The sequence below is a fragment of the Macaca nemestrina genome, chromosome 6 (genome assembly GCF_043159975.1).
Source record: "Macaca nemestrina isolate mMacNem1 chromosome 6, mMacNem.hap1, whole genome shotgun sequence".
In the NCBI taxonomy this organism is placed as follows: Eukaryota; Metazoa; Chordata; class Mammalia; order Primates; family Cercopithecidae; genus Macaca; species Macaca nemestrina.
In genome coordinates, this window is record NC_092130.1 from 34,189,834 (window position 1) to 34,766,549 (window position 576,716).

The following is a 576,716-nucleotide window of genomic DNA, read 5'->3' on the forward strand; positions in this document are numbered from 1 at the left end:
GTCAGGAGTTCGAGACCAACCTGACCAACATGGTGAAACCGGTCTCTACTAAAAATACAAAATTAGCCAGACATGGTGGCGCACGTCTGTAATCCCAGCTACTCGGGGGACGGAGGCAGGAGAATCGCTTGAACCTGGGAGGCGGAGGTTGCAGTGAGCCAAGATCGCGACAAGAGCGAAACTCCATCTAAAAAAAATAAATAAATAAAAGCAGGGGGGAGGCCGGCGCGCAGTGACTCATGCCTGTAATCCCAACATTTTGGGAGGCCAAGGCGAGTGGATCACCTGAGGTCAGGAGTTCGAGACGAGCTTGGCCAATATGGTGAAACCCCGTCTCTAGTGAAGATACAAAAATTAACCAGGTGTGGGACGGTTGTGGGGCGGGCGCAGTGGCTCACGCCTGTAATCCCAGCGCTTTGGGAGGCCAAGGCAGGCAGATCACGCCAACATAGTGAAATCTCGCCTCTACTAAAAATACAAAAAATTAGCTGGGTATGGTGGCGGGCGCCTGTAATCAATACCAGCTACTCGGGAGGCTGAGGCAGGAGAACCACTTGAACACGGGCGGCAGGGGTTGGAGTGAGCCAAGATCGAGCCACTGCACTCCAGCTCTGGTGACAGAGGGAGACTCTGTCTCAAAAAAAAAAAAAAAAAAGATTATGGCTGGGCGCGGTGGCTCACGCCTGTAATCCCTGCACTTTGGGAAGTCGAGGCAGGCGGATCATGAGGTAAGGAGATCGAGACCAGCGTGGCCAACATGGTGAAACCCGTCTCTACTAAAAATACAAAAATTAGCCGGGCGTGGTGGCACATGCCTGTAGTCACAGCTACTCAGAAGGCTGAGGCAGGAGAATCACTTGAACCCAGGAGCCAAGATCGGGCCACTGCACTTCAGCCTCAACGACACAGCGAGACTCTGTCTCAAAAACAAACAAACAAAAAATTAGCCAGCCGTGGTGGCACACGCCTGTAATCCCAGCTACTTGGGAGTCTGAGGCAGGAGAATTGATTGAACTGGAGAGGTGGAGGTGGCAGTGAGCTGAGATCATATTACTGCCCTCCAGCCTGGGCAAAAGAGCAAGACCCTGTCTCAAATAAATAAATACATTAATTTAATTTAATTTAATACAAACAAAAATGTAAAGGCCATTGTAACCTCACAGGTGTACAAAGCAGATGCCAGCAGGGTTTAGTTTGCTGGCCCCAGTATATAAATCCCTTACATAGAATAGTAAAATCAGAGGTGCACTTAAAACTCATCTAATGAAACTCTCTCACCAAACCCCTCCTCACAACTTTGCAAATGAAGGAAAAGGCCCAGAGAGGCAAGTGGTTTACTCAGAATTACACCTCTGTGGAGTAGAAGTAGCATCCAGAAGTTCTGACAGCAAGCCAAGAGCTTTCTCACTTACAACTCTTGCCTCTTCTTTTCTCTCTCCTCTTCCCCCTCCTTTTTTAAAGTTTATCCACATTTTCCCTTCACTTCGGACAGCTACAGAAATTAGCTAGCTGTGGTGGCACATGCCTGTAATCTCAGCTACTTGGGAGACTGAGGCATGAGAATTGCTTTAACCTGGGAAACAGAGGTTGCAGTAAACCGAGATCAAGCCACTGCACTCCAACCTGGGTGACAGAGTGAGACTGCTGGAAAAAAAAAAAAAAAAAAAAAAAAAGAAACAAAAACTAGCTCCCCTCTTTGATCTCTTGCTCGGGGGAAAGCTAGTCATCATGTTTCAAGACATTCTAGCAGCCCTATGGAGAGGCCCACATTGAGAGGAACTGAGACAACTGAGACCCCTTCCCAACCCAGGGAGAGTGGGAGTGGTTATAAAAGTGCAACATGAGGGACACTTTTGGTGTTGGAACTGTTTTGATTCTTGACTGTGATGGTGGATGCAGGAACTACAGGATGGTAAACTGAATAGAACTAAACATATATAAAGTCAAGTTGATGGCTGGATCAAAAAAAAAGAAAAAATAGAACTAAACTTACATACATATGCACAGAAGAAGGAACCTCAAAAAGTTCATGGAAAAGGGCAATTAAAAGAAAAATAAGGCCAGGCACGGTGGCTCACGCCTATAATTCCAGCACTTTGGGAGGCTGAGGCAGGTGGATCAAAAGGTCAAGACATGGAGACCTGGGCCGGGCGCGGTGGCTCAAGCCTGTAATCCCAGCACTTTGGGAGGCCGAGACGGGCGGATCACAAGGTCAGGAGATCGAGACCATCCTGGCTATCCCGGTGAAACCCCGTCTCTACTAAAAAATACAAAAAACTAGCCGGGCGAAGTGGCGGGCGCCTGTAGTTCCAGCCACTGGGGAGGCTGAGGCAGGAGAATGGCGGGAACCCGGGAGGCGGAGCTTGCAGTGAGCTGAGATCCGGCCACAGCACTCCAGACTGGGCGACAGAGCGAGACTCCGTCTCAAAAAAAAAAAAAAGACATCCAGACCATCCTGGCTAACACGTTGAAACCCCGTCTCTACTAAAAATACATACACACACACAAAATTAGCCAGGTGTGGCAGCGTGCGCTGGTAGTCCCAGCTGCTGAGGAGGCTGAGGCAGGAGAATGGCACGAACCCGGGAGGCAGAGGTTGCATTGAGCCGAGATCGCGCCACTGCACTCTAGCCTGGGTGACAGAGCAAGACTCAGTCTCAAAAAAAAAAAAAAAAAGAGGCCGGGCGCGGTGGCTCAAGCCTGTAATCCCAGCACTTTGGGAGGCCGAGATGGGCGGATCACGAGGTCAGGAGATCGAGACCATCCTGGCTAACACGGTGAAACCCCGTCTCTACTAAGAAATACAAAAAATAGCCGGGCGAGGTGGCAGCGCCTGTAGTCCCAGCTACTCGGGAGGCTGAGGCCGGAGAATGGCGTGAACCCGGGAGGCGGAGCTTGCAGTGAGCTGAGATCCGGCCACTGCACTCCAGCCTGGGCGACAGCGCAAGACTCCGTCTCAAAAAAAAAAAAAAAAAAGAAAGAAAGAAAAGAAAAAAAGAAAAAGAAAAACCACAAACTTTATTTCTCAACATAAGCTTTATCAAGTTCCAGACACATTGAGAACACACAAGTGATATCACACAAAAGATACTGGGCATTTAGTTCATCCCTAAAGAACTGAGAGTCCTGGGAATTTAGCCATGTCAATGCAGTCTTTTTTTACATTAAGAAGTGAAGAAAAATGGGGGCCCTTTACATATTTTTTAAACATTAGGAAACAAAAAGAAGGCAGAAGGAGCTAAATTAGGACCACAGGGTAGCTGCCTAAGTTTTTTTTGTTTTTTTGTTTTTTTGGTTTTTTTTGAGACAGGGTCTTGCTTTGTCTCCCAGGCTGGAGTGCAGTGGTGCAACCTCACCTCACTGCAAACTCCACCTCCTGGGTTCATGCCATTCTCCTGCCTCAACCTCCCTAGTACCTGGGACTACAGGCGCCCACCACCATGTCCGGCTAATTTTTTGTATTTTTAGTAGAGACAGAGTTTCAACGTGTTAGCCAGGATGGTCTCAATCTCCTGACCTCGTGATCCGCCCTCCTCGGCCTCCCAAAGTGCTGGGATTACAGGTATGAGCCACCACACCTGGCTGTTTGATGAGATTAATGAGCAGGATCATTGCCAAGATGGAGAAGGAATCTCTGGTGTAACTTTCACAGATGTGTTTCTGCTGAAGCTTCAGCTAATTTTCTGAAAACACTCTCATAATAAGCATATGTTATCATTCTTTAGCCCTTGAGCAAAATGCCTTGAACATCCAAAAAAAAACTGTTGCCGTGACCTCTGCTGCTGACCAGTCTGCTTTTGCTTTGACTAGCCCACTGCTATTTCTTGGTAGCTATTGTTTTGATTGTGTTTTGTCTCCGGGATTGTACTCCTAAAGCCCTGTTTCATCTCCTTTTACAATTCTTTGAAGAAATGCTTCAGGATTGTGATCTTACTTCAAAATTTCCAATGAAAGCTACTCTTGTCTGCAGCTGATCTGGTTGCAGCAGTTTTGGCACCCATTTAGTGGAAAGTTTGCTCAACTTTAATTTCCAGTTAGAATTGTGTAAGTGGAACCAGTTGAAATGTCTATGGTGTTGGCCACTGTTTCTGCTGTAAATTGTTGCTCCTCTTCCATTAGGGCACAAACAAGATTAATTTTTTTTTTTTTTTTTTTTTGAGATGGAGTCTCGCTCTGTCGCCCAGGCTGGAGTGCAGTGGCCAGATCTCAGCTCACTGCAAGCTCCGCCTTCCGGGTTTACGCCATTCTCCTGCCTCAGCCTCCTGAGTAGCCGGGACTACAGGTGCGCGCCACCTCGCCCGGCTAGTTTTTTGTATTTTTTTTTTTTTAGTAGAGATGGGGTTTCACCGTGTTAGCCAGGATGGTCTCGATCTCCTGACCTCGTGATCTGCCCGTCTTGGCCTCCCAAGGTGCTGGGATTATAGGCTTGAGCCACCGTGCCCGGCCTTTTTTTTTTTTTTTTTTTTAGCAAATTGATGTGGATGATCTGCAGCTGTGGGGTTCATCGTCTACACTCTCTTGTCCCTTCTTATAACAAGCTATCCCTTTGTAAACTGCTGATTTATTTGGGAGCAATGTTCCCATGAGGTTTTTGTAAAGCATGAATAATTTACATTATTCCACCCAAGCTTCACAAAAAGTTTGATGTTTGCTCTTTCTTCAATTTTAGCAGAATTCATGTTGCTTTAATAGGGGCCCTTTTCAAACTGATGTCTTATCCCTCTTAGGGCTTCAAACTAGATCCTGTTTAGAAATGTTATAACAAGTTAGTATGAGTTTATTTTGTTAAAAAAATTTGAAATCCATGCATAGTGTTTTCTTTTTCTTTTTTTTTTTTTTTGAGACGGAGTCTCGCTCTGTCGCCCAGGCTGGAGTGCAGTGGCTGCATCTCAGCTCACTGCAAGCTCCGCCTCCCGGGTCTATGCCATTCTCCTGCCTCAGCCTCCCGAGTAGCTGGGACTACAGGCGCCCGCCACCTCACCCGGCTAGTTTTTTGTATGTTTAGTAGAGACGGGGTTTCACCGTATTTAGCCAGGCTGGTCTCGATCTCCTGACCTTGTGATCCGCCCGTCTCGGCCTCCCAAAGTGCTGGGATTACAGGCTTGAGCCACCGCGCCCGGCCTTAGTGTTTTCATACTACACATTTTCCATAAACTTTTTGAAGACTTCGTGTGTGTGTGTGTGTCTTCTAAAGGCTTATGTGCAGACACACACACACACACACACACAAATGAACAAAAAACATGTATCAATGTCAATATTCTGGTCTTCAAATTATACTACAGTTTTGCAAAAAGTTACCATTGGCTGGGTGTGATGGCAGGTGCCTGTGATTCCAGCTACTCAGGAAGCTGAGGTAGGAGGATCTCTTGAGTCCAGGAATTTGAGACCAGCCTGGCCAACAGAGCAAAACTTTGTGTCAAAAAAATAAATGCTACCATTGGAGGAAACTGGGAAGAGTGTGTGAGGGTTCTTTCTATATTACATCTTACAATTGCATATGACTCTAGAAGTATCTCGATTTTTTAAAAAGTTGCTTCAAGGCTGGGCACAGTGGCTTACGCCTGTAATCCCAGCACTTTGCAAGGCTGAGGCAGGCAGATCACTTGAGATCAGGAGTTTGAGACCAGCCTGGCCAACATGGTGAAACCCTGTCTCTACTAAAAATACAAAAATAAACTGGGCATCGTGGCACACGCCTGTAGTCCCCGCTACTTGGGAGGCTGAGGCAGGAGAATTGCTTGAACCTGGGAGGCAGAGGTTGCAGGTGAGCCAATATCACACCACTGCACTCCAGCCTGGACAACAGAGCAAGACTCTGTCAGGGGAAAAAAAGAACCAGAATGTTGCTTCAAGCCAAGCATGGTGGCTCATGCTTATAGTCCAAGCAATTTGGGTGGCTGAGTGGAAAGATCACTTGAGCCCAGGAGTTCAAGACCAGCCTAGGCAACATGGTGAGACCCTGTCTCTACAAAAAATGAGGCGGGAGAATTGCCCAGGAGGTCGAGGCTGCAGTGAGCCATGTTTATGCCACTGTATTCTGGCTTGGGTGACAGAGAAAGAACCTGCCTTATATAAATAAATAAATACAAAATTGCTTCGCACGACCACAGTGGCTCAAGTCTGTAATCCCAGCACTTTGGGAGGCTAAGGCAAGAGGATCTCTTGAGCCTAGGAGTTCAAGACCAACCTGGGCAAGATAGTGAGACCCCGTCTCTACAAAAAATTTAAAAATTTGCCAGGTGTGGTGGCGAATGCCTGCAGTCCCAGCTACTCAGGAGGCTGAGGTGAAAGCATCACTTAAGGCGGGAGGTCATAGATGCTGTGAGCTGAGATCGTGCCACTGCGCTTCAGCCTGAGTGACAGAGCGAGACCCCGTAAGACAAAAATATTGCTTCACATGTTAAGAGCAGTGTCACCAGGGAGAAAAAATTGAGAATAGCATCTTTGGGTGTGTGGTTACTGGAAATAGTCCTTGCCCCAATTCCCCAAGATCTTTATGTGTTCCCATTGGACCTGTGTGGAGACCCAGATCTGACGTCCTTGCAGATTAGATAAGCATCCAGGAGAAATGTGGAAAGCTCCATGTCAGTAGTGACTGTTGGGGTTTTTTGGGCAGGGAAAGGGGGGGAATAGAAAACAGCAGTAGTGGACTGACAAGACTCTCATTCCATCTTGTTATCCCTCTGATGTTAGAAGAGTCCACTCTGATGTTTAAAACCATCCACTCATCTTTGGATTAAATAAGCCCCTTGTGATTTAGACATATCAAATAAAAATAACTCATACCCCTGTGTGCCAGGCACTCTGCCATGCAACTTTACACAAATTAGCCTCTTTCAGTTCCTGCATTCAGCCTTCCTTACCTTCACGCAATATTGATTGAAAATCTATCATAAGTAGAACACTATTATAGGCCCCGGGGATACAGCAATGAAGAAAATAGGCATTCTGTCGGAGATCTATTTTAGTAGCAAGATAATAATGACAAATAAATAACAATATAATATGTCAGGTCTAATATTCTTAGAATGTATCCTAAGAAGGAAAATGAGGCAAAATGAGGAGATCGAGAGTTATGGGGAAGGTAAAAAGACTGAGCAGTGGCTTGAAGGTAGTGTGTGTGTTAGCTGTGTAGATATCTGGGACAGGGGCTTTCCAGGGAAGTGCGAAGACCCTGAGGCAGGAGCCGACTTGGCACGTTTGAGGAAAGGAAAGAGGCAGTGGGGCTGGAGCAGAGTGAGCCAGGAAGAAACTGATGGTAGATGAGTGAAAGAGGTAGTTAGAGGCCAGATCAAGAAGGACTGCATCATGGTAAGGACTTCAGATTTTACTTGTTGGCCAGGCGCAGCGGCTCACATTTGTAATCCCTGTATTTTAGGAGGCCAAGGCAGAAGAATCACTTGAGTCCAGGAGTTTGAGACCAGCCTGAGCAACATAGCAGGACCCCATCTCTACAAAAAATGAAAAAAACTAACCAGGCATGGTGGTGCATGCCTGTGGTCCCAGCTACTCAGGAGGTTGAAATAGAAGGATCACACCAGACTGGGAAGTCAAGGCTGCTGTGAGTTGTGATTGCACCATGCCTAGTCTGGGTGATAGAGCAAGATCTTGTCTCAACAACAACAAAAAATTACTTCTGAGATTGGAAGACACTGAAGGGTTTTGTTTTTTGTTTTTTGAGATGGAGTCTCACCCCATCACCCAGGCTGCAGTGCAATGGTGAAATCTCAGCTCACTGCAACCTCTGCCTCCCGGGTTCAAATAATTCTCCTGCCTCAGTCTCCCGAGTAGCTGGGATTACAGGTGCCCACCACCATGCCTGGCTAATTTTTGTATTTTTAGTAGAGATGGGGTTTCACCATGTTGGCCAGGCTGGTCTTGAACTCCTGACCTCATGATCTGCCTGCCTTGGCCTCCCAAAGTGATGGGATTACAGGTGTGAGCCACAGTGCCTGGCCAGACACTGAAGGTTTTAAATAGAGGGATGAAATAACCTCCTCTGCTGTTTTTTGTTTGTTTTTTGTTTTGTTTTGTTTTGATGGGATCACTGTGGTTGCTTTATGAGTATCAGACTGAAGGGGGCAAAAGAGGAGGTACGGAAACAAGTTACGAGGCTACTACATTAATCCAAGCAAGCAATGATGATGGTTTGGACTAGACTCATAGTGAGAAGTTGGATTTTGGGTATATTTTGAGAGTAGAGTCAACAAGTTTGGCTGGTAGATTGTGGATATGAAAGACAAAGAGGAATCAAGGATGACATCAAAGTGTTTGGCCTGAGCCCTGGCTTGAGATTGGGACAAACGAGGGAGGAACAGATTCAGCAAACAGCTGGTAGATCCAGAATTCAGCTTTGAACATGAGAAGTACGAAATGGCTTTTAGACATTGTGGTAGCCAGTCTCAAGATGGCCCACAATTATTTTTACCTCTTATTATTCACTTTCACTTGTACTTTCCTCCCACACTGGCTTAGGACTCGTAACTTCTGACTTGGATCTCTTGTTCTGGGAAAGACAGTCGCCATATTGCAAGGCTCTCAAGAAATCCAGAGGCCCACACTGAGCGGAACTGAGACCTCTTTCCAACAGCAAGGACTAGCTTTCCAGCCTTGTGAGGGAGCCATATCAGAAGAAGACCCTCCAGCCCCAGCCAAAGCTTCAGATAAATGTTTTCCTAGCTAAAATCTGAATACAATCTCATGAAAACTCCTAAACCAGAACCACCCAACCAAACTGCTCCAAAACCTCTAACCTACAGAAACTCAGAGATAATAAATGGTTGTATTGCCAGGTGCAGTGGCATGTGCCTGTAGTCCCACCAACTTGTGAAGCTGAGGTGGGAGGATTTCTTGAACCCAGGAGTTTGAGTCCAGCCTGGGCAACATAGTGAGACCCCCATCTCTTAAAAAATGGTTGTTATTATTATTATTATTGAGACAGTTTTGTTCTTGTTGCCCAGGCTGGAGTGCAATGGTGCGATCTTGGCTCACTACAACCTCCGCCTCCTGGGTTCAAGCGATTCTCCTGCCTCAGCCTCCCAAGTAGCTGGGAGTACAGGTACATGCCACCACACCTGGCTAATTTTTGTATTTTTAATAGAGATGAGGTTTCACCATTTTGGCCAGGCTGGTCTCAAACTCCTGACCTCAGGTGATTCACCTGCTTTGGCCTCCCAAAGTGCTGGGATTACAGGTGTGAGCCACCATGCCCGGCTCCGGTTATTATTGTTTTTAGCCACTAAGTTTTGGGGTAATTCGTTAGGCAGCAATAGATAACTAATATAAAAATTCAAGTGGAGATGTCAAGTAGGCAGTTGGATCTTAAGTCTGAAGTTCATGAGAGGGGTTGGGGCTGTAGTTAAAACTGGGGACTCATCAGCATGTAAATTGTGTTTAAAGCCATTGGCCTGGATAAGATCACTTAGCATATGAGTATGTCTAGAAAGGAAGGGCCATTAGAGAAAAGGTGAGGAATATTAAGTAAATTGAAGAGGTATGGCCAATAAATCAGGAAAGAATAGAGAGTGAAGAAATATGTTTCAAGAAAGGAGTTTTCATAGATGTCAAACGTAGTTCATAAGTCAAATAAGATGAGAACAGAGAATTGGCCATTGGATTTGGCAGCATGGAGGTCAGTGATGATCTGGACAATTCCATTGAGTACAGCAGGTAAAAGGTTGAGGAAGGCTGGATGCGGTGGCTCATGCCTGTAATCCAGCACTTTGGGAGGCCAAGGCAGGAGGATCACAAGATCAGGGGTTCGAGACCAGCCTGGCCAATATGGTGAAACCCCATCTCTACTAAAAATACAAAAATTAGCCAGGCATGGTGGCACATGCCTGTAATCCCAGTTACTCGGGAGGCTGAGGCAGGAGACTCGCTTGAACCTGGGGGGCTGCACGTTGCAGTGAGCTGAGATCACGCCACCTCACTCCAGCCTGGATGACAAAGTGAGACTCCCTCTAAAAAAAATAAAAATAAAAAATAAATAAAAGGTTGAGGAGAGACTGCGCATGGTGGCTCACATCTGTAATCTTAGCACTTTGGGAGGCCGAGGCAGGAGGATTGCTTGAGTTGACGAGTTTGAGACCAGCCTGAGCAACATATTGAGATCCTCATCTGCACAAAAAATAACAAAATTAGCCAGATGGTGCATGCCTGTAGTCCCAGCTACTCGGGAGGCTGAAGTGGGGGGATCACTTGAGCCCGGGAGTTTGAGGCTGCAGTGATGTCGCCACTGCACTCCAGCCTAAGCTACAGAATAAGACCTCGTCTCAAAACGATTTAAATAAATAAAATAAACAAAATAAAATAAAAGGTTGAGGAGAAAAATGGAGAACACGAATTAGAGAAAGCGTGGCAGTTCTCTTAAAGAGCTTTACTGTAAAGGGGAGTAGAGCAATGAAGGTACTGGACAGTACTGGAAGGGTATTGTGGAATAGGGCAAAGGATAGGGTTTGTTGGCATTTTGTTCAGTTTGGTTTTGCTTGCTTGTCTGCTTGCATTAGGTTAGAAGATATGTGTGAATGCAGACAAGTATGATCTAGAGAGAAAAAATCTGATGATGCAAGAGGTGAATGAGAAACTGTAGGAATAAAATCTCCTAGTGGGCAAAAGACAATGAGGTCTAATGTACAAATGGAGCATAGGTCTTAATAGGAACCCTAATTGTTCACTGTGACAAAAAGAGCACATATTAGTAGACAGAGGTGTGATAGCAGATGTAGTAAAAGGAAATCATGAAAGTTGTGTATTGATTGCTTCTGTGCTATCAGTGAGTGAAGAAGCTATCCAGTAGAATGTGAGAAGGCGATGCTGGATGTTTGAAAAGAGAGGTATGAGGAGAAAAGCATATTTGGTTTTTCAGACATTTTAAGTTCACTTGGGAGGCTGAGGCGAGAGGATTGCTTGAGACCAGGAAATCAAGGCTGCAGTGAGCCATGAGGGCACCACTGCACTCCAGCCTGGGTAGCAGAGTGAGACTCGGTCTCAAAAAAACAAACAACAAACAAACAAAAAAACTAGGTTCTTTCCCACTTCATGCCTTTGCACTTGCTAGTTCTCCTGCCTGGAACTATTTTACACATATCTTTGTGTGCCTGACTTTTTTTTCTCAGCTCAAGTATCACCTCTTTGGGATGACCTTGACCATCCAACCTAAACTGTCACCTCACTTCCCTCCCCTAGTTACTCTCTATTGCATCATCCTGCTTTATCTTCTTCATAGCATATCTCACTATATAAAATGTTTTTTTCATTTATTTGTGCTCTCTCTGCCCCACCTCACATAGAATATAAAGTTTCATGAGGTCAGGAATTTTGTGTTCTTTGTTAAGTTTGTTTTTTTGTTTGTTTTGTTTTGTTTTGAGATGGAGTCTCTTTCTGTCGGCCAGGCTGGAGTGCAGTGGCGCAATCTCTGCTCACCACGACCTCCACCTCCCGGTTTAAGTGATTCTCCTGCCTCAGCCTTCCAAGTAGTTGGGATTACAGGCACGCACCACAACACCTGGCTAATTTTTGTATTTTTAGAGAGACGGAGTTTCACCATGTTGGTCAGGCTGGTCTCGAACTCCTGACTTCAGTGATCTGCCTGTCTCAGCCTCTCAAAGTGTTGGGATTACAGGCATGAGCCACCGCGCCTGGCCTTCTTTGTTAAGAAGGAGCACTGAGAAAGAGATCCCTAGGATATAATGGAAGCTTGGCAGGGCACAATGGTCACACCTGTAATCCCAGAACTTTGAGAGGCTGAGGTGGGAGGATCACTTGAGAACAGACGTTCGAGACCAGCCTGGGCAACATAGTGAGATCCTGTTTCTATAAAACATTAAAAAACCACCTGGGCATGGTAGTGTGCACCTGTAGTCCTAGCTACTTGGGAGGCTAAAGTGGGAGAATTGCTTGAGGCTGGGAGGTCGGGACTGCAGTAAGTCATGATCATCCCACTGCACACCATCCAAGGTGACATAGTGAGACCCTGTCTCAAAAAAAGAAAAAAAAAGATGGTTAATAAATATTTAATAGATAATCTAAATTAATCATCTATTTATTAGAGATGATTACTAGATGAGTACCATAATTATCACCATGCTACAGGTGCAGACAGGTCAAGGTCACACAACAAGTTATGGATGGGGGCGGGATTCATGATTCAAAGTCAGGCAATCCCACTCCAGAATTCACAGTCTCAGACTCTATATGGAATAGGATCTAGAGGAAGATACTAGACTTCTGGCTAATAAGATATTAGGGATCTGACCAATTATTAGGGGAAAAAAGGGTATGACCATGGTTGCTTCTCCAGTTTATATAGTTTAGACCAGTCTAATCTCATTGATGCAATACAGACAGGCATCTTACCTTGTAAATGCACAAAAATAAATTCTAAAAAAACTCAATGAGATTGGAATCTTGATAATATATGATTGGCTGTCTTTTTTTTTTTTTTTTTTTAGACAGAATTTCACTATTGTTGCCCAGGAGTGCAATGGTGTGATCTCAGCTCACTGCAACCTCTGCCTTTCAGGTTCAAGCGATTCTCCTGCCTCAGCCTCCCAAGTAGCTGAGATTACAGGTATGTGCTCCCATGCTTGGCTAATTTTTGTATTTTTAGTAGAGACAGGGTTTCACCATGTTGGCCAGGCATGTCTCGAACTCCTGACCTCAGGTGATCCACCCGCCTCAGCCTTCCAAAGTGCTGGGATTACAGGTGTGAGCCACCAAACCCGTCCTACCTGTTTCTTTTTCTCCCTTCTTTTCTTCCTTCTTTTCCCCTTTTCCTTCCTGTCTCCCTCTTTCCCTTTCTCCTTCCCTTCTTTCCTTTCTTCCTTCTATTTCTTGTAGAGCCTTTGGACTGCTCCATAATGGTGATGCTAATGGTGGAGACATTAACAGTAGTGGTGGGTAGGTTGGCTATTTAGAAACCACAAGCTGTGTTTTGATGACTCAGGTGTCACGTTTCACATATGAGCCCATGACACAGCCTTCCATCGTCTGTGGAATGTTGATGAGATGGCAGGCTGAATCTTGTGGGTCCTAAGGCTGGAGTAGTATAGCATGAGTTAGTGATTTTTAATTTCTGGGAGTTACAAATATATCACTTTAGAAGAAATCTAGAAACAGGGATTTCTCAAAAATTTGGCAACTGAGAAGTACAACTTCTTTAATTTGGTTACATTTATCTAAATAAAAAGGCAGTTTACCTAATTATCATGGTTACTTGTTCTTGTTCCTAGCTCATGTTAATTAGATTTAGAATTTTCATTAACTAACTGACCAAACTGGCTTCCCGTAGTTTTAACCTTTCCCGTCTTCCCTCCCTCTCTTCCTCCCTCCCTCCCTCCCTCCTTTCTTTCTTCCCTCCCTCCCTCCCTCCCTCCCTCCCTCCCTCCCTCCCTTCCTTCCTTCCTTCCTTCCTTCCTTCCTTCCTTCCTTCCTTCCAGCTTAATATTTCCTGAGCACTTACTACCTTGGCTTAGCTCCTTTTATTCTCATAGCAAGCCTAAGAAGTAGGTATTATCATTATCTCCTGATTCCCATGATAATCCAGAGGTCCAAGCGTTGAAGGAACTCCCCTAAAGCCATAGAGCTAGCCTGGGACACAGCATCAATGCAAACCCAGTCATCTGACTCCAAAGCCCTTGAATGCAACCACCACGGCACCCTGACCCTGCCTTCCTCTGCTGACCCATTAGTTTTGTCTAAAGTTGCATGCAGAGCGACCCCATCATCAGCTAAACCCGTAAGTCCTAAAAAATGCTACCTTCGGGCCGGGCGCGGTGGCTCACGCCTGTAATCCCAGCATTTTGGGAGGCCGGGGAGGGCGGATCACGAGGTCGGGAGATCGAGACAATCTTGGCTAACACAGTGAAACCCCGTCTCTACTAAAAATACAAAAAATTAGCCGAGCATGGTGGCAGGCGCCTGTAGTCCCAGCTACTCGGGAGGCTGAGGCAGGAGAATGGCGTGAACCCGGGAGGCGGAGCTTGTTGTGAGCCGAGATCATGCCACTGCACTCCAGTCTGGGCGACAGAGCGAGACTCCGTCTAAAAAAAAATCGACCCTCTTCTCTTTATTCTTCTACTCTTCGCTTGTGTCAATTAAAAAAGAAATCTGTTTGCCATCCAGGAAGCATACAGGTAAAGGCAGAACACAGATGTAGAAGAAAAAAACATTGAGAAACAAAAAGTCCCTAAAAGGGTAGGGAAATAACGCTATTCATTGAATGCCATACACCTCTTAGGAGCAGAAGCATATAAAGAAGTTCCCACAATTTTTTCCTCAGAGAACCTTGTCATCTGAAGGTAGGGAAGCTAGGTAAATATGCACGAAAAACAAATACAAAAGGACTCAGAGACAAGCTAAAACTAATTATAGCCTTATGGATCTAAATTTAGAAATGCTGACAAATTACCAAATTGAGCAGAGTGACCAGTGGGTTGGGTTTAAAAAAAATGGGCGCCCAGGTGCAGTGGCTCATGCCTGTAATCCTAGGCCGAGGCAGGTGGATCACCTGAGGTCGGGAGTTCAAGACCAGCCTGACCAACCTGGAGAAACCCTGTCTCTACTGAAAATACAGAATTAGCTGGGTGTGGTGGCACATGCCTATAATTCCAGTTACTCAGGAGGCTGAGGCAGGAGAATCCCTTGAATCTGGGAGGCGGAGGTTGCAGTGAGCCAAGATCGTGCAATTGTACTCCAGCCTGGGCAACAAGAACGAAACTCCGTATCAATAAAATAAAATAAATAAATCAGGGGAGGCTGGGCATGGTGGCTCATGCCTATAATCCCAGCCCTTTGGGAGGCCAAGGCAGGTGGATCACAGTTAGCAGTTCAAGACCAGCCTGACCAACATGGTGAAACCCTGTCTCTACTAAAAATGCAAAAATTAGCTGGGCATAATGGCACGCCCCTGTAATCCCAGCTACTCAGGAGGCTGAGGTGGGAGAATTGCTTAAACCCGGGAGGCAGAGGCTGCAGTGAGCCAAGATTGTGCCACTGCACTCCAGCCTGGGTCATATAGAGCGAGACCCCGTCTTGGGAAAAAAAAAAAAAAATTAAATAAATCAGGGAGGAATTGAGTTTTGTTGTGAGGTTTTATTTTTTTTAATTTTATTTATTTATTTATTTATTTATTTATTTATTTATTTATTTATTTATTTTTTGAGACGGAGTCTCGCTCTGTCGCCCAGGCTGGAGTGCAGTGGCCGGATCTCAGCTCACTGCAAGCTCTGCCTCCCGGGTTTACGCCATTCTCCTGCCTCAGCCTCCCGAGTAGCTGGGACTACAGGCGCCCGCCACCTCGCCCGGCTAGTTTTTTGTATTTTTAGTAGAGACAGGGTTTCACCATGTTAGCCAGGATGGTCTCGATCTCCTGACCTTGTGATCCGCCCATCTCGGCCTCCCAAAGTGCTGGGATTACAGGCTTGAGCCACTGCGCCCGGCCTGTTGTGAGGTTTTAAAGAATGAATGCGATATGGTTTGAAAGTTGTAAAAGGTATAACACACAATTACATTGTGGTAACTAGCTCAGTTAAGCCAGGGAAGAAATTATTATGGGGAACAGGTAAGCTTTTTCCATTTTAATCAGACTAATGTTTATAGACAAATATTTAAAATAGCTGACATTTTAAAATGCTTACTATATGTCAGACATACACATATACATAAACAGAGTTTATACACATATTATTTCTTTAATCCTCATAGCAATCCTATGAGTTACACATTATTATTATCCCTATTTCACAGAGTGGTTAGCTGAATTGCCTGAGGTCACCTGGCTAGTAAATGATGATCTCTGTCTGAATCACAGCCTAAGCACTTATCCACTATGACACCTTTCTAAATTCATTTACCTAGAGGGCATTTTACATAGGCTAGCAAATAATTGACAATTCCCAATTAAGAAGCCATGTTACTAAGCTGTAACACATTTATTTTCTAAGTATCTCTTGAATCTGTCTACCTTTCTCTATCTTTACTGTCACCACCATAGTCCAAGACCCCATCACATTTCACCAGGACAATTGCAATACCCTTCTGTTTCCACTTTTGCTCTTTTCCATTCTTCCTCAGAATGATTTTTATAAAATACAAATAGGGCCGGGCGCGGTGGCTCAAGCCTGTAATCCCAGCACTTTGGGAGGCCGAGGCGGGCGGATCACAAGGTCAGGAGATCGAGACCACAGTGAAACCCCGTCTCTACTAAAAATACAAAAAATTAGCCGGGCGCGGTGGCGGGCGCCTGTAGTCCTAGCTACTCAGGAGGCTGAGGCAGGAGAATGGCGTGAACCCAGGAGGCGGAGCTTGCAGTGAGCCGAGATCGCGCCACTGCACTCCAGCCTGGGCAACAGCTGAGACTCCGTCTCAAAAAAAAAAAAAAAAAAAAACAAAACAAATAGGGGCCAGGCACGGTGGCTCATGCCTATAATCCCAGCACTTTGGGAGGCCGAGGTTGGTGCATCATTTGAGGTCAGGAGTTCGAGACCAGCCTGGCCAACATGGCGAAAACCCATCTCTACTAAAAAGACAAAAATTAGCCAGGCGTGGTAGCAAGCACCTGTAATCCTAGCTACTCAGGAGGCTGAGGCAGGAGAACTGCTTGAACTCGGGAGGTGGAGGTTGCAGTGAGCTGAGATCGCACCACTGCACTCCAGCTTGGGGGACAAGAGTGAGACTCCATCTCAAAAAAAAAAAAAAAAAAAAAATACAAATAGGACCATGTCCCTTCCTTGCTTAAAATCCTTTGATGGCCTCCCATCGCTCTCACTGGTTTAATGTCTGTCCCTTCCACTAGACTGGAAGCTCTCTGAAGGGTGTGGCAGTGCCTGTCTTTTTCTTTTTCTTTTTTTGAGTCTCACTCTGTCGCCCAGACTGGAGTGCAGTGTTGCGATCTCAGCTCACTGCAACCTCCGCCTCCTGGGTTCAAGCGATTCTTCTGTCTCAGGACTGTAGCTAGGACTACAGGCACGTTCCACCACGCCCGGCTAATTTTTGCACTTTTAGCAGAGACATGGTTTCACCATATTGGTCAGGCTGGTCTCAAACTCCTGACTTCAGGTGACCCACCTGCCTCGGACTCTCAAAGTGCTGGGATTACAGGCGTAGCCCACCGTGCCCAGGTGTGCCTGTCTTTTTCTTTTTTGTTGTTTTTTAGACTGAATCTCGCTCTGTCGCCAAGCTGGAGTGCAGTGGCGCGATCTCAGCTCACTGCAAGGTCCTCCTCCCGGGTTCTCGCCATTCTCCTGCCTCAGCCATTCTCCTGCCTCAGCCTTCCGAGTAGCTGGGACTACAGGCGCCCGCCGCCACCACGCCCGGAGAATTTTTTGTATTTTTAGTAGAGACGGGGTTTCACCGTCTTGGCCAGGTGAACGCCTGACCTCATGATCTATTCCCCCTTCGCTCTCAAAGTGCTGGGATTACAGGTGTGAGCCACGGCGTCGGGCCAATCTTTTCTTTTTTCTTTAGACGGAGTCTCACTCTGTCGCCTAGGATGGAGTGCAGTGGTGCCATCTCGACTCAGGGCACCCTCCACCTCCTGGGTTCAAGCAATTCTCCTGCCTCAGCCTCCCGAGTAGCTGGGACTACAGGTGCACGCCACCATACCCAGCTAATTTTTCTATTTTTAGTAGAGACGGGGTTTCACCACGTTGGCCAGGCTGGTCTCAAACTCCTGACCTCAGGTCATCCACCCACCTTGGCCTCCCAAAATAATGGTATTATGGCCACCGCGCCTGGCCCTGTTTGGTAGCAGTCTAAACAGTCTCAGCCAGGCAATGGGACCAGGTAGGCTTTCAGTATCTCGCTTAAAAATGGAGATTGTTGGCCGTGCACGGTGGCTCACGCCTGTAATCCCAACACTTTGGGAGGCCGAGGCGGGCGGATCACGAGGTCAAGAGATCGAGACCATCCTGGCCAACATGGTGAAACCCCGCTTCTACTGAAAATACAAAAATTAGCTGGGCGCGGTGGCGCGCGCCTGTAGACCCAGCTACTAAGGAGGCTAGGGCAGGAGAATCGCTTGAACCCAGGAGGCGGAAGTTGCAGTGAGCCGAGATCGCGCCGCTGCACTCCAGCCTGGGCTACAGAGCGATATTGCGTCTCAAAAACAACAACAATAACAAAAAGGAGATTGTTAATACGCGGTTATACAATATCTAAATGCTGGGCTGTTGAATGCCACTGACAGTAATAAATATCTGTGCATAGTGGCAAGCCATAAGTAGCACCTCAGTCACCGAATAGTAATTAACTGCGTTTCCTGGCATCCCGAGAGGCAACCAGCTCTACCGGATGAAAAAGTTGATGGCCAAGCACTCCAACCTAACCAGGGCACACTCGCGATGTTCTGAGATCCCACACTGCATCATGGACTTTGTAGTGCAACGTGCCAGTGACGTCACTGCCGGTTCCTCTCTGAGTGGGCCTATCGGGCAGACTTCCGATAACCCGTTTTTCTCTGGGAATTGTAGTCAGTAAGCGCCTGCTGGGCCTCTGCTCGAGTGTTCTGGGAACTACACTTCCCGGCGGGCTGTGAGATGCCTTGGCCGTAGTTGGTAAGGAGCCGGATGATTGCCTCAGCAGGTGTGAAGCGTGTGCTTTAGTTTCGTGGGAGGCCTGGCATCCTCGAGAGGGAGGGGAAAGATTGTAATCACTGCTTTGTGGAGGTCGCCAGGGTCATTGTCGTGGATTTGTACAGTCGGCTGGGCGGTGCAATGGCGGTGAGTTTGAGCGGGAAGAGTCCACAGGGGCCCTGGTGCCGGACTGACCACTTTCTAGGGGCTGTCCATGTGCTGTCCTGAAGGGAAAGTCCTTTTCTAAAAGAGAGCCACGCTTAAGGCGTGCCTGTCGTAGAGGCTTTGCTGTTTCTTGCTAGCTCATGAACCAGGAGCTGATGTCTGTTAACTTTACTTAGTACTTGGATATCATATTTGTTATTTCTCTGGCGTTTCTAAAATCAAGGTGGAGAGCCGGACACGGTGGCTCACTGCTGTAATCCCAGCACTTTGGGAGGCCGAGACAGGTGGATCATTTGAGGTCAGGAGTTCGAGACCATCCTGGCCAACATGGTGAGACCCCATCTCTACCAAAAATACAAAAATTAGCCGGGCATAGTGGTGCGCGCCTGTTAACCCAGCTTTTTGGGAGGTTGAGGCAGGATAATTGCTTGAACCCGGGAGACGGAGGCTGCTGTGAGCCGAGATCGCGCCACTGCACTCCAGCCTGGGCGACAGAGTGAGACTCCGTCTTAAAAATTAAATAAATAAATAAATAAATAAAACCGAGGTGGAGAGAGGAGTATGTAAGTTGATTCCTACTTCCAGCAAAAAAAAAAAAAAAAAATTGAGCGCCTCTCCGTAAAATGGACAAAAATCTCTCTTTTCATAGTGTTTTTGTGTGTGGGTAATATTGTGTCAGGTGCTGATAAATGCTATGGGGAAAAAATAGAGCAGGAAGGGCTGCTAGGGAGTGTACAGTGGGGGTAGTACAGTTGCAGTTTTTTTTTTTTTAATTTTTTTAAATTTGAGAGATATTCTCACTCTGTGGCCCAGACTGGAATGCAGTGGCGTGATCATGGCTCACTGCAGCCTGGACCTTAGGGCTCAAGCGATCCTCACACCTCAGCTTCCCCACAGCTGGTACTACAGGCGTGCTCCATTACACCCGGCTAATTTTTTGTATTTTTAGTAGGGACGGGGTTTCGAACTTCTGGGCTCAAGCGATCCTTCTGCCTCAGCCTCCGCAAGTGCTGGGACTACAGACGAGCCATCCCGCCCGTTTTTTTTTTTTTTGTCTTGAGACGGAGTCTTGCTCTGTTGGCAGGCTGGAGTGCAGTGGTGCGATCTCGGCTCACTGCAACTTCCGCCTCCCAGGTGCCTCCCAGGTTCAAGCGGTACTCCTGCCTCAACTTCCCGAGTAGCTGGGACTACAGACGCACGCCACTACGCCCAGCTAATTTTTTTGTATTTTAATAGAGACGGGGTTTCACAGGATACCCCTTTAAGAAGAAAGGAGGCTGTGGCCACATAGATTTCCTCAGGGATAGCCAGGGGCACCATGCTTAATTCACAGGGAGTCCCTCTTCTTTTCACCATGTTGGCCAGGATGGGCTCAATCTCCTGACCTCGTGATCCACCCGCCTCGGCTTCCCAAAGTGGTGGGATTAGGGGTGTGAGCCATAGCGCCTGGCCTGTTGCAATTTTTAAAAGGATGAACAAGGAAGGCTTTGCTAAAAAGGTGGCAAAAACGAGATAAGAGAGCAACCCATGCGACTATAGGAAGAAAGAGATTTCCAGACAGAGGCAACAGTGTAAGTGAAAAGCAAGGATCCTGGGTGGAAGCCAGGGATGTTTCTAAACATCCTGCAGTGCACAGGACAACCTCTGAAAATAAAGAATTATTTGGCCCAAAGTGTAAGTAGTGCCAAAGTTTGGGAACTCTGATTTAGTTAAATAACCTTTTGTTACCAGTGAGGAAGTTGAGTCTCAGATTGATCAAATGACTTGCTTAAAGTTATACAACAAGTTGGTGTTTGGGCCAATATCGGATTTTATTACACTTGATCTTTGAGGTTTTGAGAAACAAGTTTTTCTGAGAAACAGAAAAGTAGAATAAGAGCTTTCTTGCATTTGCCGTACTCAGTACAATGAAAAGAAACTCATAGTTCTAAGTAATTTGTAAAATACTTGCTTTCATATTCTTCTTTACAATGGTCATATTTTAAATTTTTATTTGTATTGTTATTGTTTTTTTGAAATGGAGTCTCACTCTTGCCCAGGCTGGAGTGCAATGGTGTGATCTCGGTTCACTACAGCCTCTGCCTCCCAGGTTCAAGTGATTCTCCCACTTCAGCTTCCTGAATAGCTGGGACTACAGTTGTGTGCCACTATGCCAGCTAATTTTTGTATTTTTTGGTATAGATGGGGTTTCACCATGTTGGCCAGACTGGTCTTGAATGCCTGACCTCAAGTGATCTGCCCACCTCGGCCTCTCAGAGTGCTGGGATTACAGGTGTGAGCCGCCGCACCTGGCCATATTTTTTGTTTTTTGAGACAGGGACTCTATCAATCAGGCTGTAGTGCAGTGGTACAATCATAGCTGACTGCAGCCAGCCTTGACCTCCTGGGTTCAAGTGATCCTCTGGCCTCAGTGTTCTCATGCCCTGCCCATGGTAGTTTTTAGGTAAAAAGGTATTTTTTTTTTTGAGACAGAGTCTTGCTCTGTCGCCCAGGCTGGAGTGCAGTGGCTGGATCTCAGCTCACTGCAAGCTCCGCCTCCTGGGTTCATGCCATTCTCCTGCCTCAGCCTCCCGGGTAGCTGGGACTACAGGCGCCTACAACCACTCCCTGCTAATTTTTTGCATTTTTAGTAAAGACAGGGTTTCACCGTGTTAGCCAGGATGGTCTCGATCTCCTGGCCTCATGATCCTCCCGCCTTGGCCTCCCAAAGTGCTGGGATTACAGGTGTGAGCCACCGTGCCCAGCCGATATTTGTTACATAACTTCTGTATCTGTGGCATTGTACTTGGTGCTAAGGTGACTATAAAAGATTTAAAAGTTCCTGCCTGTTGGGAATTTACAGCCCAACTGCATAAATGTCTTAAAATCATTTGGTTATATTTAACAGAAGTCAACTCAAGTTGGTTAAGGAGGAGTTTAGTAATAAAGTGGAAGTTGGCCTAGTGCGATGGTTCAAGCCTGTAATCTCAGCACTTTGGGAAGCCAAGGCTGGTGGATTGCTTGAGCCTAGGAGTTCAAGACCAGCCCAGGCAACATGGTGAAACCCTGTATCTACAAAAAAAAATACAAAAACTAGCTGGGTGTGGTGATGCATATGCCTGTAGTCCCAGCTATTCAGGAGGCTGAGGTGGGAAGATTGAGCCCGGTAGGTCAAGGCTGCAGTGAGCTGTGCTTGTACCATCATGCTCCAGCCTGGGTGGCAGAGGGAGACCCTCTCTCTCTCTCTCACAGACACACACACATAAATACAGTGAAATTTCATATTGCCCATGACTGTCGGGTAGGAGATATAACTAGGCTTTCTGAGGCCCTACGTACTTTTGCCTTTGTGGGTAGATCGTTTCTCCTGTAAAAATATTAGAAATTATATTTTACAGACTGGGTGGGGTGGCTCATGCCTGCAATGACAGCAGTTTGGGAGGCTGAGATGGGTGGACCACCGGAGATCAGGAGTTTGAGACCAGCCTGGCCAACGTGGTGAAACCTCGTCTCTACCAAAAATACAAAAATTAACCGGGTGTGGTGGCGTGCGCCTATAATCCCAGCTATTTGGGAGGCTGAGGCAGGAGAATTGCTTGAACCCCAGAGATGGAGGTTTCAGTGAGCTGAGATTGCTCTCGCTCTGTTGCCTAGGCTGGAGTGCAGTGGCTCCATCTTGGCTCACTGCAACCACTGCCTCTTGGGGTCAAGTAATTCTCCTGTCTATGCCTCCCGAGTAGCTGAGATTATAGGTGCGTGCCACCACATCCAGCTAATTTTTGTATTTTTACTAGAGATGTGGTTTTGCCATGTTGGCCAGGCTGGTCTCGAACTCGTAGCCTCAGGTGATCCACCCACCTCAGCCTCTCAAAGTGCTGGGATTACAGGCATGAGCCACTGGGCCCGGCCAAAAAAATTGTTTTTCTTGTAAAGAGGAGGTCTTGCAAAAAAAAAAAAAAAAAAAAAAAAAAAAAAAAAGGAGGTCTTGCTATGTTGCCTAGGCTGGTCTCAAACTCCTGGCCTCAAATAATCCTCCCTCCTCAACCTTCCAAAGTGTTGGTATTATAGACATGAGGCACTACATCCAGCCAAGTTACTTATTAAGAAGAGGTTTTGGAGTGAGAGGGGGCAGTGGAATTGATAGTCTAAATGAAGGTGGTTAGTAGCAGGAATGGAAAGGGATGAACAGATGTGCAGGCTTATTATTTCTTAGGAAAGAAAATACCTTATGCAATGACTGTTTTATGGAAACTTGAAAAGAGTCCACTTTTTTTTTTTGGGACGGAGTTTTGCTCTTGTTACCCAGGCTGGAGTGCAATGGCGTGATCTTGGCTCACTGCAACTTCCACCTCCTGGGTTCAAGCGATTCTCCTGCCTCAGCCTCCCAAGTAGCTGGAATTACAGGTGCGTGCTACCTTGCGTAGCTAATTTTTGTGTTTTTAGTAGAGATGGAGTTTCACCATGTTGGAGAGGCTCGTCTCTAACTCCTGACCTCTGGTGATCCTCTCGCCTCGGCCTGCCCAAGTGCTGGAATCACAGGCATGAGCCACCGTGTCCAGCCTGTTTTATTTTAATTTCATATGAACAGTTCTTTAACAATTTTGGAGATAAGTTCTCTATCAGTATCTTTGATATTCATGTATTTTAACTAAATAGAAACATTTGATGATAATGTTACATTGTAGTATATAATTTTAAAAAAGCATATGAAAGCCTTTTACATATTTCAGTAGTTGTTCAACCATTTCTTTGAGGTTTGAGGTAGACAGGTCATGATAATCCCAATTTTTTTTTTCTGATGGAGTCTTGCTGTGTCACCCAAGCTGGAGTGTAGTGGCATGATCTCGGCTCACTGCAGCCTCCGCCTCCCTGGTTCAAGTGATTCTCCTGCCTCAGCCTCCCGAGTTGCTGAGATTACAGGTACCTGTCACCACACCCAGCTAATTTTTGTATTTTAGTAGAGACGGGTTTTGCTCTGTTGGCCAGACTGGTCTTGAACTCCTGACCTCAAGCAATCCACCCGCCTCGGCCTCCCAAAGTGCTGGGATTACACGCATGAGCCACCGCGCCTGGCTGATAACCCTAATTTTTTTTTTTTTTTTTTTTTGAGACGGAGTCTCGCTCTGTTGCCCGGGCTGGAGTGCAGTGGCCGGATCTCAGCTCACTGCAAGCTCCGCCTCCCAGATTTATGCCATTCTCCTGCCTTAGCCTCCCGAGTAGCTGGGACTACAGGCGCCCGCCACCTCGCCTGGCTAGTTTTTTTTGTATTTTTTTTTTTTAGTAGAGATGGGGTTTCACCGTGTTAGCCAGGATGGTCTCGATCTCCTGACCTCGTGATCCGCCCGTCTCGGCCTCCCAAAGTGCTGGGATTACAGGCTTGAGCCACCGCGCCCGGCGATAACCCTAATTTTTAATGTTCATTTAAAATTCAAGATAACCATCGAAAAATCAGTCTATCAGTGAGCAGCTCAGTTCTGTGAACCCAATTCTTTTTTAAAGCAAGCATGCTGAAATACAGAGTGGATTAGTCTCTTTGTGTCCAATAGGAAAGAAAAGGAACAGCCAAAGTGGACTTTTTGAAGAAGATTGAGAAAGAAATCCAACAGAAATGGGATACTGAGAGAGTGTTTGAGGTCAATGCATCTAATTTAGAGAAACAGACCAGGTGAGTAATAGTTTGTGAAGTTCTGCACATTGTATTTCTAAAACCATTGGCCTTATAGTACAGAAACAGCTTGGTGGAACCCATAAGGTAGATTGTATTTATAATGCCTGAAACAGGGTAAAGGAGGTGACTTTCACTTTCTGCATATGAATTAGGATCTTTTTTCTTATGGGATTTGTAAAGTTTTTTTTCTAAAGTTTTGTTTTAAAGACTACAGTATTTTAAATATTTAGACAAAGAAGGATGTTTTGAGATTTTTTTCTTTGCTGACTGATAAAACAAAGTTATTCTGTTAGACTCATAATGATTATTATCTCCAAAGACAGAAAATATAAACTTTATGTTTTTTCTTTATGAGTAAACCTAATGCTTGTAAAAGTATAAATGTTGAAGATATTATTTCATAAATACTGCATTGCCTTGATACTAAAATAATACTGATTTAAAGACAAACATAGATAATGACATGATATTTGGAAAAACAGAAACAAAATAATTCCCCCAAACAGTGCCACAATAAATGTATGCATCAATTATAAGATATATCCCAGATTCGTATATGTTGAGATGTAAGAAAATGTGCTTTTTCAGATTGAAGAAATATTGTTATAATAACAACAATAATAGTAAGTTAACATTGAACACTTACTGTGTGCTAGCAAATGTGGCAGGTTTTTTACATGTATATTCTCATTTAATCTTTTTCTTTTTTTTTCTTTTTTTTTGAGATGGAGTCTCGCTCTTGCCTAGGCTGGAGTGCAATGGCACGATCTTGGCTCACTGCAAGCTCCGCCTCCCTGGTTCACTGGCCTCCCTGAGGTCATTCTCCTGCCTCAGCCTCCCAAGTAGTTGGGACTACAGGCACCCGCCACCACGCCCGGCTAATTTTTTTGTATTTTTTTTAGTAGAGACGGGGTTTCACTGTGTTAGCCAGGATGGTCTCCATCTCCTGACCTCGTGATCCTCCCTCCTTGCCCTCCCAAAGTGCTGGGATTACAGGCGTGAGCCACCACGCCCGGCCCCTTAATCTTCTTTTTCTTTCTTTCTTTTTTATTTTTATTTTTTGAGACAAAGTCTCGCTCTGTCATCAGGCTGGAGTGCAGTGGCGCCATCTCAGCTTATTGCAACCTTGGACTCCCTGGTTCAAGCAATTCTCCTGCCTCAGCCTCCTTAGTAGCTGGGATTACAGGCACGTGCCACCACGCCCAGCTAATTTTTGTATTTTTAGTAGAGATGAGGTTTCACTATATTGCCCAGGGTGGTCTCGATTTCCTGACCTGGTGATCTGCCTGCCTTGGCTTCCCAAAGTGCGGGATTACAGGCATGAGCTAGCGCGCCTAGCCTTTTTCTTCCTTTTTTTTTTTTCAGACAAAGTCTTGCTCTGTCATTCAAGCTGGAGTGCAGTGGCACAAGCATATCTCACTGTAACCTCAAACTCCCGAGCTCAAGCAATCCTTCTTCCTTGGCCTTCTGAGTAGCTGGGACTACAGGCATGCGCCACCATGCCTGGCTAATTTGTTTTTTCTTAGAGACAGGTTCTTGTTATGTTGCCCAGGCTGGTCTCAAACTCCTGGCTTCAAGTGATCCTTTTGCCTTGGCCTCTCAAAACTCTTAAGATTATAAGACATGAGCCATCACTCCCGGCCTCATTTTATCTTTTAATTTTTTTTGTTTATTTTTTTGAGGTGGCGTCTTGCTCTCTTGCCTAGGCTGGAGTGCAGTGGCATGATCTCGGCTCACGGCAACCTCTGCCTCCCGAGTTCAATGATTCTCCTGCCTCAGCCTCCCCAGTAGCTGGGATTACAGGTGCGTGCCACCACACCTGGCTAATTTTTAATTTTTATTTTTAATAGAGATGGGGTTTTGCCGCATTGGCCAATCTGGTCTCAAACTCAGATGATCCACCTGCCTTGGACTCCCAAAGTGCTGGGATTGCAGGTATGAGCCACTGCCCCTGGCCATAATTTTTTTTTTTTTTTAAATTTGGAGACAGAGTCTGTGGTGTCAGATAGAGTGAGCCTCTGTCACCCAGGCTGGAGGGCAGTTGTGTGATCTCAGCTCATTGCAACCTCTGTCTCCTGGCCTGAGGTGATCCTCCCACCTCAGCCTCCTGAGTAGCTGGGACTATAGGCGCACACCACCACACCCAGCTAATTTTTCTATTTTTAGTAGAAATGGGGTCTTGTTATGTTGCTGAGGCTGGTCTCAACTCCTGGGCTCGAATGATCTGCCCACCCTGGCCTCCCAAAGTGCCGGGATTATAAGCATGGGCCACTGCGCCCAGCCTTTTAAAAATTTCTTCTGTAGAAATGAAATTTCGCTGTCTTACCCAGGCTAGTCTTGAACTCCTGGGCTCAAGTAATCCTCCCACCTTTGCCTCCCAAAGTGTTGGGATTACAGGTTTGAGCCACCATGGCTGGCCTTAATCTTCTCAATATCCTTTAAGGTTAACAACTTTTAAAGTTTCTCTTTTACAGCTGAGGAAACTGAGGCACAGAGAGGCTAAGTAACCAGTTCAAGGTGTTACATCACTGGGAGTTGACTGGGCCTGGGCTTGTTTTTAGGACTTTCTGATTCAAAAGTCTGTTTTCCTTGCTTATTAAGCTATGTTCTAATAGATATATATGTATTTTTTTGAGACGGAGTTTTGCTCTTGTTGCCCAGGCTGGAGCACAATGGTGTGATCTCGGCTCACCACAACCTCTGATTCCCGGGTTCAAGCGATTCTCCTGCCTCACCCTCCCCTGTAGCTGGGATTACAGGCATGTGCCACCACACCTGGCTAATTTTGTGTTTTTAGTAGAGACGGGGTTTCTCCATGTTAGTCAGGCTGGTCTCAAACTCCCAACCTCAGGTGATCCTCTTGCCTTGACCTCTCAAAGTGCTGGGATTACAGGTGTGAGCCACCAGGACCCAGCCTATGTTTTGTTTTGTTTTGTTTTTCAAGAGAAAAAGAAATTGCTGTAATACAGTCTCTGGTGTTATACTTGAAGCTATAATTTGAAGCTTCTATTTGCTTCTAGAGGTTTGATTAACTTTAAGGTAATTTAAAATAATTAAAAGTGAACTGAAAAAGCTGCTTTGTTTAGTGAAAGAGAATTAACTATAGGTGTATGCAGCAACACTGAAGAAAGTAATATAATGTCAAGTGAAGAAGGCAAATTGCAGAAATCTATATGAAGTATGCCGTTTTTTTGTATGAAACTCACCAGTGAGCAAAACTAAATGATAAATTGTTTAAGGGTGCTGGCAAGTGTGCAAACTATTCAAAAACAAGGGAATGGTAAAAGCTAATTTCAGAATGTTGGTTTCTCTTGAGGGACGGTAGAGAGGAAACAGGTAGTTTCAGTAGGTTCATAAGTCAGATGGTATGTTTACAAGTGTTCATTTTATTACGCTTCATAACATAGTATGTATGTTAGATATTCTTCATAAGAAAAAAGAATACAGGCCAGGCATGGTGGTTCATGAGCTCATGCTCATGGTGGTTCTTATGTTGAGAACCCTGTCTTTACAAAAACAACTAAAAAATTTAAAAAAATATAATAAGAAGCTTTAAAGGATGCTTTTAAAGTGAATCTGTCACATATCATGTAATATTGAGCATGTTTTATATTACCTGAGGGTCTTTGAATTACTTTATGTATATCTAGTATCTAGTGAAAACAAATCTCATTTATTCAGTAAAATATTAAATTAGCCTAGGTTCATAAGGGTATTAAAGAATTTTTTTTTTTTTTTTTTTTTTTAGTTTATTATCTTTTTTTTTTTTTCTTTGAGATGGAGTCTCGCTTTTGCCCAGGCTGGAGTGCAGTGGCATCATCTCAGCTCACTGCAACCTCTGCCTCTCAGGTTCAGGCAATTGTTGATTCTCATGCCTCAACCACTAGAGTAGCTGGGATTATCAGTGCATGCCACCACGCCCAGCTAGTTTTTGTATTTTTAGTAGAGACAGGGTTTCACCATGTTGCCCAGGCTGGTCTCGAACTCCTGGCCTCAAGCAGTCTACCAGCCTTGGCATCCCAAAGTGTTGGGATTACAGGTGTGAGCCACCACGCCTGACCTAGTATATTATCTTTACTCAAGTATTTTAGTTTAAATTAAACCTCTAGTATTTGTTACAAGGCTATTTAATTCTTAATAGCAACCTATAAATGACTTATTCTTTGTAAATCTAAAGTAATTTTCAATTTTAGAGAGTTTTAAATTTCCGGATTTATACATTTACTTTTAAATATTTTTTAAATAATTAAACAAGTTATTTATATCAAGCACTTCCTTCACCCCACTTCCTTATTGTAAAAGGAACTTAACATTTATTCTTCTATACTTTCTTTTTTATATTGTTGTTTTGCAGCAAGGGCAAGTATTTTGTAACCTTCCCATATCCATATATGAATGGACGCCTTCATTTGGGACACACGTTTTCTTTATCCAAATGTGAGGTAATGTTTTCCTATGTTTGCTATGATGGGGAGGAAGGTTTTTAATGAATATTGTTTTGAAGAAAATGGCATCTATAGAATTTATTATTTCCTGTTAAGAGAACTTAAAATTCCTTAAAGCATAATTTTTATATTTAAGTAATTTATTTTTATTTATTTATTTTTTGAGATGGAGTCTTGCTCTGTCGCCAGGCTGGAGTGCAGTGGCGTGATCTCGGCTCACTGCAACCTCTGCCTCCCAGGTTCAAGCGATTCTCCTGCCTCAGCCACTCGAGTAGCTGGGACTACAGGCATGCGCCACCATGCCCAGCTAATTTTTGTATTTTTAATAGACACAGGATTTCACCATATTGGCCAGGATGGCCTCAAACTCTTGACCTTGTGATGCACCAGCCTCAGCCTCTGAAAGTGCTGGGATTACAGGCATGAGCCACTGCGCCCGGCCCATTTAAGTAATTTAATTTTTATATTTAATTATCATGTGCCATGTGTGTATGTGTGCAAGGGTCTGGGCATGTATGCATATTCAAAAGTAATTCCTAGATTGGTGAGTTTTGGAATGCCTAAAATCTGATTGGCGTTCCAAAGGAGGATGTGAAAAAGAAAACTAAACTAATTTTTTTGTGTGAAAAGTTCGCATTTTGTATTTGTCTGGCATTTACATTTGCAATTTAAATTTGATTTTATTTCTGTAGTTTGCTGTAGGGTACCAGCGATTGAAAGGAAAATGTTGTCTGTTTCCCTTTGGCCTGCACTGTACTGGAATGCCTATTAAGGTAAGATTGCTAATAAGATTGGTTTCTACTCTTTTTAGTTTGGATCTAATAGTAATACCCAATTCAAGAGCTTAAAATAGGATTTTCAAATATTGCTGCATTAAAGTATGAAATGAGTTGAATTTATTATAGTGAAAATTTATTTAAAAATAAACAACATTTGAAGAAGTGCTTAAATAAAGGGCATCCATTATGGTCTAAGTGATCACTAAGTGATTTTAATGTCTTTTGGTTGCCTTGTATATTTATGTCTGTATTATAATTAGGTAATTACTGATTCTATTTTACTAAAAGGAAAAATGTACAGCCATTGTGCACTTGTGACATATGTAAGATGCTGGCATAAAATAATAAACAGTTGTATTGTAATTCGATCATTTTTGCAAATACCTTCATTTGTGATAAGTTTGTATTAGAAATAATTCTTAATGAAGAATAGGAAAGAAAAGTAGAGTTGAAAGGATTCCCTTACATAATAGGATTAGGAAATTTAAATCCTGTTTCTTTTTATTCTTCAACATTTTATTTTACTTTACTTTATTTATTTATTTTTTGAGACGGAGTTTTGCTTTTGTCGTCCAGGCTGCAGTGCAATGGTGTGATCTTGGCTCACTGCAAACTCCTTCTCCCAGGTTCAAGCGATTCTTCTGCCTCAACCTCCCGAGTAGCTGGGATTACAGGCACCCGCTACCACGCCTGGCTAATTTTTGTGTTTTTAGTAGAGACGAGGTTTCACCATGTTGGCTAGGCTGGTCTGGAACTCCTGACCTCAGTCGATCCACCCACCTCGGCCTTCCAAAGTATTGGGATTACAAGCATGAGCCACCATGCCCAGCCTTCTCCAACCTTTTGTTTTAAAGAACGTCAGTCCTACGGAAAAGGTGGAATGGTAGTACAATGAACACCCTCCACCCTTCACCTGTAGTTACAAAGTATAAATGTTTGCCATATTTGTTTTAGTTCTGTCTCTCAGCACACATGCATGCGTGCGTGCTTCTCTCTCTCTTTTTCTTCTTTTTTTTAAATTAAAAAAAATTTTTTTTTTGAGTTGGAGTCTTGCTCTGTCGCCCAGGCTGGAGTGCACTGTTGTACTTTTAGTACAGACGGGGTTTTCCCATGTTGGCCAGACTGGTTTCAAACTCCTGACCTCAGGCAATCTGCCCACCTTGGCCTCCCAAAGTGCTGGGATTACAGGTGTGAGCCACCACGCCTGGCCCTTCTCCCCCTTCTCTCTCTTCTTCTGTGAACTTTTTGAAAGAAAGTTGCAGGCATCATGACATGTCGTTGCTAAATACTTTAGCATGTATTCTGAGAATAAGGGCATTCTTCTGTATTATCAGAGTCCTGTTATCCCCTCCAAGAAATTCAACATTGATGTTATATTACCATCTTCATTTAATCTGTAGTCAAATTTCTGTAGACTGAAAATGTCCTTTCCTTCTGTTTTTCCCTTTTTTTTTGTTTTGAGATGGATTCTTGCTCTGTTACTCCGTCTGGAGTGTAGTGGTGCGGAGTGCGATCTTGGCTCACCTCTGCCTCCCAGATTCAAGTGATTCTCTTGCCTCAGCCTCCTGAATATCTGGGATTACAGGTGCCTGGTGCCATGCCTGGCTAATTTTTTGTATTTTTAGTGGAAAGAGGGTTTCACCATATCGGGCAGGCTGCTCTCGAACTGGCCTCAAGTGATCCGCCTGCCTTGGCTTCCCAAAGTGCTGGGATTACAGGCATGAGCCACCATGCTCTGCTGTTTTTCACTTTTTATTTTGTGGCGTACACATTGCATCTTGTTATCCATTCTTTTCACTATTTTGTAGTTTTTCATGATGTTGATGTTTTTGAAGTCTAAGCTAGTTATTTTGTAGAATGTCCCATGATACGAGTTTTCTGTTGGTTTTTTCATGATTAGGGTTGGGCTAAATATTTTGACAAGAATACTTCATTGTTGAGGTATAAACTTCCCATTGTATCACCTCAAAAGCATATAAAGTGGCAATTTGTCCCATTTTAGTGAAATTAAGTTAATCCTGCCAGGTTTCCTCATTCTAAAGGTGATTTTTCCTCCTATAAAATTAAAAAGTAAGGCTAGGCACGGTGGCTCACGCCTGTAATCCCAGAATTCGGGAGGCCAAGGTGGGAGGATCACATGAGGTCAGGAGTTTGAAACCAGCCTGGCCAATGTGGTGAAACCCCATCTCTACTAAAAATAAAAAAATTAGCCAGGCGTGGTGCCGTGCGCCTGTAATTCCAGCTACTTTGGAGGCTGTGGCAGGAGAATCGCTTGAACTCGGGAGGTAGGGGTTGCAGTGAGCCCACACTGCACCATTGCACTCCAGCCTGGGCAACAAGAGTAAAATTCCATCTCAAAAAAAAAAGAAATAAATTAAAAAGTAATCTATAGGATAACACTTTGAGAGCCTCTGAATGTCCTGTTACTCAATAACCCAGTGGTTTTAGCATCCTTTAAACATCCTTGCCTGTTTTTATTATTGTATTAGTGGTTGAAATTCTTCTAGATAGAAGAGACTTTTCCATTTAAAAATTTTTTACTTCTGTATTTCTTATTTTTCTCATAACTTTAACAGTGTTTACTTGGTGTCATCTTTGTTTTCGACAGTGTACTCATTGTGGTATAATTGATAAGAGCTAGAGTGGAAAGTCCAGGGTTAAGTCTGTAACTTTGCTAGCTGTGTATATAACCTTAAGGTAAATCACTTCATCTCTGTTTATTTTCTGACTTAAAGCCTATCCTATCTACTTGGTAGGCTTGTGATGATAACTAATAGAGTATATGTGACAGTAATCTTTAAATTGAGAAACAGTGTTATTAATGTTATCCAAAATGATAACACATTATGTTTCCTATATCTTTATACATCTAATATATACAGTATATAATATACTATATTGAATATTCTGGGTGTTGAATAAATACTTGTGAGTAAATGAGGTAAAATACTAATTTATAAAAAAAATACTAATTTATAAATTAGTGAATTTTGAGGTACATGATTTATACCTTTATTTATTTATTTTGAGACATGGGGCTCATTCTTGCTTTGTCGCCAAGGCTAGAGTGCAGTGGTGTAATCTTGGCTCACTGCACCCTCTGCCTCCTGGGTTTAAGCGATCCTCTCACCTCAACCTGCCGAGTAGCTGGGATTACAGGCATGTGCTACCATGCCTAGCTAATTTTTATATTTAGTAGAGACATCATGTTGGCCAGGCTGGTCTCAAACTCCTGACAAGTGATCTGCCTGCCTCAGCCTCCCAAAGTGCTGGGATTATAGGTGTGAGCCACTGCTCCCAGCCTTCGTTTCAGTTTTCTGTAGTGGAGCCACATATGTATCAATGTATTGCAAAAAGTTTCAGAATCAATTTTAGTTGGCAATAAAACAGTAAAGAACTGAAATTGTGTCTACCTTGAATTTTGAACGTCATTATCTCTAATGTTCGTTGTAGGCATGTGCTGATAAGTTGAAAAGAGAAATAGAGCTGTATGGTTGCCCCCCTGATTTTCCAGATGAAGAAGAGGAAGAGGAAGAAACAAGTGTTAAAACAGAAGATATCATAATTAAGGATAAAGCTAAAGGAAAAAAGGTTTGATAGTGGTTGATATTTATGTTGGTTGAAGTTTTATATTTTTCTGATTTATATGTGCATTCTCAGTACTAGCACAGTACCCAACACATAAAATATACTAGATAATTTTTTTAAAGTATCAAAGCAAAAAAATTATCTTTCTGACTTCCTATTGCCTTTTTCCTCTTTTTTGAAGTAATTTTAGATATACAGAAGAACTGCAAGATAGTATAGAGATGTTACATCTTATATAACTATGGTACTATTTTTCAAATTAAGGAATTAACATGAGTACGGTAGTATTTTCTAGACTTTTTGGATTTTACCAGTGTTTTCACTAATTTCCTTTTCTCTTCCAATGTCCAATCCAGGATCCCACATTGCAGTTAGTTGTCATGTGTCCTTACTATGTTTCCTTAATCTTTTCTATCTTTCATTTTCTTCCATGACCTTTATACTTTTAACAAATACTGGTCAGGTAATTATAGATTATGCCTCAGTTTGAGTTTGTTCAATGCTTTCTCATCGTTAGATTGAGGTTATTGATTTGGAGGAAGACTATTAGAGAGGTAATTTGTCCTTCTCAAACATTAGGGACTATATGATACTGATATGTCTTATTATTGGTGATGTTAACATTGATCATTTGGTTAAGATGGTGTCTGCCAGGTTTTTCTCCTGTAAAGATTTCATTTTTGTTTTTATAATTAATATATATTTTGGGAGAAATCTTTTGAAGCCATGGAAATAATACTGTGTTTCTTTTTAAATATTTGCTCATTAATTTTAGCTTTCATCAGTGGATCTTGCCTACAACAGTTATTACTGTAGTCTTTTAATCGTGATTTTCTATTTACCTCGTTCTTTTTACATGTATTATCTATAATTCTTCTGAAAGGAAGAGCTGTCTTTTCTCCCCCACTTACTTATTCTGTCCTTTCTATGTCATATGGATTCATGGATATTTACTTTATTCTTTAGGTTATAAATCAATACCATTGAGCTTTTTGTTTTTTAAGAGATAGAGTCTCACTATGTTGCTGGCCTTCAGCTCCGGGGCTCAATCTGTCTTCTCACCTCAGTCTCCTGAGTAGCTGGAACTATATAGGCTTGTACCGCTGTGCCTGGCTATTGGTTTGTGTTTTTGTGTGCGTGTGTGTGTATGTGTATGTGTGTGTGTGTGGTTGTTAACAACACCATAATTTGTTGTCAAATTGTTCTTTTTTATTGGAATAAAGCTAGAGTAAACAAATTGTTTTAGCTTTGGCCATTGGGAGTTTTTTTAGCTTGGCTCCTGTGTCCATTGGACATTCCCTCATCTTCCTTTGTTCAAAGCACTTTCTTACTTTATGGTGTCACAAGCTGTTCCAGGCTTATCTTTTATTTTCCACGATTCAACCAAGGAATCAAGCGCTTCTCCAAGGTTTCTTTTATTGAAGAATGGTATTCAGAAACTAAGGTCTGAGTGCTGGGTGTGCTCATTGCCTGGGGTATCACTGCTTCTAGGCACTCGCAGTGGAAAGAGCAAGGAAATATATTTATGTCTGCTAAGCCATACATACACATCTGTTTTTATTTATCTATTTGAATGTTTATTTAAAAAGTAAGTTCATATTGATACCCCTGGCTCCGTTTTAGCACCAGGGGTCTCATTCTAGCATTTTCCCTTGATTTATTTGTGACTTCTTACTACAACAGTGAGACCCTTGGCTCTCATAACCTATAGTATATTTATTTGTTCAATCCTAGCCTACTAGTAAAGTAGTTTCATAATTGCCAGCCTATACCCCTGGGAGAAATAGTTTTACTGACTAAAGTACAGTGTTTGTGTAATTCTTTTTGTCTTTAGAATCTAATCACACTGTTTTCCAAAACTGCCTAGATCAGCTCCTTTCTTCCCTTCCCCTTGAGTGTGATTATATATTTGTAATGCAGTTAGATAGATTTGTCACAGTCTGCATTCCTCCTTAGGTTCCTCCAACATCCTGGTTAAAAAATTTACATACCATAAAATTTACTTTTTTTTTGTTTTTTTCAAGACATAGTCTTGCTCTGTCACCCAGGCTGGAGTACAGTGGCACAGTCTTGGCTCACTGCAACCTCTGCCTCCTGGGTTCAAGCAATTCTCATGTTTTAGTCTCCCAAATAGCTGGGATTACAGGTGTGTGCCACCACACCCAGCTAATTTTTGTATTATTATTATTGTTGTTGTTGTTGTTGTTTGAGATGGAGTCTCTCTCTGTTGCCTGGGCTGTAGTACAGAGGCACAGTCTCGGTTCACTGAAACCTCCGCCTCTCGGTTCAAGTGATTCTCCTGCCTCAGCCTCCAGAGTGGCTGGGATTACAGGCGCTCACCACCATGCCCGGCTGATTTTCATATTTTTAGTAGAGACGGGGTTTCACCACATTGGCCAGGCTGGTCTCCATGACCTGACCTCGTGATCCACCCGCCTTGGCCTCCCAAAGTGCTGGGATTACAGGTGTGAGCTACTGTGCCTGGTCCAAAATTTCCTCTTTGTGGTATATAATTCTGTGGGTTTGAAAATGCCTGCAGTCATGTTTCTACCAGCACAGTGTCATATAGAGCAGGTCTGGCAGCCCCAGCATTTTCTTATGCTGCCTTATTGTAGTGTTACAATTTAACCAAATTTCCTACCTTCAACTTCTGGCATTTGGTTGTCTTTTTGATATTCATAATTTTTGGAAAAGGAGGAAAGTCTTGTGAGTAGCCTCTTTTTTTTTTTTTTTTTGAGACGGAGTCTCGCTCTGTCGCCCAGGCTGGAATGCAGTGGCATGATCTCGGCTCACTGCAAGCTCCGCCTCCCGGGTTCACACCATTCTCCTGCCTCAGTCCCCCGAGTAGCTGGGACTACAGGCGCCCACCACCACGCTCGGCTAATTTTTTGTATTTTTAGTAGAGATGGGGTTTCACTGTGTTAGCCAGGATGATCTCGATCTCCTGACCTCGTGATCCGCCCTCCTCGGCCTCCCAAAGTGCTGGGATTACAAGCGTAAGCCACCGTGCCCAGCCTGTGAATAGCCTCTTTATAGGTAAATAAGGTAAATGTGGTATGAGGATAAAAGAAACAAGGTTTGGTACTGAGATCTTACCTTCATGATGGGTAGTTCTTTATGTTGCCCTCCATTTAGTTGGTGCCAGTTTCTTGGCGGAGATCTTGGCTATACAGTTTGACAGACTAAGTAGTACAGCTAATTCCTGCAGTGTTCTGCTGTATCAGCATTATTTTAGAATGTAAAAAAATTACCAAATGGGATTATTTACTTAAAATTACTGTGGTCCTGGATGTTAGGCAATTTTTGGTTTTTCCTTTTTTTTAATATCTTGGGTCATTTTCCTGGAGTGTTGGTTATTCTTTGATTGAGTTTATTTTTCTCCATTATTTTCAGAGTAAAGCTGCTGCTAAAGCTGGATCTTCTAAATACCAGTGGGGCATTATGAAGTCCCTTGGTCTGTCTGATACAGAGATAGTAAAATTTTCTGAAGCAGAATATTGGCTAGATTATTTCCCGCCACTGGCTATTCAGGATTTAAAGAGAATGGGTTTGAAGGTATGTCTATAAAGAAATACGAGGAAAGCATTTACAAGTATGTGCTTTTTTATTGTGCTTTTGCTTTATTGTGCTTTCCAGGAACTGATTTTTTTACCAATTGAGGATTTGTGGCAACCCTGTGTTGAGCAAGTCTAGTGGCACCATTTTTCCAACAGCATTTGCTTGCTTCATGTCACATTTTGGCAATTATTTTAATATTTCAAACTTTATTATCTGTCATGGTGATCTATATTCAGTGATCTTTGATGTTATTATTCTAATTGTTTTGGGTTGCCACGCACTATACCTATATAAGATGGCAAACTTGATTGGTAAATGTTTGCATTCTGACTGCTGTACTGACTGGCTTGTTTCCCTCTTTCTCTCCTTGGGTTTCCCTGTTTTCTTTTTTTTGAGACGGAGTCTCGCTCTGTCGCCCAGGCTGGAGTGCAGTGGCATGATCTCGCCTCATTGCAAGCTCCGCCTCCCGGGTTCACGCCATTCTCCTGCCTCAGCCTCCCGAGTAGCTGGGGCTACAGGCGCCCGCCACCACGCCCGGCTAATTTTTCGTATTTTTAGTAGACATGGGGTTTTACCGTGTTAGCCAAGATGGTCTCATCTCCTGACCTCATGATCCTCCCACCTCGGCCTCCCAAAGTGCTCGGATTACAGGCGTGAGCCACCGCGCCCGGCCAGGTTTCCCTGTTTTCTAATAAACAACAATCTTGAAATGAAGCCAGTTATTAACTTTATAATGGCCACTATGTGATGTCTCTCACTTTAAGTAAAAAGCTAGAAATCATTAAGCTTAGTGGGGAAGGCATGTTGAAAGGCAAGACGAGCTAAAAGCTAGGCCTCTTGACCTAACAGTCAGCCAAGTTGTGAATGCAAGGAAAAGTTTTTTTGTTTTTGTTTTTTGAGATGGAGTCTCACTCTGTCACCCAGGCTGTAGTGCAGTGGCGTGGTCTCGACTCACTGCAACCTCTGCCTCCCGGGTTTAAGCTATTCTTCTGCCTCAGCCTCCCTAGTAGCTGGGATTACAGGCATCTGCCAACATGCCTGGCTAATTTTTGTATTTTTAGTAGAGACAGGGTTTCACCACGTTGGCCAGGTGGGTGTCAAACTCCTGACCTCAAGTGATCCGCCTGCCTTGGCCTCCCAAAGTGCTGGGATTACAGGTGTGAGCCACCATGCCTGGCCCACTCCCAAGTTTGAAAGTTCTATTATGAGTAAAATGCTATCAAACAGCATCACATGCTACAGAGAAATCTTTTGTGAAAGGAAGAGTCAATAGATGTGGCAAACTTCATTGTTGTGTTAGTTTAAGAAATTGCCATAGGCCGGGCGTGGTGGCTCAAGCCTGTAATCCCAGCACTTTGGGAGGCTGAGACGGGCGGATCACGAGGTCAGGAGATCGAGACCATCCTGGCTAACACGGTGAAACCCCGTGTCTACTAAAAAATACAAAAAACCAGCTGGGAGAGGTGGCGGGCACCTGTAGTCCCAGCTACTTGGGAGGCTGAGGCAGGAGAATGGCATAAACCCGGGAGGCAGAGCTTGCAGTAAGCTGAGATCAGGCCACTGCACTCCAGCCTGGGCGACAGAGCGAGACTCCGAAAAAGAAATTGCCATAGCCATCACAACCTTGAATAGCCACTTCTTTGATCAGTCAGCAGCTGTCATCATTGAGGCAAGCCTCTCCACCAGCACAAAGATTACAACTCACTGAAGGCTCAGATGATTATTAGCATTTTATAGCAATGAGGTATTTTTTTTTTTTTTTTTTGAGACGGAGCCTCGCTCTGTCACCCAGGCTGGAGTGCAGTGGCCGGATCTCAGCTCACTGTAAGCTCTGCCTCCCGGGTTCACGCCATTCTCCTGCCTCAGCCTCCCGAGTAGCCCAGACTACAGGTGCCCGCCACCTCGCCCGGCTAGTTTTTTGTATTTTTTAGTAGAGACGGGGTTTCACCGGGATAGCCAAGATGGTCTCGATCTCCTGACCTCGTGATCTGCCCGTCTCGGCCTCCCAAAGTGCTGGGATTACAGGCTTGAGCCACTGTGCCTGGCCAGCAATGAGATATTTTTAAATTAAGGTATATACATTGCCTTTTAAAATATGTTTATTGCACACTTAATATAATTCAATATAGTATAAATGTAACATATATGCCTTGGGAAATAAAAAAATTTGTGTGACTTGTTTTGTTGTGTTGGTTTATAACCAAAGCCACAATATCTCCCAGATAAGTCTGTATATTTGTGTGATTATATGAGATTTGGACCAACTCTTAATTTTAGAGTAATATATTTCCCCTGTATGCCACTAAAGAATTAGTACTGTTATTGTTAGACTAGAACCTAACATTGCTTATGAGTCTTTACTGTTTGTTGAATACTTTACTCTTTGTTGAATTGGAATGTATATTGACATATTAACAAGTAGTAGAAAGGAGCTTTGTTCAAAGAATATGAAGAAGCCCAAGTTTAACTTGAATATTTAGGAATACATAAAGGTAGGATTAAATGTTTCTTCTTAATTTATTATAGCTTCTGTATGTTTGTTAATATGTAAATGTGTATGCTTAAAAACATACTTTAATTAAGTAAATTAAGGTAATAATTGTGATATACTTTTAATAGTGGAACTTGGAAAATTTTTTTTAGTAGTTGATCTGATTCTAAGTTAGAAGAGTAAATAATTGATTCATAGGAATTCTTATTCAAACAAAATTTGTGTATTTCTCAATAATTGCCTTTTAAAATTTTCCTTTTATAGGTAGACTGGCGTCGTTCCTTCATCACCACTGATGTTAATCCTTACTATGATTCATTTGTCAGATGGCAATTTTTAACATTAAGAGAAAGAAACAAAATTAAATTTGGGAAGCGGTAAGTTTGTTGTACTTGAGCATAATAAAGCAAAAATCAGTTGGGCATGGAGGTTCATGCCTATAATCCCAGTGCTTTGGGAAACTGAGGTGAGGGGATTGCTTGAGACCAGGAGTTTGAGACCGGTCTGGGCCACAAAACGAGACCGCATCTCTCTCTATATAAAAAAATTTAGCCAGGCATGGTGGCATGTACCTGTAGTCCTAGCTGCTTGGGAGGATGGGGCAGGAGGATTGTTTATGTGAATAAACAAACACCTTGTAGCCTTCTTTTTCCATTATCTTTCTGTTTTGAAAATACTTTGTTTCTATTCTTTTGTATCCTTTGTTTTCCTTTTTTCCTTACCAGTGTCTTAATTTCTCTGGGCTGCTTCGTGTTTATGACAGATATGACCAGGGAGAATGGGAGTGTGGGCTTTTATTATCTTACTAAAGATTCTGTTCCGTATTCCCTACCAAGAGGAAAAGTAATCATTTTATTTGTGTTTTATTTTATATTTTGTTCTATAAATTAAGATTCTTTGTTGATTATGTAGATTAATCAAGGAAAATAACTTAAGAAATGAAAATAAGTTACTTTCCTTGATTAATCTACATAATCAACTTCCTTCATAGTTTCATTTGTTAAGACAATTTATGTTTTATAATCTTTCGTTCAGTACCACAAAGCCAAGATCAGTGTGTATTTTCCAGTGGTATTACCTTTGATGAAGGTAGAAAGCTTTCATTAAATAAGTAGGTTGACAGTGGAACTACCATAAGAGTATACATAATAGATACAGATATCTACTTAGAAATTTTAGTTATAAGACATGTAAGAAATTAGGTGCAACATAGGCAAATATGTTAGGATAAAACGTGAATATTATAATAATATTTGTCACTTTTTGTTTATTTTTTAGGTATACCATTTATTCTCCAAAAGATGGACAGCCTTGCATGGATCATGATAGACAAACTGGAGAGGTGATTATTTATGAAACAGAGTAGCTATTATAGTAATCCTTAATATGACCACAGAGTTTAAGAAATAGAAACCTAAAAATAACTTCTTTGCAGTGCTGAGGGATATTGTCCTGATACTCTGGTGGGTATGAAGAGGAGATGGGATATCAATACAGCTACCTGTATTGTGTGTAGTACCTAGCTACCGTAAGAGTCATCTGAGGACAGCTGCATCAGTTTGTTACAGGAACGCACATTGTTGAGCCTTACCCCGAAATTGCTGAATCAAAAGTTCTGGGGGTGGGGCCCAGGAATATCTTTTTACGAGCTCTCAATGTGATTTATATGCGTGTTAATGTTATGAAGCACCATCTGGAAAATAAATAGCTCTAAAAAGAAAGCACGGGGAGAGGTAATGAGATATGTGACTTAAGATTTAGTGTCCACAGATTCCATTTATATTTGCTTTGATCATGTGCCTTGTTACTTATTTCCAAAGTACTTCTAGCCATGCCTAGAAGTTCATTCTACATTCTTGTAGAACACATTATTAACATTATTCTCTGAAATACTTGAGTAAATCAAGAGTAAGTGATTTGGCTAAATCCATGGCACAGTAAAAATCAATGACAATGCCAGCATCTGAACTTATGATTCCCTATGATTGTGTCATTCTTTATTACCATCTTTGAACATATTTTCAAAATCAGCCTTCAATTTTGATGTAACTTATCTAAGTGAGAGTTGATCAAAATTTTAAAAGATTTGAGAGACTTAAGAAGACCCAGTAAAGTTTTAATATAGCCAATGGCAGCAATATCCTAGATTACAGTAATCCTTTGTAGACTTTTCAAAGCATTTTTCATCCGTTCTCTTATGAGTTCCTCAGGACAGTCCTATCTGCGACACAACATCCTTATTTTACCAATGAGGAAAGAAAGGCTTAGAGGCTCTGATTATGACTACCTTGGATCCAACCATTAGTAAGGAAGCACACTAAGTTTAGAACACACATTATCTCTGACCTCTGGTCCAGTATCTTTCTTTGATGACTACTATGTGGGACATGCCCTGGGATGGAATTAGTGTTGATTGTGTCTTCTCACCTTCATTTTGGCAAACACTATTTTGGGCAATTACTCCAAATCTCTCCTAACATACCGGACTTCTGTGTGGGTATGGTTAGCACACCACTGGCAGTCTCTTCTCTGGCAAAAAAAATAAATAATGCAAGAACCCATTTTAGGGATTTGAATCAGATCTCTCACATAGATTAGCAGGTTTAAGGCAAGTCTTTTTTTTCCTTCAAATTTTTGTATCATTTATTTGCTTAGGGTGTTGGACCTCAGGAATATACTTTACTCAAATTGAAGGTGCTTGAGCCATACCCATCTAAATTAAGGTAGGTTTGCCAGAGGAATTGCTTCATCATTTCTGAACCATCAGATAGTTGCTACAGAGTTGACAACATGTTTTTACATCAATATTTGTTTTTTTTCTTAGTGGCCTGAAAGGTAAAAATATTTTCCTGGTGGCTGCTACTCTCAGACCTGAGACCATGTTTGGGCAGACAAATTGTTGGGTTCGTCCTGATATGAAGTACATTGGATTTGAGACGGTGAATGGTGATATATTCATCTGTACCCAAAGAGCAGCCAGGAATATGTCATACCAGGGCTTTACCAGAGACAATGGCGTGGTGCCTGTTGTTAAGGAATTAATGGGGGAGGTAAGTTGGATAGCAGATTTTTTATTTTAATGCATACATTTCAAGGAAAATTTCAACAATGAATATTGAGAAAAGAGCATCACAACCTTAAAAAATGAGGTGTACATGCAGTAAAGTGTGTACGTCTTGTGTATTTTGGTGCATTTTCATATGTATATACACGTAGGTAATCACCACTTAAATCAAGATATAGAACAGTTTAGCACTCCAGAAAGCTCTCTCATGTTCATATCATTAGTAGTCACTTCTCTCCTCCAAAGGTAACCACTGCTCTGACTTCACCAAAGATTATTTGTTGTTCTTGAACTTTACATAATGGAATTGTACAGTCTGACTGTTTTGTGTCTGGCTTCTTTTGCTTACCATTATGTTTGTGAGATTCATACATGTTGTAGGAGTAGTTCTTTTTTTATTGTTGTGTAATATTCATTGTATGACTGTATCATGAAGATAGCATATGTGATTTTTTTTTTTTTTTTTTTTTTTTTTTGAGACGGAGTCTCGCGCTGTGTCACCCAGGCTGGAGTGCAGTAGCGCGATCTCGGCTCACTGCAAGCTCCGCCTCCCAGGTTCACGCCATTCTCCTGCCTCAGCCTCCGAGTAGCTGGGACTACAGGCGCCTGCCACCACGCCCGGCTAGTTTTTTGTATTTTTAGTAGAGACAGGGTTTCACCATGTTAGCCAGGATGGTCTCGATCTCCTGACCTCGTGATCCACCCGCCTCGGCCTCCCAAAGTGCTGGGATTACAGGCTTGAGCCACCGCGCCCGGCCAGCATATGTGATTTTTGGGTTTCAAGTCGGTAAATATCTGGTTGAAAAATATAGGCAGTCCTCCCCAAGAGATTTAATAGCTGCATTAGAGATTATATTATTTTAAAAATACTATTACCTGAATTCCTGGTAATACTAAATTTGGAATTGTAGCTGCTTTTGTTTTTTTTGTGTGTGAAGAAAGTCTTGGTCGATATTAGTTAAATCTGGACGGTTACACAACTCATCTACTTTATTTTATTTTTATTTGTTTTTGTAGACAGTTTTGCTCTTATTGCCCAGGCTGGTGTTCAGTGGCACAATCTCAGCTCACTGCAACCTCCGCCTTCTGGATTCAAACGATTCTCCTGCCTCAGCCTCTTGAGTAGCTGGGATTACAGGTGTGTGCCACCATGCCCAGCTAATTTTTTGTGTTTTTAGTAGAGACAGGGTTTCATCATGTTGGCTAGGCTGGGCTCGAACTCCTGATCTCAGGTGATCCACCCGCCTCGGCCTCCCAAAGTGCAGAGATTACAGGCGTGAGCCACTGCACCCGGCCGCATCTACTTTATTATCCGTATTTCTGAGTGTGTTTAATTCCATTTAGTGAATGCTGATCTTTAGTATCTTAAATAATTTTTTAAAAAGAAAAATGTGAGTAGAGTACCATCTCAGTTCTTTTAAATTGAACTCTTTTATTTCTTGTTTTATACTTTCTTTTTATTTGATTGCAATATATTTACAAGTCCCAAAATTCAAAAAACACAAAAAGATACAAAAGTTTCCCATTCTAGAGGTAGGTAGTAATATCTATGTCTTGTATATCATGGAAATATTTCATGTATACACAAGCGAATATGCATATACTCTTTGTCCCTCTGTTTTTACACAAATGGCAATATGCTTTATATGCATTGTACCACATCTTGCTTTTTTATTTATATCTTGGCAATCATTTTGTCAGTACACAAACAGTTTCTTTATTCTTATTTTTTATAGCTACATAGTATTTCATTGTTTGGCTGTACCACAGTTTACTTAACCATTCTCTATTAATGGACATTTGAATTGTTTCCTGCCTTTTTCTGTTAAAAGCAGCACTGCCACATCTCCTTAGTTCCTAATATTGGAATTTTGTCTGAGAAGTTCTTGGGAACAGTATTAGGGACACACATATTTTCCTATTCTTAAACTTTTCTCCCTGTTAATTTGAGCAAATTCTGGAGTGAGGGACATGGATGTTATAAATTGCAAAATAGTTTCAACCTTTAAAATAGTTATAATATTTAGCTGTTATCCATATGACTGCAAATTCTATAAAGGCAGGTTATGTGTATATGTATGAATAAAATGGAATGGGTGGGAATTATGTGTGGAAAGGAAAAGCGTGTTCCTTAGCTAGAGCAAGCAGCTGCAAATTCTTTGTTGCCATCTGATAATCTGGGTCTAAAATTGCTTAATCTTTAGGATTTTTTCAAGTGAAATTAGAACTATCCTTTTACTTTGTTTTCATAATTACTATTTTAAATAGATACATAGTACTCATTCTTGTTCCTGTAACATATTTAGTTAAATCATTTTTTCTATCATTGAAAGCTTTAGTTGTTTCCAGGCTTTCCTAGTATAATTAACTCAGCATTAACTCAGCATTGGGCAGACTTGTTTAAGAAAAAATAATTTGTTGTTGTTGAGTCTGAGTTACAGGAACATTCTGTGGCTTTTGCTGTGGATTCCTATATTTTCTTCAAGGAATACAATGTCACAAACAATGTATTAGTGTACTCATGTCATCACAACATTGACAGATTTAGTTATTATAATTATCAAAAATTATTTTTCCTGGACGGATGTGGTGACTCATGCCTGTAATGCCAGCACTTTGGCAGGCTGAGGTGGGTGGATCACCTGGGGTCAGGAGTTCAAGACCAGCCTGGCCAACATGGTGAAACCTCGTCTCTACTAAAAATACAAAAAGTACCCAGGCGTGGTGGTGGCTGCCTGTAATCCCAGCTATTTGGGAGTCTGAGGCAGGAAAATCTCTGGAACCTGGGAGGCGAAGGTTGCAGTGAGCTGAGATCGCACCATTGCACTCCAGCTTGAGTAACAAGAGCAGAACTCCGTCTCAAAAAATAGAATAAAAATAAAAATAATTATTTTTCCTCTAGTAGGTATAAAAGAATGTGTTTTGTTTTACTTCATGTGTATTTTATTTATATCCATTTCCTTATTTTTTTGAGACGGGGTCTCCCTCTGTCACCCAGGCTGGAGTGCAGTGGCGTGATCTTGGCTCACTACAACCTCCGCCTCCCTGACTCAAGCGATTCTCCCGCTTCAGCCTTCCAAATAGTTGGGACTACAGGTGCGTGCTGCCACGCCTAGCTAATTTTTTGTATTTTAGTAGAGACGGGGGTTTCACCACGTTGCCCATGCTGGTCATGAACTCCTGAGCTCAGGCAATCCGCCTGCCTCAGCCTCCCAAGGTGTTGGGATTACAGGCGTTAGCCACCGCGTCCAGCCTATATTCATTTTTTAATTGACAGAAATTGTATTTATGGTACACAACATGTTTTGAAATATATATACGTTGTGAAATGGCTAAATTGAAGTAAATAACAAATTCATATCTTACGTACTTATGTGGTGAGAAGAATTAAAATTTAAATCAGGTGCCGTGGTGCGCACCTGTAGTGCCAGCTACTTGGTAGGCTGAGACCTCAGGAGGCTTGCCTGAACCCAGGAGTTTGAGCCTGTAGAATGCTATGATAGCGCCTGTGAATAGCCACTACAGTCTAGCCTCGGCAACATAGCAAGGCCCTGTATCTTAAAAAAATCTGCACAGCAATTTTCAAGTATAAAATACATTGTTGTTGCCTAGTCACCATATTGTACAATATAGCTCTTGAATTTATTTCCATATATTTTTGATTACTAGCTTCTCAGGGCTTAAAATATTAACATAGTTTTAATTCTAATGGTCACAATGAATTCACCTTTTATATTGATTTTTTTCTTATGCAGGAAATTCTTGGTGCATCACTTTCTGCACCTTTAACATCATACAAGGTGATCTATGTTCTCCCAATGCTGACTATTAAGGAGGATAAAGGTAAAGAGTTTATTTCTAGAAATATTTTGGTAATCACGTTTTGGTTCTAGTTATTAATTCCACACTTTGTTTTATAGGCACTGGTGTGGTTACAAGTGTTCCTTCCGACTCCCCTGATGATATTGCTGCCCTCAGAGACTTGAAGAAAAAGCAAGTAAGTATCTGAGTTTCATGTTTGTATTTTGTCCTCACCATCTCATTGCTTAGGTACTGCGGAACTACACTGTGGGACTAGGCTAAAAAGCTATGCATTTATCTTTAAACTGCTACCTCTAACTTGTTTCTTGATGTTTATATATTTTCTATGGTTTGATTTTTGAATTTGTTTCACAGAATTTTGAAAAAGTTTTCTGATATTCACATTTTTATTGAAATCTGGCATATGAACCTCAATGTAAGTGATAGGTGTATGTCTATGTACATTTTTGCTTTTGGCTGTGCAGTTTCATTTAGGCTGTTCACTATAACTTTAGCTATTAAATTTTTGAAGGTTATGGATCCCTTTTGAGATATTTGGTAAAGGTAGAAATTTGCCCTCTATGAAGAGAAGAACAAATAATAGTTTTAAGAAAGTTTGGAGGTTGCTTCTCTCAATGATTCTACCAGTGAAGTGTTGATCATTAGTATTAACTTGCAAATTTTTCTGTAGGCCTTACGAGCAAAGTATGGAATTAGAGATGACATGGTCTTGCCATTTGAGCCGGTGAGTACATAGATAATTCAGAATATTCACATCCATCTCTTTATCAGAAAAAAAGAAGAGCTGACATGTTTTCCTTGTAACAAAATTAATTGGTGGAGTATGAAAATAAGAGAGAGAGTTTGCTTAAGGATTTACTCACTTTAATTTGATACCTGCTATGGTAGATAAGAGCGAAAGGAAAACTAACAAGCATTTTCTTACTACCTGGCCCCTGCAGTTCGGGAACAAATAGCTTTTTAGCATCTCCAGTTTTATAGTAGCTTGCTTTGCTAGTATGATCAATTTCCTGGCTTCTAAAGACAAAATTTTGCTCTTTTCATGAATGTTTTTTTGTAACCATAATAACTTTAACAAAATCCTGTACGACTCTGTTTTATGTTTCTTGTATTTTCATGTTAGCGTCTATAGAAGAAAAACTTTTAAATTACTAGCAAATGATTTTCATTTCATGAAAGATCCAGAGGAATTAATGTAAACCAAAAGCATAACCATCCATGAAACTAGTTGTTTATATCAGCAGTCCCCAACCTTTTTGGCTCCAGGGACTTGTTTCGTGGAAGACAGTTTTTCCATGGACTGTCAGGGTATGGTGGGGGAATGGTTTTGGGATGAAACTGTACCACCTTAGATCATCAGGCATTAGATTCTCATAAGGAACATGCAACCTAGATCCCTCCATGCACAGTTCACAATAGGGTTCATGCTCCTATGAGAATCTAATGCCACCCATGATCTGACAGGAGGTGAAGCTCAGGGGGTGATGCTCACCTGTTGCTCACCTCCTGCTGTGCAGCCTGGTTCCTAATGCCACGGACTGGTACCGGTCCACATCCTTGGGGTTGGGGACCCCTGGTTTACATCATTTTGCTAGTTTCAGCATGAATTACTTAGATAATTATATGCCAGTGGAGGATAGAATGCTGGCAAAGGTGTGTGTGGTGGGGGAAGGGCATTGGGGTTGTTGATACACAGAGTATGGGTGGTTCCTGTGGAGAGTAGGAGGACAAATTTACATCTGGAAGTTAGTCACTCTGTGATTACTTAATGTGTGGCAGTGTCATAATGATATATACAATCTGAAATGACTTAATTGGACATTAGAGGCAAAAGGACTTGTGCCCTATAGACCTATGTGTTCAGTCAGTGTGAACACGTTTCTGATTGCTGTTTGCTGCAGGTGCCAGTCATTGAAATCCCAGGTTTTGGAAATCTTTCCGCAGTAACCATTTGTGATGAGTTGAAAATTCAGAGCCAGAATGACCGAGAAAAACTTGCAGAAGCGAAGGAGAAGTTATATTTAAAAGGATTTTATGAGGGTGTAAGTAATAATTTTTTTTAGTTTTTATTTGATTTACTCCATGCTCTGTGATTTTCTTAATTAGAAAAAATGTAGAAAAATTTAACGTAGTTTCAACTATACATTGATTTGAGAGCTTAATATGAGAATGTATTCTATTTCCAAATTTCTATCTTTTGTTTTTGTCATGTCCTTTGCCTAAAAGCATTTTCAGAAATTTTTTTTTGTGCCCTCTAGGAATCTCTGTGGAGTGAATTTCTTGACAAGATATTTCAAATTAGTTCATATTATGCAGTAAACTTCAAAGGTTTATTGAATGGAGAATTCCTGGTCCTTTTTTTGCTCTTTTAGTTAGGGAGTTCATATTTTAGATAAGCAGTTTTATCCAGTCCATTAGTTTATTTATTAATGTCTACTAAGTGCCAGGTAAGTCCAACAAACATGTTCTGAACCATTCTTTTCTCCTAATTGTGCATACGTTAATGTGGTTTACATTTCCATGGAAAGAAGGCTGGGCTAGAGAACATAAAAATCCAAGCAAGTTGTTAGGTGCTTCAGATTCAAATATTTTTAAGGACATCAACGAGAATGGTTTTTAGTTTTAGCTTTCCTACATTTTTCTGGATAACCAAGAATTGGTTATGTATCTTGTTTTGAAGTGACACATATTTTGAATGATGATAAAAGCCAACACTTATGCAGCACTTATATATTAATTTACTTAATTCTGAAAATAACCCCATTCTGAAGTAGGCACTCTTATCCCCAATTTACAGATGAGGAAATGGAGGCACAAAGAGATTAACTGATTTACTTGAGATTAGCCAGATAGTTAGCCAGTAGGAACTGGGATGCAAACTAGGTAGCCTGGCTCTGGGATTTGCGTGTGTGTGTGTGTGTGTTTGTGTGTGTGTGAGACGGAGTCTTGCTGTGTCACCCAGGCTGGAGTGCAGTGGCACGATCTCAGCTTACTGCAGCCTCCAACTTCCAGGTTCAAGAGATTCTCCTGCCTCAGACTCCCAAGTAGCTGGGACTACAGGCGCGTGCCACCACGACCGGCTAATTTTTGTATTTTTAGTAGAGGCGGGGGTTTCACCATATTGGTGAGGCTGATCTCGAACTCCTGACCCCAAGTGATCTGCCCACCTTGGCCTTCCAAAGTTCTGGCAGTATAGGCTTGAGCCACTGCACCTGGCCAGATTTGTGTTCTTTTTTTTTTTTGAGATGGAGTCTTACTCTGTCGCCCAGGCTGGAGTAGAGTGGCTCAATCTCAGCTCACTGCGACCTCTGCCTCCTGGGCTCAAGCAATTCTCCTGCCTTAGCCTCCCGAGTAGCTGGGATTACAGGCGCCTGCCATCACGCCCAACTAATTCAGATTTTTGTTCTTAATCACTACACTCATTAAATATAACTTTATAATGTTGGATTAAATAGATATTGAAGTATTTTGGTATGTTAGAGGTTTAGAATGTCAAAAGAGAATGCATGTCTTTTCTACCTAAGATAGAAACAATTTGAGAGAAATATAAGAGTCATGTAGATGAATATAAGAGTCATGGAGGTGAAAATATCTGCTTTATTACCAAAGAAAGCTGGAAGGGGATTGAGGCTTAATCGATGGCAACAATGGATAAGCTAATACTTTGCCCTAGAATGTAATTGGCCTACTGAGAAAAAGATAGAAGTGAAAGAGTAGGCCTCCTTCTAGGAGCAAGCTTTATCAGATGGCCAGGCAAAGAATACTCACTTGCAGCAGGTGGGTTTAGAAAGAGGAGCCTAATGAGATGAAGCCGAATATGCTTAGTTCCTTCAGAAACCACCAGGAATGAGGTGAGTGAGTGTAGTTGAATTCCGTCCATGTGGAAACTTAAGAAGAAGTGAAAGTGAGTATTCCTTCCTAATCATGCTCTCACTAGGTATCTCAGTGATACATAGTGAGGTGGGTATCACTGACAGAATGATAAGTGTGTTATAAATATTAGTTATCCATGCTATACCAAAATGAAAACTTATTATAAATGTGATAAATTTCATACTAAAAATATTTCGGTGGGCAGAAGCAAATTTAGTTAGGGAAAATTAGGGAAGAAACTGAAGGCGGATTCTAACTGTTTTATATGTGTTTTTCTCCCTTCTCATCCTTTTAGATCATGTTGGTGGATGAATTTAAAGGACAGAAGGTTCAAGATGTAAAGAAGACTATTCAGAAAAAGATGATTGACACAGTATGTGATAGGCTATGCTCTGAAGGCTGTTTTAGGAGAGCTATTAGTTAATAGACTTGACAGTGTTATTAGCAGTGAGTTCTACAGTAGAACCTGGAGCTGTAATACAGATATAATATAGTTTTAAGGCAAAAATAGACCTATTTAGCAATTCATTTAACTTGAACATCCCATCTATAATGTTGATAAAGGTAGTGTTCTAAAGTTGATGTGTGCATAGCATATACAGAGAACTTTGATGATATTTCTGGCAGTGGCCATTTTAGATACTGGTAGTTACAACCCTTTCTTTCTCTCGTGTTTTTTACGGTCATCCTCCTCTAACCCCTCCATTTTTGTTATAACTCTCTTCTATTTAGCTGAGTTAACCCTTTACATTTTTATTTTTGACAACTTTGTATACCCATAATATAGAGAGACAATGGTCTTTTAGGCTTATTGAAATAAAAAAGCAGCAATTTCCTCATCACTTTTCCATAATTTAAATTTCTTTTCCTTGGTGGGGGTAACATTTAATCGTTTTAGTATTGATCTCCATCTCTTTTTTTGAGATGCAGTTTCGCTCTTATTGCACAGACTGGAATGCAATGGCGCTAGCTCAGCTAACTGTAATCTCTGCCTCCTGGGTTCAAGTGATTCTCCTGCCTCAGCCTCCTGAGTAGCTGGAATTACAGGCGTGAACCACCATGCTGGATAATTTTGTATTTTTAGTAGAGATGGGGTTTCTCTATGTTGGTCAAACTGGTCTTGAACTCCCGACCTCAGGTGATCTGCTCGCCTTGGCCTCCTAAAGTGCTGGGATTACAGGCGTGAGCCACTGTGCCTGGCTGATCTCCATCTCTTACAGATATCTGATCTAAATGCTTCTAATGTGATTTTTTTTTTTTTTTTTCATGGTTAGGTATCAGCCACTAACCTCCTACTCTTGGAAGAAGTAGGAGGAAGATCAAGGTTACACTCTTCCCCCTACTTTTTGTTTTCTCTAACGTCCCACATTTATTGGTATATACTACTCCATACCCTGTCTTCTCCATACACTGTAGTTATAAAAAATGTTAGATCAATAGTTATTATTTACATTTTTGAGACATGGCTCATCCATAATGTAGTGTACAATAATTTTTCATCCTCAGCTTTTGGTTTTCCCTGGGATTAATAATTATGTTTTTTAAAAATTCTTAATTTAAAATATACTTATCAGTACTCCATTTCTCAACTCTTTCCCAACTGTCTGTTTCTTTTCTTACTCAGGTCAAACACATCAGTGTGCTTTCAGTTCCACTCAGAGAAAGCTCTTCCAGAGCTCCTCTTGAGCTGGATCTCCTGTTTCCTTAATCCCATGTCTATGTCCTTCTTATATTCTTTCTCACTTTGGTGAAGATCTGCCTCTGATAGCTTTTCTGATAAAGGGTACCTGGAAGGTAAATTGTTATGACTTTTCAAGTGTGAAATATGTCTTCTATCTTTATATTGGATTGCCTGGGTATAGATTCTGGATTAGAAATAATTTTCCCTTAAAAACTTGAGGGTATTACCTCATCGTCTTTTGGTTCATTGATGCTATTTAGAAGTTGAAAACTCTGTGGTAGTGACTGATGTTTTTGTAAGTAACTTGTTTCCTCTGACTTTGGAGGCTTGTATAATCTTTTTTCTCACCGTGTTCTGCAATTTCATGATTTGCCTTGGTGTAGGTCAATTTTCATTCATCCTACTGGGTGCTTGGTGGGCTCCTTCAGTCTGGAAACTTGTGTACTTCAATTTGGGGAACACTTCTTGACTTTTTTCTTGATTATTTTTTCTTATTCTCTGTTTTCACTTTTTGAATTCCTGTCATTCAGATATTGAACCTCTTAGATCCTGGCAGTCCTGTTGGTCCTCTTTGTGGGATAGTCCCTCATCGTTTTCTTCCAGAGCATTTATTTACTATGTGCTTTTATGTACTATTTGTGTGTGTGTGTATGAATACAAATTTATAAAAACTTTTTTTAAAGAATCGTTGTATGGAAAATTGAATATGTATCACCCAGACTCAATAATTACTAATTTTGGGCCAGTTCAATAATTGATTCTTGTTTTCTGATTTTTTTTTTTTTTAAGAGACAGGGGTCTTGCCATATTGCCCAGGCTGTTCTGGCTTTGGGCTCAAGTGGTCTTCCCACCTCAGCTTCTTGAGTAGCTGGGACTACAGGCATGTGCCTCCATGCCTGGCTGATGTGTTGTAGGATGATGTTCTTGTTTCATAGACAAGACGTCTCTGAGGAAGACTGCTGATATATAATATATTTGGGTGTAAAAAGAAATGTTTTTGCATATGGGTAGGACTTGTCACTAGGCTTCACTGGGGGAGATCTAGAAAGGGCCATTTGGGCCTTGGGGCCTGGATGTTACGTTTTTTTTAGTGTTTGCTTTTGGGTTTGTTAGATTTCCCTACAGAAGATTCTGCCAATCTCTAGCTCAAAAGGTCTAAGTGGCCAGGCACAGTGGCTCACGCCTGTAATCCCAGCACTTTGGGAGGCTGAGGCGGATGGATCACTTGATGTCAGGTTTGAGACCAGCCTGGCCAACATGGTGAAACCCTGTCTCTACTAAAAATACAAAAATTAGCCAGGCGTGGTAGTGTCTGCCTCTAATTCCAGCTATTCGGGAGGTTGAGGCATGAGAATCGCTTGAACCTGGGAGGCGGAGGTTGCAGTGAGCCGAGATGGCGCCACTCCACTCCAGTCTGGGTGACAGAGTGCTGTCTCAAAACAAACAAACAAGAAGTCTAAGCAACTGAGCATTTTGGGAGTTGGATGGGAGAAGATAGCTAGGAATGTGTACCAACATCTCGTGTGCTGACTTTCACTTAACTCCCCTACTTTTACTATGATACTTGGAACTTTGTCTCTAGTTCAGAGACTTTCTTTTACCTTTTCCAGAGAATTAGCCTTTTTTTTTTTTTTGGTTCTGGTATAGGTAGGGGCAGTATATGGGGTTCTAACCTCTATTTTATTTTATTTATTTTATTTTATATTTTATTTTATTTATTTTAATCTTATTTTTTTTACCACTTCCCAGATACCCACTTCTTTAAATGACTTTAGTTGGTGCTCCTCTTTTCAGTCTCACTTATCTCACCTTATCTCTCTTTTCTTTCTTTTTTTTTTTTTCGGAGTTTTGCTCTTGTTGCCCAGGCTGCTGGAGTGCCATGGCACAATCTTGGTTGGCTCACTGCAACCTCTGCCTCCCAGGTTCAAATGATTCTCCTGCCTCAGCCTCCCAAGTAGCTGGGCGTTACAGGTGTGCACCACCATGCCCAGCTAATTTTGTAGTTTTAGTAGAGACAGGGTTTCTCCACGTTGGACAGGCTGGTCTCGAACTCTTGGCCTCCCAAAGTGTTGGAATTACAGGTGTGAGCCACTGCACCTGGACCTTATCTCTATTTCTAGAGCTATTTAATGCCACCAATTTCTGAGACTCTTAGAGGTACTGGAGTACAGAGTGGATTGCTTTTCGGCTTTTTCTATTGTTGTCTTAGGATTTAGATAGCTTTTTAATTTTTGCTAATATATTTGTCATTCATGTTGCTTTTTTGTTTTCAGAATTCAGTTAATATTTTTTCTTCTCTCGTTCATTTTGACTTTGTAGGTTCATGCCATTTGTAAAACCCTCTTGTCTTTTTATTGGAATTTTGAACAGGAGTTAAATGTCTGTTTTTGATCTACCATCTTTAAACCAAAATCCCAGCTATTTAATTTCAGCATGAAGAATTGCATTAAAAACAGAGCAGTGAATCATTTTTTGAATAATAATGCTGAATTTTATTTTAAAAAATTATCCTAGCCTAAAATGTTTAGGATCATCATAGCATTAAGAGAGATTTATATTTGGTAAGAAATCAAAAGCATCATCATCAATTTTCATGCTTAAAAGTATTTAGGATCATGATAGCATTAAGAAAGATTTATATTTGGTAAAAAATCAAAAGCATGGTCAGTTTTCTAGTGGAAATTTTTCATGGCACTATAAATCTTTAGTAACAAGATTTTCTATGTTTAGTGTTTGTATATCTTTTTTTTTTTAAAGCAGTTTATAAGAAGGATGAAAAGCTGCCATAGGGCTGTGCACAGTGGCTCACAGCTGTAATCCAAACACTTTGGGAGGCTGAGATGGAATACTTGAGCCCAGGGATTCGAGACCAGCCTAGGCAATGTAGTGAGACCCCATTTCTATAAAAAAATTTAAAAATTAACTTGGTGGAGTGACATGTGCCTGTAGTTCCAGCTACTCAGGAGGCTGCAGTGTGCAGTAGAAGGGTCACATGAGCCAGGAGGTCGAGGTTGTGGTGAGCTATGATAGCGCCACTTCACTCCAGCCTGGGTAACAGAGCAAGACCCTATCTGTCAAAACAAAAACAAAACAAAACCAAAAAACACAAAACCCCAGAAAACTGTCATAGGAAGCCTAACCTTCAAACCATAGGATTCGAAACTGCTAACCATCTTCTGTGTTTTTTTCCTTTTTGTTCACTTTTTAGTCTTTCACTGAAATGAAATAATCAGTAGGTAGAGAAAGTGATCCACTTGATGAAGATTCATGCCTTTTTAAAAGCAAGTGTTACATAGAAAGAAAGGTAGAAGATAACTGACCCTGGGAAGGCGGGGAAGACATAATGAAAATGTGGGCTTTCAGTTATTGGTGGTATAGCATTTTTTTAAAGCAATTTTTATCCTTGAGGAATGAAGATTGATTTGACATAGTATCTAATATTTGTTTGTTTACCTTCCTTTAGGGAGATGCACTTATTTACATGGAACCAGAGAAACAAGTGATGTCCAGGTCGTCAGATGAATGTGTCGTGGCTCTGTGTGACCAGTGGTTAGTCTCTTTTATAGCAAGAAAATTCCCCTAGTCAGTGTACTCATCTTTGACTTAAAAAAAAAAAAATCAATTTGTTCACTCGTAGGTACTTAGATTATGGAGAAGAGAATTGGAAGAAACAGACATCTCAGTGCTTGAAGAACCTGGAAACGTAAGATGGGAGAAAGTGATGAGGGAAGAAAAAGGAGATGAAAAATGTGGAAAAAATAAAGTTGAAATGCAACATAAAAGTGAACCAATAAAGATACACTTTGTCTTTTGCTGTTTTCTAGATTCTGTGAGGAGACCAGGAGGAATTTTGAAGCCACCTTAGATTGGCTACAAGAACATGCTTGCTCAAGAACTTATGGTCTAGGTAAACAAACTTGACATTTTTCTGTTTGGATAACTTTGCCAGTTACAAGGAAATATACGTTTTTACCCCCCCCCCCCCAATTCTATTGTTTTCTGAATTGAAAGCAAGAAGTTTTCTTTGGATGGTCAGGAAAACTAGGATATAGTCCACTATCATCTACTATGTGGTAGAAATATGCCTTCTCTAATCTGTATAGATTTTATGGTGTGTCTTTTTTATAGAGAGACTCCAAGCTTCAACCATTTGTCTTTTTTTTTTTTTCTTTTTTTGAGACAGAGTCTTGCTCTGTCGCCTAGGCTAGAGTGCAGTGGCGCGATCTCGGCTCACTGCAACCTCTGCCTCCTGGGTTCAAGTGATTCTCCTGCCTCAGCCTCCCGAGTAGCTGGGATTACAGGCAACCACCACCATGCCTGGCTAATTTTTTTTGTACTTTTAGTAGAGACAGGGTTTTACCATGTTGGCCGGTTTGGTCTTGAACTCCTGACCTCAGGTGACCCACCCACCTCGGCCCCCCAGAGTGCTGGGTTTACAGGCTTGAGCCACCGTGCCTGGCCCATTTTGTCTTTTATCTACCATTTTATTTTTATTAATTATTCAAGAATAATTTAAGAACTTCCTAAATAAGTAGCTTTGTAAATGCTATAGCCCTCTTCTTAAAAATGTGGATTCTATAGATGAAATGTCTCTTAGGTTCCTCATGTGTTACTTTTTATTTTTCAGGCACTCACCTGCCTTGGGATGAGCAGTGGCTGATTGAATCACTTTCTGACTCCACTATTTACATGGCATTTTACACAGTCGCACACCTATTGCAGGGGGGTAACTTGCATGGACAGGCAGAGTCTCCGCTGGGCATTAGGTTGGTAAACAGATAAGGGAAAGGAGCATAATTTGTCAGTAAGAGTTGTGATATTTGATTTACATATTGAAATGTTTTAATAAGATTTATGTAGCAGAATTTTGTCATGATGTTTTTGCTTTTTTACTGTTGAACTGGGAAAAATTAATAGATGGCCCTTACTATCATCATCTATTCTTCATTCTTGTGGAAGCTGTTGTCCTTGTTTGTTCCTGTAACTACATTAAGAAAGAGATTCCTAATCCATCAATACCTGAAGAGATTCAGGTATTGATTCTTCCAAAGAAATTACATATATGTATATATAATAGTTTGTTTTATTTATTTTTAATACAGACCACAACAGATGACCAAGGAAGTTTGGGATTATGTTTTCTTCAAGGAGGCTCCATTTCCTAAGACTCAGATCCCAAAGGAAAAATTAGATCAGTTAAAGCAGGAGTTTGAGTTCTGGTATCCTGTTGATCTTCGCGTCTCTGGCAAGGATCTTGTTCCAAATCATCTTTCATATTACCTTTATAATCATGTGGCTATGTGGCCGGAACAAAGGTGAATGATAAAATAGGTGTGGACTAGATTTATTGATTGTCAATAGTGGTGTTTTGTGGCTTCAAATATCTAAGAAATTATCGCGGACGGGATAGTATAGATTTGCCAGTTACGTTCTTTTTCTTATCTTAAATATGTACTAAAACAGAAAGGCCACCTCCTATCTGTTGCATCCAGAAATCCACATACCTACCCCAAGCACCAAAGCATGTCATATTTCAGGTGCATTGCTGGTCTGCTAGTAATTCATTTGACCTGTTAAATGCAGGAATTATTCTAGAACATTAGAATTGGAAAGAACTTTCTCTTTAGAGCGGAGAGCCCCAAGGTTCCAGCATTAGTTTTAGTAACATTCTGACTAGAGTCTGTTTCTTCAGAGGAATCCTTCTGTCCTTTTCCCTCTTTACCCAGACGTGTCTACTTTTCTCTCTAGTCCCTCAAGTAGCTGAGGAAACAAACCTCTTAGTCTGTTCAAATTTTATTTCATAAAACCAAAACAATTTCTTATGCCTTCTTGTATTTAGAATAAAATTACATTTTTTTCCTCAAGGATAAAATGAAGATTTTGAAGTAAAGGAATAAAATAATTTTTTTTTTGAGACAGAGTCCAGACTGGAGTGCAGTGGCATGATCTCGGCTTGCTGCATCCTCTGCCTCCCGGGTTCAAGCAATTCTCCTGTCTCAGCCTCCCGAGTATTTTTTATTTTTTATTTTTTTGAGACAGAGTTTTGCTCTTGTTGCCCAGGCTGGAGTGCAATGGTGTGATCTCAGCTCACTGCAACCTCCGCCTCCCGGGTTCAAGCGATTCTTCTGCCTCAGCCTCCCAAGTAGCTGGGATTACAGGCATGCACCACTATGCCTGGCTAATGTAGTATTTTTAGTAGAGATGGGGTTTCACCATGTTAGCCAGGCTGGTCTTGAACTCCTGACCTCAGGTGATCCACCCACCTTGGCCTCCCAAAGTGCTGAGATTACAGGCATGAGCCACTGTGCCCAGCCCAGAAGAATAAAATAAATTTAATGTCGTTCATACACTACTTGTCATCCAGTGTTATTACTTACCTTATGTATTTATTTATTTATTTTTCGACAGATTCTCATTCTGTTATTTGGGCTGGAGTGCAGTGGCACGATCTTGGCTCACTGCAGCCTCGACCTCGCGGACTCAAGTGATCCTCACACTTCAGCCTTCCAAATAGCTGGGACTAGCCACATGTCACCTTGCCTGGATAGTTTTGTTTATTTTTTTATAGAGACGAGGTCTCACTTTGTTGCCCAGGCTGGTCTCAAACTCCTGGACTCAAGTGGTCCTCCTGTCTCAGCCTCCCAAAGTACTTGGATTACAGGTGTGAGCCACCGTGCCTGGCCCTACTATTTTTCTCTATTGTTTACAATGCATTTTTAGGCAAATTGGATATCTCAGAAGTATTCTTTACCAATAAGTTGAGTCTTCATTCCTTTGCACCAATTTTTTTCACATTTGTTAGGTTTTTAAAAATTACAGATAAGTAATGACGTCAAGAGCTTATGCCAGGTACTTTTTAAATCACTTTTAATAACTCTTTTTATGACAGCTTTTCGAGGAAGGTCTTTAATATTCATGTCTATAGGCAGGGAACTATACTGAGGAATAAAGAGGAACAAATCATAACCCAAAGCTACCCAGCTAATGAATGTTAGTACAAGTATGCAAACCCAGAGAGATTGGCTCCAGAACTCTTGCTCTCAACCCCCCATATGATCTCATTGCTAGAATGAATGAATGGCATGTACATAGTTTGAAAATTTAAAGAGTACATAAAGGCAAAAAGTTAAAAGTGAACTTTTACCCTTGCCTGCACACTACTCTATTTCCCAAAACTCATCATGATACTATTGGTTTCTTGTGATTTTATATACCAGCATCTGATATCTTTATTTGTTAATATATACAAAGGTACCACATTGTTTACACTGTTCTGTCTTATGTTTTCACACACACACGCGCGCACACACACACACACATACATATATATATATATTTTTGAGATGGAGTCTTGCTTTGTCACCCAGGCTGGAGTGCAGTGGCGCGATCTTGGCTCACCGCAACCTCTGCCTCCGAGGTTCAAGCAACTGTCCACCTCAGCCTCCTCAGCAGCTGGGATCACAGGCGCCCGCCACCACACCCGGCTAATTTTTGTATTTTTAGTAGAGATGGGGCTTCACCATCCTGGCTAGGCTGGTCTTGAACTCCTGGCCTTGTGATCCTCCCGCCTTGGCCTCCCAAAGTGCTGGGATTACAGGCGTGAGCCACCGTGCCTGGCCTTCACATATATTTTTAAGATCTTTTTATATCCATACTTGTAGCCCCACCTAAGTAGTTACATCATTGTATACCTGTATCCTAGTTTATGTAGCCAGTCCTTTGCTTTGTTTTCATTTCCCATTACAAAAAGGACTACAGTATATATCCTTGCACTTTTATCTTAGCAAACCTTTATGAGTGTATTAGCTTTTACCTCAAAATTTTAAGCCAGAACTATCATCTTTGTTTCTTATTTTCTGTCTTTAAACATTTATCTGTGAAGTGACAAATGGCCTACAGCTGTGAGAGCAAATGGACATCTCCTCCTGAATTCTGAGAAGGTAAGGCTTATTGCATCTTGAAAGTTTAAAATTCTGCGGAAGGCTTTTCAGATTTAGGGTATTGCACTTTTTTTTTTTTTTGCGACGGAGTCTTGCTCTGTCACCCAGGCTGGAGTGCAGTGGCCGGATCTCAGCTCACTGCAAGCTCTGCCTCCCGGGTTCACGCCATTCTCCTGCCTCAGCCTCCCGAGTAGCTGGGACTACAGGCGCCCGCCACCTCACCCGGCTAGTTTTTTTGTATTTTTTAGTAGAGATGGGGTTTCACCGTGTTAGCCAGGATGGTCTCGATCTCCTGACCTCGTGATCCGCCCGTCTCGGCCTCCCAAAGTGCTGGGATTACAGGCTTGAGCCACCGTGCCCAGCCTGCACTTTTTTTTAATGTGTGTAAGAAATAATGTGTCCAAATGTGGTGCCTTGTGTCTGTAGTCCCAGAGCTTTGGGAGGCCAAGATGGGAGGATCACTTGAGGCCAGGAGTTCAAGACCAGCCTGGACAACATAGTGAGACCCCATCTCTACCAAAAATTTAGTAAATAAATAAGAAATAATATGAATTAATCAGAGTTGAAAACCTTCTAATTAGCATATTTAGGACTAAGCATAAATTAATTTTTATCTTTAAAATTGAGCAAGGGGAGTAGATAGTATTAATTGAAGGGAGAGATAGGGAAAAGTTACCTATTTGTAACATTTGTATTTAGAGTGGCAAAAGGTGACACAAATTGTGACTGAAGTAAAGAGAGAAAAAGACAGACACAAGGACAGGAATCATAAAGAGCTTAGCATTGTGACCCAGAAGAGTTTTCTTTTCCTTTTTTTTTTTTTTTTTTTTTGAGACGGAGTCTCGCTCTGTAGCCCAGGCTGGAGTGCAGTGGCCGGATCTCAGCTCACTGCAAGCTCCGCCTCCCGGGTTCACGCCATTCTCCGGCCTCAGCCTCCCGAGTAGCTGGGACTACAGGCGCTGCCACCTCGCCCGGCTATTTTTTGTATTTCTTAGTAGAGACGGGGTTTCACCGTGTTAGCCAGGATGGTCTCGATCTCCTGACCTCGTGATCCGCCCATCTCGGCCTCCCAAAGTGCTGGGATTACAGGCTTGAGCCACCGCGCCCGGCCTCCTTTTTTTTTTTTTGTGATGGAGTCTCACTCTTTCGCCCAGGCTGCAGTGCAGTGGCACGATCTTGGCTTACTGCAACCTTCACCTCCCAGATTCAAGCGATCCACTTGCCTCAGCCTCCTGAGTAGCTGGGATTACAGACCTATGCCACCATGCCCAGCTAACTTTTGTTTTTTTCCGGAGAGATGGGGTTTTGCCATGTTGGCCAGGCAGGTCTCGAACTCCTGACCTCAAGTGATCCACCCGCCTCGGCTTCCCAAAGTGCTGGGATTACAGGCATGAGCCTCTGTACCCAACCGGTTTTTAATTTTTATTTTTAAACAAATCCACTTTTATTTATTGACTTTTCATTAGTTTAAATCCTTGAGGGGTATAGCATCACTCAGATTCTGTGTCCAATACCTTTAGCAGGAAGATCATTTAGGAATTTGGCGTGAACCATGCTACTGTTCCCGTGGGGCCCAAGTTACCTTTCCCCAGATTATTCTGGTTTTGTTTGGTTTGCTGCCAGGAGTCACTGACTTGTTCTTTGCTTTGTATACATAAGCCCATCTCTTGCCCAAATAGAATTCTATTTCATCTTGAGCATAAATACCTTCATTTTTTTTTTTTTTTTTTTTTTTTTTGAGATAGAGTCTCGCACTGTTGTCCAGGCTGGTATGCAATGATGCGATCTCAGCTGGCTGCAGCCTCCACCTCCCGGATTTAAGCGATTCTCCTGCCTCAGCCTCCCGAGTAGCTAGGATTACAGTTGCCTGCCACCATGCTCGGCTAATTTTTTTGTATTTTTAGTAGAGACGGGGTTTCACTATGTTGGCCAGGCTGGTCTTGAACTCCTGACCTTGTGATCCACCTACCTCAGCCTCTCAAAGTGCTGGGATTGCAGGTGTGAACCACCACACCCAGCTGACACCTTCAATTTTAAGAAGAGCTGTGTGTTCTGGAGACACTGCTCATAGCCAGCTAAAATGGCCTTGGACCATAGCCTTCCAGCCATATTTCCTTTTAGAAGTCCTGCTCCCAGCAGGCCTCCATAGGATCCAAGATGACAGAAAGAGCTATTTTTTTAAGTTGAGAAAATGGCTCGGTGCTTTTTGTTTTATACTGTGACTGGCCACTAAATTAGTAGAATGATAGAATTTTGGAGTCTGTAAGATTTTTAGGTGTCACTTAATGCTCCTTCCCAAGCAGTATAGTAGTTCTCTCCATGCTTCTACTGTTACTATCCCTACTGTTACTGTTAATGATATGGGTGATTTTTTTTTAAAACAGACTACATAGGACTTTATCTTATTAATCAATATCCTCAACATGAGGTTATGCAAACTTGACAGACCCCTCACTTGCCCCTATCATACTTCTGTGCAAATTAGAGAAGGGCACCCCTCCTTGACTTAAAAAAAAAAAAAGGTACAAAATTATTTATTCCTTATTAATAAAAATGGTAACAAATTAGGATTTGTTACAACCAGTGAATTTTACTGTAACCAACAGAATAGCAATGACAGTATTAGTTGTCATAAGTATCTACGTCATAATGAAAATAGTTGTAGGGGGCTGGGCACGGTGACTCACACCTATAATCCCAGCAATTTGGGAGGCCAAGGCGGGTGGATCACTTGAGTTCAGGAGTTCGAGACCAGCCTGGCCAACTTGATGAAACTCCATCTCTACTAAAAATACAAAAAATTAGCCGGGCCTGGTGGCGGGCACCTGTAATCCCAGCTACAGGCTGAGGCAGGAGAATTGCTTGAACCCGAGAGGCAGAGGTTGCAGTGAGCCGAGAACGTGCCATTGCACTCAGGCCTGCGTGACAAGAGTGAAACTCCATCTCAAAAAAAAAAAAAAAAAGAAAAAAGACAATAGTAGATTTAAACAAAGGGTGGATGATATAAATTGCATTATGTAACATCAGACTTAGCCTGTGCCCTAATATTGAAAGGTAATAAAAAAAAATTACTTTAAGATAATCTGTGGCTGGGTGCTGTGGCTGACGCCTGTAATTCCAGCACTTTGGGATGCCAGGGCGGGCAGATTATGAGGTCAGGAGTTTGAGACCAGCCTGACCAACATGGTGAAACCCCATCCCGACTAACAGTACAAAATTTAGATGGGAATGATGGTGCGTGCCTGTAATCCCAGCTACTCAGGAGGTTGAGGTAGGAGAATCCCTTGAACCAGGGAGGTGGAGGTTGCAGTGAGCCAAGATTACACCACTGCACTCCAGCCTGGGTAACAGAGCAAGACTCTATCTCAAAAAAAAAAAAAAAAAAAGGTAATCTGTATATTAGACAGAAAAACTGCTGTTTAGAAGCACAGGTGATTTTAATAGATTTTGTTAGATCAACAAGGAACTTTTGATTATTGAGCTAGTTTCTTCTTTGTAAGTCAGAGAGGAGCAATACATTTATTCTTGTTAGAACTTGACATTTTCTTTGGTCTGTCTGAATGTTGTACTATCCTGATTTTATTAGAACAAGATATGTATTGCCATGTAGTATAATAGAAAACTGGTATAATCATTTCCTTTTGATATCAGCATAGTTATACTAATGACATACAGTTTTAAAACAATAAAGATTGCTAGGCTGTGAGTGGTGCTTCTTCAGATGCATTGCCCTAAGACAGAACACAACTTGAACAACCAATTATTGTGACCCTAATGATAGGAGGGTTCCTAAAATCATAATTCCAACCCATGAGCGGATCCATTCCATTTCTGAATGATTCTAATTCCCGTAAAGCTCTTTCTTAAGTAAACAGCTGGTGTTCCAGAGTTAGAGCGGAATCATTACACATATCTAACCCAATTACCAGGAGACAGTGTAGGCTGAATCAGTGGACTGAGTGTAAGTCTGGAGGTCCTCTCCTAGCTGCGTCACTGAGCTGAGTAACCCAAACAAGCCACTTTATTGGGTGAAATTCAGTTTTCACCTCTCTAAAATTAGTGTAATAGGTCTTTTCCTTTCCATATTTCCAATTCCTTTTTGTTTTTATCTGGTCATGGCCAACCTAGTTAATTTATTCGACTGATTGGTTTATTTTATTTATATTACTACTATTAATGCTTGATCACTGACTCTCTATTTCAGATGTCAAAATCCACAGGCAACTTCCTCACTTTGACCCAAGCTATTGATAAGTTTTCAGCAGATGGTGAGTAAACATTTTTCTTATTGCTGTTCCATAGGGTCCAGTTCTCCTTAGATTATAGAAGACACGTTAAAATTGGTGTTTTACTTTTAACTTTCTGTTTTGCTTTTAACAAAATTTTAAAATATTAATGTTTCCTTTGTTGGAGAGCAACATGATATTTAATATATAAGAATTGCTGACATGATGTGTTCAGGAACAAATCAAGCTGAAGTTACTTTGAGTCTTCTTTTAATGAACTCATTATCATTGCTAAGATTCAAGACTTGTTTTGTAGAGATGTTGAGTATGGGCCAGGCATGGTGGCTCATGCCTGTAATCCCAGGACTTTGGGAGGCTGAGGTGGGTGGATTACCTGAGGTCAGGAGTTCAAGATCAGCCTGGCCAACATGGTGAAACCCTGTCTCAACTAAAAAAAAAAAAAAAAAAGTAGCTGGGCCTGGTGGCGGGTGCCTGTAATCCAGGCTACTTTGGAAGGCTGAAGCAGGCTGAGGCAGGAGAATTGCTTGAACCCGGGAGGTGGAGGTTGCAGTGGGCTGAGATCACACCACTCCAGCTTGGTCAACAAGAGTGCAACTCTGTCTCAAAAAAAAAAAAAAAAAAAAAGTTGAGTATGTAGGAAGCTTTTCCAAGATATTTCCTCTGTATTTGGTATTCCATTCTTATTAACTGAGACAGAGTCTCGTTTTGTCACCCAGGCTGGAGTACAGTGGCATGATCTTGGCTCACTGCAACCTCCATCTCCGGGGTTCAAGCAATTCTCATGCCCCAGCCTCTCAAACAGCTGGGATTACAGGCATGTGCCTGCACGCTTGGCTAATTTTTGTATTTTTAGTAGAGATGGGGTTTTGCCATGTTGACCAGGCTGGTCTCGAGCTCCTGGCCTCAAGTGATCCATCCTCCTTGGCCTTCCAAAGTGCTGACATTACAGGCATGAGCCACCGTGCCTGTCCTGTATTTAGTATTCCTAAAGGTGTCTGGAACCTGGGAACATTGATTTTTTCAGAAAATTGTTTTTTTGTCTGGCCTCAGTCCTATTACATTTTATTATTATTGTGTCAAGAGAAGAGATGCACTATCCTGAAAGAACCATTCATTTCTTATATAATTAGTCATTGGTCTTCATGGTACTTCTTTTTATTGGTCATGGCTAACTCAGTTTGTGTTCTCAGTATTTTGATTGGACACCAAAGTCAAAGAGAGAACTGTATCCAAATAATAGAGTTAGTCTGTTTCTTACAAGTTATATAAGCAATTATAAAACCACTTTATGTATATATTAGGATTGAATAAATAAGTAAACAGGTAGATAATGAGAACCTCTGCCTCATGGAGCTCACTATCAGAAAAAGAAGCTATTAAGTAAGTAAAGAGAATATGCTAGAATGAGCCCAATCATGGAGTCAGATTGGATTTGGTGATAAAAGTATGAGCTCATGATTGTTATTTTATGTATAGATATATAGATATAAAAATAAACAGCCGGGCATGGTGGCTCACACCTGTAATCCTAGCACTTTGGGAGGCTGAGGTGAGCGGATTACCCGAGGTCTGGAGTTTGAGACCAACCTGACCAAAATGGAGAAACCCTGTCTCTACTAAAAATACAAAATTAGCTGGGTATGGTAGTGCTTGCCTATAATCCTAGCTACTCAGGAGGCTGAGGCAGGAGAATTGCTTGAATCCGGGAGGTGGAGGTTGCACTGAGCTGAGATCGTGCCATTGCATTACAGTCTGGGCAACAAGAGCGAAACTCCATCTCAAACAAACAAAAAACATAGATATGTGTATGTATGGGTTAGTATACAAATATGAACTGTTAAGTGGAAAAGGCAAAGTGTAGAACCTGAATGCTTTGATTGGACACCAAAGCTAAAGACAGAAAGAACTACATAATGAGTTCCCTCTTTTTTTTTTTTTTTCAACAATATAGTGTTCCATTATAGGGATATCCTACAGTTTAATTGATGGACATTTAGGTTTTTTTTTTTTCAATATTTTAGAATGGAAGATTTTGGTAGTACTGAGAGATGAGAATTGAAAAAGTAAAGTTTTATTAGTGGTAAACTTGTAAGAACCTAGTTTCACAACTGAGAAAAATTCATATGTGTTTGTACACATAAGGCACCAGTGTGTATTCTCATGCATTAAAATATATTTTGCTACCTCTAAATGAGGCTGAGATGTTGATAAGAAAACCACAAAGAAACGTGTATCTTTATCCCCAGTTTATCATTTTCTATCTCTGCCTCATTAAAGATCACTTTATCTCATTAACTCAACATGACTGAGAAGAAACACATATTGGTGCTTAGTGGATGCAAATCAATATGAATGGCTCGAATATTTTAACATCACTTTTAGGGATGCTACTTTTTGGTGATTTTAATTTTTGTTGTTGATCCAGGACAGTCCTTTAAAGCATTTGTTAATTTATATATGGGCTTTGCAAGGTACCCAGCTGCACACAAAGGACACAATTGATACTCAGTAACCATATTTTTAATTCATTGACTTTTTTTTCTTCTTCCAGGAATGCGTTTGGCTCTGGCTGATGCTGGTGACACTGTAGAAGATGCCAACTTTGTGGAAGCCATGGCAGATGCAGGTATTCTCCGTCTGTACACCTGGGTAGAATGGGTGAAAGAAATGGTTGCCAACTGGGACAGCCTAAGAAGTGGTCCTGCCAATACTTTCAATGATAGAGTTTTTGCCAGGTAATCTCTAGATCCCAATCATTTTGTGTTTTAGAGTTACTTAGTCGTGGTGCATTTTTAAGTTTTCTTTTTCTTTTTTTAATAAAATAAACTAATGATAATAATAGCTAGTATTCATTGAAGGCTTACTTGTGCCAAGTACTATGCTGAGTATTTTGTGTCCATTATCTGACTTTAGCCTCAAAGCAACCTTATATAATACAGGTATTACTAGCTCTATTTTATAAATAAAGAAACTGAAGCTTAGAACAATTAAGTATTTCCTTAAATGCCTTAAAAAGCCAGTAGTTGCAAACTTGGGATATGAACTTGCTTCCGTCTGTCTTGAAAGTCTGTTCTCATAACCATTTTACCATGTTGTCTTGTTTTAGAGTAGGGCAAAATGGTTAAAGGAAAAGTAGATTAAAAGAAAAGGATAAATATCTTTGGAGTCATCCTACGCGCTGGTATTACAAAGGTGAATAAGACATGATCCTTCCTTATTGTCTCGCAAGAGAGACAAGCACCCAGTTTTTAAGTACAATAATAGAGATAAGGAGAATTCAGAGATATCATGTGACTTCTGGGTTTCTTTCTTTTTTTTTTTTTTTTTTTTCCCGATACAGAGTCTCGCACTGTCACCCAGGCTGGAGTGCAGTGGCACAATCTTGGCTCACTGCAACTTCTACTTCCCAGTTTCAAGCTATTCTTCTGCCCCAGCCTCCCGACTAGCTGGGATTACAGGCGTCCGCCATCATGTCTGGCTAATTTTTTTGTATTTTTAGTAGAGATAGGGTTTCACTATGTTGGCCAGGCTGGTCTTGAACTCCTGACCTTGTGATCCACCAGCCTCGGTCTCCCAAAATGCTGGGATTACAGGCGTGAGCACCACGTCCGGCCAAATTCTGGGTTTCTTGAAAAATAAACAAGTGTTTTCAGGGAGAGGAGAAAGTGTGGATAAGCCATCGAAAGGGTCTGATATTTATTTGAAGTACATTATCTGGTGGGCAGAGGTAGGGGATGAAACAGATTGGGGCGGGCCGGGCGCGGTGGCTCAAGCCTGTAATCCCAGCACTTTGGGAGGCCGAGACGGGCGGATCACGAGGTCAGGAGATCGAGACCATCCTGGCTAACATGGTGAAACCCCGTCTCTACTAAAAAATACAAAAAACTAGCCGGTCGAGGTGGCGGGCGCCTGTAGTCCCAGCTACTCGGGAGGCTGAGGCAGGAGAATGGCGTAAATCCGCGAGGCGGAGCTTGCAGTGAGCTGAGATCCGGCCACTGCACTCCAGCCCGGATGACAGAGCCAGACTCCGTCTCAAAAAAAAAAAAAAAAAAAAAAAAAAGAAACAGGTTGGGGCTAGATTAGGCCAAATTAAGAAGGACCTGGATTGGTATGAGAAAATTTTTTTCTAATGTCCAGTATTAGTTATTGTAAATGCAATAATTAAAACCTAGCTATGGCCAGGCACTGTGGCTCATGCGTGTAAACCAGGCACTTTGAAAGGCTGAGGTGGGAGGATTGCTTGAGCCCAGGAGTTTGAGACCAGCCTGGGCAACAAAGTGAGATCCCATCTCTACAAAAAAAAAAAAATACATATATATATATATATATATATTAACTGGGTGAGGTGGCTTGCGCCTATAGTCCTAGTACTTGAGAGGCTGAGGTGAGAAGATCCTTTGAGCCTAGGCATTCGAGGCTACAGTGAGTTGTGATCATACCACTGCATTCTAACCTAGGTGACAGAGACAGGACTTGTCTCAAAAACAAAACAAAAAAAAATCTAAAACTTAGCTACAATATTAGTTAAGCTATTTTCATATTACATTTTGGGCTTTATAAGAATAAAGTGTCCATCGGCCGGGCGCGGTGGCTCAAGCCTGTAATCCCAGCACTTTGGGAGGCCGAGACGGGCGGATCACGAGGTCAGGAGATCGAGACCATCCTGGCTAACACGGTGAAACCCCGTCTCTACTAAAAAATACAAAAAAAAAAAAACTAGCCGGTCGAGGTGGCGGGCGTCTGTAGTCCCAGCTACTCAGGAGGCTGAGGCAGGAGAATGGCGTGAACCCAGGAGGCGGAGCTTGCAGTGAGCCGAGATCGGGCCACTGCACTCCAGTATGGGCAAGAGTGCCAGACTCCACCTCAAAAAAAAATAAATAAAAAAAATAAAGTGTCCATCAAGAAATTTCTAAACAAGCATCACTTATTATGTTGTAAACAGGAGCCCTAAGCAGTGTCAGATGACAGTACTTAAGGATGGATACACAATAGAGAGACTGCAGTAGTTTGTTTTAAGGAACACAAAGGTGGTGTTGTGTTGAGCAGTTTTAAATGTTTCGGGCATTGTTCTCATTTTACTGCTTAAATAAGCAGTATTTTAAATTTGTATATGCAGCAGTTTTTTATAGCTATGTATAAGTGCCTTTAAACTCCATAACCTTTTTTTTCCCCCTATTCAATAGTGAATTGAATGCAGGAATTATAAAAACAGATCAAAACTATGAAAAGATGATGTTTAAAGAAGCTTTGAAAACAGGGTTTTTTGAGTTTCAGGTAGGCTGTTGATTCTTTTGGTAGCTATAAAACATGTCAGTGTGAACATTATGTATTTTCCCCCTTTTTTCTTCCTGCTGTAGCACAATTACTCGCCTAAGTATAGACTGAAAATCCTACCAGAAAAATTTTAAAGTCTTCAATAAATTGTGATTTTAAGTTATTTTCTTTGGTATTTTTCTATTATGTCCATTTAATTTAAATAATTCTGCTCCTAGTTAAGCTATGAGCATTCATATAAAGGAGATTAAAACTAAAATTCAGCTATACTTTCCAGGAAAACATTTCAAAATTGATAAAAACGAAGGCAAAATTGTGATTAACTGCCATTAGTTTGAGAGCAAGTGTTTTCTGAGGTTTTCCACAAGGTGTCAGTATGTCCTTAAGTTTGGCATTTTAAGTGCTTAAAGTAAAAATGCAGCTTTACGCAATGAGCTATGTAAAATATCACATTGAGATTTATGTAACTTGGTTTTCAGAGATGTGGTTAAATAAGGATAAATGGCTGAGCATAGCAATGTGTTGTATTTATAGTCTTTTTTCATATTTAATATCCTATATGCTGCTAAGAGCAGTCACCCTTAATATACAGTTAAAGTTGTTCAACTTTTATGTCTCAGTTACAAACTGTCTGTAAAAAAATTCTTTTTTTTTTGAGAATTATTAGTATAAAACTACCATGTACTTTGGACAAAGATAAATACTTGCAGATTCTTAAAGTAAAACCTTTACAGTAATTTGTTATGGATTTTTAAAAGACTAGAAACTTAAAAATGTATTAAAACCAAGATACTGAAATTTTTTCCTTTATTTTTATTTTAAAGAAGGTGAGGGAAATGGTAAATAATTTCAAATTTTATAGGCCGCAAAAGATAAGTACCGTGAATTGGCTGTGGAAGGGATGCACAGAGAACTTGTGTTCCGGTTTATTGAAGTTCAGACACTTCTCCTCGCTCCATTCTGTCCACATTTGTGTGAGCACATCTGGACACTCCTGGGAAAGGTATCTTTATGCATTTAAAATGTTTTAAGTGGTTTTGATTTTGGCTTCATTAAATAAGTGTTGTGCTAATATTGTTACTTAAGAGAGAAAGTCTGAAAGTGAGTAATTCAAGAGTGATGCTGGATTCAGCATCATAATTATGACAGGTTAAACCAGAGTTATCTCCTATTCAGATGGATATATGTGCCCTTATTTATATATACACAGTGCATACATATTTTTAAAAGGTGAAAATATTGAGAAAGATATAAACAATTTTTATGAGCTCCTTATAAGAAATATAGGTGTATATTTGCATAAGTATTCTTGTTTTATATAAAACTTCTGGCATACATAGGACTTAATATTCAGGGATATTAGCATTCTTACTATGAATATGAATTCAGTTATTTCTCCTAGACTTGCAGATAAATAGTTTGGCTGGTTTAATAACTCCTTTCCAACCATATTAGCTAGGCTCTTTTGTATTTTTAAATGCATGAACAATACAGAAATGTGCTCATGATCTATATACCAAATAGCCATACTTGAATACTGGATGTATTAACAGGATAAAAACTGAGTGTATGCGTAATTTATATAATAATGATTAAATTTAGGCAAATTAGTGTTACATAATTTTCTTTGAAAGTGAGCATATGTGTGTGGGTATTAATACGCTTGTACAAATGGATGCTAATTAAGAATGTAGAGTCAGACTTCACAGCTTGAATTCTAGGGAACATTAGATCAGGGGCTGTGGAAGTGTGTTATGTGTAGTCAAGTTTGAACTCTGAGCACACAATTACAGATGGTATCCTTGGTATGAAACTATAATTAAGAACCATATTGTCTAATCTCACTGAACTTTCTTTGTTTTTCTTTTTTTAAAAGCCTGACTCAATTATGAATGCTTCATGGCCTGTGGCAGGTCCTGTGGATGAAGTTTTAATACACTCCTCACAGTATCTCATGGAAGTAACACATGACCTTAGACTACGACTCAAGAACTATATGATGCCAGCAAAAGGGAAGGTAAAGTCTTTTTTTTTTTTTTTAAAGATTATTCCTTAAAAGTTATTGATCATATAACAATTAACAGTAATGAAAGTTAAAAAGATTTTCATTAATGGTGAAGACCATGGTGGTGTATATTGGGGGAGGGTTCTTCTCATTTTTGGTTTATATAAAAGCTATTGAATGTTTTTCCTTTCTTTTACCATGTAGAAGACTGACAAACAACCCCTGCAGAAGCCCTCACATTGCACCATCTATGTGGCAAAGAACTATCCACCTTGGCAACATACCACCCTGTCTGTTCTACGTAAACACTTTGAGGTGATGCTCTCAGTAGACTTTTCCCCCCTGATGGTGTTGTATGCTCCCTATGTTGTTTTTGTTTTTAGGATATTGGCAATGTCTGGGAGAAGAAAGATAGGCAGCTTTGTGTCATTCCCTCTAGGCAGAGAGCATCCTTTTGTTATTCTTGGTGACTCTTAAATGGATGCTGAGGAAAAAGCTGCTGTTTTTCTCTCATTTTTGAAACATTTATACAAAAATACATTGGATCTAGTTGAATGTAATCAAAAGAATTGGGGGTTTTCATATGTGTAGTTGAAATAATGAAATGAAAGGACAGAGTTTGCCTTTGGAATTTGTTATAACTTGAGCAGTGGGAGTCATTCATTAAATTTATTCATTCATTAAATTATTTCAAACCATAACCTCATTTATTGTTTGGAAAAAAGTGAAGCTTTGTTCTTGAGTGCCTTAAATGTTGTTTGGTTTGATAATTACCTATAGAAATGTAGAACTTGAAGACATTTTTGGCTGTGCCAAATAATGATAAATCCATTTAAAGGGAACTCAATAACTTAGATCTAAGTTTTCCTGAAAGAAAAAAATCTATTTTTCCTCTGCATTCAAAATGTAGAAACAAAGTGTGTTTGTGGACTTGGGCTTTTTTGCTTAGGTTATTAAAACAGTTATTGCTAGATGCAGACTACTAAGGTGCACTTAAAAAAGAGAGACAAAATATGGATTGTGGTCAAAATGTAAAGAAGAAACATAAAGGAAAAATTCTTAGCTTTGATATTCTAGACCGTTATTGGAATTTTGCCTGAATACTTTTCAGAGTTAATTAAGAAATGCTAAGAAAAAGTGCTTTTACATTTGTAAAATTTCAGAGAGAAGAGCAAATGTTTTTGTATTCCTTGTGAGTCTATTTTATGGAAAACTACTTCCACCTTTGATTGTGTATGTTAGAAATAGAAGGTGGCCTTTAGAATCTGCTTGCAGATTTTGAATTAAGGTAAATAAAAGATAAAAGCTACTTTGGTTGGCAGAAAAGTGAAACTACCTCAGTGGATTATATATTCATACCAGTAATTTCAAGGAAGCAATGGAAGAACCCAAATATAATATGTAATGTCTTAGGTATTAAAAAATGTGTCACCTCTGTTCTTTTTGAAGTTGTATTTTTACTTAGTATTCATTGACTAGATAATTGAAAACAGTGGTATCTTTTGGCATTAGCAGCTTTCTTTTAGATTTTTGTATGTTTTCATCCACAAGAATGAAAAGAATGTTCATTTATAATCACGAAGAGTGTTCTTATGTTGAATGTGGCACCTTTTTGGTGACATAAGGCAAAGGAGTGTTTCCCACCCTTTTTCTTTTTTATGTGTTTCAGAGGAATACATTAACAAGTAGAATATTTTTTCCCATGTACTTTAGTAAAATTTGGAATTGAAAATAGATTTTTTGAAATTGTGTTATGTGTTCCTTTTCGTTTAGATTCATTCCCAACCCTTCCTTTTACAATAAGGAGAAAATAAGTCGCCCAAAACTTTGAAAAGACCACTTGCTTTGTTTCTCACTCTGTTGAGGGGACCATTAATATCTGTAAAAAGAAATGAATTTAGATTCATTTAAAGCACACTTGGATTGTACTCATTAGTGACATATGATATAGATATTTATTTTTGAGTAGATAGAAATGATTCTGTTTTTAACAGGGCAATAGCTAGGGATTCTTTTCACAAGTGTAACAATTTCTTTCTAGTGTCCAAAAGCAGACATTATATAAACTTGTATAATAGTTGTGTAATTTTTTATTTTAATATGACTAATGAAATGCTTTTAGAAATTTGAAAACAAGTTTTTATGAGACCATTTAGTTTCTGAACAGGAGAAATATTCAACACAAATCACTTTTTTTCCTCCTCTGAACTAAAAAGTATGTGTCGTCAGTTTATAGAGAATAGGAGACTTCCTTCTGCATTGTTCATTCAGCTTTCACTTCTCCATGATGCTAGGGCTGGACACTTTTCTGCTGTTCTCTAAGGATCAGTAGAGGCCACCATTCTATGCCTGGCAGACCATAGTCAAATCTACTATTCTGTCTTATTCTTGAGACTTTTTTTTCTACATTACTCTCCCTCCTTTCTTTTTTTAGGCCAATAATGGAAAACTGCCTGACAACAAAGTCATTGCTAGTGAACTAGGCAGTATGCCAGAACTGAAGAAATACATGAAGAAAGTCATGCCATTTGTTGCCATGATTAAGGTAAGCTGTGGACCTTATGCAGCTGTGACCACATGAGTAATGGTTAGATAGGACAATAGAAGGATGGATAGGACAATAGAAGGATGGGGAAAAGCCTTGGACATAGTCTCCTGCCAGAAATCTGCTGAAATAGCACTTTTCAATCAATGGCTGTGAGAAATGATCTATCAGATTTTGGGTTTACTTGTGGAATCACTGAGTATGTGAAAAATATGTATTGTGGAAGAAAAATTGGTTTAGAATTGCTGCACTGAACTGTTCCCTTCATATTCTACCTTCCCTTCTTTCAAGTTTGGGAAAGAAACATGCTCTTTTGGCTTACATTAGGCTTATAGAGGCTTGCATTTCCTAGACCCTATTCCTGGAACCAGGATTCAATATTTGTATAGGTACAGCTTAACAGGATAAACACTGGTTATAGTGGTTGGACCAGGGTTTCTCAGCATAGCTCTATTGGTATTTTGGGCTCGATAGTTCTTGTGGGACACTTTAACGGCATCCCTGGCTTCTACTCATTAGAAGCCAGTAGAACTACCTTTCCCGCTAGTTATGACAATGAAAAATATCTCCAGACATTGCCAAATGTCTGCTGGGGGCAGAATCACCTTCCACTTCTTGCCATTGAGAATTATTGGGTTAGACTCTTAGTTTTCTTCATATACATAGCTGATGTATTGTTAGATTTCTTGACAAAAAGAAACCGAAAGAAGGCTTATATTGCTTAAGATCTCAGACTATGAGGCCAGAAAAATCTTGGTTGAAATTCTGTGTATCTGTCATTTCTTAGTTTTGAGACCTTGGTCAAATAACTTTAATTTTTTGGGCCATAGGATTTTTCATCCATAAATGAGGATACTATAGAACCTAACTTTTTAGGAGTGCTGCGTAGTATACCTAACACACCTAAGTAGCACCAGTCAAGAAGTAGGCTTGGTAAATGTTGTTTGAAAATGCAAATTAGTATCTTCCAGCCTACTAAGCATATTGTGGTTATTCTTTTACTGTCCTTTAATTCTTGTGTCTTCTTGGCTGCAGATGCCTGATGGAGACCAGAACTCTTAACTTTTCCAATACTATAATAGATTGGTATTCTTGGAAAAGGTTTTTAATTCTCTTAGACCAAAGTCACTGTTTGATCCTCAGGGTATTTTAGGTTTCAGAAGTAATTTAGGATCCTGGATTGACCTACACCAATCAAGTTGTAATATAAGTGCTGGTATGTTCATAGTTCATTGGTTCCCCAGTGGCTAGTGTCATTGGTCATAATGCCAAATCACTGTCAACATGTGGATCCAACAAAATATTCCATTGGTGTTTGCAGAGGCCATTAATTTTGATGACATGTTTTAAGAGAATCCAGGGAAACCTATTCAAAAAGTAGTTACGTGTATATATATAGCGAGAGACAGAGAGCGTGTGTGTGTGTGTATAAAATGATATTAGATTCAAAAGTTGGCTTCTTTAGGATCTCATTTAAATTTGAAGAACCATCATCAGACCGTTTGAGTGGTGACATATTTTTAAAATTATGTTGGTGATTTGCCAGGCAAATTAGTGGTTTTGCAAACTTTGAAAGGGATTAATAAATCTGGGAATAAGAAAATGACTTTCTAGCACTTTTCATGGGAAAAAGAAATAGAACTTGCATAGTAAGCTAAAACAGTGAGTAGCAGGAATAATGTCAGGTCACTTTCATTAAGTATAACGTGTTCTAGGTAGTTGTATCTATGCATATGTACTTGGATCTCTAGGATTCTATTTTGTGCAGCAAATATCGACTATCCAAGAAAATTAAGAATAAGAAATTATTTTTTACATGCCATGTTTGAGTACTCATGTAGTATGAGTTTTTTTTCTTTAAACTTTGCAGAAATATCTTTGGGGATTTTTTGTTTGGATATTATTAATTCATTATTCTCTAAAACAGCTGTAAGAAGGTGGTATCTCAGAAAATTAAAATTTTGGTTTTTTTGGTAACTTAAAGGGATATTTTCGTACATTTGGTTGATTCTCTGTCAAGTGAATTCTTTGGGCTTGCAAATTAAGTCAGTCTAAATAAACAATCATAAAACCATATTTACTTTATAAATCTGAAAACCTTGTGCCTTCCCATCTTTTCATTGCTGCCATAATCTTATAATACTTTAAATGATAATTATTTGGAGCTAGTAAATTTCATTAACAAGCAAATGTGGGTAAAGGAAATCATGAGTCCAAGGCCTTTCCTTTAACTCCTGAAATCTGAGATTTTATCAACTAAGAGAAGAATGATTACTTTGAAGGAAGTATGTTTTCCAACATGTTCTTACTGTGATTTTGTTTTTCCATACCATTTTGGTTATTAGGAAAACCTGGAGAAGATGGGGCCTCGTATACTGGATTTGCAATTAGAATTTGATGAAAAGGCTGTGCTTATGGAGAATATAGTCTACCTGACTAATTCCCTTGAGGTAAGAGGTCCAGGGATTGTAATAACTATTTAACAGTAGTTAAACCATAATCCAGCTCTTTTATTTTACAATAAATCTTTTTATAAACTTCATCTACTGTGTTTAGTATCTTTGTTAAATATGTCAGTCAGAAATATTTTTGGAGAGAAGAAAAATGGGTGAGTATAAAAGTTGCAGGAAAAAAAGATCTGTCATCTTATTTTATCAATTCTTAATTTACATATGATCAATTATACATTAAAAAACTGTTTGTCTGAATATGATACTGCAAATTTTTTTTTTTTAATTATACTTTAAGTTCTTGGGTACATGTGCACAACGTGCAGGTGTGTTACATATGTATACATGTGCCATGTTGGTGTGCTGCACCCATTAACTCGTCATTTACATTAGGTATATCTCCTAATGCTATCCCTTCCTCCTCCCCCTCCCCACAATAGGCCCCAGTGTGTGATGTTCCCCTTCCTGTGTCCAAGTGATGTCATTGTTCAATTCCCACCTATGAGTGAGAACATGCAGTGTTTGGTTTTCTGTTCTTGCGATAGTTTGCTGAGAATGATGGTTTCCAGCTGCATCCATGTCCCTACAAAGGACATGAACTCATCCTTTTTTATGGCTGCATAGTATTCCATGGTGTATATGTGCCACATTTTCTTAATCCAGTCTGTCACTGATGGACATTTGGGTTGATTCCAAGAAGTCTTTGCTATTGTGAATAGTGTCGCAATAAACATACGTGTGCATGTGTCTTTATAGCAGCAAATTATTTATACTTTATTTATACTTTATACTGCAAATTATTTATACTTTATACTGCAAGTTATTTTTAAGAGACCTTATATTTAAATGCTTTCCAAACCTCTTATGTTACGGAGTACTCTGAATTGGTGCTTTTTTCCCCCCTCCCTTTTGATTTGCAGAATTGGATTAATTATAATGTCTGGTTCATGATATATTATGATTGTTCCATATCTTCCCATGTTTTTTTTCTCTCCTAATTTATAATAAAATGAACATTCATGAATCTACTACCCAATCCAAGAACTAGAACCGTACCAGTAGCTTTTACATATCTGTGACTTTCTCCCCATCCAATCTTTGTGCCCCAGTCATAACTTTATATATAGATTGTAAGTAAGCTGGTCTCAGACAACTTAGGCAAAAGGAAAAGCCATTTGCTCTAGAAAACTGTTAGAGCACTCAAAAAGTGGTCCTAGTGATAATGAAGACACTCAAGTAAAAAAAAATACAGGTTTGGAGTTTAAGTAAAATTGTTTTGTGAAATATGGAGATGGAAGAAAGTTGTTTCTAATTAAGTATTTTATTTTAAATGAGTTAATGAAATTAATAAACATTAAATGACATCCATTTTATATATATCTAAATGTTCATATATATTCATGTAGGTCAAAAAACTTCCTGGATCTTTTCACTTGGACCATGCGGACACATCTTATGTTTAGGGTCATCTTATGTTCAGACATATGCACTGTGCTATATTTCTGAGCTTTTCTTCCATTTATTTAAGTGGAAGCCTTTTATTCTCAAATGATAGATTTCTGAACTTCAATTTGTCTTAAGTGGAAGCCTCTTATGCTGATTTTCATTTTGTTTTATATGGCAGATAGATGCCAGATTTCATTATAGAAAATGATAAACATGACTATATAAATAACAATACTATGAGACATCTAAAATGAATGTTAAATAACTGATTACAGATTTCATTTAATATTTATATGGAAAATAATAAAATTGCACAGACCATTTCATGTTAACTGGAGAACCTAGTTTTGTTCTTGGTGAAATGAGGTGGTGATTAATTTGAATCACATTAAGTGATACTAATAACTTCCATTTTTTCCCCTCTATTTAGCTAGAGCACATAGAAGTCAAGTTTGCCTCCGAAGCAGAAGATAAAATCAGGGAAGACTGCTGTCCTGGGAAACCACTTACTGTTTTTAGAATAGAAGTAAGTTGAAGGAATCTCACTGAATCATTGCATTTTAAAACTAAAAGAGACCTAGAGATCATTACATCTAAATCCACATTTAAAAAATAGAACCAAGTAAGGTCCAGAGATATTAAGTGGTTGGTTTGTTGTAGACCCCATTGTTTGTTAGAAATGGGGATGTACCTGAAATGCCCCAATTCCTTTGGTCAGTGCAATACTTACTTTTTCCTCACTTTACTATTACAGGAACTATCAGATGTTATTTGTGGGTTTTAAAAATAAAAGGTATGATTTTCAGTATCTGGTTTTTATTTAAAAATACTGGAAATGTAGAACCTTTTTAGACAGTTAAAAGGAGCTTTTAAACCTCAGATGAGTCTTGGTTTGATTGTTACTCAAGGCTGTTTTGTTTTTAGTATAAACTGGATTGATGCATCATCTTAAGTTATGCTGCAATAGCTTTTTTTAACCCCTTAGTTTTGGGCCATTATTGGTGAAGACAAAAAGGTTTTGGAGATTCTGGGGTTTTTTTGTTTTTATTTTTTTGAGATGGAGTCTCGCTCTGTCTCCCAGACTGGAGTGCAGTGGCGCAATCTCGGCTCACTGCAAGCTCCGCCTCCCGGGTTCATGCCATTCTCCTGCCTCAGCCTCCCGAGTAGCTGGGACTACAGGTGCCCACCACCATGCCTGGCTAATTTTTTGTATTTTTAGTAGAGATGGGGTTTCACTGTGTTAGCCAGGATGATCTCGATCTCCTGACCTCATGATCCACCCTCCTTGGCCTCCCAAAGTGCTGGGATTACAGGCTTGAGCCACTGCGCCTGGCCTTTTTTTTTTTTTTAAGTTCTGGGATACATGTGCAGAACGTGCAGGTTTGTTACATAGGTATACATGTACCATGGTGGATTGCTGCACCCATCTACCTGTCATCTAAATTAGGTATTTCTCTTAACGCTATCCCTCCCCTTGCCCACCCCACCCCAACAGGCCCTGGTGTGTGATATTCTGCTCCCTATGTCCATGTGTTCTCATTGTTCAACTCCCACTTATGAGTGAGAACATGTGGTGTTTGGTTTTCTGTTCCTGTGTTAGTTTGTGGAGAATGATGGTTTCCAGCTTCATCCAAGTCCCTACAAAGGACGTAACTCATCATTTTTTATGCCTGCATAGTATTGCATGGTGTATATGTGCCACATTGTCTTTATCCAGTCTATCATTGATGAGCATTTGGGTTGGTTCCAAGTCTTTGCTATTGTGACCCATGCTGCAATAGACATATGTGTGCATGTGTCTTTATAGTAGAATGATTTATAATCCTTTGGGTATATACCCAGTAATGGGATTGCTGGGTCAGATGGTATTTCTGGATCTAGATCCTTGAGGAAGGAGATTCTGTTTTTTCAGTCTCAAAGAATCTATTCAGATTGGCAGCATTTGGCAAAGTCCAGGGGACTGCAATTGGGAGAGTCTATAAACTGCCCTCCTTGTCTTGATAAGCAGAGGACTTAGATATGTTTTGTTACTTCTGCCACATTTGAAAACCCAGCAAACAGAAAAGGCCTAGTTTGAAAGAATAAGGAAATCATGATCATGGATACCTCCTGAATTCAGCGTCATGTAAGGAGTACACTCATTGCATTAAGATGTGGTAGCTTTTAATAGTTCAGTCGTTTGAGCCATGAAGATAGGTATATGAAAATGTTCCTTATACAAATATATTTATTTCAAGTCATTTTCAGGTATTCCATTAAGATACTATGTATTTAAGTCTTTCACAAGACTCATTTGACTTTTTTCCACTTAAAAATAATAAACAGGGTTTTGGACTATGTAGCTTCTATAAGTACAACATAGAATTATGTTTAATCCTGACCTTGCCCTTTACTAGCTGTGTGACCTTGTGCTGATTTTTAATCTTTCTGGTTCTCAGCTTCTCATTTGTGAAAAAGGGTCAAAAGAACGACTTCAGGGATCTAGAACTAACGTCGATAAAGTGCTTAGTACAATGCCTAATACATAGTAGAGATTCAGTGAATGATGGTGGTTGTGGAAGAGAAAATGTAGTTATTGTTAGTGTCCATCATCAGTGTTGATATATATAGTCATAGTCATCTTTACCTAGGCATTTGGTTATAAGCATGAGTTTGTACAGCTTTTCTTTTGTATTTGAGTATGCCTTAGTCATGATTTTAAAATACCACAATTAGATCCATCTTTCACTGGGCATTGAAAACGTAGCAGAGATTCCTCCTCCCTCAGCAGTATTCAAGTTAAACTATTATTTTCTTGTTGTTTTCCTAGCCTGGTGTGTCCGTTTCTCTAGTGAATCCCCAGCCATCCAATGGCCATTTCTCAACCAAAATTGAAATCAGGCAAGGAGATAACTGTGATTCCATAATCAGGCGTTTAATGAAAATGAACCGAGGAATTAAAGGTAAGTTGTTCCCCCAAACTCCTATTTGTCAGTAGCTTGTAGATTTGGTGAGTTTTAAGTAGAAAGGAAAAAGAAAAGAAACAGGCTTGCTTATGGACAGCTGTGTATTATTATGGAAAAAGTATTGGGTTCAGAATCAAGAAAACTATTCTTTTTGGGACTCTGTGGCTAGGTAGCTTAGTGACTTTGCCATGTCACTTAAGCTTAAAACTGATTTTTCGTTTACTCATGTGAGGACAATAGAGGGATTAGATATTTTTCCATCTTTCTTTCTAGCTCTAAAACTGTAATGAGTGATTTCTGTCTCAGAGATACTCAGAATCAAGGAACACATACCCTTAATATTCTAAACTAACCTGTCCAGCAGGTCTGTTCCTTGAGAAGGAAGAGAAACAGAGTAAAAGTTATTGAGTGTCTTCCATGTGTTAACCATTTAGTCCTTTTACAATTCTATAATGTAGAGGGTGTTCTTATTATTTCCCTTTTACAGATGGTGAAATGGAGGCTAAAAAGGCTAAGTAACTTGCAAAGTTTGTTTAGTAAGTAAACTCTAGAACTGGAATTCAAACAGGTCTGTTTGCCTCCAAAGCTCATATTCTTTCTTCTAAACAATGTGACTCCAGGTGAAATATGTCAGTAATCTTAACTTACTATCAAGAATAAGTCTGCATCTTTTGTGATTAGATTCAATGTAATAATTTATGGCTTTTCTTTTCATCATCCAGCTAGGTCCTACAGTGAGCAGAGTGTGAAGGGAGATAGTGTGTCTTATTTTTCTTCTGAGCTACACAACAAATTAATGTTGTGATTCTCTATTTTGTATTATCTGTCTTTTTTCTTTTTGATAGCAATCAAAAGTTGATTGGCCACTTTCCATCACTACAAAAATTTTCTAAAAAGATTTATAAATCCCAAACAATAACCTAATTTATGGAACTATATTAGGGTAGTAACATTAATTAAAATAGGAGACTTGAAATAGCTCTTTGGAATTAATTCTGTCATATATTTTGTGTTCTCTTGAAGTTGTTTCCCTTCTATGGACACTTATTGAGACACTACTATATGTAGTGTTTGTAGAGACAACTGTGTATGTAGAGACTCCTTTGTATATACTGGGGCTTTGGGGAGTCCACAGAGTTCTGTTCATTAGGAGCTGCATCTAGTAGAGGAGTAGGGAACATACACTATTGAAGTATATGATAATGTAAGGAGAAATTGCTGAGTGTAGTAAGAAAGGTACAGGTAAAATGTATAGAACAGAGGAACGTGAGATTATTTCCACTTGCAGCGATCAGGGATTAATTTATGGAGAAAGTATTGTTTGGATGGGGCCTTGAACGTTATACCCATGAAGGTAAGGGGAAAGGGTATACTAGGAGGGAAATACCAGTTTATTTTGTTTCCCTCTGTACGGAGCATCAGCAGCAAGAGTATACTAGGGTTAGGGATGTTGTTGTTTATAGACATGTGTTTTAAATTGTGGTAAAATATACCTAAAATAACATTTACTCTTTTAGTCATTTTTATGTGTACAGTTCAGGAGGCTTGAATACATTCACATTGTTGTGAAACCATCACCACCATCCATCTCTACAACTTCTTTTTTTTTTTTTAATTATGCTTTAAGTTCTAGGGTACATGTGCACAATGTGCAGGTTTGTTACATATGTATACATGTGCCATGTTGGTGTGCTGCACCCATCAACTCGTCAGCACCCATCAACTTGTCATTTACATCAGGTATAACTCCCAGTGCCATCCCTCCCCCCTCCCCCCTCCCCACAATAGGCCCCGGTGTGTGATGTTCCCCTTCCCGTGTCCAAGTGATCTCATTGTTCAATTCCCACCTATGAGTGAGAACATGCAGGTTTGGTTTTTTATCCTTGCCATAGTTTGCTGAGAATGATGGTTTCCAGCTGCATCCACGTCCCTACAAAGGACACGAACTCATCCCTTTTTATGGCTGCATAGTATTCCATGGTGTATATGTGCCACATTTTCTTAATCCAGTCTGTCACTGATGGACATTTGGGTTGATTCCAAGTCTTTGCTATTGTGAATAGTGCCACAATAAACATATGTGTGCATGTGTCTTTATAGCAGCATGATTTATAATCGTTTGGGTATATACCCAGTAATGGGATGGCTGGGTCATATGGTATTTCTAGTTCTAGATCCTTGAGGAATCACCATACTCTTTTCCACAATGGTTGAACTAGTTTACAGTCCCACCAACAGTGTGAAAGTGTTCCTATTTCTCCACATCCTCTCCAGCACCTGTTGTTTCCTGACTTTTTAATGATCGCCATTCTAACTGGTGTGAGATGGTATCTCATTGTGGTTTTGATTTGCATTTTTCTGATGGCCAGTGATGATGAGCATTTTTTCATGTGTCTGTTGGCTGTATGCATGTCTTCTTTTGAGAAATGTCTGTTCATATCCTTTGCCCACTTTATCATCATCCCAAATTGAAACCCTGTACCCATTAAATAGTAACTCCCATTCTCCTTCCCTCCAGTCCCTGGTAATCACTGCTCTGCTTTCTTTTTTTCTTTTAAGTTTTCTTTTTGACACATAAATGTACATATTTATGAGTACAGTGTGAGGTTTGGTACATATTTATAATGTGTAATTATCAAATTAGGATAAATAACATATCTATCACCTCATTTATCATTTCTTTGTGGTGAGAACATTCAACAGCTCCTCTTATAGCTATTTTGAAATGTACCATATATTATTATGAACTGTAGTCATCTACGGTGTAATGGAACAGTATGACTTATTCCTTCCATTTAATTATAACTTTGTACCTGTTGACCAACCTCCTTCCAGTCCCCTCTCTTCTATCCTTCCCAGCCTCTGATAACCATGATTCTACTCTCTACTTCAATGAGATCAACTTTTTTAGATTCCACATGTGAGTGAGATCATGCGATATTTGTCATTCTGTGCCTGTCTTATTTCACTTAATATAATGTCTTCCAGCCTCATCCATGTTGTCACAAATGACAGGACTTCATTCTTTTTTATGTCTGCATAATATTTCATTGTATACCACATTTTCTCTTTTCATTCATCCGTTGATGGACCCTTAGGTTGATTACATATCTTGGCTATTGTGAATAGTGCTGCAATAAACATGGGAGTGTAGATAACTCTTCAACATACTGATTTCATTTCTTCATTTCTTACTGGATATATGTCCAGTAGTGGGATTGCTCGATCATGTGGTGGTTCTATTTTTAATACTTTGAGGAACCCGTATATGTGTTTTTTATAATGGCTATACAAATTTATATTCACACCACACTGTTCTACTTCCTACCCCTATATATTTGACTGTTCTCACACAATAGTTGGAATCACACAATATTTTTCCTTTTGTGTCTAGCTTATTTCACTTAGCAAAATATCTTCAGGTTTCATCATGTTGTTATATGCATTTATTATGTCCTCTCAGTGAACTAGGTACCATAGAATGATAGCTTCATCCTCAGAACCTGCAGGCCACAAGAAGCAGAAAGAGCATGGTAGTAGCTTTTAAAGAAAATAGATATTTGTGTGGACCCGTTGGATAGGATTGTATTTATTTACTTACTTTGATATAGAGTCTCCCTTTGTCACCCGGGCTGGAGTGCAGCGGCACAATCTCAGCTCACTGCAACCTCCATCTCATAGATTCAAGCAATTCTCCTGCCTCAGCCTCCTGAGTAGCTGGGATTATATGCATGAGCCACCACACCCGGCTAGTTTTTCTGTTTTTAGTAGAGACAGGGCTTCGCCATGTTAGCCAGGCTAGTCTCGAGCTCCTGGCCTCAAGTGATCTGCCTGTCTCGGCCTCCCAAAGTGCTGGGATCACAGGCGTGAGACGCCAGCTCTGCCTGGATAGGATTATTATGATGTTATAGCACATGAAAGGATGTATTTCTGTATTGAATATTGTATTATGTTAAATCTACCTCTATTTCAAATGTACTCAAATATAGCACTGACTAGGTTCTGCAGAATTGTACTGAAATGTATTTCCTATTTCTTGTCTTTTCTCATTGAGCCTTTGGCATAATTCTTATCTCCTTTGTCTTACTAGCTGTGAAAAATATTATCTAAAGTGTCTTAAGTTTGATGTTAGTAGCTCCTGTAAATTTTAGAAAATAGAAACATTAGAGGGAGTTTGAAATTGCTATCCCTATAAGTATCTGCAGAAGAGATCTAACCTTGATACTTTACCAAAAGCCCTCAGGATGCCTTGATATCTAAAGGGCCTGAGTATATTGAGTATATGAGATGGAAGAGGAGTTAAATTCAGTAACATAGTTATTGGTCTGTTTGCTGCACTAGACAGCAAATTGTCCAATTAGTGCTAATTGTATTGAGGGTGATTATGATCTGGGTCTGGGAGGAACTGGACTAAAACTATCATTTCATTCCACAAAGGCCACTGAGTGAACTATTTGATGATAATAAATTTGAATCACTCACAACTCATGTCATATATAAACTAATAACTTGGAAGTGAAAGCCTTCATTTCTCATTATCAGTCCCTAGGGACTTAGAGTCACTCTCATCTTTTCTCTAAGAGCCTTAAATCTTATGTAGTTGTAGACTTAAATTTCAACAGTTTCAATGGTAAGAGAAGTCTGGGATAAAAGACAGTTAAACCACTAAGAAAGCTCTACGAATCTGTGGACAGTAATGAACTACATGGTGAAACATCAAAGCAAATATGTTTTGTCACTTAGAAGCCTGATTGAGTATTAAGGTTTTTTTGAACTAGTTTGATTCAGAATTGCTTGGAATGATGAGGGAGGTCTGTTTTAGCGAGAAAGAGTGTGTGTGTGAGAGAGAGAGAGGCAGAGGCAGATCTGCAGTAAAAGGCCTTATGCATAAAATCTGGCAGAACTTGTCACTGCGTCTATAGCAAAATATTGGTACCACTGAAGTTGAATTGCAATAGCTGTTAAAATGAATTGTATTCTTTCCCAAAATAAGATCGTAGCTGTCATGAAGATTGCGCCTGCTCCCTTCCCATTTTAATTTTCAGGGCTTGTACTGTGTCTTGGAATAGATTGTATAGTCTCTGCAGAAACTCTCCAAAGACTCTTATACAGGGTTTGCTTTTGTGGTAGTCGCAGGTAATTGTTCTATAAGCCCCTTCTCTAAACTTGCAATCCTTCGGTCTTTGTTTCCCAAAGAGAACAGAATGCATGGATAACTTGTATTCTTGGCATAGCCGCCAGCTGCATTAACGTCTTCTTTTATCTCTTATCCTTCTTATGCTAAGCTTTGTACTCTCAAGTCAACATGAGGGAGTGTAGCTCAGGTGTGTTTCAGAAAGAGGTGGGAGGTAATTCAGAAAATATCTTCTATTTCTGTGGATCAGGTTAATTATAACTAGCCATGCTACACTTAGAATGAGATATAAACCCAGAATCAGCATTTGTAGTCATTTCTGGCGTTTTTCTGCCATATGAAATAAAACCATTTGATGTTGGGAAATCTCAGAATTGCTGAAATAAATATACTTCTTTTGGGCTCAGTTGTTGGTAGGATTGTTGAATTATAAAGTTGTTCAAGGGACAGGTTTTTTTTTTTTTTTGGCCAGGCGCTATTTTATCAGCTTGCGTAAGAGCAGATTAGGAAAATCTCAAGCAGGGTGGGTATTAGAGCTCATCCTAAAGCTTAAAATCCTGAAAGCTTAAATTTCTGTCCTTTCTCTGCCTTGTACCCGCTCTCCTTGTCTCATCAACTTGTTAATATAAATACTTTCATCTTTTGAGCAAATGAGAAACTGGTAATGCCATTTCTTAGAGTAGTCGTTATTTATCCAAAAGTATCTCCGAGAAAAGCTACAATTCTTGCAGGTTTAGTGTATTCCAGGGAGCTCGAGAAAGGGATAAGTTTTAGATTTTTCGATACTCTGTACAATGGTTAATTGAAGCATATAAAAATGATTTGAGAGACCAAATAGGATAATGCTAAAAAATACACACAATTCTTTCTCTCTCTTAGTTTATAATTCCAGGAGATGTCAGAATCTCTGACACTTTAATCTGGGTAAAAGCTGAAAGGGGATGAAGATTTGCTACATTTTAGCTTTGCTCCTGAGATTTTTTTTTTTTTTTTTTTTTGAGATAGAATCTCACTTTGTTGCCCATGCTGGCGTGCAATGGTGCGATCTTGGCTCACTGCAACCTCTGCCTTCTAGGTTCAAGCGATTCTCCTGTCTCAGCCTCCCGAGCAGCTGGGATTACAGGCGCCTGCCACCAGTCCCAGCTAATTTTTTTGTGTTTTTAGTAGAGACAGCATTTCGCCATGTTGGTCAGGCTGGTCTTGAACTCCTGACCTTAAGTGATTCACCTGCCTCAGCCTTCCAAAGTGCTGGGATTACAGGTGTGAACCACCATGCCTGGCGTGGCTTTTATTTAATAATCTGAAGAAAATATTTTTGATTAGATATAACAACCAGTGTGTTTAAAAAGTGAGTTCTCAGACTGCTTCCAGGGTTTGAGTCAGTGACTGTAATTAAATGCTTATATTGATAATTTATTTTGTTGTAGACCTTTCCAAAGTGAAACTGATGAGATTTGATGATCCACTGTTGGGGCCTCGACGAGTTCCTGTCCTGGGAAAAGAGCACACCGAGAAGACCCCGATTTCTGAGCATGCTGTTTTCAATGTGGACCTCATGAGCAAGAAAATTCATCTGACTGAGAATGGCATAAGGGTGGATATTGGCGATACAATAATCTATCTGGTTCATTAAACTCATGCACATTGGAGATTTATCCTGGTTTCTTAGGAATACTACTACTCTGATTGTGTCTACTCATTGGCTATCAGAACCTTAGGCTGGACCTAAATAGATTGATTTCATTTCTAACCATCTAATTCTGCATGTAATCATAATTCTATCAAGTCATCTTTGATTACTGGACCTAATAAATTTTTTTCCCTTCTTTGGGTGTCTAAGAGAAATGGTTTTTGCCAAACTCTTTTTAAAAAAACAAATTGTTGCTGTTTCCTAGAAGTTTCTAGTTTTTAAGATGAACATGGAAGTGTTAGTATGCTTCTTTTCTGAGGTGTACTTTATACTGTTTATGAAGGCTGAGGTGTACCTAACAACTTTTTATAGTATATTCATTTATGGAGTTCACTGTATTTTTTTTAAAAAAGAAAAATAGTAAATTAGCTTTTTTTTTTAAATGAGAACTTTCGTGATGATTTAAAAGAACAAACGAGAATATTTTGACTTGACTTCAATTACTAAGTATTTTGTATAAAGAACAAATAGGTCCTGCATTTTATAAGACTTTTTAAAGCTTTAATATATTCAACTAAGGACCAATAATGGCTTCTTCAAGGCTAATATCAGTAGTTTATAAGCAGTATATTTCACCTACACTGAATTTGGGCATTTTAAAAGAAGATTCCCCCGCTCCTGCCCCCCGCCCTGAAATCTGCATTTACTAAATTTGTCTTGAGTCCAGTTGTGTTTAAAGGTCATGCTGGTCGGGTGCAGTGGCTCATGACTATGATCCCAGCACTTTGGGAGGCCGAGGTGGGCAGTCACCTGAGGTCAGGAGTTTGAAAACAGCCTGACCAACATGGTGAAACCCCATCTCTACTAAAAATACAAAAATTAGCTTGGCATGGTGGCGGGCACCTGTACTTTGGAGGCTGAGGCAGGAGAATTGCTTGAACCTGAAAGACAGAGGTTGCAGTGAGCTGAGACCATGCCATTGCACTCCAGCCTAGGCAACAAGAGCGAAACTCTGTCTCAATCAATCAGTCGATAAAATAGAGGTCATGCTGACTGTATTACAGATTTATACTTTTATTCTTGATGGAATGTTTTTTAATATTTGCTCCATCTGTCTTCATATGAGGAAAAAATGTAAGGCATTGACTAACAGGAGAAACATTTCTAATTTTGATGGGTTTAATATGGAGAAAGAACAATTTTGTTAACCCAAAGGAACCTGAATTCTAACTTTGAGGTTATGTAAATAGTTTATTGAGCTTCCTTATTTTGCTCTCCACAATTAGAGGCCACTAGGCCCATGCTTTATCACAGATTTATTGAAGCAAATCATAGGATGTTAAAACTGCAAATCCTTAGAAATCATTAAGTGCAAATAATCACTTATCTACTAGGGACAGGCAGTATAGCACAGTGGGGTAAGAACGCATGCTCTGAAATCAGACTAGGTAGGTTAGATTTCCAGTTCTTTTTGCTGCTAGGGTGCTCTTGGCCAATTACTCAGAGCTGCAGTTCTTCATCTATAAAATGGAACTAATACTGGTACCTTGTAGGCTTATCGTGAGATGTTTAGATGAACTGATCTAGGAAAATCATAACACAGTGCCTGCCAAGTAGTAAGTCTTTAGTGAATGTTACTGTTGAAGAAATTGGTGATAGATACCAAGGTATATTGGCTTCAGATTACTGTAGTCTGTAATCATGTTCTTTGTATTGGTTGCTTTGGGGCAACTGATTCTTTCTTTGCACTCCTCTAGATTCTTTTGCTGTCCTTTCTGATCTGCAAAGCCTTAATTATTTCTGAAATTAAGTAATTAGCTTTCTGTTGCCTAAACACAAACCTATTTATGTTTAACTTAGGAAAGCTAAACTATATGTGCTTGGCCAGAAAAAAAAAAAAAAAGAGAGAAAGGAAAATAATACTGTGATAGTGTTTATTTTATGAGTCTATTAACCTGTACCGTTTTGGTTTTTCAGTCTCGATTTCTGTGTGTCTCTCTTAGAATAAGCTTCTTGCCAGGCTGAATATGCTTCTCATGTGTAGAGATACAAATGTTTTGTATAAGGAGTCGTCTAAGCATAAGCCCATTACTTCATCTAGTACTCAACAGAAGAAACAGCAGTTAGTTGAAATGCTGAAGGAAAAACAGGCTACACTGGGCTTGTTCTATTATTAGCAATAATATAATTGGGTATATAATAATAATAATGTTATTATATATAACTTAGTATGTTAGTGCCTTCCTAGAGGATTTTAACTCTTCTTAAGTTTTGAAATATAATGCACATACACAAAAAGTGAGCAAAAAATATATAATACACACACACAAAAAATGAACTCCCTTTCTCCCCCCACCTCCAAAAAAAGAATTTATTAATAAAGCAAACACTTGCACAGTCACCGAACAGTTGAAGAATGGCACAGTGCCAGCACCATGGAGGTGTGCCTTTTGCCTCCTCTGGTCACTAGAGATAAGCTTTCTGGATCAGTATATGTCAGTTTTTATAAATGCTGCATTTGAGCTTGAAAAAAATGTATTTTGTAAATGCAAAGTTCTGTATGTATCCATTAGGTCAGAGTTGTGGATTGAATTGTTCAAACCTATACCCTTACTGTTTTCTCTGTTTCTGTTTTTGAGAGGTATACCAAAATCTCTCATGACCATGAATTTACTTATATCTTCTTATAATTCCGACAGTTTTTGTTTTATATATTTTGAGGCTGTTTTGTTAGGTACATATAAATTTAGATTGTATTCCTTCTGGTAAGTTGAACTTTTTCTAGTTAGAAAGTGTTTCTTTCTTTTTTTTTTTTTTTTTTTGAGACAGGGTCTTGCTCTGTTGCCCAGGCTAGAGTACAGTGGCACGATCTCGGCTCATTGCAACCTTTGCCTCCCAGGTTCAAGCAATTCTCCTGCCTCAGCCTCCCAAGTAGGTGGCATTACAGGTGCACACCACCACGCCTGGCTAGTTTTTGTATTTTTAGTAGAGACAGGGTTTCACCATTTTGACCAGGCTGGTCTCGAACTCCTGACCTCGTGATCTACCGGCCTTGGCTTCCCAAGGTGCTGGGATTATAGGCATGAGCCACCGCACCCGGCTATTTCTCTTTATTTTTTAATTTTTATTTTTTATTTTATTTTATTTTTTTGAGACGGAGTCTCGCTCTGTCGCCCAGGCTGGAATGCAGTGGCCAGATCTCAGCTCACTGCAAGCTCCGTCTCCCAGGTTTACGCCATTCTCCTGCCTCAGCCTCCCAAGTAGCTGGGACTACAGGTGCCCGCCACCTCTCCCGGCTAGTGTTTTGTATTTTTTTAGTAGAGACGGGGTTTCACTGTGTTAGCCAGGGTGGTCTCGATCTCCTGACCTCGTGATCCACCCATCTCGGCCTCCCAAAGTGCTGGGGTTACAGGCTTGAGCCACCGCGCCCGGCCTTCTCTTTATTTTTACTTAATTTATTTTTTGCCTAAAGGCCACTTTGCCTAACAATGTAGTAATACCAGCTATCTTTTGGTTAATGTCCATGCAGACTATCTTTTCCATTGCTTTGCTTTTAACCTTCAGTAGTTTTATTTCCTTTTAACACTTCATTTCCACAAATTTTAAGCCTACAGAAAAGTGGAAAGAATTGGCCAGTAAACATCCATGCACTTGTCACCTAGATTTACCAGTTGTTAATATTGTGTCATGTTTACTTTATCTCTCTAAATATCTATTTTTAAAATAAACTTTTAATTTTGGAATAGTTTTGGACTTACAAAAAAGTTGCATCTTTAATATGGAGAGATCCTGTACATCTTTTACCCAGTTTCTCCTGTTAACATCTTACCTAACCTTGGTTTAGTTGTTAAAACTAAGTAATTAATATGAGTACATTATGATTAACTAAATTGTATACTTTGTTTGGATTTCACCAGTTTTTCTACTAATTTTTTTTTACTATTATGGGATCCTATCCAGGATAACATTTTGCATTTAGAATATACTTTTTAAAAATTCAGAACCATTTGACAGTAAGTTACAGACACCATGATGCTTAATTTTCTCATAGGTTATCACGCAACTCCTAAGAACTTGGACATTCTCCTATATAATCACCGTGTTGTTATTGTCCCCAAGAAATTTAACATGATACAATAATATCAGGTAATAAGCTTTTCTAATAAAACTTCTCCTATGTCTCATCAATAATGTGTTCTTTGAAAAACCCCCAGGATTCAATCAAAGATCAAGTATTACATTTTGTGGTTATGTCTGTTAATCTCCTTTAAACTTGATCTTTCATGACAGTGACATCTTTGAAGACATCAAGCTGGTCATTAGCATGATGCCTTACAATCTGGATTTGTGTATTTTCTCATGGTTATAACCAGATTTAAAATTCTTGGTGAGATTACTACATAGGTGATATTTCCCACTGCATCGTGTCAGGATTAATATATTGTGGATTTCTTCCATTATTGGTGATGCTAAGTTTGATTAGCATCATATTTCTGAGTTGAAAAGCTACTCTTCCTTTTTTGTAATTAACTAGTCTTTGAGCTGATACTTTGAGACTTATGTGAATATCCTGCTGTTTTGATGTGAATGTTCATGTCCCCCCAGAATTTATATGTTGAAAGTTAATCTTCACGGTGTTGGTATTAAGAGGTGGGGCCTGTAGGAGGTGATTAGGTCATGAGGGTTGCTTCCTCATGAATGGGATTAGTGCTCTTATAAAAGAGGTTGAGGGAGTCTTGTTGCCTTTATGCCATGTGAGGACACATAGAAGGCACCAACTATGAGGAATGGGCCCTCACCAGAAATTGAATCTGCTGGTGCCTTCCTCTTGGACTTCCTAGCCTCCAAAACTAGCATTACATTTCTGTTGTTTATGAATTACCCAATTTAAGGTATTTTGTTAGAGCAGCCTGAAGGGACTAAGACACTTGTTTATCAGCTAACTTTCACCAAGTGGTAGCATTCATGGATAAGCTGTCAGTTATTGCATTGATGGTTGTAACATGGTGAGTTCTTAAAAATGATAAAATTATTATTTCTTCTACATTTATTAGATATAATTCTTTTGTGGAGAAGATGTTTCCTTTTTGCTGCCAATTTCTTTTCTTTTTCTTTCTTTTTTTTTTTTTTTGAGACAGGGTCTGGCTCTGTCACCCAGGCTGGAGTGCAGTGGTGCAATCTCAGCTCATTGCAACCTCTGCCTTCTAGGTTCAAGCCATCCTCCCTCCTCATCCTTCTGAGTAGCTGGGTCCACAGGTGTGTGCCACCACTCCTGGCTAAGTTTTTTGCATTTTTTGTAGAGATGGGGTTTCACCATGTTGCCCAGGCTGATCTTGAACTCCTGAGCTCAAGTGATCTGCCTGCCTGAGCCTCCCCAAGTGCTGGGATTATAGATGTGAACCACTGTGTCCAGCCCCAATATTTTTCTTTCATCATCATTCTTTTAAAATCACTGTGGGCTGATGGATTTATTTTTTTCACGTATGCTATAATCTGTTACCATCATTATTCTTTGAATGCTCAAATTCTTCCAAGTTAACCAATGGAAGCCCCACTCAAACTGGCTTGAATACAGTATTTGTCCTTTTATAACTCCACATTAATTTTGGGGCATTTCTTCATATAATGGCATAAGAAGTTTCCAATTTGCCTTGTGTTTTCTGTTTCAGAACTAGAAATCAGTCTTTTCTCCAAAGAACCTTGCTTCATTTTAATGCAGAGTGTTACTAAGAAACCGAGATCCAGGCGCTACTAAGGACCTTGTTTTTTAGACCCTTCCAATAGACAGAGCTAAGAAATGCATACAGTAGTGTTTTTTAAATCATAATTTTATCTAATACCACTGAATTCTCTCTCATCTTTTCCCCTTTACAACTATATTTCCCTTCTCACACAGTAAGAACTCTGGTTCTCAAGAACCTCAATATATTTACTCATTTGGTCTATTAAAAATTTCAGAATTGCCAATCCAATTCTGTTAGCAATAAATAAGTAGAGTACAGTATTTGGTTTTGTTTTGCAAGTCTTTGTGTCCTTAGAACATATCTCTCTAAGGGATATAGTCAGAGCACTATTTAAATATATATATATATTTTTTTTTTTTAATGGTAGAATGATTTTTTTTATTATACTTTAAGTTCTAGGGTACATGTGCACAACGTGCAGGTTTGTTACATATGTATACATGTTTAAATATTTCTTGAATTCTTTTTTGTATGTAGTTGCTTTTTTTCTCCCCTCCCCCCCTTCCCCTCCCCTCCCCTCCCTTCCCCTCCCCTTCTCCCCTCCCCTCCCCTCCCCTCTCCTCTCCTCTTTTTTTTTCTTTTTTTTTTTTTTTGTGACAGGGTCTCACTCTGTGGTCCAGGCTAGAGTGTAGTCATGCAATCAGAGCTCACTGCAGCCTTGATCTCCCAGGTGATCCTCCTGCCTCAGCTTCCCAAGTAGCTGGAACTACAGGCATGCAGCACCATGCCTGGCTGGTTTTTTTCTTTAATCAAGAAATGTTTCTTAGATTCTTTCTTGTATGTGCTTTTAATGTAGAATTAAAGCCATTCATTTCTCTTTATATTCAGTTTTATGGTTTGTTTTTTCTTTTTATCTGATTTTTGAATAAATAAAAATACATGATTCAGCCAGATGTGGTGGCTTGTGCTTGTAATCCCAGCCCCTTGGGAGGCTGAGGTGGGAGGCTTCCTTGAAGTCTGGGCAATATAGTGAGACCCTGTCTCTAAAAAAAATTTTTTTTTTTTTTAAACTAGCCAGGTGTGGTGGTTCATACCTGTAGTCCCAGTTACTTAGGAGGCTTAGGCAGGCAGATAACTTGAGCCTAGGAGTTCAAGACTGCAGTGAGCTGTGATCATGCCACTATACTCCAGCCTGAGTGACAGGGTAAAACCCCATCTCTTGAAAAGAAAGTTCAAAAGTCAAAACCAAGAAAATTCTTACTCTCTGGCACCACATTCCCACTTACTCTATAGCTAACTATTGTCATTGGTTTCTGGAGTATCTTTCCTGTGTTTCTTTTCCCAAAAATAAGTGAATATTTATACTTTAGTTTCTCCTTTCTTATATAAGAAGTAGCATTATATATATATAATATCATGTTTATATATAAATTTATATATAATTTGCTATATATATATTATAATTATTTTCTATCTTGCTTTTTTAGTTAACAACGTAGCCTGGACAGTTTTCTACTTTGGTTCATAGAAATCTTTTTCTTGGCCAGTCATGGTGGCTCATGCCTGTAATCCCAGTACTTTGGGAGGCTGAATGGGGAGGATCACTTGAGCCCAGGAGTTCAAGACTCACCTGGGCAAGACTGCGAAATCGTGTCTCTACGAAAAATCTAAAAATTAGCCAAGTGTGGTGGCATGGGCCTGTAATCCCAGCCTCTTGGGAGGCTGAAGCAGGAGGATCACTTGAACCTAGGAATTCGAGGCAGCAATGAGCTATGATTGTGCTACTGCACTCCAGCCTGGGTGACAAAGTGAGACCCTATCTGTTTAAAAAGAAAAAATCTTTTTTTCTCTTTTTTCTTCCCTCCTTCCTGTTTTGCCCCTCTTCTTTCCCTCGCTCATATAATACTATTGTAAAAGTGTACCATAGTTTATTCAACCAGTCTCCGTGGATGGACATATAGGTTGTTTCTAAGTTTTTAATATTTTATAGAATTTGTATAGAATGATACAGTGAGTAACCTCATGAATATGTCATTTCACTTTTGTGGAAGTACATCTTCAGAGTAAATTTGTAGAAGTGGGCTTGTGGGTCTGAGGGTAAATGCATGTGTAGTTTTGTTAGCACATATATGGTCAAAAGCCACATATTTTTTCTTTGATGCGGGGGCATGTTGCTGGTGGTGCTGAAGGAATAGCAAGGAAGCCACATGAAGAAACAGGTCAAAGTGACTCGCTCAGGATCCTATATATTAGCAGCAGAGTTGAATTAGAGCCCTGGCCTCCATCTTCATTGCAGTACATGTAGACGACAAGGAATTCGTGCATGGAAAACAGGAATGTATTTGACTAAGACCAGTGTTACCAGGGCCATTAGGAGGTCAGAGAAAGGAGAAGTTTATATGGACCTCACTTGGGTAGAAAATACTTCACCCCAAAATTTACAGCATCAATAAGGTTTGTAATGGCCCTCTGCTGTGTGCATAGAGCTTGTATTCGTGTGTTTTCTTTTCTTTCTTTCTTTCTTTTTTTTTTTTTTTTTTTGAGACAGAGTCTTGCTCTGTCGTCCACACTGGAGTGCAGTTGCATGATCTTGGCTCACTGCAACCTCCGCCTCCCAGGTTTAAGCAATCCTCTTGCTTCAGCCTCCTGAGTAGCTGGGATTACAGTGCCTGCCACCACGCCTGGCTAATTTTTGTGTTTTTAAGTAGAGACAGGGTTTCACCATGTTGGCCAGGCTGGTCTCAAACTCCTGACCTCAGATGATCTGCCCGCCTCAGCCTCCCAAAGTGCTGGGATTACAGGTGTGAGCCACTGCGTCTGGCCTAGTATGTTTTTATATTGCTATAAAAAACTACCTCTGAGACTGGGTAATTTATTTAAAGAAGAGTTTTAATTGACTCTGCTCCATAGGCTATACAAGAGGCATGGCTGGGGAGGCCTCAGGAACCTACAATCATGGAGGAAGGGTGAAGGGTAATGTTAAAGATACATTTTGATCACTTCTAGGACCTTCTGATGTAAAGGCGTATTTGTTAAAATCACACCCAGAGCTTTTATTGTAAGGGTCCTTTTTTTTTTTTTTTTTTTACACTTTCAGAACTTTCCAATGTAAACATACATTTTGAGTACTTCTGGAACTTTTCATAGTTAAGGTACATTTTCTATTTTGCAATTAGAAATATGTGGAATAGTTATTTTTTGGCACCTTGAGAATATTCAGTTCTCAATCTTTTTTATCTAACGGTTTTAATGCTTCTGAAGTTCCTGGTAAGTTGTTATGTTGGGGCTCTGCAAAATGGTGATATTCTAATGCTATTATTTCTTTTTCATAAATATTTGGCATTCTTTTGTAAAGCACATGCCTTTTTAATTCTTTTCATTTTATTTTTAAGTGAAAAAGCTGTGTAGCATGTGGATTAGTCACTTCATACAATAGACATTTGATTAGAAAAGTTGGGTGCAAATGAAATGTAAAAATATGGAGTCATAGCTTACATGTACAATGGTGGTTTATTCTTCAAAGGAATCTTACTGTAAATCTTTTTTTTTTTTTTTTTTTTTTTGCAAAGCTAGTATCACCTCTTAATGTCTGTTATTCTTATAAACCTGAATTTTCATGTAGGGCACATTTGTTCAACAAATTATTGAGAGCTTTTTATGTGCCAGACACTTTGGTAAGCACTTGGAATAGAGTAGTAAGCAGAAAAAACATACCTGTCCTTAATATAGGGTGCATCCTTACAGTTAAGAAGACAATGAAAGTTGCCCAGGCTGGTCTCCCTTGATTGAAGGCAGTTATGAAACTGTTTTTTGTGAGGAATCTTGATTTGGAAGGTATTACAGGCTTTTCCTAACAAACTGGTTCAAGTAAATGCTTTGAAGTTCAGAACCCTAAACAACCATTCTCTATGGGTCTGATGAAAAGAATATGTGGTATAATTGGCAGTATCCTCCTGATGTCTTTCTAATGTAATGTCGAATTATGATTGCAGATGCCTTTCCTCAACGTGAAATTTTGCCTAATTTTTTGTCTTAGGATATTTCCCAATGTTTCTAGGGTCCACACATCCATAAGACGTGTTCTAGAAGCATGATTCAGAGGTGTTGTGAGGACATCACCAGGCAAGCTCTGCTTTGGTTACTAGATTCCATATGGACTGGGTAGGAAAGAAGAAACACCACTTTCCTGGCATTACCAATGAAGTTAATGGAAGAGCAGAGAATTTCTAGAAGTTCTGAAAAGGCTTTGAGGCTTGTGGCAATCTACCATAGCTCAAACTTGAGGAGACCACCTTTCATAAGTTGGATTCAAATACAATACCTTCCCTGAAAGACATTTTTTTGCTCCACTTTTGGGTTGGCTGTGGGACTTGCATTATTTTGCTAAATTGGACCAGCAGTTCTGGGGATGAAGGGAGGTCCCTGCTGCTTCTCAGTCACATGGCATGGCAGAAATCTGCAGCCTTCGGAATCTTCCAAGGAACAGTCAAGTGGCACTTAGCTAGATAAATGTTTACTAGAGGCATCTCTTAAAACAAAGAGTTTTCCACCAAAGATAAGTCTTTTTCTTTTTCTACTTACTCTATAATCCAGCAGTATCTCCCTATAGATTAGTAAGATGAATGTGTCCACAGTTAGGTGTATACCTGTCTTTTAAGAAAAAAGATGTCTGTCAGTTACACTGCTATGACCTCAGGTTCCAGAATATTAAGGGAACATTCTTTCAAGAGATGTTTCACTTTGGACTAATCCTAAGTTTAGAAACCAGCTTATTGCCGAAGGGAAAAAGGATAGCCCAAGTGACAAGAAAACACTTCTCACTATGAATTGGTTTGGAAGTAACTTCTTCAAGTCTTCTGAGGATCTTTCCTTACTCAATATACACTCACCTCTGTTGTCATGTATGTCATCTGAAGATGAACAATATTTTATTTCCAGCTTGAGGTAGGGAATAAGATGAATTTTTCCCCTAGCTTTTGCTCTTTAGTTGGTCTATCAAATCAACCTCTGCTTACAAGGAGCCAGGGAAAAGGAAACTGGGCTTGGGAAGAAAGTGGTTGATATCTTTTCTCCATGTAAACTTGAAAAAGGGCACCTGATTTGTTCCTTCTGGCCTTTCTTGGCTGGTGACAAGAAAAGGGCTGGCTTGGGTGAAATGGTATTTATTTATTCTTAACTTAAAATGTGGAACCCTGACCAAGCAGAACTTTATTTTTAGAGACTGCCAATCATTTCTACCCGTTTGAAATAAAAACTCAAGGGTTTTGGCTTCAGCTGAATTGGAAATATTCAAGGAGGCCTAGGTGCAAGGCAAAATGATTTCTCAGTACTTCCAGGTGTGATTACGGAAGAGTGACATGAAACATCAAGGCTGAAGGACCAGGCATGTGGGAGAGGTGGTAGGGCTTGTGCTAGAAGAGGAAGAGGAATTGAGTGAAGTCAAAAAGGGGGAAAAGTATGTATCTCATCTATCAAACTTTAGCAGGAGTTAGCCTTCTACCTCCTGAGTTAAAGCCTCCCTCAGCTTCTGAGGGTTAGGGTCACCAACCGTCTTGGTTTGCCTGGAACTGTACTGGTTTTAGCACTAAAAGTTCCCTATCCTGGGAAAACCCTTGGTCCTGGGCCAACTGGAATGATTGGTTACCCTGACTGAATTTTTTTTTTTTTTTTAAGAGATGGGGTCTGAGGCCAGGCGCAGTGGCTCATAACCTGTAATCTTAGCACTTTGGGAGGCCGAGGTGGGCAGATCACCTGAGATCAGGAGTTTGAGACCAGCCTGGCCAACATGGTGAAACCCCGTCTTTACTAAAAATACAAAATTAGCTGGTGTGGTGGTGCATGCCTGTAATCCCAGCTACTAGGGAGGCTGAGGCAGGGGAATCGATTGAACCCCCGAGGTGGAGATTGCCGTGAGCCGAGATTGCACCATGGCACTCCAGCCTGGGCGAAAGAGTGAAACACTGTCTCAGAAAAAGAAAAAAGAGATGGATCTTGCTCGTGGGTTTAAGCAATCCTCTCACCTCAGTCTCCCTTGTAGCTGGGATTTTAGGTGTGCACCACCATGCCTGGCCATCACTCTGAATCTTAAGGCATTTGGGTAGCACATATGACAACTGAAAACCTGGTCCAGCTTTCCTTTCTCCTTCCTTTGTTTCTGAGAAAAGTATACAGAGTGCCCTAGAGCATACACAAGATCCTGAAGTTAGAATAATAACAGTGGCCATCAACTTCATGCCTACTACGTGTCAGGTACATGATCTTGTCTAATACTCTGGCAACTGAGGAGCTAGGATATTTTAAATCAAATTTTATGGAGGAGGAGACCAGAGCTGAGGGTTGTGACAGTTGTGTTTTCTAAGATCAAACAACCAGAATGTAACTATTTGAACTTTTTTGTGTCTGAAATTAAAATCTTTGCTCTTTCTACTAGATGAAGAACTTGTGAAATTTGATAGGTAAATGAGCATCTTCTCTGGTTTAGCAGAGCTTTGTGGCCAGAAGCTTCATCCACTGTTTGCATACTCATTCCTGTTCTTCATGGTAGCATAAGATTCCCTGAGTGTAGAATATAGAAAATCTGTCTAGGAAGCTACAAAAACTACTTGAGTCTGATACCTGTAGCAGCCCCTGAATAATCTTTCAGTTCTTAATGAACTACTGAGTTCCTGGTATATGGAAGATACTCAGTGAAAGGTAGCTATGGTTGTTATTTTAATTACAACACGTGAGCAATCATTTTGAACTGAAATGTCTTAGCCAATGTATGTCAATTCAAACATTTTAATATAAAAATAACCGAAGACTTGGTATTAAGGAAATAAATAATATATTTATCCTTGAGTTCAAAATTAGACAAACAGCCTAGACAATAAAGCAAGACCCTCATCTCTACAAAACATTAAAAAAATTAGCTGGGGATGGTGGCATGTGCCTGTGGTCCCAGCTAGTTGAGAGGCTGAGGCAGGAAGATCTCTTGAGCCCAGGAGTTCGAGGTTGCAGAGAGCCATAATCATGCCACTGAACTCCAGCCTGGGTGACAGAGCAAGACCCTGTTTCAGAAAGAACACACACACACACACACACACACACACACACACACACACACAAAAGGTAAACACAGAAAAAAAACCATTTTTTTTTTCCACTAAGGAAAAGCTATCCTCTTAGTTATTTGATTTGGAATGGATAGAACACAGTCTTCCTTGCTATAATAAATGGTGTCACACATATAATACTGAGTTAGAAGCAAAAATTCTATTCTAAGGCTGCAAGCTATAAATGGTTCATTCCTAATCCATGCATTTAGCCCTAAGAAATCCCTCTACTAAAAGATGATTGAAGCTCTTAGCCCAATGATGGAAGCACCAACTTGTGGCCATCACATTGAAAGGTAAATGCCTTTGTGTGGAGGCATGCAGAAAGCTAAATTTTAGGCTACGCTCTGCTTGTATTTCATCAATTCATGCCCAAGACCTGTGGCTTTACTAGAGAATGAAACACAGTAAAGTTCACATAAATTTGTAGCTAGCCTTGAGGAGGACTCAAATATAACAGAAGAGACAAGCGAATCTATTTGGTCCAATTCAACAAATACTTACCATGTACCCATGAGGTTTCAGGGTAGTGTGCGGGATACTGGGTATACAGGGAGGAACAGCATATGCCCCCAACCTCAGGGAGCCATATGGAGGGAGAAGAAATAAGACATATAAAAGTAGTTTCTTCAGGGCCAATTCAAATCAGCATAGATGTCTTAGTCTATTTCGGTTGAGGTAGCAAAATACCATAGGCTGTGTGGCTTAAACAAAAGAAATAATTTTCTCACAGTTCTGGAGAATGGAAGTCTGAGATTAGAGTGCCAGCACAACTGAACTCTGGTGAGGACTTTCTTCCTGGTTTGCAGTGTGCTGATGTGGCCTTTCCTCTGTACATGCATGTAAAGAGACAGCAATCTCTCTTAAGGCCACTTTTTTTTTTTTCTTTTTTTTTTTTTGAGACCGGGTCTTGCTCTGTTGCTTAGACTGGAATGCAGTGGTGCAATCTCGGCTCATTGCACCCTCTTCCTCTCAGGGTCAAGAAATCCTCCTACCTCAGCCTCCCAAGTAGCTGGGACCACAGGTGCATGCCACCATGCCTGGCTAACTTTTTGTATTTTTAGTAGAGATAGGGTTTCACCATGTTGCTCAGGCTGGTCTTGAGCTCCTGAGCTCAAGCAATCCACCTGCCTTAGCCTCCCAAAGTGCTGGGATTATAGGCGTGAGCCACTGTGCCTGGCCTAAGGCCACCAAACTTACTGAATCAGGATCTCACCCCTACAGCTTCCCTTAACTTTCATTACTTCCTAAGTGCCGTGTTTCCAAATACATTCACATTGGGGGCTAGAACTTCAACATACATGCATTTTGGGGAATGCAATGCAGTCTGCAGAAATGGGCCCTAACTTACATCATAACAAACATATTAAAATGTACTCATACATTTGTTATATCCACATATATATATTTTTTTCTGTACAATACTTGAAAGAATTTTTATAATTTTGTTTTTGAGATTGTTTGACTATGAATAACTCATTTATTTATGACTAGTTGCTGCTTCTTTGCAACCATTCATATTTGGGAATTTTTGCGAAATGAGAAGTTATAAATTGTTTTCAAAATGTTAAATATTTGTATATTCGAAATTTGGCAATTAATAAAATTGACATAATGCTAGGTTTTTGTGTTTAATTGAGCATTAATTTATTTGCAGTTTTTATATTTTGAAGCTATTTTTTTTTTCCACAGTAGTTTCTTGAAAAGCTCGTCAGACCATGAGAACTGTCTACAATGCCTAATGGATAAAAGGGCTGGGGGTATTTCATAGTTCCACTTCACACTTCTAGACAGGTCACTTCCAACCTAACCTCTCTTCCAAGCTCTGGTACATCATTTCCAGGCCTTTGTTAAGTATTGTCTTGATTCTCACTGACATTTAGACTGAATATGTTCCAAACATCCCTACGTCGTATTCTCTTATTCTTTTTTTTTTTTTTACTTTTTGCCATCTCTCTTGCATTGACATCACCACCTAGCTAGTGGGAGACCACTGCAGTCACCATTACTAGTGTCCAAATCTACTGGTATCAGGTTTCAGAATGGCATGAATGCTTAAAAATTACCTGAAAGCCTTGTTTTATATTGATTTCTGTACCTAATTCTTGGAAATCTGTGCAGTTGGTCTGAGGGAAGGCTTGGGAATTTCTTTTTTTTAACAAGCTAATGTGCTGTCATCTTTGGGAAGGTGTGGACATGATCAGTATTGATGGGATGAAAAAGAGATGTGGATCTTAATAAGATCCACAGTGTAACTTATACTATAATACCATGAAATTCCATTGGCTGTATTGCCAGAAATCTGAGGTAATGGGCTCCACAGCTGTTTCCAAGATGCCTCCAGAATGTTGTCTTAAGGGTAGTTAGGAACTGCCCATTCAGTTCAGTTCCTTCTCAGTATCCCTTCAGGAAAGGTTAAAAATCCTTGAGATGCAGCTCACTCAGAGTTACTTTGTCACACATCCCCTGGGCACAGTAAATGATGTCCTTCAATAGACACAATAATCTCATGAGGTAGTTTTTTCATCAGAATCAATGGAAAGCAGAGAGGTAAAGTTGCTTAACCAAGGTCAAGCCTCCAGGAATGCTGGGATTTGAACTGAGGCCTCGATTCCACATTTGTGAATTTAACTATTTGAAACACTGAGGAAGTAGACTGGACATTGAGCTTGAATTCTGCTTTGGCCTCCAGGCCATGTGTGCCAGGTGCTGAACTTTGGTGACTATTACTGCAACAACTGTTTTTTTTTTTTTTTGAGACGGAGTCTTGCTCTGTCGCCCAGGCTGGGGTGCAGTGGCACGATCTCAGCTCACTGCAACCTCCGCTTCCTGGGTTCACGAAATTCTCCTGCCTCAGCCTCCTGAGTAGCTGGGATTTCAAGTGCACACCACCATGCCCGGCTAATTTTTGTATTTTTGGTAGAGATGGGGTTTCACCATGTTGGCCAGGTGGTCTTGAACTTCTGACCTTGTGATCCGCCCGCCTCTGGCTACCAAAGTGCTGGAATTACAGGCATAAGCCATCGCACCCTACTGCAACAACTGTTATAGGAAGAAATGCTGCTATCTCTTATTTTGTCTCAACTATGAGGCAGTCTCTTTCTTTAATTCTTCTTAGTACATCAGAAATCAGGTGCAAACTCTTAATGAGGTTTGCCGAAAGAGAAGCACAAAGCAGAATAATTACCACACTGCACAGGCTCAGACATTCTAGGGCCCTTCTACCCCACTCTTGACCCACCCCTTCTATGAGGCCAGGTGCAATTTACCCTTCACTATGGAAATCACTCCAGACATGCCCTTGGTTGAAGTTCAGGCAAAACTGATTTTCAGCCCCAGAAAGAGAAGTTTTTCCTTACCTCACTTTTGAAGCCCAGCCACCAGGTTTTCATTTTCTAATTCAGAATGATTGACAATAGGAATATTCATTCCTTTCTGGGAAAATCAACCCAAAGTATACTTTGTGGTACCACTAGGTCAATCATACAGTAATTTGTTCTCAAGACATATTCTGAAGTCTGGGTTATTCACTTAAATGATACCCATGTCAACTTCAACAGCCTAGTCCAGGTTTCAGTCTGCCCATTCAGTTCAGTTCCTTCTCAGTATCCCTTCAGGAAAGGTTAAAAATCCTTGAGATGCAGCTCACTCAGAGTTACTTTGTCACACATCCCCTGGGCACAGTAAATGAATCAGATGTCCTTCAATAGACACAATAATCTCATGAGGTAGTTTTTTCATCAGAATCAATGGAAAGCAGAGAGGTAAAGTTGCTTAACCAAGGTCAAGCCTCCAGGAATGCTGGGATTTGAACTGAGGCCTCGATTCCACATTTGTGAATTTAACTATTTGAAACACTGAGGAAGTAGACTGGACATTGAGCTTGAATTTGCATGTCAGGATTTAGAACAATAATTCTATTAATAGAGATGAGGCAAAAAGCCAGAAGAGAAGGTATGATGGAGGAGGAGAAGGGAGGGAGATGGCAGGGTCTATCTGGGCTATGAATTATGAGCCTCTTGGCATCATTGGGTCCCTATCTCTTCTTTATGGTTCTGACTTGGCTTAATGGTTATTGTTCTGAAACACCTTTGTTTCCAAGTTAATCATCATCCTTGACTCTCCAGGGCCCGTGTACCAGCCAGTGCTGTGGTGAAGCAGCCTGTTCAGGGAGCCAGTGGCAGGACGACAATCACAGCAATTGTCCAGACTGGCGGGGGCTGGAGCACCGGTCTCTTCAGTGTCTGCAGAGATAGGAGAATTTGTACGTTTTTCCTCCTCATTTAAGTTCCTCCTTACTATTTTCTTTTCCAAGACATCAGTGAGTGGAAAAGCTACAGCAGGCACAAGGAAAGAAATTAAATGGTTTCAGAATAACTGGACTAATCGTTCAGTGACTCAAATGTACTCCTTGTCTGGAAAAATCTTGCTTTTCAGAGATATGGATGCTTTTATAGAATAAGTGGTGCCTTCAAAGATTTCTAAATGACAGACTCCACTGTTGGCAAAGTGCATAAAATGAGCTTTCTTATCCAGTGCTGGTGGGAGTGTAAATTGCTACAACTCTTCTGGGGGATGGTTTAGCAATCCATATAGAAAGAACTTCAGCTGTTGCACAGCTTTTGACCCAGTAATTACATTTTTAGGAGTCTAAGGAAATAAATCATGTGCAAAGATTTAGCAGGAACATTAAATTTTGCAGCATTAGTTATTACAGCAGAAACCTGGAACAACTTAAATGTCCGACAAGAGGAATCCACACAATGAATTATTATACAGCCACGAAAAGTCATATTGTAGAATAATATTTAATGAGATGAAAAGATGATTTGGATACATTTTTAAGTTAAAGAAACACATTGCAAACCTGTGCACAGTAGATGCCATTTTTTTTGGAGAGAGGAAAACATTTTTTAAATGTCTGGAAGAATACAAATACAAATATTTATAGCAGATGTCTCCAGATGGTAGGTTAATGGATAATGTTTATTTCCTTTTTGCTTTTCTTTTTTCAGTTGTCTTGGAAGAATACGTAGTACTCATATCAACAAGAACAATCACAAAAAGAAACTCCCTTCCTTGACTGAAATCCTTTCAGACACTGGTTAGACACTTTTCAGCTCTAAAGAGGGGCAAATAACACTGTCCTTTGGCTACATGAGTCCCCCCGGGCTTAGAGTTCAAAGCTCATCAATTCTATTTTTACCTTAGGACATTCTGACCCATCTTTGGTACCACATGTCAGGATCCCCTTCCAGGACCTGATGGTCTTGCCCTAGGGAGCAATTGGATCACAGCTTCTCTCTGGGAGGAGGGAGGGTGTGTGTGATGGCTGAGGGTCAGTCTCTTAAGTTCAAAATCCAACAGACCCTGGGTAAAATATTTTTGAAGGATATAGCAGCCTTCTGGGAAGATCTGAATTTGTACTAAAGCCTCACAGGACATACCAGCCAGAGAACTCTGAGTAAGTACTCATTCAGCTGAATCTTCCCTGTGACCCACAGCTTGGCAAGTCTCTTCCTGTCACTGCTACCCATAGGATTTCTGACCAGACAATTATGGAAGCTGTTCTCTGGTTCTCTCAGAATTCTTCCTGATTCTCTGCTCTTTTCATGACTTTGGTAGTCACCCAGTACTAAGGTACAGAGAGCATAGAGTAGCCATGCACAAAGGTGCAGATCTGGTCCCAGAGTAATAAGTGGACCATTTTCTTTCATAGATTATGGTTGGCGGTTGGGGGAACTTCAGTGCACTTGTAACTAGGGCAAAGCCTGGACTATGGTGTAGTGGTTAGGAGAACAGCTTCATATCGTATATACACCTTGAATCCTAACTCTGGCTCTTACTGGCCATGTAACTTTGAACAAGTCCTTTGGGTCTTCATTTTTCCACCTCTAAAATGAAGATAATAAAGGTGCCTAGCTCAAGGGTTACTGTAAAGATGAAAACAGATCATGTGTAGAACCCACTCTTAACACTGGTTTGAGGCGTAACTGGATCAGTTAGGGATTTAGGGTTGCAAGCTGTACTAGGTTGAGTAGTGTCACCTTGAAATCCATGTTCACTTGGAACCTCTGAATGTGACTTTATTTGGAAATAGAGTGTTTACAATGTAGTTGAATTAAAGTCAATCCTTATTTATAAGAAGAGAGAGATTTGGACACAGACACACAAAGGAGAAGGCCATGTGAAGACAGAGGCAGAGACTGGAGTGACACATCTGCAAGCCAAAGAGCTCCAGCAATTGCCAGCAACCCCCAGAAGCCAGGAAAGAGACAGGGAACAGATTTTCCCTCGGACACCCCAAAAGGAGCGAACTCTGCCAACACTTTGGTTTCACACCTCTAACCTCCAGAATTCTCCCATGAGAGAATAATTCCTGTTGTTTTAAGCCAACCAGTTTGTGGTATTTTGCTACGGCAGCCCTAGGAAACGAACATATAAGCCAACATCGAATTTCATTAGAAGGCCATAGGATAGCTCATAGAATCAATGAGCCAGCTAAAAGCCAAGCCCAGAAAGGGACAAGACGCATTGTTATCAGGTGCTAGCTGACAGTCCGATCAGCTTTAAATGTTTTTATCTTTGTGTCATCCCCATCTGAGAATTGATGTTTCAGTGGAAGCAGCTCAATTTGCTCAGCTTGGATCATGTGCCTACTTCTTGACCAGGCCAGGGTTCTCTGAATGATAGTCCTACCAAATGGTTCACAATAAGGAAGGGATAATTTCCTAAATTTACTATTGGGGTGCAGCTACCAGGAAAATTCAAAAAAATATCATTACAATGCCCTTAGTAAATCTTAGCTATTAATATTACTGTTATTTAAAAAAATTATCCTTCAGCATGTTGAGAGCAAAGAGTGGATGAGTCAGAAGGTTTCTATAAGATGCTGCAGAATGATTTCTACATAATTCTAAGAGCACCTAGAAAAGCTGGTCAAGGAGTTCTCACTTCTCAGCCATACTGTTTGCCTCAAGCATTGCTTCACTGTTCACCTCTGCTCTCAACCCGCATCAACGCTCAGGAACACCAACCACACTTCCTGAGGATTCCCTGGTTGTCCACTTGAGAGCCCATTCTAGTGAGAAGGGGAGAAGAAAGGATATGTGGAGAAATACAATATTCTTTACAATTGGCACGAAGGAAAGGCCATGGATAGGGTTCAAGGTGATTTCCAATGTTGTGTCGTAATTTTTGTTCCCTAGTTGTGCTTCCATGTTGTGACTGCTCGTAGTGTTTTAAAGTTAATTGTCTTAGAAGAAAACCTAAAGGTAATATATTACTGTGTACACTCATTATCTGCACTGTAATTCTGAGGATGCTGCTGGAGTGTGAGTGCTACAAGTCTTTGATTTCTTCCCCTCCTTATTCAGAAAGACTTTTAACTGGGGATTGTTTTGTCCACAAAGTTTTATTTCGAGTAAATCACTGTGTACATCGTTTTGACAGACTTGGGAACAAAGGGAGATCTTCTCATGACTGTTCCATGCCAGATTCCCATCCTGGGACATTTTTCCTTCAATTGCTGAGAATTATTGCTACAATTTGTCATCCATTAAGCAAAGGGTACATTATGAACAGCAGTGATTTCCATTTCTTTTTGACATTTTGCTTCTTCATTTTATTGTAATTACGTATTTTAAGTGCCTCCTTCTTCCCACCTCTGTGTTTTCATCTGAATTCACACTGCACTGGGATTAGCAAATGGGTGTCTCTGTGTCCTTTGAAGATAGGGTAGCTGAGAGCTCAGATGTGAAGATTAAACTGAAGTGAAATAAGTGGCTGCTAAGTGGCATTGTGAGTAAAAGACTGGGCAGTCCAGCTTTGGGAATGTTTGTGATGTGGCCTCAGAGAAGGTTTATGCGGAAGGTGTAATCAACTCCTAATTCAGCTCATGTTTCAACCATGTTTACTGAGTTTCTTCCCATGTATAGGCGCAAGGTGGGTGATACAGACATATTAGTGAATAGGTCAGAGACAGTGTCTTAGAGGAGATGGATAATAAACAAATCTATAGGCCGGGCACGGTGGCTTCCCACCTATAATCCCAGCACTTTGGGAGGCCAACGCGGGCAGATTACCTGAGGTCAGGAGTTCAAAACCAACCATAGCCAACATGGTGAAACCCCATCTCTACTAAAAATACAAAATTAGCTGGGCGTGGTGGTACATGCCTGTAATCCTAGCTACATGGGAGGCTGAGGCAGGAGAATCTCTTGAACCCGGGAGGCAGAGGTTGCAGTGAGCTAAGATTGTGTGACTGCACTCCAGCCTGAGCGACAGAGCGAAACTGTCTCAAAACAAAACAAACAAAACAACAACAGCAAAAATCTGTAAACAAAACAATTGCAGTTGTGAGAAATGCCATGAAGAAATTTAACAGAGTGTTATGAAAGGCAATGACAGGAGAATGGGGTAAAGGACAGCCTCTCTGAGGAGCTGACTTAAGCTGTTACCTGAAGGATAGGAAAGAATCAGCCACTCAAACAGCTTCCCTGTAGCGAGCATTGTAAGCACCAGGCAGTAAAGAGACTGATGTGTAGTAGGAATTATCAGATACCCAAGGTGGGAAGAAGAAAGCAAACCAGAATTTTCCCTGGTTTTCTGGAAAAGGAAGGAGTCATGAGAAGACGTTGGACTGGGATTTGTGTCCTCACACTGCATCTCACGTAACCTGTAGACTCCCTGAAAGCAGGGACCACAGTTTTCTTGTTCAATGCTCTGATGCCCAGCAGAGCACTTAGACCACAGGAGACACTTAAACATATTTGCTGAGTAACACGTAAATGAATTTTAACTTGTATTCTCACTTGCTTCTTTGTCGTATTTAATTGAAAAACTCATAGAGCCTCAGAGTTAGAAGGGATCTTGCGAGTCAGCTTGTCTGGTCCCCCATCTGTTTGCCTAAATCCCCTCTGCAACATGCCAAGACCCGACAGCCTTGACTTTCTGAGCACTTCCAGGCAGGAGGGCTCATTTTCTTTGGACCCAGTTCACCACTTTAAAAAATTATTTTGAATAGACTGCCATGCACATAATGCAGAATTCAAAAGTACCTACCTTTTTCGTATATGAAAAGCAAGTAGTACTCCATCCTTGCGCTCTATCCACCTGGTTTTTCTCTCCAGAGTCAAATACCTTTACTTGAGTCCAGATATAGTCTATATACTTATACAGATATAAAAATCTAAAAAGTTAAAATAGATGTTTAATTATAAAAGTATTATATAATCATTATAAAAAAGAAAAATGCAAAAAACTATAAAGGAAATAAACAGCATCCTGTAATCCCAGCTCTTGGAGATAAATATTGTTAGTATTTTGGTATCTGTCCTTCTAGATGTTTTGCTTGTGTGTGTGTGTGTATAATTTATACAAGTGGTAGCACTGTAAACACATACTGTCTAGCACCTTTGGCTTATTTTAATTTAATAATATATCTCACATCACATTCTTCTGAAAGAAGTATAAAAGAAAAAAAACATATCTAGGTGATCAGACCATATCAACATATCCGGAGCTAATTTCTTAAAATTCAGCAAAGATTCGGCTAGGCGCTGTGACTCGGCCAAGTGCTGTAATCCCAGCACTTTGGGAGGCCGAGGCAGGCAGATCACAAGGTCAGGAGTTTGAGACCAACCTGGCCAATATGGTGAAACCCTGTCTCTACTAAAAATACAAAAATTAGCCAGGATTTGTGGCGGGCTTCTGTAATCCCAGCTACCTGGGAGGCTGAGGCAGGAGAATTGCTTGAACCCAGGAGGCAGAGGTTGCAGTGAGCTGAGATTGTGCCACTGCACTCCAGCCTGGGTGACAGAGCGAGATTCTGTCTGGAAAAAAAAAAAAAAAAACCTGCAGAGATTCCATTGTATGAATGTACCATAGCTTATTTATCTGAAAATCTCCATTGATGGACCTTTATGTGGTTTCCAGACTTTGCCATTCAAACCAATGCTAGATGACTATCACTGCACGGATGTCATTTTGCATGTGTGTGAGTATGTCTGTTGGATAAGCACTAAAGAGTAAACCTGCTGGTCAAACAGTATGTGCTTTTTTTTTTTTTTTTTTTTTTTGAGATGGAGTCTCGCTCTGTCGCCCAGGCTGGAGTGCAGTGGCCGGATCTCAGCTCACTGCAAGCTCCGCCTCCCGGGTTTACGCCATTCTCCTGCCTCAGCCTCCCGAGTAGCTGGGACTATAGGCGCCTGCCACCACGCCCGGCTAGTTTTTTGTATTTTTTAGTAGAGACGGGGTTTCACCGTGTTAGCCAGGCTGGTCTCGATCTCCTGACCTCGTGATCCGCCCGTCTCGGCCTCCCAAAGTGCTGGTATTACAGGCTTGAGCCACCGCGCCTGGCCTAGTATGTGCTATTTTAAATGTTGATAGATGTTGCCAAATGACTTTCCATTTGGAAGTTGTACTAATTTACACTCCCACCAGCAATGTATGAATATGACCCATTTCTTTTCTGAGCATCTCATTGTTAGAAAGTTCTGCCTCTTTTGCAATAATTGATCTGAAATGTGCCTCGCTGAAATTTCCACCCACCTTTCCCACTTCTACTCTCTGGGGCTCCACACTCTGGTTTTGTGTAGGTTTCTTTTCTTTCTCTTCACTTTCCTATGAGTTAGAAGGATGAATAATGAGCAATATTCCACACATGTGGGTGGAGCCCATCTCAGAGAACAGGCCTGGATCATTTATACTGCGGGTGCTTACATAACCACCAGGCCTTTAGGTGTAAGAGGAAGAAGCTAAATTTACCCCTTTTGAACCTGAGCTCCTTAAAAAAAAAAGACAAAAACAATTTTTTTCTTTTTTACTAGTAACAAATGAATACATTTACCTTGCAAAAAACGAAACATTACAGAAAAGGGAAGCATGTCCCTTCTTTTAATTTTATTTATTTATTTATAGAGGTAGGGTGTTGCTTGTTGCCCAGGCTGGAGTACAGTGGCATAATTACAGCTCATTATAACCTCGGACTCCTAGGTTCAAGTGATCCTCTTGCCTCAACCTCTAGAGTGACTAGGACTACAGGTGTGTGCCACTATGCCTGGCTAATTTTTAATTTTTAATTTTTTTTTTTTTTTTGTAGAGATGGAGTCTTGTTATGTTTCCCAGGCTGGTCTCAAACTCCTGGCCTCAAGTGATCCTCCTGCCTTGGCCTCCCAAAGTGTTGAAATCTTAGAGAGTTTCCTTCCTGATCTTTTTCTCTATATTTCTCTATATTTATAATGTAAATGGTATTATGTATTCTGCTGTGCATATCATTATGCAGTTTGATTTTTTTAAACTCAAAATTTGTCTTAGAGATTTAACTCTGTTGGTTCTTTTTTTTTTTTTCCAGTTGCCCAGGCTGGAGTGCAGTGGCACAATCCCGGCTCACTGCAAATGCTGCCTCCCGGGTTCACGCCATTCTCCTGCCTCAGCCTCCCAAGTAGCTGGGACTACAGGCGCCCACCACCACGCCCGGCTATTTTTTTGCATCTTCAGTAGAGATGGGGTTTCACCGTGTTAGCCAGGATGGTCTCAATCTCCTGACCTCGTGATCCGCCCACCTTGGCCTCCCAAAGTGCTGGGATTACAGGCGTGAGCCACCGTGCCCGGCACTCTGTTGGTTCTTAATTGATCTTTTGTATTCCACAGTATGTATTGTTGTACCGTTATAGTTTATTTGTACTTCAGTCTATTAATATACATTCATGTTGTTTTAAATTTAAAGTTACAAGTAATGCTGCAGTGACTTTTCTTGTACCTGTTGTACCTGCCTCTTTGTGAGCATGTATAAGCATTGGTCCAGGGTGGACACTGATAAGTGGAATCACTGGGTCCTAGAGGATGTAACATTTTCATAGATTCAGCAAAAATGCCTTCCAAAGTGACTGTGCTAATTTCTACTTCCATCTGTGTGTGGAGTACCTATTTCTTCATGACTCCCCACAATATATCATATTAACAATTTTTTTCTTTTTTGAGACAGAGTTTTGTTCTTGTCGCTCAGGCTGGAGTGCAGTGGTGCGATCTCGGCTCACTGCAACCTCCGCCCCTGGGTTCAAGCAATTCTCCTGCATCAGCCTCCTGAGTAGCTGGGATTACAGGCACCTGCCACCACGCCCGGCTAATTTTTTGTATTTTTAGTAGAGACAGGGTTTTGCCATGTTGGGCAGGCTGGTCTTGAACTCCTGACCTCAGGTGATCTGCCCTCCTTGGCCACCCAAAGTGCTGGGATTACAGGCGTGAATTACTGCCCCTGGCCTGACAAATTTTTTAAAATTGGCATTATCATGGATAATAAGTGGTTTCTGGATGTCTTAGTATTCATTTTCAATGACATTGAGCAACCTTTTGCCTTCATTATTGGCCATTTGTATTTGCTTTTCAGTGAGTTACCTGCCCATGTCCTATGCCCATTTTCTTCTTTTGTTTAATCTTCTATATGGTGATGTGCAGAAGTAGGTTTTTTTTTTTTTCTTTTTTGAGACAGGGTCTCATTCTCTTGCCCAGACTGGAGTGCAGTGGCCCGATCTCGGCTCATGGCAACCTCCACCTCTCAAGCTCAAGGGAGTCTTCTGCCTCAGCCTCCCGAGTAGCTGGGATTACAGGCGCACGCCACTACTGCCTGGCTAATTTTTGTATTTTTCGTAGGGATGGGGTTTCACCATGTTGGCCAGGCTGGTCTCGAACTCCTGACCTCAAATGATCCACCCACCTCGGCCTCTCAAAGTGTTGGAATTACAGGCATGAACCACTGCGTCTGGCCAAGAGTTCTTTATATATTCTAGATACTTATCCTTGGCCTGTGATATGTGTTGCAAAGTCTTTTCCTAGAGAGTCTTTAGAACAAAGGATCCCGTCATCCTGATTTTGTGCATCCCTTCTTGGGGTGTGACCTGGCAGTGTGTCCATATCCCACTGCATTCCTCACAGTACAGAGTAGCAACACTTGATGAAAGGATCTTTCTTAAAGAAGTTGAGGCCAGGCGCTGTGGCTCAGCCTGTAATCCCGGCACTTCAGGAGGCTGAAGTGGGCGGATCACCTGAGGTCGGGAGTTTGAGACCAGCCTGGCCAACGTGGCGAAACCCTGTCTCTACTAAACATAAAAAATTAGCCGGGCATGGTGGCGGGCACCTGTATTCCCAGCTACTTGGGAGACTGTGGCAGGAGAATTGCTTGAACCCAGGAGGTGGAAGTTGCAGTGAGCCGAGATTGTGCCATTGAACTCCAGCCTGGACGACAGAGGAAGACTTCATCTCAAAAAAAAAAGAAGTTGCCTGACTTAAGACTACCCTACAGGAATAAATGTAAAGTAGTGATAGGATACTGTCTAGCACACCAATCCACAACCACTGTGGCATAATAGATACATACATAAAACATGAGAACATAAGGCAATATGTATAGTAGTTCAGACTTTGGAACCAGACTACCTGAGTTAAATCTCACCTCTGCCTTTCAAATTGTGTGAATTTGGACAAATTACTTAAATCTTCTGGGCCTCAGTATCCTCATCTGTAAAATGGGGATAAGAAGAGTACCTGTAGGATTGTTGCAAAGATTAAATGAGTTAATATGTGAAGAGTGATTTTAACAGGGCTTGGTACATAGTGAACTCTGTATAAATATTAGCTATTATATAATAAAAATTTGTCCTTCATAGTGTTTTTTTAAAATCACACCTCATTTCTGCTTCAAAGTACAGTAATTGAATTTGAGGTATGTTTCTTTCAGCATCTAGTACTACCCCCTAATGAACACTTAGATAACATGATTATATGACAAAAAAGATTAAAACTAAAAACAAAAGCATGTTTTTTTAAAAAAAGCATATGAGTCATAAAAATATGGTGCAAGAGTTCAAATGCACTTAAACAATTTCTGTACAAAATACTTACTGAGAATGGTGGGCACTTCTCTTTGCCAGTTAAAGTGGTGCAGCTGAGGCAATCGTGTAAACACTATTTATTAGTCACTTAGTTTGCCAGCTTTACAATTAAGCATGTTTTGATTAATTTTTTTTATTTACAGGGATTGACACTATTTTGTAATCCACACATAAAGTGAGAGTCAATTGATTTTTATGTGCCATTGATTTCAAAATCCCCTAATTCAAGGTTACATACAGTGTGAGTACTCTGTACTCTCAGTAAATTTACTGGACCATTTGCTGTCCTCTAAGCTGTTCATACAAGTATCCAGGCTGGGTGGGACCTGCTGATCTACCTGAGATTACTTTTTAAATGTAGGGTGAAGTATCCCAGTCTTATTTGAGACTGAATTCAGAGTTTGCTTTGGGCCAAGAGATGTCTACAGTGGATGATTTAGTGACTCTCTTGAGACGCCCAAATAGATGAAATAGACGTTCTGATCTTTAAAGGCAGGCTGCTTTCTTCCCTGCCCCCATCCCTCATGCCCTTTGTATGCTTGTGCTACTTCATCCACTATTCGAAGTTGAAGTTCAGAGTCCTGGAGGCTTGGAGAGTCTACGATACAGAATTCCTAGCTTTTTGCCTCTTTGTCACTGAATTTGGGAGTGGGACTTTGAAGTGCTCACTGTGGGAGAACAAGGGGTAGCCAGAGGCAGGCCATTGTCAGGAAGCTCTTCAGTGTGCTGGTGTCATGGTATGTGAGCCTTTGCGTCTGGTGCACTAAAAGACAATGGTGACTACTTCACACTCACTAGAGTAGCTAAAATAAAAATGACTGACAATAGCAAATGTTGGTGAGGATGTGGAGCAATTAGAACTCTTGGCCAGGAGTGGTGGTTCATGCTTGTAATCCCAGTACTTTGGGAAGCCAAAATGGGAGGATTGCTTGAGCCCAGGAGTTCAGGCAACATACGGAGCCACCATCTCTACAAAAAATAAGAAAAAAGGTTAGCCAGGTGATATGGTTTGGATCTGTGTCCCCACCAAATCTCATAGGATTGTCATCCCCCATGTTGGAGATGGGGCCTGAGATTACTACATGGTACCAAGGGGGGATGGTGCCAAACCATTAGAAGCTGCCCCTGTGATCCAATCACAGTTGGATCCGTCCCCCATTGGTACCGTATAGTGAGTATGTTCTTATGAGATCTGGTTGTTTAAAAGTGTGTAGCACCTCTGCCTTTGCTCTCTTCCTCTTTCCCTGGCCACGTAAGACATGCCTGCTTCTCCTTAGCCTTCTGCCATGTTTGTAAGTTTCCTGAGGCCTCCCCAGAAGCAGAAGCTGCTATGCTTCCTGTACAGCTTGAGAAACCGTAAGGCAATGAAACCTCCTTTCTTTGTAAAGTACCCATTCTCAGGTATTTCTTTATAGCAATGCGAGAACAGACTAATACACTGGATGTGGTGGTGCATGCCTGTAGTCCCAATTACTCAGGAGGCTGGGATGAGACGATGAGAGGATCGCTTGAGCCTGGGAGGCTGAGGCTGCAGTGAGCCATGATCGTGCCACCGCACCCCAGCCTGGGTGACAGAGTGACACCCTGCCTCAAAATAAATAAATAAATAAATAAATAAAATAGAACTCTCATGCATTGCTGATGGGAGTCTAAAATGGTGCAAATATTTTGGAGAACTGTCTGTCATTTCTTGTAAAGTTAAACATATATCTACCCCATAACCTAGCAATTTCCATTCCAGGAATCCACCCAAATGAAATAAAAACATACGCCTGTGTAAACACTTACAGATGAGTCTTCATAGCAGTCTTATTAATAATAGCAAAAAATGAAATAATCAAATGTTTATCAATGGGAGAATGGAGAAACAATTTGTGGAATCTTGATACAATGGAATATGACTCAACTCTAAAAAAAGAGACATTCACACAACAGCATAGATGCATCAAAAACATGATGTTGAACGAAAGAAGTCAGATACAAAAGCAAACATGATTTCATTTATGTGAAGTCCAAGAAGAGGCAAAACTCATCCATAAGAATAGATATTGGAACAATGGTTGCCTCTAGTGGGCAACGGGAGGGTTGGGATTGATTGGAAAGGGACACAGGAGCTCTGGGGTGAGAGCAATGTTCCACACGTTTGGTTACTTGGGTATATGTGATTGTTGACGCTCATCCAACAAAACACGTATGGCCTGTGCATTTTCTTTTATAAAAATTACGCCTCCATAAAATATTTATTTAAAAAATTTTTAGAGATTATGGTTAGCTTGGAATTTTTGAGGTTTCACAGTCCTAATTATTTGCATTCATCAGAGTTGTCATCTTTTACAATGCTAGATGACATAACATCTTAACTGTATATCAGGGGTTTTTAACCTGTGGTCTGTTAATAATTTTCAATGAATCCATGAACTCCGTGAAATTGAATGCACAATTTTGCATGTCTATGTGCGTGTAGTTTTCTTTTCCCTTGTGGACTGAGTTCATAGCTATCATTGTACTCTCAAAATTGTCTGTGACCCAAAACATATTTAGAATAGAACCCCTGCGTTGGAAGGTTCATGCAGAATGTGTAGAAAACAATATCAGTAAAGATGAGTGAACTAATAAATGACAAATTGTTTCCGGTCGATGTTCAAGGAAACAAGCCCCTAATAGTTTGCAGATTGAAACTGGCAGATGTCAGTGACTCCAAGACACTAACATAAATTTGAATAACTTGGTCTGAGAAATAGAATAAAGCCCTGATAAGAACAGGAGGCAGAGTCAGTGTACTATAAAAGACCTTTCAATTACACTTATAGAAATAGATGTCTGTTATTCAAGAGTATACCATGTTTATTTTAAATATTGAAATTAGGTAGATGAACATAATGGAAGCAATAGTTATGATTCAACTGTAAAAAAATTATTTGATGCTTTTTCTCTTAACAGGAACAAAACAATTACCATAGTCAATGCTAACAGAATTGTATCAGGTTTAACAAAAGAAGGCAATTTTGATGTGGCTCAGTTATGGCAGTTTTCATACAATGAGTTTTGGGAATTGGTTATTTATTCTCAGTGTCTGATAGTAGGGAGACAGTGCAGCATTAAACTGGTGGCATAAAGTTTTAAATATTCTTTGAGATGTGAAGTTGCTCCAAGAAACCTGAGAACCTTGCCTTTTTTGGATGTGGTTATTGACAGGTTTCTGTGGTCTATTCTGTCCTATGTGTCTTGAGTGTGACATCGCCAGGCATTATGGAGAGTGTCTTTGTTGGCCGTTGTTACCTGGGTCCACCTTTGCACTGAGAATTGGCACCAGAGAGAGACATAAAATACAGGTAAGTGTGTCTGAAGGTATAAGTGAACCTGAATCTGTATGAAAACCTAGATGCCTTCCAAACCTGTGATTGTTCAAATAAAAAAAAGGGTGGGTGAGGATGTTGAAACATACCATGCCTTAGTGGGAAACTTTGAGAAAGGAAATACATTTAAAAATTTTATTCTTTACCAGGAAGTATAAGTTAATTAAAATACCATATTATTTTAGTAGAGATGGGGTTTTGCCACGTTGGCCAGGCTGTTCTCAAAGTCTCAAGTGATCCGCCCCCTTTGGCCTCCCAAAGTGCTGGGATTACAGGTGTGAACCACCATGCCTGGCCCAGACTGATACATTTTTAAGTGGAAAAAAAAAAGTAAAGCACAGAAGTATGGAACTATTTAAAAAGACTTTATATGTGTATGTTTCTGTAGACATAGAATTTATCTGGAAGTGGTTACAAGACACTGGTAACAACGATTACTTCCAGGCAGGCAACTGGATGGCTGGGGACAGCTGGAGAGAGGGACTTATTTTTTACTTCCTGTCCCTTCTTACACTGAAATTTTAGGCCAGTGCACTTATTACCTCCTCCAAAGAAAGAAATAATTATACATATTAGGTCCTAAGAGAAAGAACCAAGAAGTTGATAGAGAAATCAGTGGTTTCAATTATAAAGGCCCATATCAGAGGTCCTAAGGGCAGGGCTCTGAATCGCAGGTATTGATTAGCAATTCAGCTGCTTGGCACTTATACAACTTAGTGTCCCTGGGCATTGGCTTAAGGATGTTGGTGAACCTTTGAAGTCGTGGTTGAAGGGCCAGGAGGTAATACTGTACAGGTCCCTGGGGAAGAAAAATGAGCCTGTGTGACTACAACAGAACAGACTCTGGTCTTGCCCTAGGGCACGCTGTGTGAAGACTGGCTGGCGGTGCACTGCTGTTGGCCTTTTTCCATCTGCCAGGTGGCCCGCGAACTCAAGATGAGGACCTCCCAAGTCTATGAAATCTGTGCAGTCCCAATGACTAAGGACACCCTGGTTTGACAGAGCGAGATAATTCTTCTTCCTTACTCCCCAACACCCTCCTTTCAAACCTCTGAGTAGAACAACTGCTTTTTCCTAAGCTTTTACTGAAATGGTATAAAAATAAATGATTTTCCCCCTATTGTCTCTACTGTTCTTCTTTCTCTACACATGTCCCTGTTGATGACTTTATCATTTGTCTGAATTTGCTATTTCAGTACAGCCATATAAAGCAGATGTAGAGGTGAGTTTTCTGGTTTGTTTGTTTGTTTATTTTCTGAGACAGAGTCTTGGCTCTGTCACCCAGGCTGGAGTGCAGTGGCACCATCTCGCCTTCAAGCGATTCTCCTGTCTCAGCTTCCTGAGTAGCTGGGATTACAGGCATGCACCAACACACCTGGCTAATTTTTGCATTTTAAGTAGAGACGGGGTTTCAACATGTTGGCCAGGCTGGACTTGAACTCCTGACTTCAGGTGATCCACCCTCCTTGGTCTCTCAAAGTGCTGGGATTACAGACGTGAGCCATTGCGCCCAGCCTAGGGGTGAGTTTTGTGCCTCCCCTTTCCTGCTGGAGTTTTGGAAGCTTGCATTTTCCCCTCCAGATTTCTACTGCCATCCTGTCTTTTTTTTTTTTTTTTTTTGAGATGGAGTCTCACTTTGTCGCCCAGGCTGGAGTGCAGTGACCGGATCTCAGCTCACTGCAAGCTCCGCCTCCCAGGTTTATGCCATTCTCCTGCCTCAGCCTCCCGAGTAGCTGGGACTACAGGCGCCCGCTACCTCACCCGGCTAGTTTTTTGTGTTTTTTAGTAGAGACAGGGTTTCACCATGTTAGCCAGGATGGTCTCGATCTCCTGACCTCGTGATCCGCCCGTCTCAGCCTCCCAAAATGCTGGGATTACAGGCTTGAGCCACCGCACCCGGCCAACTGCCATCCTTTCATGAGAGATGTCTGAGAAGCTGGAAGAGTTGTTATGTGGCTTTCTTATGTCAAGCCACCTTCCTCAGAGTATCAGGGATGGGGCAGGAGGTGGTTAACTTTAGTTAGCATCTGGACTGGCTGGAAATGTCACTGAAACACATCAGCCATTGTCTTTCCCTTGTCCCAACTCTTCAGGTCTGATTGTTTCAAGGAGAAAGTCTCAGGTTGGTGCCCATCTTGAACACCTCTGTAACACTTAACAAATCTTCTTCAGGCCCCAGGTTCAAAACCTCAGGTAGCAACAGCTGTGGGTGGAATTGTGTTCCCCACCTCCCGTTCCTCCACCAAAAGGTATGTTGAAGTCTTAACCCCTGGTAACTGTGAATACGATTTTATCTGGAAATAGGGTATTTGCCATTGTAACTAGTTTAAAATGAGATCATTAGGGTGGGTCCTAATCCAGTATGACTGGTGTCCTTACAAGAAGAGGGGAAAAGACACAAAGATAGAGACACAGAGGGAAGACACGTATGTGAAGACAAAGGCAGAGATGGGAGTGTTGCTGCCACAAGCCCAGGAATGCCTGGGGCTACCAGAGGTTGGAAGAGGCAAGGGAAAATCCTCCCTCAGAGATTTTGGAGGGAGCATGGCCCTGCCAACATCTTGATACTGGATTTCTAGCCTCCAGACCGAGACAGAATAAGTTTTTGTTGTTTTAAGCTACCCAGTTGGTGATCACTTATTTTAGCAGCCCTAGGAAGCGACCATCTACCATGTTTGGTAGATGTTTTTGTTAGGGCAGCAGCACCAAACAGTGCTGAAGAACCTGGGTTCTGCAGCCTGAAATGCCTCCTCTATTTACTAATTATACAACCATAGGCAAACTTGCTAACCTCTCTCTGTTTCAGTTTCCTTATCCGGGAAGTGGGATGGTGATAGTACTGACCTCGTAGGGCATGAAGATTGTAAAGCAATACATTTAGCACACTGCCTGGCAGGTAGGATGGACTCAGTAAATATGTGTGATCACTGTTTTATGGCTACTTTGTATTTGTGGCAAATTATACTAATTTTCCTTCTTTTTTTTTTCCTTTGAGACTGAATCTTGCTCTGTCACCCAGGCTGTAGTGCAGTGGCATGATCTTGGCTCACTGCAACCTCCACCTCCTGGGTTCAAGTGATTCTTGTGCCTCAGAGTAGCTGGGATTATAGGCATGTGCCCCCACGCCTGGCTAAGTTTTGCGTTTTTAGTACAGATGGGGTTTTACCATGTTGCCTAGGCTGGTCTTGAACTTCTGGGCTCAAGCCATCCACCTGCCTTGGCCTCCAAAAGTGCTGGGATTACAGGCGTAAGCCACTGCACCCAGCCAAATTATACTAATTTACCATTGGAACATATAGTTTTCCTTTAAATTAAATTCTAGATGAAAGTTGATACTGGAGATGAAGTTGCCCCCACCTCAAAAAAGAAAATTGAATCAATTAAAATAAGAATTTTAAGTAAATAATAACACAGGTGGTAGATGGATATGGTAAACATTGTGAAGGTGGTAAGATACTAATATTAGTAAGCACTTATATGTGCCAGGCACTGTTCAAATCACTCTACGTGTTTTAAGAAATTTATCCTTAACATCCCTCAGAAAGGTGCCATTATATCTCCATTTTCTAGAAAAGGGATCTGAACCACAGAGAGGTTAAGTAACTTACCCAAGGCTAAACGGCTGGCAACACAGGAAATCAGGCACTTGAGGCTGTGCACCTAACCTTTGCACTCATCAGGCAGAGAAGACTTCCAGCCAATAGGGCCCTCATGGTTGTACAAACCAGAGTTTGCTCCACGGAAGTGAATTCAGCCTGCTCAGCTTTAAAAGGAAGTGTTACTTGCCTGTTTCTCCACCTACCTCCACTGGAACTAAGCAATTCCCATTTGACAAAGTGATTTCCTCTCCTAACCCTCCCTTTTGGATGTCCAGAGCAGCTGCCAGGAGCTAAACCCCTTTGGGAGAAATCAAATGCTCACTGTTGACATTTAATTTATGACAAAGTGTTGCCCTCTCCAAACCAGCTACTGAAAAAAGAAAAAAAAAAAAAAAAAAAAAAAGAAAATCCAGGCCGGAGGAACAACCTATTAAATGAAAATAAACACTTTATTGTTTCATGCTAAAAGACGTATTAGGCTTCACACACTTACAGCTGGGAACAATGCACGTTTTTGGCAAAGGAGGCTCGAGTAATCTCTACACGTTCACACGGTTGACCCCTCCCTGCATGAAGAGCAGATGGTGTTTCATGCACAGATTTCTGGCACAGTTCTCCTCTCGTCTGATGTAAAAGGTGTGAGTGGACCTCTAGCCCCCTTTCCCCTTTTGCTTCTTCTGATCAGTCTCGGCGGTAAAGAGAAAATTTAGCACTTCATTAGGGCCACTAACCCAAGTCAATCTCTGGACTCTGAAGCACTGAGTCGACCACAGAATCACAGAACATAAAACAGAATTAACATGTGGATAGTTTTTTGAAAACCGACGGTAGAAAGTGGTCCTGAAGGGAGGTGGCTTAGGGTCATGACTTCTGATGTCTTCTAGAAGAACATGTTAAGTCCAGGAAAAAAGGACTTGAAAAAAAAAATCTGTGCTCCCAGGAGAAACATTATCCAATACTAGATATTGAAGTGAGACAATAACTCTGACATTAAGCATTCCATTAGCACAGTTTTACAAAAAATTCAGAGTGCTACAAATTTGAGAGTTACCCAACAGTGAAGACACATTCTGTATGTTTTTCTTCTTACTAGAAAATTCCAGACCGGGCGTGGTGGCTCACACCTGTAATCCCAGTATTTTGGGAGGTCGAGTGGGCAGATCACAAGGTCTGGAGATCGAGACCATCCTGGCTAACACGGTGAAACCCCATCTCTACTAAAAACACAAAAAATTAGCAGGGCGAGGTGGCATGCGCCTGTAATCCCAGCTACTCGGGAGGCTGAAGCAGGAGAATCGCTTGAATATGGGAGTCAGAGCTTGCAGTGAGCTGAGATGGCACCACTGCACTCCAGCCTGGGCGACAGAGTGAGACTCTGTCTCAAAAAAAATGAAAATTCCTTTTGGTTTTCCAGGATACAAAGTGTGGAACAAATCCCTGATGACTCCATATGGGTAAACAACACCAACACACATGCAACAGACATATTACAGTAATCCATACAGATTATTACAAATTACAAAACCAGAAAACAAGCCCCTACACCTCTTGGCTTTACAGTGGAATATACTAAGGAAATAAGTTGCCAGCCCTGGAACGCTCTATTTTTTGGGATGAAGATACAAAAATTTTGGAAGTCCTTAAGTATCCACTGCCCTAAGCAATCATTTTTTTATGTATGTTATATATGTAAGGTTTATTTATACAATATTCCATAATGACTAACACATTATACCCCTTTTATAAACATTATTCACATACATATTAACTCATAGAGATTCTCTTTGGTCTGTTAAAAACACTATACTTAAAAAAATAAGCAGAGACACAAGAGTCTATAGTTTTTCTGCTTATGTTTCCATGGAGGTGTGAATTTTTCTCTTTATTTTCTCCTTCCTCTTTTTACCCTTAACACCCTTTCCCCTTGACCCGAAGTGTAGTAATAAGAAACAATAATTCCGGGAGATGAAACTCAGATGTCACCATTAGCAAACTATTCTACTGCACATTTCCGGGTTGGCTCTTTGTGATCATTCAAGCCCATCCTTGCCTCCTCCCTGACATCCCCAACACTTTGTGGTCCTTGATCATTTGGAATCTGTATGCTGTGTTTTAAAAAATATCTGGTTTACTGGCTAAGCAGGTTCGAAGGAAGAGCTAAATCCTTATGAAACCCTCCACTATACCTCATGGAAAGTTCCCAGAGACTTAAAAAACAGGACGTGTTTTTTAAAAAAATTAAGAGTGGTGGTTTAGGAGTGGTGGTTTCCTATTGTTCAGTTGTAAGGCGGAAGCCAGTGCATGAAGATGGAAATGTGACTAAGAGGGCTTTGAAGACAAGGCGTAAATAGCCAGTGTGCTCAATCACACCTCTTCCCTTCTCACCTGCCACGTAGCAGATAAAGCCAGAACTCTGGGGCTTCTGGTGGTGTATTATCACTTCCTCCTGTGGTTAACCGAGAGAATGGTGTGGCTAAGAAGTCCAAATTATTCATCGCATTAAAAGATGGCTCTCAGTTTAACCCCTGCATGTGACAGTTTCACATAGAAGAAAATATTTCTGTAACCTACAGATGCAATCCTTACTCTGATCCTGGTTTGGCTGATGCTGGTTCCTGTTTACAAGCAGGGCTGAATGAAAAACTGAGGATGCTTCAGTGTAAAATTAGGATCTGAACTTTAAAACAACCAACATATCCCAGTGATGCTGCACTTGTGTTATTGTCTTTGATAATCAGAGCAGCATGTGCTTTTAAAAATCAAATTCTTATTGATGTCTTAAGAGAGGAGGAGAAGATGAAAATACATGGTTCAAATAACATCAGGGTATTTATGAATTTCATTTATGTGAGCAATGTCTCTTGCAGGTTAGCACAGGTAATTTTAAAATTGTATTTTAGATTATAGCCTTTTTTATTTAAAAAAAAAACAAGGAGTAGAATGTCTTCTAATGGCTTGTTCTTTATGATGACTTATTTATGAACATAAAGGATGCATGGTTATAAGTGATATTTATATCTTTCTACTTGAAATAGCCTCTTTGTAAGCATTACAGTTTGGTATCTTTCATATAACATCATGAATTTTTTTCTTGTCTGAGACTCTTTATGTACCAGGTCTTTATTTCCTTGATCACTATGTTCTATTAGAAATCCCTGGGGTCAGAAGGTATCGGGGGAAAAGACAGAATGGAAAAGAATGAAGATGTGGCAGAGGGATGCAGGATGCTTGGTGGGGATTCGGGCTGGGGTGATGGCTAGGGGACATTGTGCTGAAGCACTGGCCTCTTCGGATTGAACACCAAAGAGAATATGATGTCATCTGCTGCATCACTCTAAATCTGATCTGGAGAGACAGGCCAGACCACAGAGCTGGAAGGCATTGGATGTCCTGTCTTGTCATTTGTTAGGTGCCAAGCTGTGAGAAATTAGCAAGATAAAGTTTGGCTTTGACAACAGCAGTGAGTAACAGAGGGATGGGAGTCTGGTGTAACCTGTAGCAGCACATGACTCGCTAGCTTTTCTCCATTCTGGCCCACTACCCATTAATACTGTGGGTGAAGACAGATTTGCTCTTCCTCCTATTACTCTGCTGTCTTGGAGGCCAGACTATTGGTATCCCTGTACCATCCCTGATGTTCAAGGAATATCATGCAGTCCACAAACTCTCTATTGAGCAGTTTCCATCCCGGCAGATCGTTTGCTGTCTTCTGCATCCCAGTTGTCAGGAACTCGTCCTGGGAAGATGACCAAAGCAGGTTCTGTAAAGTAAAAAGGATTTCAGAATCTGTTGTGTGCGAATGCAGTTGGGAAGAACTATAATTCTTCAGAATTCTTATACCTTTTGGGCAGAAAGTCATCTTCTCACAGAAGAGATGCTGTGTTCTTCTGAGTGCATCATATCAGGAGGCACACAGTATCTGTTTCCCCATTGCTGGTGATGCTAACTTTGGTGTTTTGGTTAAGGTGATTGTCTACTGTAAAGTTGTGATTTTTTTTTCTTCTGTGACTAATAAGTATCTTGCGAGCAGATATTCTGAGACTTTCCAAGTTTTCATCCACAAGTTTTAATATTCATTCATGGTTATTGCATGAACCAATTGTTACTGAGTGGTTGCCAACTGGTTTTTTTTTTTTAAATTCCATAATTCCTTTTACACTTAGAGGTTGTCACTTGACCACAAGGGAGAGCTTTTCCTTCTCCCATATTTATTTATTTATTTATTTATTTATTTATTTATTTATTTGTTTATATCAGTATAGGCTCAGGGATTCCTATTTCGTTCTATGGGTTATCATCTGTTACTGCCAAACCCCCTTCTCCTGCTCTAAACCCTGAATCTGATGATGAAGAAATAACAGACACACACATATTGAGAGACATTCCATAAAACAAATGGCTTATACTACTCAAAATTCCAAGACCATGTAAGAAAATGAATCTTGAGGAACTGTTCCACATTAAAGGAAACTAAAGAGGTATGACAACTACATGCAAGATGTGGTCTTGAAAAGGATCCTAGAAAAGACTTGTGAAATAATTTTTCTATAAGGGAAAATAGGCCAATTGAAAAAATAGTAGGGCAATTGAATAAGACCTGTAGACTAGTTAATAGTACTATATCAACATTGATTTCCTGATTTTCCTGGTTTTATTAGGGTTATGTAAGAGCATATCCTTATTTTAAAAAAATATACACTGAAATGTTTAGGGATAAGTGGGCATTTAGTCTCTAACTTACTCTCAAATGGTCCAGAAAAAATAAAAATGAACCTGGTAAAATGTTAACTTTTGGGGAACCTAGTGGGTCTGAATTTATTTCAAAAATAAAAAGTTAAAATCCGTGAGCCCCCAGAATTTCTCTGAGGTCTCAAATATTGTATTTTGATGACCAAACTCAACCTGCATTCCTATGATCCTCACACATGGAATCAATATCCTCCCCTCCCTGGCCAATGTCTCGCCTCCTTTCTCTTCCTAGGCTGAGGATGCTCCAGAGGAACGTGCAGCCAAACCTGTCTGGCAGTGCCTTGTGAGGTGAGGGCAGGTGGTTTGATTGCACATAACAGGAGGTCGTTCTTTATGACTTTGTTGCATGGCTCTTGGCCCTTCTGAGTACAAATAAAGTCCAAACTAACCATGCTGGAGGAGGAAAGGAGAAAGCTAAAAGGATGATGGGAAATTGGTTCGATAATTTTCTATCTCCTGTCCAATTTTCTTTCATCTAGACCCTGATTTCTTTTCTGTCCAGGGACTCGTGCTGATGTAACAGGCTAGTTTTCTCTTTGGGGAAACTTTAATAATGATCACAGCCTGATTCTTTGTGGGGGTGGTGTGGAACAGTCAGATCTTACAAGCCATTTGTGGAAGTCTTATCACATCAATTTGGGGAGTCTTACCTAAACTCCCAACTTATGAAGGCAGAACTAAGATCTGTGGCTCCAGAGACCCAATGTACCAGAGAAGCCCCAGCTTTCAAGCAGGCAACCACATTTGGGCTCAAAACTGAGTTGCTCTTAGCTCCCAGTACCTGCAAATGCAATGCAGCACTTCCTCATTAGCTAATGTGCTCCACTCAGCACAACAGCAAGTAAGAGCTGTCAGAGGCTCCAGGTGGCTGCTTTGCATTCAGCGGGAGAAACAGGCATTCTGTGATTACGAGGATGCATTCTGTGTCTCACCATGTCAATAAATTACACAGGATTTGGAGTTATGTTGTCTTCACTACACACCACTGAACATGGGCGGGGGTTTCATTTGGTTATCACCAATTTTAGCCCTCAAAAGGAAGGCAGTCTGCCTTAGACATATCCTGCCTCTCCTCCCTGTGCCTAGGTTGGTGCCAGTGCTGATACTGGGTGTCCTCCTATGGAGAAGGTTCACCCTGTTAATATCACAATGGGCTCAAAGATGGCGGCTTTGATCTGTATTATCAGTCTTGGTGTCGGCAGCTGTGAGAATGTCCCTTCCAGATTACAGCTTCTGCATTCCAAGCGAGTAGCAGTGGTTTGTTTGCTCTTTTTAACTACCTTTATTGTGATGTAACATTTCTGAGAACAAGTGCAGGGGCAGGGAAGTAATAAGGAAGTTACTGCCAAGGGAAAGCTGGATGCCACATTAATCTGACCTTCCAGGTTGTGCTAAATGATGTAGAAAGAACTTCAACTCCAAGATCAAGTGACATTTTAATAGGCACCCAAAAAATCCCATCAATGGGAGGAGGTGTGACTTTTCCTAGGCTGGCATTGTGCGGTATGAAGTAGCAGCCCTTATTAGCACTGTGTCTACAAGCCAGAGGGTTTGGGATTAGGCAGGTAATAATTCTTTGTTTACCGAGTACTCAGAAGACAAGTCTATTTGAAGTAAAAAACAAAAACAAAAACATCACCAAACCCCCCTGATGTCTGGAGATAACTTTTTCATCCAATCTTTTTTAGATGGAATTTCACCCTTGTGCCCCAGGCTGGAGTACAGTGGCACGATCTTGGTTCACTGCAACCTCTGCCTCCTGGGTAGCTGGGATTACAGGTGCCCACCACCACGCCCAGCTAATTTTTGTATTTTTAGTAGAGATGGGGTTTCGCCATGTTGACCAGGCTGGTCTCGAACTCCTGACTTCAGGTGATCCACCTGCCTTGGCCTCCCAAAGTGCTAGTATTATAGGCATGAACCACTGTGTCTGGCCTTTCGCTCTACCTTAACTGAGGTGGAAAGCAGTTAGCGGCCACAGACTGGAGCCAGATTGCCTGGGTTTATTTCCAAACCCCACAATTCCTAGCCTTGTGACCCTATGGAAGTTTCTTAATCTCTCTAGGCCTTAGTTTCTACCAGTAACATGGGAGTAGTAATAGTATTTATTTTGTCTGTTTGTGTGAGTTTTAAATGAGTCGATGTTTGATATCAGTAAAGCACATGGAACAGGGTCTGACACATAGCAGGGACTCTATAATTGTTGGCTCAAAATTATTATTATGGACTAAAATACCTCCTGAAGGCTATTTCTTGTGGTCCTGCTTCATAATTATCTCAAAGAACAGAAAATCCTACAGGTAGAAACAGGTCATTAAACAGTGGCTGTCACACTTGTTACTAGAATTTCTTCTGTCCTAAAAACCTGTCCCAGTTTCCTAAGTTGAGTTCTGTAAATTTTACATTCCTATCTATCAAAGGATAATAATGGACAGTAACAAAGATAATAATACCTTAGTGTTTATTTTGTATGGTGTTGTGAGATGTCTTCTATTATTATTCCCTTTATATAGATGAAAAAACTGAGACTCAGATAGGTGAAGTGACTTGCCTAAAGTCACACAGCAAGTCACAGTTTAGGTACGACTCAGGTGTTCCAAATCTATATCCTGGGCTCTGAAATCCTGTGCCAAAGAAAGGTTGGGGGAGTGAGGGGCAGAGAGAAACAGAGAGAGAGAGAGAGAGAAAGGGCAGAGGGCTAAAGGGAGGAAGAGAAGAGACTCACAACTAGTAATAAGTATTTTCTGAATGAGTAAATGGGTGCAGAAATTCAATAACTACACCCTAATGATAACAAAGGAAATGATATTTTATGTCTCATGTATACAATTTCAAACAACCATTTTGGCTGTTTTTTTTTTTTTAAAGATGTCAGTTTGCTTTTTGTTTGCTGCATAGTTACTGCTTTAAAGAGCTACGAGGGCCAATTCCTCTAAAAGGTGAGTTCTTAAGATCTCACAGTCCTGAATGCTAGTGCCTAAGCCAAGTCCCTTGTTTTAGAGATTGGGAATGGGGTGGAGAAAAGGGCAGTCATTTGCCTCTCCGTTTGTAATAACTCCAGTAGCATCTTCCCTATGTTCATCCTTCCTATGACAGGCCTTCTTGTCAGGATAAAAGGGAATTCATTTATTCTCCAATTGTTCATTGTATGATCAAAAATGTTTGATAAATGAAAGACTGCTAGTGGCGGTGCAACCCCGTCTCTACTAAAAACACAAAAAATTAGCCAGGCGTGGTGGCGGGTGCCTGTAGTCCCAGCTACTCGGGAGGATGAGGCAGGAGAATGGTGTGAACCTGGGAGGCGGAGCTTGCAGTGAGCCGAGAGCACGTCACTGCACTCCAGCCTGGGTGACAGAGCGAGACTCCGTCTCAAAAAAAAAAAAAAAAAGAATGTTAATGGAACCTTCCCCATGGAGAGTTTCCTGGACAGGTTGAGCTTGTTCCTGCTCTTCCCACTATGCTGCGTGTCTGGTTCCTTCTTAGTCTTCAGGTCTCAACTCGAATGTCATCCCTTTGGAGAACCTTCCCTGGCCACCCTACGTAATATAGCTTATGCCCGTCAGCCATTCTTTGTCCCGTCACTTTGTTTCTTTCGTAACATCTGACATGTAGAAATTCTCCTGCTTGTTTACCATTTACTCCCTTCCTGCAGGTAGGAACCTTATCCGTGTTGTTCACTGCTGTATCCCAACTGTACGGAACAACACCTGGCACACAGCCCATAGTAGATGCTCAGTTGATATCGTTGAATGAAAAATGAATAAATGAATGAAGTGACGTTGGTTTTTGCCCAGGAAGAAAACATTCTGCGACTTTAAATGGAGATGGAGTGAGAGCAGCACTTGCCTGGAGCCCATAGGTCATAATGGACGCCTAGCGGGGGTTTAATCAGTACATGCATTTTCTGAACTACAAAGTGTGCCAGGGACATTTCATTTCTGTTAATTGGCACCAAGGAGGAGGGCTTGTTATCGAAATCACCAGCCAGCTGGAGGCATGTCCGTATCAGATCTATTTGCAAATTAGAATGGACATTTCATAAACCGTGTCAACCTTGGGAAGCGGCAAGCACCCAGAGGGGCAACACCAATGTGCTTGCTGGCTGTATCCGGGGGTACACACAGCCCTAAATCTGCAACCTTCAGCAGATGAGGTGGTGAGGTGGTGGGGACCACCAGATGAGAAGAGATTGGCGAGGATTACGGCATAAAATGCATTTTAAAATCGTTGTCATATTGCCCCAGCCCTGGCACCACTGAACAGCTTCTCTGAAAGGTCAGAGAACAAAGAAACGGATGTCTCATCCTTCAGAGCCGGCCCACCTTTGCTACTGGTTGCTCTGGACAAGTGATGTATCCTCCGAGCTTCAGCTGTTTGATCTATACGTAGGGGAGAATAACACAACTCGTGGGGGCCTTGTGAAGATTAAGTGAGAAAATGAATGTAAATAACGATATTGGTAGTGAACATTACAGTATTTTCTTGTGCTGGGCACTGTGCTAATGACTATTTACATTGTCTCACTTAATCCCCACCAAACCATTAATTGTGCTTTTGCACAATTAATACCTGCATTTTACAAGGGAGGGAACTACAGGTTGGAAAAGTTAAATGCCTTGGCCATGATGACACAGCAAGGAAACATGGGGCCTGTATTTGGATTCAGGTCATCTGACTCCACCGGGCTCTTAGCAACCCTGTAGTAACAAACCCTCTAAGGGATTCACAAGGTACCTGGCATTTAGCCCACAACTAATGAATGGCAGCTAGTAAGAGATTCTGTTTTTTTTTTTTTTGAGATGGAGTCTCGCTCTGTCGCCAGGCTGAAGTGCAATGGTACAATCTCGGCTCACTGCAACCTCTGCCTCCCGGGTTCACGCCATTCTCTTGCCTCAGCCTCCCAAGTAGCTGGGACTGCAGGCGCCCGCCACCACCCCTGGCTAATTTTTGTATTTTTAGTAGAGACGGGGTTTCACCATACAGGCCACCAAACTCCTGACCTTGTGATCTGCCCGCCTCGGTCTCCCAAAGCGCTGGAATTACAGGCGTGAGCCACCGTGCCTGGCCTGAGATTCCATTCTTATATTTAGCATTCTTCCTGCTCATCCTGCTTTCAAGCCTATGTCATCCTGCAAATTTCTCCAACAGCTACCACTTCTGGGTCCACTTCTGCATACCAACATCTGGCCTCGCCTCACTCGATTTTCCCAGTCACAGTGTGAAGTGCTGATTATTGCTTCCACTTTTCTGATAAGTAAAGAAAGGCTCAGAAAGGTTTGTTAACTTGGTCCAAGGTCAGATAGCTGACACGTGGGGTCAGGATTTGAATCCAGGGATGTGTGACTCCAGAGTCCAGGCACCCCCCTCTTCACGTCACATTTCTCTGTGCTGCTCATTTTTCAAAATCTTTCTTCTTCACAAAGCTCTCTTGACAACTAAAACACTCTCATTGTTCTCCCCTCTCACTTCTGTCTGATAGAGCCTAGCTTGCCGTTGTGCTTTGTTTTGAATTGTGCCACTACATCTACATAAATGGTAATAGCTACCATTTATTGAACACTTCTATGTACCCAATATCGTACTCAGAGCTGGACATGCCTGAACTTGTTTAATCCTGCTGAGAACTCTACTAGGAGGTGCATGGTCTGATCCTCATTTTACAAATGAGAAAACTGAGGTCTAGGGATGTGTCACTTTTCCAAGTTTCTTTAGTTATTTGCCAAAGGAAATATAGCCAGTAACAAAGCTGTGAGAAAGCCCCAAGTGATCCATTTCCAAATCTCATCATCCCAGCTATTATATTAATTACTTCTCCAGATCTTGTGACATTCTAGTGGACTGGGAACATAGCTGGTCCTTGACTGATGCTTTTAGTTCTCTGTTGGAGGCCGCCATAACAAAGAAGTCCTAAGCTCCAAAACTTGCCAACATCTAAAAACAACTTAAGCTTAAAAAAGAATTCAGCTTATAAATAGCATGTGCAGAATAGAATATTTAGAAATGTGGTTCTGATACCTAAAATTAGCCTTCCCTTCAAAACAGTATCACCCCTTCTGACTGATGTTTCATTCCTTGTCATGGAAGCTAGTGCTATCTCTCTCTAGCTGTGACTGACATGTCCTCTTTGTGCAATGTCGTCCTCTACCCTCTCCTTGACAGAGACATAAGACATCTCTTACAGAGTTGGAGAGAAGGTGGTGATGGGGCTAGCAGGAATCTGGGTACCACCTTTTGAAGGCACTATTTATTTGAATTCCTTTTTGGACCTCCAGGCCTGTTTTAGCTGCCTCCGTACGTTGTGACTCAAGCTTTCTTTCTACTTATTTGTGAGGGTCTCCTGAATGCAAATAGCCTTCACAATCCTCTTGGGTGGTCAGGGAGTGGTGATTCTCATGGGAAGGTCATTAGGATGGTGCTAGCCTCCAGGACGTGTGTGACCTACAGCAGTCAAACCCCGACATCAAAAATGGCTCTCATCAAGTCAGTCGGTCATGCTAGCACTGATTCCAAGAGCATTAACACAAAATGCACACAGTTACAAAACAGCCTCTGCAGATGTCTTTTGCCTTTCTCCCTAGGTCTTGGCTGGCATTCTTTTAGTCCTTATCAGGCTGCAGCTCTTGTCCATCCAGCAGTGACCCCGTTTGCCTAATTAGCTTGCATATGTGGGTGTGTATCTACCCCCAAAGGAAATTGCATTTGAACTTTGGATAAACACCAGCAAGGAACACTGGAAGAAGATGTCAGCTCTCTGAGCCCTTTTGTTCCTGCAGAGGAGATGGAAGTGGGGGTCATTTTGGAAATCATATCCCTCTTCTTGTGGGACTCTGCTCTGTATCATTTAGAGTGAGGACAGGCAAAACCAGAAATAATCTCACGAAGACAGAGCGACCTGGGGAATGCAAAATGATCACTGTGTTTTGATGTCAGTGACCCAGAACCACATTGCAAGCTTCAGTTCTTTTTCAAGTGGTTTGGCTGTGTCTGGTAACTCTGGGAGCAGCGGTAGATTTGCTTTTTGGATTTCTCTGTGCATAAAACTCTCAGTTATCTTACTGAGACAGCAAGACCTAACCTCATGGATTTTTTCTGGGAGGGCTTGACCCTCTGTGATAAACCCTCCTCCATCTCCATCCCCATCCTAGCTAGCTCAGCAGCACATCTCATTTGTCCATGCCCTCCAATCTCAACCATGTTGATAGTTGCCATTGAAGAAGAGGGATTAAGGTTTTGGCTTAGAGCCCTGGGTTCCAGTCCTTGTTGCCTTGGACAGGTCATTTGACCTCTGAGCCTCAATTCTAATCTTTAAAATGAGAAAATAGCAGTACTTCTGTCATAGGGTTGGGTAAAATTAAATGACACCATGTATGTAGCATGTAAAGTACTTGGCATATAGTAGGTACTTGACACATGATGGCAATTATTGCTGGATGAGGAGTCAGGGTTGTTACTTTTCTTTTTTTTCAGTTTCCATTACACCTCAAACTAGTTTTGTGATCTTAAGCAAGGAATTGAAACATTCTGAGTCTCAGTTTTCTGATCTGTAGTCTGGAGACAAAAATAGCATTCCCGGGCCAGGTGTGGTGGCTCACGCCTGTAATCTCAGCACTTTGGGATGGTGACGCAGGCAGATTGCTTGAGCCCAGGAGTCTGAGACCAGTCTGGGTGACATAGCAAAAGCCTACCTCTACAAAAAATACAAAAATTAGCCGGGTATGGTGGCACATGCCTGTAGTCCCAGCTACTTGTGGGGGTGAGGTGGGAGAATCTTAAGCTGGGGCTGCTGAGGGTGCATTGAGCTGAGATTGTGCCACTGCACTCCAGACTGCGTGAGGGGAATGGGACCTTGTCTCAAAAAACAAACAAAAAATAAACAAGCATTTCCCTGCATACTCACAAGGTTCTTATGATAATTTATTAGAAGATTAACAGCAGCAGCAGCAAGATCTCATTTCAGTTTCAGATTCTGAGAAGCTGCTTTTGGTTTCTATGGTTGGCTACCTTGAGGTCCCGGGCAAGGCCCAGAGGAGAGTTACTTTAAAAGCCCCCAAATCACTTGAAAGCAATTTGGGCATGGCCACAGCCTGTATTTCCCCATTCGGAAGCAACAAGGTGTCACAAAACAGGTGTAGTTGGAAAAATTCTTGTCAAAATTCCTCCAAACCAGGATTCTCAAAACCAGACATGTTGGTGCATCAACATCAGTTCCCAGCAATGAATCAAAGCCTTAGAATCTGAGGCACAGAAGCCAGATGGGAGCTCAAACCTTCAGGCAGAATGTCTATGGCCTTAGGTTGCAATATTTGCTTTCAGTAGTGTTTACCAAATATCTCTATGGGTTTCACTAAAAATTCCATATGGTACATGTGTGGGAGAAGATAAGTGAGGGATGCAGGGTAGTGGTTGTGAGGGAAGTTGTGGGGAGGGGAAGAAAGGAATGGGATTGGGAGAGGCACACAGTGGACCTCTGATATTGACAATTACTATTTTAAAAAAAGCTGGGTGGCAGGTATATGGTTATTTATATGATCCTGTATAATTTCATATCTGTGAAGCATTTAATAATAAAAAGGGGAGAAAAGCAGAAAGGAGGCCCCAAATCCAGAAAAAATTAATAAGGAACAAACAATACTCTATGAGGGATGTATCTATTTTCATCTCTCCCGTCAACCACTGTATCTCCATTGCTTCTCACAGAGCCTGGTCCAGAGTGGGTGATGGATCACTGCTGTTGAGTGAATGGATGGATGGGTGCATCTGTAACCTCCTCCATGCCCCCCATCATCCCCCACCATCTTTGACTTGATGGCACACCTTAGATCCCACTTCGCTGCCTTCTGTTTGTCAAAGTGTAGATCAGTGGGCAGAGGGCCTCCTGGGAACACTGTTTCTGCTTTGGTCTAGGACATAATCTAGGCCTGGAAAACGGTCTGCTTGATCATTTAACATTGATCTATTGCAAATAAAATGTCCTTGTATTATTTATTCTCCATGACATCGATTTGCTGCAAGGATCTTTGGAGTTAACGCCTCTGGTCTGGTCCTTCCTGCCAAACACGTTACCTAAGTGACTGTCTTTCATGGTCATCTGAGAGGCTGCTGGAAGTACTAGTACTATCTTCTCTTAGCCAGAGAGAATCGGGGTCTTTTCTCTCAAGATATAAACAAGAGAAGCATCAGTGGCGGCAGCTGCTGGCCCGGCACTACCCCGTGCCAGCTTGCTAAGCACTTGGTCCCAGCTGGAGAGACTTGATAGGACTTTGCCATTCTGCCTGCCACAGCTGTTCACTTCCCAGGAAGGGAGTCCAGAAGCTATGTGGCTGCCTGTGTGGTCAGACGTGGGTGAGAGGATGAGGATGGATGCTTGCTCCTCTCATGGAAACAGATAATTTCCGTACCTGCCAAACCAATGGCAGAGGAGCTGGGAAGCTCACAGGCATTGCTGAGGCCTTTGAAGGTGTTAGCTGAGAAAGGCAGACCAGCGAGCATGGAGCTGCCCTCCCTCCCATGCAGCGCCTTTCCTAGGCCAAGGACCAGGTGAAGGTGATTGTCAAGGGCTGGACAGTGGTCAGGAGTGGGCTGGATGGAGTGCTGGGCTTGTTAGCAGAGCTCTTGGCTTCTGAGTGACCTCTCTGGGTCCTATGCTCTACTCCAGGGTCACAGTTAAGATATTTAGCAACCAGGATGGCATAGGCACTGGCCAACTGGAATGGAGAAGGGCTTTATTGCTGGAGGTCTTAGCTGCACCTGGCCTGAGCTTTTAGGTGCTGGATGTTAGAGTGATGGGGAGCACCTGAGGGAAGGACCAGGTTGTGGGTGTGAGGAGGCCTTGGGGAGCTCAGAGCATCCACTGTTCACCTATTAGTACAAACTTCTTTTGACATTCTACCAACCAGTGTGGCCACAGTCCTGCTGGGTGTCAGGACTGAATGTTGGCTCTGCCATACCATATGAGAAAGGTGGATTGGAGCCTCTCACTTTATGTGAATCAGAATCACTTAGGGATATTGTTAAAAGCACAGACACCTGGAACCCACCTCCGAACTATTGAGTGAGACTCCCTAGGGCCCAGGCCAGGCTTACTACACTCCTAAGACCTGACTGTCCTGGATCAGCTGATCCCTAAGTATTCAGCTGTGACTTTCGAGGGGGTTATGAGGACTTGAGAGATGGGGGTCCAGCACAGTCTCTGGGGGGAATATGCCTAATTCAGGGGCAGGTCATGTGGGTGAGTGAAGCAGGTTGCTGTGACACAGACGTTGAAGAATGAATGTTCATTTATTTGAAGCCGCCTTGACCCTGATCCAGCCCCCTGGATTGCTGCTGCCGGGGAAGGCAGGCCTGGTGTGGACGGACCCCCTGACTTTTCAAGACAGACTGGAGGTCACTGAGCTATGATTTGAGTCAGTCCTGCATCTCATCAAGACACAGGTGGGGGCGCTGCTTTAAACCCTTCCTGCTCTGAAAGCCCTGTCCGTGGAATGGGTGAAGGGTGAGGGTGAGGCGGGTTCCACACGCAAAGGGAAAGAGACAAGTCCTAAGTAAAGATCTTGATGCTGCTCGATGGGACCATTTCCTCAGGTGAGGTCCTCAGAGTATGTCCCCAGCTGGGCATGATCCACCTTCCCTACTCAGATGTCTCCCATTTTCCCCCAATCAAATCCTACTCTTAGCAGTTTTCATGGCACCAAAATGCCAGAGTCTAACCACATGGCAAAGGGGCACTCTTCCTAGGTACTGTCTGAACCTTAGCTGAGGGGTGATGCTCTCACAAGATGGAATTTTCACCTTCAGATTTGAGGGGCTGGGGTTCTACCTGGGATCTCTGGAATGTTCCACAAGGGAATAAATTCCTCTAAGTATTAAGTGAATTTGGGTCCATTGCTACATTTAAACCCAAATGCTGAAGATCTTCTCCTGCTTGGAATACCCTTTTTCCCACCACTTTGATTCTCTCTTGTCCTTCAGGACTCAGCTTAGACTGTGTTCTGACTTTCAAGATAAGGCTGTGTCAGTCTCCTTTCAGCACCACAGTCCCAGGCAGGCCCTTCTGTTAGAATTTCTTCACATGAAATTTCAACAGCCTGCTTGCTTAGAAACATCCCAGTCTAAAATTTGTTAGGTGTTCATCACGCCAGCACTGTTTAAGTCACTTTGTGTCATTATCTCAGATAATCCTCATAATATCCCAATGACGTTGACACTACACTGTATTATTCCTATGTAACAAAACGAGGCTCTGAGAGATTAAGTAACTTGCCTGACATCCCATGGTCAGAAAGTGGTAAATGAAGACCTGAACTGTGTTTGTGTGCAGCGGAGCGTTCTAGGCTCTTTCCCATTTGCAACCAAAAATGCACTCTGCTGCCTCCTGGCAGTCCAGAGTCAGTATCCTAAAGTCAAGGATGGGTTTTTGGTTCATACAGCAAGTCCCAAGTTGGGCTCTGAAGTCAGACAGTTTGAGACTGCGTCCTTGCTCTGCCATCATCTGTGGTTAACCTTCAAGCTTCAGTTTCCTTCTCTGAAATGGGGACAATCTACCTGTCTTATAGGGATATGGTGGAAATTACACGACAGGATGTGTTTATCATCTTCACTGCTGTGCCTAGCACATAGTAGATGTTAAAAACATGTTGGGGCTGGGTGTGGTGGCTCATGCCTGTAATCCCACACTTTGGGAGACCAAGACATGGGGAGGTGAAGCCGAGGAGTTTGACGCTAGCCTGGGTAACATAGTGAGACTTCATCTCTACAAAACATGAAACAATAAATTTACAAAGCATGTTGGAATGAATGAGTTAAAGCTGCCAGTGAAGCCAACTTTTACTTGGAAAAAACATCCTTTACCCCTTTAAAACCCTCTTAAAACTCCAAAAGGTGGGATTTGCTTTGGGAGAGGGTAAGTTGGATGCTGCATGTGGGTGAAGAGGCTGGAGGGAGTGGAGTTGGCAAGGCTTGGAGTTGTTTGCATCTCTCAGAGAGGTTATCCCATAGAGATAATAAATAGATGGTGGGAAGAATATTTCATTTCATTTGGAAGGCATGGACATCTCCATTCCATTTAAGCACCCTGCTTGTCAGTCACAAAACTTAAAAATTAACTGGATACATTGCCACTGAGGAATAGACTAAATATTTGGTCGGTCAGTCATGCCATATCTCTGCCACTCTGAGTGTAGAGTAGACGGCTAAACATTGCTAAACTCATTGAGAGTGCTTTTTGGTAAGGATGAGGAATGGGTACTTATACTTTGACCAGTCACACAATGCCTCCCTGTTCTTGGACTTTATCTCATTTCTCCATCTGGATTATTATATGTAGTTCAATGAGGCACGGATTTGGGCATGTTGATTTTGTGGAACTAATGGGTCAATATCTCATGTTTGTTTGAGTCCACAAATGTGAGATATTGACCCAAAGTTTGTGAGATATGGACCCAAACATGATTGACATCATTAGAACAACGTGCTATCATGTTGGCTCTACCAGTGCCAAAGGTCTGACACAATGGCAGTATTTTGTGGGAGGAGTATGGTTTTGTTTTGTTTTATTAAGGTCTGGAAAAAGTCTGTGGACAATTCCATTTGCCGAGTGTGTGAGTGGGTATGTAAAAGACACATGTTTTGAATCCCATGACCTTCAAGAACTATCTAGGGGAAAGGTCTAATTAGATACGTCTTTCTCTCTCTCTCTCTCTCTCTCTCTCTTTCTTTCTTTCTCTCTCTCTCTGTCTCCCTCTCTCCCCCCTCCCTCCCTCCCTCCCTCCCTCCCTTCCTTCCTTCCTTCCTTCCATTCTTCCTATCTTTCTTCCTTTCTTTCTTCTTGCACCCAGCCTTAGTGGCAAATGTTATTTATGCTTTAAAGTGCCTACATTGATGGGCATGCAATAAATGTTATATCACAACAATTAAGTTTAATGAGACTTAATGGGTTGTCTCACAGCTTTGCCTTGGCTTCCTGGGACGCCTCCTCTATCCTGATTACAAGGCTCTGACTGGCTGGTCCTGCTCCACGTCAGTTCCATCTTTGCGGGGTCATCTAGTTTTGCCCTATTCATTGCAGACCCTGTCCTTTCCTCACCCTGTCAGGGAATGTAAGGTTGCCCCACCCCTTGTCTCCTTTAGCCTCTTCCTTTGTGCTTTCCCTCAATCCTCTTTCACTTTTACTCTTATGCCTACTTTCTTTCCTCCATATTTTCTTTACCCCCCCCCCCTTTCTCCTCCTTTCCCCCGTTTTCTCCTCCAGCCTTCTTTGTCCTACCCCTTTTATAGCAGCTTTTCCCCAGGAATCACTCCCACCCCAACCTCGGGCTGCCATGTTCGCACTGATGTTATTGCCTTGTGGGTGAAACTGCTCATCTGCCCCAAGTCAGAAGAAAGCAGGGAAAGTCAGGAATGTTGCATTGCAAACAATATATATCCAAATATACATTCTAACCCCAACCCCATATAAGGTTGTTTTTAAGCATGTTTTGCTTTCTTTTTTTTCTTTCTTTTTTCTTTCTTTTAGACAGAATCTTGCTCTGTCACCCAGGCTGGAGTGCAGTGGTGCAGTCTCAGCTCACTGTAACCTCTGCCTCCTGGGTTCAAGCTATTTTTGTATCTTGGCCTCCAGAGTAGCTGGAATTACAGGCGTGTGCCACCATGCTCGGCTAATTTTTGTATTTTTAGTAAAGATGGGGTTTCATCATGTTGGCCAGGCTGGTCTCAAACTCCTGACCTCAAGTGATCTGCCCACCTTGGCCTACCAAAGTGTCAGGATTATAGGCATGAGCCACCGCACCTGGCCCACGTGCTTTCTTGAAGTCAGACTATATATCTAAACCCCAACCCCATATAAGATTGTTTGTAAGCATGCTGTGTTTTCTTGAAGTCAGACTATAGAGCCAGGATAAATTAATTGTCCACAATGCCATACATGGCCCTATCCACAGCCATATAATTCACATAGAATTATATGTGGGAAAACAGATCAAGAAGATTAAAGTATGATACTCTTTTGATATTTGGTACTCAGTGATCTCTCTGAGCTTCTGAAGTGGAGCATACTCAGGAAGCTGACTAGTTTTATTGGATTCTCAGAATGTTTAAAGTATCCACCTCACACCCCTCGCAGAAATTCTCCCTTTGCAGCCAGGATTATGACTTTACAGAGGGAAAAAGATACGGCAGCTACTAGTGGCTAGTGTACAGGCCCCAGAAGATGGCAGAAGTTGCTCTAATGCTTGTTAAGGACACTGTAAGGTCAAAGAAGCAATGCCAACAATCCCACCATTGTCACACCCCTGCTGCAGCCCCCTTTAGGACACCACAGAAAGTCTACACAGTAACACGGGGACAGCAAGAGGCCACATACTCCATGCTGGGGCATAAGGTGGGCACGACAATTTTTCACTCCTTGGTCTGAGTAAGCGAGCCTTGAGGTATCAAATCATTATGTTTGAGTGTTTGGAAGGCCACGCCATCTATCCTCCCACCCAGGGCAGGAATTCTTGCTCCCACCTTTCCTTTCCTGAAGGTAAAATAGGAAGCACAAGGACGCATACTCGAGTCCCCAAAGAATGGCAGGATGCCCTCAGTGGAGGCAGACTGTATTTAAATGCAATTCACCTCTTTGGGGTCTAGGAAAAGCCACCCGTAGGTTCATTTGCTGGGAAACACGGTCTGCGTGGCTGAGGCAGTGGACAGCAGGGTTGTGGCCTTGCCAAGAGCTGACTTTCTCCGGAGGTCTGTCTGCTGTCCGGAGTGGCAGCCGCTTCGGTGGGCAAATAGGACGGTCATCTCTGGGCCCAGGGACGCTGCTTCAGGCTGGGACGCCTTGAGGGTGGCCGGCTGTTCAGGCTTTCCGGAGGTGGGATGGGAGGTGTAATGTTTGGTGGGAGGAGGGCTGTAATTCTGAAATCTCACAGTTTTGACTTGCTGCAAGAGAAAGGAGAGGAAATGGACATAGGTGAGGTGGGAGATGTCTATTTCCCTATGCTTGTCCCCACTTGAAATGCCTCATTTATGCATTCATTCTGCAAATATCTGTGCCTACCACGAGTGTCAAGTGCTACGATGGAGGAAGTACAAGATGCTGAGCATGCAGAGGAGCATCTAACAGTGGAGAAGCCAGGGAAGTCTTCCCAGAGGCTTTCAATCGAGAACCACAAAAGGATTAGGACTTATCTGGGAGAAACGGGGTAGGCCACCGCCTATGAAAACAGCCTGAGGCCAGAGGGTATGATCCCTTCTGGAAGATAAAAGACATTTACCTTGCCTCTCTCCTCTCTACGTACGATTAAGGCCAATCTCAAGGCTTTCCTTTTCTTTGAGGCCTCTCTCCTGATGACTCCATTTAGAGATTTCCATAATGGCCTTATAAATCCTTAGAGCACAGTTTGCAAACTGGACACCTGCTGGCTGAATTTAGCCTGCAGAATGTTTGAGGGTTTGATCGACTTGCCAACACACAAAAATTGAGAGATTGCATATAAAAATCAGAATTTCATATGTCTCGTAAAAAAAAAATCAGAGCTCTGGCACACTGGCCTATGCCTCATTCTGACAACAGCTGACTGGACCTGAGAAGCAGTGCCCCCTTTACATGAGATGCGAGGTCTCTAGTTTGTGCCAATTCCCCCTCTTCCTCTTTCCTTTCACCTCTCCTGGCCTGTTATATATCTGCCGGGTACCTATAGGTACAGTATTTGCTTTAGCCAGTCTCTCTCTTAGGGCCTAATAAAGCGTTCTGTGGTACTGCTCAAGAATGATGTCTTTCTTCCATGTAATTCAATCCTCGTGTCCCCCACTAAGATCTGAGTTTCTTCATACTTTCTGACCCTCGTCATATCTAGCTAAGATCTGGGCATTTATGAAATGCTTGTAGTTGTATCTAAAAGTTTGGAATAATAGGCAACTGGGGCCTAGAAAACTCTGAATTATTTCTGTAATTCGGAAAAAGAACTCCCAACCTTTATATCTGTTGATGCTTTTTCCAATGCCTTTCCCTATGAGCTTATAGCTTAGCAGTAAGAGCATGAGTTTTGTAACAGATCTGGATTCTACTTCACACTTATGTGTCAGCTGTGTGGTCTTGGGTAATGTTCTTTAACTTCCTGAGCTGCCATTTCCTAATTTTAAAATGAGGATGAAACTAACGCCTATTTGAGAGGGTTGTTGTCAGGATTAAATAGACGGGACACATGCCGTGTCTGCCAGCTTGTTAGTATTCGGTAACTGGTTAACCAATGGGGGAATCACATCCTCTTTCCGTTGTGAGGGGAATGGACGATGATGGTGGAATGATGCTGATGGTGGTGGTGATGGAGGTGGTGATGGCGATGATGTGATGATGATGGTGATGTTCCATAAATTAAAAGACAGCAATAAGCATCACTTAACTTTCTTACTGCCTTCTCTTGCCACCATCCCTCCTGCTTCATGGATATTATTGAGAACATAAGCCTTTTACAAAAACTCTTATGTCTTCTAGTGGGAAATGTCCTGAACTAGAAGTTAACAGATCTGACCTCTGCCACGGAGGTCACAATAAGGTAGTTGCAGTCATTATCATTCAGTGTCACTTCGATGTCACTTACATTATCCTGTGTCTCAGTTGCCTCTTTTATACAATGCATAATTATGTGTCAAACCCTATGTAAGCACTTTACATATCTCATTTAATCTCCACTCCAATACTGTGTGGCCATTACTCTTTCTACCTCCATTTTACAGATTATGCAAAGTAAGTGTCTCAGAAGGGTGAAGTATTTTGACCAAAGTCACCCAGCTAGCAAGCAGCGGAGCTGGAATTCAAAACAAGATTCGTCTAATGCCAAAGTCATGCTTTTTTTCCCAGCCACTTTTGGGCCTCAAAAGATGTACAAAATATTCAGGAAACAGAAAGGCGAATCAGTAACACATGTAGGGAGGGCGTGGGTGACGTGGGGATGTTGGACATGGCTCGGTGGGGAGTTGGAGGGGAGGAGTGTTGTGCGTGAGGATTCTTTCAAGGTTACAATTTTGGTTCCTTGTTCACCAACACTAAAATCTCAGAGCTGAGACACTATGCGTAGTAGGCGATTGAAAGAGTTGGGCCCCCAATGTCACTCTGATCCTACCTTTTCTATGCCATTTCTTGAGTTTTCTGGTTTCACCAGGATGGATGGTGGGGCAGATGCAGGTGGTTTTGGCAGAGGCTCACTCTTGATGGGGATTTCCTTGTCTTCCATGATGAGGGAGCTGGCTGCCGAGTGGATCCGGGCCTCGCTGCCCCTGCTGATGCACGTGAGGGCGGGCTCCCCCGTGAGGGCAGGCTTGGACCCCATGTCCACCACCATGGTCGAGGGGGAGGAGGGGACCCCCTGTGGCTGGTAGAATTGGAACTGCTGAGGCCGAACAACCATGGTGGGGCTGCGTCTGAGGGAGCCTACCACGAGAGTGGGGATCCCGGACTGGATGGGTCTCTGCAGGGATCCATCTGGGGAATTATAGGACAGAAAAATCAGCAGCAGGGGCGGCTGGCAGTAGGTTGGGTGGGGCTGGGTAAGCAGTGCATCCTGATATCCCAGAATAGACAAATGCTTTCCTCATCTGACTGCACTCGCTTTCTCTCGGGGTCTTTCAAAGGTGACTTTATTCTTTTTTTAGTGCTGTTTGCTGATGCTGGCAGCAAATAGCTCTCCGGCTGAATGGTGTGTGTGTGTGTGTGTGTGTGTGTGTGTGTGTGTGTGTGTGTGTGTAGGGGAGCTGTCAGAAGGTATATTGCTTCTATGTGCCTTGTGACACACACATACACACACACACACACACACACCCATGTGAAGCAGACACAGGCAGGCAGACCAAATAGGAAACAAATGACAGAATCAGAGACAGGAGATAGAAGAAATTGAGAAACACAAAGGAGAGGCAACCAAGAAGAATGAGAAAGAGGAAAAGGAGAAAGAGGAGGAGAGAGGAAAGCTCTGCCCAGCGACTTGCTGTGAAAATCCTAACAGAAGCTTTAGGCATATGATGGGTGGGGGTTGCTTTTTGTCGGGGGCTGCAGGGAGAAAGGGTGAGTGGAAATAACTGTGATTGTTAGGCAAGCACAACAGCAGATAGAGGCAAATTTGGAAAGGTTATTCCACAGTTAGTGCTGTGAGGATGGGCTTTGCAATGTCTCACGACAGAGCATCTGGAATCGGACCTCCTCCTGGAAAGCCTGGGATGAGTTAAGTCCCGTCACCTCTCTGTACCTTCGTTCTCTCATTTGTAAGCTGGAGATAATAACAGTACATCATTGGGCTGCTGTGAGAACTACATTCTATCAGGTGTGCAAAGTGTTAAGATAGTGCCTGGAACATGATAAATGCCACATGTTTGTTAGCTCTTATTATTTTTGGCTAAAGGATTGCATATCCTAAAAATGCAAGGTCCAAGAGCTTGGTTTTGTCCCTTCCTGAGCTCATTCTTCTTCTTCTCTCTCTCTCTCTCTCTTTTTTTTAAAAATTGAGATGGTCCCATCTCAGGAAAAGGTCATTTCTTCCCCTCAAATTCTCTGGAAGGCAGGAGATCCCCGTCCCTTGGACATATGTCCTGAAGGTGACCTGGGGAATCGGGAGTTCATTGCATTCTGTGGGGAGGTGGAGGAGACACCCCTGAGAAACACAATGGGCCATTTCTCCATAAGGGTTCCACAGCATTTAGAGAGCTGTAGGTTTTGTCCCAGCCAGAGTTGTTAGTCCTTTGCGACACTCCACGGACTCGAGTTTGAATCAAAGTCATTTGTGTCCAACACAGAGGGTCTGAGCCAAGGCCACGTTGGCATTGCGACTTCTTATCAAGCCAGTGGTGTACATGAAAAGCAGGACACTTGCTAAACACAGTCGGTGTCCTTAGCTGCTGCAAGCAAGCCAGTCACCATTTACACAAGTGTGACCTTTCCATTTAGACATTTATTTCTCCACTGACGCCCTGTGAGTTTCACGCGGTCAGTTCTCCTGCCATTTCTCTTTGCTCTGGAGAGACTGAGAGCTTGCCAGCCTCACCTTGGGAAAAGAGAGAAAGAGAAAGCCTCTGGGACCTGGGAAGTCAAAGCAGCACCAGGCAGACATGTCCTCAGGCTCTTGTAAATGTGTGAAAAATTGGCTTTATGCCTTATCTATTTATCTTGTCAATTCCTAATTTCCAAGAGATTTAATGCTTTCTTATGACATGTGCATACAATGCAAGCAGTCAAGGCTCCATGCCAATCAAGATTTTGCAAAGGTGGAGAGGGAGTATGTTAAGGAAAGTGTGAACAATTGCTTTCAGGATGCAACTCTGCATACCTAAGTGGTCTAGACTGAGTGTGAACATTTCTTCTTTTTTTAAATCAAATATATATAGATACTAACAGCCCAGACTGGAGTGCAGTAGGAGATTGTAGCTCACTGCAGTCTCAACCTCCCTGGCTCAAGCCATCCTTCCGCCTCAGCCCCAAAAGTAGCTGAGACCACAGGCATGTGCCACCATACTTGGCTTGTTCTTTTAATATTTTTAGAGATGAGGTCTCACTATACTGCCCAGGCTGGTCTTGAACTCCTGAGCTCAAGTGATTTTCCCACCTCAGCCTCCTGAAGTGCTAGGATTGCAGGTGCGAGCCACACACATTCAGCTGTGTATGAACATTTCAACCTTAAGTGAGTTTGTGCTCTGGATGGACCAAAGATGATCTTGATTGTAGTAGCAATGATAGTAATAAAAAATATTATAAAAAACTAAAGTTTTCTGACAGATTACTATGTGCCAGGCACTGTGCTATCAGCCATGTATGGGTTGTTTTATTAAGTTAACCCTGATGAATTTTTATTTCCCATTTACAGAAGAGTGAACTGAAGGCGGAAGAAGTTAGTCATTTTCCCAAGGCTGTTGTGGTGGGATTACTTATTGTGTGTGTGTGTTGTGGGGAGAGGTGGAGGGAGGTACAGGAAGGTGATGGAGGGAGGCATGGTTGAGTGGAATGAAGTGCCCAGAATTGTGAGACTGGTGGTCAAACAGGCTGTCAGATGAAGGCACTGGACAGTGAAGCTAAGATATGTGCTTTCTTTTTAAGGGGAGATCTTTGCTTAAAAAGGGGCATATTGTCCCACACGTTACTCTTCTGCCTTGACCAATCATACTGCGTTTTCATGTTAATTCATCTGTTAAGATCACAAGAGAGATTGCAGAGCTTAGTTTAATTCAGGGAACACAGAACAAATCATATTTACTGGACTTGGCTTGTCTTCTTCTACAGAAGTATAAGAAAATAAAGTCTTGAGGTTTCGTAGAAGAACTGGGTTTCAAACACTTTTTACAACGCCTGAAAAGGAAATCTTATGGAGAAGTTCACTATGTGAAGAGACAAAAGCATGGTTCTTGAGAATCGGTATGTATTGCCATGTGTGCAACGTGGATGTTATGATGGTAAAAATAAAGCAAGGTGCAGAATAATGCAGTGAATATTGTTAACAGGTATGTGTGTTTCCTATCTATCTAAGGAAGAGAACTTGGGACTCAGGGTTAAGGATATGAGAGAGATTTGCTTTTGTCCAGTTTGTATACTGTAAACCTTTTTAAAAAAGTTCTATGCATTCATTACTTAAATAACATAGTGGGAATCAGGGGCTCTGATCACTGCCTCCTTAATCCTCATTTCCCACTCCCATACCCTGCCCACCCACCCCATCCTTCTGTTTCTGTTGTGACACCTTCTGAGGCATTCCCTGCGGTACAGTTTGAGAAGCACTGACCCAGCAAATGCTTTCATCACTCTAAATAAGAGCCAGTGTCCACGTTGGCCATGTTCTAATTATGTGTTGGCACTCAGGGCTGCCATCACCCCAGTCATTCAACAAGCATGTATGAAGTAACCTAGGGCCATGACCTTGAGTTAGTATGACTTCCTTCAATAAAACGCATCATTTGGGAATTGTACAATACCCTTTGCAGGGGCTTAGTTTAAAGCCAAGATCCTGTTTTTGCAAAAAGCATCCTGTGTACCCCGGGGTCAGATCCCCCCATCACTTAGCTCTAGGCACGTACCTCTCTGCCACCACTTACTCTTTCTCATGCTGCTCCGCCCTTTCCGAAGAGACCCTTGTCCTAAAGTCCCAGGGCCGGCTGTGCTCTTCACGGGGTTGACTATGGCAGTGGGCACAAAGACGGATTTGAATGGACGGCTTTGCCGGGGATCACCTTCTGAAATGCTGCCTTGGGAGGACACAGAGGAGGTGGATAACGTCCATGTGGCGTAAAGACCAGGGCTCCGGGAGTCTGGAAAACTAGAGGTCTTTCTGGTTTTGGACATTTTTTTTTTAAGAGAAGAAATAGAGAAAGAAAATGTTCAGTCAAGAGTCCTATTTAAAAACCTATCAGCTCCCAACCACATACCAAATGTGGCTACTTCTCACCTTCTTCCCACCCATACACACCCGTTTTGTCAACTACAGGCTTAACTAAAGTTGGCCCCACCTCCCTACACCCAGATAACTGTGAGGGTGTGCTGAGGGAAGGAAGGGGGCTCATATCAAGGCCTTGGTGGAGTTAGAAGACTTGAATTTCATCCTTTTTCACTCCAGTTCTGATCATTCCTCACCCCACATCCCTTTAGCCCTTAAGCTCAGAACATAAGATCCTGTACGTGTTTATTTCGTTTTACGGTGGCAATTTCTCGTGGAGTCAGTGACTTTCACAAATTCCAAAGTCTTTGAAGGCAGAGATTTCATATGACTTATATCTCTGTGTTCTGCATATACTGTGGATCAATAAACATTTGTTATATGGCTGCCATGCTGCTTTCAGCACTGATACGTCATTTTGGATAACACATATAGAGGGCTTACTGTATGCCAGGTATTGGCCAAGTGCTTTGCCCATATTTTCTCATGGGTTCTTTACAATAGTCTTTTAAGGTAGGTACTCTTAGTGCCACTATTTTATCAATAAAAAACACAAGACTTACAGTTGGTTGCCCAAGCAACTACTTGAACCCAGGTCTAGGCTGGCTCTCTGTTCTTACCAGTGAGCTACACCACCTCCTGGCTAGTTGGAACATTCATCATAAAGGCAGGAAAAGTCCTTTATTCTGCCTGAAATAAATGAACTAAAGCAGCCAGTAGGCCCTACATATGCCTCCATAAGACTTTAATTCTTCAGCCTTGGGCTATGATTTTCAAGAATTGCATTAAAATTTTATGAAACAACAACCCCTTATCCACTGTTTCCAGCCTGCAGCTCCCTGAACTCCATGGGGAGTGACTGTCATTTTACATGCCTTTCTTGCCCATTTACCAACCCATTCCTAACATCACATTTCCTATTGAGCAGTCCTTTAATCACCTTGTCACCCTGTTGATTAAGTAACCTCTGCTAATTTCCTGGGAATAACCAACTCAACTCAGACCCCAGCACAGAGATGCCAAGTGGTTTCCTTCTTATCAATGCCTCCAAGTTTTCCTTTAGGCCATTTACCCTCATTTCTCCTCTCTCTCTTTGTCTCTACTTCTTTTGATCGACAAAGTAATATGTAGTTTAACAACAAGCCAGTATTGTATAATGATAAGTAAGGCATTGTTTGTGGTCAATGCTGCCCAAGAAGTATATTCAACCAAATGCTCTAGGAACTGATGCTCGCAGCAAGGGGACTTCTACCCATAGCTGTCTACCCAACCTGTCTGGTCCCCATGGTGGTGTAGTCAGTGAAAACAAGTAGGGCCATTCATTAGAGACAGGTCAGGCTATATTCTGGGGACAAGGCCTGGGCAGTGGGGAGAAATCCCCAGCATTGGCTTCCATGGCAGAGTGCAGCTGATCTGCCTATTTTGAACAGAGGCCTCAAGGTGTTGGATGCTGCAAAGTGGATTGGAAATAGGAAAGACAAGTTCCAAAATTTTCCCAGTGGTAGCAGCAGCAGCAGCAGCAGCAAGGGCAGAATACAGCTAATTAGGCCCACACCAGCCTTATTCCATCAGTCCCTTTTATGAATGACTGTTTATAGACCAACGTGTGACCTCATTTTTCTAAGCTCAACACTGAGCTGGATTCCAGGAACTCCTAAATCCCAAGTCCCCCATCCAACACTGAGTGCCTCTATGTCTTTTGGCAGAAAGCTCAGCACTTATCTAGTACTTTCTTCCAATGTCAAAACACTTTGCTATCATTTTTAATCCTCGTGACACCCCCAGACCTGCAGACATTATGATCTTTGTTTTCCAGATGGAGGGACTGAAAGACATTCTGGGCTTAGGTGGGAAGAGTGGATGTTGCCTCTGATTTGCTCCACTGTGCACGTCCCTACATCCTTTTCTCTAACTGGGATGTTAGCCCTTAAGAGCTGGCCCAATATTCAAAAAGGGCATCACAAACAGCAGCTGTGCTGTGTTCACCACTGGCAGCAGCCTCCCAGTAGGGAGAACAGTTGGACCTTGACAATTTTTGTATAGCTCTGTGTAGAGTTAAAGGCAAATGAGTGGTGGCCCATTTGTCACTTTTCTCCACCCATAAGGCACCAGGTAGGCATATATGTCTGTGAAAGATGCAAGAAAAAGGAAGACCCTGGCTAATTGGGCAGAAGGGAATTTATTAGGAGGACAGGAAGAAGAGTAGAGGACTTGGAAACAAGATCCAAGAAGGCTACAGGGAGCTCAGCAGCAGGAAGAGTCCAATCATGTGCTGTGGCTGGTGCTTTCACTATGAATGGTCTTTAACTTTACCCACATCTTTTCCTCCCTTGTTCAAGTTTCCAAGTCCCAAGAGGGAGTGTCATATTGGCTGAGCCTGACCCTTAGCTGTGGTGACGAGTTGGGGAGGAGGAGGATTGCATTTCTTCAGCCTCTGAAAACAAAGGAAACCTCTGCCTCCCACCAAGACTACACACAATTGGGGAGACCCAAAGGGATGTTGCTGCTATTAAAGAGGGATTTAGATGCTGGACAGATGAAAACTTGACAAATGTTCTGTATAACCTGAGGATCTGGGAAGAGGCAACATGGTGGCGGAGATTTAGCTGTGGTCAATAACAGCTGGACAGGTTGGTGTCATCATCTAGCACAGAGGGCTGGACCACAGAATAGCACAACAGACTTTTCCTCTCCTGGTAGCTGAAAGGCTCACTTGCTGACTCTTAAATTGAAATCCTAGCATTCTGGTCAATTATAATCTCTAGTTTATCCCCAAATTCTGGCTGGCTCAGTTCATTAGGGGATGATGTTAATAAGAACATAGGCTCAAATGCTCACATCTTTGGGCCCTGGCTATTTTATAAAAGGCTGCAGTATATACCAAGGGGGCTGGATGGCAGTGAAAAGCCATCACTACAAACAGAAGACAAAGGCTAGGGGGAAAAGGACCCAAACACAGAGAATCAAAGAGCAGAAAGGGGCCTTGCACATGTAGCCCAATCCACTCAGTTCTTACACAAAACTTGCTAATAGTAGCAGAAACTCAGCTGACAAAGGACGGTATTATTCATCCCTGAGACATGGGAAGAAGTAAACTTCCCACCAAGGAAAGGGTGGTTAAGAACAAGGGTTACCTGCACGCAGATAGACAGACTGGGTATATATCATTCATGTTGGATATTAGTGGGGATGGGAGCTTTTTTTTTTTTTTTTTTTTTTTTTTTGCATCAGAGGGATCATCAAGGAAACAGTATAAACACATTGAAAGCATTGATCCTCTGCCACCTAAGAACCCTCAGGAGCATATCCTCTATATGCACTTGTTCTTCTTCAGGATGTTGGTTCCCCATAAACAAAACCATGCCTCAGTGTTAGCAGCACCTCAATATTTGCATATGTTCAGATTTCCTTGAACTGGGAGTGAGGGGAGAACTCAATGGCAACCTATTGTGCTGAAACTCCATCCATTGCCTGACACGTAGGCATCTCACAAGGGGTGAGTAGAGATGCTCATGACTTGCCCAAGAACACAATAGACCGACCTCGGCCAAGGAGAGAAATGAAAACTGGAGCTTTGAAATACACTGGGATGAAATTCTATACACACTCTACTTAGGATGACCACATGGCTCGATTTTCCCAGGAGAGTCTCAGTTGATACCTGCCCAAAAGTGTCCTAATTTGGATGATTAAGCATATGGTCACTCTTATTCTATTGAGTCTTTGATGGTGTAACCAGTATTTGGGACTAAGGCCTGATGGATAAGCAAACGCCCTAGTCGTAGGGATGGGCCCTGGGGAATTCATGTTAAAGCCATGGAAAAAACCTTTCATAAATTAGGGTAGGCATCCTCCTTGCTCCTCACTGTCAGTTCTAGGGCATTTCCCACCCTCCTCAATACTTCCCAACTTTGACTCATATTATCAGGCTCGACTACCCACCACTCCACCTTCCTGCAGTCAGCATTTACTCTCCAAGTTTCTCCTCTCACTCCTTGAAGATTTCATCTTCTGGCTTGTTGTCACTCTCTGGATACAACTCATCCCACCATGATGATCTCATCTCGTTTCAGGGCTTTAAATAGCATCTCAAGGCTGGAGTTCTCTCTTAAATGCTAAACTCATACATTCAGCTGCTTACCAACATCTTTACTTGGATTATTAAGAGGCATCTCAGGCTTAGTCTGCTGTGAACTAAGCTTTTACTTCCCTCCATACCCCCAAACACGCTCCTTTTATGGAGCAGTCGCTATCTCATTTAAAGGCAACTCCATCTTCCAGTCACTCAGGGAAAACAACATGGTCTCACCTTGGATCCTCTATTCTTTCACACCTGACATTTTATCTGTTAGAAAACCCTGTTGTCTAAGGTATATTCAGAATCTAACCACTTCTCCCTACCTCAACAGCTAACACCTTGGTTCAATTCACCATCACCTCTCCCCAGGATTATGGTATCTTCTTAGCTAGTTTTTCTGCTTCCACTTTTTCCTTTGTATAGTTTATTCTCAACCCAGCAAATAGAGGGATTCTGGTTAAATGCAACTAAGATTATGTCACTCTTCTGCTCAAAACCCAGCAACAGGCTTAAAGCCAAACCCCTCATTATGACCTAGGAAATTCTTTATGACCTGGCTACCCCATTACCAGTCTGGCCTCCTTTCTAATCTCCCCCTTGCTTGCTCTAATCCAATCCTGTTGGCTTCATGTAACCTGTGTCCTCCCGGTTCAAGCAATTCTCTTGCCCCAGCCTCCCCAGTAGCTGGGATTACAGGCATCCACCATCACGTCCGGCTAATTTTTGTATTTTTAGTAGAGACGAGGTTTTGCCATGTTGGCCAGGCTGGTCTGAAACTCCTGACCTCAGGTGATCCACCCACCTCCGCCTCTCAAAGTGTTAGGATTAACGGCGTGAGCCACTGCGCCCAGCCTACTACAGGACCTTTGTTTGTACTTGCTGTTTCTTTAGCCTGGACATTTCCCTCAGAGATCCACATGGTTTGGTTCCTGCCTTCCTTCTTACTTCTCAGCAAAGCCACCTCTGACCAACCTATGTAAAATTGTAACCACCCCCAAAAATCCTATCATCCTTTCCTAATTTTTTTGTTAGCCAGTATAATTAACACGTCATATAGATTACTTAAATATCTTAGCTTTAAAAATATTCATCTCTCCCACTACAATGTAAGCTCCTGTAAGCAGGAATTTTGTATATTTTGTTTACTGGTATTTCTCCAGTGCCTGGAAAAGTTCCTGCCATGTAGTTAGCACTCAATATTTGCCAAATAAATGAATTAAAGCATCAATTGTAGACCTCAGTTTGCCCTTAGGTATTTTACAACTTTGTAACCAATTTCAAGAACTTTCCTTTGAAAGGAATAGCTATGATCTTTCATCCCACTTTCTGCCACATGAAGAAATCTTTTTATACAACCTTAGATCTATGAGGACTCAGGCCAACTTTGCCTGCACTCTTTCTAAAAAGAGAGTCCACCATCTCACCAGCTAGCCTGGTTGGAAAAATCTATGCACTAGAAAATGCTGCCTTTTATTGAACCAAGATGTTCTTGAACATCTTAGTTTACTGAACAAGACCAGTTGCATACACTGGTCCACTCCACTGCCCCCTCTCAGAACAAATTTACTGCCCTATTTACACAGTATCTTACGATCCCTCTGCCCCTTGTCTTCTACAGGTTAAATAATCCCAGTTTCTTTATCGGTTTCTCCCATGATGTAGTTTGCTGTCTCCTCACCATTATTGCTGCCCTCCTCCGGACGCAGCGCCTCACCTAAATGAAGGTCCCCAAAAGTGGGCATATGACTAGGTCTGACCCCCACAGAGTACAATGGGGCCCTTTCCCTGTGATTGTGACCCTCTGGTATGTCATAAAGACAGTACTTGATGTGTGGTGGTAGCCTCACTGCCTTGAGACAGGGTTTGCTTGGGCTGATGTGGGGTGGAGGCAGGAGGAGTCATGGATAGTTTTGGGGTCTGGGTGCATTTGTGGCAGTGGTATGAGGTGGCAAGACAAAGAGGGGGTCAATGACATGAATAGTGTGCCACACAATGTAAAAGATCGGGAAAAGCTGTGAGGGAGGAGGCCCTGCAGCGTGACTAGCATTTCATCTTGGGTGTGGAGGAAGAGGTCGGGGTCTGAGTTCATGGAAACTCTGATTAGGGGTCACTCTAGCAGCCTGAGAAGTTTCCCAAGGTGCTCTGGGGAAGTCATCTGACCACATTTTCCCATCACGCCACTAGATGGAGCATTGGGATAGAGGATGTGAAGTGGGGTTCCTGGGATTTGTGCAGAAGAAAACCTGACATCCAGTTCTTGAGCAAATTGCTTAACTCTGCACACCATTTTCATCTGGAACATAATATGTACCTTACAGGATTCTTGGGCACAGCCAGTGAGCTAAGAGATACAAAAGTGCTTGTAAGCTGTGAAGGGCTACAAAAAAGATAACTAGTTTTGCTATTTTGTTTAAAAGAGATAGGCGGGTTAGAGAGCAAAAAGCACTTTCTTGGCCTGTTTGCTGAAAGAGCATTGGGTCCTCCACCAGTTCAACCCACCGATGGCCCCTGGCCTAGGGTGGCCTGAGCTTCCAAAGTCTGAGATTGGAGGTGACGCACCTGAAAATGGGGATGACGTAATTGTTTGGGAAGATGCCAACTCGCCCGGTGACCAAGGAGACGCCCCTGAGCCAGCCGTCCTGGCACTTCCCCAGGACCCTGACACCTTCTCCCTTTTGCAGGTCCAGCTCATCGGGTCCATGGGCTGAGTAGGAGTGCAGGGCTACAAACCTGGGAAGACACAGAAAACTGGTGAGGAAGGAAGATGTGCCTGATGGGGGGCATGGAGCGGGGGAATGGTGGAGGGAGACTGCCCGGTGGTTAGCAATAAGAAACTTCTTGGCCGAGCGGGTGCAGTGGCTCTCGCCTGTAATCCCAGCACTTTGGGAGGCTGAGGCAGGTGGATCACCTGAGGGCACGAGTTCGAGACCAGCCTGGCTAACATGGCCAAATACCATCTCTACTAAAAATACAAACAATTAGCTGGGCATGGTGGCACGTGCCTGTGGTCCCAGCTACTCGGGAGGCTGAGGTAGGAGAATCACTTGAACCCAGGAGGCGGTGGCTGCAGTGAGCCGAGATCGAGCCACTGCACTCCAGCCTGGGTGACAGAGTGAGACTCTGTCTCAAAAAACAAAACAAACAAACACTGCCCCCCCAAACAAAAACAAAAACAACAAAGAACCTTCTTAACACAGAAACCTGGACATGTAAGGCAGATAAACATGGAGCACCTTTGTTGAAATAGTGGTGGAGGAGGCCAGGTCCCTGCCTTCATCTCCCCATCATCCTCCATACAGTGCACAGCAGCAAATCACTAATTTAGGCCAGTCTCAGCACTTTAACCATGGGGAAACAGGCCTCCAACAAGGAAAGGAGTTTGCGACAGGAATTCATGTCAGAGACGAGCCTCAAACCTAGAAGGTGGTGCTCTACCTAGGATGCTTTTGCACTAGTGCTTGCTGGGTCCCCAAGGAAATGGTGGCAGCCAGCAAGGCTCAGGGGAATAAGAGGTCAGCATAGAAGCCTCTCTGATCCAGAAAGCAGGGACGTGTTTGACTCCTGGGAGTGGCCTGAGGAGCCAACTTAATGTAGGCGGGGAAGTAGATGCTGGGAAGTGGGAGGCAGGAGGTAAGTTTTGGGTTTGGCACCCAGGGGAATCCTGGCTGCGTGGTGGGACTGTGAAATTGGCCTGTGTCATGGCAGAAAGTCCTCAACTTAGAGCAGAGACTTTGCTCCCTGAAGTCCATACAGGAATCAGGCAGGTAATATCCAGGTATGAGTCAGAGGGGTAAAGGCAATCAGGACAGCTGAGGCTGTGGAGGTGAGAATAGCTACCTGATCCAAGGTGTTCAGGAAATAATCCATTGGTTTGCCAGATTCAGGGGTCACCAGTATATGGCCCCCAGGCATCTCAGACATCAGGAAGCCCTTTCAGACTCCAAGGACTATGAGACACTGGAGCATTTTATCAAAGGGAATGGGGGAGTGTTCTCTACAAGGTTTTTTTTTGTTTTTTCTTTCTAAAATGCTATATTTAGTTTTTGCTGATTACTAAAACAACATCTATTTATGACCCAACATTTTGAATCTAAAGCAAGACAATAGAAATTGCTCAATACCAATCTCCCAGTGATGTTGTGGTATATAATCTTCCAGTCTCTTTCTACTTTTGTGAAATAATGAGCTAAGAGTGATGTGGTTTGCTAATTTGTGTTGTCTTTTTTTTTTTTTTTTTTGAGACAGGGTCTCACTCTGTGGCCCAGGCTGGAGTGCAGTGGGATGATCGTAGCTCACTGAAGCCTCAAACTCCTGGGCTCCAGTCATCCTCCTGCCTCAGCCTTCTAAGTAGCGAGGAAAACATGTGCACAACCATTTCTGGCTAATTTTTAAGTGTCTTTGTAGAGATGGGGTCTCACTATGTTGCTCAGGCAGGTCTGGAACTCCTGGGTTCAAGCAATCCTCCTGCCTCAGCCTACTGAAGTGCTGGGATTACAGGTGTGAGCCACTGTGCCTGGCCTTAATTTCTGTTTTTCACCATTATTTCACTTGGAAGTGGTAAAGGAAGGTGACCTATTGTCTCTCTGGATGGGACGGTTTGGGAATGGTGATGCTAGATCACCACTGCACATGGTAAAGATGACCCTTTTGTGCCAGACTGGGGTGAAGGGATGAGCCTTTTACTCACATGTTTGCTGAGAGGTGTTGCTGGGAGCCCGGCAGACCGACCATGGCTGTGCAGTGTCCTGGAGAGACAGGTGCGGGGTGATAAGTGCTGACCTGCACAGACAGAAAGACAGCCAAGCAGAACCAGTGAATGCCACAACCCAGGCCCACAGCAAACAGAGCAGCTACACAGAAAGACCTGACACAGCTGAAAACCAACAGCCATGCCCGGTGCCACCCATTGTGTGTCCTCTCTATGGTTTGTGGCTGTGGGCACAGGGAGGTGGGGAGGAGCTGGTTTATGGCCTGCTGGGGTGGCATGCCAGGACCGCATTCCAAAAGACTGCTCAGATAGGGTGGAAGATGAAGAGCCGTCCAATTTACAGTCCACAGGGCACTAGCAGGCTCCTCCTCCTGTTCCTCTTCCTACCCCACCCATCTCCCTCTATGAAAACCTGCTCTTGGAAAATGAAACAGTGGAGAATATTGATTCAGAACTGAGCGCTTGCAAGGCAGTTTGAAATGCTTTATAAGTATCAGCTAAGTTAATCCTTATTAAAGGAACTGTTGTAATCCCCATATTTGGATGAGAAACTGAGACAAAGACAGAAAGGTTACACAAATAGTATGAAACAAAGAAAATCTAAAATCAGGCAGTCCAAGTTCTGAGTCCATACTCATTATCGACTATTGCTAGAATCACACACACACACACACACACACACGCCTAGCCAATGAGTTGTAGAAGTTGAATTTGAATCCCTTTCACTTTTCCAGGATAAAAGAGGAAACAATAATGATAAAATGATAAAAGCTCCTGGAAGGCTGGGCTCAGTAGCTCAGGCTTATAAACCTAGCACTTTGGGAGGCTGAGATGGGAGGATTGCTTGAACCCAGGAGTTCTAGACCAGCCTGGGAAACATAGTGAGACCCCATCTCTTTAAAAAAAAATTAGCTGGTTGTGATGGCAGGTGCCTGTCATTCCAGCTACTCAGGAGGCCGAGACGGGAGGTTCGCTGGAGCCTGGGAGGTGAAAGCTACAGTGAGCCATGATTGTGCCACTGCACTCCAACCTGGGTGAAAGAATGAGATGCTGTCTCAAAAAAAAAAAAAAATGTTCCTGGAAACTGCCTACTATCCTAGGGCTTTGGCAAACATATTGCCTTGCTTACTTTCTTCTGAGCACATATCACAGTTTATGAGTGTTTCCTTGCTAGACTTTAAATTCCATGAGGGCAGGGACGATGTCAGTCTGGTTCATCATTGTATTTCTGCATGCTCAATATGTAATTGTAGCTTAAAGAACAAAGGGATGAGTAAAGGAATGAATGAAAAGGTCTTCCTACCTAGTACACCAAGGATAATGAAACCTTCTCCATGCCATCCAGAGTAAATACATTCAGTCTTTTCAGTCATCTATGATGGCTACACTGTGTGTGCCTTTTTAGGACTATGCTGTTGTAGGTATAACTATTGTTTGTGTATTTGTGTTTATGCAGGTGTGAGTGCATTATTAAATACATATGTCCCTTTGTTTTGAGCAAATGTATATGTTTGCTCAAAGCCCGTGTCAGTTCAGTATACATGTGTGATGGCATTGGGCCATTGCAAATCTGGTTTTGTTCACACATGTGGTCTATGGATTGATGTGTGTATGCTGCATGTGCTGCGTGAGATTGCAGACACAATTGCCTTATGGATTGTAAATATCTGTATGAGATTCTGTGTCTATGCACGTGAACTCTAGAGGTGTGTACAGGTATGCCCACCATGTAATTTTATACATGTGTCTGTATCAATATGTGGTCGTCATGTATGTATTTGTGATAGTCCAAAGATCAAGTTATAGGATCAAAAAACCACTTTAGTCAAATAGTAAGTGTTGGTGAGGAGGTATAAAAATGGAAACCCTCATACATTGCTGGTTGGAATGTAAAATGGTACAGCATCTTTGCAGAACAGTCTGGCAATTCCTGATATGATTAAACATAGGATTACCATATGACCCAGTAAATCCATTTCTAGAATATGCCCAAAAGAAATGAAAACATGTGTCCATACAAGAACTTATAGGCAAATGTTTCAGCAGCATTATTCATAATAACCCAAAGAGGGAAACAACTCAAATGTCTACTCATTGATGAGTGGATAAAGAAAATATGGTATAACCATACAATGAAATATTATTCAGCCATAAAGAAGAATGAAGTATCGATACATAAGAGAACATGAATGAACCTTGACAACATTATACTAAGTGAAAGAAGCCAGACACAAAAGACCACACATTATTTGATTCCATGTATATGAAATGTCCAGAATAAGTCAATCTACAGAGATAGAAAATAGATGATCATTTCCAAGGGTTGGGATGATGGTGAATATGAGGTGATAGCTAAAGGGCACAAGGTTTCTTTCTGAAGTGACAGAATATCCTAAAATTGTAATGGTAATGGCTATACATCTGTGAATATACTAAAAACCACTGAGTTGTATACCTTAAATGGGTGAATTGTATGGTAGGTGAATTATATCTCAATAATAAAGAATTAAGAAGAACGAAACCATTCCACAATCACCCTCCTGAGGTACTCTTAGCACTACATAAAATGTTCTGAGTTTGTAATCAGATATTGTTACACCAGTTCCTTCAAACAGATATGACAAGGAGCTGGCTTTGGGCTATGCTGCTCCTTGCCTATGACTGGGGAAGGTAAACCCCTACAGGGCTTATGTTTGTGGAAACTGTCGAAGCACTGATTAAACGGGATGGACTTCACTTAACACTCTTGGATTTCCAATATTATGTTTGAGTAAAGGAACTGCTATCCACAAACACCATTAATCCTTTAGGGAGGGGGAAGATGCCAGAATGCGAAGCCATCTTCCATTACACTAGGGTCTGTCTTTTTACTTCTCTGGGCCTTTATCTGGGGAGGGCATGTTTCCCCCATTTGGAATAGTGAGCCTGGCCAGGAGAGTAATCTGTGGGCTTGTGATGGAGTTATTTCTAATAGGGAATGAGAAAGGATGTTAGTTTCTCAGGTTTTAAAGTGTCCTGGAGGTGAAGAGAAAGGATGACATGAGAAGGAGGAGGAAGGAGACAATGAAGAAGAGGGATGAGGGGGAGATAGTGGAAAACCCTGAGAATAGAATAGGGTAAAACTAGAACAGAGATACTGTGGGAGAACGGTAGCTCCAGAGGGACAGAGCGAGGAAGGAAGGAGAAAAGAGGGAGATAAAAACAGTTTGAACAGGCCATGTTGGAAAACAGATTGGCCATTTTTTATAAAGTTAATTATACACTTTCCATACCACTCAGCAATTGTACTCACAAATATTTACTTAAGAGCAATGAAAACATATGTCCATACAAGGACCTGTACATGAATGTTCAGAACAACTTCATTCATTTTAATGAAAAACTAGAAACACCCCAAATGCCCATCAACTGGTGAATCACCTGGCAAATTGTGGTATAACCACAGCGGTGTACTCCTTAGTGATGCATGAAACAGCAGGATGAATCTTAACATCGCCCTAAGTCAAAGATGCAGGATGCTGAAGACTATATACTATATAATGCCAATTATGTAAATATTTTTAAAAAGAAGCCATAACTATAGTGACAGAAAACAGATTAAGGGTTGACAGGAGCCAGGGTGGGGAGAGAGGACTGATAGCAAAGGGGCACAGGAGAGCTTTTTGAGATGATGCAAATGTCTGCTATCTTGATGTTGGTAGTGATTACATGCTGTATGCGTTTACCAAAAATTATTGAACTGTATACTCAAAATGCTTCAATGTTATTGTATATAATTAAACCTCAATAAAGCTGTTAAAAAACGTGAATACATTATCTAGTTAAGGCCACAGGAAACATACGAGTAACCTTAGCTTGAGTCAGCTCCAGGTCTGGAATTAGTCAGGAAGGGGACGAGAATCACTTAGCTTCATAGAAGGCAGCTAGCAAGTAACCCTCATGGTAAGGGGCCACCTGAATAGGAGAGAAACCAAGAACAGGAACCTATGGATCAGAGGCTCAATCAATAAGGCAAAGGAAAAATGAACGAATGAATGACTGGAGAAACAGGAAAAGAGAACAAGATAGACATAGGCAGAGAAGAGAGAAACTGGGTGGGAAAGAAGACAGGCAGAACAAGACAGAAAGGAAGGCCCCACCCGGTAAGTGAAGACAACCAGACAGATGGCTAGCTTCTGAGGAGGCAAGTCTGCTCCTGTCACTGGGATCGAAGAAGGAGGCCCAGCCTTTCTGAGTGAATGGGCCTGGCCCTGGTTCGTTTCCCTGGGGTCAAGTGTGACCTCAGGTGCCCATGCCACAAGGGGTTTTTGAGGCTGGGTGGGAGGTTCTCCACCAACTGATGCTCCCTGGCACAGGGTTCCGAGTCCTGAGCAAGATCAGGGTAAGTATGGGTGTGTGGGTGTGGTGGGGAACCGCATTCTTGCTGAAATCTAAACACATTTTTTCCCTCCCTTTTGAAGGAAATGACTCATTTAAAATAAGTCTTTATCAACCACAGCAGAATCCACAGCTATATGACTTCTGGGAATTTCCAGGTCTTCAGGTGCTAAGTGAGGGAGTAAGAGGGTATGAAGCCTCCTGGCACAGAGTTGCTGGCAATGCTCTGCCCTACTGGTCCTGCTGCCTTCACCATCAGCCACCCAGGTATAGAAAATGCAGCTACTTCTTAGGAGTCCAGGGAGGAGGTCTAACTTAGGACTCAGGCCAGTGGCTCTACCATCTACCAGGACCTGTGATCTTGGACAAGTGGTTGAATTCTGTGGATCCTCCATTTCTTCAAAATCTATAAAATGGGGCAATGATGGTATTTCTCTTTTAGAGTTGTTATGAGGTTTAAGTAAAATAATCCATGTAAATTATTTAGCACAGGATTTGACACACTGTAAGTGCTCAATAGATACTACTTATTTTGATCTGCAAAGAGATTAGTTACTGCGTAGGGTGGGGACAGAGTGGGTGCGGTACCTCTTATGAGACAGCCTGGCAAGTTCTCGGACTGAAAGCAGGACCCAAGAATGTGGTGGGTATGGGGAGGAGGAGTGTGTGTAGCAACCTTGCTCCTCTATTCTAGCAGAAAACCTCCCCACCTTTCCAAATGTAAGTCTGTTTTTCTCCATTCCGTGCTGTGGCTCTCGGCTATTTCCTCCAGGGCTTTGCCTTTTGGTAACTTGGCGGCTACGGGGTGACTGTCTTCCCCAGCGGAGTGTGAACTACTCTAGAGCTGGTTATGGTACTACACCTGGTATTCCCCAAAACTAACAAGGGCCTTGCACCTACAGTGTTCACTCAGGGTTGAGAGAAGGGCTACATTTTATTTTATTTTTTATTTTTTAGAGACAGAGTCTTGCTTTGTCACCCAGGCGACAGTGCCATGGTGCAATCACGGCTCACTGCAGCCTCAACCTCCCAAGCTCAATCGATCCGCCCCTCTCAGCCTCCTGAGTGGCTGGGACTACAGATGTGCAACACCATGCCCAGATAGTTTTTTGTGTTTTTTGTAGAAATGGGGTTCTACCATGTTGCCCAGGCTGGTCTCCAACTCCTGGGCTCAAGCGATATGCCCTTGGCCTCCCAAAGTGCTGGGATTACAAGCGTGAGCCACTGCGCCTGGCCTAGGGCTGCATTTCAGAGAGAGAAAATTAGGTATTGGTGGTTTCTGTACCCACCACTAGGGACAATCTGGAGCTGACCATCTGACTTTATAAAGTTAAAAGCTTGTTCCCCTCTACAGACTCAAAACAAGTTAAGAGCCACATTTGGTAATTGCTGTGTGTGGACCTTCTTGCGTCCTAGGCACTGTGCTAGGCACTGGGATTACTGCAATAAGCCAGACACACAGGGCTCCATTCTCATGTGGAGCTCACAGTGTATGTCAGGAAGCTCCTGTAACATACGTGTAACGTACTCATACTCAGTGACACCTATGACTATGCTGTGTAAGCCTGCGCATGTTGGGGTCGGGGAAGATCGGGATGCTCTGGGAGCTAGCAGGAGAGGCTTGCCTGGACCTCCAAGGGCTGCTTCACCCTCACATGCTCTGACTCCAGTGCTAATTTATACATGGGCCCCATGGTCATTATCCCCATTTTTATAGATGGGGAAACTGAGATAAAAAGATTTCACAATTTTCAGGCGGTGGCCAAATGGGTGGACAGCTTGATACCAGAAGCAAGGACCCTAGGCTCAGAGTCCTTTCTGTAGAGCCGAAGGTTAACATTTCCAGATCTCAGTGTGGCTGAAGGGGTCATATAGAGGAGGCATATGTGTTTATGTTGGTGGAGAGGATGACCACCGTTCCTGTCAGGTGTCCCTAGTCATACAAAATAGGTCTGCAGGCAGGTGGAATATGAAGCTGTCTGTGCTTGTTTTTCTTTTCCTTTCCCTGGCAGGGCAGAGCTGAGGGAGTCAGAGCTCCAGTTGCCAGGTGGCTATCAGCCCTTCACCATCTACGGCTGTCTCAGGGCCAGCCCCACCTGCAACCTTCCCTGTTCTTGATGAGCAAGGAGCAGCCACCCAGAGCTATTTATTTGTCCTGAGAGTAAAAACACTGTCTGAGAGAGAGAACTCATTTATGAGCTGTCAGCAGGTCCCTTTAGGTTCATCTCAAAAATGCTTTTTTTTCCCGAAGTACACGGCTAGGTCTGCAGGGGCTATATTGCATAACGCTGTGAAGACTACTGAATTTACACTTCCCAAGGAGTCAGCAAAATTTGGAAGATCCTCTGTGATCTGCTCCCATTTTGCTCTCCAGCCTCACCTTTCTCCATTCCCTTCCCCCCCACTTCAGTGGGGTCTTTTCTTAGTTCTTTGAGCAGGCCACACCCGTGACCTTGTGCCTCTCCTGGCCACCCTGCTACCCTGTTACTTCCCACTTCCCACTTCTGGTCTGACTGTAACTTCCCTTTGTTATTAAAATGTAAGATTATAAATATATTATGCATACAGATAAGTGTATATATTTTGTGTATCATTTAAAGAAGAATAATACAACAGATACCTGCATACATACCACCCACAAAACAGATACCTGCATACATACTACCCGAATTAAGAAATACAAAAAAACAGAAGTTGAATATTGTGCTTAGAAGCCCTCTGCATATACCCCCATAATCAAGTCTCTCTCCCAAGTTATCCCAGAGGTAACTACAATGCTGAAGTTTGTGTTAATCATTCCAAGGCTTTTCTATGTTGTTACCACCTTGGCATATATCCCTAAACAGTATGCTGTTTAGTTTTGTCTATCTGTGAACATTGTATGAATGGACTCACAATGTGTGTATTCTGTGACTCGCATCTTTTGCTTAATGGGAAGTTTTTGCATATATTTATGGCTAATTTTCACTGCTGATTCTTATATTTCATTCTGTGACTATACCACCATTTATGTGTCATTTGGGCAATTTTTGGTTTGGGGCTGTTGTGAGTGATGTTACTATGAACATTTTTGTACATGTCCCCTGTGCACGTGTGCAAGAATTTCTCCCAGGATATACATCTAGGAGTGGAATTGATGGGCCGTAGGGTAGGAGCCTGTTCAGTTTTATTGGGCATTAACACTGTTTCCCAATGTGGCTGTAACAATTTACACTTCCACCAGCAGTGAATGACAATTACTGTTACCCCACAGTCTCACCAGCATGTGGTAAGGCCTGGCTTTCTAATACCTGCTGATTGGGTGGGTGGAAAATGCTATCTCATTGTGGTTTTAAATTAATTTCTCTGAGTACCAGGAGCTTTCTTTTTTTTTTTTTTTTTAATATTTATGGACCATTCTTGTTATACGAAATGCCTGTTCATGTCCTTTGTCTCCCACTCCTCCATGGGGTTATTTATTATTTTTGTATTAAATTATGGAGTTCTAATGTATTGGATATGAATTCTTTGTAGCTTATATGTTTACTCCGTGGTGTCTTTTGATGAACTGAAGTTCTGATTTTTCATATAGTCAAACTCACAATATATTCCCTATGGTTCACGTTTTTAAACAGTCTTCAACAAGTTTTTTTCCTCCCAAGGTCATACGGATAAACTTCTATACTGTCTTCTAAAAGTTTTATAGTTTTGCCTTTCACATTTAAGTCTTTAATCCACCTGGAATTGATTTTTGACAAGGGAGGAATCCAATTTCATCTTTTTCCACATGGATACCCAATTAGCCCAGCACCATAGTTCATCCTTCCCTTCTGATCTGCAAAGTCTGCTCTGTCATAAATCAAGCCTCCATGCTGTGTCTGCTTCTAGGTTCTCCAGCATGTTCCATTGGTTTCATAGAATCTCTGTGCTAAATCCATGCCATCTTAATTAGCTTTGAAATAAAAACGGAAATCTGATTGGGGAAGTCCAATTCTTTACCCCAACCAAATTCCATCTTCTTCGTTAGAAGTGTCTTGGCTCTTGGCTTTTTGTTCTTCCTTTTGAATCTTAGAATCACCTTTTGAGTTTCATAAAAACAAACAGCAAACAGACCCACTGGGATTTGAATTCATGGTTACATTTGGGGGAGAATCAACCTCTGTAAATATTAAGTCATCCCATCCAAGAACATTGCATAATTCTCCATTTATTTTAGAGCCTCGTTAATGTCTTTCAATAGTGTTTTATACATTTTCTCAATAAAGGCCTTGCATGTCTTGTCATATTTATTCCTAGAGATTTAAACAATTTTGTTGCTCCTGTAAATGGTACCTTTTTAAAAATCATTTTTCTATTTAGTGTACAGAGATGCAATTGACTTTCTTATATTGATTTGTATTCAGCAACCTTGATAAGCTCATGTTTATTCCTATTACATTTTTTCTAGGTTCCTTTGAGTTCTCTATATAGACAATAGTATCATCTGCAAATAACGACAGTTATGTTTCTTCCTTTCAAAGACTTAACCTTTTACTTCTTTTTCCTGCCTTGCTGTGCTGGCCAGGCCCTCTGGGACAGTGCTGAGCAGAAACATGAAAATGGGCATTCTGTTCTTTTTTTTAATCTTAAGGGAAATGCCTTCAACATTTCACCATTAAGTATGATGTTTGCCGTAGATTTAAGTAGATTCTGTTAATCACATTAAGTAAGTTTCTTTTTATTCCTAGTTTGCTAAGACGTGTTAATATATAATGAGTGGACATAAAATTTTATCAAACATTTTCTGTACCTATTGAAAATGTCATATTTTTTTCTCCTTTAATCTGTTAATGTGATAAATTATATCAGTTAATTTTCTAATGCTGAACCAACCATTCAATCTTGGAGAAAAACCCAACTTGATCATGATATATTCCATTTCCCTGCATTTCTGGGTTTGGTTTGCTAATATATACTTGAGGATTTTTGCATCTGTGTTCCTGAGTGAAGCAGAAGTATACTTTTCCTTTCTTATGTTGTCTTTTCCTGGTTTTGAAAGTAAGGCTGTCCTAATCTTATGAAATGAGTTGGGAAATGTTTTCTTCCATTCTTTGGAAGAATTTGTATGATAGTTAAATTATCCCCTCCTTGCAAGTGTGAAAGAACTCACCAGTAAATCTGTCTGGGTCTGGAGTTTTCTGTATAGGAAGATTTTAAATTACTGATACTATTAAATGGTTGCAATGTTATTCTGAAGGATTTCCAAGAGTTGTTTACCAGATGTAAAATGTTTTTCCACAAGCCCTGTTTGTTGAAGAGAAGTTCCTGTGGGAACACTTGCTGGGTGGCCTCCCTGTTGGGGAGAAAAGGTGGTACTCGGAGTATCTACATAGAGCCTTGGAAAACCCCAGCCTACGCAGACCCCCATACGTCATCAATTCGTCCTTAGAGAACCCGAGAGTCCCAGTGCCTTACTTAAGAGGAACCCCATGGGGGCAGCCACAATTAGGAGGATTTTTGTAGCTTCTTGAGGCACTATGCAACCATGGCTAACAGAATGGACTTTTGGGGCTGTCTGATGAGGGTCTGAGTTTTGGCATTGTAACTTACTGGCTGTGGGAGGCTCAGACTTAATCCCTCTGAGCCTCATTTCCTCATCTATGAAAGGATGCAAGAATAGTGGCTACCTCATGAGGTTCTTGTGAAGGCTTAATCAGAATATGCAAGCAAAGTGCTTTGCATAATGTCTGACTCATATGAGGTACCCAATAAATGGTTACCATTGTCACTATTATGACATAGGAGACATACAAAGCAGATGTCTGGGGAGAAGAAGCAGACAATAGGACTTCCTCAGTTGAACTGGATTTAAGAAGGAAAGATTCATTCTCTAGGATACAAAGGCCAGCCACCATAGTCCAGATTGCCTTTGAGGAAGACCCAGTGTGGGGTGGCTTAGCCCAAGTATGGGGGACATGCATTTAGGAGTCTTTCTTCCTTTTCCCTGATGATAGGTTGGCCATTCTCATGGATCCTGAGGCTTCCATCCCTGGCACTTCCCCATAGCTATGCTCTGCATTGGCTTCTTGGGAAAAAGCAGAAAACGCAACCCACACTTCAAACCACAAAGACAAATATGCTTTCCCCTTTGGTTGGACACAGAATGTCTCCTGCCCTGCTACTCCCCTGCCGTTTTCTTTTTTTTCAGATAGAGTATCACTCTGCCACCCAGGCTGGAGTGCAGTGGCGTGATCTCGGCTCACTGCAACCTCTGCCTGCCACATTCCAGCAATTCTTGTGCCTCAGCCTCCAGAATAGCTGGGATTACAGGCGTGTGTAACCAGGCCCAGCTAGTTTTTTAGTTTTAGTAGAGATGGGGATTTGCCATGTTGGCCAGGCTGGTCTCAAACTCCTGACTTCCAGCGATCCACCCACCTCGGCCTCCCAAAGTGCTGGGATTACAGGCGTGAGCCACCACTCCTGGTCATTAAAAAAAAGTTTTTATTTTAAGTAGAGACAATGTCTCACTATGTTGCCCAGGCTGGTCTCAAACTCCTGAGGTCAAGCGATCCTCCTGCCTCAGCCTCTCAAGTAGCTGACACTACAGGTGTGAGCCACTGCGTCTGGTCTCCCCTGCTATTTTCTACCTCATGCTTTCCTGAGACCAAGGGTCCTGCTGCTTTCAAAGCAGGGTTTGCGCATCAAAGCAGAGTGTGATGGGGTGGGTACTGTTAGGGCTTTTTGAAATGCCAGGGTACACAGAAGTCTTAATTAGAACCCTTGCCCTCCTCATCCTAACAGTCCACTTGAAGAAGTAACTGTTTGGCAGTAATTATGGTTAAATCCTCTCACCGGGCCTCATTAAAGGCCATAAAAACTTCAGTATGCAAAGTGTCTCTGAAGTCTGCTGCAGATCTCCTCAGGCGTTTACTCACAGAAGATGCTTGCTAAGCATCTGCCAGGTACCAAGCACCGTGCTAGGCCCGGGGGATCCGTAATGAGGCCACTGCACTCACAGACAGTGGAGACTGTGCCTCCAACCTACCATCCGTCCTACCCCAGGCTCCTGCCCTCACATTCCCCAGACAAGAGTATCCCAAAGATGGGTAGTCTCTGGACATCTAGAAATTTTCATGCTCCACTCACCTCTCATTTGGACTAAAGGACCTACGTCCTTATAAAGTAGCTTTTTATGGTGGAGATATTGGTGATGGAGGTTATTTTCCGAGCTAAGGAATATGGACCCACAGGGAGAGGTGGATGAGGGAAAGCAGCAGACCAAAACAGGAGACATTGGAGCATAACTGTTAGGAACTTGGGATCTGAATTCAGACGTCCCTGGGTGCGGGTCCCCACTTTGCTATGCTTTCACTGACCATGTCACCCTGGGCAAGTTACTTAACCTTCCTGGTCCTAAATTCCTTCATCCGGTTTAGGGGAGCTTTAATAGGTTTCTTCCTAAGGACTTGTCAATTTTTAAAAATCGAAGGTTTCACTTCAGGGGAGATAGATGGCTGGTGAAGCAAACTGAAGTCAGAATGAAAAAAAGTAAAAAAAAAAAAGTTAATTAAAAAAAATCCCTTCTAAGGAATTTAGTGAGCCCAGAAATAATTTGGCAATGTCAAGTTCATCTCAGCATCTTCAGAAAGTTTACTTTCTGCCTTGTGTTTGTTGTCTCTTAATTTAAAATTGTCTCAAGGATATTATAGCGACAACAATGAACATTTTTATTTTAAAAAAGAGAAAAATTAATCGCTTACCACCACCAGCCATTATCAAAGCAGTTGTCTCTGTTCTTTCTTTTTTTTTTTTTCTGGACAGAGTCTCACTTCATCACCCAGGCTGGAGTGCAGTGGCATAATCTTGGCTCACTGCAACCTCCACTTCTCAGGTTCAAGCAATTCTCTTGCTTCAGCCTCCTGAGTAGCTGAGATTACAGGTGTGCACTACCACGCCTGGCGAACTTTAGTATTTTTAGTAGAGGTGGGGTTTCACCATGTTGGCCAGGCTGGTCTCCAATTCCTGACCTCAAGTGATTTGCCCGCCTTGGCCTCTCAAATTTCTGGGATTACAGGCAAGAGCCACTGTACCCGACCTCTGTTCTTTTTTGAGTAATTAAGTGCCCTCAATAAATGAAGGATTTACATTCTTGGAAACCTAGGCTTCATTGCTGTCATGGTTCCTTGAAACACTCCCTGACACTTTCTTGTTGGTGTGTCTGCCTTCATCTTCTGAATTATTATCACTGGATACCCTTGGGAAGACACCCCATACTGAGGCTGAGACCTTGGTTGGTCATAGGACAATTTTTCCTTCTCACAGGATTATTAGAATGTGGCCACAAAGTCCACCAGGGTCCCAGAATCCTTTCTGAGACAGGCTCAGTGATCTCAGCAAGTGAAAAGGGCATGTGTTTCCAAAGCCATCACTTAAAGCTCCTTCTGGATGTCATGCCTGCTGGCTCTGTGGTTCTGCAGATATCAGAAGTTGTCCTTCATAGTCTCAAATGAGATTTAAACAGTTTTAATTGGCTGTCCCCAGAGACTCACCATCCCTGCCCCGAGGGCCCAGCTCGTGGTGCCTGGAGAGGTTCCATTTCCCTGCAAGCAAGCCCTCTGCTGTCCTCTCCCATCACTGGGTGAGCCACAGAAGCTCAGGACCCAGGCTGTTTGGACAATCAATGCAGCTCACTCTTCAGAGCTCTGCATTTGATGGGAAATAAAGGGAGAATAAAACTCTTCAGATAATCTTTGTTTTCAGGTGTCCTGATATTTTTATCTCATTGTGCTAAAAAGGAATGAAAATATACATTTGCATTAAGAAGGGGAGAATCCCTAATTTTGGCCCATCCTTATAACAAACATAACTTTTATTTGTATCTCCACCTTTTAGAACAATACCTAAGCACTCAATAAATGTTTGTTGAGTGTGCTTTTAGGAAGATCAGTGTCTGCACCATCTGGGATGGATGTGAGACAACCATCCTTCCAAATGTCTCTTCTGTTGGTAATAAGACTTTCATAACAACAAACAATGGGGATATATTTGTGGGGGAGGGGTGTTACTTTTGTTCTTTACCTTTTCTTGATATTTCCTAACTGAGCCTCTTTTTCCACAAAATGTGGGTGTCATTTTTCCTACAAAGAGGCTTAGGGCATGGCCAGGCGCAGTGGCTCATGCCTGTAATTTCGGCACTTTGGGAGGCTGAGGCAGGCAGATCACCTGAGGTCGGGAGTTTGAGACAAGCCTGACCCACATGGAGAAACCCTGTCTCTACTAATAACACAAAATTAGCCCAACGTGGTGGCGCAGACCTGTAATTCCAGCTTCTTGGGAGGCTGAGGCAGGAGAATGGCTTGAACCTGGGAGACGGAGGTTGCAGTGAGCTGAGATTGGGCCATTGCACTCCAGCCTGGGCAACAAGACTGAAACTCCATCTCAAAAAAAAAAAAAAAAAAGAAAAAGAAAAAAAAAAAGGCTAGGGGTTAGTGCTCATAGATTTTCACTAAGGAACTTCTAAAGAGACATGATTTGGGAATATCTGGTCTCCTCTAATTGACAAATGCTCCTAGGTAAGACAATGTGAAAGACAAAAATGGTTGAAAAGAAAGCATAGTCCTTGCCCTTAAGAGTGTGTAATCTCACTAAGATGGGAAAAAAGAAAACAGAGTTGCAAAATCAAGAGCTAATGATTACAGTATACTTGTCAGAGGCCACACATTCCTAAACACTCTATTATCTCATGTAATCCTCACAACAAACCAAAGGGCTAAATACCATTATCATCACTTTTCCCATTTGACCTTGAGAATGTCAAGGCAAAAATATATGTTTAGTAACTTGCCCAAGGCAAGTAACTTGCCCAAAGCAAGGAAGCTGAGCTGGGATTCGAACATACATGATGTGACTGTGACTTCAGAACCTGTCCTCTCAGCCCTAACTACAGCACACAAGTCAGTGTGTGCATTTTGGAGGGAGAATCAGGTGGTGCTGGCTCTAAGGGCTGGAAGGTTCTAGAGGGCAGGAGTCGGCGAGGGCTGGGATTCTCAGAGAAGGGCTTTTTTAGCTCCCTGTGCCTCTTTTGCTGGGCTAAGCCAGGAAGGGTTTGCCCCATTTCTGGAAACTCTGAAAAGACGCCTGAGAAGAGATTTCTCAGTCATGCCTCTGTTACCAGAGAGAAATGTGATTTACGGGCACACGTGTATAACTTTCCCAAGGCATGGGCAGTAGGATGTCAGGCTGGGGCTTTGGCCCCGATCTGAGGCTTGGCAAAGCCTGAAGGAGCGCCAAGATAGCATCTGGATTGTCTCTGTCACCACACCTAGTGTCACCTCACCCCTCGGTCACTGGCCAGATGAAATTGCTGCCTCTTATGTAATAGACAATGTTTTTTTTCAAGAGTTGTGGTCAGGGAACTCAGGTTCATATTACCTATATGAATCTTGGAAAAATCTGAAGCCCCTTCCCTTGGCTTTAGGATCCTAGTATGTAAGAGCTGAAGATCTTGAAGCCATAAGAGCTTCAAGATCACCCAATTCAATCCTCTGAGGGGAAGTGGCAAGTTGAAGGTCATCACCCATGGGGCTTGGCCACAGAGTCAGACCTAAGTTCATCACTGGGAAAGGGTACCATGTCTGGGTAGCTGGTTCCAGAGGTTGGTTTGCTTGACTTGCTTTCCAGACTACGTTTCACTAATTTTCAGCAAATATTTATTAGGCTTTCCATATGCCTCATTCTGTCCTTATGGAGCTTATATTCTAGGGAGATGGCAGGTAAAACAAGATACACATATACAAAACAAAAACCAAGAAAACAGACTAATAAAATATACACCTTAAAGGAAGCAGAGATAGATGATGGGAGACCTGCTTTGGATAAGGTGTTTTCCATTCCATGCCCTCCTACCTGGCTGGGTGACCTTGGCTATGAAGTTCATCCAAACCCGACATGCTGCTTGTCTCTTGCCCCTGGAGCACGCATCACTGGGGGGTGCTTAGCTTTGGGGTGGGTCTTATTTACCTGGGGCACGTGGAAGGGATGGGGCTGGGGATGCACCAACCAAAGGTGTATTTTTCCATATATGGGAGGCTACAGTCTTGGACAGTGGCTGCCTGGCCTCAAGCTTAGGGTTGCAGTTGATTTTGTGCTTCTGACAGAATCCAGATATCAAAGCACTAAAGCATGGACACACCCTCCATGGGGAAGGGTATTGGTTAATCTCAAAATCCCCAGGGCTGGCAGGACAAAAGCAAGCAAGGCAAAATGATGACACAGCAGAACTTGGCATTGCTGCCCCTTATACCCTTTATGGGCCTGTAGAGACCCCACGGCCCGCATTCACTTCTCACTCACCCACCCTGTTGATCCCTCCCTCCTTCATTCACTTACATACTTATTTCTTTATTAAATTCCTCATTATTATAAGAATTCCCTCACAATTCATTCACATCTTTCTTTCATCAGATTCCTCCATCACTTAATCATTCAGTCTCTTCTGTTTATTGGGTCATGTACATAGCTATGTATGTGTTCACTGGGTTTCACCCTCTTCATCACTCATTCATTTAACAAACATTTGCTAGCCATCTCTCCTTGCCAGGCTCAACTGGGCTTAACCCTGGAGGGAGCAGGGGGACATCAGTCACCCTGTCTTTAAGGAGTTGAGGGCATTAAGGTACACTTAGGTAAATTCCAAAACAAGGTGGTAAGTGACAGAATTCCTCCTGGGGGCATATGTCAATTGTTTGGAAGTGCAGATGGGATGGTGCCTCCCAGGCATCCAGTGCTCCTTCTTCCCTACAGGGCCCAAAGTGACCAGGTACACACATTCTCACAAAGGCATTAGGGACCTCAGAAGTGGCTAGACCAGAGGAGGGTGTTTACTTTTTATTTATTTTATGTTATTATTTTTGAGACCGAGTCTTGCTCTGTCGCCCAGGTTGGAGTGCAGTGGCGCGGTCTTGGCTCACTACAAGCTCTGCCTCCTGGGTTCACGCCATTCTCCTGCCTCAGACTCCCAAGTAGCCAGGACCACAGGCGCCCGCCACCACGCCTGGCTAATTTTTTGTATTTTTTTTTTTTTTTTTTCAGTAAAGACGTGTTAGCCAGGATGGTCTCAATCTCCTGACCTCGTGATCCACTCGCCTTGGCCTCCCAAAGTGCGGGGATTACAGGCGTGAGCCACTGTGCCCAACCAGGTGTTTGCTTTTTAAAAGAAGAGGGCAATCTTTTAGCCCAGGGATCTGCAAACTCTCTAAAGGGCTAGAAAGTAAAACTTTCAGGCTTTGTGCAAGGTCTGTGTCACTACTACCTAACTGTTTCCTTATAGTGTGAAAGCAGCCATAGATGATATGTAAAGAGCGAGACTGGCTGAGTGCCAATCAAACGTTATTTTTGGACACTGAAAATAGAATTTTATATAATTTTCACAGCATGGAGTTTTATTCTTTTGATTTTCACCCCTGCCCCCACCACCCAATAAATTCAAAATCACATCTGTACAAACCATTCTTAACTTCCTGGCTATATGAAAACAGGCAGCAGGTGCATTTGGCCCATAGGCTGTAATTTGCTAATTTTGTTATAGCTCAAAGAAATGAATGAACAGTGCATAATTTCCAGATGCCAATAGCAGAAATAGTTTAGGGGTTAGTAATTCTCCTGGTGACCTGGTTACTGCTTTCTCTACAGATGTAGACAGATGAGGGCCCAGCAAGGGCCTAATCTCAGGCACAGGGAATCGGATTTTAAAAATACAGGATAGGTATTCTCTGACTTCAGCATTGTCCTGCCTCCTTGAAACGAATACAGACAAATGATTAAAGCAGTAAACTCTCTCTGTGCTCCAGAGTGTCTTGTTCAAATCTGTTTAGGGCTTGTCACTTGAGTATATAACCCAGGCCTACCAAAGAATAGGGCCTCAGTAAATCTTCACTGAATGAAAGGACATGGGCACATGGTAGGCGCACCATATTTGTGAACAGAAGCAAGGAAGCAGCAAGATTTCTCTCATCAGTACTGGTTCAGGTCAAGTCAAAGGCAGTGGGGGAAGGCGCAAGGGCTCAGTTAGGCAGCTTGACAGACCAGCGAGTAGAAAGATTTGTTCTTATTTCTGACTCTGCCCTTTTTGTCCTCAGAGTTGCCCTCTACTCAGTGTGGGAAAACAGGGCTTCCCTAGCTGAAGTGTCTTGGAAACAGACAAACTGGTGCTTGCAATATTCTTTGCATATGTAAGCAGTTTTTACTTCCCATCTAGTTGTGCAATTTTCCATCAGGGCTTGATTGTTTTGGGATGGGAAGAGAGGGAGAAGAATGGATATTACATATCCCAAAGCTTGGGCATTAAGATACAATAAATGGTTTTTTTCTTCGATGAAAGGAAATGGTCCATTTTCTTGGAGTTTTCTCTTTATCTTTCTTTTGTTTTCTTTTCTTAATACACTGTCGTTTATCAAAAATAAAGTTCCCGAGGCATTCACAGAGGGCTGTGATAGGGGCCCGTATCTTGTTTTTCCATGAAAACAATGGAAGAACGTGCCCCTTTTGTGCCCTCTGTAGAAACTCTCCCTTAGGAAGAAGGCCTGATTTTCAGCTTATGTGCAGAGAAAGCAAATAGCACAGGAGCTCGTTTCCTGAACAAATCCAGATGTACCCTGAGCCCAGCATAGCCCCCAGGGAGTGCCCAACAGAATGATATGGACTCACCGAGTCTTAGATGATGGGCCTGCGTGGGGATGGTGAACACACGGCACATGTGTCCATTTCCTACTCCCGGGCCCATGACAGACATGGATAATCGATCCCTTTATTCCTTCTCACTGAGTCTGGTTGCTGTCCCAGAATCTCTCCTCAATCACCTCTGGGGACAATTGAGTAAGGATGTGAGATGCCCCACTGCTCCCACTGCTCTGGCAGGGAAAGAGCACGGGCCCGGAAGACAGCCAGACCTGGGTTCTGACAAAAACTCTGAAATGTACTTGCTAACTGAACTAAATACTTAGCCTCTCTGAGTCTTAGTTCCTCCATCTGAAATGGAAAGAAGTAACAACTGTTAACAACACTCACAGAGGATGTAAGACTGTGGCACTGGGTCTGTCACAAAATGAGTTCCTTTTTTGCTTGGAGCTGAGCGGGGATGGAAAGTGGGCCTGAATTATGTATTTATTGTGCCTTTGTTTATTGCTGTGGGGGTATGTTTCTCTGCACAATTGTTTTTCTTTTCACTACATATGTATGTTTCTCTGTACAATATGTTTTTCCAACAATCCGCTTAGTGCACAGATCCTTTCAGCTTCTCCAGCCAGGAGCGCGGTCGTGTTTTGGCACATTTCCAGGGACAGGGCACTGGCAAGTCTCCCCATCATACCTGTGCAAAGTGTCAGGTTTCCCCAAAGCCCTTGTATTCTCCCTTGTGTTTGGGAAGAGTGGTCTGCTGGGGCTGTTCAGAAAGGGCATCTTTTTCACACAGCCCTTGACTTAACTGCCCTGTATTCTGCATTTACTACAAGCCAGATCCTATGCTACGTCCTGCACATCAGCTGTTCTCAGCCGGAGGCAACTTTGACCCTGGGGAACATTTGGTAATGTCTGTTGTTGCCACAGGTGGGTGGGTGGTGGGTGCTACAGGCATCAGTGGGTAGAGGCCAGGGATGCTGCTAAAAACCCTACAATGCAGAGGGTAGCCCCCACAACAATTATCTTGCTCAAAATGCCAATAGTGCTGAGGCTGAAAGAGCTTGCTGTACACGAGTATCTCACTCATCTCCTAACAGGTCTGTGTGGAAGATGCTATTAATTTTCCCATTTGGGATGGTGAAACTGAGGTCTTGCAAGGTTGAGTCACTTGGCCGAGGTCACTGTACCATCAAGGTCTGTCTGTGTCCACATGTCTGTACTACCCTCCTTGTTCCCAGAATGCTACCCTGTGACATTGCTTTTCCCTTTCTTTTGCCCTTCTGTTTTATTTTGCTTCTCTTGTCTTCCTTTCTTGTTGAATTACCTTTCTGTGTGTGTGTGTTGCAGGCCCCAGTGGCCTTGGATATCAATGTCCCCTGCTCCCGGCTCCCAGAGCTATAGCGTCTATGTTAAAATGTCTGAGGTGCAGGCTGGGCCGCTCCCTTTTTCACCCGGGCAGGGTTGGGTCTTCTCAGTGGCGCACCTGCCAGGATTAATTGGGCAAAACGATGATGTAAAGTTTAACCTCTTGCTGGAGAAATGCTGAATCAAGGAAGTAAGCAAAGTTAATTATCAAACCTGCTTTAGTCACCAGAAACCAGAAAGGTTTTTTCCCCAGAGGACCTCAGGGAGCTTGGGCAGGGCTGAGGATCCAAGTACTGTAGGAGCCACTGTGCCCCAGGAGTACTGGCGCTTTCTGGAGTGACCTCAGTAGAAAGGCAACTGGGCTGCAGCGCTAAGGACAGGTGCATGCAGAACCTCAGCTGGCTTCCTTTTTTTACCTGGCTGACTGCTATCAGCCTCCAGGTTTTCACCTGAGGATCACTTCTTCCAGGCAGGCTTCTCTGACTTCCTAGACTAGGTGGGACCCTCCATTACATACTCCCTTCATCCCTCATCATTGAACCTCACAGCACTTTGCACACTTAATACCTTGTAATCAAGCATGTTAATAATTGTTTAGTTTTTGTCTTCCCTGCTAGCTTGGAGGTTCCATGACTGTAGCGACCATGTCTGTCTTGTTCACTGTATCACCTGTGCCCAGCTCAGTGCCTGGTGGGCATTCAACAACTCTGCTGACTGGCTCACTGACAGGCTGTGAGGGGCTTTGGCAACTAGGATTCACAATGGGCTTTGGACCCTAGCCAGGTGAGGACAGGGTTCACAGAAAAAACTGCGAGGTGTGTATAGGAAATGGTGGACAGATGGCTGGCTCTGCCTCAGTCTCTATCTTGGTCTTTTTTATTCAAAGTCTTTTTTTTCCTGCATTCATTTTTGGCTTCTCTCACATGAGTTGACATGGAATTACAGCTGAGGGTCTGAATTAAGCAAGTGCAATTGTCCCAGGGGACCACCTAGGTATAAGCCAAAAGTCACACTCCTTCCCTAATTCTGGAATTGTCACTGCTTATTAAGAAAGCAAAGGGGTTTTTGGAAGCCTTTGCACTTCAAAGCAGGCTCCAACAGATCATCTCTGAAGTGTGTGGCTGATCAATCTCATTCTCAGTAGGGCCTGTTTGTACAGGCTGGCCCTGGGGTGGTGGGGATGGGAGATGGTTTTAGCTTCCTGGCTTGACCTGATGATAATAATAATAACAGAGTGAACATTTATTGAGCCATTTACCACTGCTAAACCCTGGCCATTATCTCATGTATAAGCATTGCCTTGTTTTATCCTCACAGCCATCTTATAAAAATTACCATCATTAGTCCGATTTTACAGATATAAAAACTGAGGCTCAGAAATAGTAAAGTATCTTGCCCAAGGTTATACTGTTCGGTAAGAAGCAGTGTGAGTTCCATCCTAGATCTAGCTGACCCCAAAGCCCATATTTTTATTTCCTTACTATACTGCCTATGCTGAGAAGCTCTTTGCCTCAGAGAGTAGCTCTACCCAATACCTGTGGGGCCTGACAAAACTTTGCACCAGCCAGAAAGAAAACAGGTCTCTTGTGTGAATGTGTGTTCAGGCAGAAGACAGGAGGAATCACAACAATAACCATGATTCGTTAAATAATAGAAACAGCTCTTTCCCAGTGTTACCTGTCCTCAGAGTGTGCTATTAGCCAATTAAGGCACATAGTACTCTGCCAAGTCAATTTTGTCATTCCAATGAGAAAACTGGGACCCGGAAAGGCAAAATCCCTTGTCCAGGGCTACACAGTTAACTATGAGAGCGCTAGGATCACATTCTTTGAGGCCTCACTGGTGATGTATCTATCACCTTTCTTGTGCAAATAATGGTTACTGCCACTTGGGACTATGTGGCTCAAAGATGTGGCATTCAGTTATATTTTATAGGGACTCTTAGTTATATCCTAAATTACAATTCATGTATTTATTTAATTTTGGGGGGAAGACCTTGAGTCTGTTAAGGAACTACCTTTTCCTGCCAGTTTTTTACATATAAGAGGCAAGATCACCCCCTCCTCCATATCGGTTAGTAGTTGTGAAAAACTACACCTTAAAACATTCAGATTGGAATGATCATTTAGATTTTAAAACATTTGGCCCATTCCTTGTGTGAATTCAGGGGTTCTCCCCAGTCACACAAATGACAGATTCTAAAAGCTCTCCTTGCAGGAAAGAGGGGGAAGGTAATAGCAATGGCTGCAGCTTGATTTGTTGCTACCATTGCCAAGACCCTGCATGGAAGGAGTTATCCCAGTTTGCAGATGAGGACACTGAGGCTTAATGGGGTTAGATACTTAATTTCAATGTCATTTAGTTACCAGATGGCAAAGCCATGACAAGAAACTTTGCCTGACTCAAAATCTTTTTGTTTGTACTAAACTACCTTCCTCTATAGAATAAATAAAAACCAAACCAAACATAATAACAACAACAGAATCCATAGATTCCACTTCAGCATTGGCAATATTTAGTTTCCATCAGTCTATGCAATAGGAGAGATTTCTCATTGTACTTCCCCAAATCCTTCATGTTTTGATTTATGTTCCTTTTCTCTTCAGAACACAGGAAAATAAAACTGGTATATAAACGCAAGTTTGGAAAAATAAAGTCATCATTCAACCCCACATCAATCTTTTCTTCTCCAGGCTGAACAAACTTGGGCCTCTTTCTCCTGATCTTGGCACAAGTGTGGGAACCAGACCTCAGGAAGGCAAGGGAGGGAACATGTGGGCCAAGGAGGCCCTGACTAGGGGCCAGCCTAGGGCAGTAGTAAGGATGTAAACAAGGAGACTGCACAGGCAGGCAGTAAGATTAGCCCAGCTGGCAGTGGCCAGTGGAAAAAGGGGTAGCTGTTCAGTGATGGCAAACATGCAATGTGGGAAGGTGGTGAGAAATGAATCTTGTCTTTGAGCTAGGGGAATGCCCAGGAACAAAAGAGAGAGAAAGAGAGAGAGAGAGAGTTAGGTTAAGAATATGAACTTTGGACTCTCCAATGTATGCTGAGGGATTATGATGTGTAGGTGTGGAGATCAATAGTGAGATAAAGCTCACAGTGCTGTGTCTTACACATAGCTCAATATTACAGAAGAATTGTGGCATAAAATATTCAGGAGTGACAGATTTGGAACACCACCATTTTGCAACCCCTAATGAAATAATGTTCAAACCACCAGGTGAAAGGCTAATGGGGACCCATATAATGGATGGAGCAGGTTGACATTTGAATAGAATCAATTTTCATACAAAAAAGGAGGCAATTAGGCATTATATGCTTCCTGATGTGTTGCTATAAAAAGTACTTAATTTTTAACATGTGTGTAAATATAACAAAATGGGAAAAAACAGTCTTTTTCAGTAAATGATGCTAGAACAACTTCATATCTACAGGTAGAAGAATGAATCTGGATCCCTACCTCACAACATATACAGAAATTAACTCCAGCTGAATCATAACATCTAAAATAAGAGTGAAAACTATAAGCTCTTAGAAAAAAAATGCAGTGGTAAATACTTACGAATTCGAATTAGACAATGGTTTTTAGATATGACAACAAAAACACAAGCAACAAAGGAAAGAGTAATGTGATGACTGGACATTATTATAATGAAAAACTTTTGTGCTTCAAAGGACATCACCTAGAAAGTGAAAAGGCAACACGCAGAATTAAAGAAAAATTTGCAAGTCATATAACTGATAAGACTTGAATCTAGAATATGTAAAGAACTCTTACAACTCAATAATAATAAGAAAACCTGATGATAAAATGGGCAAAGGATATAAAAAGACAGTTCTCCAAAGAACACATGCACAATAAACGCATGAGCAGATGCTCTTATTAGCCATGAGGGAAATGTAAATCAAAACCACAATAGGATATCATTCACATCCCATCGGATGGCTGCGATAAAAAAGACTGATAATAAAACAAGTGTTGGTGAAGATGTGGGGAAATTGGAACCTGCATACACCAAGGCTGAGAATGTACAATGGTGCAATCACTTTTGAAAATCATTGGCAGTCCCTTAAACACAGAGTTACTATATGATCTAACTGTTCCACTTCTAGGTATACAATCAGATGAAAGCATATGTCTACAAATGTTCATAGCAGCATTATTCATGATAGCCAAAAAGTAAAAACAACCCAAACGCTCATTCATTGATGAGTGGATAAACAAAATATGGTATATTCATGCAATAGAATGTTATTCGCCATAAAAAGAATGAGCACTAATACATACCACAATATGAATAAACCTAAAAACATATTCAGTGAAATAAAACATCCACAAAGATCCAAATATTCAAATACTGTGTGCTTCCACTTATAGAAAACATCCAGAATAGGCAAATCTATAAAGACAGAAAGTAACTTAATGGTTTCTTAGGGCTGGGGTTAAAGGAAATGGTAATTTGGGAGGTGATGGCTAAGAGGTGTGGGATTTCTATTTGGAGTAAAGGAAATGTTTAAAATTGACTATAGGGATGAAGGCTGCACAGTGTGAATATATGAAAAGTCATTGAATTGTACACTTAAAAAAACCCAAACCAAACCAAAAAACAAGTACTTAGTACTACCTATGAAGTATTCTTGACAAAAAATTGAGCCCGAAGCTGTCAAGCCTCTAGTTCTATCAGTTTACAGAAAGTACGGGGGAGGCTGGGCTCAGTGGCTCACACCTGTAATCCCAGTACTTTGGGAGGCTGAGGCGGGTGGATTACTTGAGTCCAGGAGTTTGAGACCAGCCTGGCCAACATGGTGAAACCCTGTTTCTACTAACAACACAAAAATTAGGCAGGTGTGGTGGTGCATGCCTTTAATCCCACCTTCTTGGATGGCTGAGGTGGGAGGACCACTTGAACCTGGGAGGCGGAGGTTGCAGTGAGCCAACATCACACCACTGCAGTTCAGCCTGGGTAGCAGAGTGAGACTCTGTCTAAAAAAAGAAAAAAGGAAAAAAGAAAGTACGGGCTAGAGAGGAATGTATTATCACTGCAAAAATGCAACTAGTAATATCCAGAATTTGGAAAATTCAAAAGGGCAAGTGACTTTGTTTTTTTAATGTGTACATGGTTAGGGGAGAAGGAGGGATGTGTAGAATAAAAGAAATTTGCTTTTTTCTGCCCGTGGACGCTGCCGAAGAAGCATCGTTAAAGTCTCTCTTCTCCCTGCCGTCATGTCTAAGTCAGAGTCTCCTAAAGAGCCCGAACAGCTGAGGAAGCTCTTCATTGGAGGGCTGAGCTTTGAAACAACCGATGAGAGCCTGAGGAGCCATTTTGAGCAATGGGGAACGCTCACGGACTGTGTGGTAATGAGAGATCCAAACACCAAGCGTTCCAGGGGCTTTGGGTTTGTCACATATGCCACTGTGGGGGAGGTGGATGCAGCTATGAATGCAAGGCCACACAAGGTGGACGGAAGAGTTGTGGAACCAAAGAGAGCTGTCTCAAGAGAAGATTCTCAAAGACCAGGTGCCCACTTAACTGTGAAAAAGATATTTGTTGGTGGCATTAAAGAAGACACTGAAGAACATCACCTAAGAGATTATTTTGAACAGTATGGGAAAATTGAAGTGATTGAAATCATGACTGACTGAGGCAGTGGCAAGAAAAGGGGCTTTGCCTTTGTAACCTTTGACGACCATGACTCCGTGGATAAGACTGTCATTCAGAAATACCATACTGTGAATGGCCACAACTGTGAAGTTAGGAAAGCCCTGTCAAAGCAAGAGATGACTAGTGCTTCATCCAGCCATAGAGGTCGAAGTGGTTCTGGAAACTTTGGTGGTGGTCGTGGAGGTGGTTTCGGTGGGAATGACAACTTCGGTTGTGGAGGAAACTTCAGTGGTGGTGGTGGCTTTGGTGGCAGCTGTGGTGGTGGAGGATATGGTGGCGGATATGGTGGCAGTGGGGATGGCTATAATGGATTTGGTAATGATGGAAGCAATTTTGGAGGTGGTGGAAGCTACAATGATTTTGGCAATTACAACAATCAGTCTTCAAATTTTGGACCATGAAGGGAGGAAATTTTGGAGGCAGAAGCTATGGCCCCTATGGCGGTGGAGGCCAATACTTTGCAAAACCACGAAACCAAGGTGGCTATGGTGGTTCCAGCAGCAGCAGTAGCTATGGCAGTGGCAGAAGATTTTAATTAGGAAACAAAGCTTAGCAGGAGAGGAGAGCCAGAGAAGTGACAGGGAAGCTACAAGTTACAACAGATTTGTGAACTCAAGCACAGTGGTGGCAGGGCCTAGCTGCTACAAAGAAGACATGTTTTAGACAAATACTCATGTGTATGGGCAAAAAACTTGAGGACTGTATTTGTGACTAATTGTATAACAGGTTATTTTAGTTTCTGTTCTGTGGAAAGTGTAAAGCATTCCAACAAAGGGTTTTAACGTAGTTTTTTTTTTTTTTTGCACCCATGCTGTTGATTGCTAAATGTAATAGTCTGATCGTGACGCTGAATAAATGTCTTCTTTTTAATGTGCTGGGTAAAGTTAATCTACTCTGAAGCCATCTTGGTAAATTTCCCCAACAGTGTGAAGTTAGAATTCCTTCAGGGTGATGCCAGGTTCTATTTGGAATTTATATACAACCTGCTTGGGTGGAGAAGCCATTGTCTTCGGAAACCTTGGTGTAGTTGAACTGATAGTTACTGTTGTGACCTGAAGTTCACCATTAAAAGGGATTACCCAAGCAAAATCATGGAATTATTGGTTATAAAAGTGATTGTTGGCACATCCTATGCAATATAGCTAAATTGAATAATGGTACCAGATAAAATTATAGATGGGAATGAAGCTTGTGTATCATCCATTATCATGTGTAATCAATAAACGATTTAATTCTCTTGAAAAAAAAAAAGAAATTTAAGAGCCATATTAACTCAATGCAATGTGTTTACTTCATTTTGTTCCCATTTGAACAAACACTAAGAACATTCATAAGGCAAATATAAAAATTTGAACACTGAATATTTAATGTTTTTAAGAAATTTTTATTTTTATTTTTTGAGACAGAGTCTTGCTCTGTGTCACCCAGGCTGGAGCGCAATGGCAAGATCTTGGCTCCCTGCAACCTCTGCCTCCTGGTTCAAGCCATCATCCTGCCTCAGCTTCCCGAGTAGCTGGAACTACAGGCATGCGCCACCATGCCTGGCTAATTTTTGTATTTTTAGTAGAGATGGGGTTTCACCATGTTGGCCAGGCTGGTCTTGAACTCCTGACCTCAAGTGATCTGCCTGCCTCAGCCTCCCAAAGTGCTGGGATTACAGGCATGAGCCACTGTGCCTGGCCTGTTGTTCATTTTTTAGTGTGTGATAAAAAATCATGGTTATGTTAAAAATATTTTTAAAGAGACATTTGCTGAAATTTTTCTGGACGAAATGATATGATGTCTGGGCTTTGCTTTAAATTAACCCAAGAGGCAAGGCGGGCAGATCACTTGAGATCAGGAGTTCAAGACAAACCTGGCCAACATGGCGAAACCCAGTCTCTATTCATAATACAAAAATTAGCTGGGCATGGTGGCACACACCCATAGTCCCAACTACTTGTGAGGCTGAGGCAGGAGAATCGCTTGAACCTGGGAGGCAGAGGTTGCAGTGAACCAAGATCATGCACTGCACTTCAGCCAGGGCAACAGAGTGAGACTTTATCTTAAATAAATAAATAAATACATAAATAAATGAATAAAATAACCCAAGAGGGGAGCAGGTGAATGAAAAGATAAATATCTGAAATAAGATTGGCCCATTAGTGGATAATTGCTGAGACTAGGTGATGTGTACATGAGGGTTCATTATACTATTCTTCCAACTTTTAAATACTTTTGAAATTTTTTGTTGTAAAAAGTCCAAAAAATAACAGGATAGGGATTGAAGAGCAATCCAGCAACTGATTGCTAAGACATTTTGACTGCTAAAAAGTTTTAAAATGACAACAACAACAAAAGTGGTAGCCAAGAACTTAATATTCACTTTCTATTTTTGATCTTCCCAACAACCTTGTGAGTCAGAGGTGAGTTCTCATTTTTTTTGGTGGGAAACAAGCTCAGTATTGATTGGTCCTACATCCCACCATTGGGCTGGGGAAGAGGTTCCTGGGTCTAAGGCTGCCGTGGTTTCTCCTGTACAACACTGTATCTCTGGGTGGCTCATGACAGTTCTTTACTCAGGGGGCCCTGGCAAAATAGAGAGAGAAGTGGGAGGCCTTCTGGTCCTTTCTTGCTTTCAGCCATCTGCCTGTGAAATCCTGCTAAGGCCTTACCTGGTAATTTATGAGAAAGTTTAAGGGGTTATCTTCACCCAGTGGGTACATTTTCAAAAATTTGACAAACACATTTCAGACACTCAGTAGTCCCCATAAAAGGCATTATGGGGGCAGATAATGATAACGTGGAACAGAGCAATGGGAGGGGATATGTGTTCATCTAATGGTACCTCTTCTCTTTTCTACCCACAACTCTTTGGGAGTGCTCAGTGAGTTCTGGAGTGCTCTGACAACATCACTTATGAGTATGAATTTGTTGAGTAAAAATTGTAAAATAAAAGAAATATCTATCTTGGGAGATATCATTATAAGACTATAAACGTAGGGTTAATTTATCTCTGTAAATTACCTCAAGAAGGAAGATTAACTAAGAATCTTAAATATAAATATGAACTGGGAGAGTGTCCAAAGAAAAAAAATATGTATATTAGTACTAAGTAAAACCATTTCTCATGGCAGCCCTGAGTACCATAAAGTTGGGTTGGGACTCCTATGAAAGATAGTGGCGAAGGAGTACCCTGGGAGAGGATCTGGACTTGTAATAGTTCAAGCTCCCAGAAGCTACTTTATTCAGACTATTTCAAATATGGGGTTAAAAGGACAGTCAGCTTTATAGACCTCAGAATTCCCCCAGGCACATGACAGCTCATCTTCCCAGATGAGGAGCCCAGGAAAGACACTTGGACTTGTCATTATCATCCTGGCATAAGATGGAGGACAGTGGGGGAAGGAATCACATTCTTTACACTGACTTAAGTGACCCCCACCTTTTTCTCTCTCTTATCTTTTTTGTTCTGTGTAATCAGAAGAGGGGTTTGGAAACTCAAGGGCACATAAGTGAACAAAACATCAAGCCTGCTCTTAAAAGATTTTCAATCTTAAGCATGTTGGTAAGATATATATGTGGTATTTATTGTGCAAAGAAGGTGTTATATGTTCTAACATATATGTTACAACACAAGTATAAATAATGTGCTGTGAATACAAGAGAGATGTATATGAGAGAAATAATTCTGTGGAGGAGTGGTGGCAAAAGCTTCCTTGAAAAACAATATGCTTATAGGGCCTTGGGGTATGGATATGAGTGTAACAGGTGGATGCAACAAAAATAAATTCCAGAAGGAGCAGCAATTATTTATTCAAAAAACATTTGTTCATTGCCCAGAATAATGCAGGCATTGTGCTGGGTACAAGGACAAAAAGCAAAGAGGTGGCCTAGTACATGGTGTGCATATAGGAATGTACATACACCACTGTACTTTTATGTGTATGCACGTGTGTGTGTCAGCAGACCTGGGAGACCAGGAAGTGAACTGTAGCCAGATCCCGGAAGGTCTAGAATATCATACTAAAAACTCACTGAGGGAAGGGAGCACAGGTCTGTAAGTCTGGGACCTGTTTCTACCCTTGAGACGTTGTGCAAATTACTTAATCTTTTTGGGAATTCCTAGCCAGCACAGTCAGGCAAGAGAAAGAAATAAAGGGCATCCAAATTAGAAAAGAGGAAGTCAAACTATCTCTGTTTGCTGATGATCTTACACCTAGAAAACCCTAAAAACTCCTCCAAAAGACTCCTAGATGTGATCAATGAATTCAGTAGTCTCAGGTCACAAAATCAATGTACACAAATTAGCAGCATTGCTATACAGCAACAACAAACAAGCTGAGAATCAAATAAAGAACTCAATCCCTTTTACAATAGCTATTAAAAAATACCTAGGTATACCAAAACAGAGATATAGACCAATGGAACAGAATAGAGCCCCTGGAAATAATGCCACACATCTACAACCATCTGATCTTTGGCCAACCTGACAAAAACAAGAAATGGGGAAAGGATTCCCTATTTAATAAATGGTGCTGGGAAAATTGGCTAGACATATGTAGAAAGCTGAAACTGGATCCTTTCCTTACATCTTATACAAAAATTAATTCAAGATGAATTAAAGACTTAAATGTTAGACCTAAAACCATAAAAACCCTAGAAGAAAACCTAGGCAATACCATTCAGGACATAGGCATGGGCAAGGACTTCGTGACTAAAACACCAAAAGCAACGGCAACAAAAGCCAAAATTGACAAATGGGATCTAATTAAACTAAAGAGTTTCTGCACAGCAAAAGAAACTACCATTAGAGTGAACAGGCAACCTACAGAATGGGAGAAAATGTTTGCAATCTACCCATCTGACAAAGGGCTAATATCCAGAATCTACAAAGAAATTAAACAAATTTACAAGAAAAAATCAAACAACCCCATCGAAAAGTGGCTGAAGGATATGAACAGACAATTCTCAAAAGAAGATATTTATGTAGCCAACGGACACATGAAAAAAAGCTCATCATCACTGACCATCAGAGAAATGCAAATCAAAACCACAATGAGATACCATCTCACACCAGTTAGAATGGCGATCATTAAAAAGTCAGGAAACAACAGGTGCTGGAGAGGATGTGGAGAAATAGGAACACTTTTACACTGTTGGTGGGACTATAAACTAGTTCAACCATTGTAGAAGACAGTGTGGCGATTCCTCAAGGAACTAGAACTAGAAATACCATTTGACCCAGCCATCCCATTACTGGGCATGTACCCAAAGGATTATAAATCATGCTGGTATAAAGACATATGCACATGTGTGTTTATTGTGGCACTATTCACAATACCAAAGACTTGGAACCAATCCAAATGTCCAGCAATGATAGACTGGATTAAGAAAATGTGGCACATATACACCATGGACTGCTATGCAGCCATAAAAAAGGATCAGTTAATGTCCTTTGAAGGGACATGGATGAAGCTGGAAACCATCATTCTGAGGAAACTATCGCAAGGATAGAAAACCAAACACCGCATGTTCTCACTCATAGGTGGGAATTGAACAATCAGAACACTTGGACACAGGGTGGGGAACATCACACACCAGGGCCTGTTGTGGGGTTGGGGAGGGAGGAGGGATAGCATTAGGAGATACACCTAATGTAAATGATGAGTTAACGGGTGCAGCACACCAACATGGCACTTGTATACATGTGTAACAAACCTGCACATTGTGCACATGTACCCTAGAACTTAAAGTATAAAAAGAAAAACAAAAAACCTAGGTATATACTTAACCAAGGAAGTGAAAGATCTCTACAAGGAGAATTATGAAGCACTGCCAAAAAAATAATAAATGGCACAAACAAATGGAAATACATTCCATGTTCATAGATTGGAAGAAACAATATTGTGAAAATGACCATACTGCTCAAAGCAATCTACAGATTCAATGCAATTTCTATCAAAATACTAACATCATTTTTCACAGAAGCAATCCTAAAATTCATATAGAACCAAAAAAGAGCCCAAATAGTCAAAGCAATTCTAAACAAAAAGAAAAATCTGGAGGCATTATATTATCTGACTTCAAATTAAGTTACAAAGCTACAGTAACCACAATAGCATGGTACTGGTATAAAAGTAGGAATATAGACCAATGGAATAGAATAGAGAACCCAGAAATAAAGCCAAACACTTTTTTTTTTTTTTTTTTTTTGAGACGGAGTCTTGCTCTGTCGCCCAGGCTGGAGTGCAATGGCGCGATCTCGGCTCACTGCAAGCTCTGCCTCCCGGGTTCACGCCATTCTCCTGCCTCAGCCTCCCGAGTAGCTGGGACTACAGGCGCCCACAACCGCGCCCGGCTAATTTTTTGTATTTTTAGTAGAAACGGGGTTTCACCGTGGTCTCGATCTCCTGACCTTGTGATCCGCCCGCCTCGGCCTCCCAAAGTGCTGGGATTACAGGCGTGAGCCACCGCGCCCGGCTTTTTTTTTTTTTTTTTTTTTGAGATGGAATCTCACTCTGACAACCAGGTTGGAGTGCGGTGGTGTGATCTTGGCTCACTGCAAGCTCCACCTCCCGGGTTCACACCATTCTCCTGCCTCAGCCTCCCAAGTAGCTGGGACTACAGGTGCCCACCACCACGCCCGGCTAATTTTTTTTGTATTTTTAGCAGAGACGGGCTTTCACCGTGTTAGCCAGGATGGTCTCTATCTCCTGACCTCATGATCTGCCTGCCTTGGCCTCCCAAAGTGCTGTGATTACAGGCGTAAGCCACCACGCCCGGCCAGCCAAACACTTTTAAACAAGTGATTTTTGACAAAGCACACAAAAACATAAACCGAGGAAGGACATCCTATTTAATAAATGGTGTTGGGAAAATGGAATAGCCACACGCAGAAGAATGAAACTGAATCCTTACCTCTCACCATATACAAAAATTAGCTTGAGATAGATTAAAGACTTAAATCTAAGACCTCAAATCATAAAAAAATCTAGAAGAAAACCTAGAAAAACTCTTCTGGACATGGGCCTAGGCAAAGAATTTATGACTAAGACCACAAATGCAACAAAGACAAAAATAAATAAATGAAACTAAGCAAACTAAAAAGCTTCTGCACAGCAGAAGAAATAATCACAAGAGTAAACAGAAACCTACAGAATGGCAGAAAATATTTGCAAACTATGCATTTGACAAAGGACTAATATCCAGAATCTACAAGAAACTCAAATCAGTAAGAAAAAAGCAAACAATCCCATTAAAAAGTGGGCTAAAGAAGATATACAAGATATATAAGCAGCCAACAAACATATAAAAAATGCTCAATATCACACTAATTATCAAGGAAATGCAAATTAAAACCACAGTAAGATACCACCTTATCCAAGTCAGAATGACCATTATTAAAAAGTGAAAAAACAGTAGATGTTGGCATGGATGTGGTGAAAAGGGAGCGCTTATACACTGCTGGCGGAAATTTAAATTAGTATAACCTCTATGGAAAACAGTTTGGAGATTTCTCAAATAACAAAAAGTAGATCTACCATTTGATCCCACTACTGGGCATCTACCCAAAGGACAAGAAGTCATTATAACAAAAAGACACGCACATGCATATGTTTATCACAACACAATTCACAATTGCAAAGATAAGGAATCAACTGATAAGTGGATAAAGAAATGTGGTGTGTGTGTGTGTGTTTGTGTGTGTGTGTGTGTGTGTGTGTGTGTGTGTGATCTGGAGGCTATAATCCTAAGTGAAATAACTCAGGAATGGAAAACCAACATTGTATGTTCTCACTAAGTGGGAGCTAAACTATGGGTATGCAAAGGCATACAGAGTGGTATAATGGAAATGGGAGACTTGAAGAAGAGAGGGAGGTTGAGGGTGGTTAAGGGAAGAAAAATTATCTATTGGGTACAATGTAGGCTACTCTGGTGATGGGTACATTAAAATCTCAGACTTCACCACTATACAATTCATCCATGTAACCAAAAACCACTTGTACCCCTAAAGCTACTGAAATAAAAAAATTAAAATTAAAAAAAGACTAAGAAAAAACCTAATCTTTCACTCCCAGAGTTTCCCCGTTTGGTAAAATGAGCATACCAATACCTACTCTGAACAGTTTTGAGGAGAGTCAAATGTTTGTAAATCACTTATTGTAGTTTCTGGCTGGTCGTGATCACTCAATAATGGGATCCATTAATAGTTTGGGGAAGAGAAGTGGCTGAAGGGATTTGGGTTTTGCAAGAGGTCATTATGGAGGCCATTACGGGAAGTATGGATGGGGGTGGGAGGGGTTGGGCAGGGTGAGGCGAAGTGATTGAGTGTGGGCTCTGGGAGGTCAGTGAGGAGGCTGGAGCAATAGTCTAGGCAAGGGATGCAGACCCAAACTAAGGCAGTGAAATGGGATGGGCAAAAGCAATAACTATTTAGGTGGCACACTGAGCTTACTGACTAGCTGAATGTAGGAGGTGAGGGAAAGAGAGCTTTCCAGTTGCAGAGCAGTTCTGCTACCCTGCATCTGTGATACAGAAGGAGGGAGGCTGAAGGATAGGGATGGGGAGGGGGAGGGGAAGGGGAGAAAGAGGGCGTATTGAGGAGCAGAACTTCTTAGGAAAACAAGAATACTTCATTGCTCTGTGAGTGTGGGAGGCAGTGGGGCGAGCAGGCTCCACATCCTGAACCAAGTCAACTTTAGAATCTCCAGGGAGGGCCCTGCACATGTGACTTTCCCCAAACAGGCATTTCTGAAGGACTTCTTTCTAACTTGTGTCACGTGCAGTTGACTTTCTTTGTCTCCAGGACTCTCCTAGAGGCCAACTGCATTGGTTTCAATCCACCCACTTAACTTCCTGCACTGCAGTTTTCCACAGAACTTACTTAGCATCTTCAGGTCTAATCCTGAATTGTTTTCAAGTGCCACTGTTTTTTGTCTGTAGTTGCAGTTCATCTGTGAGGTCATTTCCTGATGTTCTATCCAGAAGTTTCAAGTGGTTTTCCACAGGTGGAAAGACACAACGACAAAGGGGAAAAAAAATTCCTGGCTCTGGCTCCTCATTATGAAAGGGTAGCAATTGCTACCCTTTTGGGTTTGAGACTTGAGGGACAATCCAAGACTTGTCTCTACCACAGGAGGAGAATGAGGCAGCAGCTTATTCTTGGTGCCATCAGCACCATACACAATGTTCGGACACAACTGGTAGTTCATAAAGAAACAAAGTGATAGTAAATGGAAGCCTTTTTCAGGTGCAAAAGACTTAGGACAAATGCTTGACTGAGGGGGTGGGTGGAGAAGAGAATGCTGGAAGGCCTTACCATTCAAAAGGAGTCAAGTAAAGACAACCAAGAAAAGGGAGGCTGCAGACATCCAGGATAAACTACACTGGCAGAATGTTGCCTAACGTGGCCTTAGTTGATAGCACAGTATAGTGATAGGAGGTTACGTTCTACAATTAGACAATTCTAAATTCAATCCAGACTCTTTACTAAATTACACAAACTTGGCTTAATCATTTTTCTTTTGGGGCCTTATTACCTTGCTATAAAGTGTTGATAATACCTCCCCTACCAAGGCTTTTATTACAGTTTTGGAATGGAGGGGAGGCTTAGGAGACTGGGAGTAAAAGGAGACTTTTCTATTAGAGGATATCACTCACTCACTCACTCAATCAATCATCTATCCATCCATTCATTCATCCATCCATCCATCCATCCATCCATCCATCCATCCATGCATCCATCTACCTACCTACCTACCTACTTACCTATAGATCCATCCATCTCATATTAGTTTGAGGTTACATTACTCTTCTTGCTTTGGTAGTGGAATCTCCAATACTCACTATGGTTACTAGCACATCGTAAGCATTCAACAGATGTTTATTGGCTGGAAGAGTTACACTAATCTGTAATCTTTCTTTAAGAAATTAATTTTTTCTCCAGTCTTCCCTACGTATATGTCACCACCACCTGCCCAGATATCTACGTTAAAAGTCTTGATTCCTTGATTTATTGAGTACCTGCTAGGGTCTAGGCACCATGTGGGTTGCTGGAGTAGGGAAGGGAGGGGGAGTGTGATGAACTAGACCCAACCACAGCTCTCAAGAATGTTAGCGAAAAGGGAAGAACTTGTCATTTGCTCAACTTCCTGCTTGTCTTTAGATAGAAGTCATAAGTGGGCCATTTCGAGTGTGCTTTTACAACCTTTGGTCAAATACGTAGAAATCCTTCCAATCCACAGCCATCTGAGTGGAGAAAAGGCTGTTGTGAAGTGGTTCCCTGGTCATCGGATGTGTGAATGCCATACTGTGGAATTCTCACTATTTGTGAAAACTACTAAGGAATAATACGTGTTTTGAATCCTACTAAGCTTCTCCCACTCTAGTCCAGCCTCCGTAGATGACATAAATGCCCAAAATAAGAATTTTAAAAGCACGCGGAAAATGACTCTGGTGAAATCTTTTGCGAAGTCAACTTAGAGCTAAGTGAGCTAGCTTATTTCTACTGAGTGTGGGCTGCACTTTATATATCTATGACTATATATAAAGAATCCTTTCAAAAAACTCTATGACTCTTTGGCTTAATTGTGAGTCACAAGGCTCCCATTTTAGAGAGAGTGTGTGTGTGTGTGTGTGTGAAGGAGAACTTTGGGCATAAAGCATATATTAATATGTACTTGTAAAGAAGTGCAGTGTGTATGTAGAAAGTTTTATAGCTTTTGTTAAAGCAAGGGAAGTGTAATGGAGGAGAAAGAGAGAGAAAGTGTGTATGTGTATGTGTGTGCATGTGGTGCAGGTGGTGGGCAGAATTACATGAGCAGCCAACTTCTTAGTGACCCAGACAGTGGTATAAGATATGAAGCGTTGTAGGAGGTGATTGTTTTCCTTTCAGAATAGCACACAGGTCTTTGAGGAGCCCTTGACTTTCTCTTTCCTCCTTGTCTTGTTAAAAAGGGATTAGAGTCCAATTAAGCCTTTTAATCCCAAGGTAGAAATTCATGTTTAAAAACAAAATTTACGGCTCCTTAAAAAAAAAATATCAGTACAAGTTGAGTTTTGCCCTTTCAAGTTGCCACCTGCGTGGTCCCAAAGAGTGTTTTCAGCTGAATACCCAACATTCAGCTCTTCTTAATTACTTTGCCTCATTCCTCCAACTCCTTCATCTTTTAAAGTACCCTTCAACATAAATAGCCATATGCTACTAGAAATACTTCAGCCTCTGGATTGCCACGACCACCCCAGGTTTATTTCTCTTCAGTTGGCAACACAGTGACCAAGAGCTAACACTTATTGGATGCTTAGTATATGGCAGGCATCATGGTGCTAGGCACTTTACATGCATTATCTTATTAGGTACTCCATCTGGAAACACCCAGGGCTGGCTTCACCAGTGTGTGACTTGCATAGCCACACAAGGCTCCTTGCTTGGTTTAATGCTCTGCTGTTCCCATCTTGAAATTCTTGATTATTTTTGAGCAAAGGACTTGTATTTTCATTTTGGACTGGGTCCTACAAATGTAGGTAACCAGTCCTAAGAACATTCAATAACCCATAGTTTCTTTTTTGTTTCTTTTGCTTTCTTTCCATCTGATGCCTAATACATTGCCAGAGGATGGGACAGTGAATCTCAAATTATGATGCCAAAACACTCTTGAGAAAATAGGTGCCATCATCTCTTTGGAGGGAAGTTCTCTAAGGGACAGGAATGATATCATGGCTCTCAGCAAGGGAAAGAAAAGTATCTGTGAGAATTTGGATAAGTTGTTTAACCCCTCTAAACCTAAGATCCCTCATCTGTAAAATGAGGATAATAGTAATAACACCTAACTCACAGGCTGTTCAAGGATGAAATAAAATGTTTATACAATTCTGACATGGAATACATACGGCATTAGTTACTAGTAGGGCATTCTGGGTGCTTAGCTAGTAGTAAACATCAAATATTGCTTGTGACATGGTATGAATCACTTGCCCAATTCAAAAGTGCCCTAATCTCAGGAGATTCTTCCCTACCTGTCCCGCTGAGCTGGAAGGAATGTCTGCTTTCTCCACGGGCTGGGTGATCACAGAGGGGTTGCTGGAGCTGATAAGCACTGGGGTGCTGATCTCTACCATATGGCGTCCTGAAGGAGAATGGACCATCCGGTTGAGAGTGTTCAAGGCTGTTGTGATGGAAAATTGCCCGGGCCCCTTCCTCCTGGACCCTGGGCCCCTACGGAGGGTAGATGTGTTGCCTCTGGAGGATGAGGACACCAGGGACAGGTTTTTTGTGCGGGATGACTGGCGACCTTTGTTCTTCTCTAGAAGGTGTCTTGCGGTGAGGTTTGGCTGAAAAGACAAAAGGTCCAATGAGAGGTTTGTCTTCCTGATCTAATGTACGTAGCCAGTTCCTACCCACTCCCATCTGAAACCAGGTCAGATGCCACCTCCTCGGTCACTGGCTCAGATGCTCATTCCTTGGTGAGCACAGTAACAGCTTCCATCTTCTATCAATGCATCCTCATGACTTTGCTCTATTAATGCATTCTCCCAACTTTCCTGCAAAGTAAGTATTACTCTTTTACTTAATAAGCCATGTGCTCTTCCCTGGCTGAGTATATTTATTCTTCCTTTACCCATTTTCCCCAGTCATTTCTGGCTGTTTTCACCTAGTGGACTTCTCCCCTCTTCCTTTAGCCATCCTGGAATCCCCCGCTAGGTTGGCCACTTCCCCTTCCTGGTGCTCCCAGCAGCCCCTGTGTTTCCCGATCATTGTGTTTTTCACTCCAAACCACAATCCTTTACTTGCCTTTCCCCCACTAGTCTGTTAGCTATCTGGGTTGCAGGGACCTTCTACACATGATTCTCTCCTGTACCCCAGAGTAGATGCTTAGTGCTTGTGGAATAATGAGTGAATGAAGTTGCTCAAGTTCATACATTTCTTTTTCTTTTTTTTTTTTTTTGAGACGGAGTCTGGCTCTGTCGCCCGGGCTGGAGTGCAGTGGCCGGATCTCAGCTCACTGCAAGCTCCGCCCCCCGGGTTTACGCCATTCTCCTGCCTCAGCCTCCCGAGTAGCTGGGACTACAGGCGCCCGCCGCCTCGCCCGGCTAGTTTTTTGTATTTTTTAGTAGAGACGGGGTTTCACCGTGTTCGCCAGGATGGTCTCGATCTCCTGACCTAGTGATCCGCCCGTCTCGGCCTCCCAAAGTGCTGGGATTACAGGCTTGAGCCACCGCGCCCGGCCAAGTTCATACATTTCATAAGTGTTTGGGCCAGAATGTAAGTGCATTCAGGACCCTGAATTCTTATGCTAAGACTGTCTTTTACTACTTCCTTTAAATATGTTCATGTAATCACCCTTCTTCCTTGTTCTATGTCTCTTAGTCAGTGATGTGTTAGTAAATCAGCTGTCAGAAAAAAAAAAAAAAAGTAACATAGAAGAAAGAAAAAAAAATCCCTGATTCGTAGAGTTTTTCAAGCCACCAATGGTTAAACACCTGGCTGGAAAAATTCCTGAAAATGTAACAACCAGCTCTTGTGATCTAGTTCCAGCCAACTCCAGTACACCACTGTGTTATGTCTGTCTTCCCCACTACATCGATCCATTCTCACAAGAAATACATAGTAATATTTTGAGTACCCTACTCACTGAGGGCCCCTGTGGGTTCATTTCCTTTGGAAATCTGAAACATGTTGACAAACAAGAGTTAGTGCAATAACTCTTAAATTTTTGGATGATTACCTAAATTTTCGTTTTTATAATTGTTACCAGTTGCCCTCTAAAACCATAGCTCATTCTAATTTAGAAATCCAACTATAGAGGTAAAAGAAATTTGCCCATTAAAGAATTTTTTAGTGATAATGTACAGAGGATTAAAATAACTGAGACAGAAAATTTTATTGAATATGACTTTTGTTGAGGAATAAATAAAGTTCTTAAAAAGAAAATTTTAAAAAAGATGTGGTTCTTACCTCAAGAAGCTTATAATATTGTGAAAAACTCATTCAATAGGGGAATGAGCATTATTATGTCCACTTTAAAGATAAGGAGGCCGAGGCCTGGAAGGGGTGACTTATAAGTGACAGAGCCAGCATGTAAACAACTAAACAAGAAACCATCATATAATTATAAGTGCTCTGATGTGATAGAGAGGGATTGGGGGAGGGACCTACTTTAAATTAGGGGGTCGAGGAAGATCTGCTGAGAAGAGGGCATTTAAGTTGAAACAACAAATGATAAGAAGGAGCTAGCTATGTGAAAATGGAGGTAAGAACATGCCCAGAAGAGGCACCATAAGCTAGTGTGAAAGTCCGAAAGAGGGAAGGAGCTCAGCTTGCTTGAGAAAAAGACAGAAGAAAGAAACAGAGAGAAGGCTGGAACAGAGCATGTAAGGAGAAGATGATAAAAGAGGCCATAGAGACAGGCAGGGGCCAGATCACAAGAGCCTCGGAAGCTTCCATTTTATTCTACATATAATAGGAAGTCTTTGGCAGGACTTAGGTAGAGGAGTGATATGATCTGCTTTATGCTTTTAAAAGCTCATGCTACTGTTCGGCAGTTTCTTAGAAAGTTAAACACATACTTAGCATCTGACCCAGCAATTCCACTCCTAAGTAATCACCCAAGAGAAATAAAAACTTGTGCTCACTCAAAAACCAGTATGCAAGTATTTATAGCAGCTTTATGCATAGTTGCCAACAACTGGAAAACAACTCCAACGTCTTTCACGAGGTGAATGAACAAACTCTGGCACATCTATACAACGGAATATTACTCAGCATCAAAAAGGAATGAACTACTGATACATGAAACAGCATGGTAATTCCAAATGCATTATCCAAAATGAAAGAAGCCCGACTCAAAAAGCTACATTCTGTATGATTCCATTTATATGACATTCTGGAAAAAGAAAACTACAGGAGCAGGAAACAGATTGGTGGTTGCCAGCGGTTATGAGTTGGGGAAGAAACTGACTATAAAGGGGCAGCATGAGAAATTTCAGGGCAGACTACTGGAACTATTCTACGTCTTGATTGTGGTGTGGTTACGCAATTGTATGCATTTATTAAAATTATAGAACTGGACGTTAGAGTAACTTTTGCTGTATGTAAACAAACAAGCAAAAAGAAATAAAAAGCTCGTTTTGGTTGCTATTTAGAAGTGCCAGAACAGAAGTAGGGAGACCAATTAGGAAGTTACTGAAATTGTTTAGGCAAGCTCTGATGGCAGCTTGAACTAGGAACAATGACTTAGAGGCCCCAGGGCACCTGCCCCTCCATTGTTCACCCAGTAAAAGGGCAATATGCACTCTGAATTGAATGAGTAAAGTTCTTTATACAGCCATTCATGGCTATAATGAAATAAGTTAATTTTTTCTGCTTCCCCCTAATTGTTCTGTCCCCAGGTGAGTACCACCATCAGCTTTTCTAACATGAACACTGACAAAGGGCCCCGGGAGACTCTGCATCTGCCCTGTCCTCTGCCAATATGATTAATAGCTCTGCTGGGGAAGAATTGCAGGTCTCTTAGATTTGCACCCACTCATTTGAAACAATATTGTTGAGGCTCCTTGGGCTGAGCAAAGTTCATATAACCCAGGCAGGCTCTGTTGGAGGAGTCCTGATAAGAATGAGCATAGGCTCAGCCTTTGTTTTATCACCTTTTAATGCAGGTGCAATTCAATACGTGAAATGATACATTAACAAGAAAAATCCTGTTTATGCCAAACACACCCACACACATGCACACACACATACATCATGCTCAAAGGAAAGCCTCCCTTCCTTCCAATTGCTTTCCATGACACTGGTAATTCAAAACTTATTTAAAGAGTTCTCAGCAAGTGCTAGTCTTAATGAAATGACTGGAGTCAAAATTTAAGTGCTGCTTTAAAAAGCACAATTTAGATTTCAGGTAATTTTTGAAAACCAGGTTTCCAGAGTAGAGCAACCACTTGATTATCTTTTTCCCCTCCGAGCAATTAGGAGAACAAATGAAGCACTGGCTAGTTTAATGATAATCTTGACGGTTCTTGTACTCGCTAATTTTAGAGGTGAAGTGGCCGGAAAGTGTATCCAAATGAATAATCATTAAATGGAGAAGTTTTGGGAAATGGGTTTCAGAAATGGGTAATAAGATGACTGATGACTTCCCCCCAGCCCAGAGTTATGAAGAAGCATCTCAAGATAATGCAGGAGACCAGGGAACAATTTCCATAAATATTTAAGTGCCTCATATGGGTCCAACAAGGTACTAATTGCAGCTGCCCTCTGTCCTTGGAGAGTCAACCATTGACTCTGAATCATCCTAACTTCCTCCTCAGAAAAGGCTCCTACCCAGCAGATGGCTCTGCCACTGATCTATGTCCATAAATCAAGAAGTGGGGCTGTCCTTGACCACTTCTCTTCTCTATCCCTGCCTCTGTGAACCCCAAAGTCCTGTGGATTCTACCTCCTGAAAGGTCCCTGAACCTATGGGTCTAATCCACAGTCATCTAACTGGGCAATGCAGGGGCCTCCTACCTGCACTTTCTGCTTTCTTCTCCCTCTTCAAATCATTCCTCCCACTGCAGCCAGGGCAGTCTTTAAGAAACCCAAATCTGGTCACTTAAAAAACCTTTCAATGGCTTCTGTTGGCTTTTGGGTCAAATCCACACTTCTTATGAAATGGCAGAGGCAATGATACCCAATGTTTCATGTGTTCCCTTATACTTCTCAGCTGACGTGACATCAGATCAGGCTATGTGACTGGTTCAGGCTAATGGGCTGTGAGTGGGAGTGACAAGTGTCACTTCTGAAACGAGGCATTTAGTTGGTGATACAACTCACTCTTCTTCACATGTCCCTACTGTGGAAACTAGGAAGCCCACAGGTTCCAGATGATGCAGCTACCAGATGGCCCAGCCATATTAGTCTGGGTTCCTGAGTGACTAGGTGAGCAGAGCCCTTCATCACTCTGCACTGAACATGGAATGTAGGCGAGGAATAACATTTTCTTTGTTCAGCCACTGAGACTTTGGTGCTGTTTATTGCCACGGCATAACCTAGCCCATCCTGACTATACGGGATGGTTTACGACGTCCTCTGTGATCTGTCTTCCATTTACTTCCCTGGCTTCGCTTTTTGTTCCTCTTTTGCTCTCTAAGCTCCAACTCTGGTACTTCCTTTTTCCCCTGGCCACACCACACTTCCTCATCCTGCAGGACTTTTGCACATGCTACCTCCATTACCTAAAATGCTATCTATCTGTCAGATCTTGGCATAAGTGGCATTTGCTGAACTTCTGCCCTGGTAAATTGCACATCATAACTCCCTAATAGTTTCCTCTACTTCAGTCTTTTTTTTTTTTTCTTTTTAGAGATAGGGTCTTGCTGTGTTGCCCAGTCTACAGTATAGTGGCACAATCATGGCTCACTGTAGCCACGACCTCCTGGGCTCAAACGATTCTCCTGCCTCAGCCTCTGGAGTAGCTGGGACCAGTGTGGGCCACCATGCCTGACTAGTTTTTAAATTTTCTGTAGAGAGAGGAGTCTCACTATGTTGCCCAAGCTGGTCTCAATCTCTCAGGCTCAAGCAATCCTCCTGCCTTGGCCCCCAATGTGTTGGGATTATAGCCATGAGCCACTACACCTGGCTACTTCAGTCTTTACATGATTCATCACACTTGTAATTACTGGAATACTTTCTGACATTATAGTCTCTGAGAGTAGGGACCCATGTTTGTCTTGTGTCTTTAGAACTAGGCACAGGACCTGGCATAGCAGGCACTCAATGAAAAATTAGTTGAATAATTAAACATATGTTTAGGACAGGGTCACAGTGAATGGTTTGCCCTAAAAATTTTTTTCCCCTGGGAGCTCTGACTACCTTCCGAATTATTTTCCATTCATTCACTTGCTAAGCTATTTTTTTTTTTTTTTTAACAGAGTGCCTGTTCTGTGTTAGGCTAGCCTGTGAAGTACAACTAACCACTCATCAGATATTCAGAGGCAAGAGGCCATTGAGGGTTTAACTACTTGCTGAAATTTTATGAACAAAGTAGGTTTCTATCTGAGCCTTATAAAATAAGTGAAATTTGAACAGGTAAAGAGAATTGGGTGTTGCATCTGAAAGGGGCCCCAGCAAGAGAAAAGGCATTAGGAATGAGAATTAGGAATGAGTTTAGCAGAGACAGTAAGAAGACCAGCCTCTCTGGACCTTTCCTCCATATCTTCCTTCAACACTGATGGAGTAGAGGAGGTACAGAGAACCCTGAAAGCTGTGCAATGCTTTGGGTACACCGTTCATTTCAGAACCTGCTTTAGCTCTTATGACTAGAAGAATTGGTTGCTTCTGCTCAACTGTGGTCTGTTCTGTTTCAAACACTCCAGCCCCTAGCGTGGACAGCACGCCTTTTACTTCTTTCATAGCTTTCTACTACTCATTTTTAATGCTTTATGCATGTTAAGCACCCAGTAAATGCAGTTAAACAATGAAACCTCTCTTTTAAATATGTAATGACTTGCTTCAAGCTAAAGTGAGGCTCATGGCTAATGAGGTTATTATACTGGACAGGTTATATTATGCTGGAGATATACATAGCCTAGCATGTTTTCTTTCTTTTTTTTTAAAGAAGATTTTTCTTTAAAAAATAGAAGTAATAAATATATGCTAATTTCAGAAGATTTAGAAAATTCAACTTGGCAGAAGAAAATGAAAAGCATCTAGAATCTCATCATGTAGTGATCACAAATGTTAACATTTTGGTACATATCATTCTCTAGTCCTTTATCCATTTATATAAACACACATATATTTAAAAGCTAGTTCCATATGGTCCAACTTATTTTTTTATTGTGATAAAAGACATGTAACATAAAATTTACCTTCTGAACCATTTTTAAGTGTACAGTTCAGTAGTGTTAAGTATATTCACACTGTTATGAAACAGATCTTTAGAACTCTTTTATCCAACAAATCTGAAACTCTATACCTATTAAACTTTAAAAAAACTTAACAATGAATCATAAATCTTTCCATATCAAACACTTTATGATATTAAATATTATTCTCCATGTATTACAGTATTATCCATAGAGAGACACTTTTTTCATTACCACAATTAAAAAAAATGAAGTCCTTATTGTTGACTATTTAGAGTATTTCTTTTTTTTTCATAATTATATACCATCACCTAATGTTATGGTGAACATTTTTGAATATTTTGTACATTTATCTTTGCATACTTATTTAAATATTTACTTACAATAAACTCTCAGATGGACTTACTGACTCAAAGGAGGCCCACATTTTTAATATTTTTGGTATAAGTTTATTTGAGTTTGCATGTGACAGATTTCACCAATTTACATTCCCATCAGGAGAATGGAAAAGGCTCATTTCCCCAGACGCTTGCCAGAATTGGGTATTATTGTCTGGCATCTTTTCTTTAGAGATTTTAGTTAGTTCTGAAATAAGCCTCATAGCAAATAGCAATTGCTCTCAGGCATCACTGTAGCACATGCATATATCTGTATAAGTGTAAATCAGATGTAGACTTGATACTCACGTACCTCTACAAACAAGATAGGGAAGATGCCTACTTTATCTCCTAACTTGCCTTCTGCCCAGTTCTCATCCACTCGGCTGATCACAGTGATGATATCATCCTGAAAGAGAAGTTCTCATGGTCAGCATTTACTCTCATTTTCAGGCAGTAAAAGCTCTCAGCAGAGATCAGTTTGGAGTCTCAGATGGTGTAAAGTGTGAGAAATGTACCTTGTGCTTGATTTATTTGGGAAGTCTTTTGCTAAAATGAACTTTCTCCATAAAGGGCAGTGTTTGTATCACTGAGACCATAGGGGAGTAGAAATAATTTGGAGAATCAATGGAATCCAATAGGAAAACTTAGAAATGTTTCTAATTTTTAATCACCAGTAGGTCCAAGCTTTTCACTTAAATTTATCTGATGGAGAAATAAAGATGGAAGCCATAGGGACAAGGACTTTTAGCTTTCCAAAAAGAAAAATGAATTTTATGCTCATTTTGAAGACTTTTCAGAACCTATTCAATTTTTAATGCATCAAACATAAAGCAACTTTTTGTTCAGATTTTTCTTACTCACTATAAAAGGTTATATGTAAATTTGTAGAAACATTTGAAAATACAGGTAAGCAAAACAGGGAAAATATTGTATCACAATAAAGATACATTCACTGTCAACAGCTTGAATAACACATTTTTTCCAGATTCTTTTCTATCAAGACAAAACATACACACATATAAACATACATATTTTTTAAAAACCTTTCCAAAAACATACACACATGCATACAATAAAGTGCACACATCTTGAGAAATTTTACATTTGAGTATATCCATGAAATCCCTGTTCAGATGAAGGTATAGAATACTCCCAGCACCCAGAAGGTTCCTTTGTGCCCTTTCCCACCACTTGTTAAGAGGCAACCACCACTCTGACTTCTAGTATTATACATTTATTTTGTCTGTTCCTGTACCTCACACAAATGAAGCCATATGGGACACAGTGATTATTTGTATTTAATGCCTTTTTAGAAACACCTTGCTGTGTCCATACAACATTCAAGTTCAACCTGTATATTCATCCACTAAAGACCTTCTGATCTGTCTCTGACATTCTGTTCCATGCGCCTCAGGAATTAGAATTAATTTAAATTTAAATCTGTTACTGCATTATACCCTTTCTTAGCTTCCTCTTACACAGCGGTACCCAACCTTTTTGGCACCAGGGACCGGTCTCGTGGTAGACAATTTTTCCTCGGATGCGGGGGGTAGAAGGTGGGGATAGAGGGTAGGGAATAGGGGATGGTTTCAAGATAAAACTGCTCCAGCTCACATTATCAGGCATTCGATTCTCATAAGGAGCATGTAATTTAGATCCCTTGTATGCGCGGTTCACAGTGGGGTTCACGCTCCTATGAGAATCTAATGCTGCCACTAATGTGACAGGAGGTGGAGTTCAGGCAGTAACGCGACCCATTACTATAAACACAGCAGCTATAAATACAGATGAAGGTTTGCTTACTTGCCCACCACTCACCTCCTGCTGCGCGGTCCGTTTCCTCACAGGCCACGGACCGGTACTGGTCAGTGGTCCGGGAGTTGGGGGCCCCTGCTCTTACACATGTGCAATTATGCATTTATAGGTTATTATTTCTTTCTTTTGTTTTTTTTTTTTTAATTTTTAGTCGGAGTCTCGCTCTGCTGCCCAGGCTAGAGTGCAATGGCGCGAACTTGGCTCACTGCAACCTCTGCCTCCTGGGTTCAAGCGATTCTCCTGCCTCAGTCTCCTGAGTAGCTGGGATTACAGGCACGGGCAACCACGCCTGACTAATTTTTGTATTTTTAGTAGAAGTGGGGTTCCGCCATGTTGGCCAGGTTGTCTCAAACTCCTGACCTCAAGTGATCTGCCCGCCGCGGTCTCCCAAAGTGCTGGGAATGCAGGCGTGAACCATCGTGCCAAGAGATTATTATTTATTTAATGTCTGTCTACCCTATCAGACCATAAACTCCATGTGTGCAGAGCCTCTGTCTGTTTTGTTAATCTTTGTTGTCCCTAGCACCTAATATAGTGGCTCCCCTTTAGCAGTCAGCCAATAAATATTTATTGAATGCATGCATGCAGGAATAAATATATGACATTGAATAAATTACACAATTCACTGAGCTAGAAAGCACTAGGAAAAGAACAGCTTTGGGAAGGAAGATCTTGAGTTTAATTTGGATATGCTGAGTTTAGAACATGAGATTTCCTAGAAGTCTGTGTATTCCACAGCCTTCCAGAATGGGTCAAATCCTCTCTTTTGGTTTCTTTGTCATAATTTCCCATTTATATATCTGTTTCTTCCACTAGATTGCCAGCTCTGTGAAGGTAACAGTGACTCATCACTTTATCTCCAATGGCCAGCTTGGCACATGGATGGGCTCAAGAAATGAACGAGTGTGTGAAGTAAGTGCCCCAGTTTACAAATTCCCAGAAAGGGTGAGAGACACAGACGATGATACTCCCTTATGTCTTCCTCCAGCTGTGTGTCTAATGCCTGGCACAAAGTAAATACTCAATAAATGTTTGTGGAATTGAACTGACCTTCCTCTAACTGTAGTCTAGGTCTACACTTTGCTGTGTGGGCTGCAGAATGACCTTTCTTAGGAGTCTTGCTCTGAGGTTCCATAGCAATAATAAAGATCGTTATCTCAGAATATGGAGGACAGAGAGGTTGTCTAGTTTGAGAAAACCTGAAGTAAATCTCCTTTCTGGTAGTGGTAGAATAAAAATATTTTGTAAAACGAAAGACCTTGCCTAAGCTATTGTAGCAGTGCCACTTTTTATACTTACATTTGATCTACTTATCACGAGTGGTGAAGAATGAAAATAACTCTAACTGTGGTCTCTATGAGAGATGTGAATGTTTATGGAATAACAAATACTGAATACAGAGAGTTAAAGTAGCGTAGACTTCAGTACAACTGTCATTACTTGCAAATGGTGGGGAATCATCTAATGAAAAAGAGAGGCACAAGAAATCTTAGGGTAATTAATGTTTGGAAAACATGTCTTACAAGAGGTTATTTATGGAGAAAGGCACGATTATGTTATTGTGCGTGTCTGGAGTGTTTTGAATGTGATGTTTACAACAAGATAGAATGTTGTACATGAGAAGAATTAGGTAACCATAACTTGGTCGCAAGAATACCCTTACACATACGTAATAAAGAGGTAGAGGCTGTAGTTTTACATAGCATGTTATCAAATTGTTTGTAATTTTCTGTCCATGTATCTGTTCTTCCTATTACTCTGTGAGGACAGCAGAGACTCTGACTTATTCACGTCCTATTCCCAGGGCCTGCAAGGAGTAAGTGCTCAAAAGTGATAGAATGATAGAATGAATAAATCAAATATGTTATTCAAGCTGTTGACAGTGATTGTATCTATATAGTGGTATAATATTTTCCTTATTTTGCTTATCTGTATTTTCAAATGTTTCTACAATGGTTTCAGGATAAATGAATGAATGAATGAGTGAATACTTTTGTAATTACAATAAAAAAGGCTTACAGACTTCTATCACTTATTTGTAGATTTCTCTAGAGATTTCACTTGCATGTAGTCTGAATTGTACACACATATTACATATAGATGCACCACATATATATATATATATAATTTATGGACAAAATATATTTTATGAATAAAATAATAAATAATAATATATTTAAAATACAATTTTTAAAAATCAGCAAATATTAAACAAGCAACTCTGGTTCTGCTATGTGGTCCCAGGTGACTCTAGGATTCACCCAGAATCCTACCTTGAGGAAGGTCAGGCAATCCTGGTTCTCACTCTTGTCCTTGCCTCGTAGGTCGAAGTTGTAGAGGGCCCTGCAGAGCGGGGGTGGCTGGGGCAACTGCTTGATGACTTCCACGGAGCTGGCTGGGAAGATCCCGCTGATGCCATTGATTTCCCCCTGGTACCAATTCTCATCAAGCTGTCTCCGGAGAAGGATGACATCTCCCTTATTAAACCTTAGGTCACCAGGATTTTGCCCTCTGTAGTTGCATAAGGCCTTTGCTCGAGGTACCTGCAATGGCACAGACCAATAAGATATGTACTTAGCTGAGAGTCTGGAGGAACAGAAGATACAAACATTCTTCCTTTTATTGTACTTTGCTTTAACATGCTTTGCAAATATTGGGTTTTTTATAAATCAAAGGTTTATGGCAACTTGTGTTGAGTAGGTCTATCAGCGCCATTTTTCCAACACCCTGTGCTCACTTTGTGTCTCTGTGTCACATTCTGGTAACTGTTACTAACTTTAAATATTTTAAACGTTTTCATTATTATTATGTCTGCTATGGTGATCTGTAATCAGTGATCTTTGATGTTGCTCTCGTAATGTCTGGAGGGGCGCCACAAACTGTGCCCGTACAAGACAGCAAACTTCATCGATAAATGTTTGTGTTCTGACTGCTGCCGTAGCTGGTCATTCTCCCATCTCTCTCCCTCTTCTTCGGCCTCCCTATTCTCTAAGACACAACGATATTAAAATGAGGCCAATTAATGACCCTACAACTGCCTACAAATTTTCAAGTGAAAGGAAGAGTTTCACATCTCTCACTTTAAATCAAAAGCTAGAAATGATTAATCTCAGGGAGGAAGGCACGACTAAAGCTGAGATAGGCTAAAAGCTAGGCCTCTTGTGACAAACAGCCAAGTTGCGAATGCAAAAGAAAAGTTCGTGAAGGAAATTAGAAGTGCTACCGCAGTGAATTCATAAATGAAAAGTAAGTGAAACAGCCTTATTGCTGATATGAAGGAAGTTTGACTGGTCTGCGTAGAAGATCAAATCAGCCACAACAGACCCTCAAGCCAAAGCCTAATCCAGATCAAGATCCTAACTTCCTTTAATTCTGTGAAGGCTGAGAGAGATGAGGAAGCTGCAGGAAACAAGTTTGAAGCTGGCAGAGACAGTCTGAGGTTTAAGAAAAGAAGCTGTCTCTGTGACATAAAAATGCAAGGTGAAGCGGCAAGCCATCAATATTGAGTCAAGACCCACTGCCAGAAAGAAGACTACCACTTGCTGAAGACTCAGAACATCATTAACTTTTTTTAGTAATAAAGTATTTTGAATTAAGTTAGATATATTGTTATTTAGGCATAATGCTATTGCACACTTAATAGACTACAGCATAGTGTAAACACAACTTTTTTTTTTTTTTTTTTTTGAGACAGAGTCTTGCTCTGTCGCCAGACTGAAGTCCAGTTGCACGACCTCGGCTCACTGCAACGTCCACCTCCCAGGTTCAAGCGATTCTCCTGCCTCAGCTTCCTGAGTAGCTAGGATTACAGGCACACATCACCATGCACAGCTAATTTTTGTATTTTTAGTAGAGACAGGGTTTCACCATGTTGGCCAGGATGGTCTCCATCTCCTGACCTCATGACCTGCCTGCCTTGGCCTCCCAAAGTGCTGGGATTACAGGTGTGAGCCACCATGCCTGGCCAAATACAACTTTTATATGCACTGAGAAATTAAAAAAAATTGTTTGACTTGTTTTATTATGGTATTAGCTTTATTGTGGTGGTCTGGAACTGAATCTACACTTTCTCTGGGGCATACCTGCATAATATTTTTTTTTCCCATAAAACATGGATATTTTATTCCAGCTCTAGGAAATCAGCAAAAAAACAAAACAAAACAAAACAAAAAAACACGGAGGGAAACACATCTTTCCACACACCATTCTAATTTAACTGACATTAATTTGGGAAAGCTGGAGCAGAAATATATGTTTATACGTATATATATGTATGTCTTTATATACACATACATGCATTTACAGATTTTGGTCTCACTGGAGTTCATGTCTTTTTTTTTTTTAAATAAATACCCCTAAAGGTCATTGAATTCAAGCTAATACGTCTACCTATGTCTCCTCATCAATCATTTAATATTGTTTGCATTGCATTCACAGTTTGTGTGTTAACCACTTATGTAATTTATCAAATTGCACATTTGGAGAGGTAAGGGAAAAACTTGGTTTAAGTAATACTCTATGTATCAATTACCCATTACATGATTTTTTTCATCATTATTTGCAACCTCACACATCTGTAGTTTTCTACGTAGTCTCTCTATGCAGTCTACTTCAGCTTCCAGTGCTGTACTTATCTATATCTTCTGGGTGGGACCACCCACAATCCATGAACTTGGGGTCAGGCATGAATTGTGTAGCACCTGAGTTGGATTCTGATTTGGTCTTTGCTTCTAAGCTGAGTTCTGTTGGCAAGGGCACTGCGTGTTTCAAGACGTGAGTTGTTTTTGCAGGTACTTCTATTTCGGCGGAGGATCCTAGCTTAGTTTTTTTTCTTTAGGTTTAGGGAGTGACTCGTTTTTGCTGCTTTTGTCCACAATGATTTAACTGCTCCAAAAATGTGCTGGTTTGTAGCATATACCTTTTCCCCTGTTACCTTAGCAATTATTACTGACCAAACTGGGTAGCAAACAGTTGCTCATAAAGTAGTCAGTCCCAGAGGATAAGTAATTTTCTTACAGTTAGAACCTTTTCTCGCTGAAACCAAGCCCACCAATCCTGAAACCGTAATAACTCCCATTTTTGGAAGAAAATCTTGAGGAGGATTCTTCAGATAGACATGAGCATCTTTTCCAAATTCTACTGTATCAATTATCCCATTTTTCCCAAAGACATAAACACCCTTGCACCAGCCAGTATAATGACCAGTTGCAGTGCAGATGGAAGCAAAGCCCATTTGTAAATGACCAGGCTGCTCTTCAACATATTTAGACTGGAGCGGTGGTGCAGTATATATGGGGACTTGCTCTGGTATCACTAGCTGCTTTTTGGATTCCTCTGCTTTGGCTGCATGTACACTTACAGATGCATGTATCAGACCTGCAGGCATGATTGTCAGTTTTCCCATCTACTAGCAGGGTGAAAATCTGAAACACTGACAATGGTAAATGTTGGGGAGAACGAGGAGCAACGGGAAGTCTCATTCATTGAGTGATGAAATAATCTGCACAACAAATGCCCGTGATACGAGTTTACCTGTATAACAAACCTTCACATGTACACCTGAACCCTGATGACCACCATGTCTATGACCCTTTCAGCCAAGGTTTTCAGATGACACCTGCATAATATTAATAACTAATTACTGAGCACTTCCTATGTGCTAAGTGTGTATGTGGGCCATCTCATTTAATCTATGTAGTCCTTGGAGATAGACACTCATTATCCCCATTTATAAGATAGGGTGACAGAGACACAGAGTGGTTTATTAACTTGCATAAGATGACACAGCTGGGAAATGGCAGATATGGGGCATGAACTCAGACTACCTGATGCTAGAACCCTTTTTCTTAATCACTATGCAAGGCACAGGGTCGTGAACTTGACTCTACATCTATGAGAGGGGAGTCAGTGACTCTTTCTGGATCTGAATACTGATTTTGAATTCTGGCTCCACTTCTTTCCATTTGTGTAATCATGGCCAAGTTACTTAATCTTTCTTAAACTGTATTCATTTATAAAATGAGCATTTGGATCATTAGGAAGCTCAGCTGAGACAAAGAAACAATTAGTCAGAGATCAATCGTCAGTTTTTAAAAAAAATCAGCTCAAGCATAATCATTTGTCAAATCAGTTGTCTAAATAATTATTTCAGTCAAATGCATTTTTACTAATTGAACTTGTTTTTTTCACATAGAAATGGCCTCACTCCAGTCTTGCTTGAAGTCTGCTTGGCAAACTGCAAGTTCTAACAGATTAAGAGGAAGTGCTTCAGTCACCTAGTGTCGTGTTTTATTTTGTGCTTTTCCAAGCAGTGGGATTATGTAATCACCTCTCATTGTAGCAGTCTTGCTATTTATAATCTTGCTATTCATGCAATGGGGTATAGAGAGGCATTAATTTAGGTCTTCATAGATCTCCTGAATCCACAATGTTCATTTGAAAAAAAAATTCCGAGCAGCTTAGTGGTAGAGATAAGACCTAACAATACTTCACTGATGGAATGGTGGAGGTGCCCTTTTCTGCTGGTCCCGGGATACAGTAAGGAGACCCCAGGGATGAGAAAACCACAGGAACACAGCTCATCCCTAGGAAACTGGTGGACAAATGAGCAAAGATGTATGTACTAGGGGGCTTAACATAATGCTGTGGAATAAACAGGGAACTGGTTGAATAAATTATTATATACCCATACCCATACAATGAAAAACTTTGCAGTCATTAAAATTGATGTTTTTTTATAATTAATAACATTGAGCATTACTGATAATATACCATTAAGTGTAACAGAAGAGGTTAAGAACAATTATGTAGACTAGATTTTCATTATAAATACACATGTATATTTTTACCTAGGGAAAATGTTAGATGACTATAGGCTAATATTTTAGAAGTGGTTATCTCTAAATGGTGAGTTTTTTGAATGTTGAAAAAAACACTTCTTTTCCTAAATGCTTAGCTGTGTTCTCTAACTTTTCTATAATAATTGTATTGCTTATTAAAATTGGACAGTTAGAAAATGTATGAAGTTGGTGGATGAGAGGTAAAAGGTATAAGAGGAATTTAGAAAGAAAGTAAGCCAAGCTGAGTAGGATAAGCAAACTATGCAACTACCTTTTTTGGGGAAGGTGTTCCCTACCTGAGAAATAAGCAGGTAAAAGCTGGATGAGAATGGATTTCTGGGGAATGACCCAAATCTGTTAGACTCCTAGGGTTGGGTACATGAGGGAACAATAATTGTTCCTCCATATTTCTTCCTCTCAGTTTTCCATTGCAATATCACATTTTTCTGGGTACATGACTACCTGGAATATTGGTCACATTTTCAGCCTTTCTGGTGATTAACTCCAGGCCAGTGTGGGAGTAAGCAACCTTTAGGAAGTGTCCTTCCTGAGTTTTCTTTTCCTCTCCTCCATCTTGCTATGTGGAACGCAGACATGATCCCTAGAGCTCTAGCTGCTATCTTGAATATTGAGGATGAGGGCCACACCTAACAGGAGGGAAGAAGCCTGGGTTTCAGAGCTGCCACACCCATCCTGGATTACTTCACATCCAGACTTTTGTCTGAGAGCTAAATAAACTTCCACCTTGCTGAATGAATTGTGAGGCTTTATTATTATTATTATTTATGGGAAAAAAAACAGAAAAGAGAAAAGGAAAGAAAGGAAGAATGAAAAGATAAATAAGAAAATATCTAAGCCCCTTTGGATTTGCATGATGATAATATTAATAGCTAACCTTTACTGAGTGCTTCTTTCTTGCACCAGATTCTTTGCTAAGCGCTCTAATTCTCTTTGCTAAGCACTCTCTAATTCTCACAACAACTTTTGAGGTGTGTATTATTTCAAATGTCAATTTTTAGATTAAAAAACTGGGGATCAGAGAATGATATGGTTTGGTTGTGTCCCCACCCAAATCTCATCTTGAATTCCCACATGTTTGGAAGGGGCCCGGTGGGAGATAATTGAATCATAGGGGCAAGTCTTTCCTGTGCTGTTCTCATGATTGTGAATAAGTCCCATGAGATCTGATGGGTTTATCAAGGGTTTCTGCTTTTGTTTCTTCCTCATTTTCTCTTGCTGCTGCCATGTAAGAATTGCCTTTCACCTCCTGCCATGATTCTGAGGCCTCCCCATTCATGTGGAACTGTAAGTCCAATTAAACCTTCTTTTCTTCCCAGTCTCAGGCATGTCTTTATCAGTAACATGAAAATGGACTAATATAGTAAATCGGTACCAGTAGAGTGGGGTGTTGCTGAAAAGATACTTGAAAATATGGAAGCAACTTTGGAACTGGGTATCAGGCAGAGGTTGGAAAAATTTGGAGGGCTAGAAGAAGACAGGAAAATGTGGGAAAGTTTGGAACTTCCTAGAGACTCGTTGAATGACTTTGACAAACATGCTGATAGTGATACGAACAATAAGGTCCAGGCTGAGGTGATCTCAGATGGAGATGAGAAATTTGTTGGAAACTGGAGCAAATGTGACTCTTGTTATGTTTTAGCAAAGAGACTGGCAGCATTTTGCACCTGCCCTAGAGATTTGTGGAACTTTGAACTTGAGAGAGATGATTTAGGGTATCTGGTGGAAGAAATTTCTAAGCAGCAAAGCATTCAAGAGGTGACTTGGGTGCTGTTAAAGGCATTCAGTTTTATAAGGGAAGCTGAGCATAAAAGTTTGGAAAATTTGCAGTCTGACAATGTGATAGAAAAGAAAATCTCATTTTCTGAGGAGAAATTCAAGTCCACTGCAGGCTGCAGATATTTTCATAAGTAATGAGCTGAGTGTTAATTCCCAAGACGATGGGGAAAATGTCTCCAGGGCATGTCAGAGGTCTTCATGGCAGCCCCTCCCATCACAGGCCTGGAGGCCTAGGAGGAAAAAGTGGTTTCATGGGCCAGGCCCAGGGTCCCCCTGCTATGTTCAGCCTAGGGACTTGGTGTCCTGTGTCCCAGCTGCTCCAGCTGTGACTGAAAGGGGCCAATATGGAGCTCGGGCTATGGCTTCAGAGGGTGCAAGCCTCAAGCCTTGGCAGCTTCCACTTGGTGTTGATCCTACAAGTACACAGAAGTCAAGAACTGAGGTTTGGGAACCTCCGCCTAGATTTCAGAAGATGTATGGAAACGCCTAGATGCCCAGGCAGAATTTTGCTGCAGGGGTGGGGCTCTCATGGAGAACCTCTGCTAGGGCAGTGCAGAAGGAAAATGTAGGGTCAGAGCCCCTATACAGAGTCCCTACTGGAACACTGCCTAGTGGAGCTGTGAGCAGATGGCCACTGTCCTCCAGACCCCAGAATGGTAGATCTACTGACAGCTTGCACTGTGTGCCTGGAAAAGCTGCAGACACCCAACACCAGCTTGTGAAAAGCAGCTGGGAGGAGGGCTGTACCCAAGCTGCCCAAGACCATGGGAACCTACCTCTTGCATTAGTGTGATCTGGATGTGAGACACGGAGTCAAAGGAGATAATTTTGGAAACTTTAAGATTTGACTGCCTTGCTTGATTTCAGACTTGCATGGGGCCTGTAGCTCCTTTGTTCTGGCCAATTTCTCCCATTTGAAATGACTGTATTCACCCAATACCTGTACCCCCACTGTATCTAGGAAGTTAATAACCTGCTTTTGATTTTACAGGCTCATAGGTGAAAGGGATTTGCCTTGTCTTGGATGAAACTTTGAACTATGGACTTTTGAGTTAATGCTGAAATGAGTTAAGACTTTGGGGGACTGTTGTGAAGACACGATTGGTTTTGAAATGTGAGGCCGTGAGATACGGGAGTGACCAGGGGCAGAATGATATGATTTGGCTGTGTCCCCTCCCAGATCTCATCTTGAATTCCCACATATTGTGGGAGGGACCCAGTGGGAGGTAACCGAATTATGGGGGCAAGTCTTTCCCATGCTGTTCTTATGATAGTGAATAAGTCTCATGAGATCTGATGGTTTTACAAAGAGGAGTTCCCCTGCACAAGCTCTCTCTGCCTGCTGTCATCCATGTAAGACATGACTTGCTCCTCCTTGCCTTCTGCCATGATTGTGAGGCTTCACTAGCCACATGGAACTGTAAGTCTAATTAAACCTTTTTCTTTTGTAAATTGCCCAGTCTTGGGTATGCCTTTATCAGCAGCATGAAAATGGACTAATACAAAAAATTTAAAAGTTGCCCAAGTTCACAAGTTAGAAAATAATGAATTTAGGATTTGAACTCAGTATCCCGAAGCCAAGCCTACAATTCTTTTTCTTTTTTTGAGACAGGGTCTCACTTTGTCACACAGGCTAGAGTGCAGTGTTATGGTCTTTGCCTCTGTAGCCTCAACCTCCCAGGTTAAGTGATCTTCCTGCCTCAGCCCCACAAGTAGCTGTGACTACAGGTGTGTACCACCACGCCTGGCTAATTTTTTTTTGTATTTTTTGCAGAGACGGGGTTTCACCATGTTGTTCAGGCTGGTCTCAAACTCCTAAGCTCAAGTGATCCACCCTCCTCAGCCTCCCAAAGTGCTAGGATTCTAGGCATGAGGCATTGCGCCAGGCCTGTTTCTTAAAATATAATCTGTGGTTTCCCTGTATGAGAATCGGGGAGGTGTTAAAAATGCGAATGCCTTGATCCCACCCCTGACTGATTTGATCAGAATCTCTTGGAGTGGGATTCAAGTAGCTGCATTTTTATCAAGCTCCCCCACCAAGTTTGATGCTACTGAAGGTCTAAGCTATATCTTATTCTAAGTCAAATGGGGGCAATGAATGGAGTTTTGACATAGGCTTTGTAAATTGCTAGCTTTCTTTCTTTCTTTTATTTTTTCTGAAAGATATTTGCCATGCAAGTAGCTTGCATATTTTAATGACTTACTGAGAGAATATATTAAACTAAAATTGCACAAAATGCTCAAATTGCTTTGAAGATGCCTAAACCTTGAAACCCTAAAATAGTACTAATTGCCTATTTTCATCTTTTCTCCATCTCCCCTCAACATAAATAAATATTGTGGGAATGAATTATATATAGATTCTATTTTTAACAAGAAGACCCTCTTTCTTCTTTCTCTCCATTTTGGATAATCCCTCCTCTGGTAGTCTCATTTCTATGTTCATACTCACAGAAAACATTGGCTTCCATAGTGCAAAGCAGGGCAGAGGGAAGCAGGAAGGGGTGGAGCGAGGGGAAGAGAGAGGGAGAGAGTGAATGACTCTGAAGAGGAAAGGAAATTAACATTTATTGGGGTTCTGCCAGGCCACAGACATTTTTCTTACATTATTGCACTACTGCACTTTCCATGTATTATTTCATTCATATGCTCTCAAAACCCTATGAAGTAGGTGGTATTACCCTATTTTATGATGAGGAAACAGAAGTTCTGAGATGGGAAATGTCACCAAACAAGGTCACGCAGCCAGTGTATGGCAGATCCAAGATTGGCTGAGGCACATTTGACCTGAAAGCCTGGGTGCTTTTAACCATTCTCATTGTCTGCCATCCAGCTGAAGTCACCTAGCATGTTTTTCCATCATAAAACTCATTTGGGGCTCTGTTTTGTAATCAAAATCTGAATTGAATGTGAATGCAATTTGCTTGCTGCTGGCTGTAATAGCATGAATTATTGAACTCTAGAGCTCTCACATAAAAGTTAAGCACCTGAAGAGACTCAGCTGGTTGATTCTGATCAGTCCCCCACTGCTGTCTCCAGGGAAAAAGATTCCAAGTTCCACATCAGCTCTCACCTGTTGTATTGTTGGCAATAGCTTTTCTCACCCATCATTGTTTTCTGTCCCTATAGATGCAGGGGCGAGAAGGCACAGGGATAAAGTTTGTGTGGAGATCTCACAGTCAGGTCATCACCAAACTCTTTTTCCCTGTGTATACCTAAAAGGCTTTCCTTTTCTGATATTAAAAAAGCTCAAGACTCTATGCTCCTGTAATTCGCCTATTCATTTGTCTCCTCAGTAGAGGCTGGAAGCCACAAGAGGCATGATTTTGATAGAAAGATAATGCATAGGCTTCAGAGACAAGAACTTGCAGACACTTTAGTAATAAAATTATGTTATTGCTTTGCCAAGCATCCCCTTCTGTAAGGAACCACCTGTTCTCTCTTTACCTTCTGATGGGCAGGTTATTCACCCTGGCCACATCATACACACAAGGGTACGTGGGCCAGGCTGGCCCGTTAGAATATCCCAAACCCTCAGCACAGTGACGAGGCATGTACTTCAATCAGGGATAATTAGTATTTTTCTCTGAGATTTGATATATAGATACTGAGAAATAATCTCTATTGCTTTTGAATTATGAGCGTTCAAGTTGTGGACCTTGGACCACCAGTGCAATATGGTGTTGTTCAACGTTGGCTATAATATTGGTGATATTTCCCAACCAGTAGACGCACTTTCCTGAAAGAAGCTGTAGAAGGCAACAGAACTAGATATAGCAAGCTAGATAGGTAACTAGATAGCTAGAGCCCTGACAATAAAATTTGAACTCCTAGGTTAAATGGTACCTGAAGGTTATTCAGTTAGATGAGCTCTCCAATTGTCTATATCCCCAATTTACTGTTGATTACTTAAACTACTTGGAGTTATTTTTTGACACTTGAAACTGGACCAGTCCTAACTAGTATATATTTGAAACACAGAAACAACAAACTTCATAACAATGTAATATCCCAATAGCAAAATTCAGAAATAGCAGGAGGTTCAGCTGCCAGTGAGTCCTGACTTTATTTCCAATTTTAAAAATAAAGGGAGGTATAGGCTGATAACAGGATAAGAGAAAAGGAATGCAAGGGGAGCAGAATCACCACAGTGACACATACAAGGGAAAGAGCAGAGCTGAGGTGAGAACTCAACCTTGCTACAGTGTAACGAGCTCTTTGACACACCCTGGAAATGCTTCCCACCAATTTAGAAAGGTTGACCTGGTTCTCTACTCCTCGCATCAGGTGGGACCAACATCAATATGCTGAGCTAATGGCTTATCAATGGTTTACTTCCCTGAGTTGGTCATAAGATTGCCCATCACTGGAGAATGGAGCCCAAAACCAACACCATCCTGGCCTTTGACCCAAGTTATCTATCATTTCCCAGGTTAAGTTCTCTGCTGCTGGAGAATTCAGGATTTGTATCTGAAGCATCTCTGCTTCTCTATCTTTGAACACTGTACACAAGTAGGTGTTTAAGAAATGCTTGGTGAATGAGTGAATGAATGAGTAAATTACTCTGAAAACCTTCAAGAATTACTGTTCTCAGATACATAGAATGCATGCAAGGTTCATACATATGGCTGATAATAATTACTCAAGTGCAGATCTATTGGATGAGCTAGGGAAAAGAAGGATTGTTTTCATCATATTTTCTAAACACCCGCCAATTTTAATTGGTGTTATACACACACACACAAAGGTTAAATACTCAAATAAAGTTAGGCGTCACTGAATCAGCAAAGTCACACAGGTTTCTTTGCTGACTCGCTTTTCAGAAGTTTTATTTTGTGAATGTGATTTGCATAATTGCATCTGGGGCACTTTGCAGGAAGAGCCCACGTGTCTTGGGAATGCTGGACAAGGGAAATGTAACTTCCCCGTGAGTTCACACTACGGATGAGGTAAGGGGTCAAAAATTGTACTGTAACCTAACTTTGTAGTTGCTGCTTAACCAACGAAGCCACCCTTCCTCCCTCACTCATAGTGATAATCTTTCTGGAGCAGATTTGTTGGGGGAAATGGAGCAATTAGTAACTAGAAAGTGGTGGTTAGCCCTTGTGTATGTTTTCTCTTCTCTGGTGAGGAGGGAGACACTATGCAAACCCCAGTGCTCACCCAACAGGAGGATCAGATCCACCTGGCCTTGGCAGATCCCAGATGATCCACTGCTGGGGTGCTTGAGATCAGCAGAAAGCTCACGGTGATCTTACCAAGTGGAAATCCCTAAATCCGACATTCAGATTTGAGACCAGTTTTAGAAGAAACTCTGCATGAGTTTTTTTTTTTTTTTTTTTTTTTTTTTTTTCATAGAAAATTTTACTTCAGGAGAGGTACTAGGATGCAATAGTTAGGAACACATATGTTAGAATCACGTGGGATGTTGGTTTGCATTCTGGCTTTTGTAAATTTGGCCAAATCATTTAGCATCCCTGATCCTTAGTTTGGATCATCCAAAAATTGGGGCTAATACTATTATTTCCCTGTGCAGCAAATTCAGCGAGTCTGGGTTATCCAAACCCTGCATATTCTGACAAAAGTTTTGGCTCTTGCCTGGGAGATAACCTCTAAGTCCTTAGAATATTTTGGCTGATCAGAGAGACTTTGTCTACCTGGAGGCCTTGGGTCACACGAGATAGTCTAAGCTAACAATGTGATTTATGGTGGGGGGCTTTGGGCCAAACAGTAGAAGTTTGACCTCTGGAGGGGCTGGAGACTGAGGGCAGCCACGTGGGTGGTCTGACATGGTAAACGTCATCAAACAATGAAATCTCCAGTAAAATCCTGGACAGCAAGTCTCTGGTAAAAAGAAATGCTGTCTGCATGACTCCACAGGGAGAGGACAACTGGAAGCTTTAAGGAAGCTCCTGGACTCTGCCCTAATGTGCCTTTTTCCATTGCTGACTTTAACTTATATTCTTGGACTGGAATAAACCATAACCATGAGTATAATGGCTTTGCTGAGTTCTGTGAGCCCTTCTAGTGAATCACTGAAAGTGAAGGTGGTCTTGGGACCCCTGAGCACACTTCCTCATGGCTTTGGAGACGATTAATGTGATAAACAATGTAGAGTACTTAGTGGAATGCCTGGAAAAGAATAAGTGCTCGATAAATAAGGATGCTTAGGAGAGATGGGTAATAGGCCTGCTGTGATAGCTTCTGGTCTGACTTCCCAGCTCTATTCGTCATTCATTCCTTTTTTGCTTTCAACAAACATTTTTGAGTGCCAACCATGCCAGGTATGTTCAAGACCCTTCATGGAGCTTACAGTCTAGTTGGGGAAACAAAGATCAGAGTTATAAACACACAAATAAATATATAATTACAGGCTGGAGTAAATGCTATGAAGGAAAAGAATGATGTTATGACCTCAAGGGAGGTCAGAGACTCGAGGGATGGGAAGGAACCCAACGTAGGGAAGATTCTCTTTATTAGCTGCTTATTTGTATTTGAAATTCTATTATGTTGTGTGACTTTTGTTACGTTGTTTCTCTATTTATTTTAGTGTTTTCTCCATTGTATGTTCTCACTGATATGTGGGAGCTAAGCTATGAGGATGCAAACGCATAAGAATGATACAATAGACTTTGGGGGCTTCGGGGAAAGGGTGCGAGGGATAAAATACCTCAAATAAGATGCAGTATATATTGCTCGGGTGATGGGTGCACCAAAATCTCACAAATCATCACCAAAGAACTTATTCATGTAACCAAACACCACCTGTACCTCCAATAACTTATGGAAAAAAGTTAAAAAAAAGAAAAATATTTTACTGTTTTCTCATTCCTGGACTATATTAGCAAGTGTCTCTCTCTTTCTCTCCCCTCAGTCTTTTGCTGTGGCCTCTCTTCTTCCAGTCTTTGGTAGAATGCTAAGACATTATAGGCTCAATTTTTCTTCTTTACCTAACTCCTGCCACTTTGAGTCTGTGGGTATGACATCCCTTCCTTCCTCCTTCAAGCAAATATTAATCAAACACTCAGAATATGCCAGCCTTTATCTCTTGGTCCCTCCTCCATCAGTTCCAGGGGTTCTGCAGCAGGGAAAAGGGAAGGAAGCAGGAGTTTATACCACATGGGCAGAGAAAGAGCTGCTTATAGTCAGCAGTGCCTTTTCAGGGCTGCCATTGGCATATTTTCCTTTTTCCCTCCAAACATTTCCCTGAGATTTCTTTGGGGTGATCTCATTTCCCTGTCCTAGGAGGTAATCCAAGATATGTCTAGAGCCATATCCCTGGCTCCAAACCTAAGCTGGTTCTCAATAAATAGCCTGGGATTGTTTTTGAAATGGGCTAGATGCCAATGCCCAGAGCTGTTCAATGGGATAGGACTGAACTCCCCAAGGAAGTAAAACATTTCCCTCACCATCTCTTCTCCACCAGGGCACAGGGCACCTGTGGAGAAGGGCAAGGGGTACGTGGGAGCCTGAAGGATGAGGAAAAGCGCCATCTCATTCGGCCTGGGAGGCAATTCTGCCCTCTTTCATTATCCCCCTTTCCAGAATGAGGTTTTCTAATAGGTGTGGCACGTGGTGGGTGAGTCTTTTTCCATATGGTTTGAGAAACTGAGCCAAATACACCATGCAGAGTGAGAAAAAGTGAGTCAAACAACCCTCCCACCACTACTTCTCCCCTGGCTTAGAGGAAAAGCAAAGCTCTGGTTGCTCTACCCCGGCTTTCTCCTCTGAGAGGTTTTTGGAGCTGAAGGAGGAATGACTAATGACGTGGAGCTTCTCCTAATGCGACCAGCTGGCCTGGGGGCTGGAGGTGGTCCCTGAACGTGATTCACAACTTATACACTGTGTCCTTGAGTGAGGCACTGAACCTCTCTGGGCCTGTTTCTTCAACTGCAGAGTGAAGATGAGTTTTACCATTCTTCTCAACTCTAAAGATAACAGACATTTATTTATTTATTTATTTATTTGAGACAAGTCTTGCTCTGTTGCCCAGGCTGGAGTGCAGCAGTGCAATCATGGCTCACTGAAACCTCAAACTCCTGCGCTCAAGAGATCCTCCTGCCTCAGCCTCCAAAGTAGCCAGGACTACAGGCACATGCCGCCATGCCCAGCTAATTCTTATTTTTGTTTTGTAGAGATGGGGTCTTGCTATATTGCTCAGGCTGGTCTCAAATGCCTGGGCTCCCTCTTCAGCCTCCCAAAGTAGTGGGATTATAGGCATGAGCTACTGTACCAGACCCAGAGCTTTTTAAAGGTGAATTATGAAAGCTCCAGGAGTATCTTTGAAATACATCAGAAATAAAGGTGACAGGTGAGATGAAATCAAATTGCCAAAATGGTAATAACTGTTGAAACTTTAGTCATGGGTTGAAGGCAGTTCATTACATTCTCTGCTTTTCATTATTCTGTAGAGTTGATTATTCTCTCCACTTTCGTGTATGTGGTCCTCCTCAAAACTGCTAGTGAGGTAAAGGTGCCACAGCCTGATAGGCTGTTGTGTGAGGAATGAAGTGACTGTAAATACTCCCAGGCCCTTGGGGAAAATGACCTGGAAGAGAAGATCTGAAGGGGCTGGGCTTGTCCTCAATTGTCAAAAAGTTACATCTTGATTTCAAGTAGTTTACTTCTTAATTAATCTCCATCTTTTAAGATTTACATGTTTGTATGTGTGCATATTTACACTTATTTGCAGTTTAATTTTGTGATACCAAAGGAAAAAGCCTGGCATGACCCTTGTTGGGGACCACAAGCCCTGGGAAGTTGAACTTCTTCCCTCTCAGTTCAGTGGTCCATGAAGCCAAGACTTTTTTCTTTTTTGAGACAGGGTCTTGCTCTGTTGTCCAGGATGGAATGAAGTGGTGTGAACATGGCTCACTGAAGCCTGGTCCTCCTGGGCTCAAGTGATCCTCCCACCTCAGCCTCCCAAATAGCTGGGACTATAGGCATGTGCCAACATGTTCAGCTAATTTTTAAATTTTTTGGAGAGACAGGGTCTTTCTATGTTGCCCAGGCTGCTCTTGAGCTCCTGGGCTCAAGCCATCTTCCCGCCTCTGCCTCCTAAAGTGCTGGGATTACAGGCATGAGCCACCATGCCAAATCTTGGCTGAAGCCAAGATTTTTAATCACCAAGACTTTCTGCAAATCTGAAGTTTGCCTCTTTCAAATCAAAATTCAGAGCATTCTTCTCATTTATACCAAGTGAAATAGACATGACCTTGGAGAAGAAGTGCCCTGCCTGCCTATAGAGCTGAACTTCAGGGAAGGAGCAAGTGACTGTGCATCAGAGGCATGCTAAAGATTCACACACCATTTGTCCACTGGACATAAGGTCATTTCTTTCAACAAAAAGTCTGAACTTAGGAAAACCTCCTGAAAGTCTCCAAGAAATGGAAAAGATCACTGATGGGTAAGTTATAGAAGTTATTTGCAATCATTTTTCACTCTGAGATAGAGCCGAAAGTCTTCCTTAGGAATATGAGATATGGCAGAATATATGACAGTTTTCTTTTCCATAAGGTTATATCTACATAGGTGCCAATATCTTTGGCATTGTTCGCTGAGTCTTTTGCATCTTTATCTTCAGAAAGCCTTTCCTGTCTCCTTCCCCAAAGGCTGGGTTGGGTCTCCCTTTTTTGTGAGCCATTGCACCCTATACTTCCCCTATCATAACACTCAACAACCTGCATTGCAACTGCTGTTTTACTTGTCTGTTTGCACACCAGATTGTGAGCTCTGTAGCAGCAAGCCTTTTGACTTATTCATCTTTATACTCCCTACTTCCACTCATTCATTCAACAAAAAAGTACTGAGTGCCTACAATAAATGAGACAGACACAATATCTGCCTTTATGGGACTTACATTGTAGTAGCATCTAGTAAGCACTCATTTATTTGTTAAACAAACAAATGGATGAGTAAATCAATAAATGAATATTAAATCACACTATACCAGTTAAATCCAACCCAAACTTTGGTATTTAGTCAACGCTACTCTTAACAAAAGAACTCCAACATACCCAACTATTTATTTCCCCAAGATTGGGGAGTATCCAAGCACGCTAGCCAAAGACAAATATAGTATTTTTCTGGGCCATCCTTTAAAAAGGCTCCATTATTTAAAACATGCCTTGAGCTATATCTACATCCCAGTTTTTCCAGTGGGTACTTGCCTTGGAGACTCTCGCTTGTTGAAGACTTTTTCTTTCCCACATGCCCTCTGCACTGCGTGTATAATCGCCACTGCAGGCAACCATGATGAGTGACAAAAAGTGCCAGCTGGCAGCTCCAGCAAAGGGAACAGGAGAGAGCAAGGAGGTATCTTTTTCTGCCTATTCAGAACATTGAAACTCAATTTATCGCTGGCCTCATGAGCCAAAGAAAGTAGCTCTCAGCAGCTGTTGATCTGAGAGGCTCCAATCTCATTTCCATGAGCTGGGTGTCATTGACACTCATCTGGCTTGTCTGGGAATGAATTGGCATGAAGGAGTCTTCCTCTTTTCATCCCTGAGGCTTTGGGTGGGCCTGTTACAAATGGCAGAAAGAGTTATATGGTCACTCTTTGAAAATCATGCCAAAGACTTTCTTGTTTTTGTTGTGAGTGGACATTCCTTAATAACTGCTGCCCTGGGGTTCTACTCTTCTCATTGCCTTCACCCTCACTCAATAAAAAGTGGTAAGTGAGCTCTCAAAAAAAAAAAAAAAAAAAAAAGGCTCTAGTTTGTAGCATTTGCCAATTTCCCTGGTATAAATACTCCTATTTTGGCTACCAACAGACATTGCTGAATGTGAAGTTGGGAAGAGATGTGCCCTATTGCCTCCTAAGAGCTGGTAGAAGCTGGCTCCAAAACACCACTACCTAGCTCTCTAATTCACACTTGTTCCAGAGTGAAAGATTGCTTCTGGCTAGCACCATTGCCTTTCTACAACTGGGATTTTAGGATACAGTGTATTCTTTTGCATCTGCTATGTCACTGGGCTCTAATCATGACATTGTGGGGTATTATGCCTATTTGGTGGATCTAGAATTCTTAAGATCTATTCTAGATCTTAAGAATATTCTTTCTACACTCCACCCTCTCCCTCTCCTCCCCAATCGCCACTTATCTTTTAGATCTCAGCTTAAATATCGCATTCCCGAATGTCCATGTCAGGGTCAGGTTTCCATGTGCTTTTTTGATGCTCTCACAGGCTCTCATGGTGGAATTTGACCAGTGGTGTTGAAGTGGCTTGCTTATTTATCTGCTTCCTTCACCGACTGTAAACTTTGTGAGGACAGAAACTTCTACCCAGCCCACCACTAATCTCAGTGCCTAGTGCAGTGTCTGGCCCAATAAGTATTGTGAGAAGGAATGAATCCATGAATGATGGTCTTAATTTCAAAATTTCCAAATATGTCCTACCCGAACCCCCAAATACCAATTTCTTCATAGATTGGTTAAGGTTTTCAAGAATGAGGGGAGGCTCCTGCTAGAATGCATGGTCAGCCAGACTTCTCTGTGGGCTGGGTGCAGGTGTTTGCCTCCTCTCTCTTGTCATGGATCCTCGGCTTTACAAAGTGTCACAGAAGCAAGCTGAGAAACCTGTTTGGTGTGCTATGAAATGTACTCATTACGTGCATGCCAAGACAAAGATATAGTCAGGAAGAAGCCTCCAGAAGCACCTGCACCTTGATGAGAGGATCAATGTTTATGAATATCCTGGAACCAGCATGTCCTATAATCATTGCAAGACTGAGCCTTACGGATTAGCATGGATTCCCTCCACTTTCCTCCTAGGAGGCTAGGAAAGGGTCCGGCTGCTTTGCATGCTGCGGAGCTGCTGACCTTTTGTCACCACAGAATGTCATACATACCTGAGGCACTCATGCAAATACTTAATCATCTTCTGTAAATACAGCCACTGCCACTTAAAACAGGCAGAAGTAGAGTCTGCCACACATTAGTTACTTCCCTTACATTACGTAAGCCTGCAATACAGACAAGTAATGCAGACTTCAGGGTGTTCAGCTTTGTTCTCAAGCGCATATGAGAAAAAATAATTTAACAATTTATCAGAGGATTCCATGATGCCTCCAGAAGCACTGCTGTTCAATAAGACTATCTGCCATGGTGGAAATGTGCTATTCTATGTTCTTCAATACAGCGGCCACTGCCTGTCTGTGGTTATTGAACATGTGCCATGTGCTAGTGTGACTGAGGAATGGAATTTCAAATTCTATTTATTTTTAATTATTTAAATTTGAAGAGCTGCATGTGGCTAGTGGCTACTGTGTTAGACAGCATAGTTCAAGATCTAACTATCACTTTCAAGAAACACAGAGACTGATGAACATGTGAAATAACAACACAGGGATGCAATAGGAAAAATTCAGAAAGTGGGAAACTACAAGGCAAATGACCCAATCTCTCTAATAAACTGCATGGGAAAAAGCAAGAGGAGGTATGTGTATGGGGGAACCTAGAGCTTAAGAGATTTAGGAAGTTTATCAGCCAGCTGCAATGTGTGGACCTTGCTGAATCCTGATTCAAACAAACCATCAAAAAATTATGAGACCGTCTGGGTGCAGTGGCTCATGCCTGCAATTCCAGTACTTTGGGAGGCTGAGGTGGGAGGATCACTTAAGCCTAGGAATTCAAGACCAGCCTGGGCAACATGGTGAGACCCTGTCTCTACAAAAAATAGCCAAAAAAATTAGCTGGGTGTGGTGGAGGTTGCAGTGTTAGCTACTTGGGAGGCTGAGGTGGGAGGATCACCTGAGCTCAGGAAGCTGAGGCTGCAGTGAGCCATGATCATGCCACTGCACTCCAGCCTGGGTGACAAAGCGAGACCCTGTCTCAAAAAAAGAAAAAAGAAAAAAAATCATGAAGCCATTGAGGAAATTTGGACACTGACTGCATATGTGAAGACATCAAGAAATTTTTAGATGTGATAATAGTGTTGAGGTTATGCTAAAAAATAGAATCTTCATCTTTTAGAGGCAGCTCCTGACATATTTACCAATGAAAGAGTATGATGTGTGGGCTTTGCCTCAGTTTCATCCAGTAGCGGGAGGAAGTGAATGGGATATAGATGCAGTACGATTGACCTTATGTTGATAATTGTGGAGGCTGGGTGATAGGTACATAAGCATTCATTATTATTATTTTCTCTATTTTTATATTTAGAAATATTTATAAGAAGTTTGAACAATCAAATCATCAGAATAATCCTAATGTTGGTGTGACAGTATGGGCAAAAAGCACCTTCCTTGAATATTGGGAGCTTAAAATTTCACAGTGAGGAGTAACTGGGTACATTGGTCATGATTTACATTATGTGTTTTCTTTGACTTACAAATCCTAAAAATCCTAGTTTTAGGAATTTCTCCCATAGACATATGCTAGAATCTATGTAAAAGATCGTGGAGTGCAGGATCATTTATAATAGTGAAGAATTAGAAATAGACTAAGTGTCCTTCTGTCGTGGATTATATAAATGATAGCAAGTAACTACTGTGGAATGCTAAGCAGCTTTAGCGAGAATGAGATAGACTGGTGTGGACTGTCATGAGAAAGATTCATGATCTAGTCTCAGGTCTAAAAGAAAAGCAAGTTGCAAAAAAATATGTACACTCTGATCCGATACAAAATACATATGTGTATGTGTACACAAAGATAAAGCCTGGAAAAACATACACCTAATTGATCTGGGGAGGGGAGGAGTTTATAACTGCCTCGTTACCTGTGGGTGTCAATTAGCTTCAACTTTTGTCACTTGTTACTATGAATAATCAACAGCTGGTCCTCCCATCAGGCACCCTTGCCCTTTCTCCTAGAAGAAAATGAATGTGTCTTCTGGGACAGAGAGGTTTCATCCAACACACACTGTTCATCCCTACTTCCAAAGTAGGGCACGTTTCAGAAGTTTATCTTATGATAATAGCTCCCAATTACTGAGCATTGACCCGTGCTGAGTATTGGGCTAATGTCCCTGTCGCCTTAGAGGCTCTGGAGTAAATTCAGATTCTCCCACTTGCCACTGTGTCACTTTGGACCAGTTACTTCAGCTCAACTTCCTCATGTATAAAATGGAAGGAATATCATTACCTATTGTATGGTTTTGAGAAGTCAGTGAATAATACATACTAAGTGCTTGGTGGATAGATATAAATACTCAATAAAAGTCCACTATCATTTTCTCACTTCAACCTTCCAACAATTCCCTAAGAGGTAAACACTATTATTCATCCATGTGACAGATGAAGAAACTGAGTCTTAGAGACAGTGGTGTGCTGGAGCCAGCTTCCATGGGCTTGTGAAAGCCAATTGTTAAATTTTCACAAGTTTTTGGAGTTGGCTGACATCAGGTTGATAGTTTGAAAGTAGCCATGATGGGGTATTTCTGCCATGAAAATGAGCAAACCCACTTCCCCCACAGAGCCACTTGTTAAACATTTACCAGCACACCACTACTTAGAGCAGTAAGATAACTTATCTGAGGCCCCATGGCTGGTGAGTGGTAGAGACTAGTTCTAGCTAATTCCAAAGGTCTTGTCTGGATATTTGTAGATATGCTTTGTTTGAATAAAGCCCTCTTTAAAAGTAACTCTTATCTCCTGGAAAGGCTCTTTAACATCACGTCCCTTGACAGTGATTCTCAAATTTTTAGGGTGCATTGGAATCACTTGGAGGGCTTATTGCAATAAATTGCTGGGTCCTACCCCAAGAGTTTCTTCTGCAGTAGGTCTGGGGTGGGGCCCAAGAATTTGCATTTCTAGCCAGTTCCGCCAGGTGACAGTAAACCTGCTGGTCTGGGGACCACACTTTGGGAACCATTGTTCTAGTGCAAAATCTGAAGTTTTGTGCTATAAACCTTGCCATAATCTTACTTAGGGCCAGGACTTTTGAGTTCTTTTCCAACAGAATTTAGATTCTAGGCCCCGAGTTTTTCACAGGTGACCATTTTGGTAGGATATCTGTGTTCCCAGAAGTTTGAGCACAGGAAAACAGGAACCCAATCTTGGTGCCTGTTTCTCCAGTTGGCCCCCATTTAGCTCTGGCGGGTATCCCAGGAGCCAGGGCCTGTCCCCACACACAGCAGGAGGCAAATGAAAAAAGGAAGATTTCAAAGTCTATCTTTAAAACCTGGCAGAAAGCTGCCCTATAATTACCCTAAGTGAACTAGTTACAACTTCTCTGGTATTGATGTAGGATTATTATGAGATTGTTCACACAGTCTAGTGGAATTCAACTAATGAATTTAGAGGTTTTTGTTTTGTTTTGTTTTGTTTTGTTTTTTTCTTAAAACCACCCTCCTAACCACCTCCTGCCTCCTAAATATTGTAGAAAACAAAACCAGGAAGGAAAATGAGGTAAACCCTGAATGAATGTTCTCAATCATAACGTTTATTTACTGAAATGATTGCTGCTTTTGGAAGTGCAACTTGCTAAGTCTGGTTTTCTAACTTAAGTATTTCATTTTTCACAAACACTTAGATGGGGCATGTGGAGTAGATGAAGCAGGAGGGCATGAAGACATATATAAAATACCCTGTGGACATCGCTGCAAAGGAATCTAGAGAAGCTAAGGTGGGGCGGGGCGTTGGCCATCCCAAGTTTGCAGAGATTTGACTTATCCCTGCAACCAGGTTCTATGAATGTGCTGGCCAGTGATGTAGAAGGAATAGACCAGGGTGAGGGCTCTGGTGGCCACTTTTATAATCTTAGGTTTGGGAGATAGGAAAGGTACCCTTGGCTTAAAATGTAGCAAGGGCTTATACCATATGGACTTGCTTTCATTTAGGGTATCTGATTTCAGGAACATGATTTTTTGCAGATAATTGGAATCCCAGTTTCTTGAGAGTAGGAACCAAATCTTACAAATATTTCTGGCCCTATGTTCCTGAGCACACAATTAATGTGTAAGAATCTCAACGGGGGGGGCGGAGCAAGATGGCCGAATAGGAGCAGCTCCAGTCTCCAACTCCCAGCGCGAGCGACACAGAAGACCGGTGATTTCTGCATTTTCAACTGAGGTACTGGGTTCATCTCACTGGGGAGTGCCGGACGATCGGTGCTGGTCAGCTGCTGCAGCCCGACCAGCGAGAGCTGAAGCAGGGCGAGGCATTGCCTCACCTGGGAAGCGCAAGGGGGAAGGGAGTCCCTTTTCCTAGCCAGGGGAACTGAGACACACAACACCTGGAAAATCGGGTAACTCCCACCCCAATACTGCGCTTTAAGCAAACAGGCACACCAGGAGATCATATCCCACACCTGGCCGGGAGGGTCCCACACCCACGGAGCCTCCCTCATTGCTAGCACAGCAGTCTGTGATCTACCGGCAAGGCAGCAGCGAGGCTGGGGGAGGGGCGCCCACCATTGCTGAGGCTTAAGTAGGTAAACAAAGTTGCTGGGAAGCTTGAACTGGGTGGAGCTCACAGCAGCTCAAGGAAACCTGCCTGTCTCTGTAGACTCCACCTCTGGGGACAGGGCACAGTAAACTAAACAAACGCAGCAGACACTTCTGCAGACACAAACGACTCTGACAGCTTTGAAGAGAGCAGTGGATCTCCCAACACGGAGGTTGAGATCTGAGAAGGGACAGACTCCATGCTCAAGTGGGTCCCTGACCCCTGAGTAGCCTAACTGGGAGACATCCCCCACTAGGGGCAGTCTGACACCCCACACCTCACAGAGAGGAGTACACCCCTGAGAGGAAGCTTCCAAAGCAAGAATCAGACAGGTACACTCGCTGTTCAGAAATATTCTATCTTCTGCAGCCTCTGCTGCTGATACCCAGGCAAACAGGGTCTGGAGTGGACCTCAAGCAATCTCCAACAGACCTACAGCTGAGGGTCCTGACTGTTAGAAGGAAAACTATCAAACAGGAAGGACACCTACACCAAAACCCCATCAGTACATCACCATCATCAAAGACCAGAGGCAGATAAAACCACAAAGATGGGGAAAAAGCAGGGCAGAAAAGCTGGAAATTCAAAAAATAAGAGCGCATCTCCCCCGGCAAAGGAGCGCAGCTCATCGCCAGCAACGGATCAAAGCTGGACGGAGAATGACTTTGACGAGATGAGAGAAGAAGGCTTCAGTCCATCAAATTTCTCAGAGCTAAAGGAGGAATTATGTACCCAGCACAAAGAAACTAAAAATCTTGAAAAAAAAGTGGAAGAATTGATGGCTAGAGTAATTAATGCAGAGAAGGTCCTAAACGAAATGAAAGAGATGAAAACCATGACACGAGAAATACGTGACAAATGCACAACCTTCAGTAACCGACTCGATCAACTGGAAGAAAGAGTATCAGCAATTGAGGATCAAATGAATGAAATGAAGCGAGAAGAGAAACCAAAAGAAAAAAGAAGAAAAAGAAATGAACAAAGCCTGCAAGAAGTATGGGATTATGTAAAAAGACCAAATCTACGTCTGATTGGGGTGCCTGAAAGTGAGGGGGAAAATGGAACCAAGTTGGAAAACACTCTTCAGGATATCATCCAGGAGAACTTCCCAAACCTAGTAGGGCAGGCCAACATTCAAATCCAGGAAATAAGAGAACGCCACAAAGATACTCCTCGAGAAGAGCAACTCCAAGACACATAATTGCCAGATTCACCAAAGTTGAAATGAAGGAAAAAATCTTAAGGGCAGCCAGAGAGAAAGGTCGGGTTACCCACAAAGGGAAGCCCATCAGACTAACAGCAGATCTCTCAGCAGAAACTCTACAAGCCAGAAGAGAGTGGGGGCCAATATTCAACATTCTTAAAGAAAAGAATTTTAAACCCAGAATTTCATATCCAGCCAAACTAAGTTTCATAAGTGAAGGAGAAATAAAATCCTTTACAGATAAGCAAATGCTTAGAGATTTTGTCACCACTAGGCCTGCCTTACAAGAGACCCTGAAGGAAGCACTAAACATGGAAAGGAACAACCGGTACCAGCCATTGCAAAAACATGCCAAAATGTAAAGACCATCGAGGCTAGGAAGAAACTGCATCAACTAACGAGCAAAATAACCAGTTAATATCATAATGGCAGGATCAAGTTCACACATAACAATCTTAACCTTAAATGTAAATGGACTAAATGCTCCAATTAAAAGACACAGACTGGCAAACTGGATAAAGAGTCAAGACCCATCAGTCTGCTGTATTCAGGAGACCCATCTTACATGCAGAGACATACATAGGCTCAAAATAAAGGGATGGAGGAAGATTTACCAAGCAAATGGAGAACAAAAAAAAGCAGGGGTTGCAATACTAGTCTCTGATAAAACAGACTTTAAACCATCAAAGATCAAAAGAGACAAAGAAGGCCATTACATAATGGTAAAGGGATCAATTCAACAGGAAGAGCTAACTATCCTAAATATATATGCACCCAATACAGGAGCACCCAGATTCATAAAGCAAGTCCTTAGAGACTTACAAAGAGACTTAGACTCCCATACAATAATAATGGGAGACTTCAACACTCCACTGTCAACATTAGACAGATCAACGAGACAGAAAGTTAACAAGGATATCCAGGAATTGAACTAATCTCTGCAGCAAGCAGACCTAATAGACATCTATAGAACTCTCCACCCCAAATCAACAGAATATACATTCTTCTCAGCACCACATCGTACTTACTCCAAAATTGACCATGTAATTGGAAGTAAAGCACTCCTCAGCAAATGTACAAGAACAGAAATTATAACAAACTGTCTCTCAGACCACAGTGCAATCAAACTAGAACTCAGGACTAAGAAACTCAATCAAAACCGCTCAACTACATGGAAACTGAACAACCTGCTCCTGAATGACTACTGGGTACATAACGAAATGAAGGCAGAAATAAAGATGTTCTTTGAAACCAATGAGAACAAAGATACAACATACCAGAATCTCTGGGACACATTTAAAGCAGTGTGTAAAGGGAAATTTATAGCACTAAATGCCCACAAGAGAAAGCAGGAAAGATCTAAAATTGACACTCTAACATAGCAATTAAAAGAACTAGAGAAGCAAGAGCAAACACATTCGAAAGCTAGCAGAAGGCAAGAAATAACTAAGATCAGAGCAGAACTGAAGGAGATAGAGACACAAAAAACCCTCCAAAAAATCAATGAATCCAGGAGTTGGTTTTTTGAAAAGATCAACAACATTGACAGACCACTAGCCAGACTAATAAAGAAGAAAAGAGAGAAGAATCAAATCGACACAATAAAAAATGATAAAGGGGATATCACCACCGACCCCACAGAAATACAAACTACCATCAGAGAATACTATAAACACCTCTACGCAAATAAACTGGAAAATCTAGAAGAAATGGATAATTTCCTGGACACTTACACTCTTCCAAGACTAAACCAGGAAGAAGTTGAATCCCTGAATAGACCAATAGCAGGCTCTGAAATTGAGGCAACAATTAATAGCCTACCAACCAAAAAAAGTCCAGGACCAGATGGATTCACAGCTGAATTCTACCAGAGGTATAAGGAGGAGTTGGTACCATTCCTTCTGAAACTATTCCAATCAATAGAAAAAGAGGGAATCCTCCCTAACTCATTTTATGAGGCCAACATCATCCTGATACCAAAGCCTGGCAGAGACACAACAAAAAAAGAGAATTTTAGACCAATATCCCTGATGAACATCGATGCAAAAATCCTCAATAAAATACTGGCAAACTGGATTCAGCAACACATCAAAAAGCTTATCCACCATGATCAAGTGGGCTTCATCCCTGGGATGCAAGGCTGGTTCAACATTCGCAAATCAATAAACATAATCCAGCATATAAACAGAACCAAAGACAAGAACCACATGATTATCTCAACTGATGCAGAAAAGGCTTTTGACAAAATTCAACAGCCCTTCATGCTAAAAACGCTGAATAAATTCGATATTGATGGAACGTACCTCAAAATAATAAGAGCTATTTATGACAAACCCACAGCCAATATCATAATGAATGGGCAAAAACTGGAAAAATTCCCTTTGAAAACTGGCACAAGACAGGGATGCCCTCTCTCACCACTCCTATTCAACATAGTGTTGGAAGTTCTGGCTAGGGCAATCAGGCAAGAGAAAGAAATCAAGGGTATTCAGTTAGGAAAAGAAGAAGTCAAATTGTCCCTGTTTGCAGATGACATGATTGTATATTTAGAAAACCCCATTGTCTCAGCCCAAAATCTCCTTAAGCTGATAAGCAACTTCAGCAAAGTCTCAGGATACAAAATTAATGTGCAAAAATCACAAGCATTCTTATACACCAGTAACAGACAAACAGAGAGCCAAATCAGGAATGAACTTCCATTCACAATTGCTTCAAAGAGAATCAAATACCTAGGAATCCAACTTACAAGGGATGTCAAGGACCTCTTCAAGGAGAACTACAAACCACTGCTCAATGAAATAAAAGAGGACACAAACAAATGGAAGAACATACCATGCTCATGGATAGGAAGAATCAATATCGTGAAAATGGCCATACTGCCCAAGGTAATTTATAGATTCAATGCCATCCCCATCAAGCTACCAATGAGTTTCTTCACAGAATTGGAAAAAACTGCTTTAAAGTTCATATGGAACCAAAAAAGAGCCCACATCTCCAAGACAATCCTAAGTCAAAAGAACAAAGCTGGAGGCATCACGCTACCTGACTTCAAACTATACTACAAGGCTACAGTAACCAAAACAGCATGGTACTGGTACCAAAACAAAGATATAGACCAATGGAACAGAACAGAGTCCTCAGAAATAATACCACACATCTACAGCCATTTGATCTTTGACAAACCTGAGAGAAACAAGAAATGGGGAAAGGATTCCCTATTTAATAAATGGTGCTGGGAAAATTGGCTAGCCATAAGTAGAAAGCTGAAACTGGATCCTTTCCTTACTCCTTATACGAAAATTAATTCAAGATGGATTAGAGACTTAAATGTTAGACCTAATACCATAAAAATCCTAGAGGAAAACCTAGGTAGTACCATTCAGGACATAGGCATGGGCAAAGACTTCATGTCTAAAACACCAAAAGCAACGGCAGCAAAAGCCAAAATTGACAAATGGGATCTCATTAAACTAAAGAGCTTCTGCACAGCAAAACAAACTACCATCAGAGTGAACAGGCAACCTACAGAATGGGAGAAAATTTTTGCAATCTACTCATCTGACAAATGGCTCATATCCAGAACCTACAAAGAACTCAAACAAATTTACAAGAAAAAAACAAACAACCCCATCAAAAAGTGGGCAAAGGATATGAACAGACATTTCTCAAAAGAAGACATTCATACAGCCAACAGACACATGAAAAAATGCTCATCATCACTGGCCATCAGAGAAATGCAAATCAAAACCACAATGAGATACCATCTCACACCAGTTAGAATGGCAATCATTAAAAAGTCAGGAAACAACAGGTGCTGGAGAGGATGTGGAGAAATAGGAACACTTTCACACTGTTGGTGGGATTGTAAACTAGTTCAACCATTATTGAAAACAGTATGGCGATTCCTCAAGGATCTAGAACTAGATGTACCATATGACCCAGCCATCCCATTACTGGGTATATACCCAAAGGATTATAAATTATGCTGCTATAAAGACACATGCACACGTATGTTTATTGCAGCACTATTCACAATAGCAAAGACTTGGAATCAACCCAAATGTCCATCAGTGACAGACTGGATTAAGAAAATGTGGCACATATACACCATGGAATACTATGCAGCCATAAAAAAGGATGAGTTTGAGTCCTTTGTAGGGACTTGGATGCAGCTGGAATCCATCATTGTTAGCAAACTATCACAAGAACAGAAAACCAAACACCGCATGTTCTCACTCATAGGTGGGAACTGAACAATGAGATCACTCGGACTCAGGAAGGGGAACATCACACACCGGGGCCTATCATGGGGAGGGGGGCGGGGGGAGGGATTGCATTGGGAGTTATACCTGATGTAAGTGACGAGTTGATGGGTGCAGCACAGCAACATGGCACAAGTATACATATGTAACAAACCTGCACGTTATGCACATGTACCCTACAACTTAAAGTATAATAATAATAAATAAATTAAAAAAAAAAAAGAAAACAACCCCAAAATCAGAAAATGTAATTTTTAAATAAAGCTAAACTTTTTTGATTTAAAAAAAAAAAAAAAAAAAAAAGAATCTCAACAAATGCGTATGAATGACAGGATATTAATTTGGAAAGAACAAGGGTTTTAGAGTCAGTGATTTGCTTTCAAATCCCATCTATACTTTCTATCTGTGTGACCTTAAGCAAGTCATTTAACTTCTTTGACACACAATTTCCTCATCTGTGAAACAGGGGTCAATCAGTCCACAAAATTTACTGACTGCCTGTGTGTGCCAAAACTGTTCTAGATACAGGAGCTACGTTAGGGAACAAGGCAGTTAGAATTTCTGTGCTTGAGGTATATGTGTATGTAGCATTAGAGCCTATCTCAAGCTGCTTCTTGGGAAGGCTAAATGTGAGCTAAGGGCCAAATCCTGGGTTCAAGTCCTGCCTCTACCACAAACTAGCTGCGACATCTCAGCAAGCTGATGGTAATAGGACCAGCCATATGGGGACACTGTAAGACCCACCACATGTCCATACCTGTCTTTGTGTACATTTGGAAAGGGCATCTTTTTGAGCACAGGAGTTACCTGAAAAGGCACTCTTACCATGGGGCTGGTGTGGTCCCATTTCAGAGCTTGGTAAGCAGAGCTGAATTCAGCCTACAGAGTACTTTCTTGGCTGGGAACCTTGCACAAATACATGTAAAGGCCCTAGAACTGTGCCTGGCATATAGTAAGTACTCAATAGGTACTAGTTTTGATTACTGTATGTGATAAGAATTAATGTAAGCAAGGCATCAATAGTATATGACTGGTGTTCAATAACTGTTAGTTCCCTTCCTCATGGTCTGTGGAAAAATAGTAACCATATATGTCAGAACAAAGTGTAGGTGATAAGCGGCCATAGCTTTCCTTGTCTTGTCTTTTGTTTTAGCATGTGCAGGAGGTAGTTGGGCCTAAGAAAAAGAGCCCTGGACTAGGAATCACAAGATATTGTTCTTGCCCCAGGTCCCCCTTGCTTGGCCTCTGCCAAGGCAACCTTCACCAAGCCTCAGTTTTTCCATCTGTAAATGAGATGAAGGTGTGGGCTGGCTGAGGTCATGAGCTGGCATGATCACACGAGTGCATTTCACTGTAACAATTTCTTTCTTTGCCTAGAGTGTGTATAGACAAATAAGGGGATGAGCCAGACTCGGGGGAAGGGGAGACTGCATGAGTAAGTCTTAGAAGGACTTCCTCTTCCAACATGCCTTATTATACAGGCTCTAATTGAGATGACAGGATTTGCCCACACAGTGGGTGACCTCTATATGGTGTCAAATGACCTTTAACTGAGAACCATGGGGGAGAACTGGCTAGCAAGCCCAGCTGTTAATCGATGGCTTAGACCTGCAAGGTTTTGTATCATGTTCTAATCTTGCCTGGGCTAGCTATGTGACAGTGGCTATGTCACTTCCGGTCAATATGGTCTAAGATTCTATCCAGCTCAGATATTCTATCAGTCAATGACTGATACCTTATGTTTTTCTTGACTTTTCTAGTTAGAACTAGATTATTCAAATTCCTAATCAGGCACTTGAATGAGGCATTCTTTCTTTCAATTTAGGGAGTGAAACTACTAGGTGGTTTCCAAGCAACAGTCAGTGTTTTAGCCTTTAGGCAAGTACATTTCCAAAACCCCCTTTTTTGTTTTTCCTTCTTAATTCCATTAGTTTGCAAAATAGCTAATAAAAGTCACCATTTATTGAGTTTGTTGTGGGTCCGGAACTGGGCTACAGTGCATTTAGATACATTAACTCACTCAGTCGTTACAACCAGCTGATGAGGCAGGTGTTACTACCATTTTACAGGTGAAGAACTGGAAGCTCAAGGAGGTGAACTAACTTGCCTACGGTCACACAGCTGATATGTAAGTGGTGGGGTCTGAGGCCAAATCCTGGCCTCTTTCCCCTGCAATATCCTGCATTTGTTAATTATTCCTCTTTATGTAGCATTATGTGAAGTGGCTTCTCTATTGTAGTTGTTCAATATTCTAAGTCGATTAATGTTCCACAAATATTTACTAAAAACCCACCTCGTTGCAAAAGAAGATTCTCCATTGGTGTGTATGTGACCTGTCATTATCTTATGCAAGCTGTATAATGATGTATGTGAGGCAACACCATTGATCTCTTATTGAGTGCCTACTGTAAGTAACATTTATTGGTTAATTGATACTGTGTCTTAATGTACTATCTCATCTAAGCCTTACAACAATCCATGAGGCAGGGCCTCTAATTATCTCCAGTTTACAGATAAGGGACGTGAGGCACAGAGCAGGGATTTGTCTACAGCCCTGCAGCTCCACAGCTAGGCACTGCCCCAGGTAGGGGAATGATTCAACATCTTCTCTTTCCTTTGGTTCTCTGCCCAGGGTCCAGTGGCCCCATGTTTAAGTTTGAACTTAATACGGTTAATTGCTTGGTTAGACTCTAGCAGGGTTGACTGTGAACCACCAAGATCACAGATGATCTTGCTCACCTCCCACTCTGGAAAGATGGGCTTGGAAGTGCACAGAGGGAATCAGCTGGGGCCGTTACCAAGTCAAAGAGTGCAGGCTGTTGGGGTGGGAGCTGGGACTAGCACACCTGCCTCTCTTCACTTGGTAGAAGGGGGATCTGATATCCAAATACCTTTCTTTCCTCTCACTGCTGTGAGTCACCTTGTGTCTGCATGAGGAGGCTTCCCGTGATGTCTGCAGCTGCTCCTCTAAGACAAGAGACTTGGCCAATTAAGAGGAGTCAAGGATGTGCCATATTCAACCAGCCCTCTTAGAGTAACTGTTGGAAAAGTCTGGTTTCCAACGACTAATGCTGAGTGGCACTTTTGGAGCCATTTTGTTAAAGTGGCTATTGGGAAACTGAGCTCCGGTGTCAGTTGGGAAGGATGCAGTGTACAGAAATAGAACAGGACATTGTAAATGAGCCATGAAAAACAAACCCAGGCCCTGGCCTGGCTGCCTGGGCCCAGATGTGCTCCCACAGAAGCTTGGCAGAACATGCGTGTAGGGCACTGCCTGGATGAGCCAGGTGTCTCCAAGGTTCTGGACACAGCTTGGCTGTAGTGTTTGGCTCCAGGTTCTGAAACTCAGGTTGGCCAGAAAAGAGTTCAGATACATGAGACTCATCTGTGGTCCCACAGGCTTCAGTTCTAGATTCTATTTTTTTAATTGGGTGGTTCTTGGGAAAACCAAATCAATATATGGTAGACCTACACATTTCCTTATTGATTGTCATCTCTTTTAGGAATAACTTTGCATATGTTTTGAAGCTCTGTTATCTTTCATTTCTCCATCTTTCCTTTTCTCCTTTTCTCTTCCTTCTCCCACCTCTCTTAAAGTGTAGTAGGTAAAGCTTGGGCTATAGAGTCTAGTAGAAACAGTGTGACTCCTAGTTTTACTTTTTGCACTGTACAACCTCAGGAAACTTGCTTCACGTCTCTGAATTCGAGTTTTCTTTTTTTGTAAATGGTTATAATGGTAACACCTACCACATGGGGTTTGGAGAAAGATTACATAATAAAATGCATATGAAGATAACTGGCACAGTACCTTGCACATAATATATTGTTAATAAATGCTATAGATACATTCTTCTTCTCCCTCTATTTTTATTTTCTTCTTGCTCTCTTCTTTTCCTTCCCTTCATATCCATCTTTGGCACACAGACTCTAAGGTGGCCCCCATGATCTCTACCATGACCAAAGGTGCTCATACCCCCATGAAATTCCTTCTCCTTGAAGGTAGGTGGTATCTGTGACTTGTTTCTAATAAACGGAACATAGCAAAGGTGATGAGATATCACTACCCTATGATTAATTCATGTTATATAAGATTCCATCTTGCTAGACACTCTCTCCCTTGTTGGCTTTGAAGAAGTGGCTGTGTTAGGAGGTCACACAGCAAAGAGCTGAGGATAATCTCTAGGAACTGAAGGCAGCTTCCAGCCAACAGCAGGCAAGAAGCCTGGGTTCTCAGTGTTACAGCCACAAGGAAATGTTCTGACTACAACCTGAGCAAGCCTGGATGTGAACCCTTCCTCAGTTGAGCCATCTGATGAGAATCCTACCCTGACCAACCTCTTGATGGCAGAGGATTCAGCTAGGCTGTGTGAGACTCCTGACCCACAGAACCTATGAGATAATAAGTGTGTGTTGTTTTATGCCTCTAAATTTGCAATAATTTGTTACACAGCATAGAAAATGAGTGTCCCTTCTTTTCCAATTCTCCCTCACCCCTTTTTACTCATTCACAACTTCCATAATTTTTCCTCATCCCTTTCCACTCATTCACAAGCTCCATAATAAAATTAAATGTCTAAGTAGAAAATGCAGTAGAAACACTTCCTTATATCGCTTACTGAACTATTTAGGAGAAAACGATTTTATCTTAAGGTCAAAAACAAAAATAAAAAACCCACAAAGAATAGAATTGAGTTTGGTTGAATGGGCTCAAGAATCCTTGGAGAAAGACATAGGGAAGCTGCAGTCATTTTTATGGCATAATGGAAGCACTGTCTCTTTCTTCCTATATGGGCCAACAGAGAATTCTATGACTTCGCATTCTTCTTAAAAGGATAAACCTGTTTTGGGACATTTCAATATCCACTGCGTAAATGACTCAGAACTTGAAAGAGTGAAAGAGCCTCAAAAGACTTAATTTTGAGGGAAGTTCAACTGGTTTCTGACTCACTGTTTTTTTTGGGTGGCGTGGAAGACACTGTTGAAAATGCCCAGTTCTGAAATGATCATATCATTTTCCCACGCAGAACTCTTTAGCAGTCTCCCCACTGTCCCCAAGATAAAGTCCAGACCCCTTAATTTGGCTTAAGGGTCATTGCCAACTTCTTTAGCTTCATTGTTTCCCTTTCTGCCTCTGATTTCTGAGTTCTGTCTTACTTTAGAGCCTTTGTACATGCTGTTCCTCTGCTCTGAAACCACTTTTATTTTTTCAACTGGCTAATTCTTCATCATCTTTCAAGTCCCAGTTGAGGTGTCATTTACTCTAGAAAGCCTTTCCTGACTCCCAAGCACAGGTCAGATGTCTTTCCCTTTCCTTCCCTAGCCATAGGCTTCATTATACTGCATTTAAATTGCATGTTTCCATGTCTGTCTCACTCCAGTAGACCTTAAAGGCAAGGTTCATACCTTGGTTCTTCTTGTAGCTCTCTTGTCTACTTGTGGGCCTGGTACTGTGACTGCAACAGCAAAAAGAACAAAGTTCTTCCCTCATGGAACTCAAACTAGGATCAGGGTATTGCACACTGCCAGCCCAGCTCTAAAAGACCCTATTTACCCTCAAGGTCCTTTTACCAAATAAGCCATATGACTCTCCATGATGCCAAAACATTAGGATTAAAGATAATTTATGCAGCCTCTGTATCTCCTGGAAACGCATAAAGGATATAGGAGCAATCACCTCTGGGGTGATGGGGCCCAGCAGACACTTGCACTTCCTGTGACACTCGGCTCTTGAGTCAGTGTTCAGTTTAAGAGGGGATATCACATCTAGCCCATTGCCTCTCCTATGGCTGTGGGCTGTCACTGATGATTGCTGTGTGCATGGCACCCTGGAGCCTGATCTATGGGGAGCAGGTCAAGTACCATGAGTGGGTGAGTGGGTGGTGGTGGTAGTAGTTCTGGTGGTGACGGTGGTGGTACAGCACCTTCTTCAAATGTCTTTGCTTCTGCACTTGCTCCCTTAGGAGGTGGCAAGCCCATCTGTTTTGAAGAGTAGAAACAGAGCCTCTGCTATTCCGATGGAAGGCTAGAATATTCCCCATCCTCTTCACCTATTGTAGTTAAGGGCATGACCTTTCTTTTCTTTCAATTTTTTATCAAAGGTTTATTTTCCAGATGAATTAATGCTAAGTTAAGTTAAATAACATGCCTAAGATAATCAGACAGTGAGCAGTACACAAGGATTCAAACAAACTATATTTGTTCTGCATTCCAAGAAGCATATTTTTTTAAAGAGATCTGGATTCACATCCCAGTTTTTCCCCTTACAGCTACTGACCTTGGCGCAGTCTCTTCTTTAAAATGGGAATGATAATAACATCAATCTTATACCATTGTTGTGGGACTAAATGAGATGATCCATGTACCATGCTTAGAACTAGGTAAATGCTTACAAACTGTTAGCCATCATCATCATCATCATCATCATCATCATCATCATCATCACTACAATTATTTCTTGGCTATTCTAAGCCTCATGTTTCACCTTATGCCTTAACCTTGGGGTTTCATCTTAGTCTGGTTATTCCAGAGGTGGTAGCTTTGTTTATCAATACTCTGCTAGGGTTAGCTAGGGCTGTGAAATTTTCTTCTTTGGCACCTGCCAGAGCAGTTAGCACATGAAGGCCACAGCTGGTCAATCCTTGTGGACTGACTGATAAAATGACTGAACTTCATTCATTCCTACCTTGGCCTGCATGCTTTATATTTCTGCTGGGCCTTTCCCATCCTAGAAAGCAGCACAGTGTGTATTGAGGAATAAACACTGTATTTGGCATCATTTGCCAGCTTGAAGGCATTAGAAAAACAACCTGTTTGCTCTAAGCTTCAGTTTCCACATTTGCCAAGTGAAAATAATAATCCTGACATTGTACAGCCATTCTGAAGGTGAAATGCCCACAGGTAGGAAGCCACACATGCGCTGGTCCCTTCTCTTTTTTCCTCAACTAGCTTTTTTCCTCAACTAGCTCCAGTAACCAGAACAGGCACCTGCCAGGGGCTGGATCCAGAGGGGAGGGAGAGAGGCAGACTACTCTTATTGGCTTGTTGCATCATTTCATTACAAACCAATACAGCCAGCTGGTCAGCTTTAGTCAGATAGGAAGAGTTTCCAAGCCCAAGGGCTCAGTTTATAAATAGAACAGACATCGGTCCTTGCAGAGTTCTCAAGTTGAGAGGCAGCCATGCAGGTAATATTCACTGGTTGCTTTGGGCAGGATTTCTGAGTTCTTGCAGGGTAAAGTAGAGCCCTGATCAGGGAAGACCCAGTCCAATGCAAAAGATGCCTCAAGACTAGAGACTTCTTAGGTTTGGAAGGCTTTGGAATGAGGTTCCCGTTAAAATTACTTATGACCTCCAAATGACTCAAAGTTTCATAAAGAGGTTGCTTTCCTCCAGTTTTTTTTCAATTGCTTTGAGAATAATGTAGAGATAAAATTGCATTTGTGGCCATATCATTGAAAATTACAAGTTCATAAATTATCAGAACCTCTTCTGATATACACCAAGTCTATAAGGTTAACTTCGTTCTTAAAAAAAGTATCACAGCTCCAAACTCATGTAGTTTTCAATGTCTTTTAAACTGTCTCTTCAGTTTACTAGGTGTCTTGGTCTGTTTTGTGCTCCTTTAACAGATTACTGCAGGCTGGATAATTTATAAACGATAGAAGTTTATTGGCTCATGGTTCTGGAGGGCAGGAAATACAACGTTGAGGGCCTTTTTATTGCATCATAACGTGGTAGAAGGCATCACATGCATGTTTATAGCAGCACAATTTGCAATTGTAAAAATATAGAACGAGCCTAAATGCCTATCAACCAATGACTGGATAAAGAACATGTGGTATATATGTACCATGGAATACTACTCATCCATAAAAAGTAATGAAAAATGGAATTCACAGCAACTGGATGGAGTTGGAGACCCTGATTCTAAGTGAAGTAACTCAGGAATGGAAAACCAAATATTGTATATTCTCACTTATAATTGGGAGCTAAACTATGAGGATGCAAAGACATAAGAATGATATAATGGTCTTTGGGGACTCTGGGGGAAGGGTCGCAGGGGGAGGTGAAGGATAAAAGACTACAAATTGGGTACAGGATACACTGCTTGGGTGATGGGTGTACCAAAATCTCAGGAATCACCACTAAAGAACTTATCTAAGTAACCAAAATCACCTGTTCTCCAAAAAAGGTTGAAAAAAAATAAAATAAAACGGAACAATAACGGTACATCTGTGAAGATTAAATGAGTTAATACATGTAAAGCTAACATGAGTAAGGGTTTAGTCACAGTTAGCCATCATCATTATTAGGCAATATGAGTAGGTTTATTTTGCACTCAAATCTCTTCTTTCTTGAGAATGTAGAGAATTTTCAGATTAAGGGAGTGGGGAGGGAATAATGTAGAACCCAGGGAAAACGTACTCATGTTCAAGGCTACCTCATGAACAAGGTCACCAGCAGGCCAAGGAACCACATGCTGGCACTACAGTGTATATTGATCACCCTCATCGCAATTTATTTGGTATTATTTGCCAACTCATGGCTTGGATCCCCTTTTTAAAAATAATGATTTGTTTGTACACTTTATTTTATTTTTTTTAGAAATAGTGTCTCGCTCTGTCACCTAGGCAGGAGTGCAGTGGTACAATTACAGTTCACTGCAGTCTTGAACTCCTGGGCTCAAGCAATCCTCCAGCCTCGTCTCCTAAGTAGCTGGGATCACAAGCGTGTACCAACACGCATGGCTGGATCTCTTTTTCCTCTAATATGTTTTGCCCTCTAATGTCTGTAGCTGTTACATAAACCAGGCAGAGAATCAAGGGCTGTTGGAATCTGCCCTCTGCCTCTTTTCCATCACCACTCAATGATGCAGGGATATCTGGGATCTGCCTGCTCCAATATGCTGATAGCGAACATCTTTTGTTGTCTCCTTTCCTCCTCACCTTTCTTCTTACTTCCCACCAACTCCCCTTCTTTTTAATTCTGATTGCACTATCAACTCTGCACTGTCTATTTGGTGATGACATTTAGACTTGAGAGTGTTTTCCTCTAAATGTTTCATAAATAAGTCTTTTCTTCCAGTAAAATTCTAAACTCAATTGCAGGAATTGTGCTTCACTCCCTTTCATAGCCTCTATAGGGTGCAGCTCACATGGTAAACTTTTAATAAACACTTGTTGGCTTGGCTTGTCTGTTTGGCAACAGTATGTAAATATTTGCATACCCTTGGCCATGCGTCCCTGATAGCCAGTAAGTCCTAGCCTGGGTGAATTATCTGGTGGGACCTGAGAAGCAAATTCAGATACTTACAAGTTGTTCTTAAGAGTTCTTTAAAATATATATATATATATATAATTAAAAAGTAAAAAAGAATTATATGTTCTCTATATAGAGAACTAGACACTATAGAATGTATAAAGAAAATATGCATGTATTATTTCCTTTCTCTTTTAATTCCATTTCCTAGTGAAGACAACCTGTGTCCATAGTTTGAGGCATATACTTCTAGATCACACTGTCCAATATGGTAGTCACTAGTTCTATGTGGCTATTGAGCATTTAAAATGTGACTAGTCAGAACTGCAATGTGCTGTAACTGAAAAATACACACTGGAGTTTGAAGACTTACTATAAAAACATGTAAAATATCTCATTAATAGTTTTTGTATTGATTACATGTTGAAATAATATGTTGATATATTGGATTAAATGAGTTATTAAAATTAATTTCACCCTTCTTTTTACTTTTTACAATGTGGCCACTCAAAATTTAAAATTACATATGTGACTCACATCATATTTCTATTGTAGAAAAACATTCTGGATTTTTTCTATGCATACACAAACCCACATACATGCACAAATGCATATACACATAAGTGTTAACAAAAATATGTAGATAGGTTCTGCCATTTGCTTTCCTCACTTAGCTGTACTTTTGGGACATATTTTACTAGAATATTTAGAGCTAACTCATTTTAAAAAATGACTATAATATTCTGCTGTAGAGATATATCATTGTTAATTTAATTAAGTCCCTATTGATGAGATTTGGGGTTGTTTCCAATATTTTTTGCTATAAACTATGCTGCAATGTTTGAGCATCTGGACATAAACATTGTTAGCCACTCTACTAGTATTTCACAGTGACATTATTAAATCAATAAGTGCATACATTGTACATTTTGATAGATTAGGCAAACTTTTTAACATTTGGGTGTCATGGATCCTCTGGAGAATCTGATGAAGGCTATAGTTTCTCCCAGGAAACTATACATAGGCAAATATCCATACAGTTTTTTACAGTGTCAGGAATTCATGGATATCCTAAAAGTAAAGTTAAGGAGATCTTTTCTGGAGAAATAACTCACCATAGGGCTGGGCGTGGTGTCATGCCTGTAATCCCAGCACTTTGGGAGACCACGGTGGGCAGATCACTTGAGGTCAGGAGTTCGAGACCAGCCTGGCCAACATGGTGAAACCCTGTCTCTACTGAAAATACAAAAATTAGCTGGGTGTGGTGGTGCACACCTGTGGTTCCAGCTACTCAGGAGGCTGAGGCAGGAGGATTACTTGAACCTGGGAGGTAGAGGTTGCAGTGAGCTGAGAGGTTGCAGTGAGTTGCAGTACCACTGCAACTCCAGCCTGGGCGACAGAGTGAAACTCTGTCTCAGAAAAAAAAGAAAAGAAAAGAAAAAAAGAAATAACCCACCATAATTCCAGCTTCTGAGTGTTCTAATTGTCGACTAGAAAAGATAGAGACAGTCCCACATTGTGGTCAAGAACCTGCACCAAGCATTAGGCAGACCTGGGTTCACATTTCTAATCTTTGTAATTACAGGGATTTACCTGAAACTCAACACGCCTCAGTTTCCTCCTCCATGAAATCTGGGATCTGGCATATGGCAGGTACTGAATAAATACTGCTTTCTTTTTACCACTTCGGTGGGATTGTTTTTTCTTAAGGTACCTTAGGGTTAACAGGATGCTTTCAGTGCTGGTCAGAGACTGACTAGGGCAGGATTCATAAATGGGCCAATTAGAGGAGTCGCTTGATATCTAGATAGAGAGTTTACTTAAACATTTGCAGCCATTTCTTCACACAAAGCTATTGCTTTGAAGCAGTTGCCCAAACGGGAACTTTATACAACCTCCAACTCATACTAGGATTTCTGTTCTAATATTATTGTTTCAATAGGATGATTTTCACCTAAATTATGAAAGCTGAAGAGTTCTCATTCCTTTGAAGGGTCTCTGGGTCCCTATTATAAAGTAATTATTTCTTTTTCTTTTTTAAAATTTGAGACAGGGTCTCATCCTGTCACCCAGGTTGGAGTTCAGTGGTGTGATCTTAGGTCACTGCAGCCTCTGCTCCTGGGCTCGAGCGATGCTCCCACCTCAGCCTCCCTAGTAGCTGGGACTACAGGAGTGCATCACCATGCCCAGCTAATTTTTGCATTTTTTGTATTTTTTGTAGAGACAGGGTTTCAACATGTTGCCCAGGCTGGTCTCAAACTGCTGGACTCAAATGATCCACCCGCCTTGGCCTCCCAAAATGATGAGATTACAGGCATGAACCACCACACCCAGCCTTATAATGTAATTATTTCAATTTGTTCCCTGAGTATTCCTCTTATTATCTCTTTCTTGCCATGCACAAAATTTGGATTGTTCTAAGGGACAAAGAGATCTTTCTCTTGCTTTACCCCCACAGCATTTGGTGCAGTGCTGGATAAAGAATGCGTATTTTAATTCTAGTGAACTAGAACCCCTGTCTTGACAGTTCTCAATAACAGAAGTCAGTTTTTATTCAAATGATTTCCATTGGCCTGAAAATAATAAAAACGACAACAATAGCGAACATTTATTGAGTATTTACAGCATGTCAAGCATTGTAACAAACTCATTATATTCATTGTTTGTCTCCTTTTATTCTCACAACCCCAGGATGTAGGTGTTATTGATTTCACCTACATCAGTGAGGAAATTGAGTATCCAAAATCTATCTCAAATTAGTCATTTCACTCTGTCTCTGCTACCACCATCATACCTCTTTGCCATGTTCTCCGGATAGGTTTTCCCATTTCCACTTTGTCCTCGTCCAATCCTTCACAGCGAGGCAGCCAGAATGATCTTTAGAAAATATAAATTGATCAGACCAGCTCCTGGTTTCATCTTCCTAGAGGTTTCCTGTTGTCCAAAGAACCTAATGGGTCCCTGCCTCCCTCACACCTCCCCTGTGTCTCCCTACCCCTTCTGCACAGGAGTGAGGTCATGGCTTCTAACAGCTCCACCTCCCTCCTCCCACTTCTGCACAAGCTACTGTTCCCTTTGCCTCAAATATTCTTGCCCAACTCTTCGGCTGGCTCATTCACACTCATCCTTCACTCCCTTAGGGAGTAGCTTTTTCTGATAAAAATACTTCTCTTTTTAATGGAGTCTCTTTCCTCAAATAGGTCAGAGCTTTCAGCCTTTTTTCTTCTTATCACCAACCACACTTTAAATATTTATTTGTGTGTTTTACTTCTTAACATCTCTCTGATGAGACTGCAGATTCTATGAGAGTGCCTACATTTTTCTGCACTAGATAGCCAATGGCCTAGTCATCTGGCTGGCTGGCATATGGTGGCTGGTATTAATAAATAAATATTTGTTGAAACGATGAATGACGCTTCAAGTAGTGAGTGTAAACACCAATTACCTCAGTTCTTTTCCACTTTCAAAACCTTATAATGCCTACTCTAATACTCTGTGCAAAAGGCAGTGTTCGTTGAAATGAATATAATGAACTTCAACTTTTTTTTCCTCTTAGTTTAACAGGAAATTGCCCCACCCTAGTCCAAAACAATGATGGCTCTAGATGGCAAAAAAATGATGATGGCTCAGAACAGATTTAGGAGGATTTGTAACACGGCTTATCAATTACTCTGGGCCTAATAAAGGCCCAGATAACCAAGTGAACTCACAAGACTCTTCACTTAGTCACTACCTACAGAATCAGATACATTGCATGAGGGTAAACACCATTGACAAAATAGGCCGTGCCATTTCTGGGAGAAGAAACAAAAAATTGCAGTGGGTAGGCCAGGCACGGTGGCTTACACCTGTAATCCCAGTACTTTGGGAGGCCAAGGCGGGCGCATCATGAGGTCAGGAGATCGAGACCATCCTGGCTAACATGGTGAAACCCTGTCTCTACTAAAAATATGAAAAATTAGCCAGGCGTGGTGGCAGGTGCCTATAGTCCCAGCTACTCAGGAGGCTGAGGCAGGAGAATGGTGTGAACCTGTGAGGTGGAGGTTGTAGTGAGCCAAGATTGTGCCATTGCACTCCAGCCTGGGCGACAGAGCAAGACTCTGACTCAAAAAAAAAAAAAAAAAAAAAAAAAAAAAACATTGCAGTGGGTGACTGAAATACAGTTCTAGGTTTTTTTTTATTTTTTATTTTTTTTTGAGACAGAGTCTCACTCTGTTACCCAGGCTGGAGTGCAGTGGCGCAATCTCGGCTCATTGCAACCTCTGCCTCCTGGGTTCATGCAATTCTCCTGCCTCAGCCTCCCGAGTAGCTGGGATTACAGGTGCATGCTGCCATGCCCGGCTAATTTTTTGTATTTTAGTAGAGACGGGCTTTCACTGTGTTGCGCAGGCTAGTCTTGAACTCCTGAGCTCAGGCAATCCACCTGCCTCGGCCTCCCAAAGTGCTGGGATCACAGATGGCTGCTACGCCTGGCCTACAGTTACCAGTTTTTGCTTTTTGAACAGCCTTGTCAGAAATAACAAAAGCCTACAAAATGGGTTTGCCACTTCATTTAATTAATCTCAGGACATATGAGAAAATGACTTTCTGCTGGAGCATGCTTTGTGAGCACCAAAGGGAGCCCTGTGGTGGATAGTTTAAGGATCCACAGTCAAAATGGACACAGGGCAAATCTCTACGGCTTGCTCACCTCTCAGTTTTGCTGTAAATGTAACTTAATTATAACTGCAGTTTATGGACTTTCTGGTAGTATGGTGACGCAGCAATAAAAAAACCAAAACCGGCCGAGCGTGGTGGCTCCCGCCCGTAATCCCAACGCTTTGGGAGGCCAAGATGGGTGGGTCATCTGAGGTCAGGAGTTTGAGACCAGCCTGGTCAAGATGGCGAAACCCCGTCTCTACCAAAAATACAAAAATTAGCTGGGCGTGGTGGCATGCGTCTGTGGTCCCAGCTACTTGGAAGCCTGAAGCAGGAGAATCGCTTGAACCCGGGAGGTGGAAGTTGCAGTGAGTTGACATGGTGCCACTGCACTCCAGCTTGGGCAATAGAGCAAGACTCTGTCAAAAAAAAAAGAAAAGAAAGAGAGAGAGAGAAAGAGAGAAAGAGGAAAGAAAGAAAGAAAGAAAGAAAGAAAGAAAGAAAGAAAGAAAGAAAGAAAGAAAGAAAGAAAGAAAGAAAGAAAAGAAAAGAAAGAGTGAGCGAGAGAGAGAAAGAGAGAGAGAAAGAAAGAAAGAAAGAAAGAGAAAGAAGGAAAGAAAGATAAAGAAGGAAAGAAAGAGAAAGAAAAAAAATGAAACCATTAAGGGAAACTCCAAGAAATCAAAGAGCTTGGGCTGAGGGACAGCGTTGCAGAAGGTTACCTGATACCATTTAATTCCAGTCTCTGTCTCTAAGGGACTTGGAAAACAGTTATAAATGATGATGGGAGGAATTTGGGTGTCTAATCGGTCTGACAGGACAGTAAATTTTTTTATTAAAACAAACTTTCTTGTGCAATAGTTTAAACATACTGTGTTCTGTTTTCAATATGGTTTTGATATCTTCCAGTATAAAATTTTTCATCCCTCACTCAGCTAATCCTAATCCCTTCATTCTTTGGAACTCTTACTTATTGGGACAAGAGGAAGGTTTTGTTGTTGTTATTGCTTAAATAAAATGAGATGGAGTCTCACTATATTGCCCAGGCTGATCTTGAACCCTGGGCCCAAGTGATCCTTTGGCCTTGGCCTCCCAGAGTCCTGGCTGGACAAGAGGAAGGTTTATGTCAGAAACTACAACTAACTCTATAAATATGTAGTTATTAATCTATCCATCCATCCATCCATCCATCCATCCATCCATCCATCCATCCATTCATCCATCCATCCAGTATTTATTTTGTGCAAGCTATTAAAAAAAAGTGGAATAAGGCCAGGCACCATGGCTCATGCCTGTAATCCCAGCACTTTGGGAGGTCGAGGTGGGCAGATTATGAGGTCAGGAAATTGAGACCATCCTGGCTAACACGGTGAAGCCCCGTCTCTACTAAAAATACGAAAAATTAGCTGGACGTGGTGGCGGGCGCCTGTAGTCCCAGCTACTCGGGAGGCTGAGGCGGGAGAATGGGGTGAACCCAGGAGGTGGAGCTTGCAGTGAGCCGAGATTGTGCCACTGCACTCCAGCCTGGGCGACAGAGCGAGACTCCATCTCAAAAAAAAAAAAAAAAACAACAAAACAGTGGAATAATAGAGTAATTGCCCTTAAGGAACTCTGAATTCAGAAGGAGAAACATAAGAAATAAATGCCAATAAAGGGAGATAGGTGTTACAATGGAGGAGGTATGAAGTCCTAAGGGGGTCTTGACTCAGACAGCTCCTTCATGTCGTCCTTCTCTTGTTCCCTTACTCTCTTTAAGTATTTTCTGAGCTTTTAATCTGGTGGAGCGGTGGGAGAGGAAGGATGGCCTAAGGCAAAACCATGAATATATAAGATGTAGAAGGGCAGGATGAGGTAGGTGCCAGGGAAGTCCTGCTGCAGGAACTGAAGAGGGGGACAGAATCAGAGACCAACTAAGAAGATTTTCCAAAGAGGCAGCGTTTGAGCAGAACACTAATAACTGTGGACAGGATCTTGAGAGATTGATTTATTGAATAGTGAAGAAGTTGGATAAAAAGTCAAAGGGTTAAGAGAATTAATAAGGCATTGGGAAGTACTTTGAATTTTCGTTTCTTTTTGGTTTTAATGCTCATGTATAAAATGTTTGTAATCCTAAAAATGCACTTAGGACTTAAATGTGTTCTTACTGAGATATTTGTCGCACAGGATCTCTTCCTTTTGTGAGCCGTTTCTCCTTTACTCCCTAGTAATTTTGCTCCAGCCATGTGGTGCAGGAGGGCTGATTCTGCCCATACCTCTGGCTTCAGGGGTGGTCACATGACCGAGGGCCAATCAATCAGAATATGCCTTATACGTTTTGTAAAGCAATTGCTCTGAGATGCATGCAGAACCCCGGGTAAGGTGATTGGAGTCTCCTTGGCAAAGCTGTCATGAAAAACACCCATAAGATTAAGAGCTTAAAGAATGATGTAGGCTTTGGCTGTCAGTATATTGCTGCTGGAAAGAACTTGCCTGGGAATGAAGAAAGCAGTAGGTAGAGCTGAGAAATGATGAAAGATACAGAATCCAGATGACCATGAGCCCGTGGATCCTGCTGGGTCTGAGGTCTACCCTCCAAATCCCCATGAAACTAACTCTCCTGCCTTTATATTTCTTAAGCCAGTTCGAAGAGGAATTTTGCAAATGACAACTGAAAAGGTCTTCCTACACAGAGCAGATAAACTGTATAGACACAAGGGAAATAATATTCCTGGATAAGTTAGTCTGATCAGTATTAATAAAAATCCACACCTCAGGCTCACATCTGCCCTGATCAACTTATCCTTCTTGCTGAATTGATGGCCTCTATTCACGACTTCAGTTAAAATGATAAAACACCACTGTGGTTATAGAACATGGCCAGGTGGCTGCCCAGACTTCTGTTGTTCAGATCAATCCTTTTAACAACTATTCACCATGATTATGTCCTGTATTTTAGGCATTTGAGTCCTTTCATCCCAAAGAATCCTGAAATCATTTCTTATCTGTACCAAGAATCCTATGAGTGTTAGTCACTTTATTCATATCTGAAATATTATCTCTCTCCTCAGCTCTCTCCCTCCCCTTAGGCCAGAAAGAAGCAGTGGTTCTCAGAGGAGAGAAATGTTCCTTCCAGAACCACCTTCCTGAGAAGGAAGAAAATTCTAATTAGTCACCACATTCTCATTTCTATTGCCACATAAGGGAGATTGTCATAAGTGACAACTAAAGATGACCCCTCAGAACTTTCCCCCACTACAAACTCTTTCAAATTGACATGAGGCAAAAAAAAAAAAAAAAAAAAAAAAAAAAAAAAAAAGAGGATGCAGGAAGGCAGCAGCTCCTGAAAAATCCCACTGTCTTCAAGAACGTTATCAATTTGCCCTCTTCATTTTATCTCCACGGGCAACTTTGCAAGAGTCAAGGCTAGGTGGTGTTCACTGTAGGAGTATGTGTTAGCAAAACTTATTTCAGCATATGTATAAAAAATTTCCATCAGCTGCTTGCTGCTATCAGATATCACACTACCTATGAAAGCTCTTTGAGGAAACTGCATTTTAACTTCCTGCTCTGTTTTTCAATGAAACTGAGATTTCTATTTGCTAGCTGCCTTGCCTGTTGGGTTCTTTTTGATCCCAGTTTTGACCCTGCTAATGTATCTTTAAGTGCCAATAGCAATTTTACATCCTGTTAATATTCTTCCTAGGTAAGAATCTCATTTTCTATCTCTGTAGACTTCCATGGGTAAAAATGCCAGGTTTCCATTTTTCAGAAATATTAAATCCTTTTCCACCCACTACAAAAAGAAATTAGACAGCTATAGGAGTTAAACACAAGTGAGGCAGGTCAGCCTACCCCTTTTAAACAAAAGTTCAGGGAAGAAATATTTCAGACACTAGGAAACCAGGGGGCATAGCACTTTAGTTCCATCTTAGTTTTGTCAGTATTACATACAAAGGAGTCTTAGGACTTAGAATCAGGCCTTTTTGGGGAAGCTTCTGGATCATTTAAGCCCAAAATATGTTGATTAAGGACCAGGCATTGAACTAGATGATATTGAAAGATCCTTCTTTTCTAGGCCAGTAGAGCTTCTTTTCTGGGCTGGTGGAGACTTTCCTTCTTTTCTGAGCTGGTGGAGTATGTAAGTCTGAGCTACCTGTTGCAATGCTTTTTTGTTTGTTTGTTTGTTTGTTTTGTTCGTAAATATTTGCGATTCTTTTGAATGTCCCACATCTGAATCCCTTTTCTGTGTCTGGGAACTCATCCAGCTTATAAGTGTAGGGAGGTGACAGAACTTGCTTCAAAATTTAGAATTGGAACAGCTAGGCATGGTGGCATATGCCTATAGTCTCAGCTACTCAGGAGGCTGAGGCAGGAGGTTTGATTCAGCCCAGGAGTTGGAGGCTGCAGCAAGTAATAATCACTACGGCACTTCAGCTTGGGTGACAGAATGAGACCCTGTCTCCAAAACAAAATTAAATAAATAAATACATACATAAATACATACATACCCAGAAAAGTTGAAAATGCCAGCTTTAATAGCATTGCTTTCAGCCAGGGATCCAGGTTTTGTCAATTAGATGTACCTGATTTGAATTTTGAATTGGGAGTTAGTGACCCATAGAGAGGACTAGGGAAGACTCCTCTGCACCTCCGTGTGATGCTGGTGGAGGCTAAAGCAGGTTGACCCCCAACTACAGAAATAGGAGGGTGACCAAGGCAGACCTGGAAGTCAGCACTTAGTCATTTGGGGCTTTGTTCCTGCAAGGTGGCCTCAAACCAGTCCTTCAGCCCTCCCAGAGGTTCTGTGAACAACCTAATATTCTTTTTATTATCTTGCCTCTGCTGATTTTTTTTTCCCTGTAGATTTTATTGTTTGCAACTAAGAAGCCTGGGGGATCTAAGTCATGAAGAGTGCCCTTTGTAAATGGAGAGAATGAGGTCAATTCCTATAAAGAAGTGGAGTTAAGGCAGAGCGGGGTGATCTGTCAGAGCTATCTGGGTCCTTGTAGGCTCTTAGTCTGGCTCTCACTCTAAATTTTCCAGCCTGTGAGCTATCAAATACCCAGTTTTGTTTGAGCTAGTTTGAGGTGGTTTCTGTCATTTGCAACTAAAAGAGTTCTGGCAAACACAGATGACAGCAAATTAATATTACGTATCAGGAGTCTCAGAAATGTTCATCCCTTTGACCTGGTAATCACTTTTCTATTCTCTGGAAATAATTAAAAATGTTAAAAAACAAAACCAAAATAATTGATGGGATTGGGCAAATGGTTGCATAAAAAATGCCTTTAGATGACAATATCCACAAAGCTGGAGGTACTTGCTGCCAATTCCATGGTCACCTTTTTCATCCCTTTCATGTTACCTTTTGGAGATGTTTTCATTGCTGTCTCAGTTTTATTCTGTGTCTCTCTGGATAGCTTTTCCCTGCTTCTCTACCTGGAGTCTTTGGAAACTGCTTTTTGAGGCTCAAAATTGCCATAAACTGTGAGACCATGTAAATGCTTATTTGCTTTTCAGATCAAATTGCAGTTGAGTGCCAGAGGTCTGAAAGTGCCCTAAACCCGCCACATTGTAAAACATTACACATGATCTTGGATGTGTTCGTGTTTCTAATGGAATTCTTTGTGTTGCAGCCTGGTTTGGAGGCTTCTGACCCAAGCCCAGCAAACTGATTACAACGACCTGGGCAAGAAGCAAGGCAGTTTGGTGAAATATGAAATGCATGGATCAAGAGTCAGGAAACCTGGAGTTTGGTCCTTGTGTGTGTTCCTTGCAAACTGGGTGACCTTGGAAAGTTCCATTTTTCTCGTTAGGCCTACGCTGCACATTGGTATAAGAAGACATTGGACCAGATGTGTTTTATGGCCCTTTAAAGCTCTCAGCACCTATGTTTTATGATTCCTTATAAGGTGGCATTTTAAAAGAAAACCCTTGATAAACTTGGTTTAGGAGTGCCTTTGATGTAATACCCAATCCAGATCAGACCTCAGGCAGAGTCATGAGAAGAATTTGCTTGAACGCATTCCCCTGGGATGAAAACCTGTCCCTGAGTGCTTACAGCTGAGTCCCCTGAACCAACTCCTAAGAATGTTGACCCGACTGCACCTCAATTCTGCTCCCAGCTGGAGCGATTCAGGGAGGTGGTCTGAGTTGACTCTGCAACAACTAATGATTCAGCCTTACAGGGTTCCATTTAGTCTTGAGAACAACCATCTGAAGTAGGTGCTATAGTTTTACAGAGGAGGAAACTGAGGCTCCAAGAGTTCTAGTGACACTGAGCATGTGAGAGACCTGGATTCAAACACAGGTTTTGTTTTGTTGTTTTGTTTTTTTTTTTTTTGAGATGGAGTTTTGCTCTTGTTGCCTAGGTTGGAGTGCAGTGGGATGATCTTGGCTCACTGAAACCTCTGCCTTCTGGATTCAAGCGATTCTCCTGCCTCAGCCTCCCAAGTAGCTGGGATTACAGGCATGCGCCACCACGCCTGGCTAATTTTTGTATTTTTAGTAGAGACAGAGTTTCACCACGTTGGCCAGGCTGGTCTTGAACTCCTGACCTAAAATGATCTGCCCACCTCGGCCTCTGAAAATACTGGGATTACAGGCGTGAGCCACTGTGGCCAGCTGGTCCTCGGCCTCTGAAAGTATTGGGATTACCAGGCGTGAGCCACTGCGCCTGGTTGGTCTTTTGGTTTTAATGCCTGTGATGTTTCCCCTACCTGAAAACATCCTGCAGGTGAACACTGTTGAAGTGAACAGTGAGGTGCTCATTCAGAGAAGGTGACATTAGACAGACCCCCACCCCAAGTTTTTTTAATGTTATAGTATAGCACCTTCAGAGCATCAGCTTTGCCCAAATCCAGATTTGTCTCTTGCTCTCTGTATGACTTTGAGCAGGTTAATCTTTCTGAGCCTCAGTATCCTTACCTGTAAAATGGAAATAGAGATAATAGTACGCACCTCACACAAGGGCTGCAATAGTTAAACAGAAGTGCTTAGCATACTGGGTTTTCAGTAAGGTTAGTGACAGATAAAGGGTCCAATGTACATGTTCAATTTGCAGCAAGTTCTACTGCAAATTCACTCTTCCACTTTCAATTTACTCTTAAATTCATCCACTTCTCTGCATTACGGCTACTGTCTTAGTCCAGGCCACCCACCCAGAAGACCAGAATTGGTCTTCTACTGTCATTATTGTTTGCAGAAATTCATTTCCCACACAGGAGCCAAAGTAGGGTTTTTTTTGTTTGCTTGTTTTTAGATATTAACAATATTTTGTAATTCAAGATCAATGCAATATCTGTTGAAAGTAACAACTTTGGTATTTAGGGAATACATTTTATAATATGATTGTTTCTAAAATTAGTTTGGTTTGGTATATCATGTTGCTCTGTAAAGGACTTTTATGAAACAGTTGTTATATAAAAGAATTGGCTGTCTCAAAGGAAAAGACAGCCAAAGCTTTCTTAATCAACTTAATTTCATTTGATTAACTCATACAACAAAACTTCTATCTTTGCTGCCTGATAGTTTTGAAGAGGAGACATGAGTTGCTACAGTTTATACCAATCCTAGCACAACCTTCTTCTCCAGTAAGATCTGGAGCAGGAATAACCCAATCTTTTGTTTGAGAGCGGATATACTGAAGCCATCTGAAGTAAGCTCTGTCACATTTCCTTGTCTTTAACTCCCAAATTACCTAGGTAACTTCTTTCTTTCTTCCCTCCTTCCCCCTTCACAATCCTTCTTTCTTTACAGAAGTAACCTCTAGATCTGTGGTCTTGATCCTTCCCTTTCTACAAACTTTTTACAGATTATTCCCATCACTTCTTTCCTTTTCATTTAACAGTAGTATACATCTATAATTTCTGTATCTTAACTCCTTTGCTCCTTCCCCTCTACCTAGAAACATGTTTAGACACAAAAGCAAAAGATGGCCAGGTGCAGTGGCTAACAACTGTAATTCCAGCACTTTGGGAGGCTGAGGCGGGTGGATCACTTGAGGTCAGGAGTTTGAGACCAGCCTGGCCAACATGGTGAAATCCTGTCTCTACTAAAAATACAAAAATTAGCTGGGTGTGGTGGCACGCACCTGTAATCCCAGCTACTTGGAGGCCTGAGGCAGGAGAATTGCTTGAACCTGGGAGGTGGAAGTTGCAGCGAGCTGAGATTGGGCCATTGCACTCAGGCCAGGTGACAGAGTCTTACTCTGTCTCAAAAATAAAAATAAATAAATAAATAAAAAAGCAAAAGAATGCTTTCTACCAATCCTGTTATATCTTGAACTGTTATTTAGTGACTCTTCTTCCAGCTTTCTCTATGATGTCTATACCCTTGCTACTCTGGATATGGTTCAAGGACCAGCAGCAAAGGCATTACCTGAGAACTTATGAGAAATTCAGATTCCCAGATCTGCTGAATCAGAACGTACATTTTTACAGGGTCCTCAGCTAATTTATTAAAGTTTGGGAAGTTGTGGTCTATTCCGCGCATGCTTCCACTCTCCTTTATCTTAAGTTATCCTTTTGGAATCTGGCCTCAATTTCCTCCCTATCATGTCTCCCAAACATAAACTTCATTCCAAGTTATAAAGTTTGAATGGCCTTTTTATCAGACTACAGCTTCCTTGATCTCCCCATAACTAAACTTACCCTGCTCTTCTTTCCAAGTCTCTTCTTTTGGACTATATGATATGATCACACAAAGTAACATTTTATATGACATTGAATTATAGACATGTATGGCTGACCATATATGCTATGTTCATCTGTGGTAGATAAAACATAGCTCTGCATGGTCAGGTACCTCAATCCTTAATGCCCTTCCAACAGGAGAAAGACAGGGAGAGAGGGAAAATTTTGCTCTACTTCTCTGACAAATTTCGGTACTGGAAGCTCATTTTATATTCTTGCCACCTTTCTAATACCCTGATCTTCCTTTTTCTCTTCAATTTTTATTTTAGGTTTCTGTCCATGTGCAGGTTTGTTACCTGAGTGTATTGTGGGATGCTGAGGTTTACAGCACAAATGATCCTGTCACCCAGGTACTGAGCATAGTACCCAATAGATAGTTTTTCAATCCTTATCCCCCTCTTTTCCTTCCCCACCTGGCAGTCCCCAGTGTCTATGGCTGCCATCTTTATGACCACGAGTACCCAATGTTTAGCTCCCACTTACAGGAGAGGACATGCAGTATTTGGTTTTCTGTTTCTGGGTTAATTCACTTAGGACGATGACCTCCAGCTGCATCTATGTTGCTGCAAAGGACATGATTTTGTTCCCCAACTGATATTTTGAACAGAAAATCAGGTCAGGTTATTCCCTGCTTTAATCTTTCTCATTACATCTAGTACCCAACCCCCTTCATTACTGATATAGTTTGTATATTTGTCCCCGCCCACATCTCATGGTGAATCATAATCACCAGTACTGGAGGTGGGACCTAGTGGGAGGTGATTGGATCATGGGGGTGGATTTTTTATGAATTAGGTTTAGCACCATCCCCTTGGTGCTCTCCTCATGAGATCCAGTCATTTAAAAGTGTGTGGCACCTCCCCCTACCTCTGGTCATTTAAAAGTGTGTGACAACTCCTGACCCTCTCCTCTCCTCTCCTCTTTCTCTCTCTCTCCCTCTCTCTCTCTCTTGCTCCTTGCTCCTGCTTTCACTATGTGACATGCCTGTTCCTACTTTGCCTTCTGCCATGATTGTAATGTTCCTGAGGTCTCCTCTCTGGCATGTTCTCACTTATAAGTGGGAGCTAAATGATGAGAACACATGGACACAAAGAAGGGAACAATAGACACTGGGGTCTACTTGAGGGTGGAGAATAGGAGGAGGGAGAGGAGCAGAAAAAGTAACTATTGGGTACTAGGCTTAATTCCTGGGTGATAAAATAACCTGTACAACAAACCCCTGTGACACATGTTTACCTGTATAACAAACCTTCACATGTACCCCGGAACCTAAAATAAAAGTTAAAAAAGTAAATAAATTATCCAGCCTCAGGTATTTATAGCAATGCAAAAATGGCCTAACACAATTACCACAGCTTCCGGGTCCCTCTGCATCTTCCTGTGCAGCTTATCTCATGCCACTCGCCTCAGTGCTTATCACCTTTCAGGCATGTGGGTTTTCTCTCAGTTTCCAGAACTCAGAACTTGCCAAGTCCTCTCTGCTCTCTGAGAACAGGGTCAGGATGTTCTCCCTCATTGGAACCCACTTCCCTGCTTTCCTCTCATCCTTCAGGTATCAGCATAAACGGCTCCCTTAGAAAGGTCTTTTTTGACCACCCTAATCAATTATCTTTCCTTTTATCCTCCATTTCATACCCTTGTCTATATTTAGTTTATATAACAGACACATTGCAATTTGCAATTATTTTTATTATTTGTGTGTGTGTGTGTGTGTGTGTGTGTGAGAGAGAGAGAGAGAGAGAGAGAGAGAGAGTGTTGGTGTTCTGCCTATATTTCTTCATTCAGCTTCACTTCCAATAGCTGACACCTATGATTTTGTTGAATGCCTTCTATTGAGCTTCTAGAATGTACTTTTCCTTTGGGGGCAGCTCTTAACCAATGACTGACAGGTAGGAGGGTATAAATACCCCAGATCTCTCATCTCTTGGCCAGCATAGTTCTAAGGTCTGGGTTTTATACTGTTCCCAGAGTTTTCTCAAAAGATTAAGCTTTATTGCCCACTGCGGTAGCTGGCCTCATAACACAGCTTTCTTGGTTATCCTCTCTTCCCTACATGATGCCACCACTCCCCTGCCAATGTCCTTACACCTCCCAAATAATCTATAAGTATTAAATCCTCATCTCAGGGTCGGATTCTGAGGGGAACCCAGCTAAGATCATGAACTTTTTGTTCTTTTTATTTATCCCAATAAAATATATATAACATGTCTGTCTTGTTCATGGTTATATCCTAGAGCTTAGTTTAGTATCTGACACATAGTGAGCACTCAATATACATTTGTATAGTGAGTGAATATTAGTGGTTATTATTATTGAAATGTAGAATTTCTTCCTTTCACTGAGTTGTGTTATACTGGTAGTTTACCATGCCCCACAGAATGTGAGATGTGCACTGCAGAACTTACAGGAAGAAAAGTTATTTTTTTCTGTAGTGCTCTTAAAAGTAGCACTACTATTAAGATACTGTTTTAGCAAAGTTTGTTATGGCTAGAGGCTCTTTATGAGAAGGAATCCCAAGAAAGATTCTCTAGGATTGTGGCAATTCTTCCTGGTATGACCTGAAACCCCAGCATGTGGATACTTTAGAGATGTTTTAGGCAACAAAACCCTATTATGCTTATTTGCAGGTGGTTTAAAAAGAGAGCAACTGAACCCTGGACTAGGGACCTTCAGTGGAATAAGATGGATACTTATGCAGAGAGAGTGGCAATAATAATATTAAATAATAACAAAAATAATTAACATGTACTAAGTGCATTTATGGGCCAGTCCTCAAGTGTATTTGTTAATCTCAGAACCAATGTAGGTGGTAGGTTACACATTACTCCCATTCTTGATTAAGAGATTGGGGCTCAGGGAGGTTGACTTATCCAAAGTCATACAGCTATCAAAAGGTAGAACTGAGATTTGAAATTAACTATTATAACTTCAGAGCCCCTGTTCTTAACTAGTCCTCTATCTTGTCCCCAGGGTTAGGAATACTTAAAACCAGTTCAATAGGAGAACTAAGTGAAGTAGTCCAGCCTGGAGAAAATAAGATTGAAAATAAGGTGTTAAAATAAGATGCAACCCTCCTGAGTTGCCTTCAAAGAGCGGCAGATGCCCAAGGAAGAGTGGGCAGATGTGTTTCATGTGACTTAATTTCAGGGAGACTTTTCTAATGTTGCTTTTCAGAGGTGGAGGAAATAGTACGTGCTTAGACACAGAAAACTTCCCCAAACTGGAGATTCAAATGGACTGGGTGTGTGGGCCTATTGAGATAGGAAGTCAGTGAGAGGACTGAAGCATAGTGGCTTGGAGGACTTTCAAGATGTCTTGCAGATGTGAGATTTTAGAATGCAAAGGAATTAGAAGACTCGCTCGGTCCCTACATATGTGGCTGGTACTATGCAGTTTTGGAGAACCAAGATTTAAACCGGTAACATGACTTGGGAGAAATTTACTAATGCCATGTTAATAAACAAAAAAGATATGTGCTATGCATACTCTTTGCATGAGGGAAGCAGAGCTACTGTGCTGCAAGATGAGCCAGCAGAAGTGACAGTTAAGAATGTGGGCTTAGAGTCAGTCTACATGGGTAGCTTGCCCAGAGTACTCCTGAGCCTCTTATCTGTAAACAAGTGTTGCTCTGTGGATTAAATAAGCTTTTGCGGGTAAAGGATTTAGCACAGGCTCTTGAAGATGGTAAGCGTTCAAAAATATTAGCTATCTTTCTGAAAACTTTTAAATTTATAATTTTTTCTTAAAAACATAAATGCAAATATTTCTATATCTTCTGCATACTCTATAAAACATGAAAAGAGAAAGTTTTAAATTTGGGTTGCTGGAATATTGAGACTCAGAGAACTTGAAACTTTTTCCATAACCGCAGTAAGGCTAAGATTTATTAAGCACTCAGATACATTTCATGTCACGTGGTTGGTTTTCAGCTAAGACAGGATTGGAAGCTGAGTTTCCTGAATTTCAGGCTCTATTTTTCCTCACCTACAATGGACCATTTTGCTTGTGCACATAATGGGTTTCTGTTAGAATGAAATATATTTTGTCCTGAATCTGTTTACATTTCAGGAAAAGCAGACCAGTTCTGGACCAGAGCTTGTCATATTCGAGATAAAATATCTCTCCCAAATATCCCTCCCTCGCACATTTGATTTCTGATTGGCTTCCCTCCCTTTTATACTCCTTCTCTGGTTTTTATTTCTACTGTCCAGATCACATATATACCTTTTCTGCCTCTTTTTTTCTTCTCTAGCTCCCTCTTTTCTCTCACTGAATTTCTCCTTCTCCTGTTTCCCTCTCTATGCACCGACACTGATTTTTACTACTTACGTTCTTAAATTTCTGACCAAGAAGTACCCAGTGAAGATACAGCATATAATTAACATGGAGTTAGATTGGCTGTGGATTAAATCATGCTCCAGAAGCTTAGCAACAACATTAGAATGGTAACGTTGGTGCCAAAGGATTCAACCAGCAATGGCAGCTAGCGCAGGGCTCTATGAGGTTGCAAAAGGGAACACCACACCAGTCTTGGTCACCTTGGTTAGAACCCAGCCCTTGGATTCAGGCAGACCTGCTTCAAATTCTGACTCTGCACTTCCTAAGTGTTTCCTCATCTGTAAAGTGGGAAAATACCATAGACCTCCAAGGACAGTTGAGAGGATTAAAGAAGACATGGTTCTTTGGCTCAGTTCCTGCCACATGGTGTGAGCTACATGATGGTAGCAGTTACTAAGGTGATGATTGGCAACTATATCCACCTTTTCTTTGACTCCTTTCTTTCCTGCTCCCTCCCTCCATGCCCAATCAGTGAGAACAATCATTCCACTTGGTTACACTGGCTTAATTCTCCAGGCTTTGGGATAGCAACTGGAATGGGAAGGTAGGAATCCCAGGAATATCTCAGCTACAAAACTTTATGTTGTGAAAAAAATCGTAGTGTTTGAAAAGCTGCAGAAAACAAGAACAAAACAACAAAAAGAAATATGTTTAACTGCAAATTATTATTTTTCTTTCTAATACAAAGAGAAGTAAAAGAGGGAGATAGTAAATGTTTCTTTTTCCCCTATTAAAATGCAGCCTCCTGCATCCTGGATCCTTTTTAATCACCTCTCAATAGGAAGAGAACACTGCTGTCTTCTTCCATTGTTCTCTCCCTCTATTCCTCCTTCCCTTACGCATCAAGCCAATCTACTCGGCTTTCTCTCATCTATGGGAATTCACGACTCTGAGGAGAAATTTGGAATCCAGAAGATTACCTCTCCTGATTCTCCAGAGAGTTGGGAAGGGAAGTTTTCTCTTCTGCCCCTCCATTTCTCGGCCATTCCTGTTTATTAAGCAAAAGTCCCAGATAAGATTTACTGCCACTCTGCCTTTCTCATATCCAGGCAGCTCGTTAATATCACAGACGAACACCTTTCCTGAACACAGCCCTGCAGAGTTCTATTCCTGCTCTGTGCTCCGTGATTCTGCTGTATCGCCTTGGCAACCAATTAAAATACTTTAATGTGTACAGCGATATCATTCTTAATTCTGCAAAAACCAGGGCAACCTGCTCAGAAGGCTTTGGCATGCCAGTCAGTTGGTGTTCTCCTTGGTATCCGGCTGCATTCTGGTTTGACTTCTTTTTTCACCTCCCAATTACCTCTGAATCCCCTGCAAGCACCTACGTGTCATTCCTAACACACCTGGCCTCAAGTCAAGCAACACCCTCATCAACAAGGCAGGGGCTGGAAGAGATCCTGGGGACAAAATGGCTGATATGTCTACTTTCGTTTAGCCTCAAGGGAAGATACCAGGAGCTCAGCCATGAGGCTGGCTAATCTAACTGCAGTTTCTTGCAATATGGCAAACATTATGCATTCAATAATTAAGTATTTAGTAAATGCTGATTGCATTTCAGGCCCTGTGTTAGGTACAAAGGAGGACAAGACACTTCCTTACCCATAGAGCTTATAGTCTAGTAGAAAAGAGACATGAACAGACAGCACTGTACTGTCTGATACGTGCTGTGGAGGCTGGAGGGTAGCACTGGAGGCTCTGGGAACCTGAGGGGAACCTGAGGAGGAACCTAAGACCAACCTGGGTTTGGGACAGAGGGCTGACTTCCGGAGGAACAGAGGCTACACTGGTACCTGAGGATGGGTTGCCGTCAGCCACATGGCGAGTTTCCCAAGTAGCTGGACAGTTTCATTCCTACCTTCTCTAACACTGGCAGTTTGTCTGATGCGCTCAGCTTGGTGGTCTGCTAAGATACCCTGGCATTATTTGCCTTATTTCTCCTGCTTCCAGGCTAATGTTTTCCTAATAGCCTTTCAGGAAAGGGTGACAGTGAATGATCCACGTTCTCTCACGTCTACTCTTGGTCCCTCTATGCTGTGCATGCAAGTGCTACCTGAGGGGCACATTTTCCAAAGCCAGTGGTGTTGGGGCCCTGAGGCCGGGACTCACCACCCAACTTACGTGCCCGCAATGCATTCTGAGGTTTGCAATCCTCAGTGTCATGGATTTCTGTTGATGCCTATTTTTTAAAAGTACAACCTCAAAATCTTCCCTAAACATTCCCACAACTAGAGGGATGATAAATTTTGATGTGTAATCATATTTTCCTATTTTGTTTTATTAATATTTACACTTACAGAACACACACCTCTTGTATAAAGTGGAGATACCAGTAGCACCATTCTCAGTGGGTTGTGTGTAGAGTTAAATGAGATTCTGTAGGTAGAGCCCAGTGAATGACACACAGTAAGTCCTCCATACATATACTCTGTTTGTAGAGGTGACCAGTTCTTCATCTGTGCTCTTGTAACACATGTGAACACCTTTATTTTAAGATTAACTGCATCATGCATAATAAGTAGGATGCAGTTAATAACTCTTAAACTTTAAAATAAGGTTTAAGTGGTATGTGGTTTACATAAAAGATCACAAGTTATTTGAGGACATGGATCCTGTCTCTCTCACTTTTGGAGCCCAAGCAAAGGGATTTTACCCATCAAAGGCATCTTATATGTGTATGTTGAACAAGTGAGACCTGGAAAATATTAATAATAACAATGTCTGACATTGATTGCTGCTGAGCTTACTATGAGTCAGGTCCTGTGCTACGAGCTTTATAAGAATTATCTTGATATATCCTCCAAGTGATGCCATGATTTTTATTATCCCCATGTCTATAGCACAGGGAAACAGCAGTCCACCTGTGGTAGGCATGACAGCATGTGAAAAGAGAAACCTACCTGTAGGAGTACAAGCAGATAGTTAACCATACTGGGAGCTTATTTGGTGCCAAGCCCTGTGCTAAGCACTTTGTAGGCATCATCTCATTAAATCCTCCCAATAACCATATGAGGTGAGCCTTACTATTTCTATTTCATAGTGACAACGTTCAGAGTCACTAAGTAACTTGCCCAGAAGCACACAGCCATTACTTAGGAGAAGCATTATCTTGTAAACATTATCTTGTTTACTTGTATCATCAGATGTCTAAGGTCAGAAGCAGCAGAAAATTGGAATACATATTTAAAAAATAATATTAAAATACCTATTCCTATTATTCAGAAATAATTTTAAATATATCATATTTTTACCTAATATTATCAGTTTTTTCAACAATTATATTTTTTATTGTGGTAAAATACACATAGCATAAAATCTACCATGTTAGCCTTTGCTGAGTGTTCAGTTCAGCAGCATTAAGCACCTTGATCTTGTTATGCAAGCGTCACCACTATCCATCTCCAGAACTTTGTCATCACCCCATACTGAAACTTCCCATTATATATATACACACATATATATATACATACATATATATACACCCCTACACACATTATATACACACACACCCACACACACACATACGTACCAGAGGCTGGGGAGAGGAGAGAATGGGAAGTTATTGTTCAATGGATACAGAGTTTCAGTATGGGGTGATGACAAAGTTCTGGAGATGGATAGTGGTAACGCTTGCATAACAAGATCAATGTACTTAATGCTGCTGAACTGAACATTTAGCAAAGGCTAACATGGTAGATTTTATGCTATGTGTATTTTACCACAATAAAAAATATAATTGTTGAAAAAACTGATAAAATGAGGGCTTTGGCAGCACGAATACAGTGGCCATGTTTCTACAGGAAACACTGTCTTCCCTTCATATTGGAGGCCAGGTCAGTTCAACTCATAAACTCAGGGGCAAATTCTTTCAGAGCCTCTTCCTTTCTGTCACTGGTATCCCTATGACTAAGTGTCAATTAAGATGAAACGTTTCTCTCAAGATCAAAGAGCACATGAAATTTGTGGTGTATGATGGAAGAGTTTAGACATATGCAGCGTGGCATTGCTATCTTCTTAGGGTTAGCGACTCATGAGCTAAGAGATCTTGAAGCTGGCCCACTGTATTCTCCTGAGAATGATGTTCATCACCCAAAAAGGTATTCAATAAGGTGATTCACAGCAAGGATGTTTCAGCCACCACATGACTTTATGCCTAATAAAGTGTGCTACTTGTTTCTCAAATAGCTCTGTAATGGCTCAATTCATAAAGGGTTCATTTCTGCATAATGAGGAGTTCTTTCATGATCCCATGAGGTCTACTACAGGCATGATTGTGTTTATTTATTTACTCTTTCATTAAAAAAAAAATTCCTAATATGGGTGAAGCTGTGAGCTGGGTGCTCTGAGCACAGTATTCAGAGATAAGATGAGTTGCCTCTTCTGTTTGTGCTTGGAAAAAAGATTAAAGAAATGACAGAGATCTGAGATGCACTCAGCTACTATTTGAGTCCTGGAGTCTGAGCTCATGAGTGTCCCTGGTGTGAGCTTTCAAGACAGAGCCTGGTACATAGCAGGCACTTAGGAATAGTTTGTCGAATGCTCTGGCTTCTGAGCTGGGGATCTGGAGCAGTGTGACCCTGGGGACTGGCACAGGCCTCAGTTGCAGGAAGCAGCTCATGGTGAACAGAATTATCTTTCCCCGCCCATGTTCTATCACTTGCTTTGGATGTTCTTGCTGGTGTTCATGTGTGCTAGGGGTTTCAGGTAACCTGAGATTTCAATGGAAAAGAATGGCTTTGTCTGCCAGGAACATGGAGACTGCTCCCCAGTTACCCAGTAAGCTCGGTCACCTGCTTGGAGTAGAGGTAACTTCTTGTTTGGCTGCACTGAATCCAGGAAGTTGCTGTAGATACAGCTGATAGTCCTCACGATGGCAGGCAACGAGTCTGGCATGAGGGCTGCTGGAAGACTTCATTACAGAGAACGCTGACATGCATGCTCCTGGTGGTATCTAGTCACCCTGATAGGAAGGCAAGTATCTAATCATTCTGCCTCTCCTCTATCTATTTCCTTCCCTTCTCCTTCAGCTTCCATTCTCATTCAAGATATCCCTGCCCTATCCTGCTTTTTCTAGGTCCACATGCCCAGAACGGACCCTGCCTTTTCTTCCCTTGACCATACACTTCCTGACTTTTAAAACATCTTTTTGTTTTTCTAGGAAGTTTCTTTTTATCAATCAAGCTTCATTTTGTTCAAACTGAATTGCCTCGCCACCTGATATTTTCATAAACCATCATTTCTTGAGTCTAAGAATTCTTTGTCTTAATCAAGTTTATTGGGTTATAATTTATATGCAAAAATGTACCCAGTTTAAGTGTCTACTTTGATGTTTTGGTAAAACTATATACCATTGCATACAACATTTTCATTATCCAAAAAATCACTATGGTTTATGGTTTTGTCTTTTCTACAATTTTATATAAGTGGAATAAGACAATATGTACTCTTTGGTAAGACACTTCTTTTTTCACATCTTAACATTTCTAAAATTGGATGCATCCTACAGTGAGCATGTAACATAGTAGTGTTTCTCTTTCCCTCTAAGAACTATACCTAAATAGACAATATGTCTTATAATGAATACCTTAAAATCAATATCAATATCCCTAATTTATATATATATATATATATAGATGTCAATATGTATATGTATGTTTGTATACATGTGTACTGACTGGTTGGTTTACCAATTAGTCATGATTGGTTTTTGCACTGAGGAGGTGAGAATCTTTGCTTTGCTGTGTACGTTACCATAGTGCCTAGAGCTGAAAACTGGTAGGAACTAAAATACTGCAGAGGGTGGCAATAGTGAGTTTCCAACAGTTTCCTAAAAATATCTTTTGCGTTATGACTGAGCATGTGAAGTCTGAGACAGCGTTTCTCAAATTTTGTTCCACGGACAATTAATATTACTAAGAGGCTAATACAATAAAAGGGAGAAGAAAGGGGGTGTCAATGCCATAGAAATTTGGGAAGTGCTTCTTATTAAGATCCCACTTAGAAATTCACAATTCATTAGCATGCTAAAACTTGCAAAAAGTTTTGCAGCAAAGGGAAAACGTTTAGTTTTACTTTAATCTCAGGTTTGTCTGACCCTGGCACTTTGTGGCACACCCATTACCAGAATTCACCATGTGAAAGGCTGGTCTAAAGTACAAGCATGAATAAACAGAAGGAGAAAGAAAGGGAGAGCCAGGTGTGGTGTGTGCCTGTAGCTGCAGCTACTCAGGAAGCTGAGGCAGGAGGATTGCTTGAGCCCAGGAGTTGGAGGCCGCAGCAAGCTATGATTGGGCCACTGCGCTGCACTGCACTGTGACAGAGTGAGGCCCTGTCTCTAAAGCATAATTTTTTTTAAAGGGAAAAGAAATTGAGTAAAGTTATCCAGGTTGAGTATCCCTTGGGACCAGAGGAGTTTCAGATTTCAGATTTTTTTTTTTTTTTGATTTTGGAATATTTGCAGAATACATATTAGTTGAGCATCTCAAATTGAAAAATCTAAACTCTGAAATTCAAAATACTTTGATGAACACTTCCTTTGAGCCTCACGTCAGCACTCAAAAAGTGTTGGATTTTGGAGCATTTTGGATGTCAGATTTTCAAATTAGGGCTGCACAACCTATACTTGAGCTGGTCCCAGCTAAGCCCAAAATGATGTAATGGTGCCTGCAATGGGCCAGATGAGGATGCTCCTCAAGAGTCAAGGGCTAAATAGGCACTTTTCTTCTCTCCTAAGTCTTTTTATAGTATGAAGGGACAGGTGGGAAGGCAACTTTTCCTAAGAGGAAATGAAACAACACAAAAATATATATTGGCCAATCCCTTAGGTAACATGTCCCTAATGCACATGGCAGATAATTGAGGTTGAGTAGGAAAATCCTTATGCCCCACCCATTGCCTCAGAGCTTAGGCCGTCCTGTGGGGAATGAGCTGTTGTTGTGTTTGTCCACTGCTTGGCCAGACACCTTTAACTGACAAAACAAAAACAAAAACAAAAACAAAAACAAAGAACTGAAGTAGGTAATGGAATGATTGTCTACGACAGGGAGGAGCCCACTGCAGGGATTACCCCGATCACTTAAATGATAGTGAAGTTTTTCTCAGAAATAGCATTTCTCAGAAATACACATAGAAATGAAAGGAAATCAGAGTGGGTCAGGTGAAAATCAGGCAGCGCCTAAAAGAAATGTGCAAGAGCTTACTTTCCTTTCCTAAAATATTGTCATACAGTAAAATAGACTTTTTTCTCTTGGCATTTATTTCTATGAATTTTAACACATACACAGTTTCATTTAATTACTACCACAATCAGGATATGTAACAGTTCTATCACCTCATTCTGCCCCTTTTTGGTCACATCCTCCCCCAATCCATAACCCCTGGCAACCACTAATCTATTTCTCATCACTACAGTTTTGTGTTTTTGAGAACTCCCTTTCCTTTTGCAACAATCTTTGGTTCCTTTTTTTTTTTTTTTTTAATGGGGATCCCTGGATGTTTCTTTGTGTGTGCAAAGAACTCCAGTGCCAGCCAACTTTCTCTTCTATTGTTACTCTTTTGTGATTTACTGTTGCTGACGTTTATTAGCTTCTGTTATATGCCAGGCACTTGTGCTAAGCTCTTTATATATATTATCTCATTTTAATCTCACAATAGCTGTATGATATATGTAAGCCTTTATTATTTCCATTATACAAACCTAGAAACTGAGGATCAGAGAGGTTAAGTGACTTGCCTAAGGCCTCACAGCTAACAAACACTTGAATCCCGGCACAAATACAGCCCACTTCACCATAAATCCTTTAACACTACAGTAAGCAATAAAAGGGAGGAGACTAACTAGAAAAGAGGTGCACTGAGAGAGATTGGAGGCAGTGCCAATGGGGGGCCATGTGGTTATTAAAAATGTTTGTAAATGTGTGTGAAGCTGGAGAACCATCTGGGTCTCTTGACTTCTCAACCTCAGCCCCTACCTTTATGTCTTCCTCCACCTGCTACATATGGTACTTGCTGTCCCGGATGGCACCTATCTGCTGTTTTCAGGGTCCTGGGATGATTTTAATCCCCTTGCAAATTTAGCAAAAACCCCACTGTCTATATCACAGCTCTGTTACAGGACACAACCTCTGAGACCCAGGAAAGGGGCTGGCCCACCTTCTGGTTTCTACCCAACCTCAATTCCCTGATGTGCTTTCTGACCTCATTTTTTTTTCCCCCATCAGTTGCTTGCAACAGCAGCTGAAAAGTTTCTAGGACAAAACCACTTGGTCTGTGTACTGGAGGTGGCAGGTGTGTTCTTGCTGATAAGGGGCAGGTAGGACAGAAATGTGTGTGATTGGCATGATACTAGCAATGTAGGGAGAAAGTCCTCCCCTGCAGAACCCATGGCAACATTTGTGTTGGGGAATAGAGTGAGAAGCAGGAAAAAGCAAAAGATAGAAAAGTGAATGAAGAACTGATGATGCTGAGGAAGTAGACCAGGTTCTTGCCCTGTGTATGGTTTTCCTTTGAATGTGCTGTTTGGGGAAAGTGAAGTTAGTTAGGGAGTTTTCTTCTAGAACGGATCATAGCAACTTAAGGGTTCTGGAAGTGAGCTGTGAAGCCAGCACACGCTGGGAAGAATCACACATCTGAATCATGGCCACGGATCACGTGGAGACAAACAAAACAATGCAAAAATCAGGGCACCAAGCACCGTCTTTGGATGGCACTTGCTTAACAAGGGGCTGGAAGGGTGTGTGTAATTTAGAGTAGAAAGTATTGAGTCACTTTAATAACAACCACAGCTAACATTTACTGAGCACTTAATATGAGCCGTCTCTGTGCTCAGAGCTAAGTGACATGAATCATCTCACTTATTTCTCAAAACAACCCTCTGAGGTAGGTACTACCATTATCTCCAATTTACAGATGGGGAATTGGAGGACCTGAGGTTTAAGTGATTCGCCCAAAGTGCACAACTGTTGAGGGCAGAGTCAGGATTTGAATTTGGGGTGTTTCTCAAACCCAAGTCCATAGATTCTTAACTTCTCTGCTTTACCACCTATCCTAAAACAGAAATATTACTAAAGTGTAACAGAATGAGGAGGAAGAAAGACCAGCTATTCAGGATCCTACAATCCTTTTGAAGGCTTGCCAAGTTCCTTTGCTTTAACTGCATTAGGGAAGGAATAAGAAGAGCCAGTGGGATCTGCACCACCCGGGCCTCTTCCTGGAGGAGTCTGGTGATCTTGCCTGTTGGTTTGAAATAATTGCACACGGTAGAAACCTACAGCTGTTTCTCAAGTTTTTCTTTTTACACAATCATCTAGGGAGGGTTTTAGACATGTCGGCACAATAGGCAATTTTTTTTTCTCTCTATTGGGCTGGCACCATGAGGTGTGACTATTGGTTCCACCCTAGAACACTGGTTGGCACAGGATGCATCAGGCCTCTTTGAGCCAACAAAAAGAGCTTGATGAGCTTTTTTTTTAGATGAGCCTAGGTGAGCAGAACAGACTTTGGGCTTCAAAAGCTCATGGACAGGAAGTTAAATGAACTCCTTCAGGGTGCCAGGTTATCGGCAAGCCCTTTGAAAGAGGTGTTTTACAAAATGGTGCCCTGTGACAACAGGTTATTTATGCTTTCTGAGGGGAGTACTTTATACTTGGTATTATCCTGGCCTGAACTCATCATAGAATCAAGTTCAATAATAATAATACCTATTACACTCTCCTGCAAGGGCTGTAACTCCTTCTACATTTTGTAGCATGCCTCATGCGTGGCAGGACACAATAAACAGTCAATAATAATGTTCCCTGTGATAATGATCTTCCAAATGCCTTTCATCTAAGGCTCTCAAAGTGTTTTGGAGATACTAATTAGTTAAGCCTCACAGTGGCTGTCTGTTTTCATAAAAGACATCTTCCCATTTTACAGAATTTTAAATTGAGACCCAGCAAACATAAGTGGCTTGCCCAAAATCATACAGCATGTCTAAATGAATCTTAATGATGATGCTTTGCATTTACACAGCAGATGTTTTCTAAGGCAGTAAGAGTATGTTGCAAAGATAATTTTCACACTCTCCTGGAAGAAGGTGGGTAGCAAGTAGCTTTTGACTACATTGGCTGAACTGTGGCAGAGAGGGCAAGGAACTCAGGAGGATTTGACCAAGGATGCAAGTCCATTCCTCTGACTCTCTGAGCAGACGGTGGCATCCAGATAACCCTCAGTTCTCTGAACTGTGGGATGCATAGTTACTTTCACAGTTGCAAAAAGATAGGTCATATTTTTGGGAGCAGAGACATGTTGCAAAACAACAGCCATATTGACATCCAGAAATGGGTTTGTTCATAGCCCCATTGAGGAAGGCAAAAGGGATGAGAGGAGTCACTTCAAGAAAGGATAGTTAGGAAATAAAGGAATTGGGAGGTGGGGGTGCCAGCTCTGCTCTCTTGCAGAGCAACTTTCTAGCCCAGGTCCTGCCTGAACACAGGAGTCCTTGAGTTTCAGCCTCACTACAGGACTTGGTCCAGAGCACCTTGGAGGGTGGGCACAGACCATAGTCTGATGTTATAAGTCCCTGCAAAAGAATTCCAGAGAGACGCAGTATCTTAATGGCTGTCTCTTATGTACGACCAGCTCTCACCTCAATTCCCTATTCCAGAAGGGCCCTGGGAATCCTCTATAGTTCAAACACTTGGGAGCTGTGGTTGCATTCATCGCTACCTTTCCTTTGCAACACAGCCACATTGAGAAAGATGAAAACCACAACAAGAATATTCCAAGCTGCTAAGGGAACTGCCTGCTCCCAGTGTGACACCGTTTCCTGAGTGAGTGATGATACTCTGCTGAAAGGCAGGTCAGACTTCCGCAAGGTGGGGAAGGGAAGAGGTTGCTAGGTCTTCGGAATTCAAGGGGGATTTGCTGACCCAGAGATAGAGCTCCTTTCTCTACAAACGAGGCATGTTTGAGAACAATTTGCTTCCCTACCCCCACTCTGCCATTTCCAGACCTGTGGATTCTGATCGATGACTAGACCAGGGGTAGTGGAGGGACTTAAAAAGAAAAAGTCCTTTTCTGGAATGTGTTCACATACAAGCACAATGGCAATAAAAAGTCTACAGTGAAAAAATGTCCCACTTCTTCCCACCCTCATTTCGAATGTTTACACATGCCCTATGGGTGGTTTAAAGATGCAGTGAACCCAGGAAGCGGTAGCCCTTAGAAGGAAAATTTTGGAAAGTTGTTCCAAATGCATATCACAAGCCACTCCTCACTCCTGAGTAAGGAAGCAGTCCTGCAAGACCCTCCCACACACTGTTTGTCTTCTGAGCAGGGAGATGTAGGACCCTGCTGCCAGCATTTAGACTCTAACGCTTGCTCTAGGTAAGACTTCAAGGAATGCAGCTTTGATTTTCTAAGTATGCCAATGGCCCAAGCCACAGCTTTCCGTGTCCACTTTGTTACACTGACTCCAGGGGTGACAGTGCAAATAATTCTGCTGGACTCACAAGGACCATGTCCTTCTTTCCAGATGTGCCCTTACACATTATCCCACAACAAGACTCATAGCCAGGTCAGATGAAGTCCTCGGGGTGTGCTTTCGGTGCTGGACAGAGCGATTCCCATTATCCAAACATGAAAAGCATTAATCTCCTGCGAGGCTTAACTGGGTCTGTTTGGTTTTTTAATTGCAGCGCCTGCTGTGTATCTTCTGTGTATTTCATTCATTTTGCAAAATGAGACACATCTGCAGAGCTTCTATACACAGCTGATGTACTTTACAGCCCAGCCTTCGCTATCAATCAGTCCACCCACATAGACGCTTCCCTCCTGCACTATCTCCCTCGTCAAGTATCTTGATAGCTTCGAACAGATTATGAATGAGTATTGCCATAATAGCACTTTATGACTAGGGGTGGGAAGATGGATTTGGGTAAAATTCAAAAAAAACTTGACATTTGGAAATTTCCAAGAGATCTCAAAAGCAACAAGCAGTTGGATTTGTTTTCTCTTTTTTTTCCCCACCCTCCGTGCATTTCCCAGGCACTGGTTTGGCCTCAGAAGAGCAGAAATCAAACACCAAAAATATAATCTAAAAGGCTTTCCTTGTTCTACTACTTTCTGGACAAGAGGAAAGGAGAACCTAGGAAGCTTTAGTAGTTCTAAAGAGAATTCTTAGATAGATTAGGTAGGCTCAGGCTTCCATCGTATTTGAGTAAAATGTTCACTGCCCACAGAAACGTATCACTGGGGAATCACCAGCAGCACTCTGGAATGTTAAACTTGTAGTTAAAAGAAGATAATCTCTAGCTCCTTGTATACACAAATCCAACCTCCATGTGGGCATGATATTAACAAATAAGATCTCTCTTACCCCATCCATGTGGATTCTGATATTAGGCACTAGCCGGAAAGGACTGGCCTGCAGACGTCTGGGGTTGGTCCTGTTTTTCCTGCCATCCTGCAAGGTCATCATGCCGGGCCTGCGGAAGGAGCCTCCTCTCCCGGAGCTCTGCCCTGAGCGCACTCCATCCAGAAGGCGCACGAGCAGCAGGTTGGCCGGCAGCGCCTCGATGCTGCAAAACACAGGCGTTCTGCATTCGGGGCACCGCAGCTCTTTGTGGGCCTTGAAAACCCTCTGTAGACATGGTTTGCAGAAGGTGTGCTGGCAAGGGAGGACTTTGGCTGTGACATCGAGCTTCTCAAAGCACACAGGGCACTCCAGAAGATCAAGTAATGTCAAATCATCCATTTTATTTCAAAACTCCAGTTCCCACCTGGAGGAGCAGAGTCCACATGATAAGGTCAGTTGAGCAACAGGGGCAGAGCGGGCCTCTTGAGAACGTCAGAATTCTTGCCTGCTTGAAGGAGGGAGAGGAGAGAAAAAAAATGTGACTGCTCCGAGAGGTATATCCCACCTACATCGAGGCAGTGTCTCATAAGGCAGTTTGCAAGTACTTTGTTCCGGCACCCAAGTTTCAAATGACTCATTCTGATTCAATGCTAGCAGGTATAAGACTCAACTCGTGCTTGCTGTGAGGATCAGAGGAACACTGAGCACAAGACTGACTGTTCATTGCCTCTGTGGCCAGGAGAGCAGAGAAATAAACTGGCCTGCTGAAGTGGCTCCCCAAGCCCTCTCTACCAGCCAGGGCCGGGAAGAGTTCCTTCACCCCTGCCTGGGGAAAGTCTCAATTCTTACAACAAAGCCCCCTCCGAACGCAAGTTCTGTGAAGTTATCTCCTCCTCCTCCTTCCCCTAAATCTAAGTGTATCTGTTATCTGCATGACATGCAGATTAGTTTAGGTCGGTACGTTTATCTGAATCTCATGCAGATGTAGAATTATTTCCTTTACAATATACCTTCCCACATGATGCTAGCAATGAAAAATTTCCATTAGAAACCCATTTCCAAAAATTGTTTTGTCTTAACTACAAGTCAGGGTGCTTGGAAGCTCTGTTTCTTTTCTTTTTTCATCTTTGGTTCTTTTTTTTTTTTCTCCTCATTCTGATTACCTTAGGCTCAGAGACAATATTCCTCCCACGAGGTAAAGTAGTGCAGCCTGTTTAGTTACTTTGACATTGTTCTCAGTTTCAAACGAAGCAGATAGGAATTCCGGATTGTGGTCACAACCTGTAAAAACCGTACTGGGGCAGCATATACAGGTAGGGGTCGTGTGTGTGTGTGTGTGTGTGTATGCATGTGTGTGTGTGTGTGGTCTGAAAACAGTACGTATTCCAGAAACAAGTTTCCTTTTGGATGTATGAAAAGAAGCCTCCAGTTTAGAAAAGTGTGGGAAGAAGTCAGCTGTCCCTCACAAGTGCCAGGGCTTCAGTGAGTACTGAGCCCAGAGGTTTGGCAAGAAGGCCAGTGGCTCCACTAGCGACTAGTCAGCAGGACAGATACGACGCGAGAATGAGCGATGGCGCCTCGCCTTTCTAAGACTCCTCTCCAAAGATGTCAGCGCGGCGGCGGGCTGGGGAGGCGTGTGGGGGCCACTAACCTTGTGCGTGTAACCTCTGCTGAGTTCAGCTCAGCCCCCTCCTCCGCGCAGCAGGGGTGCGCGGCTCCCTCCAACCGGCTTCCATTCCCCCAAGCGCCGCTGCTGCCACCGCTTTGAAAACTTTAACCACTCAGTCTTACTCATTTCAAGGGATCGCCTTACCCAGCCCTGTTAACGCTTTCACCGCCAGGCTGCTGCCTACCAACCACGCTTTTGTTGTTGCGGTTGTTAATTTTATGATCTTTCCTTTAGTTAACTGAATTGTTTCTGGGAAAAGATGGTAAGAGGTAAAATATCAGCCAGTCCCTAAGGCCAAGTATTTACAAAGTTCCTATTTTCACCTTTCCCGGTTTCTCTAGTATCCAAGGAGTCGGAACCTGCTCCATTATAAACATACCAAAGTGATTGTGTTTATTTTAAACCTTCATAAGGATTTCCTGGGAAGGTCAAAAGTAAAAATGGTCAAGCTATGAAAATAAGGATAAGCCAGACACCTAGAAAATGTTGCTCTTTGAAAATCATAGTCAATCTCTACATTTAGAGATAAGAGGGACTTTAGTGATCTTTTTGCTCAATCTGTTTCAATTAAGAAACTAGTGTCACATATATACACATACGTGAAAAATCAAAGCACAGAGAAGCTTTTTCAAAAAAGGAAAAACAGTGGCCTCCAAGCTCTCTTCCTGCCTGTTATCCACTGTAGTCTTTTCATATCCTCAGATTATGCCTATATTTCTATTTTTTGATTTATCAATAATACATTTCATGTAAAACTACAAAGGTATCCATTTAAGTGAATAATAAGGATCTTAATGCCAGGGTAGTCCTTATCTGTGTCAACCACTGTTCTAAATACCTTACCTATATTAGCCTTTTAACCCTTTAACAACCCAAGGATACACTAAATTATTCTTTACTTTCATTTTGCGGATGAGGGAACTTGAGACACAGAGAGGGTAAATAACTCATCCCGGGAGTCACAGCTCCACCACAGAAGGCAAGTGATCTGTGCTCTTAACAATGTCATGGAGTGATATAACTTTAAGAGGCTGGCCAGGTGCGGTGGCTCACTCCTGTGATCCCAACACTTTGGGAGGCCGGACGTGGGCAGATCACGAGGTCAGGAGATCGAGACCATCCTGGCCAACATGGTGAAACCCCGTTTCTACTAAAAATACAAAAATTAGCTGGGCGTGGTGGCACGCGCCTGTAGTCCCAGCTACTCAGGAGGCTGAGGCAGGAGAATCACTTGAACCTGGGAGGCGGAGGCTGCAGTGAGCCGAGATCATGCCACTGCACTCCAGCCAGGGCAACAACAACAACAACAACAACAACAACAAAAAGAGGTGAAGAGGTGGTTCAAGGGAGCTAAGCCTCCTCTAAGAGGGCAAGAGGTCAAAAGATAATGGCCAATACTGGCTTCTCATTTTTTCTTACAGATGAGGCAGCTGTGCCCAGAAAGATCAAGAGATTCTTTGAAGTTGTCCAGTGAGTTAGGGGCAGAATTGGGACTAGAAACTAGGTGTTTGAGGCCAGGTGCGGTGACTCACGCCTGTAATCCCAGCACTTTGGAAGGCTGAGGTGGTGCAGATTGCTTGAGGTCAGGAGTTTGAGACCAGCCTGGCCAACATGGTGAAGCCCGATCTCTACTAAAAATACAAAAATTAGCTCAGCATGTTGGCTGTGAGTGCTTGGGAGGCTGAGGCACAAGAATCGCTTGAACCTGGGAGGTGGAGGCTTCAGTGAGCCAAGCTTGTGCCATTGCACTCTAGCCTGGGTGACTAAGACTCCGTCTCAAAAAAAAAAAAAAAAAAGAGAAACTGGGTGTTCTTTTTAAAATTATTGTTATTACTGTATCTATAGACATAAGGATGACAATTATTTATTATGCAGAGAGTGCTCAGACACAGCTCAATGGGAAAATCGTAAGAGGAGACCAGGAGGTCTGAAAACACTGTTTACATGTTCTTCCACGTTCTTTCATGTTAGTTCCAAAAAATCAAACATGCATGTGACCCAGAACTTTAGGATGGAGCAGATGGTTATCTATTTTCTGAGCACTGAGGCCCTAATTTTGATGTAGGTCAATTTCAGAGACCACTTTCAGCTATTACTTTTTTAACGTCACTGTTGGGCTTTAATAATATCACATCCCATTCTGCTTGCCTCTCTCCTTCTATTAATGCCTACTCTTCAGTCTGTGCCATAAAGAAGCTCCTTGCGGTTTACTGTCCTCTTACTCTGTTTCCCACTTAGTAAAGCTGAGTCAGTTTCCTTTGTGCCCTGCAGTTGTCTCACTCCTTAAAAAGGGCCACTCCTATGCTGGAACTCCTGTTGCAGAGATTGGCAATTTTTTTCATTATTCCTTCTCTTGTTCTTAAACACACTCTATCTCCCTTACATACTCATATCTGCACCTGTATGCACATGCATGCATACACTTGCATAAGGGTGCACACACACATAATCTTAATAATAGTAACACCTGTGGAGCACTTGCTGTATGCCACTGACCAGTGCTAAGATTTTAAACATATTATCTCATTGAATTCTCCCCACCACTCCATAAGACACTGTAACATTTCCAGGGTTACAAACCTTGTGATCTGAACTCAGGTTGGTCTAATCCCGGGGCCTGTGTTTCTTTTCATTTTATAAAGTCATGTACATATCATAAGTACACCCATATATCTTTACTATATAAATCCGCATGTTTACACATATGCCCGTGTTGTACATACCAGCTGATCTCAGAGCAAATCCAAGACAAAATATTGATGTCAGAGAAGGAAATTGGGCCCCTCTGGGTTGTAGTCTACCCATCTCATGGCCCCTCCACACCCCTGTATGGTCAGTGGTCTTAAAAGCTTCGAAACCTCCCATCCCTGAGAAAATGCAGTCGAACCAGCTCAGTCCCCGGAAGGTAGACTAGATCCAGTGGGTTACTCTTTTCTAGCAAATCTGGCGATTGAAAATCCAGTCAAATGAAATCGTGATGGTAGAATTTTATGTTCTAATGGAGGACAGAGAAAATGTACACTGAAGCAAGGGGTGTTCTTTCAGCATCTCTCAAACGACGCCCTGTAGGTGGTCCCCAACACCGCCCATATAAGGTTAGTCTTGAAGAGAAAATTTCTTTTGAAACTTTTAAAGAAGGGCGAGAGTTTTAAATGGGGATTTGTTCTGGCTTACCCAAATACTACCTTGGCATCAAATCAGATGAACATGTATTCTTTAAAAACAAACAAAAAGGTGAACTATGCATACCTCTTCAGACTCCAGGCCACCTCCCTTCCCCCGCTGTTCCCACCCCACCAACACTCCTGTTTCTATCTGTAGTTATAGGGTGATGATTGGCTGCATTCTTTTAAAAAATCTGTATGATATGTCTGATCTTCTGTTGTGCATATTTATGAGTATATTTAGATTTATGTATGTAAAACACACAAACAAGCAAATCTGGTCATATTGTTTCCCTAGTTAAAACTCTTCAGTAGGTTTCTACGACCTTAGGATAAAATCAAATCCTTCTTCTGACCTGTCAGGCCCTGCGTGATCTGGCTTATGTCCACCTCTCCTGCTTCAGCTTATATCCCCATCACCCCCTCACTCAGCATACTCTTGATCCACTGGGTTTCTCTTCACTCTTAGGATCGTGTTTTTGTCATCAAGCATTTGTTCATGCTCTTCTTTCTGTCTTCAACACACCCTCTTCCTCTTCCTCTCTTCCTAGCTACTCTCTTCCTCCCTGTTTTGCTTTTTTAATCCCATTCTCTGCAAATTTGAGCTTTAAAAAATGTCAATTCCTCCAAGAAGCCTTCTTTGATTCTCATGAGTAGAAAGTTTGTCATCCTACACTTCTCCTTTATAACAGCTATCACAACTGTAACTCAGTAATTATTTCATAATGATTTATTTAATGCCCAACTCCCCCAAACAGACTGTAAACTCCAAGAGAGGAAGGACCTTATGTGCCTTGTTGCTCTTCTGTTCCCCTGTATTTAACACAGTGGCTGGCATGTGGTTGATACTCACTAAATGTTGAATGGGTTTATTGATAACTAAATGAATGAGTGATGTTCTTAAAAATTTGTGTTTGGGCAGGTGTATACCAAATGGTTGGTAATGGTTTTATATTAGACACCTCTTGAGTGTCACTTTCAATGTTCTCAACCACACCTCTTATTTAAGCTAAGAAGTTTTCCCAGATTCAGGCCACATAGAGAGATGCTACCTGGCAGTGTCTATCCTCAAGATCCAGTCACGAACTTCTTGCCTCCTGCCCTGGAGCTTCTCTGATGTTGCAGCATGGGACACACATGAGAACTTGCTTCACACACACGTGTGCATGATCCAGAAGTGTGGACCGTCTTTGACTAATGGAAAATCTGTGGATACATTTTCTGATTTTATCCCCTGGGCAGGTGGTCCTGAGATGTCATAAAGTTCTTCTGAAGGTCTCATGAGATGAGTACGATTCATCCACAGGGGGCTGACACAATAATGCATCTTTGTGCTGGCTTTCTCTCATTCCCTTTCACTCCCGCATCCCTAACTCCTGCTCCCAAATAAATCACTTTCAAGGAAGCAAACCTTTGTCTCAGGCTAAGACAGTTTCTTTCCAATTAAAAGTTAAATCACAAACAAGTGTGCAGATAAGTTTTGCCAATCAAATTTACTTACGTATTGGAATTATGATTTTAGAGGTATGCTATTTTCATTTGACTGGCTCTTAGCCACTTGGTGGTCTCAGGCTCTGCCATAAAGTTACTCATTTGTAAAGCACTCCTTAAATCCATCAAAGAAGTTGAGGTATTTGGAAATCTAAAGTCTTAGAGCTGCAGGTCGTGAAACCTCTCTTGATCATCACTGGACTTTCGTTGCTGAAGGTCATGTTTTGTACATCTTTGCTCTCTTTCTTTAGAACCTAGTATAAATCTAGGTATGTTTTTAAATATTTAAATAGACCTATGTTATCTGTTTCTGTGATGTTGACCTTGCTCATAGGATTTGATTTTCTAGTGATACTGAGAAACCTTCGGGACAATTCAAGAGGAGGCATGACTGGAGGACAACAGTGGAAATGTGAAGAAAATCAGACTGACAGGGGTTGAGTGGCTATTAAATACTCTGTCTTTCTTTTAAAGGATACAGGCCCGGGATGAAGTCAGATGTGAGATTTCCTCTCCAATCGGGGGGATGTTTGCAGGTGAGGAGTGTACTTTAAAATATTCCCATGCAATCACCAGGCCCACAGTAAAGTGACCCAGACTCCTGGCCAGGACAAAGAGGCATTATAAATTTTCTGGAGATGACTTATGATTCTTAAATTTAACAGGAAACAGTTTGAACCAGCAGTCAAGAGCGTGGTTTTGGGCCAGGTGCAGTGGCTTATGCCTGTAATTCCAGTGCTTTTGGATGCTGAGGCGGGCAGATGGCTTGAGTTCGGGAGTTCAAGACCAGCCTGGGCAACATGGCAAAATCCTGTCTCTACAAAAAATACAAAAATTAACTGGGCGTGGTGGCATATGTCTGTAGTCCCAGCTACTAGGGAGGCTGAGGTGGGAGGATCACTTGAGTCCAGGAGGTTGAGGCTGCAGTGAACTGAGATCGCACCACTGCACTCCAGCCTGGGTGACAAAGTGAGACCCTGTCCAAAACAAAAGATAACACAGCAAAACAAAACAAACAGACAAAAAGCCCCATGGTTTTGGAGTCTAACAGACCTGGTTTGAATCCCAGCTCTGCCAGCTGATAGATAGATAGATAGATCACTTAGGCAAATTACTCTATTCCTCTGTTCCTTGGATTCCTCATGGATAAAGTGAGGACACTAGTAGGACTTACTTCATTGAGATGTTCTGAAGAGTCAATTGAGATGATGTATATAATAGTGCTTAATAGATGTAGGCTTCTTATCTTCTTCTTTTTCTGTAAGCAGATCTCATAAAAGAAGCAGATGCCAGATGGTTCTCATTCTAAGGCAAACTAATTCAAAGAAAAACATGGTAGGCCATGTGATTGCTCAGTTCTTTATTGATCAAAATGCTCTTACACAATGTATCCCTAACCTCCGTCATTTGCGTTTTATCTTTATGCCTTTTGCCGTAATCATGTACTTTTAAAAAATGTCAAATCATTTTTAATTGAAATAATTTATTTTAAAGGGAAATTAAAAAATACTACTATAAAAGGGAAACCAGTTTCATATGCTGCAATTTGAAGGTGAAGGTAAACGCACATTTGATTAAAACAATAAAATGTCATTGAATCCCAGTTAAATGCTATTACCTGCCTAGATCTGAACTTGAGACCTGAGCAATTTGTGTTAAAAAGAGAGTAGTGGCTCATGCCTATAATTCCAGCACTTCGGGAGGCCAAGGTGGGCGAATCACTTGAGGCTGGGAGTTTAAGACTAGCCTGGGCAACGTGGCAAAACCCCATCTCTACTAAAAATACAAAGGTTAGCAGGGTGTGGTGGCACATGCCTGTAATCCAGGCTACTTGGGAGGCTGAGACACGAGAATCAGTTGAATCTGAGAGGCAGAGGCTGCAGTGAGCCGAGATCACACCACTGCACTCCAGTCTGGGTGACAATGCAAGAATCTGTCTCAAAACAATTGTTTTTAAGTAAAAATAAATAAATAAATAAATAAATAAATAAATAAATAAAGACTAGCCCTAAACTGAAGCTTTCTCCTTGGCGTTATCAGAAAATTGAAGGAGAAATGAAAAGTGAGTAACTTTCTTCTAGTGTGATTCAGCGTTATTCCTTTTGGGTTAGGGTACCCCAGGCTATAGGAGACTCTGATCTAGTGTATCATAAAGAAACAAACTGATTATGAAGAACCAAAAGAAAGACAGGAACCTCCCCATTTCTGTGCCATAAATGGGGGTTTACCCACTCTACATCTGGTGAGAGATTCTTAGGTGCACTTCTTCCTCTTGATTGTCAATAAAAAAGAATAGTCTACTAGGTGTGTTTGTATTCTTTACAGATTAGAAGGAAGTTCTAAAGGCAGATTTGTGAGAGGAGAAAGTAGGAAAGTAAGTAAGAATGCATCTTTTCATTCTATTATTATTGGAAAATAATTCTGCTGGTACAATCCAAGCAATTGGATTTTAACTTTAAAACTGTAACTGGAGTCTAGTTAATTGTATTGTGCCAATGCCAGTTTCCTAGTTTTTATAATCTATTATGGTTATTTGAAAAGTTATCTTTGGGGGAAGCTGTGTGAAGGGTACAAGGGACTTTTCTGTACCATTTTTGCAATGTCTTATGAGTCTATAATTATTTCAAAATGAAAAGTTAAAAAAAAAGTTTAAAAAGCAGTAGATAACTAAAGCCTTAAAAATATGGTCTCACTTCTCACCTCTTGATCATAAAATACCACTTCTATAAATTTATAGTAACATAACAGATATATATCCAAGTGTGTTCCTCATAGCATTACTTATAATAGTGAAAAGTTAAAAAAAAGCTTAATGTCCAACAGTAGGGGAGTGCGTAGTGATATATGTAGATATGTATATCTATATACATGGGGAAATATTATGCAACTATTAAAAATGATAAGGAGACATATATTTAATGACGTGAAGGATCATTCACAAGTAAGTGAATATTGAAACTTAAGTTATATTAGTTCAGGTTATTTAAAAATGATACACACACATACATATATATATATATATATAATATCAAGACAAGAAGAATGTATGCCAAAATGTTAGCAATGGCTATTTCTAGCCACTGGGCTTATTAGTTGATTTTTATTTTTAAAAATTTTGCTCATGTATATTTGTAATTTTTCTATAATGAATGTATATTCTAGTGTAATACATTTTTTAAAGGTATTAAAAATGCTTAAGACATTATAGATTTACTAAAACATCTGCAACAGGGGGAGTTAAATCCTATAACCCTAATAGCTTATGCATTATAGTTGATAGGATAGTCATTAAAAAAAAAATAAACTTCACAGCTCTGAAACTGCTGTAAGTAGATGTTAATCCGTAGCAGAGACTGTACCTTACTAAAGAAAAGTAAGTGATAAATCATTTCACTCCTCATCTGTCTTTCTCCCTTTCTTTTACTGTTTCCTTTCTGATGAAATCAGTAAATGTGTTGATTCAAAACCAGGAGCAGGATGCAACCTTAATTCTTATTAAACACAGGGCAAGTCTGTGCAAAAGCTGACAGTTTGCCTAGGTGATTGAGTAACCACAATCTTGTTTTTTTTGTCACACAAGTGAGAAAGTTGCAAAACTCAGTAATTCCCCAGGTGCTCTGATTAGTGCTAGATGTCTCTCTTTATGGGTAGGCCTTCCAGGATAATGAGAAATACAAGAGAAACAATTTTTTTTTCTCTTATTAAAAAAGAATTAGAATGATTTTCTACAACTGACTGTAAATAACATCTGTCAAAGCAATTAGACATTTTTTAGGGTGCCTTGTGATGGTGCTAATTATGTGTTAGTTATATGATATATGTTATTTCCTCACTTGTCCTTATAAATTGTCTCTCTCTTCCACACAATCTACATCCCATGGTGCAGGAACCATGTCTGTGTTGTTAATTTGTCTCTGACACAAGTAGGTACTTAAAAACTATTTGCTGAGTGATGAGGATGACTCATTTGTGTTTGGAATTCTTATTGCATTCCTAGGGAGAAAGCTGGTGACTTGGAATCTGGAGACATGCTTTAGAAACTTAGCTTCACCAGTAACAGCTCTGTGACCCTTTGTGTTCAAAAGCTCTAGGCCCCATCCATAAAAATGCAATCAGTAACAAGTACTTCCCAGGTTTGTCATAAGGAATACATTTCCTAATACATGTTGGTAAAACAATGTCTGGTACATAGAAAGTGCTCAAAAGATATAGATATTAATGGACAATATCTGAATTTTTTCTGTTTAGGCTATAGTTTATCTCTTTCTGGCATCATTTCTAACTTATGGTAGTTATGAACATGCACTCTGGAGTCAGATGGCCTGTGCCATCTTATTAAATAAGAGTATGACCTAGAGCAAGTTACTTAAGCATGCTGTATTTGGTTTTCTCATCTGTGAGACAGGAATGGTAATAATAGCACTTGCTCCTTAGGATTATTGTGAGCACACACTGAGAAGATGCTTGTAAATGCTTCAAAGAGTGTGACAGGAGTAAGTGCTCAGTAAAGGTTAGCCATTATCTCCTTATCAGGCCTCTTATCTATTGTGCTGCATCTAAAGCACAGTTGAAAATTGAGCCCAACTGCTGACTTCTCTTCCTGAAGCAGTTATTTATTCTGATTTACCCATTTCATGACTGTCAACTCACAGAATGGCTGCCCAGAGGTTTATGTGGTCTGGGCATTGCCACACCCTGTAAAACTTTTAAGAGGGAGCGGGATTGGTTGTTGTGCTAGAATAAATAATAACAATTAACATTGTTTTGTGCAAGATTCTGTGCAAAGAACCATAGCCCTGTAATTACCCTCATCTTACAGATGAGGAAACAGAGGCTGAGAGAGGTTATGTATTATCCCAGCCAGTGCATGAGGAACTCAGAACTTACACCCAGGGAGTCTATGCTCTTAACCTTCATGTCATCCCATTTGCCACATTTATTAAATAAAAAAGAAGCTATTTTAGTCAATACTTTATTGCAACTTTGATCTTAGACTTTTATTTTTGGTTCCATTCAGTAGGGTTCAAACCTTGGCAACATACAAAGTCGTCTCACAGTAACATCAGGTTAATCTCCAAGAAACACAAAGGGAAATAAGCCTGAAACAGAAAGAGAGAGAGCATACGGGGAATTATTATTATTTTTGAGATAAAAGAGTGAGAGAAATGTCAACAAACCAGACAAAAGCATTTGGATAAAAATCCCTTTGGTTTTCAGTAACAAATGGAGACTTCTGTAATATAACCAGAATTATTTCATTTTTGTTTTTATGCTCAATTTATGATGATGAATTAACTGTTCAACTAGAATTATAAAATAGATTGCCATGCTAGATCTAGCTCTGCCATTTGAGATATTACCTTTGTGGTCATCAGCTGTAGGTATACTAGGGTGTAGGAATATGGTTGCTGAAGAAGAGGGCTCAGATGATGGGCAGTTCATCTCTCCATGCCACTCTCCAAACTCAGCCGCTCCTTGCCCCCTGCTTGGTACTAAACATGGCTTGTATTCTAAACTAACATCAGCATTCTGGCATTATCTATCAAAATTGTAAGTATGCATTCCATTTCCCTGAGTAATTCTACATCTAGAAGTTCATTCAAGAGAAATGCTCACAAAGTATGCAAAGAGATATATACAAGGACATTCACTGTTTCGTTGTTTGTAATGGAAAATAAATGGCACTAACTTAAACATCCATCAGGAAGGGATTGGTTATGTATACCATAATGTAATCATACAGAAGAATACCTAGGTAAATTAGTGTATATTGATACGGATATAATGGAAAAAAGAAGATTGTTGGCAGTGCTCATAATACTTATAACATTATAGAAGGATTTTGTAAGGATAAATACCAGTGATACACAAACTTAAATGCATGCAGGGGATCAGATTTTGGCTTTGTGAATGGGTCGAATAGGGACTGTGACAACCTTGAGAGCGTGCCTCATGTTAAGCAGCTAGCACCACTCAATTTCAGCAAATTGTTGCTAACCTGGTGGCAGGTCTTTGGATTTTCCAAGAAAAGCCGGGAGTCAGAGTACTTTTTATGTTGGTCTGTGGCATCTATTTACTTCTCTGTCACTTCCAAAGCTGTGAGCTCCATGAAAGTATTTTAGTCATGTGAAACCTCTTGATTTTCATTTTGAGACAACACATAAAATTATTTTAGAAATATATTGCGTATGGTCATCTGTTAGCTGCATTTTTTCTTGCAGGCTCATTGCTTATCACCCTCTAAAATACTCTTAGCAAGGGCTATCTCTGGAGAATCATATTATAGGCCGATATCAGGTTATGGCACTTACTATATGTAAAGTAGACAGTTCTCAAGTGTAGTCCCGGACCACCACATCAGTGTACCTGGAAACCAGTTAGAAGTGCATAGGCCCCACCCAGACTTATTGAATCAGAAACCCTGGAGATGGCACCAGCAATCTGTGGTTCCCCAAGTGCTTCAGGTGATTCTGATGCATTCTAAAGTTTGAGATTGAGTGGGGCTTATGCATTTCTTTTTTTTTTTTTTTTTTTTTTTTTGAGACGGAGTCTCGCTCTGTCGCCCAGGCTGGAGTGCAGTGGCGCGATCTCGGCTCACTGCAAGCTCCGCCTCCCGGGTTCACGCCATTCTCCTGCCTCAGCCTCCCGAGTAGCTGGGACTACAGGCGCCCACAACCGCGCCCGGCTAATTTTTTGTATTTTTAGTAGAGACGGGGTTTCACCGTGGTCTCGATCTCCTGACCTTGTGATCCGCCCGCCTCGGCCTCCCAAAGTGCTGGGATTACAGGCGTGAGCCACCGCGCCCGGCCCTGGGGCTTATGCATTTCTAACTAGTTTCCAGGTGACACTGATGTGGTGATCCAGGGCCACCTTTTGAGAACTGTCTATTTTATACATTGCTTTATGTTTGAAGTTCCTGCAATGCTTGCACCACTTGCAAACCCCACAAGTACACAGGACATACTTACACTGGCCTTACATTAGGAAGGTCTGAACTAAAGTGAGTTTCCAGACCATTACAGACTAGGGGTAGTTCTGGGAGTTTGGACTAGCTTTGGTTTTGTTACCAGTCTTCTGGACTCAGCTAGGCTACGTTTTAGACTAAGGTTTCTGTAGCCTTGAAATGCTTCTGGCTATACTGGACCATATGAGTCCCTGGGGGTAGAAACAGCTTTTTAAAGGTGTTGAAAGAGAAAAATTACATCTCTCATTTCCATGGTATACCTGGAGCCTGTGGGAAAAATAAATACCTAGATGATAACCATTCATTCTTTGATTCATTCACTCATTCATTCAACAACAATGCTGTGAGTGCTTACTATGTGCCTGGCATTGTGTTGAGCCTGATGACACTGAGATACCTTCATGGAGCTCCCAGCTTAGGAGGTGACACAGAAGTAAATAACCATCATGAACCAGTGTTAAAAATAGTGTGATGAGGGTCAGCACATGGTGCCTTGGAAATCCCCACTGGAGACGAGGGAAGACTTTCCTGAAGAGGTGGCACCTGGCTGCATTTTGAGAGATGAGCAGGAGCAGAAGAGATGAGGAGGAGTCAGCTTGATAAAGAAAGGGAGGGGATAGTCCAGGCTGAGAGCCAAACAGATGCAGAGACATGAAGGGTGGGAGGACCCAGGACTTTCTGGGAAATGCCTGTACTCTGCCTAACCTGGGCGGAGGGTGTGTGGCAGGAGTGTCAGGCTCTGGGACTGGAGTGTGGGCAGCTACCTGATCACAAAATGCTTGGCAAAGCAGTCTAGGACACCTGGACTCCATCCAGAAAGCAACTGAGAGAGCCAATGACAAGTTGTAACTTACCCAGTGACAGAGATTCCCTTTAGATTTGGGGGCTGTTTATATATTTATGACAACAAATGTTTTCACCCAGAGTTTTTCATTTTTCATTTTATGTCTCCTTGAATCTATAAATTAAGGTTTAAAAATACCACGCCTTTAAGTGAAAATAAATAGCAACTTATTTAAAAAAAATAAAATCTACAAAATGATGGCTGGGAAACTTAATAAAACGTGGATTTAAGTTTTGTACTTTCCCTTGCTACTTGGTTTTAGAGATGTTTCATGACATGTCATACACAGCCTGTGAGTTAATTAAGTTATTGATTTGGAAGGTTGCTGGTAAATCCCATGCTGGTTTCAAGGGTGTGTATGTATTTTGGGTGAGGAGCTGGTTAAGGCATTCATAACATTATTATAATCCTCACTGAATGTTGCTAGGGCTCCAACTGGCAATGCATCCCATTCCTGGCATCATTACCCACGAAGGGCTTTGCTTCTCTGGAAAGTTGGGTGAATACTCAGTTAATAGGAATTGAATCAACATGTTCAGTTTGGTAAGAACTTGTCTTCCTTCATCTCACAGGGAGAAAGGGAAAAGTCAGTGGTTTTTCAAGACGGAAGGAAGGAGGGGAGGGAGGAGCAGACTGGGGTGACTGGTGGTGCTGTCAAAGTCCCACAATTGCTGTAGAGGTGGATTTTCAGCCCTGGAGCAGGGTGACCTCATTTGCTGCTACATATGCATTCACCCTTGGTTTCCTGGCCTTTTTGCCACGAGCACATGTATATCTACTGAATGTGTAAATGTGCCCCAGAGAGGCTGTGAGGACTTTTGAGACAGACTAAATGGGATTGAAACACTACTCTGCAACTTACTGAGTGTTGAGAGCTTGGAAAAATTGCTCACCTACCTGATATGTGATTTCAGAATGCCTACCTGACATGGGCTTTTTGGTGAGAATTAAATGAGATAAGATATTTATGTTTAGTGTCTTAGTCTGTTTGGGATGCTATAACAAATCCCCAACACTGGGTGGCTTATAAACAACAGAAATGTATTGCTCATAGTTCTGGAGGCTGGGAAGTCCAAGATCAGTAGGCTGACAGATTTGGTGTCTGGGGAGGGCCTGCTCTCTGGTTCATAGACGGCATCTTTACCTTGTGTCCTCCCATGACGAGAGGGGTGAGGGGTTTCTCTTGGGCCTTTTTTTTATAAGGTCTCTGCCCTCATGGCCTAGTAGCTTCCCAAAGGCCCTGCCTTCTAATAACATCACCTTGGGGGTTAGGATTGCTACATATCATTTTTAAGGAGCCAGAAACATTCAGACCATAGCACATGGTGACTGACACGTGCTGATGTTCAGTATTTCTTTCCTGACCTGGAACTGAAGCTACCTTTTCTGGTTTCCATAGGAACAATTGTTTGTCACCCCCACTCTCTGTCATGCTTGGTTTTCACCAGTAAGGAAACATGTTTGGGGAAGAGGGAACTTGAGTGCCAGAATACCTGCATTCCAATCCTGGTATAACTACTCATTTCAGACAAGTTACTCAATATTTTTGAGACTCAGGTTCCTTCTCTATAAAATGAAAATGAGATAATATCAATAATTTCCATACCTTCCACAGTCATTGGGAGGGTACAGTGAAGTAAGGCAAAGGTGCTCAAACTTTAGAGAGCATCAGAATCACCTGAAGAGCTGGTTAAGACACAGATTGCTGGGCCCATCCCACGGTTTCTAGTTTAATAAGTCTGGGCAAGGCCTATGCATCTCTAACTAGTTTTCAGGCGACGCTGATGTGGATCCAGGACCAGACGTTGAGGACAGTGCCTGGCAACAGTAAACACCAGGCCGATCTGAGTTACTATCACTTTTATATTTTGAAGCAGGAGTAATCGTGTAGACACCCCCACCTGGCAGCAATTCGAATCTTAGGGTGCTTATTTTAGTTACATCAATAATTGCTTGATTTTCAATTTTTTTTAGCACTACTCTAAACAGTGAGGAGGAGAGACTCAGTGTTCTAGGGGGTTAGGATCCACAAGTCATTGCTGCTGCACATCCAAGTGACCCAAGTACAAGAATCAAGGCCCTGGGTGCCTAGGTTTCAATGTAGTTAAGTTGGCCTGGGACAAACTAAAAAACAAATTTCTGGAACATTCTGCTACCTCACAAGACCCTCTACTATGTGTTGAGGACATGTTTTGGGGAGATTTGGGCAGAAAACAGGAGACTTCCACAGCCCAGAGTCTTCTCTTCTGTTGTCTTCTTTGGTCCTGCCCTCCCCAGGGGTTTTAAGCGTGTGAAGGATGGATCTTCCCCCTGAGGAAATCACAGGCCCTGACTCTTATTTTATTAGGCGGATGGCAAAGATAAGGGGTACAGTGACACCTCTGTCACCTAATGATCAGTCTGAATTACACATCTAAAATTAACAGCTTCTCCTCCTCCCTCCCACCCACCCGCCTACCCAGTACTTAAACCCTCCTTTGTCATTGTTTCTTGAAGCAATTGATTCGTCAGAAATACTACCTGGATTGGCAAACCCTTGAAACTCAGTGAGTGGGATTCAGCATTGCACTGGGGTTAAAAGTCGAGGGGCTGGGGTCATCTCCTCACTTGTTAGCTTGGAGAATGAAGTTACCATTTTCTTATGTAAATTGAGGGAAGTAAGGGTACTTGTATCAAAGTGTTCTTGTGAGGGTTAATTAGATATGCGTGCAAGATCTCAATAAATAACAATTGTGGTTGCTATGGAGGATTTTTAAGAGTTCTTCATTGGGATCCTCTTCTGCATACCCTCCCAGGGCTGTCACTTTTCCAGAATTATCCAGCAATGTTCAGTTGGTTTTGGGGGTCCAGATTCTCCACTTTCACTGATTTGTTTATGTGGCTTTGGACTGAAGGAGAAGGGAGGAGCCTTTGGTGTGGGACCTGGGGAAAGAAGTGAGGAGACAGGGACAGTGTAAGCTCTAATGAGGAGTCTGCCCCCCACCTGACCCCAAGAGCGGATGCTCAGTCCCTGTGAAGCAGGAGCCGTAAACTGGAGGATCTGTTCTCCCTAGGCAATGTGGGAAACTTAGTAGCTCAGAGGCCAATTGGACAAAAATGCAATGCAGTGTGGGGGAGGGGCTCACATACAGCACTAGGTGTGCACTGAGCACAGAAGGGAACCGAGTCCGTTTGGCTTTTCCAGCATGTGAGGTCCCAGGCAGGAAGGTAGTGTTTTAATGGAGGCCATAGTATCACAGGGATGCCAAGGTAATTCCCATAGGGACTTGTAAATGGGCAGTAAATATTAATAGACAGCATGAGAGGGCTTGTTCCTGAGCTTCTTCCTCTAGATGAGGGGAAATCCCTAAGTAATGGGGTGGGAGGGACTACAGTTACACAGGTGGGAGCAGGTACAGTTAGGGACATTCAGGTGACACAGCTGAAGCCTGCTTGCAGCGCAGTGCTGGGCATATGGGAAGCACTCAGGAACTGGTCATAATTACCAGCTTTTCCTGGACAGTTTGACCTTTCCCCACGCCCACAGGACTGGGCAGTCTCTGCTGTGAGTATCGAAGGATGTGAGAACTCTCAGTCCTTCCTTCCATGGAACTACAAAATATTTACTTTTGAGAGGAAAGAGTAACTTACGTCTAAGTTACTAGGGGATAGCAATGATCTTTGGCTGGCTTTGTTGAGCTGTAGACTTGGAGTCAAAAGACCCTGTTCACCTCCCAGCTATTTCACCTTTGAGCTGTGAGGCTACAGGCTGATTATTTCCTCATCTGTAAAGTGGGAACAAAATTGCCTGCTCTACTACCAGATCATAAATATGAAAATGTTTTGTAAGTTGTAAAGTTCTGTTAAGGGAGTTTGTCGTGGCTGATAACGAGGTCTCCTAGGGATACCAGCATTCAACCGAAAAGTGGCAATCACAGGAACTGGCATTCCCTTCTTCTGAAATAATGAGGACTAATAAGAGTTCAGCCGGCTGGGCACAGTGGCTCACGCCTGTAATCTCACCACTTTGGGAGGACGAGGCGGGCAGATCAGGAAATCGAGACCATCCTGGCCAACATAGTGAAGACCCGTCTCTACTAGAAATACAAAAATTAGCTGTGTGTGGTGGTGGGCACCTATAGTCCCAGCTGCTTGGGAGGCTGAGGCAGGAGAATCGCTTGAACCCGGGAGGCAGAGGTTGCAGTGAGCCAAGATTGCACTACTGCCCTCCAGCCTGATGACAAATTGAGACTCCGTCTCAAAAAAAAAAAAAAAAGAAAGAGTTCAGCCATGGACACCGGTGGGGGGTGGGGAGGTATTTGGGTTATTCCTGGATGTTCACCACCTACTCTTGAGGCTGGTCCATGGGACATTAACCTAATAATCTCATCAGAAGCTGTCATTGGGACAATCTTGAGGATGCGACAGGTGCCGCTCCTTGCTCCACACCCCTAGGGTCATTCCTCACTGTCTTCCAGGCTGTGAACTTCTAGATGAAGGTCTGCATTCTCTTCTCCTTGTTGTCCAGCACTGAGCACAGAACCTGGCACTCAGCAGACATTCTGATGCTGTTTACAGAATGATTCAGTGAGTGGGAGGGTGCGTTTTCTTTTTTTGGATCATGGTCCTTGTCTATATTCTGCGCACTTACTCTCATTCTCACACTTCTTCTATTTCTGAAATGTCCTTACACTGATCCCCAACTCTGGGGAGACCAGAACATGAAAGTTCAAATATTTGGGTCTAAAACACAGGAAAGCCTGAGAAAGAAGAGCAAGAATTGCTTTCCTTTCTGAGCCATGTGTGCCTTGGGAATCCACTTTGGGGAAGAAAGAAGACTTGCGAATTAATCTTGAGGGGTGAGTGGGAGTAACAGGCAAATACTGTGGAGAACGTGTCCATCTTGACATAATACTGTTTTGTATCTTAAAAGGAGATGTGGATTCTGGAGGTTTCCCACCCTGGAAATAACTGCTTTTCAGAAAAAAAACGATACTTAGGAAATAAATCTGGCAATGGCTCCCATTGTTATTAGGGTTGAAATGCATGATTTGTATGTTTTCTGGATGTTTCATATGATTTTAAGTCAGGGAACTTCTTGATTTTAAGTTGGTGTCCATGCTTGCTCCTGTAATCTCTTAGCTGTGTGACAACAATGACAATGACAAAAAAGGTGATGACAGTCACCGAGGGCTTGCTCTTGACCACCATTCATGCTTGTTCCCTATCTCACAATGACCCTCTAAGGTTGGTCATAATTCCAATTTTATTTTACAGATTGGGAGACTAAGGTTTTGAGGGTTCAGTGATTTCCTCAAGGTAATATAGGAAGTCACCTTAATTTGAACTTTGTTTGAATCCAGGCCTGATAGCTATGTCTATACCCTTCTCCATGCTCTAAATTGCCTCCTTTGAAAAGTATAAGGTTGAATTTATGATGAGATTATATAGATCTGTCTCTGAAGTATTTTCTAGGCAGTTCAAATGAAGCTCTTCAAAATACAAATTGCCCTCTGTGACAAGGAGTCCTACCCCTTCCCAATGCCTTCCTTCAAGAGCTTTTTCATAGACTCCCCTCAGGGTTCAGCCTGGGGCCTGGTGGAGAAAATGGGGCAACAGAACAATAAAACAAAAGAAAGCAACAGACCCTAATGCCTGCAACTGATCATGAATGAAACAATACTTCCCCAGCCTGGAAAAATGTCAGTTTGATGCTCTTTGTTCTAAAAACTCTGGTTCCACAGAGCATCAATTTCCCTTAATAATCAGCTTTTTTATTCCTCATCTAATGATGCAGCCTTGTCTTGAGGATTCTTATCATCTCTATTGCTCATCCACGATGACAGACACACGCACAGTCAGTTTGTCACTTCCCTTCTTTTCTTTTTCTTTCTCGTCACACATGATTCCCGCCCCAGCAGAAGCAGGGGCTCTGAGCAGTGCCCCCCCTTCCTCCACCTCCTCGCCTCCCACACAGCCATGCACAGCTCCTAGAATTCTCTGCAGAGCATCATCTGCTTCACCATGAATAAGCTTGTCTTTCTCTTCTTCCCTCCCTGCATGGTGACTCTGTGTCAGTTGGGTATGCATGGGTACCCTGCATTGTTGACCAGTTGTGCATTCGAGCTAATATTTACCATGCATTAATTCTGTTCCAGGCCTGTGCTGAAAGCTCTGAATAGGTTATCTCATTTGCTACCCATGAGGTGAGTCTTAGAGGTGAACCCACTGTGCAGATGAGAAAAACTGAGGCACAAGGAAATGTCCAAAGACACACAGCCTTCTAGTGTCTAGATACTAGAGCCTACCATTTTTTTTTTTTTTTAGACGGAGTCACCCAAGCTGGAGTGCAGTGGCATGATCTAGGCTCACTGCAACCTCTGCCCCCTGGGTTCAAGTGATTTCCATGTAATTTTTGTATTTTTAGTAGAGTCAGGGTTTCACCATATTGGCCAGGCTGGTCTTGAACTTCTGACCTCAAGTGATCCACCCACCTTGGCCTCCCAAAGTGTTAGAATTACAGGCATGAGCCACTGCGCCCGGCCCGAGTTCTACCTTTGTAACCAGCAGGATTCACTGGATTGAGGTTGTTCTGGAATCTACCACATGAAAGTTGGAGAATGTGGAGAGCAGTCTCTGGCTTTTGAAGTTCTCAGCCCAAAGGGCCCTACAGAATCAAAGTGGACAATAGCCTCAGGAAAGGTCAGGCCAAGCAGGAACAATATCTAGACGGGTTTGCAAAACATCCACAGACTAACACTACCCAAAAATAACCATTCTCTACCTGTAATGAGTGCACAGGAATGGCCTAATAGGGCATGGCCCCATGCACCTGCTCCATCCTTCACCCTCTATAGAACCTTCTCCCAGATCATTTGCATATTCCCCACCCTTCACTCTCACCACAGCCATCCATAGATGGGTGGGGAGCCTGTGGGATAGCAACTCTCAAGATTTCAGGTAGGTTAAGATCACTTAAGGGGCTTATTTAAAACACAGATGCTGGAAATTCTAATTCAGGATGCCTGGAAAAGAGATCCAGGATTTCTCATTCTTACCAAGAACCTCTGATGATCCTAATGCAAGTCCCCATGCCACTCTTTAAAAGTAACCTCTGCTCCTAAGACTATAGCGTTAGGAAAAGGAAGTAAAAAGCTCCATTGTCTGGTGGCCTGACTTTGCCTCTGGCAGTCTCTCACAGATGCCCAAGGACATAATCCCGCAACCCCAGCATCACTCAATTGCAATGGCCTTTTTCTTTTGACCACTCTGCTGCTGGTGAGAAGGCAGTGGAGGTACTGCCCGTCTTTATCTGGTGTGCTTATTGCAGAAACTCAATCAGATTTTTTTAAATTTTTATTATTTATTTATTTGAGATGGAGTCTTGTTCTGTCACCTAGGCTGAAATGCGATGGCGCGATCTCGGCTCACTGCAACTTCCACCTCCAGGGTTCAGGTGATTCTCCTGTCTCTGCCTCCTGAGTAGCTGAGATTATAGGCGCACACCACCACACCTGGCTAATTTTTGTATTTTTAGTAGAGCCAGGGTTTCACCATGTTGGTCAGGCTGGTCTCAAACTTCTGATCTCAGGTGGTCCACCTGCCTTGGCCTCCCAAACTGCTGTCATTACAGGCGTGAGCCACCATGCCTGGCCAGATTGATTATTTTTTAATCTTCTTGATGAGGATCAAGATTTTTGTCATTTGCCCTAAGAGTTCCTACCAAAGGATCCCAACTTAGACCAAGTGAAATGATCGGGAAGAAGCAGGGAAGAGATAGTACCGTAAAGACAGCTGCTTGTTGAGGTGTAGACACAACTGAGGTTGCCCTGAAACTTGGTTTCCTCTGACTAAATTACAGTGGAAGCCCCAACTTTGACAGGAGGATTTTTTTCCATAAGAAGAGGAGCAGCCAGCCATCCCATCCCAGGCATGATCTCCTGTGCAGCACGCCTCAGTTGCCGCGCTCGTCTTACAGACAATGCAGAAATGTTGACTTGCCTTTACTCACCAGCTCCACGAGCTTTGTAGCAAATCTCCTCTGCAATTCAATATTTGATTTTCCTTGGTCTGTAGCATGATTCTAAAATCAAAAATCCTGAGTGTGTTTCATAGTGCCTGACACATAGAAAGTGCTCAGTCAATATTTGTTGATTAAGCCATTGTAATTCTGTGAATCCACTTTTTTTTTTTTTTTTTTTTTTAGGATTATTGTCCCCAGCTGGGTGTGGTCTCATGCCTGCCTATAATCCCAACACTTTGGGAGGCTGAGGCAGGCGGATTACTTGAGCCCAGGAGTTCCAAACCAGCCGGGCAACATAACGAAACTGTATCTCTATTTATTTAAAAAATTTTTAAAAATTAAATAAAAAGATCATTGTCCCCAGAAAAGCTTCTGTGGGCTGGACAGACAAATGAGAAAATTTCGGGTAATGTGTTAAGTTTTTCATAAAGCTAAATTTATCCAGCCTAAAAGACTTCTATTTTGAGGCTGTTCTTTCTAATTTGGGGTATTAAAAGTACCTTTATTTTATAGTAATTGATGTGACTGTATAAACTAAATTGACTCCCCACCCCGTTTTTATTGAGTGGGCCTTTTCATCTCTTGCCTAGCTGACTCTGGCAATATCCTTCCTGAGCCCACTGTTTCCCCCTTATCTATCAGGACTTTGAGTTACAAGAAACAGAAGTGGATCCTAGATGATGCAGGCCTTTCCTCAAATATAGAAAAACTATTTGGAAGACCATGGGTCTAAATGCAAAGTGCTATCCTGAGTTGGATCCTGGAACAAAAAAAGGACATTAGTAGAAAAACAGGTGAAGTCCACAGTTTGTCTTTTTGTTAGTGGTAATCTACCCATGTTAAAGTTGCAGTTATGATGAATGTACCACGTAGATGTTAACAATGGCAGAAATCAGGTGAAGGGCATGGGAAGTCTCTACTGTATTACTTTTGTCACTTTTCTGTAAATCTAAAATTACTCTGAAACAAAATTTTGTTAAAAAAGGACAGATGCTAACAATCTATGCATTCAATAATTCATTTGACCAGGGTTACTGTTGAAAAATGTAAATCAGAGCGTTTCCATATCCTCCTTAAAACCTTTCAATGGATTTCCATTGCACTGTGGATTAAATCCAAAACCTGTACCAGGCCCCCATATACTGGCCCTGCTTCTGTCTCTGAGTTCATCTATACTTGCCCAAGCTGCCCTTGGTGAGTGACTGGTCACTTTACTCAGGTCACACTGGCCTTCCTACAGTTGACAAGGCCAGACTGGTGCCACCTTAGGCCTTTCCACAGGCCTCCTCTTCATCGGCCTCATCTTGCTATTTAGAGCTCTTCTATGGCATCTCCACTGCCCACCCACTCCACAGTAGCTCTCCTGCTCTGCCTGTCACTCTCCTTTGCATTGTTTTGTGTTCTTCAAAACACTTATCACCATCTATCAAACTGTTTACACTATTTACTTGCTTATTATATATCTGTGCGTGGTCTTTCCGCTGCCTCTGGGATGTCAGCTCCACGAGGGCAGGGGTTTTGTTGCTCATTGCTGTAACTCCAGCACCCAGAGCAGTGTCTGGCACATAACAGGGGTACTGTAGTTATTTGCTGAATGAATGAAAGAGCGGTAATTTCATCCAGGAAGACTTCCTGCTCTCTGGTCAGGGCTCAGAACCCCCTTTTTAGCTCTCATGGCCTCCCGAACCTCCCTCTCCCACAGCTCCTGCCCCACAGGCTGTAACTACTGGTTGACCCACTGTATTCTCCACTGGGCCCTGGACTCTGTGGAGTGAAATGATATTATGATCTTTGTCCACCCAGCACTGGCAGAACACTTGGAACAAAGTTGGCAGTCAGTGCCTGGGACCTCATCAGGGCTGCTGTGGGGACACTTGCTGGTTGACTTCTGGGAGTCAGGTGAACCTGAATTAATTAATTATTTTTGAGACAGAGTCTCACTCTGTCATTCCGGATGGAGTGCAGTGGCACGATCACAGCTCACTGCAGCTTCAATCTCCTGGGCTCAAGTGATCCTGTCACCTCAGCTACCTAAGTAGCTGTGACCACAGCAGTGTGCCACCATACTGGGCTAATTTTGTTGTTGTTGTATTTTTTGTACAGATGGGGTCTCACTATGTTTCCCAGGCTAGTCTCAAACTTCTGGACTTAAGTGATCCTCCCCACTTGGCCTCCCAAAGTGTTGGAATTACAGGTGTGAGCCACCGCGCCTGCTCTGGTGAACCTATTTAAAGGAGGCCAGTCACTGGCCACTTCATTCTCTTTGTGCTGTCAGTGCCAGGAGTAGAATACACTCTATGTGTCCCTTCTGAATGAATTAAAGGAGGAAATGGGAAAAGCAATCTGGCTATGGGATCTGAAGGGGATTTCAGAAATGGACCTTGAAATCTGGCCAACATCTGAGTTCGAGTTCTGCCTGCTCAGTGGACCCAAAGGAAGTGTGAATGTGGGGGCTCAAGTTCATCTGTCTTGGCTTCGGGTCAGTTCTTCCACTGTTTTCATCTCCTAGATATTTTCTTGGACCACTTGTCAGCCACATTTTCTACAAGTAGTGTTCTCGGCCTTGCTGCTTTCCTTTCATTTCAGTCCCTTTCACCCCTTCTCCCTCTGTGGCGGAGCAAGAGCCTTTTCCACTCTGCAGACCCATAGCTGCAGCTGCCGCTGCCCTGGGAACCTGGCTCAGCCATCACTGCAATGCTCGGGGACGCCAGACCATGACACCTGACCTCTTTCTCCAACTAAGCACCAGTCCTCTCTCTTCTCGGATTTAAGCAAGAAACAGCATAGAACTGTGGAAAGGGTGTGTAATTCAGAGTTCGACCAAACTAGTTCTAAAATGTGAACTCAAGGTGCCGATAGATGTGTTCATTAATTTGTGGTGATCAGTACACAACATAGACCTATACCAAATCATCATGCTGTACACCTTGAACATATAAAATTTTAATTTGCCAATTAAGTATTTTCAATAAAAATAAAATAACCCCTTTTTAAAAATGAAAATAAAAATAAATGACACATTTAAATTTTCTTCAAAAATACAAAAGAAGCCCTGCCTCATAACATGCGAGTGACCTTGGGCAAGAAATTTAACTTTTCAGGGCCTTGGCGTCCTCATCTACAGAGTGGGGATGTGCCTGTAGTTGTACACACATGTCCGTGCATGCATGTGTGCACACACACACACACTTCATGTAGTTCCCCTTCTTATCTACCCTTTGATTTTAGCTTACATCTTATCTGCTTCATCTAAAGTAGATTTCCTCCTTCAGTCTCAACCCTATATGAGTTTTCTTCATGGCACTTACCACAATGTATAATTAATTGATTTATATATTTTTTATGTTGTCTTCTCCATGAAAGTGCAGATAGGAGGAACAGCTATGTGTCACTACTGTATCTCAGACACTGAAATAGTGGATAGTATGTAATCATATGTACTATAAAAGTATATACAAAGTAGAAGTAGCTATACGATTATAAGTATATACTTACGCAATATAATTATGAATAATTTTAAAAGTTTGACAGTTGGTATATAATTATATCACTATTAATGCTCTCATTATTTTTCTGAACAGTGGGGAAATTATTGGAAAGAAGGAAAAAGAAAATCTCTGGGCAAGAAGGTCCCCTTTTGTTGGTTAATGGGGGAGGGTAATGCAGATTCGCAAAGGTCAAACTGTGGTCTCTGGTCCTGGCCAAGAGACTCTTATCTTCCAATGAGAGGTGGCATGTGTTTCAGAGGTTGTCAGTTTGTGACTGGACTCCGAGTTTCACAAGTTAAAGTTTCTTGGAAATCTCTTCCATTTCAGCCTACTCATGTAGTTTCAATTTATTTCAGTAATGAATTCCGTTGGCATTTTCCCTCTGGAACCCTGGTATTAAAACAAACGTGACAGAGACTCCGCTCGCAGGTACAATAGCGTGGGAACAAAATGAACTTCGATGTACAATATGACTCCCAATATTGGTTCAGCCACAGCGTGACAGTTCCAATGAGTAAGAGCAATGGGAATCTCGTTAAGCCTCACAATTTAGCACCAGCCTTCAGGAGAGGAGAAATCATGTCTGATCGTACTGTCCTGTTAGCCTTGTAAATGTGCAGGAGAGAGGAATTGGGAGATGAGGGGTGAGGGGCAGGGCGGGAGGTGGAATATATAAATCAAGAGAGCAGGAATATTTATCCCAACTTTTTGATTGTTTTCTGATGGATCTGAAGAAAGACTAATTTATTAAAAAGGATTTATAGGAGAAGTAAAGTAAGGTCATGGTCAGAAGGTTCAGATGGGTGGTGAAAGAATTATTATTAGTCAGTAATCATTCAATTATTGAGCATCTACTATGTGCCAGGCACTATTCTAGGCGTTGATGAAGAAGCCAGACAAAGTCCATGCTTATATTCCAGTGGGAGGAGACAGACCACAACCAAACAAGCAAGCTAATGGATACCTTCTGTAAAGAGTATAAAACAAGGTAACATTACAGGCAGTTACACTGAGGGGGGCAATAGAGACTGCTTTAGATTGATCGTCAGGAAAGTCTTCTCTGAAATTGTGACATATAAATGATAACTGGATACTTGGATGAAGGCAGCTGCAGAGAGATGGAAGGTAATAGCATCTCAACTGAGAAACAGAATGAGCAAAAGCGGAAATGAGCTCAACATTAGGGAGAAATCGAAATATTGACCAATCCTTCTAAATACAAAAATACAAATAATTACCACTTCTACATTCTTTGCTATTTACTAGTGATGTTTATTATTTACCAGCTAAGTGCCTAGGACAAGTTATTTGATCCTTCTAACTCAATAGCTATAATATAGTAGTAGTAATGACTGCACGCCTCATAGCCTGTTATGAATTACATATGATGGCAATAAATGCCAGTAATTGTTGAGTGAGTGTGATGTGCTGGGTAGTATGTTAAGTGCTTCACATATAATAACTCATTTAATTTTTTGATAATATCCTTAATAAGACAAGAAGTATTATAATCCCCTTTTTGTGGATGAGGTGCTTGAGTACAGAGAGGATGAATAATTTGCTTAAGCTCACCCAGCAAATGAGTGGCAGAGATGGGATTTGAACCCAGACACCCTTCTTCCAAAGTCCTCAACCTTAACCCATGTCTTCCAGATGTAGAAGTCTTGGATCAGTGCCCATAAGGTACCTAGCCCTGTGCCTGCAGTGGTAGCCCTCAATGCTTTTAGCTCTATCATTACTACATACATTGCTTTTCTTCTACCTCCCGGCAGCCTTGAGTAATCTTGGACTCTGCATTTTAGAATGTGACATTCAGAAATCAATGATTGCCAAAGAACTGGAGCTGGAAGCCAGATCTTCTGATTCCAAATCCCCAGGGTCTTTTTCCTACAGTGAGCATCCCTGGAGTTTTTGCTTATTATAATTGGGCATCTTTTGAAAGGAATCCTCAGAAATACACACTGAATTTGCTTCAGTAGATCCAGCTGTTTGCAAAACAATAAGTTCAATTTTCTTCCTTAATACTGCTTCTATTAACATTTAAAAGATCTCTTCATATTCATAGTTCCTATTTTAAGTCAAAAAAAAAAAATTGTCAGAGCCTTTCAGTATTCATCAGCTGATGAAACCCACCAGGATTCTGATCGACACCTCCTCTGCCACCTGTCAGCCCCAGCGTCACTCTCTGTGCCTGCCTTGCTCCTCCTTGTGTACATCCTGGGAATTTCCAGGCTTCCTTGAGACTTCATAGGTAGGACTCTTTGTTCCTGGGGAGTTTGCTTTTATTTTCTTGTACATGGTCATTCCTATTCTCTTGGATTCCTAGAGCTGAACTTTAAACTTGAAAAACTTTTTTTTAAAAAATAATCTTTTTGGTTAGGATTGTCCAAATTTAGAATCGACTTCTGAGACTGGAGGAAAGTGCATCTCATATCATTGTCTTATGAGGCAATCACAGTTGGAAATAGGACAAAGGAGACATGACAGGTAAAACAGCTAGAGCATCTTCCTCATAGAACTGATAAGGCTGGAGCTCCCTCTGATCTTTCTCTGAGGTTGGTGCAGACTTAAAGCTGCAGTCCAGACCTTTCCTTTTAATGTGAGACTCTGATATTCAACCACCTACTCCATGTCTCCACTTAGAAGTCTAGCAGGCACCTCAAATCTAACATGATAGAAACAAACACCAGAACTTCATCCTTAAATTTGCTCCTGTCTGTCTTCCCTACATCTGCTAATAACAACTCTGTCCTTTGAGGCACTCAAACAAAAATCTTGCTCAAGTAAAAAATGTCTGGCTCCTCTAACACTCTGTCCCCAATACCTATTCTTCTTCCCCAACACTTCTCCCTTTCTTCCAGGACCCCATGTCAGATTTACCAGGAACTCCTATTGGATTTTACCTTCAAAATACATCCAGAGGCTGACCATCTCTCCTACCACAGGTCGAGTCACCACCCTCTCTTGGTTTCTGTGGTCTCCCTTATTTATACTCGATGTGGCAGCCAGAGCGATCTTTTTATTATGATGATGATTATTTTTTTTCGAGAGGAAGTCTTACTCCGTCACTCAGACTGGAGTGCAGTGGTGTGATCTCAGCTCACTGCAACCTCCACCTCCTGGGTTCCAGCGATTCTCCTACCTCAGCCTCCAAAGTAGCTGGGCTTACAGGCGCCTGCCACCATGCCCAGCTAATTTTTGTATTTTTAGTAGAGATGGGGTTTCACCATGTTGACCAAGCTGGTCTCGAACTCCTGACCTCAAATGATCTTCCCGCCTCGGCCTCCTAAAGTGCTGGCATTACAGGTGTGGGCTGCTGTGTTCCGCTAGGGTGTTCATTTTAAATCTGCATCAGTACATACCCCTCCTCTGCTCAAAACTCTCCAGTAGCTTCTGTCTCTCCGGATGAAAGGTGAATTCTTAAAAAGACTTCCAAGATTCCCACCTTCCCCTATTATCACTCTAATTTAATCCGATCTACCCCCTTGTCCTCTATGCCTTAGCCACCTGGCCTCCTTGCTGCTCCGCAGACCTTCCAAGCACGGTCCTGCCTTGGCAATAGAAGTTTCCTTTGCTGGAAGGCTTTTCCACTCCACAAGGCTGATCCCCTCACCAACTGCAAGTCTTTTCTTAGCCAAACCTCCCATGATAACTTTATATAAAATTGCAAATTTGCTTCCATCCTGTGCTTCCAGTTCCCTCCCCTGTTTCATTTCTCAGACCATGGATCACTATCTCGCATACTATATATTTAACTCACTCATTTTGTTTATTGTCTGTCCCCACGACTCCAACTAAAATGTAGGCTCCATGAGGGAAGGAACTTTTATCTATTTTTTCACTCTATTTCCAGTGCCCAGAAGAGTAGCTGGCAGCTGGCAGACACTGAAACATATTTATTAGGTGAGTGAATGACTGTTTAGGGATTAACACAGTGCCCGACTCTATCTAGTCAGGAATCATTCAGCGACAAAAAGGCAGAAAAGCAATTCAAGCCAGAAAGGAATGTGATTGGATCACTTCCAATGCTGTTGGAAATTCAGGGGAACGCTACTTTAAGGGCAGCTCTATCCAGGAACTCAAATGAAGCCATCAGTCAGGGACTTCCTTTCTCTGTTGTCTCTAATTTCTGCCCTGTTAGCTTCATTCTCAGGCAGGTTTTTATTGTCTCCATCAACTTCAGACATCCATGCTATCAGATTAGCAATGCCAGTGGGGGAAGAAAAGCACCTCTTTTCTAACATTTTCCCCTAAAGTCCAAGGGCACCATCTCATTGGCCTGGCTCAAGTCAGGTGCTCATCCCTGGACCAATCCTTGTGATGCAGATGAATGAAATGCTCCTCTTGGCCAGTTGAATCATCTGATCATCCCTGGAGGAAAGCGAGAGAGTGGGAGCATCAGGCCCACCAACACTCCACAGACTGAGAAGAGAAGGAGGGGTGCCCCTGTAGTGAGAAACATACATAGGTGCTATTACCAGGCTCGTCCTGCATTACCACCAGAGTGATTTCTATAAAATATGGTGATGATCTTGTGACTATTATGTTCCAGAATCCTCAATGGCTCCCCATTTAAATAAATGCTGAAATTCTTGGTCTGGCGTTCATAACTCATCATAATGTAGCCCCAATCTATTCCTCTGGTTTTCTCTCTCACCAAGCACTCCCACATTCTCTTTGCTATGGAAACACTGGACTATGTGCTATTCTTGTACCACTATTTGTTCTTTCATTTATTTATTTATTCATACATCTATAACACTTGTTAAGCACTTACTGTATGCCTCCCAACCCTTGTTCATTTAGTGACTGCTCTCCTGAATGCATTTCGCCTCCTCTATGCATATAAAAGCCAATACACTCTTTATGTCTCAGGTTAAGTGCCACATTTTTGAAGATATCCTCATTTCTCTCCTACCCCCTCCATGCAACTTGAAATTATTTATTCCCTCCATCTCTCTCCATAATACTTTATTTCCTCTCTTGAAGCAGCATTTTTGAAGGTGCCTTGGTTTGATGTTATATATGTAAATACCAATTTCCTCTGTTGGACTCTAAATTCTTTGAGGGCTTAGGCATCCCCTCTACACCATACAGGCAGTTAAAATATATTGTGTACATAGTACATCTCTAATAAAAATGAATGAATAACAAACCAAATTGCCTTAAACTTTCAGTTTCTCTCTTCATCACTGTAGTATGTTTATTTGTATAGCACACATTTGGATTTATAAAGTGTTTTCAGACCCTACATGTTATTTACTTTTCAGAACAGTATTACTGGGTATTATCTCTATTTTAAGGATAAAGAAACTGAATCTCTGATAAGCTAGGCAACTTTGGGCTGCATAGCTAATAAGTGGTAAGGATAATAATTGAATTCAGATCCAATATTGACTCTGTATCAGGTAAAGATACTTTGGTGACTGTGTAAGCACAAAAAGTAATTTATTGGTTAATTGGCAGTAGCCAAAGAACCATGCTTTTTGGTAATCACTCTCTTGGGTCGTTCCCTCCCTCAGCGGCTCTGAGCATGGATGTGTGACTTGTGTTGACCAATATGACTTGAGCCAGCATGATGTAAGCAGAAGCTGGATAAGTCACTGGTGCATGGGGACTTGCTTGTTTGGACTGCTTCCTTTTGGAACCCAGCTGTTACACTCTAAAAAGCCCAAGCCACAGAGGGGAGAAGAACCATGTGCCCTTCAAGAGCCCCAGTTAAGTCCTCAGCTACTACCAGCATCAACAGAGCATGTGAAGCTCATCCCATCTGGAGGCAACTGGTCCAACTTCTAGATGGCTGAAACTCCAGCTACAGAACCATGAGAGAGAATACAATGATCGTCATTTAAAGTCATTAGGTTTTAGAGCAGTGTGACACTCAACAGTAGGTAACAGAAACATCAGGCCAGCATCTGACTTACTCTGTCTAACCCCGGACCAATCACTGTGGCTGTGGCTGTGGGGTCTTCTGACTCCTGCCAGGACCACAGGGAGCAGGGAAGAGATCCTCAAGGAAGGGGTATGAGGATTTGTGTGTGACAAATAAAACTGGTGGCTCCAGAGCCAAGTCCAGGCTGCACAAAGGCCACCTGCCTCCTCAGCAGGTCAGGTAGGTGTTCATCTCATTAGGGAACCGTAGATTGTCAGAGGTTAAAAACTTCGAGTCCAAGTCTTTCATTTTACAGATGGTAAAATCAAGGTCTAGAGAAAACCATTTCCAGGTACAAGATCCCATCAACCGTCAGGCCAGAACCGGGGTACTGTGGGCCCTACTCTGGATCTACCACCCCACGTTTCCTCAGCGATGTTGGTTCTCAGGAGAGGGTGGAGGTGGGGCGTGAGGATGTATGTGTGTGCGCATTTGTGTGTTTCCTGGTGTCTGGCCTGGGGTGGGATGGAGGGGCCTTGGTGTGAGGGATGTCACCCCCCCCGAGCTCTGTTTTCAGCACTCTTCTGGGCGGAGACCCACATTCACACACAAATCTGGGGATAGTCAGACCCCACTCAGCTCCAGTTATGAGTTCTCCTCAGCCTTTCCCGACACAACTGGTTGTTAAACCACTTCGGGGTATGTCTCTAAAGTGTTGTGAAATTTTCATCAGTGGGGAGTATTTGCAGTCAACATTTGGGACTTCAGGCTTCATGTAATGCCCTGCTTCGTGTGAATTTGTGGCTCTTTAGATAATTCAAAAGCAATTTTTGTGAAATTTCCTGGAACATTTTGTTTCCTCAGGCAAAAAAATGGCTTTCACTGCATGAGCAACAGTTGTGTGTCTGCTCCAGGGAAAGACAATCAATTGTGGCCTCTGACACATCAATAAATATTGGTAGGGGGCCAGATTCTTTGTCTTCACTGTATCCATCATTCTCTTCTTTCACATAACTTCCAGAGTTAGAGTTGTAGGATGTTCATCCTGATACAGAATTCAGAGTTTATTTACTCAAACCCATGATCTTAGAGATGAAGAGACAGAGGCACAGAGATGGTTAGAGGTTTGTTGTAGTCACACAGTAATTCTCATCAACTAAGTTGGGATCTGAGCTCTTATTTTTTTTGACTCTGAATCAAATCCTCTTTCCATAGTGCTGCAATGTTTTGGTGGCTTCAGTGGCAGCCCTGACGCAGGATAGGGAGTAAGCTTTGGGGAAGACAGATAGGGAAGGAACTGAGTTTCAGAGGAAACTGCCTCTTAGCAGAAGGCCCCAGAGAGTGAAGAGAATGATCTAGATTTCTCCAGTAGAGACTCTGGACTGCACTACCTGTCTTCAGCCACCAGCGGGACACTTGGATATAACATCTTGAAGAAGTTTTTAAACAAGTCTCCATAGGAAACTAGCCATGCTATGTCTCATTTTCTCAGGGCCCTGATCTGTGTCTCTGAGGTTTAGAGAGGTTAAGCACATTACCCAAGATCACACAGCTAAAAGTTGATTTCAAAGCCTGTGACCTTTACATTACCCTGTACTGTCTTTTAGGGGGCTAGGCACAATCTTTGCTGTCAATGCAACTGAAATAATTTAGTCAGTGCTTATTTGTTTTAAGGCAAAAAATCATAGGGATATGTAGGATTTGATTTTTATTTAAAAGCTGCATCATGCAGCTGGTTGAGGATGTGAGCTCTATAAGGTTAGACTGTCTAAGTGCAAATCCAAGTTCAATCACTTATGCCTGTGTGACCTTGGGGGTGCACTCAACCCCTCCAAGGTCTCCTTTTACTTCTTATCTATACAATGGAGATAATTTTAACATATACCTTACAGTGTGGTCATGAGGGTAAAAGGGAGATAATGCTTGCAAATCACTGAACATCGTGCCTGACACTTGCTCAAAAATGTTTGCTGTTATTTGATTTTGTAATGCACCGTGTAATTGGTGAGCAGGATGAATCAGGAAGGGAAAATGTAAAAGAGAAAAGACAACCTCTTCTTCATGTTTAACTTGGCGTCACTCACTGATTCCTTTGCATGTCTTGAGCACACATCTACCCCCTCTGGTTGGTTTGATTAGATCAGCTCAGTTCATTCATTCCAGAGGAGAGAGACAGGTGAAATTGTTTAGTGGGAAACCCAATCAGGTGTGCACAAAGATGCATATAAGAGTATAGTTTTTGCAGAATTATTCATAGTAGAGAAAACCCAGAGGTCATCTATATGTTAGTTTATAAAGAACTGGTTAGGCCGGGCACATTGGATCACACCCTATAATCTCAGCACTTTGGGAAATCAAGGCAGGAGAATCACTTGAGGCCCGGAGTTTGAGACCAGCCTGGAAGACGTAGTGAGACACTGTCTCTACAAAAAATAATAAATAAATAAAAATTAGACAGGTACGGTGGCATGCACCTGTAGTCCTAGCTACTTGGGAGGCTGAGGTGGGAGGATTGCTTGAGTCGGAGTTCAAGGCTGCTGAGAGCTATAATCACAGCAGTGCACTCCAGCCTGGGTGATAGAGCAAGACCCTGTCTCTCTCTAAAAATAAGAAGACTGGTTATATCAGCTATGGTATATCTCAGTAATGCAGCACAGCGCTTTCAACTGCTTAGGACAAAAACCTCTGAATCATCTTCAATTCTTTTCTTCTCTCACTCCCTCCATGAATACCATGAGTAAATCTTGTTGACTACCTGCAAAATATATTTAGAATCTGCCTACTTCTCATTACCTCCACAGCTACCTTCCTGATCTTGAGACACTATCATTTCTACAGCAGATGTTTGCAATCATCTTCCACCTGGTTCCCCTGTATCCACTCTTGCTCCTTCCAGCTACAGTGGCATCCTTGCTGTTCCAAGAACCTATTAGTTACATTCCCGCCAGAGGGCCTTTGCTCTTACTGTTCCTGCTGCCTGAAACACTTTTCCCTCCATGTTCTCCTAGATCCCTCCCTCATCTACTCAAGGATGCTTCTCAGTGAGACCGGCTCTATCCACCTCATTTTTGGTTGCAATTTACCCCACTCTGAGTTTAGTATTCCCAATCTCCTTTACCCTGCTCTATTTTTTCCATAGCTGTTATCACTTTTCATATAATATATGATTTATTTAACATATTGTGTTTCTGTCCACTAGAATATAAGCTCCACAAATGCAAGAATCTCTGCGTTTTTACTTCTGCTTTTGTTGCTTTGTGCTGTATTCCTAACACCTACCATAGTTTCAAGCACATAGTAGCTGCTCAATAAATATTTTCTAGAAGTATAAATGAATGAATTCTTCTTTATAATGGATTAGTAAACAAATCTTAAAATTAATGAGGGAGAGCTATATGTATTAACATGGAAAACTCTTCAAGACTTTTTTCATTTCAACTTTTTTAGATTCAGTGGGTACATGTGCATAATATACTTGGGTATATTATGTGATGCTGAGGTCAGGGGTATAAATGATCTTGTCACCCAGGTACCGAATATAGTACTCAATAGTTATTTTTTCAACTCTTGCCCCCTTCACTCCTTCCCCCCTCTAGTAGTCCCCAGTGTCTGTTGTTGCCATCTTTATGCCCATGAGTATCTGATATTTACCTCCCACTTACAAGTGAAAACATGTGGGATTTGGTTTTCTGTTTCTGTGTTAATTTGCTTAGGATAATGGCCACCAGCTGCATCCATGTTGCTGCAAAGAACATGCTTTGGTTCTCTTTCATGACTGCAGAGTGTTCCACAGTATATATGTACCACATTTAGAAAATACAATCCACCATTGATGGGCACCTAGGTTGAATCCATGACTTTGCTATTGTGAATAGCCCTGCATTGGGTGTGATGAAGTGCATGTGTCTTTTTGGTAGAATGATTTGTTTTCTTTTGGATATATACCCAGTAATGGGATTGCTGGGTCCAATGGCAGCTCTGATTTAAGTTCTTTGAGAAATCTCCAAACTGCTTTCCACAGTGGCTGAACTCATTTACATTCCCACCAACAGTGTATAAGCATTCCCTCTTCCCTGCAGCCTTGCCAATATCTGTTGTTATTTGACTTTTTAATAATAGCCATTCTGACTGGTGTGAGATGGCATCTCACTGTGGTTTTGATTTGCATTTCTGTCATGATTAGTGAGAATGAGCATTTTTTTCACATGTTTGCCTGGCTGCTTATATATCTTCTTTTGGGAAGTATCTGTTTGTATCTGTATTAGTCTTTTCTCACATTGCTATAAAGAACTACCTGGGATTGGGTAATTTATAAAGAAAAGAGGTTTAATTGGCTCACAGTTCCTCAGGCTGTACAGAAAGCATGACTTGGGAGACCTCAGGAAACTTACAATCATGGTGGAAGGCAAAGAGGAAGCAGGCACATCTTACTTGGCCAGAACAGGAGGAAGAGAGTGAAGGGGAAAGTGCTACACACTTTTAATCAACCAGACCTTGTGAGAACTCACTATCATGAGAACAGCAAGAGGGAAATCCGCCCCCATGATCCAATCACCTCCCACCAGTCCCCCTTCTCCAACATTGGGGACTACAATTCAACATGAGATTAGGGCAGGGACAAAAACCCAAACCATATCAACATGTTTTGCTGGGGTTTTTTATGGGGTTGTTTTTTGCTTGTTCAATTGTTTAAGTTTCTTATAGATTCTGGTTGTTAGACCTTTGTTGGATGCAGAGTTTGTGAATATTTCCTACCATTCTGTGGGGCTGTCTGTTTACTCTATTGATAGTTTCTTTGGCTGTTCAGAGCTGTTTAATTTACTTAGGTCCCTTTTATCAATTTTTTTTTGTTGCAATTGCTTTTGAGGACTTAGTCATAAATTCTTTCCCAAGGCCCATGCCCAGAATGGTGTTTCCTAGGTGTTCTTCTAGGATTCTTATAGTTTGAGGTTTTGCATTTAAGTCTTTGATCCATCCTGAGTTAATTTTTGTATGTGTTAAAAGGTAGCGGTCCAATTTCATTCTTCTGCATATGGCTAGCCAGCTATCCCGGCACTATTTATTGAATAGGGAGTCTTTTCCATGTTGCTTATTTTTGTCAACTTTGTTGAAGATTATTAGATGGCTGTAGATGTGCTGCTTTATTTCTGGGCTCTTTATTTTGTTCCAAAGGTTTATGTGTCTGTTTTTGTACCAGTACCATACTGTTTTGGTTACTGTAGCCTTATAGTATAGTTTGAAGTCAGGTGATGTGATGCCTCTGGCTTTGTTCTTTTTACTTAGAATTGCTTTGGCTATTTGAGCTCTTTTTTCATTCCATATGAATTTTAGAATAGTTTTTTTCCAATTCTGTGAAAAATGATGTTGGTAGTTTGTTATAAATAGTGTTGAATCTGTAGATTGCTTTGGCCAATAGGGTCATTTTAATGATATTGATTTTTTTCAATCCATGAATATGGAATGTTTTTACACTTGTTTGTGTCATTTATGATTTTTCTTAGCAGTGTTTTTAGTTCTTTTTGTAGAGGTCTTTTACCTCCTAGGTTAGATGTATTCCCAGGTGTTTTATTTTTTGTGTGGCTATTGTAAATCGGATTGTGTTCTTAATTTGGCTCTCAGCATGAACATTACTGGTGCATAGAAATGCATAGTACTGGCTTTTGTACATTGATTTTGTATCCTGAAACTTTGCTGAAGTCAGTTACAGGAGCCTTTTGGTGGTGTCTTTAGGATTTTCAAGGTATAGAATTGTATTGTCCACAAAAAGAGACAATTTGACTTTCTGTTTTCCTATTTCGATGCCTTTTAACTCTTTGTTTTGTCTGATTTCTCTGGCTAGGACTTCCAGTACTATGTTGAATAGGAGTTGTGAGTGTGGACATCTTCCATTTGTCAAGGAGAATGCTTCCAGTTTTTGCCTGTTTAGTATGATATTGGCTGTGAGTTTGTTATAGATGGCTCTTATTATTTTGAGTTATGTTCCTTTGATGTCTAGTTTCTTGAGAGTTTTTACCATGAAAAGATGTTGAATTTTATTATCCTTCCTGTGTCTATTGAGATAATATGGTTTTTGTTTTTAATTTTTTTTATGTGGTGAATTACATTTATTACTTGTGTATGTTGAACCAACCTTGCATCCCAGGAATCAAGCCTTCTTGATCATGGTGGATTAACTTTTTAACATGTTGATGAATTTAGTTTGCTAGTATTTTTAAAAGGATTTTTATATGTATATTCATCAGGGATATTGGCCTATAGTTTTGTTTTGTCTTTGCCAGGTTTTCGTATCAGGGTGATGCTGGCTTTGTAGAATGCATTAGGGAAGGGTCACTTCTCCTTGATGTTTTGAAATAGTTTCAGTAGAATTGATGTGGTGCCAGCTCTTCCTTGAACATTTGGTAGAATTTGGCTGTGAATCCATCTGGTCCAGGGCTTTTTTTGGTTGGTAGGTTTTTTTTTTTTTTTTTTTTTTTTTTAAAATTACTGATTCAATTTCAGAACTGATCCAATCTTGGGAGATTGTGTGTTTCCAGGAATTTATCCCTTTGCTCTACATTTTCTAGTTTATGTTTGTAGAGGTGTTCATAATAGTCTCTGAGGATCTTTTGCATTTCTGTGAGATCAGTTGTAATGTCACCTTTGTCATTTCTGATTGTGCTTATTTGGATCTTCTCTCTCTCTGTTAACCTAGCTAGTAGTGGTCTATCAGTCTTGTTTATTCTTTCAAAAAGCAAACTTTTGGTTTCATTGATTCTTTGTAAGAATGTTTGGGTCTCAATTTCATTCAATTCTGCTCTGATTTTAGTTATTTCTTTTCTTCCTCTACCTTTGGGGTTAGTTTTATCTTGTTTTTTAATTCCTCTAGGTGTGATGTTAGATTGTTAATTTGAGATTTTTCTAACTTTTTGAGGTAGGCATTTAGTGCTATAAACTTTCTTCTTAACACTGCCTTTGGTGCATCCCAGAGATTTGGTATGTTGTATCTCTGTTTTCATTTATTTCAAATAGCTTTTTGATTTCTGCCCTGATTTTGTTGTTTACCAAAAGTCATTATTAGCAAGTTGTTTAATTACCATGTTATTATGTGGTTTTAAGATATCTTCTTTGGATTGATTTGTATTTTTATTCCACTGTGGTCTGAGTGTATGGTTGGTATAATTTTGATTTTTTTGGAATTGATTGAGACTTGCTTTATGGCTGAGAATGTGGTCAATCTTGAAGTATGTTCCATGTACAGATTAGAAGAATGTGTATTCTGTGATTAATGGGTGAAGTATTCTGCAGATATCTATTAGGTCCAGTTGGTCAAGTGTTGAGCTTAAGTCCAGAATTTCTTTGTTAGGTTTTTGACTTCATTATCTGTCTAATGCTGTCAGTGGTGTGTTATAGTTCTCCACTATTATGTGTGGCTGTTTAAGTCTTTTCACAGGTCTAGAAGTACTTGTTTTATGAATCTGGGGTCTCTAATGTTGGGTATGTATATATTTAGGGTAATTAAGTCTTCTTGTTGAATTGAACCCTTTATCATTTACCCATTGTCCTATTTTACTGTTGTTGGTTTAAAGTCTCTTTTATCTGATATAAGAATAGTGACTCCTGCTTTTTCTTGATTTCTATTTGTGTGGCAGATCTTTTCTCAGCCCTTTACTTTGAGCCTATGGGTGTCATTATGTGTGAGATAGGTCTTTTGAAGACAGCAGGTGGATGAGTCTTTTTTTTTTTTTTTTTTAAATTCAACTTGCCCTTCTGTGACTTTTAAATGGGATGTTTAGACCATTTGCATTCAAAATTAATATTAACATGTGAAATTGTGATCTTATCATGAAGTTGTTAGTTGTCTGTTTTGTAGTTCTATGGTGTTTTCGCTCTATAGGGTCTGCAGGCTATGTGTTTAGCTGTGTTTTTGTGGTAACATGTATCATTCTTTTGCTTCCATGTTTAGAACTCCCTTAAAGATCTCTTGTAAGACTAGTCTAGTGGTAACAAATTCCCTCAGTGCTTGCTTGTCTGGAAAAGATTTTATTTCTCCTTCGCCTCTCTTGAATTATTTCTTCAAATATACTTTCCAGGTTGTTTGCTTTTTCTGCTTCTGTCTCAGGAATGCCAATAATTTATAGATTTGGTGACTTTACATAATCCCATATTTCTTGAAATCTTTGTTCATTTAAAAAAATTCTTGTGAGGTGCAGTGGCTCACACCTGTAATCTCAGCACTTTGAGAGGCTGAGGTGGGCAGATTACTTGAGGTCAGGAGATCGAGACCAGCCTGGCCAACATGATGAAACTCCATCTCTACTAAAAATACAAAACTTAGCTAAGTATGGTGGCACATGCCTGTAATTCCAGGTATTCAGGAGGTTGAGGGCAAGAGAAATGCTTGAACTTGGGAGGCAGAGGTTGTAGTGAGCCACAATTATGTTACTGCACTCCAGCCTGGTGACAGAAGAAGACTCTGTCAAAAAACAAAAACAAAAACAAAAACAAAACAAAGCAAAAACTTTTTTCTTTATTTTTGTCAGATTGGTTTAGTTCAAAAGACTGGTCTTTAATCTCTGAAATTATTTCTTCTGCTTAGTCCAGACTATTGACAAAGCTTTCAATTGTATTTTGAAACTCCTTACATGAGTATTTTAATTCCAGAAGCTCAGATTGCTTTCTTTTTAAGATGTTTATCTCTTCCTTCATTTTCTGGACTGCTTTAGAAGTTTCTTTCTGTTGATTTTCAACCTTGTCTTGGATCTCAGTGAGCTTTCTTGAAATCCATGCTTTGAATTCTTTACCTGTCATTCTTGAGTTTCCATTTTGTTCATGGACCATTCTGGAGAGCTAATGCAATCCTCCGGTGGTATTGCCACATTCAGATTTTTCATGGTGGCAGAATTCTTGTGCTAGTTCCTTCTCATCTGGAGGTGCCGGTACTTCTAATTTTTGTATTTATTTTCCTATGGCTAGATTTTTTCCTCTTCTTTCCTTCCTTCAAAAAGTGAGTGATGTGGAGAGCAAAACATGCCCAGAAGTTCCCAAAATCTTGGAGATGCAACAGCAGATGACAGCTGGGAGTTCCAAGACATATTTTTATTTTTATTTGTGTATTTTATTTGCATAGGTTATTGGGGTACAGGTGGTATTTGGTTACATGAGTAAGTTCTTTAGTGGTGATTTGTGAGATTTTGGTGCACCCATCACTCAAGCAGTATACATTTTACCCTCTTTGTAGTCCTTTATCCCTCGACCCCCCACCCAACACTTCCCCCAAAAAGTCCCCAGAGTCTATTGCATCATTCTTCTTTCTTTTTCTTTCTTTCTTTCTTTCTTTCTTTTTTTTTTTTTTTGAGACAGAGTCTCACTCTGTCACCCAGCCTAAGCTGGAGTGCAGTGGTGCGATCTTGGCTCTCTGCAACCTCTGCCTCCATCTCTCAGGTTCAGGCAATTCTGCTGCCTCAGGATTACAGGCACCTGCCACCATGCCCAACTAATTTTTATATTTTTAGTAGAGAGGGGATTTCACCATGTTGACCAGGCTGGTCTCTAACTCCTGGTCTCAAGTGATCTGCCCACCTCAGCCTCCTAAAGTGCTGGGATTACAGGTGTGAGCCACCACACCCAGCCCATTGTGCCGTTCTTACGCCTTTATGCCAAGACCTATTTTTAAATAAAAGGAAAAATGAAGTTGTAAAGCTATACACACACAGAGTGTATAACTTCATTTATGTTTTTAAGAAAAATCCAACACAATTATTTGTATCTTGCATACATATGTATATAAATGCATAAAATGTTGAGAAGGACACATTCTAGATTTATAGTAATAGTTATTTTTTTTAGGAAAAATGAAGACTTTTTTGTTTTTTACCTGCATCTCTAGTTTTTGAATTTATACAAAACACTGTATTCATGTATTACTTTTATAATTTTATGTAGATTTTCTAAGCCGGTGTAAATTTTGAAAAAAATTAGGCATATGTGCCAAAACCTTGGCACCCTTGTTACATTCTCCTAGATCAAGTAACCTACACAGGTTGTTAGCAGAGAGGTTTGAAATGGATCAGGGAGTCTCTGACCAGTGGATTGTTCTTGCCCAGTTGACCTGATCCCTACTTCCCCAGACCCACATATTTTTCTGCGCTCCACCGTGAGCTCTTGGGAGAAGGCTCATGTTGTTTGGGTTGCTGCTGTAGCCCTATCTTCCAGGACCCCGTGCTTTAGACTTAGTAGATACAAAATATGTATTTGTTTAATTGAAACAGCTCTTTCCTGTCCTCTGGAGCCACACAATCACATCCTTTCCTAGTGCATTCCGTGATGCAGCCTGAGTTCCCTCTCCTCCCTGCAGGTGGCAGAGTCTTCATCAGCTTTAGCTAGCCATGCTTACTAGAGCAGTGGCTCTTACTCTGTCAGACGTAACGCATGCTTTCAGTAACTCTTACTTCCTAACCCTCTGCACTATTCTGGAATAACATTAATAAATTAAACAATTACCTACAAATATAACTTCAAAAAACCAATATAATGTCCTTGCTCTAATATAAAGGGAAATAAAAGGAAAGTAATTGATATAAAATACTACATATTTTAAAAACAAATGCTTGGATGTGATTTCCTAGAAGTTATTGTAAAATGGTTAGGTGTTCTGCCTATGTCTAGGATCGCTGTGATTGGGACAGCTACAAATGCTTTCTGATACAGTTACAGTATTTCAACCAGTGAAATAATTTTACAAAATGGTGGACAACTCTTGGTAGAACTCTGAACAAGACAAAGTACAAAATTTCTTTAATTTATGTGCATTTTCAGTTCCCCAAATGTGCTGTATATCAAAGCTAAGCTCCCCACTCCCACTAATAAAATAAAATAAATAGACAAACAGCTATGTTCTAGGCACAGATAATTATAAACAGGTGTTTTATCTTCTCAGATGTCTGAGGTGAGGGACAATTTTTGTTGTGTAGGATTGCTCTTCATATTGGAGGATGTCTAACATCCCTAGCCTCTCACCCACGAAATGTCTGCGGTGTTCATTCATTTTGAGCACAGAACTAAAAAATAAATGTTTCCACACATTTCCATAATGTCCTCTAAGGGGCACTACTGGCCTCATCAAGAACGTTTGACTAGCTGTCTAATAGGGTAGCCACAAGTAATAAGTGACTACTGGCCTTGAAATGTAGCTAGTGGGACTGAATAACCAGAATTTTAATTTAAACCTGGACAACAGGGAGACACTATGTCTATAAAAAAATTTTAAAAATAGCCAGGTTTGGTGGCACACACCTGTGGTCCCATCTACTCAGGAGGCTGAAGCAGGAGGATTGCTTGAGCCTAGGAGTTCAGGGCTGCAAGTGAGCTATGATCGTGCCACTGCACTCCAACCTGGGCAACAGAGTGAGATCCCGTCTCAAAGAAAAAATTAAAATAAAAAATAAAATTTTAATTTGATTTACATATAAATTTTAAAATTGATGATCAGTTCAGTTATTGAAAAACTTTTAAATATGATTGGAACAACTTGGGTATGTGAATCTACTGTGTCAATATAAATTTTATGAAATCTGAATAGAGATCAAATATTTCTAACAGAAAGTCTAGTGAATGAATTGAGATGCTCTCTAAGTAAAATACACATAGGAATGAAAAGGTTTAGTAGGAAAAAAAGAATGTAAAATAGCTAATGAATATCTTTCTTATACTGGATTACATGTTGCAATGATAACATTTTGGATATATTGGATTAAGTAAATATTAATAAAATTAATTTCATCTGTTTCTTTTTGCTTTCTTAATGTTTCTACTGGAAAATCTAAAAATACGTATGTGGCTTACATTATAATATTATTGGAGAGTGCTGGAATAGAGAAAACTCAGGGCCGTTTTTCAGCCTCTGAGATCTCTTTTTGCTTTTCTGTGTGATAGGAATGCACGGTAAGTTAGAAATCAAGGAGGAGTTAGAAAAATTTGTCCCTTATTCTCTAGTAGGCAAACCAGGGGCTCCCCGGGACAGGGTTTTTGAATAGTAGAATAATCTCAAGTGATGATTATTGTTTAATGAAGTCCCAGATTTTGGCCTGTGGTTTCTGGCAGGGCGGATGTTTTTCCACCACACTCCTCGCCTACTGGGTCCTCTGGAAACCTTCCCTTTACATTCTGACGTGGGGAGTTTGGCCTGTGATGCAAAGACTCCTGCCAGCACTGCTCAGAGGCAGTGAGGAAAAGGCATTTCAAAGTACAAGGAAGCTGGCCTATCTCTACATTCTGGAGATTTACTGATAACGCAGGTGCTACATTTCAGCACAAACTGTGGGGTATCCCCTGAGGCAGAGCTTAGAGAACCAGCTCCATAGGTAGCTAAGTGACACCCAGCCACCAACAGGCTGCACTGATCATATATTCAGAAGCCTGTTATGGATTCTAGAATATGATGAGACTAGTTAAAATCATTTTCTGCCTCATTTTAAAGGAATTGTCTTTCGTTTTCCAAGTGGTCAATTTCATGATGTAAGATAGAAGCATTAATGATGAGAAGCATGAACTTTGGGCTCAGATGACTGACATTTCATGACTGTGGGATGCCTGGCAGATAACTTAACCTTTCTGCACTTCAGTTTTCAGTTTTCCCAACTGTGAAATACCTTATTCTTATGTAGAACATGCCCAGTAAGCAGTAGCTGTTTTTCATTATGAAGGGGTATGAATGGGAGGTGGAGGGAATTTTTAAAGAGGGAAGCATTTCAGAACAGCATCTCCCAGACTATTTTCCTCAGAATACTGACCTCACAAAATCAAATTCCAAAAAGAAAAAGAGTTTTGCGTGCACTGCATTTTGGAAATGGTGTATCCCTCAGTGGAGATGGACAAGGTATATTAGTATCTCAAACATTCTAAGAAGTCATGCAGTAAAGAAACCAGTTTAACTTGGCTTAACTCAGCATTTTACAAACTTATATTATTAGCATTTTCACGCCAAAATAACTATTAGCTCTGTAAGTTGTACTTTGAGAAAATGTCTTACCTTCTAAGCAGAGCCCCTTGATCCTACACTTTAGATTGGGGGGACTCCCCATCAGAGGGAGAATCGTGGAACAAGCCACCAGACTCTCCCATGACACCTAGGACCACAATGAAAAACCCACTCCTGAGGGAGCTTAGAAAACCTTGGGAAAAAAAGAAAAAGGTGGTCTGAAATATAATAGTCTCTTGAAACATTGCCCTAGAAATTTCTAAGTGGTGGTGGTGGAACAGAGGCAGACTATAAACTTAGATTTTGTTCTTCATATTTTAATAAAGTCCTATGAACTCTTACAGCTCTCTACAAATGATCAATAACTATAATAACCTTTTGCCATAACAATATTTCAAAGAAAAATGCCATGCTGGAGTTTAAATACACACACACACACACACACAGAGACACACACACACACAGTGCATGATAATGTATGAGCAGATTAAAAGGATATGTTTAATTTATAAGCCCTGCTCTGATTAGAAATGTTAGATGTGGAAAGATCACTAAAGGATAATGTTCATACTCAATTTGCAATAATTGTACATTTCTTTCAACAAGACACATATCTAATACAATCTCCTAAATCCCAAAATACACATAAAAATAACGTCCAGTAAATGACATCAGACAGATAGGATACAAATTCTACTCCTAAAAAGATTCAGAATACACTAGGGTCTAAATGAAAATGCAAAAAAGCAAACCTAGGTATCTGTGAAGATTTTTTCCCAACTCCCAAGTGCTTGGAATGTGAATATTTTAAAAGAGCATCATTTCTCTTCAATTTTTATTATAAACATTTCAAACATACAGAAATTGGAGGAATAGTCAAATAAGCAGCCATCAAGCATTGTGAACATTTTTTTTCATTTTTACTTTGTATACCATATATGCATACATTATTTAAATAGGCATATATATTGAGGGGATAAACTTTTTAATAATAAATTACAGACATAGATATTTCACCTTAAATATTTCGGCATGTATGCCCTACAAAAGGACAGTCTCTCATATAATTATATAACGTTATCTTGCCTAAGAAAACTAACAATAATTCTCTAGTTCCTTCTGATATTAATACCAACCCTAGAGTAAAATTTCCCCAGGAAGAAATCTAGGTTGATATATTGCACTTGGTCATGTTTCTTTTTTCTTTTTTCTTTTTTTTTTTTTTTGTTGAGATGGAGTTTCACTCTTGTTGCCCAGGCTGGAGTGCAATGGCGCGATCTCGGCTCACTGCAACCTCTGCCTCCTGGGTTCAAGCGATTCTCCTGCCTCAGCGTCTTGAGTAGCTGGGACTACAGGCGCCCGCCACCAAGCCCGGCTATTTTTTTGCATTTTTAGTAGAGACAGGCATGCGCCATCATGCCTAGCTAATTTTATATTTTTAGTAGAGACGGGGTTTCTCCATGTTGGTCAGGCTGGTCTCAAACTCCCGACCTCAGGTGATCCACCGCCTCGGCCACCCAAAGCACTGAGATTATAGGCGGGAGCCACCGTGCCCGGCCGGTTATGTTTCTTTATTCTCTTTAAATCTAGAAATGTTTCTTCTATCTACAACCTTTTTTCCCTTGATATATTGACTTTCTGATGAGACCTGTGTCTTGTAGGATGTCCCACGGAGTGGCTTTGTCTGGTTGTTTCCTTCTGGGCCACTTAACCATTTCTCTATTCTCTGTACTTCTTGTAAACCAAAACCTAAGCTTGCTTAAATATTGAAGATTTTTGTCCAGAATACTTCATAGGTGGGGTGTATTCCACTTTGCTTCTTCTCCTGCTGTAATTGTAAATAGTACCCCCTCTCACCGTCAAGATTTTTATGTGTTTGTAAATGAAGCATCACATCAGGAGACATAATACATTTGTCCCACCATTAGCAATGTCAAGTTTAATCACTTGCTTAAATGTCCATCAGAGTTTTAAACAAGTATTGTGCTCCATATTGAGATTTTATAATGAAGGATTTTATTACTACATAAGTCAACTTTGGGTATCACTCTGTCGCCTAGGCTGGAGTGCAGTGGTGCGATCTCGGGTGACTACAGCTGTGACCTCCTGGGCTCAGGTGATCCTTTCACTCCACCTCAGCCTCCTGAATAGCTGGAACTACAGGCATGCCAGGCTAATTTTTATGTTTTTCATAGAGATGGGGTTTTGCCAACTTGCCCAGGCTGGTCTTGAACTCCTGGGCTCAAGCGAGCCACCTGCCTTGGCCTCCCAAAGTGCTAGGATTACAGGCATGAGCCACTGTTCCTGGCTGTCACCTTTACTTTCAATAACCCACTGAAATTTTTGCAGCTGGGTGCAATCCTGAGTAATCAGTTCCTCCATGAGTTTGGCTTAAGTTAAAGTCATTTCTTTTCGCATTAAAATGGCACCCAAAATATATTTTTTACAATAACGTTGTATGAATTCCTATTATTGAATTCAGCCAAAGGAAAAATGCAAAATGTTGAGGATTTAAGTATTTCCCACCAATTGCATAAGTTTTAGGTACGGTTTACTTAACAAAAACCATTATTTTAATATTAAAAATCAGTACTTGCTTATTAAGAAAAATTTAGAAAAATACAGAAAAATGTGAAAAAGCATAAAAATCACCCTTAATCTCCCTTTTAAATAGAACCACTGTTAGCATTTTAATATATTTACTTTTAATCTCTTTTCTATACAGTTTTTTTTTCTTTTTCTTCTTTAATTATACTTTAAGTTCCAGGGTACAAGTGCACAATGTGCAGGTTTGTTACACAGGTATACATGTGCCATGTTGGTTTGCTGCACCCATCAACTCATCATTTACATTAGGTTATCTCTCCTAATGCTATCCCTCCCCCAGCACTGCACCCCTCAAAAGGCCCTGGTGTGTGATGTTCCCCTTCCTGTGTCCAAGTGTTCTCATTGTTCAATTCCCACCTATGAGTGAGAACGTGCAGCGTTTGGTTTTCTGTCTTTGTGATAGTTTGCTGAGAATGATGGTTTCCAGCTGCATCCATGTCCCTGCAAAGGCCATGAACTCATCCTTTTTTATGGCTGCATAGTATTCCATGGTGTATATGTGCTACATTTTCTTTATCCAGTCTATCCTTGATGGACATTTGGGTTTGTTCCAAGTCTTTGCTATTGTGAATAGTGCTACAATAAACATACGAGTGCATGTGTTTTTACAGTAGCATGATATATCATCCTTTGGATATATAACCAGTAATGGGACTGCTGGGTCAAATAGTATTTCTAGTTCTAGATCCTTGAAGAATTGCCACACTGTCTTCCACAATGGTTGAACTAATTTGCACTCTCACCAACAGTGTAAAAGCATTCCTGTTTCTCCACATCCTCTCCAGCATCTGTTGTTTCCTGACTTTTTAATGATTGCCATTCTAATTGGTGTGAGATGGTATCTCATTGTGGTTTTGATTTGCATTTCTCCGATGACTGGTGATAATGCACATTCTTTCATGTGTCTGTTGGCTGCAGAAATGTCTTCTTTTGAGAAGTGTCTATTCATATATTTGCTCACTTTTTGATGGGTTTTTTTTTTTCTGGTAAATTGGTTTAAGTTCTTTGTAGATTCTGGACATTAGCCTTTTGTCAGATGGGTAGATTACAAGAATTTTCTCCCATCCTGTAGGTTGCCTGTTCACTCTAATGGTAGTTTCTTTTGCTGTGCAGGAGCTCTTTAGTTTAATTAGATCCCATTTGTCTATTTTGGCTTTCATTGTTATTGCTTTTGGTGTTTTAGTCATGAAGTCCTCGCCCATGCCTATGTCCTGAATGGTATTGCCTGGGTTTTCTTCTAGGTTTTTATGGTTTTAAGTCTAACCTTTAAGTCTTTAATCCATCTTGAATTAATTTTTGTATAAGGTGTGAGGAAGGGATCCAGTTTCCGCTTTCTAATATGGCTAGCCAGTTTTCCCAGCACCATTTATTAAATAGGGAATCCTTTCCCCATTTCTTGTTTTTGTCAGGTTTGTCAAAGATCAGATGGTTGTAGATGTGTGGTGTTATTTCTGAGGCCTCTGTTCTGTTCCATTGGTCTATAAATCTGTGTTGGTACCAGTACCATGCTGTTTTGGTTACTGTAGCCTTGTAATATAGTTTGAAGTTAGGTAGCGTGATGCCTCCACTTTTGTTCTTTTTGCTTAGGATTGTCTTGGCAATGCAGGCTCTGTTTTTGGTTCCATATGAACTTTAAAGTAGTTTTTTCCAATTCTCTGAAGAAGGTCATTGGTAGCTTGGTGGGGATGGCATTGAATCTATAAATTACCTAGGGCAGCATGGCCATTTTCACTGTATTGATTCTTCCTATTCATGAGCATGGAATGTTCTTCCATTTGTTTGTTTCCTCTTTTATTTCACTGAGCAGTGGTTTGTAGTTCTCCTTGAAGAGGTCCTTCACATCCCTTGTAAGCTGGATTCCTAGGCATTTTATTCTCTTTGTAGGAATTGTGAATGGGAGTTCACTCATGATTTGGCTCTTTGTTTGTGTGTTTTGGTATATGGGAATGCTTGTGATTTTTGCACATTGGTTTTGTATCCTGAGACTTTGCTGAAGTTGTTTATCAGCTTAAGGAGATTTTGGGCTGACATGACAGGATTTTCTAAATATACAATCATGTCATCTGCAAACAGGGACAATTTGACTTCCTCTTTTCCTAATTGAATACTCTTTATTTCTTTCTCTTGCCTAGTTGCCCTGGCCAGAACTTCCAACGCCATGTTGAATATGAGTGATGAGAGAGGGCATCCTTGTCTTTGCCAGTTTGCAAAGGGAATGCTTCCAGTTTTTGCCCATTCAGTATGATATTGATATTGGCTGTGGCTTTGTCATAAATAGCTCTTGTTATTTTGAGATACATTCAAGTTTATTGAGATACGTTCTAGTTTATTGAGAGTTTTTAGCATGAAGCCCTGTTGAATTTTGTCGAAGGGCTTTTCTGCATCTATTGAGATAATCATGTGGCTTTTGTAGTTGGTTCTGTATATATGATGGATTACGTTTAGTGATTTGAGTATGTTGAACCAGTCTTGCATCCCAGGGATGAAGCCAACTTGATCATTGCGGATAAGCTTTTTGATGTGCTGCTGGATTCAGTTTGCCAATATTTTATTGAGGATTTTCGCATCTGTGTTCATCAGGGATATTGGTCTAAAATTCTCTTTTCTTGTTGTGTCTCTGCCAGGCTTTGGTATCAGGATGACGCTGGCCTCATAAAGTTAGGGAGGATTCCCACTTTTTCTATGGATTGGAATAGTTTCAGAAGGAATGCTATCAGCTCCTCTTTGTACCTCTGGTAGAATTCGGCTGTGAATCTGTCAGGTCCTGGACTTTTTTTGTTGGTAGGCTATTAATTATTGCCTCAATTTCAGAGCCTGTTACTGGTCTATTCAGAGACTCAACTTCTTCCTGGTTTAGTCTTGGAAGGGTGTATGTGTCCAGGAATTTATCCATTTCTTCTAGATTTTCTAGTTTATTTGCATAGACATGTTTATAGTATTCTCTGATGGTAGTTTGTATTTCTGTGGCATTGGTGGTGATATCCCCTTTATCATTTTTATTGCATCTATTTGATTCTTCTCTTTTTTCTTCTTTAGAAGTCTTGGTAGTTGTCTATCAATTTGGTTCATCTTTTCAAAAAAACCAGCTCCTGGATTCATTGATTTTTTGGAGGGTTTTTTGTGTCTCTTATCTCCTTCAGTTCTGCTCTGATCTTAGTTATTTCTTGCCTTCTGCTAGTTTTTGAATGCGTTTGCTCTTGCTTCTCTAGTTCTTTTCATTGTGATGTTAGGGTGTCAATTTTAGATCTTTCCTGCTTTCTCTTGTGGGCATTTAGTACTATAAATTTCCCTCTGCACACTGCTTTAAATGTGTCCCAGAGATTGTGGTATGTTGTGTCTTTGTTCTCATTGGTTTCAAAGAACATCTTTATTTCTGCCTTCATTTTGTTACTTACCCAGTAGTCATTCAGGAGCAGGTTGTTTGGTTTCCATATAGTTGTGTGGTTTTGAGTGAGTTTCTTAATCCTGAGTTCTAATTTGATTGCACTGTGGTCTGAGAGACTGTTTGTCATGATTTCTGTTCTTTTGCATTGCTGAGGAGTGTTTTACTTCCAATTATGTGGTCAATTTTAGAATAAGTGTGATGAGGTGCTGAGAGGAATGTATATTCTGTTAATTTGGGGTGGAGAATTCTGTAGATGTCTATTAGGTCTGCTTGGTGCAGAGATGAGTTCAAGTCCTGGATGTCCTTGTTAACCTTCTGTCTCAATCTGTCTAATATTGACAGTGGGGTGTTAAAGTCTCCCATTATTATTGTATGGGAGTCTAAGTCTCACTGTAGGTCTCTAAGGACTTGTTTTATGAATCTGGGTGCTCCTGTATTGGGTGTGTATATATTGATAGTTAGCTCTTCTTATTGAATTGATCCCTTTACCATTTTGTAATGGCCTTCTTTGTCTCTTTTGATCTTTGTAGGTTTAAAGCCTATTTTATCAGAGACTAAGATTGCAACCCCTGGTTTTTTATTTTGTTTTTGTTGTTGTTGTTGTTGTTTTGTTTTGTTTTCCATTTGCTTGGTAGATCTTCCTTCATCCCTTTATTTTGAGCATATGTGTGTCTCTGCATGTGAGATGGGTCTCCTGAATACAGCACACTGGTGGGTCTTGACTATTTATCCAATTTGCCAGTCTGTGTCTTTTAATTGGGGACATTTAGCCCATTTACATTTAAGGTTAATATTGTTTTGTGTGAATTTGATCCTCTCATTATGATGTTAGCTGGTTATTTTGCCTGTTAATTGATACAGTTTCTTCATAGCATTGATAGTCTTTACAATTTGGCATGTTTTTGCAGTGGCTGGTACTGGTTATTTCTTTCCATGTTTAGTGCTTCCTTCTGGAGCTCTTGTAAGGGAGGCCTGGTGGTGACAAAATCTCTCAGCATTTGCTTGTCTGTAAAGGATTTTATTTCTCCTTCACTTATGAAGCTTAGTTTGGCTGGATATGAAATTCTGGGTTGAAAATTCTTTTCTTTAAGAATGTTGAATATTGGCCCCCACTCTCTTCTGGTTTGTAGGGTTTCTACCGAGAGATCCACTGTTCATCTGAAGGGCTTCTCTTTGTGGGTAACCTAACCTTTCTCTCTGGCTGCCCTTAACATTCTTTCCTTCATTTCTACCTTGGGGAATCTGACAATTATGCGTCTTGGGGTTGCTCTTCTAGAGGAATATCTTTGTGGTGTTCTCTGTATTTCCTGAATTTGAATGTTGGCCTGCCTTGCTAGGTTGGGGAGGTTCTCCTGGATAATATCCAGAAGAGTGTTTTCCAACTTGGTTCCATTCTCCCCATCACTTTCAGGTACCCCTGTCAACGTAGATTTGGTCTTCTCACATATTTCTTGGAGGCTTTTTTCATTTCTTTTTACTCTTTTTTCTCTAACCTTGTGTTCTTGCTTCATTTCATTCATTTGATCTTCAATCACTGATACCCTTTCTTCCACTTGATCGAATCAGGTACTGAAGCTTGTGCATGCATCACCAAGTTCTCGTGGCATGGTTTTCAGCTCCATCAGGTCATTTAAGGTCTTCTCTACACTGTTTATTCTAGTTAGCCATTCGTCTAACCTTTTTTCAAGGTTTTTAGCTTCCTTGCAATGGGTTTGAACATGCTCCTTTAGCTTGGAGTGGTTTGTTATTACCGACCTTGTGAAGCCTACTTCTGTCAACTCATCACAGTCATTCTCCATCCAGCTTTGTTCCTTTGCTGGCAAGGAGCTGTGATCCTTTGGAGGAGAAGAGGCACTCTGGTTTTTAGAATTTTCAGCTTTTCTGCTGTGTTTCTCCCCATCTTTGTGGTTTTATCTACCTTTGGTCTTTGATGTTGGTGACCTACAGATGGGGTTTTGGTGTAGATGTCCTTTTTGTTGATGTTGATGCTATTCCTTTCTGTTTGTTAATTTTCCTTTTAACAATCAGGTCCCTCAGCTGCAGTTCTGTTGGAGTTTGCTGGAGGTCCACTCCAGACCCTGTTTGCCTGGGTATCACCAGCAGAGGCTGCACAACAGCAAAGATTGCAGAACAGCAAATATTGTTGCCTGATCCTTCCTCTGGAAGCTTCATCCCAGAGGGGCACCCACCTATATGAGGTGTCTGTCGGCCCCTACTGGGAAGTGTCTCCCCATTAGGCTACATGGGAATCAGGGACCCACTTGAGGAGGCCGTCTGTCCATTCTCAGAGCTCAACAGCTGTGCTCAACCACTGCTCTCTTCAGAGCTGTCACACAGGGACAATTAACTCTGCAGAAGCTGTCTGCTTCCTTTTGTTCAGCTATGCCCTGCCCACAGAGGTGAAGTCTAAAGAGGCAGTAGGCTGTGCTGAGCTGTGGTGGGCTCTGCCCAGTTCAAGCTTCCCGGTGGCGTTGTTTACCTACTCAAGCCTCAATAATGGCAGATGCCCCTCCCTCAGCCAGGCTGCTGCCTTGCAGTTTGATCTCAGACTGCTGCATTAGCAGTGAGCAAGGCTCCGTGGGTGTGGGACCCACTGAGCCAGGCACAGGAGAGAATCTTCTTGTCTGCTGGTTGCTAAGACCTTGGGAAAACTGCAGTATTCAGGTGAGAGTGCCCGTTTTTCCAGGTACAGTCTCTCCCAGCTTCCCTTGGCTAGGAAAGGGAAATCCCCCGACTTCTTGTGCTTCCCAGGTGAGGCAATACCCCACCCCGTTTCGGCTTGCCCTCCATGGGCTGCACCCACTGTCCAACCAGTCCGAATAAGCTGAACCAGGTAGCTTAGTGGGAAATGCAGAAATCACCTGTCTTCTGCATCGGTCATGCTGGGAACTACAGACCGGAGCTGTTCCTATTCAGCCATCTTGGAACGGATCTCTTCTCTACAGTTTTATAATATAAATTCTATGTCACAGAAGGTAAAATCTGTTATACCTTTTCCTACTTAATTTGTATCATAAACATGTTTCCATATTATTTTCTTATTTTTTCATATGAGGCAGGAGAATCACTTGAATCTGGGAGGCAGAGGTTGCAGTGAGCCAAGATTGCACCACTGCACTCCAGCCTGGTGACAGGGCAAGACTCTGTATCCCAAAAAAAAAAAAAAAAAAAAGAATAGTGAAGAGGTAGGATCAGAAGATTTTTTTAAAAATCTACCTTTCTACTAAGAAGAAGTATCTCCTCTCCCTTTTAAAAATGACTATATAACTTTTCATATTGTGGCATTTCTACTGTTGAACATTTAAGTTGTTTTCAATTTTTTTCCCAGTATGAATAATATTTTGGGGAGTATCTTTAAATAAATATCTTTCTTTAAAATTATTTTCTGAAGAGAAATAATTGGGTAGAAAGGAATGGATTTTTTTTCATTTATTTTATTCTTGCTTATCAAAGTAAGATGAACTTATCACAAACAAGTAAAATATGATTAAACTGGGAAAGAAGAAACAAACACTCAAAATCCTCCACCCAGTTGCCAGAGGCAACTGATATTAGCGTTTTGTCACAACTTCTTTGGATATATGGAGCTACAGTATTTTCTTTCTTAGGAGGTTTCAAAGATATAAATATTTTTAAGGCTTTTGATAATACTGCCAAAATTGCCTTCAATTTATCAATTTGTTCTTCTTCTTGAAGTGTATTTGTGACTATTCTGGAACCATCAACATCTGAAAATTTTCGCATGAGCATGATTGTTTCAAAACTTCCCGTGATTTTAGGTTGGCTCACTGAAAATCTGTCTGTGAACATGGGAAATGGCATAAAAAATATTGAACAAAATGTTACTTGGAAAACTCATCTCCAGCTTTGTTTTTGTTGTTGTTACTGGCGTTCATTTTGGGGCAACTGAAAATGTTTACTTGACAAGTAATTGTGGAAGTCAGCTCACTGGTTTTTCTAGATGAAGATAGGCTATTGGTTATTTATTAATATTTGTTTCCTGGGAGAGATAGAAAAAAATAATCTTCTAGTTAGGAGTTCCCAATCTTTTTCATGGCATGGCATAGATAGAAAATAATAGTTGTTGCATGCCTTGGTCTCAGCTACTCAGGAGACTGAGGAGGGAGGATTGCTTGAGCCCAGGAGGCAGAGGTTGCAGTAAGCTAAGATTGCACCACTTCACTCCAACCCGGGTGACAAAGCAAGACCATGTCTCCAAAAAAAAAAGGAAAATAATAATTGTTACATTTATATATGTGTGTGTGTATATGTGTATATATATATATACACACACAATTTTTTAATATACATATACACACACAATTTTTTAAGAGACGGAGTTTCACTCTGTTATCCAGGCTGGAGTACAGTGGCAAAATTGTAGTTCACTTTAGCCTCAAATTCATGGGCTCAAGCAATCCTCTTGCCTCAGCCTCCTGAGTAGCTGGGACTACAGACATGCACCACCATGCCCATATAAGTTTTTAAAAACTTTTTGTAGAGACAAAGTCTCATTTTGCTGCCCAGGCTGTTCTCAAACTCTTGGGCTCAAGCAATCCTTCCACCCCAGTCTCCTGAGTAGCTGGGGTTACAGATGCGAGCCACCATGCCCAGCTTGATATTGTTCTGTATGGTGAAGTAAATGAATAAGGCTAATGTAGTCCTGGGGCCCACCTGGCTGCCATGAGGGCTGAGAGATCAAGGTCTCAGTCTCCTGTAATTCATTGATGGTATGTCCCAGACAACTCTGCATCCTGGGGGAGTTATAATGTTATGAAAAGTGTATCTTTCTTTCGCTTTAAACATTGTTTCCCTAGTTCTTCTCTCCCACCTATTTCTTGCACCAGTTACACAGGGAGTTTACAACTGTGACACCCTTCCTTAGTAGAAAGGTAGATTAAAAAAAAAAAGTCTTCTGATCCTACCTCTTCACTATTTTTTTTTTTTTTTGATGGTGTCTCGCTCTGTTGCCAGGCTGGAGTGCAGTGGTGCAATGTTGGCTCACTGCAACCTCTGCCTCCCAGGTTCAAGTGATTCTCCTGCCTCAGCCTCCCAAGTAGCTGGGACTATAGGTGCCCGCCACCATGCCTGGCTAATTTTTGTATTTTTAGTAGAGACAGGGTTTTACCATGTTGGCCAGCATGGTCTCGATCTCTTGACCTAGTGATCCACCCGCCTCAGCCTCCCAAAGTGCTGGGATTACAGGCGTGAGCCACTGCGCCCAGCCCCCTTTTCAATATTCTACACAAAATATGCTCAATTCCTTTTTTAAAAGCTTTGTGTATTTGGTTTCTCTCACCTGAAGTCATTCATTCAACAATGACTGAGTTCTATTATGTACTGGGCACTTTGATAAACACTGGAAATATATAGATGGTAAGGACAGCTTCTGACTGCAAGGTGTTCACAGTTAAATGGCGGGAAAAATAGGAAGGGCAAGGGAAAGTGAGAAGCACCTGAATGGCGGTAGGTCCGAAAGTCCAATGGCATTCTCCCTGGGGCAGGTGGGAAGGCTGCCCAGAAGCAGCGACATTTGAGGTATGACTTGAAGGAGGAATGGAAGTTTGACACTCTAAATCAGGAAACAGAGTACTGGATAAGAGACAGAAACTTGTGGGTTTGAGATATGGGTAAGCTTCTTGTTGGTGTAACTGGAACACCAATCCCAGGCAGCCCCTGGAAGAGTGACAGAGGGCAAGGCTGGAAAGGAAGGAAGGTGAGGCTGGTTTTTGAGGGGCTTTGCCTGTCACATGGAACAGTTAAGATTTATGCCCTGAACCACTGGAAAAAATTTTTCAGCAGGAGACTGACACCTGCAGACTTGTTGTTTTGGACTATCGCTCTCACATCAATATGGAGAATGGAATTGGTGGTGAGTAGGGAAGTCCTTGGGAGACAGCTGCAACTTTAAAAACAGAAGTGATGAGGGTTTGACCTAGGGCCAGGGTGACAGGGGTGGATGAAAGAAGGCGGTGGTGATAGAATCCATGTGAATGGGCTGGGCGTAGTGGCTCAGGCCTGTAATCCCAGCACTTTGGGAGGCTGAGGCAGGTGGATCACGAGGTTAAGAGAATGAGACCATCCTGGCCAACATGGTGAAACCCCATCTCTACAAAAAATACAAAAATTAGCTGGGTATGGTGGCGCATGCATGTAGTCCCAGCTACTCGGGAGGTTGAGGCAGGAGAATTGTTTGAACTCAGGAGGTGGAGGTTGCAGTGAGCCGAGATCGCGCCACTGCACTCCAGCCTGGCAACAGAGCGAGACACTGTCTAAAAAAAAAAAAAAAAAAAAAAAGAATCCATGCGAATGGCTGTAGGGGAACAGGAGGAGCAAATTTGGGCAACTCAGTGAATGGTGATGCTGGTAGCAAAGACAGGGAGAAAGGCTTTACTCCACTTTCAGCTCCTCACATCCAACCTACCCTTTTCCACCCAGCCCAAGGACACTTTTCTTTACAAACCTTCTTCCATCCTTATTTCCTTAGAGACCACTTCTTCCCAGAGTGGCTATTCTGGGATTCAGCTGTGGGCAATTTGCTCTCTAAGCATGAGGTTATTATTTCACCTGTATTAGGTCTGTTCCCTGCATGGGATTGTAGGACTGTTCTCAGGCCCAGGTCACATGCTTCTGTGCTATTCACCCCAGCCACTATTTCAGTGCTGGGCATTTACGAAGTCCAACAGGCAGTGGGGACTTGTGCTGTGCTTGCAAATGAAATCTTAAATATAAAATACATACCAAGTGGAGCTGCTCTGGTTAGTGTAGGGGGAGAAGGCCCAGAATCCAGGACCCTCGGCCTTCTCCTGTTTTTAGCAGCAGCCCCCAAGAACCTCCACTGTACCTAAGACCTCATTTCCTCTTCTAGGACAGAACTGGAAAACTTCTGGTTATGTGGACTGATCATGGGTTTTGAAGTCAGATAGATCTGGGTTCAAATCCTTGCTCTGTCACTTACTTAGGTATAATAGAGCAGACAAATGATGAAGACAAATGACAAGTGGCTCTAAGCCTCATTTTCCCCTCTGTAAAAAATATAACATTTTCTTTGTAGGGTTATTGTCAGGATGAAGTAAAATAATGCATGTAACAATCTCTGGCACTTATGAAATGCTCACTAGATTTTAATTGTCATTGCTAACAGTAAGAAGACACTTGTTAACTAATTGAGTGTCTGATCCTTATTGAATTGGTACATGTTCAGTCTAAATAAACTTCTTCATCCTCAGGTTAAGAAAAGCTAGGGTTGGGGTGAAGTCATGGTGAGCTTGGGATTATGAGAAGAATCAATCTTGTCTTACATTCCATCCACTCCATCAAACCAGAATCGCCTGCCTTTTCATGAAGGTCTATCAATATTTAATGTATGGGTGTCAGTTGCTGTAAACTGACCATACCCCAGCAACAACTTGAATTAATTATATGCAGGAGGAGAGAAAATAAAATGCCTTTTTCTCAGAGGCCCAAGTTTCACCAGCTACACGGAAGGCTGGAAACCACAAGGTGAACTTTCTGCAGATGGAGGACCCTGAAAAGAAAGTGAATCAGAAGAATGATGGCAAACCCCGGAAAGTACGATTTAAAATCTCCTCCTCCTACAGCGGTCGAGTACTGAAGCAGGTCTTTGAGGATGGGCAGGAATTAGAGTCACCAAAGGAGGAATACCCTCACAGTTTTCTGCAAGAGTCTCTTGAACCAATGGATGGTGTTTATGGGACTGGGGAAGCCCCCAGGCCCAGGGAAGCCCCCAGGCCCCAGCTGTACTCCCCTAAGCTGACTGCTCAGAGGATCAGTGTGTTTAGAGAGGGTAATGCCTACACCTTGGCAGGCGGCCAGCCTCTGTTCAACGATTACAAGGCGAATGACCATAAGGTTGGTATTGTGCATGGCACATAGGCTTTAAGGGTAGGGCTTCCTAAAATGTGTTTAGAGAAATGCCTAAATGGTTCAGATTTGTGTCTTGCTCACCCTCTGGTACCAACGAGAGCAATTGGTGCACCAAATGGGAAGCTGTTATTAGACGAATATTTCCGGGGTAAAAATAACATGCTTGTTGACTACTAATTGGAAAGTGCAATGAGCATATATAGTATTCAAATTCCATCCAAGGTAATACATTGTAATTGGATCTTTGACTGAGTTTTCCTGGAATGTAAATTAAATAGAGGTGCAGTGGTTTTCAGGTTGTCAGACTGCGGTTTTAGACAATTATGCAATCTTTTTGTTTCCTGAAAGAGCTGAGTATTTGAAAGTGCTCATTTTACTCCAGCCAATTATTCAGCTTGCAGTTTATCCATGTCTTGTTTTTTACCCCCATTGCCTTCCTCCTACTGCCTACTTTGTCTCTTTATTTTTCCTTTCCGTTGCTTGTTAGCATAAGCTCTGGGTAGTTGGAGTCCTGGGAAGGGATGGTGAAACGCAAATCAGCCAGAGGACATGTTACGTGGGGAAGAAGTTTGAGCTAATGGTTCAATTGAAACATGTGTTTAATCTATGAATTTCAATTACTTTCCAGTACCACAGATAATCAAAAGTCCATACATGATTTTCTTTTAAGGTAGAACCTGGAAAACATTCACTGATATCCAAAAATTCATAGGAGATGTATATATGCTGTCAGTGGGACCATTAATGCCTTTTTAAAAAAGATAAAATACAATTATGTAATGTATCCATGGTATTGATGAATAGCACACCAGGATGTGTTCTCATCTTTAAAGTGTGAGAGCCAGATAATTACTCTTGAATTATTTTTATTGTTAGTTTCCTAAGGGAATAGATAATGCATCTATTGCAGATAAATGTATTACTGGCTTTACTGGCATTGGTAATTATAGGCATGTTCACAATTACCAAAGATAACAGTAGGCTTGTTTTTGATATTAAAGGGGGCTGAAATGAATGACCTCTTATCTTAATGGGGTGACTTACGCATTACAAAGTGTCGTCACATGCTATCTCTGTCTGTATCAATGGCATTGGGTCTTCACCATAACCTTGGGGAGAAAAGCCAAAGTATGGTCATTCCCATTTTGCAGATGAGAAAAATTGAGGGCCAAGTTGTTAAGGGATCCATCTGATACTACAGGATCATTGCGTACAGAGTCAGAATAAGAATCCAGATCTGATTCTACAGATGTTTTTCTTTAGGGCATGTTCCTTTTTTTAGAGAACCATATTATTACATGATAATAATAGCTACCATTTGTTGAGTGCTTATTAGGTCCTAGGTACCTGGCTAGTCTTGTACTTACACTATTTCTTTTGAACTATGTCTTACTTGTAGATTTAGAATTCACAAAGTCACAGTTCATTCAAACCTTATACAAGGCCACAGTAGATACATTTTGGGTTGCTTGATCTTTATAAGTCATGTGCTAAATTTAGCATTGGTGTAAATGTATAATTTTTTTTTTCTTTTTTAGAGACAGGGTCTCACTGTGTCACCCTGGTTGGAGTGCAGTGTTATGATCATAACTCACAGCAATCTCAAACTCCTGGGCTCAAGGGATCCTCCTGCCTCAGCTTCCCTGGTAGCTAGGACTATAGAATTTATAAATCTAGGTAAATGAGTCTCCATGGCAGCATGGCTCCGTTGGTTAAAACACAGTACTCTATGAGTTTTAGAGGCCACGTTGAAGGTCCAATTCCTGCTTAGCCTCGTTATCTCTGTTTTCTTTGTTTCCTGATCAAGTTCCCCATCCCAATCATAGCCATCTTCTGAGCATGAGAGTGGCCAGGATGGATTCATGCAGCTCCATACCCTGGAAACATTTGTCAATGTGGTATTTATGAAAAAGAAGAAAATGAGAGGTAATGTCATGACTTTTCAATAACGAATCCAAGTGTAAAACACCTCCTAGTAAATAGTGACTATGAGACTACATTGGGTAGCAATTAAGTGCAATAATTGAAAGCAAGGGCTCTGAACTCAAACAGATATATGTACACCATTGTTCATAGCAGCATTATTCTCAATTGCCTAAAGGTGGAAAGAACTCAAATGTCTATAGATTGATGAATGGATAAACAAGATGTGGTTTGTACATACAACACAATATTATTCAGCCTTGAAAAGGAAGGACATTTTGACACATGCACAACGTGGATGACCCTTGAAGACGTTATACTAAATGAAATAAGCCAGTCACGAAAACACAAATACTGTATGATTACACTTATTTGAGGTACCTAGAGTAGTCAAAATCATAGAGACAGCAAGCAGAATGGTGGTTGGCAGGGGCTGGGGGCTGGGGGCAGGGGAGAAGAAGAGTCATTGTTTCAATTTGGGAAGAAGAAAACGTTCTGGAGATGAATGGTGGTGATGGCTGCACAGTAATGTGAATGCGCTTAATGCCACTGAATTATACACTTAGAAAGGGTTAAAATGGTAAATTCTATGTTATGTACAGATTACCATGATGATAAATAGATATATTTTATATATGTATATAAAAAACAGGGCTTTGATGCCAGTCAAACCTGAGCTTGATGTTCAGTCCTACCCATTTACTGCCTAAGCTTAAACAAGCTAGTTAACTCTGTTGACCTTCGGCATCATTGTGATATGAGGGTAATCAAAGGACTTGCTTAAGAGAGTTGTTGTGATGATTTTAAAAGATAATACATAAGAAGCTCTTAGTATTGTGCCTGGCACATTTTATGCACTTAGCAAATGTTACCCACCATTGTAATAACGAGCAGGTTCTTATCAAAGAAATTTTGAGTCTTTTAAATTTTGTGTGATGGGTAGAGGAAAAGGTTATAAATAATTAAAATATTTTAAGCAATTAAAACTGAAGTTTATAAGGTTCAAAGAAAATGGAAGGGAAAAGGAAGGGAGGTAACATTTACTGAACACCTACTTTAAACATATTGCATAATTTCATCTTCACAAGATTTCTATGAGAGTTTTACAGATTGGAAAAACAGAAGTTCATAAGGGTTAACTAACTTGCAAATCTCACACAGTTGTCAAATAACATTTTAATACAATTTAAACTCAGGTCTGTCTATCTCCAAAGCCACTGAATTTCTAGTACCCAATAAGGCATTTCTGCATTTAAAAACAGAACAGTGGAAAGATTTAATAGTGCCTGATCAATAATCTCTAGGCATGTTGCCACAGACAAAAGAGTATTTACAAGTGCTCAATCACACAGGTTGCCATTCTGTGCACTAGGAGGAAATGAAAAATTCTTGGCTCTGTCCTGGCCCTCTATCATGTAGGAGTGGGTGTTCCTCATTGACATTTGATGTAACCACATAATGTGAACTTTCATTACACCCAGAGAGTTTCCTTAGACACAAGGAAGAATTTGCCTATCAGGGTAACTAAAACTTTTACACCTTAAAAGTGATTTGAGACCCTCCATCTTTGGGGTACATCAAAAAATAAACTTGCTATCTTGGGTGTCTCACTGAGCAGCTCAGAAACAGGGGTTTGGAGTAGGTGATCTCAGATTCTCTTAGCATATTGAGAGTTTTGTCTTGAAAAAAAGAAATCAGCTCTAGAAATGAAAAGCTTCCTAGTAACTGAACCTCATTGGCTATTACTAGAAGTAGAAATGGAACCTTCCAAAAGTACCACCATCCTTATCTTCTGATATTCAGAAACTGATAGTCCAGAGTGTGAAATAAGAATCCAGCCTGCATAAAACAATAGGAAATGGAAGCTGCTACACGATCCCTTGAAGAAAGAGAGAGAAAATAGGACCAGATAGGAAGCTTGTGGCTTAATAAATAATTATTGCAAACTCCATGGGTGTTTCAAGAAAGAGAGCCTGAATATTGAAGTCTTGCTCAAGCCAGGTTATGGCTGAATATACAAGGGCCTTAAATACAAGACTGCTTAACTGTAGCATATAAATAGATTTGGTTTATACAGTCTTACAAGCAGGGCAGAATATTTCATGCTGAGGTATTTAGTTGTGTAGTATGATTGTGCATGCACTACAGAAGAATAATTTTAAATAACAACAATGGCAACAATACTCACAATCTGCATAGTATCTCCAGCTTTTGTGAACACTGTTTTACAGGTTTTTCATGGCACCTCCCACCCCCAGAAGTTGACACAGGAACCTTGCTCAATCAGCAGAGAAACCAATAGAGTGTTGGAGAGGGTACTGAGACTTGGGTTCCTAAGTATGAACTCTTACATCGCTAGGTTTAGGGATGTTAGAGGCTCCCTGAGGGGAGGCTGGGGTAATTGGAGGGCACTCAAGAGTCTCAGGACAACACATGTTTACCACTCATTTCTGTATTTTAATTACTAGCTTGTCTGTGGTGATGCTGGATGTCAGTCCCTTTGCAAATGAGCAAACTAAAGTTGAGAGGTTACATGACTTTCCTGTATGTCACAATCACACTAGACAACTAAATACCTCAGCATGAAATATTCTGCTCTGCTTACAGAACTGTATAAACCAAATCTGTTTAGATGCTGCAGTCAGGCAGTCTTTTATTTAAAGTAATTTCTAAACAGTTACCCTCCAGTCCTCTTTTCTGCACTGTGGTATCGTCCAGGTTTATTCCTGAGCAAATGATTAAGAAACACATGAAAAATCCATGCAAGAGAACAAAAGCTATTAATAATGATGCTTTAGAAGTCTATTTATTGGCACAGACGATTTTCATATTATATAGGTAATGAAAAAATAGGTTGCAACAGAGTATATATTATGATCCTATTTTTTTGGGGGGGGAAATACTTTTAAATAGTGTGATATAGGTGGTAAAAATATGGGCTTTAGGATGACAGATTGGGTTTCAATTCTAGTCACAGTGCCCGAGTAACTCTGTCACCTTGGTGAGGCACTTAACCCCACTGAGGCTCAGTCTCCTCACCTTAAAATGTGGAAACCATAGCATCTGCCTCATAGGGATGTTTGGGGAGAAACCGAGGCAATGTTGGTAAAATGCCTAGCATGATGCCTGAGACACAAATAGTGCCAATAAATGGTATCTACTAATATTATTATTTATGCTGATAAAAAATTGGAGAGATATTTATATAAAACAAAAAAGTATCCCTCTGTATTTATTAAACACTCATTGTACCTAGTCCTGCATTGGCTGTTGGGGTATGCAGTACAAATAGAAGCTCTAGCCCCTGCCCTCCAGACTCTCATACTGAGTAGTTCAGCTTTGATTGGTCACCAGCAACAGGAAGAAGGAAGCTGGCTTTCATGGCTTTTAGAGAGAGCGAACAGACCAGGGAATGAACTGTGACTTTGGGGTCTGATGGGATCAAAAATGCTGGGTGGTGGAAGTTCCTTCTCTGCTGTTTCCTGGTGTGTTGGACAGGTTCTGCAGCCCTCTACTTGGTGATTGGTGGTAAAGTTTCCATGCTCATTCTCCATTTCTCTAGCCCCTACCTATTATAGATTTTGGAAAGATAATCATCTACACTAATAACCTGAAAATCATTCGAACCCCAATGGACAAGAGAGACTTTGTGAGGAAAATTCTTCAGAAGGAAGAAGAGGCTGAAGAAGAGTCTCTGATGAACAAAGAAGAAAGCTGTGGAGGCAGGGACCAGCAAGATAGACCTTTGGTGGAGGCAGAAAGCACATTCCCCCATAACCGGTATACACAGGTGCGTTGGGGAGCTTGACTGTCCTACTTGGAGTTGGCCCTACAGCAATGGTCTCCAAGCTGGCTTGATTGTGCACTGCTTAAGTAAAACCTTTTGAATATGAATACTTAAGATATCTAAATTTGAAGATATGAGGAATTTTAACATTTGTTATATTTTAATGGTACATTGTTAGCAATAGCAGTTATAAGTCCATATTTCAGATACTCTAAATTTTTAATTTTTTGGCTGACTTCTTTTTAGATTTGATTAAATATTTATTGTTTTTGCTGTACAATGTGGTTTATGAACAGCTGGTTCTAGAGGTGGAAAAAAAATCAGCCCTATTTTCTTTTTTCTTTCTTTCTTTTTTTTTTTTTGAGAAGGAGTTTCGCTCTTTTTGCCCAGGCTGGATTGCAATGGCATGATCTTGGCTTACTGCAACCTCTGTCTCCTGGATTCAAGTGATTCTCCTGCCTCAGCCTACAAAGAAGCTGGGATATCAGGCATCCACCACCATGCCTGTCTAATTTTTCTTGTATTTTTAGTAGAGACAGGGTTTCACCATGTTGGCCAGGCTGGTCTTGAACTCCTGTCTTCAAGTGATCCGCCCGCTTCGGCCCCCCAAAGTGCTGGGATTACAAGCATGAGCCACCACACCTGGCCTGGCCCTTTCTTTTCTTATAGGTTCACTTGTTCTTCTGTTATTGGTGTTATCCTTGATCCATAGTCTCCTGGAAGACATTATGTAAAGTCATGATTCCATTTGGCAGATCAGTTTAGTTAAAACTAAGGAGTATCCTTTGTAAATCCACTAGACCAGGCACAAGTAAACTGCAATATGTTGCAATGTGCTGAAAGTGAACAAATGAGCTGGACGCCACTGTCAGCAACATTTGAACGTCACTCTTACTCTAGGGTCCCTTGAGTACCACACTTGTCTAGTGACGGCCTAACCTAATATGGCTGTCGGTATCCACCAGTTTATTAAAAGTTAGTATAAAAATTCTTTTAAAAATGTGAATAAAGCTTAATATCTGCCTAATTGTAGATAAAAAGCAAATATAAATAGTTCCAATGTTTTCCTCTCATACCCCTTAGAAGTGTGTACACACCACCCTGGAAACCATTGCTCAGACATGCTCACACTGGGGGAGGAGGGCTGATAGTCATTAATTCACAGTGTGAGGTTGGGGGTGGAGGAAGCAATTTTGATGAATTTAAGCCAAAAGATTAAAAGCTTGGGTAGCTGGATAAATGAATTTTCTCTCTCTTAGATTCCATCTCTTGGGACTTGATGTTTTCACTTTAATCTCCTGGGATTGCTATGGAAAAATGGGTCAGGGGCTTTCTAGAACTTGAGTGATGTCTCCACTCTGGGAGGGTTCAGATGATGAGAACAAGAAGGTCATGACTGGGCTTTGAGTGATGGCCTTAGACAAGAGGCACCAAAGGCTCCTTCTTATCTCATTTCTCCCATATCATGAGTCTATCTACCTCTCCACAATTTCTCTAAAATCTACTTTTTTCTTTCTTCCTTTCTACCTCTCCTTCCCTTCCCCTAGAGCATAAGCAACTGGGACTCTAGCAAAAGGTTCTGAAAGCTCTGCTCACATCCACTCACGTACTTTCCAACCTGCCCCCACACTCAAAAATATATTTTTAAATGTAATCTGATTAGGTCATCCCCTTTGTCACTGTATTAGTCCGTTTTCACATTGCTATAAAGATGGTACTTGAGACTGAGTAATATATAAACAAAGGAGGTTTCATTGACTCACAGTTACAGATGGTTGGGAGGCCTCAGGAAACTTACAATCTTGCTGGAAGGTGAAGGGGAAGCAAGGCACGGCTTACATGGAAGTAGGGGAGAGAAAGAGAGAGACAGTGCTTGAGAAAGTCCCATACTTTAAAACTACCAGCACTGGTGAGAACTCACTTATCACGAGAACAGCATGAGGGAAACCGCCCCCATGATCCAATCACCTTCCACCAGGTTCCCCCCTTGACACATGGAGATTACAATTCAAGATGAGATTTGGATAGGGACACAGAGCCAAACCATATCAGTCACCCCCTCTAAGCTTTCAGTGTCTTTTCATTGCTTGGGATAAAACCCCAAACTCCTTACTTGTCCTAGAAAGCTCTGTGTAGCCTGGCCTCTGTTGGCCCCTCCAGCATCATCTCTTACACATCTCTTCTCATGCTCTTGGCCCCAGACACACTGCCCATCTCCCCATCTCCATCCCTCATGTATTATTTTCTCTTTCCTACCAGAGGCCAATCCCCTCTGCCTTGAATGTCCCCAGACTCCCTACCACCTTGCCTTCAGCTTCCGAGATCTCAGAAGAGGCATCACTTCCTCATAGGGAGGAAGTGATCCTCAGAGGGATCTTCCCTGGCTTCCATGAGGAAAAAATCCTATAGGATTGACCTGTCAGTGCACCTTACACCCCTCTTCACAGTTGCAATCTTACTTTAATTTGTGTGATTATTTGCTCTTACCAATTAAGTCTCCATGAGGGCAGGCCTGGCCATGTTTACGCTGGGTGCAACATTGTAGTTCCAGTATCAGAAAAATACAGCCTGGCATATAACAGATAACCAGTGAATATTAGTTAAATGTTTGTGGAAAGAATACTGGAATTTGAGACCAAAGTGCCAGCTGGTAAGAAGTCTGGCCATTACCTTCTCTCATCTTCTATGCAGAACTATTAAGAACCTATCCTGGGCCGGGTGTGGTAGTTCAGGCCTGTAATCCCAGGCAGAGGAGGGAGGATCCCTTGAGCCCAGGAGTTTGAGACTAGCCTGGGCAACATAATGAGACCTGTCTTTACAAAAAAATTTTTTTTTATAAAAGAACCTAACCTGGCAGCAGGCAGATGACTGAACATGTTGATCCAAAGCGCTACCTTCCCACTATAAAATTTTTAAATTCTATTATCTATCATACTATATTGTAAGTTGTAGGAGCATGTATTTTCAGAAGAGGACCAGAAATGATAAAAGGCAGGTTATACTTCAGGCCTGATTACAAAAGCAAGAGTAAGCCTGATATGACAATTACCTTTAAGCTCAATTTGGAGAGATCTGTGTTTTTTAGCTGTAATGCTATAAACTAGGACAGAGGTGTGCAGCAGAAGTTTGCTGTGAAAGGTTATATTTCACTTGTCTGTCCTTTAAACTCTGTTTTAAATTGCTATTTGTTTGCCCAATCCCTCATGCAGTAAATGCTCAGACAAGTTTTATTTCAAAAGAGAAGGTCAAAGAACATCAAGGAGCCCCTTCTGACCAAGACCCTCTTTGTTCTGTTAGGTGGAACGGGGCAGCAGTGAGAATCTGATGAAAGAGTAGGGCAAGGCTGAAAGCCGGGCCAGACTTGAGCCTCTGTATTAACTATCAAAGAAGAGGAGAGGAATAATTGAATTGAGCCACAGCAAAAGGTGGAAGGGGAAAAATTTGGCTTTGTGCTCAGTGAATTTGAGGCCATAAATCATCTGGGCTTCTTTATGCTTTATGTGATCTCACTCTGAGATAATAGCAATAATCATCTCATCATAATCAAAAGCATAATAGCTGCCATTTATTGAGGACTCACGATAGCTAGGCACCATGACCAATGCTCCATGCAATAGTTCATTTAACTCTTTCAAGAACCCTGTGAGGTAGATATTATTAAAAGTCACATTCTGCAGCTAGGGAAACTGAGGCTCAGAGAGGTTAAATAACTTGCCAGAGGACATTACAGCCAGTAGTCAAATCTAGGTCCATCTGTTGAACAATCTCATGACCGTAACCACCCTATTTTGCAGTCTCAATTGGCGTTGGTTACCATCTTCAGGGCTACACAAGCCTTGGAGTCTTCAGTAAAAGATCAAGCCCCTCTTCTTGGTCACGGAGCTAGTAAGAGGTGGATTGGTGGGTCTGTTGGGTTCTAGAATCTAAGCAGTGCTGTGCAACTATGTTCTATATCCTACTAAATATTTTCTGAGAATAATTTAAAAGATAGAAAGGAAGAAAGAGGCTTATAGTATATAAGTCTTGTATAGAGTGGTGCTTATTAAATACTTGCTGAATTAACTGAATGATTAAAAAGAGCATGTTGAGGGTAAGTGGTCAGAGAGTGGTAACCCAGAATAAGAATGGAAACTCCAGTGAAACTTCTAATAATGTAGCGCACCCTAGAACTATATGACATTAGGTATAATTTGATGGGAGACTTGTTCTTATTCTCTACAGCAGGCTTACTAGGTCATTTCATTAATCTTTCAATATCTGATCTGGCATTTTATGCAAATGAATTTTTGGATCACATGTATAGCATTATGGTAGGATTTTACTGTACTTTCCCTTGCAGTGTGGACTTATATTATTAAAATCTCACGGGTATGAAGTACAAAACATAAAACCTAATGGATTTGGCAGGAAATGAATCGTGGCAATTTGTTTTAAGAATATTTTTGCAAATACGTATTATTTTGAATATTTTAAGAGAAGAAAACAAATTCTCCACTGTTAATATACTAAAATATGGTAGCAATCAATAAAATATTAACAAAAGGGTACATAGACATGATTTGAGTTTTTGTCAATTGGGTAATTACTTTCACTCCTTAAATCTAGAATAAATAAAATTCAGTACCTTCTTAGGCAATTTGCAGCATGATGGAGCTATTTTCAAAACTTATGCCTCCCTTTTCAGGGATTATTTTTATTCTTACATTATAAATGAAAGCTGAATGAGTTGGGTAGAGCTACCCAGTGGACTCCTGCTGTCTTGTTGGTCCCTAGAATTTAAGAACAGGAAGGGTTCTCCAGACATCAGTGTTCATTTGTTTATTCATTTGGCACAAGTAGTGTGCCAGGCACTGCACTAGGTGTTTGGGAAGTGATGGTGAAATGGTACAAGTCCAGAGAGCTCCCTGTCTAATCAACAGGAACTTTCATTGGAGTATGGGATACCTGTCACGCCAGGGGCAGTACAGGTGGCCATGGGGGTGGGGGAACTCCTGGTCCAGAGTGGTGGGTGGGCAAGGCTTCCTGGAGAAAGAGCTGCTAAGCTGATTTCTGGGGACAAGTAGGAGTTGGCCACATTGGGAGTGGGGAAAGGTCCCTAGAGACCAAGTACAGAGAAGCCCATGAATAAGATCCTGATGAAAGAAGTGACAAAAAATTTAAATCAGCTAAGGAGACTGGGTTTTATCCTGAGGTTTTATCTGGAGGGCAAGTGTTCATTAAAAAGTTTCCTAAGTGCTTTCTATGTGGCAGTGATACTGCAGGCAACTTAATGAGCATCATTGGGGAGAACATACTACAAGACCAGAGGCATGGGTCCACACTCAGTTCATGCCATAGTCAGTGGGCTGTTGGGCTAGGATTGTAGTTCTGGGATGAAGAAAGCAGGATGGATTTGAGATTTTCAGAAGCTGAAATGGCCAGGACTTGGTACTGGATTCGCCAGGTTTCAATCTAGTGTCTCCCTTTATTTCTGGGAAGGTTCATAGTCTATAAGGAGTACCAAGATCACCAATTTCCTATGGCTTTAAGGGGGACAGCAAGACAATAGCCAAGAAACATTTTCTGGAGAGCGGGAGTCAATAACTGGAGATTTGTTAGCAAGGCTTAGAAGTGAACTAACTGTTATGGTAAACCTATGATCTGACAGATAATATTGCATTATATATATTCTCTCTTTAATGTTCCAGCTACTCAGAAGGGTAAGCATTATTATTCACATTCTATAAATAAAGAAACAGATTGGGAGAGGCTAAGGGAACTATTCAAGTTGCACGGCTGATGGCAGACATAGCCTCAGTCCTAGTCTATTAACTCCAAAGTACAGAGCTCTTAATCACTGGGCCTTAGCTCTCAAAGAGAATAAAGATATAAGTACTGCTAGCATTCAGAGCTAAGCTTTGAAGGATTGTAACATTTATTGATTCATTAATTTCTCCACTCAGTCTCTCAGTCACACAGAACAGTCTTTCTTGGGCACTTACTATGGACAACTACAATGAGGGGCTGTGTACATAGGCATTAGGAGCATGCATTCTGGTGCTCAAATCCCTGGGATGAGAACCCACCTCTTCCTCTTTCAAGCTGTGTGTGTGACCATTGGTAAACAACTTCTTAGTATCCCATTTTCCCATCTGCAACACAGGGATAATAATACACTATCTCACTGGGATTTTGTGAGGATTAGATGGATGATATATAGGAAGCTCTTAGAACAGCACCTGGCACCTATCAGGCATGCTACAAGGGTTCACTCGTAGTATTTGGCAATAAGGAAAATAAAGTCCTTGCCCTTTATGGAGCTTACAGAAAAAACAGGTCAGAGATAGTGACAAGGGCAATGAAGATCATGAAGTCTCGGAATGCAAAGTGTGGTGGCAGGGGATGCCATCTTAGAGATGTCCACCAGTGGAATCCTCTCTGATAAAATTGCTGTGACTGTTCTGGGTCCCAGCCGATTCTCTCACTGACATCCATGGGAAGCATTTTCCTCTATTCTGTCCCAGTCTTTGCTGTAGTCTAGTACTGTTTTGATCTGCGTGTGAACAACAGACTTGAACTGCTGCTTTAACTAAACCCTAACCTGTTTCTTGCAGGAAGGGGATATTCCCGAGGACAGCTGTTTTCACTGCCGAGGGTCGGGCAGTGCCACCTGCTCTCTGTGCCACGGCAGCAAGTTCTCGATGCTGGCCAACAGATTTAAGGAGTCCTATCGGGCCCTGAGGTGCCCTGCCTGCAATGAGAATGGCCTACAGCCTTGCCAGATTTGCAATCAATAGTCCGTGGCTTTTGCATGTCCACTTTATCTTACCCTCCCTGAAGTTCTTTCTAATAAACCACCCCCTTCTCCTTCTGCCTCTCCCAACAAGGAGGCCGCAGTGGCTGCAGTCACTCCCACTGCTGGCAAAACTCAATTATCTGGTGACATTTTGTGAGGCTGGTAACATCTCTGTGTGGGTCTAAGTGGCAGGGGCATTTTCGAATTAGAGTCTGCTTTGAAACTGGTTCTAAAATTATCCTTCCAGGATGGTGTGAGTGTATCTCACTTGACTTAGCTCAGTTTTCTCCTTGCTTCAGTGAACAAATACATGTACACTTCAGGCATCAGGTTGGGAGTTATTTTGCAAAATTATGTGGTGAGAAAGGAATAAAAAAGGCAGGTTTCTGATAAAATGAATTCTTGTTGCTTATAATGCATCTCAAATGATTATTGGTCACATTGAATTTCTGATTAAGCAGAAGAAGAAAGACACAGCCAATGCTGAACGCACTAACAGGCCACAGCAAGCAAAATGGGATGTTCATTCTGGAGACAGGCAAGCCAAAAAGCCTTCCCTTTCAAAGTCCTGAACCTCTTCCATGTGGTGTGCTTGGATAATATTTATGCAGACAGTGAGCGATACTATTTCTTAAGTCAACAGGAGATAAGACATTTTTGCGTGCCTCTCACTACTGAGGTTATAAGCCAAGTCAAAGCTATTTATGATAAATTTGGTGCTCAAATATGTGTGTATGATATAACTTCTTCCAGCCCCTGAATTACTACCAAATAAATAAATCCACTTTAAGTCTAGAACCTAGCTATGATCTCTTCATAAAGGACTGCAGGTATTTTATAGATTACCTACTGGAAATCTCTAAAAGAAAAAAATTAACCAAGGCTGATTTTTAGCAGTAATGTTTCTACTATCCATGAATATGCATAGTAAGGATGATTCTTTCCTCTTGAGGTTGGTTATAAAATTAGAACATACTTTTGTTAATGAACTTTTGTAGCTCTAACACCCACTCCCCAAGCCCTTAAGAATAACACTGCAAAATTTATCTCTTGAGACCTGCTGCGTTCTGTGATAATAATTTTGATTTCATAACTTAATAATTTCTCAGGATTTGTTTGTTATTCTCTAATATTCAGCATTTAATATAATTTAACAATGGAATGCTTTTCAGGCAATATAAATACTTCTAATAAAAAAGATTAAAATATTTTTGAAGCCATGATAGTTTTGCCTGTCCTTTCATACTCAGGAGTTACCATATTGCTCACCAGTTTTCATTGCTCCTGTCCTTAACCATTATACCTCCTGCTTCGGTTTATGTTTTCTCACAGCTGTTGGCTCTTCTGCCTTTTCAGAAGGAGGGATGTCGAGAGTGTATTCTGCTTTAAATTTTTTTTTTTATGGGAGACAGAGTCTGCTCAGTTGCTCAGGCTGGAGTGCAGTGGCACGATTTCGGTTCATTGCAACCTCTGCCTCCCAGGTTCAAGCAATATTCCTGCTTCCGCCTCCTGAGTAGCTGGGATCACAGGCACACGCCACCACTCCCAGCTAAATTTTGTATTTTTAGTAGAGACGGGGTTTCATCATGTTGGCCAGGCTGGTCTCCAACTCCCCACCTCAGGTGATCCGCCCACCTCGCCTCCCAAAGTGCTGGGATTATAGGCGTGAACCACCACGCCTGGCCCTATTCTGTTTTTTGACAAGAACATTCCATCACAAATATTGTTTGAGCCCCGCTGCACACAGGACAGTATTCCAAAGTGCTTCATGTATCGTGTTACCCAGAGAGGCATCATCCCTTTGGTATCTCATGGGACTTAGTTTTAGAGGAGGAGATAGATACATAAATGGATAACTGAAATGCACTGTGACAAGTGCTGGGATAGGATCATTACAGGGAGCATTTGGAGCATACAGAAGGGGCATCTAATTTAAGCCTTAGTGGGGTTATGGAGGTTGCCCAGAGGAAAAGGTGTGAGCAACCTCAGCTTCTGTAAAGAGCCTATAATGTTTTTCATCACATAATAAATAACCTACTAATGATCACATTTATTGTGTTCATTTCACAAGTATTCATTTATTATTGTGGTAGGAACATTTGACATGAGAACTACCCTCGTAATGAATGTTTAAGTTTACAGTATGTTATTGTTGACTATCCACAAGTATTTATGGAGCACCGAGGACGAATCATAGACAAACTAAATGCTCCTGCAAGCTTACATTTTGGTGAAGGAATGTAGACAACTAAATATATAGATTTATGAAATAATATATATGTTTATGCAATAAATATGGCCTATAGAACAAAATATATATATTTATATATAATAAGCTATATATATAACACATAAATTACATATATACATACACACACATATGTAAAATATAGTGTTAAAAAGGATAAAAGGCTGGGCGCAGTGGCTCACACCTGTAATCCCAGCACTTTGGGAGGCCGAGGCGGGCGGATCGTCTAAGGTCGGGAGATGGAGACCAGCCTGACCAGCATGGTGAAACCCCGTCTCTACTAAAAATACAAAAATTAGCTGGGCATGGTGGCAGGCACCTGTAATCCCAGCTACTTGGGAAGCTGAGCCAGGAGAATCGCTTGAATCCAGGAGGCGGAGGTTGCAGTGAGCCAAGATGGCGCCCTTAGGCTCCAGGCTGTGCAATAGAGTGATACTCTGTCTCAAAAAAAAAAAAAAGGAGAAGAGGATTTATCCCTTTTCTGAAGTAAAAAAGAAAACACTAAGGAGGATGGAGGACTAGATCAGGTTGCAATTTTTGGTCGGGCGTGGTGGCTCATGCCTGTAATCCCAGCACTTTGGGAGGCTGAGGCGTTCGAGACTGGCCTGACCAACATGGTGAAACCCCCGTCTCTACTAAATACAAAAAAATAGCCAGACGTGGTGGCACATGCCTGTAATACCAGCTACTTGGGGAGGGCGAGGCAGGAGAATCGCTTGAACCCGGGAGGTGGAGGTTGCAGTGAGCCAAGATTGTGCCATTGCACTCCAGCCTGGGCAACAAAAGCGAAACTCCGTGTAAAAAACAAAACAAAACAAAACAAAAAAAAACAAAAGGTTGCAATTTTTAAATTAGCTTGCAGGGAGGCTTCTTGAAAAGGTGCCATTTATCAGGTTGAGATTGATGTCTAGGACTACAAACTAAAAATAAAAATAAAAAATAAGAAAAGGTGTCATGTAAAGAAAGGCCTAAAGGAGTTGAGGGAGCGAGCTGGGAAGGTGTCTGGAGTAAGACTATCCCAGGCAGAGGAAACAGCAAATGCTAGACTCGGGAAGAAGAGCGCCCGAACCTTTGAAGAGTAGGGAAGGAGCCCCCGTGGCTGGTCTGGGTGAGCATGCGGACAGCAGCGGGGATGACGTCGGAAGGGAAGGTTCTTGTGTGTCACGGCAGGGGCGCCTCGCTCAGAAGCCACCATGAGAACTCGGGTTTTACTCTGAGTGAGGGCCTGCTGTGGATAGAGCCTGTTTTCTGTTACCGCCCTCCTCACTCCCTTTCAATCCCCCGCCCCCTTGCTGCTGGGGCAGGAGAACTGCAAACTGCACTTCCCAGACCCCCTTGCCCGCTGGCTTCCTGTTAGGTGCGCCAGGACGCTGGGAGAGGAGAGGAAGAGCCTTCCTTTTTTTGAAACGGGTTCCCGGCAGCCTTCCCGTAGGGCAGCTGTAGGAGCAGCAGCAGCTGGAAATGCTGGCCGGCTGCTTGCTTCCACCGGTAGCTGCTTTAGTGACTCTGGTTGTGGGCTCGCTGTAACACCATTTTCCCTTTTGTTCCTCCTTCCTAGGGGTGGTAGTTGGCTACCTGCAATCACAAATCTTTGTAACCAGTTCCCTGTATTTCCTCTGTTGGAAATATCTGGAATGGTTTCTGTTTTCTTGGTTGGACATTGACTGGAGCAGAGGAGGGTCATGGTCTGATGATTTATGTTTTAACAGGCCACTCGGGCTGCTGTCTTGAGAGGAGACACCACTGGCAAGGGCAGAAATGGGAGGCCAGCTAGGAGATATTGCAGTAATCTTGGTGGCAGCTAATGGTGCCAGTGTGGTATCAGTGGACGTGATAAAAAGTGGTCGGACTATGGATATATTGTGAAGATAGAACCATAAGCTCTACCGTCCTTTGAACTCAGGAATATTGCTGTGACCCCTTGTATGCAAAACATACATACCTGAGTTCTTTGCCTATTACTGGAGACAAGTTTGCACTAAAATATCCACTTCCTGATTTGTGAACTATAAGTATTTGCCAGTGGGTTGGGCAGGGTTAGGGGTAAGTTTAAACAAGGTTAGCCAACTGGTACTCCACTAAGACTACAAGAATCCCTTCAGAGCTAGAAGCAAACACGAAGGTTAAAAAAATATCATCATGATGCTGTGATTAAAATAATACTATATCCTTAGAAAGCTAAAAAAAATTTAATAAATACACGTCTTAAAAATGTAACATTTATTCATTCATTTATTCATTGAATACTTTTTTGTTAGATTTCTACTATGTTCTGGGCATTTGTACTAGGTCCTCATAAGACAAAGATGAAAAAGGATTTAGTATTTATCGTTAATGAAATTACAGTCTTGGGCCTCTAGTTGGCATAGTAACTGAATTTGGCCCCACAGTTTGGGGAGGACACTATTGCTACCCTTTGCTACTTAGTCCAGTAACTTTCATTCGTCTGCTTGAGGTCAAGTTAGATTGGCCTGGTTTGGGGGCTGTGTTTGTTACAGAATGTATGTATGCTTTTATTTAAATTATCAAGCACCTATTAGCCTTAACTGCAAGCAAGGCATTGCTCTAAGCAGTTCACACTTAACCGGCTCCTAAATCGTCTTAAAGTTGAATTAATTCAGTTTATTGACCATCTCTTAGTCTCACTCATACTGTTCCTTTCCATGCCATGCTCAGCCAGAGTAAATACACAGGTCCTTTCTGTGATCCTCACAAACATCTTGCCTTACTAGGCCTTTGTGGGTGTGACTGTACTGAAACTGGGGATCTACCTAGGGGACTGATACTGCATCATAGTAATGAGAGGACTTCACAAGACTTCTGTGGACTGTGCCAGCCACTTAGCATCCTTCTTCTGGTTCCTCCTTCCCTCCCTGCCTTCCCATCCCAGCTGACCCTTATTCTTCTTACTCTGTTGCCAGAATGACTCATCTTTATGGCTCCTATTTCCAACTGTGGCTCAGCCTCAAGGCTTATCTACTCTTCACACACAAAGATCTGCAGAGACCAGGAAACTTCTTTTTCACAGACCCCACCCTCCTTGAAGGACACTTGTGGTTTGAAATGGCAATATGTTCCCCTCCCTACCTGCCTAAGGGGCTCTGTGCAGCGGGAAGGGCAGAGTCCATAGGCCTTAAACCTTTGCTCCTATAGCAACTCTACTTTTCCTTCCTTGTTTTCATTTTGGTTTCCAGGTAAGATCCCTGCTGAAGATAGCATAGTACATTTAAAAATTTTTGAAAACAGAGTTAACTATTTACTTTGTGATCCGTACTTTACTTTTCCAAATTAAACTGGCCAAAGACATCATTTAAATTTCAGTTCATAGGTAAGATGATGTTTTCCTAGTTTAACTCTTCTACAAATATGAATTGCTCTGGTAATATATTCATTTAGATGAGTGCTGGCAACATTTATAAAAAAAATTCTGTGGTTCACTAGAGCTTAATCGGAGTGAATTTTATGCTAAAGGTAAATTTGAAAGAAATGTTCGCAGTTGTTTTTTAATCACCTGTCCTCATTAGTTGCATCTCCTCATTTTCTAATTAAACACAGTAATTATAGAGAGTCACATTCATGCAATTATGTGAGAGAGAAATGGAGTTATGTCAGTGTCAAAATTATGGCATATAATTACTGCCTGTGTTAAAGAACACATAAAACCAAGAGAAGAAAAGACCTAGAAACATAATACGGTAGAACTTCCTTATTGCTCGAGAGTTGGGGAAAGGAGGGAGGAAAGGGGCAGTTAAATCAGACCTTGACAAAACTAAAATCTATGTTTATCTCCTTTCACACTATGAGTTTCCTCTGTGGATAGTCCCCTTAGCATCTCTTTTATCCAGCTCCCAGACACATTTGCCTCCATCAGTGATTATTTCCCAGAAGATTAGGACCATTAATTCACACTAAGGTGTAGATGACTAATAGATAATTGACCATGCCTGCTTTCTTAGGTTCAAAGTGTTATAATTTTTGAAGGCCTCCTATGTATCAGGCCATGTGTAAGTCATAAGCAGTCACACAGATGAAAGAGACATAGTATCTTCTCTCAAGGACATCATGGTCTCACAGGGAATTAGAGAATTAAACAAACATTTGCAAAATAAAATAATACATCCATATGAGGGGAAGAGAATAAAGATTGGTTAACTCTCCTTTCATTGTTGGTCTCCCTCATTCAACTTTGAGCTTCTTGAGGACAGGAACTGTGGCCATGCATCACTGTGTCCCCAGCATCTACACTGTGCTTGATGCATAGAAGGTGTTCTATAAATATGTGGTGGTTTGGTGTTTGCAGAGACATGACATTTAATTGCATATACAGAGCCCTCAGTGTATTGTTGTATTATGGGCCAATGCCTTGTGAAAATTTCACCAGTGGACAGCTTCTAAAATGCCTCCCAATGATCCCCACCTCCTGGTATTCCTGGCCTGTGTAATCCCTTTCCCTTGAGTGTGGACTGGACCAAGTGACTTACTTCTAACAATAGGATATGGCAAAAGTGATGCGATGTCACTTCAAAGATGGAGTTGTCAAAGACTATGACTCTTTCTCTGGCTTTTTGCTTGCTCACCTGTTGAGGCCAACTGCCATGTTGCAAGGTGCCTTATGGAGAGGTCCATGCAGCAAGGAGCAGAAGATGGCTTCCAGCCAACTGCCAGCAAGGAACTGAGGCCCTCAGTCAGCAGCCTGCTGGGAATGGAATTCTGCCAACAGCCACATGAGTGAGCTTGGAAGAGGGTCTTTCCCCAGTTGAGCTTGAGATGACTGCAACCACAGCTGACAACTTAATTGCAGCCCATCAGAGACCTAGAGTCAGAACCACTCTGCTAAGCCGTGCCCAGATCTCTGACCTGTGGGATACAAAACGGTGAGATAATAAATGCTGTTTTGAGCCAATACATTTTGGGATGATTTGTTACATAAGAATAGATAACCAGTACAAGGTAAGACCATCTTCTGTCTAGGTCTTTGTTGATGGAGCCTTATATATCTGAAGGTTTTTCTCATGGAGAAGAATACTAGAAACCATTTGTTCTTTGTTTAATGCTCAATTTATTAAGCTCATAAATCGAACACCAAAAACTAATAACCAATTTTTCTTGGGGCCTTTAAACACTGATCACAAATTTATTAAGAAAACCACCGTAAACAATTTAAACAAACTGCAATTAGATATTTGGAATGGCTAACCCTTTCAAACACTTCAAAACCATAATTCGCAAACAGATAGAAACAAAGACTACAGAACATATTGCTGTGGTTTCACATAAATTTACTTTAAGGCATCAATATCATGGGTTTGATGCTTTTCTTATTTCTGTGCTTGTTTTTCTATGCTTGTTTTGATATACCCTCAGGATTTCAGTGTTATTATTTTTATTTCTTTCTGGGGTCACACAATTTTTAGAAGGCCCAAAGAAAAGATTATCTTATCAGAACAGCCTAGATTGCAGGACTTGGTTTATTGACTGATTAATTCTTGGTTAGATTTGTTGCTTCTCCCAAGGTGATTCTAACCTAAACCACCTTTTTATAGTAAGCTTTTCTATAGTTCAATGATATCTGTTACGTCAGCAAGACTATTTCAGGCCTTATCTTACGCCTAGGGTTTAATTTTGCAACCTACTATCTACCCCTGAAATTGTTTTTGTAATTATCACTTGGCTGTTCTTACATAACTGATTCTCCTGTCATAATCAAATATCGATTTGGTCTCTTAGCATTAAAAACAGACAACTTCCTTATTAGCACTGAGATTTAATCTCCTAGGAGTTGAGGATTGAGTCTGAGTAGTTAGCCTTCCTCTGTAGATTGTCTGGTAATTCATTACACTGGCAAACACTGCAAAACCGTCTTTCTGGTGGGTTATTGTAGGTATTCACTCAAACTGAATAGTGTTTTTGGCTTGCAGTTCCCAACATTTATTCTCCTTAAACAGACATAGAGAGACAGATGACTGTGTGTCATAAACACATAAAGTTAATGGAAGAAATATCAAGCCCTCTTCATTGTTAAAATCAGTAAGAAAATAAGTGTGCTCTATTTTATTCACTGTTTTCTATTACAATGACCTTTTGCACAGACTTCATATTAACACATTTCTGTTTTGAGTTATTTTGAATGCATGGCCTTTGATAAGACTCACCTTTTTCCTATAATTCATGATGATGATGGTGGTGGGAAGAGTGATTTTGATGCTCACATTGTAACTTAATCTTGAAAGGCATATCATTGTTTTAAAAAAATTGGAGAGACTAAACTATAGTGTTTAGGAGTGCACATTCGGGTGATAATACTATAAAACGACAATGATGTCATTACTATTAGAGTGACGATATGCAGAAAGAAATGGGGATGTGGTTGGCATGAGGCTCATGGAAGGGGCTTATGAGGTGGGCAGCAAAGTTCTATATTTTTGACCTGGGCCTACATTTTACTTTTTTGGGGGCATATGTGCTTTCTTTTTATAAGGCAAATTTTATTTTTAAAAATTGTCACCATATAGTTAGTGGGGCGCCCTGTATGCTGGCTCCCTTATTCTTTAACCACTGTCCCTGATATTCTTGAAAATATTCTTGCTTTTTGGCAACAATAGAAGATTGAAGAAATGTTCTGATTTATTTCCATCTTAAATAATGAAATTAGCTATTCTCCAAGGAATTCTTTTTCCTTTTAGCAGGAAATAATTGTAAAGTCCGGGAGCTGGGATCTGGGAGTTGCACATGAGAATGTGTGCTGAGCCAGAATGCTATTGATGTGGCTGTTAGGCCACTCAGAGTTGAAAAAATACTACTTAAGCTTATTATTTCACACTGATATTTCCAATTTAACTTACTATGTTGCTATTCCATACTTTTTTATACTTTATAAGGTTTCATCAGCTACAAATCTTTCTCCTGAATTGACAATCTTTTCGGTATGATGAAACTCCTGGATGGAGCTAAGACATGCCTTCTATCAATTCTCCTCTTTTGTATAGTAATTCATAAACTTCTGTCATTCACATAATTCATATTTTTTGCCATATTTGTCAAATTTCTAATTTTGTACCACCTGTATTGTTCTTTTCTTAATATTTTATTTAATCAATTAAATTGAACCTCTTAAAATTCTTAGCTTCCTATTAAGCAATAATCTCTGTGAAATTGTAGGGTTTAATTAACTGGCATATATTGTTCCAGTTCACATTAAGATGAATACATAAGTATTGAGATTTGAATAGACTCAATAAATGTTACTTTCCCTTACTCAAGTTCTGCACCATCTGACAGAGAGATGAGAATCAGGAAGGTGGAGCTCAAAATAGTAGCTTCATTACTAGTGAAAGTTGGATTGGAGGATGCGGCTTAAGTGCTGGACAATTATGGGCTCCTTAAGAGTAAACTCCAGGTGTGGACAGACATGTACACTCATAGGTCTTCCCTGCAGTGGAGTGCTATTGATCTCACAGCCAAGAACAGTGCAGAATTTGTCCTCCCTGAAGGAGATAGAGTCAAAAAGTACAAGGAGTGAATGACTGAGCTACTATACTCAATTTTATTATTATTATCAATGAATTAACTTATTTTAATTGTCAAATAAAAATGAGATATGTGTATGGTGTACCATATGTTGTTTTGAAATATGCATACGTAGTGGAATGGCTAAATCAAGCTAATTAACATATGTATTACCTTGCGTGTTTATCATTTATTTGTGGTGGTGAACACTTAAAATCTACCCTCAGCAATTTTGAAGTATACAATACAGTGTTATTAACTATAGTCACCTTGTTGTATGATAGATCTCCTGAACTTATTTCTCTTGCTTAACTAAAATTTTGCATTAAAAAAATTGAGACAAGATCTCACTCTGTTGCCGAGGCTGGAGTACAGTGGTGAGATCGTGGCTCACTACAACCTTGAGCTTCTTGGCTCAAGTGATCCTCTTGCCTCAGCCTCCCAAGTAGCTGGGACTACAGCCATGCACCACCATGCCAGGCTAATTTTTTAAATTTTTTTGTAGAGATGGGGTTTCAGTATGTTGCCAAATTTTGTACTTTTTGACCAACATTGCCCTAATCCTTACCCTCACTCCTAGCCCCTGCTAGCCACCATTCTACTCTGCTATGAATTCAACTTTTTAAGATTACACATATAAGTGTGATCATGCAGCATTTATGTTCCTATCCCTGGGTTATTTCACTTAACATATTGTCCTCCAGTTTCATTTATGTTGTTGCAAATGACAGGATTTCCTTCTTTTTAAAGGCTGAATAGTATTCCACTGTGTACATAAACCACATTTTCTTTATCTGTTCATCCACTGATGGCCACATCTAGTTATTCCTTCAAACTCACCAATGGGGCAGGTGTGACATTAAGCTAATGAACATTCCAGTAGGTAAAAATACAAAATCAGGGAGTAACTACTAAGAATACATGTTTGTTCATGTATTGTGTCAGAACACCTCAAGTATACTTTTTGGGAATTTCTGCTGTAGTGAACAGTGCTATGATAAAGTGCCTGTGAAGTTCACCTTGTCAAATGTTGCTGGGTACCTTTTCTGCATCTCAGATTGCTATATATAGAGGAACGCATCTGATGTAGAAGAGTCTGTCTGAATCCAAGTCAGAGTGAGTCACATTGACCATGTGTCGCATAAACCATCTTGGCCATTTTCCAGATGCTTTTGTTAAAGAAACTACCAGTACAAAATCATAATCAAAAGCTTCTAGTCCTCATGTTACTGACTGTTATTTTACTCTCTTCATTCACAAATTGACCAGACTATGGCAAGGTCTTGTGTGTTATCATCCTGTATTTCCTTAATTGAGTCAGGAACATGTATCCCATTCAACAGTTTTGATGTGGTAACTTCCTGTGATTAGCCTCCATAGAATGTCAGTGCTTAAAGGAAAAGGAGAGACACCCTGAAAGTAGGAGGAGTGAGCTCCCCCTTGCTCACAGAGCTGAAGAAGTGAAGGTCTGAGGAGGCAAAAGACTTGTCCAAGGTCACATCCTACTTATTAACCAACTTAACCCCAGAACTGGAGTCTCCTTACTCAGCTTATGCCTTTTTTATGCTGCCCCCTGACGTTTTAACTTAAAGTCAAAGTGAGAAACCATGGGTTTTGGCAGAGAAAAATAATATCCTATCATTTTCTTTCTCTAAAATAAAGTTTGAATCTATCCATTCTTTTCTATGTTTTCTAACACTATAGACACAATCAACACCACCTGGACCACTGCAATAGCCACAAAACAGGTCTTCTCCATGTCAACCTCCAATTCCATTTCTTCCTCCAATTTAGTTGTTTCCCTTCACATAAGTTCTTTACTGGAATGCTTTATCTTTTATTTTTCACCATTTTCCTTGTACTCATATTATATGAGTTAGGGCTTTTTCTGTTTCTAAAGACAGAAAAACTTTGAAACTGGTAAATACAAGTCAGGATGAGCTAGGTTATGTTGCGGTAAAGAACAACTCTAAAATGTCAGTGCTTTCATTTCTCCATCTTGGTTGATGGGGAACTCTGCCCCCTGTCATGCTCTGTCAGGATCTTTAGGCTGACAGACTCCCCACCATTTGGAGTCTATTTGATTGCCATGGCAGGGGTGGAAAACATGGTGGAGTGTGCCCCAGCTCTTAAAGGCTTCTGCCTCAAAGTGATACATGTTACATCCGCTCACATTTCATTGGCCAAACCAAGTCCCATGTCTACTTCAAGGACTGAGGAAGTGCAGTCCTACCATATGTCCAGAGGAGCAGAACCAGAAGAAAAAAAAAAAATGCCTAGCACTAATGACTACCATGCTTTACGTATAAGGGAATGTGTGATGATTCATGACTGAACAGTTCATGGGTGGATATGATCAGGCAGAACTTAAATCAGGGCTTAAATGATGGCAAGAGGATATATTTCTTGACTAAGCTGTCTCTCAGTTATATGTCATTCTTTTAGTGTCAAGGTTGTATCTTTAGAAGACTCAGTGCAGTGAAGAAGATAATCTGCTTCCCTGATAGATTAGATCAAAGATTCTAAATGGAAACTGGCTGCTGTTATTGGCCCAACAGAGGTCACATGCTCATCCCTGAATCAATAGAATCATTACTGTGGTCAGGGAGATGGAATACACTGATTGGCTGAGCCTAGGTCTTGGCCCCACCCTAGCAGCCAGAGATGGAAGAAATAGCTCCAAAACACTGAGGCTGAGAATGTGGTAGAGTATTTTCTCCAGGAAGACTTGGGCTATGGTTATAGAAGAATGTGAATGGAAGTTGGATAAGAAAAAACACAAGACATCTATCTATGGGTCTTTTCTTTCAAGTCTCTTTTTAATGTCACTTCCTCAGGGGTCCTCCGTGGGCACACACAGAAACTGAATTAGATACATCTTTATTTTCTCTCAGCATTCCTTTTGTTTTTCTTTTAAGGCAAAATATGTAATTTTGTATTTACCTGTGTGATGATTTGTTTAGTGTCTGTTTCCCTCACTAGAAGGTAAGCTCCTTAAGGGCAATAACTCTACCTGTTTTGTTCATTGATGATTGCTCAGCATCTAAAAAAATGCCTAGGATGGAGTAGGCTCCCAGGAAATATTTATTGAAAGAAGCAACAGTAAATACTACCTATTTTGGATATCTACTGGTTGTAAGATAAAGATGGGAGCATGCGATGGTTAATTTTATGTGTCAACTTAAATGGATTAAGGGATGCTCATATAGCTGCAGATAGCAGGTCATTGGGCTTCTCGGCCTTTATAACCATACCAGCCTATCCCTAAAATAAATCCCTATTATGTATATCTCTATATATCCTATTAATTCTGTGTTTCTGGGGAACCCTGACTAATACAGATTTGAATATTAGGGGGTTTTAGCACAAAGATACATGGCGTAGTATGTCTAGGTTAACAAGTAGATAAATTTTAGTAAGACAGTAAAGATAACAGATTGGGCTAATAAAAGTATGTATTATTAAATGCTTCTACAATAACCTTTAGACTGCAGCAAAATGAAAAAAATAGGTTTCCAAGAATCTATAAATCAACATGACATATTAAAATGTTGTAAAAAACTAAGCAAATCTGTATTTTCCACCCTCTTATTTTGTCTAGAAGATGAAACACAATCTTGTTATGAACTGGCTTAGGTAAGTCCTATTGGTTGAGGCATGAGACTTGATGATTCTGTTTTTGTAAGTCATTAATTATCTAACTACTGAGCCCTTTTATCTTAAGCAAACTGTTGTATATCTTAGTAAATGTGTTGTGCCTCAGCTTCCTAACCTGTAAACTATGGATAATAACTATACCTGGCAATTGTGGTGAGAGTTAAATAAACTAATACACATAAATTACTCAAAGCAATTACACAAATAACAGTGTCTGCCACATATTAAGTGCCCAATAAATGTTAGCTGTTATTATTAAGAACTTATTTCCTTTATTATTTTATTTGAATAGCAGCTTCTACTGCCAGAGCACTTACTTACACATTATCTTATCCGAATTGCATGAGGTGTTCAGCATCTGGTATTTGTTGAGTGCTAGAGATACAAAGAAACGTGAGACCAAGTCCCATCTTTCAGAAATTTGCAACGTAGTTCCAACAGTATTTTCTGCTATGGCTTGATTTTAGAAAATACATCTCCAGGGGAGCTAAACATAGACTGCTAACTTTTTACCAATTAGGATTCTTTAGGTTGAAAGTAACAGAATCCAACTCGAAGTAGCTTCAAAAACAGTGGACTTGTTTGTATGGGTCAATGAAAAGAGTGTGTCTTTTAGGAGTGGTTGGTCCAGGATCTCCACAGTGTTCACTGAAAGCCCAACTTTTCCCCAGCTGTTGGCTTCTCTCATCACAGGGATGACATCAAACCAAGGCTATCTACCCATAGGATGTCTACTAGCCTTAGCTTGGGGCATTTCCTTGTTCATATCTGGGGGAGGGGAGCTAATTTCCAGAATCCCCCAGTAAACCTCTCTTCATGTCTCATTGGTCCAGTCTGCGCCATATGCCTGTTCTATTGCCAGTCCCTGGGAGTGGAGATTATCCCTGGATCAATCAGGCCCACCTTGGAAGCTGGGAGTGAGTCAACCTCCTTTCAGGTCCCTGTGCTAGTGCTTATTAGGGCTACGATAAAAACTTGAAGGCAGAATGAATGCTGACTAGATAACCAACAATTCCCAGTCTACTCTTTGAGAGGAAAATGATACCTTACTTTTATGTTCTAACATGTTCTGAGCCAAGTGTACAGAAAATGCTTAATAAATACTGCAGATAGAGTGGAGAGTAAATAGACCTACCAAAGAATTATTTATCCACTTTACGTAAGTCTCTGAATCCTAGAAATATTTGTCTTAGGAACTGGCACTATCAGTTTCTTTCTTGTTTAATTTCCCTCTCTCTCAGCAACATGACCGTAGACTCCATCTAGTCCCAAGAGTGTTGGAAGGGCAGTTGGGATTGACCTTTTCTTTTGGAGTCTCCTTTATTGATTGATCATAAGCTGTGATATTTGTAATTCATTCCCAGGTCAAGGGGCACATTTTGGCTGCTTGATATCATATGTTGTAGTAGATGAATCAATCTTTTAAGATTTGTGCCCAGAAAATTTGGCATTTAAGCTTTCCCTTTATTCCAGCTCCGAGGTTAAGGAAACAGCTGTTGATGGACTAATTAGCATCTTAAGGGGACTAAGAATGATCTCCTATCCTTTAACAGTTGAATAAGCAGTTGTCTCAGGGAGATTGTTCGAGCATCACTGGAATATTATTTCATGCAGAACTACAGGCTGGCCTGACTTCCTGGTCACCACATATAACACAATGGCAATAGCTATAGTAAAGAAAAGGAAGTTTGTCATGCCTGGTCATGGGAAAGGATAATGGTAGGGTGCATTTGACATAGGAAAGTTTGTAACTTCTCAGGAGTTAACCCTTCGACTGGCATGCTTAGCATCTGTTTTGTCTCACTTCTAAGAGAGGGTCTATGTCTTAGGAGTAGATGCAGGAAAACCAAGTGCATACAATCAATGCATAATATCACACACAATAGCCACTAAGGATATTGGGAAGCTGAAGCAAAATCAGGAGCCACTTTATTCATTCTGAAGTATTACTACTGTACCAGTTAGTAACATTCTCATTGATAAGAACAGCTGGTTTGGTGAGCTGACCAAGACGGGAATCAGGCAGTTGCTTGAGGTAAATCTTTTTCAAAATTTTTGTTTTATCTCAAGCTCCAACATGATCAATGAGGTTAATCTTATGTATTCACTTATTTGTTTTACTGCTCTGAAGGTGCATCAGCATGGGTCAATCTTTTTCTTTTTTAGACAGGGTCTCACTGTGTTGCCCAGGCTGGAGTGCAGTGGTACAGTCACAGCCACTGCAGCCTTGACCTCTCCAGGCTCAGGTGATCCTCCCACTTCAACCTCCCAAGCAGCTGGGACTACAGGTGCATACCACCATGTCTGGCTAATTTTTCTATTTTTTGTAGAGACTGAGTTTCACCATGTTGCCTAGGTCAATATGAAATCCCAAGTTCCTCTGCCCTCCTCAGTTTCCCACAGTGCTAGAATTATGGATGTGAGCCACCAAGCTCACCTGGTTAATCTTTTATTATTATTATTTTAATTCTGGAACAGATTAAGATGAGAATGGCTTCATTAATCTTGATGTGACCATTTTAGGAAAATAAATATTTCTTCAATGGGAAAATAACTAAAGTCCTTGCCTGAATCTTCTACTTCTAGGTATAATTTCCCCAATATCCATGTTTACCTATTGAATGTTATTTTCCCATTATTTCATAGTGGCCATCACCTCTTCTGACTGAAGTTTCTTTTTTAAAGAAACATCAATGTCTTTAATCTGGACACTCTTGTGTGTTCTGGTTTCAAATCATTCCAGTTTTCAAGTACTGACTTTGAACCTATTAGTTTACATCTTTGCAAATAAAAGTTTAGTGAAATGGGAGTCTACTCCCTTTGGATGAGTTAATTAGCCCCTCCATGCTTCAGTTTATTCGTCTGTGAACTGTGGATAATAATGGTAATGAATGTGGCAGTACTTCACTCATGCCCCCTCTGCAGGGTCTGTGCTCTCCATCCTCCTCAAAGCTGTGCTCCTTTCTGAGGCTCGTCACCCAGCCTCCTTACCTTAATACCCCAGCCCCAGGGATTTCTATAGGATCGGTTGAGGCCTCAACTGGAACCAAATTTTGGAGCAGATTATCTTATTGTCCAACCCTCCATTCCTCACTTCCTAAGGGGTGTATCTCCCTAAAGTACCCCCATCCTCATCTCTGTATGTAATTTCTTGTCTCATAGTCTGTTTCCAAGGAACCCAATCTGAGACAAATACCTACTTCTTCAGATTGTTGTAAAGATTGAGTGTCTATATAAAGCCCTTCAGATAGCACTTGGGTTTGGGAATAGATTTATTATTTGATAGCTGTCATTATTCTTGGGTTGTACTTCATTGATAACATTGCCATTTCTGCTTATCTCATCAATCAGATAGTCCTTTGGAAAAATAATGTAATAACTAGCCCAAGTCAAAGTTGTTAAGTTTGCTATTTTTCTGTTAGTTTACTCTTCCTTTGCCCTGGGGCCCTTCATGGCTGCCTCCTTCCCTGCCCCTTCTCTCCTTTCCCCTTCTCCTACCCATTCCAACCTACAGTATCTGACTGCTCATGGCTTCCCCTGCTGGAAAAATATGTGGGAAAGGAAAGGACTTGCTAAACTTACTCACATTGGAGGCTCAGTGTGTTATCCCTTCGCTTTCTAAGTTAAACTTCATCTGAAATTCTCTCTGTATGCCTTTGGTTTTATTATTACTATTATTATTACCTGCAGTACCACCACAACTGGCCTTCTGTAATTTTTGACCTTCAGTCTGTTGTGAGATCATTTTTTAAAAATTGGTCTTCCCAGATAAGAAGCATCTTAAATAGATGCTTTTAAAATGCATGCCATTATGAGCTTCAAGTCAGTGAAATTTTTTTTTAAAAAAGAAATAAAATGCATGCCATTAAGATAAAATAAAATGCATGCCACTAATTGCTACCTGCTATTACAAAGAAAATTTCCCCTTTTGTACTCATATGGTGAGGCGAATTGGCCTTAAAGAATGCAATTTTACCAAACAAACAAGATGAATAAAATTCTTATTGGATTTCCAAACAATCAAGGTGAATAGGGTAAATACGGAGAGTTGAAAACATAATGTAAAAGGCAGCTCGACTTTCAAAGATCTCAAGAGCTGGGTCGATTTGGAGATGGAAAAAGAGTGGGCAATAAATAGTCTTTTTTCTTTCCTTTTCTCTTCTTTTTCTTTGGGCACATGAACTCACGACAGCTAAATTTTTCTTCCACATCATACTAGATAGGAGTCTCAGTTCAAAGTGCTAGAAAACTCAACTCAAATTAAGCTAAGCACAAAAGGAGATTTCCTGGAAGGATCCTGACCAAGCTCAGAGAATCTAAGAAGGAGCTGCAGAAAACATGGCAATTCATGGGATTCAGGGACCAGAACTGGAGGTCCGATGCCTCCAGAATCTCTCTTCATCTTTCGTCTCTGCTTGTGTCTGATATTACTGGTTAAATTGTGTCCTTCAAAAAGATGTTGAAGTCCTAACCCCCAGTGCCTATGAATGCGGTCTTGTTTGGAAAGAAAGTTTTATCAGATGATCAAGTTAAAATGATGTATTAGCTTGCTAGGGCGTCCATAACAAAGTACCACAGACTGTTTGGCTTAAAATAACAAGAAATTTATTTCTTCACAGTTCTGGACCCCAAAAGTCTGAGATGAAGGCATCAGCAGGATTGATTTCTCCTTGGCTTGTTGGTGGCCTTCTTCTCTCTCTTTCTTCACATGGTCTTCCTTCTGTGCATGTTTGTGTCCTCAGCTCTTCTTCTGATAAGGGCACCAATCATATGGGTTATTAGGGCCCAACAATATGACCTCACTTTACATTAGTGACCTAGTTACCCTTTCAAAGCTCCTGTCTTTAAATACAGTCACATCCTGAGGTACTGGGCGTTAGTACTTCAACATATAAATTTTAGGGACACAATTTTGTGTATAACAGTTGAGGTCATTAGGGTGGCTCTTAATCTAATGTTCTTATAAAAATTTGGACACAAAAACAGACATGCATAGAGAGAAGACAATGTGAAGTCACAAGAAGACCATCCACAAGCTAAGAAATGCCTGGGGCTATTAGAAGCTAGGGGAGAGGCATGGGACAGATTCTCCCTCAGAGCCCTCAGAAGGAATCCATCCTGCCAACAACAGCTTGATTTATGACTTCTGGAATCCAGAGCTGTGAGACAATAAATTTCTGTTTTTTAAGCCATCCATTTGTGGCACTTTGAAAATGAATACATCTGGCTTTTGTTCCCTCTACAGTCAGACAGGCTTTCTCCAGGTGGTGACCAGACTGGACCTTGGCTCTTCCTCTTCCCACTTCTGATCTTTCAGCACACGTTTCCATTTCTACTTTCACAACGGATCCAGAACCTAAAAACTGATCACTACCTGCGCTGATACCATTGTGGTCTCAGCCATCATTTCCTCTTATCTAGATTATGGCAATTGCCTCTTGAGGGGAGAACAAGCTCAAATTGTGATTTTTTCCTGTGCTCTCACCACAAAAATCATCAACACAGAAGACATTCTATATTTTGTAGAGACCGGGTTTCACCATGTTGCCTAGGGCAGTATGAAACTCCCGAGTTCCTCTGCCCTCCTTCAGTAATGGCAGTTGTGGTGAGAGTTAAATAAACTAATACATACTATTATTATTAATAATATTGTTATCTACAGTACCACCACAACTGCTCTTCTGTAATTTTTTGGCCTTCATGTATGATGAAATATCTCTGTAAGACATTTGGTATCTTAAAGACCAAATAAGGTCATGAACTTCTAAGGTTGGCAACACACATGCAAATGTGTGTGTGGTTTCTCCCCATACAGCAAGCAAGCACTCAGGTCTGCAGTGGACACCAGCTAGGTGTCCTCCAATTCAATTCTGACACTACCTGGAGATAGTTCAGATCCCACAAGTTGAGGACCCAGTCCCACAAGATCACTCCGCTGTCCCCACCGTCCCCCATTCAGATGCTAGTTGCAAGTCCTGACCTCCAGAACTTCTGACTCACCCACTTCAAGACGGGCTTCCCATGACCCTCTCTTTGGATTCAATTAATTTACTAGAGCAGCTCATAGAACTCAGGGAAACACTTACTTCCATTTACCAGTTTATTATAAAGGATAGTGCAAAGGATGTAGCTGAAGAGATGCATAGGGCAAGGTATAGGGGAAGAGGCGTGGAGCTTCCATGCTCTCCCTGGGTGCACCATCCTCCAGAAATCTCCATATGTTTGGCTAGCTGGGAGCTCTCTGAACCCTGTTCTTTTGGGTCTCTTAGCAAGACTCCATTGGATAGACATGATTGAAGACAACCAGGTAGAAATATGATTAGCTAAAAAAGGGTATGATCTAATACTAACAGACTGAGTCAGGAAACCTAGTAAGGCCCATCTGTCTAGATTCTTCGTGGCCTTCCCGTGCAGCATTTCTTCGTGCAGGGTATGGGGCAGGATGCTCTCTGGAATGAGAAATCAATCAGAAAAGCCAGGAAAGATTAGAGTCCTGCCTTGGGCAGGTGAAGGGAAGTCAGAAGAAGGTCAGAGAGAGAAAAGCCTGCTTCTGAGGCCTAAAGTGCCCCCAACATTATAGCAAAAGACTGTAGCAAGGGCTATGGGAGTTATGAGCCGGGAACCATGAATCTATATTTATATATAGAGGGAAGAGTGGAGTTTAGTGAGGAGTGGGAGTAGGGGAGGAAATTTTACATATGTATATATGTAAAATATCATACCTCTGAATTGGTCTTTTTCTTCACTTTGCCTCCCCATATTCACTTCTCCAAACTGTAAGTAGCCAGAGTGATTCTGTTAAAATATAGAGTTGAGATCATGTCTCTCCTCTGCTCAAAACTCTTAATGGCTTCCCATCTCATACAGATAAAGCCAACATCTTTACCATGGCCTGGAGGACCCTGTGTGACCTAGATCCATGTTTTCTGACCTTATATCTCAGGAACTCTGCAACAGCCATACTGGCCTCCTTGCAGTTCTGAAATGTATCAGGAGAATGCCTGTTTCAGGATCTTAGAACCTGCCGTTCCTTCTACCCAGAATGATCCTCCTCCAAATACGAGCATGACTTGCTTCTCCTCTTCTTTCAACTTTTCTGCTTTAATGTAATTTTCTCAGAGAGGTCTTCCTTAGCTCTTTTAAAAAATTTAAACACTGCTCCTCTCTCCCCTGCCCTGCCATCACTTCTCATCCTTCTTCTCCAGTTTATTTTTTCTCCTTAGTACCTATACTTACTTATCATACATGATATTTTACATATTTGAATCTATTCTGAGATTTTGCTTTGTTTTCCTTGCAAGTTATCATTCTGTACCCTGGTTTCAATAACTATATCCCTATTCCCTGCCTTGGCTTGTGTCTCTAGCCCACATCTCAAATGTAAGGTTGCTGGATTTTAGAGACAGTCTTGGCCCACTCAGTTTCTGCCCCTGCATTTCAGTTTTCGTTGGTGGAAAAACTGAGCTGCAGGGGCAGGAAGGATTTTGTTCAAGGTCATATTTTATATTAAGTACATTCGTGAGTTTTTTCAACATATACTAGGTGTCAGGCATTTTACTAAGCACTGGATAGAGAGGAGTGAATAATATATACAGTTCCTCCAGTCTTGAGAACGTCACAGTAACAGTGAAGTGTTTACATATACAGATAATTATAAGACTGGATACAAAATATCATTGATAGAGAGATGGTCAGGATGGTCAGAAGTGGGAACTGAACCAACATGAAGAAGGTGAGAAAAGCAGAGAGACAGGGTCAGGGCTGGAGTTCTGTCTCACTTAAATCTTGCAGCATTTACAATCATTCATTCATTCATTCAACCTGAATATATTGGATGTCTACCATGTTTAAACTATTGTGCCTCCCTTTGAAGATACAAAAGGTATTCGATATCTTATAAAAGCTCTTTAGTAAGATATTTGGCATCTTAAAGACCAAATAAAGTCATGAACTTCTAAGGTCTGTCAGCAAATTTCCATCCTCAAGTCCCTGCCCAGTTAAGCCAAGCAATTTAAAAGCAATTGTTTCACAGTTTCTTCTCTCTCCCTCAGAGGACCCAGCAAGTAAGATTACTATTGTGCAAACCGGCTGTGATTCAGAGCTACAAGATTATAGGCTCATGTTGTCAAGTCTGGCACACGTTTCAGAAAGCCCCAATGTCCTTGGAATGGGCAGGTCGCATTTGTTCTTACACAAGTCACTCAGCCAATCAGCCCCAAGTAGAGGTAGCAGGTGGTGGGGCCTTTAATCTTTCAGGACACACCATTGGCCTTTCAAGGTTACTTAATCAGGAGATGAAATCCTGCTTAAAGATACACTCTGGGAGAAACTGATGGTCAGAGTGGATTGAGGATACAGGGCCCAGGACCCACGCTAGCGGTTTGTATGTCACATCTGGTCTCCAGCTACTCTGGTGAAAAAGGCAGATACAAAATACCATAAACTCTGCAGATAATTGAACTCTCTTTTGTGGGCCTGTGTAGTCTCCCTGTAAGACTGTCTTTTGTTTTCCCGTAAGGAGGGATTGGTGATATAGTGGAGTGACTTTTCAACATGCATCCAACACATGTAAGAGCATTTGCATCTCATTCTCCTCTCCACTCCTCCCTCTGTATTTCAAGGAAACGCTGCCTACAGGCTTAGTAAGGTGGGGATTAAGAATTAATTATTGGATTTAGCAATTTGGTCATTGATGACCTTGACAACAGTAGCTTCAGTGAAGTGGTGGGGGCAAATACTGATTGGAATGGACTGAAGACATTACAGGGAGCTCTTTTGAGAAGCATCAGTGGAGCAGAGACTTGGAATACAACTGGAGGAAGATAGTGAAGATAGGGGATTAAGAGGGTTAGGAGTGTTTTTTTTTTTCTTTTTCTTTTTAATGGAAGAAATTACAGTGTACTTGTTGTGCTGGCTGGAATGGCCCACTAGAGACAAAGCTGATGATGCAGAAAGGGAGATATTGCTAGAGCGATGGCCTTGAACAAGAAAGAGGATGGGAACTTTTAGTGATGTACTAGAGCTGGCCATTCAACACAGCTATTATTAAAGCGTATAAATTTACAATCACATAAATTACATATAAAAATTAATAAATATTTATTTATTTGAGATGGGTCTCACTCTGTGGGCCAGGCTGGAGTGCATGGCACCATCATAGTTCACTACAGCCTTGAACTCCTGGATTTAATAGATCCTCTGGCCTTAGCAACAGGTGTGTGCCACCACACTTGGCTAATTTTCATTTTTTATTTTATTTTTTGTAGAGATGGGGTTTCACTATGTTGCCCACACTGATCTCAAACTCTTGGCCTCAAGTGATCCTTCTGCCTTGACCTCCCAAAGTGCTGAGGTTACAGGCAGGAACCATAGCAGCCTGGCCAAAGAGTAATAAACATTGAAAACTCATCCCTTCCTACTGCATTTTTCCATTATCTATGTTCTTGGTTCTTTATGGCTGTTGTATGTAGATGGTGAAAATACCATGTGATGGTGTGCTTCTGTGCTTCCCTCCCCAACTCCCACCCCTCACTAAACTCCATGTTGCTAAATCCCCAACTTGTGTTTAGTGACATCGAGTTGGCATCTTTAAACATGGTAGGAGTATTTACACCACAGGAATCAGCAACCTTTGGAAATCAGGGCCTTGCGTGATTTATGCTTTAAAGGAGAGCTGTTTGTTAAACATTTTTCAGTTCACCTCAGGATTCAGTGGACAAATGGAGACACTGGTGCTAAAACAAAGTGCTGACAGTTCAGCCACAGGAACAAGAGGGAAGGCAGGGCATTTGGTCTGGTTGGTAGAGAGGTGGCAGAGCGATGTGACCTACTGACTAAGTGAAAATGGAAGTAAGGTAATGACTGGAGTATAAGACTGGGAACAAAGATGTGAGAGGTGTGAGGTGAGAGGAATGTGGGAGAGTAAGTGGATTAGAGAAATTCAGTACTTTCTTTTTTCTTTTTCTTTTTTTTTTGAGATGGAGTCTTGCTCTTGTTGCCCAGGCTGGAGTGTAATGGGCGATCTCTGCTCACTGCAACCTCCGTCTCCCTGGTTCAAGAGATTCTCCTGCCTCAGTCTCCTGTGTAGCTGGGACTACAGGCACCCGTCACCACGCCCAGCTAATTTTTGTATTTTTAGGAGAGACGGGGAGAGACGGGGTTTCACCATGTTGGCCAGGCTGGTCTCGAACTCCGGACCAGGTGATCCGCCCACCTTGGCCTCCCAAAGCGCTGGGATTACAGGCGTGAGTCACCGTGCCCGGCCAGAAATTCGGTACTTTCATAGTGTATTTGGTACCATTAAAAGGCGCCATAGGGTTAGTGGTTATGAATTTAAAAGATGCCTGTCACAGTGGGTGTGTATTTTCCTCCAGCCCCTTCCGGTGGCTTGGGTAGGGACAGTCAGAGGAGAGCTAGATTTACACAAGGCTAGGGTTTTGCCAGACCAGTGTGACTGTGTACAGCAGGGGCGAGCAAGATGGCAAAATCGTAAAAGTCATCACCTCGGAGACCCTCCATAATCACCCTCGCTAAAATCATGCCCGCGCCCGTGTCACTTTAACCGATTATTGTGTTTATTTTCCCAGCTTGTTGATTGGGTGTGAAATCAGCCGGCTCATCAGCAGGGCTGGTGTTTCCTCCCGGCAGAATCCGCAGTGCCCACCGCAGCGCTGGGGCATAGGAGGTCTCAGAACCGTGCTGAATACACGGATGAACGCGCTGGTTCTCCTAACATCTGGGCGTTGCAGTAAAGAATAATACTCGCAACTCTTTTGTATCCTCTAGTTCCCTGCTCCGTGGTGTTTAACCTCAGCGAGCAAAGGAACTTAACTGCAGGGTTGGATGCACTAAAACGAGGTTCTTATTCCCGAGGCAATCTTGACCTTACACAAGGCCCAACCCCAAGCCTCAGAGGCAGCTGCCTGGTGGCGTGAGTAATGCTGGCCTTTGTCACACCAGACCTTCCTTATTAATATTTTCCCGTGCTGCCAACCACGGCTTATTCTGTGACTCCAGGCGGTGATACCATAAACGCACAAGCCCAAGGTCCAGGTTTCCTGGGGCGGGGCGTGATGGCTTCCAGGCAGAGAAGCTTCTTTCGGCAGGCGCGGCCGCGGGAGGGTACCAGGGCCGCTCAGGCGCCGCCGGCGTGGAGACCGCGGGGCCCTAGGTGCTCTGGGCGCGCTCCAGCACCTCCCGCGCTCTACAACATCCGCCTCAGTGACTCTGGGCGTAGGGGCAGGGGCGTGGGCGTGGCCCACTGCGCGTTTCTCCGAGTGGCCAATAAAGTTTCGAAAGTTTGAAAAGCGGAGGAAAAAGGCCACGCCCATGTGGCTGTCCGAGTGTGGGCGCCTGCGGGCCTCGGCGGAGCCTTGGGCTGCTCTGCGCTCGCGGAGGCGTGGCCGGTGCGCGGGGCCCGGGGAGCGCGGGGATGGGGGTCTCGGTGGACGTGCACCAGGTGTACAAGTACCCCTTCGAGCAGGTGGTCGCCAGCTTTCTCCGAAAGGTACCGCCCCGCTTCCACCCTCCGGATCCCGCGCTGCCTCCGCTGCTTGCCCCCTCTCCTCTCCTCCATCCACGCGGAAGCTGGCATCGTTCGTCTCTCTCTCCAGCCGCGGGCTTTGCTTCAGGGATGTGTGGGTCGAGAGGGATTTCCTCGAAAACTCCCCTTACAGGGAGCGGGAAAAGGCGCCGTGCTTGGCATCACGTTCACACCTGCCCCAGCTGAAAGAAGAGGCTTTCCTTTCAGGAAGAGCCTCGGGGAATGCCAGCTCGCGAACTCCGTGGAGTTGCAGATGACCGACGTGTGGAGCTTTCCCGTTCATCACTGACCCCTTAAAAGCGAGGGGAGGCCATTGGGCAGTCATCCTGGTTTACTCAGCATTATCGTTCTGCCGCCTCTCCACTTCCCCTTATTAAACAGCTGTGGGACTTCGCGCAGCTTGCTTAGTCTCTCTGTGCCTTAGTTTGCTAATGTGTAAAATGGGGAAGATAATAGTACCGACTCAGAATTGTTGTGAGGATCCAGATGAGGTAACTTACGTAAAGTGCTTATCACAGCTGTGACCTAAATGAAGAAACTGAGGCAAAATCAATATAAAAAGAGAGTTTATTTGAGCCAAGTTTGAGGACTGCATCCTGGGAGTGAAGGTGCCCTGAGTACACATTCTGATGAGCAGAAGTCGAAAGTGGGTTTTTAAAGGAGAATAAGAAGCGGTTCCTAAGTTGTTTACCAAGAATTTATATTAAAATAATATAAACTATTGATTGGCTGTACATTGTTCTTTGTATCACAAATTCCGGGAACTTGAAGGTAATGGGTAAGGCATCTAACTGGTCGGGAACAAAATTGGGCTCGCAGGAATAGGTTGCTCGCAGGAATAGGTTGGGTGAGGAGGGCACCACCGAAGTCCTGTACTCTTGTCTCTCTGGGCTTGATCGGTTTTGCGTATTTCGCTGTAACTCACACAATCTGCTCTGAGCTTTTTTTTTTTTTTCTTTCTCACTGCTACTGATGTTTAGTTAGGGCTCTAAAATGTTATTGTTGTTTGTATTACTACAACTGATTTCAATACAAGTAATGAACTCTTCCTCAATATTGAGTGGCCCTGAATCCTAAAGACTGATTCTAGGGTTGTGGGTCCTGATAATAGGAAAATGGGAAATGTCTTTGAGAAATCGAAAGCGCCCAGGCCTGGGAGGTAGGACTCCTGTACTCTGGTCTGGTTCTATGTGTGGTTAGTTCTCTGGGTGACCTTGGCCGAGGGTCTTTTCTCTAGGCCTTAGTTTCCACATCTATAAGATGAAGGATTGTACCAGAAGATCTTTTAAGGTCCCCTTCAGTTTTCACTTTCTTAAGCAAGATTTGCAACAATTGCAGTTTGCCTTGGTTAGCAGCCACGGGACATTGAACTCCATATGCAACCCGGAAGCCAAACTAAGGGAGATGCTGGGAAGACGAAGGTCATTTGTTAAACGATAAGGCATAGCCTCCATTAGAGGAGGTGACACGGTAGCCTTGGTCACAGAGGAATGAGGAGGACACTGGTTAACATTTTTTTGCTATAGGGGGCCTCTTTAGAAGGAATGTCAGCTTGCTGATATGTTCATTGATTTTCAGTGTCTAGACTAGTGCCTAGCACCTACTAGGTATTGAATAAAAACCTGATCAATGAATAAAGGAAGGAGTGATTTACAGATCTTTTGTAGACTTTGCCTTAGGCCAGGCTTCTGGACCCAAAAAGTAACAGCCAACACCCAATGTTTTTGTTAGGACTGGCACTTTGGAGTCTGGGTATTCTTATGCCACTGCTCCTTTGTAAAGTCTTTTTGGATTGTCATCATCAAGAGTTAGTCGATCTCCACCTTCTCAGAACTCTCAGGGCACTCTGTCTAGGCCTTGCTGACCTTCTGCAGTGTCAGATGGTGACTTCTGTACGTGTTGTATTTCCCATTAGACTCTCAGGTTTTTAAAGGTGAGACTCACTCCTGCAGAAGCACACAACACAATGCCAAGTTCTCATTTACGGAGGTCTCGGTGCATTGTCAGCTTTTGGAAAATGCTTTTCTTTTGTTGAATAGATACTTATCTTCTGTGTGCTAAGCTTTGTGCTAGGTGCTAGAAAAATGTGGGAGGAGGCCGGGCGCGGGGGCTCAAGCCTGTAATCCCAGCACTTTGGGAGGCCGAGGCGGGCGGATCACAAGGTCAGGAGATCGAGACCACAGTGAAACCCCGTCTCTACTAAAAATACAAAAAAAAAAAAATTAGCCGGGCGCGGTGGCGGGCGCCTGTAGTCCCAGCTACTCAGGAGGCTGAGGCAGGAGAATGGCGGGAACCCGGGAGGCGGAGCTTGCAGTGAGCCGAGATCGCGCCACTGCACTCCAGCCTGGGCAACAGCGTGAGACTCCGTCTCAAAAAAAAAAAAAAAAAAAAAAGAAAAAAGAAAAATGTGGGAGGTCACCACAGACCCTGTTCTCATGGAACTGATGGTGTGTAGTGGGTGAGATTAACATAAATAAATGATGAGCAAACGAACACAAAATTCAAATTGATGCTGTGTACTTATAAAAGGAAAATACATGGTGCTCGAATACAGCAGGGAGGCCTGCTGAAGTCAGACAGGGTGATCTTTAGGAAAGGCTTCCCTGAAGAAGTGGCACTTGTGAAATGATGGCTGAAGCATGAATAGAAGTTTCCTAGGAAGACTGGGTGTGTGGTGTGTGGTGTGGCATGGTGTGTGTGTGTATGTGCGCTCATGTGTGCTTTCCATACTTTATCATGTTTACTGCTGCCAACACCCTCAGGAAGTAGTTATGATTAATTTCCATTTTACAATATAGAGAAACTGAGGACCAGAGAAGTCCAAGTGTCTTCCTCAAGTTCCTACAGCTAGCAGGTAGGACAGCCAGTATTTTAACACACGGATCCAAAACTCACAACCTGAGTCACCAGGCTCTGCTGCATTGCATATAATAGGCGCTTCCAACAATCATTGAGGGAATACAGTGTTTCAGAATCAACTTTGCTGGCCGGGCGCAGCAGCTCACGCCTATAATCCCAGCACTTTGGGAGGCCGAGGCTGGTGGATCACTTGAGGTCAGGAGTCAAGACCAGCCTGGCTAACATGGCGAAACCCCATCTCTACCAAAAATACAAAAAATTAGCCAGGTGTGGTGGCCTATGCCTGTAATCCCAGCTACTCAGGAGGCTAAGATGAGAATCACTTGAACCCAGGAGGTGGAGGTCGCAGTGAGCCAAGATCACGCCATTGCACTCCAGCCTGGGTAACAGAGCAAGACTTTGTCTCAAAAACAAAAACAAACAAGCCCAAAAAACTTTGCTGTGCTCAATCTGTTTTCTTTTGTTCACAGTCTTCTCTCAGAGTTTGCTTAGCTGTGTGGATCTGTTGTCCCTGATATAAAGGTATAACTTGGATGTATGTTAGGGTGAGAACACAGAATGTTTAAGTTATCTATTGGTATGTAACAAACCACTCCAAAATTTAATGACTTAAACCAACGACAGGCTTTTAATTTTCACAATTCTGTGAGTTGACTAAGCTCATGTGGTTGGTTTTTGTGTGCTGTGTGGTATAGCTGAGGTCACTTATATAGCTATATTCAGTTAGAACCTGTTGTAATTCTTATAAAATATTTAGCAGAGTACCTGGTACATAGTGAACAAGAACTATGGAAGGGAAGAACTGGGAAAGGCAGAACTGAGAAAGGCAGAACTGGGAATATCAGAACTGGGAAATGGAAGGCGGAACTGGGAAAACAAGGGACAAACATTTGGAGACTAAAGATCTAGTGATGGAACAGTGTTAACGTCATGCATGTCACTGTACTTCCTTTCTTTCTATTCATTCATAAAGGAATCCTTCAGAGATTTCTTGGAAGGAGCTATGTGGCTATTTATAAGATGTCAGTAAATCCATTTGCTGGGTGAATTTTCCCCTTATGTTATTCAAAGCCATGAACTGGAATTCAGTAGACCTGGATTCTAATCATTATGCTTTCACTGTTAGGTTGGGTGGCCATGGAAAACCGTTTTCACCATCCTATACTGTGTCCTTGTCCAAATTAGAAAAGGCATCTTTTAGGGGTCCACTTCATAAGCTCACAGTTCATAGGGCTGGTGGAAAGCAAATGAGACTATTTATGCAAATTAGAAAATGGTACTCCTTCCTCTAGGTGGGTGCAGTCCTGTGCCCATGGGTGCACTTGACGAGGAGCCCTTGTGCAGTGAGTAACATCACAACTGTGTAAGCCCTAGTTTCTCCTCTGTGAAAATGGTAATGCCACCTACCCCACCTACCTTCCAGGGTTGTTGTGAGGATATCACATGTGTTGACAGTTTGAAAAGCATAAGCTTTTTTTTTTTATAAACCTAGGGTAGTAATAATTATCTTTTTGGCAAAATACACTTTTATTTTTCTTTCAGTCTTTATGATTTTTGTTTCAAAGGAAAGCACTTGGCAGAAGGGACAATCATCTGAGGATCCCCGGGAAGTATTTAATCTGATTTTGCACAATGGTATGTTTGAAGCTGCTTTAGCACTGAAGAAGTTCTATTTTAAATCAAATCTACTGATCTATGGCTTTTGGTTTGTTAGCAGTTGCCTTCCAAGTTATAATATACTACTGTTTTTAAAACCTGAAGAATGTTTGCTCTTCTTACATCTGCCTGTTGAATACCACAGGCAAAATATTAGCTGCATGCTTTCAAAGCTAAATGACACTGTGAAAACAAACAATATGATACCCTTTGTTCGTGAAATATAGTATTTCTCAATAAACTTCATGGAGGAATGTTATGAAACCCAAAATGGTTTATTCATTGGATGCTGAACTGTATGTATTCCAAGAACTATAGTGTCAATGCACTTGACGGTGTATTTTGGTTTCTTTCTTTGTGTGACTCTTAGCTTTCTAGCTCTCATCACTTACCACTGTTTCCTTCCTTTTACTTAAAATCATCTACAAAGAGAACACAAAGTTGCATAGACGAATGTAGCAATGTAGAAAATAGGTCTTCTTTGGGATCTCACTTAGACCTTTCTAATGGGCTTGCCTTTCGTGACCTGGATTCAGAGAACTTCTTAAATTTCATCTGCCTGAAATTTAAAGTCATTAAAAAGGATCCAGAGAGCCATTATATTGACTATGTTTTCTTGTTTGTATCTAAATGAGGCCAGAGAAGTAAAGATTTTTCTTACCTTTGCAAGGTTGATTTTCTTTTTATGCTGTGGTCAAAAGAATCATAGTGAATAGAGTATCACCTTCATAGGTGGTGATTTTTGTCATTTGTTTCTGATGTATCCCAAGTACCCAAAGAGATCCTGGAACATAGTAGGTACACAGCAAATCCTTGTTGAATGAATGAATGAAGTAACTCTTTTGGGGATTAGCTCTGTGCAATTTTAGATTGAAGTCAGTATGGGATTCAGAAACATGTCCTTACTTTTGGTACTGTAATAAAATGGATAGATTAAAATATTAATAATTTCTTTGCTTCAACAGAATGACCCTGGGTGTTATTTATTTTGGCTGGGAGCCTGGTATGCTGAACAAAATGGTTTGAATGTTTACTCTTAAGCTCATAAAGGGGATTTATGAATGGCTATTTCCATTTAGAGTAGAAAGTTGATTGGGTAATTAATAATGTTTCCATTTCTGATCCTATCTTTTCTCCCTTGCAAATCTGACACTTACATGTGTGGAACATATCTCCTTGCAAAGCTCCAGAAATATTTGGGGGTGAACCTGCATTTCTAAAATAAACGATCTGATAAACCATAGGCCTAGTTTAACATAATGATTATTTATCTTTTGTCACATGCTGTACTAATCTTTCTTCACTTTTATCTTCCTGTCTTCAGTTCCACTAGAAGATTAGGCATGATGTAAAGGAGAATGGTGCAGATGTGCAGAATGTGGGCTCTGATATCGGATGGGGTGGGGAAGACAGGGATGGAGCGCTGTTAGCCCTGTGAGCTTGGATGGATCATTTCATTTTTCTATGCCTCGATTTCCTCATCTGCAAAATGAGAATAATAATCACGATCTTCTGGAGTTGTTGGAGAAATTAAATTGGATAATGCATACAGTTACGCATAACATACCTAGCTTAATTTCAGCACACAGTAGGCTCTTTTAAAGTACTTGTTGAATAATGATAACAACAACAACAACAATAATTTGTTGCATTGATTTCATGAGCCTGAAAATAAAAAGCTGAGAGAAGTGGCCTCAGAAATCTTTACTAAGAGTAATAAAGGGGAGAGTGAGCGTGAATAAAGATACACATTTGAATGAGGAATATTTTCTAAATGCCATTTGAATAACTGTAAAGTATACTTAGAAACTTATCTAGTGGAGATTGCTGCTTAATCAGTGTATAAAAGATAGAAGATATTGGCCAGGCATGGTGGCTAATGCCTATAATCCCAGCACTTTGCAAGGCCGAGGTGGGTTGATGAATTGAGCCCAGGAGTTCAAGACCAGCCTGGGCAACAGGGCAAAAACCCCATCTCTAACGACAACAACAACAACACTCCAAACCACACAGACACAGAAACAAACAGCCCCCGCCCCCACCCAAATTAGCCGGACATGGTGGCACACACATGTAGTCCTAGGTACTCGAGAGGCTGAGGTAGGAGGATCGCTTGAACCGGGTGGCAGAGGTTGCAGTGAGCTGTAATTGCATCACCACTACACTCCAGCCTGGGTGACAAAATGAGACCCAGTCTCAAAAAAAAAAAAAAAAAAAAAAAAAAAAAAAATTTTTCACGATCTAAGTACATGGACCTGTCTTCAAGGAGTTCACTGTCAGAAGGGACAGAGGAGGATGTAGTAGTTTTCATGATAAGGCTTTCTCGGGGGCATATGGCAGACGTTACATTATAGTATGGGGCTAGATTTATATTTTAACTATAAATCCATGAAAGCATTTAAACTATTTAGAAATAGTTGCCTTTAAAAAACCAAGTAAATACTCTCTCTTGCACTCTCGCTTCTCTGGTGCAGCCCTTTCCCTAATGCTAGTGCAGAGTGAAGTGTCAGGAAGGCCTTGTATCTCACACAAATTCTGAACTGGTAAAGTATGAGCTTGTGAGTTTTTTTTAATTAGTCTAGGAAAATCAGATATATTATCTTCTAATCATTTTAAAATCATTGTTTAAGTATTTTTGGATTGCAGATAGATGCCAGCAATATATTTAATGCCATACCACAGTAAATCGCAAGGTAAAAACCGAAGTCTTGAAGCTTTTTAAGTTTTCAAAAGTGTTGATTCATTTGTTAGTAGCAAAACCAGCTACATTGATTTTCTACTTGCACAGTGCTAGGTATTATACTGTAATTAAATTGTTTCCTTTAATTCTTGTAACAACTCTTTGAGGTAATTATTTATTCTCACTTTACAGATGAAGAGACTAGGGCAGATTAAAATGATTTGTCGAAGCTTCTCACAGATGAGATTCCAATTCAGGTCTCTTGGGCTCTAAAATTCACCATTTTCCAAAATCCTGTCTTTAATTTTGTTTTTTATTTCTTAACTTTTCCTTTAGAAACAATTTGACTTATAAACCATTTCAAAATCAATATGGCAAAACAAATAATTCCCGTATACTTTTTTCCAGCTTCCCCGAACCACAGTATAGTTTTTAAAACCAGGAAATTAACACTGATACAATGCTATTAACTAACCTATAGACCCTATTTAGATTTTGCCAATTGTCCACTGATACTGTTTTTCCAGTCTAGGATTCAGTTCAGGCCCCTGCAGTGCATTTAGCTGCCAGTCTCCTGCAGTGTAGGGCAGTTCCTCAGTCTTTCCTTGCATTTCCAGACCATGGTGATTTTGAAGAGTGCTGGGCAGTTATTTGTAGCATATCTTTAGCTGCACTGGGTTTATGCATACATTTGATGTTGTGATAAGAGGATTTTCCTCTGTGTTACAATGATAAACTGTCTTTTCAAAACCTTCACTATGCCATTGCTGATTATTGGGCCATTTTTGAAAGAAAGAGGCTGATGTGCTGTTGGTTGGCCTTTGTTTGGAATCATAGCTTTTCCTGGCCAGAAGGACCTCGATGGTTACCTGGTGGTTCACCACCCTGGCCTCACAGATGGCAGCGTTGTAGTCTGCATGTCTTGGCTCATTGCCCTTTGTTCTTTCTATTTCATCATCCTATTGAAAGACCAATGAACAGCCATTCAAAATACTTTTCAACTTAATTATGTTTTGTCCTTGATCTCGTCTTGGTATAAAATCAACTTTGCTTTTCTTCTGTGATAGACTATGATGTGTGGAGCTCATAAAAGGAATTTGGCATAGCTCGTGGTGATGTTTTTCTGCTGCTAAACACCAAATCTCTTTTCAGCAGCCCCATCTCTTTGCATGTACATGTTTGGCAGCAGCCTAGATAACAGATTCCCTTAATGCTTATAACACGGGGATGTTAATATACCAGACTGACGGTAGGTCTTCTTTGCCTTCTTTGCAGGACTCTTCAGACACATCTGTCACTCACCTGCTTCCTTGTACTCTCTCGGGTAACCTCATTTGAAAATTGGTAGACAGTGACTCCTTTGGATGTCATTGACTGTTTCTGAGAGGGGGAGAAAATGTTATAAAAAACAGGCATTGACTTCTGAGCTTTTTGGAAAGTTGATATTTTAATAACTCTTTTAAGAGTAGGCTTTCTGAAAGCTTATGGGTTTTTTTTTTCTCTCAGCACATATGAATGCTAAATGTTATATCTTCATGAAGCTTCTCCCACAAACATATTGAATATGATTTCTGTAATTAGATGGACTCAGTTTCTTGGACTCTTACTTTTTATATGTGTGTGTTTGCTTTAATGCTTATTCCCCCCGCCCAATATTATGGAGTTCTTGGCTTATCTTTTAATATGTAAAAAATAAAGCAAGCAGATACAACAGCTTTAGGAGAGTCTACATTTTACCCTTGTTAGACTGTAACATACATATGATATATACAGTGGTATTTGCAGTAGCTTCATGTCTTGGGGAAAGGAAAATGAGTTAGTTTACATATTCTGTGAAGAAAGTAAAAATTATAAGGATATGCAAAATGAAGTCAAATATACCTTTAAAAATCCCTTAAATCATCCATAAAGTAGTATAGCATACATGGCATATGTATGCAGCCTGTGGCATCATTCTTATGCACACTGCAGTTTGTGATCACCTGAGTCAGGATCAAGAAAGACAAGGACTTTTGGCAGATATCTGGGTCTTCAGATCACATTGCTTTCATGAGAGTCTCTAGTATGAAATGGTGATTGAAGAATCCCAGTGTGACCCTGCTTGTCTGCAGGCTTTATACTATTATATTTATAGCATTAATACTTGATAGATTTTCATGCTTTGAGAAGGGCTGAATGAAATCATGTGCATGGCGGCTTCTCTAGGATAGCACCTTGCATGAACACAGTAGCTGCTTGGTAAGTCTTTGATGGGTGTGATCCTGATTTAGCTTGATCAATTCTGCAATCATACTGGATTGTGTTTGAAAAGGTGTCCAGAAAAACCTGGCCACTTGCCTCCTGTCTCCTTCCCAGGTAAGTGTTTCTGGTGTTGACCTCTGAGAAACCTTCCCTCTTTCAACTCTTTCTCGTGGGAGTTGTGGTAAATTTTCATGAATTAAAACATGAATATTCAAGTTACCACGAGATGGCGTCAGATCGTTTCAAGTAACGCCAGGTAGGGGGCGCCTCAGTTCAGTAAATCTTTAAAGAGGTTGAAATACGTGCCTTTCATAATAGGGCAGTTAGCTATTGCAAATAAACCCCTACTTTCTTCTACTATTCTTCTATGGAAACTTGAGGCTCATGACTCTTCAACTCCAAAAATTATGTAAGTGTGAAGTATTTGAGTTTATAATGTTTAAGAATTTCTCTGATAACTTAGTGAAGTAATCAGAACTTGAAAAATTTGATCACCATGTCTCAAATGTGATTACATTTTCAATGTCCTTTATAGTTTAGTTGAGTCATCTTCCTACAACTTATGGTGAATGTATAATATTCAGTCAATATATATTTATGGGTATGTAATGAGCAAGCTAGAACTGTAGTAAACGAGATAAGCCCATTTTACTTTAGTGAACATGTTACAATTTACACACATATAATCACAATTCAGAGGACCTGTGTGAGTCTCAAATATCTCCCTTACTTTAGGGGTACTATGTAAGCGAAAGTCTCCTTTGCTGAGGAGCAGAGTATCTAAACCTGACCCTCTGTTACGGGCATGTAACTTGGAAGGGCTGAACTTCAAGAAACAATCATTGTAGTTCCAAGCATTTTTTTTTTTATTTGAGACAGAGTCTCACTCTGTCACCCAGGCTGGAGTGCAGTGGCATGATCTCGGCTCACTGCAACCTCCGCCTCCCAGGTTCAAGCAATTCTCCTGCCTCAGCCTCCTGAGTATCTGGGACCACAGGTGTGCACCACCACATCTGGCTAATTTTTGTATTTTTAGTAGAGACAGGGTTTCACTATTTTGGGCAGGCTGGTCTCAAACTCCTAACCTCAAGTGATCCACCCGCCTCAGCCTCCCAAAGTGCTGGGATTACAGGCATCAGCCTCCATGCCCAGCCAAGCATTTTTTTTTCCCCTAGGGCTAAAATGAATGAATGAATGAATATATAAATAAATAGATTTTTTTTTTTTTTGTGATGGAGTCTTGCTCTGTGGCCCAGCCTGGAGTGCCATGGCACAATCTTGGCTCACTGCAAGCTCCACCTCCTGGGTTCAGGCCATTCTCCTGCCTCAGCCTCCTGAGTAGCTAGGACTACAGGTGCCTGCCACTGTGCCCGGCTAATTTTTGGTATTTTTTAGTAGAGACGGGGTTTCACCATGTTAGCCAGGATGGCCTCAATCTCCTGATCTCATGATCTGCCAGCCTCGGCCTCCCAAAGGGCTGGGATTACGGGCGTGAGCCACTGCGCCCGGCCATAAATAGATTTTTAAAAACCAAGTTTTTCATCAGTTATCAAGATTGCAGTTTCCAGGATGGAAGTGTGAATAACAGAGTTTACCAACATGGAACATGAAGAGATATTGAGGTTGCCGAAAGCTGAGCCACTGCTCTCTTAATAGATTGGTTTCTGACTGAAGGCAGGCTCATTTTCCAAATTGATCCCTGAGGTCATTGAGGTTTATATTCCAAATTGTTTATTCAGAAAATATTGACTGAGTGCTTTCTATGTGCCAGGCATTACGTTGGCTGGTAGAGATATAGGAGTACCTGAAATAGACAGTATTCCTGCCCTCAGAGAGCCTGTGTTCTAATCTACTGTCTTTTTGGGTCATAGATATCTTTAAGAATGTGTTAAAATGTGAACTCCTTTCCCTGAAAAATCCGTTAATAAATCAATATCTCACACACACACACACACACACACACACACACACACACACCTGCTGTGGGTGGAGACCCACAGTCAGAGTTTTGTGTTTCACTTCCTAGGGTTCAGAAAACTTAAAGCTCAAGTTTGCAAAGTGAGGGGACTTTCTTTTTTCTCCCATCAGGCTGCCTGCTGCTCTTGCCTTCTGCTCAACACTTTGTGATGTCATGGATAAGACTTCTTGCTAATTTTCTTTTCAGATTTGATCACATGATACATCGGTAAACCTCAGAGAAAAGAGTCCAAGGGGGCTTAGTAGGCTCGGGTCAGCAGCTACCTTGTCCTGTGGCTTCTAGGAGGTCACTTCTGCTCCCAGTGTCTCTCTTTTCACATCTGAGTAATGGAAAGGATTGTGTTAGGTGAACTTTTAGGCGATTTAGTGGTAGGTTTGGTGGGCAGGCTTTGTAGGCTGGCGGAAAGTATCAGGGGGCAAATTTTGTTACCCCCAGATATACTATTCATTAGCTGGACAATTTGAACAAATTATTTAATTTATCTAAGCCTTATTTTTCATATATGAAGTGGAAAAAGTAACACCTTATAGAATGGTTTTGTGAATTAACTGAGCTAATGTATCTAAAGTATGTAAATTGCCTAAGACAAAAGCAGTGGCTATTATCAACCTTGTCACAGCCAAATTGCTTTTCAGGGGAATTAAATCAGCATGTTAAATATTTATTGAGCATTTACTATGTGCCTAGCAAAGCATACTTCTATGATTATCCTACTGTGATGCTAACCCAGCCACCAGACAATGATATTAGACCATAGTGAAGAGGTCCACTCTATATTAAACAGGCCTGGTTTAATTCCCTGGCTCCACCAGGAGCCAGCTGGGTGACCCTAAACAATCCAGTCTTCATTCAGTTTCCATATCTGAAAGATGGGGATGATGATATCACATAAATCAGTTATAACAGAGAGGCTGTTGGATTTAGACAAGATTGTACAAGGAAAGCATTTAGTACAGTGCCTAACTCAAAGAACACTCTTGATTTATGTTAGGCTGGTTCAATATTAATACTATTATTATTTACTGATTAGCTTAACCTCATCCCCCTCAGGGCTAGGTTGGATCTAAAGAAGGTTTTCCCCAGATTTCGTGTAAGTCGAGATGATGATAGCATCTCACTTATCCAGGGCCAAGTTATAAAATTAGGATCCATGATTCAAAACTGGGCTTTGTTTAGAAGTTTCTTGGAAAATATTTACTAGTCCTGCAAACAGCTGTGGTTACTACTAAATAATTCACCTTGGTAGATTAATGGTAATTCTTTTTTATGTGTTTTTGTTTAGTACCCCAACCCCATGGATAAAAATGTCCTCTCTGTAAAAATCACGGAGGAAAAAAGAGGTAAGTTCTCTGTACAGTTTTTTTCAGTAATGATCGTTAAATGATAGTGATTTTTGTAAAGATGGGTGTATGTGTGTGTGTGGCCTATTAGGTTTTTAAAAAAATTGTTCACCTACAGTCCCTTTCCATTATTAGTTGTTAAACAGGTATATTTCTGTACTTGAGGTGACTTAGAAAGGTGTGGCAGGTAGAGCACCAGGATTTACGATAGTAAAAGGCCTGCTGATGCTTTTTGTCACTTTCTAACTAATAATTGATGACAACATTGAGCTATATATAATTGTAACCGCTAACATTTTTGAGCCCTTAATATGTGCCAGGTACTCTTACTTTTATTAATTCATTTAATCTTCAGAACAATGTGTGGGATAGGTATTAGACTGCTCATTTAATGCACGGAGAAACTGAGATACAGAGAAGTTAAGTGACTTGCTCAAGGTCACATGGCTGTAGCCTATTATATCATTTTGTAGATAGCAAAATGCATATGATTAAATATGAGATGTGACCATAAAGTGATTGCTTATGGAATCCCAACTACTTGGCAATGTGGTTTAGCATTGACTAAATCAGGAGTTGACAAGCTATGGCTCGCGCTGTCTGTTTTAGTAAATAAAGTTTGATTGGAACATACTCACATTTGTTTACATGTCATCTATGGCTGCTTCCTCACTATAATAGCAGAGTTGAGCAGTTGCCACAGAGACTTTATTGCCCACAAAACTTAAATTATTTAACATCTGATTCTTCACAGAAAATGTTTACTGATTCCTGGTCTAGAGCATAGGAAGCTCTTCTCTTCTGTGTTATCCCTATCTCCACAAAAACCATTATCAGTGTCAGTGTTTAAACCTGAGAACTGGGCAAAGCAGGAAGCTGTGACGATGCACATAGTCAATGTACAAAGCTTTGGAGACACTGGGGCCTAGGTCCAGCATGCCCTTTAGCCTTCTTAGGAATCATGAGATGCTACTGTTTGTTGTGTGACTCTGGAGCCCTCTCTGTGCTTGGCAAACATAACTGCCTTTTGCTTGTATATGCATTTTCTGTACTTCTATAACCATATAGATGTATTAAAAATATTTTCTCATGTACCTGCAGTGTGGGAAAAACTTGTTATTTGTCATCAGACAAACTGGATTTCAAATCTTGGTTTCATTACTACCTTGGTGACCTAACTTTTTGGAGCCTCAGTTTCTTCATCTGTCAAATGGGAAAATAATCTTGTTTTTAGGTTGTTACGAAGATCAAATGAGAGAACACTGTGCATATTCTAAATTGAAATGTTAATTATAATTTCTATCATTGTCAGGGGCATCTTTGCCGTTGGGAGTGGCTAATCCATTTCGAGTATTTGTGAAGCAAGCACTAGATGAGATGGCCAAAGGGAGGGCCAGTGGGCAGAGGGGTTGGCACCCTATCAACAGCTTCTGGGCAGTCAGGGTTTTTGCATGAAGGGTTGGGACTACTATAGCCAGAGCTTTGAGAAAACCTGTAACAGAGTGGCTAAGTCACAGTGATTCACAAAGCAGAAGACTGCACTTCAGAGTTTATTCTTTTCTCTGCCTCTGCCTTTCTTTTTCTTAACATTGTTTTTTACATCCCTGGTTTAATTCTGGAAACTTCATCGCAGACCAAAATGGTTGCAGTCCTAGTGTTACAGTAGGTAGCTAGTCAAGTATGAGCAGGATAGAAGAGGGCTTACACACACACACACACAGAGAAGAGGGCTTACACACACATACACAAGAGAGCTTACACACACATAGAAGAGGACTTACACATACACACACAGAAGAGAGCTTACACACACACACACAGAAGAGAGTTTACACACATATACACACAGAAGAGAGCTTACACACACACACACAGAAGAGAGTTTACACACATATACACACAGAAGAGAGCTTACACACACACAGAAGAGGGCTTACACATTTATACACACACACAGAAGAGGACTTACACACACATACACACACACGTAAGAGAGCTTACACACACACACACACACACACACCCACCCAGGAGTGTTGGGTGACCATCAGGTGATGGTCAGGCGGTTGTTAACTGTCTCACTAAAGTAATAATTGGTCACAGTTGGCATCAGGCAAAGGCACGCTCCTAATAGATAGAAAACACCTGAAACTGATGATCAGCAGCTTCCTGATAAGATCTCAGGATTTGGGAGAAGTGATGTAAGACCTCGGACGTATGCCAACGCGTAAAACCCCAAGTCAAAAGGTCAGACCACACACTTGCCTTTCAGGTTGCCCGCTTGGCTGTCTTCCAAGTGTCCTTTCCTTCCTTTCATTCCCATTCTAAAGGAACCAGAATAGCTTTTTCCTGTTTAGGAAGGTTTATAAAAAGAATAGGAATAGCCATTTCCTATTCTTTTTAATAAACGTTCACTCCTGCTCTAAAACTTGTCTTGGTCCCTCCTTCTGCCTGATGCCCCTCAGTCGAATTCCTTCTTCTGAGGAGGCCAGAATTGAGGTTGCTGCAGACGCGTACAAATTTGCTGCCGGTAACAACAGGAAGTCTACTCCCTTATGAGAGATAAATGTGGCTGGTAAAATGAGTTATAGGTTTAAATTTTGTAGCCAGATATCTGTGCTTGAAAGTTAGGTACAGAAAGTAGCAGCATCAGGTTCTCCCCCTTTTTGTTGAAACATTCTCTTTGGAGTTGAGCAGGAGTCCCACTGGTCATCGTCATTGGGGCAGTGACACGGATAGTCCAGAGCAGTGAATGGTTGTGATTATTTCATCCTTGACACTGGAATGTGCGTTCTGAGTTACTGTTGTACCCTTATTCCTTCATCACAGATAAGGAATATCTGATTTGGCCCAGGAAAGTGTCAGGGAAACTGAATTTTGAATTAAACATTTTCTGTAGGAATTCTGCAAATAGAAAATTGAGATTGACTTTAAAAGATTTATTGCGGGAGGCTGAGGCAGGAGAATCGCTTGAACCCTGGAGGTGGAAGTTGCAGTGAGCCGAGACCATGCCATTGCACTCCAGCCTGGGTGTCTCAAAAAAGAAAAAACCAAAAAACAAAAAACAACAAAAAAAACCCCCAAGATTTATTGACACTAAGAAAAGAACACATTTCCTTAATTTTTTGTGTATAAAAATTTTTCTTTTTTAGATGAATCAACAGGGGTCATCTACAGAAAGAGGATTGCAATCTGTCAGAATGTGGTTCCAGAAATTTTAAGGAAGGTAAGTTCATTTTAAAGTTTAATCACAGTTGTTGTAACATTGAGTTTTTTTAATAGTCATGAAAAGGAACAGCATTTTCTGATGTAAAGGAGCATTAGAAACTTCCTCCTCCTTTTACTTTACAGTCTTCTGAGGAAGAAAGCTCTTTCTTATCCAACCTCAGTTTTAGCAGATGCCACTGGAGATACTTTGTCTCTCTGTCTTGTGAAGGACTCTTAATGGACATAGAGATGTTGTGCAATTACTTTAAAGATACTTTTGGCATTTTGCATGAAGTGACTAGTCTTTTCATGATTAGAAATGACTCTTAGGTGAGAATGATCAGAAATGGGAAGATTGTAAATATTTAGTCTCATCTTTAATAAGAAAGAGAAAAACTTCAGTTTCTAATTCACTATCAGAGATAACAGCTATTTACCAGAGAATAATGTTCTCCACGCCCTCTGTTAAGTCTTTATGTGTATTTCTCTAAAGTAATATCATTGATGATGAAATCTTCATGATAGCAAATGTTTTCTCTCTTTGAAGAAGAGCACTCTGGTGATTCTTTGTTGGAAAAAGGTGAGTGGAAATTTTTAATCACATTGCTTGAACTATAGAGGGATTTTCAGTGGGAGTCCTTTTAGAGCTATGAGGAAGTCAGAGGAAAGCATCTGGATATGCCCTTTCAAACAGGTCTCAGAGGGTAGTTTCAACCTGAGAGAGATTCTGTGTGTGATGTTGTGTTAGTCCATTCTCAGGCTGCTAATAAAGACATACCTGAGACTGGGTAATTTAATAAAAGAGTTTTAATGGATTCACAGTTCCACATGGCTGGGGAGGCCTCACAATCGTGGTGGAAGGTGAAGGAGGAGCCAAGGCACATCTTACGTGGCAGCAGGCAAGAGAGTGTGTGCAGGGGAACTGCCCTTTATAAAACCATCAGATCTCGTGAGACTTATTCACTGTCATGAGAACAGCACGGGAAAACCCGCCCCCATGATTCAGTTACCTCCCACTGAGTCTCTCCCATGACATGTGGGGATTATGGGAGCTACAATTCAAGATGAGATTTGGGAGGGGACACAGCCAAACCATATCAAATGTGGAACCCAGCTTGGATCCTGCCGACTAGCTTGCAAATTAAATTGCTGTGTTGTAGGTGGAACAAATGGCAGCTTCCATCACTTCCTTATCATGAATTAAAAGACTGTCACATTCTTCAGTGTAATAAAGCTGATATGACAATGAAAATTAACTTTCTTTTTTCCAGATGGTAAAACTTGTTGCACTGTAGCAGCAAATTATTACTGGCTTTTTCCAGAGTGTGTACCCTGCCTTTGCCCTGTATACTCACTCTGAATCTATTATTTAAAAAGGCATTCAACTTTGTCTTGTATCTCAATTCTTAAATAATTTAAGGACACCTCTGACTTGTACAATTCTGCCTTTGTAGTTTTCCATGTCTTCACCTAGGAAACCATACATTTCTACGTATTGGACAGAGTTTAAAATGAAGAAAATATTTTACCTGATATTGTTCTGCATGTAAGCCTGTAAGTGGGCTCGATTAGAATCCATCAATTTAAGAAGGCCATAACCAGCCTTAGAGGAGATGCGAAGGAGGCTGATAATTTGCTTAGTGTTTAGCAGTTAGGGAAATTAGGCCAGGGACTGTATAGCCTACATAAATCCTGGGTCATTTGCATGTCCTCACCAGCACTTAGTAAGGTCATAGTATGTTTGATTATCAAAAACGTACAGCCACTGGTGAGCCATCATCCATATATCAGGATTACTTGTCCTCTTGGTTATCCAAGACTGAGAGTAACTCTGGATGTGGTCATTATGTAGCCTGCTCTTCCTAAATTGAGAAAGCCATTCTCTTTCTGTTGGGCAGGTGAGCATTTTGAAAGTACCTAATATCCAATTAGAAGAGGAGTCATGGCTCAATCCTCGGGAAAGAAACATGGCTATACGGAGTCACTGCCTTACGTGGACACAATACGCATCCATGAAGGAAGAGTCTGTCTTCCGGGAAAGTATGGAAAACCCAAATTGGTAAGACTCGTGTGTGTGTGTGTGTGTGTGTGTGTGTGTGTGTGTGTGTGTGTTTTGGATGCAGGGATGGACACATGAGTACATACATTCAAAATCTATGGTTCTATACTTATGACCTTTGTTTATAACTCATATGAATTCCACATTATTAATTTTTTAATCACAGTAATTAATGAATTTTTTGGAGGGGGATCAGGAAATGATAGAGTTCAACTCCCATCTGACCATCCCTCCCAATCCTGGTGTCTTTTTCACCCTCTCGAGAAGTAGTGTGTGTTATCAGTTTGCTGAATATTCTTCCGGACCTTAAAGAGATACCTTTAGATACTTACATATATACTCATAGAGTCTGTATAGTGTGATTTTGTATACATTTTTAAACATATATTATAAATTATTTTGTAAATTGTGAGTTTGTAAATTGTGTACTTTTTTTTTTACTTAATGGAATGTTTCTGAGCTTAAACCATGTGATATATAAATATATATATAAACAAATATATATAAATATATACATAAATATATAAATATATATATAGCTTATTCCTTTATTGCATATAATTCAATCCTGTGACTGTATGACATTTTATATAGCTACTACTTTTTTGATAGACAGATGGTATCTAAGTTCTTTTTTTTACAAACAATACTATAATATTTGTGAAGCGTATGTTCCTTGTATGTGATCCTTTATGTTATGTATGAGTTGTTTATCTAAAGTAGATTTTTTTTTTTTTAAATGCAGTCACGCTCTGTCACCTAGGCGGGAGTGCAGTGGCATGATCATGGCTCATTGCAACCTCAACCTCCTGGGCTCAAGTGATCCTCCCACCTCAGTCTCCTGAGAAGCAGGGACTACAGGCATGTGTCACCATGCCTAGTTAATTAAACAAATTTGTTTTGTAGACATGGGGTCTCACTCTGTTGCCCAGGCTGGTCTCAAACTCCTGGGCTCAAGTGATTCTCCTACATCAGCTTCCTAAAGTGCTAGGATTCCAGGCGTGATCCACTGTGCCTGGCCTAAAGTAGAATTTTTAAATATCAGGTTTATTGAGATATTATATGCATACAATAAAACTTACTTTTCTTAGTGTATAGTTCTTTAAGTTTTGACAACATATAGTTGTGCCACCACTGCCACAATTAAACTATAGAACATTTTAGATAGGTTTAAAACCGTTAATATTATAAGACCAATCAATGGGGAAAGAATATTTCTTTCAACAAATGGTGCTGGGATAACTGGATATCCACATATGAAAGAATGAAGTTAGATTCCCTACCTCGTGTAGAATACAAAACTAATGTAAAATAGATCAAATACCTAAATGAAAGAGTTAAAACTATAAGACACTTAGAAGAAAACATAGGTATAAATCTTTGTGACCTTGGGTTAGGTAGTAATTTATTAGATACGATAGCAAAAATTTAAGCAGCAAGATTAAAAATAGGTAAAATTGACTTCATCAATTAGAAACTTTTGTGTTTCAAGGGACACTGTCAAGAAGGTGAAAAACAGGCTTGGCGCGGTGGCTCATGCCTGTAATCTTAGCGCTTTGGGAGGCCAAGGCAGCCTGATCACTTGAGGCCAGGAGTTCGAGACCAGCCTAGTCACATGACAAAATCCCATCTCTACTAAAAATACAATTAGCTGAGTGTGGTGGCGCACGCCTATGATCTCAGCTACATGGGTGGCTGAGGCACAAGAATAACTTGAACCCAGGAGACGAAGGTTTCAGTGAGCCAGGATCACACCACTGCACTCTAACCTGGGCAACAGAGTGAGACTCTGTCTTGAAAAAAAAAAAAAAAAAAAAAAGACACACAATAACAAGTGTTGGTTGTGGATATGTGGAGAAATTAGAACTCTTACATGTTTCTTATGGGAATATAAAATGGTGCAGCTGCTTTGGAGAACAGTTTTTCAGATCTTCAAAAAGTTAAACATAGAATTACCATTTGACCCAGCAATTTCACGCCTAGGTACTTCAAGAGAAATGAGAAAATATATGTCCACACAGAATCTTGTACGAAACTTTCATAGCAGTATTATAATAGCCAGAATGTAGAAACAAGCCAATGTCCATCAACTGATAAATATATAGCCCAATGTAATATATTCACAAAATGGAATATTATTTAGCCATAAAAAGGAATGGAGTGCTGATTCATGGTTAAACATGGACAAATTTTGAAAATACGCAAAATGAAATAAGGCAGTTACAAAAGGCCACATATTGTATGGGTCCATTTATTTGAAAAGTCCAGAATGTGTAAATCCATAATGACAGAATGTAGATTATTGGTTGCCATGGGTTAGGGAGAAAGGAGAGTGATGAGTGACTGCCAGTGGGTATGGAGTTTCTGTTTTGGGGTGATGAAAATGTCCTGGAATTAGTGTTGATGATTGCAGAACTCTACGAATATACTAAACCTCACTGAATTGTGTACCTTAAAAGGATGAATTTTATGGTAAGTGAATTATATCTCAATACAGAAAACTATATAGCTGATTCTCAGAACATGCATACTTTTATTAGTTTATGTAGTGTTTTAGTATGGGCTGCTATAACAAGAATACCATGAACTGGGTGGCTTACACAGTAAACGTTAATTTCTCACAGGCCTGGAGGCTGGTAAATCCACCGTCTAAGCACTGGCCTTTCCAGTGTCTGGTGAAGGCCATATTTTTGGTTTGCAGATGCTGCCTCCTCATCATTGCCTCACATGGTGGATAAAGTGAGTTCTAGTCTTGGTTTCTTTTTATAAGGACATCAGTCCCATCATGCAGTCTCTAACTCATGACCTCATGAATACCTAACTACCTCCCAAAGACTCAGTCTCCTAGTACCATCCCATTGTAGGTTAAAGTTTCAACACATGAATTGGGGGTGGCGGGGGAGGGTACCGACATGCAGTCATAACATACAGATTCTGCCACATTGCCTTCCAATGTGTTAATATGCACATTTTACACTGATCAACAACACATGAGAGGGCTCATTCCCTTACAACATTGTCAGCACTTATTCACATGCTTTTTAACTTTTGCCAGTATAATGGGTGAAAGATGATTAATTTTTTTGAGACATGTTTAAAAATAAGCAAAATATAAGCACTAAATGTTAACAGTGATTTCTGCTGTGAACGGTTGTTGCTGTGAACTGGATAATTATCTGTGTTTTTTGTTATTGTTCTATGTGGTTTGAATTTTTTATTATATACTTATCATTTTATGGAAACAGTAAAGCCCTCAAGCCCAAACAACTATAAACCAAAAATCTAAAATCCATTCTTAAGCCCAAACACTTGTCCAAATCATTACTGCTCTCCATAACTTTGGTCCTGTAGTGATAATTCTAGGATGCTGCAGCAGCCCGCTGAGTGGGTGTGAAAGCCATGTCTTATTAGCATCAGAGGTGGGCTTGCTCTGAACCACCCACTATTTTTTCTGTCTTAGTCTCTCTCATGACAAGAGTTTCACATAGGGCATAGATGTTTGGGATTAAGTGTGAAGGCTGTGGCCAGAAAATAGAGCTTCTTTCTTTGTATGAAGAAATAGCAAAAGGATGGAATTGGCTGATTTTGTGCAAAAAAATCATTTCATCTACTTTGTTTTAGCCTTAATTTTTGCGCATATTTGAGCTACTAGCTAGTCTTAAAAGGTGAACTAAACCTTCATCTGTGATATGTAAAATGACAATTAACTCTGAGAGGGAGGATATCCTTTAAGAACAATTTTTCTTTGTGTGTTTTTCAAAAAGTATTTTAAAATAGTCACTCTGATTCTAGAAACAATAATGCATGTGTCTTGTAAAAATATTAATGAATTCTGAGAAAAAAAGGAAATATTATCATACCTGGAGATACTGTCTGTTTACATGATTTTCTTGGTCCATTCCTAATTGATACTTAGATTGGTTTTGCTTTTACAAACAGTGTTGTGATGAAAATCTCTATGATTACATATTTTCCCACTTATTCAATTACCATTTAAGGTAGATTGAGCAAAGTGAGATTTCTTGGTCAAAGGTTATATGCATTTTATATTTTGGAACATATGACCAGACTCCTGTATAAGAAGGTTTGACCAGTTATATGTTTTTTTTTTTTTTTTTTTTAAATTTCTTTGGTTTGTTATGTTCCAGTCCTCTCCAAAACACTACCTTTTCTATCATTGACACAGAGGGCTAACACTTATTGATGCCTACTATGTCAAAGTCAAAGCTATATCCTTCATGTGCATTCTTTTGAGGCTTAGGTTAAATAACTTTCCCAAGGTGATACAGTCAGTAGATTGCTAAACCAAGATACAAATGCAGGTATCGTAGACTCCACCTTGAGCACGGTGGTGAGGCAGGAATACGAACATTTGCAAAGGATGGGTTTATCTTGTTCTGTAGAGTGCTTTGGATCCCAGGTATGAAGGATGGGTTTTGTCCCTTCAGCAACAAGCAGTCACACAAAGGTTTCTGAGTAGGGGCTGATATGCTGAAAACTGGGATCCACATTCTAGAGAACTTATGTTTCCTTAGCTCTTGACATGCATTTAGAAAGGCATTTAGGCAGACATTCTAAATAAATAGGTAATGGCATGGGATGGGGGCATCCAAGAAAGATTCATTATTACTTTAATTTCTTCCCTTTGCTAAGGAAATATGAGAGTAATGGCTAGCTACTGCACCCAGAATAGGGACAATTGTTTTTTAAAGGGAATAAAAAAGCTGTCAGGGCTACTAAGTGTAAAATTAGACTTTCAAGCTGTGTGTTGGTTAGCAGGTGTGGGTGTGTGACTAGAAACCAGATGTCACTCTGTCCCTGTGCATGGCCTGTTGGCTCAATTCAGAGATGGGCTCAAAACAAGTTGCCTTTAGAAACTAAGCCTTGCTCTATGTCCTCTTTACATAGTTCTGATTTTGGCTTCCCACTGACATCTCTACAGTTGTGGCACCTTCTTGGGTGAGAGAACTACATTGGACTTTCCCCCATCTGTACTGTCACACAACAGGATAGCTCTAATATGCTTTCTTCCTTCACTAATTATATATGACATTGTCTTCCTGTAGTTTTTATGGAATGGAATTTCTATTCTCTCCGTAATAGGTATGGGAAGATAGGGTGATGTCCTGTTTCTCACTCATCTGACTCTCCCAGAACCCAGGTTGGCACTCCATGCCTCAGAGAAGCCCTCCTGTACTTACTTTATCCCTCCTCCTGTATCAGTTAGGCTGCCTTGTGCTGCAAATAGCAGAAACCCTGACTGAGACAATACCAGCCATCCCTTACATGTGTTTACTATGTGCAGGCTCTGCTTTAAGTACTCAGTGTACATATGTATATGTGTGTGTGTATATGTGTGTCTATATTTAATCCTCATAATAACCATGTGAGGTTGGAACTATTATCTTTGTTTTACAAACTGAGGCTAGAGATGTCAAGTAACTTGTTCGAGGTAAGATGACCAGTAAGTGGCAGCACCAGATTCAAACATGGGCTGTTTGGCTTTCGAATCTAAGCGGTTGGCAGTGACACTGCCCTTCCTCTCACTAAGGAACTGCATTATCTCATAGCCAAGTGGGCAGTATTTCCATAGCTCTTATTCTTTTGGCTCTACCTTTGTATGTCAACTTTTTTTTTTTTCAAGTTTGGATTCCTCATGACTATCAACAGCATCTAGAATCAGCACACTAATTTGTCCACATTTAGTGAGAGAAAGAGCTATGTCGAGGAGGGAACCTGTCTCCTAGCCGTGAGGAAAAAAGCCCTTCCCCTGATGCTGATTGAGTCAACTTAGGACACCTACTCCCCCAGATCAATCAGCGTGTTCAGAGGAATGATATGGTTGTATTGGCAGATCCAGTCAAGATCTGCTCTTGGAGCAGGGGGTGAGGTCGTCTCCCTCTGAAGCACATGGGCTGCATGGGGGTGAGTAGGCAACTGAACAGAAATAACTGGGGCATAGTAGAAGGGGATTCTGCACACATTTTTTCCTCTTCATGTTTTCTTGGCATCACGTTGCCCGTTGTCTTTATTTTGCTTTGGAGGTAATGGAGACTCACTACTGCAGATTATTACAGGGATATTTCTGTACCAGTGATCAGGCCTCCTGAGGGATAGGAACCAGGAATTGGAAAGCCAGCAAGACCTAAGGCAGCCTCATAGTCTCTTATTTTTCTCTGTCTGACTACTTTGTCTAGTAATTTACTTATCTGCTTTATTTACACGGCCAACCTGACTCCCTCCAGGCCTGCACAGGGTCTCTCCTGTCATGTCCTATGCCACAGTAACTGAGTAGGCTTCTGTGTTCAGAATCCTACCACTGGGCCAGGCGTGGCTCCATACCTATGATCCCTGAACTATGGGAGGCCAAAGTGGAAGGATCTTGTGGCCAGGAGTTGGAGACCAGCCTGGCGACATACCAAGATCTTGTCTCTACAAATAATAAAGTAATTAGCCGAGTGTGGTGCCAGATGCCTGTGGTCCTAGCTACTCAGGAGGCTGAGGTGGGAGGATCGCTTGAGCCTAGGTGGTCAAGGCTATAGTAAGCTGTGATCCTGCCATTTAATTCCAACCTGGGCAACAGAGCAAGACCCCTGATATAGTTTCGCTGTGTCCCCACCCAAATCTCATCTTGAGTTGTAGCTCACACAATTCCCATATGTCGTGGGAAGGACCCAGTGGGAAGTAATTAAATCATGGGGGCAGGTCTTTCCCGTGCTGTTCTTGTGATAGTGAATAAGTCTCACGAGATCAGATGGTTTTATAAAGGGGAGTTCCCCTGCACAAGTGGTGTTTTTTTTTTTGTTTGTTTGTTTTTTGCCTGCTGCCATGTAAGACATGCCTTTTGCTTTCCCCCATGATTGTGAGGCCTCCTCAGCCTTGTGGAAGTGTGAGTCCATTAAACCTCTTTCCTTTATAAATTACCCAGTCTCAGGTATGTCTCTATTAGCAGCATGAAAATGGACTAATACAACCTCCGTCTCAAACAAAAAAAGAGGAAAAAGAAGAATTCTGCCCGTGAAACTGTAACTATGTGCCCTTGTACAATTTGTGTCACTTCTCTACTCCTCAGTTTCTTCATCTATATGATGGGGATGATAACCCTTTCCCAGAGGGTGGTTGTATGAATTAAATGAAGTCGTACCTAGAGAAAGCTTAAAATAGTGCCAGCCCGTAGTGGTCAGCAGATATTAGTGTTTTGTATTATTACTTTTACAATTGTTATTTTCATAATCCTAAAAATTCTGAGAACTTTTGATTCTAATTCTCAGTGTGTATTTAGTATAGAAACAGTGTTTGTAATGATTTACTCTTACACTGCAGAAATATGTTCATGTTGGGCTTTGCATTCCCTCAGTACTCATCTTTGGGGCTACAAGTGCCTCAATTTGAGAGGCATGGGACTGGGAACCTTGTATTTTAGTTCCAGAGTGAAATTTAAGCTCTGGAGAGAATAGTATTCAGGCTCAATGCAAGCAATTGGCATGGACTGAATCTGCTCACATTTCTGGTTTTCTTCTAGGTTCATGCAATGATCTTGGCAGTTGTAGATTCAGGGGCATCACATAGGGTCCTCTGATGCACTGCTTGAATGTGTAGAATGAGAGATGCCATGCTCGTGCTCTGTTTTGCCTTAAGACACTTGGGCCAAATCAGAAAAAAGATAAGTGAATCTTAATCTGAAAAGAGGAAAAAATTAAAGTCAGCTTTTGTGGGAATATGCTTTATTATGTAGAGCAGGACGCAGGCATTTACTTTGAAAATGGAGAATGAAGTGTATTATTTTAGACTTTTCAGAAGGAAGAAAAAGTCATGGTTTTTATCCTCCAAAGCCTTACGTTCTGAGATAGGTTTGTTAATTTCTTATCATTTTGTGTTTGTGTCTGTTCTTTAAAATATATTTATTTGTTAGTTTCTGGTTCTTATTTATTACCCTTTTCCTTTTAATAGGTGTTTGTTATACCATGTGGGAATATAATTGACATGCATTTGATTTGGTTTTAGTAATTGACATTTGCTTTATCCAAGTACTACAATGTAATTCTGAAAGATAATCACCTTGTAAAAGTATTTTCTTTGGCTTTACTCTTTCAGCATATGTGTTTTTATGCTAAGTAAAAACTTTCTGGTATCTTCAAGTTACTACTATCAGTGGGAACCTATTCTATTCATGATGTTGTGGAACTGGGTTTTTCCTCAAATGTAACAAGATTATTCTTCTACATTCAACACAGCATCTCAATGGCCATGTCTGTAGCTTTCCACGTCTAAAAGCTTCTGCTAATCCTCTGATGTTTATTTTTGACAATAAAAATGCCCAGCCAGGCCAGGCACGGAGACTCACGCCTGTAATCCCAGCACACTGGGAGGCCGGGAAAGGTGGAAAAGCAAAAGCTCTCCCAGGGCCCTGCATAGGCCCATGGACAGGTTGGAGGCTGGCTCTTTGTCTCCAGGTACTTATAGCGTCATTGCATGAAAACCATTTTAGGACCCCGTTTGGCCCACCCTCTCCTGGGCACAGTGGTTGGGCATAGCTGGGCCATGGCAGTGTGTCAAGACTTGATGAAGGGGCAGGGCACAGCTGGCTCATGCCTGTAATCCCAGCACTTTGGGAGGCTGAGGCAGGCGGATTGCTTGAGCCCAGGAGTTCCAGACCAGCCTGGGCAACATGGAGAAACCCTGTCTGTACTAAAAATACAAAAATTAACTGGGCGTGGTGGTGTATGCCTGTGGTCCTAACAACTTGGAGGGGCTGACTGAGGTGGGAGAATTACTTAAGCCTGGGAGACGGAGATTGCAGTGAATCAAGATTGCGCCACTGCATACTCCAGCCTAGGTGACAGAGTAAGACCATGTCTCAAAAAAAAAAAAAAAAAAGGTCAGCTTAGCAAAATGTGTGCTAATCATTTGAATATATCCCTCATGGAATATAGTAAAAAACAAGTCAAAATCAAACTTAAACACAGCATTACATTAATGAGATGAGAAACTGTTCTTTTTTCTTCTTTTTTTTTTTTAGACAGGGTCTCCTTCTGTTGCCCAGGCTGGAGTGCAGTAATACAATCACAGCTCACTGCAGCCTTAAACTTCGGGGCTCAAGCAATTGTCCCACCTCAGCCTCTGAGTAGCTGAGATATAGGTGTGTGCTATAATGCCTGGCTAATTTTCTTTTTCTTTTTTGTAGAGACAGGGTGTCACTGTGTTGTCCAGCTGGTCTTGAACTCCTGGCCTCAAGTGACCCTCTTGCCTTGACCTCCCAAAGTGCTGGGATTACAGGCGTGAGTCCCTGCGCCTGACTGCAGCTCTTGTTAGATCAATACATTTTCATTACTACTGAAATTACTCATGAATCTTCTTCACTGTGTAATAGATATGTATATAACTTTTTGAATGTTTTATTTTTGAATTTCTGGATTAAAACGTCCTAAGTCTCAAGTGTTCATCTGCAAAATCACAAATAATATAATTTGCAAGTGCTGAGAGGTAATTGGACATATTTTTTGGTGTCCATTGTTTCACCCTGCTCTGGAGTCTTTTTAGTTTTTTTTCCATGAGTGAATTCGGTAGTCTGGTGACTTCTGTGTGTTTTTAAGATTAGTAGTGGAATTTTTGATTGACCTCCAGACCTGCTTTTACTGAAGTATTAAAATACTCTGGCTCTGCTGACTTAGGAATTATTTCTAAGCCCAGTCCTGGAGCTAAAGGGCTTGAGGGTGTAGTTAACTAATAGCCTGAATAAATACTACTGTATTCGTCCCAAAACATGACTCCCTCTGCTCATATTGACCTTGATTTCCAGTGCACCAGCGGATAATCAAACAATTAGCAGAAAGCACCACCAATTGTGAAAAGCCAAGCAGTAAAGGCTTTTCTATACAAATATAATCATCTGGGCTGGAGCTTTATTTTTGGCTTAATAAGACTGCCCTCCAAAAGATACTCATTTGCCATTTGATGTTTGTGTTCATATAATCAGAGTCTCCTCTGTTTTTTTTTTTATCCTGTACTAATTGTTTTGTGGTGGCTGTGCACTGAGGTCACAGTTTACCACTGTATCCCACGTATTTAGCACAGTGCTTGGCTCACAGAAGATGCTTCATCACCATTTGTCTAATGAATGATGAATGAAAGTCTGCTAAAGGGGATGCAGATAGTACTTGTGGGCTGAAATGAGAATGGCAGGGGGGGTTGTGGGTGGGAAAGGGAAAGAGAAGGAATTTGCTGCAGGGCAAGTTCAAACTGGGGAAGCCCAGTAGGATTTGGTAGGAAATGACACGTAGAGAGAATCTGTGCATTGAGCCAGTAATCTGGGAGCTTCTCTTCTTGTTTCTGCTTGGTCATTTTATGTGCTCTTTGACTCTGGGAAAAGGGATAAAGCTAGCCTGAGCTCCCTCACAGAGTGAAGTGAAGACTTAATAAGATAAAAAGTAGACATGCTATGTACATTTATAAAGCACCGAATAAATATAAGTTGTTGGAACTAATGGGATTAAATGTTGTTTTCAAAGTGTGGTGATTGTTTAAAGTTACTAATTTTGAAAATTAAAGTAAGCTGTTTTATTGAAAAGGGAAGTGATAATTGAGCTAGAAACAATGATGTTTAGCCAAGAGAGCATTCAATGACAAAAGTAGGAGCTTTTGAGATACAGTCCAACACTGCCTACAACATTTCAGTCTATGGCAGACTGCATATATTAAGGTGGTACCGTAAGATTATATTGGAGCTGAAAAAGTCCTAGTAGTAGTAACATCACAGTCATCTTAATATCATAGCATGATGCATTACTCATGTGTTTGTTGTGATGGCAGTATAAACAAACCTACTGTGCTGCCAGTTGTATAAAAGTGTAGTATATACAATACATAATACTTGATAATGGTGTATTAGTACATAATACTTGACAGTGGTATATTAGTCCTTTTTTATACTTCTATAAAGAAATAACTGAGACGGGGTAGTTTATAAAGGAAAGAGGTTTAGTTGACTCACAGTTCTACATGGCTAGGGAGGCCTCAGGAGACTTACAATTATGGCAGAAGGTGAAGAAGAAGCAAGCACCTTCTTCACAAGATGGCAGGAGAGAGAGAGAGAGTGCAGGGGAAACTGCCATCAGATCTCATGAGAACTCTCTCACTGTCAGGAGAACAGCATGGGGGAAACTACCCCCATGATCCAATCACCTCCCATCAGGTCCCTCCCTTGACATGTGGGAATTACAATTTGAGATGAGATTTGGTGGGGACACAGAGCCAAACCATATAAATGGTAATAAATGACTGTGTTACTGGTTTATGTAATTACAATATCGTTTATTGTTGTTTTAAAGTGTACTCCTTATAAAATATTTTAAAAAGGTAACTGTAAAACAGTCTTAGGCAAGTACTTCAAGTGGTATTCTAGAAAGCATTGTTATCACAGGAGATGACAGCTTCACATGTGTTATTGCCCCTGAAGACTTTCCAGTGGGACAACATGTGGAGGTTGAAGACAGTGATATTGATGATCATGACCCTGTGTAGTCCTAGGCTAATGTGTGTGTTTTTGTGTTAGTTTTTAACCAAAATATTTTAAAAGTAAAAAAAAAAAAGAAAAAAGTTAATAGAATAAGAATATAAAAGAAAATATTTTTGTACAGCTATGCACTATGTTTATGTTTTAAGCTAAGTGTGCTTGCAAGAGTGAAAAAGTTAAAAATGAAAAAGTTTATCAGGTGAAATAATTACAGTAAGCTAAGGTTATTATTGAAAAAAGAAATTTTAGAAATAAATTTAACGTAGCCTAGGTGTACAGTATTTATAAAGTCTACAGCAGTGTACGGTAATAGCCTAGACCTTTGCATTTACTCACTACTCACTCACTGACTTATGCAGAGTGACCTCAGTACTACAGGCTCCGTCATTCATGGTAAGTGTGTATCATTTTTTAATAAATGGTATATATGTGGTATGTATCTTTTATACTGTACTTTCACTGTGCCTTTTCTATGTCTAGATATGTTTAGATACACAAACATGACTGTGTTGCAGTTGCATACAGTATGCCGTATAGTAAGATGCTGTGCAGGTTTGAAGCCTAGGAGCAATAGACTCTACCATTTAGCCTACGTGTGTAGTAAGCTACACCATCTAGGTTTACGCAAGTATACTCTATGATGTTTGCACAACGATGAAGCTGCCTAATAATGCATTTCTCAGAACATATCTTCATTGTTAGGTGATACATAATTGTATCTTAGTGGACGCCTGTTGACATTTTTTCTTTCATCCTCCTTTTCCTTTTGAGTTGTTTTGAGTTGTATGTTGGCCCAAGATTCAGTGGGGGAGTTAAAAATGTAGATTCACCTTGGTAATTCTAGTTTTGTATTCCCGGACTGACTCCTGAAAATCGACATTTTTAAAGTTCTTCTGATGAATCTGTTGAGTAGCTAGATTTGGAATCCCTGATATCTAGTAAGTATCCCATGGTCCCAGTGGTAGGCAAACATACAGCTGGCAGCCCTTTTGGAACTTCATTTTTTGTAAAATTCTTGTTAATCTTATAAAGCATGATCAGTTAATATTCTGGCTATCTAGCAAACACTAAACACTCTTCAGTGGAAACACCTGCTGAAAAGTCAAAATTCAGATGAGGGCTCTACTGAATTTATGCAAGAATGATCAATGGAAATAAGAGATGAGGAGGGGAGACTTTGGTGAGTATGATTAGTGTCAAAATTATGTTGCATTTTCTGCTCTTAGGAAACACAGATACCAGTTAAATTTTTTTCTTTTGTTTGGTTAGCTTTTGTAGCTATAGGAAATAAAAAATTTTGGTATTAAAAATTACGATACTTTATTAACCAGGCACTGAGATAATGCAGGATAACCTAAAGATCTCGAGACAATAGAGAGGAACCTGGTGACAATCTAGTCTCAGGGTCTACCTCCTCCATTGGGCAGACAATCAGCACCAGCTGTGAGTGGGATGCATGCACTGTTGGGCCTGATATCCCAAGACAAGCCTCCACCTAAGCTAGTTTACAAACCATTGTGTAGTTTGAAGCTTCGCCATCAACTCGGGATGCCCGTAAACTTTCACTAAATAGACACTTTTCTAGGTAGTAGGGTTGTGGGAAGGGACATGGGATCTGAAGTTAACTGTGTTAATAGTGGCCCTGTCACTTATTTTTGTGTGACCCTAAGTCAGTTTGCCTCTTTGAACCTCAGTTTTTTTAATCTGTAAACTCAGGTTAATATTATATACCTTCTAAGACTGTTGTGAGAATTAACTGAAAGGCATGCATATAAAAAACTTAATACAATGCTTTACCACAATAGGCTCTGAAAATATGTTAACTGTTTTTTATTAATAATCACCTCTTTTTTTTTTTCTTGAGACAGAGTCTTGCTATGCTGCCCAGAGTGGAGTACAGTGGTATGATCTTGGCTCACTGCAACCTCCGCCTCCCGGGTTCAAGCAATTTTCCTGCCTCAGCCTCCTGAGTAGCTGGGTTTACAGACATGTGCCACCACACCCAGCTAATGTTTTATATTTTTGGTAGAGACGGGGTTTCATCATGTTGGCCAGGCTGGTCTCGAACTCCTGACCTCATGATCTGCATGCCTCAGCCTCCCAAAGTGCCGGGATTACAGGCGTGAGGCATATTAATAATCAATTCTTAAATACCATGTTTTAAGAGACAGAGCCAGACTGTCCTGAAATATGTACGTGTACTAACCTGCTGGGCCTCTGAGATTCTACCATTTAATTTATTTCTTAGTGTTATGGCATACCCTGTTGATACTCATTGTTAATAATTTAGGTAACAAACTGTTGGTTTCTGGCATGGGTTAGAAGAACAGCTCAGGGGGAAAGCACTGAGGAGAGGAGGTCAGAGAAGGATGGTAGAGTGTTTGGTTTCACAGTGCAGAGTGTAGGGTAGCAGGGTGAGACAGGAGGCTGGGAATTTGGGAGGCTTCTGCTTCAAGAGCTTTGAATGTCAGAACTGGGGTGGGGATGGGTTCATTCCCTTCATTGCCAAGTGGTTTATGGTGATTGAGTGCCACCTAGAAGTTAATGAATTGCAGAGTCTTGGAGTTGGCTGGGGCTGGATTTTCACAGTGGTTATTTGACTTCTCAGCCACTGTGCTTTTTTTTTTTTTTTTTTTTTTTTTTACTTTAAATGGGAATAATAGGGAATAATAATGGTGGTTGTAGTAGAACAGCATTATTGTTACTAGTGTTAGTACTGTTTACTCACATTTGTTGAATGCTTACACATAGTACCTTGAGTGCTGTCCACATGTTGCCCTATTCAACCTTGAGACAATTCATGAAATAGGTATTATTAACCCCATTTTACAGAGAAGAGCAAACTTCACAGAACTTCAGGAACTTACTACATGGGTGGGTAGGCAAGATAAAAGAAGATGTGAATGTAAATGGTCTAATTCCAGGAGCCACACCTTTGTTCCCTGTCTTGAAGATATATATATATATATATATATATATATATATATATATATATATATATATATATATACACGCACACACATACACACATATATATATATATTTTGTGAGTGTGTGTGTGATTTTACACTTGTAAATACACACATTCATGTTAAGGCTGAAACTACATAGCATATATTGAGAGCTCTGCAAATTGCATTGGTTTTCTGTGGAGGCAGTTATGTAAATGGGTTCAGACAGACAGCATGGGAGTGACTACATAGTCTGGCATGGTGGAGCAGCAGTGAGTCAGGAAGTCTCTGCAGCAGCAGCAGAGCCAGGGAATTGGGCAGGAGTGAGTGGGCCATCTGACTTGAAGACCCTGTGTTTCCTTTGGGACCCCTATTTCTGTGCACTTACAGGAGAATGCTAAAAACATGATTAGAACTGAGATGTCATCACAACAAGAGTATCTGTGGAAACTTTTTTTCCTCCTCAAAGACACTTTAATTAGATTCGCATCATGAAAACAATTAGGCAAGATTTGCCATACCTAACCAGTCAATAATTCAAGGACAGGATCTCATTAAGAGCTTTTGCTTTCCTGGAAACTGCCGTTTTGAGGATTCAGCACTGGTGGCTGTGTGCTCTGGGGATTAATTCCTGATCCATATTTCCCCTGAACTTTTTTATTTTCTCAAATCCAGAAGAAAACAAATTTTTAAATGACTGTATAAGCTGCCCTTCATTTTCACAAAGGTGTTCTGGGATTTGAGTTGTGCTTTCTCTGTAACAGTTCCATTGGGTTCTGTTTTGAATTACACCCACTAAGTGGACAAAGCAAGAGATGGGACTCAGATACAGGTGCTGCTTGAGTGGGTCAGCCTCACTCTCAGATTTTGTAGGTGGCTTATCCCACAGCCAGGTGAAGGTTGTCTTCTGTTGACCTGAGCTGGTGGAACTCCTGAGACATCTGGTTCATTTTCCCTGACACAGGTATTGAGATGTACTATACATTCTTCCCTTCTTTTGCTTCTTCACTTTCTCTTCCCTACAACTCTTTCCATCTCTTCATTCTTTCCTTTCTAAATGCATTATTGATTTCCTACCATGGGCTAGTCTTTGCAATTGGAATTGAGGATGCAATGAAGAAAAAATAGATACAACCATTTAGAAAAACATTTGGCCTGATCTATTAAAGTTGAAACTGTGCATGTGCTATGGCCCAGGTAATTGACTGCTGGATACTCCAGAGATACTTGTGCACATATATATCTGGATACATTATAAGTGTTTTCATAATAGCACTGTTGATAATAGCCATAAGCTGGGTCCATTCTAAATATCTTCTGTAGAGTGGATAAATAATTTGGAGTATTTTCAATCAGTAGAACACTATGTAGCAATGAAAATGAACAAACAACAACTACATGCAACACTGTGGATGAGTCTTATACACATAAAACTGAGCACACGGGCATTATTCACCCTGCCTTAATAGGCAGTGACATGATAGGTGTGTGCTTAGGAAGTTGGCTTTTGTCAATATGGAATATAGGGAATTCATGCTGGAGACAGGACGCCATTGGGAGGCACTTTGCAATGGTCCTGGAGAGAGATAATTCCATGCCAAGCCAAGGCAGTAGCAGTAGCAAGGAAGAGAGTAACATGGATTGTTGAGGGATGTTACAAGTGAAATAAGCACAATTGGGTGACTTATTGGATGTTTGGATTGATTATAGAGAGGGGACCATCTAACATGTTGCTAAGATTTCTAATCTCATGGACTAGAAAGACAGTTGTCATTCACTGAGAGCAGAGGAAGACTAGGATTTTGAGGTGATAGCTAATGAATCCTCATGACATTAAGCTATGTGACCTTGGGCAAGTTATTTAACATCTCTTTGTCATAGTTTCTTCATGCATAAAAGAGAGAAAATAATTTTCAAAGCATAGCAACCTCAGAAGATAATACAATGTCTGATATAGAATGGACACTGTTACAATACTGAGTTTTGAGGAGTAGGTATGACCCTGAATTTGTAATACCATAAATGTAATGGAGAGTCCTCCCTGTAGGCTTCTCAGAGATGAAAAACAGGTGAAGGAAACCTTGAATCATCCTTTTATGTCTTGCATATGATGAAACACTATGTACTTCAAGTACAGGGTGAGGAGAAAGTCTTAGGACACAGCTACAAAGAAATGAGATTACATAACGTGGGAAAAGGAAAGCCAAGAGGTGATTTAACAAGACTTTGAATGAAGAGGAAGCCAGAAGTTAGCAGGTACCATTGCTGAAAATGGTTTAAAAGGCACAGAGTCATTTATAAAATGCCTTATTTATTTATATAAAAGTGATACTCAGGGTCTTTTTCCTCAATAGACATTTTTTGGCAATTGTCAAAGGAATACGTATTTTTTTAAATAGAAAATTTATAAACCACTAAAAAGAAGAACAAAGCACGTAAATAACATATAGTTCTAATGCCCTAATGTTGTTAGCATGTTAGCTCTGTTCAGTTACTCATCTGTCCGTCCGTCCGTCTGTCCATCCATCCATCCATCCATCCATCTTTTTTTAAAAATGAAGCTGAAATTAAACCATATGTTGTTGTGTAAACTGCTGTGTTTTGCACGGAACTTAAATGGAGATGAATTCTAGTGTGAGGGATTTAGGTTAGCTATTTGTAGTAAGAAGAGTGTCTGATGTGCTTTATCAATGAGTTACTGAGGGAAAGTGCAATATTTTCTTCTCTGGCAGTCTTAAAATATAATAGGATAAACTCTCATCTCATTGATGGCAAGGGCATGACCCTGTTTTACTGCCCTGTTATTCTCTGATATGTGGACAAAACTCGAGAGTGCTTTTCTGAGGACTTACTTCTCCCAAAAGTGGCAGAAAGCAATATTGGTTAGAATATGATGTAAGAGACTTTTATTAATCTCTTACCTACATTTGCCTTCAGGACTGGGGACTGAAGAGTTCATCTCTCCCAAGAGTGTGAGACTGCTCAACTTTTCATTTCTTAATATTAAAATCACTGTAAAATTGTATTCTGACTAATCCAGAATAAAGACGGAAACGATTAGTGTCACCAGGATACAGTTTTACACGAGCAAATCATTTTAAATAGGCTTAAATCTAAGAGGTAAAAACTGCTTAGATGGAAGGTATTTATGTCAGATTGGATGGGATAACTCCTCTGTGTGTGTGTGTGTGTGTGTGTGTATGTGTGTAAGAGAAGGTGAGGAAAGGGAGAGGGGAGAGGGAGAGAGGAATTCTGAAGGCTTCCTTTTATTGTATGCCTGATCTAAATGTAGAGGCTACTGCTATTAGCGAGGTCTAATTAAGAGGTTTTAGTAACCATTTGACCAAAATGACAGTTTGCCGGATCCAGCGTTTTCTCAGATTTTTGTTTGTTTGTTTCAGTGCATGTGCTCACATATGCATGCATATAAACACATGCCAACTATATATACAGGAGACGTGGCTCTCATTTCCTTTCCACAGAGATATAAGGTTGGGAAGATGTATTATGTGTTGAATATTTTTGATTACAAAGAAATTGAATTAATTAATTTAACAAATGCTCATTGAACTCTTTCAGTGTAAGCACTGTGGTGAAAATGGGGGATAGGAAATTGTCTAAAAGCATCAAGGAATGGCAATGAGCGTTTTAGTCAGTGGTGCAGGTGTGACTATTAATCTATACCTGGTACTTAGTGTCCTCAGAAGAGACACCCCCTTTACCTTCAGGGTAAAGCCTAAACTTCTCAGCCTGAGGCCATTTGCAACCTTGTCTTCAATTATCCTTTCAGTCTCATATCCTAACATCTCCCACACCCACCTTATGCTCCAGTCATTCCTGTGGGAAGAATTTATCAAGCCCCATACCATGTACTGGGCAGTTTTAGATAACTTGTGGCTCCTCAGACATGTCTCTTCCTTCATGCCTCCTTACCTGGGTCCTTGTGGTTTTCCTCTGATGGAATGCTTCACCTCCAATTGCTGACACTCTCCCACTTGTCTATTTGTCTTTTCCACTAGCCAGTGAGATCCTGGAGGAGAGAGACCATCTCCTTCTCTGTGGGCCTCTAGCAGTCGGTATGGCACTTAGCATATAGTAGCCATGCAGTCAGTGTGTTGAACAAATGAATGAATGAGGCAAAGTTAAATGTAATCCAAATCTTTAGTGGTGATGAGCTCCCTTAGCTTTTGTTTATTTAGGAAAGTCTTAATTTCTCTTTCATTTTTGAAAGATAGTTTTGCTGGATATAGTATTTTTGTCTTGTAGGTTTTCTTTTTTTTTTTTTTTTTTTTAAATTTCAGTATTTTTAATATGGCATTCCATTCACTTCTGGCCTGCAAAGTTTCTGCCAAGGAATGTACTGAAAATCTTATAGGAGCTTAATGTGATGAGTTGTTTTTCTCTTACTGCTTTCAAGATTCTCCCTTTTTCTGTGACTTTTGACATTTGATTATAATGTGTCTTGGTGTGAGTCTTTATATATATATATATATATATATATATATATATATATATATATATATATTATTTAAGTTCTAGGGTACATGTGCACAGTGTGCAGGTTTGATACATAAGTATACATGTGCCATGTTGGTTTGCTGCACCCATCAACTCATCATTTACATTAGGTATTTCTCCTAATGCTATCCCTCCCCCAGGCCCCCACCCCATGACAGGCCCTGGTGTGTGATGTTCCCCACCCTGTGTCCAAGTGATCTCATTGTTCAGTTCCCATCTATGAGTGAGAACATGCGGTGTTTGGTTTTCTGTCCTTGTGATGGTTTGTTGAGAATGATGGTTTCCAGATTCATCCATGTCCCTGCAAAGGACATGAATGCATCCTTTTTTTATGGCTGCATAGTATTCGATGGTGTATATGTGCCACATTTTCTTAATCCAGTCTATCATTGATGGACATTTGGGTTGGTTCCAAGTCTTTGCTTTTGTGAATAGTGCTGCAATAAACATACATGTGCAGAGGTCTTTATAGTAGCATGATTTATAATTCTTTGGGTATATACCCAGTAAATGGGATTGCTAGGTCAAATGGTAATTCTAGTTCTAGATCCTTGAGGAATCGCCACACTGTCTGCCACAATGGTTGAACTAATTTGCACAGGTGTGAGTCTTCTTGAATTTATCCTAGTTGAAGTTCATTGAGCTTTTTCAATTTATTTGCCAATTTCCTCCCTCAAATTTAGGGAATTTTCAGCCATGATTTCTTCAAATAGGCACTCTGTTTCTTTCTCACTCTCTTCTCATTCTGAGATTCCCATAATGTGGATAATGATCTGTTTGATGCTGTCTTGTAAGTCCCTTAGGCTCTCTTGACTTTTCTTTATTCTTTTTATTTATTTTTTGGTCCATGACTCAATAATTTCAAATAACTTATCTTTAAGTTTGCTGATTCTTTCTTCTGCTTGATCATGTTTGCTATTGAATGAGCCCCTCTAGTGAATTGTTTTTTAGTTCCATTATTCTTCAACTCTGGAATTTCTCCTTGGTTCTCATTTTTCTCATAGTTTCTCTTTGTTGATAGTCTCATTTTGTTCTTGCATTTTATTTTTTCTTAATTCCTTTAGTTGTCTATTTTAGTTCATGGAGAATTTTAAGATGCTTATTTCAAGTTCTTTGTGAGGTAATTCATAGATCTCTGTTTCTTTAGGGTTGGTTTCTAGAGATTTGTTTTGTTTCTTTGATTGGGCCATGTTTACTTGTTTCTTTGCATGCATTGTGATCTTTTGTTGAGGTTCGGGTATATGAAAAAACAGCCACTTCTCCCGGTCTTATGGACTGGCTTCATATAGGAAAGACCTTCACTGATGAACCTAGCTTGAGATTCTGGGGGCCTCTCAAACCTTTTTGGGGGATGCAGCTTCTCTGGGCTTGTGGGTAATTTCCCAGTCAGAGAGGACTGCCCCTGTTCTCAAGAGCCAATGATCTTTTGTTACCCTTTGTGTCCGTCTGAGGTACTGCAGTCTCTCTAGTGTAACAAGCCACCATGCTTGCTTTTGAAAGTATATTGCCATTTTCTTTAGCACTCTGAGTCATGCCCCTCTTAAAGACAGAATGTTGGATGCACAGTTAGCACTTTTCTATCCCTTCTGAGGGAGAAGCCAGAAGCTGGGAATTTTTTCTTGATTGCGTTACACTATGCTAGGTGGGAGGGAGCTATCATAGGTAAAAGTAACAAAGTGTCTTATCCGCTTGGATGTGGCTCTTCTTGGCTTTGCACTCACCTGGGGTGCTGCTAATTCTTGAGGGAGTTCTCATAAAGGCAATTTGGTTTGTATATTGTTCTTAAGTCATTATCTCTGGGGGTAATGAGGGCTTGGGACTTCCTATTCAGCCATCTTACTTCTATCACTCAAGTGTAATCTAGATCCCTGTTTTATGACATGAAGATAATTTATATTGATATAATTTTGATAATTAAAATTGGTAGAGATGGTGACATATCTCTTCTGTCTCACCCCCTTCTCCAATCGAGGATTGAAAAAGTCATTCCCGGTTTCTGGTTTTCTAATCTTGTCTCTATCTGACTCTATTTAGTAATAGTAGCTAACATTTAATAAATACTTATGTGTCAGGAACTCTTCATATTCCTGTGATGTGTGATAAGTCATTTACTTGCCACAGTAGTTGTAAAAGAAAGATACTATGGTCGTTCCCATTTTACATGTGAGGAAACCAAGTTATAGAGAGTCGAAATTATTTACCTAAGGTCATATCATTGATAATTACCTCAGACTCAATTTTAACAAGAGATTTTGCAGCATGAGATGAATATTCTTTAATTTGAATAAGACTGTTGTTAGTATTATATAAACTATAAATTACTTTAAACAAAATCTTCTTATAACAGGCAGTTGTTGAATTATTATGGATATTATTTTGTATTGATTATAAGTGGTAATTATGCAGCTAGAAATGTCTGTCGTTTACATATCCAAGCATAGAATGACATCGAAGATGTGTTTTTTGTTTTTTGTTTTTTTGCAGGACAGAGTTCATTCAAAGAGGCAGGATTTCAGTCACAGGAGCTGGATTTCTCAACTGCATTTTAGAAACTTTTGCCAGCACATTCTTAAGACAGGGAGCCCAGAAGGTAACTTTATTTCTGCTTTGAACCAACATTAATTTTAAAAAACAATAGGAGTTCCAATAGGGTTATTGAATAAGACTCATGAACAGACATAATGAGAAAAACATATAGTTAATAAACAAATATATGCAAAAATAATTACTCTCAAAATTATTACATAAATTCAAATCAAAGTAAAACTAAAGTGCCATTTATGGCTCATTAAATTAAAAATATGCCAATGAAGAGTATGTGAAAATTTGGAGCATACTTATAATCTAATTAAAAGAAATAATCAGAATGAATAATAATGTATAGTATGATGACAACTATTTAATAAAGATAATGATAGTTAATATTTATTGGGCACTTACTATATACTACTGACTGCTAAAAGCATTTGTATTTATTAACTCATTTAATCCTCACAAACCTTTGCAGAAGCTATTACTGTTGTCTTAATATTATGGTTGAGGAAAATACAGAGACCCCAATTTTCCATTCTTGTAGTTTTCAAACTCTATTCTCAAGGGAGCTTAGGCTTCCATGAAAGTGATTCAGAAGTCATGTTGGAGTTCTAAGGTCCTGTGTGCTCTATTTTAAGTAGAACTGTTCCATTTTAATCTGTCCTCTATGATATTCCATATGACATTTATATCTCCTATTTTCTTGCCTTAATAGCATTATTTTTAAAACTTCATGTCAAAACCCATGGCTTATGCATCTTTATGTGCTTATTGCAGTGCTCAGTATAGAGCAGTTGCTCCAAAGTGTTTTATTATTGTTATTAATTGCAATGATAATTATACTCACTTATTTCCAGATTTTACTCGGGACTCATTTTGTTTTGTGGGATAGAATTAACCGCTGGTATAAAGAACCATTGTTATGACCCTCAGAGACTTCCTAGTAATGGACCCTTGTTTTCATTTTTGCATGTCTAGGTTCAAGAATGAACCTGTACTAGGAGGCGTTCATTTGGGAGGCTGAGGGCGGTGCATGAATATTCAGTACTGTCGTGTACACCATAGACATACTGTCATGATTGATGATGTGTTCTTGCTCCAGTTTGAGGTGGTTCCTGGTGCATATTCAGACTGGTCCAGCCTCTTTAAACTTGAACTTGAAGGGAGTAGTTGAACTTCCAGAAGATGTTATGTCACCTTCACTCACTCAGACATTATTGCACATTTTCCTGCTATATTGCAATTTATGCATTTGTAAAAACTCCCATGTTCTACAGCATTGCACTCTAAAAATAGTGGAACTGATGAGAAAAGTAATTTCATTGCCATGTTTCTTACTGAGTTGACTTCTTGTGCATCCTTTAAACTCTGTATGATAATAATAGTAATAATAAATTGAATTTTTTAATAATACAGATATATTAACTAGAAGAATGGGATTTTTTTGAGAGAGAGGGATAACATTTAGCTGAAGCAGGGTTCAAAGTTCATGTTCCCTATCATCAAATTGATTGCAAATGTTCATTTATAAAAACCATTCTTGTAGGCCATATAAAAACAGGTGGTGGGCTGGATTTGGCTTGTAGGGTATAGCTAACCCCTACTTCAGATAAATATTATTTCATTAACTAAAGTGGGTCTGTATTTGACGCATCAGCTAATCTGATGAACCTAATAATGACTTTTAATTGCACAGTGGTTATGTACATTCTGATCCTCTGAGATACATAGAGTGAAATTTTTTTCCCCATTTTATTAATGAGAAATGACTTGAAAGATAAGCATACCCGATATGTGGTAACTGCTTTCCCTGCTTCCTTCCTCTTACAAATATATATTGAGCACCTGCTTTGCACTGGGCACTGCGTTAAGTGTGAGCTAAATGTGTTTCTTCAAGGTCACAGAACTAGCAAAGCGTGGAGTCTGGACTCAAATCCACATCTTTTGTCAAGAAGAGTTCCCTCTTGCCACTTTACTATGCAGCCCTCAGATGAATGAGGTGAAATCCTTGCCTACCTAGCATCACAAACTTCACTTATACTTTTGTTCATTAGATGAATTTGTGTTGTGGTTACTCCCTTTGGATTTTGTTAGGTCTATTTGGTTGCAAGTAACAGAAACCACTTCAGGCTAGCTCATTGTAAGTGTACAAGGGTGGTGAGGCTGGCAGGCTTCAGAAAGGTCTTTACTGGGAACTGAACACTGCCAGGAACCCAAGTGGTATTCCTTCTTCAGCTCTTGTCTGTAAGACTATATGTCTGTTTTATTCCACTCTTTTTGTGTAGTCTGGTTTTCTCTGCTCCCCAGGCCATATAATGGAACATGGGCCTCCACTGTCAAGCATACATATTATATATTGATAGAATTCTCACTAATAATAAAATAGCTTATTTTTTTTCTTTATTAATTCTTTAGGAAGGACTCTCATTGGCCTCCCATAGCTCAGGCGCCACCAGGAAGATGGAAGTCAGGTTGTCCAGTTATGGCTCATCCTCTGCCATGACCACATGGACCAGGGTTAGGGGGACACTTCTCAGGGGAAGGGGTTGTGGGGCGGATATATACTCCCCAACATTTCTAGCATGATCCCACATTTGATTCTATGTTCCTTGATGGCAGAGAGGTGGTTTTATTCACCTTAATTCTTATTCCCTCCTCCCAACCTGTAGTACCTTGAACAGAATTCCATCCATTCGTGTGGGAATGAGTAGAAAGGAAATGCCCAGGGAGGTTCACAGTTGGTTTCTGATGAATATTATCTGGAAATAATTAGGTGACTTCAACTTCTTAAAGTGATTCCTTTTTATTCTCATTTATTATGCTCAGAAGTAAGAATATATTTTTCCTGCTAGCTTTTGCCTTTTCTGACTTACTTTTTCTTTTTGAAGAGCCCACGTTTAATTAGCTTTTTGATTTTAGGAGCCATTTATGCTTAAGTGTCTTTTTTCTTTTATCCAAGTGGTCATGTTTTCCAGTATCAGCCTGACTTCCTGATAAACCCTCACAGCTGAGCCTGCATAAATGGTTTCTGTGGAAGTCACCGTAAGAGTGTTTTAGGTGACTTTATTTTCACTTTAGGACTTATCCCTGAGTCTGTTGAGTAGTGGTAATGATGGGATCTGATATCTATTTTTTCCAGAAAAATCAAAACTAGGTACTCACAAACTTTTTATTTTTATGTTTGTAAATTAAAAGCTGGCTTTAGCTATGGATCCCCAAGCTGAGGTCATAGGTATTCTGTGCCTCTGAGGACTGGCTCAATTGCTTTTTTCTCCCTTCGCCACTCTTAAAGGGAGGTAACTTGGAATTTGGGAGCCTTTGTGTCACAAATGCTGACTTTTCACACACCAGTCAGACCCCTCCTTCCTCCTGGAGTGGAAATCTGTGGGCAGGAGAACTGGGATTTCCCTTTGGCAGTCAAGTTGACAGATGTATCCTTGAAACAGAAGTGGTTCTGAACTTACAGCCCTCTGGACTCGCTCTCCTCACCTTTGTGACCCAGCACAAATCACTCTGGCCCTCCCTATTGTCAGTTTAATTATCTGCAAAATGGGGATTTTAATGTGTTCCCACAGATACATGTGAAACTAAGTTTGATAGCTTTCTGTAAGTTGGTAAACACAGGACAAATATACAAAATATGTTTTAGTTTTCAAGAATTAAAACTCACTGCCACATACTTCTTTAACATATTTTCTTTTTATGGTTATATATTTTTTATCCCCCTCAAATTCATGTAAACATATATAGGCTAGACAACTAGATTTTAAGTTTAACTCTACCAGCACTTTTTGAGTGTCACCTATGTGCCAGGCATTGGGTAGAATGCTGGAGACACAAGTAAGAATTAAGACGTAATTCTTAAGATAGAGATTGTGCCTTAAGCAGCTTTACTTCTGGGACATCTAGCTCAGGGCAGAAAGCAGGACAGACAATGAATAAACATCTGCTGATGCAGAAAATTTATCGAGCCTTGCTTGGTGTTCAGTGCCAGCACTGTGATCACTGCTGAGAAGCATATTAAAATAACAGCTAGTGCTTATAAGAGCTTAGTAGATGCCAAGCACTGTCCTTGGCATGCATTACCTTATCTGATTTTCTGGACAACATAATGAGATAGGAATTGTTATTTTCATTTTATGCATAGGGAAACTGAGGTCCCAAATGGCAAAGCAGTTTTCTCAAGGTCACAGGATTAGTAAGTGGTGAACCTGAGATTTGAACACAAGCCTGTCTGACCCCAGAGTGCTCTTGATCTCTGCAGCACAGAGCTGCATCCATGATCAATGCACTTAAGCTACCTGTGTGGGGCAAGCTGTGTGTTCTTGATATAACCAGAGTAAGGCAATGTGATGCACAGTAACGACAGAGGAATGCAAGCGTAGGGAGCTCAGTTACAAGAGAGGAACTTGGAATGGGCCAGAGGAATGGGGCCATGCTACTTGAAACGGCCTTTGAGGGGCAAGTGAATGTCTTCCCTTCTGTTCGGAGGCCCCAGCATCTATCGTCCACACTACAGCTGGCCTGAACTCCATGCAGCTCAACACTCTCAACAGTGCCATGCAGGTTGAGAGTATGTTAGCTGATGTTTCTCCCATTTTTATTGTAATGACATATCCTCTTTTCTGCTTTTTTATGTACTGCAGATTTATGAAAATACTTTTGTATTAAAAAATAGTATTAAAAATTTGTTTTTCATTGTGGCAAAATATACATAGCAAAAAATTTACCATTTTAACAATTTTTAAGTGTACAGTTCAGTGGCACTAAGTACATTCACATGTACTTAATGTGATGGTGATGCAGCTGTCACCATCATCTGTCTCCAGAACTTTGTTCCTCTTCCCAAACAGGAGCTCCTTAGCTGTTAAACAATCACTTCCCATCCCATTCACCTCCTAGCCCCTGACAACCACCATTCTACTTTTTGTCTCTATGAACTTGGCTAGTTTAGTTATGTCATATAAGTGGACTAATACAGTATTTGTCTTTTTGTGACTGGTGTTATTTTACTTAGCATATGTTTTCAATGTTCATCAGTATTGTAGCATGTGTCAGAATTACCTTTCTTTTTAAGGCTAATATTTCATTGTTTGTATATATCACATTTTGTTTGTCTAGTCATCTGATATGATTTGGCTATATGTTCCCACCCAAATCTTACCTTGAATTGTAATAATCCCCATGTGTCAAGCACGGGGATCAGGTGGAGATAACTGAATCATGGGGGCTGTTTCCCCCATACTGTTCTCATGGTGGTGAATAAGTCTCGTGAGATCTGATGGTTTTATAAATGGGAGTTCCCCTTCACAAGCTCTCTTGCCCGCTGCCATGTAAGACATGACTTGCTCTTCATTCACCTTCTGCCATGATTTTGAGGCCTCCCTAGCCATGTGGAACTGTGAGTCAATTAAACCTCTTTTCTTTATAAATTACCCAGTCTCAGGTATGTCTTTATTAGCAGTGTGAAAACAGACATAATCCATTGGTGGATTCTTTTTTTTTTTTTTTTTTTAATTATTATACTTTAAGTTCTAGGGTACATGTGCATAACGTGCAGGTTTGTTACATATGTATACTTGTGCCATGTTGCTGTGCTGCACCCATCAACTCGTCAGCACCCAACAACTCGTCATTTACATCAGGTATAACTCCCAATGCAATCCCTCCCCCCTCCCCCCTCCCCATGATAGGCCCCAGTGTGTGATGTCCCCCTTCCCGAGTCCATGTGATCTCATTGTTCAGTTTCCACCTATGAGTGAGAACATGCGGTGTTTGGTTTTCTGTTCTTGTGACAGTTTGCTAAGAATGATGGTTTCCAGCTGCATCCATGTCCCTACAAAGGACACAAACTCATCCTTTTTGATGGCTGCATAGTATTCCATGGTGTATATGTGCCACATTTTCTTAATCCAGTCTGTCACTGATGGACATTTGGGTTGATTCCAAGTCTTTGCTATTGTGAATAGTGCTGCAATGAACATACGTGTGCATGTGTTTTTATAGCAGCAAGATTTATAATCCTTTGGGTATATCCCCAGTAATGGGATGGCTGGGTCATATGGTACATCTAGTTCTAGACCCTTGAGGAATCGCCATACTGTTTTCCATAATGGTTGAACTAGTTTACAATCCCACCAACAGTGTAAAAGTGTTCCTGTTTCTCCACATCCTCTCCAGCACCTGTTGTTCCCTGACTTTTTAATGATCGCCATTCTAACTGGTGTGAGATGGTATCTCATTGTGGTTTTGATTTGCATTTCTCTGATGACTGGTGATAATGCACATTCTTTCATGTGTCTGTTGGCTATATGAATGTCTTCTTTTGAGAAATGTCTGTTCATATCCTTTGCCCACTTTTTGATGGGGTTGTTTGGTTTTTTCTTGTAAATTTGTTTGAGTTCTTTGTAGGTTCTGGATATTAGCCCTTTGTCAGATGAGTGGATTGCAAAAATTTTCTCCCATTCTGTAGGTTGCCTGTTCACTCTGATGGTAGTTTCTTTTGCTGTGCAGAAGCTCTTTAGTTTAATGAGATCCCATTTGTCAATTTTGGCTTTTGCTGCCATTGCTTTTGGTGTTTTAGACATGAAGTCTTTGCCCATGCCTATGTCCTGAATGGTACTACCTAGGTTTTCCTCTAGGGTTTTTATGGTATTAGGTCTAATATTTAAGTCTCTAATCCATCTTGAATTAATTTTCGTATAAGGAGTAAGGAAAGGATCCAGTTTCAGCTTTCTACTTATGGCTAGCCAATTTTCCCAGCACCATTTATTAAATAGGGAATCCTTTCCCTATTTCTTGTTTCTCTCAGGTTTGTCAAAGATCAGATGGCTGTAGATGTGTGGTATTATTTCTGAGGACTCTGTTCTGTTCCATTGGTCTATATCTCTGTTTTGGTACCAGTACCATGCTGTTTTGGTTACTGTAGCCTTGTAGTATAGTTTGAAGTCAGGTAGCGTGATGCCTCCAGCTTTGTTCTTTTGACTTAAGATTGTCTTGGAGATGCGGGCTCTTTTTTGGTTCCATATGAACTTTAAAGCAGTTTTTTCCAATTCTGTGAAGAAACTCATTGGTAGCTTGATGGGGATGGCACTGAATCTATAAATAACCTTGGGCAGTATGGCCATTTTCACGATATTGATTCTTCCTATCCATGAGCATGGTATGTTCTTCCATTTGTTTGTGTCCTCTTTGATTTCACTGAGCAGTGGTTTGTAGTTCTCCTTGAAGAGGTCCTTTACATCCCTTGTAAGTTGGATTCCTAGGTATTTTATTCTCTTTGAAGCAATTGTGAATGGAAGTTCATTCATGATTTGGCTGCCACATGATTATCTCAATAGATACAGAAAAGGCTTTTGACAAAATTCAACAGCCCTTCATGCTAAAAACGCTCAATAAATTCGGTATTCATGGAACGTACCTCAAAATAATAAGAGCTATTTATGACAAACCCACAGCCAATATCATACTGAATGGGCAAAAACTGGAAAAATTCCCTTTGAAAACTGGCACAAGACAGGGATGCCCTCTCTCACCACTCCTATTCAACATAGTGTTGGAAGTTCTGGCTAGGGCAATCAGGCAAGAGAAAGAAATCAAGGGTATTCAGTTAGGAAAAGAAGAAGTCAAATTGTCCCTCTTTGCAGATGACATGATTGTATGTTTAGAAAACCCCATTGTCTCAGCCCAAAATCTCCTTAAGCTGATAAGCAACTTCAGCAAAGTCTCAGGATACAAAATTAATGTGCAAAAATCACAAGCATTCTTATACACCAGTAACATTGGTGGATTCTTGGGTTGCTTCTGCCTTTTGGCTATTGTGAATAATACTACTATAAACATGGGTGTATAATGTTCCTGCTTTAAATTCTTTTGGGTATATATATATATAGACCCAGAAGTGAAATTGCTGGATTAATTATATGTTTAATATTTTGAGGACCAATTTAAAGGTTTTTAAAATTTTTTAAGTTAATTTTTTGTTTTTAATTGACAAATTATAATTGTATATATTTATGGGATACAATGTGGCATTTTGAGATACACACACACACACACATATAATGTGGAATGATTAATTCAAGCTTACTAAAATATCCATCACCTCACATATTTAACATTTTTTGTGGTGAGATCATTTGGAGTTTACTCTTAGCAATTTTGAAATTTACAATATATGCTTATTAACTGTAGTCAACATGCTATACAATAGATCTCAAAAACTTATTCCTCCTGTCTAACTGAAACTTTATGCCTTTTGGCCAACATCTCCTCATTCTCTCTCACCTCCCCCAGCCTCTGATAACCACCATTCTACTCTCTACTTCTATGAGTTTAACTTTTTTAGATTTTACATATGAGGTATTTGTCCTTCTGTGCCTTATTTCACTTAACATAATATTCTCCAGGTTTATCCATGTTGTCACAAATGACAGAACTTGCTTCTTTTTAAGGCTGACTAGTACTCCACTGTGTACATATACCACATTTTCTTTGTGCATTCATCCATTGTTGAACACTTAGGTTGATTCCATATCTTGGCTATTGTGACTAATGCTGCAGTGAACATGAGGTGCAGCTGTCTCTTTGACATACTGATTCCAAATTCTTTGGATAAATACCCAGAAGTGGGATTGCTGGATCATATGGTAGTTCTATTTTGTGTTTTTTGAAGAACTTTCATATAGTTTTCCATAATGGGTAATTTACATTTCCACCAACAGTGTACAAGGGCATCCTTTTCTCCGATTCTTGCCAACACTTTTTATCTTTTATCTTTTTTATATCAGCCATTGTAACAAGTATGAGGTGATATCTGATTTTGGTTTTAATTTACATTTCTCTGATGATTGGCGCTGTTGAGCATTCTTTTTTTCATATACCTGTTGGCCATCTGTATGTTTTCTTGTGGGAAATAACTATCTGGTTCTTTGCCCATTTTTTAATTGGATTATTTGTTTCCTTGCTATTGAGTTGTTTGAATCCCTTGTATATTTTGGATATTAACCCCTTACCAGATGTATGATTTGTAGATATTTTCTTCCAATTTTCAGGTTGTCTCTTCACTCCATTAATTGTTTCCTTTGCTGTGCACAAGCTATTTAGTTTGATGCAATCTTATTTGTCTGTTTTTGCTTTTGTTCCCTGTGCTTTTGGGGTCAAATCCAAAAAATCGTTGCCTAGACCAATGTCATTGATTTTTTTCCCTTATGCTTCCTTCTAGTAATTATATAGTTTCAGTTCTTATGTTTAAGTCTTTAGTTCATTTTGAGTTGATTTTTGTATATGGTGTGAGATACAGGTCCAATTTTATTATTCTGTGTGGATATTCAGTTTTCCCAGCACCATTTATTGAAGAGACTCTTTCTTTCCCATTGTGCATTCTTGGCATCTTCCCTGAAAATCAATTGACTGTAAATGCTCTGGTTCATTTCTGGGCTCTCTAATCTGTTCCATTATTCAATGTGTCTGTTTTTATGCCAGTATTGTGCTGTTTTGATTACTATAGGTTTGTAATGTATTTTGAAATGGGGTAGTGTGATACTTCCAGCTTTGTTCTTTTTACTCAAGATTACTTTGGTTATTTGAGGTCTTTTGTGGTTCCATGTAAATTTTAGAATTGTTTATTTTATTTTTTGTGGAAAATGTTGTTGGAATATTGATCTCTATCATTGCATTGAATCTGTAGATTGCTTTGGGTATTATGGATAAGTTAAAATATTAATTCTTTCAAGCTGTGATCATGGGGTATCTTTCCATTTATTTGTGCCTTCAGTTTTGTCCATGTTTTATGCTTTTCAGTGTAGAGATCTTTTACCACCTTGGTTCAATTTATTCCTAAGTATTTCTTTGGTAACTACTATAAATGAGATTGATTTTTAAATTTTTTTCAGAGAGTCTTTGTTAGTGTATAGAAATGATACTGATTTTTGTATGTTGATTTTTGTATCCTGCAACTTAACTGAATTCATTTATCAGTTCCATTTTTGGTGGAGTCTCTACGGAGATATATATATATATATATATATATATATATATATATATATATATAAAATCATGTTGTCAGCAAACAGAGATGGTTTTACTTCCTACTTTCTACGTGGATGCCTTTTATTTCTTTCTCTTGCCTAATTGCTCTAGCAAAACTCCCAGTATTATATTGAATAGAAGTGGCGAGAGTAGACCACTTCTTTTGAGATAGTTGTCTATCTGTGTGCGTGACAGCAATGGGGTATACCATGTCTGTGAATTTTTCTCAATTCTATACAGAAGAATGAATATATGCTGTCAGCCAGTGAGCACTGGTGGGTGTGCCATACAGTGTGTTCCTCAATCTGAGAGGCATTCACTCATCTCTTGACTGTGCCATAGTCTCTCTCAGCCTTGATTTCATGTGCTGGTGGATAATTTTGACCCATGGTGGCCAACAGAAGATAGTATATTGGAAGTGCCAAAAACATGCTGAAGACAAGTATTTGCTTATCTCAAGTCATGCTAAAATATGTAGTTATCTTTTAATATGCCTTGAGATAAGTAAGTACATTCAGAAAGCAGATCAAAAAGATAAAGTTCTGAAGGAAAATAGTGGTTGGTAGAAATCTGGGACACATGAAAGGCTTCATACACATTTCTGCAGCTTTGGGAGATGGCCCAACCACTGTGTGAAGCAGAGCTGGAAGATAACCAGGCCAGAGTCAAGTCATGATCTCAGACCTCAGGGACCCAAAGAGAAGGAAACAGAGACATCACTGATGCTCTGCAGGTGCTCACCAGTTGAGGAGGGCTTTCCTTAGGTCAGTGTTTCTCAACCCTTTTTTCATTATCAACCCCTTCAGGAGCCTTTTTAGACAATTTCCGCCTAATTATTCTTTTCACCATGAAATTTTAAGACCATAGATATACTGATTATTTGTTCATGCACTATATTATGTTCAATTTATACATAAAAAGTGAAGATAGCTGGGTGTGGCGGCTTGTGCCTAGAATCCCAGCACTTTGGGAGGCTGAGGTGGGAGGATCACTCGAGCTCAGGAGTTTGAGACCAGCATAGGCAACATAGGGAGATCTCATCTCTACAGAAAACCAAAACAATTGGCTGGACATGGTGGTGTGTGCCTATAATCCAGGCTGCTCTGGAGGCTGAGGTGAGAAGATTGCTTGAGCCAGGAGGTAAAGGCTGCAGTGAACTGTGATGGCACCACTGCACTTCAGCCTGGGTGACAGTGAGACCCTATGTCAAAAAACAAACAACAAAAAAAGTAGCCTCTTTTCAGTATTGCCCTGCTGAGACAGTGTGGCATTTACTATTTTGGGCATACCATTTGGGAGCTTTCATCTCTACCCCTCTAAATTGAAGTGAAAAAATTGCTAGCTCCCCACTCCCAAAAAATCTCAAACCAAAAATTTCCAAACGCAAATCAAAAGAACGTTTTGGTGAACCCCACATATTTGCTTACAAATTCCACAGTTTGCTTCTCTGGGGAGGCTTAGGAGATAACATGGGTGATAAAAGTCTTGTTATGCAAGCATTCTTTTTTTAGCCCAGTTTGTCTGAATCTTTAGAGAGTACTACAAGTGCTGTGGAAATGCAGAGCTCTCTTTATGCAATCGCATAGACGTGGTTTTTTGTTTTTTGTTTTTTGTTTTTTTTTTTGAGTTTGTGAAATACATTTTCAATGTGTGATGAAATAATTTGTTATTTCAGCCACTCTCCTGGCAAGGCCCCATTATTAGTTCCATCATTATTCTTATTGTGTTGATCAGGAGGCTGAAGCAGAGAAAAATTGAATTCAACAGTGTGTGAAATATTTGTCACTGAAACAATGCGGGCAAGTCAAACAATTTGAACATCGCTTTGAGGAAGGTCTGGCCTAGACATGCTACAGCTAAAGAAATCAGAATATGCTGTTTCCTTGGGGTGTATGTTTGTTGTTTTAGCCTTATAGAAATCCATTTTAGTAGTGGGAGATAATTTCCTGGGACTCAAGAAAAAAGTGGAGATACTACATATGTAGTTCAAGTAAGGCATTTGAAAAACCTTGAGACATTTGGTGGCACTATTTTCGTAAACTAACTGTATGAGTTATTTATTGCTGTGTAGCAAATTGCCCCAACTTTGCAGCTTGAAACAACGTATATGTATTACCTCTGTTTCTGTAGATTAGGAGTCTAGGCACAGTTTAGTTGGATCTGTTTCAGGGTTTCACAAGGATGCAATCAAGGTTTTAGCTGGGGCTGCAAACTCATCTGAAGGCTCAATGGGGAAGCTTCATCTCCAAACTCACATGGTTGCTGGTAGGATTCAGTGGGCCTCCCTTGGTTCCTTGCCACATGGGCCTCTGTATAGATGATCTCAGAATGTGGCAGTGCGTGTGACAGCAGGAGATTGCTACCAAGGTGAAATATCAAGTTTTTAATAAACTAATTGAAGTGACATCCTTTTTTTTTCTGTATTCTGTTCATTAGAAGAAAGTCACAGCCCACACTAAAAAGAAGGAGATTACACAGGGGCATAAATACCAGGAGGCACAGGTCACTAGGAGCCACATCAGAAGCTGCCTGCCACACTGACCTTATCCAACGTGTATGCTGAGTTGTAGGCAGAAGTGTTAAGTTCTTTTTGATACATACTGGGTATTGATGATAATGAGAGGTTGCTGAGGGTCAGCTGCATCCCTGAAACCTCATTAACAGTTTATGGAAATTTCTGTGACACATATATTGTGACATTTATTAGTCATTTATTTATAAGTAGGCACAAAATAGTTTACCTGTTCTGTAAGTTTGATTAAGTCTTCATCCTTTTGGGTGCTCTGACCATGAATTGCATGAACAGCTCCCTGAAGGCAGAGCAGACAATATTCCAAAGGCAGGATTCAGCTATTTTATAGAGAGCATCAGGTAACCAGAATCTTCTGATACAGTAGCTGGCCCTGGGACCATGTAGGCATAAACTGTGGGTGCCATTCCTAAAGTTGGAGGGTGAAGGGCTTGCTGGATAGAGACTTAGACCCTGATGGCACAAGGATGGGTGCGCGTTTAGAATTTTGAGCTAATCCACATATCTTAAGTTCCATTTATTGAGTTAATGACAGTCCGTTTCTAATATCCATTATGCTAGTTAACAAGCCATTACTTTTACCAGTGCAAATCTGCAATTTTAACATTCCTTGTGCTAATAATCAAAGCCTTTGGTGTCTGACTGAAGTTTCTGGAGCATGAGCTTGCTGATTAAAATGCCCACAGACAACCTCTGGCATGTGAGGCCTGCATGAGGGCATCTGGCTGTACCTAGTGTATAACTTGAACTAACACTCATGCTATCTTAGTATACATCATGTGCTGAAGTATTTTAAAGCAAATTATAGACATCTTAACAATCATATACCAAATATCAACTTCTGAACTAAAAGCATAGTATGCTGTGCCTTTAGAAAGATTGTTGAGTGTGAAACACAGTTTTGTCTGTGTGTTTAACATAGGGATTGAGTATGAAACTTTAGAGAAAAGCTTCTCGGCCATTGATCAGGCTTTCTCACATTCCACAAGCCACACTTTTCTCTCTGACCCTTAACTTCCTCTCTCTAGAATGAAGTGATCATAAACCCTATTTTACGGGATTTTTAAAGGATGAAGTAAGGTTACATATGTGAAACATGCCTGGCACATAGTAAAACCTCAATCATTGTTAGCTTTAAGAGACGTTCTCTGCTAGGAACTATATTTTTATAGATAATACCTTTTAAATACAAACATTTTAGATATACAGTGGTACAGGGCAAGTTTATGGTGTTTCTCTTAAAAATGATATATTTTTATCATTTTCTTGAATTATAAAAGTATTAAATATTCATTATCAATTTTTAATTAAAGTGCAATTAAGATAAAATCATTCATAATTCTAATACTCAGTGTGTTCACAGTTAACATTTTGATGTAGATCTTTTTATATGTCTGTTCATGTTTGCATATGTATGTATATGCATTTGTTTTTTAAAACCAAAGTTGGGATTATTTAGCCCAACTATTTCATTTGTGGACATATTATAAACATTTTTTCTGGGTCATTACATATTCTTTGAAAACATGATTTTTGATGCCAGCATAATATTCCATCGGCATAATAGCTGTTGTTGGTTTCTATTTTTCTTCACTATTATGAGTAATATTGGAATACATTTTTGAATATAAATGCTGTATAAATGTTTGTGCACATTTCTTGTTGCTTTCTGAGCTAAGACCTTTCATGCTTATTGCCAGATTTTCTCCCAAGAGAATTCTGCAAATTTGGCGCTGGGTATCATCCATATTCTTGCTGTATAACTTGAATGAAGGACTTCTTAGAACTTTCATTTATCATTAAGAAATTAGGCTAATCTCACTTCATAAAATTGTTGAGAAGAAAACAAAATTGTAAGGTCTTGTCTTCTGATATCTACTTTGAAGGCTACTGAAAGTTAATGATTCTACCATTAACTAGTTGTTTGATCTTTGTTTCCCTCCATTAATTTTTTTCTTTCGTTTCCTTTCCTTTCCTTTCCTTTCCTTTCCTTTCCTTTCCTTTCCTTTCCTTTCCTTTCCTTTCCTTTCCTTTCCTTTCCTTTTCCTTTTTCTTTTCTTTTCCTTTTCTTTTTCTTTTGTTTTCCTTTTCTTTTTCTTTTTCTTTTTTTTTCTTGTTCTTTTTTAGCTCACCACAACCTCCGCCTTTTGGGTTCAAACAATTCTTGTGCCTCAGCCTCCCAAGTAACTGAGACTACAGGCATGTACCACCATGCCTGGCTAATTTTTTTGTGTTTTTAGTAAAGACCAGGTTTTGCCATATTGGCCAGGCAGGTCTCGGACCTATGGCCTCAAGTGATCTGCCCACCTCGGCCTCCCAAAATGCTGGGATTACAGGTGTGAACCACCATGCCCCAGCCCCGCTCCAAGCCTTTCATACATCCTACCTTGGACCAATTGCTCTGAGGTGCTCAAATCTTTATCTGTGAACTTACTGTTCAGGGTAAGTTACATACAAGGGTAGTCGCAACTCTAAAAAACAGTGGACATTTCAAAATTCAATAATTCTGAGATAGAGGAAAAGAGCAAATAAAACTGTCATTGGAAAGAATAAGAAGTCACAAGTGTGATAAAAGAACAGGGTGTGATAGTATACTGACTGTACATTGGAGACTTGCATTTCCTGCTTGTTCATGTGAATCCTTTCAAGATTCTTTGTTACTTGACCCACATGAAAAAACTGATGAAATGTTTTTTCCCCTGTTCCAGAGGGTTTATTTCCCAGTTCAAATTTACCTCTGTTGATACTTTTTAATCCCACCCTTGAGTGCTCAGATAGATTGATTTAGTTGATATTTATTCATTAGCTGTCCTGAGAATATTACCAAGAATTCTGATTTTTAACAGTTTATTTCTAGACCAGGTAAATCATAGTAGCTGCTGTCTTCTTACACATCTCCCTCTCCATCAGCCCTGCTACTACTGTTACCTCTAGAGTTTTCGTCTGATGAAACATAGCTTTTGCAGGGAAAACAGCTTCGTGGAAATGAGTATTCTGCAAATGATACAGTTTTTTGTTCCTTCTGCTGAGTTTAAATCAATGCCTTTACCTTGACTGTGAAACCTGGGAATCCAAAATCCCTTGATGGCTCATTTGAATTCATCCTCGTTGTAATAGACTTTGCTCAGTGGTAAGCTTTTGGGAATTCCTGGTTGATTTACCAGCTGAAATTCTGGGACGTTACCTTCTATGAAACTAGATGAAATCTCAGAAGTCAAGCTCTTGCCTGAAATGACAGTAAGTGGTTTCCTGAGCTCCAGATGTGTTGGTGCATAGTGATGGGAGAAAGTGCCTCTCCACACAGTGTGGTGGGGAGCCTGTCAACCCAGCCAGGAGTCAGGAGACCTGGGCTCTGGCCCTGTCTTGGCGGCTCTCTAAGGGCTGTGTTGCTTGGACTACTTGCTCTGAGGTTCACTAACATTTTCCATAAAATCAGACTGAACTGGGTAGGTCATTTTCAATTAGGCCATTGTATGACTTAAAAAATTTTTTTTCTCTCCCTTCCTTCAATGTCTGACCAAGATTTTTCTGTCTCACAAGTAGTCTTTAAACCCTGCATCAAAATGCAGTAGTTTAAGCTAACTAGGGATCTAAGAGCATCAGAGGTAATTCATTTAGCAAGTTTGTAGTCAAGGGTTGAGATGGCAATAAAATATTTAAAAATAAGAAATATAATTTTATAAAATGCTAATTAGCAGAAGGCATGGTAAGCATGTGGTAGGGTTGTTACAATTTCATTTTATAATTTGATTCACATAAATATGTTGGCTTATATTTAATCTATGCCTTCTATAAACACAGCCTTTGGAAACTTTGGGGAAGACCAGATATAAGAGTAGCTGTAATTATTGAGTGTTTACCATGAGCCAAGTGCTACACTGTTCTATGAACATTTAGTTTTCCCAGTTACCTTCTGAAAGAGAGACTGTGGTTACTCCCACTTTTCTGTTTTACAGATGAAGAAATATAGGCGCACAAAGGTTCAATTCCATGCACAAAGTCATCAGCCAGTAAGTGGCAGAGCTGGAATTTGAATCCAGGTGGTCTGACCTCAGAGCTCATCATCTCAACTGCCATTTACTTTGATTCCCTCACAGGGAGGTCTGAGTCCCAAAGAGTTCAGGTGAAGGAGACAAGACAAATGCATGACTTGTCTCCATGAGCACTGGGTGTACATATGACATTGAAGTAGATACTTGTTAGACTATAGGGAAAAATGTTCTCATCTTCAAAACACTTAATATGATACCTGCTTTCTTAGTGTTCCTCTACTCTCACACCCATTAGTTCCTCTAATGTCTCCAAAGAGATTTGGGAGCTGTGTTCTCTCTACTATTCTTCCAATATTGGTTGGGATTTCCAACCAATCTATTAGTTTTCTGAACCTGTTATCTCACTCGTTTGTGCTAAATTCAAAGACAAAGACAAAGACAATGAGAAAATAGGAATTCGTGGCCACTATAAATCTTCATGTACCTTGTATAAACCTAAGGCAGGCATAGAATTGAAAGCTGCAACAGCTCTGGCCAGGCTGCATTGAAATACCAAAACAAATTGTGTATTTGGGTGTGTGTGTATGTGTGTGTGTGTGTGTGTGTGTGTGTGTATAGCATATATATACATACATATATAAAAATATAAATATAGGGGCTGCATCTGCACATTGTGTGGACTAAGTGCCTCTAGGAACACATCTGTTGTAAATCAAAGGCATCATTACTTACACCTTGGGCTTGGACTTTTCTAGGCTCTTTGTGTTAAATTAAACCTTTTAATTTGACCAAAAAGACCAGGAAAATGTCATTCAGACATATCAGCTGAGGGACTAATACAGAATTCTGGGTAGAGCTCCTTGAATTGTAAAGGTGATTTCATTTAAGGATACATCTACTAGTTTAGCAACAGCTGTGTCCTTAAGCCCTGCAGCATGCTACTTCAATGCTCCTTGAGCTCTCTGAGGTATCCAGATGTTCCCCTGGAGCCTTCTCCCTCCCTTTGTCTGTGGTGATTTCTCATCCCGGCTCCCCACTCTAAGATAGAATTTCATCCTCCCCGAAAGGCCCCTTTGGTTGTACCCACCCATAATGGGCAGCAGGCAGTGACCCAGGAAGGTGGTGGGGAGGAGGCTGCAGTGTCTGCCTGTTGTTAGGGAAAAAGGAAGCATTGTGTCTAGTGAAGCTGGGTTTGTTGGAGTGACGTTTCTTTGTCACTTTCAGTTTTTTTGAATTCCATTTGCTGTATGGGATTTGACTCCTTTTTCCTTGGCTAGCTTCTTTCCTTAGATTCCAGCTCACCGTCTCTGAATTTCCAAAGGAAAATGATGGCTTTTTGAAAGTTAAGTAACTCCTTTGCTTCGGCCTCCCAAAGTGCTGGGATTACGGGAGTGAGCCAGCATGCCCGGCCCCCATTGTTGTTTTAAGAGACGAAGTCTCACCATGTTGCCCAGGCTGGTCTCGAACTCCTGACCTCAGGTGATCCACCTGCTTCGGCCTCCCAGAGTGCTGGGATTACGGGAGTGAGCCAGCATGCCCGGCCCCTGTTGTTGTCTTAAGAGACGAGGTCTCACCATGTTGCCAGGGCTGGTCTTGAACTCCTGACCTCAGGTGATCCACCTGCATTGGCCTCCCAAAGTGCTGGGATCACAGGAGTGAGTCAGCATGCCCGGCCCCTGTTGTTGTTTTAAGAGATGAGGTCTCACCATGTTGCTCAGGCTGGTCTCGAACTCCTGACCTCAAGTGATCCACCTGCTTCGGCCTCCCAAAGTGCTGGGATTACGGGAGTGAGCCAGCACACCCGGCCCCCCATTGTTGTCTTAAGAGACGAGGTCTCACCATGTTGCCCAGGCTGGTCTCAAACTCCTGGGCTCAAGCTAGTTGTTATTAACATTACTTTAAAAGCAAAATACAAGATAGTTAAAAACAATAACTTATTTTTCCCATTATGACATTATAAACAAATGTTTAGTGGTTATGATGAGCCTGTCTTTGGAATCAACCCAATGTGGATTTAAATCGGAGTGCCCTGCCTCATAGAGTGTGGATGAACTTAACCTCTCTCTGGGTGAAATATGAATAATACTGTCTATCTTATGAGAGTGAAGGAGATATTATAAACAAGTACTTAAAATACTCTGGCACACAATAAATACTTTATAAATGATAACTGTTATCTTTTCATTTTGACCCAAATTGGCATATTTCCTTCTAGTCTCATATGCAAATTTTAAACACAGTCATAATTAAACAGTGTTAGTACAATTTCATTTCTTGCTTTTTCAAGTAATATTTTGTAATAAATGCCGTTCACAGTAACTACATAAACTTGAAATTCATTTTAATAATTATATAATATTTCATTTAATAGTTATATAATAATTTATATCACCCTTTAGTGTTGAGCATTCAGGTTATTTTCACTTTTACCATTATAAATGACACCATGTGAAACAACTTTATATACATATAACCTTTCATATTTTTGTACCATTACCTTAGAAAAGATTGCCTGAAGCACTCTTAACTGTATGTGACTACTTTCTTGATCCTTTGAATGTGTTTTTTTCTCTCTCTCACTGAAAGATAGGCTTCTGTTTAAGGCTTACCACTTTATCCTTAGTACCTAGCACATCATCAATGCTCAATAAATATTTCTTGAATTAATGGACAAATGAACATATTATAATATTATTTTCCAAAAGTGGTTAGGCTTTATGTTTTCATTCTATTATCTTTTAACAACACTCTTACAAGCAGAGGTGCTTTCTATATGACACAAGGGTAATCAGAAAGGTAACAGCAACAGGTAATATTTTTTGAGTATTTTCTATGCCCCGGGCATCAATCATCCTGAGTATGTTGCATGTATTACCTCATCCAATTTGCTTAGCATCCACCATACAATTCACTATGGTGAGTACTATTGTTACAGGATCTTTGGGGTATCACTTTTCTGGCTGGAAACCTGTGGCTGGTGACACCTTTGCCTGAGTTTTGCTTGGGCCTGCTGGGCTCATTCCACCCACTCGGCCTGGCAGGCTGTGCTCAGTTCACACTACTGCCCTGGCTTCCACGCCTCCAAGGGAGACTGTGAATCAGGCGTGGAGCAGCGAGGGGTGTGTGAGCAGGCGTGGAGTACAGCCACTAAGCAGTTGGACACACCAGCTGCTGCCATGGGGCAGGCAGTTCTAGGTGCTGGCATGGGTGCCAGTTCTCTGCAAAGCTGTGGCTGGGCCAGGCACAAGCAGCTTCCCCGGTTGGCACTGTTTATGTTATAACTGTTTCAGCTTGGTGGGTACTGAGTTCTTGTTCTGTGATCAGGGAGAATGAGATACACAGACAAGTGGAGGGTGAATAAGTCAAAAAGGAGCTTTACTGAGTGATAGAACGGCTTAGAGGGAACTCACAGTGTGTAGCCCCTTTCCACAGCCAGGGTGTCCCATAGAGTGTTCAGTCCCTAGCAGAGTGGAGACCCTGGAGTGGGAAGCTCCTCTCTGCAGGCAGATCGTCCAGTCGTCCCTGTAGCTCTCAGCAGAGAGGAGGCTCTGGAGTGGGTTGCTCCCCTCTGCAGCTGATACTCCTATTTCTACATCTCTCAGCAGAGAGGAGGCCCTGGAGTGGGTAGCTCTTCTCTATGGCTGGTTGTCCCAACATCTGCTCAGCTCTGATTGAGCCTGGGTCTTTTATGGGCCTCAGAGGGGAGAAAGTGTGCACTGGTTGGTCCATGGGTGGCCACAGGCAGGCCCAGAAAAGGCCCACAAATTCCCACTCTGGTGGAACTGGCAACCCCGCCCCCAGCCTTCAGACCCTCCCTGGCCTGAAGATGGGGCTTCATCGGGGACCTGCTCCCTTCCGTCCAGGAACCTGTCTGCCTCCTGCTGCCATTTGTGGCGTTCAGGTTCGGCCCTGATGTTGCTCTGAGATTGGAGCAGGTCCTGACAGCTGAGAGAAGCCAAGCAGCAGGGACAGGCACTTCCAAGCCTGCGAATGCACGGGGGCCCTTCCCACCTCCTGGCCCCCAAGAGTATAGGGATGCCTTGGTTTGCAGCACGCTTTGGGTGGTTGCAGCTGTGCCCATGGGGGCAGAGTTTCTGCCTGCTCCGTGGAGCAGGAGGCCTGGGTCTGCAGCTGCAGCTTGGGCAGCTGTAGCTGCACCCAGACAGGTGGGGCTCCTGCCAGCTTCATAGAGCATGCAGCCCTGGCCGTGCCTCCCTGTTGCAGCCAGCAGTGATGGCAGTGGCGCGCCATTTGCAGCAGCTGCTGCCATCACTATCATTACCATTTTATAGATGAGGAGGCATAGAGAAGTGAGTTGACTTGCCCAACATCACACAGGTGGTGAGTGGTAGAATCCAGATTTAAACTAGGCAGTGGGACTAAGACCGAGCACATAATTACTAGGCTGCATGACTTTAAGGTACTGAAAATTTCCTCTCATGCTAGGTGCCATGGCTCATGCATGCCTGTAATCCCACCTACTCAAGAGGCTGAGGTGGGAGGATTGCTTGAGCCCAGGAGTTCAAGGCTTCTGTGAGCTGTGATTGCACTGCTGCACTCCAGCCTGGGTGATAGAGTGTGAGACCCCATCTTTAAAACAAAAAAGGAAATTCCTCCTAATTTTACTTTTCCAGCAGCTCACTTCTTTACTTCATCCACTGTAACAAACTGTTTTCTCGAGAACCTGAATTTGTTGGCCAAATTCCATATAAGATGTGAATCAGAGCTGTCCCTCAGTCTTGGGAATTTTGCATCAGTCTCCAAAGGAGAGCCAGAATTGCTTACAGCACTTGGTTTTTTAAAGCAATCCCACCCTTGCAGTTGACCAACTGAAGGATTTGTGAATTTTTTAAAAATACAAGCCTTAATTTTTTTATTGAAAGGAAGAATTTTATTAGATTGTTTAACATTAAAGACAGATGGTAGATTTGGAACATCATCCATGTGGGAGATACTAATCCATGCAGGGATATCTCAACCAAATCATACAAAGAATATCCTAGGGATTAACCAAGAACACTCCCCACTTAGTTAGCAACTGAAATCGTAGAGCAACTTTTAAGACATATCAACATTATTACATCTATTTCTTCAGTGTCTCCTTCTCCTTACCAGTTTATTACAGGGTTTGGGAGCTTTAAAGAGCCTTTGTATATACAGTAGTCCCTCTTATCTTTGGTGGATATATTCCAAGACCCCCAGTGGATGCCTGAAACCGTGGATAGTACGAAACTCTACATACACTATGTACAAATTTCTTTTTCCTTCTTCACAGTTTCATGGATGGAAGGCTTGTTCTTACCATAGATCTTAGCAACCTCAGCATATGATTTTTTTAATTTCTTTCTTCATTTGAGGACTTTCACCTTTTCACTTACAGGAAACATGTTGTGGCTTCTCTTCAACATATCTGAATTGCCAGCATCACTACTTTTGCACTTTGGGGCCCTTTTGAAGTAAAATAAGGGTTACTTGAACACAGGCACAGTGATACTGCAATGGTTGATTTGATAGCTGAGAGCGCTACAGAGTGACTAATGGGCCAGTAGTGTCTACAGTGTGGATATGCTGGACAAAGAAATTATTCATATGCCAGGACAGAAGGTTTCATCACACTTCTCAGAATGTCATGCACTTAAAAACTTATGAATTTTTTATTTCTGGAACCTTCCACTTAATATTTTCGGACCAAAGTTGACTGTGGGTAACTGAAACTGTGGAAAACAAAACTACAGATAAGGGGTGACTATTTATAAGCACTGCAGACACTTTTTTTCTTTGCAAATAGTTGACTTAAAAACAGCAGATGGTTTATTTTTAGGCTATTATCTGCTTATAGAGATTTTATTTTTTAATCATTTAGTAGCTTTCCTGTATGTAGCTTTTTTTTTCTGATTACTTTTTAAAATTTGTAGTGTTAAATGTGTGGAATTAAAACACAAATATCACTTCCTAAACTTGCCATGGACTTGCTGTTCCTTCACTCCACAGGTAATGCAAAGGACGAGGAGTGAAGTCAAGCTATCATATTTATGTTGCTCTTGTTAATGACAGCACTCTGGCTAACCTTGTACTTCATTCACCCACTGCGGGTTTTGTCCCCAAGAAATGATGACCATATTCAGTACTGAAAGGCTTTTAGTGGGAAGTGAAGGGCCCTCCATGTTGGCATTACACAATGGAATTCTAATAGGCAAATATTGTGTTAAAGCAGAAATGCTTCCCTGTGGAATGTTTCTCTTCTGGCTTCTCCAGAGTGCACCAGGGAGCTTCACTTAGTGTCAGCAGAAAACAAAATTCACTTGGATACATTGGGAGGTGCTTTTTTTCTTCCGGTAATTTCAAGAACTATATGTCTACTGCCTCTTCTATATTAATAAAATTAAAACCACACAGATATAGATGGAAATGATTTTTCGATTGTAGGAAGGAATGTGCCTAAGCTGACATGTCATTTTTTTGGTAATTTGAAAAAACCCTATAAACACACCTTTTCAAGGAGATAGTATACAGAAGACTCAGAGTCACAAAAATCAGGGTGTGAAGCTGGATTATGCTACTTTTTGTTGTTGTTGTTTGAGATGGAGTGTCATTCTGTTGCTCAGGCTGGAGTGCAGTGGCTTGATTTCGGCTCACTGCAACCTCCACCTCCCAGGTTCAAGTGATTCTCCAACCTCAGCCTCCTGACTAACTGGGGCCACAGGAGCACATCACCATGCCCGGCTAAGTGTTGCATTTTTTGTGGAGATAGAGTTTCACCATGTTGGCCAGGCTGGTCTCAAACTCCTGACCTCAAGTGATGCACCCACCTCAGCCCCCAACATGCTGGGTTTATAGGCATCAGCCACTGCACCTGGCCTGATTTTGTCATTTATTAATTGAGTGTCTTTGGTTACCTTTTTTAACCTAACTGAACTCCATTTTTCTTATGTAACTGACTTGTAGGTGGGATGTGAGGGTGAAGGCATATAATGTACTCAATGCAGACTTGTAGATAGAGGCCTTAGCCTGCTTGCTAATTAGTTCTTTCCCTGGAACTGGATTCTAGTTCTGTCTCTGATGACCACTATGACCTGAGGAAACCTGGTTTACCCTGCTGGGCCTAGTAGTGTGAAACAGAAGTGTTAGTGACTCTTAGAGGTGATGTGAAGGGCAAGGAAAATGTGAACAAGCGTGAGGTGAGCCCCTGCTGGTATTTCCTATAGGTCACCAGCCTCTAGCTGAATGTGGGGAGGTGCCGCACTGTGGGAGTCCCATTATAAGGGGCCCCTAGTCAGATACAGTCCATATATAAATCAGTAGCTACTTTTTAGGACACAGGAAGAATGGGAGGTAATGGTTAACAAAAGTCTGTTGTGTACCAGTAGCTTTATATGTTGCCTCATTTAATCTTCAGGAGTGATCCTGCAGGGAAGCATACTTACTCTCTTCCCTCCACCCATTTTCAGGCACAGAAACACATTCAGTGAGGTAAGTAAGCACTCATTGTGGAATGAGGTGGAGAAATCCAGATTTAAATCCTAGGTCTGCCACTTGCTAGCTACATGACTTGTTCAACAAGTCATTTACCTCTCTGAGGCTGAGTTTTCTTACCTGGAAATGGTGACAGCAGAACTGTCTTACCTCACAAGACTATTGAAACGGTTAAATGAGATAATGTAGGTAAAGTCTCAGCATACGGTAAGCCCATAATAAATTATCATTAGATTAAATATTGAGGTTTGGTGAGATCAGTTTTTGACTGAAATATGGCTTTGAAAAATTCTGTTTTGTTGAAAGGAAACACCTGAATTAAAGATACAGTAGACCAACCTTTTATGTAAAGAAGATCATTGACTTGCAGAAGTCACAGAATTGCATGAACCTGTGGGGAAGGAGAAGGGTAAAGATACAAGATAAAAGCAGAATTATCTGGGCAGCTTAGCATCAGTTGGATTCGTTTAGTCTGTTAAAGACAATTTGTTGATAAAATGTACAAGCATGCTGCTAACCACTTTACCTCAGAATAGGGAAGAAAAAGGGAAAATTATGACTGAGCTTAAGTCTGATGAACAGTGAAAAAATGGCTGATAAAAGGTAAATAATAGGAACCTTGTTGCTTTTTACTTTGGCACAGTTGAGAGTATAGGAGTTGGTGCTGGAATGCTCTGGTGCCAGCCACTAAAACAGTTCCTTACTCTTCAATGTGAGGAAGCACTGTCTCGTAATTAAGCACAGATGGACTAAGGAACAGTATGCTTCCCATGAATGGAGGTTTCCAGCAGGTAACAGATGATCAACTGTTATAAATGTCACAGATGGGCATGGCACTGGGGGAGAGGCCATATTTTGCGTGCAGTACAAGTGAGGAAAAATCAAATTATATACAGGTCAATTTTTTAAAAATGAAAATAGATTAATTGAGTCACATTGGAAGGTGGTGGAAGTAACTGTGTAAAGTAGAAAAACACCAGTGACTTAAATCTTCATGTTAGGTTAGGGTTTATTTGAAAATCAGCAACATGGAAATGATTTGGTAATCGATCTTTCGTTCCGATATTTGATTGCAGGAAATCTCTTTAAATCCGATAGACCAGTTTTGATTCTTTGCTTAGAGTTTCCTATCTGGACTAGAAAATATAAGGTCACTTTCCAATTTTTAGACTTTATTATTTGGGGATATATTCTTTTCCATTATAAATTGTGAGAATTAAATATTCTCTTTAAGGACAGAGAAAGCTTTATAATGTGAAGCAAAGACATCTGAATTATTGTATCAGTTTAATGTTCTACAGTTATACCTAAAGATTTTGGGTTACTTACAAAAATAAAAATGAATCTTACTCAAGAGTTTATTAGCTACTATGAGAAAATTATATTGAAGCCATACATTTTATCAGGCTATTTCTAATTGAAAAATATTGTCTTTAAAACAGTTTGTAGATGGGGTTAGATATTGATTCATATATTAAGATTCATGTTATTTTGTTTGGGAGCAGGATTAAAATACCTGATTTACTTATTAGGTTCTTTGAATACAGCCAATAAAGAAAGGAAAAAAAACCTCTTGCTATATACCTGCTATGGTTTGAATGTGTCGCCCCAAAGAATGTGTTGGAAACTTAATCCTTGGTGCAACAGTGTTGGAGGTGACCTAATAAGTGTTTAGCTAGTGAGGGCTCCACCCCTTTGAATGGATTCATGCCGATTATAAAAGGACTTGAAACTGTGAGTTCAATCTCTTGGTTTCTTGTACCTGCTCTCTTGCCAAGTGGTGCCTTCTGCCATGTTACAACACAGCAAGAAGGCCCTCGCCAGATACACTCCCTCGATCTTAGACTTCCCAGCCTCCAGCACCATAAGCCAAATAAACTTTTTTTTTGTTTACAAATCACTCAGCCTATAGTATTCTGTTACAGCAGCACAACACAGACTAGTTCCAGCAGGGTAGTGGGGTTTTCAGTTTTGCATTCTCATTTAAACTTCCCATCCCCACAGTGTAGTAAGATTCAGGATCCTGGATTCTTGAGCCGGATTGCCTCCTGTCAAATTGAGGTTTAGTTACTGTGTGATTTTGGACAGGTTGTTTAATTTCTCTGAGCCTTGGTCTCATCAAAAAAATAAATAAATAAAAAGGAGATGGGAGGGTAAAATAAGTGATTGCAGGCAAAGTGCTTGGCACACAGTATGTGCCAATGAATTTTAGCTGTTTATTTTAGATTATTATTAGGTGTTATTCCACTTTCTAGATAAAGTTCTATGTCTAAAAGAATTAGACAGCATCAGATTAAAAGTTGCATAAAAGTTGCTTTATAGTGGTAGAAGATCTCTTCGTGGAGAAATTTCATGCAGTATTTCTCTTACCTTTTGATGAGAAAACTGGATGCAGATCCCTTCCTCCTTTCCTCCCTTCCTCTCTTCCTCCCTTCCATGCAGTTCCCACTCCCATCCATTTTCTTTTTCTTTTTTTTTTTTTTTTTGAGACGGAGTCTCGCTCTGTCGCCCAGGCTGGAGTGCAGTGGTGTGATCACTGCAATCTTCGCCTCCCAGGTTCAAGCAATTCTCCTGCCTCAACCTCCCAAGTAGCTGGGATTACAGGCATGCGTCACCACGCCCAGCTAATTTTGTATTTTTAGTAGAGATGGAGTTTCTCCATGTTGGTCAGGCTGGTGTTGAACTCCCGACCTCAGGTGATCTGCCTGCCTCAGCCTCCCAAAGTGCTGGAATTACAGGCGTGAGCCACCGCACGCAGCCACTCCCATCTGTTTTCTTAAGCCTCCTTCTGCTTGGTCTTTCCCTTTATCTCTGTGTGTCACACTCATGACTAGACTTTGGGTCTTACTCAAATCCCTCTTCTTCAGGTGGCTTCTGCAAGTCCTTCCTTCCTGCAATATTAGTTTCTACTTATTTTCTTCCATTATACAGTCACTTAGCAACAGGGATACATTCTGAGAAATGTATTATTAGATGATTTTGTCATTGTACAAACCTTATAGAGTGTACTTACACAAACCTAGATGGTAGAGCCTACAACATACTCAGGCTATATGGTACAGCCAGTTGTACAACATACCCAGGCTATATGGTACAGCCAATTGTACAACATACCCAGGCTATATGGTACAGCCAGTTGTACAACATACCCAGGCTATATGGTACAGCCAATTGTACAACATACCCAGGCATATGGTATAGCCAATTGCTCCTAGGCTATAAATCTGTACTCACTTACTGTACTGAGTACTGTAGGCAATTATAACACAATGATAACTATTTGTGTATCCAAACATAGCTAAATATAGGAAACGGTACAGTAAACATATGGTATAAAAGATTTAAGAAAAAGGGTAAAAGGGTACATCTGTATAGGATACTTACTGTGAATGAAGCTTACAGGATTGGAAGTTGCTCTGGGTGGGCAAGTCAGTAAGTGGTGAGTAGGAAGGCATAGGACATTACTGGACATTACTGTGCATTACTGCAGATTTATAAACCCTTTGCACTTTGGCTACACTACATTTATAAACAAATACTTTTGTTTCTTCAATAACAAAATAACCTTAGCTTGCTTTAACATTTTTTACTCTATAAAATTTTGAATTTTAACTTTTTGACTATTTTGTTATAACCCTTGGCTTAAAACGCGAACACATCGTACAGGTATGCAAAAGTATTTTTTCTTTATATCCTTATTCTAGAAACTTTTTACATTTTTAAAATTTTTAATTTTAATTTTTACTTTTTAAACTTTTTTGTTAAAAGCAAAGGCACAAATTCACGCATTAGCCTAGGCCTACACAGAATCAGTATCATCAATTTCATTGTCTTTCACCTTCACATCTTGTCCCATTGGAAAGTCTTCAGGGGCAGTAACATGGAGCTGTCATCTGCTGTGATAACAATGTCTTCTTCTGGAATACCTCCTGAACGACCTGCCTGAGGCTGTTTTACAGTTAACTTTTTTTCAGAGACAGGTTCTCTCACTTTGTTGCCCAGGCTGTAGTACAGTGGCATAATCATAGTTCACTGCAGCCTCAAACTCTTGAACTCAAGTGATCCTAAGTAGGTAAGACTACAGGCTCATGTCACTGCACCTGGCTAATTAATTTTTTTTTTTTTTTTCTGTAGAGAAGAGGGCTTAGTATGTTTCCAAGGCTGGTCTCGAACTCCTGACCTTAAGCAATCCTCCCACCTCAGTCTCTCCCAAAGTGCCGCTATGACTGGCCCTATAGTTAATTTTTTTTCATAAGAAGAAGTACATTCTAAAATAATAAAAAGTACAACATAATAAATACATAAACCAGTAGTATAGTCATTTATCATCATTATCAAGTATTAGTAGGTTTGTTTACACCAATGCCACCACAAATACATGAGGAATGTGTTGGGCTATGATGCTATGACAGCTACAAAGTCATCAGGTGATAGGATGTTTTCAGCTCCTGTACAGTCCTGTGGGACCACCATCATATATATTATCTGTCATTGACTGAAACATCATCAAGCAGCACATTACTGTACTATTTTCTTTTAAAAGTCATAGTGTTTCTCAGAGGCTGTCTGTCTTTCAGTTATTTTTAATTCCTCTGAAGAGGCCAATGGCCCCTTGTGTAGAGGCATCTTGTCTTATCTGCATCCGTGCTCCACATAGCTTCCCTGCCCTTCCTTACACACAGTGGGCGCATCAGTTCATGGTATTTACTCCAAAGACATGACCCACAAGAAAGCATTATTTCCAGTGAGGGTCTTTAGCACCAATCTTTTATCACTGATAATTAAGTGAGCAATTCTCTTTTGTTAAGAGCTCCCTGTGGATGTACCTTTTGAGAACTGCTTTAGAAAATTTTTATTCGGTCTAATATTACTCTCTTCCAAGCCTCCTACATAAATCAGAGCTTCTCAAGGACGGATCAGTTTTATAACAAAATAAATATACTGTTGGAATTTAGCCACCTTTAGTTTCAACTTATTCCTGCTCCTCTTAAGACAAGTTTTGTGTTTTTAGTAATAATCAGCTATTTCTCAGAGACTCTTAGAGTGGAGAATTCGTGAAGTGTTTTGAATCTGAAAGACTCTGAGTCTCCTTTGTGGGGATACATTTGGCCAGCACAGCTCTGGTATTAGGGAAATGAACCTGCGAGATAGCTCACTTATCTGTACATTGGCAAATAGAGAAAGATAGCCTTGTAATAGAGAAAAAAAATCTCAGAGGGGAAAGAAATAATAAAATCAAGCTGGTTTATGGTTTGTCAGTCCAAAAAGCTTTTAAGCCTTATCTATAAAGGTAGATCCACTTAATGTTTGTTCTGCATTTCAGGCATCATTGTGTGATAAGTGGTGTAAATTTAGCCCCTTTAAGCCTGATCTCCTGGGGGTTGAGATTTAAGCGTTGGAACTTTATTTGAAAGAACTCTATCGATTGGGCTTTGATTTGGTCCTTCTTTACCAAAGAGAGGTGCTAAATCATGGTTTAGCTTCCCTGTTAGGGTTTTTTTTTCTCTTTTATTCATTTTATTGGCCTCTCTCTCCCTGCCCCCATTCTCCATGTTCCATTTCTAACTGTTCTGCTTAAAAAGACTAAAGTGGTATAAGAAAGGGGGGAAAAAGGAAAAGAAAAATCAACTGACACCCTGTGAACATAATTGATTCAATAAATAACATCTTTCAATTCCCAAGGAAAACCTCAGTCTTTGCTTATGTCAATTAGTGTTCAGTTCAATAAGTGGTGGAGGTCTTAATTTAGATGGATGGGAAAGTTTGCAGGTTCTTACCTCCTAAGGAAGGAGTGCTTTTCTTATTTCAAAGTCATCCTGTCTGGATTTATGCATCTACTCTGCAAAAAGAAGCTTGAAAGAGAATTAATGTGATAGTTTTTATTCTTCCTGAAAACAGAAAGAAGACATTTAATTATTGTCCAGAGATTTGTTAGAATAAAAAAGTGAAACAAGGGAATGAAAATTTTCTGGAATCTACTAGACTGTAAACTCCATGAGGGCAGGAACTATCTTGTGCATTCACCATTTAATCTCCAGTGCACGTAGTAGGTGCATAGTACATATTTGTTAACTGGATCTGTTGTTAAGGGAATAAGAACAAAAAGGGGCACAATTCAGGTTTTCTGTTAAGAATTTAGTAAAATTTCATTTCACTGGTTGTTTCATCCCTTGGCCCCAATCCCCTTTCCCCTAATTCTTTCTTTTTTTTTTTTTTAATGGAGTCTCACTCTGTCATCAGGCTGGAGTGCAGTAGTGTGATCTTGGCTTACTGCAACCTTTGCCTTCTGGGTTCAAGCAATTCTCCTGCCTCAGCCTCCCAAGTAGCTGGGACTACAGGTGTGCACCACCACATCTGGCTAATTTTTGTATTTTTAGTAGAGACAGGGTTTCACTATTTTGGGCAGGCTGATCTCAAACTCCTAACCTCAAGTGATCCACCCACCTCAGCCTCCCAAAGTGCTGGGATTACAGGCATGAGCCTCCATGCCCAGCCAAGCATTTTTTTTTCCTAGGGCTAAAATGAATGAATGAACGAATATATAAATAAATAGATTGTTTTTTTTTTTTTTTTTGAGACAGAGTCTCGCTCTGTCACCCAGGCTGCAGTGCAATGGCACAATCTTGGCTCGCTGCAAGCTCCACCTCTGGGTTCACGCCTTTCTCCTGCCTCAGACTCCTGAGTAGCTAGCACTACAGGCCTGCCACCGTGCCTGGCTAATTTTTAGTATTTTTTAGTAGAGACGGGGTTTCACCATGTTGGGCAGGATGGTCTCAATCTCTTGACCTCGTGATTTGCCTGCCTCGGCCTCCCAAAGGGCTGGGATTACAGGCATGAGCCACCGTGCCCAGCCTCCCCTAATTCTTTAAATGGCAGGTACCTCTTAAGAGTGCAGTATATACTATATCTTCAGAAATGATGAAGGATAACGTATTTCATCAATTCCAAGACTGTCAGAGTTGGAAGAGATGGTGTAAAGTTTCTATTTACAAATTCAAGTAAATGAACTGATTGTGTTTCAGAATCACATTGAAACGGGATAGTTCCCTGACCCCTTCCCATGACTTATGAAGGGGTTGGCTCATTTAGTCAGCAAACAGCTCTCAACCCCTTGCAAGAGGGGGAGCGTGCAGGTGAGCAGGTGCAGGATGAGTGCTTCTAGGCAACCAGCAGGAGCAGAACTCTGTGCGGGCCTGTGGCAGCATCTAGAGGTTGCCTGTGACCCCCAGAACCCCAGGGGGTGTGTGTTATAGTGTGCTCTTTTAGCTTTGTCATTCATGGATGGCTTAAGTGTTAAACAGCTCAGTGGAGGGTCAGTGTGACAGCCTTTTGCACTCACACCCGGGTCCTTGTCCTGCGTCCAAGAATAATCAGGTGGCATGAACGAATTGAAGTGTGGTGAATGTGGAGGATTTTACTGAGCAGTGGAAGTGGCTCTCAGCAGGATGGGGAGCTGGAAAGGGGATGGAGTGGAAAGATGGTCTTCCCCTGGAGTTTGGCTGTCCCTGGCTGAATTCTCTGAGGTCCTGCCATCAAGCCATCCCTCTGAAATCAAGCTGCTTCTCTTTGATATCCAGCTGCTTCTTCTCCTCTCTCCTCTGCCACTCTGCCACTACACCGGTGGGGCCTGGGGTTTTTATGGGTACAGGATGGGGGGTGGGGTGGGCCAGGGTGGTTTTGGAAAAGGCAACATTCATGTGGGAAAACAGGAATGCATGTTCTCACTTTGGGCCACAGGTCTAGGCTTGAGGGTGTGGCCCTCACTGGGACTGCCGTTTTCTACCCAGTATTTTCCTGCCACCTGTCCTTATCAACATGAGGTATGTCATACACATACAGACTCAGGCCTGAACCTTGAAATTTCTGACTGAGTCAAACACACTCTTGGGTAGACTCTTGGGAATCTGTTTTCTTTTTTGACTTTCCTAGTAAGGCTAGAGTGCAGCTGGGTATAGAAAGCACTAATCCCATCTGCCTCTCAGTGCCCTAACCTCTGTGGTCTATGTTACTCCTTGGTAAAAGTGATCAGCCTAAGGTACCCAGCGGAATGACTGGTGGAGTTGTGACTAGAACTCAGGTCTCCTACCTCTGACAGTGGTGCTCCTGGTCCTGTGGTTTACTGCTTTGGTTTAGCAAACACTCCTTACTACTCAGCATTCTCTCAAGATCCAGTAATACTTTTTCCTTCCAAGATAATGGTAGTATTTGTGGTGATGGCCAGGCAGAATCTGAAGGACCTTCTGAATCCTCAAGGAAATACTAACTTCAGTTTAGTCTACTTTGGTGTTAAATATATGTTATTGTCTTCTCTAGTGATGCCTTTGATTACCCTCTGTCCCCATCCCTGGTCTCAGATCCCAAGTGGGAAATCTCTGCCTTTTTCCTGTGGGACCACTTGATGTTCACAGCCCTGCCTAATCATAAGATGAATTATGGGTGCCTGTTAAGGGCATAGAGCTGTGGTGCCTGCTTGAGTCCCATTAAATCAGAATTTTCCTGGGAGGGGCCTGGGGATCTGTATTTTAAGTTCCCCTTATCATGATTCTCTGCAATAATTCTCAGGTTCAGGTCTCTGAAAATAGCACCTCCCTTTCCCATGGATCCAACCTTGATGTCCTGGAGTCCCCACTTTGTAAATTGCATCATAACCCTCTCTTCCCACTTGAAGGTTTATCCTCTGGTCTGTAAAACTTGTCCTTTAAGAAAGAAAGGAATTTCTGCTTTCTTCTTTCTTCCAAGGTAGAATTTTTCTGGACAGGATACTGAGTAGACAGGTGGGTATAGACAGTAGCAGAATGAACATTGCAAGAAGGCTCACGGATGCCTTTGAAAAGGAAGAGGGTGCCTATGCTCTTTCCCTGGCTTTATTACTTAATAGTTGTGTAACTTCGGGCAAATTATTTAAACTTCTTTGAGTTTCTGTTTCCTCATCAGTAAAATGTGGGTAAGAATAGTACTTATTTGGCGGTTTTATGTGTATTAAGGTGTCCTATGTCAGCTCTTGGGACACAGACTCAATTTGAGATTTGCCTGCAGCGGGTATTGGAGAGTGCACTCAGGAACAACTCTTGTCATGGGGTATGGGAAGGGATTTTTGAACTGCAATGCACTTGAAACAAAGGTCTTAGCTGATCCCTTGGGGAGCTTTGAGGGTTGGATGCTCCCCAGAGTTGTCCCAAATTAAGGGAAGGGGCCAGGTCTTTATACCCCTGTACCTACCAGTCATCCAATGTTGTAGGCTGCACCTGGAGGGACATGACTTCAGGTAAGGCAGTTCCGTTTGATTGAGGTTGTCTGTGTGCCAGCTGCAGCCTACAGTGTTGGTGGAAAGGGAAGGAGTGCTTTAGTTCTGGGAGGGATCTCAGTGGTACACCATAGCACTCGCTACCCCCAGGTAATGCACATAAAACCCCAGCAGTGAATCTAGCATATTTGTAAATGTTCAATGAATATTAACTACTGCCATTATCATTCTAGCTCTGGCGGGGCCACTTTCAAGAAGTTATTTAACTACTCTTGGGCTGTTTTCCTATGTTTAAAATGGAGATCGTAAGCTCTGTTCTGCCTACGTCGCTGAGTGGTTCTGAGCAAATGCGGAGATAATGTATGTGAAATTGCTGAGTAAAATATTATAAAAATGTCAGGTGTGGCTATGAGCCTACTTTTTTGAAATGAATCTATGGCCATGACCTGGATTCTTTGAAGGGAAAAGGTTGTGATAAATGTAAAAGTACTTGTCTGTGAAATAGGGCATTTTAATTTTGTTTTCCTTCTTTCTATAGGGAATTAGAATCATGGAGATGCTGCTAAAGGAACAGTGTGGTGCCCCCGTAGCTGAATAAAGAATCATCAGTGAGTACCAAAAGCAAAGTCAGAATTATTTACGCAAGCCATGTTTTCATGCTTATCAGCCTGGTATTCGAAAGCAGCCTCCCTGGGCTATTCACGCTGCACATTTCCCAGTTATATGCACAGAATACTATTTCACAGGTGTTTTATCTCTTCAGTACTTTTATTTACTTGGTCCTTTGATTTTCAGAGCAGTTTTGTATTACATGCTGGGTTACAACTCTATTCAAATTGTTAAAACTGTTGCACAATCTACCATGATTGAGAGCCTCAAGCTGTCATAGATTTGTAAAGACTGCAGCTCAGATTAACTGAAGCTTAATGTTTTTGTTCTGAAAATAATCAAAGGAAGGCTTTAAAAGTGTAATTGGAGCACGAAGAGAAACAAGGAAGGGGCATGTTGATTGGCCAGTGAAACAAATATCTCTTATTAGTCATCTGCATTTCCTCTGATTATGGGTAGCTGCCTGAAATGCTATTGAAAGGGATTCTGAGGTCTTGAGAGTAATTCCCAGGCTCTGGGTAAGAGCGCCTTGATGGTTAACAGTGTCTGCCATGGGCAGAGGATGGAAGGAAGACAGCACTCATGCTGAAGCACGTGCCACATCTAGGGCAAATGGTACAGGGTTAACAGATAGTGGGAGATTGCAGAACTACTCAACTCCCTATCCCCACCCCCTAAATTTCTGTTGTCTAAATCAGGGAGAATGGTCTTTTTAGTGGAAAGGGCAGGACAGAGTTATTTAAGAGAGAATCAAAGCCCAAAATAAATGAGTATGATAGATCTATATCTTACAGAATTTATAGGCTTTAGGTTTTTTTTGTTTTTTGTTTGTTTGTTTGTTTGTTTGTTTGAGATGGAGTCTTGCTCTGTTGCCCAGGCTGGAGTGCAGTGGCCTGACCTCAGCTCACTGCCACCTCTGCCTCCCGGGTTCAAGTGATTCTCCTGCCTCAGCCTCCTGAGTAGCAGGAACTACAGGTATGCACCACCATGCCTGGCTAATTTTTGTATTTTTAGTAGAGAAGGGGTTTCACCATGTTGGCCAGGCTGGTCTTGAACTCCTGACCTTGTGATCCACCCGCCTCAGCCTCTCAAAGTGCTAGGATTACAGGCGTGAGCCACCATGCCCAGCCAGCCTTAGGTTTTTAACATCTGAGAGTTGAAACCTTTGAATAAAACAAACTTTGCCTTGGGTAATGTAGAATTACCTCAAATTTTCTTGTGTTGGTTTAATCGAGACATGTGGTCTTGTGTAAGCAACCTGGTATTCTAATTGTGATAAACAATAAAATTTGAGAGCAGTTAACCAATAAGAAGCAAAGGGAACATCATATAGAAGCACCTTGGCGTACAAAGCATGCTGTCCAGACCTGTGAATGAACATTATTTGGAGAATTGTAAAGTCTTTCTGCTTATTTGCAGGTTGGACTCCATTTTGATTAATATTACACCTCTGTCTACTTAATACATATTAATAGATTCTTATATTACTAGAAAAGCTAAACAGGATAATTTCATTTAGCATAGGCATACACACAGCAGGTGCTCATAAAATGCTGGAATTGGATCTAAATATGGTTTACTCCTACACCCACCCTGTTCCTTAAAAAATTATAGAGAACAACTTGGCCACATCTCCCTGTTTTTCTCGGCTAGTATATTTGTGAGGCTCACTAAGCACCTCTTGCACTTGCATGCTTAAGCACAGATCCCATCTTACTCTGGGGGGTGGGATCTCGAGTCAGCTCCAAGGTAAATGAAGGAATGAGGGGTCTCCATTTCCATGGGAAACGTATACACCTATTGGTCTTCAAACTTCAAATTAGTGGTTTTGAAACTGTCTTGAGCATCTGAGTCATCTGGAGGATTTAACACAGATTGGTGGGCCCCACTCCCCAAGTCACGATTCAGTAGGTCTGAGATGGGGCCTGAGCATTTGTGTTTCTAACAGTTTTCCAGGTGATGGTGATCCTGGTCCTAGGGCCACACTTTGAGAATGGCAGTTTCAAATGAGTTCACATCTCTGGGTAGAGACAGATGAAATGTCAGGGCACTGAGAAAGCTAATAGGAGTTAGGAGTTAGATATTATTGTCGTGCATTCGGTCAACTTTTGATTAATAGGAAGAATGATATTCTTTGTATGGCTTTTCCCTGATTTTAGCATCTCAGCTTCTTGTTTGCCCCCTTTTTTGTTGCTTAAATGTGGCCAGGCTCCACCCTCGAGAAAATGCAGTTGAAAAGAGGGGAGGTGAGATTCACATCAACTTGTACTTTAAATCAATTTGGATTTAAATTGTTGGTAGTGAAGATGAGTAAATTAAACAAGTTTATAGCATTACCTATTGTCTTGTTACCCATGTTCTGTGTTTTGTTTTGTTTTATTTTGAGACAAGGTCTCGCTGTTCTGTTGCCCAGGCTGGGGTGTAGTAGCGCAATCACGGCTCATTACAGCCTTGACCTCTGGGGCTCAAGCAATCCTCATACCTCAGCCCCCTTAGTAGCTGGGACTATAGGCGTGTACCACCACACCTGGCTAATTTTTTCCTTTTTTGTAGAGATGAAGTCTCCCTATGTTGCTCAGGCTGGTGTGTTTTGTTGTTGTTGTTGTTTGTTTTTTTGCCCTGTGGTTGAGGGCTAAGCCATGAACTTGGGGCATCGTATTGTTGGTGAAAAGCAACTTATTCTCCTCTCTTAAGTGAAATGGTCGAGGTCTGAATATAACTAAGAGTTTAGTACAGGACAGTTGCATGTAATGCATTCAATGCAATGAAATTTCCTGAAGGATTTACATAATTTAAAGTCTCAAAATTCATGACCAGTTTTCTCAGAGGAGTAACTGTAAAGTAGGGGATATATGTATATGTATGTATGTACTCTTACCACATAAATCTACAATTTGATGTTGCATCGAATGCTGCCAGCTTATTCCTTTACTTTTTTCCCATTTTCTTGACTATTCTTACAGAGTTTTTCAAGTTTGAAATGTGCCTATTTTAATGGAACTTTTAAATTTCTCAGAAATAACTGTATGGAAAATGGAGGGGGTGGTTGTAGGTGGGAGTACTATTGTTTTCATGAGTTGTAAAATGCTACATTAAAAGAAGTGGGGGAAATTAGCTCTATAGCTATAATAAAGTAGAGGCCAAAAAACTACAGCCTATAAACCAAATTTATCCTGCTTCCTGCTTTTATAAATAAAGTTTTATTGGAACACAACTATGCTCCTATGTTCTAAGCTACAACTCAGAGTTGAATAGTTGTAACAGTGACCTTAGAGCTGCAAAGCCTAGAATATTTACTGTCTAGTTCTTGAAGAAAATTTTTGCCTACTGAGTTAGTATCCTAAATTGACATCAAGGAGTGTTGTGGTGAATGGCCTTTTAAAATACAGTTTGACAGTTTGTTTTTCTTGCATTAGCTCTAACATCAACACTTTGTGAAGACTTGGCTGATTTTATATTAAGACATAAAAAGGTATTAAAATAATAACAGAAAGTTAAAATACCAGCAACAGTGGTCACTAAAATTGCTCATAAAGTTCCAATGCACGTACACAATGGAGTAGACATGTAGGCATTTAGTTTGGCACATAAAGTGGCACTGTGATGAGGCTGTAGGGTAGATGCTATTTATAATTTACTCAATTTGCCAGCTTTGGAATTTTGCAATTTTTGATACTTAAAAGACGTTTTGTGGGATTTGCAGAAATGTGCATAAGGAGACAGTATTTAATATTTTTATGTCATACCATATTTTAAATTTGCATAATTTAAATTCACATAGGAAGTGACTACATTCCACATTGTACCTAACATTAAAGATACTTCACAGAACTCTCCGACCTGTATGTCCAAGTGGGCATTTGAAGATTAGAAAGCTTAGAAGGTGATTTTTGTCATGAGCCAAAATGGAGACACATAAATCTCACTAACCAATATGTTTGTGGCGTTGCTGTTGACACATCCTTTTGATAGATTTTTGATTTCCTGTCATTTTTGAATAAAACAAATAACCCTGACATCTGTCTGTTCTTGCTCTGGCGGTTGGGAGATCAGGCTTGTTGAGATTTGACAGCATAGCAGAGTTCTATCACATTGGAATGACTAAGACCTCAATTTTAGCTATATCTTAACTCTTCTCTGAACCAGCTCCTTTGGGTAGTTGGACTTAATAAAATGAGGTGCTTGCCTTGTTCGAAGATCATTAGGAGGGAGAAATGCAATTTCAAGAATTATCCATAGTGATAGAATTCAAGTGGACTCTGAAGAGTTGCTTCAGAAAAGAGGGCAAATAGGTATTGATTGGTGAGACATGTTTATGAAGTGATAAAGCCTGTTTGCTTTCTCTTGCAGGAGAGCTGTATCCATGTCTACTTTTTTATTTTTATTTTTTATTTTTGAGAATCACTTCTTGGCCACAACACATCACAGACACAGTTTCTGGAATACAGGTTTGAAGATACAGTGTTGGCAGCTTCAAGAAGAGAAGACTTTCTTGCCAGGACATAAAATGATATCCTCCTCTGGGATCCTACTTCGAATAGTGGAACTCAGGGAGATGAGATCTTCTTGCTGGATTTTTATGACACAATCTCTTTATAATTTTACAAATAAAGGAAAAAAGACCCATGTAAGATGATGTGTGCCCTTCCTCAGGGTGTGCTGCTGGTTGTCTGGTGATGGTGTGAGAGCAGCTAAGGACAGGATAAAGGCCTGGAGAGGGTGCTTGTGCCCTTATGTTATCAGCACCATTGTTCATAGGATTTGTGAGGGGATTCTGGAACCAATAAGGGAGTTGAAACTGGTACCTGATTCACGGGTGGACTGGAACAAACAGGAATGTGCCAGACCTATGTTGAAGCTAAGCCGTATTTATAACAATGTTTAAGATTCTCAGAAATCAGGAGATTTTTATCCTATCCATAAGTAATAGGTAACTGCCATTAGTATAGCTTTTAGAATGTAACATGTAAACTGTGATTTGGTCCTCTGAAAAGAACATGAAATGAAGAGTGGGAAGGCAGTTTCTTGTCTGCTAATTCGTTCTGTGATGTGGAGCAAATCATTAACCTCTCTGTTTTTTATTGGGCAAATGGGAATAATCAGGCACAAGTCTTTCCACCAATGCGTTACGGTGATTAAACAAGGTAATTTTGTGTAGGTTTTTAAGTCAACAGACAGACCTGGGATTGAATCCAAGTGCTGGCACCTACTTGCTCAGTGATCATGAACAAAATTTTAAATCTTTCTGAACCTCATTTAAAAAAATTTATGAAACAAGATGATAGAATTAACTTTGTGAGATTGTTGAACTGATCTGAGATCATGCCTATGAAGCACCTAGCATGATGCCTGGTGCATAGTAGAAGACCAGGAAATGGAAGCCATTATTATGTAAAACATTTTGCAAATGTACTTTTTAACTGTAATGTAAGGTGGTACTACTGTTTGAAACTTAGATGGCAGTAGTTTGCATTTCTCGTGATCAGAAGCCAAAATATAAATACATACTATCTAAAAAATCTTCAAGAGTGGTAATAATTTGGAATTCATCTTCTTAAGATAAAAATCAGGGCAGGGCGTGGTGGCTCACGCCTGTAATCCCAGCACTTTGGGAGGCTGAAGCGGGTGGATCACAAGGTCAGAAGTTCAAGACCAGCCTGGCCAATATGGTGAAACCCTGTCTCTACTAAAAATACAAAAAAATTAGCTGGGCATGGTGGTGCATGCCTGTAATCCCAGCTACTCAGGAGGCTGAGGCAGGAGAATTGCTTGAACCTGGGAGGTGAAGGTTGCAGTGAGCTGAGATTGTGCCACCACACTCCAACCTGGATGACAGAGCAAGACTCCATCTCAAAAAAAAAAAAAAAAAAAAAAAGAAAAAAGAAAACAACAACAACAACAACAAAAATCTGGCCATTACTGGAGAGTCTTGGGGAATTTTTTTTTTTTTATTATACTTTGTGTTCTAGGGTACATGTGCACAACGTGCAGGTTTGTTACATATGTGTACATGTGTCATGTTGGTGTGCTGCACCCATTAACTCGTCATTTACATTAGGTATATCTCCTAATGCTATCCCTCCATGCTCCCACCACCCCACAACAGGCCCTGGTGTGTGATATTCCCCTTCCTGTGTCCAAGTGATCTCATTATTCAATTCCCACCTATGAGTGAGAACATGCGGTGTTTGGTTTTCTGTTCTTGCGATGGTTTTCTGAGAATGATGGTTTCCAGCTGCATCCATATCCCTACAAAGGACATGAACTCATCCTTTTTTATGGCTGCATAGTATTCCATGGTGTATATGTGCCACATTTTCTTAATCCAGTCTGTCATTGATGGACATTTGGGTTGGTTCCAAGTCTTTGCTATTGTGAATAGTGCCACAATAAACATATGTGTGCATATGTCTTTATAGCAGCATGATTTATAATCCTTTGGGTATATACCCAGTAATGGGATGGCTGGGTCATATGGTATTTCTAGTTCTAGATCCTTGAGGAATCACCACACTGTCTTCCACAATGGTTGAACTGAAAAAATGTCTGAAAAAATTTCCACGTAATTTATTGATGAATTTCAAAGTAATTGCATTTTTTCATACAAGCTTGCCACTGTGAGCCTCTTCTTATTGTATCTGAGCTCTTTGTGCTGCCTGAATTTTGTCTCTGAATTTCTTTTCAGCTTCATAGGGTTTCATTCTTCAATTGTGTTGGAGGGAAAAATAATGGTAGAAACTGAAATACACTTTGACCTTTTTTTCCAGCTTGTAAATGGCATTTGGTAGGCTTTTGGAGTAATAGCCTATTTCCAAAAATAAGAGGTGATACAAATTATTGTGGAGGTGAGAGACAAGAAATTTGTATTTGGAGGTTGACATTAGAGTAAGTTTAACCCTTCACACTCAACAACGCCCATCCTCTGAAGGGAGGAGTTCTCAACCTTGGCTGTCTGTTAGGATTGCTTGGGGAGCTTTCCGCAATTCTGATGCCTGGGTTGCTTCCCAGACCAAGAACTCAGAATCTCAGATAGTAGAACCAAGACATCAGCATTTAAAAAAACTCCTTAGGTAATGCCAGTGGGCAGCTAAGAACACTACAATGACTTCTAGGTATTTGCAGACATTATCCTATTTTTTTTCTTAATATCTCTGTGGTTGGAAAGGATCTTTATAGCAGGATTTTTTTTATTAGAAATAGAGTGAGGCACAGAGAGGTTGAATTTCTACCTTGTGTGCGGGGGTGGCCAATGGTAGTGCTTGCAGGGATCAGGCAGCTGGTCTGAAGAGGGAGGCAGGCTGGGGCCCCTGGGGTGACGCCATTGGGAGCACATACCTGACTGAAAGTAGGCAGCTTTTGCCCAGTTCCAGCACAGTGTGGTTGTGTCGCTGGTCTTTTTTAGTACTTCCTATTTCCAATTTTCTAAGAAAAGACAAAATTAAAAAAAAATCTCCCAGTTTTTTATTGGCAACCAATTCAGAATTTTTTTTTTTTTTTTTTTTTTAGACGGAGTCTCGCTCTGCCGCCCAGGCTGGAGTGCAGTGACTGGATCTCAGCTCACTGCAAGCTCCGCCTCCCGGGTTCACGCCATTCTCCTGCCTCAGCCTCCCGAGTAGCTGGGACTACAGGCGCCCGCCACCTCGCCCGGCTAGTTTTTCGTATTTTTCAGTAGAGACGGGGTTTCACCGTGTTAGCCAGGATGGTCTCGATCTCCTGACCTCGTGATCCGCCCGTCTCGGCCTCCCAAAGTGCTGGGATTACAGGCTTGAGCCACCGCGCCCGGCCCAATTCAGAATTGTTTAAAACATTGTGCTGGCCAAAACAAAAAACATGTTTGCAGCCAGTAGTTTTTAGCCTCTGCTTCCAGAGTGTTAAGGACAGGCCAAAACATCCTGGCCAAGCTGTAATAGATTTGCATTTTTGTGTTCTGGATGCATGCTGCATTCTACCTCTCCTCCAAGACTACTTTTAGATGTATCTTCCTCCTCATTCCTAAATAATCCTCAAGGATTACTTTTCCTCACTCAGTATTTTTCCCCCTGCAGGCAGCTATTGCTTCCAGCTTCACATATATGGCTGAGAAATCTTATGGTCTTTTTTTTTTTTTTTTTCATTTCCTTTTTTTTTTGAGATAGGATCTCACTATGTTGATCAGGCTAGTCTTGAACTTCTGGCCTCAAATGATCCTCCTGCCTCTGCCTCCCAAAGTGCTGGGATTACAGGCATGAGCCGCTGTGTCTGTCCTCTTGTTGGAATTAATTAGGGTCTGTTAATTTTTTTAAAAATTATATGTTTTGTGATAAAACATTTAGAAGTCCATGTTTTTTATTCTGTACCGTGTAGCTTACGAACTGTCAGAACCAGGAGTACAGCCTTATTGGGCACACTAGAAACAAGAGTGGGAAAGGGTTAATTCACAAACCTGGACAGTCTCCTCCTGTCTTCAAGGCAATGATTCAGTCTGTGATTCTCAGACTTCCCATGTACCGGAAATCTCTGGGGAAATGTGCTAAAGTACAAGTTCTCAGGGCCTTTCCCCAGTGATTCTGATTCATGGAATTTCAGTTGATCACTCAGCACACAGTATAAAGTTCTTATGCAGAGAGAAGCTGACTTGAACTATCACTATATGATTGAGGTGCTTTTACCAGGAAGGGGCTTTTATAGTTTCAATCATATATGGATGAAAAAGGTGCTGTATTCTTTTTCTATGAACTATTTTGTGTATTTTATAAGCAGTATATATGTACTGATATTCCGCAATAATGGTGAGGAATTGTAGGGTGCATGGTGTAGAAAACTCAAGGTTATTCTTTTAACTTGCACATTTTTTTTGCTTTATTTCAATCATTTACGTCAAACTATTTCTTAATTTAGTATACATTTCTCTGCTTTTGCAAACACAGTCTACTGGGGATAATTAAATCTTTTCAGAGTCGTCATATATGTTTTTAATTCTTTCAGGTCCTACTTAGTTTTGTTAAAGTCCCTACACTGAAGGCTCCAGATATGTTTGCTCTTTGAGTTCTACCATGGTTTTTTAGAGTTTTTCTTTTCCCTCACTTTTATCTGTCATTTATCTCTCCCATTACTGTTTCTACTTCTAGGAACCTTTCTCTAATTTGCCCTGGGGTTGGGAAATTGTGTAACTACATACTATATGTTGAGTAAGAGTAGAGAGGATTTGAATGAGGTTTTGAGAGGCTGTTCTAGCAATAAAAATGAATGTACTTTGCTACACTGACTTGGTGACATTAATTTAGTGGCTTAACTCCCTTCCTCTAACTTACTTCTTTATCCTCATCTGCAGTTGTCATATTTGTGACCTCATGGCAACTGAGATATTGCTAGAAATAATTTCTCTTGATCAATAAACCATTGTCTCCCCCAGTTGTGTTAGTGTTTTTGTGTATTCAATTCTATAATGTGAAACTTAAGAGGATTAAAACTCAAAAAATTCTCAGGCCAAGTTTTTGTGTGGGATGAAGTGTTTCTGATTCACTGTTATTGTGATATAGAACTATAAATTAGTTGTTTACCTATGAAATTCCTTCCTGCAGTCATTCTGAAATAAAGTTGTTACAACTAATATTTATGTGTGCATTCTAATTTGGGGGGTATCCTATCTCTCAGCTGAGCTTATGGTTATCGTTAGTAGTAATAATCCTAGTCCTTTTCAGCTGCCCCAGATGAAGGTGTTATCCCGACCATATGACGTTAGCTCCCTGCCTTCCCTCAAGGTGAGACATTAGAGTTTCTCCCAGAAATAAGCAGAGGCCACAATTATTGAGTGACCTGGGTGGGCCATGTGCTAATGGAACAAAGGACCAGTATCCGCAGAGGGAGAAGTAATGAAGCCCAACGTGGACAAACAGAATGAAGCCAGGTGTTCCCAAAGGGTGAAGGAGAGAGAGAGTAGCTCCTTGTTGGCCTGTGAGGCTCAGCTCTATTTTCTGTACTTTATTTCCATGTTTCATAGTTATCCTTTAATTTGTCCTCTTTTTACTTGAATGTGTTTGGGCTGGTTTCTGTGCCTTGTTACCAGAATACCTTGTCCATGCCCTGTTAATGCCCTTCCTTTGCTAGATTCCAGGTGTGGTGATGACCCTTTAGGAGTAGAGTCCTAAGTTCAGCCAGCATTTATTGAGCATCTGCTGTGTGCCCAAAAATGGCAGGATTTGTTTTCTCTTTTGACTTGATCCAGTGCATCACTAGAAGGCTTCTATCATTATATGAGGGGGCTTTAAAAGTTCATAGAAAATGGGATTAAAAGATTATAAACTTTATTTATCAAAATAAGTTCTATCAAGTTCAAGACACTTTTTAAAGCAATGATACCAGCCATTTAGTCCATCCCTAAAGAACTGAGGGTCTTGGAAATTTAACCATGTCAATGCAGTCTTTTTTACATTATTAACTGAAGAAAAATTGGTTGCCTTTAAAGGTTTCTTTTAAGATTAGAAAACAAAAGAGGGGCTGGGCACAGCGGCTCACACCTGTAATTCCAGCACTTTGGGAGGACAAGGTGGGCGGAACATGAGGTCAGGAGATCGAGACCATCCTGGCTAACACAGTGAAACCCCACCTATACTAAAAATACACACACACAAAATTAGCCAGGTGTGGTAGTGGGCACCTGTAGTCCCACCTACTCCAGAGGCTGAGGCAGGAGAATGGTGTGAACCCGGGATATGGAGCTTGCAGTGAGCCAAGATGGCGCCACTGCACTCTGCACTCCAGCCTGGGCGACAGAGCAAGACTCAGTCTCAAAAAAAAAAAAAAAAAAAAAAAAAAAAAAGAAAGAGAAAAGAAAAACAAAAACAAAAAAAGTCAGAGGGATCCAAGCCAGGACTGTAAGGTGGATGCCTAATGATTTCCCATGAAAACTCTCACAGAATTGTCTTTTGTCTGATGAGAGCAATGAGCAGGAGCATTATTGTGGAGAAGGCCTCTGATGAAGCTTTCCTGGGTGTCTTTCTGCTAAAGCTTTGGCTAACTTTCTCAAAATACCCTCATAATAAGCAGATGTTGTTGTTTGCCCTCCAGAAAGTCAACAAGCAAAATGCCCTGAGCATCCCAAAAGACGGTTGCCATGACCTTTGCTCTGGACCAGTCTGCTTGTGCTTTGACTGGTCCACTTCTACCTCTTGGTAGCCATTGGCACGACTGTGGTTTGTCTTCAAGATTGTACTGCTAAAACCATGTTTCATCTCCTTGTGCAATTCTTTGAAGAAATGCTTCAGGATCTTGATCTTACCTGTTTAAAATTGCCATGGAAAGCTCCACTCTTGTCTGCACCTGATCTGGGTGCAATGATTTTTACACTCATTGAGTGTAGAGTTTGCTCAACATTATTTTTTCAGTCAGAATTGTATAAGTTGAACCAATTGAGATGTCTATAGTGTTGGTTATTGCTTCTGCTAATTGCCCTCCTCTTCAATTGGGGCACAAACAAGATTATTTTTTTTTCTTGTAAATGATGTGGATGGTCTGCCACTGTAGGGTTCATCTTCAGCATCATCTGGTCCCTTCTTAAAATGAGCTATCCACTTGTAAACTGCTGATTTCTTTGCAGAATTGTAAGACATCAATGATTTCATCATTCATCCCAAGCTTCACCATAAATTTGATGTTTTTCTTTCAATCTTAGCAAAATTTATGTTGCTCTGGTAGAGGCTCTTTTCAAACTAATGTTTTAGCTTCCTTAGTGCCTCAAAGTAGATCCTGTTTAGACATATTATAACAACTGAGTATGAGTTTATTTTGGTGAAAAAAATTGAAATACATGCATAGTTTTTCATAATATGCATTTTCCGTGAATTTTTAAAAGATTCCATGCACTGACAGATGGCAGTAGTGGGAACCAATTGATGGTAAGACCAGACACCGTTACCTCTTGGGTATATCAAACAATGATTACTTATTTAAAGGATGCGGAAGAAAAATTAGCATAGGATGCACAGTGGAGAGATCAGCAGAAATGCATAGGTTGGCGGCCCCAAAGCTCACCAGCAAATGCATGGTTGTGAATGATAATGTCTGAGTGAGTGAAGTGCATGTTATACCTTTGTAAGATAACAGTTTCTCTCTAGCCCAGCCTTATATACAGAAGGGTGGAGCTGGCTGCATGAGACCACATCATCTGAGTCAGGTAGGAGCTTTGCAGTACACAAATTGTAGGGTACAGGACATTGAGGTATAAAAGTTTTTTTACCTTCAAGCTGTTCAGATGGTTACAGCCTAGTTTGAGGACATCCTTGAATTCAAGCTGCAGTATCAGCAGTGATTCGCTGATGTCTCAGGGTAGGAGGGTAGCATGCGGACTTGTGTGGGCTAGTCCTGTGAGCCCCAGAACCTCAACACAAGCCTTGGAAAGACTGAGGAAAGTGGAAAGGGAGAGTCCTAAGAATGGCAAAGTCAGTGTGGTAGGGACTCAGAAGAGAAGTTAACTCAAAGAAACTTAATTTACAGAAGTTTGAAATGCTGTCTTCAAAATTTTAAATGCAGTATTTTATACCTTAGCTGCCAATTGGTAAAACCCAGGGAACTTTAAAAAACACTGATGCCAGGGTCTCACCCTCAGAGATTCTTTCTGGTTTATTGGTCGGGGTTGCTGGTCTGATGCAGGCTCCAGCATGAGGGTTGCATATAGCTCCCAAGGTGATCCTGAAGCCGTGGGCGGTGATTCCTACCAAAGCCGGAAGTCATGATATTCTCTTATCAGTAGTAACCCTTAGGAAGCTTGCTGGAGAAGGAAGTTTGAGACAAAAGAGCTCTCCCTTCTAGTGTTTTACCTCAAGTCCTTCAGAAAAATACAAGTTACTGTCCTAGAAAAAAGTGTTCCAGTGCCTCTTAAATGCTAATAGAAGAAAAGAGATTCTAAAAATACTACTTCGTGCACAGCCTGTTTTGTTATGATCAAAAGTTTTAAGTTGCATTTGTTGGAACAGAATCCCATGGACAAAAAGGATCCCACAGTAACTCCAGACCCTTGATTGTCTTGAAGGGTTAACCTGAGTAACTGCACTGCCGGACCTTAAGATGTAGCTGTGGACTGCATGCTGTGCAAGAGGCAGCAGAGAGAAAATAGCAGCCACTATCCTGTTAAATTAAACTCCACGGAGCTATTCTCCAGCATTCTCAGAGAAGGTTAGAGCCATTTTGTGCCTGCCATCTGTTAGGCTGCTGATGGTATCATTACTTCTTTGTGCCGGTGCCAGGATAAACTTTTAGATCCGATGACAAAGGAGAAAATGCAAACTTGTCCAGTTGCATGTTTTTGTTTTCCCATTTTGAGTTTAGGTGTCTCCCTACATTTGAAAACTCATCAATTGTTCAAACTTTAAAATTATTGCACTGCCAGTTTCTTCAGTGGTTTGTAGGGAAATTATTTTCTGGACTGAAGCCCCTTCTTTCATTTGTGTTTGTTTAAGAATGCAGTCATTAGTCTTGTGGAAACCAAAGTCATTCTTGGTCAATCAGAGAAAAAAACAAAAACCAATTCCCTGGGCCTCAGGACAGGAGGCTTACAGAAAGCAGACAGGAAGGGTTTAATGAATGAATCACCCCAAAATATAGTTATTGTAAATGGCGACAGGATATGAGGTGAGGAGAGGGAGAAAGAAACGGAGAACCCTACCAAGGTCATAGCTGTCAATGATTAGATGAGGGTGACTGAGGAAAACCTCTATTGTCTGATATTTTCTTTCACAAATGACATTTTAGAGAATTGGAGAATGTAGCATGGAGGTCTATGGTGTTCAATTCAATCCCGCCCCCTGAACCCTGCACCCAACATATCTTTAGGTATAGCAAAAAAGAGTTTAATGACGCTTTTCTGCTAGTTTCTTGGTGATTGGACATAAAGCCCTTAAAAAACTTGGAGTCGCATTAGTGGCACTCGATGGCCACAATTTCAAATTATGGTTTCAGATTGCATTAAGCAGTATGCATCAGATTACAATTGGAGCTATTCCAGTATGGAAAGTAGTCTTTCTGTATGTGTGAACTCAGAAGCTAGCATTGTAACTTGTTTCTTTAGGTGTTAATTGTTCTGTCAAGTGCTATGAGAATCGTTTCTTCTTGGAAAAATAAATGCTAACAATGTTTTTTGAGCCTTATTAAAGGAAAGGGTTTTGCAGAGAAGTATTGGGGAAGAGCGAGGAGTCAGCTAGACATGTAGTTTTCTGCTGGTCTACCTCTGAAACCTCTTTCTGGGGGGTTTCTCTTAGGGATCTGCAGTCATCTCTGTGAGGGGCGTGTTAAGTCACAAGATAGACCGACAAAAACTCTTCTTTTTTGAGATGGAGTTTCACTCTTGTCACCCAGGATGGAGCGCAATGGCACGATCTCGGCTCACTGCAGCCTCCGCTTCCTGGATTCATGTGATTTTCCTGCCTCAGCCTCCCCAGTAGCTGGGATTACAGGCACCCGCTACCATGCCCAGCTAATTTTTTATTTTTAGTAGAAACAGGGTTTCACCATGTTGGACAGGCTGGTGTTAAACTCCTAACCTCAGGTGATCCACCCACCTCAGCCTCCCAAAGTGCTGGGATTACAGGCGTGAGCCACCACGCCTGGCCCAAAAACTCTTTTTTTGGAGCATTAATTTTTCTCAAAGCTTTGTGGAAAAATAGTATTTTTATATTACAACAGGCAAATGATTTTGTAGAAAGTAAAATTGGAATGGATTCTTAATTTTTTAAAAGTGAGACTTAAATTGTGTTTGGGGCGCTGGAAATGCTTGGAATGCTGCCTAACACACAGCAAGTGTTCTGGTTGGTTGAATGTAATGGAAATACCAAAGAATGGCAATTGCATATGGGTCAGCCTAATACAATTACTTGCGATCCGTACATTGTCAAATGCTGCAGAGCTCTGTTCTGCTGGTAGGGACCTGGGGTCTCTTGGAAAAGTTGGAGAAACCCTGATTGAGGCCACCCCCAGTCACTGGAACTCCTAGAATTTCCATGTTGTGCAGAATCAGCCTATGTTCTCGCAGCATATCTGGGAAGCCTGGGTAAGCCTTGCCATCAGCAGCATCATGGGTTATTTTGAATACTGAGTTAATATAGAGCTCTTGGTTACTAAAGCTCTTAGTTGAGAAAGAAGTCCTGTATAGAAATATAATGAGAATTTATTGAACATTAAATTCTCCATGATTTTCCCTGTAGTGTATGTGTTTGGGCAACGCTGTTTCCTCTTTTGTTTTCCTGGTCAGAAAAAAATGTGATTTGTCAATATAATGCTTCTAACATACCAGTTTTTCCTAAATGGAGGCAGTTCAGATATACCTATATACCGCAACATCTCTAACCAGTCAGTCTACAGTGTTTAATCCAGGGTGCTTGTTAAAATCAATGGGAATTGGTACAATTAGTCTTGAAGGGGTAAAGTAACAAACACAATGGAAAAAATTAATGAAACTGTGTTGTGATTCTTGATTCTATTGGTGCAGCTGGTTCTGCTTTAGTGATGCTCTTACCATTTCCAAAACCAAACCTCTTTTCTGGTTTATTCTCTCGGATATATTTTAACTGTTATCTGAATGGGAATTGTATGGCAGTTGCCAGCAGGAATAACCTTTTTTAAAATTTACAAAATGCGCATATTTCTATTAAGAATGGCAAATACGGTAGTATCCCAACTTCTTGGTTGAAATAGTATATGCTGGTCAGATCGGAATTTCGTGTTATAAAAGTGAAATTTGAAAATTTGGTAATAGATTAAGATGAAAACTTAAGAAATCTTAGGATTTGATTTGATTCCAATATTTTTTGAGCAATGGCCACAAAGCAAGCTCTGTGAAATTTAGGGATTTCATAATGTGGTGGGTGAGAATAAGGGCTTAGGAGCCAGGAGCTAAACTGGAATCCTGGCAGTGCTGTGTACTAGCTGTGTTATTTAAGCTCTTTGGGTTTCATTTTCCTCATATGTGAGGGAGTAATAATAGTGCCTACTTTGTGGGGTTGTTGAAAGGATTAAATGAGTTAAGACATGTAAAACAATTGGAGCCATTTCTGGCACATAATTAAACACTGGAAGAGATTGTAGAGTCGGTATAAATTCTTAAATGTTTAGTAGAATTCTCCAGTGACACCATCTCAGCTTGGAGATTTCTGTTTGGGGGAGATTTTAAATTATAAATTGAATTTTTTTCTTTTTCTAAATTTTATTTTATTTTTTAAATTTTACTTTAAGTTCTGGGATATGTGTGCAGAATGTGCAGGTTCGTTACATAGGTATACATGTGCCATGGCGGTTTGCTGCATGTATCAACCCATCCTCTAAGTTCCCTCCCCTTGCCTCCCACTCCACAAGAGACCCTGGTGTGTGTTGTTCCCCTCCCTGTGTCCATGTATTCTCATTGTTCAACTCCCACTTATGAGTGAGAATATGCGGTGTTTAGTTTTCTGTTCCTGTGTTAGTTTGCTGAGAATGATGGCTTCCAGCTTCAATCATGTCTCTGCAAAGGACAAGATCTCATTCCTTTTTATGGCTGTGTAGTATTCCATAGTGTACATGTACCACATTTTCTTTATCCATTCTATCATTGATAGGCATTTGGGGTGGTTCCATGACTTTGCTATTGTGAACAGGGCTGCAATAAATATACATGTGCATGTGTCTTTATAGTAGAATTATTTATATTCCTTTGGGTATATACCCAGTAATGGAATTGCTGGGTCAAGAGGTATTTCTGGTTCTAGATCCTTGAGAAATCCCCATACTGTCTTCCACAATGGTTGAACTAACTTACATTCCCACCAACAGTGTAAAAGTGTTCCTATTTCTCCACAGCCTCGCCAGCATCTATTGTTTTCTTGACTTTTTAATAGTCACCATTCTGACTGGCATGAAATGGTATGGTATCTCACTGTGGTTTTGATTTGCATTTCTCTAAAGATCAGTGGTGATGAGCTTTTTTTCTATGTTTGTTGGCTGCATAAGTGTCTTCTTTTGAGAAGATCTGTTCCTATCCTTTGCCCACTTTTTGATGGGGTTGTTTTTTTCTTGTAAATTTGTTTAAGTTCCTTGTAAATTCTAGTTACTAGACCTTTGTCAGATGGGTAGATTGCAAAAATTTTCTCCCATTTTGCAGGTTTCCTGTTCACTCTGATGATAGTTTATTTTGCTGTGCAGAAGCTCTTTAGTTTAATTAGATCCCATTTGTCAATTTTACTTTTGTTGTAATTGATTTTGGTATTTTTGTCATGAAGTCTTTGCCCATGCCTATGTCTTGAATGGTATTGTCTAGGTTTTCTTCTGGAGTTTTTCTGGTTTGGGGTTTTACATTTAAGCCTTCAGTCCATCTTGAGGTAATTTTTGTATAAGGTGTAAGGAAGGGGTCCAGTTTCTGTTTTCTGCATATGGCTAGCCAGTTTTCCCAGTACCATTTATTAAATAGGAGATCTTTTCCCCATTGCTTGTTTTTGTCAGGTTTGTCAAAGGTCAGATGGTTGTAGATGTGTAGTGTTATTTCTGAGGTCTCCGTTCTGTTCCATTGGTCTGTACATCTGTTTTGGTACCAGTGCCATGCTGTTTTGGATACTGTCATCTTGTAGTATAGTTTGAAATCAGGTAGCATATTGCCTCCAGCTTTGTTGTTTTTGCTTAGGATTGTCTTGGCCATACAGGGTCTTCTTTGATTCTATATGAAATTTAAAGTAGTTTTTTCTAATTCTGTGAAGAATGTAAATGGTAGTTTGATGGGAATAGCAATGAATCTATAAATTACTTTAGGCAGCATGGCCATTTTCTCGACATTAATTCTTCCTATCCATGAGGATGAAATGTTTCTTCATTTGTTTTTGTCCTCTCTTATATCCTTAAGCAGTGGTTTGTAGTTCTCCTTGAAGAGGTTCTTCACATCCCTTGTTAGCTATATTCCTAGGTATTTTATTCTCTTTGTAGCACTTGTGAATGGGAGTGGCTTGCTGTCTATTATTAATGTAAAGGAATGCTTGCGATTTTTGCACATTTATTTTGTACCCTGAGTCTTTGCTGAAGTTGTTTATCAGTTTAAGGAGTTTTTGGGCTGAGACGATAGGTTTGCTAAATATAAAATCATGTTGTCTGCAAACAGAGACAATTTGACTTCCTCTCTTCCTATTTGAATATGCTTTATTTCTTTCTCTTGCCAGATTGCCCTGGCCAGAACTTCCAATACTATGTTGAATAGGAGTGGTGAGAGAGGGCATCTTTGTCTTTACTGGTTTTTGAAGGGAATGCTTCCAGCTTTTGCCCATTCAATATGATATTGGCTATGAGTATGTCATAAATGGCTCTTATTATTTTGAGATATGTTCCATAAATACCTAGTTTATTGAGAGTTTTTAACATGAAGGGATGTTGAATTTTATCTAAGGCTTTTTCTGCATCTATTGAGATAATCTTGATCTTTGTCTTTGGTTGTGTTTATGTGATGGATTTCGTTTATTGATTTGCCAGCCTTGGTAATATTATTGATATCAATAAAGGATGTTAAGCCAGCCTTGCACCCCAGGGATGAAGCCCACTTGATCATGGTGGATAAGTTTTTTGATGTGCTGCTGGATTTGGTTTGCCAGTATTTTACTGAGGATTTTTGCATTGATGTTTATCAGGGATATTGGCTTGAAGTTTTCTTTTTTCGTTGTATCTCTTCCCAGTTTTGGTATCAGGATGATGCTGACTTCATGATATGAGTTAGGGAGGAGTCCGTCCTTTTTGATTCTTTGGAATAGTTTCAGAAGGAAGGAATGGTGCCAGCTCCTCTTTGTACCTCTGGTAGAATTCAGCTGTAAATTGATCTGGTTCTGGGCTTTTTTTGGTTAGTAGGCTATTTATTACTGCCTCCATTTCAGAACTTGTTATTGGTCTATTCAGGGATTCAACTTCTTCCTGATTTAGTCTTGGGAGGGCGTATGTGTCCAGAAATGTATCCATATCTTCTAGATTTTCTAGTTTATTTGTATAGAGGTGTTTTTAGCATTCTCTGATGGTAGTTTATATTTCTGTGGTGTTGTGTCCAGAATTGGTGGGTTCTTGGTCTCACTGACTTCAAGAAAGAAGCCGCGGACCCTCGTGGTGAGTGTTACAGCTCTTAAAGATAGTGTGTCCGGAGTTTGTTCCTTCAGACGTTCAGATGTGTCCGGAGCTTCTTCCTTCTGGTGAGTTCGTGGTCTCGCTGTCAGGAGTGAAGCTGCAGACCTTCGTGGTGAGTGTTACAGCTCTTAAAGGCAGCACGTCTGGAGTTGTTTGTTCTTCCTGGTGGGTTCGTGGTCTCGCTGGCTTCAAGAGCTGTAACACTCACCACGAAGGACTGCAGCTTCACTCCTGACAGCGAGACCACGAACTCACCAGAAGGAAGAAGCTCCGGACACATCTGAACGTCTGAAGGAACAAACTCCAGACACACTATCTTTAAGAGCTGTAACACTCACCGCGAGGGTCCGTGCCTTCATTCTCGAAGTCAGTGAGACCAAGAACCCACCAATTCCGGACACAGTGTCAGTGGTGATATCCCCTTTATCATTTTTTATTGTGTCTATTTGATTCTTCTCTCTTTTCTTCTTTATTAGTCTAGCTAACGATCTATCTATTTTGTTAAATTTAAAAAAAAAAAGCTCCTCTATTCATTGATTTTTTTAGAGGGTTTTTCATGTCTTTACCTTCTTCAATTCTGCTCTGATCTTAGTTATTTTTTGTCTTCTGCTAGCTTTTTGCTTAGTTTGCTCCTGCCTCTGTAGCTCTTTTAATTGTGATGTTAGGGTGTTGATTTGAGATCTTTCTAGCTTTCTAATGTGGGCATTTGGTGCTATAAATTTCCCTCTTAACACTGTGTTAGCTGTGTCCCAGAGATTCTGGTACATTGTCTCTTTGTTCTCATTGTTCAAAGAACTTCTTGATTTCTACCTGAATTTCATTATTTACCCAGGAGTCATTCAGGAGCAGGTCATTCAATTTCCATGTAATTGTGTGCTTTTGAGTGAGTTTCCTGATCCTGAGTTTTAATTTGATTGCACTGTGGTCTGAAAGATAGTTTGTTATGATTTCCATTCTTTTGCATTTGCTCAGGAGTGTTTTACTTCCAATTATGTGATCATTTTTAGAATAAGTGCCATGTGGCAGTGAGAAGAAAGTATATTCTGTTGATTTGGGGTGGAGAGTTTTGTAGATTTCTATTAAGTCTACTTGATTCGGAGCTGAGTTCAAGTCCTGAATATTTTTGTTAATTTTCTGTCTTGTTGATCTGTCTAATGTTCACAGTGGGGTGTTAAATGCTCCCACTATTATTGTGTGGGAGTCTAAGTCTCTTTGTAGGACTCTTAGGACTTGTTTTTTGAATCTGGGTGCTCCTGTATTGGGTACATGTATATTTAGAACAGTTAGCTCTTCTTGTTGAATTGTTCCCTTTACCATTATGTAATGCCCTTCTTTGTCTCTTTTGATCTTTGTTGATTTAAAGTCTGTTTTGTCAGAGACTAGGAATTCAATTCCTGTTTTGTTTTTGTTTTTGTTTTTGCTTTCCATTTTCTTGGTAAATTTTCCTCCATCTCTTTATTTTGAACCTCTGTGTGACTTTGCATGCGAGATTGGTCTCCTGAATACAGCACACTGATGGGTCTTGACTCCTTATGTAATTTGCCAGTCTGTGTCTTTTAATTGGGGCATTTAGCCCATTTACACTTAAGGTTGGTATTGTTATATGTGAATTTGATGGGGTCATCATGATGCTAGCTGGTTATTTTGCACACTAGTTGATGTGGTTTCTTTATAGTGTCATTGGTCTTTATATTTCGGTGTGTTTTTGCAGTGGCTTGTACTGGTTTTTCCTTTCCATATTTAGTGTTTCTGTCAGGATCTCTTGCAAGGCAGGCCTGGTGGTAACTAAATCCCTCAGCATTTGCTTGTCTGGAAAGGATTTTATTTTCCTTTGCTGATGAAGCTTAGTTTGACTAGATATGAAATTCTGGATTGAAAATTAGTTTCTTTCTTTTTTTTTTTGAGATGAAGTTTCACTCTTATCACCCAGGGTGGAGTGCAATGGCGTGATCTTGGCTTACTGCAACCTCCGCCTCCTGGGTTCAAGTGATTTTTCTGTCTCAGCCTCTTGAGTAGCTGGGATTATAGGTACCTGCCACCACATCTAGCTAATTGTATTTTTAGTAGAGATGGGGTTTCACCATGTTGGCCAGGCTGGTCTCAAACTCCAAACCTCAGGTGATCTGCCCTCCTTGGTCTCCCAAAGTGCTGGAATTACAGACATGAGCCGCCTTGCCGGCCCAGTTCTTTTCTTTAGGAATGTTGACTGTTGGCCCCAAGTATCTTCTGGCTTGTAAAGTTTCTGCTGAGAGGTCTGCTGTTAGTCTGATGGGCTTCCCTTTGTAGGTGACCTGGCTTTTCTCTTTGGTCACCTTTAACATTTTTTCCTTCATTTCAACCTTGGAGGATCTGATAATTATGTGTCTTGAGGTTTATCTTCTCATAGAATATCTTAGTGGTGTTCTCTGTATTTCCTGAATTCGCATGTTGGCCTGTCTTGCTAGGTTGGGGAAGGTCTCCTGGATAATACCCTGAAGTGTGTTTTCCAGCTTGTTTCCATTCTCCCCACCTTCTTCAGGTACTCCAATCTATCATAGGTTTGGTCTTTTTATGGAGTCTCTTATTTCTTTGAGGCTTTGTTCATTCCTTTTAATTCTTTTTTCTCTAGTTTTGTCTGCATGCCTTATTTCAGCAAGGTGGTCTTCAAACCCTGATATCCTTTCTTCTGCTTGGTCGATTCAGCTATTGATACTTGTGTATGCTTTACAGAGTTCTCATGCTAGCTCCATCAGATCATTTATGTTTCTTTCTAAACTGGTTATTCTAGTTAGCAGCTCCTCTAACCTTTCATCAAGGTTCTTAGCTTCTTTGCATTGGGTTAGAACATGCTCCTTTAGCTCAGCACACTTTTTTTCTTACCCATCTTCTGCAGTCTACTTCTGTCAATTCTTTCATCTCATCCCCCGTCCAGTTCTGTGCCCTTGCTGCAGAAACGTTACAATCATTTGGAGAAGAAAAGGGACTCTGGCCTTTTGGATTTTTGGCATTTTTTTGTTGATGCTTTCTCATCTCTGTGAATTTGTCTAGGTTCGATCTTTGAGGCTGCTGACCCTTGGATAGGGTTTTTGTGGGGCCTTTTTTTGTTGTTGATGTTGTTGTTATTGCTTTCTGTTTTTCTTTCAATGGTGAGGTCCCTCTTCTGTAGGGTTTCTGTGGTTTGCTGGGGGTTCACTTCAGGCCCTATTCATCTGGTTCACTCCTGCACCTGGCGATGTCACTCAAGGAGGCTGGAGAACAGCCCAGATGGGTGCCTGCTTCTTCCTCTGGGATCTCTGACCTCAAGGGGCACCAACCTGATGCCAGTACGATTGCTCCTGTACAGGGTGTCTCACAACCCCTGTTGGAGGGTCTCATCCAATTGGGTGGCATAGGGAACAGGACCCATTTAACGAAGCACTTTGTCCCTTGGTGGAATGGGTGTGCTTCACTGGGGGGAAACCCACTCGTCTGGTCTGACCAGACTCCTCAGAACTAAGTCTGAGAAAAGATTAATTCTGCTGGGCTGCAGGAGAAAAGGCTAAGTCTCTTAGTCTGCAGAGACTGCAGCCACCCCTTCCGTGAGGGGCTCAGACCCAGGGAGATCTGGGTTCTGTCCCTGAGTCTCCGGATGGAGTTATGGGAGTTCCTGCAGAGACACCCTGCCCAATGAGGAAGGATGAGTCAAGGTCAGGCCTGAAGAGGCACTCTGGCCACAGTCTGCCACAGCTGGTGTGTTGGGCTATGGGGGATACGTCTTGGGACCAAGCTGTCCAGCCTCCCTGGCTCCAGCAGGGGAAAAGCATGGCCTGGAGCTATGGAGATGGATGCTGTCCTTCCCCCACCCATGGAGCTTAGCGTGTTAGGCAGTTGTGAGTCCCAGTGCTGGCCACTGCTCCTCCCAGAAGGAGCTCAAATGGCTTAGACAGCAGGCAGCTGGTTGTCCCCCCCACTGGGAGCTCGGTAGGCTTAAGCAGATTGCAGCTGAGAGGCTGTTGAGAATCTGCACTGCTCCAGGGTTGGGATGCCACGCCTCTGTAACACAGGTTCGCCAGTGGGATCTTCCGACCTACCCGTGGAATTTCACTCATGCGGCCCATTCTGGAATGCAGTGGCTCAATCTCAGCTTACTGTAGCCTCCACCTCCTGGATTCAAGCGATTCTCCTGCCTCAGCTTCCCAAGTAGCTGGGATTACAGGCGTGTGCCACCATGCCTGGGTAATTTTTTGTATTTTTAGTAGAGACAAGGTTTCACCATGTTGGCCAGGCTGGTCTTGAACTCCTGACCTCATGTGATCTGCCTGTCTCGGCCTCCCAAAGTGCTAGTGTGTCCGGAATTAGTGGGTTCTTGGTCTCACTGACTTCAAGAATGAAGGCACAGACCCTTTCGGTAAGTGTTACAGTTTTTAAAGATGGGGTGTCCGGAGTTTGTTCCTTCAGACGTTCAGATGTGTCTGGAGCTTCTTCCTTCTGGTAGGTTCGTGGTCTCGCTGTCAGGAGTGAAGCTGCAGACCTTTGTGGTGAATGTTACAGCTCTTAAAGGCAGCACGTCTGGAGTTGTTCGTTCTTCCCAGTGGGTTCATGGTCTTGCTGGCTTCAGCAGTGAAGCTGCAGACCTTCCTGGTGTTACAGCTCATTAAGGCAGCGTGGACCCAAAGAACGACACAACAAAGCTACCACATTGTGGAAGGGGACCCCAGCAGGTTGCACTGCTGGCGCCGGCAGCCTGCTTTTATTCCCTTATCTGGCCCCACCCACATCCTGCTGATTGGTCCACTTTACAGAGAGCTGATTGGTCCGATTTGACAGAGTGCTGATTGGCACGTTTACAATCCTTGAGCTAGACACAGAGTCACAGAGCGCTAGTTAGCTAGATACAGAGTTAGCTAGATACCAATTGGAGTATTCACAAACCCTAAGCTAGACACAGAGTGCTGATTGGTGTATTTACAAACCCTGAGCTAGACACAGAGTGCTGATTGGTGCATTTACAATCCTTGAGCTAGACACAGAGTCACAGAGTGCTAGTCCTCCAAGTCTCCACTAGGTTAGCTAGATACAGAGTACCAATTGGTGGATTCACAAACCCTGAGCTAGACACGGGGTGCTGACTGGTGTATTTACAAACGCTGAGCTAGACACAGAGTGCTGATTGGTGCACATACGATCCTCCCGTTAGATATAAAAGTTCTCCAAGTCCCCATCCAGTTCAGGAGCCCAGCTGGCTTCACCCAGTGGATCCTGCACTAGGGCTGCAGGCGGAGCTGCCTGCCAGTCCCCAGAGGCACCTGCACTCCTCAGCCCCTGGGCTGTCGATGGGACCCAGCGCCACGGAGCAAGGGGCGGCGCCCATGGGGGAGGCTCAGGCCATGCGGAAGCCCACCACAGGCGGGGAGCTCAGCCATGGTGGGCTGCAGGTCCCAAGCCCTGCCCCCCCGGGAGACGGCTAAAGCCTGGCGAGAATTTGAATGTGGCGCAGGCGGGCCGGCACTGCTGGGGGACCAGGCGCGACCTCCGCAGCTGCTGGCCCGCGTGCTAAGCCCCTCACTGCCCTGGGCCTGCGGTGGCGGCAGGCCGCTCAACGTGCCGGGCCGCCGAGTCCGCACCGGTGCCCGCCGGAACTCACACTGGCCCGCTAGCGCAGCGCACAGCCCCGGTTCCCGCACTCGCTCCACACCTCCCAGCAAGCAGAGGGAGGGGGCTCTGGCCTCAGCCAGCCCCAGAGAGGGGCTCCCACGGTGCGGTCGCGGGCTGAAGGGCTCCTCAAGCGCCGCCAGAGTGGACGCGGAGGCCGGAGGCTGAGAAGGCGCTGGAAGAGTGAGGTCTGCTAGCACATTGTTGCCTCTCACTAGGATTACAGGTGTGAGACAAGGCGCCCCGGCCCTTATGGTTCTTTTGCATGGGAACCTATGATCACTCCAGTTTCTAGTCGGCCGTTTAGGCCCCGCCCCCTAATTTTCTTAATGCTTGAAAGGGCTATTCACATGTTCTATTTCATATTGGATAAGTTGTGGTAATTTGCATTTTTTGAGAAATTGGTCAATTTCATCTAAGTTGTCAAGTTTTGATCAAATAGGACATCTTTATTATCCATTTGGTATCTGCCTGGATTTTAGTGATATCCCATTTTATTCCTGATATTGGTAATTTGTATCTTCTATCTTTGTTCTTTGTCAGTCTCGCTAGAAGTTTAATTTTATTGATCTTTTCAAATAAGCAGTTCTTTGTTTTATTTTCTGTGTGACTTTTCTGCTATATCTCATTGATTTCTGCTCTTTATTATTTCTTCTGCTTACTTTGGGCTTATTTTTCTCTTCTTTTTCTAGGTCTTGAGTTGGGAACTTAGATTGTTTTGAGACTTTTTTCTTTTATAACGTATGCATATAGTGCTATAAATTCTCTTTCTGACTGCTTTAATTCTGTTCCACACGTTATGATATGGTATTTTTTCTTTTAAATTTAGTTCTTTTTTTTTTTTTTTTTTGTATCCCTTGAGACTTCTTTGGCTCCTAGATTTTTGAGAAGTGTGTTGTTTAATTTCCAAGTGTTTGGAGATTTTCCAACTGTATTTCTGTTATTAATTTCTGGTTTGATTCTACTGAGTTAGAAAAAACCTCTGTATTATTTCAAGTCTTTAAATTTGTTGAGCTTTGTTTTCTGGCTTAGGATGTAGCCAGAAAAAAAAAAAAATATATATATTTTATGGGCACTTAAATGTTTATTCTGATGTTGTTGGGTAAAATGTTTTATAAATGCTAGTTAGACGTTTTCAATAGTGTTACTGAATTCTTCTGTCTCCTAGCTGATGTTCTATCTAGTTGTACCAATTATTGAGAGAATGTTATTGTAGTCACCTCCTATAATGATTTCTCTATTTCTCCTTTCAGTTCTATAAATTTTTGCTGCACATATTTTGCAGCTCTGTTGTTTGATGCATAACACATTTAGGATTGCTATATATGTATATTTATAAATCCTTTTATTATTATATAATGACTCTTTCCCTAGTACTTTTCTTTGCACTAAATCTACTTTAACTGTATTAATATAGCCACTCCTACTTCCTTTATTAGTGTTTGCATGATATGTATATATTTAAATCTTTTTACTTTCAACCTGCCTGTGTGATTATATTTGATGTGAGTTTCTTGTTAATAGCATATGGTTGAGTCATGGTTTTTAAGCCACTCTTCCAGTTTCTGACTTTTAATTTTTGTATTTTGGCCATTTGTATTTAATGTAATTACTGACATAGGGCTTATGTTTTTATTTTTCTATTTCTGTTTGTCCTATTTTTTGTTTCTTTGTTTTCTTTTCTTTTTAAAAACTTTCTTTAGGTATTTGGATACGTTTTAGAATTTGTTTGATTAATTTATGTAGTGTTTTTGAGTAAATTGTTTTGTACAGTTTTTTTAAAAAAATTAGGTGGTTGCTCTATATATTACATTATATGTACATAACTTTAAAAAGCCTATTGATAGGGTCGTTTTATCACTCCCAGTGAAATGTAGAAACCTTACTTCCCTTTGCATTACTACCTTCTCCTGTTTATAATCAATTATTTTAATATTTCTTGTACATTCATCTGGGACCACATCAGAGAATGTTGTAATTTTTTTCCTACAATTTTAAACATAATTTAGAAGACTTAAGAGGAGAAAGAAATGTTATTATATTTATTCATATTTTGCTTACCTTATTCTTTCTTTCTTGTTGAAACAAAAAACAATTTTTTTGTTTGAAAAAAAAAATTTCTTTTTGTTTTTTGAGATGGAGTCTCACACTGTTGCCCAGGCCGGAGTGCAGTATTGCAATCTCCGCTCACTGCAGCCTCTGCCTCCGAGGTTCAAGCAATTCTCCTGCCTCATCCTGGGATTGTGAGGCTGGGATTACAGGCGCCCGCCACCACGCCCGGCTAAGTTTTTGTGTGTGTGTGTTTTTTTTTTTTTTTTTTTTTTTTTTTTTTTTTTTTGAGACGGAGTCTTGCTCTGTCACCCAGGCTGGAGTGCAGTGGCCGGATCTCAGCTCACTGCAAGCTCTGCCTCCCGGGTTTATGCCATTCTCCTGCCTCAGCCTCCCGAGTAGGAGTAGCTGGGACTACAGGCGCCCGCCACCTCGCCTGGCTAGTTTTTTGTATTTTTTAGTAGAGACGGGGTTTCACCGTGTTAGCCAGGATGATCTTGATCTCCTGACCTCGTGATCCGCCCATCTCCGCCTCCCAAAGTGCTGGGATTACAGGCTTGAGTCACCGCACCGGGCCCCAACTAAGTTTTTGTGTTTTTAGTAGAGATGGGGTTTCACCTTGTTGGCCAGGGTGGTCTCGAATTCCTGAGCTCATGATTCACTTGCCTTGGCCTCCCAAAGTGCTGGGATTACAGGTGTGAGCCACCACACCCAGCCCCCCAAAATTTCATATTTAAATTGCTTTTATGTTTAGATAATCTACTTCAGTCATTCTTTTAGGGTAGTCTGCTGGTGACTAATTTTTTCAGTTTTTCGTCATCTGAAAGTGTCTTGATTTCCCCTTAACTCCTGAAGGATATTTTTACTGGATATTTAGGATTCTGGGTTGACAATTCTTTTCTTTCAGCACTTGAAAATTTGCCACTTCCCGTAGCCTCCATGGTTTCTGATGATAAATCCACTGTTTTTCCCTTATAGGAAAAGTGATGTTTTCCTCTCACAGTTTTTAAAAATTTTTTCTTTGTCTTTACTTTTTTTGAAGTTTGACTATGATATGTTTTGATATGCATTTCTTTGGGTTTGGCCTGTTTAGAATCACTCATCTTCTTGAATCTGTAAATGTATGTGTTTTGCCAAATTTGAGAAGTTTTCAGCTGTTGTTTCTTTGAGTACTCACTCATAGAGCCTCACCCTTTTTCTACTCTCCTGGAATTATGATAACAGGAGTTAGATTTTGTTTTAGTCCCACAGATCTTGAAGCTCTGTTTTTTTTTTTCTTTCAGTTTATTTTCTCTCTGTTGTTCAGATTAAGTAATTTCTATTGTTATATCTTCCAGTTTACCAATTCTTTCCTTTCCCCATTCTGTTGTTGAGCCCATCTCTTGCATTTTGAAAAATTTTGGCTATTTTTTTCTGTTCTAAATTTTCCATTTGGCTGTTTATAGCTTCTGTTTTTTTGCTCAGAGTTTCTGCTTTCATTTGTTTCAAGTGTGTTTGTAATTGCTTACCAAAGCATTTTTGTGAGGGCTGCTTAAAAATGTTTGCCACGTAATTCTAATGTGCTGTCATCTTAATGTTGGCATCCATTGCTTGCCTTTTTTCTTTCAGGTTGAGATCTTTCTGGTTCTTGATATGAGTGATGTTTTTATTGAAACTTGGATATTTTGCGTATTATGTTATGAATCTTATTTAAATGATCTGTTTTAGCTGGGTTATTCTGACATTACTCCAGCTGGGGAAGGGTGGGCAATATCTTGTTACTGCGATGCAGAGATAAAGGTTCACAATCTCTGTTGACATCTGAGGCAGTGGGTTCTCCTTTACCACTTGATGGGAGTGGGAGTTCTGGTTTCCCATTGCACTCCCCTGATATCACCCTGGGAAGCGTAGGGGTGTCTTATTATTGCTCCTCATCTGGCCTCCACTGACAGTGTGGGGTTGGGGAAAGTCTTAACTCTTCACTAGGCTTTTCCTGGAACTACCTCAGTGGGGTGGGAAAGAGGTATCTCCTTCTGCCAGGTGGGGTGGAAGTCCAGGCTCCTCACAGAGTCTCCAGTGGGGTTCATTACCTCCTGGTGGGATGACATTTCCAACTCTCTACTAGGTCTTCTCTGACAACACCCTGGCAGGAGGATTGGCCCCCCGCCCTCCCCCACATTACATCCTGGTGAGGGTGAAAGTCTAGGTTCGCCACTCAGCTCTTGCCAGTATGGGTTATGGTGAATCAGTTTTTTTCTATGGTATTTAGCTGGAGTACAGAAGTTACCTTCTAAACATTTCTGCCTTGCAAGACTGCTCCTTTCCTGGTCTTTTGCCCGGAGACAGCATCCTTTTTTAAAAAAATTGTCTGTGCTTATTGCTGTTTTTAGGCTGCCAGCTTCTCTAGTACCTGACCTGGGATATATGAGGCAAAACTAAAACTCAGGAAACTTACAGCATTGTTGTTCTTTGGGTCCCAAGTTTCCTAGCTTCTTCACTCCACATTTCACAGTCTTTTTATGTTTTTTTTTTTTTTTAAATAACATCTAGAGGTTTTAGTTGTACCACCACTGACTTTTTATAAGTTCAAATCTTTGCGTGCCTTCCTCTATTTAAGTTCCACTTTTCCTTTATTTCTCAGCGGAAGCATTGCTTCTTCTGGCATGCTCATTCTGAGCCTGCACACGAGTCTAGGTTCCCTGTTATGCTCCCCACTAGCACCCTATACTTCTTCTGATAATAACTGTTCAGAGCCTGTCTCATCTGTTTGCCTGTAAACTCCTTGAGGGCAAGAATTGGTCCCATCTTGAATAAATGAGTGACACCTTCATTTGTAAAGTAAGACAATTGAAATAGATGAATTCAAAGTCTCTGTCTCTCTTTCTCTCCTCTTTTCCTTCTCTCTTTCTTTTATCTCTTCCTCTCTCCCATGTATGCTCTCTCAATTCTCTTCTTTTTCTCCACCACCCTCTAAATAATTCCCCAAATAAAATTGTTCCTGAAGTCTTCTCCTGCGCTCTGACAACATTAGATTTTATCATGAAAAGCAACATTGAAATTTTGATTCTCTGTTAGATGAATAAAGACATCTAATTATGGTTTTATCTTGCATGTATTTGAATACTGGGAATGTTTATTCATCTTGTCCACAACGATTGAGCATCTCCTATGTGCCAAGCTCCTCTGGGTTCACAAAACAAAGTCTTCCCATGAAGCTGATGAAGTGTTTGCATCTATTTATTGATCATTTACATATTTTTTTGTGAATTACCCTCCACATCAGTTGTTCCTCTATCTGCTGCCCTCTGCCCCTTTACAGAATTTAACAAATATTTTGCTCAGAAGTATGGAAGGTGAAAAATTTAAAAAATCCTCTCCACTATTCAGTTAGCATGTATTCTGGGTCACCAGATAGATCATAGAGTCAAACAAAAACCTCTTCATCAAAGAACAAGTCTGAATAGTATACTTATTATCACTAATTTTATATAATCTTAAGTAATTCAAATTTGAATTCAAATAGTCACTTGAGGCTAGTAGTCACTGTCTTAGATAAAGCTGTGTGTTCTTGGGCAAGTAACTTACTCTCTGAGTCTTTGATTCTTCATCATTCTGACGATGAGGAATCAATAAGACCAGATGACAAATTAAATGCAAAGAACTCGATTAAAACATTAAAGAGCACAAAGGCCAAAGGCTTGTGAATTTGGGCACTTTATTTTTATAATAAATGTGTGGTCCCACTGTATATCAACAGTTAAATACTATACATTGCAAGAGGGAATTAAAGAGCTGGATTTAATGAAATCATTTTAACAAGAACCAGTTGCAGTGTTGGAACCTGCCCAGACTTTAATTTGTCATCTTGTTGTATTTTAAAATGGTGCTCAATTTGCATTTCCCAGATGTCAGAGGCAGTGATGAGAGGTCCTGGGTGACAAACCTTTAATATCAGCAAGGTTTTAAACAAAACCTCGTATTTCTCTGATGAACTAAAATTCTACTCACTTCAGAGAGAGCGCCGAGTAAGACTGTTTTAGTCTCACAGTGTGGTTGGTCATGCTGATCACCCCTTTCACTTATTTCACATGTAATTGCAATCCCTTACATCTGTAGAGGGTGCTTTAGATGATAAAGCACTTCCACATGCCTTATCTCATTTAATCCCTGAAGCAACCGTGTGAAGACAGTAGCAGGTGATTTAAGATGAAGAATCAAAGGCTCACAGTGAGTAAGTGACTTGTCCAGGAGCACACAGGTACTAAGTGGCTAAAGAAGAATCACTGCATGGCCACATATTTATCATGCCTTAAATGTAAATGCATAGTACTGTCATAGTAATGTCACGCAATGCTAAATACACCAAAGATAAATGTCTTTATACTTCTTTCTTTTTCTTTTTTTCTCCAGTCATGAAATATCTGTATACCTATTGATTTGTGCTTCCTTATCACAAACTATGTTCTTTACGCTATGTCATGTCATTGTTACAAATCTTATTTTTCCTCTTTCTCTGAGGTGGGGTAAACTATGTTATGACTCACTTGATGTGTTTCTGAGTGTGTATAAAAACACATCTTTGTAAAAGCCCTTTATTAAACTCTCCCCCGACCCCCCAATTATCTAGTATGGCTATTGTATTTCTTGCTGTGATCTTGACTACTACAGTGTTGGAGTTAAGATGAATTAGACTAATTGTAGCCTTTTTTTTTTTGAGATGGAGTCTCACACTGTCACCGGGGCTGGAGTGCAATGTGCAATCTCCACTCACTGCAACCTCTGCCTCCTGGGTTCAAGCAATTCTACCGCTTCAGCCTCCTGAATAGCTGGGATTACAGGTGCCCGTCACCATGCCTGGCTAATTTTTTGTATTTTTAGTAGAGATGAGGTTTCACCATGTTGGCCAGGCTGGTCTTGAACTCCTGACTTCGTGATTTGCCCGCCTCAGCCTCCCAAAGTGCTGGGATTACAGGCATGAGCCACTGGCGCCCGCCTATAGCTTTTTATCTGTGAAATGAAACATTTCCGTTAGCATCTGGGACATAGAGAAACTCAAGTTCAGCAGGAGCCTTAAAAGCCTAAACTTTCCCATTAGTGGATCATAGTTCACGTGTTCCTTAGTCAGTCTGCCATTTACTAACTCTGTGGTGAGACAAGTTACTTAATCACTCTGAATTTAAGTTTCCTCATTGGTAAAATATAATTGATAATGGTATCTATTTATAGAGTCATTGTAAAAATAATTAGTATAGTCCCTGGCAGGTAGTGACTCAATAAAAGTGAGCCATGAAAATAAATGGTCTTTTTCTGGATTAAGAGGTTGGCTGGCTGGATTAGTGAGTAATCTCAATTTTTTCATAAAACATGCTAATTAATGCCCACAGCATCCTGAATAATCACTGCTAGTACCCCTTACTTATTCATTGGTAGACTTCTGGTCTCAAAAGTTGAGTTATATGTTGCCCAAGGATAATTTGCATTAATTCCCAAACCAGTTTATGCTCGTTGCATTTATAATCATTTGATTTAATCACCTATTATGTAAACTGGTACACTAGTTTCCTGTTGCTGCTTTAACAAAGCACCACAAACTTAGTGGCTTAAAGCAACACAAATGTAATATCTTACTGCAGTCCTGGAGTCTGAAATGGGCTTCACTGGGTTAAAATTGAGTTGTTGAACCAGGTGCAGTGGCTCATACCTGTGGTCCCAGCTACTCAGGAGGCTGAGGTGTGAGGATTGCTTCAGCCTAGGAGTTCAAGGCTGCAGTGAGTTATGGTCATGCCACTGCACTCCAGCCTGGGTGACAGAGTGAGACTCCATCTTTAAAAAAATTTTAAAATATCAAGATGTTGGCAGGGATGCATTCTTCCAGAAGCTCTAAGGGAGATAGATCTGTCCCCTTTCTTTTTTCAACTTCAAGAGGCCACCTGCATTTCTTGGCTTGTCGCTGGCCCCTACCTCCATCTTCAGTCCTTCCCAATAGCATCTTTAAATTACACTCTGGCTCTCCACTTCTCTTTTATAAGGGCCCCTGTGATAGGGCCTGCTGGATAATCTAGCATAGTATCTTCACGTTAAGATTCCCAACTTCATTATAACTGAGAAGTCCCTTCTGCCATGTGAGGTAACAGGCTCACAGGTTCCAAGGATTAGGGCATGGACATCTTTTGGGGACCATGATTCTGCTCACCACAACTGGTGACATTTGAGAGGACAGAGAGGATGTTTTTATAAACTCTACTTTCTTGCTTTTGAAAAACTCATTAAGTTAAATTGAAAAAAAAATTGCCTTTGAGTTAGATGTGGGCTGGCTAAGTATAAAATTTTGGGACACTTGTGAAAATCTAGAAGGATTCTGTACTCAGATTGCTTCAGAAATATGTTTATGTTCTTGCTTCATCTAGAGAAACAAATGATAAGTCAGAAGGTACAGTATGGTTTTGATTTATGGAAGGAAGATAATGCAGAGTAATATGAGTACTGTTTTTTAAAGCTTTCCCACTTTAAGATAAAATTATTCACTTTCTCAGTTAACCAGCCAACTGTCAATCTTAACTGTGCAGATTTTATATTATTTAATCCAACCCACACCCATTCCCATCCCTTTTGTTTCTGAGGCTAGAGAATAGATTTATGTTGGTGATTCTTCACATGTTAGTTGGAGTCTTGGATTCCACTGAGATTTTTTTTTTTTTTTTTTGAGGCAAGGTCTCACTCTGTCTTCCAGTTGGACTGCAGCTCACTGCAGCCTTGACCTTCTGGGCTCAAGTGATCCTCCCACCTCAGCCTCCCGAGTAGTGAGTAGCTGGGACTACAGGCATATGCCACCACGCACAGCTGTTTTTCCTTTCTTTCTTTTCTTTTTTTTTTTTGGTAGAGACAAGGTCTGGCTATGTTGCCCAGGCTGATCTCAAACTCCTGGGCTCAACCAGTCTTCCACTGAGAATTTGATGAAAGCTAAGACTGACCTTGAAAAACACCTATACAAGTATTGTGTTCCTTTATTTTTAGTGTCTTGGATAATGAAGAGTTGAGTTATTATTCTCTTCAATTCTTGGTCCACTATCACTTTTAGTCTGTGTAAAACTACCCTTGTATTTATTATATTTTAATCTTCACCTCCCATCCCCATTTCCACGCCTACCCCTATACTATCCTCCCCATAGATACCCACTATATTATTTAATACTTGCTCTTGGATAGTTATGTATCATTGAAAGACATTTAGTATTGTTTTGCATACTCAACGTTTCATCTACAATTTTGGTAATTTTATGCATCTCTGAAGGTTATTTTTGGATACTAGAGGATCTATAGGCCTCAGGTCAAGAAACTTTGCCATAAATCTGAATTATCCAGTACAGTGAATGTCAGGCTCATGTGACTATTTAAATTCAAATTAAAATTACTTCATTATATCCAATTAAAATTTTGGTTTCTAGGTCTCACTAGCCACATTTAAAGTGCTCAGTAGCTGTACGTGTCTAGTGGCACATTTGTGCAGGACAGTGCAGATATAGAACATGTCCATCAATGTAGAAAGTTCTATTGGATAACACCGTGCTAGTGACCTATATGAACTCTTCCACCTCTAGCACTAAGGATGAGTTTTGGTTGGAAAACTTTTCTCTACCTGGCATGCCTTTGTACATGCGTGGAGTAACTCATTTTTCAAAAGTGTGTTAGGGAGTCTCTGATAAAGTAAATGGGAGACAGGCTCAGGACATGAAAACTGTAAGCAGTGGTTCTGGATACAGCAAGATAAAGGACTGCAAAATGTATTCCTAATCAGTTGCTCTCTGGAGGACTTCTACAGTGACATAAACTGTAATCCAGGAGGCCACAAGTATAATCCTGAAAATTTAAATAAAACACTTCAGATTTCGAGCACCTATTTATTTATAGCTACCTTTAGTGATGGTGTTATTATTGTAATCATTGTAACCATTGTCACAGAATGTCCAGGCTGGTATGCAGGTATAGCCCATTACCAGGAGGAAAACACAGAAGGTGATATATAACAGCTTTTTACTTTCCTCATTGAACTATCCTTCAGTCTACATAAAGTCTACTCTAGGAGATAATTCAGAGGCTTCTGCTGTCTTTAATCTCCTTTACTCCCTTCCACTCCTGAGGGTTCAGATTTCCCCCTGGAATCAGGGACATGAAGTCCTCTATTCTGGTCTCTGCTGAGAGGGAAAGGTAGATCTTTATGGCCTGTGCCTCCTTTTACAGAAAGAGGCACAGGTATTTCTGATTCTTCATAATGGAGACACAAACTCTTTTCTTTGCTAAATTTGACAACTTCTCATAGCATAATTTCAACAGTAGTGAGGGGTAGAAGGAACAAAGTATAGTGAGGAAGAGAGAAATGATCTGCCAGGTTGTAATTAGCCTCATTTTACTAATGAAGGCAGTAAGGCTAAAAATGGTTCAATGTCATGCCCCAGATTATTCAGACAGTAAGTGTTTGGCTACAAATCCAGTGTTCTTTCCCATGTCGTCCTCTCTAACAATTTGGAATGAAGAGTTCCACAGCGTTCAGACCACTTTGATGGGTGAATACCTCTCTGACACATTGGACTTACTGGATTCCCTGTCAGTATGCATCTTAGTCACTCTGCATTTTAGGAATGGAGCAGGATTATGGCTGAGAATAGGAGTCAATATTAACATTTGCCTTGGTCCATAGCTGTGATCAGTGGATCAATGAAAGGATCCTTATGTTCAAAACTGAGTGTGTTCCAAGAACTCTGGGAATTCCCAAATTTATGGCAGATAATTTCCCCTATGAAATGCAAATATATGCTATAAGCATTAGTACACATGCAACAATGTAGAACACGTAAGAGTTAAAGAGGAAAGAAACACAAAATGTGGCTGGCAGTTAAAGACAGGTTTTCTTTAATTAAAACCTGAGAGACACTCCTGGCCAATTTTGGTCAGGAGCGCTTTCTCTTACAGACTAAGACTATATATTGGTTTTAGGATGAGGGGGCTTATCAGAAGCCTGCAATGTTCCTATTTGAGGAAGAAGTTTTATGATGGGGTTGGAATGTCTCTGGGAGGAGGGGAGTTTACCTTGGGGCAGGCATCCTTCTGGCCAGAGGTTTATCACCTCGAGACTGGCATCTTCCCAGCCGGAGTGGGGTTATCTCGGGACTAGCATGTCTCTGGTTGGGGAGGAGTTTGGAATGTTTCTGGTTAGAGATGTTATTTGTGGGTTATGGTCATGCTGACCTTAGTCATTAGACTGATGCCCTTAGGATTTAGGCAGTTTTTTTATTAAGGTGAACTTTAGAATGAGGGGCTTGTCCAAGATGGCGATGCTCCTGCTCTGTCAAAATAAAGTTGTAATGTGATATGATGTGATGTGGATGCTGAGTAGTTATCTAGGCTCACTCACAGGTAAGAAACTTGCTTTTGTACTTCTTCCAACCAGCCTCATCCTTATTAACATGGGTGATTCAAATTTATGCCTCAGCAAAATTACAAATGACTCCCAGTCATGGATCTTCATGCCATACATGAATAGTCAAAATCACCTTAGTTTGGCATTTTGAGCATGTGCTAGTTATTAGTGCTGCTCATTAAATATTACCTGCTTTCTACGTTATGGGCACGGGGTAGAATTACACTTCTCTTCCCTTCTTTTAAATTGGGCATGGCTATGAGAATTACTTTGACCAGTGTGTTGGGAGAAAAGCTGAGTGTTGGCAGAAGCTGAGGCAGGGCTTGCATGTCTGACATAATGTAAAAGAGTCTTGGAACATGTCCGGGGTCCAGGTTCTAAAACCCCTCATGGCCTTTGGAACCCTAAGCTCTGTGCTAAAGGGTGGAAGGCTACCCTGATGCACCATAATATAAGCCCAGGGCATAAAACCCCTTGTGGCTCTGGAATGTGTCTAGACTTGCTGTCTCCTTGCTTCTAGCCCTCCCAGGCTCCTAGAGATTGAATGTGTCTTAGAATTGTCCATATACATGCAAAACCATCACAGCTGTAAATGATGTGCTTAATGCAACGTTCCCTTTCAACCCCACAGTCTCACCACCTGTTTCTTTGATCACCAATAAACAGTCTGGGCTTCCAGAGCTCAGGGCCTTCACAGCTCCATACTCACGTTGACCCCATGGATCCACTTTATCTCTCAAACTGTCTTTTTTCATTCGTTTGACTCCACCAGACTTCATTTCCCCCACAACCTGGTGTTGGGTCTGATCACCCCAACATTCCTGGCTGCCCAACATGGGGCAACAAAGACCCAGGTGAAGGAATGCTAGAGCGTGTAAAAGTGGAGGATGCATCATCAAGGGACACCCGAGGACAACCGAAAGAAGCTCAGTGGGAAAGCTGAGCGCTCAGAAGAACCAGGGTAACAATGGGACAAAGTGAAAGCAAACATTCTGCTTACTTGAATTTCTTAATGCATTTATTATGTAGAGGGTGTGGCATGGGGTATAAGACCCAGTGGAATCTGAGGCTTGTTTATTCAGAGGGCGCCATTTAGAGAAAAAGAAGACAAAGTGAGGACTTAGAAGGAACCTTGGCAAGTAAAGTCATCTTGAAGCTTCAGTTTCGTGGTTAACCTGCCTCTGCTAGAGAAAAACAGATTTAATGAGCACAGAGGCATGATCTGGGCTGAATGTAAACAAATTTGGACTCAAGGCCCCAAGGAGGTATTTGTTTGAGTTGTGGAATATGCTTGATTTTGGTATGTTAGCAATTTTCACAGCATCATTCATTGCAAGAGTCAGGGCATTCTGGCATGCTTCCAAAACCCAGAGCATCATTGATGCAAATGATACTTCAAAGGACTTGACAAAAGTAACATTGGGAGATAATGTGAAAAACTACGATTTGGCCAGGAGGGAGTGGGGGACCCCTCTGATCCTTGGATGGTGTCTAAAGGTCTTTGTGCAGTTGCTGTGGTTTTGAATTTCTCTGGGATAGCTTGTATTTTGTTGGCATATGAAAGCTTTGGACCTCTGCGGATGTCACTTGGGGAAGCAGTCAAAGACGTCTTCACGTTCATGATCATATTCATTATGGTGTTTGTGGCCTTTATGATTGGAACGTTCAACTTCTACTCCTCTATTACATTGGTGCAAAACAAAATGAAGGCTTCACAACAGTTGAAGAGAATTTTAAGACACTGTTCTGGGCTACATTTAGACTTTCTGAAGTGAAATCGTAGTCATCAACTATAACCACAAATTCATTGAAAACACTGGTTATGTTCATTATAAAGTCTATAATGGTACAGTGGTCATTGATTTGCTAAATATGTTAATTGCCATGATCAACAATTCATTCTCGGAAATTGAGGATGACACTGATATGGAGTGGAAATTTGCAAGGGCCAAACTCTGGTTTTCCTGCTTTGGGGAGGGGAGAGCGCTTCCTGTTCCCTTCAATCTGGTGCTGGGCCGGAGTCCCTGTTTTGTCTCTTGCTGAAGCTTAAAGGGTGGATTTCTGAGCTCTACCCAGGGCCATAAAAAAGGTTTCCAGGAAGATGAAGAGATAACTAAGTAGAGATAGAGATAAATAGAGATAGGTAGGAAAGGACAGGGACTTGCAGGAACTCACAGGACAGACAGGGACAGGTAGGGACAGATGAAGACTAGCAATATAAGGTCAGCACCCTAAAGAGTTACTGGTCAGTGCCCTAAAGAGGTACAAAAGTAGAGACTAGCAAAGACTAGCAGAGATTTGCAGGGACAGACAGGAATATTCTGAATTATGGAAATTAGCTGTGGTTCAAAGTCCAGTCAAAATCTGAGAGGGCAAATATAAAACGAATAGAGGGGAGGGAGGTAAGGATAAAAATGCTCTTTCTTTTCTCTCCAATGGGACCTTTTGGATTCAAAGTTGTGCTAGCAATAGGAAAAGTTACTCTTGATACAAATACACGCTTTATTACATGCCCTGAATGTTGCTTGTTTACCTGCATTAATTCAACCTTTGATAAAAATCAAACTATCTTGATAATTAAAGCCAGGGAAGGAGTTTGGATCCCTGTGTCTCTAAATAGAAGATGGGAGACATCACCATCTATTTATATTGTAACTGAGATCCTTAAAAAACTCTTATCCTGTTCCAAAAGATTGATAATTGAGGGCCATTGGAGGCTCTACATTTGTGAATTTTGTTCTGGTGGTTGTGTGCTTATGCTGTCTCCTTTTAGACTGCAGATGCAGAACCTGCCTCTGAAGAGGAAGCCACCTCTGAAGAGAAAGCCACCATCAAGAACAAGCAATGATAGCTGTGGCCGTTTTACAAAAAAGAAAAGGTGGGCATGTTGGGAGAAAAGCTGAGTGTTGGGAGGAGCTGAGGCAGACAAATGCATGTCTGACATGATGTAAAAGAGTCTTGGAACATGTCCAGGGTCCAGGGTCTAAAACCCCTCATAGCCTTTGGAACACCAAGCTCTGTGCTAAAGGGTGGAAGGCTACCCTGATGCACCATAATCTAAGCCCAGGGCATAAAACCCCTCATGGATTGGATAGAATCCAGGGCTCAGGGAATGAAACTCCTCATGGCTCTGGAATGTGTCTTAGACTTGCTGGCTTACTGCTTCTAGCCCTCCCAGGCTCCTAGATTGAGTGTGTCTTAGAATTGGCCATGTACTTGCTAAGTCATCACAGCTGTAAATCATGTGCTTAGTGCAGCACTCCCTTTCAACTCCACATTCTTACCACTGTTTTTTTGTTTGATCACCAATAAATAGTCTTGGCTTCCAGAGCTTAGGGCCTTCACAGCCTCCATACTCGCGTTGGCCCCCTGGACCCACTTTATCTCTCAAACTATCTTTTCTTATTCCTTTGACTCTGCCAGACTTCGTTGCCCCCTTGACCTGGTGTTGGGTCTGATCACCCCAACACAATGAAATGTTGTAATTTACTTCCAGACAGAAGCTTCAAGAGCTAGTGGACAATTTGTGTGGGCAGACTAAGCTCCCACAGTTTGAGTGAAAGTTCTAAGTGTGAAAAGTTAATAGATATGTTACAGAGGCTTGAGGTGGAAAGGTGTCAGTGTAAAAAGCTACAGCTGATGTCAGAACTGGGCTGAGGTAACTGATGCAGGGCAATTCCTATTTAATCTATGTAATTGTTTATCCATCATACGTTGCCTATCCATTCTTCTGAGATAGACACCTTGGTGGGCTCCAGCTTCCTGCTCCTGGTCCTAAATATAGTGCCGGTGAACACACTTGTACATATTTGCCTATCTGTCTACATATCTATCTATCCATCCATCTGTTAATCATCCACTTATCCATCCATTCATCTATCTCCAGGAATGAAATTGCTAATAGGTGTTGGCCAAGACAGACTTAATATTCTTCTCAGCTTGACTAAAACTTAGACTGATTTCTCCCTGACTATAGATCCCTGACCCCCTTTTGCTTAGAGCATTTACTTGAGAAAATATGCAACTGTAAATTCTTTCTTTCTCCTTCCTTCCTTCCTTCCTTCTTTCTTTCTTTCCTTCCTTCCTTCCTTCCTTCTTTCCTTCCTTCCTTCCTTCCTTCCTTCCTTCCTTCCTTCCTTCCTTCCTTCCTTCCTTCCTTCCTTCCCTCCCTCCCTCCCTCCCTCCCTCCCTCCTTCCTTCCTTCCTTCCTTCCTTCCTTCTTCTTTCTCTCTCTCTCTTTTTCTCTTTCTTTCTTTCTCCTTCCTTCCTTCCTCTTTTTTTCTTTCCTTCTTTCTTCTTTCCTTCTCTCTCTCTCTCTTTCTCTCTTTTCTGAGACAGTGTCTTGCTCTGTCACCCAGGCTAGAGTGCAGTGGCAGGATCACGGTTCACTGCAGCCTCCATCTTGTAGGTTCAAGCAATCCTCCCATCTCAGCCTCTGGAGTAGCTGAGACTACTCTGGCTATTTAAAAAGTTTCTTTGTAGACCCAGGGTCTCACTATGTTTCCCTAGCTAGTCTCAAACTCCTGGGCTCAAGTGATCTTCCTGCCTTGGCCTCCCAAAGTGCTGGAATTAAGGCATAAGCCACGTACTCAGCTGTAAATTCTTTCTGTTTAAATTCTTAATTCTAATTATTGTTATTCCCTATAGAATATTTAAATCTTTTACAGCCCTGAAAAGTCTTGCTCAAGGATCTTGGAGTCATCCTTTTGAAATATAATCATTAAAGGCAATAGAACCACATTTCTCAGTTTCTATGGGAGGATAGAAGCCTACTCTTGAAAAGTCTACCCTTGAAAAGTGACAATTAGCAAACACAGATGACCTAATCACATTGGCCATCCTCCCTACACTGATGTCCTTCAGTACTCTCTAGTACTTTTCTATTAGCTCCTCCCAGCATTTAAGAATCTTACCGCCTTTTGTTTCAGTAGAGTTGAGTTCAGCCTCTCTCTGCTATTGCAATAGTCTTGAATAAGGTCTTTCTTGCCATTTTAAATATATCCAGTGACTTTTTTTTTTTTTAACAGCAGACATATATTTAATTTAGTGAAGTAGTGCTCGTTTGTTATCTGGAATGGCTATACTGGTTTCTATTCCATATATACCTGTTAGCAATGCTTAAAGGTTTACATCCCTACATTTCTACCAACTGTAAGAATTATTCAGACTTCTAATGTTTGTGAGTTAGAGGTGAAGTGCTGTCTCATTGTTTTTTAAATGTGAATTTCTCAAATTACCAATGATTCTGAGCACCTTATTATGTTTTATAACTTTTGGGGTTTCCACCTCTGTAAATTGCTTTTGTCTTTTATTCTATAGGGATTGCTCTTTACTTGTTGCTTTGAATTCCTTTCACATATAGTCAACAACTTATGAATTTTAGACATTTCAAGTACTTTACTTTGTTCATATTACTGTCAAACAGAAATCCACGATTAAATAGTATTTGTTGGTTGGGAGTGGTGGTTTGCACCTGTAATCCCAGCACTTTGGGAAGCTGACGTGGGAGGATCGTTTTGGCCCAGGATTATGAGACCAGCCTAAGCAACATAGGGAGACCTCATTTCTACAAAAAATAAAAAAATTAGCCAGGCATAGTGGTGTGCATCTGTGGTCTCAGCTACTCTGGAGGCTGAGGTGGGAGGATTGCTTGAGCCTGGAGATCGAGGCTATGGTGAACCATGATCATGCCACTTCACTCCAGCCTGAATGCAAAACAAGACCCTGTCATATATATATATATATCACATTCATTTTCATACTTTTAAAGAACTGTTTGCAAATAAGTTACAGGCATCATATATATATTTTTTATAAATATATAAATTTATATATTATATATATTTATACAAAATATATAGATATATAAAAATATATATATATACTTCTAGTTATTTCAGTATTTTCCCTAAAAACATGAACAAGGAATAACAAAAGTACAAGTATGGAATCAGGATGTTTAATATTGATTCAGTATTATTATCTAATCCATTATCTATGTTCAAGTTTTGCCAGTCACCTTAATATTGATATTATAGATTGATATCTCTTCCTTCAATTCAGGATTCTACTTAAGTCTCTTTTGTTTCCTTTCATTAGCTCAGCCCCTCAGGATTCTTTATTTCTCATGCCTTTAACATTTTATTTTGTAGATGGTTTCTAAGTTTAGGTTTGTCTGATTTTTTTTTTTTTTTTTTTTTTTTTTTTTTTTGAGACGGAGTTTCGCTCTTTTTGCCCAGGCTGGAGTGCAATGGCACGATCTCAGCTCACCGCAACCTCCGCCACCCGGGTTCAAGCAATTCTCCTGCCTCAGCTTCTTGAGTAGCTGGGATTACAGGCATGTGCCACCATGCCTGGCTAATTTTTGTATTTTTAGTAGAGACGGGGGTTTCTCCATGTTGGTCAGGCTGGTCTTGAACTCCCAACCTCAGGTGATCCACCCACCTTCGCCTCCCAAAGTGCTGGGATTACAGGCGTGAGCCACCGCGCCAGGCCATGATTTTTTTTATGATCATAATTTTTTTGCAAAAATATCATCAAGATGATATTGTGTTCTCAGAACATCATATCAAGGGTACCATGATACCAATTTATACCATTACTGAAGCTGTTAACCGAGGCACTTGGTTAATGTGAGTCTTCCAATGACCATTTTTTCCCTTTGTAATTAACTGCTTTTACATAGACATGTTGGAGATATGTGTATATTTGCATGTTGCATTTGTAACTTATCAATATATGCTGAACTCATGTCATATTAGCTCATAGAGCTATCCTTTATTCTTTATTACAAACGCATAGCATTCCATTGTGTGTATGCATCAGAATTTATTTGATCTTTTATATATAGATATTTAGGTCACTTCCAATATTTTGCATTTATAAATAAGGCTGCTATGAATAAGCTAATGCAAATGTCTTTTCTTATTGTTGGAGGTATATATTCAGGGTAAGTTTCTAGATTTGAGATTGCTGAGTTGTAAGAAAAATGCACATACAATTTGTTAGAGATTGCCAAATTCCCCCAATGTAAGAGTTGTATCATTCACATTCCCACCAGCAATGAATGAGAGTGCCTTACAAGCCTTGCCAACAGAATGTGTTGCCAAGCTTTTAAACTTTTTGCCAATGTGATAGAAGAGAAATGGTATCTCAGTGTAATTTTATTTGCATCTCTCTTATTATGAGTAAAATTAAAATAGTTTCATATGATTAAGGACCATTGTATGCCTTTTTTAATGAATTTTTGGCTTGTGCCTTTAACTCATTGTTTTATTAAGCCTTTAGTTATTTCCCCCTTTTAAGTTTTTAAATATATTAAAGATAATGGCTTTTTATCTGTGATACATTTTGCAAACGTTCCAAAATGGTCTCAATAATCCCCATCTCCATGTATTTACTCCTTTGTATAGACCTCTCTACGTTGAATAGTCCTGGTCTGTGCACCCAATAGAATATTTGGTACAAGTCTTGTACATATCTGTAGTGTTTTTATATAAAACAAAACTGTGGCTACAGAATCATGGTGTGTTTGTGTGCTTACTTTATATTCATGAATTTCTTAGATTTATGATACATTGCATTCCTGGAATAAACCCTGCTTGGTCATTATGTATTATTTTCACAGTATGGTGATGAATTCCATTTGCTAGTAAATATTAACAATTTTTGCATTAGTATTTATAAGCTATATTAGTCTGTAATTTTATTTAAATTTTTGACAAATTTAGGTGTCAATATTATACTTGCTTCATAAAATGATTTTTGACAATTTTCCTTCATGTTTTATGTTTTGAAACAATTTTTGTAACATCGGGTCTCTGTGGTTATTGATAGTTTGGTCAAATTTCCTTGTGAAACCTTCTGCTCCTGGTGCTTTTTTGGGGGGTATAGCCTTGATACATTTTTTTTCCTATAAAAATTGGTTTAAGCTTTCTAAACTCTACTTGAATTAATGTTGGTAAACTGTATTTTTAAAAATAAATTATTAATTTGGAGCAGGCATGGTGGCTCACACCTGTAATCCCAGCACTTTGGGAGGCTGAGGCGGGCAGATCAGCTTAGAACAGGAGATTGAGATCAGCTTGGCCAACATAGTGAAACCCCATCTCTACTAAAAATACAAAAATTAGCTGGGCATTGTAGTGCTGTGCCTGTAGTCCCAGCTACTCAGGAGGCTGAGGCAGGAGAATTGCTTGAACCTGGGAGGCGGAGGCTGCAGTGAACCAAGATTGTGCCACTGCACTCCAGCCTGGGTGACACAGAGTGAGACTTCGTCTCAAAAAAATATATTAATTTGATACTGGTTTCTACTAAAACTACAAAAATTAGCTAGGTGTGGTGGCGCACGCCTGTAATCCCAGCTACTCTGCAGACTGAGACAGAAGAATCACTATAACCTGTGAGACGGAGGTTGCAGGGAGCTGAGATCGTGCCGCTGCACTGCAGCCTGGGAGACAGAGCGAGACTGTCTCAGAAAAAATCCTAAATTATTTTCAGTTGAGTTTTTAAATTTTGAAATATAATATTCCTTATTTTATTGTATTATAATCTGAGAGTATTGTTGGTAATATTTCTTCCCCTGTGATTTATCGATTTTTTTTACCTAATACTTGATCAATTTTGTAAATGCTCCATGTGTGCTAAAGAGGAAAATGTATTTTCTATTATCAGGGTTTAATGTTTGATACATTTCTATAAGATCTGTAAGATCTGTCTTATTGAGAATGTTGTTTAGGTCTATCAATGTTTTGTCTACTTGACCTGGTGTAGGATATTAAAGTCTATTATTAGCATGCTTCGATATATTTCTACTAGCTTCTCCTGTAGTTTCTGCTTTATGCAAATGTGTCTGTTATTTGGTGCATAAATATTCCTAAATGTTTTATCTCTATTTTGAATTACAGATTTTAACATTAAAGTGCTTATTTTGTTACATTAAGAGGTTTTTCTGGTTGGCATTCTATCTTGTCTTATGTCAGGATTGCAAACCCTGCCTTCTTATTAATTCTATTTCCTGTTATGTCTGTGTCCATCCCTTTAGATTTAGCTCTTCTGAATCACTGTTTTTAGGTGTGGCTCTTATATACATCCTGGCTTTGATACCTGTTGGTGAGTTAATTGAGAAATATTTTTATTTTAAAAGATGAGTTAAGCCAATCCACAGTTAACTAATATCCTTGTTATGTTTGATCTATATTCTGTCACTTTATTTCAGTTGTAATTTTTATAAAATTACTATGTGATTTTATTACATTTTCTATTTCTCTATATGATGTGTTTGCTTTGCTCTTTAATTTTTAAAATTTCTTTTGGTATTGGGATTAGGTATTTAGTGATGACATTTGTACTTACACCTTTTAAAAATTCCCTTCTCTGCTGGTTAGCCTTTATTCTCTGGTTTGTCTGTTTCTGATATACTTTGATTCCTCCCCTCGATCTATACAATAGCTGTTTTCAAAGTGGTTCAGTAGGGGATCCTTGAAACCCTTTCATGGAATCTGTGAGATCAAAACTACTTTCGTAGTAATACTAAGACATCATTTCACTTTTCCACTTTCCTTTTCTCATGAATGCATGTGAAAGTTTTCCAGAGGCTATATGGTAAGTGATGATATCATTGCTCTGATGGCTAATGAAGGTGTGAAACACATATGAAAATCTAGCTGTCTTCTGTTAAGGCAGACCTTAAAAGGATTTGCAAAAATATGAAATGATTCTTGCTGCTATATTTTTTGAAAAAAAATTTACATTATTGTGTAATGGGTTTATTATTATTTTAAAATAAAAATATTTTTAAAAAGCTTTCACATTTAATTTCTAATATGGCATATATGTCTACTTTATAATAGATATAACTCACATAAACAAAAACTTGCTGAGGTCCTCAAAAAGCTTAGAAGCATAAAAGATTTCAGAGGCCAAAACATTTGAGAATTGCTTCTATACAACAATCAATGCATTTATTCTCCTTTCCAATTCCCCTCTCCCTTTTCTTTCAGTTCTTTTTCAGATTATTTTTATTTTATGGGAACATACGACATTTTATGTTATTATTCTACCTTTGTCTCTATTTTCGTTTTAGTCTTAAATCTAAAATTAAATGTACTAAGTCCTCACTATTAGCCCTTTTACCTAAATTTTCTCAGTGATAACTTGGATGGATGAAACTAATCCTTTAGTAGTTTCTTCAAGAAGGAGTCATGAATACGGGATTCTCCAAGTTTTTACATATATAAAACTAGTTTTTATTTATTTATTTTTTTAGACCTTGATCTTGAAGAGCAGCTTAGCTGAATATAAAATCTTTGGTTCACATTTTTTTTTTCTCTTGAATTTCTTGCAAGCACTGCTTGCTTCTTGCCTTGATCTGTATGTTGCTCTTGAGAAGTCTGATACTAACAATTCTGTTGCCATTGTAAGATTTTTTTTTCCCTGCTGGGAGACCTGAGGGTTATTTTTTAAAAATTATCTTTAATGTTTCTTAATTTTACTGGAATGTATCTGGGGGTTGACTGCTCTGGATGAGTTTTCGCAAGTATCTGGTGGGCCCATTTAGTATGTGGATTTAGATTTTCTATAATTTCCTGAACATTTTCTGGAATTATATTTTAAAATATTAGTTCCATTACATTCTTTTTTCTTTTTTCAGAGTTCAATTACGTGTAATTGGATCTTCTTTGCTTGTCCTTCATTTAAATCGCTTCCTTTTAGACCCTTTTAATGTTTTAATCTTATTTTTATTGTCTTGTTTTTCTGCTTTTCTTAATTTCCCCTTATCCCATGTTCATTTGCATATAATATTCCTTGGGCAATTTGTAATTTAATTTTTCATTTTTCTGAGATGATTTCTTTTTTTTTTCAATAAACTCTTACTTAATTTCTTTCTGTTTTATGTCCATTTCTGTTCCTTAGATTTTGATGATCTGATTTAAGGTGTTTTTCGTATTCCTACATGCTTGTTTGAAGACACTGGATTTAGTTTTGGGTATTGCACGATAGTTTCTTTTGCTTTGTAGTTGTTTTGGAGGTTGGAGGGGGAGGAATTTTATCATTTTGAACATTTCAATTTTAAGTTTTCATTTTATCCTTCCGCTAGGTTTGTACAAATGTAGGTTCTTTTTCAGTCTTTATTTTGTGTATCAGGTTGGCAATCTGGGGAGATTATAAGCATTTAATTCAAGAGATCCCTTTTCTATCTGTGTAATGAAGTGGAGTTTCTTCAATGGATATCGATCTGTCATTATGTATGAATATATGTGTGCATGCACATATGTATGTATTCCCTTTCTCTCTCTCTTTCTCTCTCTCGTAATGGGAAAGTTACCATTTATCTCACAATGTTTTTACTCCCTTTTGCCTTGTAGGATTCCATTTCTTTTACATACTTCTCTTCACCACCAAGACTCTGAAGTGTTTTTCTTTATACTGTCTTTTTCTCTAAATTATTGTGTCCTTCTGAGGCTGCCACCTTGAGTCCTGCACATCTTAAAGCCTGCAGTCACTCTTCTTGTTAAATTTTTTCGTGATTAGTGTAGACCTGCTCTTCCTCAGGGTGATTTTAATTTAATCTTAGGCATGCTACTCCCCTTTTTCTCTTTCCACAGTTTTCCTGGACTTCCCATATTCTCTACAAATGCTTTCAGGGGGAGCTAGTGTTCTCTATCTTCCAGTTATCCTGAAGGTATGTGTTTCCTGTGGTTTTATTTGTTCTTTTGTTAATCTTTATAGTTTGGAAATGTTGTCAAGTGATTCAGATTTAGATGGCCATCGATTATCCTCAGGATACCCAGAAAGCAGAACTGTTTAAATTTGATGCAATCCAATCAGTCACCTTCTTTTTCCCATATAGTGTATGCTTTTATTTCATTTATTTATAAAGTCCAAGACGTTTTCCTCAGTTAACTTTATAGTTCTACCTGTTACCCTCACATCTTACACTTATAAAGAGTGGCCCTTTTCATATAATATTATGGAGAAACCAGTTCTAATTTTCTCCGTGTAATAAACACTTTTTCCAATACCTTCTCTTAAACAATCAAATCTTTTCTTAGTTATTTGCATTTTGTCATATGTCAAGTATTCAAACACACTAGTGTAGTGTGTTTCTCAGCTATTTATTCTGTTCCACTGGTCTATTTGTTAATTTTTATGGTTTAATGAACATGTCTTAATATCTGGAAGCCTGCTTTTTAGTTTTTTGTTTCATGGTTTACTTAGCCAAGCATGGGTCTTCATTCTTCCATGTAAATTTTAGTGCAAATATGATAAATTTCTCAAAGGCATTCAAGTTGAAATTTGACTGGGAATTTATACATTAGTGATGGGAAAATTTACATCTTTAAAATTATTATTAATTTTACTCAAGTCATGGAAGATCTTTGCATTTATTCTAATCATCTTTTACATTCTTTATTAGATTTTAGGATTGTTTTCTGGAGAGGTATTCAGTGTTGTCACTTAGGTTAATTCCTAGATATTTCACAGTTTGTTGCTTATTTTATTTTTTATTATATTTTCAAATTGGTTATTGCTGGTGTTGAGGACTACTATTGATTTTTGTAGGTCAATCATATATCAGCATCATTGCTAAACTCTTATTTTTTCTAATAGCATATCTCTAGATTCTGTTGTCTTTCCTAAGTAGATGACCATATAGAATCTACAGATAATGCCTCTACTTTCTCACTGTTGCATTTGAGCATTTTATTTTGCATTCTTGGATGAAACAAAAGTAAGAAAATATAGCAGTGTCAGATTTGCTCTTTGCTTTCCATGAACTTCAGTTATCCTTACTGTCACTGTCCAGGGTGATTGTTTAAGAGTTGACAGTAGCTATATATATTTTTAATGTAGTATAATGTCAAAACTCATTATGAATCCAGAAAAGTTATTCTCACTATGGAGAAGAAAATACTCAGCCTCTAAAGGACAAATGAACTAAGGAGGAGAAACACTACCCTGTAATCCTCTCATTTATATCACATCTATTGATAGTGTTGATCTTAGCACTTTGGTAAGCTGACTAACAAAAATGAAATATTAGGGTCCATTTTACTTACTTGATTTTTATTTATAATATTTATTATAATTTTACTTACTTGATTTGAAGTTTAAAATCTTTATTATAATTATTTTTAATCTAATTTATTATATTAAATAATACAAGAAATAAAATTGTAATTATAAAGTATTCAAATCATATTATTCAAATGAAATAGAACTAGGCAGAAAGAAACTCCCTTTTTTGTCTTTCATATTTTCATCTTATTTGTCTTCTACCGCTACTAATTTTCTGTGTATCGTTTTATCCCCTTTCTTTACTTAAATATATACATATATATATTATAAGACTTTTTTCTTCAGTTACTTTAAAAGCATATTATTTATTGAAATATAACTCACTACCATAAAATTCACCATTCTAAAGTGTACAGCTGAGTGGGTTTTAGTATATTCACAAAGTTGAGCAGCCAGCCATAACTACTGTCTTAATTTTCAGATATCTTTATCACCCTTAAAGAAACCTCATGTCTGTTAGTAGTCACTCTCCATTTCCCCCTCTCCCCAGCCTCTGTCAACCATTAATCTACTTTCTGTCACTAGGGATTTATGTGGGCCAGACATTTCAGAGAAATAGAATAAAATAATATGTGGCTTTCTTTAATGTAGCTATGCATGATTTATTAAAATAAGCATTAATGGGATCATAATAAGCATATTTTTCTGATTTTTTCCCTTAATATTTTTTCCATATCTTCTTACATAGTTTCAGGTACTTACTTTTAATAGCAGTATAGTGTACATAGACTAGATGCATCCTACTTTATTCACACATTCCATTACTGATGGGTATATGAGTTGTGTCAGTCAATATCAATAATCAACTTTGTGTTCATACATATAGTATGCAAGTGCAAGTGCCTTGTCCAGAAGAGAAAATAGAACAAAATGGAAATAATAATAGGACACACTCTAAAAAGTTATTGTGCAGATAAAACAAGGAAATACCAGTGCTGAGAGCAATGCCAGGCACATATCAAACTCTCAATACACGCTAGCTGTTATTAATATTACAAAAACATTCAGATCTTCAGTAGCATAGAAAATGTTTATAATAGTATGTATAAAAATCAAGCCAGTAAAATAGCACATATACTTTGGTTGCAGTTGTGTGAAAATTATGTCTGCTTATGAATAAAAACTCAAAGGAAAGATGAATACGTGAAAATTGCTTTGTTATGATGGTATCATAGATTGCCTTTTTATGTTTTCAAAATGTCTTTAATGTTATAACAGTATAAAATTAAAAAGAAATATATAGATAGAAGAAGAAATCTTGACTTGCCTTTGAAGATGAGAAAGAGGTTTCTGAGCACCCTCAGACTGGGGCCCCACCCCAAAACAAGGTGGCTCTGATATGGAAATGTCAAGACATGGTAGCTCACCGTGAGTTCTTCTCAGTGAAGGATTCCTGGTGGTTTTCTCTTCCTTTATGATAAACATCTTTGTTTTGTCTCCTTGGTTATTCAATGATCCATCCTTTCAGTAGACATTTGTTAAGAGCCCACTGTCTGCTGGGCACTCTTCAAGTCGCTACATATACAATGGCGAACAAGACAGGAAAGGTTTTGGATTTTACATTCTAACAGAAGGCTTAGACCAGGGTTGTCCAATATTTTGGCTTCTCTGGGCCACATTGGAAGAAGAAGAATTGCCTTGGGCTACACATAAAATACATTAATACTACCAATAGCTGATGAGCTAAAAAAACAAAAAATCGCCAAAAAATCTCATAATGTTTTAAGAAAGTTTACAAATTTGGGTTGGGTCACATTCAAAGCCGTCCTGAGCCACACGCAGCCAGAGGGCCATGGATTGGACAAGCTTGGTTAGACCTAAACAAATAAATAAACAAGAAAATAGACAATGGTACTTGCCATGCAGATAATTAAAATACAATGATGTGATATTTTACTTGGTGACTAGTCTAGATCGATGGTCAAAAAAGCCTCCTCTGCAGAAGTAACAGTTTATCTACTGAGCCTAAATGACAAGAAGAAGCCATCCATGGGACATTCATAGGGAGAAACATTTCAGGAGAGTGACTGGCACACGCAAAGGCTTTAAGGTGGAAGCCAGTGTGGTGGGTGTGAAGTACAGAAACCAGTGTGGATGGGCAGCGGTGAGTGAAGTGGGAGCAGAATGAGGTCAGAGAAGACAGGCATCCAATCATGTGGGTGGTTGTAAGCTAGGGTGGGAAGTTTGAATTTCATTCTAAGTGGGATGGAAGCATTGGATGATTTTTAAGTAGGAGAGTAACTTGATTGGATTTAAGTTCCAAAAAGTTCACTGGCTATTCTGCAGGAAATGGATTTTAGTAAGACTGGAAGCAGGGAGATCAGTTAGAAATTATAGTAATGGTCTAGGCAAGAGGTGATGGCAGCTGAGATTAGGGTAGTAGAAGTAAAGAGGAGAAATGGCTGTTGGGATTCATCTGAAGAGAAGTTAACTAGATTTGCTATTGCATTGATTGTGGGGGATAAAGAAATAAAGGGACTGAAGATAACCTCTAGATTTTTGGCTTGAGTAATTGGGTGAGTGGAGATGCTATTTATTCTGAAGATGACTGAAGAATTTCTGGAGAATAGAAAAGTTCTGTTTTGATAATTAAAAAAGCAAACATTTCTATCAGAAATACAAACAGAAATGACAAAGAGTTGATTATATGGGTGTGGATTTCCAGGAGAGATATTGAAGTCTTCAATACAGATGTGGTATTTAAAGCCATGGCATTGGGAAGGCTCGCCTAGATGGAGTACGTAGATAAAATGGAAAAAGAGGCCCAGAATTAAGTTATCTAATATTCCTAGATGGAGTATGTATATAAAATAGAAAAAAAGGCCCAGGATTATCCGCTGAGTGGTTAGGAATAAGAAGTGGAGCCTGGAAAAAAGACTGAGAGAAGCTAATGAAGTAGGAAGAAGAGCAAGAGAGAGGGATGGCACAGAAGCAACAAGAAGAAAGTGCTTCAAGAATGCAGGTGAGTTAACTGTTAAGTGCTTATTGAAAGTTCTGGTAAAATGAAAAGAGAGAAAGGGAGTTTGGATTTGGCAACAAGGAGACTTGTGAACTTAGGACACAGATATTAGAACCAGACAAAATTGGATTTGAATTTGAACTTCAAAGATCGGTTGTAAAGGTATTAAATGAGGTAAAATATATGAAATTACTTAGCACTTAATAGGAACTTAATACATATTATTTCCTGGAAAGGCAGGATTCTTGAAATATCCTAAGAGGTCTTAACTTGCTGGTGCTTTGTTTCTGAAGCTCCAGCTTCAAAAATGATTTGATTCTTATTTTCAAAGCAGGGAATAGGGTTTATTGACCTGGAGGTAAGATACTTCAGGGAAGTTACTTCTGTCCAAGAAGGACATGAATACAAGTTTATTCCCTTGGAGTCCCATGGGGAGTTCTTCCTAGCTCTTGTTTGGTTCTTCGGGCATTTATGCTTGTTAAATCTCGGGTCATGAAGTTTCATGCCAATCTGTCACACTTATTTAATTCTAACATGAACAGAATGGATTGAGGCTAAAAGTGATTGGTGTTGTGCCTAAAACATTGACCAAACATCGCAGAGGAGCCTATTTCACTACCATATTTGTGCTCTCTTCCTGAGGACATCTTGCTGGGAGTTGGGGAGGGGACGAGAGGGTAAAAATAAAGGTTTATAGTCTACAGGTGTAGTCATCAGGAGCTCAGTTCAGTTCTTGTCCCAAAACGTTGGCTCTAGAGTTAGCCAGTTCTTAGTGTGCTATAGACATTTTTTTTTGAATTTTTGTTTATGTGAAAATATGCTTATTCCACATGCATATTTGAAGAACATTTTCACTGAATATAGAACTCTAGGTGACAGGTTTTTCTCCCCCGCTTTCAGCACTTTAAAAATGTAATTCCATTGTCTTCTGGCATATATATATATGTGCCAGAAGAACTCTCATACAAGCAAACTCTAAGAATGATATCTGACTTTACATATATGTAGTGTATATATATATACTCTGTATATACTTTATATAACGTATATAAATATACACTATATATTTATATAAAGTATATATATTTTATATAAATATATAAAGTATATATAATATAAATATATAAAGTATATATTTTATATAAATATATAAAGTATATATATTTATATAAATATATAAGGTGTATATATTTATATAAATATAAGGTATATATTTATATAAAATATAAAGTGTATATATTTATATAAATATATAAAGTGTATATATTTATTTAAATATATAAAGTATATATATATTTTTAAATAAATATATAAAAAGTGTATATGAATATATAAAAAGTATATATTTTATATAACTATATAAGTATATATTTATATTATATATAAAATATAAACATAAGTATATATTTATATTTTATATATATAATATATAAATTTATAATATATATTTTATATAATATATAATATAATATATATTATATGTTTATATACTCTATATACTTTAGTGTGTATATAAAGTATATATATACTTTAGTGTGTATATATGAAGTATATATACTTATAAAGTTTATATACTTTAGTGTATATATATTTATAAAGTATATATACTTATAAAGTATATATACTTTAGTGTGTGTATATATATATATAAAGTATATATATTTTGTGTGTGTGTATATATATATGAAGCACTTAATGTAATTCCATATATATATATGCCAGAAGAACTCTCATAGAAGAGAACCCTAAGAATATCTGACTTTATATATATTATAAAGTATGTGTGTATATAAAGTGTATATATAAATATAAAGTCAGATATCATTCTTAGAGTCCTCTTGTATGTAATGTTCCCCTTTTCACTTACCACCTTGGCTGCTTTTAAGATTGTTCTCTATATCTTTGGCTTTTAGTAGTTTAACTATAATGTGTCTAGGTATGTTTTTTATTTGTGTTCAGCTTGTTTAGGGTTAGCTAAGCTTTTTGGGTCTGTAGTTGATTTTGTCATTAATTTTGGAAGATTGTGATCATCATATTAATATATTTCTTTTGCTTCATTCTGTCTGGAACTTCAGTTATATGTTTGCTAACTATCTAATATTGTCCCACAGTTCTATGGTGTTCTTCTCTTCTTTATTTTACCTCATTCTTTTTTCTCTCTGTATTTCAATTTAGACAATTACGATTTATCTATCTTTAGCTTAACTGACTATTACCTCTGCTTTGATCGGTCTTCTGATAAGCCTTTCAAATATACTCTTCATCTCTGATAGTTCATTTTTCACTTTTCATGTTTCCATTTTGTTTTTTATATACTATATGTGTTAAATTTATATATATATGTGTGTAAAACAACTTTCATCTCTCTGAAATAGCCCACTTTTGTCTACCTTTTCCACTAGATCCTTTAACATATTTATCTCGGCTCTTTCAAATTTACTGTCTTATATTTTCAACATGTGAGCTATATCTGGGTCTGCTTCCATATACTATCTTCCCCCTTGATGGGCTACATTTTGTTACTTTTTCACATGCCTTGTATTTTTAAAAATTGTGTGCTGGATATTTTATATAAAAGAACAGTAGCAGCTGAAATAAATGCTATTTATCCTTAAAAAAGGGTACTGCTTCTTTGTATGCTAGGCTGCTAGTGTAGAGAGCTGAGTCAATCTAATTTATCAGTGGCATGCTAGTTGATGTTTAGCACCTGGATCTTTGGAAAGAAAAGTCTTGGCTTCCAGCATTTGCTGATTTCTACCCTTGCCAATTTCAAACTATCAACATGATGTCACAGAACACAGAGTTGGGAGAATCACTGTAATATATTATTATGTAACATTTCTAATATACAAATATAATAGATGTAACTTCAAGAATATATATAAAGTTATGAAATACGGTAAAGTCATTAGGAAGTGATGATTTTAAAATATTTATTACCTTTTAAAATGTAATTCATTTATTTAAGTGTATATAGTTTAGTAGTGGAGGTATTTAACACTGACTCACAAAATTGCTGAACATTTGACAATCAGCTCTTTTCAAGCCAGTACACGATGGCTCCAGCACACCAGTGTTAGCTGATTGTATCAGGGCTTTGCTGTTGTTTTAGTTAGATTCCATTCACCACTGGATTCAAATGATTTGTGGGCAGCATCAGGATTCTGCCTTGGGATTTGAGTAGAGGGAATTTCTGGAGATATTTTTGTGTTTTGTAGTTTTGTGGTGCAGCTACCAGTGTTCCGAAACCATGGGAGAGCTCCCTTTGCTTCGCAGTCTGGCTGCCAGCTTGCTATGTCACTGGGGAGTTCTCCTTGCTCTTCAGTCCTGCCCCTGGCTCTCTGTGCCCCACTGTGCTACCCTGCCTCTGCCTGTTGTAGTGCACTCAGTGAAGCCCAGAGTGCCTGTGAGCAATTTCTCTCAGTCCTCTTGCCCCCACCCCTCACAGCACCCACAGCCATAAGTACTCAGTGAGGGACTGGAGTGCACTGGAGGGATTCTCTCAATTCTCCTACTCTGCCCTCAGCCTTCAGCAAACACTACACACCTGCAACTCAGGGAGAGTCTCTCACAACTCTCTACTCTGTCCCCAGATTTCCACGTAAGCACTCAGTGAAGGTCTGTGGGAGAGACTTGGCAGGTGGCTGTAGATCTGTGGCTGGGGCTTCTGGAGATACTAAGCAGTCATGATAGCGCTCACTTGGCCCTTTAACAACTTAACATGGTTCAGATGGTTCTTCTTATCCACATCAATGGCAGCTTCCTCCTCATTTCACCACTTCACCAAGGATGAAAGCAGCCGTGGGCATCTTCTCTCCCAGGAGGAGTTCACTATTTTCTGGATTTTGGTTCTTCTGCATTTCTTTGCAACCCCAGATTTTTAATGGCCTCCACAAAACTGCGATTTTGTAGGTCACTGTCCTGTTCCTTTTGCTGGAATGGCAACAACACTCTTCTATGACCTCCTGCTTTCTAAGTGAAAATGAAATTTCTTGATTTAAATTCTAAGCGTGATTTTTGTTCTGTTAAATTGTGTACTGGTAGTTGGAAAATTACTTCTAAAAGCGGGCAGATGGTAGACATCAATCCTCTTGAATGCTTGGGTCCAGGAAATTAAAAGCGTTTGAGCTGAGGGTCAAGGGATGTAAACACAGATAAGTGAAATTGCAGAGTATAGCTTCATGGTGTGTGTGGCAGAGATTACTCATTGTCTATTCTAATATTATCCTCTTAGAAACGGAACCCTGTGTGCTTAGCTGAAGGCTAGCACTTGAATAAATTCTCTATTCCTCAACCTCCCTTGCAGAGAGGTGCAGCAAAGTGTTTAAGTTCTGGTCTATGAGTTGTAAGCAGAGATGTCTTATGGCAGCTTCTGGGAAACCTCGGTAAAGAACCTTCTTTTTTATCCCTTATTCATTTCTGCTACTTGGCACGCAGATGAAATGGCGTGAGCCTCAGCAACATTTTGGACCAGGCAGTGACGTTAAGAGTGGGTGTCACTCTTGTAGAACAGTAGGAAACAAAAGTGTCTGAACCCTGGCATCATGGACTCTTATGCTATGTCTGGATTGCCCTCATCCTGAGAGAAGAATTCCTCTGACATGAAGCTAAACCTGTGTCTGACTGATTTGGTAGGTAAACTAGAATCATGCAATCAGAATCTTAGAGCTAGAAGAATCTTTTAATAGCACTTAATTCTATTTCCTGCTTTTTTAAAAAACGGAAACATTGAGGACCAGAGAGGTTAATTGTTTCCCAAGGTTAATGACAGTTTGCTTTAGATAGCACTTGGGAAAATATCCCACATAGACCTGGGATTTATTAGTACAGCTATGTAACACAAGTTTCTTCTTAGAGAAACATAAGTAGTACTAAAGATAGTAAATATTTTTATATTTATCATATATATATATAACACTTTATGTATATCAGAGCTAAGTAAAATATTGTATTTTAAGCAATATTAAGTAAAGTAGACAGTGTCTTGGCACACTTCCAAACCTTCACGGAGGAAAAATTAATAGTACCTACTAATTGCTTGGAAGAAGTTCCTTTGGATTAGAAATCCTCTTCCATCATCCTTTTAATAAGTATAGATTCTGAAATAGATCGGCAAGAAATTTGTCCCTTTCTCCAAAAAAGCAAATTGTAAAAAACCCCATAAATAGATTTAAATATTAGGTCTCTCTTCTCCAGGGACAGAAATTAAATGGGTTGGAATAATCCCTCTTTATTAGAAGAAAACTGGAATTGACCTCCAGAAGTTGTATTGCAAGATCACATTCAATTCCTCCGATCTCATCTGCTCCAGTCTCTAAGGGAGTGACCACAGCTTTGGGATCTGGGGCCTTCTGAATGAGAAGCTAAAAATGGGGTTGGCAGTGGTTAGTATCTACATACTATCTGAGCATTGTATTTGAAAGAGAATAAGACGTATGAAAATCTTTAGATTGGTGATTGGTTCCTGTCTCTTGATGTTCTAAAATTCCGATCTTGTTATTATTAAAAACTTAAAAAATGGTGTAGCCCAAACAAAGCAGACATACTTCATTTTTTTTTTTTTTAAATACAGATCTAGGACTAGAACCTGCTTTTTCTTATTCCCATCAGAATGTTCATTCCATCTGACAGAATCCAACAACGTAATTAGCGAAGGTCAGTCTTGCACTTGTGTGATGAGGTGGTTCTGATGTATAACTGCAGATGGATCTGTACGCTCCCCCTGCTCCTGCTGTCTCCCAGCAATCTCACCAAAGTCTCAAACTCCACAAGTAGAAAACTATTGCTTGGTTTCCATTAAAGTGTAATCACCTGGGAGAGAGAGCGCAGAAAGCCACATAATTATTTGCACTTTGAAATGATTGTGGCAATGGGTCACTTCCTGAGAGAGGTATTGGTGAAGAAACAAGAAGAGAGGATTAACTGTAGGTCCCTGGGGAAGGGAAGCTGAGCACTACTGAGATTCTCAGTGGGTGGGCTTCGGTAGGGTTTGGTAGGTGGCACAGGAAAAGATGCAAGAATAGCAGCTGTAGGTCTTACTCTATGCTAGTTTTGCTCAAGGTGGTCTTGCAATCAGGTCTAGGACTGTCAGCCATGTTTACTCCATAGGATCAGCGCTGGGGCAGTTTTCTCACCCAGGTGCTTGCCACAGCAAAGCTCATGCATCTCACAACCTTTGTGTAGTTTTCTGGCCATATATGGAGGCAGCTGTAGACAGTGTCTTTGGTGCCAGCTTGCTGGGGGAATTTTCCACAAAAGCACACGAGGATTTGTCCCACCCGACTGAGAATGCTGTTTTTCTGGATGGATCTCTATTTATGCATGAGGAAACTTGGCACTGGCATAGCGGTAGCTTATTTTTCTTTTTTGTTTGGTTTTATTTTATGCTTCAGAAATAGAACAGATTAAGCATTACTTGCTTTTGAAGGCTCAGCTCTCCCTACAGCATGACTTCAAATGTTGTTCTCCCCGGGCAAGAATGGGGGAAAACACATCTTCTAGCTTTTGTTAAAAGCAATGCAAATGCAGAGAATACTTGGGAGAATATTTTTGTTCAATTTATATGCCTTTGAACGTATAAATTATTATTTATAATTTTTTCCTACACAAATAATGCTTATTGTAAAGAATTAGAATAAATTGGAAAACATACATACAAGAAAAAACAATACAATTGGATAACAATTAAAATGATGTAATAAATTACATTAGAGCTGGAAGGGACCTTAGAAATAATCTAATTCAATAAACTATTTTATTTTATAAATGATCAAACTGGTTCCCAGAGAGGTTAAGCAACTTGCTTAAGGTCACACAGCCAATAATAAGAAGAGTTAGAATCTATGCTTTTTTTTTAATTGATTAATCATTTTCTTACTGTACTACCGGTTTTCCAATATTTATTTTTTCCCTTTTAGTGATGAGACTGTTTCTTTAGGTCAAATATTACTCTGAAACCCAACAGGGATGTTCCAGTTGGATGGAAGCAGGTGGGAAGGGGAAGAGCGGGCCTGTTCTCTCCACCCCCAACCACCCCAAGAATGCTTTGGAGACACCCCAATAGCACATCTCAGATTTCCTAGAGCAACATCAGATACATTGAATAATCATTGCATTATACTATTCAGTCATTTATTTATTCAACAGGTATTTATTGAGTGTTTGCTATGTGCCAGGTGTCTTTTGAGGTGAAAAGAATACAGCTTTGAACAAGGCAAGATTGTGTGGGGTGGGGACTGAGGTCACGCAGCATGCTGGGTGTCTCCCAGGCTCTGTCTCCTTCTTGTCTGTGGCATCCTTTTGCATGCTTTCCTTGTGTTTTAGAATATACAGTACTTCATAATTTGAATAGGGACAACACAATGTAAACAATCTCAGAACTTCCAAATCAGGAAGATTTGGACTTGACTTGATCTGAGTGATTATTTTTTGTCTGTATTTATTTTGAAACAATCCAATATCTCTCAGTGTTCATTCAGAGCCTTTTATTTCTCTTTAGCTGGCAGTGGACTTGGTAGTTGCCCTGAGACTAATTTCTATTTCCGCTTGTATCAGAGAGGAGAACATTGTCACTTCTAAATGTCATGCGCATGCGTGTGAAGAGACCACCAAACAGGCTTTGTGTGAGCAACATGGCTGTTTATTTCACCTGGGTGCAGGCGGGCTGAGTCTGAAAAGAGAGTCAGCCAAGGGAGATAAGGGTGGGGCCGTTTTATAGGATTTGGGTAGGTAAAGGAAAATTACAGTCAAAGGGGGGTTGTTCTCTGGCGGGCAGGAGTGGGGGTTACAAGGTGCTCAGTGGGGGAGCTCTTTGAGCCAGGATGAGCCAGGAAAAGGAATTTCACAAGATAATATCATCTCTTAAGGCAAGGACCGGCCATTTTCACTTCTTTTGTGGTGGAATGTCATCGGTTAAGATGAGGCAGGGCATTTGCACTTCTTTTGTGATTCTTCAGTTACTTCAGGCCATCTGGGTTTATACCTGCAAGTCACAGGGGATGCGATGGCTTGGCTTGGGCTCAGAGGCCTGACATTCTTTCCTTCTTATATTAATAAGAAAAATAAAACAAAATAGTGTGAAGTGTTGGGGCGGCGAACATTTTTTGGGGGTGGTATGGAGAGAGAATGGGCGGTGTTTCTCAGGGCTGCTTCAAGCGGGATTAGGGGCAGCGTGGGAACCTAGAGTGGGAGAGATTAAGATGAAGGAAGATTTTGTGGTAAGGGGTGATATTGTGGGGTGTTAGAAGAAAGATGGCCTGGATACGGTTTTGGATGAATTGAGAAACTAAACAGAAGATATAAGGTCCGAATAAAACAAGGAGAAAAATGGGTATTAAAGGACTAAGAATTGGGAGGGCCCAGGATGTCCAATTAGAGAGTGCCCAAGGGGGTTCAGCGTAATTACTTACTTGGTTGGCAAGTTTTTGGGCTCTATCCTTGAGTTTTTTTATGTTGTCATATACCAGGTCAGATTGATTTAGGTAAAAACAACACTCTTCATTTAAGAATATACAGAGTCCTCCTTTTTCAGCAGTGAGTAAGTCAAGGCCTTGGCGGGTTTGGAGGACAACTGCAGCTAAAGAGTCAATTTGGGCCTGGAGGACTGATAAAGTTTGTGATATGTCTGTGATGGTAGCAGAGCAGTCATTAGGCAGGCTACGGAAGGTCATGACAGAGGTTGAAATGCCTGCTATTCTAATACCGAGAGCAATAGTGGAGGCAGAAAGTCCTAAACTGACCAGCAAGGGAATTAGTGGAACAACTTTTTTTTGTCGTGTCAGTGTCATGAGGGGAACAGGGAGCTCTTCCGTCCCATTTGCAAATTGAACTTTGGGAGTAAGGAAAACTAGTGTGCATGTGCCTGTCCAATTAGCAGGTAGACACATGTAGGTAGAGGATCCACAGAGGAAGAAGAGACCCTGTGTGAGGCAAAACTGGCCAAACCGAGGAATTATGTCTGACAGAAGGGAAGAAATGACCGCGGTGGGCTTCTCTTAACCCTGTGGATAAGCCTCTACTTATCCAGTGAAAGTGTCTACCTAGACTAAGAGGTATTTTAGTTTTCTGACTCGGGCATGTGAGTAAAGTCAATTTGTTAGTCTTGGGCAGGGGCAAATCCCCGAGCTTGATGTGTAGGAAAGGGAGGGGGCCTGAAGAGTTCCTGAGGGGTAGGAGAATAGCAGATGGAACACTGAGAAGTGATCTCCTTTAGGATAGATTTCCATGATGGAAAGGAAATGAGAGGTTCTGAGAGACGGGCTAGCGGCTTCTAACCTACATGGAAGAGGTTATGAAATGACAACAGAATAGAATGGGCCTGTGAGGCTGGAAGGAGATATTTTCCTTGGTCTAAGAACCATTCGCCTTGTGTGGGAAGAGATTGATAGGTGGAAGTTTCAGCGGCGGAGTAGATGGGAATGGCCAATGTGAAGGAGGAAAACTGCTGTGAGGATAGAAGTTGGAATGCTAGCTGCTTTTTTATCTAACTTATCAGCATAAGCATTGTCCTGAGTGATGGTTGGGGGGAGAAAATAGATTTTGGAAGTTATGAGAACTGTAGAGAGTTCAGCGTAGTTTGTGATTTTTAGGGCCTCTAATAGTATTAAAGCAGTGGCAGCCATAGCATACAGACATGAGGGCTAGGCTAAAACAGTAAGGTCAAGTTGTTTGGACAGAAAGGCTACAGTACGCGGTCCCAGCTCTTGTGTAAGAATTCTGTCCACACTAACCATGCCTAGGAAGGAAAGGAGTTGTTGTTTTGTACTTGTGGGTTAAGGTGGGGGGATACTTGTGGGTTAAGGTGGGGGGATACAAGGGGAGGATGTGAAGGTGGCTTTGAACTGGGGGAAAAGGCTGTAATGAGGTGTGGCTGTAGCCTAGGAATAGTCAGGGAAGCAGATAATTAGTTAAAATGTCTCGGCCTAATAAGGGAACTGGGCAGGTGGGGATAACTAAAAAGGAGTGTATAAAAGAACGTTGTCTAAGTTGGCACCAGAGTGGGGAGTTTTAAGAGGTTTAGCAGCCTGGCTGTCAATACCCACAACAGTTACAGAGGCAAGGGAAACCGGCCCTTGAAAAGAAGGTAATGTGGAGTGAGTAGCCTCCGTATTGATTAAGGGGACGGACTTACCCTCCACTGTAAGAGTTACCCAAGGCGTCTGTGATGGTCCAGGAGGCTTCTGAGGCGATGGAGCAGCGTCAGTCTTCCGCCGCTAAGCAGAGAAGATCTGAGAAGGAGCCAGTCAGAGAGCCTTGGGCCAGAGCTCCAGGGGCTCTGGGAGTGGCTGCCAGGCGAGTTGAACAGTCCAGTGGGGTCCCGCACAGATGGGACACGGCTTAGGAGGAATCCCGGGCTGTGGGCATTCCTTGGCCCAGTGGCCAGCTTTCCAGCACTTGTAGCAAGCTCCTGGGGGAGGAGGTTCTAGAGGAACCTCTGGCAGCTGCGGTTCAGGCGTTTGGAGTTGTGTGCTGGAGATGTGGCTGGGGTTTGTCTCACAGTGGAGGCAAGGAATTGCAACTCAGAAATAAGTTGCTACTTGGCTGCCTCTACTCTATTATTGTACACCTTGAAGGCGAGGTTCATTAAGTCCTGTTGTGGGGTTTGAAGGCTGGAATTTAATTTTTGGAGTTTTATTTAATGTCCGGAGCAGATTGGGTGATAAAATAAAATGCATACTAAGAATAAGACAACCTTCTGACCTTTCAGGGTCTAGGGCTGAAAAGCGTCTCAGGGTTGCTGCTAAATGGGCCGTGAACCGGGCTGGGTTTTTTATATTTGATGAAAAAGAGCCTAAACGCTAACTGATTTGGAAGATGTCGGATAAAGAAAAAGGAACATTAACCTTGACTATGCGTTTAGCTCTAGCCACTTTTTTAAGAGGAAATTTCTGGGCGCAGGGGGAGGGCTAGTCGTGGAAGGAAACTGTAAGCCAGAAACTGTAAGCCAGACCGGGCGTGAGGAGGGGAGGTGATAAAAGGATTACAGGGTGGGGGAGTGGAGGCTGAGGAAAAATTGAGACCTAGCTCGGCCTGGCGAGGAGGGGAGAGGTCAGATGGGTCTGTAGAAAAGGAAGATTAGAAAGACTCAGCGATGCTTGGGGTTGGGACTGAGGGGACAGGCGGGAGGGAAAAAAGGAAGATTTGGGACGAGTTGCATTGGGAACAGAGACTAGGGAGGGACCGATGTGTAAAAGAATGCCTGGACGTCAGGCACCTCAGACCCTTTGCCCATTTTACGACAAGAATTATTTAGACCTCGTAGGATGGAAAAATTGAAAGTGCCATTTTCTGGCTATTGGAACTACTGTCGAGTTTGTATTGGGGTTAAGTGGCATTGTAGAAGAAAATAAGGCATTTAGGTTTTAGATCAGGTGTGAGTTGAAGAGGTTTTAAGTTCTTGAGAACACAGGTTATGGAGAGGAAGGAAGAATGGAGGGTGGAAGGTTGCCCATGGTGAAGGAGGCAAGCCCAGATAAAAGAGAGAGTAGAGACACAGAAAGAAGGAGTTCGGGGGTTCTTGCCCTCCAGAAAAGCGGGAAAGGGGTCGGCACACGGAACTAAGGTATTGGGGTGCAAAAATAAGAGATCGGGGCGCAAAAATAAGAGGGGGTGCAAAAATAAGAGGTTGGGGTTCTTGCCCCCCCCCCAGAAAAGCAGAGAAGGGGTAGAGACAGGGAGGGTAGGGGTTGGGGTGCTTGCCCCTCCCCCAGAAAAACGGGACTTGCCACTTAGGGTGAAGGACCAAGGCGGGTGTCCCTGCAGCGTGGTCAGACACCCCTGAAATGTGGGTGAGTAATCAGAGAGGCGTCCCTGCAATGATTAAACACCAAGGGAAGGCTGCCTTCCCCAGTCTGTGACCAGCGCTGGCGTTTTAGGTCCACGGATAAAACGTGTCTCCTTTGTCTCTACCAGAAGATGAAAGGAATTGAAATTAAGAGAAGGGAGAGATTGAAGGGTGGTGCCAAGATTGAAAGGAGAAAGAGGTTAAGAGATAGTGAGAGAGGTTGAAGAAGAGAGTAAAAAAGGGGCTGCTTACCCGATTTAAAATTGGTGAGATATTCCTTGGGCTGTTGAGTCTGAGGACCAGAGGTCATAGGTGGATCTTTCTCACGGAGCAAAGAGCAGGAGGACAGGGGATTGATCTCCCAAGGGAGGTCCCCTGAGCCAAGTCACAACACCAAAATGTCATGCGCGTCTGTGTGAAGAGACCACCAAACAGGCTTTGTGTGAGCAATATGGCTGTTTCTTTCACCTGGGTGCAGGCGGACTGAGTCCGAAATGAGAGTCAGCCAAGGGAGATAAGGGTGGGCCCGTTTTGTAGGATTTGGGTAGGTAAAGGAAAATTACAGTCAAAGGGGGATTGTTCTCTGGCGGGCAGGAGTGGGGGTTACAAGGTGCTCAGTGGGGGAGCTCTTTGAGCCAGGATGAGCCAGGAAAAGGAATTTCACAAGATAATATCATCTCTTAAGGCAAGGACCGGCCATTTTCACTTCTTTTGTGGTGGAATGTCATCAGTTAAGGCGAGGCAGGGCATTTGCACTTCTTTTGTGATTCTTCGGTTACTTCAGGCAAGTAACCATGCAAGTTTATACGTGCAAGTCACAGGGGATGCGATGGGTTGACTTGGGCTCAGAGGCCTGACACTAAAGGCTACCATTTCACTACCTTATGGATAAGCTTCTTAAGGAAACTAAACATATTAACTTAACAGATATTTTTTTAAAAGTCTCATTCCTGATTCACGTACTTAAGGATCGTATACCTTATTCTCTAATGTGGTTTATTATAAGCTTGGAGCTCATAATACAGAAATTACCCTATTTCCAACATTACTGGCACACTCAGATTCCAAAGGTCAGCTGAGCCTTTTGCAAGCTGGCCACTTGGCCCTTCAGCTCCCTTCAGTCCTGACACAAAATCGAGAGGGAGAGTGCAGTCACGATCATTGGGGTCACATCCTGACTCTGGCACTCACTGCAACTTGCTTGCTGTGGATCTTGGGCAAATTGTTTAGCCTCCCTGAGCCTCAGCTTCTTCACCAATATATTAATAAAATGAGTATAAAATCAGAGTCATTGTGGCAATTAAAAGAAAAATAATCATATCACAGTGGCAGAGTGCCTCACCCACAGATGCTTAATAAATTTTGTTCACGTCCTCATTTCCTTTGAATCTGACGGACACCTGAGTGACTTAAGGATTGTGTCAAATGCAGATTCTGAATGAGCAGGTCTGAGGATGAGGCCTGAGACGCTGCATTTCCAACAGGCTTCCAAGTGTTAACTTGCATGCAAGGTCCTAGGAAAGGATGTTTAGTCACTGTGAAGTCCAGGCATGTGATTGAATCTTGGCTTTGCCAGTTGCCAGGTGGATGATCTTCATTAAGACACCGCATCTTTCTGAGCCTCATTTCTCAACTGGGGTTATTTATGTTTCATAGGTAATGTGAAGACTTAAAATGAGCAACATTTTAATGGTGCCACAAGTACAACACTGTTATTATTAGTGTTTTTATTTTATTTTTTTTAAATTTATTTATTATTATTATACTTTAAGTTGTAGGGTACATGTGCATAACGTGCAGGTTTGTTACATATGTATACTTGTGCCATGTTGGTGTGCTGCACCCATCAACTTGTCATTTACATCAGGTGTAACTCCCAATGCAATCCCTCCCCCCGCCCCCCTCCCCATGACAGGCCCCTGTGTGAGATGTTCCCCTTCCTGAGTCCAAGTGATCTCATTGTTCAGTTCCCACCTATGAGTGAGAACATGCGGTGTTTGGTTTTCTGTTCTTGTGATAGATTGCTAAGAATGATGGTTTCCAGCTGCATCCATGTCCCTACAAAGGACACAAACTCATCCTTTTTGATGGCTGCATAGTATTCCATGGTGTATATGTGCTACATTTTCTTAATCCAATCTGTCACTGATGGACATTTGGGTTGATTCCAAGTCTTTGCTATTGTGAATAGTGCTGCAATAAACATACGAGTGCATGTGTCTTTATAGCAGCATAATTTATAATCCTTTGGGTATATACCCAGTAATGGGATGGCTGGGTCATATGGTACATCTAGTTCTAGATCCTTGAGGAATCGCCATACTGTTTTCCATAATGGTTGAACTAGTTTACAATCTCACCAACAGTGTAAAAGTGTTCCTATTTCTCCACATCCTCTCCAGCACCTGTTGTTTCCTGACTTTTTAATGATCGCCATTCTAACTGGTGTGAGATGGTATCTCATTGTGGTTTTGATTTGCATTTCTCTGATGGCCAGTGATGATGAGCATTTTTTCATGTGTCTGTTGGCTGTATGAATGTCTTCTTTTGAGAAATATCTGTTCATATCCTTTGCCCACTTTTTGATGGGGTTGTTTGTTTTTTTCTTGTAAATTTGTTTGAGTTCTTTGTAGGTTCTGGATATTAGCCCTTTGTCAGATGAGTAGATTGCAAAAATTTTCTCCCATTCTGTAGGTTTCCTGTTCACTCTGATGGTAGTTTCTTTTGCTGTGCAGAAGCTCTTTAGTTTAATGAGATCCCATTTGTCAATTTTGGCTTTTGCTGCCGTTGCTTTTGGTGTTTTAGACATGAAGTCTTTGCCCATGCCTATGTCCTGAATGGTACTACCTAGGTTTTCCTCTAGGATTTTTATGGTATTAGGTCTAACATTTAAGTCTCTAATCCATCTTGAATTAATTTTCGTATAAGGAGTAAGGAATGGATCCAGTTTCAGCTTTCTACTTATGGCTAGCCAATTTTCCCAGCACCATTTATTAAATAGGGAATCCTTTCCCCATTTCTTGTTTCTCTCAGGTTTGTCAAAGATCAGATGGCTGTAGATGTGTGGTATTATTTCTGAGGACTCTGTTCTGTTCCATTGGTCTATATCTCTGTTTTGGTACCAGTACCATGCTGTTTTGGTTACTGTAGCCTTGTAGTATAGTTTGAAGTCAGGTAGCGTGATGCCTCCAGCTTTGTTCTTTTGACTTAGGATTGTCTTGGAGATGCGGGCTCTTTTTTGGTTCCATATGAACTTTAAAGCAGTTTTTTCCAATTCTGTGAAGAAACTCATTGGTAGCTTGATGGGGATGGCATTGAATCTATAAATTACCTTGGGCAGTATGGCCATTTTCATGATATTGATTCTTCCTATCCATGAGCATGGTATGTTCTTCCATTTGTTTGTGTCCTCTTTGATTTCACTGAGCAGTGGTTTGTAGTTCTCCTTGAAGAGGTCCTTTACATCCCTTGTAAGTTGGATTCCTAGGTATTTTATTCTCTTTGAAGCAATTGTGAATGGAAGTTCATTCCTGATTTGGCTCTCTGTTTGTCTGTTACTGGTGTATAAGAATGCTTGTGATTTTTGCACATTAATTTTGTATCCTGAGACTTTGCTGAAGTTGCTTATCAGCTTAAGGAGATTTTGGGCTGAGACAATGGGGTTTTGTAAATATACAATCATGTCATCTGCAAACAGGGACAGTTTGACTTCTTTTCCTAACTGAATACCCTTGATTTCTTTCTCTTGCCTAATTGCCCTAGCCAGAACTTCTAACACTATGTTGAATAGGAGTGGTGAGAGAGGGCATCCCTGTCTTGTGCCAGTTTTCAAAGGGAATTTTTCCAGTTTTTGCCCATTCAGTATGATATTGGCTGTGGGTTTGTCATAAATAGCTCTTATTATTTTGAGGTACGTTCCATCAATACCGAATTTATTGAGCGTTTTTAGCATGAAGGGCTGTTGAATTTTGTCAAAAGCCTTTTCTGCATCTATTGAGATAATCATGTGGTTCTTGTCTTTGGTTCTGTTTATATGCTGGATTATGTTTATTGATTTGCGAATGTTGAACCAGCCTTGCATCCCAGGGATGAAGCCCACTTGATCATGGTGGATAAGCTTTTTGATGTGTTGCTGAATCCGGTTTGCCAGTATTTTATTGAGGATTTTTGCATCGATGTTCATCAGGGATATTGGTCTAAAATTCTCTTTTTTTGTTGTGTCTCTGCCAGGCTTTGGTATCAGGATGATGTTGGCCTCATAAAATGAGTTAGGGAGGATTCCCTCTTTTTCTATTGATTGGAATAGTTTCAGAAGGAATGGTACCAACTCCTCCTTGTACCTCTGGTAGAATTCAGCTGTGAATCCATCTGGTCCTGGACTTTTTTTGGTTGGTAGGCTATTAATTATTGCCTCAATTTCAGAGCCTGCTATTGGTCTATTCAGGGATTCAACTTCTTCCTGGTTTAGTCTTGGAAGAGTGTAAGTGTCCAGGAAATTATCCATTTCTTCTAGATTTTCCAGTTTATTTGCGTAGAGGTGTTTATAGTATTCTCTGATGGTAGTTTGTATTTCTGTGGGGTCGGTGGTGATATCCCCTTTATCATTCTTTATTGCGTCTATTTGATGCTTCTCTCTTTTCTTCTTTATTAGTCTTGCTAGCGGTCTGTCAATTTTGTTGATCTTTTCAAAAAACCAACTCCTGGATTCATTGATTTTTTGGAGAGTTTTTTGTGTCTCTATCTCCTTCAGTTCTGCTCTGATCTTAGTTATTTCTAGCCTTCTGCTAGCTTTCGAATGTGTTTGCTCTTGCTTCTCTAGTTCTTTTAATTGCGATGTTAGAGTGTCAATTTTAGATCTTTCCTGCTTTCTCTTGTGGGCATTTAGTGCTATAAATTTCCCTCTACACACTGCTTTAAATGTGTCCCAGAGATTCTGGTATGCTGTATCTTTGTTCTCATTGGTTTCAAAGAACATCTTTATTTCTGCCTTCATTTCGTTATGTACCCAGTAGTCATTCAGGAGCAGGTTGTTCAGTTTCCATGTAGTTGAGCGGTTTTGATTGAGTTTCTTAGTCCTGAGTTCTAGTTTGATTGCACTGTGGTCTGAGAGACAGTTTGTTATAATTTCTGTTCTTGTACATTTGCTGAGGAGTGCTTTACTTCCAATTACGTGGTCGATTTTGGAGTAAGTACGATGTGGTGCTGAGAAGAATGTATATTCTGTTGATTTGGGGTGGAGAGTTCTATAGATGTCTATTAGGTCTGCTTGCTGCAGAGATGAGTTCAATTCCTGGATATCCTTGTTAACTTTCTGTCTCGTTGATCTGTCTAATGTTGACAGTGGAGTGTTGAAGTCTCCCATTATTATTGTATGGGAGTGTAAGTCTCTTTGTAAGTCTCTAAGGACTTGCTTGATGAATCTGGGTGCTCCTGTATTGGGTGCATATATATTTAGGATAGTTAGCTCTTCCTGTTGAATTGATCCCTTTACCATTATGTAATGGCCTTCTTTGTCTCTTTTGATCTTTGATGGTTTAAAGTCTGTTTTATCAGAGACTAGTATTGCAACCCCCGCTTTTTTTTGTTCTCCATTTGCTTGTTAAATCTTCCTCCATCCCTTTATTTTGAGCCTATGTATGTCTCTGCGTGTGAGATGGGTCTCCTGAATACAGCAGACTGATGGGTCTTGACTCTTTATCCAATGTGCCAGTCTGTGTCTTTTAATTGGAGCATTTAGTCCATTTACATTTAAGGTTAAGATTGTTATGTGTGAACTTGATCCTGCCATTATGATATTAACTGGTTATTTTGCTCGTTAGTTGATGCAGTTTCTTCCTAGCCTCGATGGTCTTTACATTTTGGCATGTTTTTGCAATGGCTGGTACCGGTTGTTCCTTTCCATGTTTAGTGCTTCCTTCAGTGTCTCTTGTAAGGCAGGCCTAGTGGTGACAAAATCTCTAAGCATTTGCTTATCTGTAAAGGATTTTATTTCTCCTTCACTTATGAAACTTAGTTTGGCTGGATATGAAATTCTGGGTTGAAAAGTCTTTTCTTTAAGAATGTTGAATATTGGCCCCCACTCTCTTCTGGCTTGGAGAGTTTCTGCTGAGAGATCTGCTGTTAGTCTGATGGGCTTCCCTTTGTGGGTAACCCGACCTTTCTCTCTGGCTGCCCTTAAGATTTTTTCCTTCATTTCAACTTTGGTGAATCTGGCAATTATGTGTCTTGGAGTTGCTCTTCTCGAGGAGTATCTTTGTGGTGTTCTCTGTATTTCCTGGATTTGAATGTTGGCCTGCCCTACTAGGTTGGGGAAGTTCTCCTGGATGATATCCTGAAGAGTGTTTTCCAACTTGGTTCCATTTTCCCCCTCACTTTCAGGCACCCCAATCAGATGTAGATTTGGTCTTTTTACATAATCCCATACTTCTTGCAGGCTTTGTTCATTTCTTTTTCTTCTTTTTTCTTTTGGTTTCTCTTCTCGCTTCATTTCATTCATTTGATCCTCAATCGCAGATACTCTTTCTTCCAGTTGATCGAGTCGGTTACTGAAGCTTGTGCATTTGTCATGTATTTCTCGTGTCATGGTTTTCATCTCTTTCATTTCGTTTATGACCTTCTCTGCATTAATTACTCTAGCCATCAATTCTTCCACTTTTTTTTCAAGATTTTTAGTTTCTTTGCGCTGGGTACGTAATTCCTCCTTTAGCTCTGAGAAATTTGATGGACTGAAGCCTTCTTCTCTCATCTCGTCAAAGTCATTCTCCGTCCAGCTTTGATCCGTTGCTGGCGATGAGCTGCGCTCCTTTGCCGGGGGAGATGCGCTCTTATTTTTTGAATTTCCAGCTTTTCTGCCCTGCTTTTTCCCCATCTTTGTGGTTTTATCTGCCTCTGGTCTTTGATGATGGTGATGTACTGATGGGGTTTTGGTGTAGGTGTCCTTCCTGTTTGATAGTTTTCCTTTTAACAGTCAGGACCCTCAGCTGTAGGTCTGTTGGAGATTGCTTGAGGTCCACTCCAGACCCTGTTTGCCTGGGTATCAGCAGCAGAGGCTGCAGAAGATAGAATATTTCTGAACAGCGAGTGTACCTGTCTGATTCTTGCTTTGGAAGCTTCCTCTCAGGGGTGTACTCCACCCTGTGAGGTGTGGGGTGTCAGACTGCCCCTAGTTGGGGATGTCTGCCAGTTAGGCTACTCAGGGGTCAGGGACCCACTTGAGCAGAGAGTCTGTCCCTTCTCAGATCTCAACCTCCGTGTTGGGAGATCCACTGCTCTCTTCAAGGCTGTCAGACAGAGTCGTTTGCGTCTGCAGAGGTTTCGGCTGTGTTTGTTATTGCCCTGTCCGCAGAGGTGGAGTCTACAGAGACAGGCAGGTTTCCTTGAGCTGCTGTGAGCTCCACCCACTTCGAGCTTCCCAGCAGCTTTGTTTACCTACTTAAGCCTCAGCAATGGCGGGTGCCCCTCCCCCAGCCTCGCTGCTGCCTTGCCGGTAGATCACAGACTGCTGTGCTAGCAATGAGGGAGGCTCCGTGGGTGTGGGACCCTCCTGGCCAGGTGTGGGATATGATCTCCTGGTGTGCCTGTTTGCTTAAAGCGCAGTATTGGGGTGGGAGTTACCCGATTTTCCAGGTGTTGTGTGTCTCCGTTCCCCTGGCTAGGAAAAGGGATTCCCTTCCCCCTTGCGCTTCCCAGGTGAGGCAATACCTCACCCTCCTTCAGCTCTCGCTGGTCGGGCTGCAGCAGCTGACCAGCACTGATCGTCGGGCACTCCCCAGTGAGATGAACCCAGTACCTCAGTTGAAAATGCAGAAATCACCGGTCTTCTGTGTCGCTCGCGCTGGGAGTTGGAGACTGGAGCTGTTCCTATTCGGCCATCTTGCTCCGCCATTAGTGTTATTTTATTTTATATTTCAGTCATATTAGACTGAACAATGCTGACACTGAGAGTGACCTGGAGCTGTTGGCAGAGTGAGCACATCTTTCGAACAGCACCTAGTATAGTGCCTGGTGCACAGGAGGTTACCCACAGACAGACATTGAATTGTATTTCCCATATGAAGTTCATATGGGTAGAGGCTGGATGAAGACTAGGCAGAGCTGCTCCATAGAAATATTCACACCGTGGTTAGAGTTTGAGTGGGTGCCTTGAACTCCCTTCTATAAAGGAAAACCAACTATCTGTTGATCAACTGGGTCCTAAAAAAAGGAGTTACGCTCCTCAGTTTTGTTTCTTTCCTTCTGGAAAACACTGTGGTTCTTATTACTGGGGTTGTTATGATTACTTCTGGAATTAGATGCTGAGGTCCTTAGTAAGGGGGTTCTGTGATGATACAGACAGTATTCCTGCTTTGTGCCAGTGGCGGCGTTGTGCCTTCCATTGCGACTCGGAGCTAGCTTAGCTTGCAGGAAGAATGCTAGAGTTCCGGGGGAACTTGGTGGAGTTGTGCACTCCAACTTTGCCGTTTTCCTGCCTCCTTCTTTGTCTTTCATCTACACTTCATGACTAAACCTTTTTCCCCCCATTTAATTAAAAATAATTCCTCAAGTAATACATACCTATGCTACAAAAATAGAAAATACAGGCAAACAAAAACAAAAAAATAAGTATCCGTGAAATCCACTACCTTAAGATAAACTTTTTTTCTTTCTAACATTTTGAAGTAAAACTTTCAGAGTTGTGGGGAGTGTGTGTGTGTGTGTGTGTGTGTGTGTGTGTGTGTAGATGCGCATGTGTGCACGGGTGGTGTATGGCCCACAGCTAAGATTGGATTTTAAGACTTCATATTTTTTTGATGGTGGGAAAAAATCACAAGAAGGATGTTATTTGGTGATAAGTAAAATTTATATGAAATTCATATTTCAATGTTCATAAATAAAGTATTATTGGAACACAAACACGTCTATTTTGTTTTTGCATATTATGTATAGCTGCTTCCTCAAAACAATAGTAAAATGGATTAGTTGTGATAGGTATCATATGGCTCACAAAGCCTAAAATATTTACTACCTGATACTTTACCAAAAGTATTTGTTGACCCCTGGTATAAACAATTTCTATTTTGGTAGCCTAACCATCTGCTTATTGATAAACATCTTTCTATGTCAATAAATATCGTCTCCAAAATCATCTTAGTCTTTCATTAAAAATGGTACTTTTGGCCAGGCAGGTGGCTCATGCCTGTAATCCCAGCACTTTTGGAGGCCAAGGCGGACAAATCACTAGGTCAGGAGTTCGAGACCAGCTTGGCCAACATGGTGAAACCCCATCTCTACTAAAAATACAAAAAAAAAAAAAAAAAAAATAGCTGGGCATAGTAACAGATTCCTGTAATCCTAGCTACTTAAGAGACTGAGTCAGGAGAATCACTTGAATCCAGGTGGTGAAGGATGCAGTGAGCTGAGATTGCACCATTGTACTCTAGCCTGGGTGACAGAGCAAGACTCCATCTCAAAAAAAAAAAAAAAAAAAAAAAGTATTTTCGGGTTCAGATCTATTGTTTTTATGAGTTGTTAGAGTGCTTTCTATTTTTAAAGCATTGTTATTTTATTTAATTCTCGGAACCTCTGAGTGAGTTAGACATTATATGTTCATAAATACTCTTAGCTTGCAAGTAACGGAAACCACCTTGAGTGTCTTAAACAAGAAAATGGGATTGAGAAAGACTGACTTTAAAAATAGGGGATTTGCTCTGCAACCCTTGGGTAGGGCTCAGCTGGGCTTCTGGAAGGGCCTGGAAAGCAGCCATGACTCTCTCACAGTCATCTCTCAGCTCCTTCCTGTATGTGCTTTTTAATCTCTTTGCACAACTCATCTGCCTCTGCCTGTCAGTACAAGTGCATCTGGCTGCTAACAGCCCAACTCTCTGTTTTACTGGTCCCACCACTCTGAAGGAGACTATATTCCCTTTCAGGCCCAATTCTAAATTTTATCTAGGAGGGAAACATAGGTGGCCCAGCTTTGACCAGATTTCACTCCTGGTCCAGTCAACTGCCGCTATTGTTGAAAATGGCTCCTGGAGAAAACTATTTACAAAATGGCTCCTCTATACACTGGGGGACATTAGGAGGAACAATTGTGGATTGGGCAGGTATTTCAAAAGTTATCTATTTCATTATATTGTTTCCTATTTTACAGAGGAAGAAATTAAACCTTAGTGACACCAAGTGATTCTCAAGTAGTACTTTGTCAAATATGAGTATACAGACTCCAAATTTCAGGTGTGTTTTGAGTACACCAGACTGCTGCTCACGGATTGCTGTGGACTTGGGATGTTACCCCAGTAACACCATATTTGGGCTGCAGATCGTGTTTTGCTCATTTCTCATCTCGTTGCTTGATATATCTTGGGAAGTTGGGAATTCCCTCTGTGTCTTTTACTTTGTTTCCAGGTTGTAGCTGGAAGCTGGATGGACAGATGCAGATTTTGGAATTTTCTCCTGGTTGACTGCTGTGCTTAGAGTTTTGATCCATCAGTGGAGGGAAATTGAGTGAAAATGATCCATATGCCAATCTGGCCTGGCATCTCATCACTTAGCCCAGCGTTTGTCTCACATCTTGTGGGTAATGCCAGCAACTAAATCTCCAAGCTCGATTAGCAATGATTACAGCCCAGTGAGCACAAATCCAGAAACCCCCTTGACATGATGTTTCATCAGGGAGAACTGTAGCCACAAAACCTGTTTCTGAGCCAACCGAGGAAGACGCCTCAGGTACCGTGACTCCAATTCTGGGGCAGTTGTTGAATAAAATTGCTATGACTTTGTGGATTTTTTTTCTCTCTAAGTTGCATGAGTAAAATGAGCCATGTGATTTTGTAAAATGTAGCTCTGAAACAGACCTGGAAATTTGAGGCTTGCTGGAAAGAGTTCTTTATGCAGACACTCAGGTGTGGAGGACAGGTGCAGAGGAAATTTGTTGTATGATGTTCCAGTACCAATTCCTTTCTTCTCCCCTTTTCCCTCTAACTATACCTTGAACATCTCTCTTTTCTGTATGATTTTGGTGTGGAGTTGATCTGTCACAAAGTTCAAGGATTAGACTGTAATTGACCTAAGCCAATTTATATCTTCTTTCCGTAGCTACAGTTATTAGTTTGGGTTTAGTCAAATGTCCCATTTCGGGACAATGAAAGAGATCCCAAGACCTGGCTATATGCTATTGGAACTGACATTTTCTTTTCCCTGGAGCATTTAGGGTTAGCATGTGTGGCTTGAAACTGAGGCAGCAATTTGGTTGTCGTAAGAGTAAAGCTGAAGCTATTGTGTGTATTTGGGGGCATGTCTACCACATGGAATCTGATGATGGAGCAATCCCTATGGAAAGGAGAGCTAAGAGACAGAAGGAAGATGAGACCTCAGAGGTCTTTGGTAATAATGTCTAAACTGCTGAATCAACAAAGTTCATTTAAAGCCCACTCTGACTCTGAATCAATTGCTTAAGCCATTTCAGCTGAGTTTTAAACAATTTGCATAAAAATTCCTATCTGATACAATTAATATTACTAACTCTCTGCTCTGAATAGATTATGTTTGCTTGGTCATTTGTCTGGCTTCTTCCAAAGACTTGGTATATTTGACACTTGATGGCCAATGGGTGCTGCACAGACCAGTAAAGGAATGGTGAATCTAGCTTCCAACTCGGACCCAGCTTTCTGTTTGCATGGCTAGTGTACATTTTCATCAGGGTTGAGAGTTGAGTAATTGCTTTATTTGACGGTATTTGCTGTGTTTTAATAGAAAGGGAAATAATGATGCCTCAGTCTGCTAAATGACTTTCTTTCCTCTTTAAGATCTACCTTAAAAATTTTTTTCTAGTGATTGTGGAACTCAAGCCCACAGAGAAGTGGTATCTTCTCTGACTTTTGGCTGCTGAAGTTTTTTGAAGGGTACCTTGGTAGGTAGGGAGTCTTGATTAGTCTGTATCATTTGGGATAATTCCTTTCCCTGTGTGCTCCTTGGCTTAGAAGCAGCCAAATTTTTGTGACCTAATTTTAGCCAATTGATACGAAGCATGAATTGTAAGTCTGCTGGGCATGGGTGTGCTTCAGGCAAGTTTCTTAACTACTTAGAGACCCGAATGTCATTGAATTGCTTTACCTCTTGCTTTCTTGTGTGAGATTTTAAGCTAGTTGACAGAGTTTTTTTTCTTTCTTTCTTAATTTATGTCAAAGAAAGCATCCTGATGCATTTTGCTAGGACCACATGAAGTAGGGAATTGTTGATTCCCCCAAGGAGGGATCCTAGAGCCAAAATAAGAAAAAAGAAACAGAGAAAAGGAAAACACATCTAAACCCATCTACTATAGTTCCTTTACTTTTATCTTGATGTCCTATTTCTCTGTACGTGATTCTACCTTCAGACACAGATGAGACAAGGAGTGGTCTGTATGATTACTAGATTTGAAGGGCTGCTTTGTGCAAAGTAGTGGTGCTTGAACACCATACTCAGATGATCATAAATTTGCTAGCTCACTCTCATACATATTTATGAAATATCCTTTTTATAAGTGTTTACAGGGGTGGCATTAAAAATACTTAATAAGCATTACAATAACATGTTAATGTATAAATCAAGCTATTAATAAAAACATTAAATGTATGTGTGTGTGTGTGTGTGTGTGTGTGTGTATATATTTTTTGTTTTGTTTTGTTTTTTTTGAGACAGAGTTTTGCTGTTGTTGCCCAGGCTGGAGCGCAATGTCACAATCTCCGCTCACCACAACCTCTGCCTCCCAGGTTCAAGCGATTCTCCTGTCTCAGCCTCCCGTGTACCTGGGATTACAGGCATACGCCACCATGCCTGGCTAATTTTGTATTTTTAGTAGAGACGGGGTTTCACCACATTGGTCAGGCTAGTCTTGAACTCCTGACCTCAGGTGATCTGCCTGCCTTGGCCTCCCAAAGTGCTTGGGATTACAGGGTTGAGCCACTGCAACTGGCCTTCAATGTATATTTTGTAATTCTCTAATTTAAATTATTAAACTGCTTACCAAGTGATATAAGTTGAAATGTACATAGTTCATTAAAAAGATAATGATTTACAGTTCATTTATTGATTTTTAGAAATTGTTGCTGTGATTTGTTGATGGCATCCTGTCACATGCTAAGTGACACCTTGTGGTTTGACACAGGGAATTACATCAAACTCCTCCACCAACCTCTTTGCTCATTTGTTGGTCTATAATCATTAGGAGACTTGCATTCTCAAAAAATAGAGAATTTCTTTTTAAAGTCAATACTATTGTTCAGGGTCCTGAGACCTTTCTCAGCTTCTGCTGAACTAAGCAATTACATTAATTTTTTTCTAGATTTTATAATGTTGCCTAAAATTTTTATATGGTCAAATTCTCTCTTACCAACTATGCCATGAAAATCATTTACTGGAATGTCATTTTTAATTAAGTTGAAAGTATACTTCAGGTCAAATGAGAGGCAGTGCAGTCAGTGTGAAGGTTAAGCGTGCTTCCTCTGTTGCCAAGGTGCCTGGGTTTGGATTCAGACTCTGTCACCTACATTTTAAATAATCTCTTTGTTCCTCAGTTTCTTAATCTGTGAAATGGGGAGAATTATAGGACTCTCAAAAAGTACTCTTCTGTCTTGGAATTGCCATCTATGGAGTTGAAGCCTTCAGCCACTGGCCTGAGCCTACAGTGGCACCTAGTATCTCCTGACTTGGCCATCTGCTTTCCTCATCTTTCTCTGGTCCTCTCAGAGCCTGGCTCCCAGTGGCTGTAATTTCCACAAGTGGTCACACAGAGATAATTCAATGGCATGCTGGCCTGAGATGGGCAGCCATAGTCTTCCTGGTCCATATGGCCATGGAGGGACTTGCTCACCTGGGTGTTAAATGCGCTGCCAAAGGTATTCCCCATAGTGCTTTTGCCAGATTAGGATACACTCTGGCGAGTGGAACAGATATTGGTATTTGTGAGCTACAGTGAATTGGATGCTCCCATATGGTCTGGAAGTGTTCACCCAGGGATCCCCAGGGCTGAGAGGAATACATGGATGGAGCATGACTGGTCCTTGGGGACCCCTGGGAGAACCTGTGGTGGGCAGCAAAGACAGACACTTTTGAGTACTTTGACTGTCTTGGGCATCTACCAGTAAGAAACGATACCAGCTGCGGGTCCTAGAGGTCCCAGATGTACCAGTTTTTAACCCTTTTGTTGCTAGATTATGGAGAGATTCTGGTGATATCAACAGTGGCTATTTATGAAAACTATAGATAATATTTAATATTTTTATAAATGCTTCTACCTTGCTGGTGAAAACCAGTAGCATATCAATCTTCCATGTTGAGAGTGGGGGGCGGGGAGGTGGGGAAAGGGGGATTTAGGAAAATAAGTTAATGATTTTTGAGTACATGGATTTGGTAAACTGAGATTCACACACATCTCTTAAGTTGCCCAAGGTCACACAATTCACTTGTGGAGGATTGGGGATTTGAATCTAGGTCTGTGGGTCCTAAAATCGTTACAGGTTTATGTCTAGAGGAGATGGAAAGTTGGGGATGCTGTTGATGACCAGAAAGACCACTGGGTTCTGATGACATTTCGGGAATATAGTCTAAATGTCTGTTAGGCTTGCAGGGATTACATCACTCCACTGCAACCATTTTTCTTCACCTATTAAAATGAATTAACTGTGTGATTATTTAAAAAAAAAAAAAAGGGAATTACGTGTGACCACAGAGAGATATGTGACTGTGCGTGTCCATATCTGTGGTTGCTCTAAAAGGAAAATGGTTTTTCATTTGGGAAATTTCAGGAAGTTGCAGAACTTATGTTCAGCTTCCTGAACTTGGTGTTACATCCCCAGGAAGTTAGGGATCCCTTTGGGACCAGGAAACCAAAAGAAGAAGGGGCAAACATCAAACCCCAGAGTCTGTTTTGGGAATCCCCAAGAATACAAAGAATGGATGGTGATGTTTTCTTTCCAGAAAAGAAATTTGTGAGGCAGCTGCACTATTAAGGGTAGGGTGAGTGGGTTGCTGGAGCACTGGAGAGTCTGGGTCCACGCTTAGTTTAAACGACAGCTTTTGACATTTCTTCTCTTTGAATTTGGAAATCTTAAAGCAAAATCATATGGCTCTGAAATCAGTTTTCTTTTAAAAATACCCCAGTGTCACACAAACTGAAATGGGAAGCAGGCTGCAGTGCAAGGGTTTTCCTATTTCATTAATGTCAATGAGCAGGGAAGAGATGCAAATCATGGGTCCGTGGAAAGCTCTGGCTCCTGCAGTCAGCCTAGATATGACCCTCAGATTTGTCATTTACCTGGCAAATGGATGACTCTGCAGTTCTCCTACCCTTAGTTTGCCCATTTGTAAATTGGGATGTGTGTGTGTGTGCGTGTGTGATGTGTGTGTGTACAGAAGTGTAATAATACTAATATCCAACTTGCAAATGTTAAGTATTATATACTGGTCCCAGTTTTCCCAAATCCTCAGCATTCCGACATGTGAACATTGCAGCAAGGCTTCTCTTCCTCAAATATTTCACATAGCTTTGCTGCGCTCCATCTCTGGGTCCCACCTCAGATGTCTCTTACCCCAAGTAGCATTCCCAGTCTTCCAAAAGGAACTAGGTACGCTGTTACTGTCTTTCTTAGAACTTTATTCTTCACACATTCTGCTGGTATGGACTGAATGTTTGTATTTCTCCCAAGATTCTTATGTTGAATTGTTAAACCCCAAGGTGATGACGATATAAAGAAGTGCGGCTGGCCAGGCACGGTGGCTCACGCCTCTAATCCCAGCACTTTGGGAGGCTGAGGCAGGCGGATCACCTGAGGACAGGAGTTTGAGACCAGCCTGGTCAACATGGTGAAACCTTGTCTCTACTAAAAATACAACAAATTAGCTGGGCCTGGTGGTGCATGCCTGTAATCCCAGCTACTTGGAAGCCTGAGACAGGAGAATCGCTTGAACCCAGGAGGCAGAGGTTGCAGTGAGCTGAGATCATACCATACTGGGTGAAAAGAATGAAACTCCATCTCAAAAAAAATGAGGTGGGGTCTTTTGGAGGTGATTAGATCATTAGAATGAAACTCCTTTGAATGGGATAGATGCCATCATAAAAGAAGGCTCAGACAGCTGCATTGCACCAGGTGAGGACACAGCGAGAAGGCACTGTTCTATGAGCCAGGAAGTGGGCCCTTACCAGACACAAGTTGGCTAGCACCTTGATCTTGGAATTCCCAGCCTCCAGAGCTGTGAGAAATAAGATTCTGTTGCTTGTAAGCCACCCAGTCATCTATAGTATTTGTTATAGCAACCCAAACAGACTAAGACAATTTTGTAATGATATATTTAGTTACTTGTGTTTATTTGAGTTCTTTCTCCTCCTGTAGACTATAAGCTCCAAGATAATAGGGACATAGCTGTTCTTAAATCTCATTTAAAAGTTAAAATATCATTGGTGATGAATGTATAATACAGGTAAGGCAATTGGTGCCTGACAAATAACCATTCTGTAAACAATAGCATTGCCTGATTTATAGTAGGTTCTCAGTCAAAATTTTCTGAATGAATAAATATATGAGGTTTTATGAATTGGAATTGAAATCTAAACTTTCTGTGGCTTTATAATAGAAATTCATATTTTGGAGCTTGCAAAGAGGCCTGAATGATATTTTTAGTTAATAATAATACCAAAGATCTTGAATTTATGTTTTGAATTGCCTTGCAAACCAAAACTTCATGTATATATATGTGTATATATGTATTTTTTTTTTGAGGGACATTAGGACAACCACAGTTCTTATATGTAAGCTTTGAAATAAGTAGGCTGCAAATTTTTAGTGATTTTATTTTGGAGTGTCAGATAACAGGCAGCTGAAATCGAAACAGCTTCAAATGTCACAAAATGTCTTCTTGTAATTCTCAAGCATTAAATGCTTTAAACCTTAAAGGCACAGTCTCCATTTCCCAACTCACCGTAGATTTAAACTGTCTACGGAGACACAACCACACCCAAGAGACTTTTCTTATCGAAATGGACTACATTTATGACAGTTTCCCCCAAATCTTCAAATTAGTTTTTCAGATAAGATGATGATAAAGAGTAGAGGGTCAGGAAACTTTTTCTGTAATGAAGCAGAAAGTAAATATTCTAGACTTTGCAGGCCATGGAGTCTCTGTTGTCACTACTGACCTCTACTCTGCTAGCATAAAAGCAGCATAAAGACTGTGTAGAGAAATGGTGTTGGCTTGTTGCAACTGAACTTTATTTATAAAAGCAGGCAGCAGAGAGAATTGGCCCATAGGTGGTTAGTTTGCTGACCCCTGCTTGTATGCATAGGCTTTGGAGCCAGACATATATGGGTTCAAATTCTGGGTGTACCATTGAGCAGCTGTAAAACCTTCAGCAAGTTTCTTAGCCTCATTGAGTTTGCTCACCTGTGAATGCACTGACTCCTAGGGTTGCTGTGAGATTAAATGAGGAAAAGCATGAGTAGCACTCCAGGCAAGACCTGTACCCAGGGATGCCTGTATCTATGTCTGTATCTGTCTACATATATCACACATATGTATACCATACCAGACAAATATATGTCTTATATCATATATCAGATATATTGTATGTGTGCATATGTGTGTGTATACATATTTATGTCATATATATGTGTGTGTATGTGTGTATATATATAATTTTCCTCTCTTTCATACCTCCACTTTGTTGCTTGATCGGTACCCCCTGCCTCCATCATTTACTTACTCTGATTTATTCTTCATGTCTTGACTTCTTCCACCCTTCATCACCAATAGTGGTCTGAATATATACTATTTTTTAGTACATACTGTATGCATTCTATTTTTAAAATTAAATAATTAATTCTTTTATTGGTGAGTCTTGGAGTTCTCAACAAATTGCTGGGAACATTAAGAACAGTAATGATTTTTCAAATATTTTAGAGATGGCTGGGTGTGGTGGTTCACACCTGCAATCCCAGCACTTTGGGAGGCCAAGATGGGCAGATCACTTGAGTTCAAGAGTTCCAGATCAGCCTGTGCAACATGGTGCAACTCCGTCTCTACAAAAAGTACAAAAAAATTAGCTGGGTGTGGTGGCATGCACCTGTGGTCCCAGCTACTCGAGAGGCTGAGGTGGAAGGATCACTTGAGCCTGGGACATCGAGGGTTCAGTAAGCAGAGATCACGCCACTGCACTACAGCCTGGATGACAGAGTGAGACCCTATCTCAAAAAGATATTTTAGAGATAAAGAAGTAATTCTGGAATGTTTAGGTAGGTCAAATACATATTGGTGAATAAATGAATGAACAAATGGAAGGTGTCTCTGAGGTATATGTTCTTGGAAGGGATCATAATTCCTGAATCTTGGAATTATGAAATTTTCACCATTAGATGTGTGATATTTTTGTGTCAAGCAGTGCCTCTCTCAGGAGCCCTCTTAAAGAGGTGAAATACTTTGAGAAGGGAGAAGCACAGAAGTGGCTACTAAACTGGCAAATGGCTGTTTTATGAGCAACACTGGTAAAAAAAAAAAAAAAAAAAAAAGCTATTATTTATTGCTCACTATGTGCCAGAAACTATACTAAGCCATATATACATGATTTTCAAGTTTTAGATATATATAGAGTTATATTTATATATGCATATTTAGAGAGAGTTATATCCATACACACACACACACACACACAAGCTTGAAGATTAAACTTTCACATATGCACATATGTTAACATAGATAATTAGCTAGCCAGAGTCTAAAATGGACCCCAGCGATCCCCTACCTCTGATATTTATGCTTTTGTGTGGTCCTCTCCCATATTGTATCAGGGTCAGTCTATGTAATCAGTTGACTATGGTAGAAGTGATGATACGTTACTCCTGAGGCTAGGTTATAAAACACATTGCAGCTTCCTCCTTGCTCACTCTGGGTCATTCATTCTGGGGAGAAGCCAGCTGCCATGTTGTGAGGGTCCTGTGGAAGGGCCCACCTAAGCAGGGACAGAGACTTCGTGCCCCTAGCCATGTAAACAAGCCATTTTGCAAGCAGATGCCCCAGACCCTTTGAAGCCTTTAGTTGATTGCAGCCTACCTGCAAACTTCACTGCAATTCCACAAGAGACTCTGAGCCAGAACCTGAATTCTCCTGGGCAAGGGTGATGTCATGGGACAACTCAAGGAATAAGAGCAGGTTGGAGGTGACATGGGAAATTGACCAAGACCACATTTCTCTTCTAAAAAAGTGATACAGCTGTGCATTAGCTGGCTTCTCTCTACCTTATTCCCTTCCCTACCACTTGCTTCCTAGTCCACTAGCCTCTAGTCATTCAGGCCTCCTTCAGGTCTTTGAATACACCAAGCTCTTTTCTGCCTCAGGGCTTTTGCACACACTCTTTGCTGTATTTAAGCATCTATTCTTCTGGCTGTTGACATAACTGACTTAGTCTCATCTTTCAGGTCTTGGCATTCATGTCACCTCTACAGAGAGAGCATCTCCAACTGCTCTAAAGGGGTAGCTCCCCTGCCTGTACCTGTTTGTTTCCTTCAGCACACTTAGGATAATCTGTAATTATTTATATCTTTTTCTTTACTTGTTAGTGTTGTTTGACCGTAAGATTTTATACTTTGCAAAGTAAGGCACGATCTATGAATTTTTGGGACACTACTGAATCCATAGTAACCAGCTGAGGATCTGACACATTCTAAGTGTCCAGTAACTATGTGGGGAGTGATGGAATACTCGCCTTTGTGTTTCTCAAAGGGCTTTTCATCAGTTCTGGCATTAGTGAGTGCTCACCGAGGCTTAGCATGACTACCCTTTAAACATTGTAGCTGGCTCTTCTCTGTTCCCCTTTATCCCTCTGCCCAATTGCTGCCACTCTTTCCTTTTTTTTTTCCCTTTGGACCCAATTATTGTCTTCTGGTATGTTACATAATATGAAAGCAATGGGTTCAGCCTTCCAAGATGGCTGAATAGGAACAGCTCCAGCCTCCAGCTCCCAGCGTGAGCGACACAGAAGATGAGTGATTTTTGTGTTTCCAACTGAGGTACCAGGTTCATCTCACAGGGTCATGTTGGAAAGTGGGAGCAGGACAGTGGGGGCAGCCCAATGAGTGAGAGCTGAAGCAGGGTGAGGCATCGCCTCACCCTGGAAGCACATGGGGGAAGGGAATTCCCTTTCCTAGCCAAGGGAAACCGTGACTCACAACACCTGGAAAATCGGATCACTCCCACCCTAATACTGTGCTTTACCAAGGGTCTTAGCAAATGGCACACCAGGAGATTATATTCTGTGCCTGGCTCGGAGGGTCCCATGCCCACGGAGCCTCCCTCATTGCTAGCACAGCAGTCTGAGATCTAACTGCAAGGTGGCAGCGAGCCTTGGGGAGGGGTGCCTGCCATTGCTGATGCTTAAGTAGGTAAACAAAGCGGCCAGGAAGCTCGAACTGGGTGGAGCCAACCGCAGCTCAGGGAGGCCTGCCTGCCTCTGTAGACTCCACCTCTGAGGACAGGGCAGCCAAACAAAAGGCAGCAGAAACCTCTGCAAATTTAAATGTCCCTGTCTGACAGCTTTGAAGAGAGTAGTGATTCTCCCAGCACCGACTTTGAGATCTGAGAATGGACAGACTGCCTGCTCAAGTGGGTCCCTGACCCCTGAGTAGCCTAACTGGGAGACATCCCCCAGTAGGGGCAGACTGATACCTCACACCTCACACAGCCGGGTACCCCTCTGAGAAGAAGCTTCCAGAGGAACAATCAGGCAGCAACATTTGCTGTTCAGCAATATTCACTCTTCTGCAGCCTCTGCTGCTGATACCCAGGCAAACAGCATCTGGAGTGGACCTTGAGCAAACTACAACAGACCTGCAGCTGAGGGTCCTGATTGTTAGAAGGAAAACTAGCAAACAGAAAGGACATCCACACCAAAACCCCATCTATATGTCACCATCATCAAAGACCAAAGGTAGATAAAACCGTAAAGATAGAGAAAAAGCAGTGCAGAAAAGCTGAAAATTTTAAAAATCAGAGTGCCGCTCCCCCTCCAAAGGAATGCAGCTCCTCATCAGCAATGGAACAAAGCTGGATGGAGAATGACTTTGACGAGTTGAGAGAAGAAGGCTTCAGATGATCAAACTTCTCTGAACCCATCACAAAGAAGCTAAAAACCTTGAAAACAGATTTGACAAATGGCTAACTAGAATAACCAATGTAGTCTGATTGGTGTACCTGAAAGTGATGGGCAGAATGGAACCAAGTTGGAAAACACTCTGCAGGATATTATCCAGGAGAACTTCCCCAACCTAGCAAGGCAGGCCAACATTCAAATTTAGGAAATACAGAGAACACCACAAAGATACTCATCAAGAAGGGCAATTCCAAGACACATAATTGTTAGATTCACCAAATTTGAAATGAGGGAAAAAATGTTAAGGGCAGCCAGAGAGAAAGGTGAGGTTACACACAAAGGGAATCCCATCAGACTAATAGTGGATCTCTCGGCAGAAACTCTACAAGCCAGAAGAGAGTCGGGGCCAATATTCAATATTCTTAAAGCAAAGAATTTTCGACCCAGAATTTCATATCCAGCCAAACTAAGTTTCATAAGTGAAGGAGAAATACAATCCTTTACAGACAAGCAAATACTGAGAGATTCTGTCACCACCAAGCCTGCCCTATAAGAGCTCCTGAAGGAAGCACTAAACGTGGAAAGGAACAACCAGTACCGGCCACTGCAAAAACATGCCAAAATATAAAGACCATCGATGCTAGGAAGAAACTGCATCAACTAACGAGCAAAATAACCAGCTATCATCATAATGACAGGATCAAGTTCACACATAACAATATTTACCTTAAATGTAAATGGGCTAAATGCTCCAATTAAAAGACACAGACTGGCACATTGGATAAAGAGTCAAGACCCATCAGTTTGCTGTATTCAGGAGACACATCTCACGTGCAGAGATACATGTAGGCTCAAAATAAAGGGATGGAGGAAGATCTACCAAGCAAACGGAAAACAAAAAAAAGGCAGGGGTTTCAATCCTAGTCTCTGATAAAACAGATTTAAATCAACAAAGATCAAAAGAGACAAAGAAGGCCATTACATAATGGTTAAGGGATCAATTCAACAAGAAGAGCTAACTACCCTAAATATATATACACCCAATACAGGAGCACCCAGATTCATAAAGCAAGTCCTTAGAAACTTACAAAGAGACTTAGACTCCCACACAGTAATAATGAGAGACTTTAACACCCCACTGTCAACATTAGACAGATCAATGAGACAGAAAGTTAACAAGGATATCCAGGAATTGAACTCAGCTCTACACCAAGTGGACCTAATAGACATCTACAGAACTCTCCACCCCAAATAAACGGAATATACATTCTTCTTAGCACCACATCGCACTTATTCCAAAATTGACCACATAGTTGGAAGTAAATCACTCCTCAACAAATGTAAAAGGATAGAAATTATAACAAACTGTCTCTTAGACCACAGTGCAATCAAACTAGAACTCAGGGTTAAGTAACTCAATCAAAACTTCTCAACTACATGGGAACAGAACAACCTACTCCTGAATGACTACATAATGAAATGAAGGCAGTAATAAAGGTGTTCTTTGAAACCAATGAGAACAAAGGCACAACGTACCAGAATCTCTGGGACACATTTAAAGCGGTGTGTAGAGGGAAATTTATAGCACTAAATGCCCACAAGAGAAAGCAGGAAAGATCTAAAATCAAATCCCTCATATCACAATCAAATCCCTCACATCACAGATGTGATCCCTCACATCACAATGTGAGCTAGAGAAGCAAGAGCAAGCAAATTCAAAAGCTAGCAGAAGGCAAGAAATACCTAAGATCAGGGCAGAACTGAAGGAGATAGAGACACAAAAAAAACCTTCAAAAAATCAATGAATCCAGAAGCTGGTTTTTTGAAAAGATCAACAAGTGTCTGTTCATATCTTTTGCCCACTTTTTGATGGGGTTCTTTGCTTTATTCTTTTTTTTTTTTTCTTTTTTGAGACCGAGTCTCGCTCTGTCGCCCAGGCTGGAGTGCAGTGGCTGGATCTCAGCTCACTGCAAGCTCCGCCTCCCGGGTTCACGCCATTCTCCTGCCTCAGCCTCCCGAGCAGCTGGGACTACAGGCGCCTGCCACCTCGCCCGGCTAGTTTTTTTGTATTTTTTAGTAGAGACGGAGTTTCACCGGGTTAGCCAGGATGGTCTCCATCTCCTGACCTCGTGATCTGCCCGCCTCGGCCTCCCAAAGTGCTGGGATTACAGGCTTGAGCCACCGCGCCCGGCCTGTTTGCTTTATTCTTGTAAATTTGTTTGAGTTCTTTGTAAGTTCTGGATATTAGCCCTTTGTCAGATGAGTAGATTGCAAAAATTTTCTCCCATTCTGTAGGTTGCCTGTTCACTCTGATGGTAGTTTCTTTTGCTGTGCAGAAGCTCTTTAGTTTAATTAGATGCCATTTGTCAATTTTGGCTTTTGTTGCCATTGTTTTTGGTGCTTTAGACATGAAGTCCTTGCCCATGCGTATGTCCTGAATGGTATTGCCTAGGTTTTCTTCTAGGGTTTTTATGGTTTTAGGTCTAACATTTAAGTCTCTAATCCATCTTGAATTAATTTTTGTATAAGGTGTAAGGAAGGGATCCAGTTTCAGCTTTCTACTTATGGCTAGTCAGTTTTCCTGGCATAATTTATTAAATAGGGAATCCTTTCCCCATTTCTTGTTTTTGTCAGATTGGTCAAAAATCAGATGGTTGTAGATGTGTGGTATTATTTCTCAGGGCTCTGTTCTGTTCCATTGGTCTGTATCTCTGTTTTGGTACCAGTACCATGTTGTTTTGGTTACTGTAGCCTTGTAGTATAGTTTGAAGTCAGGTAGTGTGATGCCTCCAGCTTTGTTCCTTTGGCTTGGGATTGTCTTGGCAATGCAGGCTCTTTTTTGGTTCCATATGAACTTTAAAGGAATTTTTTTCCAATTCTGTGAAGAAAGCCATTGGTAGCTTAATGAGGATGGCATTTATTCTATCAATTACCTTGGGCAGTATGGCCATTTTCACAACATTGAGTCTTCCTATCCATGAGCATGGCATGTTCTTCCATTTGTTTGTGTCCTCTTTTATTTCACTGAGCAGTGGTTTGTAGTTCTCCTTGAAGAGGTCCTTCACATCCCTTGTAAGTTAGATTCCTAGGTATTTTATTTTCTTTGAAGCAATTGTGAATGGCAGTTCATTCATGATTTGGCTCTCTATTTGTCTGTTATTGGTGTATAAGAAAGCTTGTGATTTTTGTACATTGATTTTGTATCCTGAGACTTTGCTGAAGTTGCTTATCAGCTTAAGGAGATTTTGGGCTGAGACGATGGGGTTTTCTAAATACACAGTCATGTCATCTGCAAACAGGGACAATTTGACTTCTTCTTTTCCTAATTGAATACCCTTTATTTCTTTCTCTTGCCTGATTGCCCTAGCCAGAACTTCCAACACTATGTTGAAGAGGAGTGGTGAGAGAGGGCATCCCTGTTTTGTGCCAGTTTTCAAACAAACCCATCAAAAAATGGGGAAAGGATGTGAACAGACACTTCTCAAAAGAAGACATTTATATAGCCAACAGACACATGAAAAAATGCTCATCATTACTTGCCATCAGAGAAATGCAAATCAAAACCACAATGACATACCATCTCACACCAGTGAGAATGGCAGTCGTTAAAAAGTCAGGAAACAACAGGTGCTGGAGAGGATGTGGAGAAATAGGAACACTTTTACGGGACTGTAAACTAGTTCAACCAGTGTGGAAAACAGTTTGTTGATTCCTCAAGGATCTTGAACTAGAAATACCATTTGAGTCAGCCGTCCAATTACTGGGTATATACCCAAAGGATTATAAATCATGCTGCTATAAAGACACGTGCACACGTGTGTTTATTGTGGCACTATTCACAATAGCAAAGACTTGGAATCAACCCAAATGTCCATCAGTGACAGTCTGGATCAACAAAATGTGGCACATATACACCATGGAACACTATGCAGCCATAAAAAAGGAGGAGTTCATGTCCTTTGTAGGACATGGATGCATCTGGAAACCGTCATTCTCAGCAAACTATTGCAAGGATAGAAAACCAAACACTGCATGTTCTCACTCATAGGTGGGAAGTGAACAATGAGATCACTTGGACACAGGAATGGGAACATCGCACATTGGGGCCTATTGTGGGGAGGATGGAGGGAGCATTAGGACATATACCTAATGTAAACGACGAGTTAATGGTTGCAGCACACCAACATGGCATATGTATACATATGTAACAAACCTGCATGTTGTGCACATGTACCCTAGAACTTAAAGTATAATAATAATAAAAAAAGAAAAGGTCAATAAAATCAATAGACTGCTAGCAAGACTAATAAAGAAGAAAAGAGAGAAGAATCAAATAGACACAATAAAAAATGATAAAGGGGATATCACCACCGATCCCACAGAAATACAATCTACCATCAGAGAATACTATAAACACCTCTACACAAATAAACTAGAAAACCTAGAAGAAATGGATAAATTCCTGGACACATACACTCTCCCAAGACTAAACCAGGAAGAAGTTGAATCCTTGAATAGACCAATAACAGGCTCTGAAAGTGAGGCAATAATTAATAGCCTACCAACCAAAAAAATTCAAGGACCAGACAGATTTATAGCCGAATTATACCAGACGTACAAGGAGGAGCTGGTACCATTCCTTCTGAAACTATTCCAATCAATAGAAAAAGAGGGAATCCTCCCTAACTCATTTTATGAAGCCAACATCATCCTGATACCAAAGCCTGCAGAGACACAACAAAAAAAGAGAATTTTAGACCCATATCCCTGATGAACATTGATGCAAAAATCCTCAATAAAATACTTGCAAACAGAATCCAGCAGCACATCAAAAAGCTTATCCAACATGATCAAGTGGTCTTCATCCCTGGGATGCAAGGTTGGTTCAACATATGCAAATCACTAAACATAATCGATCACATAAACAGAACCAATGACAAACACCACATGATTATCTCAATAGATGCAGAAAAGGCCTTTGACAAAATCCAACAGCCCTTCATGCTAAAAGCTCTCAATAAATTTGGTATAGATGGAATGTATCTCAAAATAATAAGAGCTATTTATGATAAATGCACAGCCAATATCATACTGAATGGGCAAAAATTGGAAGCATTCCCCTTGAAAACTGGCACAAGACAGGTATGCCTTCTCTCACCACTCCTCTTCAACATAGTGTTGGAAGTTCTGGCCGGGGCAATCAGGCAGGAGAAAGAAATAAAGGGTATTCAATTAGGAAAAGAAGAAGTCAAATTGTCCCTGTTTGCAGATGACATGACTGTGTATTTAGAAAACCCCATCGTCTCAGCCCAAAATCTCCTTAAGCTGATAAGCAACTTCAGCAAAGTCTCAGGATACAAAATCAATGTACAAAAATCACAAGCTTTCTTATACACCAATAACAGACAAATAGAGAGCCAAATCATGAATGAACTGCCATTCACAATTGCTTCAAAGAAAATAAAATACCTAGGAATCTAACTTACAAGGGATGTGAAGGACCTCTTCAAGGAGAACTACAAACCACTGCTCAGTGAAATAAAAGAGGACACAAACAAATGGAAGAACATGCCATGCTCATGGATAGGAAGACTCAATGTTGTGAAAATGGCCATACTGCCCAAGGTAATTGATAGAATAAATGCCATCCTCATTAAGCTACCAATGGCTTTCTTCACAGAATTGGAAAAAAATTCCTTTAAAGTTCATATGGAACCAAAAAAGAGCCTGCATTGCCAAGACAATCCCAAGCCAAAGGAACAAAGCTGGAGGCATCACACTACCTGACTTCAAACTATACTACAAGGCTACAGTAACCAAAACAACATGGTACTGGTACCAAAACAGAGATACAGACCAATGGAACAGAACAGAGCCCTGAGAAATAATACCACACATCTACAACCATCTGATTTTTGACCAATCTGACAAAAACAAGAAATGGGGAAAGGATTCCCTATTTAATAAATTATGCCAGGAAAACTGACTAGCCATAAGTAGAAAGCTGAAACTGGATCCCTTCCTTACAGCTTATACAAAAATTAATTCAAGATGGATTAGAGACTTAAATGTTAGACCTAAAACCATAAAAACCCTAGAAGAAAACCTAGGCAATACCATTCAGGACATAGGCATGGGCAAGGACTTCATGTCTAAAGCACCAAAAACAATGGCAACAAAAGCCAAAATTGACAAATGGCATCTAATTAAACTAAAGAGCTTCTGCACAGCAAAAGAAACTACCATCAGAGTGAACAGGCAACCTACAGAATGGGAGAAAATTTTTGCAATCTACTCATCTGACAAAGGGCTAATATCCAGAACCTACAAAGAACTCAAACAAATTTATAAGAAACAAACAGCCCCATCAACAAGTGTGCAAAGGATATGAACAGACACTCCTGAAAACAAGACATTTATGCAGCCAGCAGATACATGAAAAAATGCTCATCATCACTAGGCATCAGAGAAATTCAAATCAAAACCACAATGAGATATCATCTCACACCAGTTAGAATGGCGATCATTAAAACGTCAGGAAACAATAGGTGCTGGAGAGGATGTGAAGCAATAGGAACATTTTTACACTGTTGTTGGGATTGTAAACTAGTTCAACCATTGTGGAAGACAGTGTGGTCATTCCTCAAGGATCTAGAACTAGAAATACCATTTGATCCAGCAATCCCATTACTGGGTATATACCCAAAGGATTATAATGCTGCTATGAAGACACATGCACATATATGTTTACTGCGGCACTATTCACAATAGCAAAGACTTGGAACCAACCCAAATGTCCATCAATGACAGACTAGATTAAGAAAATGTGGCACATATACAGTATGGAATACTATGCAGCCATAAAAAAGGATGAATTCATGTCCTTTGTAGGGACATGGATGTGGCTGGAAATCATCATTCTCAGCAAAGTATCGCAAGAATAGAAAACCAAACACCGCATGTTCTCACTCATAGGTGGTAATTGAACAATGAGAACACTTGGACACAGGAAGGGGAACATCATACACTGGGGCCTGTTGTGGGGTTGGGGGAGGGGGGAGGGATAGCATTAGGAGATATACCTAATGTAAATGACGAGTTAATGGGTGCAGCACACCAACGTGGCACATGTATACATATGTAACAAACCTGCATGTTGTGCACATGTACCCTAGAACATAAAGTATTAAAAAAAAAGGTGAACGAACTGATTAAAAAAATATGTTCAGCCTTAAGACAACCAGGAAAAAAAAAAAAAGGAAACAATGATTTTTGTGCATTCTATTCACACAGTAGTTACTAAAAAATTTGTTAAGTGAATAAACGAATGATATTTCTGAATATCATATAGGAAAGTTGAATCTGTGAAATAAATTATTAAAAAACAAAACAAAACAACAGTCAAAAACTACAGTCATACCTTACTTTATACCGTGGACTTCAAGTTCTTCAAATACAATAAATTTGTACTTAATTTCAAGCAAAGTCTGAAGCTGTACATTATATTTTATTGTAATACATTATACATCTTTTTAAACATGATGTTTTATTAATAAAATATTTTAAAAGCAAAAGCACATAAGAAAAGTAAATTTCATTAAAAATCATCAATATTAAAATATTTTAGAAATCATGCATCTTTATTTTAGAAAAGTAAAAAATACACATAAAGACCGCCCCCTCCCCCAAATTACCCTTAATCCCATTGAGACAATCATGGCTAATATTTTGAGGAATATACTTCCAAGATGTTTTTTTTACATGCAATATATCATACACTTTGTTTAAAAACAGAAACCTACTGTAAATGTTAACAAGAGCCAATGTTATGTTGCACTTACTATGTTTTAGGTACTAAGTGCTTTATTTGTATATATTTATTTATTTATATTGATTTAATTCTCACAACAAATTTATGCTCTAGGTCCTATTTGCCCTCATTTTACAGAGGAGGAAACAGAGGCACTAGAAGGTTAATGACCTTGCCTGACGTCATACATCTAGTGATTGATAGGACTCGGATTTGAACCAATGCAGTGTGGCTTGAGAATCCAGCCTCGTAATCACTCTGTTTGCTGCCTCAAAATATTGCTTGTGATTTGCTCCCTCCCCATCACTATATCAAGACTATCTTCCCAACTCTTATATATTCTTCTCCAATGTTATTTATAAAGTCTATATAGTGTTTCAATACATAGATACCCTAAGTTTTCAATTTTTATAATTATAATTTATTTTTTTTTAGAGATAGAGTCTCACTCTTTCACCTTTGCTGGAGTGAAGTGGTTTGGTCAGAGCTCTCACCAGCCCCAAACTCCTGGGCTCAAGCCATTCTCTCACCTCAGCCTCCTGAGTAGCTGGGACTACAGGTGCACACCACCATGGCCTGGCTAATTTTTAAAATTTTTTATTTTGGAGACAGGATCTAGCTATGTTGTGCAGGCTGGTTTCAAACTCCTGGCCTCAAGTGACCCTTTAACTTTGACCTCCCAATGTGTTGGGATTGTAGGTATGAGCCACTGCACCTGGCTAATTCTTCTATTTTTTTTTTTTTTTTAAATTTAAGAATTATTTCTAGCTGGGTGCAGTGCCTCGTGCCTGCAATCCCAGCACTTTGGGAGGCCGAGGCAGGTGGATTGCTTGAGCTCAGGAGTTTGAGACGAGCCTGGAAAATGTGGTGAAACTCCATCTCTACCAAAAATACCAAAAATTAGCTGGGTGTGGTGGCACACATCTGTGGTCTCAGCTATTTGGGAGGCTGAGATGGAAGGATCGCTTAAGCCCAGGAGGTACAGATTGCAGTGAGCCGAGATCACACCACTACACTAAAAAAAAAAAAAAAAAAAAAAAAAGAATTATTTCTTTTTTTTTTTTTTCTCCTAGGATCAAAGTTCAACAAAAGTAGGTAATTTAAGGAATTTGTGAGGAACAATTTTTTAAAGTACATAATTTTTTAGTTCTATATAGTTGTAGTTTGAGGCGGTACCTTCATGAATTTCTTTAGGTGACATCCACCTATATTTTCTCTTCTTATTTTCAAATGGTTGCTTCTGCTAGAAATCCACTTGGTAACCATGTGTGAGTGAAAATGTGTTCCTAAACTGAGGCATTTTGACTGTGGGAAGAGCTATAAATAATAATGGAAAATTCAGGATAAAACTTCAGGCAAAAATTGAGCAAGTAAAATAAACCAAATCTGTATACTTAACATTAAGGAAACTGGAGTGCATTTGAAGCCAAACAAAGATCTTTCTTTATGAAGACACAGAGCTAATTAATCTATGTCAAATTGTTCTTTAAATACTTGTCTTTCAGTATAATTCAAGTTCACTCTTGCAGGAATTAATCTCTCTCTCCTTTGCCATTTGTAATTGTTGACCTGACAGGCATTTACTGTGATTTTTTTTTGTAGTATAAAAAGTGTTTATGGTGCAAAATTAACATCATTAGACAAAATGTCACCCTTTGGGTTTAAGCACTGAGCATTTTTACCTCTTGAAGTGTCAACCCAGACTCTTCTGATTGATGCATGGAGCTATTCCTGGAGAAAGGCTCCAGCTGGTCAAGTATTCCCTTTGCTAATATTCAGAAACGCACAGTATGGTTACACCTGAGGACTAGGGGTGTGTGTGTGTGTTTGTGTACCTCCATGTACACACAAGCTTGTAGAATTGGCTGGACAAAAAGACATATAAACCTTTCCTGTCCCACTGACTGCAACTCTCAAAAACATTCAAGTACAATCAGTTTAAAATCTATTTACTCCTCAACTCAATAAATTAGGCATACTGTGTGCTCAGCACTGTTCTAAATTCTGGAATAGAAAGATGAATGAGTACCTCAAGGACTGTGTGGCATTGTGAAAATATGAGCCATGTAAATAAGTATTTGGAATCCATGGGATAGTGTCACAGATAACAATAAGAGCAGGTAACAGCATCAACCATGATCAGGGAGGGAGCAGATTCAAGCAAGCATCGTAGAGGAGGACTCGCTTGTGATAGGTCTTGAAGGATACATTCATCAGGTGGCCAGGGTGGTATTCCAGACAAAAGGAAGGAAGTGGTCAAAGGCACAGAGGCATGAAAGAGCAAGGAGTATTCAGGGTATTCAGCAGGGTGTTCTGTGCTGCTGGAGACAGAGGATCCTGAGGTGCTAGAGAAGTAACCCTTCTTCTGGTCAATCTTGGGCTCCATGAAGGGACAACTGAGGCCACAGTAACCACTGGCCATCTTTTCATTAAGATTTTTGGACTCTGTGAAAACCCAGGAGTCTTAGATAATTTTTTTGTTTGTTTTGTTTTTGAGATGGACTCTCACTCTGTTGCCCAGGCTGGAGTGCAGTGGTGTGATCTTGGCTCACTGCAAGCTCCACCTCCCATGTTCATGCCATTCTCCTGCCTCAGCCTCCCAAGTAGCTGGGACTACAGGCACGTGCCACCATGCCTGGATTTTTTTTTTTTCTTTTTGTATTTTTAGGGGAGACAAGGTTTCACCGTATTACCCAGAATGGTCTTGATCTCCTGACCTCATGATCTCCCTTCCTCGGCCTCCCAAAGTGCTGGGATTTCAGGTGTGAGCCACCACGCCTGGCCAAGTCTTAAATAATTACTGAAGCTGTCTGGGATTCTACAGTTAGGCTTGATTGATTCGTTTGGGGCTAGCCTTGGCTCTACTTTTCATTCCTTTAAGGGTAAATATTCCAGGAAGACCACCACCAACTGTGCTTGGTCCTATGTTAGCTACTATGCACAGTTTCCACTTTCTAGTTGGTAGTAAATATTTGTTGGCTGAAACGTTGTTGAATGGTTATAAAAATGAGAGCTTCCAGGAACTTCCTGTCTTGTTGGGGAGATGAGCTAAAAATATGTAAAGAACTTGCAGTGCAAGATTTAAGTAACAGTTATAGGCAAAAGAGAGTTGACAAGATTATTATAAACAATTTCCAAAATATGTGTCACAAGTTACACTATCACATGTAGTGCATAAATATACTTATTTCATCATAACTTTGTTGGAGTTGGCTATTATAATTTTTAAAGTTTTTGTGGTTTTTTTTTTAGGGAGACAATCTAATCAGGATGAGATCATTGTAATCTGCATTTCTTTGATTGCTAGTGAGGCTGAACAATTTTCATTTGCTTAATATTGTTATTTTCTATTGCGTGAAGTCATGTTCCTGCTAGCACTGTGATCTACAAGCAGGGCAAGAAGAGGTTATCTTGCACGTAAGAGAAAGAGTGGAGAGACAAGTGCAAGAAACAGGTGCTGTATCTTTTTGGACTGCATCTTTTCGTAGCTAGTGAAAGAAAATCTCACTTCACGTGAGTTAAATAAAAAAGGAAATGCAGTAATCACCCTACTGAAAAGACCTGACAGTAGGTTTGGCTTCAGTTACAGCTCGGAGCTCAAATGATGGCACCAGGACCCATTTCTGGATTTTGTGCCCTCCATGTTGATGTAGCATCTGTGTATGCAAACAAGCTTGCCTCTTGCGGTTGTCGTGTAGCTGCGGGAGTTCCCCTACTCTCTAATGCCAGCTTAAGTTTCAGATGGAGAACAGTCCCTTTCTTAGTCTCATTGGGTCTCATTGGATCACCTCAACACCCTGAACCAATCACGATGGCCAGGAACACGTGGCATTCTGATTGGCTCAAGGCTGTCCTATATTCCACTGCTAAACTGAATTGGAACTTCACCGTAAGCACCAAGGGTTAGGGAAGAGGATACCCTTGCCAGATGTGGTGGCTCACACCTGTAATCCCAACACTTTGAGAGGCCAAGGTGGGTAGATCACTTGAGCTCAGGAGTTCAAGACCCGCCTGGGCAATATGGTAAAACCCTGTCTCTCTACTAAAAATACAAAAAGTAGCCGGACGTGGTTGTGTGTGCCTGTAATCTCAGCTACTCAAGAGGCTGAGGCACGAAAATCGCTTGAGCCTGGGAGGTGGAGGTTGCAGTGAGTGGAGATTGCACCATGCACTCCAGCCTGGGCCATGAAGCGAGACTTTGTCTCAAAAAAAAAAAAAAAAAAAAGGACCCCCAGAAGGAAACTGGAAGTAAGGTGAATGGCACTTAAAGTATTCCAGGATTACCAAAGAGCCATTGTTTAGGAAACCTGGAGTTTGGCAAGGGGCCCCACGCTGGAAGTTGTAAGTGGAGATGCAAAGCCCTGAGGATAAATTGTCCTTTGCTCTACGTGGACTTAGGCTGCTCCAGATTGGGCTGTGCCCTTCCAGTGGGCAGTAGAAATAGGGCTGCCATGATCTTCTGAATGCTCAGACTCCCCCCTGTTATTCTGTCAGGGTGGGCTTCATCTCCTTTTTTTGCTCCCCTCTCCTTGGAACTTGCTTAAATCCATGGCTCTCAGTTTGGTCCTATCCCCAGAGCTGTCAGGAAGGTATTTATGGAGACAGAAGCCTGCAGACCTCTGACGTGATGAATACTAAGCTATTGTTTCTCAGCTCAAAGTCATCTTTGTTACTTAGCTTTTTGATACTGGGGCTGGAACTCTGCAAACCACATTTTTCCTTTACTGGTTGGCTCCCTGGTAGGCTTTGCCAATGAGAGAGAGGAAGCCGGAAGAAGATGTGAAACTAGAGGAGGAACAGGGGCCTTGTTCCTTTCTGTTTCTGTAACACAGCAGTGCTGCTTCTCCTTGGCAGTGTCACTTGTTTCTAGTAGCAGAAGTTGGTTCCTATTTGCAGTTGTTGTTGTTGTTGTTGTTGTTTTTTTTAACACTCTAAGGACCTGCCTCACGGAGGTCTTTTGGAGACATCAGCTCCTGCCAACTGGCCTCTCCTGGGAAGCCTAAATCCCAGCTTTGCTGGATCCTCTAAACTCCTGGGAAATGAGCACCAGCCAGGCAGCTCCCTCTCCTCAGAGGTTTGGGCTCGATCTCTCCAGCATCTCTTTCCCATATTTGTACTTTTAAAATAATACCAGCCTCTTCTCTTTCTTTTCCTAGTTGTTGAAGTATTAGCTGCTTCCTGTGGTTACTATGCTTACGATATCTCAGTATCTCCTTTTGGATCTCCCAATTGTCCAATACCTGGCTAACAATTCTTTACATTAAATTATTTTTGTTAAAATAACTGGTGCAGTTTTTATTTCTTGACCAGACTGATTGAAACAGTCTTCGTCTCAGTCTACCTGAATTGTCTTGCCATTATTCCAGTGAAGCCTGAAGAAGATCATTTTGATAGAAAATTAATATTGGCTTCCCATTGCCTTTAGAAGAAGGTACATACCTTTGCCTCCTGCCTGATTTTATAGTTGCGTCATTTGCAAGTTTGCACCTTATGCTCTAGGTACATGGGTCTTCTTTAAGTTCTTTCAATGTGTAATGCTTTGTCATGATCAGGCCATTAAATGTGCAGTTCCTTTTGCTAAGAACATTAACATCTTTTACCCTTTTAACTGTGTATCTTTATGTATTATTCATGCATCAGCAGAGATGTCATGTCCCAAACCTTTCTTGGCTTCTCCCCCTTTCCTGTGGTATGCTGTACTTGCTTTCTGATGGTATATATTGTTTGATTATCTGTTTCTGTCACTGGACTGCAGCCTGCTTGAGAGCAATGCCTAGAACTCAATAGGTAACTGAATTAATATTTGACGAGGACTTCCTTAGAAAATTTCCATGCTTTCTTTTTACTTTCATGAAGTAATGTCAAAACTCAAGCTACCATTACTGCTGATGCAAGTCACGCCCTGAATGACTACTGAGGGTTTTATCTCTCATCCAAAGGACAAGTTAATGTTGTGAAAATTGCCAAAGTCAGACTAGAGGGCAACAAACAAGATGCCTTAAAGACCTGAGATGTCTCTGAGGCTGCCATGTGTCGTGCCATTGATGAAGGTGGACAGGGATCAGCTACTGATTCACCAGGTTAAAAGCCTTCCCATCACCCACAGCAGCTGAAGGCATCGTGTCAAAGACAAGTGGCAAAAGAAAATGAAACCTTGTCAAGCCCTTGCATATATGATTTCAGGATGCCAATGAGAGGCATTGGATCACAGGAGAAGATTGTGAATGTGGCTGCTTTTCTGAGGCTGCACCATGCAATGAAGAAACAAAGACTTGGGAGTCTGAACTTGATTTAAATCTTGGCTTTGCCTCTAGTTTCACTGGGAGATAGAAACTTTGATAAGATTCTTAGTTTATTAATCTATAAAATGGGACTAATAGCACTGACTTTATTTATTTAAATAATATAATTGATTTAAAGCATCTAAATCTTTAATTGATTTAAAGTTAGGAAATACTGGTAGTTTGTGGACAGTGATTGGATTGACAGATCTGATTCTACTCATTCATTCATTTAGTCATTAAAAAAATCACTGAGCATCCCCTAAATGCTAGTGATACATAAGCAAATAAATTAGAAAATGTCCATGCTCTCATGGAGTTTCTACTGGAAAGAGACAATCTGAAAGGTAACACATCAATAAGCAAAAAAATGACAATTTTGTTAGTTGATTGAATCATGTCCTTTATAGCACTTTGATTTCCTGATCCAGGATCCAGTCGAGGATCATATGTTGTGCATTTTAACGGTCATGCTTCTTTATTTTTCTTAAGAAGAAGTTCCTAGGCCTTTCCTTCACTTTCATGACATTGATATTTTTGAAGAGTTCAGGCCAGTTACCTTGTAGATTGAATCTCAACCTGGGTTTGTCTGATTGTCTTTTGACGATGTGCTTTTTAAGGCCATGAAGGAAGCAAATGGAAGAGCTAAGACTGGGACCTGGCTTTCCTGACCCCACATCTTGTGCATTTTTCTCTTAAAAACTGCCAAGAGACTTGGAGGTCAGAAGACCCCCCATAGCTTCATCCCCTAAAGAACAGTCCTATTAACACTGCCACGTTGTTAAAGAACAGCAGTATTGACATGGTAATAACCAGAGAGAACACTTCCTTCCAGGTAACCTGGTGATCCTCTTGGTCATCATTTAGCATCTCCAGGTCTGAATGACAAATTTAAAAAAAGCTGTAATTATTTCCTTACTTTTTTGTCATCATCTCTCTAGATGACAATTTGTCCTGCTTTAATAGAAGAGCTGGAAAAATCATTAGGGAAATTCGATCAAATGTGGGTAAAATGCCATAAGATCATTTCAGTTCTATTATGATGCATTTTTCAAAACTGTAGGACACTGAACAAAATGCATTAAAATTAAATAAAAAAATATTTTTTATTTGGAAAATTCTTTTTAAAAGCTGAACAATTACTGCAGCTAATCTATAATTTACCCAAATGTTGGGTACTTTATTATATTGACATGCTGCAAGTCAGCTCACTAAATTTTCTCCAAGAAATGGAGGAAACAAAAGGGCAAGTAATTGGTCCTCTGAGCCCATGGTCTGCTTCCCATTTCGTGAATGGGACCACAAGTACATTTTAAAATTTGTCCAGATGTTGCTTTAAAAAAACACACACACACACAAAGTCTTCAGACTAACCCTAAATGAACTCTGCCTTTTCATAGCTTTCTTATTTCTGGTTGAATGTTTCTTCTGCTGTTCCAAAAGTGGCATTAGAAGACGTTTTTAGGTGAGGCTGGGGGAAGACCCTTCGCCTGTTTAGTTCTTGTTGCTACAGGGAATGGTGGGTGGGGCTGGGTGGTGAGGGGAAATTTCACCTATTATGCATCTTATTAATGAGAAGGCATACATATGGTTAGACTGTTCATTTATATTATAAATATTAATTCAAATTTAGTTATTGAAAATCCCCCGTATAAGCCAGACACTGTGCTAGGTGGTGGATTTAAAATGAATAACTCAGATGTTGTTCCTACCTACAGGGGGTTTATAATCTTGTGTATGCAGGGTTTGGGTGAGGCAATTCTATTGGCTGAGCACAGGATGCTACAGGCAGTCATGTAACAGACTTAGGAGGGAGGTAAAGTGAGTGGGTTTACGTGTGTAATTTCCTCTGTAACATACACTTTTACCTACGATAAAGAACAAAGGCAGAAGAGAAAAGCTTGATTTGGTGAAGAAGTTATACGTCACCATGCTCTTCATTCCCATATAACATGGGAAACCCATGACAAAGGGCTTTTCAAAGAATGGTGATATCAGGGACCAGGGTGAACAGAGAACTAAAGCAGCTTTTTTGGATCCTTCCTCTGAAAATCTTGGAGGAGATTCCTCACAGAACTCAGAGACAGAAACTCTCCAGGATAGGGGGCTGAGGAGCTTGAAGGTTGTCTACCTTCTCTTCTAGGTGACCCTCTGCAGAGCAGGGCTACTTTCTCCTGTGGGTCAGTGGCTTTCTACCTCTTTTCTCTATACGCTGGGACTCCTGCTTTTTACAGTGGTACTGACTTAATATTTACTACAGGCAATTGTTTCTGGTCTCTCTCTCTCTCTGATTAATCTATAGAACTTCCCTCTCTACACTCATAGACAATGTTTTATAGCACTCCTGAAACAGATGTGGTATTGTAATGAAGCATTATAGTTGCTTTTGTAATAAGTGTTGAGGGTAGGAAAAAAATGATAATGGAGGAACTTCAATGTGATGAGGTTTAGGTTTGTCCTCCAAATTCTCAGCTATGCCAGAGAAGGCTTCTGCAAAGAAGCAATGTCCAAGCTGAGACTTGAAAACATTAGGGTAGAAACTGGACTCTAGAGAGCAAGAATAACATTTGCAAAGACCTAGAGACTAGAGAGAACATGGCGTATTACATCAGAGAAACTGAAAGTTGTTCAGTATGACTGATGGAAGACTGAAAACAGGGCGGTGAGGTGGGTTTGGTAATTGAAAGCTTTGGAACCCTTTGAGGCCATGGGAAGCTACTGAAGCCACGTAAGTGGGGAAGTGGTAGGATTAGATTTATATTTGAGAGTAAGCATTCTGGCAGCAGTGGAATGAAAGGTTTAGGGGAAAAGCTGAAAACAGAGAGACCAACTGGTTCTCTCAATGTATCCCAATGTATTGGGATAGTGGCAGTCAGGATGGGGAGAGGCAGAAGAATGGCAGAAATATTTTGGAAGTAGAAGCAATAAGACTTGATGATTAATTGGATGTGGACAGTGAGGGAGGAAGAGAAATCAGAGACCAACAGCTCAACTTTCTTCATATCTGTCTTATACCCCAACTTGATCTTGGACTTTGAAGCCTCCCTGCATCTTTAGTTTTTCCTAAAGCTGTGACCTCAAATCCTGGCATTGACCTTAGACCCCATGATGACTGTTATTGCCTTAGTGGTGCCAACAGCACCCATGGCTACAATCTGTACTCCAAATGCTGGTGCTGGTCATTACCTACCCCCAGGATTGGTCTATCCATGTGTTTGCTTCCTGAATGTACAGCCACAGGATGATAATAGTGCTTAAGAGCAGGGACTTTAAGTGGGATGGATTTAAGTTCAAGTCCCAGCTCTTCACTTACTCTTAGTTTGACCTTTGGCAAGTCACTAAATGTCTCTGAACCTCACATTTTCTCCTCTGTGAAATAATAACAGAACAACTATGAGGATTAAATGAAAGCATCAATGTGAAGCACAGTGCCTGCACATGGGCAAGCACAAAATGAAAGCTAACCAAAGAGAGGAACAAGGAAACAATACAGAAGAGAGTGATAGATTTTAGTGGTTTTTTTTTTGCTTTCCCTCCCATGACTTACAGTCTGAAACAACACAGGATAACAAAAGCATCCATTTGGATAGAGAGGAAGAGGAAGAATCTCTTTTAGCAGGATTTCATGAAGAAGGTCTGCTAAGAAGAGTTTATTTTGACCGCATAAAAGTTCAGATTGGTTTGTTGAGCCTGGTAGAACCAAAGCTAGGGCCCGACCCACTGAGACTTCTTTCACTCCGGGACTCTTGACTCTTTTCATGTCATTTTTCTCCTCTACTTACATGTTCTTCCTCATTGTCTTTGTTCAAATCTCAGTCACCATTAACTCTCTTTTCCTTCCCGCTCCTGCTCTTCTCCTTCTGTCTCTTTTCACAAGGTAGCTCTGATGCGTCTCTGTATTTGTCCAGTTCCAGGCACAGCAGGATATAGAAGTTAACATTTATTGGAGACTGTTTTGCTTCCTGGAATCTCCCCTCTAGAAAACTTTGTGTCACTCTGCTTACAAACCTGGTATATCCCTGAGTAGAGGCGGTGCTAATAAAACTCAGTTAGTAATAATAATAATACCAATAAGCAATGTGCATCAGTGCACTCTACTGTTCTATACAATTGGCAGCTCGTTCTACTGGCCAGTGACCAAGCAGCACCCTCTCTGATTGGTTAGCTCCATAACTGGTCGTTACGGGTTTAATTGTGTTCCCCTTCTCCCCTACAGTTCATGTGTTGAAGCCCTAACCTCCAGTATCTGAGAGTGTGACTGTGTTTGGAGATAAGGCCTTTTCAGAGTGATAAAGGTAAAATAAGAGCGTTAGGGTGGGCCCTAATCCAATGTGACTAGTGTGCTTTTAACAAGAGGAAATGTGGATACGCAGAGAGATACTAGGGATGCATGCACACAGAGGAGAGGCCACGTGAGGACGTAGCAAGAAGGTGGTCGTCTGAAAGTCTAGGAGAGAGTCCTCAGAAGAAACCAAGCATCCTGACATCTTGGTTTTGGACTTCTAGCCTTCAGAACTATGAGAAGATAAAGTTTTATTGTTTAAGCCATCCAGTCTGTGGTATTTGGTGCAGTAACCCTAGCAAACTAATATACTGGTTATGGTATTGTTTGGACTGTCATGTTCAATAATAAGTTTTGTTGATTGCTGAGTCTAATCTAGGGGTAGTGTAGAACACTTCATTACATCTTTAGTTACTATCTAGGTATTATCCTCATTTTGCAAAGGGGAGAACTCAGGCCTGAAGAGGAAAATGACTTACCTAGAGTCAAAGTCACAGAGCTAGTAAAGGACAAATTCAGGCTCAAATCTAAATCTTTCTGACACCAGTACCTAGGTTCTTAACTATTCTGTACTGCCTAGAAATACTGGTCTTCTGTGACTGCTTTCACCCAATATAAATAATCCTCCTTAATTTTTTTCTATGGCTCTCTGGTCTTTTTTCCTCTTTGGGGCATGAGCTACAATTTAGAATTATAAATTAATTATGTGGTTATTTTCTCAATGCCGTCCTCCGCTGCTAGTCCCGTGATATAGCACTGTGCTTATAATCATGAAGATGATGTTAGTTTTGGAACCAGCAGTGTTGAAAAGCTTCTTGATTTTTATGCCAAGTGAAAGCCAGCCAGCCCTTTGCATATGGTGAAATGATCAACCTCGATGGGCATTGGCAAGTAACAGGAACTGCTGCTGGGCTCTTTAATTTATACCTTGATATTGTACACATGTGGCCTCAGGAAGGGAGCGCGTCACCTAACCTTCCCACATGGCAAATACCAGCATTTCCCTCCTCACGGCTGCTGTCACGAAGAGCCCTGCCTGGTCTGGTATTCTCGGACTTGTTTTTCCATTTAGAAATGCACTTCAAGGCAGGAAGCTTGAGCCCCTGGGTGCACCCTTGGTGGCTTTTCTCTGCATTTCCTGACCTTCTACCCTGTTAATACATCAGGGCGAAGTGGCAGCAGCTTATTTTGGATATAATGGAGCCTACAAAAAAGGAAGCCAGGTCTGTTATACCAGATTGTGACTCCTCAGAGAACAAGATCCCAACAGATACTTATTGTAGATGTCGCACCGTGCTAATCACCTACTTCAGCCAATGTAGTATTATGATGATAGTGGTTATTATTTTCCCAATGAGGGTCCCCCATCAGAGGTGGAAACTGTACATTTTCCTCCCAACCAAAACTAATAGAAAAATTCTATCCACTTTCCAAGGACTGAATTTTGTAAAGACAGATTATTTTTCTCTTTGGGGCTTTTTATTTTTAGGTTTCCTCCTCCCTCTCCCCACTTTTTTCCATTTAATGCTTTCATACAGAATGAATAGTATTCTACATTTTTGTATTCCAAACACCACTCCTGCATAATTTTATTCAATTCTTTGTTGGTCTTTTTTTTTCCTCCAAGTTATGGTTTTAAAAATAATCTAGAACTAATTTGTCTAATGAATATGCAATTATTGCAAGAGTCTTTTGAAGTTTTTGAAAACCTTCAGTCAGCATCTTTCTGGGACATGGTGATGAATGTAGCATCAGGCACTTGAAAGCCATTTCTAATTTGGCGTGAGCAGGTATAATTTTTTGCACATTTCAAAACCAGGTATGATGCAGCTATTTATTGTGTACTTAGGGTTCACTTAGTGTAGTTACTTTCTAGTCTAGCTCCCTCTGCTGGACGAATGGATGCACTATTGCTACTGGGGCACACTGGGGTTGAAACAGAAACCAGGTAGGACAGTCAAGGCAGGGGAGAAGGGAGTGCAGTTTGGTTTTGCCACTGCTCATGCCCACAGCTTACAAATAATAGCTACCGTTTATGGTGTGCTTATCCCATGCAAGACACTTTACAGATGTCTTAATCTTCACTTACACATAATCCAGAAAGCAAAGGAATATTATCACTATTTATAAATAAGGAAAATAAGACTTGAAGGGGTTAAGAAAGTTTCCCAAGATCACATAGGTAGTAAGTGGCAGAGCCTTCATAAACATTTATCCTGGAGCATGTTTTCTGTGTGAGGCACTGTGTAAGTCTAGAAATGAAGTTGACCTGGATTTTACTCTCAGAGTGTTTATCTTCCTGTAGAAGAGAGAGAAGACAAACAACTATATCATGTAGCCAAGAGAATTCAGAAAAGAGAAAGATAGAGGGCCATTCCATGGTAGCAGAAGCAAAGGAAAGGGAGAAAAATTTCCATCTCAGTAGAGAGAAAAATTTGTCCTCAGAGGAGCACTGGTTTCCATTTTTGCTCATGCCTCCCTGTTTCCTGCCTACTGTGGACATTATGATTTTGAAAGCGGCCCTTGGACAGCATTTTTCGAGGATCATTTTTGACCTGGGAAGCAGCTTCCCCCTCAGTACTTTTTTTTCCAATACCCGAGTGAAGAGGCCATTGCTGAAGCAGACAGAAGCATCCCAACCCCAGCTGTGGGGTTCATTATCCTCTGCTGTCAAATTGCCATGGTCGTGAGGGTGTGGAAGTCACAGCGCCTTCCCAGCTCTGGCTGGATACAGGCTGTCAGAGCTCCTCGTAAAAACAGCACAGGGCCTGATGCTGAGTGTCGGAACATGACATCTCATGAACCATAGCCTTCCTCAGCGATGGAACAAAGTACTTTCTTCCATACCCAGTCTTGTTATACTCTTTTTTTTTTTTTTCCTTCTGGCCTCCTGAAAATGTATTTTGGTTGCAGGTAGCAGAAGCACTAAAACTATCTTAAGCAAATAAAAGGGAATTTATTATAAGAATCTCAGGGCTATACCCAGGAATCAAAAACATCAGAAGCCAAGGCAATTAATTACCTTCTTGGCAATTCTCTCTCTTAATTACATGGACTTGTGTTTCTGATTGTTTTTGCAACTCTGTCTACTTTTCCCTATTAACAAATTGTCTCTTCTCATAGATTCATGCCAGAATATGGCTTTCCATAGCCTCCAAATGCCCATCTTCTCAGTTTGAGCTAAGAAAAGAAGTTCACACTGGATCCCAATTCTACTGCTGGGAGAAAGAAGCCAGATTTATTCCAGGCTGGGTCCAATCAGCTGTGGTTGTGGCAGGGATCAGGTAGTAGAGAAAGGCCCTTATTCTTTCCCCAGCCCCTAGGGATGAGGTGCATTTTACAGAAAAGGAGAAGTTGTGGGACAGGCATTCAATAGGTAACCACATATTTGTAAATCAATGCTGTGACATGGTTTTATCTTTTCTTGAGAGTCAGTGCAACTTGCTAACTATCCATATGAGGGCAGTGTCTGTAGAATTTCATTCTTGCTTCTTGGAACAAATGGAATTCATTTGTGCTGTGTAAAGAGGACTAATGAAACTATCCGTATAATCCAGGCAAAAACTTGATGCTGAGGGTAAAGAGGCTTGGGTTCTGAACTAATTAGGCCAGCTAATATTTTCAAATACACAAGGTAATTGCTTAGGCATCCTCATGAAAGTATGAGTAAGATTTGGGTGGTTCTCACTGGCATTGAAAACCTAAAACTACCTCCCTGTCCCGTGCCTTTTCTGCAGATCCTCTTTGGAATCCCCAGGCAGAAGTGATCTTTCCCTCCTATAAATATCCAAAGAAATGCTTCATACTTCTAGTTTATTTAACTTCATTATACTTGTTTGTGTGCTTTTATCTACTGGTAGATTGTTGCTTGCACAGGTTAGCATCTGCCTTATTTTATTGTTCCTAAGACTGATTATAGTGCTTTCCTTATACACAGTAAATTCCTAAATCATGATGCTAAATATATAAGTCACTTCAGTGACCCATAGTAAACCAGACCAACTTATTATGAGTTCAAAACTCTTTGAGCCAGAGATTCTTCAACTGGCCAGTTACTAAATAAATATCAAGATGCCTAGTACTGTGTTTAGTGCCACTAGGTAAATGGTTTTAAAATTCATTTGCTAAGACCTTGGGAAACCTTACACTGAGCCTCTATGTCCTATCTGCAAACTGGGGAGTTGAGGAGGAGTAATAATATTTCCTTTGTAAGATGATTGTAGGAGTTAGAAATTATATATAGAAAAGAGCAAGTACAGACTAACCTTATCTGTTTCATTGTAGTTATTATTCATTGTGGTAGGTATGAATTTTCAGGCTTAACTCTCAAGTGGGAGAAAACTCACATTTCTTTATTGCTCATGACATTTATGGTGTCCTCATTGATCTCTTCAATTTCCTTGGACAGAAATTGAATTTCAGTTGTATTCTAGAGATCTCTAAACAGTCCAAAGATGTGGAAAGTCTCCATGTGTTTTAGGCAGTCCTCTACATTTGGGAAAGGCTCTCTGGACTTCAGTCTACTCTGCTTATCACTAATCAACTCTTCCAAGCCCTTCTTGGCTCCTTAGGATTGAAACGCTCTAGCTGTGGTTCCCAGGATCATAATTGCTATGTTCCCTATTCCCCTTGGGCTGAGGAATCTTCCACTCCCTTAATTTGAACTTTTCTGCCCCGACTTCCTAACTATAGAAGCCTGAAGCCACGTGGGAGGGTTGTCGTGTAGGAATCTGGAAACTTCTGCTTTAGTTTCTGAAACTCAAAAGTTGAGATTTCAATGAGTCTTAGCTCAAATGTTATCTCTTTGTAGAGATCTTTCTAGAATATCCCTTCAAAAGTAGAGTCCATGCTCTATCCCAGCCAATTACCTCACCCTATTTTGTTATTTTCATAGAATTCATCACTATCTTGACTTATCGTAGTCATTAATTGTCTTTGCATGCTAGGATATAGTCTCCCAAGGGGCAGAAATCTTATTCACCATTGTATCCTTAGCACTATGTCTGGCACATATCAGATGCTTGGTAAATACTTCTTAAATAAAAGAATTAATTATTCTGCCCAATTGTGAAGCTAATGGTGATGAAGTTGATGAAATAAATATGACATAGTACTTATTTTAAGGTTGCTTAAACTATTTATTTATTTATTTATTTATTTATTTATTTATTTATTTATTTTTGAGACGGAGTCTCGCTCTGCCGTTCAGGCTGGAGTGCAGTGGCCGGATCTCAGCTCACTGCAAGCTCCACCTCCCGGGTTGACGCCATTCTCCTGCCTCAGCCTCCCGAGTAGCTGGGACTACAGGCGCCCGCCACCACGCCCGGCTAGTTTTTTGTATTTTTTAGTAGAGATGGGGTTTCACCGTGTTAGTCAGGATGGTCTCGATCTCCTGACCTCGTGATCCGCCCGTCTCGGCCTCCCAAAGTGCTGGGATTACAGGCTTGAGCCACCGCGCCCGGCCGCTTAAACTATTTTGAGTTAATAATCAAGAAATAATTTGAAGACTGACCCAAGGCTTGAATGGAGAGTTTGGAGAGGTGAGGTAGTTAGTATATATATCTATATATATATAGATACACACAGACACACACACACACACACACAAATTCATAATATATCTATATAAAGAATTCATTTATATAAATAATATATAAAATATGTAAAATGTATACAGTATACATTACATATAAATATGTATAAAATAGAAGCTTTCTACATAGTTAGAAAAAGTTCTTCAAGTTCCAGTGTTTGTATTAATAATATGAAAGGTAGATATAATATATTTATGTTTAGCAAAAGGGGACATAGATTATAAAAACTTGAGCAATATTGGTTTAATTTTCAGTGCCACAGTGAGTTGTGAGCTAACTCCACCTGAATCACTGGAGCATTTAAAAAATATAGAATCAAGGGCACTACCCATAGAGGTCCTGGTTCTGTGAACTGGGATGAGACTCAGAAATCTGTATTTTGAAAATAGATTCTCTAGATGATTCTGCTTCTTAACCAAACTTGGGAGCCAGTGATTGACGTGGAAAGTCTATGGAAAGGAAAGAAAAGGAAAGTGAATTTAAAGATGGATATCTTTGTGGATGATGTAGAACTTCAGCTCAAACACTGTGCTCAGTGGAGAATTTTTAATGAAACCACAGACCACTGCTGACCCCAAAATTCAAAATTCACACTTTATCCCCAGTGCTTGAGGTGAATGGTGGTGCTTCAGTTTTTTACTTTCTTTTTTTTCTGGTTTTATTTAAACATAATACTTTTATTATGAAAAAGTTCAGTTATATACGAAGTAAGAAAGCACAATGAACCCCTGTGCCTTTTTAGATGAATGTGTCACCCAGCTTCAATAATGGTCAATTCTTGGCCAACTTCATATGTGCTGCTCTTGCTAACCCCGCTACCTCTTGATTATTTTGAAGAAAATCCAAGACTTGATATCATTTCTTCCATTAACGTTTCAATCTGAAAAATAAGGACTCCTAAAAAACATAATCTCAGCCAGGCACGATGACTCAGGCGTGTAATCAAAGCACTTTGGGAGGCCGAGGTGGGTGGATCACTTGAGGTCCATAGTTGGAGACCAGCCTGGCCAACATGGTGAAACCCCATCTCTACAAAAAATACAAAAATTAGCCGGTCTGGTGGCACATGGCAGTAGTCCCAGCGACTCGGGAGGCTGAGGCATGAGAATTGCTTGAACCCGGGAGGCAGAGGTTTCAGTGAGCCAAGATTGCACCACTGCACTCCAGCCTGGATGACAGAGCGAGACTCTGTCCCAAAACAAAAACAAAAACAAAAAAACAAAAACAAAAAGCCAAAACCCAGAAAACAAACAAAAACAAAAAACATAATCTCAATACAATCATTATACTAAAATAATTAATAATTTCTTAATTTTTTCAAGTATTACTCCATGTTAAAATTTTCTCAGTTGCTACAGAAATGCTTTCTCACAATTTGTTTTCATAATTAGTTTGACTTATGATGAAAATAAGACTCATATATTTTGTTTAATAGGTCTCTTAAGCCTCCTTTGATCTAAGGTTTTCTTTCTTTCTTTGCAACTTATTTGTTGAAAAATCTGGTCACTTTGTCAGTAGAGTTTCTCGTAGTCTAAATTTTGCTAATTTTATTTCTGTGGTGTCATTAAAAGCATTTTTTTCTATCCTGTGTATATTCTATAAATTGATAACCAGATTTAAAAGCTTACTCAGATTAAGATTTGATTTGTTTTCCACATTATTTCATGGATGGCGGTTATTATTTATATCAAGGAGCATATACCTTATTGTCCCTCTTTTTGTCATGATAGTAGCAACTGGTTTCTCAGGAAAAGTGGGTTAAATGCTCAATTCTTTCATTTTTTTTTGCCTGTTTCTTGGCATTCTCCAAAAGTGAGCAATGAGTTGTTTTGTTATTGTTGTTGTTGTTTCTTTTTTTTAGACAGAGTCTTGCTCTGTTGCCCAGGCTGGAGTGCAGTGGCGAGACCTTGGCTCACTGCAGCCTCCACCTCCTGGGTTCAAGCGATTCTCTTGCCTCAGCCTCCTGAGTGGCTAGGATTACAGGCACCTGCTGCCATGCCTGGATAATTTTTTGTATTTTTAGTAGAGACGGGGTTTCACCATGTTGGCAAGGCTGATCTTGAACTTCTGACCTTGTGATCCGCCCGCCTCGGCCTCCCAAAGTGCTGGGATTACAGGTGTGAACCACTGCCACACAAACAATGAGCCACATTATTGTCTGTGTTTTGTTTTGTTTTGTTTTGAGATGGAGTTTCACTCTTGTTATCCAGGCTGGAGTGCAATGGCACCATCTCGGCTCACCGCAACCTCTGCTTCCCGGGTTCAAGTGATTCTCCTGCCTCAGCCTCCCTAGTAGCTGGGATTACAGGCATGTGCTACCATGCCTGGCTAATTTTTTATTTTTAGTAGAGACGGGGTTTCTCCATGTTGGTCAGGCTGATCTCGAACTCCCAAACTCAGGTAATCTGCCCGCCTCAGCCTCCCAAAGTGCTGGGATTACAGGCATGAGCCACCGCGCCCGGCCCCACATTACTGTTTTTAAATATTGGTATCAATTCACATATTTGTTGTGTTTCAATCTATTGCAGTTGTTATTTTTAGTCCTCATTTTTCTTTACAATTGTGTAGTTCTTCATTGTGCAGATGTACCTTGCTGGGTCATAGCCGAGTTCAGCAAATATTTTCTCTAAAGAACCAGATAATAACATATTTGTCACAGTTTTTTTTTTTTTTTTCTATAATTGTTTAAAATGTAAAACCACTCTCAACTTCCAGGCTGTATAGAAACAGGCTTGGAGATTTGGCCCATGCACTGTGGTTTGCTGACCACTAAACCAGTTCTCTGTTGATAGCTATTTGGTTTGTTTGCAGACTTTTACTGTAATAAATTGTGCTGTAACGCATAATTTCCTGCATACATCTTTTTCTATTTTTGCCATTGGAATGGACTCCTAGAAGTGAGATTACTGAGTCAAAGGGTAAATGCTTATTAGTTTTGCTAGATAGTGTCAATCTCTTCTCAATGGGTTTGTTCTGTTTTGTACCAGCAATGTATGAGAATGTTTCCTCCAACCTTGCCAAAAGAGTGGATTATTGAACTTTTAGATTTTTTTTTACCGTTCTGAGTGAATAGCATATATAATCTTAATTTGCATTTATTTTATTATTAGTAAGATTAAGTCTCTTTTCATATGGACTGAGAGCCATTTACATTACTTTTTGGTGGAATATCTCTTTATAGCTCTTGCCCAGTTTACTATAATTAATTGACCTATTTTTTCCTCTATTTTTATAATATTAACTCGTTATCCCTGCAAAAAGTGGCAAGTATTTTTCTCTGGGTTTAAAAAATTTTAAATTAAGAATTTTTTGCTGTATAGTTTTTATAATTTTAATTTGTATGTCAAGTTTATCTAACTTTTCTCTTATTGCGTCTAGATTTTGAGTCATAGGAAAGTGTTTCCTACTCCCAAGTTCAACCATTTTTAAAATAGTACTGATATAGTAGTAGTCTTACATTTATTGTATCTTTTTTTTTTTTTTTGAGACTGAATCTCACTCTATTGTCCAGGCTGGAGTGCAGTGGTGAAATCATGGTTCACTGAAATCTCCACCTCCTGGGTTCAAGTGATACTCCTGCTTCAGCTGGGACTACAGGTGTGCACCATCACACCTGACTAATTTTTGTATTTTTAGTAGAGACAGGGTTTCGGCATGTTGGCCAGGCTGGTCTCAAACTCCTGGCCTCAAGCAATCTGCCTGCATTCGCTTCCCAAAGTTATGGGATTACAGGCATGAGCCACTGTGCCTGGTCATAGTCTTACATTTAAATCTGACACATTTGGAATTTATATTGGTATATGGAGTGAGGAATAGATCCAATTTTATCATTTTCCAGGTGACTTACCATGTATCTCAATACCACTTATTAAAACATTCATCTTTTCCCAATTAATTTCAGATGCTGAATCTGAATTAATAAAAAATATTAATTTTACACATTTCAGTTATTAAATGCTAAATTTTCATATGTGATCAGATCTATTTCTGGATTTTCTATTTGTTCCATTTGTCCTTCTGTCTATTCAAATACCAATATCACATTTTACACTTGGACACAGGGTGGGGAACATCACACACCAGGGCCTGTTGTGGGGAGGGGGAAGGGGGGAGGGATAACATTAGGAGATATACCTGGTGTAAATGACGAGTTAATGGGAGCAGCACACCAACATAGCACATGTATACATATGTAACAAATGTGCACATTGTGCACATGTACCCTAGAACTTAAAGTATAATAAAAAATAAAACCAATACCATATTTTAAAAGTTTTATAGATTTGGAAAAACATCTTAATATCAAGCAGGGCTAGGCTTCCCCCTCCTATTTCTTATATTTTTTGGTGTTTTTCCAAATTAGTGGTATAATCAACTTCATCTTTAGGAAAATAAAAACCTGATGACATCTTATTGGCACTCACAAAGAATAAAAGTTAACTTTGTGTGCGCTGCCAACTTTTTGATGTTGGTACTTCCTTGTCTAGAATATGGAAAGACAGCCTTCTTATTTGTTCAAGTCTGCTTCTGTGTTTTTCAGAAATATTTTTTACTTTTTCTCATGTGGATTTTACTTAGGTGTTATTATTACTGTAATAATAATAATAGTTATTGTCCTTGTAAACAGGCTTTTCCCCTTCCAATGATGGCTTTGAATTGGATTTTGCTTATTCATATATCCATTTTTTACTTTTAATCTTTTGTAATTTGTTTGTTTTGCATGTGTCTCTCAGATCTGTTGAATTTTGGTTTGCTAGCAAACCTAAACATTTTTTATGGATTTGTTATGCCCATTTATATTTATTGATATGATTGAGAGCTTTGATCTCAGTTGTGTTATATTGTTTTATTTTATGTGATGTGGGGTGTGTGTACATCAATAATGTTTCACTATGGGTTTATTTTATTGCTTTCTTTTTTCTTTTTCTTTTCTTTCCTTTTTCTTCTTGATAGATCAGCATTTAGGAAGATCTGGATGCTCTGTCTAATGGTTACCCTTATTATACCTTTATACAAAACATTTATCTGTTTTGGATAGTGTCTGGTACTTCCCTACTATAAGTAATATCGAAGTTGGCCAGCAATCCCTTCTTTCCTTTCTCTCCTCTCTCTCAGACCATCTAATATAATTTGATGCTGATGTAATATCATTTTGCTGCAGTTAATACCTGTAAGCCATCTCCTGAGGTGCTGGAGTGTAGCCATAGGGACTTTTTCTTGGGTGCCTTCAACCCTGGGTTGGAAGAGGCGTATTGGGCACTTTGCTGATTTGAATATAAGTCTTTTCTAAGTAGGCCTGGTAGACTTCAGAATCCCTGACTCAGTTGGTTCTCTCTCTTCTAAAGACTTGCTTCTGACCTTCTGTGAGCTTTTCTGGCACTCTATTTCCTCCAGACTTTTGTCTTATTCATCCCTCATAGAATCAGAACATACGTGCTTGGTTGTCCTGAACTACAGAGGGCCCTAGGGAAAGCTGTGCTATCCTGGGTTTCATAGCTGTGTGAGGTACATATTCTAAAAAAAGTTTTAGAATTCAAATAAAATTGGATGTCAGTAATGAAAATTTATATAACTCAAAGCTAGAAGAAAAATTCTGCATTCAGTGGAAAGATCAAGATTCCTTTAAAGTCAGGGAATTGATGGTGATGGGTCGCATTTTCTATCAGTCCTTTTGTGTGTTTTTATTGGATCTTTTATTGCTCAGGGATTTTATGTTTTGAGATGAGGTAGAAGCCAATGAAGTTGTCACTTGTTTCTAATTTTTGGTTCTTTTAATGAATGAAATCAAGGCTGTCTCCTTCTTAGCAGTCTCCTCTCCTTTCACATTTTCTGTTACATGATGAAGAGATGAGAGAGACAGAAGGTGGCTATACAGGAGGAAATAGGCTCTCATCATTTGAAGTGGCTGTTTTTTTTTTCCCACAAGCTCTGTGGGGAATTCTGAGCATTAGCTTCAAAAAAGCCATTCCTTATGTCAAAGCTGCGCTTAGATTTGGCTTGTTGGGATTCGTTTTGCGAATGCCAGCACTGGTAATGGGAACCGTTGATTCCCAAGATGGAGGAAGGGTGAAGTAATGGCCCCCAAATTACAGCCTCGGTCTATTCAAACCTTTCTAATGGGTGAGAATTCTGAATCCTCTCTTTAACCCTGCTGTGAAAAATGATGCTGATATGACCCTTTTCAGTATTTCCCCCTTCTATATCATTCCAGACTAGCTTTTTGTGCTTCAGTGATACAAATTTAGAGAAAATTGGGAGGAGAACAAGGGCAAGAGGGGATGTTCTAGGGCTTGGTGACAAGTATTTTGAGGATTTTGACAAATGAGCCATGGAAGAAGTGTGTGAAGGAAGTAGAGAAGAAAGAAAAGTGAAAATTTAAAATAGAGTATGTCTGAGCTAATTGGTATTCCATTCAAGGCATTTGAAAATAAAGTAAAGCACTTGGGCAGTTTTGCCATTATTATAATTTTTTGTTTCTGGATTGCGGTTCTTTTTTATTTCTGCACTGTAGTTCCTTGATTGCGTTAACATTCCAAAGCTAGTCCTCATGGGTGATATTTTATAAGGTTACACTTGCGTTTCTTGGTATGATAACTAGATTTCTGGTTTCTTGTAGAACATTTTCCTAAGTCCAGCATGGAGAATAGGTTATATCTTACATAGCAACTCTAATTAAGTGGTGCAGCTTCTGTAGTTTGGCATTGAAAAGGAATAAGAAACTCCATGTGCGTTTCAGTGGGAAAGAACATTCTAATTGATTAATGACGTCTGCTGTGGGTGTCAAATGCTGGTGAATGGTTTATATGCCAAAGACTCTGCCACAGCTGCTGGAAAACATTATTCTTGCCTTTTCTTGTAACATACAGCTAAAGTGACAGAGAAGACAAGCAGAATATGCAAACATCCAAAACTGCTGTTGACAACTGCTCTTTGTTGTCAAAACTAAGTGGCAGAATAATACCAAGTTTAACAGAGCAGAAGGGAGTGAGCTAATTAATACAGGAAAAGTTTTAATGCAGAGAATTAATCTAGGACTGGACTCTGGAAAAAGAACAATTGACCTGGATTTCAGTACTCTATTGGACCTAAAAGTTTTGTTGGGGTTCTGAGCATAGCATGGACTCACTAGGTTCAAAAAGTGAAGCACTTTGCCTTGCGAACAATTTATATTAACTACATCCATTGCCTGAAATCTGTATAGCAATAGTTTTTAACCCCCTCTTCCTTAATTCATTCCATCATTTTATTAAAGAGTTTGGCTCAAAGACAGATTTTCTGAGAGGAACATTTTTGTCATTATAGGAATTTGGTTTGTTAATAATAGCTTCCATTTCTGGGCTAAATGTTTGCATACATTAGCTTATTGAATACCTATGAAAATCTTGTGAAATCAATATCATTATCCCCATTTTATGCTGAAACAACTGATGCTCAGAGAGGTTATGTAGCTAACCTGGGTATACATTTAGTAAATTAAGATCTCACTGTTGTAACTTGCAAAGCTTGGGCTTTTAGTCATACACTGTGCTGCTAATTTATTTACTTGTTTGCTTATTCATTATTTCTAATACATCTTAGGAACTTGGGAACATTTTAGTTGTTTTCTAGATCCAGCTGCTGAGATCAGGCTGCACCATGTATCAGTTGTAAAGATCCTGGAGGTGAGTCCAACTCCTTAGAGTATGCAGAACCAAAAAAGACAGAGAGAGATTGGGAGCGAGGAGATTGGGGTCAAGATGTGAATCTGCTTAGGTGGAGGTGGAGAGGGAGAATGAATGGAGATGAATTACAGTAGTGAAGAGGCTAAGGCAATAGAGTGGGAGTGTTAAGTTCTCTAGTTTGTTTTTAATTTAACCAGTATGTCTTGAGCACTCACCGTGTGCCAGGCAACGTGCTAAAAACCAGGGATACAAACCAGCAAACGCAGGATCCATCCCTGCCTTCATGGCTGATATGGTTTGATGTTTGTGCCCTCCAAATCTCATGTGGAAATTTGATCCCCAGTGTTAAAGATGGGGCCTAGTGGGGAGGTGTCTGTGTCATGGGGATGGATCTATCATGAATGGCTTGGTGCCATTCTCATAAGATTGAGTGAGTTCTCATTCTTTGTCTCTGTGAAATCTGACTGTTAAAAAGAGCCTGGCACCTTCCTCCCCTCTCTCTCATTTCCTTTCTCTCCACGTGACACACCTGCTCCCTCTTTGCCTTCTGCTGTGAATGGAAGTTTCCTAAGGCCCTCACCAGAAGCAGATGCTGATGCCATGTTTCTGGGACAGGTGGCAGAAGTGCAAGCCAAATAAACCTCTTTTCTTTATAAATTACCCAGCCTCAGATATTTCTTTATAGTGACACAAAATGGACTAAGACAGTGGGCTTATAGACTAACGAACACGTATGATTAATCAATTAACCTCTCAAATAAATAGAAAATGAAACTGTAGTAAGTGGGCATAATAGTCCAAGCTTAATGTAAGTTCGCTGCAGGGGAATGTGGTGCTGTGAGAGGCTCTAAGATGGCGATTTGATATTATCAAGGGTCGGGAAAGACTTCTCCGAGGAAGATGATGGTTTATCCCAGATCAGAATAATGAGTTGATTTGGTAAAGAGAGTGGGAGAAGAATTACCAAGAGAGACTAGCATGTGAAAATCATGGGAGGATAGTGTGAAGGAAGCCCGTGTGGCCAGAAAAGAGAGACAGGCTACTGGAGAGATAGGCAGGAGGCAGACATGCATGGTCATGGAACACGTTCCAGGTGCTGGCCATTATCCTAATAACTGTAGATATCTGCTGAGGATTTTAAACATAAAATGGCATGACTTGGTTTAAATTTGAATCAGATCCCTTGAGCCATAATGAGAAACAGACTGGAAGGTGGCAAGAACAGAAGCAAGTAGTTCAGTTTGAAGGCTGACACAGTCGAATCTATGTCTAGAAGCACTGATTGCCTCCCAAGATGACCAGTTAACAGGAGTTTTGCAGTTTCTCTGGGTTGGTAGCACTGAGATAAAGGCCCCTGGTTTATCTGGACAGGGGAATATAAACCTACCATGTGGTAGAGTTCATTAATTAAGAACACCTACTTTGGACACACCTGTGTTTGCCTTTTATTGATATCTTGGTTGCAATGACCATTACTGTTGATTTATAGCCAACAACCTGAGGAAAACAAAGAGTCAATCTGCTATTTGTTTTCCCATCCAATATTGTTTCCTATCCAATAATCTGAAACCAATATTTTTTTCAGCATCATCCTGCCTCCATGCGGCCCAATTAGTTTAATGATAATTCTATACCTTTTCCTAAGCAATTGGTTTAGGAATGGCTATGTCACATATTCTGAGTCCAGAAGACATGAAAGAAGCTGGGGAGCACTGGGATGTGTGTCTGAGGAAAGTTTCTGTCTTATAAAAGAAATCCACAGGAACTGACTCTAGATATGATACCTGAAACCGCTGCAGCCTGTGAAAGGGGGAGCTGAGAAACAGAAAAGAACTTTGGACCTTAACAGGATGCTTAAGCTATTACTCAAGCAAATCAGTCATCTCCAGGGCTCGCTCTGCCTCTAATAAGCTTTCTGTTACGTGGGATAATAAAGTCTTTAGTTTGAACTTAGGTTTTTCTGATATGCAGATGAAAGTGTTGAAACCAATAAACCAGCTGTGTGGACCTGGGAAAGCCGATCACAGTCTTTGAGCCACTTTCCTTGTCTGTAATGTAGGTAATAGTTGTACTTGTTGCATTGAAATAGGGTTGTGAGGATTATATTATATAATATACCTTATGTGCTTAGCCCAGTGCCCAACAAAGAGTTGTTCAATAAATTGTTGCTATGGAGATGAATAATAATCCTTTCTCATATTTTAGATCAGTGAGGATGGACTCTGATTACATATGGCTATATGTCTACAGGTCATATACTAGCCAACTGTTTGGAAGCAAATAAACAGCTATACTGTCTTTTTTTTTTTTTTAAATCTAGGTTTATATTGGGTATCTATAGGGACATGCAAATGTACCTCTAGACTGCCTGGATATCTTTTTTTTTTTTTTTTTTTTAACCACCTTCATAATCTGTTTCAATATAATCAATTAGATTGGTTATGCAGATGATTCAGTTTGGTCATTAGGTTGTCAGAAAACACCAGCTGGGTGAATACTGGAGCCAAAATCTTCTCTTTGGCTGTGGCCTACCTGTCTTTTGTTGAAGGATTTCACACATATGACACCACTGTGTAGGGATTGTTTTGGCAATACACATTCACTTACTCTGTCACAGGGGAACACTGAATCTTTGATATTTCTTGAATGTGCAGATCAATAGCCTAGTTCTTCTTTCCTGAAATCCTAATGTGACTTTTGGACCACTGACAACGTTTCATAAGTTAGGTTGACACTCCCAAAATGAATTGGATAATTCAAAGCCAAAACTTGCTTTTATACGTCAAGTCTGAAATACTTGTTTTTTTCTTTTTGTCTCTACCTGAACTCACTGGGTGACTTCTAGAATTGTGCTTTCTTTTGAATATTCTCCTAAAGCCACATACACTCAGCGGCTGAGGTTAGACACTAAGCCGGTCTACAATTACCATGTGTGTCTGCAGGACGAAAGCTAACATTTGAGTGCAAAGTGGTGCTAGTGGGTTTATATTGATATTATTATCTTCATTTAACAGATGCAGACCTAGGATTAGAGAGTTGAAGTAACTTGCCTAAGTCACTGGTTAGCAGGTGGTAGAGCTGGAGTTTGAGCCTAGACCTGTCTTATTCCCAAGCCATACTGGAGAAGCCATTCAACATAGTAAATAGCAACATACTGCATGGTCAAAACATGAACTGCAGTGTCAAGTGCCTGTGTCAAATTGATGACTCTGTCACTCACTAAGCGTGCAATCCTAGGCAAGTTACTTAACTGCCTTGTGCCTCAGTGTCTTCACTTGTGTAATGGGAAATACCCGCATCAAAAACTTGTTGTAAGGATTAAATGAGTAAATATATATAAAGCACATAGAACAATGCATTTGAATTTATCTTGGTTTCCTTTCCTTAGTTATCAAAATATACAACTGTGTATTTTGACAATAGAGGCAGAATATTGCAGGCAGAAACTTGAATGCAGGTCTTTAAAACTATAAAGCCATTGTGTTTCCTACTATATCAGGCACAGAATGGGAGACTTTTGGGAGTTACAGAGAAAAAAACCACTAAAGGTATTATAACCCACTCAAAGGCTAATATTCATACAAACTTCTTAGACTTTTCTGGATTAGCCATGAGTGACTAGGATTTTTCTCTGCATACTGAGACTTAAAAATCAAATAGGATTTCAAATAAATGTTCAGATAAGATGCATATATATCTAATTCGCTAGAGACCTCTCATTCCCTGTTTTGTCTTTTGTCAGTAACAAAAACTTCTCTTTCCTTATTCATTTTAACTCCCTTATCTTTTGTCACTACAATAAGAGGTTTTAAATATCTTAAATTGGTCACGTATAAGCCATTCTCTAATGACTGCATCAGTTCTGAATTGGTGTGCTATAAATAAACACAAAAACTGGAATAAATTTCATTAGCAAGTAAACATAATACATATCACAGTACAACACATAAATTTCCTTCTGTGCTTGTCAAGCAAGGACTCGAGAAATGCTTGTCTCTGCAAGCTGCACCACGACTCATAAATTGCTTCACAGAATGAGGAAATATTCAGTAAACACAGACAATTAATAACCATGTTCTCAAGGGACTAAATGGAGCTACTATACATTCCCAAAGAACTAAGGAGAAGTGCTTGTCCTTATATTGTCCTTGAGGGCCACGCCACAGGGGACTGTGAATGAGTGAGACAGGCTCAGTTTGGTGGGGGAAAGACACATATAAACTCAAAACTCACCATTTTGTGTGTATGTACAGTTGTTATATTTTACCTGCCTGGAACAGATGCCTCATTTTTCTGAATAGAACACTCCCAGTCTTCCTTTGGTGAAGCTAGTCTTTCCCACTGTAGCTCTGTATGATTTGGGTGGAGTAGTTGATTTACCCTTCCTGCTTCAGAGGTGGAAGCTGACCCATATCTTGAGAATCAGAAAATTCACTTCTGTTGGTCACAGTGATTGTTTCAAGGGAGGGCAAATAATCCAAGACAGACAAATAAGACTGAAATCTGGACCTTCTATTGAAACAATTAGGAAAGAAGACTCCCTTTCTGCAGACCTGCAGCCGAAGTGTTCTCTAAGTAGAAACCAACCACTTAGAATTAAGTCAACATAAAGGAGAGAAATACCTGGAGAGGAAGGAGTCAGCTGTGAAGACACCATTTGAGCATCTTGATCCAGTTATGTCTGAAGACTCTATCGCCAAACTTTTTATTAACATAAGAGAATAAATAGTACTTTCTTGTTTCAAAAACAAACAAACAAACAAACAAGTTTGCTATTTTTTTCTTAAGGCAGTTTGAATTGGTTTCATCAGTTACAAAAAAATGTTTCTCATTAATATGACTATGATATGAAAAGTGCCATAATAGTCATATGAACAAAAGATCTTGGCATCCAGGGTGGGGAGACTAAGGAGTGCCATTCGAATTGAGCTTTGAAGGATATATAGAATTTCGCAAGTGGAGTAAGGTAGGGAAAGCCACTTCAGAGAAGAAGAACAGCATGTACAAAAAGAATCAACATTTCAGGGAGTATGAAAAATTTGGGGTGACCAGGGCATAGTGTTATGGTGGCGAGTGATAAGAGGAATGGCTGGAGAGATGGGCTAGAGCCCAGTTATGCATTGCACACCATACTAGGCATTATATACCATGCTAGGGAACATACATATAAGAGCAGTATGAGCCATACATATGTAGCATATATACACCATGGAATATTATGCAGCCATAAAAAAGGATGGGTTCATGTCCTTCGTGGGGACATGGATGAAGCTGGAAACCATCATTCTCAGCAAACTATTGCAAGGACAAAAACCAAACACTGCATGTTCTCATTCATAAGTGGGAATTGAACAATGAGAACACTTGGACACAGGAAGGGGAACATCACACACTGGGGCCTGTTGTGGGGTGGGGAGAGGGGGGAGGGATAGCATTAGGAGATATACCTAATGTAAATGATGAGTTAATGGGTGCAGCACACCAACCTGGCACATGGACACATATGTAACAAACCTGCAGGTTGTGCACATGTACCCTAGAACTTAAAGTATAATAAAAAGTAAAAAATAAAAAATAAAAAACAGCACTGTGAGCCATAGGAGAAATGATGTGATTAGATGTGAGTGTTGAATTACTGACTATGGTGGCAGAATGGGGAATGGGTTGAAGTATGGAGACCTGTAAGCAGAAAAGTTGACTTGGAGGCTCTGGCATTGAGTAAGGTCAGTAAATATATGGCATAATTGCTGTCTTTTCCCAATCCTGGATCTAACGCACACTGCTAATTGACCACCCCCCTTTCCAATTTAGTATTCTAGCACAGTGTTCCAGACAGTGACTATCAATAATTTGTCGATTCTGCTGCTCACACGGAAATCTACCTGCTCTTCCAGACCATTCAGTAAGTAGTTGACATGGATGCCATAATGGGACTGAAACTCTCTTGTGTTGACTCTTGCTTTCGATTCTTGGGTTGTATTGCAGAGTTAAAACTCTTCTTTTTTAACTTGTAGAAGTAAATAGGTGAGTGTTTGCTGAGCAGAAAAAAAATATTTTGAGTGAAATCTCAATCTCTAAGAGAGACTGCAACTTTCCTTCTTCTCTCAATGCAAGCAACAGCCCTACTCCAGCCATCAAAACAAAGTTGATGGACTCCATGGGGGCCAGTGTCTAGCTCAAGCTACTTTTAATGGGATAGGAAGCATGTGCATTTCCTTGAGGTCACAGCTTTAAATCTGACCTGTGGCCATAAGAAACACCTTCTGACAGCTCCTTGGCAGCTGCTGTGAAATGAGATATGGATCTCAGGACCATTCATTGTAGCAGGAGTCCACTTCAGCAAAGCTGTGCTGGAGTTACTGCTGAAGAGGGAGTGCTAAACTGAAAGGAAAAGGTATAAATGGAGACAGAGCTACTCTATCCACCTGTCAAAGTGGTTTTGCCAGAGCCACCTTGAAGCCCATTGGGTTAAAGGCTACAGTGAGAGCTTTCACTGGAGAAAGAACAATGTTGGGCAGTGGGGGGTGCATTCCTTTGCTGGCTCAAAGAGTTAGATTAAAAAAGCAGGAGCTTTAGAATTGAGAAGTGGCCCACCCCATAGATAGCAGAGAGGAGCTGTATTCCTCAGATCTGTCAGATAAAGGATATTTAAAGTCATATACAATTTGCATTTCAATTCAAGAAGAGAAATTCCTCATTTGGAGGGCAACAGGAGCCAGGAAGAAAGAAACCTGGTTCTTGGGTTCTAAGGTTCAGATGGCCTTCTTCATTCTACTTCTTAGTATAGTCTTGTTCTTGCTTGCTCAAATGGAAAGGAGAATGCACAATTATTTTTTAGAATCCAAGGTTTTACAACAAAGTAGATCCAAAGCAGATAAACAATTGAGGATTTCAGATTTCAAAAGCCTGTATCAGTTTTCAAAAATTCAGAGAAGAAAACCTGGACACAGTAGTGTGTATAAAAAGAATTATCACCTACCAAGGAACAACAATTTGCCAGCACTTCCTCTATATGACTTATTTACATTCTTCAATATTTCCTTCATTTTACTTTACAGAAGTAAGTTACTCAGCTTACACATCTAGCAAATGATGAAGCCTGGATTTAATGACACATCTATCTAATTCCCTTTTTTTTTTTTTTTTTTTTTTTTGAGATGGAGTCTTGCTCTGTCGCCCAGGCTGGAGTACAGTGGCGCGGTCTCAGCTCACTGCAACCTCTGCCTCCTGGGTTCACGCCATTCTCCTGCCTCAGCCTCCCGAGTAGCTGGGACTGCAGGCGCCTGCCACCACGCCTGGCTAATTTTTTGTATTTTTAGTGGAGACGGGGTTTCACCGTGTTAGCCAGGATGGTCTCGATCTCATGACCTCATATCCACCCGCCTCGGCCTCCCAAAGTCCTGGGATTACAGGTGTGAGTCACCGCGACCGGCCCACATCTATATAATTTCTAGACCGTTGTTGTTTCGTTGTACCTTGATATATTCTGGTATAGAAAATGCCTTGAGGAACAGATGTCCCTAGCCAGGATGAAATAGAATGACCTAAAAATCTCTAAAAATAATGATAATGGGCGCACTGCTGAACACATGATTGGAATCTCTTCAATTAATCCTCAGAATAACACTATGCTTTGGGTTCTATTACTTGCCAGTTTTACAAATGAGGAAATTTAGAGATGCTGGTTGACTGGCCTAAGGCCTCCCAGACATTCAGTAATGAAGTTGGGGTCAGGATTCAGATCTCCCTTGCTTTCAAGACCCATCCTCCTAATCACTAATGCTGGTGTGGCACATATTAATAAAGACTTATTAATGGAGGCACATTAGATTATTTTAGAGGGTATATAAACAAATACTTTTTATAAGTAGTTGTTTCACTACCAAATTCACTCTTTCACTTTTAAATTCTACATGAATGTCCACAGCCAGTATAAGTCCCTTCCTCCGTGAAGCTTCCCTCTGAATTCTGCTGCCTTACTGCTTGTACCACAAAACTGGACTTTTTACATGAATATCTGGTGGTAATATGTCGTTATTGTTTCTCTTCAATTGTGACCAGAGATAGCAAAAATATCTCAAATCATGTCCTAACTTTGAAAGATGGATAGCAGCTACTGAAGTGCTGTGCTGGAAAGGAATTTGAGGTTGCACGTGAGCTTAGTAGGAAAGGACACCATGATCGATACTAATGTCTGTCTTGGGGCAGGTGAGGTGAGAAGAGGCCTGTGTGCTGCACGTTTGTCATTCTTGTGCCTTGGTTCTCCAGCTTGCAGGTAACTCTTTGAGAAAATGATCCATGGCTGCTTCATACACTGCACTTCTCTCAGCATGTCACATATCTATAGATTCACTGATCCTGTCTCTCATTTCTTTTGAAGACCATTTCTGAAATTCCATGAGAATCAGAAGCCATTCAGTGAGTCTTCTGTGAATAATAATAATTTAAAAAACAAAAAAAGAATGAGAAGCCATTATATTTTCACTGTCGATTACAGGTGTAGAATCTGTACTTCTGGTTTGAAGACTGTCTTGGTCCGTCTTCTGTTGCTTATCACAGAAACCTGAAACTGGGTAATTTATAAAGAAAAGGAAATTTATTTCTTAAGTTATGGAGGCTGAGAAGTCAAAGGGTGAGAGGCAGCATCTGGTAAGAGCCTTTTTGCTGTTGGTGACTCTATAGAGTCCTAAGGTGGCTCAGAGAATTACAGACAAGGGGGCTGAGCCTGTTCACATGCTAGCTCAGGTTTCTCTTCCTCTTCTCATAAAGCCACCAATTCCCCTCCTATGACAACCCATTAATCAATTAACCCATTAATCCATGAGTGAATTAATCCATTAATGAGGACAAAGCCCTCATGAGCCAATCGCCTCTTCACAACCCTACCTCTCAATACTGCCACACTGGGGTTGAAGTTTCAACATGAGTTTTGAAGGCGTCATTCAAACTATAACAAAGACAAAATAGGTGCTTACCGAAGAGCATTGCCTTTTCCTTTCTCCCTACACTGTAATCCAGTAAGTACTGAACAGGAGACTTAAGGATGTGGGAGAGAAGCCAAGAAATGGAATGGATCAGTAAAGCAATGCATTTGGCCAAAATGAGCTTCCACAATAACATTTGGGAGACAGTTTTTCTCCTATGCGAATCCAGTCTTAGTCGATCATTTTGTTCCTTTGATCTCATGTCTCTCTGACTTTCTCTATGATTTTATTACTTGTTGCCAAAGAACGGATGGCTGATAGCTAGGAATGATTGGTCCATGGTCTCTGCTTGAGATTTCACCAGCATCATGTTAGGGTGAAAAACAGCAGCTGTCAAGATCTGTTCACAGTGGGCTATTGATCTAGACAAGTGCCTGCATTGGACTCAGAGATATCAAATTGTAGCCGGGGAATAATGATCTGGAAACAGAATCCTGTATATTCATCTAGCTTAGGCATTTCTTGACAAAACTATGCAGTAAGCAGAGTGCCAATTCAGGCTCTGCTCATCTCTCCTTTGGCCATGCTCTGTTTATTCTTTACACTGTTCTGAGATGTTTATTATCTCCAGGGCAGGGCCCTCTTTTCTTGAGAAAATATAATCTGTTTTTTATATTATTTCCTCAATTCTAACTCACCCAGCAGCATCCTGGGTCACATTCCTTCAGAACCTTTTCTCTTAGCTTGTTGACTACATGCTGTTTAGAATAAGTTATCCTCAGGCGGCTAATGCATTTTCCCTTCTAAATGGCACTTGCAAGCATAACGCGCTTTTTAAAAAAATGGCTTGTTTGTTTTTAACATCCTGGAATCATGTCCATGGTGTGAATCTCAGGCATTGGGACAGGCCAGTGGAGGAAGTACCTTTGGTTTAGAGGTTTTCACTGAATCATACAGTGATGGGGCCATTCTTCTATTTGAATGCTTCCAGGCAGTGGATCTCAACCAGCATCCCTAGCAGAAGTGAGCTGTCAAACGATTAACAATAATGTGTGAACTGATTTTTGCTGTAACTGAGGCTTCATATGGGTAAACTCACATCTGTTCTAATTTATAGTTAAGTGGATCATGCCATGCTGCACAGAGTTGAGTAAGAGTTGGCGCAAATAAAAAATACATAGCGTACCATTAAGCTGGTGCCAAAAGAGACCGTATATTTACTGAAACGTAAGGAAAAGCAGGCCTTGTATACATATATGAAAGTCAAAGTTAAGGCAGACAATGCTTTTACTCAGACATTTGTTGGAAATCACTATTCTAGAGTGTTTTGTACCTTTTTCTATTTCCAGAGACTAGCTTGATGCCTGACATAACGAAGGCATTCAAGAACTGTTTTGTAACCTAAGCAGTAAGATTGAGGCTAGCACCTGCTTTTTAACCTCATATGCCCCAACATGAGGCAATCTTGATTTAGGTGATCCTGCACTTTCTCCAAAAAGAATAATATTTTTTAAAAAAGGTTTTGGTCCAATTGAACATACACACTTCTAAGTCTATAGATGAAGTACCATAGTTGCTGATGTACAAATAGTATTTATTTAGTTCTTTATATATAGATATGTACCTCAAGAGGTAATATATTAATTTAGAAATACTGTTTTTCCCACTTTTATATTTTTTGAGACAATTTTATTCAAACTCTTCAGATGCATTTTTGATATCTTCTTTCTTAGAGTGCTTTTGACACTGTTCTCTCTTCTCCTATTCCTATTTCTTCTGAAGATTCATGTTGTTCAAAGGAAATGTAGGCTGTTGCCCAAAGATATTTCATAGTTGACAGTATAACACTAAATTATGCATGCAGAACCCCATTGGCACCAATAGGCCTGATGCTGGTTCTGGCGTCCATTAATTCTTTATTTCAAGAGTCCTTTTGGTGGCTTAGAAAGCACTGCTGTTAGTGCTGGAGTCATCAAGTGAGTGCATTTTTTCTCAGTCTTCCCTGTCAGTAAAAGAATATGGGAATAAGCTGTCTCCTCGAATTTACTTTTGGACTTTATTCTGCCTAGAGGATTAGGAGGGGGAGCCGGGAGCTGATGTAGGAGGATCAGAACAGGAAAGAAAGACACAGTAGTGTGGTCCTGCCTTGGGCTGGATTGTGAAAATTTGGAGCATTGAACTAGAAAAGGCTGTGGAGATGACGGAATTCAACACCTTCATAATTTAGAAAAGAAACACACAAAAAGATTAGGGAAGGCATGTTTCCCAGGATGTCTCTTCTGTTGACTCCAAAGGCCATACTCTTAACTACTGTACTGTCCTCCAGAGAAATCTGTGATTCCTGACCTTGCTCATCCTTTACTATGAATCCTTAGGCAAAAGACTTAGCCTCCATGAACCTGAGTTTCCCATTATCTTCAAAATGGAGTAATCATCCTCATGGCGATTTTGTAAGCAGAGGTGAAAATGATATACATAAAGTGCTCAATCCGTTTGACACTGTAGCTCAATATATGGTAGCTACTGTTACTATTATTAATATTAGAGTTGTGATGATTATTATTTTGCATTGTAGGTCTTTTTCTAGGCATTAAGTGCTCTCACTGTCAATATTAGATCAACGAGACAGAAAATTAACAAGGATATTCAGGACTTGAACTCAGCTCTGGACCAAGTGGACCTAACAGAAATCTACAGAACTCTCCACCCCAAATCAACAGAATATACATTCTTCTTAGCACCTCATCACACTTAGTCTAAAATTGACCACATAATTGGAAGTAGAACTCCTCAGCAAATGCAAAAAACAGAAATCATGACAAACAGTATCTCAGACCACAGTGCTATCAAATTAGAACTCAGGATTAAGAAACTCATTCAAAACCGCACAACTATATGGAAACTGAACAACCTGCTCCCGAATGACTACTGGGTAAGTAACAAAACAAAGGCAGAAATAAAGATGTTCTTTGAAACCAATAAGAACAAAGACACAACATACCACAATCTCTGCGACACATTTAAAGCAATGCGTAAAGGGAAATTTATAGCACTAAATGTCCACAAAAGAAAGCAGGAAAGAACTAAAATTGACACCCTAATATGAAAATTAAAGAACTAGAGAAGCAAGAGCAGACAAATTCAAAAGCTAGCAGAAGACAAGAAATAACTAAAATCAGAGCAGAACTGAAGGAGATAGAGACACGAAAAACCCAAAAAATCAATGAATCCAGGAGCTGTTTTTTTTTTTTTTGAAAGTTCAACAAAATAGATAAACTGCTGGCTAGACTAATAAACAAGAAAAGAGAGAAGAATCAAATAGATGCAATAAAAAATGATAAAGGGAATATCACCACTGATCCCACAGAAATGCAAACTACCATCAGAGAATACTATAAACACTTCTATGCAAATAAACTGGAAAATCTAGAAGAAATGGATAAATTCCTGGATACATACACCCTCTCAAGACTAAACCAGGAAGAAGTCAAATTCTTGAATAGACCAATAACAAGTTCTGAAGTTGAGGCATTAATTAATAGTCTACCAACTAAAAGATGTTCAGGACCAGATGGATTCACAGCCTAATTCTACCAGAGGAGCTGATACCGGTAATTCCTTCTGAAACTGTTCCAAACAATAGAAAAAGAGGGACTTCTCCCTAATTCATTTTATGAGGCCAGCATCATCCTGATACCAAAACCTGCTAGATACACAACAAAAAAAGAAAATTTCAGGCCAATATACCTCATAAACATCGATGTAAAAATCCTCAATAAAATACTGGCACACAGAATCCAGCAGCACATCAAAAAGCTTATCCACCATGATCAAGTCGGCTTCGACCCTGGGATGCAAGGCTGGTCCAACGTACACAAATCAATAAACTTAATCCATCACATAAAGAGAACCAATGACAAAAACTACATGATTATCTCAATAGATACAGAAAATGCCTTCGACAAAATTCAACACCCCTTAATGCTAAAAACTCTCAAAAAACTAGGTATCGATGGAACATATCTCAAAATAATAAAAGCTATTTATGACGAACCCACAGCCAATATCATACTGAGTGGGCAAAAACTGGAAGCATTCCCTTTGAAAGCGGCACAAGACAAGGATGCCCTCTCTCACCAGTCCTATTCAACACAATATTGGAAGTTCTGGCCAGGACAATAAAGCAAGAGAAAGAAATAAAGGGTATTCAAATAGGAAAAGAGAAAGTCAAATTATCTCTGTTTGCAGATGACATGATTTTATATTTAGAAAACCCCATCGTCTCAGCCCAAAATCTCCTTAAGCTAATAAGCAACTTCAGCAAAGTCTCAGAATACACAATCAATGTGCAAAAATCAAAAGCATTCCTACACACCAGTAACAGACAAACAGAGAGCCAAATCATGAGTGAACTCCCATTCACAATTGCTACTAAGAGAATTAAGTACCTAGGAATACAACTTACAAGGGATGTGAAGGACCTCTTCAAGGAGAACTACAAATTACTGCTCAAGGAAATAAGAGAGGACACAAACAAATGGAAAAACATTCCATGCTCATATATAGGAAGAATGAACATTGTGAAAATGGCCATACTGCCCAAAGCAATTTATAGATTCAATGCTATCCCCATCAAGCTACCATTGACTTTCTTCACAGAATTGGGAAAAACTACTTTAAACTTCATATGGAACCAAAAAAGAGCTTGCATAGCCAAGACTATCCTAAGCAAAAAGAACAAAGCTGGAGGCATCATGCTACCTAGCTTCAAACTATACTACGAGGCTACAGTAACCAAAACAGTACAGTAGTGGTACCAAAACAGATATTTTGACCAATGGAACAGAACAGAGGTGTCAGAAATAACACCACACATCTACAAGCATCTGATCTTTGAGAAACCTGACATAAACAAGCAATGGGGAAAGGATTCCCTATTTAATAAATGATGTTCAAAAAACTGGCTAGCCATATGCAGAAAACTGAAACTAGACCCCTTCCTTACACCTTATACAAACATCAATTTAAGATGGATTAAAGACTTAAACATAAGACCTAAAACCATAAAAATCCTAGAAGAAAACCTAGGCAATACCATTCAGGACATAGGCATGGGCAAAGACTTCATGGCTAAATCACCAAAAGCAATGGCAACAATAGCCAAATTGACAAATGAGATCTAATTAAATCATAGAGCTTCTGCACAGCAAAAAGAAACTATTACCAGAGTAAACAGGCAACCTACAGAATGGGAGAACATTTCTGCAATCTATCCATCTGACAAAGGGCTAATATCCAGAACCTACAAAGCACTTAAAGAAATTTATATGTAAAAAACAACCCCTTCAAAAAGTGGGCTAGGATGTCAACAGACACTTCTAAAAAGAAGACATTTATTCAGCCAATAAGCAAATGAAAAAAACTTCATTATCACTGGTCATTAGAGAAATGCAAACCAAAACCACAATGAGATACCATCTCATGTCAGTTAGAATGACAATCATTAAAAGGTCAGGAAACAACAGATGCTGGAGAGGATGTGGAGAAATAGGAACACTTTTACACTGTTGGTGGGGGTGTAAATTAGTTCAACCATTGTGGAAGACAGTGTGTTGATTCCTCAAAGATCTAGAGCTAGAAATGCAATTTGACCCAGCAATTCCATTACTGGGTATATACCCAAAGGATTATAAATCATTCTACTATAAAGATACATGCACACGTATGTTTATTGTGGCACTATTCACAATAGCAAAGACTTGGAACCAACCCAAATGTCCATCAAGGATAGACTGGATAAAGAAAATGTGGCACATATACACCATGGAATACTATGCAGCCATAAAAAAGGATGAGTTCGTGTCCTTTGTGGGGACATAGATGAAGCTGGAAACCATCATTCTCAGCAAACTATCACAAGAACAGAAAACCAAACACCATATGTTCTCACTCATAAGTGGGAGCTGAACAATGAGAACACATGGACACAGGGAGGGGAACATCACACACCAGGGCCTGTCAGGGGCTGGGGAGCTGGGGGAGGGATAGCATTAGAAGAAATACCTAATGTAGAAGATTGGTTGATGGGTGCAGCAAACCACCAAGGCAAGTGTATACCTATGTAACAAAACTGCATGTTCTGCACATGTACCCCAGAACTTAAAGAATAATAATAATAATAATAATAATAATAGAAAATCTCCATTTCTCTGTATCCTAACACAGGTATTGTCAAGTTTACATTTTTTTGTCATTAGTGTTTATGAAATGGCATCTCGTTGTTTGTTTTTTTTTTTAAATTTATTTATTATTATTATACTTTAAGTTGTAGGGTACATGTGCATAACGTGCAGGTTTGTTACATATGTATACTTGTGCCATGGTGGTGTGCTGCACCCATCAACTCGTCATTTACATCAGGTATAACTCCCAATGAAATCCCTCCCCCCTCCCCCCTCCCCATGATAGGCCCCTGTGTGTGATGTTCCCCTTCCTGAGTCCAAGTGATCTCATTGTTCAGTTCCCACCTATGAGTGAGAACATGCGGTGTTTGGTTTTCTGTTCTTGTGATAGTTTGAAAGAATGATGGTTTCCAGCTGCATCCATGTCCCTACAAAGGACACAAACTCATCCTTTTTGATGGCTGCATAGTATTCCATGGTGTATATGTGCCACATTTTCTTAGCTTTCATGTTTCTGATATCTTAACAAAGTTTACCATCTCTTTATGATGTTAATGGCCATTTAGATTTTCTCTCTTTAAGACCTGTCTGCTTTATAGCAGCATGATTTATAATCCTTTGGGTATATACCCAGTAATGGGATGACTGGGTCATATGGTATTTCTAGTTCTAGATCCTTGAGGAATCGCCATACTGTTTTCCACAATGGTTGAACCAGTTTACAATCCCACCAACAGTGTAAAAGTGTTACTATTTCTCCACATCCTCTCCAGCACCTGTTGTTTCCTGACTTTTTAGTGATTGCCATTCTAACTGGTGTGAGATGGTATCTCATTGTGGTTTTGATTTGCATTTCTCTGATGGCCAGTGATGACGAGCATTTTTTCATGTGCCTGTTTGCTGTATGCATGTCTTCTTTTGAGAAATGTCTATTCATATCCTTTGCCCACTTTTTGATGGGGTCGTTTGTTTTTTTCTCGTAAATTTGTTTGAGTTCTTTGTAGGTTCTGGATATTAGCCCTTTGTCAGATGAGTAGATTGCAAAATTTTTCTCCCATTCTGTAGGTTTCCTGTTCACTCTGATGGTAGTTTCTTTTGCTGTGCAGAAGCTCTTTAGTTTAATTAGATCCCATTTGTCAATTATGGCTTTTGTTGCCATTGCTTTTGGTGTTTTAGACATGAAGTCCTTGCCCATGGAGACACATGCACATGTATGTTTATTGCAGCACTATTCATAATAGCAAAGACTTGGAATCAACCCAAATGTCCATCAGTGACAGACTGGATTAAGAAAAAGTGGCACATATACACCATGGAATACTATGCAGCCATAAAAAAGGATGAGTTCATGTCCTTTGCAGGGACATCGATGCAGCTGGAAACCATCATTCTCAGCAAACTATCGCAAGAACACAAAACCAAACACCGCATGTTCTCACTCATAGGTGGGAATTGAACAATGAGATCACTTGGACTCTGGAAGGGGAACATCACACACTGGGGCCTATTATGGGGAGGGGAGAGAGGGGAGGGATTGCATTGGGAGTTATACCTGATGTAAATGACGAGTTGATGGGTGCTGACGAGTTGATGGGTGCAGCACAGCAACATGGCACAAGTATACATATGTAACAAACCTGCACGTTGTGCACACGTATCCTAGAACTTAAAGGATAATAAAAAAAAAAAAAAAAGAAAAAAAGAAAAAGACAAAGAAAGATTTAAAAGTGGGGGAAAAAAAGAAAAACAATGTATCAGGGAAATAAAATCCGGGAGATATATGATAGTGTTAAGACAAATATTTAAGGAAAAAACCATTATCAGAAATAAAATGAATTCCTAGACATTGATAAAAAGCTATAGTATACTGGTAAATATTTAATAGGCACTCAGGGGAAGGGGAAGACTTATTTCTAGTGTTTTTCAATTTCTGTGGTGAAAATATCCTTACCTTGGCCAATTTCAAGCCACCAATGTGAAGTTAACTGACTCACAAAATTCTAAAAATTTAACATCAGCTCTTATGGGTTGCAACTCTTATGAGTAAAAGTTAGTTTCAGCATCTTCACTCAACAAAAGGTTCAATTCACTGGGAAAATAAAGCAATTAAAAACAAAACTAAAAAAACAAAAACAACAACAAAAAAGACCTGTCTGCTAACGTCTTTTACCTATTTCTCTCTCTCTCTCTCTCTCTTTTTTTTTGATTGATTTATATTAGTTTTGGATACTAATCCTTTGCTAGTTATGTATATTGCAAATATCTTCTCCCATATTGTAATTTATGTTTTAACTTATTGATGGTGTCTTTTTGTTGAGAGGAACTGTTAGGTTTTAAATAGTCAAATTTACCTCATTTTTCCTGTGGCTTGTACATTATATATATATTATTTAAGCAAATCCTTTTCTACCCCAATATTGTAAGTGTATTCCTCTATATTCTCTCAAGTTTTTAAATTTTGTTTTTTCTTTAAATTTGGGGTATTAACCCACTAGGGCCTGGTATAAAATATGGCTATATGTTAATTTATTTTACAACATTGAGATCAATTAAATAATTGTCCTACCATTATTTATTGAGCAGGCCTTCTTCCTCCGTTGGTTTGTAATGCCACACTCATCATATATCATGTTGTCATATATAGGAGTTTGCATCCATTGTATTCTGTTGATTGTTTATTGTTCATATGCCTATATCATGCTGTCTTCATTAGTATAGTTTTGTAATATGTTTTGTTATTGACAGTTGGTGAATCCTCCAACTTGTACTTCAAAGCTGTCTTGATGACACTTGGCCTTGCCTTTTCCGAGTGAATTTTCTTTTCTTTCCTTTTTTTGAGATGGAGTCTCGCTCCATCGCCCAGGCTGGAGTGCAGTGGTGCAATCTGGGCTCACTGCAAACTCCGTCTCCCGGATTCATGCCATTCTCCTGCCTCAGCCTCCCAAGGCGGGACCACAGGCACCTGCCACCATGCCCGGCCAATTTTTTTGTATTTTTTCTGTAGGGACGACGGAGTTTCACCGTTCCAAGTGAATTTTCTTGAACCATCACTGCTCTCTTTATATTTTGATTTCCCATGTTTGATAGTGACACCGATTCCAAGAAACATTTGTATATTATATATTAAAAAAAAATCACCGATGTGAGTGTAATGACAAATGCCAATATACAGACCTTAAAGCTAAGAGACAATAGAGGATGGTGGGGACTGTGCAAAACTGAAGAACACGTGCCCTTTTCCAAGGGGACAATTCTCATCAGCTTCAGCTGCTTTTGGCCATCTGGGAGTATAGACTAAGTTAAAGAGAAAAAAGAAAATTCAGGAGAATCTGGAAAGTTGTATTTTCTTTTTCAATATGAATTTTTCTATTTATTAAATCTTTTTTTTTTCTTTCTGTACCTCTTAGCTCCTACCTACTTTTGTTAAATATTATGTCAATTCTTTATAAAATGTGTGCACTAAAGAAAGTATCTCCAAGGCCCAACCCAAGGCACTTTCCCAACATCGGATTTAAATAGTTTCCAGATCACATTGAATAGGAAAAAGGCAGATAAAAGCGTAAGTTTGAAGCAAAGAATCTTGGGGCTGTCATGTGACATTGAGGTGCTATGTTTGTAAGCTCATCAGTGGATCCAGAGTATAGTCCTATGAGCCCCAAGAGTCCAAAGTAATTATTTCAGTGCTAGATGTTTTAGCTCTAAATGTTTGAGACAGTTTTCAGGGAATTATGGCATGGGGCATTTTAATAAGAGGATTTTAGATGGCAAAAACAATACATTCTACTATACTGAGACCTCTGTGACCCCACCTGCCATCTTGCCCTCCTCCCTCTGGTTTTCAAGCTGTGTTCTTTCTTCTTGGAAGTGACTTTTATTATAATTATCTCACTTTCCTCCACATCTTTATTACAATCAGTATGTAATATTTATGTTTCTGAGATTGCATCTTAATAAAATAATGGGGCCCAAAGTTGTCTTCTTAGAATTATATATGCAATAGGTTTTCCTTTTAAGTATTAGCTACAGTTTGAAACCTGCTATGTGGGGACCTCTGTAAGTGGTCTTCTAAAGCTAGAGTTATATGTTTTGGGAAAAACCAATCTACTTCTTTC

At 40.8% G+C, this 576,716-nt stretch overlaps 5 protein-coding genes, 2 long non-coding RNA genes and 2 pseudogenes across 11 annotated transcripts; 5 read left to right on the plus strand and 4 right to left on the minus strand.

Annotated features, from left to right (window-relative positions):
- Positions 1-18,444: 18,444 nt before the first annotated feature.
- LARS1 (leucyl-tRNA synthetase 1) lies at positions 18,445-87,500 on the plus strand. 3 transcript variants are annotated; one of them, XM_071098262.1, is made up of 32 exons: positions 18,445-18,557; positions 24,266-24,384; positions 28,742-28,829; positions 29,525-29,605; positions 33,065-33,202; positions 36,593-36,754; positions 39,513-39,625; positions 40,527-40,590; positions 41,904-41,971; positions 42,073-42,298; positions 46,068-46,155; positions 46,233-46,309; positions 46,805-46,858; positions 48,036-48,176; positions 50,303-50,380; positions 55,152-55,237; positions 55,326-55,391; positions 55,513-55,595; positions 56,316-56,454; positions 56,791-57,003; positions 59,571-59,628; positions 63,833-63,896; positions 66,427-66,610; positions 69,059-69,149; positions 70,012-70,152; positions 71,026-71,166; positions 71,359-71,469; positions 73,589-73,699; positions 76,045-76,149; positions 78,026-78,121; positions 80,405-80,537; positions 87,102-87,500. In XM_071098262.1, exons 3-32 carry the CDS (start codon positions 28,779-28,781, stop codon positions 87,305-87,307), a joined length of 3,369 nt encoding a protein of 1,122 aa, XP_070954363.1. In that variant the 5' UTR covers positions 18,445-18,557; positions 24,266-24,384; positions 28,742-28,778; the 3' UTR covers positions 87,308-87,500. The 3 variants fall into 3 exon arrangements, with proteins under 3 accessions (XP_070954363.1, XP_070954362.1, XP_070954364.1); XM_071098261.1 differs by lacking the exon at positions 18,445-18,557 and adding an exon at positions 18,558-18,722; XM_071098263.1 differs by lacking the exons at positions 18,445-18,557; positions 24,266-24,384 and adding an exon at positions 18,558-18,722.
- A 9,314-nt stretch (positions 87,501-96,814) lies between these two features.
- Positions 96,815-118,341, plus strand: LOC105466925 (PLAC8 like 1). Its single transcript, XM_011716144.3, has 4 exons — positions 96,815-97,932; positions 104,210-104,346; positions 117,167-117,303; positions 118,186-118,341. The coding sequence occupies exons 1-4, from the start codon at positions 97,811-97,813 to the stop codon at positions 118,324-118,326; spliced, it is 537 nt and encodes a 178-aa protein (XP_011714446.2). The 5' UTR covers positions 96,815-97,810; the 3' UTR covers positions 118,327-118,341.
- A 3,013-nt stretch (positions 118,342-121,354) lies between these two features.
- LOC139363747 (uncharacterized) lies at positions 121,355-136,625 on the minus strand. Its single transcript, XR_011624607.1, has 2 exons — positions 124,767-136,625; positions 121,355-124,686 (listed from the first exon to the last, which is right to left on the minus strand). It is a non-coding gene; the product is annotated as an uncharacterized lncRNA (long non-coding RNA).
- Positions 136,626-140,221: 3,596 nt separating this feature from the next.
- LOC105466930 (SH3 domain containing ring finger 2) lies at positions 140,222-273,408 on the minus strand. Of its 2 annotated transcripts, none has more exons than XM_071098264.1 (10): positions 273,292-273,408; positions 271,662-272,145; positions 204,179-204,448; positions 200,401-200,496; positions 192,883-193,197; positions 155,827-155,918; positions 153,699-153,869; positions 146,724-146,956; positions 142,778-143,136; positions 140,222-140,594 (listed from the first exon to the last, which is right to left on the minus strand). In XM_071098264.1, exons 2-10 carry the CDS (start codon positions 272,037-272,039, stop codon positions 140,319-140,321), a joined length of 2,190 nt encoding a protein of 729 aa, XP_070954365.1. In that variant the 5' UTR covers positions 272,040-272,145; positions 273,292-273,408; the 3' UTR covers positions 140,222-140,318. The 2 variants fall into 2 exon arrangements, with proteins under 2 accessions (XP_070954365.1, XP_011714447.2); XM_011716145.3 differs by having other exon boundaries at positions 146,706-146,956; positions 273,292-273,372.
- Positions 180,410-181,683, plus strand: LOC105466927 (heterogeneous nuclear ribonucleoprotein A1-like; annotated as a pseudogene).
- Positions 206,105-207,782, minus strand: LOC105466926 (MICOS complex subunit MIC27 pseudogene; annotated as a pseudogene).
- A 9,591-nt stretch (positions 273,409-282,999) lies between the features above and the next one.
- LOC105466933 (uncharacterized) lies at positions 283,000-349,536 on the minus strand. The gene is made up of 3 exons (XR_978523.3): positions 349,279-349,536; positions 331,013-331,077; positions 283,000-283,063 (listed from the first exon to the last, which is right to left on the minus strand). It is a non-coding gene; the product is annotated as an uncharacterized lncRNA (long non-coding RNA).
- LOC105466932 (glutaredoxin and cysteine rich domain containing 2) lies at positions 329,302-343,896 on the plus strand. Its single transcript, XM_011716151.3, has 3 exons — positions 329,302-329,953; positions 335,454-335,681; positions 342,272-343,896. The coding sequence occupies exons 1-3, from the start codon at positions 329,600-329,602 to the stop codon at positions 342,452-342,454; spliced, it is 765 nt and encodes a 254-aa protein (XP_011714453.1). The 5' UTR covers positions 329,302-329,599; the 3' UTR covers positions 342,455-343,896.
- Positions 349,537-354,876: 5,340 nt separating the features above from the next.
- On the plus strand, positions 354,877-448,298 carry LOC105466934 (PRELI domain containing 2). Of its 2 annotated transcripts, XM_011716153.3 has the most exons (8): positions 354,877-354,911; positions 355,812-355,843; positions 380,103-380,160; positions 383,313-383,386; positions 385,266-385,426; positions 406,892-406,997; positions 440,746-440,815; positions 445,167-448,298. In XM_011716153.3, the coding sequence occupies exons 3-7, from the start codon at positions 380,115-380,117 to the stop codon at positions 440,803-440,805; spliced, it is 447 nt and encodes a 148-aa protein (XP_011714455.1). In that variant the 5' UTR covers positions 354,877-354,911; positions 355,812-355,843; positions 380,103-380,114; the 3' UTR covers positions 440,806-440,815; positions 445,167-448,298. The 2 variants fall into 2 exon arrangements, with proteins under 2 accessions (XP_011714455.1, XP_011714454.1); XM_011716152.3 differs by lacking the exons at positions 354,877-354,911; positions 355,812-355,843 and adding an exon at positions 367,232-367,370.
- Positions 448,299-576,716: the final 128,418 nt, after the last annotated feature.

Excerpts from the sequence above, each read along its gene's own strand:
- LARS1 (XM_071098261.1), top strand. Across the intron at positions 28,830-29,524 it reads TTTCTTTATCCAAATGTGAG|TTTGCTGTAGGGTACCAGCG; the intron begins GTAATGTTTTCC and ends TTATTTCTGTAG. Across the intron at positions 70,153-71,025 it reads TCTGGACACTCCTGGGAAAG|CCTGACTCAATTATGAATGC; the intron begins GTATCTTTATGC and ends TTTTTTTAAAAG.
- LOC105466925 (XM_011716144.3), top strand. The coding sequence starts at position 97,811 with ATGAATTGGTTTGGAAGTAACTTCTTCAAGTCTTCTGAGGATCTTTCC. Across the intron at positions 97,933-104,209 it reads TATTTTATTTCCAGCTTGAG|GGCCCGTGTACCAGCCAGTG; the intron begins GTAGGGAATAAG and ends TTGACTCTCCAG. Across the intron at positions 104,347-117,166 it reads CTGCAGAGATAGGAGAATTT|GTTTCTGTGGTCTATTCTGT; the intron begins GTACGTTTTTCC and ends GGTTATTGACAG.
- LOC105466932 (XM_011716151.3), top strand. The coding sequence starts at position 329,600 with ATGGAGGACCCTGAAAAGAAAGTGAATCAGAAGAATGATGGCAAACCC. Across the intron at positions 329,954-335,453 it reads ACAAGGCGAATGACCATAAG|CCCCTACCTATTATAGATTT; the intron begins GTTGGTATTGTG and ends CCATTTCTCTAG. Across the intron at positions 335,682-342,271 it reads CCCATAACCGGTATACACAG|GAAGGGGATATTCCCGAGGA; the intron begins GTGCGTTGGGGA and ends TGTTTCTTGCAG.
- LOC105466930 (XM_011716145.3), bottom strand. The coding sequence starts at position 272,039 with ATGGATGATTTGACATTACTTGATCTTCTGGAGTGCCCTGTGTGCTTT. Across the intron at positions 193,198-200,400 it reads TCCCTATCTTGTTTGTAGAG|CCAAACCTCACCGCAAGACA; the intron begins GTACGTGAGTAT and ends TTGTCTTTTCAG. Across the intron at positions 155,919-192,882 it reads CTTCCAGCTCAGCGGGACAG|GTCAGCACTTATCACCCCGC; the intron begins GTAGGGAAGAAT and ends CTGTCTGTGCAG.
- LOC105466934 (XM_011716152.3), top strand. The coding sequence starts at position 367,296 with ATGGGGGTCTCGGTGGACGTGCACCAGGTGTACAAGTACCCCTTCGAG. Across the intron at positions 367,371-380,102 it reads TCGCCAGCTTTCTCCGAAAG|TACCCCAACCCCATGGATAA; the intron begins GTACCGCCCCGC and ends GTTTTTGTTTAG. Across the intron at positions 385,427-406,891 it reads AGTATGGAAAACCCAAATTG|GACAGAGTTCATTCAAAGAG; the intron begins GTAAGACTCGTG and ends GTTTTTTTGCAG.